Consider the following 521,142-nt stretch of genomic DNA (forward strand, 5'->3'; position numbering starts at 1 on the left):
GTAATACAAGGCCAGGTCATAAAGTCAAATAACTTCTAAAAAACTATCTAAACCATTAAATTCTAAATTAATAAGTATATTGCTGGGGTTTTGCCACCCAAGCATCTTTTCAGGAAATCAACAAACATTTATGAAATATTTATTAGGCTTTTAACGCCATGTTTTACACTTTGGTTCCATTCATGACAGAAACGCTATTACACGATTTATCAGTTCAAGTTTAATCTCAAACACAGTCATGGACAATTTTGTATCTTCAATTCACCTCATTTGCACGTCGACTGGGAGGAAACCGGAGCACCCGGATGAAACCCACGCAGAACATGCAAACTCTACACAGAAAGGACCCATTCCGCCCCACCTGGGGATCGAACCCAGGACCTTCTTGCTGTGAGGCGACAGTGCTATCCACTGAGTCACTGTGAACTTAAATAACTTTAATTTTAATGACAATAAAAAGGATCAAAATAACCAGGACGTACTGTACATGATCTTATCTTATCAAGTGTAGTTTTGACTTCAATAGTGAGTTAAATGTGGTACTTACACAAGAAGAAACTTCCTGCTCAACTGTTATTCTGGTTGTTTTAAAAAAACATGAAGTCCTGGGAAAAACAAAAGTCAAAAGTTACAGACATTAAGCAACAGACATTAAACTGATGTGTTGGGGTTCTGTACGTTTTTGTATAAATCCTGCACACTTTTTTAAAAGTACACACCAGTTTGACATCTTGGCTGCAGGAAAAAGGTCTCAATCCTTTGTTTATCTCATTTTTTTCCAGTTAAATAAAAAATATATAATAATATAATATATAGAGTCTCTCATACGTACTAGTAACAGAAAGCCATACAAACTCTATTTAAATCAGGGCAGGAGTGTGGGAATCATTTCCACAAGGAAATGCTGGGTGCTGGGCAGGTCCACATTCTGTAGAGGGCACCAAACCATTGCAGAATCACCAACTCACCCATCCACTAACAGTCTTATATTTAGGATTTATTTCTTACACTTAGCCAATCCACATACATGCAAATCTTGGGAGGTGAGAGTAAACCAAAGTACCTAGTGGAAACCCACATAGACATGAGATACTCCTCACAGTGACCATACAGCTATGCAGCACCCGCACTACCTTAACTAATACAAAAGGAAAATGTAGTGACCTTATGCAAAGTGTCAGTGTGCTTACAATGAGAAAACAGGCCCCAAAAAGTACAGCCTTAATCTTCACATCCAGGTCCATAGGGAACTTGATGCCGAAGTTGTCAGCCTCTGTGAAGGCTTCCTGCACGATTCCTGTCCACTGCTTACAGATCCTACCCACATTTGCTGTTTCGTCCATGGACAAAACCTGAGAAGATAAGAACAGAAACATTGACTGGTAAGGACATATCCATAACACCTGCATAACCTGCATCTTCCAGTTCTGCCAAAATGAGAAAAACACTGAACTGGACTCTCAGGATTACAAACTTTGCATAAAAATGTTTTGCAGCTTGGCTGCCTTGTTCTAAACAAAACAGGAGTTTGTTTTATAGGCAAAGCCTTTTGTAGTCAGTTCATTTTACATTACATTTACATTTTCGGCATTTAGCAGATGCTCTTATCCAGAGCGACTCACAGAAGTGCTTCCATAGTAAACATTACCTTACTCTAGTTCAAGTGGACAACCGTTCAACAACACAAATCTGCTTAAACCTGTTTGTTTTTACAGGAAATGAATAAGAGTGTTAGTAAGTAAGTACATGTCAGCTTAAGTGTTTAGTAAAGAGGTGATGAAGGTTTTTAATCATCTTTTGAAGACAGCAAGAGAATCAGATGTTCAGACAGACAGAGGAAGCTCGTTTCACCACTTGGGTGCCAGTACAGAGAAAATCCTTGATGCTGATGCTCGTCTTCCTCGAGTCCTGGATGGAGGATCAAGTCTAGCGAGACTAGTGGCTCAGAGATTGCGTGGTACAGAGCGGGCTTTGATTAGACCTTGAAGGTAGTTTGGATAGTTTATGTCTCAATTGAATGCTAATGGCCCGAGATAATGAAATGAACAAAAGAATGAACAAACGAATAAGGTCATGAGAGCCAATATTACAAATTGGGGGAAAAATGTTTTTAAAAACTTAAAACAAATCCAGTTAAGGTGGTTCAGACATCTGACAGGACCGTGACCACCCAGCCGGGAATTAAACTCAGGCACTTTTTACTGTAAGGCGACAGTGCTACCCACTACACCACCCACAATGGCAATCAGAAAGAGGTCATTACTGCTTACACTACTGTAGCTAGTACTATATTTAAATGGTTCTCAACTTTACCTCAAAGTTCACATCCGAACAACATTTACAAGCGCAGAAGGGCCCCACAATCTTCAGCACGTCCTCCTTCTTCTCATTTTGAATTGTAAATTTGGGCAAGAAAGGATGCCATTTCTGAACCACGTATCCTATCGGCGTGCCTGGTGGAGACTGAACCTCGAGCTAAACATAAAAAAAAAAAAGTTTTTAGTTAAAGCAACCTGAACCACATGTTATAAAAATAGCACTAATCCCCAGACACGTTCTGAAATTATTTTTTCTTTTCCAGTTTTCATTATTTCCGAAACACTTTTAAAAGCTGGACTTGTCAGACCACAGCCCACATTTCCACTTCACATTAGTCTATCTCAAAATAGCCATTCTGTATCACTTCTTTGAGCCATTCTGTATCACTTCTTTGATTCTGAGTTATGACAGCATCACTTGTGGAAAGTTGCATTACAAGTTTTTGATATTTTTTACAGTTCTCAACTTTTTTGGCATGTGCTAAAAGCAACAAACTAGGAATTAGCATTTCAAGTTTACAAGAATAAATTATGTTGATAAGGTAAAATATAAAATATCTCTGTTTGTGCTGATTTCAAATTTTTGCATTTTAATTACTGTCCCAACTTTTTTTTTAATTAGGCATGTAGCAGTACCTCTTGTAGACAGCAGGGAAAACAGCAGCAACCACAGCGTAACGGTCGGGTGAGGGTCATCACCTCCTGCCCCATGTTGTCCTGCACGTGGAGGAAGAAGGAACGCATCGGCCCACAGCACATTCGGTTATAGCAGTCAGTTTCCTCAGCCACAAAGAACACCTGCTGTCCAATGGTGTTCCTCACCAGGTATTTCTTGTTGGTCTCCCATCCTATTAACACTGCACAGCACACAACACAGTTGTGTATTCATTGTGTGTACATTCAAATTAGATTTTTTTACTACTTCTGATTTAAAGTTTATAATAAACATGAGCTCTTCATGATTGTTATATACACTATATTGCCAAAAGCCTGCCTTCTTTCAGAAGCGCATTTGTGAGGTCGGACACTGATGTTGGACGAGAAGGCCTGGCTCGCAGTCTCCACTCTAATTCATCCCAAAGGTGTTCTATCAGGTTGAGGTCAGGACTCTGTGCAGGCCAGTCAAGTTCTTCCACACCAAACTCGCTCGTCCATGTCTTTAAGGACCTTGCTTTGTGCACTGATGCACAGTCATGTTGGAACAGGAAGGGGCCATCCCCAAACTGTTACCACAAAGTGGGGAGCATGAAATTGTCCAAAATCTTTTGGTATGCTGAAGCATTGAGGGTTCCATTTACTGGAACTAAGGGGCCGAGCCCAATTCCTGAAAAACAACCCCACACCATAATCCCCCCTCCACCAAACTTTACACTTGGCACAATATGGTCAGACAAGTACCGTTGTCCTGGCAACCGCCAAACTGCCAGCTCTGCCATGCAGCCACTGTTGGGCCCTTGAGCAAGGTCCTTACAAGGGGTGCCATACAATGGCTGACCCCAGCTTCCAAACAAGCTGGGATATGCAAAAAAAGAATTTCATTGTACTGTACACGTGTATGTATATATGACAAATAAAGTCTTCTGTTCTTCTAATTGCAGGCCACTGAGATTCCTCCACACTAAACCCAACATCCAATAACCTCAATGATCTTACTTTATAGTCTTGGGAATTTGGAAGCATATAATGGATGCTATATTATTGCTTTATACACCTGTTAGCAATAAGTGTTAGCAATTAGGAGTTGGTCATACAGTGTACAGTTTATTAAAATGACTTTAGCTCACCTTTAGCCATCTCTATTTTCTGGTGAATGAGCAGCTGGTCGATCTGTTCCCCAAAAAGAAAACAGTCACACATGTAAACACACATTTTAAAAGCACCATGTTTACATGTACAGTACATCAGAAGAACAAACACTCTCTACAGATGGCTAGTTTTTGAAAATCTAGAATCTATGTGTGGTGCTGACATTCTGCTAAGTCACAATTAGCTGCTACTTTCCATCCTGGTCTTCTGACGCTCATACAGTGTTACAAATGCTCATCCTCACCTGTGTTAGGTATTCTAATCCAGGTGGGCATCCGGCTGGTCTCTGAGGAGCTGGCATCATCACGAGCGCCTGAGGCGGCACATAACCTGGGACAGATGTGAAAACAGTGAGTGTAATGCAGTAAAGTATCTGTATATTTTTGCATCACACTTACTTTGTATAGATTGTCAAACAAATGTAATATAATAATAAGACGACCCGAGTAAACACAAATACAGGTTTTAATTAATCATTTACAGAAGAAAAAATGTGATCCAACTCCATCTGGCCCTGTGTAAAAAGGAATCACCCCTCCAGTCATAACTGGCTGTTTCTAGTAACTGTGAATCAATTATTCGTATTTGTCCCACTTTTCTTTGCAGAACTGCTTGAATTCAGCCATATTAGACAGCTTATGAGCATGGACTATCTGATTCAAGTCAGGGCTTTAGGGAGACCACTCCAAATCCTTCATTTGGTTTCCCTTGAGCAATTTAGAGGTATAGGTCCCAGACAGGATGTTAAGCAAACATTCATGGTTCTGTTTATTGTGGCAAGTTGCGCAGGCCCTGAAGCAGCAAAGCATGGCCGTACTATCACAGCACCACCATGATGCTTGACTGTTAGTATGATCTTCTAGTCGAGGAATGCTGTGCTAGATTCATGCCAGATGACCCTGCAGGATGGTGCCCAGGTGGCGGAGGGGGATAATCCGCTAGCACACCAGGGCTGGGAGTTCGAAACTTAGCACTGCTACCGGCCGGCTGGGCACCCAGCAGACAAAATTGACCATTAAGTTTGCCAGGTGGGCAGTGGGATATTCCGCTAGGATGACCGGACTGTGTGGGTGGGGTCTTCAAACGCTGTGTAAGGACCCTGATTGGCAGATAGAGAGGCATCTGTGCAGAATGCATGGGTAAAAAAGGGTTCCGCTAAGGGCTGGTGAACTGTGAAAGTGTCCAGCAGCGGAAGATGAATTGACTACGCTAAATTGTGGTAGAAAAAGAGAAAATGCATAAATGAAATAGCAAAAAAGAAAAGACCCTGCTGTTTGTCTAGAGAGTAATGACTTTTAACACAAGAGTAACTGTTGTGAACAACATATGCTGATGTCAGTGCGCTCTCAATGCCAATCCCGAGGCCGGAGTGTCATGCCAAGTCCGGTATGCAGACCAGATCCCCCTATATACAGGAATACTCGAAAGAAGAAAAAAAAAACAGTATGTCTCACACTAAAGGGAATAAAAGGTATATTTGAGTGTGTTAGAAAACTGGTAACAGCTATAAACACACTGTATAAATCCTTAATTAATCCTTAAGCATAGGCTAATTTTCTGCTGTTTAAAACACTAGGAAGGACCTGAACTTCATTATATATACAAACAAAATCACCCATATTTATTCTGTAAAGTCTGATTTTAAAAAATGGACATCGGTAAATTTAATTGATACACTATACAAAAATATTTGGACCCCCGAGGACACGTGCTTTTTGGAGATTTGCAAAAACAAATATTATTACCTTTATTATTACCATTCTTTATCAAGAATTCCAATTACTTACTGACTGTATATACAAACATATATAATTAATGAATCTTTTCAGCTGCATTAGTGGCTAATGCATTTATTTGTATTACATTATTGTTTAAAATTTAAGGTTCGACTTACCAGTTGGATCCATGATATCAAGCTGTAGTTTCTCTTCTGTTGAGACAAATTGCAAAGAAAATCAGAGGTGAAAAAATCCAGTTCTTAGATCCAGTATTTAGAGTCACAGAACAAACTAATGAAATCTGTTTCTTATTAAAAAATACAAGCATTGAATCCTTGTGATTCATACCCTGAAAGACAAGAGGCTGGATAAATGTACCAGCTTGGACCAGTAAACCAGTGAGTTTTTTTTCCATCACTAAACAGGATGGCAGCGTTCCAAATCAGCATTTTTTTCAAATTACTAAAAGGTTATGCAAACAAAAATGTTCAGTATTGTGACTGTTAACGTGAGTATCATGGCACTCTGTATCACCAATCATCTGCTTATCCATGCTGTGTACTGAATGATGGGACTGATGAGTGATTATGAGACATTAAAGGAAGGCAGAGGAACTCTGGGAATGCTGAGCTGAAGTTCAGGGTGGCCCCCAGTATATTGGGCAGTATACCGACCCCCCCTCCCTTTTTTGTTTAGAAATATTTATTTATTCAGGAAAAAAGCATGAAGAGGTGTGGAGGAGGTGGGTGTGGGGATTCATCATATATATATATATATATATATATATATATATATATACAGTGTATCACAAAAGTGAGTACACCCCTCACATTTCTGCAGATATTTAAGTATATCTTTTCATGGGACAACACTGACAAAATGACACTTTGACACAATGAAAAGTAGTCTGTGTGCAGCTTATATAACAGTGTAAATTTATTCTTCCCTCAAAATAACTCAATATACAGCCATTAATGTCTAAACCACCGGCAACAAAAGTGAGTACACCCCTTAGTGAAAGTTCCTAAAGTGTCAATATTTTGTGTGGCCACCATTATTTCCCAGAACTGCCTTAACTCTCCTGGGCATGGAGTTTACCAGAGCTTCACAGGTTGCCACTGGAATGCTTTTCCACTCCTCCATGACGACATCACGGAGCTGGCGGATATTCGAGACTTTGCGCTCCTCCACCTTCCGCTTGAGGATGCCCCAAAGATGTTCTATTGGGTTTAGGTCTGGAGACATGCTTGGCCAGTCCATCACCTTTACCCTCAGCCTCTTCAATAAAGCAGTGGTCGTCTTAGAGGTGTGTTTGGGGTCATTATCATGCTGGAACACTGCCCTGCGACCTAGTTTCCGGAGGGAGGGGATCATGCTCTGCTTCAGTATTTCACAGTACATATTGGAGTTCATGTGTCCCTCAATGAAATGTAACTCCCCAACACCTGCTGCACTCATGCAGCCCCAGACCATGGCATTCCCACCTCCATGCTTGACTGTAGGCATGACACACTTATCTTTGTACTCCTCACCTGATTGCCGCCACACATGCTTGAGACCATCTGAACCAAACAAATTAATCTTGGTCTCATCAGACCATAGGACATGGTTCCAGTAATCCATGTCCTTTGTTGACATGTCTTCAGCAAACTGTTTGCGGGCTTTCTTGTGTAGAGACCTCAGAAGAGGCTTCCTTCTGGGGTGACAGCCATGCAGACCAATTTGATGTAGTGTGCGGCGTATGGTCTGAGCACTGACAGGCTGACCCCCCACCTTTTCAATCTCTGCAGCAATGCTGACAGCACTCCTGCGCCTATCTTTCAGAGACACCAGTTGGATGTGACGCTGAGCACGTGCACTCAGCTTCTTTGGACGACCAACGCGAGGTCTGTTCTGAGTGGACCCTGCTCTTTTAAAACGCTGGATGATCTTGGCCACTGTGCTGCAGCTCAGTTTCAGGGTGTTGGCAATCTTCTTGTAGCCTTGGCCATCTTCATGTAGCGCAACAATTCGTCTTTTAAGATCCTCAGGAAGTTCTTTGCCATGAGGTGTCATGTTGGAACTTTCAGTGACCAGTATGAGAGAGTGTGAGAGCTGTACTACACACCTGCTCCCTATGCACACCTGAGACCTAGTAAAACTAACAAATCACATGACATTTTGGAGGGAAAATGACAAGCAGTGCTCAATTTGGACATTGAGGGGTGTAGTCTCTTAGGGGTGTACTCACTTTTGTTGCCGGTGGTTTAGACATTAATGGCTGTATATTGAGTTATTTTGAGGGAAGAATAAATTTACACTGTTATATAAGCTGCACACAGACTACTTTTCATTGTGTCAAAGTGTCATTTTGTCAGTGTTGTCCCATGAAAAGATATACTTAAATATCTGCAGAAATGTGAGGGGTGTACTCACTTTTGTGATACACTGTATATATATATATATATATATATATATATATAACACTAAGAGTGGGGTTTGGGATCGACTTAATATTGGTCCCCATGGTTTTAAAATGTAATGTCCAATACTTTCAGTTCGTGGTCACTTCTGCTGTTTGGTTAAGGTGCCAGAACAAGTGGCAGAAGAATACAGAGAATGTAGCGTGCTCCTCCGTATGCCAAGAGTCTTAGTAAGAATCCGCCGCTGGCTGGTGTAAAGATGCAGGTGGCAGTTTTACCCGTGTAATGTGACAAAAAGAGGAAGAAAGAGTAAAAAGTACAGAGAACAGGGTACGATTGCGGTGTGATCGCAGAAGTGAAATGTTGTGAAAGGTGGAATTACAAATGAGAGATTCTGAGATTTGGTTTGGCTGGTTTAGGTTTAGAGGGGCAGGTGGACCTGGGTGTCAGCAGTATTACTTAAACATGTTTTAGTAGTAGTTATAACTCATGGTTGAATATATCATCATGTTTAAAAATTAATAAATACAAATTTAAAGCCTATAAAACAAATATTGATTTAATGATATTATTCAATTAACAGTCGCAAAAAAAGTTGGAAGTCCATTTAAAAGTTGCTTATTATAATAAACAATGTGTAGCCATTATTTTAAAGGTGGACTGGTCAGTATATTTGATTTTTTTCACTTATGGCCAAAAGTATGAACAAAAAAGAAAACATCCAAAGATTAAAAAAAAATAATTATACACTGTGGGTCAAAAAAACTAACTTTGGAAAATGTTGATCAACTTTTTAAAAAATTTCACCATTAAACACAATTTTTAGCACATCCAATTTTGACCCAATTGCATTACGCTTCCTCTCTACTGGTGCTGACCCCCCTTCAAAATGTAGCCGACTGCATCTTTTCACCTGCACGAGGCGAGTTCATATGTGGATCAGTTTTGTGCACGGAGAGCCACACCCTGATCAACGCATTATTCCTCGACTCTGTGCAGACGCCATCAATCAGCCAGCAGAGGTCATAATTGCATCAGTTATGAGGTCCCCATCCGGCATTTTCTCCCTTGCATGAACAACAGCCAATCGTTGCTCATGCAGCCGCCCAGCCAGCCGGATGGCAGAGCTGAGTTTCGAACCGACGAGTTCGAAATGTCAGCTCTGGTGTGCTAGCATGATTTACCGCTGCGCCACCTGAGAGGCTGGACACAACCATTGTCGCTCAACAGAAGACGACAATACTATAGCATTAAAATAATGTTTTTACCACTGAGCACAGAATTTTAATGAAGGTTAAAAAGCAGGTTATAAACTGTATAAAATCACTAGCTGAATTTCCAAAGAAAAACTGGAAAAAGAGTGGACTTTAAAATTGCTGATAAGATCCATAAATCTGGTAGCTACAATAAAAGAAAGTAAAGTAACCGAGCAAAAAACACATGCACGAACCTCAGACCCGTGGGTGAACATGTCAAATTTCTAAGGAAAAAAAAAATCGTGGACTCAGCCAATCATCAGTCTGAATTTTTCATCCTGATCTGGTGCTGCAACATAGAAAGAATTTTGAAAATTGAGTACAGAGGAACCTGTTTTGACTAGCAGTGTACATCCGTGTATGTTGTACTTTCTTTTCCTCACTTTACATTTACTCAGGACCATGTACTGACCAACACCACGCTCGTCTTCTGGTCCCGTCCCTTCACTTTATATTTTTGTCTACACTGTGTGTACTGTGTTGTTTGCGCTCGTGTTCTGAGTTGCACCCTGGTCCTGTAGGAACATGTTTAATTTCAATATGTACTTGTATAGACATGACAAAAAGCCTCAAGTTAAACCTGAAATATTTCAAAACCACATCATGATCTCAAATCCAGTCCTTCATCAAAAACCTCATCCCAGAAACCTTCATGATTGTGCTTAATGATTGTGCTTTTTACAAGCTTTCTGTTTGAGTTTATGTGATGAAATCATTACTCACCTTTTACTCAGTAGTTGAAGTTTTGGTGAGAAAGAATTCAGGAAAAGCACTACCGGAACTGTTACATACCCACCATATGATCACGTCTTTAACATGACCTTTAAAATCTCTCTCTCTCTCTCTCTCTCTCTCTCTCTCTCTCTCTCTGCTGCTGCTGCTACTGGAATGGTTTATCACACGGGCTGACCAGGAGACGTCTAGGTGCTGCTGTGTTCTTCACCAGGCACTGCTGGGCACACCCACGTAAAGGGGGCTGAGCTATAAAATTAAACACTTCCTGCATCAGACTGGACTGTCTGATACCCTTCTTTGCAAATTCCCTTTCCCAACAGAACAGCACCAAGTCTCCTCATATAAATTCATGAAAAAAATGTGCTTAGTTTCACGAACCTTGTTTTTCAAAAATCACACATTTCACAGATTGGTAAAGAAGAGAGCCACACTGCCGTCATTAAATTACACTCATAAATTAAAATGATATAATAAATGGAAGCTACAATACACAGCACAGCTACTTTAATAGATGAAAGACAAAAATACTCATCCGTGTTTTAACCCCCCACCCCCCGCATCCGCATAATCGGTTAATGAGTTTTCCAAACTCAGTTGCCTGAGTCGTGTTTTTAGCTGCTTTACACTTTGACATCTTGGACATTTTGTCTAACCGATTGCTGATGTAACTGAGCATCTTTAGAGTTTGCTGAGTTTATAAAGAAAGAAAAAAACTGTACGTAGACAAACCATCGGGAGCATTGAGGTACAACACAGAATACAGGAAGAGGATCACGTGTGTAGATAAGCGCACTTTTACATTGATTATGGAATCCACAAAGGGACAAAATGCATTCAGTACGTAAACACATACAGCAAACATTACTAGCACACTACACCACAGAAAAGTCTGTTACACTAAATGATTGCTAGGACCGCCTATTATTGCTAATGCGCCTCATAAAACGTTCAATCGCACAACACAAACCTTATATTTTGAATTTAACGGCAAACTGCATATTACACGGGAAACGGCTTATTACACGGCCTGTGATGCGATTGTCACGGCTGTGAATTAGGTAGGACCTTAGATATAATGCTTAAAAACACTAGTTCATAAAAAACTAGTTCATCCCACAGCTTTTTAATTGGGTTTAGTTAAGGAGATTAAAACAGACATCATGCAAAAGGCTGATTCCATGCTTTTAAAACTGTTATTGTGGTCCAGCCACGACCCTGTAATAGCTTGTTAACAGCTTGTTTTTATTTAAAATCTCCTGGTACCTTATAGGTCTGTGTACCTTTGGTCATTAATTTTTCACTTCAAATCCCAAAGTTGAAGAACGAGAAAACAGGTCGTTATTAGTTTTTTTGTTTTAAGATTAAAAATCTAATAACAAACAAGCAGAAATTGAAAAACTCGTATCGGCTCGTATTTAAATTTTCTGTCTTTTTTCTAATTTTTTATCAGTTCAACCGGAAATAAACACACAAGCGTGTGCACGTGCTGACATCAAGCAGGTGTTGAGAAGACGGAGCAAAAAGAAATAATGACACTACGCCACGTCCCCTGTTCTGTCTTTTGTGTCTGCCTTAGCTTTTCCTACCCTTGTAATTCACACAAGAACTATTTTTCATAATAAAAAAAAAGCGCTATTCTAAGAGAAAAAAAATGTTGTTTTCTAACGTCTGACCTGTCATGTAATGTGAATTACAAATATATTGTCTGGCCCTTCAAGAATGTTAAGTGTACTATGCTAGGGCATAGGGAGCAAGTGTGTAGGGAAGATATCAGAAATGATCGTCTCCGGCTGTGCTTATGTTGGGACTCAAATGTTTGGACTTTCAATTATTTTACATTATTTTACATCACCATTGTCACAACATTAACATTTACATTCATATTTTTTTTTTACCGTATAGAACTCAATTCTGTAATACAGGCATAACTAATCGTACATGTCACTGTGTAACTATTACAACATTTAATTCATTTTAATCAGCGTTCTGCTTCATGCACTTTTAAGAAATAGCTTTAACTAAAAACTAACCAAAGAACTTTTTGAAATATATTTGATTGTTGTTTGCTCCTTATTTACTGCCGAGTTTGTTCGTGCAATTTTATTAATTTTTGGATGTTTATTGGCCGAGACTTTTTCAACACTTGTGCTTGATTTACACCAGTGATTTACTTTTTTCTAGAAGGGCCAGATTTGATCATGTGAAAGTGCCCAAGGGCCAAAAGTCCCTGATGACATTATTTTAAACAATAAAATATGCATATAATACGCTGTTATTTAATCATTTTATTTTCACACATCGAACAATAACCAAATGTAAACGTTCAGGTGCCAAACATGGTTTGGGTTTAAACTATAACAATGCATGGCTACCTTTGGAGTATTTCCTGGCATACAAAACCATAAGACAAAAGAGAAAAAAAGATGTTCATATTTAACAATTGACATTTTGCTTCAGATCTCTCAGATCTCTTCAGATCCTTCAGGCTTCTACAGTAATGTCCATGGTTTTAGAACTCAATGTCCAACCAGACCAGGAGTCCACTATTGGCTACATCATTCATTCATTTTCTTATCCGCTTATCCAATTAGGGTCCCAGCTTTTCAATGTCGACACGGTCTTCTTCTGCCAAAAAGCTTTATTTTGTTTTTCGACCATGAAACATTTAAACATCCGGGTACATTTTCACTTAACATAAAGTGTTTCCATGTGCTTTTCGATGGGTGCAGTCAAACTAGGGTGCAGTCCCCATGCCTATTTCTATAGGCATGAGGACATCACAAGCTGTAGTTAATCTGAATCAATAATGAGAACTATTTTAAATTAAGTACTATATTTGCATTTTCAGCATTTTATCCAAAGCGACAATACTGTGACAGTATACAGTATTATCTAAACAATTGAGGGTTAAGGGCCTTGCTCAAGGGCCCAACAGTGGCAACCTGGCAGTGGTGAGGCCTGAACCAGCAAACTTTGGAAAACTAGTCCAGTACCCTAAACGCTAAGCTACAACTGCTAATTATTTGCATTCATTGTTCATGATCGAGTACACAATAGACGAGTCATTTACAATGATAGACAATTTTATTTTCATAATTCACATTATTTATTAAATACATCAGATTTTTTTCCATATGGGGTTGAAAGTTGAAGGATTACTGGCATCACATAAGTCCACTTATCAGATACGTTTATGTTAAACCGAACATTGTTCTATTTTTGTGGCAGAACACAGTAAACAATGCCGTCCTGCTTCAAGATGCTTGACTGAGGCAGCGTTCCAATCCACTTATTAGTAGTGTTCTAAGTTGTGTACTTCAGTGTAGTCACAATACGATATATTTATATATCCTTGGAAATACAGTATATATCTTTCAACTAGTGATGAAAATTGTTGACTCTTTTCCATTTTTTAAATGGCTATTTGTTTGGGAAACTTCAGTACTGCTTCACAGTCAGAAAAAAGGCTACATTACATATATTAAATTGTGTAAATATTGTTTAAATATGTCCAATATATAAAATTTTTAATGTAAATACTAACAACCCTGGTTGGTTTTGGGATGTTAAATTGATTATGAGGAATATATGAAATGCCTGACTATGAAATCAAGACTACATTTCTAACTAAACCACATTGGTAGACCAGTTCTGGCTCAAATCTCCCAGTCACAGCATGGCCACAGCCATACACAACTCAAACTGGACGTTTCTAGTGAAAGGAAATTTAATTGAGTACATTTGATGTATCACTAGTTGGTTAAAGGTAATAGTATTTCAAGTTTTGACTAGTTAGTAGTCAGGCACATAATTAGAACCCTGTTCTTGACTAACTAGCACAATTACTGGCTTTTACTACAGTAAAGTTCATCTATAAATGACCAACAATGATTCTGTAATGATGCTGGTACTCAATGCCAGTTCTGTTTGTCTTTGGTGCCACCTAGAGGTTCAAAATCAAATCAACTATAAAACATACAGAAATCCCATACACAATGCAAATAATATATCAAATATTCAAATATGTGTATTAAAAATATAAAATACATGTACACTCATGCAATTTATTTATTTTCTTTTTGTTAATGTAGATAAATGTCCAGCAAAAGTTTGAGTCTGAACCGTCACAGCAACTAAACTGGAAAGGGAAGGAGGGCACAAGTTAGACAGAAAACACAATTAAAATACACCATAAATTTTTAATCAAAAGGTTTAGATACAATTATTGGACAAAATTTAGATATTTTAGTATACATGTACACAAAGTTTTATACATTGAAAGTTTGTTGGCTGCCTCGTCTGTCTGAGTTACACTATTAGCAAGCTAAGCTAAGCTAACTCTGTTTTTAACTTTAATAACTAACAAGTAATACAAGGCCAGGTCATAAAGTCAAATAACTTTAAAAACTATCTACACCATTAAATTCTAAATTAATAAGTATATTGCTGGGGTTTTGCAACCCAAGCATCTTTTCAGGAAATCAACAAACATTTATGAAATATTTATTAGGCTTTTAACGCCATGTTTTACACTTTGGTTCCATTCATGACAGAACAGGTAGTTCATTGTTACACAAGATTCATCAGTTCACAAGTTTAATATGGAGGTAAATATGTAGCAAAAGTTTTGCACCTGTGAAAACGAATTTGTACCTGTAAAAGAAAAATCTGTAACTGTGAAAAAGATTTGTACCTGTAAAAAATAAATTTGTAACTGTAAAAAAAATCTGTAATATTTTTATCTGTAAAAATAAAATCTGTAACTGTAAAAAAGATTTGTACCTGTAAAAAATAAATTTGTACTTTTATTTTCGATGTGAGAATAAAAACATTGCAGCACAGTTTCAAATCTGCCCGCCACGAGTTTTGCAACAAATATCTCAGTCAGCGTGTAAAACTGATTTGTACCTGTAGCTGCAGGGGCGGGGCTTAGGGGCGCAGGGGGCGGGACTACTGGGGAGATAGACGTAATTACCGACCAATCAAAAGAGCTTGTTTTTAGAGCTGCAAGAAGCGTGTCAATCACAAAGTTTCAGTGTAGTTGGATCAGAACATCATAACTCACGTTATAACGTCCTTATTAGTGTTGCTGTGGGTTTTATGTTGGATGTTGCCTGCGTGTTGTCTGCTAGTTAATGTGTTAATGCGTTTAACCCTGCTAGTTTTATACTGGACATATTGGACACTCGGCCTGACATTCCAGTTTCTTTCATCTCGTTCTCGGCTAATAAACATTCAAAAGCGAATAAACCTGCAACGTACTGACTCTGCAGTAAACAAAGCACAAACTACAATCTAATATGTTTTTAAAAGTCTTTCTGTTTATTTTTATTTAACGCTATTTCGTGACTGAGCTTTATCTGCCTCTCAAAAGTGCATAAAACCCGGTTATAGTTCTGTATTACCTAGTGACATGTACCATTCACCACAACTGTATTAAGTCCTACAGTACAGGTACAGTCAAATACATACCGTGTAAAAGAAATCTAAACGTACATTTTAATGTAATAAGCAATGTAAATTGCAATGAAAAATTTCTATATTTCATTCTTTATTATTATACTCATGCTGTAGGACTTTGTATGATTTATCACTGCTGTAAGACTATTATGTAAAATAGTGAGTAGTGCAAGTGACATGGTAACTACTACAACCTTTTTTGTATAAAAATTTACGTTTCTATGTTATATTTCTACGTTTATATTTTATTCTTTATTACTATACCCACACTGTAGAGCTTTTTTTCTGTAATTTAGGGGTAGTAGGTGGTGCATGTCACTACATTGCTTATTACATTAAAATGGTAATACAGAACTATAACCGGGTTTTATGCACTTTTGAGAGGCAGATAAAGCTCAGTCACGAAATAGCGTTAAATAAAAATAAACAGAAAGACTTTTAAAAACATATTAGATTGTAGTTTGTGCTTTGTTTACTGCAGAGTCAGTTCGTGCAGGTTTATTCGCTTTTGAATGTTTATTAGCCGAGAACGAGATGAAAGAAACTGGAATGTCAGGCCGAGTGTCCAATATGTCCAGTATAAAACTAGCAGGGTTAAACGCATTAACACATTAACTAGCAGACAACACGCAGGCAACATCCAACATAAAACCCACAGCAACACTAATAAGGACGTTATAACGTGAGTTATGATGTTCTGATCCAACTACACTGAAACTTTGTGATTGACACGCTTCTTGCAGCTCTAAAAACAAGCTCTTTTGATTGGTCGGTAATCTCCCCAGTAGTCCCGCCCCCTGCGCCCCTAAGCCCCGCCCCTGCAGCTACAGGTACAAATCAGTTTTACACGCTGACTGAGATATTTGTTGCAAAACTCGTGGCGGGCAGATTTGAAACTGTGCTGCAATGTTTTTATTCTCACATCGAAAATAAAAGTACAAATTTATTTTTTACAGGTACAAATCTTTTTTACAGTTACAGATTTATTTTTTACAGATAAAAATATTACAGATTTTTTTTACAGTTACAAATTTATTTTTTACAGGTACAAATCTTTTTCACAGTTACAGATTTTTCTTTTACAGGTACAAATTCGTTTTCACAGGTGCAAAACTTTTGCTACATATTTACCTCCATAGTTTAATGTCAAACACAGTCCTGGACAATTGTGTATCTCCAATTCACCTCACTTGCATGTCTTTGGACTGTGGGAGGAAACCGGAGCTCCTAGAGGAAACCCACACAGACACGGGGAGAACATGCAAACTCTACACAGAAAGGACCAAGGCCGCCCCACCTGGGGATCGAACCCAGGATCTGTTTGCTGTGAGGTGACCGTAAACTTTTGAAATAAAAATACCAAAATAACCAGGACGTACTGTACATGATCTTATCTTATCAAGTGTAGTTTTGACTTCAATAGTGAGTTAAATGTGGTACTTACACAAGAAGAAACTTCCTGCTCAATTGTTATTCTGGTTGTTTTCAAAAAACATGAAATCCTAGAAAATAACAGAGTCAAAAGTTACCTTTCATAGAGTTTGAACTTTGGAGAAGCAACTTGACCTGAAGAGACATTAAACTGATGTATTGGGGTTCTGTACATTTTTTGTATAAATCCTGCACACTTTTTTGAAAGTACACACCAGTTTGACATCTTGGCTGCAGGAATAAGCCTTTCTCAAGCTTTTATTTGTCCCATTTTGGCCAGTCAAATGAAAAAATAAGTTAATATAAAGAGGCTCGCATTGGTACTAGTAAAAGGAAGCCATACAAACGCTATCAGTGCATCTTTATTACGTTTATTTATTCATTCATCTTTAAAAAAAACAGCTGTATTTAAATCAGGGCAGGAGTGTGGGAATCATTTCCACAAGGAAATGCTGGGTGCTGGGCAGGTCCACATTCTGTAGAGGGCACCAAACCATTGCAGAATCACCAACTCACTCATTTACTCACAGCCTTATATTTAGGATTTATTCCTTACACTTAGCCAAGCCACATACATGCAAATGTCTGGGAGGTGAGAGTAAACCAAAGTACCTAGTGGAAACCCACATAGACATGAGATACTCCTCACAGTGACCATACAGATATGCAGCACCAGCACTACCTTAATTCATACAAAAGGAAAATGTAGTGACCTTATGCAAAGTGTCAGTGTGCTTACAATGAGAAAACAGGCCCCAAAAAGTACAGCCTTAATCTTCACATCCAGGTCCATAGGAAACTTGATGCCGAAGTTGTCAGCATCTGTGAAGGCTTCCTGCACGATTCCTGTCCACTGCTTACAGATCCTACCCACATTTGCTGTTTCGTCCATGGACAAAACCTGAGAAGATAAGAACAGAAACATTGACTGGTAAGGACATATCCATAACACCTGATATATCCAAAACACCTGCATAATACCTTCCAGTTCTGCCAAAATGAGAAAACCACTGATCTGGACTCTCAGGATTACAAACTTTGCATAAAAATGTTTTGCAGCTTGGCTGCCTTGTTCTAAACAAAACAGGAGTTTGTTTTATAGGCAAAGCCTTTTGTAGTCAGTTCATTTTACATTACATTTACATTTTCGGCATTTAGCAGATGCTCTTATCCAGAGCGACTCACAGAAGTGCTTCCATAGTAAACATTACCTTACTCTAGTTCAAGTAGACAACAGTTCAAGAACACAAATCTGCTGAAACCCTGTTAGGACCAAAGGTTTTTGGTTATTTTTACAGGAAATGAATAAGAGTGTTAGTAAGTAAGTACATGTCAGCTTAAGTGTTTAGTAAAGAGGTGATGAAGGTTTTTAATTGTCTTTTGAAGACAGCGAGAGACTTAGATGTTCAGACAGACAGTGGAAGTTCGTTCCACCACTTGGGTGCCAGTACAGAGAAGAGCCTTGATGCTGATGCTCGTCTTCCTCGAGTCCTGGATGGAGGATCAAGTCTAGCGAGACTAGTGGCTTGGAGGTTGCGTGGTACAGAGCGGGCTTTGATTAGACCTTGAAGGTAGCTTGGATATTTTATGTCTCAATTGAATGCTGAGGTCTGAGTTAAGGTGGTTCAGACATCTGACAGGACCGTGACCACCCAGCCGGGAATTAAACTCAGGCCCTTTTTACTGTAAGGCGACAGTGCTACCCACTACACCACCCACAATGGCAATCAGAAAGAGGTCATTACTGCCTACACTACTGTAGCTAGTACTATATTTAAATGGTTCTCAACTTTACCTCAAAGTTCACATCCGAACAACATTTACAAGCGCAGAAGGGCCCCACAATCTTCAGCACGTCCTCCTTCTTCTCATTTTGAATTGTAAATTTGGGCAAGAAAGGATGCCATTTCTGAACCACGTATCCTATCGGCGTGCCTGGTGGAGACTGGACCTCGAGCTAAACATAAAAAAAGAATGAACCAGAAACAGTCACATGAAAACAAAAATTGCCCGAGACACATTCTGAAGTTTAGTTTTCATTTCCAGTTTCTTCCAAAAACACTTTAAAAGATGGACTTGTCAGACCACAGACCACATTTCTACTTCACATTAGTCCATCTCAAAAGAGCCTGAGCCCAGAGAAATTAGCAGTGTTTCTTGATGTTGTTTATCAACACAATGTGGTTGAATTAATTACAGAAACATGTTTTTAATGCAGTGGTCTGAGTTACTGAAGGTCATTTGCATTCAGTGTCGATCTTATTCTTTATGCAGTCTGAAGCGTTTAATAATGTCATGGACTGTAAATGATTAAACTCTGAAATGTGTTATAATCATGTGTTAAGAAAAGCATTTGTTTCAAACTTTTGTTCTGTTTGCTTAGTCAGTTTTCCAAAAACATTGATGAATTTCGACTAATTATCTGTAAAAGACCGAGCCATTCTGAATTACTTTTTTAATTCTCATTTATGACAGAACTTGTGGAAAAATGCTTCTTAGTCTTTTTGGCATGTGTTAAAGCATCAAACTAGGAATTAGCATATGTTTACAAATCATAAATCATGTTAATAAGGTAAAACATTAAATATCTCTGATTTTGTGCTGATTTCAGGTTTGTGCATTTTAATTACTGTCCCAACTGTTTTTGATATGAGGCATGTAAGTTTTGATCTTAGTTGTTTTGTAATTTTTGTTTGCCAAAGCATTTTTGTTTCACATTTTGTTAACTATAACCAACAAATAGAACCTTCAAATAACACAAACACACTGAGGCACTAACGGCGTACCTCTTGTAGACAGCAGGGGAAACAACAGCTCGCACAGCGTAACGGTCGGGTGAGGGTCATCACCTCCTGCCCCATGTTGTCCTGCACATGGAGGATGAAGGAACGCATCGGCCCGCAGCACATTCGGTTACAGCAGTCGTTTTCCTCAGCCACAAAAAACACCTGCTGTCCAATGGTGTTCTTCACCAGGTATTTATTGTTGGTCTCCCATCCTAGGACCACTGCATCGCACACAACAGAGGTGTGTATTCATCGTGTGTACATTTATTAGGGTTTAAAATACTGAGGACAAATTTTGATTTTTTTTAGTACTTCTGAGAAAAAACATAACATGCTTGATTTAAAGGTTATGATAAATGTAAGCTATTTAAAATCATTATATTTATTGTTGATGAGTCAATGATGAGCCCTTAAATAAGTTTTCTTTTGACTGGTCACTTCATGTTTCAGGCTTCAGTAGCATAGAAAGAAAAGAATAAAAAGCATTTATTTGTCATATATATCAGAATCAGAATCAGAATCAGGCTTTATTGGCCAAGTATGCTCACACATACAAGGAGTTTGTTTTTGGTTACACAGATGCTTGCAGTGCATGAAAAAATACAGTAAAGACAATCTTATTCACACAGCTCACTCTCTCTAACACACACATTCATACCTGTAAACATAGAAAACATTGTAAACATTTAGCATGTGCAATTTACATTGTAATTTTAAAAAGGTGCAGTTTTGTGCAATATAAAAACTATAGAAAATATAAAAATATATAAATATGAAATGGAAGTAAAGGTGAAAATCCTGTGTATGCCATTACATAAATGAAATAGGTTGTTTTTGATGTGCAAGTGTCCCGAGTATTAACAGTACAGTAGTGTTCAATTGTTCATGAGCGTAATGGAGTTTGGATAAAAGCTTCTCTGTAGCCTGGTCGTTCGGGTCTTCATGTGGCTGAAGCGTCGGCCTGATGGAAGGCACCGAAACAGGTGATGGCCAGGGTGAGACGGGTCAGTGATGATTTTCTCTGCACGCTTCCTGGTTCTGGAGGCATGCAGGTCCAGCAGTGTGGGCAGCTTTACACCGATGGTCCTCTCTGCAGACTTGATGATGCGCTGCAGTCTCTTGGTGTCATGTTTTGTGACAGCGCTGCCCCACACTGTGATGGATGTGGTGACGATGGACTCTATGATGGCTGTGTAGAACTGCACCATCAGCTCTTGGGGTAGGTTGAACTTCCTCAGCTGGTACAGAAAGTACATCCTCTGTTGAGCCCTCTTGATGATGGAGTTGATGTTGCTGTCCCACTTCAGGTCCTTGGAGATCGTTGTGCCCAGGAACTTGTAGGACTCCACAGCCATCACAGTCCTGTCTAGGATGGTGAGTGCTGGCAGGGTTGGGGGGCTCCTCCTGAGGTCCACGGTCATCTCCACTGTTTTTGCTGTGTTCAGCTCCAGATCACTGTCACTGATGAGACCAATGACTGTAGTGTCATCTGCAAACTTCAGGATTTTAACAGAGGAGTCCATGGAGGTACAGTCATTTGTGTACAGCGAGAAGAGCAGTGGGGAGAGTACACAACCCTGTGGGGCACCTGTGCTGATGGTTCGGGTCCCTGAAGTACACTTTCCCAGCCTCACCTGCTGTTTTCTGCCAGTAAGAAAGTCAGTTATCCACTGGCAGGTGGAGGCTGGTACGCTGAGTTCAGCCAGTTTGCTGTGTAATTGTCCTGGAATAATTGTGTTGAAGGCTGAGCTGAAGTCCAGGAACAGAATTCTTGCATAAGTTCCCAGGTGATCAAGGTGTTGGAGGATGAAGTGGAGACCCATGTTCACTGCATCGTCCACCGACCGGTTGGCCCGATAGGCAAATTGCAGGGGGTCTAGCAGGGGGTCCGTGATTTCCTTAATGTGGTTGAGAACCAGTCTTTCAAAGGACTTCATGACCACAGAGGTCAGGGCAACAGGTCTGTAGTAATTTAGTCCTGTGGTAGTTGCCTTTTTGGGAATGGGTATTATTGTGGAGCATTTAAAACAGGATGGAACAACTCACAGCTCCAGTGATCTGTTGAAGATTTTAGTGAAGACAGGTGCAAGCTGGTCTGCACAGGTCCTCAGGCAGGAGGGAGAGATTCCATCAGGACCTGGGGCCTTCTTCACTTTCTGTTTTTTAAAAAGTCTCAGCACGTCTTCCTCGCAGATCTTCAGGGCAGGCTGGATGGGTGGCTGATAGTCAGATGGGTGTGAAGTGGTGTTGGATGGGAGCTCGTTGCTGGGCTGTTCAAACCTGCAGTAGAATCTGTTAAGGTCGTCGGCCAGTATATATATACAGTGTATCACAAAAGTGAGTACACCCCTCACATTTCTGCAAATATTTTATTATATCTTTTCATGGGACAACACTATAGACATGAAACTTGGATATAACTTAGAGTAGTCAGTGTACAACTTGTATAGCAGTGTAGATTTACTGTCTTCTGAAAATAACTCAACACACAGCCATTAATGTCTAAATAGCTGGCAACATAAGTGAGTACACCCCACAGTGAACATGTCCAAATTGTGCCCAAAGTGTCAATATTTTGTGTGACCACCATTATTATCCAGCACTGCCTTAACCCTCCTGGGCATGGAATTCACCAGAGCTGCACAGGTTGCTACTGGAATCCTCTTCCACTTCTCCATGATGACATCACGGAGCTGGTGGATGTTAGACACCTTGAACTCCTCCACCTTCCACTTGAGGATGCGCCACAGGTGCTCAATTGGGTTTAGTCCATCACCTTTACCTTCAGCTTCCTCAGCAAGGCAGTTGTCATCTTGGAGGTTGTGTTTGGGGTCGTTATCCTGTTGGAAAACTGCCATGAGGCCCAGTTTTCGAAGGGAGGGGATCATGCTCTGTTTCAGAATGTCACAGTACATGTTGGAATTCATGTTTCCCTCAATGAACTGCAGCTCCCCAGTGCCAGCAACACTCATGCAGCCCAAGACCATGATGCTACCACCACCATGCTTGGCTGTAGGCAAGATACAGTTGTCTTGGTACTTCTCATCAGGGCGCCGCCACACATGCTGGACACCATCTGAGCCAAACAAGTTTATCTTGGTCTCGTCAGACCACAGGGCATTCCAGTAATCCATGTTCTTGGACTGCTTGTCTTCAGCAAACTGTTTGCTGGCTTTCTTGTGCGTCAGCTTCCTTCTGGGATGACGACCATGCAGACCGAGTTGATGCAGTGTGCGGCGTATGGTCTGAGCACTGACAGGCTGACCTCCCACGTCTTCAACCTCTGCAGCAATGCTGGCAGCACTCATGTGTCTATTTTTTAAAGCCAAGCTCTGGATATGACGCCGAACACGTGGACTCAACTTCTTTGGTCGACCCTGGCGAAGCCTGTTCCGAGTGGAACCTGTCCTGGAAAACCGCTGTATGACCTTGGCCACCATGCTGTAGCTCAGTTTCAGGGTGTTAGCAATTTTCTTATAGCCCAGGCCATCTTTGTGGAGAGCAACAATTCTATTTCTCACATCCTCAGAGAGTTCTTTGCCATGAGGTGCCATGTTGAATATCCAGTGGCCAGTATGAGAGAATTGTACCCAAAACACCAAATTTAACAGCCCTGCTCCCCATTTACACCTGGGACCTTGACACATGACACCAGGGAGGGACAACGACACATTTGGGCACAATTTGGACATGTTCACTGTGGGGTGTACTCACTTATGTTGCCAGCTATTTAGACATTAATGGCTGTGTGTTGAGTTATTTTCAGAAGACAGTAAATCTACACTGCTATACAAGTTGTACACTGACTACTCTAAGTTATATCCAAGTTTCATTTCTATAGTGTTGTCCCATGAAAAGATATAATGAAATATTTGCAGAAATGTGAGGGGTGTACTCACTTTTGTGATACACTGTATATATACAGTGTATCACAAAAGTGAGTACACCCCTCACATTTCTGCAGATATTTAAGTATATCTTTTCATGGGACAACACTGACAAAATGACACTTTGACACAATGAAAAGTAGTCTGTGTGCAGCTTATATAACAGTGTAAATTTATTCTTCCCTCAAAATAACTCAATATACAGCCATTAATGTCTAAACCACCGGCAACAAAAGTGAGTACACCCCTTAGTGAAAGTTCCTGAAGTGTCAATATTTTGTGTGGCCACCATTATTTCCCATAACTGCCTTAACTCTCCTGGGCATGGAGTTTACCAGAGCTTCACAGGTTGCCACTGGAATGCTTTTCCACTCCTCCATGACGACATCACGGAGCTGGCGGATATTCGAGACTTTGCGCTCCTCCACCTTCCGCTTGAGGATGCCCCAAAAATGTTCTATTGGGTTTAGGTCTGGAGACATGCTTGGCCAGTCCATCACCTTTACCCTCAGCCTCTTCAATAAAGCAGTGGTTGTCTTAGAGGTGTGTTTGGGGTCATTATCATGCTGGAACACTGCCCTGCGACCCAGTTTCCGGAGGGAGGGGATCATGCTCTGCTTCAGTATTTCACAGTACATATTGGAGTTCATGTGTCCCTCAATGAAATGTAACTCCCCAACACCTGCTGCACTCATGCAGCCCCAGACCATGGCATTCCCACCACCATGCTTGACTGTAGGCATGACACACTTATCTTTGTACTCCTCACCTGATTGCCGCCACACATGCTTGAGACCATCTGAACCAAACAAATTAATCTTGGTCTCATCAGACCATAGGACATGGTTCCAGTAATCCATGTCCTTTGTTGACATGTCTTCAGCAAACTGTTTGCGGGCTTTCTTGTGTAGAGACTTCAGAAGAGGCTTCCTTCTGGGGTGACAGCCATGCAGACCAATTTGATGTAGTGTGCGGCGTATGGTCTGAGCACTGACAGGCTGACCCCCCACCTTTTCAATCTCTGCAGCAATGCTGACAGCACTCCTGCGCCTATCTTTCAAACACAGCAGTTGGATGTGACGCTGAGCACGTGCACTCAGCTTCTTTGGACGACCAACGCGAGGTCTGTTCTGAGTGGACCCTGCTCTTTTAAAACGCTGGATGATCTTGGCCACTGTGCTGCAGCTCAGTTTCAGGGTGTTGGCAATCTTCTTGTAGCCTTGGCCATCTTCATGTAGCGCAACAATTCGTCTTTTAAGATCCTCAGAGATTTCTTTGCCATGAGGTGCCATGTTGGAACTTTCAGTGACCAGTATGAGAGAGTGTGAGAGCTGTACTACTAAATTGAACACACCTGCTCCCTATGCACACCTGAGACCTAGTAACACTAACGGGTGACATGACATTTTGGAGGGAAAATGACAAGCAGTGCTCAATTTGGACATTTAGGGGTGTAGTCTCTTAAGGGTGTACTCACTTTTGTTGCCTGTGGTTTAGACATTAATGGCTGTATATTGAGTTATTTTGAGGGAAGAATAAATTTACACTGTTATATAAGCTGCACACAGACTACTTTTCATTGTGTCAAAGTGTCATTTTGTCAGTGTTGTCCCATGAAAAGATATACTTAAATATCTGCAGAAATGTGAGGGGTGTACTCACTTTTGTGATACACTGTATATATATATATATATATATATATATATATATACTGTATATATATATATACACCAATCAGGTATAACATTATGACCACCTTCCTAATATTGTGTTGGTCCCCCTTTTGCAGCCCCATAAGCAACAAACTGTGATGCTCTGTGTATTCTGACACCTTTCTATCAGAACCAGCATTAACTTCTTCAGCAATTTGAGCTACAGTAGCTCGTCTGCTCGTCTGTCCACACGGGACAGCCTTCGCTCCCCACGTGCATGCGTGAGCCTTGGCTGGCCATGGCCCTTTCGCCGGTTTACCACTGTTGCTTCCTTGGACCACTTTTGATAGATACTGACCACTGCAGACCGGGAACACCCCACAAGAGCTGCAGTTTCGGAGATGCTCTGACCCAGTCGTCTAGCCATCACAATTTGGCCCTCGTCAAACTCACTTAAATCTTTTTCCTGCTTCTACATTTACATTTACATTTTCAGCATTTAGCAGATGCTTTTATCCAAAGCGACTTACACAATGAGCTGAACACGATGAGCAATTGAGGGTTAAGGGCCTTGCTCAGGGACCCAACAGTGGCAACTTGGTGGTGGCGGGGCTTGAACCAGTAACTTTCTGTTTACTAGTCCAGTACCTTAACCACTGAGCTATCACTGCCCTTGCTTCTAACATCAACTTTGAGGATAAAATGTTCACTTGCTGTCTAATATATCCCCCCCACTAACAGGTGCCATGATGAAGAAATAATCAGTGTTATTCACTTCACCTGTCAGTGCTCATAATGTTATGCCTGGTTGGTGTATACACGTGTGCCTTGGGCTATCAATCAAATGGTTGAGAGTTTGAATCCTGGCTCTGCTACTGTTGGTTCCTTGAGCAAGTCCCTCAAGCCTCTCGATTCCAGGGGTGCTGTACGATGGCTGACCATGCGCTCTGACCCCAGTTTCCAAACAAGCTGGGATATGCGAAGAAAGAATTTCATTGTACTGTACACGTGTATGTATATATGACAAATAAAGTCTTCTGTTCTTCTTCTAATTACTGGCCACTGAAGTTCCTCCACACTAAACCCAACATCCAATAACCTCAATGATCTTACTTTATAGTACTGGGAAATTGGAAGCATATAATGGATGCTATATTATTGATTAAAGAACCTGTTAGCAATAACTGTTATGAGTTGGTCATACAGTGTACAGTTTTTTAAAATGACTTTAGCTCACCTTCAGCCAGCTCTATTTTCTGGTGAACAAGCAGCTGGTCGATCTGTTCCCCAAAAAGGAAGCACATGTCACACACGTAAACACACATTTTAAAAGCACCATGTTTACATGCACAGTACATCAGAAGAACAAACACTCTCTACAGATGGCTAGTTTTTGGAGATCTAGAACTATGTGTGGTGCTGACGTTCTGCTAAGTCATCACTGATACAATCAGCCGCTACTTTCCATCCTGGTCTTCTGACGCTCATACAGTGTTACAAATGCTCAACCTCACCTGTGTTAGGTATTCTAATCCGGGTGGGCATCCGGCTGGTCTCTGAGGAGCTGGCATCATCACGGGCGCCTGAGGGGGCACATAACCTGGGACAGATGTGAAAACAGTGAGTGTAATGCAGTAAAGTATCTGTATATTTTTGCATCACACTTACTTTGTATAGATTGTCAAACAAATGTAATATAATAATAAGACGACCCGAGTAAACACAAATACAGGTTTTAATTAATCATTTACAGAAGAAAAAATGTGATCCAACTCCATCTGGCCCTGTGTAAAAAGGAATCATCCCTCCAGTCATAACTGGCTGTTTCTAGAAACTGTGAATCAATTCCTCAAATTTGTCCCACTTTTCTTTGCAGAACTGCTTGAATTCAGCCATATTAGACAGCTTATGAGCATGGACTATCTGATTCAAGTCAGGGCTTTAGGGAGACCACTCCAAAACCTTCATTTGGTTTCCCTTGAGCAATTTAGAGGTGGACTTGACCCAACTGCGCTTCAGTTGTAGGTCCTAGACTGATGACAGGATGTTAAGCAAACATTCATGGTTCTGTTTATTGCGGCAAGTTGCGCAGGTCCTGAAGCAGCAAAGCATGGCCGTACTATCACAGCACCACCATGATGCTTGACTGTTTGTATGATCTTCTAGTTGAGGAATGCTGTTAGATTCATGCCAGATGTTACAAGACCCGCCTTCCCAAAGAGTTACCTTCTCCACTTTTGAGTCCTTGAGTTCACTGAACGTGATCCCAACTGTATGACTTAACTTAGTCTCTTTGTTATAATACAATTATCAAATATGACCCTGCAGGATGGTGCCCAGGTGGCACAGCGGGATAATCCGCTAGCACACCAGGGCTGGGAGCTCGAAACTAAGCACTGCTACTGGTCGGCTGAGCACTCACTAGCGGGCATTATTGGCAATGCCTGCAGCAGACAAAATTTACCATTAGGTTTGCTGTGTGGAAAAAGTGGGTGGGGTCTTCAACGCTGTGCAAGGACTCTGGTTAGTATCCCAAGGTGCCTGTACAGGAAGGAAAGGAGCCAGGAGATCAGGACGTGGCTCTTTGCGTGCAAATACTGGCCTCACGTGCGAATTCACTGAACGTATGGCCTAATAAAAAGGGGTTGGTGGACAAAGACGAATTGACTACACTAGATGCATAAATAAAATAACAAAATAAAAAGATGACCCTGCAGGTGCTTTTTTTTATTTTTTTTATTATCTATTTTATTTTCTCCCAATTTAGTGAGTCAATTTGTCTTCCGCTGCTGGGGGATCCCTGATTGCAGTTGAGGTGGGTATATTGCTGCTCACGTCTCCTCTGACCCGTGCACAGCCCTTTGCGGAACCCTTTTTCACCCATGCATTCTGCACAGGCGCCTCTCTATCTGCTAATCAGGGTCCTTACACAGTGTTTGAAGACCCCACCCACATAGTCCAGTAATTCCACACTAGCAGAAATGTGTCTGCTGCAGGCACTGCCAATTATGCCTGCTGGATGGCGCCCAGTCGACCGGTGGCAACGGCGAGTTTCGAGTTCAGAATTCCGGCGCTGGTGTGCTAGTGGAATATCCCGCTGTGCCACCTGGCCGCCCCCTGCAGGTACTTAGATGTTTGTCTAGAGATGAATGACTTTTAACACAAGCAGGGATAACTGCTGTAAATAACAAATGCTGATGTCAGTGCGCTTTCAATGCAAGTCCCATCGCCAGATAGAAATAGGAGAGTTGTGTCATGCCAGGTCTGGTATGCAGATCAGATCTGCTGTGGCAGGAACAGCCAAAAGAAAAAACTGTGTTTCACATGTGCGCTCATACCTGGTGGTACTGGTGGAACTTGTTGTCCATAATTAGGATTGGAGATGTTTTTCCCTGTTTGGAGATTAATGGCGTTGGCTGCAAAATAAAAGGTATATTTAAGTGTGTTAGAAAACCGGTAAAATTTGTGGTGCACAGCTATAAACACACTGTATAAATCCTTAATTAATCCTAATTAAGCACAGGCTAATTTTCTGCTGTTTTAAAACACTAGGAAGGACCTGAACTCTTCCAAATTACCAATATTTATACTGTAAAGTCTGATTTTAAAAGTGGACTTTGCTAAATTTAATTGATACACTATATAGCCAGAAATATTTGGACACCAGAGGACACATGAGCTTTTTGGAGATATATTGCAAAACCAAATATTATTACCATTATTATTACCATTCTTTACCAAGAATTCTGATTACTTACTTACTGACTGTATATACAAACATATAATTAATGAATCTTTTCAGCTGTATTAGTGACTTAAACCTGTTTCTATGCATTTATTTGTATTAAATTATCGTTTATTTTTCTGTCAGCAGAGATTCAATTGTAAAGTTTCGACTTACCAGTTGGATCCATGATATCAAGCTGTAGTTTCTCTTCTGTTGAGACAAATTGCAAAGAAAATCAAAAGTGAAAAAATCCAGTACTATAATAAAAAAATACAGTATTTAGAGTCACAGGAAAAACTATTGAAATCTGTATCTTATTTAAAAATACAAGCATTGAATCCTTGTGATGAAGACTTCATACCCTGAACGACAAGAGGCTGGATAAATGTAAACCAGTGAGGTTTTTTTTCATGAACGGAAAAAGGAGGAGGACGAGAAGAGGAAGCCAACAGGAAGCCAGGGAGGGCTGAACTGAAAATGAATTCACAATTTTAGGCTTGTTTATACTACAGAGAGGTGGGACTTAAATGAAGACGTCTAAAATCTAAAAGAATCGCTGTTACAACTGATGGTCTGTTTACACAGGGGTCGATAAATAGCATAGACGAATATAACAAAGATGAGGCACTAAGTTACAGGGCACTAGAACCCACTGAGGGTCTAACATGAAACATTTCCAAGCCTGTTTCCTGTTAAACCATTCTCTGTTTTCACTAAACAGGATGGCAGCGTTCCAAATCAGCATTTTTCTCAAATTGCTGAAAGGTTATGCAAACAAAAATGTCCAGTATCGTGACTGTAAATGGGAGTATCATGGCACTCTGTATCACCAATCATCTGCTTACCCATGCTGTACACTAATGTCCAAAATTATGTGGACACCTGACCAGTTGCTTGTTGGACAATCATTTCTGAAACTACGAGTACAGCTGCTTCACTGAGGGATCCAAATGATGAGAAGTAATTCTTGACCAATCCAAAGAAATTTATTTAGAAGCTTCAAATACAGCTTAACACTGCTCAGAGTAAACAAGTCTCCAGTTTCAACTGTGAAAAGAAGACTTTGAGCTGTGGGTGGCAGAAAGAAATTCCTTGTGAAGCTAAGAAATTAAGCAAGAGGCCAGGCTGGGCCACGCAGCACCGCCCATGGACAACCGACGACTGAAAGAAGGGCTTGTGAACCAGTGAAGCAAAAACAAATTGACATTTTCAGTTGATCACGTTTAGGAGAAAGAAAACTACCCAAAGGTTGACCCAAGTTGACTACCCAGCATTTTCCAGCATCACACAATAGCCTCTGGTCTACATCTAGTTGGTCAGGAGTGACCCTACAGCCAGATGGTGACTCAAAACAAACCTCCAGGGTGTCAGAAGTACCTCAGAATACAAGAACAAGACAGCAGGCTTCAAATCATGATACGGCCAACACAGATATCAGACTTAAGGCCTCCACATACTTCCTGCTAAACTAAGTTCGTGAGCGTTGCACGAAGCCGAAAGCACCTTTGTGAGCTTACAAGCTGGCATATTTCAGCAATTTCATTTAGCCTGCCGCGTCTGCTATACACAGCTGCAGGGGACGCTGTGATATTTATGATGTTAAGTTCAATGACTACCGAAAAACGATAATCAGGCGACGTGTGAGGTATTGGAATAACAATAACAATTATAACAGTCTGAGCATGCATCTTATCACCCACACATTAACGAGTGTTGTGCCACCTAGCGTTGTGTATGGAGAGACACTCTTTCCTCATCTCTGTGTAGGCGCCTCTAATCAGCCAGCAGAGGTCGTAATTGCACCAGTCTGACAGAGAGAGACCCACTTCCGACCTTAGTCCCGCCCATCTGAACAACAGGCCAATCGTTGTTAATGTGACCGCTCAGCCTCAGCCGGCAAGGCAGAGCTGAGATTCGATACGATGTATTCAAGATCCCAGCTCTGGTTGCAGCGTGTGTTTTTACCACCTTTTTTTTTTCCGACCAATCACAGGCGTTGTCGCGGAGTGTCGTCGTCCACGGAGTTCGCCCAGCTTCCATGTGCGTGACAAGGCGAGCGAAGCCTCTGAGCGACGTCCGTGGTTGTTCGCTTTCTCCACAGTTGTCACATTGGTCGCCGAAGCCAGGCGAGCGTCGTCTCCACATGAAGTACGCTGAGGCCTTAAAACTTCATCAAGCTGGTTTGGGACGAACTGGACACAGAGATGAATGCAAAGCAACTCTATCGTGTTTCTATGTATGAGTGCAGGCCACACCAACTGTACTGAATGATGGGACTGATGAGTGATTATGAGACTGTAAAGGAAGGCAGAGGAACTCTGGGAATGCTGAGCTGAAGTTCAGGGTGGCCCCCAGTATACTGGGCAGTATACCGACCCCCCTCCCTTTTTGTTTATAAATATTTATTTATTCAGGGAAAAAACATGAAGAGCTGTGGAGGAAATGTAGAGGACGTGGGTGTGGGGATTCATCATGGAGAAAGGAAGGGAGTGATGGGTAAATACACCGACCAGGCATGACATTATGACCACTGGGAACCTTGGGTCCTGCCATCCATGTGGATGTTACTTTGACACGTACCACCTACCTAAGCATCATTGCAGACCATGTTTACCCTTTCATGGAAACGGTATTCCCTGATGGTTTTGGCCTCTTTCAGCAGGATGATGCGCCCTGACACAAAGCAAAAATGGTTCAGGAACGGTTTGAGAAGCACAACAATGAATTCCCCAGATCTCAATCCAATCGAGCATCTGTGGGATGTGCTGGACAAACAAGTCCGATCCATGGAGGCACAACCTACAGGAGTTAAAGGATCTGCTGCTAACATCTTGGTGCCAGATACCACAGCACACCTTCAGGGATCTAGTGGAGTCCATGCCTCGATGGGTCAGGGTTGTTTTGGCAGCAAAGGGCTGACCAACACAATATTAGGAAGGTGGTCATAATGTTATGCCCGGTAGGTGTATATAGTCTATTAGTCTATTAGAAGGGAAGAGTTTCAGTCGTGTCCTTTTTCCCCCAAACCGAATTTATTCTACAACTTAAGTCTTGCTTTGTTGACCGAAAAATTTGGATTCAGGTTTGTTAAACAAAACAAGTCATTTGTATTTCAATCTGTAATTGTTTGTTTGTTCTATGCCCTACGCCACACACTACACGACCTGCAAAGCCGTAATATTGCTGTACTGTTCACACTACACAACCTAATCACTTGTAATCTCTCTAATCTTTAAGACGTTGTGGTTTGCACACTACAATCACTGACTGATTAGTGATAAAAGGAGGTTGCGCACTACACATCTTTCACCAGGAGGAATCGACACTGAGTCTGTCTGGTCTTCCAAACTACGTTTTGTCACAAAAGCACACACGAGAAGTGACGGGGGGGAGGACGCAATACCATACAGCACATTCCTTTTCCTTCCAAAAATTATATAAGTAGTTTGTGCACTGATATGCAGCCAAAACAACTCTTCACACTACAGGATTAAGAGTTGGCGACAGGGGCTGCTCAGGTGACTCAGCGGTAAAAACACACACCAGCATACCGGAGCTGGGATCTTGAATACATCGTATCGAATCTCAGCTCTGCCATCCGGCTGGGCTGAGCGGCCACATGAACAACGATTGGCCTGTTGTTCATATAGGGGTGGGGCATTAGTAAGGCATACAGGGTTGTAGCTGATGCGACTACGACCTCTGGTGACTGATTGATGGCGCCTGCACAGGGGCGGGGAAGGAGTGCGTTGATCAGGGTGTGTCTCTCCGTACACAGGGTTGATCCGCATTAGCGCTCGCCTAGTGCAGGTGGAAAGATGCATACGGCTGCTGCCCACGTGTCGGAGGGGGCGTGGGTTAGGTTTGTTTTCCCCAATCAGAGCGGAGATCGGCATTAGTGGAGAGGAAGCATGATGCAATCAGGAATTTGGATGAGCTTTAAGTTGGGAGAATAAAGGGGAGAACATGCATAAACACAAATACTAAAAAAAAGGTCTAGATATTTAGCATAGATAGCATAGATATTTTCAAGAGTCTGCGAGCCTCTCAGATCGCATCTGTGAAATCATACACAGCCATCGAGATCTGATTTTTCAGATTTGCCTCCGAGCTGGTGCATATGTCAGCGAGTGGTGAGCAGACAGACAGGCTAAAATTAGCCTCAGTTTTAAGATACACTTACTGGGACAGTAAAAGTGTGTTCCTGAATGATGAATATCAGCTGTTGAACTAAAACACTTCATGCTAATGGACTCAGATTTAGACGGCGGTGCAGGTTTTCATCCCTCGTTGAGCTTTAACTTGGTGAGTGATGATGAGATAACATGGGAACTGAAGGTAGCCCTGATGAAATCCCACACCCGAGATGGCCCAGCAGAAATTCACATCAGAGGAATTTGCATTGTTTATCATTGAGTGATTTTTTTTAGGGCTAGGTCGCCTCAGATTACCATGTCGGGGACATGTTCTGTTGTTCTTTCGAGGTCTTCGGTTCATTAAATTTGAGGAATTAGAGGAATCGTAGCAAGCGAGAGCTTTGGTTTGTAACAATAAAGAGCTACAGCGGAAGTCTTTATTTCATTTGAATGCTTCGTTATTAGGTATGATTGACCGCAACATGGAAAAAACAAAACGCTTGTCACTTTGTGCTGAGAGGAAATTTGCCTAGATGGTGAAATGTAATCCAAGAACCGCCAAAAATAGACCTGCCATGATTTAGAGGCTTTTAAAACGTGCTTTACATGAGCGTTTGTAAATGAACGTCCACCACCGTGCTGCGTTTTACATTCGCATACTAATCCGAATACTGACGCCATCCAGCTCCGGGTACACACCCATGTGTCACTATTGCAGCAACCAATGTGGACACACAGGGCAGCACATTCAAACCCATTTGTTTGTTTTTGGGTTTTTTTTTTTTTTAGAAACTCCCTCTAGAAATTGGATTTAAGAAGCTAATCGGATGAACTCGGTCTAAAAGCCTGAGTAAATCAGATTACTCAACCCAAGAGCTCGTGTTTCTAAATGATATCAGTAATGAGTAATGACATCCTCAGACAGGAGTATAGATCTACCATATATCTAAGAACTAATCAAACCAAAGTGGACCGAGACTTCTCGGTGAGCAGACGTAATGCATGAGCACATACGTACGTTACATGGCTGAAAGTATGTGGACACCCCTCCTTATTGCCAAGTTCATGTGTCTAAGCCACACTCACCGGTAACAGGTTAAATGCTTCCACTTTCTGTAATCTCTAAATACGACCCGATGTTTATCACTGTTCCACTGTACTGATACTGAATCTGATAAACTGTACACTCAATGAGCACTTTATTAGGTACACCTGCCATACAGATCAAGTCAAGTCAAATTTATTTGTATAGTGCTTTTTACAGAACATGTCGTCTCAAAGCAACTACACAGAATCCAAAACTGAAATCCAAAAGCCCCCTGTTGAGCAAAATAAGGGTGACAGTGGCAAGAAAGAACTCCCTTAAAACTAGAAAGAAGAAACCTTAAGAGGAACAAGACTCAACATGGACCCCCGTCCGTCCTCCTTAGGTGGCCTGGAGAGTAATTCCATTTTTAATTAATAAGAATGAATTAATTAATTAATTAAGGTCGCCTCAGATTACCCGGTCAGGACCACGTTTTGTTGTTTTTCCAAGGTCTTTGGTTCATTAAATTTCAGAAATTAGAGGAATCGTAGCAAACGAGAGCTTTTGTAATTCGTAACCATAAAGATCCACAGCGGAAGTTGAAAGTTTACACTTTGAATGGCTCATCATTAAGTATGATTGACTGCAACATGGTTGGAACCAACAGTGGTTGGAATCTAGAACCGAAAATCCAAAAGCCCCCTGTTGAGCAAAATGAGGGCGACAGTGGCAAGAAAGAACTCCCTTAAAACTAGAACGAAGAAACCATAAGAGGAACCGGACGCAACAAGGACCCCCATCTTGCTTAGGTAGCCTAGAGGATCATTTAAATGAATTAGAATTAATTAATTAATCAAGTTTGCCTCAGATTACCAAGTCGGGGACCACATTTTTTTGTTCTTTTGAGGTCTTTAGTTCATTAAATTTCAGGAATTAGAGAAATCGTAGCGAGCGAGAGCTTTTGTAATTTGTAACTATAAAAAGGATGATGGACCATGATGGAAGTTGAAAGTTTACACTTTGAATGCCTCGTTATTAAGTATGATTGACTGAAACATGGTTGAAACCAACTGTGGTTGGAATCTAGGGCGACAGTGAAATAAAAACCTCAAACCAGAAGGAACAAACATTGAGAGGAACCAAATCCAACATGGACCCCTGTCCTCTCCAGGTGGCCTGAAGAGTTTTGAAATGAGAATTGAAATTAACTAGAATTAATGAATTAATCAAGGTCGCCTCAGATTACCAAGTCGGGACCATGATTTGTTGTTTTTCCGAGGTCTTCGTTTCATTACATTTCAGGAATTAGAGAAATCGTAGCAAACGAGAGTTTTTGTCATTCATAACCACAAAAAGCCATGACGGAAGTCGAAATTTTACGCACCCTTTATTTTATTTGAATGCCTTGTTATTAAGTATGATTGACTGCAACATGGTTGAAACCAACTGTGGTTGGAATCTAGAACCGAAAAACCAAAAAACCCCTGCTGAGCAAGCCGAGGGCGACAGTGAAATAAAAACCTCAAACCAGAAGGAGTAAACATTGAGAGAAACCAAACTCAACATGAACACCAAGAAGAATTAATTAATCAAGTTTGCCTCAGATTACCAAGTCGGGGACCACATTTTTTTGTTCTTTTGAGGTCTTTAGTTCATTAAATTTCAGGAATTAGAGAAATCGTAGCGAGCGAGAGCTTTTGTAATTTGTAACTATAAAAAGGATGATGGACCATGATGGAAGTTGAAAGTTTACACTTTGAATGCCTCGTTATTAAGTATGATTGACTGAAACATGGTTGAAACCAACTGTGGTTGGAATCTAGGGCGACAGTGAAATAAAAACCTCAAACCAGAAGGAACAAACATTGAGAGGAACCAAATCCAACATGGACCCCTGTCCTCTCCAGGTGACCTGAAGAGTTTTGAAATGAGAATTGAAATGAACTAGAATTAATGAATTAATCAAGGTCGCCTCAGATTAACTTCTTCAGCAATTTGAGCTACAGTAGCTCGTCTGTTGTATCGGCACGTGCATGTGCATCAATGAGCCTTGGCCGCCCATGACCCTGTCGCCGGTTTACTTCCTTGCTTCCTTGGACCACTTTTGATAGATACTGACCACTGCAGACCGGGAACACCCCACAAGAGCTGCAGTTTTGGAGATGCTCTGACCCAGTCGTCTAGCCATCACAATTTGGTCCTCGTCAAACTCACTCAGATCCTCACACTCGCCCATTTTTCCTGCTTCTAACATCAACTGAGGATAAAATGTTCACTTGCTGTCTAATATATCCCCCCCACTAACAGGTGCCGTGATGAAGAGATAATCAGTGTTATTCACTTCACCTGGGGTGGGGTTGGGGATCAACTTAATATTAGTGCCCATTGTTTTAATGGAATGTCCAATAATTCCAGTTCATGGTTAGGTGTCTTCATACACCTGGCAGAAGAATACAGAAGTGTAGCGCAGTCCTCCGTACTCTCTTGCTTGAGACTTACAGTAAGAATCCACCGCTGGCGGTTAAATTGTATATGTTAAATTGTTCAGACATCCATAAAGATGTCAGCACGATAGCCTAATTTATTTTAACAAATGAAGACAAATAACCTAAATCACTATCAATTTTACACCATCATAATATAGGCTAAATTGTTAAAAACAAAAAAAACTTTAAGCATGTTATGTTATTCAGCAAAATAGACTAACCCTTAATGAAATGTTTTGGGTTTTTTAACCTCAGAGCAGCAGATAAGCCATGTCTCATGTCTATAGACAATGACACCGTTATTAATAAAGTGCACTGCTTAGGAGGCTTTTGATGCTGTAGGTAGCCACTAAATAGTGAAGCTACTTAAGAGTTTAGTGTAAACCTAACAATAGAGCACCTCTATTTATTCCTCATGTACAAATGTAAATACTTTTTCATCTTTATCACATTTTTTACCTTTATCTGATTTAAATTTGAATTAAACATGTTTAAGTGAAGTGTTTTCTGTTAACTTACCAACATACACCTGAACTTATACCCAATAAAAAGTCATTGTAAGAGCTAGCTGCTGTTTCATTTATTCACATTTTTCCTCTGCGGAAAAAGTGGGCCGGGTTTGGGCATGAAACTCCCGGGCTGAAAAAGGGGCCCACTCCGGCCCTGGTAGTAGTTATAACTTAAGATCACATTTCTACAATGTTTTCAGCATGGTTGAATAGATCATCATGTTTAAAAAATAACAAATTTAAAACCTATAAAACAAATATTATTGATTGAATGATATTATTCAATTAACAATTACAAAAAAGTTGGAAGTCTTGGTTTGTCCATTTAAGGGTTGCTTATTTTAACCCCCTACTAGTAGCTCTTTCAACAGTCCAGATCACCTGTTTATCAGTGTAATTCTTCGCCTCCTCAGAGGTCAAAATAGCTGGGCGGTTGTCCTATTTATGGACACAGACGTCAATTAGTGGGGTAAGCTTCAACACATCTAAACCCTCAAAGTTCCATTGTGGAATGTTTCCACACCAAAAGTTGTTCATTTATTGCCAGAAGTTTGCGCACGTTGTTTATGCTTCCTTTTCAGTCACGTAATGTACAAGAGCCGAGAGCTGAGAGCCCTGCCATTCTCCCTTATCTTTACTACTCACAAATGTAAACATAAATCAGAGGCTAATTGGCCAACACCTTAAGAACCAATAGATGTGGTGGGAAAAAACAACAGTATCCTGCTGCAGTTTACCTCGTAACCACTGGAGCCAAAATTTGGACCCATGCACCTTCATTAAAGATGATTTTTTTGAACGCGTTGCTATAAAGAAGCAGTGAAAGACCCGGGTTCAAACCTCTGTAGTCTGGCTTTTTTTCACATGCAGTAGGTGAACTGGTTATTCCAAAGAGCCAATAATAAGTTTAAGTGTGAGTACATACTTAAATATATGGTTAGCTGTGTCCTTTGTGTCCCAGTGTCCCTATGCTCTGTCCACTACTAGGTGGAAATAAATCCATGGAATCTACTACAGTTCTAGAGGTATATAAAAATACAATATACAGGTTCTGTATCATAAAGTACTTATTGAACAAAAAGAAAACAACCAAAGATACACAAAAACAAACAAATGTATACACTGTGGGTCAAAAATGGAACTTTGATCAGCTTTGAAAAATCTTTCACCATTGGACACAACAATAAGGTCATTTTATTTATTCATTCAATTATATGTGTTTCTGTTCAACAGCAGAAGACGACAATCTTTTAACACAAGATAAAATGGTTTTTACCCCAGTGTATTTTATTTACACACAGAATCTGACTGCAGTATTATTTAAACATGTTTTGGTAGTAGTAATAACTTTAGTAAAATCTGCACTATTTTCTGTAAGGTTAAATTAATTATCACATTTAGAAGAATTTTAATGAGAAAATTGTATCTGCTAAAAGGTTATAAACTGAAGTTCCAGAGAAAAACTTAAAAAATGAGGAAACTGCTGTGTAAGATCCTTGAAACCACTAGCTATGAAAGCGAAGCCAGCAAGTGAAAAGCGTGCGTACCTACGACAGCATAGCACAAGTTCAAGAACTGGTGCTCAGCCAAGAAGGACGAACCTCACACCCATCGCTCGGCAGTGGTAGCCTAGTGGGTAGAGCTTTGGGCTATCAACTAAAAGGTTCAAATTCCATCTCTGCTTTGTTGGGTCCTTGAGCAAGGCCCTTAACCCTGTCTGCTCCAGGGGCTCCGTACAATGTCTGACCCTGTGCTCTGACCCCAGCTAACAAACAAGCTGGGATATGCGAAGAAAGAATTTTGTTGTACAAGCTTAGCCAATCATCAATTTGAATTATTCAACCTGATCTGGCATTGTTACAGTGAAATAATTTAATAAATTGATCAACATTTACCAAAGTTATGGGCAAAAATACAAAGGAACCTTTTTTGACTAGCAGTGTACATCAATGTATGTTGTATTTCCTTTCCCGCACTTTACATTTACTCAGGACCATGTACTGACCAACACCACGCTCGTCTTCTGGTCCCGTCCCTTCACTTTATATTTTTGTCTACACTGTGTGTACTGTGTTGTTTGCGCTCGTGTTCTGAGTTGCACCCTGGTCTTGTAAGAACATGTTTAATTTCAATATGTACTTGTATAGAGCTGAAATGACAAAAAATCCTCAATTTGAACCTGAACTTGAAATATTTCAAAACCACATCATGATCTCAAATCCAGTCCTTCATCAGAAACCACCTGAAGCAGAGTTATCATCCTCTAGAGAGCTCACCTTCATGATTGTGCTTTCTGTTTGAGTTGATGTGATGAAATCATTACTCACCTGTTACTCAGTAGATGATGCTCCGATGAGAAAGAGGAATGAAGTAAAGCACTACAGGAACTGTTACACGCCCACCATACAATCACGTCTTTAACATGATCTTCAACATGTCTCTCTCTCTCTCTCTCTCTCTCTCTCTCTCTCTCTCTCTCTCTGCTGCTGGAATGGTTTATCACATGGGCTGACCAGGAGACGTCTACGAGCTGCTGTGTTCTGCACCAGGCACTGCTGGGCACACCCACGTAAAGGGGGCTGAGCTATAAGATTGAACACTTCCTGCATTAGACTGGTCTGATACCCTACTTTGCAAATTCCCTTTCCCAACAGAACAGCACCAAGTCTTCTCCTATAATGCTTGGAAGCACGGCTTAATTCTGAATCCTAGTTCATCCCACGGCTTTTTAATTGAGTTTAGGTTTGTTTGTTTGGATTTTGACGTCATGTTTTACACTTTGGTTACATTCATGACAGGAACGGTAGTTACTCATTACACAAGATTCATCAGTTCACAAGGTTATATCAAACACAGTCATGGACAATTTAGTGTCTCCAGTTCACCTCACTTGCACGTCTTTGGACTGTGGGAGGAAACCGGAGCACCCGGAGGAAACCCACACGGACACAGGGAGAACATGCAAACTCCACACAGAAAGGACCCGGACTGCCCCACCTTGGGATTGAACCCAGGACCTTCTTGCTGTGAGGTGACAGCTACCCACTTAGCCACCGTGCCGCCCAACTGGTTTTTGGTAAGGAGACTAAAACAGCCATCAGGAAACAGGGTGATTCCAGCCACAGGCCTGGAATAGATTATTCCTGCCTTCCTAAAAACAGTCCGTTTTTTTATGCATTTTCTCCCTTTTTCTTCAGATTTAGTTTAGCCACTTTGTCTTTCACTGCTGGGGATCCCAAGTGGTCTGAGGAGAGTATATCCGCCTGCTCCACGCCCCCTCTGACGCATGTGCAGTCCCTTGACCCCTTCTTATTTGCCCATGCAAATTAGCACATGAGGGCGGAGATTGTGCAAGGAGAAACACATGGCAGTCAGGTTTTTATGTTAAATCTCCTGGTGCCATATAGAGTCCAAAACATCACAGATACTCCACTATACTGCACATTGGTGAAGCAGAATGCCTTAATTGACAGATACAAAAGTTATTTTTTTACATGTACCATTGCTGTAAAGTTTGGGGTGGGAGCACAGAGTCAGGTGTTATACGAGATACCCAGGATCCAAGAGTCTTGCTCAGGAGACCAACAGTGGCTGCTTGGTGAGGCCAGGATTCAAAACTCCAGAGAAGCCAGAGAAATCACAGCTAAGCTACAACTGCCTACTGATCAGGTTCAATTCAGACTTGTTTCAGACCAAACTTTAGGATTTCCAATCTCCAACTATCTTCTGTTGTCATTTTTGCCTCTCTAAGCGTCCTCTTCACTGTGCATAAGGGCACAATACATTTTCTATTCCAGGCAGGTTCATCAATTTGTAAATAATTATAGAAATTTGCTTCGGTAACATTATGTAAATACATCTTTAGGGCATTCAAAATGTGTATTATAATAAGAATCATTTTAGTTTAGACATATCCAGTTCCTTTATTGCATTGTCAACCTCTACCTAATGCATGGCATCTATACTGGCTAACCAGCACACAGCTATTTTACTAAATATCTCTCTGCTGCTCGTGCCAGGTCCTCGACCTGAGAGAAGAATTTAAAGTTGCAGTGGTAACAAGGTGATACCCCGCCCGGTGTGTTATATTTAACTAAGCAACGGCAGGAAAATCCTGTGAGATAAGTTCCTAGGAAACCATGTTTGAAGTTTGCAAATCTAAAGGAAACACAATCCATGGTGTGTGTGTGTGTGTGTGTACTGCGTGTAGATTTAGCTTTACTGAAATGGCTTCACATAATAAATAACACTTTAGTTTATTCTTTTTTTAAATAGTATTATACATATACAATGATGAGCCAAAACATTAGGATAACCCCCAAAATCACACATGGCAATGCCCGTATCATAACAATAGCACATGTTGTGATCATGAGTGTTTAAAATTTTTGGCTTGCGGTAGTTCCTCATAGTTCCTCGTAGATCATATCTGCTGTATTCAACTATGAGTAAATACAGTCAGGTCCAACATTTAATAATTCCCTGAGCATCACATGCTGTGGTCTTGAGCTTGTTGGATATTCTATTCTAAACTATTCACATTAATATGGAGTTGGCGACTTTGTGACCGTAACAGCCTTCACTGTTCTGAGATCAGCTAGAACATTTTGGAGTGTGTCTGTGAGATTTGGGTGCATTCTTTAAAAAGAGCAGTTATAAGGTCAGGTACTGATGTTGGATAAGAAGCTTCTTCACACCAAACTCATCAAACATTTACATTTTCAGCATTTAGCAGACGCTTTTATCCAAAGCGACTTACACAGTGAGCAATTGAGTGTTAAGGGCCTTGCTCAGGGACCCAACAGTGGCAACTTGGTGGTGGCGGGGCTTGAACCGGCAACCTTCTGTTTAATAGTCCAGTACCTTAACCACTGAGCTATCACTGGCCCTGTCAAAACCATCAAACCATGTCTTTATGGATCTTCTTTCTTTATGGAGCATTTTTTAATGGACCATGTGATTCAAGATTGGTAATATGCAAGGCAGCAATAGACCCTAGACAGGGTCCCAGTCCAAACATGGGCCATTTTGAGCAGCCAGTCCACCAATGATCCAATCCTCCAATGGACAAGTCCACCAATGGCCCAGTCCACCAATGGGTAGGTCCACCAATGGGTCAGTCTTCCAGTGGCCTGGTGATCCACCAAGGGGCCAATCCGCCAGTAGGCCAGTCCACCAATTGGTCAGGCCATCAATATAGATAGATAGATAGATAGATAGATAGATAGATAGATAGATAGATAGATAGATAGATAGATAGATAGATAGATAGATAGATAGATAGATCGATCCATCCATCCATCCATCCATCCATCCAATATAGATTGATAGCCAATCCTCTACTGGACAAGTCCACCAATGGGCCAGTTCACCAATGGATAAATACACCAAATGGCCAAACCACTACCGGGCCAATCTGCCAATAGGCCAATCTACCAATGGGTCAATCAATCAGTGGTCCAGTCCACCAATGGGTCAGTCCATCAAGATAGATAGATAGATTGATACATAGATATATGATAGATGGTCCACCAATGGGTCAATCCTCCAAAGGGCCAGTCCACCAATGGGTCAATCCTCCAATGGACAAGTTCACCAATGGGCCAGTCCACCAATGGGTCAATCTTTCAGTGGGCCAGTCCACCAATGGGTCAATCCTCCAATGGGCAAGACCACCAATGGGCCAGTCCACTCTTAGCACCTGCTGTGCCACCGGGACAACCTTCCTATACTCTTTTTAAAGTAAGGTTTCACTGCTGCACTGGACATTTGTCATGAATTTTTTACATGATCCCAACGACACATCAAACACGATACGTTTGTAAGAACCAAACAAACCAAAAAACCAAAAACAAGCAGGAGGACCCAAATCTGAACCTCTGTCTACCACCGTCCATACATGTTCATGTTATACTGTAAACATGGGACATACGCTAGAGATTAAAAAAGCTTAATGATGTTTTGCTTTGAGTGACTTACAGAAGTGCGTTCTGTGCCCCTACATTCCAAACCCACGTCATACTTTCCATTCCACGTGATCTCTTTATGTTTGCTGTTATTTTTACTTCCTTCAGCTGCCTGGATTCTGCTGCATCTTTATTTATCCTCCCCTCATTTTACTAATTCCACTTCTCCAAACTCCCCCAGACTCCTCCAGACTCCCACAAACTACCCCAGACTCCCCCAAACTCTCCCAGACTCCCACAAACTTCCTGCACTTTTCTTCTCTCTCTTTTCTCATCCTACATCCTGTCTGGTGTTTTCCTTACAATCTTCGTTTGGAACCAATGCAAATCCTAGCGTCTATATTTTCATGACAGCATGTGTTTGCATCTCACCATTTGGTCCTAATGAGCAGAGAAACACAGCAAAGTGTGTTTGTTTTTTAGCTACATCTAATTCTAATGCAAAGTGACAGATGTGTGGGATTACAGTAGAACACATGGCAACATGGACTCCATAAAGTACCAGGAGATTTTAATCCAAATGAATTACTGCCACAGAATTAGGCTTTAACCATGGTAATCCCAGTCTAATCCCAGGACTAAACCCCATTAAAAACAATTACAAGACGATAACGCGGAACAAATAATCATCAGATCTCGACACCAATCTTCTGAAATAATAAACCAGATCTGCAGGATTTCACTTCACTTCCAGTTTGTATTTTAAGTTCCTCTCTGTTGCAACACACACACACACACACACACACATGCATGGACACAATAGTCATTGTATAAACTCTTGAGCAATTTTGGTAATACATAAATTACGTGGCAACTGTCGTTATCACCAACACTTTTACCCATGACACACAGTGGCTTTACATTTTCCATTCATGGTTCCAAACCAAAAGGTCACCAAAGTTTAGTACAAAAAAAGGAAAAATAAAATAAAATAATTTAAAAAAAACAATAGAAAAAAAATAAAACAGAATGAAATCCATCCATAAAATCCACCTTCCTGAAAATGCACAGAAAATATTTATCACTCAAATGCAGAGGCGTTTAAAACAGAACATTAACAGAAATGCAACTTTTTATTTATTGATTTATTTATTTATTAGGATTTTAACGTCATGTTTTCTACTTTGGTTCCATTCATGACAGGACAGGTAATCACAGGTTACCCATGATTCATCAGTTCAAGTTTAATATCAAACACAGTCACAACCAGATTTGTATCTCCAATTCACCTCAGTTTGACGTCATTGTACTGCTGGAAGAAAAACCACACAGACACGAGGAGAACATGCAAATTCTTCATAGAAAGAACCCAGATTGCTCGAGCTGGGAATTGTACCCAGGACGTCTCTCTCTGAGGTGACTGTGCTACCCACCGAGCCATTGTGGCGCCCCGATTTATGTTCTATTTGGTTGATTGCCAGTTTACAACTCACGGACAGATGACCTTACATTCTCCTGAAGAATTTTCTGAAAGTTTTCGTAATATTGGCAAGTCATTTAGGTCCTGATGCAGCATAATAATGCACCATCACTACCGGTTTAACATGCTTACGATAAAATGCTCTAGTTGTTTTTTTGCCAGACATTTCAAGAACCTTGTTGTTTAAACAGTTTCATTATATTATACCAAACAGTTTGGGGATCACCCAGGTGCTTCTTGAGAATGTCAGATGAGTACTGATGTTTCACTTAATTAATTAATGAGTAATTAATTAATTAGGTAATTAATTAGTTTCCTTTTTGCTTCTCTTCCAGGAATCCCATTTGCCAAGACCCCTTCGTGAAGTCATGAACACTGAGCTTAGCTGAAACTGTAGACGGAGACTGTAGACGTCTACGGTTCTTGAGATGTTTTTTTTTCTAGAATTTTTGGTGTGACTTGTGTGTCACTGAGCCTTCGAAGAAATTTCAGCAGGTCAGCAACTACTGGGTAGCTCTTACTGTTGTTCGGTTAAGTCCTAGAGCCTTAAAAAAGACTGTAGTGTCCTTCTTAGATAAATATATTTCAAAATTACATTTACATTTAACACACTGGTCCTCAACCACCGGTCATTTATTACCAGGCCACTCAGAAAGAATAAATAATTAGAGATCGATAGAAGTTTTCACTGCTTCCATTTCGGGTGTTATTCGGGTGTTATTGTCTCCTATCACCCCTAGGTGGGAGCAGAGTCTCGTTGCAGTGAAAAAAGCTCATTTTCAATCATTTGTGAACAGCATGGTTAAATACTCCCGACATTATACCGATATTAACCGGTTCATGGTGCAAAAAAGGTTGGGGATTTATATTGTACATGTCTGGCTGGCATTTAGCCTCTTGTTCATTAGCCATGTTGGTTTATCCGTCTTGTAAAGTCAGTTTAGCCACCTGAGCACCGATGTTAATCTTGTTTTGGCGAATGTTCAAAGAACATGAAATCCTGTGAACAAAAACAGCAAGAAGAGAAAAACAAATATCAGGTTCCTCCTAGCTTACACACACACATTCACCAAGCACTTTATTAGGAACACCTATATGGTACGTAGAGTCATGAATCATTTTATAAGCTCCACCTACCATACAAACTAGATAAACTTTGTGGGTAAACAATTACTGAACGTGGGAGATCTGTTGCTCTGTACACTTCGTCACCACCCCACACATACTGAGCATAAAAAAAAGAAGAAAATAGCTTGAGTCTTTAACTGTCCGCTCACAGCCTAATAAAATCCCAACAGCAATGCTGTACCTGCTGCACTCATCTCTGGAAAATACACACTGACATGTCAGTGTCAGTGATTGCAGTGCTAAGAATGATCCATTACCCAAACATCATCTGGTCAGTGGGGGTCCTATGGGGTCCTTTTTCCTTGATAAACAGGATACAGGGTGTGTCGAAGGGTACAAAGGAAAATATGGGCTACAGTCAGTAATTGTATACCCACAACGATCACCTGTATGGTGTGTGTAGCTTATAAAAGACTTAAAGACTGGATGTACCAGGCGAAACTTACAATGAGGAAACACGCCGCTAACAGAACAGCCTTGGTTTTTACATCCAGGTCGATGGGAAACCGCACACCGAAATTATCCGCATCTGTAAACATCTCGGCCTCCAAACCCGTCCAGTGTTTACTGATCCTCCCGATTACAGAGGCCTCGTCCGGGGACGTCACCTACCGGAGAAAAGGACTGATTACATTTCAGCGACTTCTGTTGGTGGCATAATTCCACTGCTTGGCCTCCTAATTCCTAGCATTTTAGACAAAAACTCCTAAAATATACACTATACTATACGGACAGTGGTAGCCTAGAGCTTTGGGTTGTCAATCAAAAGGTTCGAAAGCCATGCAGCCACTGTTGGGCCCTTGAGCAAGGCCCTTAACCCTCTCGGCTACAGGGTTGCTATGCAATATATATATTTATATTAACCCAGCTTTTCAATGGGCGCAAGGCACACAGTAACACCCTGGACGCCAGTTCATCGCAGGGCAGACACACAAACACACACACATACACCCATTCACCTCTAGGGTAATTCAGTGTCTTCAATTAACCTGACTGCATGTTTTTGGACTGTGGGAAGAAACCGGAGCTCCCGGAAGAAAACCCAAGTAGACACGGGGAGAACATGCAAACTCTGCACAGAAAGGACCCGGACCACCCCACCTGGGGATCGAACCCAGGACCTTCTTGCTGTGAGACGACAGTGCTACCCACCGTGCCGCCCTTGTCCAGCATGAAACATCATAAATTGTCTTTTGACCAAAGGGCAGCAGTTTGCAGAGGCTGATCAGTTGCATAATATTTCCCACAGTTTTGAAATAGGACGTCCGACAAGCTCAGGCGTCCACATATGTGAATGAAAAGGCACAAATTCCCATAGACATACAGCCAAATCTTAGGGAAAGAACATTTCTGGTTTGGAAATGGAATGTCTACTTAGTGCATGTCACATGTCCACATACTTTTGGCCATATAATGTAGCATGATGAATTTTTGATCGATACTCATAAGACATATATAATAAAAGTGAGTGGGCTAAGAACCGATACTTGAGGGACACCTTCTGAGACAGACATATCGCAGACGATTTCCCAGTGTGTCCAGGTCAAGTGAAGTCATGTTTATTTATAAAGTGACTTCAAAGACATTAAATAGTCATAAAAGACGTATAGCAGAATACATATATCAGTGTAAGTCTTTAAAAATATATAGGTATTCAAGTTGGATTTAAAATTATCAGTTGTGGGGGACGTCTTAATAAAAATTGACAAGCATGTTTGCTCACAGAACCTCAAAATTGACATCAGAGCAGCAGTTACAGTCGCAGAAAGGTCCCACAACTCTCAGCACCGCTTCTTTTCTCTCGTTCTGAATGGTGAACTTGGGTAGGTAAGGATGCCAGTTCTGGATCACATATCCGATAGCAGTGCCGGGAGGTGCCTGGACCTCGAGCTGAAACACAGAGTGTCCATATACTTAATTATTTATTTATTTATTAGGATTTTACCGTCATGTTTTACACACTTTGGTTACATTCATGACAGAAACGGTAGTTACAGATTACACAAGATTCACCAGTTCCAGTTTAGTGTCAAACACAGTCATGGATGATTTTGTGTCTTTAATTATCCTGACTGCATGTCTTTGGACTGTGGAAGGAAACCGGAGACAGACACGGGGAGAACATGCAAACCACACAGAAAGGACCCGGAGCACTGGGAATCGAACCCAGGACCCCGCCCTATACTTAACTACCTCACTGAGCATGTGTACAGATGCAAACCAAATACTGTAGTAACCGTGTCATTGAGGCACAACAACTCAAGTTCCTCCTATCCTATTTCCTCGGCTGCTCCCGCCCCCTCCTGACACAACCCTCCCCCTCCTGACACAACCCTCCCTATTTATCCAGGCTTGGGTTTTATGCACCCTAGCGGCTAGGTACCGATAGGACAATTCAGTGTCTCCAATTAGCCTGGCTGCATGTTTTTGGACTGTGGGAGGAAACCGGAGCACCCGGAGGAAACCCACGCAGACACGGGGAGAACATGCAAACTCTGCACAGAAAGGACCCGGACTGCACCACCCGGGGATCAAACCTAGGACCTTCTTGCTGTGAGGCGACAGTGCTACCCACTTAGCCACCGTGCCGCCCAACAACTCAAGTTCCTCAACATACATTAAACTGTCAAAGGTATGTGGATGCCCTTCATAATCAGACAGTGTGGTAGACAGTGGTAGCTCAGTGGTTAAGGTGCTGGACCAGTAATCATAAGGTTACCGGTTCAAGCCCCATTATCACCAAGTTGCCACTGTTGGGCCCCTGAGCAATGCCCTTACACCTCAATTGCTCAAAAATTTTATTCAGTTATCATTGTAAGTCACTTTGGATGAAAAGGGTCTGCTTAATGCAGCAAATATAAATGTGATTATTTTATAATTATAGGCGTTTCGGCCACATTCATTTCCAACAGGTGTATAGAATCACTCACTCACTCACTTTCTTAACTGCTTTTCCAATTAGGGTCGCCTAATAATCTCAATTAGGGGAAAAACCCAGACCGCCTGGGGATCGAACCCAGGACCTTCTTGCTGTCAGGCAACAGTGCTATCCACTAAGCCACCGTGCCGCCTTGTGTAGAATCAATTATATCAAATAAATGACCTGCTTCACTCGACTCTCTGTCAATAGTTTGAGGAAGGACCTTTCCTGCCCCTGTGCACAAAGTGAGATCCATATAGACTCTGGTGTGGAGGAACTCCTGTGGCCTGGACAAAGCACTGAACTTCACCCTGAGGAAGGACATTAAGATAAACTACAACTGTCAACTGCAATGTCAGAACCTGAACTCACATATGCGTAAATTGCCACAAACACACTCCAGAATCATTTGGGAGGCCTAAACAAGTGGAGGCGGTTAACAAGGAAATATTTATGCTCTTAAATGGGATATCCAACCATCTCACATACTGTTGGCCCTATAGTGTAACTAATATAGTTAAAAGGTTCAGTAAAACACATCCTGAAACACGCTCCTGTCCCAGCTATTTCAGAACGTGTTGAGTTGATTGAGCTTTAAAAAAAATCAGGTTTATAAGGTAAAACATTTAACATCAAAGTTCAAGAGATTAGAAAAACTCAGAAACCACCACAGCGCTTTCACGCCATACCTCTTGCAGGCAGCACGGGAAACAACAACCGCTGCACTTCAAAGGCCGTACGAGGGTGAGCACTTCCTGTCCCAGGTTATCATGTACACGCAGGACGAACGAGCGCGCGGAGCCGCAGATGATCCTGGAACAGAAGTCGCTCCCCTCTGAGGCGGAAAACACCTGCTGTCCCAAACTGTTCCTCACCAGGTAGTGGTTGCAGGTCTCCCAGCCCAGCAGAGCTTAGAGAGAGAAAGACAGACAATTCAATCAATTCCAGTCTAGAGTTCACGTCTGGGCGGTGCTATCGTCCTGGCCGGGCACTCAACAGACACAGGGAGGGACGTCTGGAGGGGAAATGACCTTGTTACCTCTATAACAGCCATTGCTTTTGTCTGGTCAAGGCACAGAAAGACTAGCATGGTCTTCACTATGTGCTGAGCATGGCCTACACTATATAGGCAAAAGTTTATGGACACCTAACCATGACCTTACTGGACATCCTGTTTCAAATCTGTCAGCAATACAACTTACAATTGTTGAATTTAGCAGACACATTTATACAAAGCGACTTACTCTTGTAGCTTGTGTGCAGTGCAAGCCATTAAAGGTTAAGAGCCTTTGCTTAGGGGCCCAACAGTGGCGACCAACTTGGTGGTGGTGGGACTAGAACCAGCAGCCCGCCGGTCACTAGTCCTGTCTGTTAACCGCTAAGCCACCCCTGCTTTAATGTTGAGTTGCCGTCAACTCAGTCCTGCTGCTCATTTGTGAAAGGAAGCATTGGTAGCTCAGCTGTTAAGGTATTTGACTAGTAATCTGAAGGTTGCAGGTTCAAGCATCATCATGGCCAAGTTGCCACTGTTTGAGCCCCTGAGCAAGATCCTTAACCCTCAACTGCTCAAATTGCATTCAAAAATGAAAAATGGTTACCTTCAACGAGCTCCACTTTCTGATGGACGAGAAGCTGGTCCACCTGTGTAATTACACCAAAATTGTGTAATTAACCCTCTTGTTCTGATCATTACTAGCACCAGAAGGTCTGGTGTCCACATACATCTGACAATAAGGTGTACTTTTTTACTGGCTCACACAATTCCTCACCTGTGTTAAGTACTCCAGTCCAGGTGGGCATCCAGCTGGTATCGTAGAAGCTGGCATCATCCTGGGTATCTGAGGGGGCACATAACCTAAAGAAACCACCCAAAACACAATGTGGATTCAACACGGCTTGGATACGAAGCAAAACATCTCCAATCAAGCTCTCAACCTTGAGAAGATTAATCAGAACTGTAACATAATGTACCTGGTGGAGGGGGCAGCAGTGCAGGTTCCTGAGGAGGCACAAACCCTGAGGTGAAGAGATACTAAGAATTAAACCTGGAATCACAACACACTGTGTGTAACAGAGTCGATATATAGATGAAAATGCACCTGGAGGGAGGAGAACGTGTCCATTTGAAGATGGTTGAGAGCCACCGTGCATATCAGCAGAAAGATCTGTCGTATAAACTGTGGTGTAAATATTAGTGCATTAATAAAATGTTGGCATGGAAATGTGTTCATGGTACTGTATATATGTCTGTTTTACCAGCGCTTTATCCTACTCTGGGTCGCGGTGGGTACAGTTTACTGGGGGGGCGGCACAGTGGCTCAGTGGGTAGCACCGTCGCCTTACAGCAAGAAAGTCCTGGGTTCAATTCCCAGAGGGGGCAGTTTGGGTCCTTTCTGTGTGGAGTTGGCATGTTTTCCCCATGTCTGTGTGGGTTTCCTCCAGAGCTCAATTAACAACAATAAGCAACTATTAAACCACTGACAGGTGAAGCGAATAATGTTGATTAAGTCGTTACACTGACACTTGTCAATGGGGTGGGTTATATTAAGAAGCCAAATGAACAGTCAGTTCATGAGGTTTTATTTATTTATTAGGATTTGAACATCATGTTTTACACACTTTGGTTACATTCATGACAGAACAGGTAATTACTGGTTACACAATATTCATCAGTTCAAGTTTTTAATATCAAACACAGTCATGGACAAATTTCTATCTCCAATTCACCTCACTTGCAAGTCTTTGGACTGTAGGAGGAAAACCGGAGCACCCAGAGGAAACCCACACAGACACGGGGAGAACATGCAAACTCCAGAACTCTGTTGGAAGCAGGAAAAATGACCAAGCATAGAAATGTTAATGTTTACACGGGCCAAACTGTGATGGCCCTGTAACTGGGTCAGAGCATCTCTAAAACGAGTGGTTTGGGTGGTTAGAACCTAACCAATGTGGTCAACAGAAGGACAACCAGTAAATACTCCACACCCCTTACTTACCAGACATCATGGGTGACGTGCCTGGAGGGCCGACAGGTCCACCTGATGGATCAAATACAAAATGACTGTAAAAGGTTTGTATGCAGTTAATGATTTGCATTGTTCTAGATTTAGGTTAAATGATCAATCAGTAATGGTGGGCAGGTCTCTCACAAAATAATATAGCTCCATATCTTCTGTACTATGTACTAAAGCACCACTTTAAACTGCGGGAAAGATAATCAAGTCTTCTTAACGTGCAGAAAAATATTTTCCTGGTTAAAAAAACACTGTGCCAAATATTCACGGCTTGTTTTAGTTCCTCATTATGTAAACGCTTCATCAGTGGTTCCTTTATGCTGTGGGGACTTTATTTCATGTACTAGGACTATTTACTGTCCAGTATTTAAATATTATGTGATATATTTGACTTTTTTCTTCTGCAACTGGAAAAAAACAGGACTGGAATGCCCACAGCAAGAGCTTCATTAAACCATTTCTTGTGTGAGTTTGGATCATTCTGCTGTAAGATCCCACCATTACCCAGTTTTAGCTTGTTGAAAAGGTTGTCCTCCACCATACTTCACAGTGGAACGATTCTTTTATTTATTCTATTCTAAAATTCATGTATATTTTTCTCCAAGAAGATTAATTACAGACTAAGTTGATTTCTGTGTAATTTTTTGTAGGCTTTGCTTGATTTGGCCTTTATATAAAATTTTATTTCTTCCTCAGTAAAGCAGGATGTCATGATTAAGTGTTTAAGAATTCATAAACCATCTTATAAACGTAATAAGGTATAATAAAAATGAGAACATTCTTTACTTTAATTTGTAGGGTAGCTAATCAAGGGTGTAACTACCTATTGCCTGCACTAACCAGATTGTTATTATTATATTACAATATTTTTGTTGAGTAAAATGTTAAAACAACTAAAAGACAATGACGTGTGATTACTGCAAACCAAACGGATGTCTGTGGTGAGCTAAGTGGTAATGGGCAAAATGCTCAGTAAATGAAAGCAAAAAAGCTGTGCTCAGAAGCAATATGTATATAGTATTTTGATCCTTATATATGAATTTTATTTTTTTTGCTCTGGGGCCCATGAGCTCATAGTTACGCCACTAAAGCTAATCACTTTCTTTGTGCAGCAGACTTAAACAATAAGACAGTGAAAAAATCTAAATTATTGTAATTAAGTTTAACAACTGAACTATTTAAATAAAACTGGACCTCCTACCTTGTCCATACATGCTTGAAGATGAATGTTCCTCTAAATTTTAAAGCTATAAAACAAAACATAAGTCCTCGAGTTAACGTTGTTATGAAATATATTCTTGGACTGTGTTTACGTCTGTTCATATGAGTCTGTGTTTGAATTATTTAGTGGCTGAATTTCACACAATGAAAGAAACGAAAAACCTTCTGTGAATTATTTATTCATTTCTCTCAGTCTGAGCTCTCAGTGGTGTTACAGGAAGTCTACGGTTTCAGGACAGCTAGAAAACCCCAACAGTCACCAGTGACAAAATCCACTCTGCTCTGGAGAAGGCTTTACAGTGTGTCTGTGGGGATTTTATACACATACAGGCAAATACGTCGAGTTTCTGGAAGCGGGCCGTGATAGTGGATGAGAATCCTGGTTTGCAGTGTATGTTCTGGTTGGGTTGAGGTCTGGGCTCGGTGCAGGCCACTGGAGTTCCTCCCACACCATTCTGGTCAAACCATGTGTTTATGGAGTTTACTTTGTGTATTAGGAATATCATTCCAAAACATTTTAATGGAACTATAAAGCTAGTTATTTCAATATTTTTAAAGATCCCTGATGTGAGTAGGTGAGTGAATAGGTGTATATTATTCTAATGTGAATTGCTGCCTTGCACCCAGTGTTTATAGGTAAGCCCCAGGCCAACCCTGATTAGGATCAGGCCTTTTTTTAAATATATATAAATAAATGTTATACAAATGAACCTGCTGCTTTCTCCACATTTTCACTATACTGTAAAAGAGCATAGTGTTTGTTCACTACTATAAAGGTCAGAACTATTCAAAAAGATGCTTTTTCACTACTGTAAGGTCGGTTCAAGTTAAACATATTTGTATAGCACTTTTCAAATTGGCATTGTTTTGAAGTAACTACAGATTCCAGGACCACAAACCAGACAGGTGAGCCGAGGTCAACAATAGAGGAACCAGACCCAACAGGACCTGTCTACCTTCGGTGGCCTGGATATCTGGGTTAATTAGATTAATTACATTTGGGTTAATTGACTAAATATGATATAAAAAAAAACATATCTTACAAGTTATAGCAAGTAAAATTTATAAAACGATTCATCTTTTAGTTTAGTCTGTAGTAGAATAAAGTCTGTTGATCAGTTCTGCAAGTTAGACAGTGAGAGCTATGTAAGATATGCTTATGTTTTCACATCTAAAGAATTTTAATTTATTACTACTGTAATCTAAAAGATCTGATTTCTTATATTATCTTGTTTAATATGTTTGACATTTCTTAAGCTACTCTGCAACTTCTATCATTTTTTTCTAGTCCATCCAACACTTCTATATTACTTACAACTTTCCCAGTCTTGTAGATGGTCAGCCACGTCCAGTAGATCTCAGTAGATAATGAAGACTAAACAAGGAGACGCTGGACCTCCCGATTTGCGCCAACAACTCTTCCATGGCACAGACCCCTGGGACACCTTATAACCCCGAGTCCACGTCACCAGGAAGCTCACAAAGTTCACACGCCATGTAAGTTTCCTTCTACATTTGTAATGACCACTGCATTACATATCATTAGGGTGCATTTATAAAACGTCATGTGATAACTTGATGTCTTTAGTGTTAGAACGCATGATGATAATGTAATTGCAGCTCTGCTGGGTTTAGTTTTTTTCATTAATAAAAATATCCTTACTGGCACACAGTGTAATACTTTTTCTTCTTTAGGCTCCTTCTGTACCCATGGGTCACCATACCATGGGTCATCATTCTGGTCCGCACATTAATTATTTTTTTTAGTGAATGCCCTTCCTGACACAATCACCATTTTTTATCCAGGCTTGTGACCAGCACACCTTGAAACGGCAAGACTGTTTCACCACTACCCACCCCCTTAGATACAGATAATTATGTCTGTGTAGATGCCCAACATATGAACTTGTTTGAATCTTTCTTTGCCATGCTTCGTCCCAGCAGCCATCCAACAAGCACAAATGACCTGGCCTGAGAGAAGGTCGACAGGGTTTTATCACCACTGCAGAACTGCAGCTTCTACTATGTGGTCAAGGTACCACAAAGATTAACTGCAATTTTTATTTGTCTATAAAACATTACTCTAAAATGTCTGGAAATCAACCAGGACCTTTAAGAAGGTCAGTTTGTTTAGTTTATTAGGATTTTAACATCATGTTTTACACTTTGGTTACATCCATTACAGAAACTGTAGTTATTCGTTACACAAGATTAATCAGTTCACAAGTTTTAATATCAAACACAATCATGGACAATTTTACATCTCCAATTAATCTGACTGCACGTCTTTGGACTGTGGGAGGATCTCCCGGAGAAGAACCCACGCAGGCACAGGGAGAACATGCAAACACCACACAGAAGAGACACGGACCGCTCCACCTGGGGATCAAATCCAGGACCTTCTTGCTGTGAGGCGACAGTGCTACCCACTGAGCCACTGTGCCATCCTAAAAAGGTCAGAAGAGCACCATTGCTGTTTGTGGTTTATATCTTTTGTCCTGTCTCCCCATAAGAGATTCATTAGTGGAATGATTTTATATTCTATTATCTTTTGTTACACTCTTTAGGTTGAACAATCCCTTGGAAAAACTGGAATTATAGATGTGTGAAAGATGCAGTGAACTCAAAAACATTCAGACCCCTTGACATTTATGGACTTGTGTTGTGGAATTTATTTTAAATTAATACTCTGATTTACTCACAAAGTATTTAGACCCTTTATTTTATACTTTGTAAAATCTTTGGCAGCAATTCCTCTAAACTGCTATCTTCAAGTCTCTCTGCTGAAGTCTGGGCCACTCAGAAAAAAACACTTTAGTGTTGTTTTGGCTGTATGCTTTGAGCCATTATCACACAAAAAGGTGAACCATAGATCTAGTCCTGAATTTCCTGTATTTGGTAGCATTCTTGCTCAGCCAAACCAAAAAGACAAACAACAAATCTGTATGGTAGGAAACTATGTTGCCCATGACTGATGATTATACAGATATTATTTGTAAAAGTGAATGTTCTCGTTTTTAGAAATGCAGATGTTAATACAAACTTCAGACATGGGCTACTTACAATCAAATGTGAGCAGTGGTGGTTGTGAAATGAATTACGCCCATTTTCATTCCTGTTTAAGGTCCACGTCAAGCTAAAGCAGATCATACAGCACTGCACTCTTCTCTGCTGCCTCCAGGTGGACCAAGAGCAGATCACAATGCCACATTAGGCTTAAGAATTGAATTAAACTATGAGAATCAGTTTCTCCTCACCATGTTTGTGCTTCACTTCTAACTACGTCATAGAAACAAGTCATGTAATTGGTAGCACTTTGGAAAAATCAGTAGCAAACTGGGTCAAAGTTCAATCAAATTCCAAACCAGAGTAAAACAGCCCAGCGACATGTAATCGGTTCTGTTGCAGATTATGTAAAAGCAGCCTAAAGAACTTTATAGTAAACGTCATGCTAAGATTTTAACAGGTTTGGTTCTTAAGCTTCCTACAGAAACCCCTCTTAGGACCATGTCAGCTGCTATTGTTGTTTAACGGGGGTCGATGAGGCTCAGCGGGATAATCCACAAGTACACCAGCGCTAAGATTCTGAGCTCCGGGGTTCAAATCTCGGCTGGGCCGTTGAGATCCCAGCAGCGAAATTGGCTACTCTAAACTGGGAGAAAAAGGGAATAAAATGCATAAAAAGGGGGTCGATAAAAAGGTTGTTTCTTTACTTGTGTACCTAGGGATTGGGGGTCATTTGCATATCTGTCCTCACATATTTTGTCTGGCACAACACTACCAGTCTTAACTAGGTTTAAATTCAATAGTAACAACTGTAATATAAGAGATCATTGATGGGTATCAGACCAGACTTCTAAACACGACAGTTTTATTGATTAACAGGTCAACAGTTGCTCAACAAAACAGTGAAATTCAACAATTCAGCAGGAAAAAAAGCAAAAACAAAATGTACATTTCAGAGCATGGACTGTACAATAAACCGTTTTGTGTTTACCTCGAAGGCATGCTCCCCATTTCTCAGCTAGCCTCCGATTAAGTCTTCTTTTGCCCCCCCCCCCCCCCCCAAAAAACGAATTCTGTTGGACAGTTTGCTTATAAAGAAGGAGCCAATTGCGTACATACCACACCGTATGCAGCAACGGACAACAAATTCAAATAGACACTCTCTAATTTTCGGCCTGGTTTGCTACTCATAAATGCATGAATGTTACGCATGAATGTTCCTGGTCATAATTCGGCTGTCTAACATGAACACATTTCAGTCCCTACGCAAGTCAACAACAGTAAAACAGCATGTACGAATCAACATGGCAGAATTCATCAACCACAAGAGAAAGAATATTGCTAGCATCAGAAGACATTTGGCCTGAACGAAAACACATGACTTTGCAATCACAGATTCCCGAATATTCATCATTTACCTTTAACTGGAGCCCTCGAACGGTCTATGTTCGGCAGAGGGATACTCTCCTCCTTAGGATCAACCCTAGCTGAGGACCTGATTCTACGAACTACGCCTGCGGCGTCTTCCAACACTGTGAGCGAGAATGAAGGCAGCAGTTTGCATTAGCGCCACATTAACACAGGCTTTGAACCAATCACATGTGAGCACACATACATGTGTATACTTCAGAGTAATCGCCATGCAGCATCGATAAGACAAATACAGTGTCATCACGATTGATCTAAATCAAGAGCAAGGAGAAGCATTGTGTATGCACGGTATGGGACAAACAGCATCTCAGTCATGATAAAATGACATTGCAATTGTATTTGGAGAAAAATGACATTAAGCTGCATGCTAGTCAGTGACGTAGTTAATTTAGATACATGGCATTATACGACTTTAAAGGGCTTTCAGAAATGTTCTCTACATTTATAGTCTTAACAGTAAATATTTATAGTATTTTTTAAAAAATAGCAAACATCACAAGTCAGATTCAGTGGGAAAAATACATCAACACTGATTCACAGGTCAAACACTTGTTGCTTTCTTAGGTTAAGCTTACCTGTGTTATTGCAGCAGAACCTAAGGTCTGGATCGACCCTGCAAAAATCAGACACTACGCATTGTGCCACCAATCAACATTGCAAACGGCATCAATTTGATATTTTCAAAGCAACTGCAAAATATTTATATATTTATGTATATATATATAAAAAACGAGTCACAGAACTAGAATACTGTAGCCTGAAACTGCAGCCCACATTAGCACAAAACATGTATTTAGAAAACACTAATGGCACTTAAATGTTTATACATTTATACGTTCTGCATTTCCAATGCCATAACAGATTAACTGCAAGTGCTGCCTGTCAAAAACATGTCAAGAGAGAAGCAAAAAACACAACCACATTTCATTGCTTCATTGCCTGCGCATCATTTCGCATCTAAAACAGTTTTACGTTTGCTTAGCAAAACTTAACAGTCCAATTACAGAACAGGGTAAGTAAGGTCAGAGGCTTCAGAGACATCATTTTACATCATGTCAAATCGAGCTGCCGCCCAGACATACTTACCCAAAAACAGAACAACAAGAATATATAAAAAAAATACATGAGCAGGGTGAACATATCAATCAACCTTATGCACTAACTGGTCAAAGACAATGCATTGGCAAATCAAAACTTGGGGTTTTGGTTTTTGTTTTGGTACTTACATCGGAGGCCTCATTTCACTGGTGTGGTACAGCATAGCCTTCTCAGCCCTAAAAACACACACCTACAGGCCTACATCGCCACTTTTACATTTCGAATTGACAAAAAATGCCAGCAGGTGCATTAAAATGTTTGCAAATTAATAGACAAATGAGTAAAATAGGACAAGTTTATATACTTAAATATCTGCTCACCTATACTGAAAGAACAGCATACTGACAAAAATGCTTGCAGTACATAAAATAAACAACATTCTTTTTTTTTTTTTGCTTACCGCTGTCCTAAAGTTTCTCAAGTTAGTTTCTCAGCAGTCGCATTTCGCTCAGCATTTCATACACCTGCCTAGTTCTAGTGTCAACGACAGGCCTATCCGCATAGCATTCGTGTAACCTACAAGACCAGGAATGGGAACGACCAAGAGCTAACAAGCAGTCTTAAGAATTGAGCCGAAATGTCACGTTTACGTGGTTTTAGACCCCACATCCCACCCGCCAGAAGAAAAGAGCAATAACATACATGATGATATCACCACTGCCCACCTTTATCCACCCAACTTACCAACACAGGAGGTTTCATTTTGTTTTATTGCAAAACACAACAGGCATTTTATATTAAAACTGAGATGATTTACATGGGCTGGAGATTATAGACATGAGCTCTGAACTACATGAGATACAAGAGCAGGAATGACCAAAATGTTACCGCACTAAAAACAAGACTGTTCATTTTATACAAGAGAAGAAAAAAATACACAAAAAAAAAAAAAAAAAAGAGAGAAAGAAAAGACTCTCGATCCGAAGCCGTTCTGCAAACAAGTTTAAACGCAAAACCAAGGAAATTACGATCTTCATCAAGGCGTCTGCATCCAAACATTTAACAAAGGATTTTTTCGACAAGGTAGCATTTACTTTATGTCCGCTTCACATTACTGGCCCTGTGCAAAAGAAATACATAAGAAATACACAACATGTTAAGAGCAGAAACAGTGACACCACCCCCTTCCCCCAACCCATCCCCTAAATACAGAGATAAAGATGCCTGCGTGGGGAAAGAAATTGGGTTAGGTCTTGTGCTGCTGTCCGGTCTGGATTTCATCCGGAGCTGTGGAGGGAATTGGTTAGGAAGAACAGAAGAAACCCCAGCCTACACATGCACATGTCCAGTATCACGTTAATCGTAAGGGTGTACCTGCTGGGCCGGTGGCGTCGCTCCCATGGGCTGAGAGCCTCCTTGGCCGTAGTAGGCCGCCTGCTGGCGGTAATACTCGGCCCAGGCGGCGCTGTAGTCCGGCTGGCCACCGGGTTGAGAGGGCGCCGCTCCGGGTGTCTGGGGAGCAGCTTGACCTGGGGGGTTGATGAAAGATGGTAGGCTTTAAGCACACACACATTTAAGGTACTCTATACATTATCAGTGCATTTCAATCCCTGTATCAAACCCTATTTCAACACGCACACACTGCTATATGCAAGTCAACCAGCTAGCAGAGGTCATTTAACACCACTTTTTATTGACAAACCATCAGCTGGCCACCGGAAAACTAAAACAGGCCCTAAATCTGGTCCTATCTATCTATCTATCTATCTATCTATCTATCTATCTATCTATCTATCTATCTATCTATCTATCTTTTAACACCGTGTTTACTCATGTGAGTTACATTCACGGCAGGAAAGGTTTATGTGGGTGCTCTGTATCCAAATCTGGTCCATGTAAACCATTATGGCTAGTCACTCATCTAAACTTGACAAATTAAACATGCTCCAAGGGCATGACAGACCTGTAGAGCTGATCATTTGGAATTGCAGAGAAATGAACTGAAAAAAAAAGAAGAAATTCTGTAAGTGGGGGAACGACCCTGACCACGCTGGCCTTAGAGTGGCAGGGCAGAAACCCACTAGCTTACTCTAGGGTGACCATACCGCCGGCGGCTCTACTGGAGAGGACCGTGAGATAAAACTGATCACCCAGATGCGTGCGCGAAATAACATCTGGACCGTCCAGCCACTTGACTTACCTTGTTTTTTATAGTACTCCTCCCACGCCTTGGTGTAATCCTGCGGCTGCTGGCCTTGTTGACCTGAAGAACAGAGATAGATGGACATTTGAAAACGCAACTTCATGCGCAACGTGGACAAATAAAAAGACAGACATCCAGTGCAATGAAATCAGCTAGTTCTACAATGTCTACAATCATCTACCAGTTCACAGATACATGTGGTCCTGTTTAGTAAACGCTGACATTGCTGGGAAGGTGTTCAGGACCTTGCACACGATCTGTGCATCTAAGCTGCTGAACTAACTGCCTGCCAATTAATTATTCATTAATTTATTTGGGTTTTACCACTGTGTTTAACACATCATTTAATGGCAAAAATAGGTATTATGTTTGTCTGGCCACACTACAATACATGTAAAAGTGATGGTGTGAAATTTCTAGCACTAGAGTAAACACACGCGTGTCTATTTCAAAGCCTTCGAGCAGAGCATTATTGGTAACGTTTCGGGCCGACAACTGGACACATTTTTTACTCTCTGCTGCCCGTCAGTCTACTCCAGGGTTTTTCGACTTCAAGCGACCCACATTTTGTCCATTTTTTTATGCGACCCAGGCAACACAAACAATCCATCTTATGCCTGGTTCACACTACACGATTTTTGCCCCGATTGTCGCTCGGCGACTGGTCGGCGCTAGATTTGCCGCCTCGGGAGCAACTCGCCGTTCGCTCGGCGATCGAAACTCGGCTCTCAATCGCTAAGTGTGAACTACCCAACAACTCGATCCGACCGGATCGAGATTTCTGACGTTTCAGATATCTCAATCTGAGTTGCACAACTGGCAATGAGTGCGGTGTCGAACAGCCAATGAGAACGCAAGATACAGCGTGAGGAGAAACGCAGGGGAGGAGTGTAAAAGGTTGTACAGGGGCTTAATACAGGTTATATCATAATACACCGGCGCACACACACAAGTTTTACGGTATTTCTGACCTTATCGTTCTTTGCAAAAATATTTATTAACCTCCAACTCACTATAGAACAATCCATGCTGCTCACGTTGCCAAATCCATTTAGATTCATTTTTTTCCCCTCTTTGTTTTCACGTGCACAAACTCTGATCGCTCGCTACTTGTTGACGTGCATTGTTGGACGTGGTATCATTAAACCCCTCGTCACTTCTCGCATTTGCTTTCATGACAAAACGATATTTGGGAGAGCAGAGAAGCTCGCCTGCGATTCCAGTTGGTGATAGATGGTGTCGTGTGAAACCCCCCATCGCCGATCAGTCGTGTAGTCTGGTCCCACTGTGGTTTACAAGATCTAACATAAATCCTTTACAAGGGGGTGTTCGCGTAGAAGTTTTCTCCCTGTTTTAGCGTAGCCAATCCGCTGCTGGGGACCCCGACAGTGTCCAAAGAGGGGGTGTCTTGACTGTCATACACTTCCTTCTTATTCACCCATACTTTGTGAATTTGTGTCGAGGTTGGCTTTGTGTACGGAGAGCCACGCCCTGATCTCTGCACTCCTCCACTTCTGTGCAGGCGCCCTGGGCAACCTGGGTCCTTACACAGCCCCACCCCTTTTTTAATCCGATAATTTCCTACCCAGCAGACTGGAGAGCAACTTTATCTACTGTAGGCATTAGCCAACTATGCCTGCTAAAGGGAGTCCAGCCAGTACCGGTAGCAAAGCCAAGATTCAAACCTGGGAGTTTAGATTCTCGTGCTGGTGGGCTAGCGGATTATCCCGCTGCTCCACCTGAGCACCCCTGCGACCCTTTTTTTTTTTTTTTTTTTTTTTTTTTTAAAAGCTCGCGACCCCTCTACATCACAACCCTTAAGTAAATGTGGAGACTAAATAATTTGGCAAACACATCCAGCTCACTGGTACCAGTAATGTATAACTGTAAACGGTTGGCTGGAGTGGCTAATCGCTACTGCAGTTTAGCCTGAGCTTTAAAATGCAAAAAAACTACGAGTTACCCATTTTCTTGTAATATTCCTCCCACGCCTCGGTGTAATCTGTCTGTCCGCTCTGACCTGGAGCCTGCGGGTCACCTGTTAAAAACGTGCAAACTAATTGAGAACCGTCACGTGACGCCAGCAGGGCTGAGTCTCTCGCCCCTTGGTGTTTTTTAATAATTGCCTAGGCTACGATAATAAAAAACCCTACGCTGCAGATTTAGGGCACTGCATCTCTGACCAGTATGACCTTTATAAGGTTAAAAGAGTATGACGTTTACCTTGCCCGTTGGCTTGTGTGGTGCCCGGTGCTGAACTTGTGGGGGTCATGGGGGGCTGCTGTTGCTGCTGCTGTTGCTGTTGCTGTTGAGGCTGCTGCTGGTACTGGGCATAATAAGCCGCCCATGCTGCAGCATTGGCGTCAGCCGCTGCTTTGTCTGCACATAAACAGAACGGAACGTGAGCTTCTCTCTGGGAATCTCTCTGGTCGCTTTACGCAGGAATCTCTCTACTCTAGGCCTTCTCATAACCAGTACGGAATGAAATAATGCAAGATAGTTCACAGCACAAAGCATGACTTACTGGGATCGGGTTGGCCTTGCTGCCAGTGAGGGTAGCCGTTGCCCCAGCCTTGAGGTTGGTACGGCCCAGGGGGTCCACTGCAAATAAAGGATACGTATATTTTTATCTAGATCATATTTCTATGTATCGATTTACCACTTAATGACTCATTTCAGAAAAAAAATTGATGCTTACTGTGGTCCAGGAGGTCCCTGGTTGTAGGCTCCAGGATTGTAGGGGCCCATAGGCGCAGGAGGTCCAGGTGGACCAGGAGGGCCGTGTGGTCCAGGGCCTCCGTGGGGCCCTGGTGGGCCATGAGGGCCACCCATCGGAGTAACCGGTCCCTGGAAACATAAAAGGCAACCTAGTTAAAGAACGTCACTTCCATTTCAATACCCTGCATCCACACTAGTGGTAAAATTTTTTATAAGAGTGGTAAATTGACGGCCACTGGATGAGATGGTTTGACTTTCTGCAAAATAGGAGCTGTGAATTATACCCATTTCATGTCCAATTATTTATTCATTGGGATTTTAACGTCATGACAGGACAGGTTACAACACAAGATTCATCAGTTCAAGTCTGTATCTCTAATTGACCTTACTTGCATGCCTTTTGGAAACTGCAGCTCCCAGAGGAAACCCACGAAGACACAGTGAGAACATGCAAACTCCACACAGAAAGGACCTTGACCACTATTTGGGAATTAAACCCAGGCCTTTCTTGCTGTGAGGCAACAGTGCTACACATTGGCTGCCTGAATGTCCAATGAAAAGACTTAAATGTGGTTAGGTTAGGGCAGTCTGGCCACCATGCTCCTATCTAATGAGTATTAAGGGGGTTGAGATTGGACCCACGAGTACAAAATGAGACCCTGCACTTGAACCAGTAGCAAGCTTGAGTCAGTAATGCCAAATTGCCTGCTGGTAAACAGTATATGCAGGGCTGCTAAGCATCCTATTTTACACCCAATACACCATCACTTACCCCAATCTTCTCCTCAACCAGTTGCCTGGCGTAGTCGATTTGCTGGGGCGACCCACGCACGGTGAACATCTTCAAGTTGGGGTCGGCGTTGGGAGGAGGGTTCCTCTGCAACTCTATCCTGGCCCCAGACTGCTGACTTATGTTCTTTATGGTTTCTCCTCCTGCAGAGCAAGGCATCATTGTTATTACACGGTGGTGAACATAGACATGCAAAAATGAGAATTCTAACACCACTCACCTTTGCCAATAATGAGGCCGGTTTTAACAGTGGGTACAGTGAAGGAAAATTCCTGCAGGCCTCCAGGCGGGCCCATGTTCCAGTTCCCTTGTCCACGTCCTCTGCCCCTGCCGCCGGGACCTGGGGGTCCGCCCTGCTGTACGCTGCGCAGAAGGTCTGTGATGATGCTGGCTGCGTGCTGGGCCCGATCTGGTGGACCCATGATCTGAGCGACCCTGTCTGGCTCAGTGCCATCATCTGTATCGAAGTGGGGAGAGGTTAGTGGGATGTAAGGGTAGAAACTTATAGGTAGAATATGTAACTATAGAAAATGAACACACCTGGTTTGAACTGAATCCTAACACCGGTGTCGTTTTGAATCTTCTTGATCATCTCACCACTCCTGCCGATCACAATGCCCACAGCGAAGCGTGGCACAGGAACCTGAGAGAACGCCATCAGAACACAATTATATTTAATAAGCTAGCTCTAGAATGTCTAGTGTCTAGTGCAAAAATCTAATTCATGACGAGCCCTTACATCAAGACCTTCTCCTCCTCCTCCTCCTCCTCCCCCTCCTCCTCCTCCTCCTCCTCCTCCTCCCCCTCCTCCTCCTCCTCCTCCTCCTCCTCCTCCTCCTCCTCCCATCCGAGACCCGTATTCATTTCTCTGCTCCCGAAATCCTTGATCTCTGATCAGGTCCATCACCATATCCTTAGCTTGCTGGAAACACAAACAGTACGGCTCGTTGGTTTCAATACAAAGGCGCGAGTGACAGCAGTGGCGATTGTTAGGGTCACGTCTAACCCAAGCCTACCTGGACTTTAAAAGGATCTCCGGAAATCCGCAGTGGTTTGTCTGCACCCGTGTTCTGAGGACCATCCTGAATCATAACCATTTTGACTCCAGCCCGCTCCTGTCGTTTTAAAAACCAGTCAATTAGTTCAAAACGAACCAGTTTAAGAATATACATCCACCTCAGTGGTATGCTTCATTCTCTTACCTGTAACTGTTTGATCGTTTCTCCGCCCTTGCCGATGACCAGGCCCGCTTTGGATGCCGGGATCATTACTTCTTGAACGGACATTCCAGGACCGTCATTGTGATGAAAAGGCGTAGGCCTGCCTTTCTCGACGATCTCGGTCAATAACCTCTTAGCCGTCCTGACAAAGCGAACATTACGATTCATTACGACTCGCGTCACAATCTATAGATACACATGAAGCGCCTGGTCTGTGCGCAGCCACTTACTGGATTGAATCTGTGGAGCCTGAAATAGTCACGCAGCGATCAGGCAGACCGCCACTGTCTGCAAAGAGAAGGGGAAAAATGTTAGGCAACCAAAAATTTCAATGAACAATGAAGCTGGATTTCACACGTTTTCCCTGCATTCACCACTGAAGACTGAAGCGTAATTCTCCACTAATATACAAAAACGTTTCTGCAGTTTCTAAAGGATCTCTCTCAATGCCATCGAAGTGAAATTAAAAACATAACCGTGCACATATGCCACATTTCCCCCACTTGTTTACCGAGCAATCACAGCATTTAGGAATCCAAGGCTACACCGCAATATGCATATTACACAGTAGATAGTATACTTAAGCTACAGTAACAAACTCTGATGGACACTTACAATAACCATCAGTTTCACCACAGCTGAGATCCAAGTAGTTTTATATGACTGATTGATTAGTTTTTAATGCCGTACCGACACACTGGGGTCATTTATACGGCAGTACTCAAGTTGCTTCTTCACTTTGTGTCATTTAAAACGAATTAAAAGATGTTTTAGATTTAAATATGTTAAAAAAAATTCATTATTTTCCCTGGTGCTGTAGATTTAAGCACATTTCGTGTCTTGTTTTCATTAAAAAACTTCAGTCTTTCTGAGTTTAGTGTTTTGCAGTCTATCAGTATGTGTTTGATTGTTAGTCTCTCCAAGTAGTTTTATAACAAGATTTAACACACAGTTTGATCAGTGATATTGTCATGAACTCATAATTCCTTTTTAATTTTCTCATCATTCCAAACAATGACTTGGCAGAGCGTTTTTTTTTTGTTTTTTTTTTTAATAAAACAAGTCACACACAAATTTGCATGTGAATAAAAACTGGTAGTACTGCCGCTTTTAAGCTTTGGTGTGAGTGCAAAACTATTATCAGGTGAAAGCAGCCTTAGCAAGCTATAGCACGTCTAGAGAGCTATGCTATGCCTCCACTACTTGGCCAGTTTTGCACTGTTGTGGCACTGTACAGATCGAAACTCTCCTCGCTTGATAAACCCCTAATGCTAAGAGTACGTATGGATGCAAGCGTTCTCACCTGGAGCTATCTGTATTTTGCATCCCGAGTCTTGCTGTATTCTTGAGATCTGTTCTCCACCTCTTCCAATAACTGCAGATAAACATTCAAAGGTTAAACCTCAATCAGGCTTTAATATGAGACTGTGGAAAATCATGTAGTTCGTGTAGAGGTTACTTACTAAAGCCAACCATGCCATCTGGAACCTTAAATTCTTCTGATATAGACCTGAGAGGAGAAAGTGCATGACGTCATGACGAATGAGATTTTGTTGAACGTATTAATGAAATACAATTTCCAGTCTTACAGGGAAAAGTAAAGCAGTGAAGGTTTACCAGAACTCTAGACATATTCCTATCATACGTAGTCATATTGCTATGCCTCGTTTACAACTGTAAGATACTAGGTGTGGGCATGAGGAGTTCTTAATGTTTGACTGTTTTAAATTTAGTTTTAATATTAATGCACATACAACTTTAAATAAATCTGTTTAAAAAACAAACAGGATCAGTGCCGTCAGTGTGAGGAACGTTAGTGACCAAGAGGGTTAAAAGCAAGATCCATAAGGGTGTTTCACATATGGAACAAGTATCAGTAAAACAATTCTGTGGCGGTGCGGGGATTTTTAATTAAGTGTTGGCTTAATTTCAATGTAGGATTACAATAGGCCATCACAGAGTCGTTGTGAGACCATTCCCACTTTAGCAAGAGAACAAAAGCTTGAGTACTCTGCATAACATTAGCATAAAGTATGCCAGTCGGCAACAACCAAAATGTACAAGTTGAATGACATGGTCATGTTTAACATACTGATGTATAGACTTCCAAATGAATAAATAAATAAAATACCTTGGAAGTCCGGGCATTCCAGCCATTGCAGAAAATGCTGTGAGAAACAAAATAAACATGTTACACAGTGCATGACCAAACAAGAGAGCTGCTCATCAGTAAAGACAATCAGCACTTACGGTCACTAGTAGCGACTTTTTTTGTTTCAGGCTGATCTGTAGAACAAAAGTAAAAACAACTTTATATATGTGTAATACATAAACAAAACATGTATGGGAGAAATTAGCTATAGTTCAACTAAATTCCAGACTGATCAAAGTTGTCTTTGTTTTTAATGTCAAAGCCTTGAAAGTCTACAAAAAAAATGCCGGCACATGTGCTGCAAATCAACAAAGAAAACCATAGGTTTGAAAAGCTAAATCTTAATACACAGCTGTGTCTATGATAAAGATAAAAAAGCATTTTAGATACAGGTGCTTAACTAGAATCTAAGGTTTTATTGCACCGATAAAGGGTTTTTAAAACCAAGCTGTGTTCCAATTGAACAGCATAGCCAGCAGTGAACAGTGTAGTAAATGTTTAATTTGAAATATACATAGTAAAGCATTGATGAAGAAAACTTAACAAAATACATTTCTCTTATTTAGGGGATGTAATCAATTAAAAAAAATAAGAAAGGCCCAATCCAAATCCTGTGCATCCATCACTTCAGATACAAACACTTAAAGGCTCATATAAAGCTCTCCTTATTACGCATGCATATACAGATCTTCTGAAAATATCAGTTGTGTACACATTTGAAATGAAATTAAAATATGCATTGGGTGATATTATATATTTTTAATTAAATCAAATCCAGACAGGCCAACTACAGGAGGAACTGCATACTAGCACAAAGTTTGTTTTTTTCCAGGCGGATGTCTCAATCAGCAAATTCTGGGTCATCTTGCAGGATTAATACTAACCATAATATGAAGTCGGTGAAAATCCAGAGTCTAAAAAAGAAGAAGAAAAGCTTTTAAACTGTTCCTTTTCGCCAAGCCTTTAAAGTTTGTGTACACTGCAGTGCATTGATTCAAGAATCCTTTGGGATCAGATAATGTCCTTATTTATAGAGAATATGATCTGACTGTGTAATCACTTACCACCATCTTCCAGAGGCCTTTTCTGTCCTCCGTATCCAAAATCATTGGATGGAGGGGGTGGGTTACCACCTTCACCTCCAATTTTAGCTGCAATCTGTAGAAAACAACAGAAACAAAGGGAATTAGGTTGCTGAAAGGATGTCCAACATAAACTGACTGCTAGTACAGAATCAAATGCTTGTTTTAGATAGATAACTTAATTAATCGTAAGAGGAAAGTCAGGCATTACAACAGCTCACGGTACATTAGAAAAAAATATTAAGTAGGTAAGTATTAATGTACAACACTTGTAGTTAATTATTTATGTAATATTGTATAAGAAATGAAAGACAATTATTTAAGTGTCCTGTGCAGTTTAGCCACTGCTTTAATGCTATACGATAAGGGACCACTGTTGTGGTAGTTAGGAAGTTGTTTAAGAGTAAAACAGGTCACATTTTGACTTTATTTCAAAAATTATTTGGTATTCGGACTAAACAAAAACACAGCTAATTCGACAACAGAAACAACTAAAGTACACGAACTATGCTAAGCTAACTAGCAAAACTAGATACCCTAGTTCTATAACAAGTGAGGCGATTATGTATATCTATACACGTAAACTATATATTTTACATAAATAATATAACTTTGCATATATAGAACGGTTAAATATATTAAAAACTACTTATTGAATGCGAAAAGCAACTGATTCATTTTAGGCCTTAAATTTTCCTTTGTCACAATCCCGCTAAACGACCAGGCCTCAGGGCAGTGCAGAACGGGTACCGTTTCAAATACCGCCAAAATGCAAACAGAGTGCACTAAGTAGGCCGTATACGCCATTACTTTACAACACACGCATCCCACGTATATAGAACGAATGAAGCAATTTGGGATACAGCCAATTTAACCGTCGAGCTACGGTCTAGGTACGCCTGGCTGCTTTGTAACTACCAGGCGAGAAACGAGAACATCTATGTTTATTAAATAAAATATTTGAAGCGAATTAGACTCACTTGTCTCGCCCGTTGCAGCGCATCTTTAAAAGCGTCGTTCATTACTCCTCCAGAGTTTGAAGACGGCGGCGGCACATTCGCATAATCAGCCATGTCCGAGAGAAGCGTGCAGGAGAAGATGGCGCCTGACTGGACTGAACTGAATGGGGCGGCGCAAAATTCTACTGCGACACAAATCCGGTGGTGCACCAAAAGAGGGCGCGCCGATAAAAACGGCTACTTCCGGCTAGGGGGAGGGCTGACTGGTATTGATACGTATTGATACTATGGAGAATTTAGCTCCCAACACCATTATTTACTTATTTATTAGGATTTTAACGTCATGTTTTACACACTTTGGTTACATTATGACAGAAACGGTAGTTACTCATTACACAAAATTCATCAATTCACAAGTTTAATATCAAACACAGTCATGGACAATTTTGTATCTCCAATTCACCTCACCTGATCGTCTTTGGACTGTGGTAGGAAACCTGAGCTCCCGGAGGAAACCCACACAGACACTGGAGAACATGCAAAATCCACACAGAAAGGACCTAGACTGTCCCACCTGGGGATCAAACCCAGGACCTTCTTGCTGTGAGGTGACAGTGCTAGCCACCGTGCCGCCCTCCCAACACCATTAAACTTCTTTTACATGCTTAACCGTGTTAGGGAAACAGTCACAGTTGTAGTTCTTACCAAGTCTATAAAATAAACACCTTAAAAATTGTGATTCATTCGCCCACACAACTCTTCTAAATCAAACTTTACATATTAAGTGGAAAAACTTAATTCAATTTGTAATGTTTTTCTCTTTTTAAACATCTATTTAGCACTACAGATAGTAGTCTAGCACAGATCTGTCTAGCACACACAAATAGGCTACAGAACAGCTTTTTCCCCAAGAGATGTGGCCTCCATTACTGTACACCCCTTTCAATCCACACAAAAACACACCACAGCATTTGCACACATATTCAGTATTTAATATATAAAACTACAATGTCAATTTACCTAAGCCAAGTGTAAAAGTTTAATTTTATATTTTAGAATATAAATAATGTTTGTGATTTTACTACTCCTATGTTTTTCTCTACTGTTGCTATTACCTCTATTGGAAAGATGCCACACAAAATTTCATTGTACCCGTGTATAGTGACAATAAAGATTCTATTCTAACATGGATGTTTGAGGTGTTAACTGTGGCTCTGTAGCTTTGTCCATTCAAGTGAATAATTTCTTTCAGCTGCACCCATTAGGCATCACCACAGAAAGTCATTCAAATGCATATTTGATATGGCACAGTTTCGACACCAAATGCCCTTCCTGACACGACCCTTGGGACCTGCACTATATGTGCACCGATATGCCCCATTTCATGGATAGATCTATATTAAGCCATGCAACCATCTGTATTTGTCAGCCTGGGATTCAACCCCCAAAAGATAGATTCTTACCTTTATGCCGCACTTGCTCACAGCTTTTTTTCATTCTGTGGTGTTTGGCCCCAAGAGCTTTACAAAGCTCCTTTATTTTCACCATGAATGATTAGTTTAGTACATGTATTTTACACTATTCTGTGAAATGAAATACTTTTTATTTCCATTGTCACTGTAGCAGTACAATAGTTAGACAAATATGTGTAACTTCTTACATAAATATATGATTTTATATTCGCTTCCCCCCTTTCTCCCAATTCAGTCATTTCTGATTCCCTATCAATAATCCTCTGCTGTTTGCACTGCCCCCATGTTGCAGACTAGCACCCATCCCCTCTGACACAAAGAAGTTATTGGATGCTTCTTTACACCAGCCAGCAATGGATTCTTGCAAAGAGTCATGCAAAGCCTTGTATTGTCTTTATTACTGGTGCAGGTGCCTTAGCCAGACAGCAGAAGTCACTGTTACAGTGGCAAAAGGCGAAACCCTGTCCAACCTTTCAGCCCTCATACACAGCAAATTGTGTTTTGAGTGAAACTCTCTGCGATGGGCCAATTAAATAGGATTTATCCAATAACCAGACATTTACATTTTAGGCATTTAGCAGACGCTTTTTATCCAAAGCGACTTACAGTTGTGACAGTATACAATCTAAGCAATTGAGGGTTAAGGGCCTTGCTCAAGGGCCCAACAGTTGCAACCTGGCAGTGGTGGGGCCTGAACCGGCAACCTTCTGATGACTAATCCAGTACCTTAACCACTAGACTACAGCTTCCCTGAAGTATAACCCATTCTGTATGGAAGCAACCCAACTAAAATGCACTTCAAAACTGGCAACTCAGATGAATACTGGTCAACTGACCAATATGTAATCTGTAATAATCCAAAACTAGACAGTTAAAATCCAATTTGAAAATCCTAGGAAATTCCAGCCTGTATTTAAAAAAAAAAAAAAAGGGTGAAGGTCACAGGTTTTCCACAAATTACAGGAAACAAATCTTGACATAGCATCTCAAACCACCATAAGCAGCGATAGTAGTGTCAGTCTGCATTAGCATATATTCTTCGTCATTCTGTTTTTCCATTTATGCAACATTTTTTGTGCACAATGGCAAGCAGGGATATTGGCGGGGTACTGCTGGCTGCCACATACTGACACACATACTGGCTGAAAGGGAGAGAAAAACTAGCACACGCCTCCTTTAACACATGTAAAACCAGCGTCCACATCTTTCCATTCGCCAGCATCTACATGTATGGAGGACCACGCTACTCTCTCCGTATTCTTCCACTGCTCTTGGAAGAGCTTTGACTAGGCCTAAGATTCTCCCCATACATTCCAGCCTGTCGTTCCCTATAGAGAAACCACTGTATCTGTGCCATCCCAGCTAGTGGCACCAGCAAGACTTGAGTTACAGTGGTGGTGGGCTAGTTTATTAGACTGAAGTTTTGATAATGATAGTGGTAATTTTGACCATATAGTGTATCATTAACCTTTAACCAAGAGTTTTAAGGTTTTGTGGTTCTAAAACAGTCAAGCATAAAAACACACAATAAATAATTCAAAAAAATATAGAGTTCCACTGGATCACTAATGTAGCAGCACACAGAAGCACAATCATCTTGCTCTTCTATCATGAATGCCGGGAGATTATCTTCTCACTCAGTAGAACTACAGTACACGGACGGATGAAGGAACGATTCACGGGCAGCAGCTCACTGAACCCGAGTCTCCAGCAGGGAATCGGGCAGCAGGCGTGGCATGGTGTTGGTGCAGCTGTTAGCGTGGGTGATGCGAGTTGGTGCCTGGGTAGGTTAGGAGCAGCTCAGATCGTTGGCGCAGCAGGTGTAGAACATCCTCAGCCAGAGCGTCCAAGCTGGAGTAGCGGACCTTCTCCAGATCGAATATGTCCTTTAGGAAAATTAGAACCTGCTCCTGAAAAGTCAGAACACCACAGAAACAATGTGAGATTCAGAAAGTATTCACACCCATTATAGAAAGATATGGATTGGCTGTTTTTGAAAATAAGTAGCCAATCTCTTTGTGGAATCTACCATAGGGTTGAGACTTCCAGCACTCATTCCAGAAAGGGCAGAGGTCAGGGATCTGTTTAGACCACCAGAGTTCTTCTACACCAGGGGTCTCAAACTCGCGGCCCGCGGGCCAGTTGCGGCCCGCAGGCCGATATTTTGTGGCCCCCGACTTAACGTCAAAGTTCATTGTTAGTGCGGCCCGCGCGGTTTTCTCACATGCACCTATTTTGCCGAGTCGTTGCGCAACTCATTATTTTTTCACTTAGCAACGTATTAGCAACGTCACTTGGCTGAAACGGGATTGAGAGCGACACCAAGTGGAAGGAAAATATATCCTGTCAGCCAGTGCAAGATACAGAGGACAGAAAACAAATTTACCAAGAACAATTTCATCAAAAAGAGCAAGAATTTAAAATATATAAAACAGACAATGCACTTGATATTAAGAATTAAGAGAGGTGAAGTAACATGGACACCAGAGTTAGCTCAGTGGCAGAGAGATTTGGTAGAGCAGAAGGATGTGTAGGATGTAAACAAAAAGAATAAAAAAACTAGATCACTTTATTTATGAATGTGAAATGTATAAACACCTGAGAGATAAATTTAATAATGATAAGAAAAACGCATTTTCAAATTCCTCTCAGAATATATAGAAAGGGCTTTCTGAATAATATCCCAAACACTCAGGTACTGGGCAGAGGTGGAAAGAGTACTAAAATATTGTACTCAAGTAAAAGTACTACTACTTTAAATATTTTTTACTGAAATACGAGTAAAATTACTAGTCTAAAAACCTACTCAAGTAAAAAAGAAAACTCATTTAAAACGTACTCAGAGTAAACGTTACTTCGTTACTTGTGTTAGTAAAACAAAAATTCTTAACAGCAGGGGGGTCTCTCCTGTGTAATGCAAACAGGACAAGTGGATATAAATCTCACAATAGTTGTTTTTAATTGAAATATAATAGAAAAAACATGTTGATAGAACATTTAAAGCTTTTAGGAATGTAATGTGTTATTTTAGTACAGAACATCCCATAAAACATTTTCAAACTGTATAACCACTGAAGTTGGCATTAATTGTGGATTCTATAGAGCAGCCTTCTTTATACAAATACCAAACAACATCCTACTGCAGATCTCATAACTCAAAACAAGTCAAGGTTACAGGTGTTGTGACTTTCACTAAATGACCCAAAGAAAACCTTCAAGATGTCAGACAATTCTGGGAATAATAGATCTTTGAAGGGAGCTAGATCTTTAGGTTTCTGGCAGCAAAGAGTAGGTAAAAGAAGCCTATGTTCTGAAGAATTGCTCATGTTCTGAACTGTTATTAATAAAGATTGAGAAGTTTGGATCAGTTGTACTTTTGTTTGGAATACCTGAAACCCTTTTTTTGTGGAATACTTGATGTGGCCCAGCCGCTCCTAGACTCTACCTCCAGCGGCCCCCAGATAAATTGAGTTTGAGACCCCTGTTCTACACCAAACTTGTCAAACCATGTCTTTATGGACCAGTTGGGAGGTTGTAGCCTAGCGGTTAAGGTACTGGACTAGTAATATGAAGGTCGCTGGTTCAAGGCCCACCACTGCCAGGCTGCCACTTTTGGGCCCTTGAGCAAGGCCCTTAACCCTCAATAGCTTAGACTGTATACTGTCACAGTACTGTAAGTCACTTTGGATAAAAGCGTCTCCTAAATGCTGAGAATGTAAATGTAAAATTGACCTTGCTGTAAACCCACCAAACCTGACTCACTTTGAGAAAGACGCTGTTTACCTTGAAGAAGTGGCAAAAGTCATGCAGGGAACTTTTAGGCCCCAGGAAGCCCCATGCTAATGCTGGACTGATGTGTTCACACACTGCATAGAAATGTGCAATAAAGCCGTCTTGAACCTGTAACACAGTCAACAACAACCAGTCACCATGAGCCAGTGTTTTCACCACAGTAACTGAACAAGAAAAACAAAGCAATCGTGTTTATAAGTCTAACTGAAAATGCTTTCACCCATACTGCCTTTGCAATTTAACTGCTAGATTAGGTTAGATATCTGAACACAACCAGGACTGTCAAGCAGTCGCCTTAAAGTCTCTACAGGAATACCATGCCACAGTCTAAGAATATCTTTTTATTTCTAAATCAGTCCTAAGCCATTTCAAAACCCACATGACTCCACTGAACCACAGTGTAAGCCCTTATCTCTAAATGGATGCATATTAAAAAAAAGTGGCTTAATGGCATGTGGTGGTGTAGTGGTACACGGTAGTTTCTGATTACACAAGATTCACCAGTTCACAAGGTTATATCGAACACAGACATGTCAGTTAAATTCAGTATCTCCAATTCACCTCACTTGCATGTGTTTGGACTGTGGGAGGAAACCGGAGCTCCCAGAGGAAACCCATGCAGACACAGGGAGAACATGCAAACTTCACATAGAAAGGACCGGGACCGCCCCACCTGGGCATCAAACCCAGGACCTTCTTGCTGTGAGGCGACAGTGCTACGCACTTAGCCACCGTGCCGCCCTGGCCCGGGACTACTTGCTACTGAGAATTAATTGTACTCCTTATGAACACTTTTCTGTAAAGGGTGTAAGGTTGGAAAGGTCGCTGGTTCAAGCCCCACCACTGCCAGGTTGCCACTGTTGGGCCCTTGAGCAAGGCCCTTAATCCTCAATTGCTTAGAAAATATACTGTCACAGTACTGTACGTCGCTTTGGATAAAAGCGTCTGCTAAATGCTAAAAATGTAAATAAATATACAAAATTATAGAAAGTGTTTTATTGGTGTTAAAGGTGACGCAACTAGTTAGTTTACCAGGGAAACATTTCCCATACTACTGTGTCAGCTGCTGTTTATTTCTGATCATGATTATTTGGGATGACCGTGGTTGTCATGCGGCCCCTCTATTTTATAATGCATTCAAGCCAAACCATCAGTTCCATTCAGCGATTCTTAAATCATCAGAAACGGTACCTTCATATGTTGTCTCTTCTGCTTCAAAACAGACCAGCAACTTGATGCAACAGCCTGCAAGAAAATAATCAGATCTGATCAAACTCCTTTGATTAAACATGTGTAAGGTCAAACCGGATCAAGTTCTGTGGACTTACGGTTTCTTTGAATGCATTGTTGAGCCATCGGTTATTAACGACATTCAGGATGGAGACAGGCGGATTCTCCAGATCTTCGAACGAATCCATCAGGATGAAGTCAAGGACGATGTCGTAGAAGTTTAAATGCTTCACCTAACAGTAAGAAAAAGAGCGTAGTAAGAAAAAATAAGTAGAAAAACCACCAGACGAGGTGTCCACATACTTTTATCAATAAATTGTATGCCGATGAGTAAGGCTCTACCTAATTTATAGACTGCAAAATGAGCCTTTCCCCATGTAATATGCTGTGAAATTTAAACTTTAAGGTTTGTGTTTAGTAATTTAACATTTTTTATTCTTGTAGCGTTCAAGTGCCTCACATTTACTGGTTAATTCACACTATGAGGCATCCTAGCAATGCTACAGCAATTCAGTTAGCAATTGCTTAGTCAAAATGCCCAAGATGTCGAAGTGTAAAGCAGCTAAAAACACGACTCGGGTAACTGAGCTTGAAAACTCGCAACCAATTCTGTGGCCGTTGGGGGGGTCAAAATACAGACGAGAATTTTCGTCTTTGAGACCGTAGCTGGATGTTCCAGGTTTACATTCATACATTAAGGTAGCTGTGCTGTGTATTGTAGCTTATATTTATTCTATCATTCAATTTATAAGTGTAATTAAATGGTCAGAAGTCTCTTACGCCTCTTGTGGAGAGCTCAGCCTCTGTCGTGTCCCAATGCTCTGTCTGCTCCAGGAAGCAAATCATCTCCTCAAACACCTCCTCAAATCTTTTGGGGCTCTGCCAAGCACACACATCACCTAAGATGCAGCAGGGTCTGTTAAATAGGTAGAACTAACCAGGAATAAACACTCTACTTACCTTTCTCGCTTTGACAATGATTGAGGACAAGACCTTCTTTCCGGTGTCGGCCAGAAACATCTGATTGACTTTTTCTTCCAGAATGACCTGGTGAGGCAGCATGAACATCCATCAATACGGTGGCTTAATTTTCCCTAATTCTTCAAACTTGGATATACTCATTTTCTCTGGGCACATTGGTGACCTCTGCTGGTGCCCGAGCCATGCCAGTGGGCCGCTACTTACAATCTCAATGTCTGAGCAATGGGCCTGCTTAATCGTTTTACAGATTTATTAAGTGTGTTTATTTACAGATTTATTAAGAACGACGTCGTACCTGACAAGCTTGACGTAAGCAGTGGAGCTTTGCGAGGAAATCAGTGTCCCCAAAGCATTCAAGCATCTCAGTTCTTAAAAAAAAGGGAAAAAGGGACACGGTTACAGAAAACGCTTGCAAAAACTCTCACAATTCTAAATATTTTTTAACACGTTTTGATTAGTATTTAAATGTATGTCCAGTGCGTCCAGTACTTGGCACAGTTTTTAAGCTGGGTGCCCTTTGTTTATATTCTTTAAAACAAAATATATGTCTATGTTTAATTATTTGGGTTTTAATGTCATTTTAGCACGTCATTTAATGGCAAAAATAGGTTTTATGTTTTTATCTTGTCTTTATATTTTGGGCCATTTTATATTTTCAGTTTTATTTTGTTCTTGCATTGTCTTGTGTAAGACTTTCAGGCATGTGTACTTGTTGTCTTTACTTGGTGTATTTGGGGCGTTCTATTAGGATGCGTTTTATCATAACAGGTCTTTATTTCTATATATAGACACAAAGCCAAAATTGATGCTGTGTGCACATTTGAAGTTGAATACATGTTGATTCTTATTATTGTACATGTAAAAGGTTCCTTGGACTCACCGGAGAACTCTACAGGAGATCTTTCCATCCTCGGCTAACTGCAAAGCCTCCTCGTAGAACGGATTACGGCAGAGAGAGCCGAAACCCAGGGCACTCTTCTGCTCAGACAGCTACAGTGAGACAGACAGTCAGTACATCTGCAGTACTGATAAACCATTCATTCATTCCTGCTCACTAACACCTTCATCCTGGTACCAGTGGGTGCATGGTGGAAACACACCCTGAACAGGTCACTAATTCATTCCAACACACCACATCCTCGATTTTCCAGTCGGACCGGTTTAAGGGGTTTTTTGACTGAAAACTGCATAAATAAAACGTTGAATTCTATTGAATATCGACTGTTTCCTCTTAATTCCCACAATGCACATTTGGTCGGAAAGTAATTGGCCCCTCTAACATAGCCTCTGGCCCCTGCCTGGCCCCCCACCTCACATGGTCTAGAACCGCCACTGATTCCCTTGCCTACTCATACCGATGGGCAATTTAGAGCCAATTCATTAATTATTTAAAATAATTATAAATGTATTTATTATTTAGTCCAATAATTATTAGTTATTTAAAAAGAAAGCAGTGGTAGCTCAGTGATTAAGGTACTGAACTAGTAATCATAAGGTAGCTGGTTTAAGCCCCATCATTGCCAAAGTTGGGCCCCTGAGGAAGGCCCTTAACCCTCAGTCGCTTGAATTGTGTTCAGTGATAGTTGTAAGTCGCTTTGGATAAACCGTCTGCGAAATGGTGCGAATGTAAATGTTAAAAAACAGTGCAATATTTGTTCATGTTTTTAAAAAACTGTTATATTATGTATCGTTTGCGTATATTTACAATCTATTTTTAATATGTATAAACATTTAATATCTCTACATTCCTGAAGCCGCTGTAATGTTGAAAAATTCCCCCTTTGGGATAATAAAATGTTATCTAATTTTATCTTATAGTAATGACATGGTAGTGTGTGTTGTTCTGATAAGAGTGTAGCAGGTGCATCAGTGTTGTTGGGACTTTTAAATGCCTCAGTGTCAATGCTGTTGGAGTGTCAATGCTGCTCCAACAGAAAAACGGCATATGTGTCTTGTGATCAGTGTCCACTGATTGAAGACTAGATGAATATTATCTCTAGCTTTGGGATCTAAACGTCCATCTACATCCAGCGCTAGCAAGGTATGTGTTTCTAAAAATCCCAACAACACTGCTGCTCAGAATGGTCCACCACCCAAACACCGTGGTAAGTGGGGGTCCTACATGTAATGAACTCCAGTTCCCAAAACAGAGGTCTCCAGTGAGTAATTGTATTCTCTCTGTGTTAGTATAAATAACTAATAAATGTACAGATCAGATAGGTGAACCTAATAAAGTGTACAAATACACAGCCGCTGGTAGTGACGGTCTAATGTATTTTACCTCGGCGGCAGACACAAAGGAGTCGTTGGAGGCGATGCTGGCCGAGTCTCTCCAACATGAGTCGTCCAAATCGTCCCTCTCTAAGCATTCTGGGTTTTTCTCTGCTAGACAGGAAGGAAGACGTAGAGTCAACAATTCATGACGGCTACGTCATTATGTCACAATTTATTATGTTTGCTGTTGTTTGAGTCCACTCATGTGACTAGGTTCGGTCCACTGCGGTGAGCCTGGCTTCTTCCCATGTGATATTCAGACGCTTAAGATTTTCTTTAAATGTAAATCTGCAGGTCTTCACTGGTCTTCCACATCGTCTATGACCATCTTGCGCTGTCTATTGTATTGCAGTAGCTGCTGGTCTGCTTAGAGGTAGTCGTAGGACGTGACCAGCTAATCGGATGCGTCGCTGGGCCACCATGGTCTGTAGACTTGTGGAACTGCTTCATCATTAATCACCAGGAGCTTCATCATCATCTAACACGCTTGCCCACCACTGCTGAAAATTCATGGTGACACTGGACAGGCACGAATGGCCATGTCTGAAGGAAGGGGAGGCCAAATGAGGCTTCACGTCCTTGCCACTAACTGGTCGTGCAGCCACACATTTGGCGGCAGAGTATGTTGGGAGTAGCGTGGTCCATATGAATATAAAAGAGCCTTGTGTGGTGGGCAGAGGGCATTCTTCAAGCTTTTCCTTTAATTTGCATTAGATGTCCTTTTCTAAATCGTCGCCACCCGTGCAGGTTTTTAGACACATGGCAGTCATTACGGTCAACACCTCAGTTGTATCAGTGTAGATGAAGTGTGAGCTCACCTTTGGGGTGTGAAGAGGGGTCAGCGATCCCCAGCGCTCCCTCAAACTCCTCCTGGAGCCGATAGGCCCTCTGCAACAGAGACTCCAGCTTACGGATGAACTCGGCACTAATGATGTCCTGTCATCACAGACAACATGTCGATCAGCTAGAATATTAAAACCACCAACTAATATGCTGTCAAAACACCTCTGGTAGGTCTTTTTCTAAAATATTGAGTGATGTGTTGATGTGTCATGAATTAAACTCTTCCAGTTTCAGGTGATTTTGGGAAAACTGTGGGCCGTTTTCCAATGACTGGTTAAGAGAATAGCAGCAGGTCACTCAAGTCTACAAGAAAGTAACTTACCTCCAAGTTCTCCTCAGCGATGGCGTCTCCAGCCCCCAATTTAACCGAGGCACACTCATCCTCGTCATCAGCCAACCGGCTGCGAAAGTTTAGAGCCTCTTCCCAGCGCTGCAAAGCCTCCTCAAACAGCTCCATGCCTTTCAAAGCATCAACCATATTGGCATTAAAGTCAACCAAGCAATAAAAATAGGCTCATAGAATCATAAAAAAAAACACCAGTCAAGGTATCATGTGACACTGCCTAGGTCTGAATGGCTGGTCAGAACGGCTATTCTGACACGGACCGTTGCAACATTAGTGACTTCAACTACAGGTGATGTTCATGGATCAAGCATATCCATAATGTTTTATCAAAACCACTGCTTGGTTGCATCACTTGGAAGACCCGTAAAACATGGTGGTAGCATTATTGTATGCAAACACTGTACAGTGGCAGGGACTAGCAAGTTGGTCAGGATTTTTCCCCAGAGTTGTTCCATCACACCACAGCTGAAACTAATACCTGCTTAAGGTGGCTCATCCAAGTATCAGACAACAGGAATAAAAGCCTAAATTTGCTTCATGATCCCATTCAAACAAGCACAACATGCCTATGGATGGTAAAATAGCATTATAGCTTCAGTGTGAGAAAACCTCTACCAATCAAACAACCAGCTTAAACTGATCAACTACAATTAGCAAAAGTGGAAACCTGAGCTTGGAATCATTAAAGGAATCATGCCAGCCTCTTACCCATCAGGAAAAGGTTCTCAGGGGTTGTGACAATGTTTTGGAGATCAACATTTTCTGTTCCGTCCCAGCAGCTCGATCCATTAGTGCACTCTGAGTTCAAGCTCTTCACCTGAGAGGATTCGAAACAAAAGTAAAATTATGTAAAAAAAACAACTTAATTTTACTTTCATCAACCACTTTAACCTGTTTAGGGTTGCAGCAGGGCCAAGCCATCTCAGAGTTCCAGCCATAGCCAATCATGTCTAAGATCACTGCTCAGTGATTGTATATCCCTCTATTGTACATAGTTATTTATGGTCAAGCATTACCAAAAACCTCACAAATCATCATCACACAACAAGCAAGTAGTAAACCATTTGCAATGAGATTAATGCAGGAGTAAGTTAGAGGGGGGGAGACTTACGGAGGTCAGGCTCTGCAGAGAGGCCGAGCGGTTATTGTGCAAGCCGCCGTTAGACACAGCATGACGAGGAAGTCCGCTCTTTGAGTGGAAAGACAAACTCAGGTTTGGACGAACCCCACCAGCATCTGCAGGGGACAAAAAAGGTCAAAAGTTGCATGGATTATACACAGAAACGAAAACACACCTTGCACTTATGTTTAAATGACACGGCTAATACAAAACATAGGATAAAGTTTATATTAAAAATAAAAAAAAAATTAAATAAAAAAAAAAACAACTTAAAGCTGGCATTTCATTGAAAGCACAAAAAAATTATAGTTAAATTATGATTTACCTTTTAAGGGAGGAAGTGCAGCAAAAAAGTCAACCTTGCCCAGTTCCTTCAATACTTTTTTCTTTCCTTTTCTCCTCCTGAAGCGACGGGCAAGAAATAGTACAGAGACGGCACTGAGGGCAGCAGCGGCCACCAGCTTCTTAATGCCCGAATTTAGCGTTACCTGCATAGAGGAAGGAAGAGAGGAAAAGAGACAAATAAACACACAGCCAGAAGTACATAGAAAGTGGGGCAACACAAAAATACAAGTGAAACTATTTTCTGTCCTGTTTTTGGAATACACCTACCACCAGTGGCAGGGGCATTTCATCCCTTAGGGAAATCCCCAGCAGGGACAGTCAATCTGGTCAGGACTGATAAATAGCTTCAAGAACTTAACAATAAATGTTCAGCATTTTTTAAACATAGAAGAGAAACAATTTTCTTTCTTTTTTGCTCTTCAGTGAAAAAGGGGTCTGATAAAAATTTAGTTTCTAGTCAAATTGATACAAGTCATTTATGTTCATATGGTTTTGGTATCCGGCAACTACATTTGCAGTACAAAAAATATTGGGTACACTTGTTTTTGCTGAACTTTGCTTTTTACCTTGTTTACAAGCTGAACTACAGCCCCAGTGTGCAAGCCATTAAACACCCGAGTCTGCCATGTTTTCATTTATGAGCAGTAAAAAGTATAATCCTGCATGCGAGCCATATGAAAATGTGAGTTTTATGATTTTATGAGAGCCTGCTTACCTGGGGAAAGGAGGAAAAGACGGAAAGAGGGAGGTCCACCACGCGCAGGACGGCCGTCCTGAAGGAAAGCTGAGAGTCTCTGAGCATGTCCTTTGCCATGCTGCCATGTTTATGCCATCTTAGTAAAATGCTTGTCCGCGTCTCAGACTGAAAAAGTGAAAGTGAAACAATCCATCAATGTAAATGTTTAAGCATACACATTAACTAGTGTGCTTTGTGAGAGGTCTTGTTGGTCAGGATGTATTTCACTGTAAAGAAAATGATGGAAAATAAGCTAGTTGGCAATTCGGCTTGGGGTAAGAATTCGAGCTTGAGCTAATTTAAAGCTTTCCAGTGTAGTTGTTTGGGGTCTGTATTTAGACCAATTAATGCTAATACATTGTGATAACAATACCTTTCTAAAAATGAATCAAGTGAAGTTTTTTAATGCTGTGCTGTCACCCATTGAAAAGGATGCAAAAAAGTACAGCAGTCCATTAAAACACCTCAGAGAGAACTAAATCAAATGGTAAGTCTATTTCTAAAACATTTATTTTGAAAACCTGTCTTGTTTATTCAAGTACCCTATAGGCATGTCAGTAGTAGAAATACTAATTTAGAAATAGTAGAAATACTAATTTAGTATTATTATTAATTCTAATAGCTTATTTGTATGTACTTTGTAAATACTCATGGGGAAGAAGGAAACAAAACACTAGGGTTTGTACCTTAAATAAAACAATAAAAGGGCCTTCCCCAAACTGTTTCCACAAATTAGAAACATAAAATGTATTTGATAAAATAGTTGTATTTTACTGAAACACTCGAACTTGATAATTAGCCATAATTTAATCCGTATATCGTCCGTCCTTGACTATAGTGACAACTATCTGGGCCAAACTGGAATTTGGGCTGTGTTCCAAACCAATCATTAAAAATACATAGTGCACTATTAATTTGAGTAGAGATCGTTATTTCTTCCGTACGTAGCGAACATAGTAAAGTGGATGACGATTAATTTGGGATTCAGCCCAGAATACGTGACTAAAATCACAGCCACTAGCGCTGCAGTTTGAGGGTGAAAAAAATGCTAATAATAATGATTTTAAATGAGTGCTTTTGTAACTACGATGATTGTAAACTGTAAACATATTACAAATGAGCTCTCTAGCTAGTAAAACTAACGTAATTCACACATTATATGTACATACACAATGCTAGCAGCGCATTAGCTTAGCACAGCGTCAACCAAAGCTACAAGCTTCTTACTTACAGCGCTTGTGTCTGTGAGCTTCTGTTCACCAGTGATAGAGACCGAGTCTGGAAAAATCACAGCCCCTGAATCCTAAATAACTCATAAACCCTGCACTAGTTCACTACCAAGGGTATAAATAAACCCTTCTTACGCTCTAGGTAGTACACTTCTTAGAAAATTGGTCTCTATTTGGAATGTAACCCAGGGGCGGTTAAAATTGCCTTATGTCCTGCATAGCCACTAAAGTTTTTAGAAACAATCAAAATAAAAGCCGAAAATTGACATAAATTAATTAAAAACCTTATCTATAAATGAAATGAAGCTAAATAAATACAATTTTATATATTTAAAAAGTAACTGGATGTATAAATTGTAAATATAGTATTAAATAAACAGAATAACAACAAACAACAGGTGCTTCGTTGTGTTTTTGAATGGCGTCATATATAATCATATATAAATAAGCAGCAATTCTTAAAAGTAAATAGTCAATTTATATACCATCATTTATATACATTTCAAATGGAATACAATATATGATGAATAAAATAATATTAAAAGGGACAGTGTACTGTCAACTGAAAGGTTAAGAGTTCGAATCCTAGCTCTGCCTTGAAGCCGCTGTTGGGCCCTTCAGCAAGGCCCTTACCGTCTGTGCTCCAGGGGTGCCGTATGATGGCCGACGCTGGCTCTGACCCCAGCTTCCAAACAAACGGGGATATGCGAAGAAAGAATTTCATTGTACTGTACACACTTCTATTCCATTCTAAAAGATTAAATATGTGGTTAGTTTCATACATTTAAATGAAAATGGTGTAAAACTGTAATAAGTAAAAATCAGGCTGGAAATGCCAAGCTTTATGAAGTGGGTGGTATATGACGTGTAATATTAATAAACAGAATGACATAGTATATAATGGTTGGTTAAGGCTGGTCCAAAGTTGTAAACTGTTATTTATTCTAATTAAAAATTAATTATTTCAATAGGATGTGCAGCTGCATATACATAATATAAACGGTAAAATTAAAACAAAAGTCATGGGAAATAATGGAAACAGTAACAAATGAAGGAAAAAAAAGGCACCCACAAGAAATGGATAAAAATGGACAGAACGAAAATGAAAACTTGTCACAATATTTACATTTTCAGCATACGCCTTTATTCAAAGCGACTTACAGTACATTTACAGTATACAGTCTGAGCAATTGAGGGTTAAGGGCCTTGCAGCAACCTGGCAGTGGTGGGGCTTGAACCAGCGACCTTCTGATTACTAGTCCAGTACCCTAACAACTAGGCTACAGCTTGCCCTGGCTTAGTGCTCAGTGTGCCTGTGACAACCAAGTTCTTGGAAAAAGAGGAAAGAAAGGAAATCAGGAACAAGCTGGGGACCTTTGGGGCAGCTGACTCTTCCAGCCATATTTGGCAAGGCAGAAGGACATGATTCTGTACCCAAGCCATGCCACTGATCTCCACTGTATTGTATTACTTATGCTACTACTATTACTACTGATAATAACAATAATAGTGATAATTATTATTATAATAATACACTGGCTAAATTGACACTAGGTGATAGATAGAATAAGCGGTTAGTAAAACCCGCTAATGGAGCCCAAAATGCACCCCATGTCATCGACCCCTGGACAGTGTGTAAAATTCAACACGTACATTAGGAGGCGCTGGGGTTGGTGGAGTCAAACCCAGTCCTGCGTTTCTTATCCTGCGGTTCAATTTCTCACCACTACAGGCGCTTCTGCCTGCAGGTTTATGCTCAGTCATCGGCCGAATTCTAATCGGAATCTTACTGGATAACTAGTGCGCTACGTTGCCGTTGAACGCTGCCTTCGTATACACTAGATAGTGTACACTGGTAGGGAATAAGGAGTTATTTGGAATACGGCCTTTTCCACAGGCTAACACCGGAAAGATCCGTTTTCAGCGGTACGGAGAAGGACCTGGAAGTTGTGCAGAGCTGTGGGTGGATTAACGCTTCTGCTAGGTTTTTACCTCTGTGTGGATCACAAAACGATATATAAATATGTAGTTTTTATAGGATTTGGGTTAACTGGAGACTTTCTAATCTGCGTAAGGAATTGAGCTTCATTTATATCGGAGCGCATCGGCTAAAGGTAAAGGCTACAGCTGCGACACCTCTTATAGCTAACCGTTATTAGCAGGGCTAGCTCACATTAATGTCTCCCCTGTCGAATGTAATCGTTTTATATGTATAAAACGTGCTGTTTTTAATAGATAGCAAGGTTAGTTTGTTGACTTGGTGTTTATAACGGTTATTAGGCTGAGTTACTTTAGCTACGTCGGTTAGCTTTAGCCAGTTATCCATATGAAGTTAGCACAGCTGTCAAAGACCGTTCCCCTTCAAACCGGGTGGAGTGCGCATGCGCACATTCTCAAATCATAACAAGCAGATCAGAGTATTAATGTGCTGCTGTACAGTACATTAATGTAATAATAATAATAATAATAAGTTATGCTTATATAGCGCCTTTAACCATGCTCAATGACGCTTTACAACAACAACAACAACAACAACAACAACATGTATATTCTAAATAATAAACGTAATAAATGTATATTTATTTATGTATGTATTAGGATTTAATGTCATGTTTTACACACTTTGGTTACATTCATGACAGAACAGGCTGTTTACTCGTTACACAAGATTCATCACTTCACAATCTCCAATTCACCTCACTTGCACGTCTTTGGACTGTGGGAGGAAACCGGAGCTTCCAGAGGAAACCCACTAGACACGGGCCGACTGGGGATCGAACCTAGGACCTTCTTGCTGTGAAGCACCGTGCCACCCTGCTGCTGTACTTCAGAGTCTGTTAGATTTGGAACAACACTGTGGGTAGTGTGCTGTTCCCCCAGCTCAGATTTCCCCCCTTCATTTCCCTGCAAAAATGTTGGGACTCTTCCAGGCTTCGGATGTTTCATTTGAAAGATTACAATGATTGAAAAAAGAAATCGTAGCATGGAACAAATCATCCTTGAAGATGCTTTTGCCACTCAGACCATCCGCCTCACAGACTGATTCCAACATGTTATTGCCCTGCTTCTTGAACCACCTGTGGTCGCTGTCTGCTTCTTTACACTGGCCAATGGTGACGTGGTACGGAGAGTCATGGTGTGCTCTACATGGCTCATCACTCATACTGGTGCCTTGACCAGACATACTTGTTTGAAACATCACTCATACAGGTGCTCTCTTAGACACAGCCAGTTGTGTATTGTTAAGCACCCGGCCAGGTCGACTTAGGGTCTCTGCAGTGGTGATATAGAGCATTAGACCACTATGCCACTCGAGCGTCCCTTTCGGACAGATTCTTATCATTTTCAGTTGCATTAAATTTTGATGGTTGAAGCCTTGCAATGGACCCATCCAGGGTATTCCTGCCTTGTGCCCAGTGTTTCACATTTTGATTTCACCGAAATGAAATGAAATAAAATGTTATTTGGAAAATTGGAACTGCATTTCAAAATGTGATTTCTCAGATTGGTTAATATTATATTCCATTATGCTGCTGGAATGGGATGGTGCAAGTGGCAGGGAATTGCAATGTGGGATATTGGAGGGAAAAAAAATATGGGCAAAACTTGCAGCCCTAACATAGAGTGTGTTCACTGTTTCCCACAAAATGTTGCCGTCTTTTAAAACTACATTCTGTTTACTAAGTAGTGTGTCCCAACACCATCAGTAGTGCACTTACAGGTAAATTGTACTTTACAGCTGTGTTCCACCGCTAAAGACTGGACATTGCACAAGTCACAAAAATGCTAATACAGGGTGTTGCAGTGATAAAAAACACTACTGTTTTTTATTCAGTTTGAACCTTTTTTGCTTTCTTTTTGTCAGGAGTGACATTGCCATGCCGGCTGGTTCAAACAGCGACTGCTCACACCTGGAGTGTGTTGGAGAGATCACGACAGAGGAACTCATCCAGAAGTCTCATGTGAGTAAGCACAGACATTGTGGCTCCAGGTACAGACCCCTTGTCCCTGGGAAAATAAAAATAAACAGGTTAGTTTTAAAAAACTGAGGCATGGTTTATGATCTTGCTCATTTTAATCATACCCCACAATAATCTGGTCCCTGAAGAACAGAGTAATTTGGCAGTAGAGTACTATACACAGCTGAGGTTCACAACCTAGGGGTCAGGGCCTCAGGGTTTTGCCTGAAATGCTCTTTTTTTCATTACCTATGTCCAATTATCAACCTCTGCTTCATGCTTGATCTCCATGCTGGGCGAGGAGGGCAGCAGACTAGCATGTGCCTCTTATGACATTTGTGAAGCCGTCAAGCTACTTTTCACCAGACAGCCTCAAATGCAACTTGCATAAAGGAACATGTTACACTTCAGGTGTTCCTGAAACAGCAGAGCACCCCCGTATTGTCATATTACCACGTTTTACTCTTGGTATTGTGTACGCTGGTTGTCACAAGACCCATGTTTCTATAGGCTTCCACTTTTAACTTATTAGTTGACCAGACGTTACCCTGTGTTTTTTGGCTGATGTGAAAAAGCTCTTCCTATGGTTGGAGTCATAAACTCTGACTGCGTCTGCGGTGAGCGAGGCCTGCAGTTCCTTATATGCTTGCGTTCGTTTGTGAATTTGGTTGGCTGTATTCAAAGATAATGCCTCTCACTGTGGTTTGTCGAAGTCCCAATTGCTTTAACAATGGCTTTTTAATTTGTAAAAGATCTTGTGTTAATATATTGACTGTGTTTTCAGGGCCAGTGCCAGGACTGCAGAGTCGGTGGGCCGAACCTCTGGGCCTGCCTGGAAGTAAGTACTTAAAAAGCTCATTTTCTTTCCCAGCCATCTGATGATAAGCTAGTCGGACATTTAATACCTACACCAGAGGCACTGATGTTACTATCAAAGCCAACAGTGTTTTAGGAAATGTATTTTATAATTATTTTAAATAATTCATTTCATGGGTGTAGCCAAAACACCTGAACTCAATAATCACTAGGGGTGCCCACTTACTTTCGGTCGTATCGTGTACATCCAGCTGAAAAATCTAAATGCCAACAATGCTGCCAAGCACAAACTCTCTTCTGCATGTTTTTTTAAACAAAATACAATCTTATAATCCTGCATATATGCAGTTATAATTAATAACAAGTTAAAGTACTGTTAAGTGAAAGTATTCAACAGGTGTCACATTAACAGCTGTAGGCGCAGCATTGGGGATCGTCATGACCCTGGCAGTCCTAAATAATTAGAATCTATCTGCAAAAGCAATAACATTGCTTGTAAAACAGGAAACGTTTCTGTGCTGTCTCCAATTCAATGAGTGTAAAAGACAGTTACAAATCACTGCTTTCTGCCTCTGTTAGCATATTACATGCTGTCTTATGGCTTCGCTAAATATGTACGTTTGTGTTCTTTTCAGAATGGCTGCGCTTACGTTGGCTGTGGAGAGTCTCACGCTGACCACAGCACCGTCCACTCACAGGTTGGTGAAGTAATGCATGTTTTAAGCATCGCACGTTTAGAACCTACACTAATAACAGTGGGAAGCACACACCACACAGAAACACTTGGTGTGAGTGCTGGTACTGAGACTGGAATTGTACATCAGTTAGTTTGGCTTCATTTTTGGGGTTCTTGTTTTGTTGAAACCTTCAAATTATTTTTGGTGATGAGATTTGATTCTTCTTTAATATGTCTCGGTACAGTTGCACCATTATCGTGATGCTCCCACCCTGTGATAGAGGTGCCATGTGCAACCCCCGTATCTGCAATGTTGATGATATGAACCCATTAGCAGGGGCTTAACCAAATAGGAACTCAATGAATGAACAAAGTAATAAAAAGTCCTTATATACGGTGCTATAATGAGTTCCATTATGAAACTTGACTAGTACTCTGGAGACAGTGTCCTTTAGTGGTGGGCCGATTATAATCGTGGTGGGCCAATCATTGCCGATTATAAAGCACGAGATGGTGCTAGTCGTCATTCTGGCTCTAAATCTTTCATGCGACATCAAAACCAGCGAGCCAACATGTGCCAGATTGATTTTTATTTTTTTTGCATTAATTGATGGAGCGGAAGTGTTTAGCTCTGAACGTTCCTAAGTGCTTGAGTGAAAGCTAATCTACCAGCATGAATAATGGATGTGAAGCAGTGAGTTTGCCTGCACTGTTGGAGTCCAGCCAGACAGCCAGTCCTCGCCGTGCAGCTCCTTGGCTTTAACTACCACCCACCGCTGGGTTACACACACCTGCCATATGCTGCAGCTTCTGTCTGCAAAGGAGTTGCTGTTTCAGGGGCAGCGTGCCTGTAACCAATCTGGCCTTTTATTCCTTAAGCATGGTCGGTTCTGTCTGTTAAGAACCAAGCCAGGATGGTGGCACTGCCATGTCTTGATGTAGAGACTTGGTGGGAGTGGACTGTCTTATTAGACAGCTGTGCCAATGCATCACAATAATGCCAAAATGAAGTCAACATGATCTGAACCACCCACTGATCAGTAGTAATAGTAGTAATAGTACACACTACAGAGATTCACATTATACAAACAAGTATCTGTATAATAATAACAACACATAGACAACACATTACACCAACAGGACCCGAGGGTGCGTATGGAGGTGTTAGGAATTGGTTAAAAGATTAGTTTCATCAGTTGGCACCGGTTTCTGAAGTCATAACCTCTAGTGCTTGATAATGTATTCTATTTATCTATTAATCTGTATGACATTTGGTCCTGTCTTATTAGCACAGACGTCATGATTTATTTAAAGACACAAATACTGAACCCTTTTCCGATCTCTGGTTGTTGCAGGAGACGCATCACAACCTAACGGTGAATCTGACCACGCTGAGGGTTTGGTGTTACGCCTGCGCCAAGGAAGTCTTCCTGGATAGGAAGCTGGGGCCTGTGACCCCTCCGCCTGGCACTTCTAAGCCTGTCTCACCCGCGTCGGTACCTGGCCAGGTAACTCGTGCTTCACACTGTTCGATCCTCCTGTTTCCTGTTTCTTAATCAGTTCTATCCTTGTATTTTCCTCTCGCGCTCAAATGTGTTAAAATCAGCTAAATGAAGTTCTTATTCCTGTAACTGTGATTTTAGGAGGCTGCAGTCCCAGGCAGCCCCACCTCCCTGAGAGTGCCACCGACTGTTCTGTGTGAGGATCTGGACATGGAGACGGAAGAAGAGGATGATCTGAAGACCAAAGGTGCTGGACATGTCTCTTTATGACTTCTTCTTGTTTTCTAACAGACCTTTGGTTAGTGGTAAGGCACAGCAATTAGACATGTAGCATTATACAGCTTTGCTCCAGTATGTTATGTTCATTACTAATTTATTACTACCACTTTATTACAATAGTTCATTATTCTATAAAATTACCACTAATATTACTGTTAGATTAATGTTACTAAATTACCAGTGTGTCATTTACTAGAAAGTTATTGCTGGTTAGTTACTACTTATCACTGGTATACTTCTAGTGTATAATATTTTGTTACTTATATGTATTAATACTATTAAAAAGATTACCAATAGATTACCACTAGCTTTTAACTACTAGTTTAGTATTTCCAGTTCATTATGCCAGAAAACTACTAGTATTACTACTTGCTTAATGCTATATTAGATCATTAGAGTCAGTTGATTACTGCCAGCTATAAATAGTGGATAATTGGTACTAGTGTATTACTACTGACTTTTCACTACATGGCAAGATTATTATTGGATTATTACTAATAGTTTATTATTACCAGTTTATGTTACAGAGAGTTCATTACTTCTATTTTTATTGGTAACCTAATAATAATAATATATTCCTACCAGTTTAGTGCAGCTAGTTTGTTAGTTTATGTTGCTATTATTAGTTGGTAATTGCTATTTAACTTATACTACTAAATTACCAATGTGTTTTTCAACTTGGTAATTAGTGCTAGTTTATGACTGCTTGTTAAATCTATTTGATAGTCAAAACTGGATACTTTCTCTACACTATTAAGTTATTATGATTAATATTGTCTACTATATTTATTGCTCTTAGCTTATTTGAACTAGTTTATACATATATGATATTTATAGATAGTATGTATATCTAAATGTATGGATTACCATCAGTTTATTAGTTCTAGTTTATTGTGCCAAAACTACTAGTATTACATCTAGATTAATACTAATAAATTACAGATGCATTTTTGTATTAGATAATTGTCACTGGTTTATTACTGGTAGATTTAACTACAAACCCCTTTTAGGAAATGTTGGGGTATTTTGTTATGCAATAAAATGAGGAATCTGTCATTTGTTTATTCTCTTAAGTCTTTATTTAAGTGACAAAAGTAGAGAGAAATGTTTTTATTTTAATGTTTCGGTTGAGCGACTTGATTGTATTTTGTAAATCTGAACAAATGTAAAAGAAGTTAAGACGTTTGCTTTCTTTTCCGATGCAGGCCTGACCGGACTGAAAAACATCGGCAACACCTGCTACATGAACGCAGCACTGCAGGCTCTGTCTAACTGGTGAGTTTTATTAAGCATCTGAATCACTGCAGTCCTTTAATAAATCATGTTTTATTACCCCATCAGCCTCTTCTGCTTTCTCTTCTGCTTTTTTGCCGAATGTATGTGGACACCTGACTGTAAGCTAGTTAAACGTCCTATTCCAAAACCATGGGAATGCATATTGAGGTGTAAAGATAAACAAAATGTGGAGGAGCTTAAGAAGCAAAGCCAAAAAATAGAACTGGGTCACAATTTGCAATTCTAACAGGTTGCTAATTATTCCCTTGGTGTTAAGTAGATATTTTCTGTTCCACTTGAATCCCTGCAAACTTGTTGCACACAGTCTGTTATATTTGAGCACAGTCTCAGTTAAAGCTAGGATAGTTATTAAAATGTAAACGCATTATATGGCCCAAAAAATATGTGGACACTTTGTGATTATTGGGTTTTTGCCACACTTCTTGCTAACCGCTGTGTGAAAGCTGTTGTCATTGAGGCAACAGATTGGTGAAGGCTTTTCCACTATTATTGTGCCCCAAGCCACCCCAGCCCCCTCTCTCAGTCCCCCACAATGTCTGTATTACATTACTAGCATAAACAGATGTCTGCACTATGCTTGTCTTTTAGTGTAGGTTACACAGTAAAATCTTGTACCTTCTTCTCTCTCTTCCACAGTCCTCCTCTGACCCAGTTCTTTCTGGACTGCGGTGGCCTAGTGAGGACAGACAAGAAGCCGGCGCTGTGTAAAAGCTACCAGAAACTCATCACAGACCTCTGGCACAAAAACAGGTGTTTATTTCATGCTTTATTTTATAATTAACTCAAAGTGATGGTAAACACAGTCAGGGATTAGAATATCAGTTACTTGACGCGTCTTTTTTTCTGCAGGCCTTCATATGTCCTCCCCACGAACCTGTTCCAGGGAATTAAAGCGGTGAATCCGATGTTTCGGGGTTACTCTCAACAGGTACGTCTTTAATCCAGCATGACTGAAAAAATGCTGAAAATGGAACAAAAAAATAACTAGAAGCATGAATCTGTATTTTGATCGTTCATGGCGATGAATCGACAAATTAACCAGTGACTAGTGACGCAAGAGGTGTTTGGGGAAGGCTTTTCATGTTCCAGCATGACCGAGCGCCTGAACACAACGCAAGGTCCACAAATACAAGACTTGACCTGTATCTTCACAAATGCTCTTTTGATTGGGCACAGATCCCCACAGATACAATTCACGATCTGTGGAAAGCTTTTAGAGAACAGTAGAGACATTGTGGTCACAAAGGTTTGGGATGGGGTGGGTTGTGTTTGAGGCCCCCTGTATATTATTGTAATTGTGGATGCTTTTGGAACACCTACCAAACCTACGGTCAGGTGTCTACATACTTTTGTTCCCAGCTCTTTGCCATAGGTCATCACTCTGAGAATTCAGATCACTGACTAAGTGCTCAGATTATTGCATCAATCAGATTGTTTATTTCCGGCGTGCGTCTCCACTTAGGATTCGCAGGAGTTCCTACGCTGCCTGATGGACCAGCTTCACGAGGAGCTCAAAGAGCCTGTGGAAGAGCTCGAGGACCAGGACCAGGTGCTGGGCATGGACGAAGAAGAGCCTAGCGAGCCCAACAAAGCTAACGCCGCCGCCGATGCCAACGAGGCTGACACGCTCATCTCAGACGAGGACAAAGCGAGTAAAGAGCGGCAGAAGGAAAAGAACCTCATCAACGAGCTTCATCGTGCCGACCTGGACAAGGACGTGGACACCACGGCCATCGTCAGCAGCCAGGGAGCCGTCAAACAGGCCAAGGCTGCCGGTATACGCCCTGTTTGTGCTTCTGTTCCTAATGATGTGTTATTAGGGTCCCATAATTGGCTGTATGAGGACACTGATGAAGACACAGCTTCCAAATATAAAACAAAAGCTGATAAAGAAATAATGCTGGTCTGCTTGTCAAATACGCAGTCTGTAAAGCTTCTTGTGGCTTTTATTGTGTTTTCTCCAGACTCCAACACAGAGATCCAGATCAGTAGCAGTGCCAGACCCCACAGCCCCAGTGTCAGCGAGAGCAAGCTGTCCACCAGTCCCCCCAAATCCAGCCCTATGTGGCCCAACCTGCACCCAGCCCACAAGAAAGGTAACTCAACACTCTTGATCAATCCAAAGAATTGCCCTGTCCAAAACAATTGAGCAAACACTAATGTCTAACCATGTATCTTACTTAATGCAGTGTAGCAATATAACGTGGGAGTCAGTATTAAAGTAACTTTCAGCGTTTAGCATCTGATTGGCTGTCGTGCGTTTCCTAACAGTGAGTTCGTTTGCACCGCCTAAGAGCAAACGGCAGAGGAAATATCGCAGCGTCATCTCCGACGTCTTCGATGGCACCATCATCAGCTCTGTACAGTGCCTGACCTGCGACAGGGTGAGTGCCCGACCCGCCACCCATCAACACTCACCAGCAACATACGTTAAACGGGAAGGCCCGGCTTGCTAGCTTTGTTCCGATTTATCCTCACAGTCAAACTGGAACAGGAAAGGGCCTTCCCTAAACTGTAGGCATAGAATGTCCTTTGTATAACTGACTTATGACACCTGTTAGCAATTGTTGTGGCTGAAACACATGAATTCAACAAACAGGAAGCGGGTGAATGTTTAGTGCCTGGACAGTCTCTGCGGTACTGATAGACCTCACAAAGAGATGGAACATTTAGCTTTGATTTACATTTTTTGACACCTAGCAATTTGAGAGAGTCGACAAGGCAATGTGTTGCAAAAGTAAGTGGACACCTGATTGTGAGCCTGTTGAATATACTAGGCCAAAACCATGAGTTTAAATATGGAACAACCACACTTTTTGACAGTGCTGGGATTTGAACATACAACCTTCCTGCCAGTGAAAAGACTTGAGCTACCACCTACATGCACTGACTCTGGTTCTGTCCTCTGTTTTCTCCTCAGGTCTCAGTCACTCTGGAGAACTTCCAGGACATTTCCCTGCCCATTCCAGGGAAAGAGGACCTGGCCAAGCTGCACTCATCCACTCATCCGACTTCTCTGGTGAAGGCAGGCTCATGTGGTGAGGCTTACGCCCCTCAGGGCTGGATCGCTTTCGTCCTCGAGTACATCAAAAGGTGCTTATATTTACTTTGTTTATTTATATCTGCACTATATGGCCAAAAGTATGTGGACACCCCTGCTTGTGCCATAAAGACATAAAGCTCAGTTTAAAGGAACTCCAGCTGCTCAGAGCCCTGACCTCAGCCCCACTGAACAGCTTTGGAATGAACTGGAACATTCAACTGAGGCTTTCTTGACCAACAGCAGTGCCCAGCCATACAAATGATGTTATCTTTTGACTAAATGGGCACAAATTCCCTTGGACGTACTTCAAAGTGTTGTGAGAAGCCTTGTCAGAAGAGTTCAGCTGTTGTTATAGCTGAAAGGACCACACAGAGGTCATTTAAGTTTGTTTTTGAAATGGGATGTCATGGAATCAAGAGGCGTCCAAATACTTTTGGCCATATAGTGTATAATCGGACACTTTTACGCTATTGTACAGCAGTCATTGTATTTTTCCTTGCTGGCTTCTTGGAAGCACAAGTAAATTTGTATATTACTGTACATTACTAATAAAGGATTGTGTTTTTGGTAGCTGGTTCTGGGGTCCTGTCGTCACGCTACAAGACTGTCTGGCTGCTTTCTTCGCTCGAGATGAACTGAAAGGTGAGCAGTTAGACATCAGCATCATTACAGTAAAAAAAAATGAGATCGAGCTTTTGTAACTGAGTGTCTGACGTCACATTTGATCTTGTGGTTTTACAGGTGATAACATGTACAGCTGTGAGAAGTGCAAGAAGTGAGTATCCCCGAAGTTCCCGATTCAAACTCATGCAACACATCCGTCAGACGATCAGCTCCTCTCTGTCATGTTTGCTTAGAGCAGTGGTCCCCAACCACCGGGCTGCGGACCGGTACCGGTCCGTGGGTCATTTATTGCCGGGCCGCGCAGAAAGAATAAAATTAGAGATCGTTACAAGAGCAATTAAATTTCCAAAACTCTTCTGGTGTTACTGTCTCCTATCACCACTAGGTGGGAGCAGCGAAAAAAGCTGAGGATTCACACTGATTTTCCATTTTTTAGTTATTCTATTTTAAATCCTCCCTCCGGTCCGTGAAATTATATCTTATATGAAACCGGTTTGTGGTGGGAAAAAAAGGTTGGAGACCGCTGGCTTAGAGAACATCACTAGACATGTGCCTTTGTTGCTGAAAAGCCACTTGAAATCTGTTTAAATTAATACACGGGGTGCAGGGGGGTACAGTCTGTAATTGTATGCCCACAGAGTTCACCTGTATGGTGGGTGTACGTTTGGTACTAGCAAACGTTTTAACTTTATCATTATTGCCTTTCAGGTTACGGAATGGAGTCAAATTCTGCAAAGTTCAGAGTTTGCCAGAGGTACGTGCTTAACGTCTGTCAACCGCATCATACAGACAGACTTTTTTTTCGTGCTTTAGTTTAATTGGCTTTGGTGGGTAGCACTGTGGCCTCACTGCGTGAATGTCCTGAGTTCGATTCCCCTGGTGGAGCGGTCCGGGTCCTCTCTGTGTGGAGTTTGCATGTTCTCCTCGTGTCTGGTTTCCTCCGGGAGCTCCGGTTTCCTCCCACAGTCGAAAGATGTGCAGTCAGGTTAATTGTAGACACAAAATTGTCCATGACTGTATTTAATATTAAAAGACGTGAACTGATGAATCTTGTGTAACCAGTAACTACCTGTCCTGTGATGAATGTAACCAAAGTGTGTAAAACATGACGTTAAAATTCTAATAAATATATAATTAAATAAATAATTGGCTTTGGTTAATTAGTGACATTTTCGGTTCTGACCAAATATACCAGAACTAACATGTCTTTGGCATTTTCCCAATTGAAATATTGATCTATTTCCAATTTCTTGCTGGCTGAGGAGGGTTGCGGAATGATTGTGTGTCTAAATGATAAAAAAAATAAAAATTGCCTACTGATCCTCAATATGGTACCATTTCTGGCTAAACATCTTATTCTAACCACCTTTACTTTGCAAAACGATGTAAATGGCAAGTTTTTTGGTTGACACGGACGTTTTATTGTTACTTTTGCCACAGCCATGCATGGCTTAGCATTTAGGAAAGCATTTAGGAAAGCATTTTAATCAGTAAACTCATGAACGTAATGGTCAGCACTTTTCTCAGTCCAGTGATGTTTCAAAATCTGTAGTGGCAGGTGTTCACAATACAGTACAAGCCTGCTAATTTATTTTGAAGCTTAGATAAATTAAAAGTCGACAAACGTTTGTAGTCATGTACTAATATTCTTTATTATTAAATTATTATTATTATTATTATTTTTATTTCAGACAGTTAAATTAAACTCTAGTCTAAAACTTTTCTTTTTCCCTTTCAGATTTTGTGCATTCACCTAAAGCGCTTCAGACATGAGCTGATGTTCTCCACCAAGATAAGCACTCACGTCTCCTTCCCGCTGGACGGCCTGGACCTGCAACCGTTTCTGGCCAAAGAGAGCACCGCCCAGACCACCACTTACGACCTGCTTTCCGTCATCTGTCACCACGGCACCGCCAGCAGTGAGTGTGCCAGGCATTGTTTATTTACGCTTTCTCAGGTCTGTGCGGTTGGTAGAGTCTGATTATGACAAATTAGAGGTCTTCCATTTCGTAAAGCCCTTGTTTGATCAACTGGGAATAAAATGTGTACAAAAGACACTAGCAACCACCTGGAATACCAGAGCACCCACCTGCCAACAATCTAGAAACTACCTGTAAATCCATTTCGACCATCCAAAAAATCTGTTTAGTCACCCCTTAGCAAGCACTTTAAATACTATAGCACTCTATTTTAACACCCTAGAAGTTGCCTCCACTACCATAGCAACTGTTAGGCAATACCCTGGCAACCACCTGGAACATCATTGCGTCCAATTGCAAAACTCTAGCAACAATCTAGAAACCACCTGTAAATCCATTTCAGCCATCCAAAATCCTGTTTAATCATCCCTAGCAACCACCTGAAATACTATAGCACCCTACTATAACACCCTAGCAGTTGCCTCAACTACCATAGCAACATCCTGGCAACCACCTGGAACACCACTGCATCCAAATAGAAAAGTGTATCAACAATCTAGAAACACCCGAGTCAGACTAGATAACTGATTAAGCTGCACAGTAGAATTTTACTACTAAAAAGTTAGTGCCCCCTCGTGGAGCCTTTATGTTACATCTTGTAAACCACAGTGGGACCAGATTGTACTGAGTAAGATGCATTGTTTGTGTTGCCTGGGTTGTGTAAAAAAATAATGGACAATATGTGGGTTGCTTAAAAGATTAAAAGAAAAATGGAGAAACCCTGCACTAGTAACACCCAAGGAACCTCAACATATACCATAGCAGCCATCTGGAACACCATGGAACCACTAGCAAGACTTTAGAACTAACTGGACGTTGCTTAGGATGCGCAACCACTCCAGTGCAGTATGAATTGCAACCTGAAATTTGGATGTTAACATGAACTTAATCAGTTCTACGTTTTCTTCCGTATGCAGGTGGTCACTATGTTGCTTACTGCCGTAACGACCTGAATCAGCTCTGGTACGAATTTGACGACCAGAGCGTGACTGAAGTCTCGGAGTCCTGCGTCCAGAATGCAGAGGCTTATGTGCTCTTCTACAAGTACGTCTGAGTGAATTAACAGTACTTTTATGTACAGGCAGTCACTGTCATGCTAATCAACCTTACTTCCTTTTACAATGTATATATAGTAGATATATAGTTTTATTGTATTGGGCGGCAAGGTGGCTAAGTGGGTAGCACTGTCGCCTCACAGCGAGAAGGTCCTGGGTTCGATCCCAGGGTGGGGTGGTCCGGGTCCTTTCTGTGTGGAGTTTGCATGTTCTCCCCGTGTCCACATGCGGCCATAGTTACCCAGCCGCTGGGATGCACAGACCAGTGCATTGTAGTGCCGGTCCCAAGCCCGGATTAATAGGGAGGGTTGTGTCAAGAAGGGCATCCGGCGTAAAAAAAAACTGTGCCAAATCCCGCCGGCGACCCCTAACGGGAAGAAGCTGGAAATGCCGACCCCGTAACCGAAAAACAGGACAAAAACTGAAGAACAAGAAGAAGATACAGTTTTATTATATTATTTATTACAGCTTTCCAGCAATTATATCCAGAGTTATAATTACATTATCTTGTTTTATAGTCCCTAGTCAGAATTAAAGCTGTACTCAGAATTACTAACTAAAATTATGCAGACTGCCATTACATAAACTATATGACCATAAGTATATGGACACCTGACCACCAACTTGTTGGACAATTAATTCCAACGTTTTTGAGCCTGTAGCAGCCTTCACTTCTCTGAGAATGCTTTTCACAAGATTTTAAAGGTCAGGAATTTGTGTCATACATAAAGGCCTGGTTTGCTTTTCACGTTCCAATTCATTCCAAAGTCAGGTGGAGATCAAGGCTCTGTGTAGGCCTCTATAGAGTTCCTCCACATCAACCTCGTCAAACCCGTGACACAGTCATGGGATTCCAGTGAGAGGATTGATTAAGGACAGTCATCGCATCATTTATTTGATTTAATTGAGTTTAAACGTTAGCAGTAAATGTGACTGGAACACCCTGACGAGGTGCCCATATACTTTTGGCCATATACATGTACGTCACTTACAAATGTTTGTAAATTGTTATTTCCCTCTTCATGTCTGTTTTGTTGCCTCAGCTGTGAATGTGAATGTTATAAGATAGCTGGCATATCAAGGATGTGAAGACCTTGATCTGACCATTTTTCTCGTGTATCGTACAGGAAGAGCAACGAGGAGGTGCACAGGGAGAGGCGGAAGGTTTCAGCTCTGTTTAACGTCATGGAGCCGAGCCTGCTGCAGTTCTATGTGTCCCGCCAGTGGCTCAACAAGTTCCGGACGTTTGCTGAACCGGGGCCCATCTCCAACCAGGACTTTTTGTGCGTTCATGGAGGTGAGGAGCCAGTTTGTGACTGCTAATCTTAAGCATTTGCAGTTCAGTGGTTCTGTGTAAGTGACCAGTGTGTGCATGCCAGAGTCAATGTCGAGCCATTAAACAAAGGCCCTTAACCTTCAGCTGGGTCAAGGCTTCCATTGCACACCACCCTGTGCTACAGTATGTTCTAAACCCCATGTTTGAGTGGGGTTATACACCGGAGAAATGTAAAACTCTGAAATCTGAGGTGTAAGCGACTCAGATGTGACTGAATACAGTCGACCCTTGAGTTACGAACGGTTTACCATACAAACATTTCGGGTTACGAACGATCTTTTTCAACTTAACGTACGAACAAATTTCGGATTACGAACCGAAATTCGCGAAACACGTGACGTCACGAACAAGTTAACTCCGACCGTCTCTGTATACATACATATATATATATATAAAGATATATATATATATACAGTGAGCGAACATTCTGACAGCGGGCGGTGTTTTTCCGGTGTTTTCAATATTAAAATGTTCCCAAATAAGGTGCAGAGAGAGTGCAGAGCTGAGAAACATTACATTTGTTGTTGTATAATTACTCCTGCCAGTAGGTGTCACTGTGTATCAGACAGAGGGGACAGTGAGTGAGAGAGAAGAAGGAATTCGGCTCAGTAAAGTATTCTTACTTTCGTGCAAATACACCTACAAAATACAACACTATTGAAATAAAGAAGGAAATAATAGAGAAATATGAGAGTTATTGTGGTTTCTGGTAGATACATTTTATTAAAATAGAAGGAAATGTATTATGGTGTATGTGATGGTGTATTATGGTGTATGAAATGTGATGTATGTGTTTTATGTACAGTATTATTGTGTATTGTTGTTTATTATTGTTTATTACAGGAATGTCTAATCTATAATTTAAGATTTAAGGGAAAATATACTTGTATTTATAACAAAAAAAGAGCATTTAAGACATTAGAGAGGTTAGGTAAGGGGGGGTTTGGGAGGTCTGGCACAGATTAATTCTATTTACATTATTTCTTATGGGAAAAATAGGTTTAACTAACGAACATTTTGACTTAAGAACAGCCCTTCAGAACCAATTAAATTCGTAAGTCAAGGGTCGACTGTACAGTACAAGCAATTGAGGGTTAAGGGCCTTGCTCAGGGGCCCAAGAGTGGCAACTTGGCAGTGGTGGGGCTTGAAACGGCAACCAACTGATTACTAGTCCAGCACATTTAACCGCTGAGCTACCACTGCACTGCCCTGGTATACATGCTGAGATCTTTTTTCATGTTTGTTTTGCTAGGTGTGCCACCCCATAAGGCTGCGTACGTCGACGACCTGGTCGTCATGGTGCCCCAGAACGTCTGGGATCACCTGTACAGCAGGTAAGCACTGATTGTGTTTGATGATTGTAAACATCAGTGTCACTTTTGCAGGAGTGTTTCACTGTTGCTTTGATGTTTAGGTACGGAGGAGGTCCAGCCGTCAACCACCTGTACGTCTGCCACACCTGCCAGCTGGAGATCGAGAAGCTGGAGAAACGGCGTAAAAACGAGCTGGATATGTTTGTTCGAGTGAGAAATTAAACACAGAAAAGCTCCCGTACACTTCTAAGAGTGTAAAAGTATGCAGACACCTTACCACGAGTGTGTAAAGCATCTTATTTCAGTTTAAAACCATTAAATAGTGCATTATTTATGGAGTTGTCTCCTATTTGTAGCCTTCCACAAGGTTTTGGAGCCCAAATTGCAATTTCCAATTCATTCAAAAGGTCAGAGCTCTTACCCAACCTGTCAGGCTTGTCTTTATGGGTCTGGTTTTGTGCACAGTCATACTGGAACACAAAAGGGCCTTTTCCAAACCACCACAAAGTTCAATGTGAAGAAACTCCAGTGGCCTGTACAGAACCCAACCTCAACCCTACTGCAAACCAGGTCTTCAGGAATCAGTGTCCATCTCTTTTACAGGGGGGGGTTTCTATATTAGCAGCCATGATTTTGAAATAGAATGTACAGTAGACTCATGGTCAGGTGTCCACATACTTTTGGCCTCATAGTGTATATACACCGATCAGCCATAACTATAAAACCACCTCCTTGTTTCTACACTCACTGTCCATTTTATCAGCTCCACTTACCATATAGATGTAGACTGTAGTCCATCTGTTTCTCTACATACTTTTTAACCTCCTTTCATGCTGTTCTTCAATGGTCAGGACCCCCACAGGACCACCACAGAGCAGGTATTATTTGGGTGGTGGATCATTCTCAGCACTGCAGTGACACTGACATGGTGGTGGTGTGTTAGTGTGTGTTGTGCTGGTATGAGTGGATCAGACACAGCAGCGCTGCTGGAGTTTTTAAACACCGTGTCCACTCACTGTCCACTCTATTAGACACTCCTACCTAGTTGGTCCACCTTGTAGATATAAAGTCAGAGACGATCGCTCGTCTATTGCTGCTGTTTGAGTCGGTCATCTTCTAGACCTTCATCTGTGGTCACAGGACGCTACCAACGGGGCGCTGTTGGCTGGATATTTTTGGCTGGTGGACTATTCTCAGTCCAGCAGTGACAGTGAGGTGTCTAAAAACTCCAGCAACGCTGCTGTGTCTGAGCCACTCATACCAGCACAACACACACTAACACACCACCACCATGTCAGTGTCACTGCAGTGCTGAGAATGATCCACCACCCAAATAATACCTGCTCTGTGGTGGTCCTGTGGGGGTCCTGACCATTGAAGAACAGCATGAAAGGGGGCTAACAAAGCATGCAGATAAACAGATGGACTACAGTCAGTAATTGTAGAACTACAAAGTGCTTCTATATGGTAAGTGGAGCTGATAAAATGGACAGTGAGTGTAGAAACAAGGAGGTGGTTTTAATGTTATGGCTGATCTGTGTATAGTGTAATTCCTGCTGTTTTTTTAGCCTTCTTTCTTTGATTTCCCCTTCTGTTACATCCTACATTTCCTCCTTCTTATGTTTTGTTTTCGTTTACATCTTATTTTGATTTTTTTTTGGTTTATTTTCTCTCTTCTTTACGTTTTACCTTCATCCTTTCCTTTTTATGGAGCCTCTTAGGGGTCACTAACAAGAACAAATATGTGAAGAGTAAAATCTGTACCCACGGTTTAGTAATCTGTACTCTCAGTTTATAAACTACCGAGGGATTTGTAAACTGTAACCGCAATTTAGCAAATTTGTAAACTATACCCACTGTGTCACCAATTGTAAGGTTTGCATGGTGGTTATAGTGGACTAACGTTAATAAATACGTAAGCAATAATAAATATAAATACATCATCAAATATTAGGGTATTATACAGACGTATGTGGCCACGGATGCAATGGCATCTTAGAAGAACCAGCTGTTTATGAAGGTGACAGATTTTACATCTGAGAGTACGATTTACAAACTCACATCCGTCTTGTATTCCTCTGTTCATTTTTCTCCCAACTTGTTTTCCTTCTTTCTTCATTTAGTTCTACATTTTTTTGTTTCTTTCTTATGAAGACTTTAGAATTTAGAACATAATTAAATCATGTTAAAGGCTCCACACTACGTTTCCTTATAGATGCATCCGCAGCTATTGATTCTCTATTGTTTTTTGGTTTGGTTTGTAGCTGAATAAGGCGTTTCAGGAGGAGGAGTCCCCAGCCATCATCTACTGTATCAGCATGCAGTGGTTCCGTGAATGGGAGATTTTCGTCAAAGGCAAAGACAATGGTCAGTATTATACAGATACAGATAATAACACTGTGTTAATAACTGTAAATCATGTTTACGACTATATTTTAAACTAATAGCGGCACTTAAGCTTATAACTATTTTATATACTTAAATGTAATGAGTAATTTGCTAGTCTCATGTGACCAGATCTCATATCAAACAAGATTACAGGTCTGGAGAAGTTTGTGTGGGTTTTTGGTTCAGTTTAAATTTTATAAGTCTGTCTCTGCCTCATAAGGCCTGGGCACAAATAAGCAACAGATTGCTAAACTAAATAACCTGAAATTAGTGCACCACCCCTAGTATAGTTACATATCTTACATGTCTTGAGGTGTAAGTCATGCAGAGCCAAGCTTTTGGCTTAAAAAGGTACGATGTACAGATAGGGGCTTGGCTCATTTTGGGCTCTCTCTCTCTCTCTCTCTCTCTCTTGCTATATATGTATTCCTGTATGGTATTGACGTGTTTGGTTCCTCCACACCAAACACGTCAAACCATGTCTTTGTGCACAGGACACAGAACACATAAGGTTTTACACCTGTTAGCAATGGGTGTAACTGAAACCCAACCTGACTCTAATTATTTGGGACAGTCGTAGCCTAGTGGGTAGGGCTTTGGGCAGTCAACCGGAAGATTGGCGGTTCAAATCCAGGCTCTGCTATGCAGCCTTAACCCTGTCTGCTCCAGGGGCGCCGTACGATGGCTGACCCTGCGCTCTGACCCCAGCTTCCAAACAAGATGAGATATGCGAAGAAAGAATTTCATTGTACTGTACATCTGTATATGTATATATGACAAATATAGTATATCTTATCTTACCTTGATCAGAAGGGGTGTCCACATACTTTTGGCTACATAGTGTATGATCTCAGACATGCTAAAGGGCTTTGGAGCTGCCTGTTTCAAGAGAGCTGTCTTCTTATTTTTAGATCCTCCAGGGCCCATCGATAACTCCAAGATTGCTGTGAACAAGAACGGACACGTCACGCTCAAGCAGGGTAACGTTCTCCACCAGCTCCGTCATTAATCTTCTATTTTCTATACAGTGGCTCTGGTGATGTTGGGCCTCCTGCCTCCCTAATACTTACTTCTTTTTCTTCAGGTGCCGATTCGGGTCAGATCTCAGAGGAGACGTGGAAGTTCCTGCATTCGATTCATGGCGGCGGGCCCGTAGTGACCATCCGACCCAGCGTGAGCCACCAAGACCCTGACACGTCTCAGACAGAGGAGAAGATCGAGGTGGAAACGCGCGCCCTGTAGCGAGCTTATTCACTCGGAGGAAAAATCCTTTATTTTGCACTTCTCGTTTTCAAGCATTCGAGCACAACCTGCCTCCCCTCAGCACTCTAATCCACACATTCCCAATGAGCATTCCTTACCGTGGAACAAACGTCTCGGAATTTGCTTGGTGTTGTATATACTGTACTGTCTGTTAGCACTGGTGGGCTAGTTGATCTGATCGGAATATCAGCTGGCTCAGTAATACACATGTACCTTTAATGTGATTTAATGAACGTGTAGCAGCTTGGAAAACGCTTTTGTAGCTGCCCGACGAAGGAAATCGACTCTTTTCATGTAACCATCAGCGAGCTGATGAATCGTGACGAATGTTGTTTGTTTTGCGTGAGCTGAGAATGTGACTCGTGTTGTGTGTATAATCCAAGTACATTTACATTAGAAAGAAACTGTTCGTTTCTAACTCTGAATCGCTTACTACCGTATTTTCCAGAATATAAGGCACTGCCTTGAGATTATTTCATTTACATTGCCATAGTGTAGTCATGGGTCTAAACCTTATCAACAACTGGTGCTTCATTTTAATACGAATAACAAGTCAGCGTTTGTAATATGATATAATACAGTTCCAACATTTATAACCTTTGTAACCTTCCTGAACTACTAATGCAAATTAAATTGAAGGATTTTGTGATACTAAATTAAATATAAAATCTTCCCGATAACAGTGCAGGACAAAACATTTCAGTGTTTTACTTACGGACCAACGTGATGGTGTTTTCAGAAACGTTTTTGTCAAAAGATACGGCACTATACTGAGCGATGTATTGTTTTCCCTTTCTACAGTTCATAAATTCCGTTCATTTCATTAGAATTTGTGCTGTTCTCCAATTTTACAACCGGGAAACCGGTTAAAATTAAATATTAATTATAAATATTTAACAGAATATTACCCAACCAACTATAAATATTCTTAGTAAAAATATGTGACATGGTTTGCAATGACTGGAGACAGATTATATTAGTCAGATTGGATCGATGTACGTTTGTGCTTGTTACTGATTACAGATGCACTGTAAATATAGATTAGCTTCCTGACCGCTAACCTGCACAGGCGAGCAAAACAGAAAGCCAACAATCCTCTATAAAGCTATATGCATAAAACTTTGTTAGCAGGAATTGACTTGGCCTTTTAAATTATTATTGTAATATTCATGTGCACCTACGAATTGTGAGGCAGCTCTAGACAACAATAAAACACCCCAGCCCACGATGGCTCACCAGTTGCCTGACCACGACCGACACTCAAACTGTTGTGAATCACAGGTTTCTAATTAGGAGCCTTGAATTGTAACTAAGTGTACCGTAACTTTTAGAGTTGCACACCTACCGTAAATATGTCTTATATTCTGGGAAATATGGTTATCTCAGGTAAGAGAGTATGCATGCTTCAGCACTGCTGTCTGATACGCATAGGTTATGAATGTTCATTTACATGTTATTTATTGCAGAAGGTTATGCGATTAGCCTTGATGTATATAGACTTTTTTTTCATTTAGACCTGGAAAGCTGGACCTGACCTGATGCTAGTGCATGCTAGTGAAAAAGTTCTACTCCTATAGCATGTAGAGGCAAATGCTCACTCAGAATCCACCTCATGTATGTAAAAATGAGCCTCATTTCAGCTATTTAAATGCCTTCATTTATGTATATAATTTATGTATAAATTTTTTTTTGCTGACTTGATGAAGATGGATGCTGTATCTGCTCTGAAAAACGTACTTGAAAAATGATTGTTAATTTTGGTTGGCTGAAATAAAACGCTGAATATTACTGTGGATAAATGAAAGCATGGTTTCAATAGTTTCAATGATTCAGTCCATCAACTTGAGGTTCCGTTTCCCTGATTTGAGTTCTTTACTTACTGAGTCTAGTTGTATTAGCCACACCCATTAACAAAAAATTTGTTCAGTAAATAATATAATTCCAATTTTGTGGCAACAGTCTTGTGGAGGACCCTTCTCTGTACCAGCATGGCTTTTATCTGAGTACAAACAGAGGTCCATAAAGACATGGTTGGATACATTTGATGTGGAGGCCTGCATACTGAACACCTGAAATTCTAAGCTGTTTGGAGTATTGTTTGGTAATCTGAGGAGTCATACCAGTACTTAATCATGGTGGTGGTAGTATGTTGGTGTGGGGATGTTTTGCCACTTCAGGGCAAACTCCACAAGTGGAGAATGATTCATAGAGGGCATAATGAGACTCTCTTTGTTAAAACCCGCCACTGACAACTGAAAGGAAGTGGTTGGGAACTGCTTGAGCGTGGGGCCAGTGTGGTAGTTGTGCACATGGCAAGAGAATTGCATTAAGGAATTGGAAATTACTTGATGTGTTGAATTAATTCCACCAGAAATGTAGTTTCACAGCAAGTGGCTTGTTGCACTAAAAGCATTGACATAGTCAAACAGGCTGTACTGTCAAAATGATGAATGTGAACTGCCAAATCTTTGAAGGCTATTACTATAACCAGGCAACTGGTGAACAGTTGAGTGATACAGGTATGCTGATAAAAAATGCCATCCCCTTCTCTAGACACAGCCAATCACGTCTTGAGTAGATGCCCAGCAGAACTGCTGAGATTTAGACCTGGGTTTCAGCTGTAATGGGCTAGCCATCAATTTCAGAATGAGTGTAAGAATAAACATTGGATTAAGTGAGACATAATAAACTGCGTATGTTCATATACTGTCCCAACTTTAATGAAATCGGGGTTGTTAAATGATTTCAGGAATCTATTCACACAAAACACATCAGTCAAAACAAGCTTTCTTTCCAAACGTTGCCTGGGTTTGGTTCTCGTCTCTGACTGTGTGGAGTTTTGCATGTTCTGCATAATTATGTGTGGGTTTCCACTATGCACTTTGATGTCCTCCCACCTATCCAAAAACATGCCTGTAAGTAGATTGGCCGCTCCATATTCTCTTTAGCTCTGAGTAAGCGGTAGTGCATGATGTCCTGTACACACTCTATTTCATTTGCTTTGGCCCCTGTGTTTCAGGTTTAGGCTTTGGTCCCACTGCAACCTTAACCAGGAGTCTGGAACCAGATATTTATTATTATCAAAATGTCATACAAAATTAAAGATGTTATGAATAATCACGGTTGGCACCCTAGTACTGCCAGCACATGTGCCTCCACCTTGGCACCGTGGGTGAGTTATTAAAGACTTTTGACAGTGGCACATTTACCCACCTCAGCAGGACTGTGCTGATGTGCCAGGGCTAGATAGTGTGCCATGTTTTTTCCACACCCGTCTTTTGACAAGTCCCGCTCTCTGCTCTCTGATTGGCTCACATTCTGTCTTTCGGCATCTGGATTGGCTAGTGATCAAAAATTGTTAAAGAATTGACCAATCCCGACGGAGAAGGAGGGGATTGTCGGAATGCGGGTGGGAAAGAAAATAGCGCAGTCTGAACAGAAAACATGGCTGCCGCCGAGTGCGCAGCAAACAGTTTGCGGAAATGAGGTAGGTAATTCTGCAGCTTTGCTCATTTGTTTTGAATAACAGCAACCGGGCAAGGGTTGTCTTTACTCTTATGGTTTAAAATAAAACGAATATGTGAAAATAAAACCCACAGGCGTGGGGAAAAGTGCGCCGAACAATCAGCTAGCGTTAGCTTAGCTTAGCTTGCTAGCCAGCAAGCCACATCAGGTAGCCAGTGGGCTAGCTTTTAAAATGATTCATGTGCACGTAAATTATGTATTTTAAACTATATTTTAAATATCAACTTCTCACAAGAAACACCAATTCCTTTCGAATTCGCCATTAAAGCTCATTTCTATTGAGCAAACCACGTTAGCTAATAGTGTGTGTTGGTTAGCCGGTTAGCTCCACCGGTTACATCGGGATTGTTCGGCTTTTATCGGGTTTTTCCGTAAACCGCGTTCCGAATGTAGGTTCGTATTCTAGTTAGTCGCACTATCTAGTGCTTTAAATAACACAGTGTCCCACCCTACCAAGTGCACTCCGTATTACAAATCAAGTCGTTTGGGATTGAGCTCTCACATTTCGATTTGCTACCAGATGCAGAACCGACTCGCACAGTTTTATTACATCTTATAATAAATACTCGCACTTTTTAACTTAATTTAAGTATTTTATTGTGCCTGGTTATAGTGTTTTAGCAAGTGCGTTTTGTATTTATCAGGTATTTAATGCAACTAGCGACACGTTTGCTGTTGTGCAGCAGCTCTTCTGGGTTACAGGTTATTATTTATTAATGTAAGTGAGCTGATCAGCATTATCTTTTTGGCATGGTATCCTATTTTTTCATTAGTGATTAAGTTCGTGAGAAAGTACATGGAACAGTGGTCTCCTCGTCAAGGTCAGGAAATGCCTAATGCTGAGAGGGACTGATGAAATGAGCACAGTAATCCAACTTTCAAACCTCCCTGGCTATAGAAAGAATGAAAGTTGTTGCTGTGACTCTGAGCTGCAAAACATGGTTCACACATTATGCAAGAGGTCCTTTAAAACCTGAGCTGTTTGTTTTTAGAAGGAAAAAAAGATGGTTGTCAAAATTAACAACAGTGTACCAACTGTGCAGTGCAGATAGTAGTTTAAATAGCAGCACGGTGGCTAAGTGTTGCCTCACAGCTAGAAGGTCCTGGGTTTGATCCCCAGGTGGGGCGGTCCGGATCCTTTCTGTGTGGAGTTTGCATGTTCTCCCCGTGTCTGTGTGGGTTTCCTCCGGGTGCTCCGGTTTCCTCCCACAGTCCAAAGACATGCAAGTGAGGTAAATTGGAGACACTAAAATTGTCCATGACTGTGTTCTATATAACTTGTGAACTGGTTAATCTTACGTAATGAGTAACTACCGTTCCTGTCATGAATGTAACCAAAGTGTAAAACATGACATTAAAATCCTAATAAACAAACAAACTGTAGTCTAAATTATATATGAAGTACTGACACTTTGATGCCATTGGGTGTTCGGACAGAACAGTGACCCAAAACAAATCAGAACTGGTTTTGGAATGGCTAACTTGTGCAGAAATTACATGTCTGGAATGGCTTTCCCCAAAGGTTTGACCTCAGCACTAAAGAAAATATGCAAACTCTACTGAAAAGTAAAGTGCTGGAGAACTTTGCAGTACTACCAAAGGCAGCACGGTGGCTCAGCTGACCCAGTGGTCCTGGGTTTGATCCCCAAGTGGAGCGGTCCGGGTCCTTTCTGTGTGGAGTTTGCATGTTCTCCTCGTGTCTCCGTGGGTTTCCTCCCACAGTCTAAAGACGTGCAAGTGAGGTGAATTGGAGATACAGAATTGTCCATGACTGTGTTTGACATTACACTTGTGAACTGATGAATCTTGTGTAACGATTAACTAAGTTCTTGTCATGAATGTAACCAAAGTGTAAAACATGACGTTAAAATCCTAATAAATAAATAAAACCTGAGCTGTTTGTTTTTGGAAGAGAAATAATAGGTTGTCAAAACCAACAACATTGTACCAACTGTGCAATGCAGACAGTAGGAAATACTGACTCTTGGATGCCATTGGGTGTTTTGTCAGGACAGTGACTCAACAAATCAAAACTGGTTTTGGAATGGCTAACCTGTGTGGAAATTACATGTTTGGAATGGCTTTTCCCAAAGTTTTGACCTCAGCACTACATAAAATATGTAAACTCTACTGAAAAGTGATGTATGTGCTAGAGAGCCAAGCAGAGAGGACAAAACGTCTTACCAGGAGCTGTGCCAGGCTGATCAAACTCATTAACCAAATGTGTATTTTGTCATATTTCTAGAATAATGTAAACTAGGCTTTAATCTCCAAAATGTGGTTCAGAAACAGTGTGTGGGCCCTGTTGTAAATATAAGAAATAATGGGTTCTCAGTTGGCAGTCCGGGCTAAAACATAAGCTCACCACCACAGAGTATTTTCCCATATTTACATTTACAGCATTTAGCAGATGTTTTTAGCCAAAGTGACTTACAGATGTGATTGCGTAGTATCCAAAGAATTGACAGCTAAGGGCCTAGCTCAAGGGCCCAACAGTGACAACCTGACAGATGTGCTTTCATATTATTAGACCAGTACCTTATTACTGCACGTGTGCTTAATGTTTTGTTTTACCAAAGTATACACCTGTTAACATTGGGTGCGGCTAAAATAAGCTCAATAATTAGGAGGGGTGCTTATGTACTTTTGGCCTTATAGTGTAAAAAAGATTTTCTATTCAAGGAATAATAAGTGAGGTAATGAAATGTGCCAAATAGGCAGCAACCACATCCATTAAAACAGCACTTAACAACACACACACACATTCCACGTGTTTTTGAGGGTGAAGGCTGAAATAAACTAATGAAATGTTGCGCCCAAATTTATCCCACAGATCTGGCTCTGAGCAGGAACAGTGTGGAGGATTCTGTCAGCCGCAGCGTGATTAGCTGTTACATAGACACTGTAAACTTGTTTTGGTGATTGCTTAATAGACAGAGCTACAGATATCATATGCTACCGTTAGTAATTGAATACGCACAAAGTTCATCTGTAGGGTAGATGTAGCTTATAAAACAATCAATGAATGTACGTAACAGATAGGTGTTCCTAATGAAGTGCTTAATGAGTGTATGTTTAAAATTTTTAAACATTTTTATCCAAAGCCATTTGAGACAAAGTGCTTAATTGGAAAGTTTGGGATGAGCCGGGATTATTCTTTTACGTTTACTTACCTAAATGCATGAATCTCAGTCTCTGATTGGCCAAGGCATGATTACGCCGTGGTGTAACGAAGCACTTTCCCCAGGCACGTGGGTAGCACTGTTGTCTCACCGCAAGTAGGTCCTGGGTTTGATCCCCAAGTGGGGCAGTCCGGGTCCTTTCTGTGTGGAGTTTGCATGTTCTCCCCGTGTCTGTGTGGAGTTTCCTCCCACAATCCAAAGACGTGCAAGTGAGGTGAATTGGAGATACCAAATTGTCCATGACTGTGTTTAGTATAACCTTGTGAACTGATGAATCTTGTGTAATGAGTAACTACCGTTCCTGTCATGAATGTAACCAAAGAGTGTAAAACATGACGTTAAAATCCTAATAAACAAACTGACAGACACAGTTAGCCAGTCAGACCCATGTCCGTGGTAGAGGATTGGGAATCGCCTCCTTGTCACCGCGACATGGCTGGGACGAGCGGCAGGAGAACGCTAAGAGACCAACATTGTTTTTTATGCATGCTAAGACTTAGTAAGACACCGCCACTGGCCAGGCTGCGGTTTTCCTCTGCCAGTGAGGGCAGCTGGCAGAGGTGCACAGGCGAATGGAGTATATCCAAATTGGTTGTTAACAAATAAATAAAGTGACAAAAAGGGAGGGGGGGGGGATGAAGCAGCATTTTTGATGCATGCCCATTCAATGCGTCATCCTTATCCCCATCTGCACTTTACCTGCACTGCAGATGTTTAATGGACAGGTCTGTCAGAATTGTGTTATTAATCAGGCATGACCAAGGTTAGATATGACTTGAATTGAGAAGTCGTGGCTTTTGTGGAGTGTATCTATGTGAAAGTGTGACCATTTAGTTAGTAGAGTTTCTGCGAGGACAGGCACTGGTGTTTTCTGAGAGCGCTCATGACTGACGTTCTAATATGACAGACCTGGGCATTGTACGGCCCGCGGGCCAGATGTGGCAATTAAAAATCTATCCCAAACCGGCCCGCATGAGGTCGGTGGCAATTAAAAATCAGACGTAAATAAATGACAATACAACAGGATTGTTTTTGACAGGACCGCTGTGTCCTTAAATTTCCGTAAGTTTTGATTTACGTGTGTGAGAGTGTATCCAGCTTCACCGTAACGTGTCGGCAAACAGAACCGAGTGTGACTGATCGAGACGGTCGAGTTTTTAACAAGACACAGACTTCTGAAGTATTTATTTACTGAAGTCAGATGTAAAGGATTACAGTTTAGGGTTTATATCGCTGTTACGGTACTAAACAGAAATACAAGAACGATGCGGAGCGTCACACTTGAAACTTTGCTAACTAAACTGCAAAAGCAACAAGGACTTTTTTATAAAGTTTAACACATCCAGAACTGAAGCAGTCAGGACCAACTTTGTTATTTTATTTTATTTTTTTATGTATTTTCTTTTATGCATTTTCTCCCCTTTTTTCTCCCTTTTTAGCTCGTCCAATTCCCCCAATGCATCACGCTTCCTCTCCACCAAAGCCGATCCCTGCTGCTCTGATTGAGGAGAACGAAGCTAACCCACGCACCCTCCGACGCGTGGGCAGCAGCCGTATGCATCTTGTCACCTACACTTTAACGAGTGCAGTACAGCCCAGCATTGTGTACGGAGAGACGCACCCTGAGAGCACTCTTTTCTCATCTCTGTGCAGGCGCCATCAATCAGTCGTAATTGCACTAGTTATGAGAGAGAGACCCTGTCCAGCTTAATCCCACCCATCCGAACAACAGGCCAATCGTTGTTCATGTGGCCGCTCAGCCTTAGCTGTCAGGCAGAGCTGAGATTCGATACGATGTATTCGAGATCCCAGATCTGGTTCCAGCGTGTGTTTTTACCGCTGCGTCACCTGAGCGCCCCCAACTTTGTAATTTTAAAAAGAATAGTCAACAATAACAAAGGACTGAAAAACAGCAAATGGGGTAATTAGACTCCAAACTAAATTGCAAAACATCTTTGTGTGAAGTTTAAAAACCTGCACATTTTGTTCACATTTGTTTTTGAGAAATTAGTTGATTAAATAGTGAAATAATGTTGATGTTTTTACTCTGCCTACTTCTCATTTTCTGATTAACATAAACAGTAACAGATTATCAGAACTGTACAATTTACTGCTTTTTATAAAGAGATAAAATTAATATTGAGCAGAATTAAGTTCACTCTATTGGTCCAGCCCTCCACAGCAGTCCCAGTTTCTTATGTGACCCCTTGCAAAATTTAATTGCCCACCCCTGTAATATGAAGTTAAATAAGGGGTTTAATGGACTTTGTGCATGCTAGTTGAGTTCCTCTGCACCAAACCGGTACATAGGGGCCTAGTTATGCTGAAACAGATTTATTTTGTTGATGCCACTCATTGACTCATCTCGTTCTCTTTCAGGTGCCCACGTTCTGCCACAGAGGAGAGCACCACGATGAGGAGTCAGTAGGTACCCTCCATAGTATGGCCGCATCCCGTTCTTCGCGTGTCACAAGATCATCAGTGGGGATAAATGGATTGGACGAGAACTTTTGTGGCCGAACCCTCAGGAATCGCAGCATTGCCCAGCCGGAGGAGACTTCGCCGCCTTCCACACCCAGATCTCGTTTGCCCTCGAAGAAGCAGGACAGCCAGCAGACAGGAACTCACTCGGGGAAGGTAGCCGAGGGAGAGACCTTTTTCAGCCCAAGGAAAAGGGGCCAGTCGGTCTCCGAAAAAGACGAGGAGAGGCCGGACACCTACGAAAGAGTTCGTGCTGGGGGAGGCCAGGACGCCTCCCCTCCTCTGAAGAAGGCTAAGCGCTGCTCTCGCTCAGGAGAATCCCATGGAACTGAGGAGGAACCTTCTCCCAAACCTGAGAGCCCTGATTCTGCTGCAGCCAAGGTCAGTGATGAGGACTGTAAAACGGACTCGGCTTTTAAATCAGACCCGGTTTCAAAATCACCCTCAGGCTCGGAACCTCCTCTCAGCCTTGACAAGGAGCGCGAGGAGGAAAAGAACGAACTCACGGAGGAGAACGTCTCTCTGTTGCAGGCCAGCGATTCCCACAAGGCGACCAATGGCCTGGCTGAGATCCACAATAAAGACTTAGAATCTGCGGGTTTACCTGCAGAGCCCAGTGCCTGCCCTGCCACACCTACGAACTGTCCCTCACTGACCAATGGCAGCCAGGTGGCAGCTTCAACTCTGGACCCCGTTGTGCCTTCTGCATCCCCGCTTCATGAGCGGGCGGACGTGTTCGATGTCCCTCAGGCTGACGGAGAGAAAAACCGTTCACACGAGGAGGCCGCTGAAGCCGTGCTTTCTCTGGAGCCGGAGGTTGAGGTAGAGGTGGACGTGGTTGGGGACTCTGGCCAGGTCCAGAATGACCACACTGTTGAGGAGAGTACCAACGGTGACCTGTTCGTGGAGCCGCAGGACCCTTCGGACGATTGCTCAAATATCTCAGGGGAAACGGCAGGACTGGCCTCCCAGCTTCCCGCAGAGCCTCCTTCCTTCACAGAGCCTCAGGAACATAGCTACACCTTGAGGACTTCCCCTCACCGCAACTCTTGTGTTAGCGGGCCCAGGTCCAGCTCCCCCAAGCCCGGTTCCCTACATGCTGACAACGGTTTGCTGAAGGAGGAGGCCACCGCCATTCCTCTCGACTTGGACGACTCGGCCTGCCGTAACGAACCTCAGAACCGTGGCCCGAGTCTTGCTAGCGAGGCCGACTGTAAAGACTCTGAACACTTACGGGCCAAGGACAGCGCAGAACTGGATTTGTTGGATAGCAGAGTTTCCAGATCCACCAAAGAAGCTTCAGTCAGGCCGACGGAGGAGGACGAGACGGAGGAGGAGGATCCCGATGTCTACTATTTTGAGTCGGATCACTTGGCTCTTAAACACAACAAAGAGTACGTGACCTCTCCTGTCGTCTTGTACTGTAGCTTTTAGCTTCTGTTGTTGTGTATTACAGGCATTAATTGAAACCACCTCCTTGTTTCTATACTCACTGTCCATTTTATCAGCTCCACGTACCATATAGAAGCACTTTGTAGTTCTACAATTACTGACTGTAGTCCATCTGTTTCTCTACATACCTTTTTACCCTTGCTTTCATGCTGTTCTTCAATGGTCAGGACTCTCACTGGACCAATACAGAGCAGGTATTATTTAGGTGGAGGATCATTCTCAGCACTGCAGTGACACTGACATGGTTTTGATGTGTTAGTGTGTGTTGCGCTGATGGAGTTTTTAACTACCGTGTCCACTCACTGTCCACTCTATTAGACGCTCCTACCTAGTCGGTCCACCTTGTAGATGTAAAGTCAGAGACGATCGCTCATCTATTGCTGCTGTTTGAGTTCAGTGGTCACATGACGCTGCCCACGGGGCGCTTTTGGCTGGATATTTTTGGTTGGTGGACGATTCTCAGTCCAGCAGTGACAGTGAGGTGTTTAAAAACTCCAGCAGCGCTGCTGTGTCTGATCCACTCATACCAGCACAACACACACTAACACACCACCACCATGTCAGTGTCACTGCAGTGCTAATACCTGCTCTGTGGGGGTCCTGTGGGGGTCCTGACCATTGAAGAACAGCATGAAAGCATGCAGAGAAACAGATGGACTACAGTCAGTAATTGTAGAAGCTGGAGCTGATAAAATGGACAGTGAGTGTAGAAACAAGGAGGTGGTTTTAATGTTATGGCTGATCGGTGTATGTTTACATTTGCAGTATTTAGCTACTGAATACAATTAAAGCGAAATGAATACAGTTGAGGGTTGAGGTGGCGACTTGGCAGTGATGGGGCTTGAACCGGCAATCTTCTGATTACTGGTCCACTATTACATTTCTGCATGCATTTTCATTACATGTGGTCTGATCTTTCACTACTCTATAATTATGGACAAGAAAATTGAAATTTGTGTTTGGTCTTGAACCGTATGCACTTGTTTACCAGTAGCCATCAAGCTGGAGAAAGTATGTGAACCCTTGTCTCTTATGACTGTTTATACCCCCATAAGCAGCGATAACATTTTGTAGTCTCTAATCAGACAGTTACAGCTGTGGTGTAACTGTCCTATACAATGATCTGCCCTATACAATGATCTGCCCTTATGTCCTGGTGTACAATTTATTGTGCAATTTTTAATCCATTGTTCCTCTTAATGACTACACACTTTCTAGGCTTTCTTTTTATTTTCCCCCTTTTTCTCCCCCTTTAGCGCATCCAATTATTCAATTTCGTGCTTCCTCTCTGTCTATGCCGAACCCTGCCCTGACCGAGGAGATGGAAGCTAACCCATATCCCCTCCGAAACATGGGCAGCAGCCGGCTGCATCTTTGCCACCCGCACATTGACGAGTGTGGCGCCACCTAGCGTTGCATGAGGAGAGACTTACCCTAAGGGCACTCTTCCTCATCTCTGTGCAGGCGCCTCTAATCAGCCGGCAGAGGTCGCAATCACATTCTGACAGAGAGAGACCCACATCCGGTTCTTTGTCCCGCCCCCCAACTGAGCAACCGGCCAATCGTTGCTCATACAGCCACTCGGCCTCGAACCGGCACTTTCTAGGCTTTCTGAAGCAAATCCAGTCCATCACCATACTTTAAAGGTTTTTGGATTGGCATTCTGATCCCCTTTATCTTGCACACACAGCCTTGTGTGGTCTCATTAGTCCAGTATTGGGTGTGTTCGAAAACCCAGGGAGCTCTCGACAGCATTTTACGTCATTTTACACACGCTCCCGAGAAGGAGGCTGTTCGAAATCCTAGATGCCTTAATATCCTCACTAGTAAGGTGTCTTAAAATTTCAACGTTATTTTCACTCAAGAACGAGGTTCGAGATTCAGTGCGGCACAACTTTTCTCACAGAAAAATAAAAAACATGGCGGAAGATGCGGAGAAACCGTTATTTTCAAACGTAAATAAATTAGTATTGGGCCGCTCAGGTGGCGCAGCGGTAAAAAGAAACACGCTGCAACCAGGGCTGGATTCTGAGAAGCGTGGTATCGAATCCAGCCTTGCTTTACCGGTTCGAAGCTGAGTGGCTATATGAGCAACGATTGGCCGGTTGCTCATGTGGGGGGTGGGACAAAGAACCGGATGTGGGTCTCTCTCTGTCAGAATGCGATTGCGTTCTCTGCCGGCTGATTGGAGGCGCTTACACAGAGATGAGAGAGGGTGCCCTTAGGGTGTGTCTCTCCGCATGCAACGCTAGGTGGCGCCAAACTCGTCGATGTGTGGGTGGCAAAGATGCATCTGGCTGCTGCTCGTGTTTCGGAGGGGATACGGGTTAGCTTCAATCACCTCCGTCAGGGCAGGGTTCGGCATAGACAGAGAGGAAGCACGATGCTAATTGAACAATTGAATGCGCTAAAAGGGGAGAAAAAGGGGTAAAAAAAAAAAATTTTATTATTGATTTTTAATTTGTATAAACTTGCACAAGTGTTTTTATTTGCAAATTCGAGCTTGTCAGCGAATGTTACCGTTTTCGGTACACGGAGGGAGACGTTAGCTGACATGCTAGCGCGTTGTGCCACCCCATCCCTTTGATTTGAATGGCATGATGCTAACTGTGTTAGCTTAGTAAGCCAAAACTGATGGAATCGCTGTCTAAGTAGTGCGTTTGTATAAGTCCATGGCTTATTAGAATCCTCTCTAATTAGGAAGCTGCCTGTGTAGGCAGTAAGACAGCAAGGCAGCTCACTAGGATTTTGAACACACCCATTGTTTGCTTTAGCAAAGCCTCGTATGTTCAGCGGTGTCTTTCTTTTTTGGAAAGCAGCTATTCGCTTCTAGAATGTTCAGGGTTTTACTGATGGTGGATACTAAGAGGCTTCAGGAAGTTTTAGAATTTTCTAAAACTTGTGCTGAAGGAGGAGCACACCTGGACCTGGACGACTCTGCCTGCCATGACAAACCTCAAAACCATGGCCCAAGTCTATCTAGCAAGGCCGACTATAAACACTCTGAACACTTAGAGGCCAAGGACGGTGCAGAACTGAATTTGTTGCTTTTAGATATTTCTCCAGGCCATTTCTGCTTTTAACCTTGAGGTTTTCCTGCCTGTCTGTTTTGCTGTGCTCTCGGTGTTTTTTTTGCAGAACATCCACTCTTAGAAAGAGTAGCAACAGATTCAACAGAAGTTTTTTTGTATTTGATAGCTGTTTCCAGTAGCATTTACCCCAACCATTCTTCTTCTAAGTTCCACAGAAATGTATCTCATTCAGTTATGGACGAGTTTGGATGAAGATCAGTCCACATTTTTGGGGAATTAGTGCAGAATTGTCTTCGTGGAGAGTTTACAGACCTTTTATTGTATATATAATAATTTAATCAGGTTAACACAAGTGTAGTAATAATTTTGGGGGAGTTGGAGCATTGATGTTTGTTTAAAGGTTAAATGTTCAAAGTGTGAACGCTTTGCCGTACGATGTTTGTGGTGAGGCGAGTTCAGCCAAGCATCCTTGTCATTTAAATCTGCCCAACCGTCACCTCTTAGCATTTAGCAGCGTCTTAGCAAAGATTTACAGCTGCTCTTGCCCTCGGTAAAATTGATCCTCATGGTTGGTAAGGCAGTTGGTGAGGACGGCTGTTGGTAGACATGTTGCTTTGGGTCTTGCCCAACTGGCTAATCTCTTAGCACAGCAGGGCGCAGAGCTGCCAACTCTACCAGCCTTATGCCAACTTTACTAGCCTTATAATTGTGTAGTTGAATCCTTAAAAAAGATTGGTAAGACAAAGACAACATGAGAAAACACAGAAGATAATGTATTTCATTATGGGTTATCCAATATCAGCTGACCCTGTGTGAAAAAATAACTTCTCATCTGTAGTTAGAATCAATTAATTAAACACATCTGATAATTGGGTTCATTTAGATTATACAAACTCAAGCTTGATGACTGTATCCCTGTCGAATTGAAACATAAATAGAACATTTTTAGCCACGCGACCATGTCGTTATCAAGGGAAAGTAATTTAAACAAAACCATCTGAAAAGATTCAGACAAATTATAGTAGTATGACTCTGGGACTCCAGGAAACCACAGTGAGAGCTGTCATGTCCAAGTAAGGAAAATAAGAACTGGAAAGAGTGCTGACTCTTCCCAGACATGCATGGCACAAAAAGAGCGACCCAATAACTCCTCCAGAGAGTTACAAAAAATAGGTCAAACATCTAAGAAACTCTCACACCACAAGAGTTTGGGCGGCACGGTGGCTCAGTGGGTAGCACTGTGGGTAGCACTGTCGCCTCACAGCAAGAAGGTCCTGGGTTCGATTCCCAGGTGGGGCGGTCCGGGTCCTTTCTGTGTGGAGTTTGCATGTTTTCCCCGTGTCCGCGTGGGTTTACTCCGGGTGCTCCGGCTTCCTCCAACAGTCCAAAGACGTGCCAGTGAGGTGAACTGAAGATGCAAAATTGTCCATGACTGTGTTCGATATAAACTTGTGAACTGATGAATCTTGTGTAATGAGTAACTACCGTTCCTGTCATGAATGTAACCAAAGTGTAAAACATGACGTTAAATTCCCAATAAACAAATAAACACTACAAGAAGTCAGCATTCACGAGGTATCAGATTTTCATCTGGTAGTTGCAAGATAAAAATAAGAGCACTGAAGGAGGGAAAGTAACGCCTTGCTTAACATTGGCCGAAACAATCACCAAGTCTTTTGGAGCCGTGGATCCCATAATTTTTGCCATCACTGAATCATGAATTCTGCTCTCTACCAAAAAATCCTGAAGGAGAATGTCTGGTCATCAGTCTGTGATCTGAAGAACAAATGCAGTTGGGTTTTGTCATAGACGCTGAAGTAAAGCACAAAAACAAGTCCAGACTTAAACAGCTTACAAGAAACAGAATTAAATCTAGAGATGAGCGATCGGGGTTTTTGGCACCGATTCCGATCTCCGATCTCCTTTCAGGGACATAGCCGATAGCCGATTGCGATCGGGGGGGGGGTGGGGGGGGGGGTTTAGCAGTAAATAAAATAAATAAACTTAAAAAGAGCCTCACAGTGAAGATAAACCGGAGCAGCGCGCGTGTGTGTGTGTGTTTGTGCCTTTAGAAGAGACGCTTTGTTCACAGTAAGTCATTAATTGATTCACGAGTCATTTTTCGCGAAGCGTAAGTTTCTCTTCTCAGTTATCTCTCCGTGTTTACTGTTATTAATAAATGTTGTGGTTTTAAATAAACACCAACTACTACAGAACATTTTGTGTGACTCTTACATTAAAAAGCTTCATTAAACTGCTATTACCACAGATCTGTAACCGACCGTCAGACTCGTTCCGTCTAAGGAGCTAAAAGTTCAGCAGATGATCCTAAACTAACGAATTTGCTAATGAATAAACTTTTGCCTCTGATTGGCTCTGTAACGTTTTCTGTTCTCATCTACATCACAAGTAAGAACCGCTCACGATTTACCAAAGTGAACCAGGAGTTTATATAACGTGCTGATAGAATCGACTCAGATGTGACCGGGTTGAATTATCTTTTTAAAGTAAATATTACAATCAGCAAAATTACATCGTATGTATGATGCACAACGTTAATGATGTTATTTTAGGTCATGAAGAGCTTTCACGATGGTTTCTGTACGATGGTTGATGAATGGTGATGTGATGGTTGGCGCTTCGTAGCTCAAAGTCTGGATCAATCCACTGAGCTGTTAACTTAACATGATCTTTATATATCACACGATCGGATCGGCTACATTTAGGAAATATCGCCGATCGCCGATAGCATATTTTGATTAAAAATCGGCCGATACCGATTCATAGCCGATCGATCGTCCCATCTCTAATTAAATCCTTAATCAGACTTTACTGAGATGGTGTGGCACGACCTTTAACCGGCGGTTTGTGCTCAGAGGCTTTTTAACGGGCTGAATTATAGCAATTCTGGATTTTTTTTCCAAGAGCCGTGTGAAATACTGATTGGTTATCAGGAGCGATCCGTTACAGTTGCTGCTGCATGATTACACGGCCGGTTGTCTAGTCATGGGTGCAGACTCTTAATTCTGTTTGCCCGTGTTGTTCTTGTCTTTAAGATGATCCTGTACGATGATTTTAAACTATTTAGTGTGGAGACATGCAGAAATTGAGGAGTCTTTATGAACTGCAGTAGTCACAGCTAGGGCTGTCGCGCTAACCGCAATTTTGAAATATCGCGGTATAGACCAGCCAACCGCAGGGCATGCCAAGCAACCGCATCACCGCGATATTCACGTTTTTTCTTTCTTCCTCCTCTTTTTTTTTTTTTTTTTTTGCAGGGTCCATCTTGTTTTATACGCTTACATTCGGGCGTAATAAATGTTAAATAAGTTCATAATGAAGATGAGCTAACAGCGTCATTTTCCCGCAACCTGTTCTCATGCGTTGCTGCTGAGTGTCAGGCTTTGTGTTTTAAAATGTTAACAATGGCAACAGGAATTATAGGCAAGTTTATTAATGATTAAATTGAGTTCACACTCAATAAATACTTGTAATTTAGACTATATTCAAACAGCCTCGGCGTACTAAAACACTTAATGACGGTTAATATGGCAGTGCAGCCTGCAAATATTCTCTTGCTGACTTGCTGGAATGATTTAAATGTATTTTTTCGTTGAATAAAAATTTATTGAAACAAGTAATAACTTAAAATGTAGTATATATTGTTATGTTAATTATACCTACTAAATAGATAGTTAATAGTGGCGCGATAACCAGGCTAGATTTCCTCTGCTGTGTAAAGTCGCATGCAGGATCAGTACACGTGTGTATTAGTGTAACATCGGTAACGTCGGGAACATCGCTACCCCACTCAGATCCTCTCTAAACCACATCAGGTGAACATGTTGGTTCTTCTAGCGCGCATGATAACGCAGGTTTAAACTCTTACAGACTTTATTCTGTTTTTTTTTTTTTTAACATATTTTGATTAGATGTGCATTTAAAATATTTAGCCTAAACACTTTTTTTTCGTTTCACAGTGTATATCTAGCCTAGGCTAGAAGCTTAATTGAAACCTTTTTTTAATAGAGAAAAGACGCGCATCCCTGCTCTGTTCTGTATTTAACAATAAACACGCATTTCATTGGTCTTAAAGCTGTCTCATCTTTGTCATTATAAAGCAATAATATACCGAATCATAGCCTAACAATAAAGCTTGTTTATATAGCTCTAAAATCCAGATCAATTAAGTAATTTTCAAAAACAATTGAGACAGGCTGAATATCGCAAGGGGAAATTCTTTCACCGCGACAGCCCTAGTCACAGCATTAGGAATCCTGAAGTCGTAAGCTGTTATTGCTCACTAGGCCATCGCAGTTCATTAAGCTTCACGTTGCTGTAGCTCAGACTGGTGAACTTGTCCCGGTGTTTGCCGCGTCTTTTCACGAGGCCTGAATGTAACTGACGAGGCTCAATTATTGCAAGTGACTCATGAGGTGTTGAATCAGACCAACAGATATTTTATCAGGCACTCGGCCTTGCCAGAATGTTAATGATTTCAGTCCTTTCCCTTCCTAGAACAATGCGAACCGTGTGCCAAAACAAGACTGACGGCGGAGGTTTTTCTGAAGCTGAGGTATTGGAACATGCTCAAAAAATCTGCTGGATCAAAAAATACAGACACGTGCAATTTGACCGGAACTAAGTTTATTAATTTGGTGGCACATCTTAGTAATTGCTCGTTGGTGATCAGACGGTAATCTCTGTGTGGCTTTATAAATGCGTCTAGTCTAATTGCACCTGTTGAGAAGTACCTCAGATAAAAATGACCTTATGCTAATGGTCTGTGCTTTGCTCTCAATTTTAATTTCTATTTTTAAACCAACGGTGCTGATTGAATTGTTGGTTTTTTTGAAGTTCGGTCCATCAAGTGGTCATTATTGTTAGCATCACTGGTGGAACCGTTATCATATCGTTGTCCTCATCAGTAATCAATCATTCAATTCTCCTTAGCATAATCAGACTCTCAGTTTATTCATGCGCCTTCGTCTGGCTTTGAAATATATTTTAGTAGCATTTCAGTTGATCAAGATTATGAAGGTCTTTCATATCTGGAACCGTTATTCCCTGCTTAATTCCATGACCTATAAGACTGTCTGTCTTCTATAAGAATACCTGGCAGTGTTGAGCATTTTGTTACGACTGACTAGCCACCAGCTCTGATGTGTCGGACTTACCTGTTGAGAACGAGGAGAGTTATTTATTGGCCACCCAGGTGACAACACAAGCTAATCTGTTTTCTAAAATAGAAAGGGTTCATGGCACTCACGGGTGTTGCTTGTGTGGCTGTGTGTTGACTTATAGGATGTTCCATTTTATTAGGAGTGGCACTTGGTCTAAAAAGTTCGAAAAACATCTGTCGGTCCAAAACAAGACCCGTAACACCCTTAATTTTAGCAAAATCCAACACCCATTTTCCAGTTGACCTCTAGTTAGACCGAAAGATTAATCCATGAGACATTTGGTTTAGTCTCTGACGTCCACTGAGCTTCTGAATGCATACATTTTATGGCTGAAGGCCTTCCAGATTCTGCTGCTGTCGGATTCCATCTTCGTCTAGTCTTTGTTTTTCCTCCTTATCATCGGTGTGTTTATGTATGGAACCTGTGTATGTCTGAAGGTCTTCAGTAAAAGGTCATGTTTTTAAAAGGTCTTCTGCTTTTTTGCAGCTATTTTTTGTTGCATGTTTTTGATCTCTGTCTCACTCAGTCATACAGAGCGATTAAACACAAGTTGTTCAGCTGATTAACAGCTTCATACTTTAAGGCAATGATTTATGGACTGGCCACTTCAACTCTGATGTTACGGTGGTTAGAAGCTTTGTTGTAAGCCTTTGTTCCCTCAATTTTAAGCTATCAGAGACTGCTCCAGACCATCGGTGTGCTGGAGGCTCAGCGAACACAAGCCATCCTGGATCTGGAGACGCTGGCTCGCCACCAGAAGAAGGCTCTGGTCAACCCCATCGCCTTTGTGGACCAGCTTCAGAAACAGGTACGATCTTAACATCTTCATGCTATAAACAGTTGGCTCTAGAATTGCTGCCAGCCGGCCAAAGTTTGTTGGGAAAATGAACATTAGAAGGTTGGAACTTTATTGCTGTCTGAACCCAAGCTTTCCTGATCACATGACGTGTAAAATGTTATTTAAAATGATTTCACACAGCTTTGTGTGAAATGTAAATTCTCTCCATAGCAATCAGTCAACCACTTAACCGAATGTATTTGTTAATTGGGTTAAATTAGACTAGAAACACCCTGGCACTTGGACTCCACCAAACCACAGCAAGGGTCAACATGTCCAGAAATATAAAACTTAGAGTGCTCTGATAATCAAATTTCCTGCAAGAGCTCATTAATGACTCTTCCACTCACAAAAGAATCTAGACTAACATCTAAGGACCTGCAAGGCCAACTCACCTTAGATAAGTTCAAGGATCCTGATTTCACCAAAAAGACACTAAGCAAAAATGGTGTCCATTGTAGAGCTGCTAGGCCAAGACGACTGTAAATCCTAAAAGGACAGTAAATGCTTGTCTCTTGTTTGTCTAAAATCACCCTGATGATCCTCAAGCCTTTTGGGATTCTTTGGGAGGACGTTGTGATTGGGAACGTCTGTATTGGTTGACTTGGACTCTATCGAGTTTGTGTTTGTATGTGTGTGTGTTTCAGGCGGAACTGGGCTTGCCCTGCCCACAGAGAGTCGTCCAGCTTCCTGAAATCGCATGGGACCAATACACCTCAGGCCGCGGTGACTTCGAAAGAGAGTTCTGCGACAAGAAGCGCAAGACGAGGCGGTTAAAGCTAATCTTCGACAAAGGTGTGAATGGCGAATGTTGAATAAATTGAGCTGAATGGTTCAGCCTGCCATGGACGCCTGATCATGATCTTGTTGGACATTGAAATTTAAAACCATGGACATTTATATGTAGTTGCTGACCTAGGCTTTCCACAGGTTTTGGAGAGGGTATGTGGTTAGTTCCCATTCAGTCAAAATGGTTGGCTCATACTCCACATTCCAATTCATCTCATAGGTGTTCAGTGGGGCTTGGTTCAGTGAAGTTCCTCAACACCAAACTTGTCAAACCATGTCTTTACATACCTGGCATCGGGTGGCTTGGTGGGTAGCACTGTCGCCTCACAGCAAGAAGGTCCTGGGTTTGATTCCCAGGTGGAGCGGTCTGCGTCCTTTCTGTGTGGAGTTTGCATGTTCTCCCTGTGTCTGTGTGGGTTTCGGAAGGTGCTTTATCTTGGACAGATCTGAAGTTGGACGTTTGGTGTTGGTTAACCTTGCTCAGCAGTCACTAAAACATTACCTCCTCTGCTTACAGTGGAATTACCGGCAAGACCAAAAAGTCCAGTGGATTCCAAGAAGGAGGGAGACAACTCCGCTTTAAATTTGTCTCTACCGACCAGCGATGCTCCAGAAAACAGCACGTCCAGCAACAGAGGACAGGTCAGCATCACCTTTACCCTTTACTGCAGGCTTTCAGATGTTAGGTACTACGTTCAGTCATTCCAGTGGGATTGTCTGAGGTTTCTGAATTAGCTGTTGAAATTGTTGAAAGTGAATGTTTTTATGCTTTTTTATTGTTTATGTTGGCCGTAATATTAGCTGGCTAACTGTGACCATCAAACTGTAAATCTATAAAGCTTTATGTGCTCATAAAAACCGGTTATGTACATTTCGGATATTTTATGCTCCAAACTGGGCATCTGGCAAGCTATCTGAACCATGTTTGTTGTACACACACACTTAATAACCACCACTGCATGCTCCCTCGAAACGTGTGTGATGCTCTGTTCATGTGCAGTAAAGTTGCAGATTTCTGCTTGCTTACATTCCATTAGGCACCAGATTGCGTTAGATCTGCAGCAAAGTTGACTTGTATCACCAGAAGAGCCAGAGAGCATTTGGAATTCGGCTTATTGACGATGCTCTGAGCGTCTCTGTTCTCTAACCTAACAAACAGTGTTGAACGAGAAATTCAAATAGCAACAGCTGGTGCTAACCAAGTTCTACCCAGACCTGACTGGCAGCCGCCAAATAACCACCCTGAACCCACTGGGAATGTCCGTTTACTACATTTTTACAATGCCTACCACAGTGTCCATCCTTTGTTGTTGCATGTCACTGAGGCGGTCGTGCAATAGACAAGAATCACTTGTCCTCCGTCCTAGCTTTAATGTTTCACGTGTAAAGATGAGCACAGTGATCTGAAATGTGACCATCTGGTAATCTGCAGCACCAGCTGGTATGTACAGCAGACCCTGCTGTTCCAGACTTGTGGAATTGTTTATTCATTTTATGAGGAGAATTTTAGATGCTCTGTATTATTAAATGTGGCCCGAGCTCCTATTTTTAGATCGTATTTTCTTTGTTCAGTTACTCCAGCAGGACTTATTGAGGCTCTGAGTGGAAAAGTTATGTAGGTTTAAATAGCAGTGAAATGAATGCAAACTGTTATGAGGAGACTCGGAGAAGACGTGCTCTCGCCTCTGACATTTCTAGGACAGAAGACGGTTTTGTGCAACCAGCGGAGTCTCTTGCTTGCCGCTGTGACAACAGTCGTCTGATAAATAGTAAAAAAAACTTATGGGGTATAGTGTGATCCTCTGTGTGTGGTACAGCTGTCTGTGTTTGGACAGTGTGTGGGTGGTGTAATAAGACAATTGGTGACTAAATTGAGATTAAATTCAGCACGTCTAGTCCCTTGTGCACAAAGCCAGGCACAGAAAGGCTTTGCTTTGATGTGGAGGAACTATACTGGCCTGAACAGTTTCATGACCCCAACCTCACTGTACACTTTTGAAATGAATTAGAACATCATACTTGTCAGCCAGGCTTTGTAATCCAACATAAGTGTGTAGCAATTCCCAAAGACTGTCCGAAATCCTCAGTTCTAGGGTGTGGCCTTGCTAAAAAGCTGCTGGCTGCTGCTGTTACTTTTCTTCCTACTAGAGCCAAGAGACTCTTAAGAAATTTTGGTTTCAGGGGCAGTTAAATTCAGTTGGAATCTTAATCATGCCTTATGAAGTAGCTGCCTCAAGTACCAACGTTGTTCTTGTGCACACAGTGTGTGTGCTTAACTGGCCTACCTGCAGTCCAGTTTTTCTTTTGAAAACGTTAACCACATCATGAAGGGGAGAATCGGACAAAGGTGACCACCGACTGTTGAGCAGCTAAATATTTATCAAACAGTCATGGGCAAAAAATTCAGCGGCCAAAGCTTCTCAGGTCTCAAACTGTAAACAAGTTTAAATTATTAGTAAAGGTGATGGGTAAACAAATTGGTAAACATGCATCTGCCTATTGTTTTATTTTTATTGCATTTTACATAATGCTCCAACGTTTCTGGAAACTGGGTTTGTATAAAAACATAGTCGTGGTTGGTTGCAACTCTTGGCTTTGGAGGAGAAGCTATTTTTGGGCCAAAATTGGATAAAAGGTATAAGTGGAAAGGAATCATGCCTTATTAAGTTGCTGCTTCAAGTACCAACAGTGGTTGAAGCAAACTGTGTGTCAAATCACACACTACAGTACAAACAGCATGGCTAATTATTAGGGCGTTAAAATTTTAATCACAATTTAAAGAATTTATCGAGAATAACATTTTTAATCAAACGATCTTTATTGGGCTATGTTTGTGCCACTTTAAACACACGTCACTGTGGTAATTTGCGCTGCTTTAATACAGCAACATTGTGTTTATACTGTATAGTGATAGCACCGGTCTTTTTTTTCTGTTTGCAGTGGTGAATTAGTAATTACTCGAGCTGCTGCTGCTACAAATTGTGAAATGTGGGGCGTTTCTATAATAATTAAAGTTTAATAATTGAAGTTTAATCACTTTTGTTTTCAAAAAGCGTGAGAAATCATCTTTAGACAAAATTACAGTTATTAATTGATGCTTCAATATCATCTTTGGTCAGAGCACGCCTTTGCCTCGATGGGCATCTGCGCGCTCGGATACGCGTTACTAAATGAGCTCAGACTCGGTCTAACTTTATTTCAGAGAAATTTGGATGGAAAGTCCATGAACTTTACACTTCGTGGGAACATTACAAACGCTGGTGTTAAATGGATCGTAATAGACTGTAGACGCTTTAACATAGTTAATGATGTGGGTCTACATGACGTTATACGTGTTCCATCTAGAAATGGTTGGTTGTAGTACCCTGAGCGCCTGTTTTCAGTGGCAGGGTTATGAACAGGAAAGGATCCTCACTTTTGCCAGATAATGTGAACAGACTTGTCATTTTAAATAACTGGCTGAAAGATGGGAGCTGTTAACAACTCTGTATAGGCATTGGCTGGCTTTCTAAAGATAATTTAGAATTAATAATTTTGTTAATTTGTTTTATTGGTGAACATTTTCTTGCAATAAAAATGTGCATAACTGTTCAAATGTTGCTTAGTTATTTTTGCAGTCGATTAATCACAATTAATTTGGTACTTTAATCGTGATTAATCTTGATTAAAAATTTTAATCGTGTGAGAACCCTAATACTGATCGTCCTGTGATCGGTATAGTTACACAGTGTAGCCCACACAATGCAGATTAGGATGCATCTTTTAAATCACTTGTAAACAGGTCAGTTCATGGTAAAGTCAGAACAACACAGTAACTAAATCAAACGGTAAGTCTAATTTCGAAACGCACATTTTGTTGCCAGATGCGGATTGATTTCAGCTCAGTTTGTAGTTTACTACCCTGGGGACCTTCCGGACACCAAGTCTCATTCAGACAAGACGAGACCAGAGTTCTCCTTCGTCATGAAATAACTGCTGAGTCGCGCTAACCAGTGATGTCTTTGTCTTGCAGATGATCAGAGGAAGGCTGTATCATCAGAGCAAACCAGAAACGTTTAACCAGCTCTGGACGGTGGAAGAGCAGGTAAAAAGATTCACAATTCGGCATCATGTGCTTGTTTTCAGTGCCACTTAAAGCGCTCAGCAAGAGTTCGTTTTATTGCCCTATGAAGGGCAATTCGCTTCAGTTTAGATTGCTTTAATGATCGTGCAGTTGACTCGCTGATCTTGATGCTTTCGTCTGTCTGAGGTTTTTCCCTTTGTGTACTAATTTGTTCTGCTCACTACAGAAAAAGCTGGAGCAGCTGCTTCTCAAGTTCCCGCCCGAGGAGGTGGAGTCCAAACGATGGCAGAAGATCGCAGACGAACTGGGGAACAGGACGGCCAAACAGGTGCCTTTTGTACACAGAGGCTAACGTCGCAGGGCTTATAAGTTCCCTCAGCGACCGCCGCGTTTTACATTCCCGTCTTTGTCTCCTATTCAGGTCGCCAGCCGAGTGCAGAAGTATTTCATCAAACTGACAAAAGCCGGCATTCCAGTACCGGGACGAACTCCAAACCTGTGCATGTACAACAAAAAGGTGTGTACCACACTGGCCAGAGCATGATGGTTGGGCTTAGGTTTTTCAGCCCACTGTCGCCTCACAGCAAGAAGGTCCTGGGTTTGATTCCCGGTTGAAACGGTCTGGGTCCTTTCTGTGTGGAGTTTGCATGTTCTCCCTGTGTCCATGTGGGTTTCCTCCAGGAGCTCCGGTTTCCTCCCACAGAACAAAGACGTGCAAGTGAGGTGAATTGCAGATACAGAATTATCCATGACTCTGTTTGATGATGAATCATGGGTAACCAGTAATTCTGTCCTGTCATGAATGTAACCAAAGTGTGTAAAACATGATGCTAAAATCCTAATAAATAAATTAATAGGTCTTTTAGTTGTATAAACTACATTGTAACAAAAGCACGCAAAGCTTGCTTGACCGCAGACAGATTGATTTACATCCAATTTCCGACGATCCTGTTTTCCCTCAGGTGTCCAACAAAAGGCAGCACCACTTGAACAAACACTTGTACCGACCATCCACCTTTCTCACGTCCTACGAGCCGCCCGTCTACATGGAGGATGAGGACGAGCGTTCCAGCTTCTTCTGCAGTCTGCAGGACGGCAACATGCCAGACTCGGTCAGTGCCCGGTTATTTAATGTCTGTTCAGAGGCAAATGAGAGTGAAAAATATTCAAGAATATTTAAGTAAGCAGGTGAATTGGAGACAGGCGAGGCCTTTGGTGGATTGTCCTTTTGTACCTACCTGCAGTCCAGTTCTGTCTTCTACTGAAAACGTAAACCACATCATGAAGGGGAGAATCGGACAAAGGTGACCACCGACTGTTGAGCAGCTAAATATTTATCAAGCAGTCATGGGCAAAAGCTTCTCAGGTCTCAAACCTATAAGTAAAGGTAATTGGTAAACATGCATCTGCCTATTGTTTTATTTTTATTGCATTTTACATAATGCTCCAACGTTTCTGGAAATTGGGTTTGTATAAAAACATAGTCATGGTTGGTTGCAACTCTTGGCTTTGGAGGAGAAGCTATTTTTGGGCCAAAATTGGATAAAAGGCATAAGTGAAAAGGATTGGGCCCACTTCAGTTCACATTTTTCATGAAAGCTGAGACTCTCGTGCTTTTTATTCCACATCTTGTACTTCTATTTTAGTTCCACCCACCATCAGTGCTCTATTTTTAGACTTACTCTGGCAGGTTCTGTTACAGATGATCAGGCACTATATCATCTTACTTACTTCCCTCTTCTGGAACTGAACTGTAACTGAGCTTGAAGTCCAGAGATACAGCCAGTGATGTTTTTTAGGCTTTTCGCCCACATTCAGTTTGATAAGTAACCTGCAGGCTCCGATTAGTCCAGCAAGATTGTGGGCAGCGTGGTTCCGGTTCATCAGAGAACCTGCAGTGCAGCGGGAGGATTTTTCTCAGTTTCTTTAGAGGTTTTCTTTGGTACAGATCTTACCAGCCCCCAGAAATGTGCATAGCAATGCATATTTCATAACGGTGGTGCACGTCACTATGTCATGATGGGCTGATGGTAGTTACTCGTAGTTACAGCAGATACGATGAACAAAAAAGACCTGAGTGACTGTGATCAGGATCAAATCATTATCTTACAGTGGCTGGCGAAAATAAGAGCCTCATACAGCGGCCTTATACTTTTATACTCCTTCCAGCATGGCTGTCGTCCATTAGGCAGAAGTTGACTGTACAATAGGGCTGGAATGGTTCAGTCTAAATTAGATAATAGTAGTCTACCTGTCATTTTGGTACAGTTGTAGCTTAGTGGTTAAGGTACTGGACTAGTAATCAGAAGGTTGCCGGTTCAAGCCAAGTTGCCACTGTTGGGCCCTTGAGCGCAAGACCCTTAATCCTGAATTGCTTGAATTGTATGGTCACAACTGTGAGTCTCTCTAAATGACAAAAATGTAAATGTAAAACTGTTGTATTTGGGGCATGTGCAAATATTTAAGCACCCTTCAACTCGCACTCCATTATGCTCATGAACAATTGAACACTACTGAATGCACACAACTGTTAATCTTCGGGACACTTGTACATTTAAAAATTTCTTATTTAATTTATATAATGACACACAACAGTCCATACACTGGTCTGTCACACTCACAAATCCTGCACCTTTTAACCCACAATGTGGATTGCACATGCGGATGTTTACAGGTATGAATGTGTGTGTGAGCGAGAGAGTTGTGTGTGATGAGACTTGTATGTGTGAGCACACTTGGCCAATAAAGTCTGATTTTGATCAACCTCAGAATCTAAAGATATATGTTTTTAAAAGCGCTTGCATTGTTCTTTTTACTTGTTGATGCAGACAGACTGCATATAAACAGAGAACACAGTAATACTAACCTCTCCCATGGTTCCTGTGGTTCAGGATGATGAGAGCATACCGGTGGAGCTGAGGCACCTACCAGAGTACAAGGAGCTGCAGGAGCTGCAGAGAATCAGGAAGCATAAGATCCGGGAGCTGCACAGTGAGAGCTCGCTTCCCCAGCATGTTGGCTACAAGGTACCACACATTCTGCAGTTACAAAGAAATCTTCCCATAATGCATTGTTTTACGAGGACCATGCTTTCCCATTACAAATAGCACTGTTCCCCCCTTACTGCGGGATCATTTATAATGAATTCCTTTATTAGGAACATCACTGAAGGTGCCCTCTTCTTTGCAGCTTTTCTAGGAAGGCTTTTTGCAGAAGTTCGGAATGGCCTGTGGGAATTTGTGCGTGTTTAGTCAGTAGAGCACCCATGCTGGGGAAGTGGGCGTGGCTTGCAATGGATGTTCCGGTTCACCCCAAAATTGGTCTGTGGGGTTTGAGTTCAGCACTCTATGTAGGCCACTCGAGTCCTACCAAACTCAACCCTAGGAACCTTGCTTTGTGCACAGGGGCAGAAGTACGCTGGAGCAGAAGAGGACCTTCCCCAAACTTGCTACAAATTTGGAAGCATATCATTTATATATTATAATTGATTTTACATACTTTTGGTCACCTTACAAAACAAAATGGATAAAAGCTGTCGAGTCTATAATCCATATGTGTGCTTTTATTTATTACTGATCCTAATGTACTGCCGTGTGTGTGTGTGTGTGTGTTCTCTCCTAGTGTGATGTGTGTGGCATGGAGCCGATCCAGGGAGTGCGGTGGCATTGCCAGGACTGCCCGCAGGACAACGCCGTGGACTTCTGCGCCAACTGTGCTGACTGGTCAGAATCATTCTGCTGTATATCTGCACCAATATTTGTCACAGACCAGTTGATCTGGTACATACTGTACTTTTAGGCTGTGGGACAACCGCTAAAATCAGTCTACATGTAACTATATGGCTTAAAAGTATCTGGACACCCCTCCTAATGTTTTTATTCTGGTTGTTACAGCCACATTTATTGCTCCAGATGTACAAACTCAGTTATATTAAATGCAAGTAGTAGATACGGCCCAAACAAGATTATTTAAATACAGCTTATTTTTACCCAAGTATTTAAACTCAAAGTAAGATCAACCAAATGGCTGAACAGGCCATTAAAGGGTTTAGATGAATTGATACTAAGGCCCAGGTTCAAGTGTTTGTGATGCCAGTAGCCTGGTTAGGCACTTAATGCCAAGTTCACACTACACGACAGTTCTAATGGTGACTAATGGTTTAATGATACCACGTCCAAAAATGCACGTCAACAAGTAGCGAGCGATCACGTAAGTTTGTGCACGTAAAAACAGAGAAAAAATAAATGAATCTTAGTGGATTTTGCTTGGATTGTTCTATAGTGAGTTGGAGGTTAATAAATATTTTTGCAATGCAGCGTTGGTGTTTTGTAGAGAACGATAAGGTCAGAAATACCGTAAAACTTGTGTGTGCGTGTGCGCTGGTGTATTATGATATAAACTGTATTAAGCCCCTGTACAACCTTTTACACTCCTCCCCTGCTTTTCTCCTCACGCTGTATCTTGCGTTCTCATTGGCTGTTCGACACCGCACTCATTGCCAGTTGTGCAACTCAGATTGAGATATCTGAAACGTTAGAAATCTCGATCCGGTCGGATCGAGTTGTTGGGTAGTTCACACTTAGCGATTGAGAGCCGAGTTTCGATCGCCGAGCGAACGCCGAGTTGCTCCCGAGCCGGCAAATCTAGCGCCGACCAGTCGCCGAGCGACAATCGGGGCAAAAATCGTGTAGTGTGAACCAGGCATTACAAACACTATTAGCTACGTTTGAGGAAGGGGTGACACCTCAATGTTGCTGCAACAGCGACCCCTACTGTCTCTTAAAGGTGTCTATGAATAGTGGAAAGAGATTTCAGTGTGTTCCTCTACCTAGTGATCCGCCTCATACAATTTTTTTAAGCACAAATGCTTATTTTCGGTAGATCTGAGGTCATAATAATCCCCAGCTATTTTAACCCCTGTCCTCGTTCCCTCCTCCAGCACGTTCAAGACTGAGACCCACAAGCCGAGTCACCGACTGGAGCCGGTCCAGCAGACCGAAAGCTTCCTGGACAGAGACTACTGCCTGCCTGCGAGCACCGCCTACAACTACCTGGACCCCAACTACTTCCCTGCTAACAGATGACAGGAGCAAGGTGGGCCGCTCAAACCCGGGTCCGGGCTCGGTTCATCCAGTCGCCAGAGGCAGATCCGCTCACAGCCGGAGGATTCGTCAGGAGTCCTCTGCCCGAGCTAACACGCCCATCTCCAACGCAATGCCAGGAATGTACGGCTGCGTCCCGAATCGTCTCCACTCGCAACCCTCACCCTCCTGCTGTCAGCACATGGTAGAAGTGCGACTGTGTGTGTGTGTGTGTGTACGTGTGTGTTGGTTTGTGTCTGTGCGTTTGTGTATGTGTGTGTTGGCAGAGGCGAGGACGTGCTTCAGGCCGACACGGCGCCTCTAGCGTGCTCTTACTAGCTAAACACGAACGAGGGTGGAGATGAAGGGGACTCGGTGCTGACTTTCCATTCACACCAGATTTTTAACCAGTCAGAGGAGGATTTGCTAACCAGTCGGACGTTCTTAACGGTCAAATCCCAGTCGACGGACCCTGAACACTTTTACTAAAAGCTGCTTGGGTTTCTTTTTTTTTTTTTTTTCGCACCCCAGCCTTACATCATGTTGATCTTTTGTTTTTACCGTAAAGCTCCAACCCATGAAGCACTACAGCACGGACGAGACCAGCGGAGACCAGCTAATGCGCACTTGATAGGTTTCATAGCGTATCTGTTAGCGTATGAACGCGGGACGTCGTTTTCTTCCCCCCTTCCCTCTCAGTGTGTACTGTTGTCGATCATGTGGAGTATACAAACGTACAGTGAATCTAGCCAGTGGTAGGTGCTGTGCCATTTATTTTTTGAATTTTTCTTTTTTCTTTTTTTTTTTTAATCGTCTGTATGATTCCATGTCTCATTTTAGAAGAAGAGTTAAAAAAAGGAAAGGAGCTTGTGGTGGAGAACTTGCCCAATCACGCATAGTCTTTATTTTTCCCCCTCGTGGTCCACAAGCAAATTGTATTTTTATTGATCTATTTAAACGGCTACTTCGCCAGAAAAGAGTAAGATACCGAGGCGGTGGCTGCTGCCGGCGTGGAACTTCCACCCATGTTATTTTATACACACAGATTTTGTTGTGCTTCGAGTAACCCGTTTCGTATCGGATCGTTTCGTTTAACCCACCCCCCTTCGCCCCGCTTCAATATCAATGTATAACAGTCTGTTCTTAAATAATGTTCACATGTTAGAGAAGAACTGTGGAAATTAAAGTATGTGAAAAACGTTTCTACATCACCTGCCTACAGTCTCGTTCTTTCTCTTCTGCGCTGCCTGACCTTCAGCGACTCTCGAAGGTGTTCAGGGATGTCAAGGTCAGGCCTCTGTTCAAGTTCCTTCACACCGGATCTTATGCTGGTTCAAGAAAGGGCCTTCCTCAAACTGTTTCCACAACGTTGGAAGCAAATATTTAATTTCCAATGATTAATCCTATCCACTGTTTAGTTAGAGGTGTGTCTGAATCATCTGAAATCAGTAATTAGCATGGGCATCTACATAATTTCAACCACGTAGTGAATTTTGTGGTCCAGGAGAACCACAGGCTAGCACAAGTTCCTGGCTGCTTCTTTACAACAGTCAGTGGTGGATTCTCACAAGGAGGCACAAGTAATTGTACTGTACAATTCTATTCTTTTGGTTGTTTACTGTCCCACAGTCCCACATCACATTTTAGGTCATCTGCTTTGTATTTACAGCAAGTGTAAAACTTCATTTTTAAATATTACATTGAATGTATCATTGACATTTTGTTTTTTTCCTGTGGGGCAGCACAGTGGTGCAGTAGGTAGTCTGAGTACTGGGGACCTGGGTTCAAACCTTATGTCCAGGCACTTTAAGAAGGCTTTCCCAAAAGGTTTTAAAGACATACTGTGATTTTCAAAGCTCTTCCATTGTTTACTAGGTTTTTGTAGAGGTGTGTCTGAGTCATCTGAAATCAGTAATAAGCAGGGGCATCTACATAATTTCAACCACATAGTGAATTTTGTGGTGGGATGCTGGAACTACATACAGGGAAGCCAACGGGTGCCGTCAAGCCACAGTCTGCTGCCAACCTCTTACTTCCATGAGGGATCCATAACAGTACGGGCATTTAGTAGTTTCACTGATTGCATAGTCATAAAATATAGGACAATTTTACATGACCAGGAGGGCGGCACGGTGGCTCGGTGGGTAGCCTCACAGCAAGAAGGTCCTGTGTTCGAACCTCAGGTCTGGTGGCCCGGGTCCCTTCTGTGTGGAGTTTGCATGTTCTCCCCGTGTCTGCGTGGGTTTTCTCCGGGAGCTCCGGTTTACTCCCACAGTCCAAAGACATGCAAGTGAGGTGAATTGGAGACACTAAATTGTCCAGGACTGTGTCCGATATAACCTTGTGAACTGATGAATCTTGTGTAATGAGTAACTACCGTTCCTGTCATGAATGTAACCATAGTGTAAAAACATGACATTAAAATCCTAATAAACAAACAAACATGACCAGGAGCACCCTATAATACAAATGCTTTTCTTATTTATGAGTTCAATTTAGTAAACATAAGTTGACTTTAATCAGGCACCCACACCCACTTTCTGCACAGCCGTGCAAGCACTTAGTATTTGAGGATCATAATTCCCCCGGTACATGCTGCCATAATTACATAAGTGGATTAATGAACGCTATAATATAAAGTCAAGCACCATTCAAGTGCAGTTGTAGCCTAGCAGTTAAGGTACTGGACTAGTATTTGAAAGGTCGCTGGTTCAAGCCCCACTACTGCCAGGTTGCCACTGTTGGGCCCTTGAGCAAGGCCCTTTACCCTCAATTGATTACACAATATACACAGTACTGAAGTTGCTTTGGATAAAAGCGTCAGCTAAATGCAGAAAATGTAAATGTAGTATGTACAAATACAGTATATGTATACATATTATATAAACAGATTTGTAATTCTTGTCTGACGTTAATAATATAAATATCATAAAATGTATTTGCAGATGTTACAGGTAAACTAGTTAGTTCCAGGAGGGCGGCACGGTGGCTAAGTGGGTAGCACTGTCGCCTCACAGCAAGAAGATCCCGGGTTCGATCCCCAGGTGGGGTGGTCCGGGTCCTTTCTGTGTGGAGTTTGCATGTTCTCCCCGTGTCTGCGTGGGTTTTCTTCCGGGAGCTCCGGTTTCCTCCCACAGTCCAAAGACGTGCAAGTGAGGTGAACTGGAGATACAAATTGTCCATGACTGTGTTCGATATAACCTTGTGAACTGATGAAGCTTGTGTAATGAGTAACTACCGTTTCTGTCGTGAATGTAACCAAAAGTGTAAAACATGACGTTAAAATCCTAATAAACAAACAAACAACTTGAAATTTCCCAGTTTAGGTTGAGATTTGCAATGCTGTCACTAGATGGCGCTGTTAGAGAGCAGTAACCAGAGCTGAACCTGACTACAGCCACTATTATTGTGGTGTATTCTGCGGAATAAACAGTAGCAGGCGCCTCCCAACCAGCTTTATCATTTGGGATGGTGAGATATATTAACATAAATAATGAATAAATAATACGGCTTTTAATTATTGTGTGTGATGTCAAACAATTTTATTTATTTAAAATAATAGCTTTCATACATTCACACATTGTTATTATGGTCTGGTACAGGTGCTCTGACCTGCAACCTGCCCCAATGATTCAGTCAGCTTTTTAAATCAGCCAATCAGAAATGAGACGCTTGGTCGTGTGGCCAATCAGGTTATGTTGCTGGGCAGAATTGACGCCTTTCTAAATAACGGTTGAGTGAAAATTAACGGTTATTTAAGAAAACGTTTCTTCAGAATAGAAGTTCGTTCTCGCCACCTAAAGAATAATAAAGTGCTAAAGTGTAAATTTGTCTTTTTTACCTACATTTTTAGACTTTAGGTTCCAAAATCGTTTTCTTAATGTTTAATTTCTCTTAACGTTCAGTTTACCTCACGTTTGAATTGTATTTTTGTTATTTCAGTTTTTTACTTTTTCTCTTTCAAGTTTTTAATCTCTATTTTACTTCTTGTCTAGAAATCCTAACTTCATATATTTAAATAGACAGATGTAGCAAGGGCAGTTGTAGCCAAGTGGTTAAGGTACTGGACTAGTAACCCCACCACCAGATTGCCACTGTTGGGCCCCTGAGCAAGGCCCTTAAACCTCAATTGCTTGGACTGTATACTGTAATGCCAAGTTCAGTACAGTTCAGTGGTGGATTCTCACAGAGAGGCACAAGTAATTGTACTGTACAATTCTATTCTTTTGGTTGTTTACTGTCCCACAGTCCCACATCACATTTTAGATAATCTGTTTTGTATTTACAGCAAGTGTAAAACTTCATTTTTAAATATCACATTGAATGGATCATTGACATTTTGTTTTTCTGTCATTCTGGGAGTCTTTCACACTACACGACTGATCGGCGATGGGGGGTTTCACACGACACCATCTATCACCAACTGGAATCGCAGGCGAGCTTCTCTGCTCTCCCAAACTACGTTTTGTCATCAAAACAAATGCGAGAAGTGACGAGGGGTTTGATGATACCACGTCCAAAAATGCACGTCAACAAGTAGCGAGCGATCAGAGTTTGTGCGCTGATGTGCAGCGTAAAAACAAAGAGGAAAAATAAATGAATCCGAGTGGTCTTGGCTACACAACCAACAGGGATTGTCAGTTCTGTAGTGAGTTGGAGGTTAATAAATATTTTTTGCAATGCAGCGTGAGTATTATGGTTTGGCGTGGACGATAAGGTTATAAATACTGTAAAACTTGAGTGTATGCCGATGTATTCTGATAGAAACTATATTATACCCCTGTCCCAAGCCGGGGCAAGCCGTAGACTAGTGGTTAGGGTACTGGACTAGTAATCAAAAGGTCGCTGGTTCAAGCCTCACCACTGCCAGGTTGCTGTTGTTGGGCCCTTGAGCAAGGCCCTTAACCCTCAATTGCTCAGATTGTATACTGTAAGTCGCTTTGGATAAAGGCGTCTGTTAAATGCTGTAAATGTCCCACCTTTTTACAACTCCTCCCCCTCTTGCATTATAATTGGCTGTAGTTCGACACCGCACTCACTGCCAGTCAGCCGACTGATATCCAGATATTTAACATGCTAGTTATTTTTCTTCAGTCGCCGAGCACTCTGCAAATCTAGCACTGACCAGTTGGCGAGCGAAAATCAGGGCAAAAATCGTGTAGCTTTGGATAAAGGTGTCTGCTAAATGTCGTAAATGTAAGAAATAGACAATAAACAACCAACGTATTAACATTTGTGCCTTTGTAGGACAGGGTTTAGTCCCGCAGACTTATTTCAGGATATCAGATTGAATTATCAAATAACAACCATGTCTTGCTAAAATGGTAAGTCATGGAACCAACATGGCAGAGCACTGTTTGTTCAAATATCCCAGTTTGGACGTGACCACACCCTTCTTGCAAAACACCACAAACTGTTTCACCAGGACTTAAAGATTCATTTTCTGCTTTGTGTCGCATAAATTTCAGGTATGAATGTTCATGTAGACACTGATGTGGTTTTCATTGTTATGACTCTTCCTTCAGGATGTAAATGTGTTGTGTAGGGAAGGGGGGTCTGGTGTCGCTACATTTTAATATTTACATCGAAATATTCTTAATTTGCATGATGTGCTAGATTAGAGCGCATTATGAGACGGTCAGGTGTGAAAATGAGCAGAATTTGTTTATGCCACCATGCTTCATGCAGGTTGTTTTTGTGCTAGACGTCCACATTTGCTTTTCACATCTCGGCATGACTCACTGCTAAAGAACTGAAACTGTTAAACATACGAAATTTTATTTTATTTTTATCCAAACAGTTGAAGAAATACAATAATAGGATTTCAGTGCAGTTCATCCACTTGTAACCAGACACTGAGAAATACCAAATATTCTTTCAACATTTTTATACAATACACAAAAGCTGCAGGATGTTGGTGCTATCTGGCATGCTTACAGCTATAGAAAGTAGCTGAGAACAGTGACGGTTTCTGTAGGAAATCTTCATTTGCCTCCGCTCATATTTCAACAAAGCCTGTGCTACGATTGGCTAGCATTGTTTCAACTAAACAATCAGAATTGAGTATTGAGCTGGAAATTTCAACTGAAGTGTACTCCTGTCTTAAAAATGTCAGATTATTGATTGTCTTCCTTTCCCCACCCCCAAATTTTATTAGTTCCATTTCCCTGTTGCAATTTCTCTGACTCTTGCACCACCCCCACGCTGGCCCAGGAGAACCACAGGCTAGCTACTTTACAACAGTCAGTGGTGGATTCTCACAGACAGGCACACGTATTTGTTCTATATAATTCTGTTCTTTTGGTTGTTTACTGTCGCACAGTCCCACATCACATTTTAGATCATCTGTTTTGTATTTACAGCTACGATAAAACTTCATTTTCAAATATTACATTGAATGTATCATTGACATTTAGTTTTTTCCCTGTGGGGCAGCACAGTGGTGCAGTAGGTAGTCTGAGTACTGGGGACCTGGGTTCAAACCTTATGTCCAGGCACTTTAAGAAGGCTTTCCCAAAAGGTTTAAAGACCTACTGTGATTTTCAAAGCTCTTACATTGTCTACTATTAGAGTCTGGATTGTCTTCTTGTAAGGAAAGAAAAACGTTTCAGAAATACACAGTGACTATACAAAAACAGCAGGACAGAACCATGTACTTTACACCAGCGCTCCGACATCTCTATAAACCAGGGGTTTTCAACCTTTTTGGAGATGCTCCCCCCCCCCCCCACACACACACCACTACTCCACAAGCCTTGACTTTCTGAAATGTGAAATAGCACAGGACCAAAATCAATTATAGAAGAAAAAAGAAGGAGAATGATGGAAAGGGTCACAAAGCTATTTCTGAACAGAAAAATCATAATTTTTTTTTCAGAAGAGGTCTACCTACCAAAATTCCTCCAGACATTGACCACTTAGGCAGGAAGTGCCAAAAGAACCCAAAGATATACATCTTGAGAAGTGACTGTGTCACTTACCTTAGATATGGTCAGCATTAATGATTTCACCATTAAGAGACCTGGCAAAAGTGGTATCTAAGATGCCAGGTGTTGCCAACCAAAAAAACCCTCAAAACCATAAAGGCTCATCTCACGTTTGCCAAAATATACTGATGATCCCCAAGCCTTTTAGTAACATTTTAAAGACTGATGAGTCAAAAGTGGAGGTTTATGGAAGACATAGGTCCTGTTACATTAGGCGTAAAGCTAACACAGCATTTCACAATAACAACTTCATACCAGCATTTAATCCTGATGGTGGTTGTTTGATAGTGTGAGGATGCTTCAGGGCTTTACTCCTCATGAATATTGAAACAATGATTTCTGCTCTCTACCAGAAGATCCTTAATAAAAGTGTCACCAGTCTAAGCAAGTGCTCTCTGACCCCTAGAAAAGGGTGTGCCCCACAGGTTGAAAACCCCTGCTGTAAACAACATACTGTATAATATTTCCTGGGACCCTTTGTAGTGCATACTAACCAATCCAGCTGCAGAAGGTGGGATTTGTCGAAATATAGGTGGAGGAAATAACACTTCCTCTCAGGCCACTTAGTCCATGCTAGGTGGAGCTGAAGCACTTTATACAGAGAAACAGCATTAGCATTGAGTGTCTGCTGGGTGATTTTCTGTACAGTGGGGTGATGAAGTCATGATGTTCCTGTGTAAATGGATGTAGATGCTGGTGGTGCTGCTGATGATGGAGAAGGACTGGATGCTTTGTGCTTTTTATGTTGATGCTGTGTGTAGTAGCAGGGTATTTAACAGGAGTCCAGGACCAAGCAGATCTGCTCAAACACCTCATCAGGGGGCTGTTCCGCATCAATCTGCACGCACAAACATACAGACATACATACACGGTGCAAAGAAAAAGTATTTGCCCCCGCTTCAATCTCTATCCTATCCTTTTACAAATGGTGTTAAGCTAGTAGAGCATTCAACAATAAGAACATCATACCAATAGTCACCCATGGTAGTGAGGTAGTGGGAATGCTTTGCCACATAAGGGTTTAGGCTGACTTGCCATTATTGAACCATGAATCCTGAAGGACAATGTCTGGGCATCTGTCTGTGATCATATTGGGTTATGCAACAAAAATATTGTTTGACCTACTTTTACTTAATGCGTGTTGACTAAATGTCAATAAGCATTGATTATGCCAGAAAACAGTACTGGTAATATGAGGTATATGACTAAAATGTTTGTGGACACCACTCCTAATTACTGAGTTTGGGTGTTATGGTCAGTGTCTGAGATTACAAATGCTCTATCGACTGAATGGGCACAAATTCCCACAATCAGAGTTCAAATGTCTGGTTGTAGCTGCAAAGAAATGTCCAACTCGATTAATGGCCATATTTTTGAAATGAGATGTCCAACAAGGTCATGGTCAGGTGTCCACATACTTCTGGCCATATAGTGTAGTTGAGTTCTTTCATGCTATAGAAGGTAAAGGATGCACTCCATTCAAAGTGCTAGTTCACGTTTGTATATTAAAAAAACAGCGGAACGTGGCTGTTTCCCTTTGAGCAAGCGCACATCAGTCTGTGCAGAACTTATTTCGGGGATTTTTAAATTGACGTGCTGCTGCTCAGTGACAGCTGTGAGCCAAATTTAGCCAGAGCTGAGCATCAGGATACACGCGGGATACTGATGTTAAATGTAAAAACAATTACATTAGGAAAGCCATATGCTAAAAATGCTAAATAAAAAAAAATGTAAGCCTGTTTAAGCCTTTGATCCTGTCCCTGCTTTATAAGCTTCAATTTGCAAACGCTACAATGCAGCCATGGCTACTAATCCTCTTAGTTATTAGTATTATGGATCTTGCTTTCTTCCCCTTCTCTATGAAGGCTTTCTCGGATGCTACAAATGCTCTTTTGACTGAATTGGCACAAATTTTCATAAAATCTTGTAAAATGCCTTTACGAGTGGGTGCAGGTTTTTATAGCTACAACCCCTGGCAAAAATTATGGAATCACCACTCTTGGAAGATGTTCTTTCAATTGTTTAATTTTGTAGAAAAAAAATAAATCACAGACATGCCACAAAACTATCATTTCTCAAACTGTCAACCCTCTGGCATTAAGAAACAATAAAAAAAGAAACAAATATAATAGTTGTGGTCAGTCACAATTGCTTTTTTTTAGATCAAGTAGAGGAAAAAAATATGGAATCACTCAAATCTGAGGAAAAAATTATGGAATCATTAGAAAACACTGCACCATTATTACTTTGTTGCACCACCTCTGGCTTTTATAATGATTTAAACTCTCTGAGGCATGGAGTTAACTAATGACAAACAGTATTCTTCATCAATCTGCCTTCAACTGTCTCTTATTGCTGTTGCCAGATCAGCTTTGCAGGTTGGAACCTTGTCATTGACCATTTTCTTCAATTTCCACCAGAGATTTTCAAATGGATTGAGAGCCGGACTATTTGCAGGCCATGCCATTGACATTATATGTTTTCTTGAAGGAAAGTTTTCACGTCCTTTGCCCTATGGCAAGATGCATTATCATCTTGAAAAATGAAGTCATCATCACCAAACATCCTTTCAACTGATGGAATAAGAAAAGCGTCCAAAATTTCAACTTTGGACTTTGGCATTTATTGAAGACCATCTCCCCTGTGCCTTTACCCGACATGCAGGCCCATATCATCAACAACTGTGGAAATTAACATGTTTTCTTTAGGCAGTTATCTTCATAAATTTCATTGGACAGACACCAAACAAAAGTTCCAGCATCATCACCTTGCCCAATGCAGATTCGCGATTCATCACTGAAGATCACTTTTATCCAGTCACCCACAGTCCACGATTGCTTTTCTTTAGCCTACTTTAACCTTGTTCTTTTCTTTTTAGGTGTTAATGGTGGCTTTTGTTTGGCTTTTCTGTATGTAAATCCCATTTCTTTTAGGTGATTTCTTACAGTTCAGTCACAGACATTGACTCCACTTTCCGGCCACTTGTTTCTCATTTGTTTTGTTGTGCATTTTCTGTTTTCAAGACATATTGCTTTAAGTTTTCTATCTTGATGCTTTGATGTCTTACTTGGTCTACCAGTATGCTTCCCTTTTACAACCTTCCCATTTTGTTTGTACTTGGTCCAGATTTTAAACACAGCTTACTGGGAACAACCAACATCTTTTGCGACATTCCACAATGATTTATCTTCTTGAAGGAGTTTTATAATCCTCTCATTTGTTTCAACTGACATATCTTGTGTTGGAACCATGATTCATGACAATCTGCTTTGTGCAACAGCTCTCCGAGGTGTAAGCACTCTTTTTAAACTGAAGAATAATTAGCAAATCTAATCTGCTGCAGATGTTTTGTTTTTAAACTGCAAATTACAGAGTGATTCCATAATTATTTCCTCAGATTTGAGTGATTCCATATTTTTTTCCTCTACTTGATCTAAAAAAAGCAATTGTGACTGACCACAACTATTATATTTGTTTCTTTTTTTTATTGTTTCTTAATGCCAGAAGGTTGACATTTTGAAAAATGATAGTTTTGTGGCATGTCTGTGATTTTTTTTTTTTTTACAAAATTAAACAATTGACAGAACATCTTCCAAGAGTGGTGATTCCATAATTTTTGCCAGGGGTTGTATATAGTTTGCTCTAACACTAGCTCATTACCACCAAGGCTCGTTTCTCAAGTTCCGAGTCTTAACGGTGCCATCTGCCTGGCCAGGCACTGAGCAGACACAATCGGCCATGTCTATGAGAGGAAAGGCATTGGGGGATTGACCTATTTGCCTCTGCGCTAGGAAGTCAGCACAAGCAGCAGAAGAACTCTAAGGGAGGAGTGTGGTCCTTCAAACATGCTGAGATGATCGAATCCATGGCTGGGTGGATCGCCAAAGTGCAAAGGACAATTAAAAGGGGGCGAATTAAATGCACGTATTGCTGATATGTGCTACACTAGACATTGAGGTGCTACCAACCCTGTGCAGAAGCCCTGTGTGGCTATAGTGGGTGGTCACAGGGGTCACCGTGCCGCAAAAACTCTCCACTCTGCAGCGGGCATCTCTGTGGCAGGAGTCTGTTGAGCGAAGGCTGGAGAGCGCCCTCTGCTGGAGACGCCTAGTCATGGTGGATGCTGAACAGTCCAGTAACAGGACGGCACTGGGCTGGTCCATCTGTTTCCCACACAAACAAGAACAGCCAAATGATCTGGTGATGATCTGGTAAAACATCACAACCATGCTCAAGCAAGTCATTACACAGAAGGTGTACACTATGACAGCAATAACAAACAAGAACAGACATCTTAAACTATAACAAATAATAAACCAAAATAGAAATCTGAAACTATAATGAATAATAAAAATAAAAAGGTGAAAAATAAAATATTTAATCTGAAGTACTGGTGAAACACTGGATTTTTTATGAGGCCACTGTGGTAGAAACTACAATCTTCTTCGCTGTTTCTCTCTATTTTCGAAAACAGGCACGCACTGACCTTGCTTTCATATTCCACCGCCTGCCTCAGGTCCCGTGGAAAGCCGCTGATCAGGAATCCTTTTCCCTGCCTCACTGTAGTCTCCATCGACTCACACAGAAGGTCCAGCAGTGTGTCCTGCAAACAGTGAAAAACATACTGTTGTGGTAAAGTGAATTTACATGGCTAGCATTGATTACCGTATATTATAGATAACGAGTCACACAAACGTTTTGTCTGCTCAGCAGAAACAATCACTAAACAGTCCAGCTAATTAGCACCCTAGGTAATAACGATCATTTGTGGTCGATTGGCTCATTAACCTTTAATTAAATTCATTAGTTATTCACCCAAACAAAGTCACAAATATTGGCAGCCCATGAGAATGAACAAAATGAAACTCATTTCTGTTTCACATAAGAAATCAAAACCATTTATCCACAACGTCTTGTTTCACTAGAGTAGGAGTATGAGGTGACAAGAGATTCCATCTTCACCACCACAGAGAGCCCAGTCAACACAAAATCTGACAATACACAAATCAAATAAAGTGTCCTTTTAAATCAGACAATGGCTATAAAAAAACGGATGCACAGTGTGGAGGATGATAGGAGATTTAAAAATCCATTTTAAAAGGGGGCAACAGTGGAATTTTAGCCTCCATCTACAATTAATGTGGTTAAAACAAGTATTTAACAAGTATTTTGTCCTTGTTATTTATTATACACCATATGGCCAAAAGTATGTGGACACCTGACCATGAGCTTGTTGGACCCAAGGAGGATGGAGGTCCCTGCTAAGTCTGGTTCCTCTCAAGGTTCTCTTCTGTAATTTTAAGTGAGTTTTTTGTTGCCACTGTCGCCCTCGGCTTGCTCAACAGGGGTATTTGGTCTGTTGGTCCTGGATTCTGTAAAGTTGCTTTGAGACGATGTCTATTGTAAACAACGATATACAAATAAATTTGACTTGGACATTCCATTCCAAAACCAAAGATATTATGGAGCTGCACCATATTCTTTTAAGCTGTTACAGCCTCCAGTGCTCTGGAAAAGCTTTTCAGCAGAGGGAGTCTGTGGGAATTTGTGCTTTGTGTTGAACTAGAAGGTCTGGTTTGCAATGAACATCCAATCTACCCCAAATGTGTTCAGTAGTGGTGAGTTCAGGTCGCTGGCGTTTCTCCACACCAAACTAGTCATTTTGACAGCAAATTTTGATTTAGTTTTAGTCATAATTTAGTCATCTGAATTGTTTTAGTTTTAGTCTAGTTTTAGTCGACTAATTATCATAAGAATACAGTCGACTAAATCTACAGTCGATTCAGTCGACTAAAATACATATTTGTTTGTTTATTAGGATTTTAACGTCATGTTTTTACACATTGGTTACATTCATGACAGGAACGGTAGTTACTCATTACACAAGATTATTCGATTCTCAAGGTTATATCGGACACAGTCATGGACAAATTTAGTATCTTCAATTCACCTCACTTGCACGTCTTTGGACTGTGGGAGGAAACTCACGCTGACACGGGGAGAACATGCAAACTCCACACAGAAAGGACCCGGACCGCCCCACCTGGGGTTCGAACCCAGGACCTTCTTGCTGTGAGGCGACAGTGTTACCCACTTAGCCACCGTGCCGCCATAAAATACATATAAAGGGTGTAAAATGTAAATGCTTTTTTATCAGTTCCCTTCAATTATTTAAGTCATTATATACACTTACACAAAATGAAACATTTTAACCAGTTATGGAATATTATTAATGTTTGAATGTGCAATACACACAAAAACAGTTTAAAATGTAACTTATTTCAAACAACATCTTTATTTACCTGACCTTGCTTATTGAGCATAACAATAACAAAATTACATTCTTTATAAAACTGGGTACCGTAAAAGCAGCAGTGCCACACATGGTTTACACATCGTCTTGTTTTTCACGACGTCAAATGAGAAATGTGTCCATATATCGGCTCTCCTCTTTCTCCCTGTTGACATTGTGGAGTTAACTTAGTTCCATGAGTAAAGAAAGTTCACAGGCTAGTCTGGTCTTCCCGGGTTTAGATCAAATGTGTGCAAGTGTGGTCTTGTCGCGGTACTGCAAAAGATTAGTACTGATTGGATGGCTACCCGGCTTGTCCCGCCCCTCCACATACGCTAAAGTAGTTCTGATTGGATCTCTTCCTAACTTGTCCCTAGCTTCCACAAAACTAAATCAGTTATTGGATGTCGTCCCTGCCGAACATTTTCGTCTCGTTTTTATTCGTTGACGAAAGTGTCGATTGATTTCGTCATAGTTTTTATCCTTTTATGTAGTTTTTATTTAGTCATCGTCTCGTTTTCGTCATGAAAAAAAGGTTCGTTGACGAAAACTACGACGAAAATCATTCGTCAACTAAATTAACACTGGTCAGGATGTGAATAATTAGAAAGAGTTCCAGATAGTTTTGGCCATGCGGTGTAAAGTACAGCACACATACTGTGCATAAAATACACACTCGCACAAACAGAAAACACCAAGTCACACGGCTGGCCTGCTGAAAAGTAGTTCATGATATCCGTGTTGCTAGGCAACGCCGGTGAATCAGAAATCGTCTGATTAGCGCTGAGCCACATGGCAAGAGCTCCAAAAAATTCCACTTATCACCGAGATCATGGAAATGAAAATGCTGGCACAGGTGCATTATGGAACTTTGTGCTGTCCAGGTGTTTAATTGTTTGTTGATTAAAATGGGTTTTGTAACTACTGGTCAGATACATTTTTGGTGGTGCACAGTAGTTCTCATCATAGATGTTTTATTGGGTTAGGATAAGAACTTAGGATTGGTTTAAAAATGTTGCTTGGGGTCAGTGTGCTTACATTTCTTTCCCAGTTTAACTTTTATGGCAGATGGGAGCTCTTTTTTTTCCTATGGAAATTTTAACAGGCACTTAAACACGAAATTAACTTGTACACGAACGCCCCCTTGTGGAGGCTTTACGTTATATTTTCTAGCCACAGTGGGACCAGATTGCCACCAATTTCATTAATGAAGTATATTTCGTTTTGTGTTTCGTCATGAACAAATTGTTGGTTGCTTAAAAAAAAGTGTAAAAAACGCATCCAACAGCACAATGCTACCACCACTATATTTCAATGTAGAGATGGAGATACCTGGCTACAGTGAAACACTAATGTTACAAGATAAGTGTTAGGATGATGGGACAGCCCGATTACTTCTGCAATAAAGGTGTTAATCTGGCATCCGAACCTCGGGAAGTTGTTCTCCTCTCTCCAGCAGGTCCCGGAGAAAACGTCCTTTCTCACTGTGGGACTGAAGCTCGGTGCACAGCATGTCCCCAGGACAGAGACGCTTCAAACCGTAACGCTCCTCGATTTTCTCACACTGCAGGGCCTTTCCTGATCCAGGACCACCTGAAACACAAAATGTACATTGACCGCCTGAATACACAGTGAAGGTACACAGACTTCTCCGTAGTGGGTTCTGGCAAAACAATGGCGTTTGCAATACATAACTGAACACCTTTGAGATGAATTGGAACGTCAATTGCATAGCCAGGCATACTTGTCCAACATAGTGTTGTATGATGATCATCTAGAGAGATTCTGCACTGAGATTCTGAGCTCCCGGGTTACTGTTTACTTTAGTGGCTTTGACATCATACTGTACATTCACCCATTCATACATCCACACCATTTCTAAACCCTTCACTGTCCTGATGTTCAGCTCTGATTCATCAATTACGTCAATAAAAAACTGAGGCAGTGAGGTGAAATTGTACAAGAACTTACCAAGCACGAAGATGACCTTTGGCTTTTTCTTCTCCAATGGCAAACCTAGAAGCACAAAGCAACCGTCAAAACTGGCAAATATTGACGTCTGGTTCAAAGTGCAGAGACATTAAATGCAAAGGTTTGGACAAACCCTTGGTGAAAGTTTGTTTTGCTGATTTTAGGAAAGGAAACAAGGCACGACATCCTCTAAATCCATATCAGTATAAAGCTTGTTCGACAGAGCACAGTGTCACCCGTGTCCCACCTCCAGCAGCTTCTAATTTATGCCAATCTGACCATCCTGGCAAATTCCTTAAGTATAAAGTGGATTGGATTGTGGTTCTGTTCTGTACAGCATTCTTTTTAACGGGTGCAGTCAAGGGTACAAATAAGTCGCCAGCTGTAGTCGATCATAACTGCGTCCAAGACAAGGTGAACGTTTGACCCTTGATTATCTTAGTGTATCTATGCATGTTTTGGGTTTTTTAAAGGTGTTGAATTTTATGTGTTCCAAACACTCAGTAAAGACTGCAGTGGTCATTACAGGTGGATGTAAACATCTGACTTGTACTGTATTGTGATGATGCAGAAGTTATGCTGTTGGATTGTGCAAGATTCACAGTATGGTTTTGTAGAACTCTGGTCTGAAGATTTGAGGCTGTGAATGAGCTGAACTGAATCAGTAAACAAGCTGAGTCTGTCTGTCCGTCCATCCGTCCTTCCTTCCTTTTTTATGCAAATCTTTCTACCTTCCTCTGTTACATTATTGTTTTTCCTTTTAACTTTTTATCTTTCTTTTAGTTAAACCATTCTCTGAATAAGGAACACTTCTTACTTTCTGCTCTGTGTTCTTCGTATCCCATTTCCTCCTCGCTAGCCTGTACAGAAAGAAAATAATTGATTCAATAGAAATGTCAGTGTCATGGTGTCACTTAGAGAGAATCAATGCATCCACGTCCCTGAAAACAGACCCAGTAGCTCAAATATTTTCCTGAGCGCCGCCGCTAATATTTCCATTGAACCTCAAGAGCAAGCGAGTTTGAACACACTGTACAGTCTGTACAACTGTACTGTACAGTCAGACGGCAGTCTCAATCACTGTAGCTTTCAGGGACCGTACCTTCAAAGTGATTTCGTAAATTATTTCTGAAAAAGTTGGGACATTTTGTAACATGCAATAAAAACAAGATATCTCAAATGAAATTCATGTTCTTTGTACCTAAAAGCAAAAAGGACCATCCAGACACACACACACACACACACACACACACACACACGCATGCACGCACGCACACACACACACACACACACACACACACACAGCCTAAAGCTACCAGATGAAGCTGCAGTAATAAGCGCTGCTAACCTCGGGTCAGCAAAGTCAGTCCAGCAAGGAGCATTTTTATTGCAATTTCAGGGCTCTAGAGTGCGACCTAATTTCTCAATGGTGCGACTAAAAAAAATCTCAGGTCGCACCGGTGCGACCAGGCGTCCGAGGGGAAAAAAAAACAACAGACACACATTAGGCCAATATCATGGTCTAAACCAATCAGAGATAGTGAAGGGCGGGACAATATTGTAGCGGTGATATGTGAGCGACATTCAGCTCAGCCAATCAGAATGCAGCACCAGGTTTATACACGTGCGTTCGGACGTTCTGCCGTAAGTTTAGTTTTGTTCGGGTTCTGGAGCTCGGCGGTGTAAAGTGTTGTAACGCTCACTTAAGTCCTGACTAAACAGTTAAAGTGACTCGACCCTGCCGTGTGTTTATTCCCACACCTCCACCACCGCACAGCAAAAGACCCGCAGCATCCCCACCGGACAGCGGCTAGGTGAGCCGACCCTCTACAGTAGCAAGGGGCTAATGCTAGCGGTAAAGTGCCGCGATAGTGAAAGTAAAAACACGACAATATTTTCGTTAAGTAAAATATAAAAATAACTAAAAGACCAAAATATATTACAATACATGTAGTCAAAATACGCAGTGAGTGCACCGCAAGCGATTTTGGGAATCTGTGTAAAAGATTCAGTAAAGCCGATAATATAATGCACTGCATTTAAGATTACACTCTAACACACACACAAACATATACATATAATGTTAAATATACACACACATATAAATAGATATACACACATACATACACATTTACTCTATTATTTTTATAATTTTTATAAGTGTGCTATAATTAGTCTGTAATACTATAATTAACTGTAAAGAAGACAGTGGCCGGCAATAGTATATTTGTGACTGGTTCTAATACATTTTGAATTGAAAGGCTGAAAAAGCCCAATGCATCTATAAAACACATTACATGCCGCGATAAATGCACTGCCCAAGTGTCCCCTCTCCCCACTGCCCTTCATTGTCAGGCAGCAGCAAACAGATCATCAGACGAGGCCATGTTGACCAGATTGTTAGTTATTTACAAGTCAATATTGCCTGTATGGACAGTGATTGAAAAAAAAAAAAAAAAAAAGTGAACCTGTAAAACTGCGGTGTTAAATGCGATGCGGTCGAAAATTTGGGTGCACCTAACTTTTGTGCTGGTGCACCTAAGAAAAAAAGTTAGGTGCACCAGTGCAACCAGTGCAAAACGTTAGTCTAGAGCCCTGAATTTGGACACGACCCACAATGTGGGTTTATTGAAATGATTTCAGTGTGACAGTTTCACTGATCACTAAAATAATCAAGCAATAAAATTACAATAATTTAATCCACACTGTTACATCAGTAAATAACAATTCTCTAATAAACACAGCACCCCTTTAAGCACCTCCAGACCTCTCTGTGACCTCTCACTCTCGGTATTTATCACTCTCTCACTCTCGGTATTTATCACTCTCTCACTCTCGGTATTTATCACTCTCTCACTCTCGGTATTCATCACTCTCATACTCTCAGTATTCATCACTCTCTCACTCTCGGTATTTATCACTCTCTCACTCTCAGTATTCATCACTCTCTCACTCTCGGTATTTATCACTCTCTCACTCAGTATTTATCACTCTCATACTCTCAGTATTCATCACTCTCTCACTCTCGGTATTCATCACTCTCTCACTCTCAGTATTCATCACTCTCTCACTCTCGGTATTTATCACTCTCTCACTCTCAGTATTCATCACTCACTCACTCTCGGTATTTATCACTCTCTCACTCAGTATTTATCACTCTCTCACTCTCGGTATTTATCACTCTCTCACTCTCGGTATTTATCACTCTCTCACTCTCGGTATTCATCACTCTCTCACTCTCGGTATTTATCACTCTCTCACTCTCAGTATTCATCACTCACTCTCGGTATTTATCACTCTCATACTCTCAGTATTCATCACTCTCTCACTCTCAGTATTCATCACTCTCTCACTCTCGGTATTTATCACTCTTATACTCTCGGTATTCATCACTCTCACTCTCGGTATTTATCACTCTCTCACTCTCGGTATTTATCACTCTCTCACTCGGTATTTATCACTCTCTCACTCTCGGTATTCATCACTCTCTCACTCTCGGTATTCATCACTGTCTCACTCTCGGTATTTATCACTCTCTCACTCAGTATTTATCACTCTCTCACTCTCGGTATTCATCACTGTCTCACTCTCGGTATTTATCACTCTCTCACTTGGTATTTATCACTCTCTCACTCTCAGTATTTATCGCTCTCTCACTCTCGGTATTTATCACTCTCATACTCTCAGTATTCATCACTCTCTCACTCTCGGTATTTATCACTCTCTCACTCTCGGTATTTATCACTCTCTCACTCAGTATTTATCGCTCTCTCACTCTTGGTATTTATCACTCTCTCACTCTCAGTATTTATCGCTCTCTCACTCTCGGTATTTATCACTCTCATACTCTCAGTATTCATCACTCTCTCACTCTCGGTATTTATCACTCTCTCACTCAGTATTTATCACTCTCTCACTCTTGGTATTTATCACTCTCTCACTCTCAGTATTTATCGCTCTCTCACTCTCGGTATTTATCACTCTCATACTCTCAGTATTTATCACTCTCACTCTCAGTATTTATCACTCTCTCACTCTCGGTATTCATCACTGTCTCACTCTCGGTATTTATCACTCTCATACTCTCAGTCTCTCAGTATTCATCACTCTCTCACTCTCGGTATTTATCACTCTCTCACTCAGTATTTATCACTCTCTCACTCTCGGTATTCATCACTGTCTCACTCTCGGTATTTATCACTCTCATACTCTCAGTCTCTCAGTATTCATCACTCTCTCACTCTCAGTATTTATCACTCTCTCACTCAGTATTTATCGCTCTCTCACTCTTGGTATTTATCACTCTCTCACTCTCAGTATTTATCGCTCTCTCACTCTCGGTATTTATCACTCTCATACTCTCAGTATTCATCACTCTCTCACTCTCGGTATTTATCACTCTCTCACTCAGTATTTATCACTCTCTCACTCTTGGTATTTATCACTCTCTCACTCTCAGTATTTATCGCTCTCTCACTCTCGGTATTTATCACTCTCATACTCTCAGTATTTATCACTCTCACTCTCAGTATTTATCACTCTCTCACTCTCGGTATTCATCACTGTCTCACTCTCGGTATTTATCACTCTCATACTCTCAGTCTCTCAGTATTCATCACTCTCTCACTCTCGGTATTTATCACTCTCTCACTCAGTATTTATCACTCTCTCACTCTCGGTATTCATCACTGTCTCACTCTCGGTATTTATCACTCTCATACTCTCAGTCTCTCAGTATTCATCACTCTCTCACTCTCAGTATTTATCACTCTCTCACTCTCGGTATTCATCACTGTCTCACTCTCGGTATTTATCACTCTCATACTCTCAGTCTCTCAGTATTCATCACTCTCTCACTCTCGGTATTTATCACTTTTTAACTTTCAGTATTATTCTCAGTATTTATCACTCTCAGTATTTATTACTATCTCAGTATCACTCTTATTTATTACTCTCACTCTCAGTGTATCACTTTCAGTATTATCACTCACTCACTCAGTATTTATTACTATCTCACAATCAGCTTTTATCCCCTTTTTTACTTCCAATATTTATTATAGTCTCACTCTTAGTATAACATCACACTATTTTACTGGTTTGGTGTGCTGAGTGACGAGTAGGAGCAGAGTAAAATTCATTAGCAGAGGTAGATAAAAGCAGTGAGTTTAAACTGATCTGGAGGAGTGAACTGAATCTTCTTATGAAGAAACTGTGGGTGGCACAGAAGGTGCTCAGTTCTATTGATGTATTAATAAGAGATGCATTACTGAAGGAAGAAATAAGGAAGAAGCGAAAAGGGAAATGAAGGATAGTTTGGTAGGGAAAAAGAAAGAAAAAAGGAAAAATATCAAATTATTTTTCATATTGAAAGAACGAATTTAGCTAGAAAAAAGAAAAGAAACTTTACAGGAACACCAATGTCCACACTGCCTGGTTACACTGCACCACTAAGCAAAAAGTGAAATGAAAAAGATCTTGATGTTAACTATCTGTACCTGGTTTCAAATGCACACGACAATACAAGCACATCTACATGTAAAAAATATGTGTGGGTGCGGAAGGTGGCACGGAGAAAGAAAACCGGCAGTGCCAGCTTGGTACTGCCCACAACCTGTTCACACCACCACACTCGAGATTCTCAACAGCCTCCGCTCAGCATTGTGAACAAACAGCACTCGCTTCTATTAACAGCACCACTCGTTTAGAGAAAGCAAAAGTAGAAAGTGATGGTGATTGTTGTTAAACTTTTGTAACTGTTTACTAGTTTTGGGTGTTTTATAACGGTCTAATAAAAATATACAGGCCTTGACAAAGTATTCATCCCCAACCATGTCACTACTATGTAAATATAGACACATTTTAAAATTCAAGTCTGTAATAAACGGGCTGTTTCTCTCAAAACATTCGAAACGGTTCGAGTCTCGGCTCTGCTACTGGTCAGCTGGGCGCCATCTAGTGGGCACAATTGGCAGTGCCTGCAGCAGACACAAATTGGCCACTGTGTCTGCTGGGCTGGGGAATTGACCGGACTAAGTGGGTGGGGTCTTCAAAAAAAAGAAGACAAAAGGGAGAAAATGCATAAATTAATAGATGTTTTAGCCACATCTTTTGCTTACAGGAGTATACAATCAGTTATAGAAAGTAAATAATATGTTTCCATCTTTGTGGCCACAGCTTAGGCCCTTTTTTGTTCCAGCCCTGACCTCAACCCCAATCAACACCTTTAAGATGAATTGGAACATGGATTGTGAATCAGGCCTTCCCATTCAACAACAACGGACACAGTCCAAAATCTGGTAAAGTTTTACCCCATCAAAGATGGCATGGTTTTAGAATGACATGTGCAACAAGCTTATGGTCAGGTGTCCACATACTTTTGGCTAATCAATCTATTTGTCTATGACCACACGAAGGTGAATGGACACCAGTAATTCATTACTGAGTTTTAGTCATTAAAGGATTGAAGATTATGTTGGACATTCATTAAAATGTCATATTTGTTAATGTCAGGCCACCGCTCACCACCTCAGTTGCCATGAGGCACCATCAATCCCTCCATGACTCATCCGTTCTAAATGCCAATTTACCACAGCTGAAGAAAATAAAATATCAATTTTAATACCTTCCATTCTCTTTATGATTAGCAGACGGGATAATCAGAGCATGCGGCCGTGCTAATGAGAGTCTTAACATTATTGTAACATTAAAACAACGATGATAGGAGGAAAGCACCCAGCAGTTCCCATGCGACTGGATTTAGCATTCACATTAGCATGGTATGCTATTGTGTGAGGTTTTAAAAACACCAAGGATGTAATAAGGTTGGAGTTATTAGCATACCTGCTCATCAAATTTGAATGGCAGGTCAGTCAGGCTGGTGGTGTCTGCTAACAGACTCAGGTCGAGCTCACTCGGTCCTGCAGGAGAAACAGACAGAAGGAGAAAGTCAGGTTTTGAAATTGCACAGTTTAATCCACAGAGTGGCTTTGTATTCAAGAAAGCAAACAAAATAGTATGGATTTATCAGCAGAACCAGTCAAACATCTATAGCCAAACGTATGTGGACATCTAACCATGAGCTTGTAGGAGCATTTATTGGACTGTTGTACTTAAATCTTTGATCCATATTTACAGAAAACCAGTAGTAAACATTTTTCTGGACAAAAGTCTGCGTTCCAATTAACACACTGGTCCACCACCACAGAAACCCAAGCTTCTCTAGGAGCTCAACAGACACAAATGACTTTGTCCGAAGTAAAGAAAGTCGGAAGAATCCCCTCTTTACAGATGCAACAGGAGCTCCTACTGTCTGATCGAGGTGCCTCGATCTGGACTGTTTGTAGTGTGTACTAGACTGTGGTCCTTCTCTGCAATTGTCAGAAGTTGCCAGAAGACACAGGAGAAAAACAAATTGGGACAAGGCAAAAAAGGGGGGAAAGAATAAATCCAAAGACTACCATGACATTCACATCCCCTACAAGTGTACTTAAAAATTTGACCTCAACTGCAGGCCATACAAGATGGTCCATTACTCCAAGATAAGCCAAAAATGACATCTTTGATATATTTGAAGCCTTTCCTCTCTAAAACATCATTCTAGTAATGTATGCACTTCTGCAGTGCACTCTAAATAATTGGTTTGTATTCGTACCAGTAAATTGCAGGAGGAAACGCTGGCCTGCACTTTGATGGCTTTGATGCTTGTTTCATGACCTTGTTTAAAAGAGTACAGAATCATTACGAGGGCTTGCTGTTGGAAAATAATTTCATTGTACTGCTTTTGAACTTTCTGTAGATGGAAAAACCGCCAAACACTGCAGTCAGGCCAGTCAAGCAAATGCACTCTGTGTCTACTAAGCCCTGCTGTTGTGTGAATATGATCTGACATCCCAGGCCAAAAACATGGGTGTTAATATGTTAATATGGAGTTGACACACCCACTTCCCTGTTGCTTCCACTTATTTGGAAAGGCTTTCCACACAGATTTGAATGATGTCTGTGGGAATTTGTGTCTATTTAGAAAAAAAGTCTTAATAAGGTCAGGCACCGATGCTGAGCAGACGGCCTTGTTGCACTTGACTTTCCAATTCATCCCACAGGTGTTCACAAGGGTTGAGATCAGGGCCCCATGCAGGCCACTTGAGTTCTTCCACACTAAACTTGACAGACCAGATTTGCTCCAAAAAATATATTGCATTGTCAGGACAATAGCCAATCCCTGAATTATATGGATCTCTGCAAACAAATTGCAAATTGTGTCAAGTGAGTGTTCTAGACTGCTCACAGGACCAAAGTATTTAAAAAACAATTTGAAATAGATGCTTGGCACAACCTTGAGCAGTCCTAGAATTGGCTGTCCTGTCAAATTGAGCATCCCGGGCACTTTGAAAGAGCTCCACGAGTCCTGTACAGAGATGAGACAACCTGTTGGGCAGACAGCTATCTCTGCAGGACTCCATAGATTGCTAGATTGATAGTGGCAATACAATAGACATTTTTTTTTACTAAAAAAAACTCTTCTATGGCACTGTTCTTTAATGTGTAAAACTGAAGGACCTACTACAATAAGCCTTTTCTTGAGGGTTATACCCCAGTGATACAAAAGAGTTCCTCCACACTAAACTTGACAGACCAGATTTTTATGGACCTCGCTTTATTCACAGAAGAAATGCTAAAACAAAAAGAGTCTTTCCTGAACTGTTGCTATATAGTTGGATGCATAACATTTATTTATATAATCAATTTCTTTTACACCTGCTAGTAACAGATCCACTGAAGTGTTTGTCTCAGTTGTTGTAATCTGTGCTACATAATGCTCCACACATTTTCAATAGGAGACAGGTCTGGGCTGCAGGTAGGGCACACCTAGAACCTACACTCTTACTACAAAGCCAATCTGTTATTAACAGGTGCAGAATGTGGGTAAGCATTGTCTTGCTATAACAATCAGTTGGTGATGGGCGATAATGTGATGCCCTGTGATGGATTGGCAACCTGTAAAAATTTATTCCTGTTTTGTGTGCTGCTGGACTCCTATAAACTTAACAAGGTTGAAGCAGTTAAAAATAAATGAGCCTTTGATTTAAAAACATGTTGTACTTTTCACTTTCTACCAAAAATATCTGTGACTTAATTCTTGCACTCCTTCCTGCCTTAGGTAGTTTTTTTTTCCCTATTTCAGGTCAACTGATTTCACTGACTCTTGGGAAAGAAAGAACAGCACTTTCTCACAGACTCATTTCTCCGTCACAGACGGGAGTACAGAGGAAACCTGAAGCAGTAATGGAGGTGATTTTGGACGTCAGTGGAATGCATTTAGCATTGACAAAAGGGTTCTATTCAAGAAGAACAGCAGGTGCTTTATTCAGTCCGTGTGATCTGGGTTTCATTTTAAAGGTCTTAAAGAATTCATTTACTAGAGGAAAGACACACGAATGCTGATCTGCACTATTGAATACACGGCCAAAAGCATAAAAATCATCTATCTATGAGCTTGATGGAGTTCCTAGTCCAAAACCACGGACATTAATATGGACTTTTCAAAAGACGTCTGTAAGTATTTGTGGTCAATTCATTTAGGTTAGACACATTGGACATTAAAGTTCAACCTATCAATGAATTTTATATGTGTTCAATAGAATTGAAGTCAGGGCTTTGTGGGTTTTCTCCAAACCAAACTCATCAATCAATTTTCTTTATAGAGCTCGCTTTGGGAAGAGAGGCACAGTCAGAACAGAGAATAAACCGGAACAGAAAAACTCCTTCATGAAGATTAAAGCGTATAATATATCTAACTGATTTTTTTACACCTGTCAGCAGCTGATATAATTCACAGGTAATATTCATCTTCAACCAGCCAACTGTGCTGCTTAGAAACACAAACACATCTTTCACTGAAGTCAGGTCCTTTCCCTTTTCTCTTTGGCAATAAATCACCACGACTTATTAAAAAATTAACTGCAACTCGCATCCATTCGCTGCTTTTCCACTCAGCTACAGTTTCACAAGGTCGGCAGGTGAGGTCAGACAGACACAAGCTGCTTATTTATCTCTGCTGGTGAATAAACTTCAAGGCAGAGGCAATGTGTTTAATCAACATCTACCAACTGTTTCATAAAAGATAGTTTGGCAGTTGTTCTTCTAAAGTTGCGATAATATATAAAAGTTTTTACCCATCAATTAACAGCTTATGATCCATATTGATAAAGTAAAACCATGTTTTAAAGTAAAAAAAAAAAAACTAAACTCTCTTATTCACTAAAGTATTTAGACCTTTTACTGTGGTCAGGTGCTTTAATTGTCCCTGAGATGTGTCTAGAGCTGGAGTTCACCTGAAATGCTCCAAAAAATATATTGCATTGTCAGGACAACAGCCGATCCCTGAATTCTATGGATCTCTGCAATTAAATTGTGTCAAGGCATATATCAGAGCAGGGATATGAAACAATAACTAAACTGAGTGTTCACAGGACCAAAGTGGCCTCAATAATTTTGAAATAGATGCACAACTTGGCATGAGCAGTCCTAGAATTGGCTGTCCTGTCAAATTGAGCATCCCGGTCACTTTGAATGAGCTCAAAGAGTCCAGTACAGAGATAAGACAACCTGTTGGACAGACAAGTATATTTGCAAGACTCCACAAATCAGGCCTTTATGGCAGAGTGGCAATACTTTTTTTTTTTTACTAAAAAACCTTTTTAAACCCCAGTGATAAAAAGACACCTTTTGCTCTTTGAATACTAAGTGTGTACTTCCTGAGGTACCACTGAGCAAACCACATTGAACTGAATAGGAGCTAATGCTAACCACTTTCTCTAGGTCATAGTCCATGGTTGGTGTTCAAATCATCACAGTTGGCTGAATGTCTAAGTTAATGCAGAATTATTCATTTTGCAGACTCTCATCCCCAAAGTGACTTCCATTTGAGAATACAATTGGTAGAATCGTTTCAGAGGCTCACAAACCTCCAACCATTGGTGCAGAACCTTAACTGCTGAGCTACAACCCCCTCTATGGCTCAGATTCCTGCTGATCCGAGAAACACCAGCTCTAAAGTGTTGCTCAAGCTCTATTTATTACCTGCAACAGGCTCTTTGGAGGGGAACAGCTTGTTGTCCACTGTCATGCTGATGTCTGAGAAGACTTCCTCCTCATCTCGATCTGCGTCCAGCTGTTCAAGAAAAAGCAGAAAACGTTAATAAACTGACCCATTCACAATGCCAAAATCCTCCCCCCCATACAGCTATAACAGTCTCTACACTACTGGAAAGGTTTTCCAAAAGGTTTTGGAGTTTGTCCACCAAATTTGTTTTGGACCATATAATTTTAAGCAGGCTGGTTGGCAAGCAGTGGTGTCCTAATAACATTACTGATGATGGATTGATGCATCAGACACAAGGCAGGCCTTCTCATACAACAATAGTGCCAATGGTTTTGTAATGGTCTGTCAAACCAGCTCACTGTCTTTTCTGTAAATTGTAAAATAGAGTTCTTTAATGTACTGCAGCAAAGCATCATGGGTAAAAAAACATCATAAAAGTTTTATGAATCAGTGAAGATGGGATTCCACTGCTTGGTCGAAACTTCATTCATTTTCTCTCATCTCGAAATCAAAAGACAAATCGATGTTGACAATTACCGGCGCTTCACAAAAACACAAGGCTGGTGCACAAGGGAAAATGAAAATCTCAGAATACGTGAAGGAACACGAAGAGCTCCAGTCTGACCTCTCTTGTTTCCATGACAACAGACCAAAAAGATTGTGATAAATAGGAGTTTAAGACGAACCTCAAACTATTATGGGTCAATTTTTGAGAGCTTTATGATGGAGGTTTTCGATCACTTAAATCATTATGAAGTGGAAAATTCTTCAAAATTTCATCAAATGTTTCCTGTCAGCCAAGATACTGGACAAAAAGTATGTGGACACCCATCGTAATTATGGAGTTCAGGTGTTTTTAGCTACACAGTCAGTGCAACAATACTTTGGGCAAGATCCTCTAAAGTTCCGGTATGACCTTAAAGATGTGACTTGAACACGTGAGCCTGGACTTTCTGTCCAACCCTAGTGCCTGAACTCACAAATGCTCTGTTAAATCGCCGGGCACATATTAACACAGGAACACTTTAAAAGCCTTTACAGGAGAGAGGAGGCTGTTGTTGCTGCATAGAGAGACAAGGATTATGTTAATTCCCATGGTTTTGAAATGGGATGTCCAACAAGCTGATAGTCAGGTGTCTACATACTTTCAGCTATATACTGTATTTTTTCTTTTATTGTGTATTCAGCCCTTTGAAACTAAGTCCCAACTTTGAAAACACGATCATAATCCAATTATTGTCCATTGTCCACTGTAAATATATAACAGAAACTTTTTATTTTATGCATATTTTATAAAACAACTCAATTTGTTAGGTTAAGTTATCCAAAACAATATCATCCTTGTAAAAAATTATACACTTATGACCAAAAGCAATAGGACCTGCCTAATCAAAATAGTTCACCGATACATGGACTAGACAAGATATATGAAATTTAAGGCAGCATTTATTAAGCAAGAACAATAAATTAGGTGTCGTGACTAGAAAAGACCGTGCCTTACAGTAACATGGGTCCTGAGGAAATGTAAAGGATGTGGTTTGCCTATAGATAGCAAATGCTAAATTGACTAAATATGCACAAATTTACACAGACAGAGCCTTCCCAGATGAGTGGAGGCTGGTATAGCCTCAAACTATGTTTGTGTTGGGGGGGGGGGGGGGGGGGGGTCCATATTAATATCCATAATTGTAAGATGGGATCCCCACTGTTCAACAAGCTCATAATTGTACATACTTTTGGCCATGTAGTGTGTGATTATAATCTTTTGCATTCACTTTACTTAAGCACTATTAATAAGATTGTGCTTGACTTTGATTGGCAACGTGTTAATTATGTACAACGCTTAAGGTGCACATATTTAATATTATCACCAATCACAAAGCTGCATCACCATGGCAACACAGGAAAAAAAATGGATCGCAAAAAAGCACAAAGGAATAAATATCTTTTCCGACCCTCCAAGTAGTCGAAAGTGCAAAGAGAACAGAACTCCCACAGCTCAGAGTCCACCACAGTTCATAAAAAGCTTCTAATTAGGGAGAGAATGAAGCTGAATTACCGGCCTGGTGTTGTAAATTTGATCCATTTCCTTCTTTCAAACCCAGTGTGAAGCTCAGATGAACAATAACCTCAAATTCAAACTCCCCGATGCTTATGGAACTTGTCACCGAGTGAGACAAGTTGCTTAAAAACTCACAGCAGAAATGAAAGACCTCGGAGGACGTGACCTAGTTATACGCTGCAGTTCTGCTTCATGCTGGCTGGGATGACGTGAAAGGATTTTCGACAATATTCAGTCATGTGAAAAATTATGGGCGATCTGGTGGTGCAGAAGGAAATTGCACTAGTCCACTACTGCTTGGATCTGTGGGCGTCTACATATAGATATGATAACCAACAAACAACAGGACCTGGACATAAGCAATTCCACTCTTTAAAAAAACAATTACTAAATAATGTAAGGTCATCTGTCCATGGGGTGAAATAGTGTTATGTAGCAAAACAGTGATGACTGCAACCTCGTCTCCCATTGACCAGGCAAGTTACATCATCAGGACACCAACTGTTGAGGAATTTCATATTCTTGCCTCTTATAGCACTTTAGCTGCTCAATACACCCATTTTCAGTGGGTGACATGTCTGGACTGCAGGCAGGCTAGTCTATTACCTGTGCTCTTTTACTACAAAAACCATGCTCTTGTAAGCTGCAGAATGTTGCTTGGCATTGATCTTGCTAAAAATAGGAGAAACATCCATAAACAAGACATTATCTAGACAGCAGCATGTGTTGCTTCAAAGCACCTTCAAAGATGTACAAGTTACCTACACAGGGATCAAAGGTGCCCCATTAAGCCAGCGACACCCCTGAGACCTGAACCCAGTGGGCTATTGCATTAAACTGCTGCGCCACCTGAGTGACCCTGATCTGTCAAAATGACAGAAACGGCTACAGGTGGCCAAAATCAGCTTTTCAATTATGTGAATCATACTGGAATTTTTAAATGATGCTAATCGAAGGAGTGGCGCTGCAATGTCTCCTGAGATTCATGCCTGGAAGAGGAATGCCCTTTATCAACAGCCGAAATTACCTCCTCATTAGCACGTCAAATATGCACAGTTTATTCAAATAGCTCTCATTACATTCTGTACATGATTTGTTAAGAGTTTATCTTCATTTTCTCCGGCTGCCAGAGTACACAGATGTCTTAATATCTGCCCATCTTAATAACTGAGCTGATCTCAGCCTGGGCTTGATTCACAGACGTAATTAAGAGACATTACTAAAGTGAAATGATAAGTAGTTCTGCCAAGGTCAAAGTAATTCACAGTTGTACATTTATGCCATTATGAGAACTAAAAAAAACATGACGGGTCAGCTTATAAAGTATGAGAAGAGCCTTTATGTTCCTCCAGGTTAGAAGCTCTTCCATGGATACCAGTCTATTCCCAATGGTGGAATCATGAATGTGGAAATTTCTTGAAGTAAACAAGGCCTCAGGTGTTCTGGAAAAATAGTAATATCTATCTTCTGTAGGTTCTCCCACCAAGCTTTATAATTTAAGGTAGAATCTTAGGTGGTGCTATCAACCTAACCGGGAATCCAACAGATGCAACTTGCTGTGCCTGAGGGAGAGGGGGTCCGAAAGGGTTTCACTGTCCCTGTGTAGATGCGCCCTCTAATGTTTGGTCAAGGCACCTACACTTGTGATGGATGCTTTGCGGAGTGCTTAGTGTGGCTCTCTGTATGCTATACTGTTTTCTGTAAGACCTGAAGGTAACAAAGATGCACCGAACCCTAACTGAGATCAAGTGGTTAGTGGAAATTAAGTAAATGATAATATTGTAAACCATGAATACATTTTTAGTGCATTATAATGCAATGAAGTGTATTTATGGCTCACACTGAGCTGGAAGGGTCACTGAATTATGTATTATGCTGTGATAGTTCCATCAACACCAGTTTGTTCACACTCTGTTGAGACTGCACAGCTTAGCAGGAAGCTACATTCCTAGCTTCCAGACACACTTTTCTCAACTAATGTAGAAATTACACCATGTCACCAAGTATGTGGACAAGCCTTGTAATTCACAGTCGAGTCACATTATTATGACCACCAGCTACTATCTATAGTAATCATCGTGTGCAGCACGTACAACATCTAGACTCAATAAGGTCCTGGTAGGTTGCTACAGGTATCTGGAGCCATGCTGACTGCAGCGCATCCCACAGCTGCTGGAGGGTGTGTGGGGGAGGATCCATAGAGCAAATTCAACGATCCAGGTGGTCCAACAGATGCTCAACTGAGTTAAAATCTGGGGAATTAGGGGGCCAGGGTAGTACTTGGAGGTCTTGGTCATGCTCTTTCAACCAATGTCGGGCATTTCTAGCCATGTGACATGTCCATGCCATACCATGCCATGGTACTTTTACCCATGACAGTAACAAGGGATATCTAAAACATGACTTCTTTCATGAGCTATGTGCTACTGTACTCGACTGTGTATATTGCCAAAGGTGTATTTATGCACAAAGCAAGGTCCATACAGAGGTCAGTTTGATGTAGAGGAACTCTGGTGGCCTGCACAGAGCCCTGACCTCAGTCCCATTGAACACCTTCCAACATCAGTGCCTGACCTCACGTTTTTGACCTTTTTTTGACTGAGAAAAAAAGACTTGTGGAAAGCCGTCCCAAAATCTGCTAAAAGAAAGGTGCCACATTAATATAGTTTATATAATTCTACTATTCATACTTCATGTTAATGCTCATTATTTTGGAACGGAATGTCCGCAAGCTCACAATCTTTTGGCCTTATAGAGTACCAAACTGCTGGTCCATTCAAGCCCCCATATTTATTCCAAAAACACATAGGAAAACATGTCGATCTTTTCTAATCCATATCCAGTCCATTAGCCATTTCTTTCCCGCTGAAATCGAATTTGACCCCCAGCTTTAACCCTGTGTGGCGTTTTCACAGAAGAAGTAACCATTTTCCAGGGAACAGGAGCAGGCTCAGCTGGAGAAAGCGGCGCTCAGCATTGCATTAGTCATGAGCATAGCAGAACCTGTTATGCAGATCTGACGTTCGGCATGGACGCCCGCTCACAAGAATTTCAGTCTTCTTTGGTTTCCATGGTAATAAACACCCCCGAGTGATTTGATAAAAAAGGGACAGGCGAGAACACCGGTCCCTCGTTACTTGGGGTTAATTAACACTAGTATTTAAACTGAATTTCCAAGTGGAATCTGCCGCTTTATCTTCCAGTTGCATAATTAAAGTGTAATAATGATCTACATCATCAGCTGTAATTATTACCTCATTCTTTCTGTCTGGATCCTTCTTTGAAATAAAAATAAATGTTGTTTCTTATTTTTCATGCCTCGGTGAAACCCAGGACGTGCATTTTATGTTCCTTTGGCAAATTGTCCCCAGAGAAAAACTGTTGTGACTGAAATTAGATAAGAAATGGATCATAGGACGTGGCTGTTGAGTGAAATGATGCATCATGCATAAAATGACCATATAGGGCTGTAGTCGACATTGATATCCGACATGCTTTTTAATGAAATGCTATAATGATGTGTGGAAGAACTGCACACAGCTTTTCCATTTTTAAAACGCTGTGCAGTGTGGCGGAATTTTAAAAACTCATCTGATGTTTAGATGATTCCAAGTCATCTTTAAGAGCGGGTGTAAGATATACGTAGACATCAAAGGAAATCTGAGAGAAAGAAGAATGTACAGAAGATAATGTAGGGACTATAATATGAAAAGCCAAAGAACAAGCTCTAATACTGATTGTTTTTGGACCCTTCCGCCTCCTAGATCCTTGTGCTCATTAATCTGTTTTGTGTTGGACTGTTGTCCTGCTGGAAGACCAAGTTTTAGTTATTGTTGACTTAAATTTCTTTAATGGCAACTGTAGTGTTTACTGCAAAACAAATAGACATCTGGAAAAAGAAAATCTGGAAGGAAGCATAAATGCTTTTACATGAACCATTTATTTTCTTTTACTGTAACCCCAACCCCTCTATGGCTACTAAAGAACGCTGTGAGGAAATACTGGTTTCACGATTAATAAAAAGCCCAAACGGGATATTCCGCTAGCACACCAGCACCGAGTCTCTGAACACCTCGGTTCGAAACTCGGAGTTGCCACCGGTCGGCTGGGCGCCATCTAGCGGGCATAATTAGCAGTGCCTGCAGCAGATACAATATCTGTATCTGCAGGGTGGGGGCCGGACTATGTGTGGGTGGGTGGGTCTTCATACACTGTGTAAGGACCCTGACTGGCGGAAGAGACGCCTGTGCAGAAAGCAGGGGCGAGAAGAGGAGGGCTGTGCACATGTTGAGGGAGGAGTGTACAGCGATGTGCTCTCCTCGGATGCAATCGGGTATCTCTCAGCAGCGGAAGACAAATTGAGTGCGCTAAATTAGGAGGAAAATGGGGAGAAAATGCATACAATTTTTAAAAAAAATAAAATAAATAAAAAGCACAAATGACCAACCTGTGACACTCATGAAAAGTTTAAAGCTTGTAAGTCATAAATATTTTTTAATGGCTTTGGTTAAAGACGTCATACTACTAAAACCACAAAAACCTTACCGTGACGATGAGACCTTTCTCCTGAAAATACTTGACCAGTGGCACTGTGTTCTGTTTGAAGTTGGCAAGTCGTCGTTCTGTGGCTTTGGGGTTATCGTCTGGCCGACCCTGCTGCTCCGCTCGCTTCTCCAGACGCTCCTTTAAACGCTGGTTAGAGCAGGCCAGAAAGACCACCAGGTCCGGAGTACAAATCTAATGAAGAAACACAATATTGCAACAAGAGCAAAAAATTAAGAAACATCAAACAATTGTCACATCAGTGAAGCTTCACTATTTCACTATTTCAACCCAAAAAGTTTTTATTTCAGTTTTAACTGCTTTATCCTGCTCAGGGTCACGACACCCTGGACAGGGCGCCAATCCATCGCAATCCAGGGCTTTGACCATCAACATCATATCTGTGTAGACACCCAGGAACCTGGATCTTAGCATTCTGCACCAGCTGAAAGATTTCTTGTCCATAAATAGAACATTCAGTAAATACCACAGCACCTACAGCACTAGGATGTTAAAATTTATATCTACATCTAAAGGCTAAATAATGCTAATTAATTACCTGAATTATAAAACTATAAATATGATCCATCCAACATTTTAATGTCCAATAACAAGAATGATTAGATTTACTAAAGTGTACACACCTCATTTATGTGCTACTACGCATGCCATTATCTTCCAACACTGGTTAAACTGGAAAATCATGTATTCTGTTCTGTATGCATCTATTGTCTGATCCATTTATTCATGGTGTTTTTGCATGAACGAAGTGGATGCAAATAAGAGGTGTCATAATTTGGAAAACAAGATGCTTAAGTGGCGCTGCAGTCTAATACGCTAGCCCAACATCACCAGCATTCAAGTCTCGAATTCAAGTCTCAGGGGTGTCACTGACCTGGCTGGGTGCTCAACAGATTAAAAGATTAAATGTGTGTGTCTGTGAGAGAAAAAGCCAGATGAGGATTCCTTCCTTGCTACTGCAACAAAAACTCCTACTGTCTGGTTAAGGAACAAAAATAATAAGACCTTGGTGAACCACCTTCCTTTGACAAAGACGACCAGAAAACGAGACCACATCTGCTTAAATGAAGCTAAAAGACACAAAGGTCACGCCTTACTGACTGGACCTGACAGGCACAGAGGGCCTTCATAGGGACAGATAGATACAGAAACAAAGCATCCTTTTACTGTGATCCGGGCAGAAGATGTTACACATTTTCTACCAGGACACACAGTCCCAGGACCGAGAGTTAAGATGCCACACCTCATTCACATACACTCTTCACTTTAATGAGATTGACAGGTACAGAAGCCAGATCTCATTTATCGCAACCGACAGTCACAGAGGCTGCATATTATTTTCTGGGACTGACAGGCACAGAGGGTGCTTTTATAAGGAATAAAAAATACAGCGATCAAAGCTCGTTCACTTGGACTGACGGACTATTCAAAACTGTTAAAGCATCAACATGCATGTTTGTGGAAAGTGGGAGAAACTCGGTGTTCCATCCAGTAATAGCAAGAGTGGGCTGATTAATCAAACCATTCCTAAATAAGAAGTCATGAAAACAAAGAACTGGAGGAAAAATGCCATGGGAACCTTTGTTAGATCTTGCGCAATAAGCTGACACATTCTGATGCCCGGCTTTGTCCTCTTGGGCAAAACATTAAACAATCCTGAGTCAAATATTGACATAACCAAGCTAATTATCGGTAACTCTGTCACATCCAAGGGAATATCAAACACTCGTTATTCTCCTCAGGATAATATGACTCGCAAACTGCTTTATGAAAAGAGAAATGAAAGAGGCACAGTGGCACTGAGGTCGGACATAAAAAGGTGGTGTCATGCCAGGAAAAGGTCTGGCATGACGTTTTAAAGGGCACTGCAGCCAGAGGTCCGGCAGGGGCAACCAAGACACACAAACAAACTGCACACACACACACACACACACACACACAACCTTAAGCTGATACTCTTTCTCCTTCTGCTTTCCATCCCAATCCAGTCTGACTTTGAAGTCTCCCAAGGGATCTTTGGGTTTTTTTAGCCTCCGTCTTCTACAGACTTCTGCTGTCCATCTGGTCATCTTGTGCTTTCCCAATGCTACCAAGTTCTTCTAAGTTCTGTCCTTATTTGGTGCCAGTGCTGAAAACATGTATTGCTAGAAATGGCTCGGGCCCATTCCTTTAAGCGAGATGAGAGCCTGGTGCTGTACATTAGCCAAATGTTGTCAACGTCGAAGATTAAGTAAGGCAAGATGCCTTACACAGATGCCTGGATTAAAGTATCTCGGGCAACTGTGCCGAGTTCCCACATACAGTGGACAGAGGTGGGACAAGCAATGAAACTTCGACAGGTTGTTACACGGTCAAGACACATTGATGCCAGAGAACATAACGAATCGGGCATCTGGTAAAAAATTACAAAAAATTGTATCATCTACTGCAAACCAGTCAAAGGCACTGCATACTCATTTGGTGTGACAAATCCTGTTTTCTGCAAGTTCATGTGGACATCCAGACATGGACATTGTTTACCAGTGGAGTAGACGTCACCAGGATGTACTGGACATGATCCACCTTGCTGGTACCAGAGACCACAGGACACCTTTAGATGTTTGGTGGAGTTGAGAGCTGTTCTGACATCATATAAATAAGGTGGTCCTAATGTTTTGGCTCATCAGTGTAGTGTGGCCAACAAGATCAGCCCAAATGCATGACAATTTTGACAGGAATCTGAGGTCATACCCACTTCATAAAATCCAGGACGGTAAATAGAACGCCACTCTGGAATGTGACAAAAGCAATCATGTGTAGAGCCCTGATTGAGTGCTCAGCATGTCACATCTCTTTATACGCCTGCTTTGGCACGTCTTCACTCATAACCATGCTAACTGATCAATGCCAGTTCTGGAGACAAGTTGGAGACGAGGAGGAGAAAGCACTCTAGGGACATCAAGTCTGAATCGGCACTCTCATTAAGCGAGAGTCTCGCCAGCCAGCCAGGAGAAACAAACTAATTACCAGCACAGCGACACAGCAGGACATACATGCATTACTCTGCAAGGAAATCATTAAAAAGCATCTTTAACTGGCATGGGGAGACATAAATCTGCTGCAAGAAATGTTCTTTATCTATAAATAGTGTCCTGAAAAAGTGAAAAACCTTTAAAGTATGTACACTGTATGGCGCAAAGTATGTGGACACCTGACCACGACTTTCATATAGAGTTGCATCCCCTTGAAGCTAATTCAGCCTAAACTCATCTGAGAAGGCTCTTAACAAGACTTACTTGTAGCTGTAGCTATTTCATCAAAAGAGCATTTATGGGGTCAAGCACTTCACTGCTTGTGTCAGACCCTCGAGCAGCAGCAATGAAAAGAAACCCTTTCCAACATTTCCTCCTTCAGATACACTAAAGTTCTAACTCGGGAGCGAGTGTATTGGTGCTGCAACCCTTGATTGAAGGACCGATCTTAACCTCATGACCTCTGTGGCGAGATCTTGAATTTGCTGTACAAAGCCGCACCTGAACTAACTTGGAAGAATCTGAAGGATTTTGTGAAAGAACATGGAATAATATAACTATCATGTTGTGCAAAATCGAGACATCCCAAATAAGTTACCTGAATTAAATTTACATTTATGGCATTTAACGGACGCTTTTATCCAAAGCGACTAACAGTACTGTGACAGTGTATTGTCTAAGCAATTGAGGGTTAAGGGTCTTGCTTAAGGGCCCAACAGTGCCCACCTGGCAGTGGTGGGGCTTTTGATTACTAGTCCAGTTACTTAACCACTAGGCTACAACTGTCGATGAGACTTCAAATTATGTAAGTCTTTTTTGGTCTTTGCTAAGAAGCAAATAATTTTCTGATTAAATCATTAATTCTTAGTCACGTTGATACAAATTCCGGATGAGTTTTATCATTTATGTAAAAAATGGGTTGTGGGTGGAATATTTCTCTTAACCCTTTAATGATCTGCTCAGCCATTTGGTTGAGCTTACTTCGAGTCTAAATACTTGGGTAAAAATAAGCTGTATTTAAATAATCTTGTTTGGGCTGTATCTATTAATTGGTTAACGTGTTAAACTACAAAATATTGATAGATGACGCTGTGGTTTTATCATCATCCATGAAAAGTGGCATAATTTTTGTGATCATCTCAACTGTTTGGTAGAGGCTCACTAAAAATACTGTGTGCACTAGTAACAAAATATGAATTGTTTGTTGTTGTTATAGTCCCAAGAAACTAAGAAATGCTAAAATGCTGAGACTATTTAAGGGTTATAGCCACAACATGTCAGAACTTTTTTTCCAGTCAGATGGACGTGGCGCTTTCAATCAGTTAATGTGACTCAAGAGGCTGAGTGATAAGTGATGTTTTCCCGGGCCGCTAAAAGGCCACACTACATAGCTGTCAGGTGGCATAAAACGACCTCACTGGTAATTGGTGTGAAATGAGAAAGGAAGAGACTGAAACAGAAATTGAGATGCAACAGAGAGTGTGACGAATCTGATCATCCCCGGCACAAATGTATGACCAGTCAAGCCAAAATGCAGCTCACAATTCAATTATGGCTAAATTATTGATGGCACTGGAACCCTGCAGTCAGCATTTCCATAAGAAATATGCATAGCCAAGTTAGAGGCCGAAACGTTCCTCTGCTCTGATGCGGTTAGCAATTTAGCCATGAATCAAGCTTGGGAATTACGTAATTCGATATTACCATTTTGGAACACAAAGTTCTGTAGATTGGGATGTTGTTAAAGGTTTGGTGACCTCTCTGAATTTTGCCTGGTGTTATGGAGTCGAGAACATTGACCACAATTGAGGGTAGAGACATCTGCAGACCTTTAAATGTCTCAAGATGTGTTTTGCTGGTCTCTTGGAGAAATGTCAGCAGGCTGACCAATCTTGCATAGACTCACTAAAGTTTTTTAATTTGGAGATAATAGCTCTCGCTGTGGTTTGTGGAGTCCTAGAGCTTTAGAAATGCTTTTGTTATCCTTTCCAGTTCTAGCAAGACTGTACCCATGTGTGCAATGGTTCTATGAAGAAGTAGTATGACAATATTGGTGTGGAGTATTAATTAAGTATTTATTATTATTATGACAGTTTGTTTGTTTATTAGGATTTTAACGTCATGTTTTACACTTTAGTTACATTCTTGACAGGTTCATCAATTCACAAGGTTATATCCAACACAGTCATGGACAATTTTGTATCTCCAATTCACCTCACTTGCACGTCTTTGGACTGTGGGAGGAAACCGGAGCACCCGTAGGAAACCCACGCAGACACGGGGAGAACATGCAAACTCCACACAGAAAGGACCCGGACCGCCCCACCTGGGGATCGAACCCAGGACCTTCTTGCTGTGAGGCGACAGTGCTACGCACTTAGCCACCCATTATTATGACAGTAAATAGATATGTAACAATAAATAGGGCGGCACAGTGGCTTGTGGGTAGCACTGTCGTCTCACAGCAAAAAGATCCTGGGTTCGATTCCCAGGTGGAGCGGTCCGGGTCCTTTCTGTGTGGAGTTTGCATGTTCTCCCCGTGTCTGCGTGGGTTTCCTACGGGTGCTCCGGTTTCCTCCCACAGTCCAAAGACGTGCAAGTGAGGTGAACTGGAGATACAAAATTGTCCATGACTGTGTTTGATATTAAACTTGAACTGATGAATCTTGTGTAACCAGTAATAACCTGTCCTGTCATGAATGTAACCAAAGTGTAAAACATGACGTTAAAATCCTAATAAATAAATAATAATAAATACAGTAAATCCTAAAAAAGAAAAAAAGTTCAGTGCACTTTCCAAACTGATTACGCACTAACAGTATATTATTGCATAGCAACAAGCCACTTGTGGTGGAACTACAGTGTATCACAAAAGTGAGTACACCCCTCACATTTCTGCAGATATTTAAGTATATCTTTTCATGGGACAACACTGACAAAATGACACTTTGACACAATGAAAAGTAGTCTGTGTGCAGCTTATATAACAGTGTAAATTTATTCTTCCCTCAAAATAACTCAATATACAGCCATTAATGTCTAAACCACCGGCAACAAAAGTGAGTACACCCCTAAGAGACTACACCCCTAAATGTCCAAATTGAGCACTGCTTGTCATTTTCCCTCCAAAATGTCATGTGATTTGTTAGTGTTACTAGGTCTCGGGTGTGCATAGGGAGCAGGTGTGTTCAATTTAGTAGTACAGCTCTCACACTCTCTCATACTGGTCACTGAAAGTTCCAATATGGCACCTCATGGCAAAGAACTCTCTGAGGATCTTAAAAGACGAATTGTTGCGCTACATGAAGATGGCCAAGACTACAAGAAGATTGCCAACACCCTGAAACTGAGCTGCAGCACAGTGGCCAAGATCATCCAGCGTTTTAAAAGAGCAGGGTCCACTCAGAACAGACCTCGCGTTGGTCGTCCAAAGAAGCTGAGTGCACGTGCTCAGCGTCACATCCAACTGCTGTCTTTGAAAGATAGGCGCAGGAGTGCTGTCAGCATTGCTGCAGAGATTGAAAAGGTGGGGGGTCAGCCTGTCAGTGCTCAGACCATACGCCGCACACTACATCAAATTGGTCTGCATGGCTGTCACCCCAGAAGGAAGCCTCTTCTGAAGTCTCTACACAAGAAAGCCCGCAAACAGTTTGCTGAAGACATGTCAACAAAGGACATGGATTACTGGAACCATGTCCTATGGTCTGATGAGACCAAGATTAATTTGTTTGGTTCAGATGGTCTCAAGCATGTGTGGCGGCAATCAGGTGAGGAGTACAAAGATAAGTGTGTCATGCCTACAGTCAAGCATGGTGGTGGGAATGCCATGGTCTGGGGCTGCATGAGTGCAGCAGGTGTTGGGGAGTTACATTTCATTGAGGGACACATCCAATATGTACTGTGAAATACTGAAGCAGAGCATGATCCCCTCCCTCCGGAAACTGGGTCGCAGGGCAGTGTTCCAGCATGATAATGACCCCAAATACACCTCTAAGACGACCACTGCTTTATTGAAGAGGCTGAGGGTAAAGGTGATGGACTGGCCAAGCATGTCTCCAGACCTAAACCCAATAGAACATCTTTGGGGCATCCTCAAGCGGAAGGTGGAGGAGCGCAAAGTCTCGAATATCCGCCAGCTCCGTGATGTCGTCATGGAGGAGTGGAAAAGCATTCCAGTGGCAACCTGTGAAGCTCTGGTAAACTCCATGCCCAGGAGAGTTAAGGCAGTTCTGGGAAATAATGGTGGCCACACAAAATATTTACACTTCAGGAACTTTCACTAAGGGGTGTACTCACTTTTGTTGCCGGTGGTTTAGACATTAATGGCTGTATATTGAGTTATTTTGAGGGAAGAATAAATTTACACTGTTATATAAGCTGCACACAGACTACTTTTCATTGTGTCAAAGTGTCATTTTGTCAGTGTTGTCCCATGAAAAGATATACTTAAATATCTGCAGAAATGTGAGGGGTGTACTCACTTTTGTGATACACTGTACATTTGTTTTATTTTTTTCTTTAATTGGTAAAACTGTTATATGAAGGAAACAGGTCATGCGTTATCACAACCAAATCACAGCCGTGATAGGTTTTCCATTAACACACTCAGTGTAGCACAGGGCTAACAAAGATGCTACTTGAACTCACTACTACAGTCGTAGCAAACTCCATATTAACCTCCAATAACAGACCATTTAAAGCCACTTTGAATTAAACTGTAACAGGAAGCGCTATACCACCTGACCCCAACAGCACCCAGTAAAACACATTTAATAGCAGCAGCACTGACGTCCTAACTCCCTAATCGACTCGGCTGTGAGAAAATCAACTCCATTAGCTGCTCAAATATTGACACATAATGTTCCACTTGCTTTTACCCTGCTTAAATTAGACTGAATTAGCATGCTGCACTGCACTGAAAGGGCCCGAGACAAGTCGACCAATCAGAAATAACTTTTGGAAAATTCTTCACATTTCATCAATGTGGACCAGATCAGCACCAAAACTCCACAAATAAAGCACAAAGGGTGGACAAACGAAGTCAACACAATGCCTAAATACCAAGCCATGTCGTTCTGTACATTTTTCTAATTAATACTAATTCCTGTAGTTTCAAATTTATACTTGAAAGCCCTTACAGAAATATTAGGCCATGTTGTTTTCAAAGTAATTGTATTATCTGTGCTTTGAAAAATGTTTTTTTAATAAATCTATCTATCTATCTGTCTGTCTGTCTGTCTGTCTGTCTGTCTGTCTGTCTGTCTGTCTGTCTATCTATCTATCTATCTATCTATCTATCTATCTATCTATCTATCTATCTATCTAATAGACATACATTTGTCTATATGGTGTATTTTCCTAACCACACACCCTAGCATGAAAACACACCTACCTGATCTTCAAACGACAGCGCCTGTGCCACATCCCGAGGAAATCCATCGATAACGATACCACTGGCGTCTGGTAACTTCATAATCTTCTGCTTGATCTCAGTTATGGTTGTTTCCTATAGAGGAACAGTGAGAACAGAGTTCAGTGAATTGTTCATGTAACTAATTAATTAAATAAAAGGGGGTGATATGGAGCTACTGAGCTGTAAAGACTGATTACATCCAAAACACTGATGCAAAACATTTTAATAATGTGCATGATTACGCCTGTTTTATAACCATTAGGCATGTCACAGTCTGGGATATATTAAATGTTAGGCTTTGTTAAGGGCCAAGGGGTGCTCACAGACGGTCCGAGGAGGGACGAGCCAAGAACCACCAACAGGTTGTTGGGCAGCCAAGACTCATAAAGGACCAGCAGAAGAACTACTGTAGCTTTATATTGCAGGTAACTTTAATCCTAGTTTGGTTCATATCATGTTTTATGAATGTCAAATTTAAGCCTCATGCAGAAGGTTTTATCTAAAGTATCTTTGGTGCAGCATTAAATCTGGTTCCTCTGTCGTGGTGTGGCTAAAACAGCTTCCAGATTATGATGTATGTCTACATACTTTTGACCATGTAGTGTGTCTTTGATTACAGAGACAATTATAAAATGGTAATTTACTCAATCAGCTTTGCTTTACTTTTGCATCATGACCTTGATATTGTCATTAATTTCAGATGTTGATAATCTGCTTTTATCTAAATGTTCATTTTAATCTTAATCTGATATTTTTCTCTTCGTCAGTCAGAAGTAAGCTGGATTTGCCCCTCTTTCTAACCCCAGTGGTATCTACTGGATCTAATGCAGCGGGGATTAGTGACTCATGTGGTCCATGTCACCCTTTTATAACTAATCTTCATGGATTGACCGGCCTGAGGCCTCGCTGCTCTTTTTGTGCACGTGGGAATCCGAACCAAGAGAGCTGCTTTATTTTCATTTAGCTTGAAGGTCTCGTTATTGTTGTTCACAGCCAGGCTTTGTGTTTTGCTTCCTTCAGAGGAAAGGGTGTGGAACCACCTAAGTCTATCACTGGCTGGGAATGTAGTTTGTTATTGTTAGGAGAAAACGTTTGAGTATATCATTATGTAACATGTTGCAGGAGAAGCTGACAAGTGTTTTCCTTTTATTTTATTCACTTGTACACAGACTCAGATCTATTTCAGGTTTCAGGCACCGTAAACTAATCTAATCTAATCCTAATCTAATATCTAAAAACAGTAAATATGCAGAGGATAAATGATAATTCATTAGGAAGCCCACCAGCAAATGAATCCATAACCAGTCAGATGTTTTTAATGCCTGGAAAGCAAATGATTGAGGCCAAAACAAATCTAGTGTAATTAAACACTGGATAAAAAAAGTGGATAATGTGCTATAAGCATGAGCAATCTCCCCAGTAGTGATCAGTATACGAGGGATCTTCAAAAAGTTTCCTCACTTTTAAAACTCTATTTATTAAGAATTTAAAAAACAAATTGCATCACTTTTATACATCATCACCTTCCGATGCATTTTTAGAGCGTTGTACCAACTTTTTAATGCCATCAGCAAAAAAATGGTTTTGGTTAAGTGTTAAAGCTTCTTTGAGCATCCAAAAAGGTGGAAATCAGATGGTGCTTAATGTGGACTATAAGCGGACTATAAACGTCTCTCAGTCCGACCGATTACTCCTCCTTCACCCTCACCGCTTCCAACCAAAATATAAAAGCGTGGAAACTTTTTGAAGATCCCTCGTATATACAGTAGATCTAAAAAAAACTGAGACCACTTCAAAATTTTGTGTTTTTTTCTATCTATGGGTATGTGTTTGGGTGAAATGAACATTTTTGTTTAATTCTATGAATTCTTATCAAATTCCAGACAAATGTTGATATTTAGAGCATTTATGTTGAGTTGTCAGGCCTCAAATAATTCAAAGAAAACAAGTTCATATTCAGTTTTAAAGAATACAATACTAAGGATTTAACTTTTAAGTAAAGAGAGGCTTTCCCAAAATCAAATCAGGGCTAAAACACAACAACTTCAACTTCTACAAAGACACAGAATGCGCTGAATTATGAGCAAGAATGATGGTCAAAAGAAAGAAACATAGTTGGGGTCTCAGAGGCTGAGTAGCAGTCTCTAAAGCACTTCCTAGTAAACAAAGTAAAGTATGAGGGATCTTCAAAAAGTTTCTGCACTTTTATATTTTGGTTATAAGCGGTGAGGGTGGGAGGAGTAGTGATCGGTCATGTCTGAGAGACTGAGAGACGCTTATAGTCCGTATTTAGCTCCATCTGATTTCCAGCTTGTTGGATGCTTGAAGAAGCTTTAAAGGGAAGAGGATTTTCATGTGATGATGATGTGAAAGCAGCGCTGCATCAGTGGCTACACGCTCAACCAGCAATTTTTGCTGATGGCATTAAAAAGTTGGTACAACGCTCTAAAAATGCATCAGAAGGTGACTGTGTAGAAAAGTGATGTGGTTTGTTTTTGAAATTCTTAATAAATAGAGTTTTTAAAAAAGTGCAGAAACTTTTTGAAGATCCCTCGTACTACGTCTGGTTTTGCCACTAGTTGGGGATCTGCACAGAAAAAGAAGTAGCACTACATTCATCAGAGACATGCTTCACTCTCTGGGTCGTATCTTTGTGGAGAAGGATTCACACTGCAGCAAGATAATGAACCAAAAAACACCTTAAAGATTTGCATCAGTTGCTGGAAGACCAAAAAAATCACCTGAGTATCCTAATATCCTAACAAAAGGTTAACTTTTACACTTTGTTCCACTAATACATTTACCTGGGTACCAATAATTATGGACCTGACTGTATGAAGTAGAAAATTAAATGGGAAAGCCACTCATGAGCAGTTTTATATTTCCTCACGGTAGCATTAAAGCGCCTCTATAACAGAGCGACGTACCTGAGGAGCCAGCTCTCCATTAGTGATGATCTTGGCAATCAGACTCCACTTCCTGTTGCTGGTAGCGTTGTGGATCATCTTTTTGCGGAGCAGTTCTCCCACTGAGACGTATTCGAAGCCGTAGCGCTCTGCAATCTTCAGGCTTTGTGTGCCTTTACCGCTACCAGGGCCACCTGTTGAAGAGATTTTAGGGCCCATTATGCACTTTTTGCAAGAGTTCAAGAGAGGTTTTATAGTAATCTCAGCTATATACAAGTACAAGTACAAATTGAAACAAAACAATAAATACAAGGACCTACAATAAATACAGAAGACATTTCTAATCTAAAGTAATTGAGGGGGACGGGACCAAAGACAATTGTAGTGTTGGCCAGTACATGGTTCTGAGTAAATGATAAGTGAGGGAAAAAAACATATTCTGATATACAGTTAAAAGCGTAAGGTTTATATAGCAGCAGATGTTAAAGTGTACGATGCAAAAAATGCAATATTGTGCAAAGATGCAAGTAATATAGTCACTAGGTAGTTGTGTATTGGAGTTGTCAGAGTCCAGGGAACAAGACTGTGTTGACTGTGTGTGTGTGGGTGTGTGTTCATATTAGGGGAGTGATGGTAAGTCTCATGATTTAAATACCATATAAAGTAAGGACAGGCAGTTTTAAAGTAGCACAACAGAAAGGTGTTTAACTCGTTGCCCAGAGGTTTATTATTTTTTAATAAAAGTGATTATTAGCAGATCACTCACCGATGATGAGGATGACCTTGGGCCGTGGTCTTGATGGGTCAAACACTTCGTACTCCTCGATCAGCTCGGCTGTCTCGGAGAGGTCAGAGTCGCTCTCGATGGAGAACTGGTGGATAGGTGGCAGCCGCTCGTATCTATCAGGCAGCACTGCGAAATGCAACAAAAATCAATACATTATGGGTCCTAAAGTCTGAGTTTATTATTAGGTAACAGAACCTACAGCATAATAATTAATAATAGTCTAAATTTGTCTATTAGTCTGTCAATACTGCTCACATGATTTTATGGTTGGGTCGGTGAAAAAAAAGATCTTTAATTATTAATTGTTATATATAATTATATAATAATTTAATATAACCTTAATTTTTTGTCTTGTTTAATGTTATTATTTAGAAGTAAGTTTACATTTGTGCTGTGGATCACTGTCCTGCTGCATAACCAGGTTATATCTCAGCTTCAGCTCACTGACAGATGATCTCACACTCTTAAAACTTTCTGGGTCCTTGAATGGTACAACAGTCTAATGCACTAGTCACCACTGCTGACATCTTGAACTTTTTGAATCATAACCCTGTGCTAACAACCTGGCGGGGGGTTCAACAGGCACAACTGTTTAAGTGCACTCTGCTGTACTAGTGATCTGTGATGGGTGAAGTGCTTAGTGTGGCTCTCTGTACACAATAGCCTATCCGTGAGACTTTACCACTGGCAGGTGGAGTGATGCGGCGGAAATTTTCTCTGATCGAACTGGGAAAAAACGGGAAAATAATTGTTTAAATAAATGTTTATCAATAGTCACCCAGTTCCTGATGCAGCCAAACCTCCTCCATCATTGTTCACTGTTGCTGTTCTATGTTCTATGTATAAAATGCTTTATTTATTTTTCACCAAACATGATGAGACTCTTGATGTCTGTGTATGCCGCATTAGGATTAAGCCAAAATCTTTAGGGATCATCCAGGAGTTTTTGTTGTTGTTTTGCAAATGTCAAGCAAGCACTAACGCATTCTTACCGTTATCGTCTTATAAATCCAATTTTTGTGTTGCTTCATTAGGACCGTGTACAAATCTCCCCACAGTAAAAATAATTTTGATTTTGTAAAATAGCCAAACATGTCCTCTGTTGTGTAATGCTACTAAACTTTCTGCTAAAGAAAAAAGCGATTCCAGCTTTAAATTAACATCTTTCTTTCTAATAACCTGACCTTTAAACTCATATTGACCTTTATTGAACTGAGGTATCTCATTACCGCCACAAATGCCACATCGATGAGAATGATCACACATTTTCATACGTGACCTTTCAGAGGGAATTCAGATCAATAGTGATCAGTACGATATTCATGTAATGAGATTTAAAAAGTAATCAACACCTTTCTGATTTCTTCTGTTATTGTATATCCGACACGCTGAGTTCAGATCAATAAACGAAACATAATATAAATTTTTAATAAAATAACCATGTTTATTAGGTAAGCCAGTAATAGGTCTTGTAGAGTGTAAACCTTACTTACTTTAAAGTCTCTACAGGAACACTATGCCTTAACCAAAAGAAATTACAGGAAAGCTGAAAAAAAAACCCTACAACAGTCTCCACTCCTCTGGATGATTCTGAAGCAGCGTGTGTGGGAGTTTGTGCTCGTTTAGTCAAACAAGGTTATGCAGGGAAAAACCTGGCATTCAACTGGACATCCCAGTTCATCCCAAAGGTGTTCAAGGAATTTTTTGACATTAAACTCATCAGACCACACATGGAGCTTGCTTTGTTCACAGGGACATGGTTATGCTGGAAAAAGGAAGGACTTTCCGCCAAACTGAAAGTGTTTAACATACACCGATCAGCCATAACATTAAAACCACCTTCTTGTTTCTACACTCGCTGTCCATTTTATCTGCTCCACTTACCATATAGAAGCACTTTGTAGTTCTACAATTACTGACTGTAGTCCATCTGTTTCTCTGCATGCTTTGTTAGCCCCCTTTCATGCTGTTCTTCAATGGTCAGGACCCCCACAGGACCACCACAGAGCAGGTATTATTTAGGTGGTGGATCATTCTCAGCACTGCAGTGACACTGACATGGTGGTGGTGTGTTAGTGTGTGTTGTGCTGGTATGAGTGGATCAGACACAGCAGCACTGCTGGAGTTTTTAAACACCTCACTGTCACTGCTGGACTGAGAATAGTCCACCAACCAAAAATGTATCCCTGCGGGCAGCGTCCTGTGACCACTGATGAAGGTCTAGAAGATGACCGACTCAAACAGCAGCAATAGATGAGCGATCGTCTCTGACTTTACATCTACAGGGTGGACCAACTAGGTAGGAGTGTCTAATAGAGTGGACAGTGAGTGGACATGGTATTTAAAAACTCCAGCAGCGCTGCTGTGTCTGATCCACTCATACCAGCACAACACACACTAACACACCACCACCATGTCAGTGCAGTGCTGAGAATGATCCACCACCTAAATAACACCTGCTCTGTGGGGGTCCTGACCATTGAAGAACAGGGTGAAAGGGGGCTAAAAAAAGCATGCTGAGAAACAGAGGACTACAGTTAGTAATTGTAGAACTACAAAGTGCTTCTATATGGTAAGTGGAGCTGATAAAATGGACAGTGTGTGTAGAAACAAGGAGGTGGTTTTAATGTTATGTTTGATTGGTGTAGAATTCATTTGAAATGATTGATTTGATTGATTTTTGCCACATGTGGAGTGATGGGTGTGACTGAGATACCTGGACTTAAAACTAGTAAGGGTGTTCACATACTTTTGGCCTGAGAATAAGAGTTTCAGCAGAGGATTCAGTACAGACTCAAATGTCACCCGTTCATCTGAGCTGAAAGTCAGTACAGCACATCAATAGTCCAGCAGATCCAGCAGATAACGGAGCTCACAACACAATTAAGTGTGTGTGTCCAGCCTGAAGTGGCTTTATTTGTTTTGCAAAGCAAACTGAGCAGGTAGAGGCGCATTGTTTATTTCCTTATCTGCTCAGCCTAAAGCCGGGGGTATTTTTAGGAACAAAGCTGGTCTGTGGCTCAACCCACACACAATGGCACAGTTTCAGCATGACTGTACCCCTGCGCACAAAGCGAAGTCTATAAAGACGTGGTTTGACAGGTTTGATGTACTGAACCTCTATTAGACTGCACAGGGCCTGACCTCAATGCAGCAAACACCTTTGGGATGAATTGGAATGTCGATTGCAGGCTAGATCTTCTCGTCCAGCATCGGTGCATTTTGGAGAAAGCTTTGCAGATCAGTAGAGGCTGTTAGAAACTTCATTTTTCATTCTCATACATGGTCTCCACTATGGTGGGCAAGCAGACTGGAGCGCCCACTTATCAGATATCAGGATGTGATAACTTTCAAAAATTTCGTTTGTCCAGGGGTGTCCAAACCTTTGCATGAGACCATATCGCCCAACTAGTTGTTATTCTACCCAGTAATCTATTAGATCCCAGGTAGCAAACTGACGTTGGACCACCATCATGTTGTTTTTTGAGTAAACGTTGGGTGACTGAGCCTCTAAACAAAATTACTCCAGTTTACTTTCATATAAACATCAAAAGAATTTACCGTTGCGGAAAAACGACCGTCGTGACTGGCCACCATTCAGTGGTGGGAGCGATTTCTTCTCCTGCCCCACGAAGGTGTCCCACCGCACTTTGTCGGTCCCTCCCAGCTCTCGTACCTTCTTCAGGCACTGCTCCATGTAGTCGATGGGATCATCTGGCCGGTAGTACATCAGTCCTGTCAGCAAACTCTGCAGAATCAAGACATGTGGACAGATTGTCAAAGAAAACATTAGTTTTGCGTTTTGTAGCCTAGCGGTAATCAGAAGGTCGCTGGTTCAAGCCCCACCACTGCCAGGTTGCTGCTGTTGGGCCCTTGAGTAAGGCCCTTAACCCTCAATTGCTCAGACTGTATATTGTCACAGTAATGTAAGTTACTTTAGATAAAGGCGTCTGCTAAATGCTGAAAATGTAAATGTCAATGTATTCAGACCCCTAAAAAAGTTTTGTTCTCTGCCCAAAAGTATGTGGACACCTAACCACAAACTTGTTGGACATCCCATTCTCGAACCATGAGTTGCCCTTAATCCTTCAACTCCCTTGGGAATGCTTTCCACATGACTTCGAACTGTTCTATAACAATTTGTGCCCATTTATGTTGGACCAGAGATGCCTGGCTTGCAAATTTATAGTCAGGGGTCTGTGCAAACCATGCCAGTTTTGGATGCATTTAATTGTTTTTTTGTACACCAGGTAGCAATCGGTGTGGCCAAAATGCCTGAACACAGTGATTTTGGTCAAAAAGTGTAGATGTGTATTTAATTTGCATTGTAACTATCCTACTCTGATATGGTTTCCAAACTCCTAATACACCTGATCAAACATGTTAGCTCATTATGAAGCATTTCATCACATGAACAGGGTGTGCTGGCATAAGCAAGCCGAGCTTCGTCTTAATTCAGTTGCTCTTTAAACATCTGATGGCGTAACCGTAAAGTTCATGATGCATGATTGGGATCAAACAATTTTGGATGAGGGTAAGATTGTGGTACTTCCAAATTCACCCTATGATACTTAATGGCAAGTAGAAACAGTATGTCCACATCATAAGTGAAGCAAAAGTTTACATACACTTGTAAAGAACATGTGCTTTATGATGTTAGAGTATTGGAATTTGGATGATTTCTGCAACAGTTCTTTAACACATACTTTCCTCCTTAAAATTCATTCTTTATATTTATAAAAAACTCAAATAAAACATCCAGAGACTGGTGCGTCACACAAAATTTTAAAACATAATACAGAAGGTAAAAAACAGACCAATAGTCACTATAAAAAGCTAGATGATGACCTGAAAGCAGCAGGAGCAACAGTTAGACAAAGAACAACAAGCAATTAACTGCAACTGCAGCAGTAGAACTCCTTAGCTACGTTAGAACTATTTAGCTCATCAGACTTGGAGAAAGAATCCCAAGAACACCAAACCCACCAGTGAAGTATGACGGTGGGTAAAAATTTAGCTTAAAAATGTTAGTTTAAAAATTAAGCCAAATAAAAGCCAGTGAAATAAAACATCCAGAGACTGGTGCGTCACACAAATTTTAAAACATGATACAGAAGGTGAAAAAGTGACCAAGAGTCATTAAAAAAAAAGCTAGACGATGACCTGAAAGCAGCAGGAGCAACAGTTAGACAAAGAACAAGCAATAAATTGCAGCAGTAGGACTCCTTAGCTACATCAGAACTATTTAGCTCATCAGACTTGGAGAAAGAATCCCAAGAACACCAAACCCACCAGTGAAGTATGACGGTGGGTAAAGATTTAGTTTAAAAATGTAGCCAAATAAAAGCCAGTGAAATAAAACGTCTAGAGACTGGTGCGTCACACAAATTTTAAAACATGATACAGAAGGTGAAAAAAGAGACCAACAGTCACTCAAAAAAAGCTAGATGATGACCTGAAAACAGCAGGAGCAACAGTTAGACAAAGAACAAGAAATGAACTGCAACTGCAGCAGTAAAACTCTACAATAATTTAGATTGTCAAACTTAGAGAAAAAATCCCAAGAACACCGTACCCATCAGTGAAGTAGGGCAGTGATAGCTCAGTGGTTAAGGTACTGGACTAGTAATCAAAAGGTTGCCGGTTCAAACCCCACTACCGCCAAGTTGCCACTGTTGGGTCCCTGAGCAAGGCCCTTAACCCTCAATTGCTAAAAAATTGTGTTCAGTCATAATTGTCAGTCACTTTGGATAAAAGCGTCTGCTAAATGCCATAAATGTAATATGGCGGTGGGAGCATCACAATATGGGCTGTTTGGTACTGGTTTTTTACACATCATCAAAGAAAACATGAATGAAGCAAATGCACCAGGGCACAAGAGAGTATTCAATCTCATTCACCAAAGAATGAGGCAGCATACGGTGGCTAAGGGGGTAGCACTGTCGCCTCACAGCAAGAAGGTCCTGGGTTCGATCCCCAGGTGGGGCGGTCCGGGTCCTTTCTGTGTGGAGTTTGCATGTTGTCTGCGTGGGTTTCCTCCGGGTGCTCCGGTTTCCTCCCACAGCCCAGAGACGTGCAAGTGAGATGAATTGGAGATACTAAATTGTCCAAGACTGTGTTTGATATAACCTTGTGAACTGATGAATCTTGTGTAATGAGTAACTACCGTTCTTGTCATGAATGGAACTAAAAGTGTGAAACATGACGATAAAATCCTAATAAACAAACAAACCAAATAAAGAAATCTGGATGTTTTTTAACAACAACTCCAAACGTGGTACAAAGATGGAAGAAAGCAAAGTGTTGGTGTTCCAGAAATGAGAAATGTTCCTGCAATAAAACGTTCCAGGACTGAATCACCTGTTGCCACAATAAAACTGCACATTTCTGATAGGTTCACATTACTGGAACACTCCACAGAACAATCACTGACAGCTTGAAGCTGATGTGCATCTACACTAAGCTCATATACAGTGATGCTGAGTCTCACCTCCATCAGCTGGGGGATTTCTCTCCTTGACAGATACTCCTTGGCATCGTTGATGTTCATGGCTTTGACTTGGACCTGAATCCCAGAAGAACGAACGATGAGAGAAAACGAAGCGAAACCGATCCGATCTGTGTGGAGCTGCTTCAGTTTTGGACTCACTTGTCGGAACGGTTACAGATGGGGATGCGTTTTTGGCATGCTGGCACCAGCAGCCCCCTCCACTCAGCACCAAAGCGCACAAGTTACCGAACGCCGACACACTGAGAGACACGATGAGGGTTGCCAGATCACTGCAGATTCGCACTTCCTCCACACCGACGTTATTTAATAGTATATGTGGGCGGGTCACATACATTGAGACACTTGTAAAGTCGGTGGTTCACTCTGTTTAAGGCGCATGTACATTGTGTGGCCAAAAGTATGTGGACAACCTTCACAATGATTGAGTTTTACTTTCCTGTTCCAGCATGCTTGTCTTTGTGCACAAACCGAAATCATTTTTTGCGTTTTTCACAATTTCCCTCCCAATCTAGTCGTATCCAGTTACCCAAATGCATTATGCTCTCTACTAATGCTGATCTCCACCCTGGTTGAGGAGAGCCGAGACTGACACACGCCCCCTCCTACATGTGTGCAGTAGCCGACTGTATCTGTTCACCTGCACGAGGCGAGTTCATATTCTGATCAGCTTTGTGCACAGAGAGCCACACCCTGACCTGACCCTCACCAGCAGATGCCATAATTGCACCAGTTATGAGGTCCCTCTCCGGCTTCCCAGCCTGAATGAACAACAACCCATTAGTTGTTCGTGTAGGCGCCCAGTCTGTCGGATGGCAGAATGATTGTGTATTTCTAACTAAACAAGCACAAATTCCCATAAACACACTTTGAAATCTTTCCCAAAGGAGTAGAGGCTGTTAAAGCTGCTAGATGGAATAGAATATCCAACCAACATGCGCTCAGGTAAAGCAGCAGTAAAGTACGCTAGCCCATTGCTGCTGAGATCTGGGGATCCAGGGTTCAAATCTCAGTGGTGCTATCAGCCCGCCTGGTGTCTGTATTGACATGATTGGCTTGTTCAACATGTTCTAGTGTTCATAGGAGGGGGTTGGCTGAAACAGCTTATCCATAACGAGGCGCACCTGTCAGTGCAGATCCCAAGCCCGGATAGAAATTGGAGGGTTTCGTCCAGCATAAAAACTGTGCCTAGTCTGATCGCTCTGGCAAACCCCTATATACAGGAGCAGCCGAAAGAAATAAAAAAACTCATGGTCAGGAGTCCACTTACTGCATATAACTGCAACTACATCAAATTCCATAAACATAATTATAAAATACACAGGAATTTATTGTCATGTCTTCTGCAAGCGTATGGAAACTTCGACAATGCTGCTGTCTATACCAAGTGTGGAGAAAAATACACAATCTGGCAACCTTGTGCTTTTCTGCCAACGTGCAAGCAGAAGAGAAGTCGTCGGGAGCGCGCTTTGCCATCTACCTGGGAACGCGCGTACACCACAGGGAAAATAAACAACAGTGCATTACATCCTACATAAGCACTTTTACCCAAACACAATATTTTATTTTATATTTAAACATTTATAATTAATTATAAAAATATTAAAAAAGATTAATTAGCTCAACGTCACACCAACATATCAGAGAATTCTATTGATTTATTATAGGAAAAATTCAAAACATGAAATCACATGTATTTGTACATTTTTGGCAATTGGCAGACGCTTTTGTCCAAAGCGACTTACAGTACCCTGACAGTATACTGTCTAAGCATTTGAGGGTTAAGGGCCTTGCTCAAGGGCCCAACAGTGACAACCTGGCAGTGGTGGGGCTTAAACCAGCGACCACTGTGCCCTACATAGTTTTGTTCTATAATAAAATGAAACTGAGGCATGATTACACTTACATTTTACAGTTTCCCATTATTGTTTAGATCTCTAAAGCGGTGTTCTATGGTGTCCTCTTTTACTGAAGTAAAAATGAGTCATCTTAGTCCATTAACATAAATAACATTTAAGAATAAACATAAATGAACAATGACAAAATGTGCGTTGACCTTTATTTATTAGGCTTTATCTAAAATAACAAAATACATTAAAAAGGTTTAAGTCAAGTCTAATTTATTTCTATAGGTTTTTTATAATTAACATTGTCTCAAAGCAACTGTATAGAAATTCAAGTTCAAACCCCCCCCAATAAACAAGGAAAATCTTCCTATATATTTAAGCAAGAAACTTTAAGAGGAACCAGACTCATTCAGATGATGTTTACATGAACCGAATAATGATTAAGCAAATTAATAGATAAAATAGATTAAAAACAATTCATGAAAAGGCAATAATCACAAACAAAAAGTGGGATAAAATGAACAATGGAATCATCCTTCAATTTTGTTCTATTAGAATTAAGTCTAATAGTGAGTTTCTAGACATTGTGACTGCAGCAGTCTAGCAGGAACAGCTTTGGTGGCATGGAAGCCTCAAACCCACAGGATTGAACCAGTAACTTTCTGATCACCAGTCAGTACCTGAACCACTGAACTTCCACATTTCTTGAAGAGTATAGATTATTAAGGCCCTTGTTAATTGCATGGTACCCTGTGGCAGGGTTTGTTTTTAAATCTATGATCCCACAAGCGTCATTTTTAGAACAGAATAGAATAGAATAGAATAGAAACTTTATTTGTCATTGTACATAGTACAACGAAATACTGTGTGGTACCTCTCATCATAAATGAATCATATAAAAAGAAAAACAACAGCAACAAGAAAAACAACACACGACAACACAGACATAAAAATGCAGTCAATAATAGCAGCATTTAAGATTTGAGGTGCAAAAATGCGTGAGTTCTTAAGGGTTTACAAATTTGAAAATAAAAACGACTGATTATGGTGCTAGATTTATTTTTTCAATATTTCATTCCTCTCGTAATTCGATGCTGACCCAGTTTTGTATTTAGGAACAACTACTGTATTGTAAAGGAACTTTCTTTCAGCTGGAATTGAATTAATTTGGTGCTTTTATTTTGAAACTGAAGAGCCGCTCCTGCTAGGAACCAAACCCTGAGCTGTCAAAGCTCTCTGTAGTGCTAGTAAAATGGGAATTTTAATATTTATAAAGTTATGTGCTGTTATAAGCTCGCTGGTGTTTCTGACAGGGGTAAACAGTGATACTATAGAGGTGAGTCTGTTGTTTTGAGCAGTGTTATATAGTATTTTTTTTTTTTTAAAGAAAGAAACTGAAGCTAACTAGCTGTTGTTGCTTTGGCTCTTGATTGTCACTACATAGCCGAACAGATCAGGGCTGAACTACAAATCGGCTCTTAGTCCCTATGCAAGTGCACTAAGATGTGCTTTAATGGAACCGCCTATACACCCTACATAGTGCACTATTTATATAATGTTGTGCGGTTTGGGACTTGTCTTGTCCTGTCTCATTCATACTGTACATTCATACAGATTATTTGTTATGGTTGTTGTGCAATTCCCAGATAGACATTCATCTTCCGCAATCGCTTCGTCCTGATTAGGGTCGCGGTGGGTACGGAACCCGTCCAGAAACACTAAATGTAAGGCAGGAATTTCCCCAGGACAGGGTGCCAGTCCATCCCGCACCCACCCATTTACTCACATTTAGGAGCAATGTGGAGCAGCCACTCTACCTACAGGCATGTTTTCGGAAGTAATAGGAGAAAACCCACGTGGAAAATGGTAGAACATGCCAAAACGGTCAGGGCCACGGTGGATACTGAGCCTACCCAGTAACACTGTATGTAAGACAGGGATTTTTCATAGACAGGGTGCTGGTCAATCTCAGGGCATCACACACTCACTCACTTTTACCAAGAGGTCATTTGTTTTCACAGACGTTTTTTTTTGGTGTCAGGTGTACCACAGGTGTTTGACATGCGTCCAAGATTTTTGTTCCAGTTTTATTAACAGAAATGTTGTTGTTTTTTTAGACGAAAGCTGGCCAGTTCTTCAGTAGTGGTCACACCAACAACTGGGCTGTACTGGTAAGTCCAAACCCTTGTCATCTTGATATGACGAGCATATACAATTTCAGCTTTGACAAGTGAGCAATTGCCTGCTCATATGCCAGAGAAGGCTTGTGATGGCCTGCATTATGCTATGAAGGCAAACATTTGGGGAAAAAAAGGGGGGCAACCCTGTTGGAATAGAACCTCAGGCTCATTACACTGAACAGTGATGTTGTATTTGATGTTTGTTTACAGGTTTGTACGTCTAGATTCTGGTTTAACTATCGCCACGTTGCCAACGTGCTGTCTGTGTACAGGAGTGTGAAGAGGCTGGGCATTCCAGACAGGTGAGTTTTACTGGTGGCTGTGGGTACAGTACTCTGATTGATACACAATCACGAAAAATTGGACAACAACCAACAGATCCTCTGGCCATCATACATCATGATTTAAATAACAGTAAATTACGACATATGCTATTCTTAAATTATTCTAGAGTAGACTGTTGCAATGTGCAGCTGGTTGGCTGTTCTGTAGTTTCTTTACAAGCCTCATCTAGTATATTTACATTTACATTTTCTGCATTTAGCAGACGCCTTTATCCAAAGCGACTTACATTACAGTTACAGTATACAGTCTGAGCAATTGAGGGTTAAGGGCCTTTCTTGCTCAAGGGCCCAACATTAGCAACCAGGCGGTGGTGGGGCTTGAACCAGTGACCTTCTGATCACTAGTCCAGTACCTTAACCACTAGGCAATGGCTAGTATGTCATTCTGCAGCTTGTGTTTGAACCAGAACACGAAATTCTGTTCATATTAGTCCGTTGTATTACTCAAATCACTCTGGCTTCTTGGTCAACTTTGTATTGACTGTGAAGTTCTGCCAGTGATCTTCAAGTTGCTCTATTGCTGATTTCCTGAAGCAATATAGCCCAGTTATTGGCAAAGTGCTTAGGAATATGGCCACTAATTATTATTATTATTATTATTTTTATAAATTAGCATCTAATCCCCCCATATTTCGAGAAGTCATTCTGACTTTCCCTGTGTGTTTATTCTTTATTTCCCACCAGTCACATCGTACTGATGCTAGCTGATGACATGGCCTGCAACCACAGAAACCCCAGACCTGCCACTGTGTTCAGTCACAAGAACATGGAGCTGAACGTGTACGGAGACGACGTCGAGGTGGATTATCGTGGATATGAGGTGCGTGTTAATGGTACCTTCACGTTACAGCCAAGAGACATCTATCCCTAGAAGGCCTGGTTAGCTGTTGACATTCCAATTTATTCCAAAGTAGTTCAGTAGGGCTGAGGTTGGGGCAATAGGTGTGGCTCAAACAAGTGAAATCAGTAATTAGGGGAAATGTCAATCAAACGCTTTTGGGATGAATTGAAACATCAGGCCTTTTCGTGCAGCATAAATGCATGACCTTAGTCTCATAGAGTGCAGGCGCCTCGATCAGTCAGCAGAGGTTGCAGTTGTACAGCCGCAATGAAGCCCAGTTGACCTCCCTCCCTTAGGCACAGCCAATGGTACGTGTTTGGATGCCTGGCCAGATCTCAGCAGTGCTGGTTTAGCCCATTACACCACTGCACCAATGCCTGGACAGGCAAAATTAAGATAAGATAACACTTTATTGATCCCGAAGGAAATTGCAGGTCTAGAAATTAAAGTCTAGAGATTGGCTGATTTGTGGTTCCATGAACTTTTAATTAATGGATTATCAAACCAGTTATACTGATGGGTGATGTTTTCTCCAGCTTATAAATTTGTTTGTTGTTGGATAATTTTGTACACTGAATAAATTCAGTTGTAAACTGTGTCCAGGTGACGGTGGAGAATTTTCTTAGAGTGCTGACTGGACGACTCCCGCCGAGCACTCCTCGCTCCAAACGACTGCTGAGTGATGATCGCAGCAACATCCTCATCTACCTCACAGGTAAAACCTTTAGCACCTGTAAAACAATTGGGGATGGGACAGTTAGCCATGAGCTTGTTGGACATTCCATTCCAAAAGCATGGACATTAACACTGAACTCTACCATGCCTTTATGGACCTTGCTTTCTTCATGCCCATCTCGAGTTCCCTGAGCTAAAGACCTAGAGCTGACAAGGACCTAAGAGACTACAGAATCTGGAAGAACGTCCATATCGAGTAGTGCTCTTAGATTTCTTGCTCTAGATTTAAGCACGACAGGAGATGACTTGGCGCTTTTAGAGACATTTTTTCATACTCATTTACCCCTCTTGGTGCCAGTGGTGCTAATAATTCTGATGCTGATTGTAAGTCTGATTCTGACAATCTTATAATTCGTTTTATCCACATGTTTCCCACAGGTCATGGGGGGAACGGCTTCCTGAAGTTCCAGGACTCGGAGGAGATCAGCAACGTTGAGCTTGCCGATGCCTTCGAGCAGATGTGGCAGAAGAGAAGGTAGAAAGATCAAAAATGGTTAAATAATATAAAGAGAAAATGTATTTCCAGGTGGTCTTAAATTACTTTTACAATAAAAAGGCTACACTCATCGGCCACTATATTATGCCTAGTTCACACTATACGATTCTTGCCCTGATTTTCGCTCGGCGACTGGTCGGCGATCGACACTCGGCTCTCAATCGCTATGTGTGAACTAGCCAACAACTCGATCTGAGCGGCTCGCTGAGCGCTCGGCGACCGGATCGAGATTTCTAGCATGTCAGATATCTGATCTGAGTTGCACAACTGGCAATGAGTGCTGTGTCGAACAGCCAGTGAGAAAGCAAGATACAGTGTGAGGGGAAACACATGGGAGGAGTGTAAAAGGTTGTACAGGGGCGTAATATAGTTTATATCAGATACACCGGCACACACACGTTTTACAGTATTTCTGACCTGATCGTTCTCTACAAAACACCAACATTGCATTGCAAAAATTTGTATTAACCTCCAACTCACTACACAACAATTCAAGCAAAATCCACTCAGATTCATTCATTTTTCTTTGTTTTTACGCTGCACATCAGCGCACAAACTGATCACTCGCTTCTTGTTGATGTGCATTTTTGGACGTATTTTTGGTGTCATTAAACCTTTCATCACTTCTCGCGTTTGTTTTCGTGACAAAACGTAGTTTGGGAGACCAGAGAAGCTCGCCTGCGATTCCAGTTGGTGATAGATGGTGTCGTGTGAAACCCCCCATCGCCGATCAGTCGTGTAGTGTGAAAGACTCCCGATTACAAGAGATTCAGTCGTGTAGTGTGAACTGTACAGCGACCCGGCAAATCAGAAAGTCGTGTCGTGTGAACTTGGCATTAGGAACACCTGTATGTCTGCTTGTTTATGTAATAATCCAACCACAGACACTAGTCAAGAATTTCAAAGTAGAAAAAATGTGAACTGAGGTACATTAAAATAAACCTAGTGGTTGGTGCCACCATGTTTTTATGTAAAAACTAAAAAACATCCAGTGAGATGCAGTTCAGTCAGCAAAAAATGCAGTTCAGTCAGCCTACTTGATGAGAAATGGTTAGACCTGAATAGCCAAACAGGTTTGAGCAAACAGGAAGGCTAAGCTAGCCCAAATTACCACTTTTTACAACACTTAAGGTGGATGGGCTACAACAACAGAAGAGCAAATCAGGTTCCTCTCATTTGGGTCAAGAACAGGAATGTTAGAAGATGGAAGATTAGCAAAGATGTAACAGAAAAGTCTGAATACTGAATATCTGCTTTGACATCAAATGGTAGGGTCAGAATTTGGCATAAAATGTTTCGTCGACTCTCTCTATATCGCTTGCCATGTGATTTTCTGCTGATGTGATTGTTGAATGGTTGATGCGTAACATAGTGCTGCAGAAGCCCTTGATGTCCCTCCTTTGGGATGAGCTTGAAGCGAGGTTGATCAGTTCAGGCATGGTACAGCGGAGAACCTGGCCGCCTCAGGTGTCCAGCAGCGGGAGGTAGAGTTGAACCTCATCAAGTCTGTCCTTCATTTTGCAGGTATAACGAACTGCTGTTCATAATCGACACCTGTCAGGGGGCGTCCATGTACGAGAGGTTCTACTCACCCAATCTCATGGCTCTCGCCAGCAGCCAAGTAGGAGAGGACTCACTATCAGTAAGTCCTCATGCGACCACCACTGTATTTTACAGTGGGAATACAGAAATATAGAAATGCTTTGTATATTAATGCATCATGTCTGATCTTCCACTTCTCCCTGATGTGCAGCACCAGCCAGACCTGGCTATAGGGGTTCACCTGATGGACAAGTACACCTTTTATATGCTGGAGTTCCTGGAAGATATTCATCCTGCCAGCCAGAACAACATGAATGATTTGGTGAGTGTGTCTGTGAAAGAAAGACCCTGACTTCTGTTATTATTATTTACACACAATTTCTAAATAGTTGGGACGGTAGGCAAACTGTTTGCAAAGACAAGATATTTACTGTTTTAGCTAATTATATTTAGTGTTTATATGTATGGGAACAAAGCAGGAATACTCTGGATGGGATGCCAGTCCATAGCAGGGCTTTAGCCACCAACTCATACATAGCCAATAAAGTCTTTATAGCCCTGCCGGCTGATCGGTGGTGGCCTAGTTTAATAGGATAATTTCCCCCCATTCTTGCTCGATATAACACTCGAGCTACACAGGCTGTGGTCTCTGTTGGTGTATATCTCCTGGCTTCATAATGCTTCACACATTTTAGTGAGAGACAGGTCTGGACTGCAGACAGGTCAGTCTAGCACCTGCACTCTCTCTCTACAAAGCCTAGCTTTGCATCAGCTTGCTGAATGGAGAATGTGCTTTGCATGATAGAATCCTAACATGCGTTTGTAGATGTGGTGGTGAACTGTGTTCACTGACGGTGGTTTTCTGAAGTTTTCCTAAGTTCATATGGTTATTTTCATTATAGCAGCTGTCATGAGCATTTAAAATGGGTTTTCAGCCCTGCCTTCTACTCAGATTTCTCTGGATTGTCTGAATCTTTTAATAATGTTATGGACTGTAGGTGGTAAAACCCCCTAATTGTTTGCAACCGTGCTTGGAAAAATGTTGTGGTTAATTTGGTGGACTACTTGCTCACCTAGTTTTTTGCAAAGTCGAAATCTTGACTCAACCTTGCCAGTGAATGATGTTGGATAGCCCCTGTAATGTAGACCCACCACCGGACCCACCGCAACCTAGATCAGGATGCAGACGTCAGTTTAGCTTTGCATTTGCACACCTCTAAAAATCCTGCAGCTTTTATCAGGTTCTTCTGAACAGTCAGTGTTTGATCCTGGATCTGTGTGAGATTTCTGGAGTTGCTTCGCTAAGCCTCCTGCAGCGACACATAAAAAGCCACGGCGACAATAAACAGATTGCTAAATCCGAGCCTAGGTCAGGCACTTTGAAGCAGACGGGAGGTAAAGCTTTGGTCCGGCCGCCCCGGCAGCATGCCATCCACTTATTTGAGTAATGTGGCATCTCAAATCCTGTTTGATCAGGCTTATCTTTTAACACCCTGCTCTGTAGGATTGACTTCAACTGATCCAGATCGGACAGCTCGGACACGCGGTGCTTTATTGTGTTCTGCTGCGCGGTGTTGACGCCGCGACTGTCTCACCCTGAGGATTAGCATGAATTTGATGGCTTGTCTATCAGATAAGAGCCAGCGACTCAGACAATGATTCTCTGTCTGTCTCTGGAATTTCTTTTGCTTTTTTATGTGTTTAAGTTCAGACGTCAGTGTGACCCTTGAAAACCTTTAAGGACTATTTTCATGTTTTTCTGGCACAGACCTGAGTTTACAGTACACCTAACATCCGGACTTTCCAAAAAGGACATTCAAAAGCCTTATTTCAGCCTGCTTTTGCTATTCCAAAACCAGTTTCAATTTCAGTTACAACTTTCTCCTGTTGGAACACCTAATTAACTCCATTGTTTAGAAATGTGCAGTCGCCAACCAGCAGCAACAGGAGAATGACCCAAAACTGGTGTCACAATTGGTATTGGAATGGCTAAATCTGGCTAACATTTGGCTTTTCAGCTTTTCTTCCAACATCCTGCTCCCTTTTGAAAATGTATACACACTAGCTCAGTGCTCCTGAGATCTTAAACTATCGAGTTTGAATGTCAGCTCTGCTATTGGTTGGCCAGACACCTACAGAGACATGATTGGCTGAAGGTAGGCGTGCCAAAGGGATTGCTCATTGGTGCTGCAATTGCAGCCTCTGGTGGCTGGATGATGGAGTCTCCACAGAGTATAAAGAAGTGGTACGGCCCTCCTCGGCCTGGGTCAGGGTCTGCAGTGGTAGAGGAGATACAACTGGGTAATTTGATATGACTAAGAAGATATCCTTTATTTGTCATATATACATATACAGGTGTACAGTACAATGAAATTCTTTCTTCTCATATCTCAGCTTGTTTGGAAGTTGGGGTCAGAGCGCAGGGTCAGCCATCTTATGGCGCCCCTGGAGCAGACAGGGTTAAGGGCCTTGCTCAAGGACCCAACAGTGGCTGCATGGCAGAGCCTGGATTTGAACCGCCAATCTTCCGGTTGATAGCCCAACGCTCTACCCACTGGGCTACCACTGTCCCTAAATAAATGTGACTAGATTGGGAGAGAAAAGGGAAAATGCATTAAAACAAGATGAGTTTGTGTCATGGTACGATCTGTTTGAAAATCCACAAGGATCGGAATTAGAATTCACAACAATAAAAAAAGTTAATAGACTCTTCAAAATCACTGAGCTTCCCCTAAATCCTCTGATTTTTTTTTGTCCAGTTCAAGGTGTGCCCACCAAGCCTGTGCGTGTCCACTCCAGGCCACCGTACCGATTTGTTCCAGCGAGACCCGGGCAGTGTTCTGATCACAGATTTTTTCGGCAGCGTCCGCAAAGTGGAGATCACTCGGGAGGTCATCGATCTGCCGGCCTTAACAGAGGAGCCATCGGAAGCGATGTAAGTGTAGCAGACTTTTGTGTGATGGTGTTTATTTTAGTCATGCTTTAACCTCCTTGTTACCACATACAGGCCTGGACTGTGTTTAGCTTGCCCCCTTTGTTTGATTGGCACACACCAAGACCAATCACTGAAAAGGGGGCTCCACCTTTTTGTAATGTTGTGTTCTACATCACTACTATGTATTAGGTATCCACAATTTATGTACAGTTTATAGACAGTGCAGTGTGTTTAAAGGACAAGTTCTTGCCTTGATTCCTTGGAGCGTATTTAAAGAAATGGATTGTCCTTTAACATGGTTGAATTCCATTGATTTACAGATCAAAGATTGAAGGGTGAAGATGCTGGGAATCGAGAGGGCATCAATAAGTGTTTTGGGATGCACCCATAGTGTCAAAGGATGCTTTTAAATAATACGTTCTTTATACTGCAAGGGTTTAGATACACTGCTAATGGAGACACTGAATGACCAAAAGCATGTGGACACCTGACGATGAGCTAGCTCTACTGCATTAGGAGAACTGTGTCTGTGGGAATTTGTGCCTGTTCTGCAGTTGTAAAACAGGCATTGATGTCAACGAAGGCCTGGCTGATAATTGACATGCCGGTTCATCCCACAAGTGTTCAATAGGGGTGAGGTCACTGGAGGTCCTTTCCACCACTCATGAAACCATTAAGCTTCTATTGGACCTCGTTGTGTGCAAGGGGCACAGTCATGCAGGAACAGGAAAGGGCCTTCCCCAAACTTGAGAAGCTAGAAGCATGTCATTGATTGTATACACATGTTGGCAATGGCTGTAGATGAAACTCCTAAACTCCTGAAGTACTAAAGTATGTGTTTATAAAGTGGAAAAGACAAATTAGGCATAAGGTAATGTTAAGGGTTTAACACACACACACACACACACACCAAAGACGTCACAGACGCAGCGTAGACGTCTGGCTAGCGGCTGTTTTTGTCACTGGTGTTGCCGTTACCCAGAAAGCCTGGCTGATGATCCGATAAAAGCCATGTTTGGCATATCGGCTCTTTTAATGTCCTTTTAACAACCCACTACACAGCTGTCGCCATGGCCACCGCAGCAGGAGGACGAATCAGGACTCGGTATTACATGTTTTCTTTCTTTTACGTAAGTCCATTAGTACTTTTCCACCCACATAATTTCTATCCAGGGCTGCTAACTTAACGCTTATCAGATATGAGAAACATTTATTCTGTATCATCAGAAAAGTTTGTTTTTTAGTGAATTGAATCAGTAGGAGGCTTTGAATGTCAGTTTGGGTTGAAGAAGATTTTAATAGAACGATGTAGGTGCTTTTAGGATTTAAAAAAAAATACACTATCCTGCCACTTTGGGTTCCTGCCAGTTCGAGCTCTGGAGTCCAAATCTCAGCAGTGCTACCAGCCTGGCTGAGCACATTAGACACATTTGGCCCCGTCTGAGGTAGGCAAGGTCAGCCAGGGTTTCTTTTTCCTCATTGCCGCGACAACAGCGTTGTGGAGAAATACTTAGGGCATAGTGTGACCCTCCGTACCACGTACTTTCTGTAAGAGTCCAAGCAGCAGTCAGTGACTTCAAGTGATTAGAAGCAAGCAAGTGCTGGTTTGCGTCCCTCCACGGCCAGTGAAGTGATGGTGCAAGCAGCAGAAGAACTGTCTTCCCAAATATGTATGATGAGTAGCCACAAAAAGGGGGTAACTCCATATTAATGCCCATTCGGCTTTAAAATGGGTAAAACAAACTCATGGTCGTGCGTCCACTTTCTCTTGGTCGTGGTTAGTGTTGTGTACTAGGCTGAGGGCACCACAAGGTGGCAGTAGTACACAACTCACTTCTATAATCCAGCTCTGAATTCTTAGTTCAGAGTGGATCCTACATTTTACTTCTAATTATAAAATTAGGACTTATAAGGTATATACTTCATGACCAAAAGTATTTGGACACCTGGCCATAAACCTGTTAAAAATAAAGTTGTCCTCACCTTTGCAGCTCCAGCAGCCTTTATTTCTGGGAAGGCCCTGGCTATCTACAAGATTTTGGAGGATGTCTGTGCGAACTTGTTCCACTTTCCAATTCCAAGTTGTTCTATTCTGGAACAGAAAGGGGTCTCTGCCAAATTTATTTCACAAGGTTGAAATTATATCATAATTTTTTTAATAGACCGAGTTGGTCAGCTTGTGCTTTGTTTGGATGTCTGTTCACATTATAAAATCCCCACTGGCTACCAAAAATCTGCCACTGACATCGCTTAGTCCTTATGGCTGGACACTTTCCACTAAGAATTCCCAGTCTTAGCATGGCCGGGTTCACTGGGACAAGAACGGACATTGACACATATGTTACATAGCTAAAAGTATTTGGGCACCTAGCCACAGGCTTGTTAGACATTCTGTTCCCAAGTCTTGGTTATTCCTGGAAGGCTGTCCGCAAGATTTTGGAGTGTGTTATAGTCAGAAGATCACATGTGAAGACAAACTGAGATGGCCTGACTCTCAATCGTCACTCCAGTTCATCCAAAAGTGTTCAACAGGGTTAAAGGAACAGGACTTTGTAAACACTGTTGACTTTTCTATTTTACACCTGTTAGAAATGTATGTGGCTGAAACCTCTAAACTTATTAATCATTAGAGGGTGTCCACATACTTTTGGTTATTTATTATGTAGTGGTTTTGGGCTTTTGGCGACTTCCCAAATGATTGTCCCATTACTGATTGACACAGTGCCCTCTGGTTTACAAACGCTGCTAAAGTTATGCAAGCCGGCGCTTATAAATTGCACTGCACGCTAATCGAACATGCTTTACAACCGATTAGCAGGCAAAATGAGAATGGGCTTGTCTTGTTCGGCTCAGTGCCCGGGGCCCTCGCTCCTCCCTCCGTTTCCTCTCCATTACCGCCCTGCTGATTAGCCTCCAATGCTGCATGATTTTCCTCAGAAGCTTCGAATTAAAACCATGCTAATGAAGCACCTCTCTTATTAATTGGATGAGCTGTCGCTTGGAGTCGCTTGTGCTAATGGAGATGACCGTTAGCTTGTTCCCGTCGCTAATTTTCCCTCTCCTTCAGGGAGAAAACTGCTCCTAACTCTGGGGCTGGGAAGATTTGTTTACCGGCATGTCACATTACAATGAGAAGAAACATTGTTGAGATACATTGTGCAGCCAAAAGTTTGTAGACACCTGACCATGAGCTTGTTGGACATCCCATTCCTAAACCACAGACATTAATACTGTATGTAGTTGCTCTATCTGTCCCCTTGTCACGCCAATCTCTGTTGATGCCACGTCCAGCATCAGCTCAGGGACAAAAGTCAGATATCAAAATACAGAGGAACCTTGATTTAACGGACTAATGGGGGGAGCACTGTTTTTTTTTCCAGGGGGTGTGAAAATATACACAAACACAGCACTAAGGTCCACTTACGTGCTGAACATGCACATATAATAAACAGTAAAATGAACAATGTAAATAGTAATGTACACTGATCAGCCATAGCATTAAAACCACCTTCTTGTTTCTACACTCACTGTCCATTTTATCAGCTTCACTTACCATATAGAAGCACTTTGTAGTTCTACAATTACTGACTGTTTCTCTGCATGCTTTGTTATCCCCCTTTCACTTTAATGGTCAGGACCCCCACAGGACCACCACAGAGCAGGTATTATTTGGGTGGTGGATCATTCTCAGCACTGCAGTGACACTGACATGGTGGTGGTGTGTTAGTGTGTGTTGCGCTGGTATGAGTGGATCAGACACAGCAGCGCTGCTGGAGGTTTTAAACACCTCACTGTCACTGCTGGACTGAGAATAGTCCACCAACCAAAAATATCCAGCCAACAGCGCCCTGTGGGCAGCGTCATGTGACCACTGAACTCAAACAGCAGCAATAGATGAGCGATCGTCTCTGACTTTACATCTACAAGGTGGACCAACTAGGTAGGAGTGTCTAATAGAGTGGACAGTGAGTGGACACGGTGTTTAAAAACTCCAGCAGAGCTGCTGTGTCTGATCCACTCATACCAGCACAACACACACTAACACACCACCACCATGTCAGTGTCACTGCAGTGCTCTAAATAATACCTGCTCTGACCATTGAAGAACAGGGTGAAAGCAGGCTAACAAGGTATGTAGAGAAACAGATGGACTACAGTCAGTAAATGTACAAAACTACAAAGTGCTTCTATGTGGTAAGTGGAGCTGGACAGTGTGTGTAAAAACAGGGAGGTAGTTTTAATGTTATGGCTGATCTGTGTATATATGTCATGTAAAACTTGTAGATAAACATTAAAATTGGTGTTCTGTACTACTGGGGAGGAATTTCATTCACCTTGTGTGGTGGAGGATATATATATATATATATATATATATTTTTTTTTTCGTCGTGATCGTATAGTGGGGACTTGTATAGAGAGTATTTATTATTCTGAGTCTGAAGCTCTGCTGGTGGCTACTGAAGCAGCGCTGGTGCAGAACTGAGCACTAGAACTTGCAAAAATGAAGCATAAAACACTGAGAGAAAGGTGAGAACAAAGCGAGACTCCCGACAAAACAAAGCCGATCACTCATGTAAAAGAAGAGACGTGCGCCAGCTAGCGGACATTTACTGAACTACTGGTCTTGGGACGCTTCTCACAGTAATTTTAAACAATCTGACCGGACATTCAGTTTTCCAGATTTTGTCTGTTAAATCCGAAAGCAGAAAATTAGAGTAAATAATGTATTCAAAGGATTTCCAGAATGAAATTAAAATTATATTTCAATGAAAACCTTTCATACACTTATTTTTTGTTTGAAGTCACTGTTGTATTTTTTTTGTTCCAGTTGTGTTTATTTTTTGAAATGTAGAAGGTTTGACCCGGGATCAGCTTCACCAAACCAGTCCTTCTGCTCAGACATTATTGCCTGGCATCACAGATGCTCGTTGTGGGGTCTGATTGAATATGCACAAAGCCTTTCCAGAAGAGTGAAGGCTGTTATGGTTGATTAGAGCAGGGTTTTTACATTTTTTTTCAAGCGATCCACAGTATGTCCATGGTTTTTACCGCGACCCAGGCAACACAAACAATTTTGCAAACCCAGATTTGCATCCAAGGAGAGCACGCCGCTGCCCACGCCTTCTTTACACGTGTACAGCTCTCCTCTTCTCATCTGCGTGTCCTGCACGGGCGTCTCTTCTGCCAATCAGGGTCCTTACACAACATATGAAGACCCACCCACCCACATATAGTCCGGCCCCCACCCTGCAGATACGGTGGCCAATTTGTATCTGCTGCAGGCACTGCCAATTATGCCCGCCAGATGGGGCCTAGCCGACCGGTGGCAACACCGAGCCTCGAACCCGGGAGTTCAGAAACTCGGTGCTGGTGCATCAGCGGAACATCCCACTGCGCCACCGGGCGCAATTTATTACATTTTTGTACCTGTTAAAATTTGTTGATTTAATTATTATTATTCTCTGTGACCCTAGTGGTTAAGCTACTAGACTAGTAATGAAAAGGTCGCTGGTTCAAACCCAGACACTGCCAGGTTGCCACTGTTGAGCCCTTGAGCAAGGCCCTTAACCCTCAACTGCTTAAACAAAAGTCACAGTACTGTAAGTTGCCTTGTATAAAAGTGTCTGCTACATGCTGAAAATGTAAAGCTGTAACGTAAAACCTACACAAATTATTATTATTTTTTCTCTGCAACCCATTTTTTGGCTCGCAACCAACCCAAGGTTCGCGACCCAGGGTTTGAAAAAACCTGCATTATAGGAACAGGGGGAGGGAACAGCTCCATATAAACGCCTATGGTTTCGGAATGGAACGTCCAGTAAGCTCATGGTCGGGTGTCCACATACTTTCCATCAGTAACTGAGAGGAAATGACTCGGTATCGACCTGCAGAAGAGACGTGCAGACGTGGGAGAGGACGGAGAACCTCCCGGCTCCTGTCCTCCGTTTAGAGGATTGTGTAGTTGTAATAGACTCTACAGTCTCTTTTTTCAGAGATTGTATTAGTAATTCAGGTCAGCACGGGGGCCACGGCATCGACGCTGCCCCGAGTCTCAAAATAATTAAATGTCATGTGATGTTACCTGCTGCTAAATAAATTAGCAATGAGACCGCGCTCTCATTACGGCGCCCGCCAGCAGGTGCGCAGTTCTCCTGACATGTTATTCTTTATTTAGGCGGCACCGGAACTGGATCTCAGTGTGATGCCCTGTCCAAACGTTTAAATCTGTTTGTTTTCTTTTAAAAAAACCTTTAATTCACAAAATTTTAATTCTTTTAGTTTAGTTTAGTTTGTTTCCTTTTGTATCCATCCTAATTATCCATCCTAATTATCCATCCTAATTATTCTCCGTTTATTTTATCATTTACATTTACATTTTTGGCATTTTGCAGACGCTTTTATCCAAAGCGACTTACAGTACCGTGGCAGTATATTGTCTAAGCAATTGAGGGTTAAGGGCCTTGCTCAAGGGCCCAACAGTGGCAACCTGGCAGTGGTGGGGCTTGAACCACTGACCTTTCGATTACTAGTCCAGTACCTTAACCGCTAGGCTACAACTGCTCTGTTTTTTTATGTTTGTTTTTCTTTAATAACTCATTTTTGTTTGTTTGATTTTTTAAATATTTATTTCTCTGTATTTTTTTTCTCCCCTTTCTTTATTTTGACTCCTTTTTATAGCTTTTAAAATCATTTTTGCCTCTCTTGCCCTTTTCCCACTTTGCTCACGTATTTATTTTGTTGTCTTGTGTCCTGTTTATTCTCTTTTTAGTTAAACTGATATTATTTGTGTGGTGGTGGTGGTGGTGGTGGTGGTGGTGGTGGGGGGGTTGGGGGTTTACATTACGTCTTTTAGTTAAATTATCTGCCGGTTATTTAAGAATAGGGTGGCACGGTGGCTCGGTGAGTAGCACTGTCGTCTCTCAGCAAGAAGGTCCTGGGTTCGATCCCCAGGCGGAGCGGTCCGGGTCCTTTCTGTGTGGAGTTTGCATGTTCTCCCTGTGTCTGCGCGGGTTTATTCCTGGAGCTCCGGTTTCCTCCCACAGTCCAAAGACGAGCAAGTGGGGTGAATTGGAGATACTAAATTGCCCACGACTGTGTTTGACATTAAACTTGACCTGATGAATCATGTGTAACTGGTAATTAACTGTTCTGTCATGACTGTAACCAAAGTGTGTAAAACACGATGGTAAAATCCAAGTAATGGATTTTAAAATACACCTGAGCTGTATAATTGGAAGGGGTGTCCACATACTTTCGGCCACAGTCTAATTAAACGACAGAAGCACCTGAAAAACATTCTTGTATTATATCAGTTCATTATAAGTTAATAAAACAGGTGATGAAACTCCTGTGGCCGGCACAGAGCTCTGACCTTAATCCCACTGAACATTCTCACTAATGTTCTTTTTTCTGAATGGGCACAAACTTATACAAAAACACTTCAGAATCTCTTACAAAGCCTTATTAAAGGAGTTAAGACTGTTATAGCCACAGCGGGGGGTGGGGGTGGGGGGCTGGTTGGCTGCACAATTTGAATCGAGCTTACGGTCAGCTGTCTAAATCCTTTTGACAGGCATTTTTATTCAAAGCATAAAGCCAGAAGGCAGAATCAAGGTCCAGCACACAGCTGAGCAGTTCAGTTTTAATAACCTTCCTCAAGGACCCAACAGTGGCCCCTGGGATCTGAACTTGAGTCCATCCAGTCTAGTCCTGATCCAAAACTCTTGAAGCTTACTTTGTTCATCCGTCTTGTATTTTCCGCCGTCTTCATGGAAATTACAACCATCTGTCGCTGTCGCTTGGCTTCATATGGCGTCTGAAATTACCCATCATTCACCTCCCACACACTCCACACACCAAAAACACCAAAAACATGCTGAAAACCACTTTTCTCCTCCTTGTTCCCCCCCGCTTCATTCTGTTCCTGTCACAACAGGAGGCAGAAACAACACACAGGTGGCACCGTGTTTAAGTAGGAAGGAGGAATTCAGCTGAGCTGGTGGAACTTCAGGAGAACAGGAGAACGTTCCGTCTGTTCCTTCATCGCTCAGTTCTTCTCTCCTTTCTTAAGTTATTTTTTATGTTTTTTTCCTTATTAAAATTTCTCCAGTTTTTGTTATGTTTGATTTTCTACCTTTGTCATATTTTATTTAATTTTCCCTTTTTTATTTTATTGAGCTTGTGTAGCGTGATGATAAATGCCGCGCTGCTGGTAACAGCAGTGCCTGAGTTTGTCGGTTCAAATCCCGGGCAGAAATACAGAAAGGTGTGTGGCATTACGTGAACATAGCCATTGAGGGGTCTCATATCAGTGCACCCTTAGTGCAGGTCCCAAACCCAAATGGAAGAGCATCCATCATAAAACCTACCGTGATAATCATTCATTCATATTTTCCCTTTTATTTTAAATGTTTATCTTTTTTGTGCTAATTAATTTTACTGTTTTTTTTTTCTTTAAATTTCCTCTTTTACTTGTTTATTACTTTATTTAATTATTTATTAGAATTTTTACGTCATGTTTTACACTTTGGTTACATTCATGACAGAAACGGTAGTTATTCATTACACAAGATTCATCAGTTCAAGTTTTTATTGTCAAACACAGTCATGACAATTTTGTATCTCCAATTCACTTCACTGCACGTCTTTAGAATGTGGGAGGTAACCGGAGGAAACCCAAGCAGACACAGGGAGAACATGCAAACTCTACACACAAAGGACCCAGACCGCCCCACCTGGGGATCGAACCCAGGACCTTCTTGCTGTGAGGTGACAGTGCTACCCACTGAGCGACCGGGCCGCCCTATTACTTTATTAGTTTGTTCTAACACGCCTCCTTCAATGTGTGTAGTAGCCAACCGCTTCTTTTCACCTGCACGAGGCGGGTTCACACAGGGATCACTATCACGTACAGAGAGTCCCGCCCTCCTCCGAACATAGCCAATCATATCTGCAGGGCTGAGATTGGAACTCGAGAGCTGGAGATCACAGCAGTGTTGGGCTAGTGTGTTAGAGCACTTTTTACATTTTGCTTTCTTATAGTTTTGCACATTTTTATTGAATTTTTAAATCTCGTGTCATTTTGCTGTTACTTTTATTGTTCCTTTTCTTTTCTTTTCTTTTCTCTTTTTCTTCTCTTTAGTTCATGCTGTTCTTTGGTTCTTTCTTGCTGTGTCAAATCAAATTGCTCTCTCTCCAGTCAGCATGTGGTCTGGAGGGTTTTGTCCCAAATTGGATTTCAGTTATTAGTGTAAGGTGCTGTGGTTTGGCAGCCGTTCTGAGTTCACCTGCCTCCTGAAAACATCCGGCATGAACCTAGATGACGGTTGAACAAATTAGGAACTCGGTGGTGTGTTGTGTTTTTTTTTCTTTGTTATTGATAGTAGCATTGTAGATTGAACATTGCACAGTTGGTGCAATATGGACCTGGATTTGACCTTTCCTTATGTATTTATAAACGTATTATCTCTCAAAAGTGCAGGAGGTTGAGGGACTGGGGTTTAGCATCCGATTAATTGGCGTCTTATGCCATCTTTAATGCACGTGGTTTTGAAATGGATGAAATTTCATGGCTTGGTATTTTTGGTTTTTGTTTTCAGGTCTGTCGGACAAAAGCAGCATGGTGAGGTTAAAGTTCTGTCATATGTGGACCAATTACCAGTCGCTGAAATCATACATCAGGTAAGTTCTCAGCTTGACCTTAGAAAGAGGAATATATATATATATATATACACCGATCAGCCTTAACATCAAAACCACCTCCTTGTTTCTACACTCACTGTCCATTTTATCAGCTCCACTTACCATATAGAAGTACTTTGTAGTTCTACAATTACTGACTGTAGTCCATCTGTTTCTCTGCATGCTTTGTTAGCCCCCTTTTATGCTGTTCTTCAATGGTCAGGACCACCACAGGACCACTTCAGAGCAGGTATTATTTGGGTGGTGGATGATTCTCAGCACTGCAGTGACACTGACATGGTGGTGGTGTGTTAGTGTGTGTTGTGCTGGTATGAGTGCATCAGACACAGCAGTGCTGCTGGAGTTTTTAAATACCGTGTCCACTCACTGTCCGCTCTATTAGACACTCCTACCTAGTTGGTCCACCTTGTAGATGTAAAGTCTAAGATGATCGCTCATCTATTGCTGCTGTTTGAGTCGGTCATCTTCTAGACCTTCATCAGAGGTCACAGGACGCTGCCCACGGGGCGCTGTTGGCAGGATATTTTTGGTTGGTGGACTATTCTCAGTCCAGCAGTGACAGTGAGGTGTTTAAAAACTCCAGCAGCGCTGCTGTGTCTGATCCATCCATACCAGCACAACACACACTAACACAACACCACCATATCAGTGTCACTGCAGTGCTGAGAATGATCCACCACCCAAATAATACCTGCTCTGTGGGGGTCCTGTGCGGGTCCTGACCATTGAAGAACAGCATGAAAGAGGGCTAACAAAGTATTCAGAGAAACAGATGGACTACAGTCAGTAATTGTAGAACTACAAAGTGCTTCTATATGGTAAGTGGAGCTGATAAAATGGACAGTGAGTGTAGAAACAAGGTGGTTTTAATGTTATGGCTGATCAGTGTGTGTTATGTATATATAATATACTAAACTGTAAAATTTGTAGTGCACTGATCAGACATGCTATTGAGTACACTAGTAAGTGATTTGGGACACAGCAGCTGCCCAGGTAGCAAGGCAGCTCACTAGGTTTTCGGACAGACCCAATTAACCATGGCGGGAACAGTTGGATAGGGTTTGTCCTCATTGCCAGCAGCAACTCTTGTCGCCAAACAGTGGAGGAACACATAGAGCCTAGCGTGATCCTCCATTTACAGCCCGGATCTCTGTAAGTATCCACTGCTGGTTTACGCTGTTTAAAGGGGGCAGATGTGGCAGAGGACATGTGATGACTAAATAGGGAATAGGAAATGACTAAATTGTAATTAAAATGCCAAAAAAACACCCACAGGTCCCTAGCTTACCATTTAATTTGTGCCACTGAGAGAGAGAGATTACCAGTACAGCTCAATCTCCATCTGATGAGTAATTAGTGAAATGTTGAGCGACTGGGTTTGATTGGCTCCCAGTGGAACTGAACGATCTTTTGTCACTCTGTCATTCACTCGTGTGTGAATGCAGGATTGTAAATGTTATTTCTTTCTGCCATCTGCACCCGGGGAGCTCGTATCTCAATCTGGCACATTTTTTTACAACCTGTTATTAGTGGATAGTAAGAAGATGGTAATGAAGAGCCCACTCACGTGTTATTTGACTGTCACTACAGTGGATGAGCTTATACCCCCGGCAGAGACTGATCAAGCCTCGCTCAATGAAAAAAAACCTCGACTCATTTTCCTCGTACCGCCCTAAACCTGATTTCTATCTGACTCTTGTAAATGAAATGCTGTTTGCCAGGCGCACTGTGTGACTCAAGGGTGTCAGAAATAGAGGAGGGAAAAGCCGGGTGTATTTCTCTTCTATTCTGTATCTGTAAATGAAGTCGAAATGTAATTCAGCCTGCTTTCACTGATTTTTGTCAAGAACATTCTATACACTTGTCAAGATGCTCTTGGGCTTTGGCTGGGCCCAAAAAGCCACCGCAGTGTTGTTTTGGTTGTATGCTTTGGATCATTGACGCCTGGCCCTTCTGGGAGCGCAACAGACACAGGTCTGAAAGAGGAAAGGCCAAATGTGGAATCACCTTCTTGTGCTCCAACAGAGGTTCCTACTGAGATAACGGGGAAAGTAGCTCGGTCCTCTGTTGGATTCTAAAAGAAGGTCTCAGCACGTACAGTGTTGGTCAACAACGCAAGTCTTTACTTTTAGTTTTTTTTTGTGTGTTTTTATCCCAAAATCCTTTTCTTCATTTTCTCTCCCAGTTTCTATTTCCTCAATTCCATTTTAATTTTTTTTTTTAATTTTTTTAAAATATATTTTTGCTTTATCCATCAGTTTCTTACTTCCACTTATTTTCTTTCACTTTATTTTCTTTTTTTCAATTTCATTTTATACTACTCTCTTAATTTCTTTACTCTATTTTTCTTTTCTTTTTCTTTTTATCTTTTCTTTTTATTAATTGTCTTTAATGTTTTTTTTACTTTCCTTTTTATTTTTTATTAATTTATCTTCTTTACTTTTTCCTTCACTCTTTTACTTTCTTTGTTTCTTTTCTTGTTTTTTTCTCTTATGTTTCTTTCTACATCTTTCTTTTTCTTTCTCTTTCTTTCTTTCTTTCTTCACTCAATCTTTGTTTTCTTTTTCTTACATTTTTTATTCATGCATCTTTCTTCTTTACTTTTTCTTTCACCTTTTACTTTCTTTGTTTTCTTTTAATTACTTGTTATTTTCTCTTACGTTTCTTCACTCAGTCTTTAATGTTTTTCTTACCTTTTCTCTTTCCTTTTTAATTGTTTATCCATCCATCTTTCTTTCTTCTCTACCTTTTTTCACTCTTTTACTTTCTTTGTGTTCTTTAAATTTTTTAAATATGTTTTTTCTTTACACTTCTTCCAACACTTACCTTCCTTTCCTCCCTCATTTCTTTGCTTTTCTTTGCTTTTCTTTCTTTCTTTCTTTCTTTCTTTCTTTCTTTCTTTCTTTCTTTCTTTCTTTCTTTCTTTCTTTCTTTCTTTCTTTCTTTCTTTCTTTTAATTTCTTCACTTCATCTTTCTTTAATGTTTTTTTGCACCACGGATTGGTTTTATATAAGATATAATTTCACAGACCGGTGGGGGTGGGAAGAATTTAAATAAAATTATACAACGAGCGTAATAAAAAACACAAAGTGCCTAACAATTCTTATCACCAATGATGGAAAATCAGTGAGAACGCTGAGCTTTTTTTGCTGCAATGAGACGCTCCCACCTAGGGGTGATGAGAAACAATAACACCCGAAGTGTGTTCCTTATGTCCAGTCTACTCCGTAACTTTGTTCTGGTTGCCATCACTGCAGAAAATCCTGCTTCACATAGATAGGATGTTGGAAATAGAAGTGGTGTTTTCATTGCTTTTGTAGTGATCTCTAATGATTTATTCTTTCTGTGTGATAAGCCCGGTAATAAATGACCCAGGGACCGGTACCGGTCTGCGGCCCAGTGGTTGGGAACCACACGGGATCAGCTGAAATGAAGGCTAACCCATGTTTCCTCAAATACAACTAAACACACTTAAAACCTCGTTACTTTTTAAACAATAGCACAGCTGATGGTGCTGGGAGGAGAGCATTAATGGCACCGCTGTGTAAATGTCAGCTTCTTCACTTTCTTCAGCTTCTTTACTTTCATCTGACTGAATTCTGGGTCATCGTTCACTTCCTCTGTCAGCCACTGTACCGCATTATTAGATAAGGAAGAACAGCGCTGCTCATTTATACTGCATACAAAAAGCGTTTAAGTTGGTGCTGTAATGGCATTTTCTGTAATGCGACTAAAATTTATACGAACTCCTTTCTTTCGAGGATAAACTTCACCTCATTAGCATAGAAATGCACCGCTGCTGATGCGTCTGTAATAAAACATGATTTAAAAGTATAATAAACACACACAACACGTGAAGATTTGTCTATTTCAGCGTTATTTCAGTGGGAGGGGTTACCGACTAAATGTCCACAATGTCACAAAATATGTGGACAAATACAGTATATTCTTATTTTAACCCTTTAAAGCCGGAACCACCAAAACATTGCCCAAAAATTCACATTTTGGGAAACTGGAGTGTTTATTCGACCTTTTGTGAAATACCAAAAAAACTTGTTTATAAATGTATATGTTTTGTTTTGTATTATATTTGATCTCTCAATAAAAGGTCCTCTGTACATGCAGTACATGAAAATCCACCAGGGGCAGAAGACAAATATCAAATTGTACACATCAAGTTTTTCAGGAAAACAATATACACCGATCAGCCATAACATTAAAATCACCTCCTTGTTTCTACACTCACTGTCCATTTTATCAGCTCCACTTACCATATAGAAGCACTTTGTAGTTGTACAATTACTGACTGTAGTCCATCTGTTTCTCTGCATACTTTTTTAGCCCCCTTCATGCTGTTCTTCAATGGTCAGGACCCCCACAGGACCACCACAGAGCAGGTATTATTTGGGTGTTGGATCATTCTCAGCACTGCAGTCACACTGACATGGTGGTGGTGTGTTAGTGTGTGTTGTGCTGGTATGAGTGGATCAGACACAGCAGCGCTGCTGGAGTTTTTAAACAGCTCGCTGTCACTGCTGGAATGAGAATAGTCCACCACCCAAAAATATCCACCCAACAGCGCCCCGTGGGCAGCGTCCTGTGACCACTGATGAAGGTCTAGAAGATGACCAACTCAAACAGCAACAATAGATGAGCGATCGTCTCTGACTTTACATCTACAAGGTGGACCAACTAGGTAGGAGTGTCTAATAGAGTGGACAGTGAGTGGACACGGTATTTACAAACTCCAGCAGCACTGCTGTGTCTGATCCACTCATACCAGCACAACACACACTAACACACCACCACCATGTCAGTGTCACTGCAGTGCTGAGAATCATCCACCACCTAAATAATACCTGCTCTGTGGTGGTCCTGTGGGGGTCCTGACCATTGAAGAACAGGGTGAAAGGAGGTTAAAAAGTATGTAGAGAAACAGATGGACTACAGTCAGTAATTGTAGAACTACAAAGTGCTTCTATATGGTAAGTGGAGCTGATAAAATGGACAGTGAGTGTAGAAACAAGGAGGTGGTTTTAATGTTATGGCTGATCAGTGTACATACTTATAATGTAGAGGTCTCTAAAACTCATGTATCAAATATGATACTCTTGTCGTTATAGGGTTAAAATCATGTGTATTAATCTCAGGTTTGCCCTCATATTTGCCGACTTTTCTGGATCGGCTCTCCACAAACTCTTGGGAACACTTCTGTGGGAATTTACGCCCATTTAGTCAAAAGAGCCTTTGTGAGGTAAGGCACCACGGTTTTGCTCACAATCAACATTAAGATTTATCACAAATGTGTTCTGCAGGTTAAGGTCGTGTCCAATCATGGACCGAACATGTCGTGATTTGGTGTACTGCAAGGTGGTGACTCAACTCCCAAGAGTCACTGTGGCAGCAGTAATAGTCAGTGTAAAAAATACTTTGTCCCTAGCAGAACATCAGTCTTTCAGACCCAGTGACATCAGCTGTCCATTCTCTTCTCCCAGAAATGGTTTTAAGAGAGAAACAAACAGAACAGTTCCGCTGTCGCTTGGCCATTGTGGCCTGATTGTGTCGTGTTTTTACAGAAACCCAAGCAGAAGGACTGGCATCCACCAGACGGCTTCATCCTCGGCCTGTGGACGCTCATCATTCTCGTCTTCTTCAAAACTTACGGCATCAAGCACCTCAAGCACATCTTCTGATCTAGGAGTGCTCGACCGGCGCCCCCTCGCCCGGGTCTCGAATTATTATTCCTGTCTGCCTAATTGTAATGTAGACGGCTCCGGTGCTTGAGAAACACTCCACCACTCCGTTTGAAAAGCCTGAAGTGGGATTTTAAAGGCGGTACGGACTGAATACTGACTTGGAAGTTGCTTTGTTGTCCTCCGTTTCGTGCCGTGATCTGCTGAAACTTCAGCACAAGGGATTTCTTTTGAAAGGAGCAGGCGCACTGGAAGCCTGCGGTTCCAAACTCGTTTTTCTTTTCCGTTTTTCACTTCTTTTTTTTTGCTTTTACCTTTTGATAGTCACTCAAGGACGAAGTCACTTCAATACGTCTGCTGTTGGATTCAGTGGAAATGTTCCTTCCTCAGCATTTTGCTCTCTGTAATGTACGTCTGGTCACGTGGACTCCTGCAATTGTTACTTGAGGGAATAATTCCGGCCAATAAATCAGTTTCAAGCTGTTTTTTTATGTTCAGGCTCGGGTCTGGGGGGTATAACAAACCGGGGGCTGGTCTCGGAAGAGAGCCAAGGCATTGTGTGAGCAGATGAACAGAATTAAAAGTGCAGCGTCTCCTTATATTGTGTTTTATAGTTTCATTTATTTGTGCTTGTTTAACTGAATGAACTTTGTCACTGATGTCTTGGCCGATCAACTGCACTGACTGTAAGAATAAAACAAATTCAAAAGAATTTGGATTGACTCTGACCTTCATTCACACCAACAGCTATTTCCTTACACCCCCGTCCCCCCATTCCCAAAATTTCCTTGTCGTTCTTGACTAGTGGTCACTTCTGACTCAAACGTCCTCTATATAAAAATGTTCATACGAGCCCAAGTAGCTAAAATGACTCGGATTAGGAAACTAGTTTCCTTGTAGTTTCATTTGGAATTGGGAAAACTAAAAATGAAAATAAATCTAATTAAAACACTTCTGGCTTTTTGGATCCACTGTGTATGATCGTGAAGCACCGGCGCATTAAAGGTCAGCTCAGTTAGTTTTTGCTCCACTGGTTGTAGATGGAAGTTGACAGGTCAACATTCAACTAATGTGAACTTTGCACAGTTTGCACGCTTGTGAATCCTATTTACAGTCAAAATACTGTAATCAGTAAATAAAAGTAAAGTTCACAGCCCTTTTGGTCGAAGCTGCAGGGGGCGACTTCATAAAATAAAGGACGATTGCAAAGTCAGCATTCTGTTGATTTGCTGCAGCAGGTCCCAGAAGAAAAGACCAGAATGCGAATTCAAAGTCAAAGCTGTCAGATCTAATTTGGCGCCAGTTTGTTCTGACAGTTGATGTCACACGCTTGGGCACTACCTTAATTTGTATTGACCTCCAAAAATTAAATAATTCTGTGCTGAAGTAGGAACGTGGCTGATCATCATAAATGATTTTGTGAAGGCGTTGGCTGTCATACTGTCAAATCTCCCCACCAAAAAGTGCATAAACTTCAGAATAAATATAAACATGAAAGTAAATGTGAATGAAAGCAGCAAACTGTGCTGTGTGAGCTGACCTATCAACAGTGTTGTTGTTCCAATTGGATGCCTGGACACTTTCCAAAAAAATTTGGCCATGCAACATCTTTTTCTGTAACATTTTTGCTTCTATAGCAAGATTTAGCCAAGCCAGAGAGTTCAGGTGCTTTCTGCGGAGAGTGCAGGTGCTAGACTGGCCTGTCAGAGACAGACAGATAGATAAAGAGAAAGATTAGACAGACAGATAGATAGATAGATAGATTGGACAGACAGAGACAGACAGACAAAGAGAAAGATTAGACAGACAGACAGATAGATAGATTAGACAGACAGACAGACAGATAGATAGATTAGACAGACAGACAGATAGGTGATTACACAGACAGAGACAGACAGATAGACAGATAAATAGAAAGTTCAGACGGACAGATAGATTAGACAGACAGATAGATATATTGGGCAGACAGACGGACAAAGAAAAAGATTGGACAGACAGACAGATAGATAGATTAGACAGAGACAGACAGATAGATAGATTAGACAGATAGATAGACAGATAGATTAGATAGACAGACAGACAGACACTTGTGCAATGGAAAAATAAATATGGTTTGATCATATTTCCTACGTCTGGATGGTTTATTTTTGAAGAAAGTCTAAAGATGTTTCCAGTCCATAAAATCAACTGCCAGCTGCTGTCAATCGAATCAGAGAATCTAACATCAGTACAAGCAACCTGACGAAAACCATGAAGTTTAATATTTGATTTTACCAGAGCAGGTGCACCTTGTGGGGTAACACTGTTTTCTTAAGATGTTCAATTTTAAAGAATATGTGGTGAACACCTTCTTGATGGTGGGTTCAGACTTTTGCACCCTAGCGTACAAACAAAAATATCTTAATGCACTGGAACCAGAAGAGAACACGTCTGTACCGGCCACTTCACCTCTCTGATTTATTAATAAAAACATTCTCTTTTTCTTTCTCCTGTTTCGAGTTTACCAGATTTTAGATTCCAAAAATGTTTTGGTTTATTAACTGCATTTACTGTAAGAATAAAAAAATGATTGAAAAAATTTTGGATTGGCTCTGACCCTACATTTACACCAACAGCTATTTATTTCCTTACACCCTTGACTAATGGTCACTTCTGACTCAAAACGTCCTCTATAACATTTACATTTTCGTCATTTAGCAGACGCTTTTGTCCAAAGCGACTTACAATCTGAGCAATTGAGGGTTAAGGGCCTTGCTCAAGGGCCCAACAGTGGCAACCTGGGAGTGGTGGGGTTTGAACCAGCAACCTTCTGTGTACTAGTCCAGCACCTTAACCACTAGGCTACAACTATCCTCTTTAAAAATATTCATACTTTTATAGCTTTTAGTCGAGCCCAAGCACCTGAAATGACTCAAATTAAGAAACTAGTTTCCCTGTTGTTTCATTTGGAGTGGCTACAAAACTAAACATACATTTAATGACCAAAAGTATGTGGACACCAGGCTATGAGCTTGCCATATCCATTAATATGGTCGCCACTGTATCTTCATACTCTTTTTGGGAAGACTTTTCACTTTTTCTCTGATTTATTAGAAAATAAAAACATTCTCTTTTGTCTTTCTCTTGTTTTCGAGTTTAATAGTGAACGTTTTTATTCTCTGAGAGCTTGTTGATGGGTTTTCAATAAAGAAAACAAAGAAGGCATTTGCACTCACGTTCGTGTTTACTTCCCCGCTGAAGCATTCTTGCATAAATCATAACGGCAACAAAGTAATGAAACAAAATTTGAAACCAAGAGCTTCATTCTTCATTCTCGTTTATTTCAGGTTATTATATTTAGGGGGACAAAAAATGCTAAACATGTTGCGTTGACACGTGAAAAATCTCATTCCAAAGCCATTAATATCAAGTTGTTTTTTCCTTTTGCAGCTATAACAGCCTCCACTTTTCTGGGATGCCTTTCCACAAGACTTTGGAGTGTGTTTGTGGGAATTTGTGCCCATTCTGTCAAAACAAGCACTTGTCAGGTTAGGTGCCTGATTTCAGGCGAAGCCAGTTTATTCCAAAAGTGTTTGAAAAAGAGGTGAAATTTGGGCTCTGTGCAGGCTGCTGGAGTTCCTTCAGACACAATCATCAAAACATGTCTGATTAAAAAGTGATCAGGGTTTTTTCAGTAAAGAAATACCAGGGAAACATGTGAACCAGGGTTAATCAAGAGCATTAGCATTTACGTTTCTTGTGGCTCAGTAAAGACCTTCATAACCAGATCCTCAATTTCCTCCAATTATTATTACAAAAGGATTCCAGCCCCAAGGGCACGCTAACTGCTAATTAAGATGGTTTTATGATTACCTGACTCGTGGTCTGTACTTTCATCCACGCGCAACAAATTATGCACCAGCAACACTGCAAAATTTAACCTGTGAAAGCTGTCGAGCTTCTGCCAGAGGTTCTTATCAGTTATGTTTTATTTCTTCAAATTAATTGGAATTTGTTGGCTGTTTAATAAATAATTCATTTGAAGGGAACGTCCCAAAACTCTGACTTACAAATCCTCAAATCCTGTGTCCTTCATGACCCGAAAACCTCAATCTAATTCTGTCAGTTTAAGGCTGATGAACGTGTGCTGAAAATTCCTGTATCAAGAAGGTTTGAATTCCTGTATCAAGAAGGTTTGAATTGTTGCTGAAACGTAGCATTTTGTTTTTGGTTGAGGTCAAAAGTTTGCATACACATTTAAAGAAGAGCTATGTCATGAGATTTTAGGGATGGATGGAGCACAAATGTGTGCACTGTGAGTTCTTTGCCAGTATGACAAAATCTGATCGTTTATAACATTTACGTGCAGCACCGTAGATTGTCATGATTGCAGCCGGTGACTTCTCTGTGCACATATAATGGATTTGTACAAAGCATCTAAGTCTTTCCCACTGTAATGCTTGTGGCTTGGTCTCGTGGGTGCCTTGTTTAGAGTTTATACCTGCCTTACACCTGCTGTTTCTGGCTGTCACCTCACCCACTATGACACTGATTAGGATGAAGAAGTTACTTTGTTCTTTTTTTTTCAAATATTTTTTTTCTATTTATTTATGCTTTCTCTCCCTTGTTCACACGATTTCAGCATAGCCAATTAGTCTTCCGCTGCTGGGGATCCTGACTGGGTTCAAGGAGGGTATATTTGCCTGCTCCACGCCCCTTTCAATGCGTGCACAGCCCCTCGACCTCTTCTTTTTCGCCCGTGTCTCGGTGGATTTGTCTGCTAACCAGGGTCATTGCACAGTGTTTCAAGACCCCACCCACTTATTCCGGCTTTTTCTCACACAGCAGGCTTGGTGGCCAATTTTGTCTGCTAGATGGCGCCCAGCCGACCGGTAGCTGAGGTGAGATTCGAACCGGGGTGTTCAGAATCTCAGCGCTGGTGTGCTAGCAGAATATACCGCTGTGCCACCTGGGCGCCAGGCTTTACGTATTTTGAGGGATGCTGGTTCATGGCTGTCAAGTTATAAGTGTCCAAATAACAGTAAATGGGTACAAAAGTACAAAACGTAAATGGGTCTTTACCAAATGTAGGTGGGGTTTTCCTGGCATCATCCAAACCTAGATTTGTTCATCTTTTACCTCAGAGTATACGTTTTCATGGCTGATGTTGTGCTTTACACTTACTCATCCAACACTCTGCACTGCACATGTTGCTCTTGGGATTGTTTATGGTCACTTGGCCATGAGAAAACTTCCTAAAGCTCTTGCACAACATTTTCTGTGTTGATGTTGATGTTGCTTCCAGAGCCAGTTTGGTTTTTAGTAGTGAGGGCTTAAGCTGAGGACAGAACTTGGAGGCCAAGACCTTGTTGTTTATAGGAAGGAATTATGAAAAATTAATACTTTCCTGTTAGGACTGTTTTCTTTTAGGATGACAATACCAGCATCTACTGGGTGATTACTTGGTTCATTGAGTCTGAAATAGATGTAAATTATATGCAATGAATTTCACAATCATCAGATATCAACTCAATTAAACACCTACTGCAGATCTTCAAACCCTGCAGTAGGTCCAGGTGGTTGGAGACAGACGGCTTTATCCTGTACATATAAATAACCGTCCTTGGTGGTGTGTTTGGCACAGTGTGTGCTGGACACTCTTTCAATCTGCATTATCTCAGCAGGCACAGGGACCCTGTCTTTCAGCCAGAGATTTCCATCTGAAAAATGGTTCAGTCAGGCAGCAGGACTATAAAACCCCCGCTGTGTGAGCAGTTCAAGACTTTAAATCCTGATCCATGGCTCACTTCCTTTCTGTCCTCCTGCACCAGAGGAAAAAAGTCCTTCCTTAAATTTAGTCTTTAATTTCTGACGTTAGTGGATTTGCTGAAGGCTTTTGTTGCTTTATAGGAAACAATAAATCAGATTTAATTTATTAAGATGACAAAGTCATTTAAAACTCATATCAGCTCTGTGAACAATAATTACCTCTTAGCTATTCAATCAACCAGTCTACCAAATTTAGTAGGTCTGTTCAATGGCTCACAGCAAGAGGGTCCTGTGTACAATGCCCTTAGATGTGTGTGTGTGTGTGTGTGTGTGTGTGTGTGTTAATGTGTTTGTGTGTATGTCTTCCTGCGATGGACTGGCGCCCTGCACCCAGCACCCTCCGCGACCCTGATTAAAATAAGCAGTTTAGAAAGTGAGTGTCCAACACAGCCAGGCTTGATTTTAGCCCTGTAGAAAATAAATCTCACATTTCTGGTTACGTTATCTCATCTCATTATCAGTTACTTTAACGTTTCCACAGGAACACAAAGCCGGGTGCAGAGAAAAAGAAGAGCTGCTAAAATACAGTACATGTCTGAAAAAGGAAGCAAAGTTATGTCTAAAGCTTCAGGACTCAGTCATGAATCTACCCAGGAATGGCTAGACTTCTAAATTTTAACAATGGCTGAAACTCGTGACATGCTGAAAGTCAGAGAAAAAAGTCCCAAACTTGCAGTCGTCTGCAGAAACAGCTTGACTAGACGATGTAAAAGTGACTCTGAGAATAATAGAAAGAAGCAAAAAGGAAAAGCTAGCCAAAAGAACCCTCACCCTCATCGTTCCTGAAGAAAAAGGGACCCAAACGATTTCCAATATTAAGTGCTTCATTATTTTGCAGAAAAAGCAAATACAGCATTTCATAATCAGGATGTTATGCCGGCAGTTAATCACGGCAGAGGTAGTGTGATGGTTTGTGGGTGCTTGCTTTGTCAGAACCTGGACGACTTGCTGTTACTGAGAGTTTAACAAATTTCAACATAATTGAAGAGAATTTAAGGTCATCTGTCCGTGAGCTGAGCATGGGTGTAATTTTATTTAGAATTTATGCCTCCAACTTTGTGACAACAGTGATTTTTATACATATAGAATATGTAGACAACATAAGCTCGTCCAATCATGAGCTTGTTGGACATTCCAGCTTAAAAGTACAGTCATTAATATGGTTTGGTTGAAATACCTGAAATTAGTAATTAAAAGGGGTGTCCATATAAATTTGCTATAAAATGCATATAATACACAACATTTTTAGGATGTTATGCCAGCAGTTAATCATTGCAGAGGTAGTGTGATGGTTTGTGCGTGCTTGCTGTGCCAGAACCTGGACGACTTGCTGTTACTAATGGATTAACAAATTCCAACATAATTGTAATGTAAGAATGTAAGGTCATCTGTCTGTGAGCTGAAGCATGAGTGTAATTTTATTTAGTATTTTATCCCCTAACTTTGTGACAACAGGTGTAAAATGTATTTGTCTGTTTGACAACCACACTGAACACCTTGAATTGGAATGTCGACTGTGAGGCAGGCATTCTCAGCCAATAATACAGGGGTTGGACAAAATAACTGAAACACCTGGTTTTAGACCACAATAATTTATTAGTATGGTGTAGGGCCTCCTTTTGCGGCCAATACAGCGTCAATTCGTCTTGGAAATGACATATACGTACAAGTCCTGCACAGTGGTCAGAGGGATTTTAAGCCATTCTTCTTGCAGGATAGTGGCCAGGTCACTACGTGATGCTGGTGGAGGAAAATGTTTCCTGACTCGCTTCTCCAAAACACCCCAAAGTGGCTCAATAATATTTAGATCTGGTGACTGTGCAGGCCATGGGAGATGTTCAACTTCACTTTTATGTTCATCAAACCAATCTTTCACCAGTCTTGCTGTGTGTATTGGTGCATTGTCATCCTGATACACGGCACTGCCATTGGATGCACATGGTCCTCCAGAATGGTTCGGTAGTCCTTGGCAGTGACGCGCCCATCTAGCACAAGTATTGGGCCAAGGGAATGCCATGATATGGCAGCCCAAACCATCACTGATCCACCCCCATGCTTCACTCTGGGCATGCAACAGTCTGGGTGGTACGCTTCTTTGGGGCTTCTCCACACCGTAACTCTCCCGGATGTGGGGAAAACAGTAAAGGTGGACTCATCAGAGAACAATACATGTTTCACATTGTCCACAGCCCAAGATTTGCGCTCCTTGCACCATTGAAACCGACGTTTGGCATTGGCACGAGTGACCAAAGGTTTGGCTATAGCAGCCCGGCCGTGTATATCGACCCTGTGGAGCTCCCGACGGACAGTTCTGGTGGAAACAGGAGAGTTGAGGTGCACATTTAATTCTGCCGTGATTTGGGCAGCCGTGGTTTTATGTTTTTTGGATACAATCCGGGTTAGCACCTGAACATCCCTTTCAGACAGCTTCCTCTTGCATCCACAGTTAATCCTGTTGGATGTGGTTTGTCCTTCTTGGTGGTATGCTGACATTACCCTGGATACCGTGGCTCTTGATACATCACAAAGACTTGCTGTCTTGGTCACAGATGCGCCAGCAAGACGTGCACCAACAATTTGTCCTCTTTTGAACTCTGGTATGTCACCCATAATGTTGTGTGCATTGCAATATTTTGAGCAAAACTGTGCTCTTACCCTGCTAATTGAACCTTCACACTCTGCTCTTACTGGTGCAATGTGCAATTAATGAAGATTGGCCACCAGACTGGTCCAATTTAGCCATGAAACCTCCCACACTAAAATGACAGGTGTTTCAGTTATTTTGTCCAACCCCTGTAGATGAAGTTTGACCCCATAATTGTTCATTGGACTTAACAGGCACAAATATGAATCGACTCAATGTTCATGCCCTCGGTTTCGGGATGAGAACAGACATTAAAATAAGAAACCTTTTGTGCTGCAGCATTTTATATAAAGGAAAAGCCAATGTTAAAACATGGTGGAGGTAGCATAATGTGTGTGGCAGCTTGCTTTGTTAGAACCTGGATGACTAATGAATTTCAATTTCTGTTAGAAAATAATGAAGGAAAATATAAGATCATCCGTCTGTGAGAAGAATCTGAGGTGGGATTGAAGGATTGAAGTTTGGATCCAAATGGCAGGAAAATAAACAGAATGAAAGTGGCTTGAGTGAGTCAAAAAGGTAATATGGGGCGCTTAGGTGGCACAGCATTAGAAACACGCTAGCACACCAGAGCTGACATCTCAAACTTGTGAGTTCGAATCACAGCTCTGCTACCAGCAGGCAGGGCACCAACACCAACACACCAACAATGATCGGCTCGTTTGTAGGGTGGGTGCCGGATGGGATTCCTCATAACTGATGCGACTACGACCTCTACTGGCTGTTTGATGGCGCCTGCACAGAGACGAGGGACAATGTGAACGGGGTGTGTCTCTCGGTGTGTCAATCTGAGTCATATATGACCCCGCCTCGTGCAGGTGAAAAGAAGCGGTCGGCTACTGCACATGTGTCAGAGGGGAAGAGTATTAGTCACGGGTCTCCTCAGTCAGAGTGGACATCAGCATCATTATGAAGGTAATTGGATACGACTAGATTGGGAGGAAAACGGACAGGAAAATGCAAAAAAGTCAATATGATCCTATTATAAAAATCAGTTTATGTTCTTTTTGTACATGACTCTTGATTAGAAGGTCTCCTTACATCACACAGACCAGAACTTGATCTGGAGCTTTAACCCAACATCCAGGTTTACACAAGAAGTTTCCATCTGACAGAATAAATCACACTATTATCCAGCAACAGTGCTCAAAGTTGAGCGATGTTACCACGTCCGACAGCATTTGCGTACCTGACAGTGATCTACCGCGGCTAGTCGAGCTGAGCCCGTGTTAACGAGAGGCAGGAAATGTGACTGTCATGTTAAATAATGCAGAGCTGGTCGCTGTGACTGAAATATACATCCATGTGTTATACATTCACATATCTTTACTTTTATGCCAATAGAGGTGACTTTTCATTATTTACTTCTCTGCATAAGTATGTAGACACCCCTTTCAGTTATTGTGTTTAGGCATTTCAGCCACACCCATTTCTAACATGCGTTTGAAATTAACCAAATCAAGTTAGTAGCGTATATAACTGGTTTGACAAATTCTAGTTTACACATTTTCTAGTTGCACATTTTCATAGACATACGACCAAGTTTTGAAGTGTCGAATAATGATATGAAATTCTATATTGTTATATCATTATTATACACCTGTTAGCAATGGGTGTGGTTGAAAAACCTGAACTCAATGATTAGGACGGGTGTCCACAAACTTTTGGCCATATAGTGTTGTATATTTATAAACATCATAATTTATGATTAGTTTTAACATTATCCCAAAAGCTTTATGTTCGTGTATACTGTATCTGGCCAAAAGTATGTGGACACCACTCCTAATTATTTATTTGTTTATTTATTAGGATTTTAATGTCATGTTTTACACGCTTTGGTTACATTTATGGCAGGACAGGTAGTTACTGCTTACACAGTCAAGATTCATCAGTTCCAAGTTTAATGTCAAACAGTCATGGACAATTTTGTATCTCCAATTCACTTCACTTGCACGTATTTGAACTGTGGAAGGAAACCGGAGCGCCCGGAGGAAACCCACACACACACACACGGGGAGAACATGCAAACTTCAAACAGAAAGGACCCGGACCGCCCCACCTGCAAATCGAACCCAGGACGTTCTTGCTGTGAGGCGACAGTGCTACCCACCAAGCCACCCCTTCTAATTATTGATTTCAGGTTTTTTATTTGTACGCACCACTGGCAGTAATAAACAATCAATTATATAAAGTTAGTGACACGTTTTCAGCTTTGTGGCAACAGTTTAGGGAAGGCCCTTTCCTGTTCCAGCATGACTGTGCCCCAGTAAACAAAGCAAGCTCCATGAAGATGAGTTTAGTGCACAAATTCCCACAGACTACAGACTCACTCCTAAATGTAATACCATATTTACCTGTGCAGAGTTTTTCAGCTAAAAAAATACCTCAATACGGTAAAAACAGATGATTTGACAAAATCCAAGTCACGCTGACATTTGATATCAGATAATTCACAGCACACAACATTCAAACAGCGCCTTTGACGTAGGAAAGTCAAAAAATTTCAGTCTTTATCTGCCGCAGGCATAAAAATGTGATCAGCGAGTGAAGAGATTCATTTCCAGTCGCTGTTTGAAAGAATCGCAGCCAATTTTCCCAGAGCAGATCAGACTTCCTGAGATTGTTACCCGGTTTACATTATAAACGGCGGCTTAGAATCAATACAAACAGCACGACGTTTATAAATGATTGAGTGAGAATGAACGATTCCTTTAATAGAATTTCAATCAGGAGAACAAACATGAAAAACACAACTAATGGGATTTCAGTGGAAAAAAGCACTTGGTTTCATCTTCAGTCAATAATAATTTGAGATAAGAAATTCAAAGTGTTCCCAAGTGCAGTGTGCAAATCAGCTGAAATTGTTTTCCATTCTCAGACTCGCAGTATGATGGTTTGTCATTTGAATAAAAATACACACTTGCCTGCCACTTTATTAAGAACCTGCACACCCACTCGTTCATGTAATTCTCCAATCAGTCAGAAATCCTGCAGCAGCACAAACAGCAAAAATAACATTCCTGCAAAGGTCAAGAGCATGAGGGTGCCAGACGGGCTGATTAATACACAGCAGTCTCTACTGTTTACCCAGAATGAACACAAAAAACAACCAGTAAGCGGCAGTTCAAAGTGGGTAGCAAATGTATTTATTTATTTATTTATTTATTTTTACATCTGTTAGTAATGGGTTTAGGTGTCCACAGACTTTTGACCACATAGTGTTTCTCCAGTATAGTATAATTTGACATGACAACAAAGTGTTCCCACATACATTTGAAAAATGTCTTAACATTATTGCACAAGCTTCCTGTATGAATGTAAAAAATCATTCAGATCCTGAGAATTCTGCTTATTTTATTTTATTTTTTTTCTATTTTTCCAAACTTTCCCCCCCAATTTTCTCCCCTAATCTAGTCGTGTCAAATTACCCTGATTGCATCCTCCACTGATTCAACCCTCCACCGCTGACTGACACACTGACATACGCCCCCTCCGACACATGCTCAGTACAGACTGCATTTTTCACCCGCACGAGTCGAGTTTATATATACCGATCAGCACTGTGCATGGAGAGCCACACCCTGATCAGCATTATTCCTCAGCCCCGTGCAGGCGCCATCAATCAGCCAACAGGGGTCGCAACCGCACCAGCCATGAGGACCTATGATCCGGCTTGTCCCTAACCCCAATCGTTGTTCATGCAGCCGCCCATCCCAGCCGGATGGCAGAGCTGAGATTCGATACGATGTATTAGAAAACCCAGCTCTGGTGTGCTAGCGTATTTTACAGCTAAATTCAAGGAAAAAGTGAATTGATACATTTAATCCATACATTAATAAACCTTTATTAACAATGTCATATAAAACGCATATCCACTGCATTAAAACCCTTTTCTTTTTATGCACTGTCCACCTCTGCCTCATGCACGACATCCACGCTGGCCGATTAGGGTCACAGATTAGCACACGCCCATTTTCCACATGTGTGACGCCATCAGGATTTTTATTATTCATCAGCTAGCAGCAGATTCCTCCACACACAAGTGTTCCTCCAAGTGTTTCTTTAGCAGCGTCAGTGAGAGGATGCACTATTCAGCCATCAACCCAGTATCATCCCCCCCCACACACAGAGGTTTGAACCTAGCTCTCAGCAGTGATGGACTTGCGTAACACAATGCTGCGCTTCACAAGTGCTTAAAATCCTTTTCCAGTGTCAGGTTTTTATGACAAGCCAAAATTTCTTCTTCTTTCAAATCGTCTTTTATAAATGGCGACGTATTCACACCCTGTTCAGTAACACGTGTCCTTTTGCAGAGATTTTCTAACATCATCCAGGCAGTGAAGGTTATTTGGTCTTCATGTAGACCTCAGTGGTCAATTGTTGGCATATTGTAAGTTATGTTTAACTAATACCTCTCTACACAAGCCAAATTATCTGTGTGTTTGCAAACTATTACGATCCTAAGACAGAGCCTTGTGGAAGGCATGAGCAATTGCCTCCGTTTTCCGGATGAAGAATGTTCGCAGCCTGGTGCTTGTTCAGTGTCTCAGTTCCATCCAGAAAACAAACAAACTAAAAATATTTGCAAAAGAATTTCCTGCCATCTATGCCTCAGGCAATGCAGACCAGCAGCAAACAGTACGGTGAATAAACAAGCCCAAGTCACGTCCTGCGTGACTGAGACATCACTCTGGTCCCTGTGGCATTTTTGGGTACAGGAGCTGGGCTCCAGTCCGGCTGGTGGAAATGGATGTCAAACGTCCGTGCCCAGTTTGCAAAAACACGCTTCTCGGTGATGAAGCGGTGATGGCTGCCCCGGCGCCCACGCTCATGGGAGAGGTACATGGCACACTCGTCTGGCCCCAGCGGCTCATAATAATGATACGGGACTGACGGCCGTGGATCTTCGCTGTGGAGAAACAACACAAAGCATACACCGATCAGCCAAAACATTAAAACCACCTCCTTGTTTCTACACTCACTGTCCATTGTATCAGCTCCACTTACCATACACATTACATGCTTTGTTAGCCCCCTTTCATGCTGTTCTTCAATGGTCAGGACCCCCACAGGACCACTACAGAGCAGGTATTATTTGGGTGGTGGATCATTCTCAGCACTGCAGTGACACTGACATGGTGGTGGTGTGTTAGTGTGTGTTTTGGATGAGTGGATCAGACACAGCAGCGCTGCTGGAGTTTCTAAACACCTCGCTGTCACTGCTGGACTGAGAATAGTCCACCAACCAAAAATATCCAGCTAACAGCACCCCGTGGGCAGCGTCCTGTGACCACTGATGAAGGTCTAGAAGATGACCGACTCAAACAGCAGCAATAGATGAGCGATCTTCTCTGACTTTACATCTACAAGGTGGACCAACTAGGTAGGAGTGTCTAATAGAGTGGACAGTGAGTGGACACGGTATTTAAAAACTCCAGCAGCGCTGCTGTGTCTGATCCACTCATACCAGCACAACACACACTAACACACCACCACCATGTCAGTGTCACTGCAGTGCTGAGAATGATCCACCACCTAAATAATACCTGCTCTGTGGGGGTCCTGTAGGGGTCCTGACCATTGAAGAACAGGGTGAAAGCAGGTTAAAAAGGTATGTAGAGAAACAGATGGACTACAGTCATTACTTGTAGAACTACAAAGTGCTTCTATATGGTAAGTGGAGCTGATAAAATGGACAGTGAGTGTACAAACAAGGGGGTGGTTTTAATGTTATGGCTGATTGGTGTATATATATATATATATATATATATATATATATATACAGTGTATCACAAAAGTGAGTACACCCCTCACATTTCTGCAAATATTTCATTATATCTTTTCATGGAACAACACTATAGAAATGAAACTTGGATATAACTTAGAGTAGTCAGTGTACAGCTTGTATAGCAGTGTAGATTTACTGTCTTCTGAAAATAACTCAACACACAGCCATTAATGTCTAAATAGCTGGCAACATAAGTGAGTACACCCCACAGTGAACATGTCCAAATTGTGCCCAAATGTGTCGTTGTCTTTCCCTGGTGTCATGTGTCAAGGTCCCAGGTGTAAATGGGGAGCAGGGCTGTGAAATTTGGTGTTTTGGGTACAATTCTCTCATACTGGCCACTGGATGTTCAACATGGCACCTCATGGCAAAGAACTCTCTGAGGATGTGAGAAATAGAATTGTTGCTCTCCACAAAGATGGCCTGGGCTATAAGAAGATTGCTAACACCCTGAAACTGAGCTACAGCATGGTGGCCAAGGTCATACAGCGGTTTTCCAGGACAGGTTCCACTCGGAACAGGCTTCGCCAGGGTCGACCAAAGAAGTTGAGTCCACGTGTTCGGCGTCATATCCAGAGGTTGGCTTTAAAAAATAGACACATGAGTGCTGCCAGCATTGCTGCAGAGGTTGACGACGTGGGAGGTCAGCCTGTCAGTACTCAGACCATACGCCGCACACTGCATCAACTCGGTCTGCATGGTCGTCATCCCAGAAGAAAGCTGACGCACAAGAAAGCCCGCAAACAGTTTGCTGAAGACAAGCAGTCCAAGAACATGGATTACTGGAATGCCCTGTGGTCTGACGAGACCAAGATAAACTTGTTTGGCTCAGATGGTGTCCAGCATGTGTGGCGGCGCCCTGGTGAGAAGTACCAAGACAACTGTATCTTGCCTACAGTCAAGCATGGTGGTGGTAGCATCATGGTCTTGGGCTGCATGAGTGTTGCTGGCACTGGGGAGCTGCAGTTCATTGAGGGAAACATGAATTTCAACATGTACTGTGACATTCTGAAACAGAGCATGATCCCCTCCCTTCGAAAACTGGGCCTCATGGCAGTTTTCCAACAGGATAACGACCCCAAACACAACCTCCAAGATGACAACTGCCTTGCTGAGGAAGCTGAAGGTAAAGGTGATGGACTAAACCCAATTGAGCACCTGTGGCGCATCCTCAAGTGGAAGATGGAGGAGTTCAAGGTGTCTAACATCCACCAGCTCCGTGATGTCATCATGGAGGAGTGGAAGAGGATTCCAGTAGCAACCTGTGCAGCTCTGGTGAATTCCATGCCCAGGAGGGTTAAGGCAGTGCTGGATAATAATGGTGGTCACACAAAATATTGACACTTTGGGCACAATTTGGACATGTTCACTGTGGGGTGTACTCACTTATGTTGCCAGCCATTTAGACATTAATGGCTGTGTGTTGAGTTATTTTCAGAAGACAGTAAATCTACACTGCTATACAAGTTGTACACTGACTACTCTAAGTTATATCCAAGTTTCATGTCTATAGTGTTGTCCCATGAAAAGATATAATAAAATATTTGCAGAAATGTGAGGGGTGTACTCACTTTTGTGATACACTGTATATATATATATTCCTCTTTCTTTGGTATGGTAAATATAGTAGTACATAAGAAACTAGATTCCCAAATTAATCTTACTCTGAATAACTGTGGGGAAGCAATTAAGCTGAATTGGTTTGGAAAATAAATCGCAGTGGGCTAAATAAATTGATTCCCTGTAACACAATAAGGCTGCAGGATGGTTTGCGAGAGGTCGTGCCTCAGCGGAAAAGTGTAATAAATCATCTTATTTTCTGCTTCTGGTTATTTGTACATCGAGGTTGGCACACAGCGAGGCGACCAGGGGGGTATCCGATGGTTTGGCATGTTGTTTTGAGAAAACAAAATGGATTTTACTACAAGAGCATGTTTGGACAAAACAGCAACACTTACCTGCAGAAATCAGGAGACACCATGCCGTAAACATTGATTCGATCACACAGCTCCAGGGCTATGGTCATGGTGAACCAGCCGGTACTCAACCAGGAATTGGACGTCCTCCTGAAAAGCATGGAGTAAGAAAGACGTTCACGTTACATTATGCTAATCTGTAAACAGAATAATAAACATACTTCAGAAGTCCATCTACGTGAACCAGTTACAGCTTGTTCCACCTTTTTTGGCTTTTTATTAGAAGGCAGCAAGTCACAGAAGTTCTGGACTTAAATACCAATGAAAATTTATCATTTTAAAATGACCATCAGAGGGACCTTGGGGAATTTGCCATAAATAAATTCTTTTGCAGTATCAAGATTTTATGACAGGCCAAAGTAAGTCTTTTATAATTGACAACGTATTCACACACTGTTTAGCTAAGCATGTCCTTTTGCAGAGAACTTCTTATAACATCATCCAGGCAGTGAAGGTTGGTTATTTGGTCTTCATGTAGACCTCAGTTGACATTCGTTGACATGTTTTAAATTACGTTTCACAAATTCCTCTCTTTGGCCAAACTTTTACGATCCTAAGACAGAGCCTTGTGGAATTCTGCCACTCCTGCATATCTAAAAATTAGAAGTCTCAGAAATCTGCCAAAAATTAAAAGGCAAAACTGGCACACAGTGCTTTGAAAAGCTAATTTTTACCATAGAAAAAAGCTAAAATGTTTATTAATTTTGGCTATTAAACAAAACACAAAAACACAAGGGGGGAATACTTGTCCTCCCTCAATGGAAACTCTACTAGCAAGTACATTTATACTTTAATAATTCACCAGAAAATGTAATTAAATATTTTTACTCTGCTTACACTGAAATAAATGAGTACACCCCTCCTAAATATTGAATTTAGTGTTTCAGCTACACCGAATATATGTGGACACTCTATGTAATGATTGAGATGTATCGATTCTATGTTTTGCTCCAACAGTTTGAGAAAGACTTTAGATTTTTACACAAAGCAAAGTCAGTGGCCTGTACAGAACCTTACTGAACACCTTTGGAATGAATTAGACTATCAGCTCTGAGCCAAGGTTATTTACTGCATAAAAATACATAGAATCCAACAATAACAAAAAGTTTGAATTGTTTTAAAATCTTATTTTCTAATTAACATTTAAACGTGTGCATTTTGTTTCTGAGATATAGTTGCTAATTCTTCTTAATTTAGTTGATCATGTTGGATCTGTTCCCCTAATATTTTCTTTTCCATCTCTTAAAGGTGGCCTTAAGAACTTAAAAAACCCTGATATGGTGCCCAGGTGGCAGAGCGAGATATTCCGCTAGCACACCAGCGCCGGTTTCTGAACTCCTCGGCTTGGTGCCATCTAGTGGGCATAATTGGCAGTGCCTGCAGGGTGGGATGACCGGACTATGTTGGTGGGGTCTTCAAATGCTGCGTAAGGACCCTGATTAGCAGATAGAGGGCTGCACGCGGGTTGGAGGAGGCGTGAGCAGCAATATACCCACCTCGACTGCAATCAGGGATCCACCAGCAGTGGAAGACAAATTGACTCTGCTAAATTGGGAGAAAATGGAAAAAATGCACAAATAAAATAGAAAAAACCCCTGATATAACCTGATGTTAGAAGCAAAAAAGACATAGAAAATAACTGACAAATAAATACAATTTAAAACCTGCTAAATATAAATAAATAAAGCTAAGCATACAATTTTTTACATTTTATTTCTAGTTTGGATATGTGATCTGATGTGTTGATGAGTGTTTGTATTTTTGCTGCGTTTGTATTTTTATCATTACTTTCTTTTTTTTAAATTATTTTTTCATTAACTATACACTTACACAGTCTACATAGTCTTTGAAAGAGAGTGATAGTTGTACTAGAATTAAAAAAATACCAGTGTGAATAATTTTAGTAGGAAATCTTATTATTTTATATATTAAATTGCAGAAGATTGTTAAGGCTGTGCAGGTTTAAGTATCACATCTGACAGGATGCAATTATAACTGGTCTTTTTCATCAAGTGCTCATCAGCCCTCCTGTTCCACCATCTGATAAGAAATTTCCTAATGATGATCCAGCGAAGAACAACAATAGGGCAATAAATGCCATTAAGAAAAAACAGCGTGATTGATTGGGTTGTCTGATTGCTAGGAAATTACCTCTGCCCGAAAAAGTGCCGCCCATCTGGCAGCTTGGTTCCATCCATAATCTCCAGTGCACACGTGCCAGTGTGGAATATTGAGCGTTCAATCAACATCACCACCACAAGCTAACGTTTCTGGCTTTTCTAGCGTTTCCAGGAGTTTGGATCTAAGGCGTGACATTAGCCTTTAGTCCTGCTCTAAATCTCCTTAACAAAGGTTATCTACCTGCCTGCCTGTACAGCTAGATCATTAGATAGGGCAATGAGATGTTGCCCAATTCCCACAAAGCGTGAAAGAACCTGCCTTTGGCAGTTTTGGAGAAGGCCTAAATTACATCAAACCCTCTGTGGGGTTTTAACTGGAGTCACTCTAAAGTTTTGGTGAAAAAGTTATTTAGTAGAAGACCAGACCTTTCTCTTTTGAATATACACTCAATAAGCATTTATTAGGAACACCTGTCTCAAAGGTACATTCATTGGCCATTTTATGAACTACTCCTAGCATATAGATGCACTTTGTGGGTATACAAATACTAACTGTAGTCCAGTTTGGACCCTGATTGATATTATTGGGGTAGTGGTCCACTTTTAGCACTGGAATGACACTTACATGGTAGTGTATTGTATTAGTATGAGTGTAGCAGGTGCAGCAGTGTTGTTGGGATTTTAAAAGTCACAGGGCGCTGCCCACGGGGCGCTGTTGGCTGGATGTTTTTGGTTGGTGGACTATTCTCAGTCCAGCAGTGACAGCTAGTTTAAAAACTCCAGCAGCACTGCTGTCTTATCCACTCATACTGACACAACACACACTAACACACCACCACCATGTCAGTGTCACTGCAGTGCTGCGAATGATCTATTACCCAAATAATACCTGCTCTGTGGTGGTCCTGTGGGGGTCCTGACCATTGAAGAAAAGGGTGATAGCAGGCTAAAAAAGTATGTAGAGAAACAGATGGACTACAGTCAGTAATTGTAGAACTACAAAATGCTTCTATATGGTAAGTGGAGTGTAGAAACAAGGAGGTGGTTTTAATGTTATGGTTGATCGGTGATCAGAAACTGTTTACTGATTTCCACTTTGGATAAAAGCTGCTTAGTCTGCTAAATGACATTAATGGAAATGTAACAGTCAGTAATTGTATACTCATGTATGTAAGTTCAGCTGGATGGTAGGTATATCTTATTATAGTGGAAAAATTGATCAGATATTAAAAAAAAACAAAGATTACAGTTGACTGGATTGAAGAGTTTATTAGCACGATTGTGGGTTCTTACAGCAGTGTAATAGCTGAAGAACAAGGAACAGAACTGTGGGCCTCCCTTTATACTGCTCTAGTCACATCATATTGGGTGTTGGACTTTTGAATCTCTATTCTAACTGCTAACTGTTGTTTCTTATCTGCTTACAACATATAACAACAGCGTAACGACAGACATGTTGCTTATCTCTGTACTTTAGACTCCCAGACACACCACATGCAACCACATGACTGAGGATTTAATGCGCAAACAGCATAAAACTAATATTCAGGCTATGTTAAGTATAAAATCTTATTTTAATGTAAATTGATAACACATTAAATGGCCACATTTAAGAGAGATGTTTCTAATAAAGTACTTAGTGGGTTCATATGTTTTTGGGGCGCCATTTGGGGCGGCACGGTGGCTAAGTGACTGTCGCCTCACAGCGAGAAGGTCCTGGGTTCGATCCCCAGGTGGGGCGGTCGGGGTCCTTTCTGTGCGGAGTTTGCATGTTCTCCCTGTGTCTGCGTGGGTTTCCTCCGGGTGCTCCGGTTTTCTCCCACAGTCCAAAGACTAGGCTAATTGTTGACACTGAATTGTCCCATAGTTACCTAGCTGCTGGGATGCACAGACCAGTGCATTGTAGTGCCGGTCCCAAGCCCGGATAAATAGGGAGGGTTGTGTCAGGAAGGGCATCCGGCGTAAAAACTGTGCCAAATCCCGCCGGCGACCCCTAACGGGAAGAAGCCGGAAATGCCGACCTCATAATCAAAAAACGGGACAAAAACTTAGGAACAAGAAGGAGAAGAAGAAGTAGAGCAAAGCATTGAGGTAAAATGACAACCAGAGCTGGTTTGCCTTGAGTAAAAATGTAAAGCATCACTCGTGAACAAGACCCCGAGATATCTGAACTCCTTCACTTGGGGTAGGTTCTCACCTCCTACTCGCAAGGAGTAATGCGGTCACTTTACCGGACCATTGTGGTAAATAAAGAGCCGAGCTGCAAAGCAAAGCTCTCGATTTACCGGTCGATCTATGTCCCTATCCTCACCTATGATCACGAGCTTTGGGTAGTGACCGAAAGAATGAGGTCGCAGATACAAGCGGCCGAAATGAGCTTTCTCCGGCGGGCTGCTTGGCATACTCTCCATGATCGGGTGAGGAGCTCAGCAATACGGGAGGAGCTCGGAGTAGAACCGCTGCTCCTTCGCGTGGAGAGGAGCCAGTTGAGGTGGTTCGGGCATCTGATAAGAATGCCTCCTGGACGCCTCCCTTAGGAGGTATACCAGGCACGGCCGACTGGGAGGAGGCACCGGGGTCGAACCCAGGACCCGCTGGAGGGATTACATCTCCCAGCTGGCATGTGAACACCTGGGGATCCCACCGGAGGAGCTGGTAGAAGTGGCAGGGGAGAGAGATGCCTGGGACTCTTTGCTTGCACTGTTGCCACGATGACCCTAAATGGATAAGCGGAACAGATGATGATGATGAAAAATGTAAAGCTATATGTCCAGTCATCCTGATAATGTTGCATTACAACATAAGAGTCATTAACAAACTAAAAAATTTATACCTGTAGTGTCTAGTCTTTCACTAAGCAGTTCCTGCTCTTTCTTTACTTTTTTATTGTGTGTATGGATAAAAAAGTATGACATGCCACACATCCAGCAGCTATTACCAGGGCAGCTGAGAAGCCCGTCATAGCGGATGAGCCTGTAAGCCTTTTAGTTGAGGATAATGATCCCTGACAGAATTTAGCATGTCTACAGCTATGGAAAATGAAGTGTGTGTTGGGGTTGGATTGTAGAGACTGTTGTCAGAGCAGATGACGATCGCTGATGATCCAGTTCAGCAATCCAGACAATTTAAACCCGGGATAATGTTTTAGCCGTCTGAACCGTGACTGAAAAACTGGATGCGTTTTGGATGCTGTTGGATTTTCTGCCAGTATGAGCAGGTGTGAATGAACCATGCCAAGTGCTTGATTAAACAAACAAACAAGTAAACAAGCAAACAGAGCTTCATGAAGGTCAGCTGGGCTCATCCACTCGCCACTGTTGCCGCTGATGCCGCAGGCACAAACATTTTGCGCTGCTGTGCAACTATAAAGCTTTTCTTCATTTTAAACCTTGTCAATAAAGTGGACTAAAGTAAGGAGCCGATTTGCCGACAGGAGTCTTAAGAGACAATGAAGTTACAGGCGGGTCACTGACTGGAATACGAATTGAATTGGGGATATTTAATAGAAACTGCTGAGATGTGTGATTTTGCATCATCTACTTACCTTATGTTCACACCAGAAGGCGACAAGTCTCTGATATTTCTCATGGTTTGTTTGTGTTGTGCTGTAAAAATTTACTGCTGTTTAATTCAAACATGTTGGGGGATGATTTTAGAAACTGGTGCTGTTATTTTGGTGTGTTGCATATACTGAAGGCAGTGGCTGGGATTTTATTTAAAAAAAAAAAAAAAAAAAAAAGCATAATTATTGTGAATTTCTCAATTCAGCGTCAAAATAAATAAATAAATAAATAAATGACTGTCTTTTGTCTCTTGCTAGTGTGAGAGCACAGATATGGTGCTAATACAATTCTTTTTTTTCTATTTTATTTCTGCATTTTCTCCCAATTTAGTGAGTCAATTTGTCTTCTGCTGCTGGTGGATCCCTAATTGCAGTCGAGGTGGGTATATTGCTGCTCACGCCTCCTCCGAGCCGTGCGCAGCCCTTAGCGGAACCCTTTTTCACCCATGCATTCTGCGCCTCTCTCTATCTGCTAATCAGGGTTCATACACAGTGTTTGAAGACCCCGTCCACATATTCCGGTCATCCCTCCCTGCAGGCACTGCCAATTATGCCCGCTAGATGGTGCCCAGTCGACCGGTGGCAACACCGAGTCGCTGGTGTGCTAGTGGAATATCCCGCTGTGCCACCTGGGCACCTGCAAATACAATTCTTAAAAAAAACACCAAGCCAATATTTAAATTCAACTGCTTTGATAAATAAACTTTTGAACAGGAGATTTGATGGTTATACACAGTTGATCCAAAATGTAAAAACCGCTAACTAAAATGCTGTAACGGCTGAGATTTCTCTAATATTATTGCACCTCAGTAAAAGTTATTAATTGTTAAGATGGTTTGTATTTAATTATCTAGTATTTTTCTTTTTCATTTATGCAGGTGCAGTGATTTTACTACATGTAGGACCTGAATGAAATAGCATTTTCAAATCTAACCAAATCATCATGAATTGCAAATGGCAAAATTACAGCCCCAAAAATAGCCACTAATTTTACTAAAAGCTTTCTACAATGTTGTGGGCTTTGCAAAACTTACATTTAGGACAGAGCTGCTATGCTGGAATATTTTGTATTAAAGACTGAAGTGAAAGGACATTCATTTGGTGTAAGATTTGAGCCTCTGAGCCAAACAAAACGGTGCAAATTGCACCTGGTTTTATTATAGAAGACGTTACTATTGGTTGAGAGGATTTTGCACAGCCAGTAGCACTCATGGTGAAAAATTTCAGGAACACGCCTATTAAACAACACCAATTTCGCCATTTCAATGTTATTAATGTATTATTAATGTTCTTTTTTCCATTTGTTTATGCTTACAAATACTTAGATGTACTTAGATGTGAAAACTGTAAATTGTGTTTGAGTACTTGTTTACTTCACTGTATTACAGAAAATATGCACGACTGCTGCCAATTTAATAAGACAAGCCTGATAGTTGGGAAAGACAAACAGTAATAATCCTCCGGGATCGCGCGCCAATTTAATCAGGTCTAGTTGTCTTGCTTGATCAGCTTCTGATGATGATGGATGCAGCAGCCGGAATATCTGTTTACTCATTAAAAAACAAACAGATTAGAAGCTACATGTTGCTCAGTGAGACGTCGTAGCTTATTAACTGATCAGACCCTTTCAAACACGAGGGCAAACGCACCCGAATATCCAGTCCAGTTCAAAAGATTAAATACACTCGTACAGGACACACACGTCACGGCCAAGAGTGTCCTAATTAGTTCAGGCAAGGCCCTCTTTCTGTCACGGACTTTGCCCCCGTGCACAGTTTGAAGCTACTTATTGGAACAGTAGCTTTGGAGCAGTGACAGCAAATAAAGGGCACAAACTGAAAAAGCTCATGGCACTCAGTATTCCCAGGTGGTCTATCATGCGTATGCTGACCGAGCCTGAACCCTGCTTAGCTTTCAAAAAGAGCTGAAAAAATGTAGAGGGCAAACGCAGGCACATTCAGCCATGAGTGATATTTAGAAAGAGAAATGGTTCACTTATACAAACCAATTTACAATAAAATTGGGACATTCTGTAAAATGCAATGAAACCAACAGTCTGTGATTGCGTTTACCAAATGTCCCAACTCCAAACTGTATGATTTCCCAATTGTTTATATTTCTTTATTTTTCATGACCCTGCATGATCAGACGAGACAGGGCGTCCTCAGGATGGTGTGGCCGTAAGCAAAAGCTGCTGAAATATATAGCCTGCTTATGGTGTCAGCTTAAACTCACAAACTGAATATAAATTGTGCACTTTCATGCTCCTGTTCCTTATTTTTTGCCTACAATTTAAAGCTAATTATTACAACCGCAGATTTACAGCACTGACAGCACGATCAAGGCAGCTGTCCCAAAAATCTTACAGATTGAAGCCACTTGCAGCAATGAGTTAAAAATGTACTGCGAAAAGGCTACCAGCAGTTTGTTCCAGAACGTTCTCATCTCTCATCCAAAAAGTGACAGAAGTCACGCCTGCTTAGCTTCCAAAAAAGAAAGGAAGATTTTATAGCTGCAAAAGAAAAAGTGGCTGTAACCCAACGTTCATTTCAACATCTTACAAAAAGCCTTTGAAAGGAAATTATTTCATTATAGACTATCTTATTCAAGTTCCATTTTGAGAGCAAGAAGGTCCTGGGTTCGATCCCCAGGCAGGGCGGACTGGGTCCTTTCTGTGTGGAGTTTGCATGTTCTCCCCGTGTCTGTGTGGGTTTCCTACGGGAGCTCCAGTTTCCTCCCACAGTCCAAAAACGTGCAGTCAGGTTAATTGGAGACACTGAATTGTCCTATAGGTGAATGGGTGTGTGTGTGGCGTTTTTAAACACCTCACTGTCACTGCTGGACTGAGAATAGTCCACCAACCAAAAACATCCAGCCAACAGCGCCCCGTGGGCAGCGTCCTGTGACTACTGATGAAGGTTTAGAAGATGACCAACTCAAACAGCAGCAATAGATGAGCGATCATCTCTAACTTTACATCTACAAGGTAGACAAACTAGGTAGGAGTGTCTAATAGAGTGGACAGAGTGTGGACACGGTATTTAAAAACTCCAGCAGCGCTGCTGTGTCTGATCCACTCATACCAGCACAACACACACTAACTGCTCTGTGGTGGTCCTGTGGGGGTCCTGACCATTGAAGAACAGCATGAAAGGGGGCTAACAAAGCATGCAGAGAAACAGATGGACTACAGTCAGTAATTGTAGAACTACAAAGTGCTTCTACATGGTAAGTGGAGCTGATAAAATGGACAGTGAGTGTAGAAAGAAGGAGGTGGTTTTAATGTCATGCCTGATTGTCAGTCAGGAACAGCACTGGAACACAACTGGAGACGCCCAGGAGGTATAGACGAGAGTCTGACAGGGTTGTGAACATTTCAAACCCCAACATTAGAATCACTGGCCAATAAAAAAGATGTAACACCTCGAATTTAAAGATCTGACATGAATATTTTGTAAGCAGGGTCAGATTATATTTTGTTAGCATTAGGTGCTGCTTAAGAGTAAACAACAGCTTCACAGCTCTGAGAACACTTGAGAAAAGTAAAGTGTATAGATAAACGGCTCATAAACGGTTTGAGTGCTTTCTATCTGAACATTAACACGCATGATTGAAAGGCTTTCTCTTCTAGATTAAAAGTTTTGTACATGATTAAAAACTTTCTCATTGTGAAGAGACGAACGTGACAGCCTTGGAGCTTTCAAAAATGTACACAAAGACCTCATCAAAGTTCTTCTGAGCAACTTTTGCAGGTCGAGATGTTTTCCTAGTTTTAACTATGTAAGGCAAACAAAGGCAACAACGGTAGCAGCCACTAGCTCGTCTAAATCTAACATCCAACCGGCGCTTTGTGAGGAAGAGCAGACGTGTTTCTCTTAGCTGTCGTCATTCTTTCATCCTCACGTCTTTCCTTTATTCCTTTATTCCTTCACCTCAGTGAGATTCGCTCTATGTAAACAACTGATAAAAGATGAAGAGTCGGTGCTGATTAGGCTGCCGAACAGGCTGTGTGGCATGACTGCTGATATGGTATCACAGCATATACACACAATATGGTCAAAAGTATGTGGACACCTGACCACAAGCTTGTTGCACATCTCATTCCAAATAAATTGTTTAGAACAGAACACCTTTATTTGTTATATATACATGTACACGTGTACAGTACAATGAAATTCTTTCTTTGCATATCCCAGCTTGTTTGTAAGCTGGGGTCAGAGCGCAGGGTCAGCCATCATACGACACCCCTGGAGCAAAGAGGGTTAAGGGCCTTGTTTAAGGGCCCAACAGTGGCTGCATGGCAGAGCTAGGATTCGAACTCTCAACCTTTCAGCTAATAGTCCAAAGCTCTACGCACTAGGCTACCACTGTTTCACTGTTTGGAACTGATATGGATATGAATTCCTTCTCCTTCCTTTGCAGCTATAACAGCCATCACCTCTCTGGGGAGGCTTTTCACAAGATTGCGTCTGTGGGAATTTGTGTCCATTAACAGTGCAAGTTCTTGCTAGTTTTGGAACAAAAGAAAGATCAGATAAGTGCAAAAAGCCTGTGAATTCTTCAGCTGTAAAAGGAAGTTGTAGTTTCTATTTTAGAAATATGGGACACCACTTTGTGATTTTAATTGGGTGTTATTCTGCCTTTAAGGGCTCCTTGGCAGCTCCCACTTTACAAGTTGTTAAACCTGATGCGTGCCCAAGCTGGGTCTGAGAAGACATTTAATTAATTATGTATTTACGTCAAAGGAATATGATTTTAAATAATTCAAAAAGTTCTTGTTTTGATCCTGTCCTAACTGTTTTGACTATTTTCAGAGACGCAGGCATAGAATTTAACATCTGTTTATATTTACAAAATATTACGTTTTAAACTTAACCCAAGATTTTAACTCGAGGGCTTGAGATCTCAGCAGTGGCGGTGTAGTTAGTGCATTAGACCATCGGATCACCCAAGTCAGTAAAAAAGCGAATAATTTTTTACAGTAAACATATCAAAGCTATAAACTTAAGCACTGCTGATTCATTAGTATCGTTGGAGATTATGTCCGCTCACCTAGTTGGTGTGAAACTTCTGACAGAACCTGAAGGCTGCATTAGAAGTCACTTGCCTCAGTGCCACAAAATAATCTCTTACATTTGCACAGCCTTGCCTTTAGTTGCAAATAGGATTGGGTGATATGACTACAAAACTACTATCTTGATATGCTTTAGAGAAGTGGTGATATACACCGATCAGCCATAACATTAAAACCACCTGCTTGTTTCTACACTCACTGTCTATTTTATCAGCTCCATTTACCATATAGAAGCACTTTGTATCTATTTCTTTACATACTGTTTTACCTGCTTTCACCCTGTTCTGTAATGGTCAGGACCCCCACAGGACCACCACAGAGCAGCTATTATTTAGGTGGTGGATCATCCTCAGCACTGCAGTGACACTGACATGGTGGTGGTGTGTTAGTGTGTGTTGTGCTGGTATGAGTGGATCAGACACAGCAGTGCTGCTGGAGTTTGTAAATACCGTGTCCACTCACTGTCCACTCTATTAGACACTCCTACCTAGTTGGTCCACCTTGTAGATGTAAAGTCAGAGACGATCGCTGGTCATCTTCTAGACCTTCATCAGTAATCACAGGACGCTGCTTACAGGGTGCATATGGACACCCCTCCTCTCCTAATAAAGTAAGTTGAGATGTTTTACATCCATTACTAACAGGTGTAGAGTATCAGTTTTATTAATATCTGTAGCCCAGTGCACAAAGCACATTTCAGCTTGTTTTATGGAAAAGAGATGTCAAGTTTTCCACGCGAAAGACGAAAAGGACTGTCCGGACTATTCAGAGTGCATCAGTGTCCACAACATGAATGACTTGCAAATGTATAAAGGTACCACTGATGTGGATGTGGATGAGATTTTAGAGACACATGATGCCATCAAGGCCATGTGTTTTCCTGGGAAGTCCATGGTTATTTTAACAAGACACTGCCGCACCTCATTCTGTGTTCGCTACAACACCGTGGCTTCGTAGACACAGAGTGTATGTGCTTGACTGGCCTGCCTGCAGTAAAGATGTGTGTTCTATTGGAAATGGGGGTGGCACAGTGGCTCGGTGGGTAGCACTGTCGCCTCAAAGCAAGAAGGTCCTGGGTTCAATCCCCAGGTCGAACGGTCTGTGTCCTTTCTGTGTGGAGTTTGCATGTTCTCCCCGTGTCTGTGTGGGTTTCCTCCAGGAGCTCCGTTTTCCTCCCACAGTCCAAAGACGTGCAAGTGAGATGAATTGGAGATACAAAATTGTCCATGACTGTGTTTGACGTTAAACCAGAACTGATGAATCTTGTGTAACCAGTAACTACTGTTCCTGGTAACCAAAGTGTGTAAAACATGACGTTAAAATCCTAATAAATAAATAATTATAACTATTGGAAATGAAGGTTAAATGAAGGTTAAATGAAGGTTCAAGAGAATTAAGAAGTTACAGATTTTTGTTTATACTGCACTTTACAAAATGCCACGACTTTTTAAATTATTCAAACTGTTTTTATAAATAAAACTATAAAAATATTCTGAAATAAAAGAAAACTCTGAACACGGCCCCTAGGGAGAGAGTGAAATTTGCACATTGATGCCTGGGTACTGAATATACAGAAAAGAACCGGGAAACCATTCAGACACCAGCTTGGTGTAAAAATCTGACCGAGCCAGACACCATCTGTGCTTGTCAGAAGAACCACAGAGTCCTACCTGTCTTTGCCCGTCTCTTTTTTAAACAGCTCATCAGAACGCTGCATCTTCTGCCAGGAGATGATGTAGACCTTGAGCTTGGGCAGCACCTGGTTCATTAGTCGCAGGTTGTTGTAGACGAGCCCCTTTCCATCTCGCCGCATGTAGTTACTCGGGCCCCAGAAGATGAAGAAGGTGTCGTGGCTGGAGTTGAGCAGCTCGTGGCGGCTGCGCAGGACGCGCTGCATGCTGGAGTGAGCGATCACCCTCAGGCTGGTGCGCCGCCCGACATCGGCCCAGAAGCTACGCCCGCTGGGCGCATCGTTCATCCGGATGACGCACTCGGCGCTGTCGATGTCTGCACCCCGTCCTCCACCCGTCAGATGACCCGAGCTAGTGACCAATGAGCAACTTCTGCAGTGCATCTTTAGAGGCTGTTGAAATAAAAACAATAGGGGGTAAAAACACATGAAAATGTGGTACGCTTTGATTGATTTATTTATTTATTTATGCATTTTTCTCTTAATTTAATGTAGCCAATTAGTCTTCCGCTGCTGGGGATGCCGATTGCGTTTGAGGAGGGTACATTCGCAGTCCCTCGACCCTTTTTTTTCGACTCCTGCACTTCTGCACAGGCGTCTCAGGCTGCTAACCAGGGTCCTTGCACAGCATTTGAAGACCTCACAAACTTTATTAGTCCGGTCTTTTCCCACCCAGACGACTCGATGGCCAATTTGTCGACCAGTAGCAGAGCTACAAACTGGGGAGTTCAGAATCTCAGGGCTGGTGTGCTTGCGGAATATCCGGCTGCTTTACGCTTTGACAATCTTAAGAGGGCAGATGGTTTTTCACAACATGGACCTAAAACTTTGGCACCCCATGCAAGTCGACCTGTTGACCCTATGACTCTCAATCCACCCCCCCTCCCACAACACCCCATTTAGGATGACCAAGATTATAATTGTAGTTGCAGTTGCTGAATGCAGTTGCTAAAAGATATGCTTTTGAAATAGTGAGATCAAGTCCTAATCTCAACCAAAAATATGTGAACCATGAGGAATTGTTGCTCTTCATACCACATTTATACCACTTTCATACCAAGCACTGTCATTTTGCACCATGTTTTTATGTCACTTTGTGAATGATTCCAATCCCACAAAAGCCCCATCAGTATTCAGTCAGCGACAAGGGCATTTCCCCTCCACCCTGGGTAGAAGGATGTTTTTAGGGATTAATGTCTTTCTCTGCAGCTCAGGAAAGTGTCGCACTTATTGCAGATTTCCACTTCCCAATCATCCATTCGGTTATTTATTCAGCACTATGCAAAGAGCCCATAAAAAGCTGAGCAATTTGTCCCGGATGACAGCATCTGCTGCGAAAGAGAAAAGAAGATAACAAATGGTGCCGGTGTACTTAGTGGCCCACTGGCAACCATGACACATTTGCATGCATTTTCTCCTCTTGGCATTCACGTCTCTGCTTCTTCTAGAAATTGAATTTGCCCCCCCCCTTTTTTTTTTTCTTCCCCCCCTTTGGCAAAGGTGCATGTGCTGCTCTACTGTCAATGTTTAATAAAGCAACATTGTTAATGAGGTCTTTGTGTCCCTGGGTGAGCATCTAGTGTCGGGTCCTTCCAGCAATTCCTGTAATAAACCAGTCAGCTGTGTCCAAAAAAAACACCTCTGCATGAAATCCAAAAACAGCTGCACAGCTGAGACCGTTCAGGTGCAGAGTATTTCATGGTCGCTTAAATAAGGACACAGACCCACAAGCCACTCGGTCATCACTTCAAATCTGTCACGCTTGGGGACAAAGCAACTTTGAGATCCGCTTTAGGAACGAGAACACGTTACCAGCAGCGGCAGAGAAACAGGAAACAGCCTGGCGAAAATTGAATCAATCAAATCATATGCACCACTGAGGATAGAGCCAACACAATTTGGCTCAACGTGGAATTGGAAGCGTTTGTGAAAAGCTTGTTGTTCACACACTGAATAGAGACGAGTCAAGATGCTGGCAGGAAAAAAACATGATCTTCAGCCTCACATGAGCATGACAAGACCTACTCAAGTTGTGGATGGAGTGGGTTTTTCCACTCTGGTGAAGAGAGTGTAAAGCAAACCCTGCTAATCTTGATTTAAAAGAGTGCTTTAATGGGTCTAATTGATAGTTGGTACACAGACAAGATATTTAATGGTGTAACTGATCATTTTATTAATTTTCAGTTATACCTTTATTAATTTATTAACTAGGTGAGTGCTAATGCGGATCAGCCCTGTGTACGGAGAGACACACCCTGATCGCACTCCTTCCCCACCCCGTGCAGGTGCCATCGATCAGCCAGCAGAGGTCGTAGTTGCATCAGTGAGACCCTATCCGGCTTACTTCTACCCCACCAGTATATGAACAACAGGCCAATCATTGTTCATGTGCCCGCTCAGCCCAGCCGGATGGCAGAGTTGAGATTCAATACAATGTATTTGAGATCCCAGCTATGGTGTGTTTTACCGCTGCGCCAGATGAGTGGCTTGAGAAAGTGTTTTTAAACTGTTATACGAGGAATCTTCAAAAAGTTTCTGCACTTTTATATTTGGTTGGAAGCGGTGGGAGGGTGGGAGGAGGAGTAATCGGTTGTGTCTGAGAGACTGAGAGATGCTTATAGTCCGGGTTTAGCACCATCTGATTTCCACCTTTTTGGACGCCCGAAGAAGCTTTAAGGGGCAGAAGATTTTCATGTGATGATGATGTGAAACATGCTCAACCGAAAACATTTTTTGCTGACAGCATTAAAAAGTTGGTACGATGCTGAGAAAATTGCATCGGAGGTGCATTTAATTGATAACCGACAAGCTTATAGCGTCACGTTGACACATTTATTGAATAAAAAACAGCATAATAAACAATGCAGTAATGTAGAACAGTAGAACACATAAAACATACAGTAAGTTCATTACAAGTGCCAATATATCATACTAATCATAACATTAAAACATGCAGTAGGTATTTTTATTAGTATCCCGTGTAGGTATCTGTGCCTGCCTTCTGCTATATACTGGGGGAACTGAAGCTCAGCTACCACACATTAACCTGATCTACCACAGACTAAAGCAAGATAATCTTTTCTACATGTTGGTTCATGAGAACGTGAATAAGTGCAAATGTGAAATAGAATAGTGAAAATGGGTCGATGTCATTACCATTATTGGAGGAAAAGGTTTGGAAGTCGATCAGGACCTGGTGGGAAAGCTCTTTCTCTTCCTTTTTCCACAAACAGTGGTACAAAACTCAAATAAAATAGATGCATCCAAGAAATACCAATCTTGCTGAAACCGAACCCCAATTAGCCCAATCCCTTGGCTTCCCATCATCCACTCTGATGGCAGCTACCGCCACAGGTTTCCCCTGTAAGCTGGTAATTAGACACAAAGCCTTTTTTTCTAGTTGTGTCTGAGATTCCCTCCTAAAGGCCAATTATCCGAGGTGGAGAAAGTCACATAACCCAGAGAGGCTAAAGGCGTCTGTGAAAGGATGGAAATGCTCGTCTGGGGTGAAAATTGGTGGGAGGAAGGACACATTTGTGTAGATCAGGTCAGCATTTAAATTAAGGCTTGTGGACGAGAAATAACAAGGGTTTGATCTTGGGAATTGGTAAAAAACTGAAAAGGGAAAAACATCTCTTGATTTAAATTGCAGATTAAAGCTCTCTAGTATATTCTTCCAATTATGTTTCAATCAGAATTACCCATTAACAATTGTTCCTAAAAGTAAATTACAGACATTATAGCATAATAATGCACCTCTTTTATTCTGTTACTCAATTACTGTCTCTATAGCATCTGCTTCATTTTAATAATCATACAACAATATAATAATGTAATAGAACTGTCAGACGTAATGCGGCTGGATTTTTGTTAAGCCATTCTAGGGTTGCAATAGAGATCTGAGCTTAAACTGAATTCTTTAAGCTCACATGAATCTTCTAGGCCTTATGCATGTAGTCAAGCGTGATTTTAAAACAGAATCTGAACGTTTGTAACCTGGGTTGTATTTACTGTGGTGAACACTAATGCTTTGTGTGGCCTTGGAAATTAACAGATTAGCTTTCTTGCTGCTGCCAGTTCTGATTCATTATAGTCGTTCAAATGTATTATTTATTATTATTTTTTAGCACAATTTAACTACTTACTACTATTTATTAGTTGCAAGGAAAAAAATATTGAATGTTTCTTGAATAGGCATGAATTAAATAATCCTTAATTAAATTACAGTACAAAAAATGTCCTAAATATGTACACCGATCAGCCATAACATTAAAACCACCTCCTTGTTTCTACACACACTGTCCATTTTATCAGCTTCACTTATCATATAGAAGCACTTTGTAGTTCTACAATTACTGACTGTAGTCCATCTGTTTCTCTGCATGCTTTTTTAGCCTGCTTTCACTCGTCAGGTCAGGACCCCCACAGGACCACCACAGAGCAAGTATTATTTAGGTGGTGGATCATTCTCAGCACTGCAGTGACACTGACATGGTGGTGGTGTGTTAGTGTGTGTTGTGCTGGTATGAGTGGATCAGACACAGCAGCGCTGCTGGAGTTTTTAAATACCGTGGCCACTCACTGTCCACTCTATTAGACACTCCTACCTAGTTGGTCCACCTTGTAGATGTAAAGTCAGAGACGATCGCTCATCTATTGCTGCTGTTTGACTTGGTCATCTTCTAGACCTTCATCAGAGGTCACAGGACGCTGCCCACGGGGCGCTGTTGGCTGGATAGTGCTGGAGCCTATCCCAGCTGTTCAATGGGCAGACACACATACACACACACACACACACACCCATTCACCTATAGGGCAATTCTCCAATGTCTCCAATTAACCTGACTGCATGTTTTTGAACTGTGGGAGGAAACCGGGGCTCTCGGAGGAAACCCACACAGACACAGGGAGAACATGCAAACTCCACACAGAAAGGACCCGGACCTGGGGATCGAACCCAGGACCTTCTTGCTGTGAGGCGACGGTGCCGCCCATGTTGTATACATACAGCAGCTAATTAATTTGATGGTGTAGAAAGTTTTATAATGTTATTTAACTTGTGGCACATATTTTCCATCTACATTTTAATGTCTACAGTCAAACTAGCCAGTCGATTGCTTGAAATAAGAAGACCATGTCACACAGTTAAATGACTTACAGAACAGTCAACACCACCAAATGAACATTCTGGTTGCTATTTGTATGCACTGGACAACATCAACAATAAACTTGAGACACAATAAAAGAACAACAGTTGCAGAAATGATTAAAATACCAAGCCAAACATGTTGCTTACAAGTAGATTTCAACTATATTTATTAAAGGTTTAAATACACCAATTCATATGCATTTAACAGGAACAGCTTTTATATACTGATAATGATATTATACTAATATTATATAATTCTGGTAGATTAAAAAAGTGAGTTATGTGTGGTTTATTTGGGGGGAATGGGGGTATGATATGCTGAAAGAAACATGTCTCTGTCATTTCTTTGAAAGTGACCTTGCCGCTAGCGAGCAACTCTATCGGTGAGCTGCACTTGCTTACCACTACTTTATACGGTATGCTCATCATCCCCACAGCAGGAGAGACAGTGACAAGGCTGGAGATAGCAGAGAGATAATGTTGCTCTGGATCCGAATGATTGCCACGACCCAAACCCAAAAAAATGTCCTGGATGAACTGATGATCCAAACCTGAGCTTTTAAACCCTCGCACGGACTGAAAAATTACGTGATCCCCTCAGGGAAGGTACGATCAGGAAGAGGGAAATGGAAGGGTGATGACAATCATTAAAAAATATGAGCGAGGGATTGAGAGCATCGAGTGGGAGGTGTGGAAAAATGGGGCAGAACATTTTACAGGGATTCTGTGGTGAGGTCTAAGGTTACACACTGGTAAAGGAAGCAGTGTCTCTGCAACCATCAGTTCTGCTAAGGGAAGGATGTGGGAGAAGGGTTGCCAGATCCAGTACAAAGTTTTGGTCTCTGTATCTGTTAGGCCTAGTAAACAAGGTGTGGCTGGTGGTCTTAGTGAGGGAGGCGTGGCCTCAGTGTCTGTCAGTCTCTATGAGGAAGGCGTGGCCACAGTGTCTGTCATGCTCAGTGAGGGAGGCGTGGCCTCTGTGTCTGTCAATCTCAGTCAGGTAGGTGTGGCCCCTGTGTCTGTCAGTCTTAGTGAGGGAGGCGTGGCCTCAGTGTCTGTCAGTCTCTATGCCACAGTGTCTGTCATGCTCAGTGAGAGAGGCGTGGCCCCTGTATCTGTCAGTCTCAGTGAGGGAGGCGTGGCCTCTGTGTCTGTCAGTCTCAGTGAGGGAGGCGTGGCCTCTGTGTCTGTCCATTTCACTGAGGGAGGTGTTGCCTCTGTGTCAGTCTCAGTGAGGTAGGCGTGGCCCCTGTGCCTGACTACTGTCCTGACGTGTGAAAATCTATAACACGCTTTCTGTGATTGGTACAGAGCTCCTGAGACTTTTCAATTATATTTGATGTGGCTCTGCTTAATGGATGCAGTCAAACTAGCCCTTTTTATATGGGCACAGAGAATCACAAGGAAGAAGAATTTATGAGGCATTACATGTAAAATAATAGACAGGTTCAGCAGGAAAGAGTTCATTATGCGACAAAAAGCAAAATACAGAACGTACAGGGCTTAAATTAATGACCAGGTGGAAAATATGCAAGGACACACACACACAAACACACACACACACACACACACACACACACACACACAGCATAAATGCTAAGAAAGCGGCAACAAATGACTAAAGGCCATTTTCCTAGAACGGAATTGGACTTTTTGTGTAAGAGAAAATGACCATGAGATGCTGTCATAAATTTTTTTAGCCTAAGGGCACATGACTTAAACCATGATAACACACACACACACACACACACACACACTCTGCAAATCATTTTTTACAGCCCTTTAGCCTTAGAGAAATTACCACTCACACAGCTTGGTCAGGATAAAACTGGGAATTCTTTGTATATTTAATAACCGAGACATGTTCAATTCCTCAGCCCTTGCATTGTCCACCTCCGCCTCCTACACCACATCTAAGCTGACAAAACCAGAGTCACGTGTAAAGCTATCAGGCTTTTCTTTTTACCAGCCAGCAGCAGACCAGTACACTGAGCTGGAGCAGATGATCACGCTTTGCTTTACGTATTTCTCATCCATTTGGTCCTGCTTTCGTTGTAGGCCAATGACAACTTCAAGGCTTTCAAACTCTGACTCTGTGGTTGTGGGCTAGCAAATTAGATTGCTGCGCCAACCAATGCCATGTTCTCTGAGACCGGGAAACCAGAAATGGTCCACCATTGGGTTTAAGTTTAAGAAATAATGGCATAAATAAGAGTGTAACCATAGGGCAACCCGAATAGGCCTGTGACAACTTTAAAGCTCTCAAACTCAGACTCTGAGACTCTCTGTGGTTGTGGGCTGGCAAATTAGATTGCTGCGCCAACCAATGCCATGTTCTTTGAAACTGGGAAACTATTGAAATGGTCCACTATTGGGTTTTAGTTTAAAACCCAAAATTAGCTGTTTTGTTAATTAAATAATGTATAAATAAGGGCCCAGTCCTTATATGCCTTTATATAAATGATTTTAAACACCTATTAGAAACTGGTATGGCTAAAACAGCTGACCATGTTAAGTAAGAGTGTCCACAAATTTTTGGCCATGTAGTTTATATAAAAACGTTTCCTCTCACATAAAGGTTGTTGCCAGTTAATGTGCAGCCTGAAAAAATTATGGCTCAGACAATAAATGCCAACAAGCCCCCTGGCAATCTGACATGGATCCAGTTATGAATATCTATTATTATCTCGCTGTCGTAACCCTGAAGCCCTCATTCTGTCCATCGAGCCTCCAATCATAAACCAACATGTACGTTCAAATCTCTGTAAAAGCTGGCACACATTTCAGTCTTGTAATCCGGGACTTCAGAGCATCAAAGGCGCTGATCCTGAATTACTGTCGGCTCCCGGCGGGGGGTTTAATATGCATAAAAATGGAAGATAATGTCTGGCATGTACAATAGCGTTCCCCACAATGTGCAGTCAAGGATATTTGAGACCGAACCTTTGTAAGACGTTTTAAATTTCCGTGCCGTAAAAGCCGAGCCGTGCTCATCAGGGCGTGTGATGGCTGGGTAAAAAGGTTGAATTCCTTAAAGAACATCAACTTTGTTTTTTTTCTCTCCAGGACAAATTGTTAGGGTGATTTGGGATCACTATACACATGTTGTAAATGGATGATAAATAAATAATATAAAGAATAAACTAAATTTCTCTCTAAACTAAAAGACAGGGTGAATAATCTCAAGCTTTCTAAAACATTGAGGTCTCTGAGGGTTTTAAAGAAATACTATTGAAATGGATTTAATTTATCAGTTTCTGTCAAGAGTATAAAAAAATTAGTAAAAGAAATGACTCCAGAGCCTGAGCTGAACCTTAATTTATAGCCTGACGTGCAATATGCCACTAATCACCTAGGAAATGTGATGGGAATACTAGCTTATCACGGCCAGTTAACTGTACTACAAAAACACAAATTATAGCTTGTTCCTTCTTTTTTTATGTGAAAGGAATCACCATTTTTTATTATCTAAGTAGCCAAATAATGCCTGTAGATTCAGAGACACAGCGGGGTGATGAAGGCATTATCACACGTCATTCTGCTGTTACCCCCCAGTATTTATAATTTAAAGAAAAACATTGACTTATTCAGTATAGGGTCAAAATTAGGTGGACATCCTTCCTAAATCCACCGATCAGCCATAACATTAAAACCACCTACTTGTTTTTACACACACTGTCCATTTTATCAGCTTCACTTGCCATATAGAAGCACTTTGTAGTTCTACAATTACTGACTGTAGTCCATCTGTTTCTCTGCATGCTTTGTTAGCCCCCTTTCGTGCTGTTCTTCAATGGTCAGGACCCCCACAGGACCACCACAGAGCAGGTATTATTTAGGTGGTGGATCATTCTCAGCACTGCAGTGACACTGACATGGTGGTGGTGTGTTAGTGTGTGTTGTGCTGGTATGAGTGGATCAGACACAGCAATGCTGCTGGAGTTTTTAAACACTTCACTGTTACTGCTGGACTGAGAATAGTCCACCAACCAAAAACATCCAGTGAACAGTGTCCTGTAGGCAGCATCCTGTGAGCACTGATGAAGGTCTAGAAGATGACCGACTCAAACAGCAGCAATAGATGAGCGATCGTCTCTGACTTTATTTAAAAACTCCAGCAGCGCTGCTGTGACTGATCCACTCATACCAGCACAACACACACTAACACACCACCACCATGTCAGTGTTACTGCAGTGCTGAGAATGATCCACCACCCAAATAATAGCTGCTCTGTGGTGGTCCTGACCATTGAATAACAGGGTGAAAGCAGGTTAAAAAAAGGTATGTAGAGAAACAGATGGACTACAGTCAGTAATTGTAGAACTACAAAGTGCTTCTATGGTAAGTGGAGCTGATAAAATGGACAGTGAGTGTAGAAACAAGGAGGTGGTTTTAATGTTATGGCTGATCGGTGTATTCAGTTGTTTCGTCCACATAAATTAATAAAGCATCTATTAAATTATTGATATAAAATCTGTTCCAGCATGACTGTGCTCTGTGCAAAATCAAGGTCCATAAACACATGGGTTGACCAGTATGATATGGAGGAACTCCAGTGGTTCTCAGAGAACCCTGATCTCAATCTCAATTAACATGTTTGGGATCAATTGGAATGTCTACTCTGAGCCAGGTCTTCTCATACAGGATCAGTGTTTTACTTCACAAATTCTTTTGACTGAATGGAATAGAATATCAATCAGACACAGTTTAAATGTTTTGGAAACAAGTGCTGTGGACTGATGAAGTAAAAATGAAACTCTGGCCAGACGTATCTTCGAAAACAATATTTTCGAACTGTCAAGCAAGGGGACGGAGCTATTTTTGGGTTGCGTGGCAGCCAGTGGCACAGGAAACACTGCATGGGTAAACTGATGTATAAATTCCACTATATATGAGCAAATTCTGAATGAAAATGTGGTAGATGGCACTGGTAGTTCAGCAGATACTGAAATATTGATTAAAAGGTTGAACTGCCAGGTTGCTGCTTTAATTGCTTGGATTGTTTTTGATCACAATAGTAAGTCCCTTTGTATGAAAGCATTAAATAAAAACTGTAAAAAATAATAAATAAATAAATAATGTCTTGGAAAACGCAAGCTGAATCTCTTTGTACTGAAAATTCTTGAACATAATGAAAAATCTGTCACGCTAGCCGACCGTCCTGGTTGGCATCTTAACAGACACATTTGCCCCCGTCTAAAGAAGAAAAGAATCCTTTTGTCTGGCCAAGGTGGCAGAATGAATGGCAGATGAAAAATGAAGTGTAGTGTGTTTCTCTGTGTGTGTTACGGTTTTATGTAGGAGTGAGAAGAAAAACCTGATGGCTTTACACATATTGGAGGGGGAGCGTGCTAGTCTGCCACGTTGACAATGCAACAAAGGGGGAAACTGGACAAATTGGACAATTTTTATTATTTTTTTCATTCATGAAGGCCATCTCAGAACTGGAAGCATTCTGCAAAAAATAGAAGGTACACATCTAAAATAAAGAAAAGAAAGATATCAAGCTAACTACAAAAGTTTCCGCCAGTGGTAATATCTCCTAAAGGGCGTGTTACCAGGTCCTGACTTAGAGACTTAAATTTAGCTTTGTCGTCCATGTAACCCAATCAAGAAATTTTACAGCTGCTAGTATAAGATGTGGCTGATTAACCACATACTTCTGGTCATTTATAGCAAATCTAGAACATTAGACTTTCCAGTATTTCCAGTTTGCCACAACATTAAAACCACCTCCTGGTTTCTACACTCACTGTCTATTTTATCAGCTCCACTTACCATACAGTATAGAAGCACTTTTACTGACTGTAGTCTATCTGTTTCTTTACATGCTTCTTTAGCCTGCTTTCACCCTGTTCTTCAGTGATCAGGACCCCCACAGGACCACCACAGAGCACGTATTATTTAGGTGGTGGATCATTCTCAGCACTGCAGTGACACTGACATGGTGGTGGTGTGTTAGTGTGTGTTGTGCTGGTATGAGTGGATCAAACACAGCAGCGCTGCTGGAGTTTTTAAGTACCGTGTCCACTCTATTAGACACTCCTACCTAGTTGGTCCACCTTATAGATATAAAGTCAGAGACGATCGCTCTTCTATTGCTGCTGTTTGAGTTGGTCATCTTCTAGACCTTCATCAGTGGTTGCAGGACGCTGCCCACAGGGCGCTGTTGGCTGGATATTTTTGGTTGGTGGACTATTCTCAGTCCAGCAGTGACAGTGAGGTGTTTAAAAACTCCATCAGCACTGCTGTGTCTGATCCACTCATACCAGCACAACACACACTAACACACCACCACCATGTCAGGGTCACTGCAGTGCTGAGAATGATCCACCACCCAAATAATACCTGCTCTGACCATTGAAGAACAGCATGAAAGGGGGATAACAAAGCATGCAGAGAAACATATGGACTACAGTCAGTAATTGTAGTACTACAAAGTGCTTCTATTTGGTAAGTGGAGCTGATAAAATGGACAGTGAGTGTAAAAAAACAAGGAGGTGGTTTTAATGTTATGGCTGATCAGTGTATATTATAATGCAAGCTGACAGATGAAAAAATGCCAAATTGATGATCCTGCATGGGTTTAAATCACATGGTCATGCATCACATGGTCAAGGGTGCTTGAAGCATTTATGGCTGCTGCAACTCATCTGGCATGACGTTCAGCCTAATGGTCCTTGCTTCCTACGGGGCCTCTATAAAATGTAAGAAAATCGTCATTTCGTACATCCCACGCCAGGCATCGTAATGAAGTAGCGCAGAGAGAGTACCAACCGGCTGATGACTCTGGGGAGAAAATGTTTACCAGAAGAAGAAATCTGGAATTGCTTGCCAATGCCCTCATGGCTCAGCTGGCAGTCGACAGCCTCTGTGTTGCACTATGCCACAGTGCAGAGGATGAGGCTGGCGCAGCGGAGCAGGCCTCGAGAGTTGAGTTTTATCAAAGTGGCACAAAAGCTCATGAGAGTCAGCTAAGAATAACTTCAAAATGGCCAACACGCGGGCATGTCGAGTTGAGTTCTACCACTGCAGTGACTCTTTTCCTCTCAATGTACTCAATGTACTTTTGTAGGGGTGCGTCAAACCCTGTTTTCTATTTTTGTCTCGATGCTGATATTAAACTTGTGAGAGCTGGATGATGCTAGAGATCTAAAACTGACATCCACACAGTAATGGTGTCGACTCTCAGCAGTTGGTGCAGGAAAGAAGCATCTGCTCTAAACTCGTTGCCAATCACAAAGACAAAAGCCTTCTGAAGAAGAATTCTAAGGTCAGATGGAAAGGTGAGGCATTTAAACCCAACATGACTGTACCTACTCTGAAGCATAACAAATGTCGTATTTTGAACTGGGGCTGTTTTACTAGTGCTGTGAAGAAAGTGGGCAGAGTTATGAAGACGGATTGCCTCAAAATTCTTGTACTTTGGACGCAACTGGGTGCACCAGTATGTTAGTGACCCAACACACAACAGAACTGGTTTGAAATGGCCTTCTCAAAGCCCTTCTGAAGGAGACTGCTATGGTCAGATGGAAAAGTGAGGCATTTAGACCCAACATGACTGTACCTACTCTTAAGGCAGCATTTTGGTGACCCAAAACACAACAGAACTAGTTTTAAAATGGCCTTCTCAAAGTCCTATTAAAGAAGAATTCTAGGGTCAGATGGAAAGGTGAGGCATTTAGACCCAACATGACTGTACCAACCCTTAAGCCAGCATTTTAGTGACACAAGACACAACAGAACTAGTTTGAAATGACCTTCTCAAGATCCTGACTTTATCCCTACCAGGACAATTTCCACTGTAGCTTTTTAAAGTGGCTAACTGAGGACGTCTGATCATTTGCTTGTTGAATATCACAAGCATTCATTCAGGCTATGGTCACAACAACCCCCACTCAACTGGGAGGGATTTAGTGCCCATCTACTGAAAAGAGCATGCATACTGTATGAAGCCAATGAAGTTAGATGTCTCACAATAGACACTCTGTGGACAGGGCTGTAGAGGCCACTGGAGTACCTCCACACCAAACCCCTCAAACCATGTATTCATGGATCTCATTTTGTGCATATTGGCACAGTCATGCTGGAACTGGAAACAGCCTTCTCCAAACTTTTGCTAAAGCTTTTTCCATCATTTTGAAGTGACAGTACTCGAGTAATATTTTTGGCTACTCTGCTACTTCTGCTCAGCATTGCTTCGTGTTTTAGAAGCTGAGAATCAAAGGAAAGAGATGAGAATTGTCGCTTCGAGCCGAGAGTAAAATCGGACACCACTAGAGACGTCAAGGTGCAGCAGAGTGAAAAGAGAAGACCCTCGGGAAACCCTTCTTTTTCTCGACATCTGGCTCTAATTCTTTATGTTCTCTTCAAGCCAGACTGCACAAATGCACTCTGAGGATTCAAGCAAGCAGCGTGCATTAAATAAAAACACTCGTCAACTACAGCTTTAATTACACACAAGATCAGAAGTTCAGCACTGTATACCAACTGGCAGGATCTCTTCAGATGGGGTTTAGAGAATTGACAGTGTAATAAAAAAGTATTTCCCCCTTGTAATGTCCTCTATTTTAGTAACTACCACCTAAACTACAGCCACTTCCCATAACTGAAGATCAGTCTTTTACATTGCCGTGGAGAATTTCACTCCCACTCTTTTTTGCAGAACTGCTTCAATTTGGCCACATTCAAGAGCAGTCAAGCATAAACTGCCCGTTTAAGGTCCTGCCGCCACAGCCTAACGAGGGTTCGAGTCAGGACTTTAACTAGGCCACTTTAAAATCTTTAAAATCATTTTGAAGTAGGCATGCTCTTACACTACAGATCATTGTGGTGTCAGTCAGTCTTGGATATTTTTTAAGGGATGTAATGGATTGTTGAATGCAAGCCAGGCCTTCTTATTAATCATTATTTACTGACCTGACCTGAAGAATACTCTTTCGACTGAAAAGGCATAAATTTCCGCTAGCATACCAGCACCGAGTTTCTGAACTCCTCGGTTCGAAACTCGGCGTTGCCACCAGCCGGCTGGGCGCCATCTGGTGGGCATAATTGGCAGTGCCTGCAGCAGATACTAATTGGCCATCATATCTGCAGGGTAAGGGCCGGACTATGTGTGGATGGGATATTCATACGCTGTGTAAGGACCCTGATTGGCAGAAGAGACGCCTGTGCAGAATGCAGAGGCGAGAAGAGTAGGGCTGTGCACAAGTTGGAAGAGGCGTGTACAGTGACGTGCTCTCCGCGGATGCAATCGGGTATCCCTCAGCAGCGGAGGACAAATTGACTGGGCTAAATCGGGAGGAAAATGCATAAAAAAAGGCATACATTTCCACAGACACAGTCCAAAATTGTGTGGAAAGCCAACTCCATATTATTGTCCCAGGGCTTTGAAATGGGATACCCAACAAGCTCATGGTTAGGTGTCCACATACTTTTTGCCATCATATAGTTACACTGTGGAAGAAAATTTCATTTTACCTTGTCGTTTTAAAGGGACACAAGTGCATTTGAACAAAGATTATATTTTCTTATTGATGACATTGAAAAATCGTTCAGCAAACCTCACCACCGCTTGGGATTCCACCTCCCAGAAACATTTGGAAGGTGGATTAAGGTGGATTGGCAACTTTAAATTTCCCATTAGTCTAAGTAAAAATGCAGATGCGTGTGTGTGATACCTTGCAATTAATTGGTGTCTTGTCCAAAGTGTTTTCAGATGGTGTTAAACCCACCACAACACTGATCATGATGAAGCAGGTAACGAAGATAAGTAAAGGATAAATGATTTATGAAATCTGTATTCAGTGCTCAGGCCTTCACGTTCGGCTCCATATTCCAATCCTATTCAAGCTAATGCGGTACAACAACGACTCGTGCAGCATGCATTACTCGCCGACTGTAGAAATCGAATCTTCTATAAGAACAAGAAAGTGAAAGAGCACTTAGATGTAAATGCCAGCTGGCATGATTCACCACTAAAGAAATCCTGTCACGCAAGAAACGTTAGTCCATTCAGCAGATGACACATTTGCTGTGTACAGTCTTTACATGAAATAAGCTTAAAACGCCATTTATGCCCAATATAGCCAAAAGTACCCCAGTGCATTTAAGAGGGCAACTCCATATTAATACTCATGGTTTTAAAATGTGATGGCTGACAAGCTAACTGTCAGGTGTCCATATACACCGATCAGGCATAACATTATGACCACCTCCTTGTCCATTTTATCAGCTCCACTTACCATATAGAAGCACTTTGTAGTTATACAATTACTGACGGTAGTCCATCTGTTTCTCTACATACTTTGTTAGCCCCCTTTTATGCTGTTCTTCAATGGTCAGGACCCCCACAGGACCACTACAGAGTAGGTATTATTTGGGTGGTGGATCATTCTCAGCACTGCAGTGACACTGACACGGTGCTGGTATGAGTGAATAAGACACAGCAGCGCTGCTGGAGTTTTTAAACACCTCACTGTCACTGCTGGACTGAGAGTAGTCACCAACCAAAAATATCCAGCCAACAGCGCCCTATGGGCAGCGGCCTGTGAGCACTGATGAAGGTCTAGAAGATGACCAACTCAAACAGCAGCAATAGATGAGCGATTTAGCGACTTTACATCTACAAGGTGGACCAACTAGGTAGGAGCGTCTAATAGAGTGGACAGTGAGTCCACTCATCCAGCACAACACACACTAACACACCACCACCATGTCAGTGTCACTGCAGTGCTGAGAATGATCCACCACCTAAATAATACCTGCTCTGTGGTGGTCCTGTGGGGGTCCTGACCATTGAAGAACAGGGTGAAAGCAGGTTAAAACAGTATGTAAAGAAATAGATGGACTACAGTCAGTAATTGTAGAACTACAAAGTGCTTCTATATGGTAAGTGGAGCTGATAAATAAAAGGCTTTGCTAAGTTCATTAAATTCAGCTCTCAGAAACATTTCTGCTGAAGCATATCAGAGCCTCAGGTCATGAACGTAGTCACAATTAGATAAATACGTTTATTTATTTTACTTTATTTAACTCAATTCCAGTACACCCTTGTTCGGTTTTAGGTTTTTATTTACCCCTAAATAACAATTGTGTTGTCTTTACCAACTTATATTAACAAACAAAAGTGGCACCAGGCATCAGGTGGCACCTAAAATAATACACAACACATTCTAATATGTAGGTTCTTCCAGCGTAAACCCTTCAGTTGAGCATTCTGGAGGTGCATCTCTACGTCATGCCAAGAAAAATGGACATCAGCCATGACCTTAACAAAACAACTGTTACAAGCTCACCTTCAACAAGCTAAAAATTCCTCATTTCACAGTGAGAATGATCCTTCAAATCAGACCAAGGTCAGACCAGTTAGTGCTCTGAGATATAAAGAAAAACCCAAGAACTACATCATGTGACCTACAGGCCTTTGTGAGAACATGAAATGTTCATGACAGCACAATTAAAGAATTGTATGGCTTTTATGGAAGGATGGCTCGGAGGGGTTTCTGAATGTTGCTGTACTTTTTTTTAGACAGAAAATGACTAAATATTGAATCTACTGACTGAAAATATTAATAGATTTTTTTTGGTCATCTGAGTCTTTTTCTGAATCTTTTTTCTTTATAGAAGTTAGTCAGGACCACGTCTGCTAATTAGGCCCTGATAAAAAAGTAATTAAAAACCCTGAAGAGTGCTTTCTTTTTCCCATGAATATATATTTACATCTTTTTTTACCTGGGTGGTGTATCACCAGATTTTGTTGCACCCTCACACATTCAGTAATTCACTTCTCAGCTTGCTGATCTTGCTTTTTCTAGTAAGAGACTAATCTATTTTCCTTCAGATACTGTGCTGCTGACAAAGGTGTTTTTTTTCCCTTTGTCTCTACACTTTTTCCATCAAGATTAAAATGTATCAGCGACAGCTACAGACAACGAATTTGTTCCTGTGAATGCTGGCTTTCAGAAAACCCAGAAAATCTGTGCATCTGAGATTGGGGTGGATGTTTTTCTCTGAAACGGTCACTGATTCAAAAGCCTAAAGCAGCATGTGAATAAATGAAGTGTGATGATGTGAATAAAGGGATTCTATGGCATGGAAGAGAAATCGTGAAGGTTATCACTGTTCTTCATTGTCTTACATGGCAACTTCTAAACTGACCATCCAGATTCCTCTCAGTATGAGGCAACAATTTGGGTTTTCTTTCAACCCGGCAAAGGCAACCAATGTTCAATTTACACTGATCATTAAAACCACCTCCTTGTTTTTACACTCACTGCCCATTTATCAGCTCCACTTACCATATAGAAGCACTTTGTAGTTCTACAATTACTGACTGTTTCTCTGCATGTTTGTTAGCCCCCTCTCATGTTGTTCTTCAATGGTCAGGACTCTCCCAGTACCACCACAGAGCAGGTATTATTTAGGTGGTGGATCATTCTCAGCACTGCAGTGACACTGACACGGTGGTGGTGTGTTAGTGTGTGGTTTGGATGAGTGGATCAGACACAGCAGCGCTGCTGGAGTTTCTAAACACCTTACTGTCACTGCTGGACTGAGAATAGTCCACCAACCAAAAACATCCAGCCAACAGCGCCCCATGGGCAGCGGCCTGTGACCACTGATGAAGGTCTAGAAGATGACCGACTCAAACAGCAGCAATAGGTGAGCGATCGTCTCTGACTTTACATCTACAATGTGGACCAACTAGGTAGGAGTGTCTAATAGAGTGGACAGTGAGTGGACATGGTATTTAAAAACTCCAGCAGCATTGCTGTGCCATGTCGGTGTCACTGCAGTGCTGAGAATGATCCACCACCTAAATAATACCTACTTTGTGGGGGTCCTGACCATTGAAGAACAGGGTGAAAGCAGGCTAAAAAGTATGTAGAGAAACAGATGGACTACAGTCAGTAATTGTAGAACTACAAAGTGCTTCTATATGGTAAGTGGAGCTGATAAAATAGACAGTGAGTGTAGAAATAAGAAGGTGGTTTTAATGTTATGGCTGGTCAGTGTATTTTGTATTTATTATACACCACTGGTCAAACGTTTTAGATCAACTCATTTTTTTTCCAGTTTTCATTTATATTCACAGAGATTTTGACTAGCACTCTTACAAAAGTTTCACTTGTAGATTACTTTGCCTTCACCCTTCTTTCCAGTTCATCCCAAACCAGAATGTGCTGGCCATTTGATGATTTGAATCCTAATACCTGTTTCTTGTATTCTAAGGTAGCTCGGACATAGCCCACAGGTATGTCTCAGGTTTCTGTCTTGCTGTAGAATGAACCCTTGACCCACTGGACCTAGACCAGACGGTAGCTTCTCGTGGTTATGATTCTAGTCACATTGTCGACACTGGATCAGGCAAAATAGCCCCAGACCATCATGCATCCTTCTTATTATTGTAAACACTGAGGAACCATCCTTTCACCTAAACTAAAAACGAGCTTGTAAACTTGGTAGTCTTCTCTGCTGCAGCACAAATTCCCATCTTTGATTCGTCTCTGTGTTAAGCAAATTAATCACAGTGAAAGTCAAACTGTCTGGAAGCGAGACCCGCAGTGAGCATCGGTGCAAGGAGATCTTCATTGATCACCAATTTATCTGACTGCCGATCGAACCCCAGAGCCATTTGGGTTATCAGCCCCTCGCTGAAGACTCGCTCCCACCTCTCATCACTGTGGATTAAATTCCCCCCAATCTTTGGTGTGGAAAACAGTGTCGATTACTGACAGGAGCCTGATACGAGACGCATCAATGAAAACACTTGAGACTCATGATAGGGCTAGGATTTTATTTGAGCTGAGGCTGTTATTGCTAATGACAGGAGACTATTGAACAGCTGTGCTGGGCTAAATTGTGATTAATGGGAGTTGTATGCAGCTCAAAAGTATGTGGACACCTAAACCGGAGATCTTGAGGGACATCCTCTTTCAAACACGGCATATTAGACTGCTGAGAGTGCCAGAAAATTAATTTTTGGCTGTATCGCCCACTCCTAACTGCACCGATCAGTTAAAGACAAGGTTAAACTTTGCACATCTGGGTGAGCCAGAATAATAGTATTGGAATAGCATTTGAAGAGGTAAATTAATATAGACAGGAACTTACACTGCGATCTATGATGCTGATGTAGCCATACACAGGTGGAAAAGCTTTGTTTGGAGTCTGGGTGGGTGCAGAGTTAGAACTTCTTCCCCTGGCAACACCATTATTGCTGCTACTGTTGTTGACGTTGTATACGAAAAACAAACTGGTGCACATGGTGATGGCCAGAAACATGGCAGCTCCATGCCGCTGGAAAAGAAAAGTAAAATAATCACAACACCATTATTGGGAGAAAATTATGGCATACACGATATTAACAAAAGTACTGGGACACCCTTCTGTGTTTTGACATATAAAGGAAATTCTATACTTCCAACTTGCAGGCTGTTCCAGCATGACTGAGCCTCTGTGCATAAAACAAGGTCTATAAAATCATAAAGAACAGCTCGGTTTAAAGAAACTCCAGTGTTCTGCACAGAGCCCTAATCTCAGCCCCACTGAACAGCTTTGGAATGAACTAAAACATCAATTCAGGATTTTTTAACCAAAATCAGTGCCCAGCCATACAAAGTTATTTTATTCACCTCATAGTCAGGTGTCTAGTGTTGGCATATCTGACGTTCATACCTTTATATGTGCAAAAGAAGGCATGAAATGTAGAAACATTCATACGCTCAGCACAGATACATGGCTAATTATTTTTCGTATAACAAACTTAAATCTGGTGCATGGCAGACTCCATAATTTAAAGGAAATCTGTGATTCCTGCAGAACAATACCCCGAAGCTGGTTTCAAAATCGCTTTTGGAATAGGCAAACCAAAAACATTTTTATTTTGTAATCAAACTGACTACAACCCGAATGCGAACTGTGTGCTGCACTACTAGTCAAACCTGTGCTAGAACCCTGTCAATTCTGCCATGTAGAGTAGACAAAGATCCAACCAGAATTGTCCCCAAGAGTCGTTGATGACTATCAAGAGCAGCGCATTGAAGTTTGTTTATTAGGATTTTAACGTCATGTTTTACACTTTGGTTACATTCATGACAGGAACGGTAGTTACTCATTACACAAGATTCATCAGTTCACAAGGTTATATCAAACACAGTCATGGACAATTTTGTATCTCCAATTTACCTCACTTGCACGTCTTTGGACTGTGGGAGGAAACCGGAGCACCCGGAGGAAATCCACGCAGACACGGGGAGAACATGCAAACTCCACACAGAAAGGACCCGGACCACCCCACCTGGGGATCAAACCCTGGACCTTCTTGATGTGAGGCGATAGTGCTACCCACTTAGCCACTGTGCCGCCCATGCATTGAGGTAAAACAGCTAAGTCACATAATCAGGTCTGCACTATGTACAAAACCAATTCCAAATAAGTTGGAACATGAGATAAAATTCTAATAAAAACAGAATGCATTGATTTTCTAATCTTTTACAGGTATTTAATTAAAAAAGCACAAAACAGAGATATGTTTTACATTTTTAAATGTATAATGCATGTTTTTCTATTTTGATGCCTGCAACATATTAATCTAAAAGCTTATTAGAGTGGCAAATTAAGCCTTGGAATGCTGTAAAAAGTGGTCCGGATTGGATATAAATAAAGTGTTAGTTATTTACAAACAAGGACAGGTCAAAGTTTGCCACTTCACACAACACTGCATCTAACTTTTTTGGAATTAGGTGGTATATTGTTGATCCAACAGATTTTGTCATTGTTTGAGAAAAACCCACAATAAAAAATGTGGAAAAAAACTTGACTTCAGGTTCATGTTGTGATGTAAAACGAAATAAAATACAAATATTGTGCTGAGGTAAATTTTGAAGTCACTCACTGTACTCTCATATCTGTAATTCTGCATTTTTAAAGGTTTGCAGAGTTAGGAATGGACTGGTGGTGGACATACGATCTTAAAACTGTCCAACTGTCCAATAAAAAGTCCAAATTACAGTGTGTAGTGAAGGAAAAATAGAAATAAGTATTTAATGTTAATCTAAATTGTGCTGTTTTACATTAACCTTACATGTAAAGGCAGTAAAAGTGAAGTGTGCATGATATTAATGAGGCGCGGTTCTATTGTACCAGGATCCGTATGAGTTCAGTACAGAGCAATGCAAACAGTCCCGCACCATCCACACACACACACACACACACACACACACACACACACACACAAGCAGCTTAATAAAAGTACCACATGCACAGTAGAAATGAATCTCTTACCATTGCTGTCTTCATTTTGGTGCAGTGTTTCCTGTGGACCGGTGCATTCAGCTCCACTTTATCTACATTAAACAATTCATTCAGAACGAGAGCAGATCATATTCTACATCCGAGCAGCAGCAGCAGCAGCATCCTCATCCTCATCCTCCTCCTCTCTATCTCTCCTCACTGAGATTACCGAGTGTGTATGTGTGTGTGTGTGTGTGTGTGTGTGTGCACTTTACTGAAGCGCAAGCGGTGAGCAGATGTTGGCGGCTGTAACTCTTCATGGTCCTAAAGCCGTTGAAATAAGGACACAATCTGAGCTTTCCCTCAGGTAAGTATTACCTGCTCTCGTTGAGGTAAATCTGGAGAAACGTTACCTCAGGTATTACCTTGTCAAGTTTAGATGGAAGTTGAGGTAAGTCTGGAGAAACTTTACCTTAGCTAAGTATTACCTTGTCTCATTAAGACAGACTTTGAGGTAAGTCTGGAGAAACGTTACCTCAGGTATTACCTTGTCTCATTAAATGAAAGTTAAGGTAAGTCTGAGGAAACTTTACCTCAGGTGAGTAATATTTTTCTTGTTTAGATGGACTTTAAGGTAAGTCTGGAGAAACGTTACCTCAGGTGAGTAATATTTTGTCTCATTTAGATGGACTTTAAGGTAAGTCTGGAGAAACGTTACCTCAGGTAAGTATTACCATGTCTTGCTTAGATGGACTTTAAGGTAAATATGGAGAAAAGTTACCTTAGGTAAGTATTACCTAGTCTCGCTTAGATGGACTTTGAGGTAAGTGTGAAAAAACGTTACCTTAGGTAAGTATTATTTTGTCTTATTAAGATGGACTTTGAGGTAATCCTAAAGAAACGTTACCTCAGGTATTACCTTGTCAAGTTTAGATAAAAGTTGAGGTAAGTCTGGAGAAACGTTACCTCAGGTGAGAATTATTTTGTCTCATTTAAATGAAAGTTGAAGTAAGTCTGAGGCAACTTTACCTCAGGTAAGCATTACCTTGTCTCATTAAGATGGACTTTAAGGTAAATCTGGAGAAACGTTACCTCAGGTATTACCTTGTCAAGTTTAGATGGAAGTTGAGGTAAGTCTGGAGAAACTTTACCTTAGCTAAGTATTACCTTGTCTCATTTAGATGGACTTTGAGGTAAGTCTGGGGAAACGTTACCTCAGGTAAGTATTGTCTTGTCCCGTTTAGACGGACTTTAAGGTGAGTATTATTTTGTCTTATTAAGACGGACTTTGAGGTAAGTCTGGAGAAACGTTACCTCAGGTAAGTATTACCTTGACTCGTTTAAATGGACTTTGAGGTAGGTCTGGAGAAACATTACTTCAGGTGAGTATTATTTTGTCTCGTTAAAATGGACTTTAGGTAAGCCTAGAGAAACGTTACCTCAGGTAAGTATTACCTTGTCTCGCTGAGACAGACTTTGAGGTAAGTCTGGAGATACATTACCCCAGGTAAGTATTACCTTGTCTCGTTAAAACAGACTTTGAGGTAAGTCTGGACAAACTTGGGAAAAATTTTGGTTTGAAGCTAGATGGAAAGACATCTCTTATGCGTGATATATAAACAATGCCGGTCGTAGAGGTAAAAAAAGAGGTCAAACTCCAAAAATCACCCGATAAAAATGAACAAATAGGCTTTATTATTAACTGACTTGTTTTTCTCTACTAATGGAAAATCCCAATTGCCTGTACATCAACATTTAAGCTTGCCAAATACTTTAGTTGCTCTAATGTGTTAATTAATTAAAATTTTTAAACTCACCAAATATTTTCATTAATGTTTCACTGCCCTCAGAAAAATAAGAAAATTTGTGCTTTTCATATTAAGGACCATTTTATGCCGGCGTGCCAAGTGTTTCTGTGCCCAGATCTGAGCTTTAATGGTTGGTGCCAAAATGTGCTTTCATCCAAAGCTCATTCATGGCACAATAGCACAGCACTGCAACCTGGCCTGCATGAACCATTAAACCAGATTTAATTAAAATAGGAATATAAATATGGATTTTAAGGTGTCAGGAGAGGATTCAGCTTTTCACTGGAACTGAAACTTTCCAATTTTTCAGCAAGGTACACCTGTTTAAAATAAATCAAATGAGACTATACAAATATAGTGTATTTTTAAGTAAATTCCAATTCTATTTTAGTTATATTACGTAAAAGTTCTTAATTGTAGTTTTACAATATAGGTTATTGTAAATGCCTATTTTTACCTGGAATAATTGTAATGAAACTGCCAAAACACATGCATTGTGCTGTAGTTACTTCTAGAGGAAGTTTGAAAAAACCATGACCCCATTCTATGAGCTTGTAAGGGCCTACTGCTTAAAGACTGTTATTGCTTCTAAACATATATTTTCCATCAACAGTGAACTAGATAACTCCACCAGGTTAAGATTTAACAAACTGACTTGTTAAAAGAGTGAAATCTTTTAACTTAAAAGTTACTGAGCTCTTCCGTATGATACAGCTTAATACCATAGTTGTTTGCTTGATTATTATACACCCATTATCAGTAAGTGTAACTAAAATTTTACACTGTATGGCCAAAAATATGCTGACCTACCAATGAGCATGTGGGACATCCCATTCCAACAAAATTTTTATAGAGCTGTGTAATCTTCATACCCCTGTGCCTAATGACATCTTAACTTAATAATTAGGATGTAATGTTGTTTTTGTGCCTAATACACTTTTGTTTCCACTCTGCTGGGCATGTCCTTGGATTTCAGAGCAAAAGACGGACCCTGTATTAGATTTTCACTACATTTATTGTTTATCATCTTTCGAGTGCTTTTCATCTTATTTTAAGCAGAAAGCACCATTTTCTTTTTTTTTACCCATTCAAGTGAGCACCAGATCAATCACTCATTCCTCAGGAGATAATAGCAAGCTATTTTGTATGGCAATCAGTATGCCAGGTCAACACAGAGCGTTTGGAGAAAAAAGCATTTTCAGAAAGTAGGCAGAAGCCAGATGTGAATTCAGTTTTAAGTAATAATACAAAGCATGATTTCTCTCCAGGGTGGCAGACGCGTGGCTCCATTGTACGTCTCTTTTATATTACAAGGTTATGGTGAACGAGTTAAGAGTGAAGAGCAGTGCTTCTAAAACTGGTATAGGAGTTTTACTGATGGTACTTGAAACTCCACCAGGTGGTATTTCAGATGAACCTGAAAAATGTGCAGCATGCATAATAATTTAAAGTAATAAAATAAAATCAATGTAAAAGTATCATGCAAAAAGTACAGTACTCCACAGGGAGTGGAGAGCACCTCCAAATTAAAGTTCATTATTTTGAAAAGGCATGTCCAGCAAGTTCAAGGGTCCACACACTTTTGGTCATGTAATGTATAAGGAAGAAAAAAATTCAGTAAAGTGAATCTAAAAAAGTCTTTTTTTTATTTTCCAATTCATGACAAGATCACCATCATTATGTTTTACGGCAATATTCCTGTGGGGAGCAGATACGCCTGTGTGAAAACAAGCCTGTGTCCCATTTGTCTCTGGCATCTGAGTAATGATCGAGGACGACTGGTTGTACTTGCTAATTATAACGAACAGGTGGCCAAATCCCCAGTCAAGCCCCCTCCACTTGGCGGCACAGACACACTGAACTGTGAATCAGCAGCCAAACCGCCATGTCCAATTAGCCGGTGGCACAAATTAGGAAATGTAGAACGGCAGTCATGCCAATCAGATGAAGGATCATGATGATCCTGATCATGACGAGTTTAAAGGTGATACAACTTATTAAAAGATCTTTATTTGGTAATACACCGACCAGGCATAACATTATGACCACTGGGAAGAAGGCAAGCTGGCGGAGGCAGTGTGATGCTTTGGGCAATGTTCTGCTGGGTCCTGCCATCTATGTGGATGTTACTTTGACACGTACCACCTACCTAAGCATTGTTGCAGACCATGTTCACCCTTTCATGGAAACGGTATTCCCTGATGGCTGTGGCCTCTTTCAGCAGGATGATGCGCCCTGACACAAAGCAAAAAGATCTCAATCCAATCGAGCATCTGTGGGATGTGCTGGACAAACAAGTCCGATCCATGGAGGCCCCACCTCACAACTTACAGGAGTTAAAGGATCTGCTGCAGAACATCTTGGTGCCAGATACCACAGCACACCTTCAGGGGTCTAGTGGAGTCCATGTCTCGACGGGTCAGGGCTGTTTTGGCAGCAAAAGGGGGACCAACACAATATTAGAAAGGTGGTCATAATGTTATGCCTGATGAGTGTAGAAACAGGCTACATTCAATCATAATCATTAAGATGGAGTTAGGAATCTATGCCACAAAGGTAAAGGACTAAGTTGCTCTATGTAATATGTATTTATAAAAAAAAACCACAGTAAACTTCAAAGAACTTATTTTACATTATTTTTTCTTGAACAAAGAAGTATAAACATCAATCATTCTAGAATAATAACAGTAACAGAACTCATTGAAATTCCTTCTAAGTAAGTGAAAGTTTTAAACTATACACAAGACCACATTTGTCTTAGATTGACTAGTGATGCTCGGAGAAATTCTGACCCCTTTAACCCAGAAACACATTGTTGACGACACTCTACACTGATATTAAATTGTAATGTATAAAAATGATTGTAGCTGTAAATATATTTTATTATCAATTTATTTTTTAAATGGCTACTACTACTATTTAACCTACTTTCCACATTAAACCATTAAATTAATTAGATTAATTAGGAAATCTCAGCCTCCAGTTGTCAGAAAAGCCCGAGCAATGTCCAGCTGGGGTATTTTTTCTCACCGGGTCTTGCTTAGAGCCGATGATTGTCCTGTGCTTGGAGTGGCGCGTTAATTAAATTGCTTCCTGAGGCATGATAGAGCTGGAATTGAGTTTCAGTAAAGGCACTGCCACCAGGGACTGCTGACTCTACATGCCTGGTTGCTTTTTGCACACCCACACTTGTACACATTTGACATTTTTTTCCTGCTTGAGACTCAGAAACCAAAAACTTTTCTTTAAAAAGAGAAAGAGATTGAGGACAGTATGCCCAGCTAGATGGACATCTGGGAGGAAAATTTGCTTTGCTAAATGAGAGGCAGCTGTGGCCTCTTTACTGAGACACTTCATGCAAATATGTTCCTTCCAGTAGAAGTCATCTGCTCATTAGATGGGAAACAGTTTGTGTCTGCATTGGTTTCTTTAGAGTGGTTGGGGATTGCCTTTTACCTTTGACTTGTGGTGCAAACGATGTCTCACTAAAGGTTTTAAAATGGACTTATATTCCATTAATTGAAGGACTACACTTGGTCTGATACACTAGACTGGTTGGACACTCAACAGTCAGAACAGTGGAGAATGAAAGAGGGAAGACTTGATGATCTATTACCTCCTTGTTGATGCTACAGTGATTTATTCTGCCTGGTCACGGCGATGACACAGGATGGTGGAGAAATACAGAGAGTATAGTGTAGTCCTCCATATGTGCTTAGGCTCTCTGTCAGAATCTGTCACTCGCAACTGCCATGAATCTTTCATGGGCCACAAGTTGAGATATAAAAACTGATATAAAATCTCCACAGCCATCTATGACTTCTTATTTCACTAGGGTAAAACTATAAGGTGACAAAATAAAATTTCTGTAGCCATTATTAAACAAAGAAGTGATAGGAAAATCATACAAATTAAGTGAGTGTATGCTTACAAGGCAACCTGAGTAAACACAAAAGTAAAGTACAGTGGTACCTTGAAACTCAACGTCAATTGGTTCTGGGAGTGGCGTTGAGTTTAAAAGTTGTTAAGTTTCAAGGTATTTTTTCACATAAGGATGTTTGGAAAACCTGTTAATGCGTTCCATGGTCCCGTGAAAGTGCATATATTTTAGGCTTGTGTAAAATAATGGGGTTGTTTTTGACACGTATACACTGAGAATAACACAAATATAATATAAAAAACACTGAAATAAAAAGCTGATTCTTACAATTTCTCAGAACCTCGAGCTGTAACACGAGTTTAAAAGTGAAACAGTGAGGAAAATCCAGATAAACACAGATACATGTGGAGCTTTCAGACTGAATCTGACGGTTATTCCAAACAAATGCAGTTTCATCTCATATGCACACTTCGATGACGTGACCCGAGCGCTGAACAAAGCCGTTGAGAAAAACACGTTGAGTTTAAGGAAAACGTTGAGTTTAAGGGTACAAATTTCTCGATGAAGGGCGTTGACTTTCAAAGATTTTGAGTTTAGTGACTTTGTGTTACAAGGTACCACTGTAGTTGTTAGGTTTTTATTTTTGTTTAACAACAGTTAAACTGGCCCTTTGTAAAAGTAATTACCCCCTTAGTTACTCAATTAACATACCAACCAAATCTAATTAATACATGGATTCAAATAGACTAAACACACCCAGACTTGATTACTGCGGCCCTGTAAAGGTGTTTAGAGGGTTTAAGCACAACTTGTATACACAATATGTTATGAACCATATGCCTTAATAAAAAAGATATATATTTTTTAAAACTCTAGTCACAAAGTTGTTAGCAATGAATGGGGCTGAAAGACCTGGGATCGATAATTTGATGAGGTGTCCACATACTTTCGTTTCTCCCCACTGTTCAGACTGTAGTAACACTGCCAAATCCTAAAATGTTCATTTGTTCCATTTATTCAAGAACACTTTTAACTAACTGATAAAAAACAAATTCATCTCAGATCAGTTTGGTTTTGGACTTTAAACAAAGCCGCGCTGATTGAGATTGAGGAGGAACTTATTAAGATAAGGACACCATTTCTGAAATTAGCACCAAGCCAGAAATGATTTAACCCAAGGTTAATGGTTTAATTTTTACAAGGAAAATCATATTTGTGGTGTAATATCTTACATGAAGTTAAGCAAAGGCAATTATGTCTAATCTGTTCTATCTCTGTTCAATGCTCTATTAAAACCTTTCGTTTAGACTCAAGACATCGACAAGGTCTAACAAATTAGCCTTTTACAGTCAACCACATGAGCATGTGAAGGTAAAATGGCATTACCTATTTGATTGGTTTTATTATTATGGTTATTATTAATAATTGTAAAATTAACGAAAAAAGAACCATGTATTTATAGACATACAAATAAATAACATTTGCACGTTCATTGCGAAGCTCTTGCTGACAATCGCAGCTACAAGATGTTTTTTTAGAAATAAATAATTGACTTTTTTAGCATTGTAGATCAGTTTTGGCCCAGTCCTCCTGGGCTCAATTCCTCTCTGAGTAATATTCTACTCAATTAAAATACAAACACCCAAAACAGTAATGTAGTACATTATATTGACTTATTAATTATGGACACCCCTCATCAGTGTGTTTGGATGTTTCGGTAACACTTACTGCTACCAGGTGAATAAAATTATTTAGTTTGAATAGAATAGAATAGAATAGAAGGCCTTTATTTGTCATATATATATATATATATATACACGTGTACAGTACAACAGAATTCTTTCTTCACGTATCCCAGCTTGTTTGGAAGCGCAAGGTCAGCCATCATACGGCGCCCCTGGAGCAGAGAGGGTTAAGGGCCTTGCTCATGGACCCAACAGTGGCTGCATAGCAGAGCTTGGATTCAAACACTCAACCTTTTAGTTAATAGCCTACAGCTCAAATAAATGAACACCTACGGGAAAAACTGGAACAATGTTCGCAAGCCAGAATTTCTTGTCCAACATTAGTGACTGACCTACAAATGCTTGGATGTGCTCCAACATGTTGTGTAAGGCCTTCCAAGACGATTGGAGACTGTTATTGCGCTATCTGTGAGGGGAAGGAGGCAACGTATTTTTGCCCATGGTTCTGGAACAAGATGCCCAACAAGCTCAAGGTCAGGTGTCAACCTTCTTTCTATTGTGTTACTACCCACTTCTGAAAAACACAAATAGTAACACTATACAGAGGAAAAACAATTCATATTGTTAAAATGTATAAAATATATAAAAATATAAACTCTAAAAGTATAACAGACTAATTTTATGTATCTAATTGTTTACCAAATTGGAGTCTTTCAGACTAGCCGCCTACAGGAGGATCTTTTCTGCTTTAATTACATTAAAATGAGATGTGCACAGACAGACGCCCCATGATAGTTTACTCAGCAACAGTGGAGGTTTATGTCATTTCTATTGCCCAGAAATGCTGTGAAAGGGGACTTTGAGTTTGAAAATAGGACTTGCTGGTGAAACAGGACATATGGAGGCGCCATCTGTTTTGCTAGGGGCTTTAGCATATTTCATAAGCGAGGCTCCTGAATAAAAATTGCGTTTCATGTGACTGACAATACATCCAACAAAACGTGACAAAAAAGCTCGAGGTGGAAAGACAGATGTTACCACATGTGCAATAAATTAATGTTAGCTTAAAGCTGTCTGTGAATAATGCTAACTGCTACTGTTTGATCAGTGTGCTAATTCTAGCAGTGAATGTTAATGGATTTAAAAAAACATTCAGAAATAATAATAAAAATTAATAATAATAATAGTTTCTTTATTTCTTTATTTGTTTGTCAAAGCAAATGTTTTATTTTTAGCCAGTGGACTGTAAAAAACACTTCACCGAATATAAAACAAATAAATTTTTTATGAATTTTCTCCCTTTTTCTCCCGATGTTTAGCACGTCCAAGTTTTACCTAATTGCGTTATGCTTCCTTTCTACTGGTGCTGAGCCCCACCCCTGATTAAGGAGAGCAAACTGACACGCGTCCCCTTCGACACGTGTGCAGTACTGACTGCATCTTTTCACCTGTACGAGGCGAGTTCATATGCGATCAGCCTTGTGCACAGACAGACACACCCTGATCAGCATTATTCCTCTACTCTGTGCAGACATATGAGGTTATGAGCTCCCTATCCGGCTCCCACCCTGTATGAACAACAGCCAAACGTTGTTCATGTAGCTGCCCATGTACCCATGTATTGGTGTGCTAGCATATTTTACCGCTGCACCACCTGAGCGGCATAACAAATACATTTTTTGACTTAAAATTACCAAAGCTCATTTTTAGTACTCCCAATCGTTCAGAACCACTGATTTGACCAAGTAGTAATTATTGGAAGATTCTAAACAATCTACATTTGATTACATAAAAAACACACACATACAATGGGGCCAAAAAGTATTTAGTCAGCCACTGATTGTGCAGGTTCTCCTACTTAGAAAGATGAGAGAGGTCTGTAATTTTCATCATAGGTACACTTCAACTATGAGAGACAAAATGAGAAAAAAAATCCAGGAAATCACATTGTAGGATTTTTAAAGAATTTATTTGTAAATTATGGTGGAAAATAAGTATTTGGTCAATAACAAAAGTTCAACTCAATACTTTGTAACATGACCTTTGTTGGCAATGACAGAGGTCAAACGTTTCCTGTAAGTCTTCACCAGGTTTGCACACACTGTAGCTGGTATTTTGTCCCATTCCTCCATGCAGATCTCCTCTAGAGCAGTGATGTTTTGGGGCTGTTGCTGGGCAACACGGACTCCACAAATTTTCTATGGGGTTGAGGTCTGGAGACTGGCTAGGCCACTCCAGGACCTTGAAATGCTTTTTACGGAGCCACTCCTTCGTTGCCCGAGCGGTGAGTTTGGGATCATTGTCATGCTGGAAGACCCAGCCACGTTCCATCTTCAATGCTCTCACTGATGGAAGGAGGTTTTGGCTTAAAATCTCACGATACATGGCCCCGTTCATTCTTCCCTTAACACGGATCAGTCGTCCTGTTCCCTTTGCAGAAAAACAGCCCCAAAGCATGATGTTTCCACCCCCATGCTTCACAGTAGGTATGGTGTTCTTGGGTTTTTCTTCTTCCTCCAAACACGACGAGTTGAGTTTTTACCAAAAAGTTCCATTTTGGTTTCATCTGACCACATGATATTCTCCCAATCCTCTTCTGGATCATCCATAAGCTCTCTGGCAAACATCAGACGGGCCTGGACATGTACTGGCTTAAGCAGGGGGACACGCCTGGCACTGCAGGATTTTAGTCCATCTCGGCTTAGTGTGTATACTGATGGTAGCCTTTGTTACTTTGGTCCCAGCTCTCTGCAGGTCATTCATCAGGTCCCTCCGTGTAGTTCTGGGATTTTTGCTCACCGTTCTCATGATCATTTTGACCCCACGGGATCGAGGGAGATTATCAATGGTCTTGTATGTCTTCCATTTTCTTACAATTGTTCCCACAGTTGATTTATTCACACCAACCTGCTTGCCTATTGTAGATTCACTCTTCCCAGCCTGGTGCAGGTCTACAATTTTCTTCCTGGTGTCCTTCGACAGCTCTTTGGTCTTGGCCATGGTTGAGTTTGGAGTCTGACTGTTTGAGGCTGTGGACAGGTGTCTTTTATACAGATAACGAGGTCAAACAGGTGCCATTAATACAGGTAACGAGTGGAGGACAGAAGAGCTTCTTAAAGAAGAAGTTACAGGTCTGTGAGAGCCAGAAATCTTGCTTGTTTGTTATTGACCAAATACTTATTTTCCACCATAATTTACGAATAAATTCTTTAAAAATCCTACAATGTGATTTTCTGGATTTTTTTTTCTCATTTTGTCTCTCATAGTTGAAGTGTACCTATGATGAAAATTACAGACCTCTCTCATCTTTCTAAGTAGGAGAACTTGCACAATCAGTGGCTGACTAAATACTTTTTGACCCCACTGTACATAAAAAACACACCAAAAACTAAATATCAGACCTTATTTATACGAATCTGTTGAGTGAATCAAATTCAAGGCTTTTTGTTAAAGAGCAGAACATCTGACGCACTATAACATTGTTACAAACTATTTATGTCAAAAATACTTATGTTATAATACATTTATACAACAGTTAGTTCCGACCTTACAATCTGATTGGTTGAGAAGCGTTCTAACGGTGCTGATATTCGTGATAACAGCACGGCCTTTTCACACCACAACTGTATTACTCCGCTGACGCGTTGCCAGTAACGACAAGCTTCATGCGCACGCAGGTGACACAGACTTTTTTTTTCCGATCGCGTTTTGAATCCATTATCTGATATACAATCTAGCGCACTGTGTAGGGAACATAAATCAATTGTCTAATTCACTATCTAGTGCACTATGTAGTGAACATAAATCCATCTGATACACAATCTAGTGCACTATGTAGGGAACATTAATGTGTTTGTAACGCGAACAGTTAGCTTAATAGCCCAGTTAGCAGCTCATAAAAGTTCTCTTATCATCCATATCCTTTTATCCTTTGGTGTGTGCAAGAGGTTTTTTATTTCTTTTTTCCCTTCGGAGGTTGTTGCCTTTTTTTTCTTTTTGTTCTTACCTCCCTGAAATGAGTTTTTGCAACTTGGGATGTCTGCTTTGTAGTGTTAAACTATATATTCATTGTGGAACTACTTTTTGGCGGAAGGTATTGTCAATATTAAAGCATATTCAGTATGAAATTCAGGGCTTCTTTGATTTATTTTCTTTCTTTATTTTGTAAAAGCTGTTGTATAAAAGCAGTAGAACACTTGAGGTCGTGTGTTATCGCGAATAACATCACGGCTGTGATTATCTATGGCACTCGCCTTCGGCTCGCGCCTGCGACCGAATCACAGCCGTGATGTTATTCGCGATAACACACTCCCTCTCGTGATCTATTGCTTAATTATCACATGGTTAACATGAGTAAAAAATAAAGCAATGTGCAGAAAATGTGATCACAAACATAAAATACATCCCAAAAAGCTAGTGTTTAATAACAACGTTACTTTAACAGTCGTTTAGAAAACCTGTGGTTATATGTTGCAGGAAACATGACACTTAAATGTGTGCATACACTCATATACAGGGGTTGGACAAAATAACTGAAACACCTGTCATTTTAGTGTGGGAGGTTTCATGGCTAAATTGGACCAGTCTGGTGGCCAATCTTCATTAATTGCACATTGCACCAGTAAGAGCAGAGTGTGAAGGTTCAATTAGCAGGATAAGAGCACAGTTTTGCTCAAAATATTGCAATGCACACAACATTATGGGTGACATACCAGAGTTCAAAAGAGGACAAATTGTTGGTGCACGTCTTGCTGGCGCATCTGTGACCAAGACAGCAAGTCTTTGTGATGTATCAAGAGCCACGGTATCCAGGGTAATGTCAGCATACCACCAAGAAGGACAAACCACATCCAACAGGATTAACTGTGGACGCAAGAGGAAGCTGTCTGAAAGGGATGTTCGGGTGCTAACCCGGATTGTATCCAAAAAACATAAAACCACGGCTGCCCAAATCACGGCAGAATTAAATGCGCACCTCAACTCTCCTGTTTCCACCAGAACTGTCCGTCGGGAGCTCCACAGGGTCAATATACACGGCCGGGCTGCTATAGCCAAACCTTTGGTCACTCGTGCCAATGCCAAACGTCGGTTTCAATGGTGCAAGGAGCGCAAATCTTGGGCTGTGGACAATGTGAAACATGTATTGTTCTCTGATGAGTCCACCTTTACTGTTTTCCCCACATCCGGGAGAGTTACGGTGTGGAGAAGCCCCAAAGAAGCGTACCACCCAGACTGTTGCATGCCCAGAGTGAAGCATGGGGGTGGATCAGTGATGGTTTGGGCTGCCATATCATGGCATTCCCTTGGCCCAATACTTGTGCTAGATGGGCGCGTCACTGCCAAGCACTACCGAACCATTCTGGAGGACCATGTGCATCCAATGGCGGTGCCGTGTATCAGGATGACAATGCACCAATACACACAGCAAGACTGGTGAAAGATTGGTTTGATGAACATGAAAGTGAAGTTGAACATCTCCCATGGCCTGTCACCAGATCTAAATATTATTGAGCCACTTTGGGGTGTTTTGGAGAAGCGAGTCAGGAAACGTTTTCCTCCACCAGCATCACGTAGTGACCTGGCCACTATCCTGCAAGAAGAATGGCTTAAAATCCCTCTGACCACTGTGCAGGACTTGTATATGTCATTTCCAAGACGAATTGACGCTGTATTGGCCGCAAAAGGAGGCCCTACACCATACTAATAAATTATTGTGGTCTAAAAACAGGTGTTTCAGTTATTTTGTCCAACCCCTGTATGTAGCCACTAATGCAGAATGCAGAGATGTGTGAAAGGGTCTAAAATACTATAATGGTAATGTACTGATGTATGTATAGGCCTCAGTGCGGAGCAGCATGAGAGAACCTACAACAGTGTAAGGGTAACATTCAGGTGTGTGCATAGGCTGCACTGCAGACCTGAGCGAGAATAATAAAATGAGTTTAATTTCCTGATGTGTGCGGAGGCCTCAGTGTGAAGCTGCATGAGATGGACTATAATAATTTGAGTTTAATGTCCTAATGTGTGTGTAGGCCTCAGTGTGGAGCTGCATGAGAGGGCCTATAATAAATAGTATAGCAAAATACAGTGTATCACAAAAGTGAGTACACCCCTCACATTTCTGCAGATATTTAAGTATATCTTTTCATGGGACAACACTGACAAAATGACACTTTGACACAATAAAAAGTAGTCTGTGTGCAGCTTATATAACAGTGTAAATTTATTCTTCCCTTAAAATAACTCAATATACAGCCATTAATGTCTAAACCACCGGCAACAAAAGTGAGTACACCCCTTAGTGAAAGTTCCTGAAGTGTCAATATTTTGTGTGGCCACCATTATTTCCCAGAACTGCCTTAACTCTCCTGGGCATGGAGTTTACCAGAGCTTCACAGGTTGCCACTGGAATGCTTTTCCACTCCTCCATGATGACATCACGGAGCTGGCGGATATTCGAGACTTTGCGCTCCTCCACCTTCCGCTTGAGGATGCCCCAAAGATGTTCTATTGGGTTTAGGTCTGGAGACATGCTTGGCCAGTCCATCACCTTTACCCTCAGCCTCTTCAATAAAGCAGTGGTCGTCTTAGAGGTGTGTTTGGGGTCATTATCATGCTGGAACACTGCCCTGCGACCCAGTTTCCGGAGGGAGGGGATCATGCTCTGCTTCAGTATTTCACAGTACATATTGGAGTTCATGTGTCCCTCAATGAAATGTAACTCCCCAACACCTGCTGCACTCATGCAGCCCCAGACCATGGCATTCCCACCACCATGCTTGACTGTAGGCATGACACACTTATCTTTGTACTCCTCACCTGATTGCCGCCACACATGCTTGAGACCATCTGAACCAAACAAATTAATCTTGGTCTCATCAGACCATAGGACATGGTTCCAGTAATCCATGTCCTTTGTTGACATGTCTTCAGCAAACTGTTTGCGGGCTTTCTTGTGTAGAGACTTCAGAAGAGGCTTCCTTCTGGGGTGACGGCCATGCAGACCAATTTGATGTAGTGTGCGGCGTATGGTCTGAGCACTGACAGGCTGACCCCCCACCTTTTCAATCTCTGCAGCAATGCTGACAGCACTCCTGCGCCTATCTTTCAAAGACAGCAGTTGGATGTGACGCTGAGCACGTGCACTCAGCTTCTTTGGACGACCGACGCGAGGTCTGTTCTGAGTGGACCCTGCTCTTTTAAAACGCTGGATGATCTTGGCCACTGTGCTGCAGCTCAGTTTCAGGGTGTTGGCAATCTTCTTGTAGCCTTGGCCATCTTCATGTAGCGCAACAATTCGTCTTTTAAGATCCTCAGAGAGTTCTTTGCCATGAGGTGCCATGTTGGAACTTTCAGTGACCAGTATGAGAGAGTGTGAGAGCTGTACTACTAAATTGAACACACCTGCTCCCTATGCACACCTGAGACCTAGTAACACTAACAAATCACATGACATTTTGGAGGGAAAATGACAAGCAGTGCTCAATTTGGACATTTAGGGGTGTAGTCTCTTAGGGGTGTACTCACTTTTGTTGCCGGTGGTTTAGACATTAATGGCTGTATATTGAGTTATTTTGAGGGAAGAATAAATTTACACTGTTATATAAGCTGCACACAGACTACTTTTCATTGTGTCAAAGTGTCATTTTTTCAGTGTTGTCCCATGAAAAGATATACTTAAATATCTGCAGAAATGTGAGGGGTGTACTCACTTCTGTGATACACTGTATATAATTTGGTCTGAGTTTTTAGCTTGTAGGCTTCAGTCCAGATCTGTATCAGATTGTGCTGGTATGCATCAACATTCAACACAAAGCTAAGTTAGCAGGCATCAGTGTGGAGCTGCATGAGAAGTATTAATATACTATAAGTATAGTAAGTATAGTATAATATGTAGTATTAATATACTATTTGTGTAAGCAAAATATATATTTTGATCTGGGTTTTTAGCTTGTACGCTTCAGTCCAGATCTGTATCGGGACACCTATAATAGATTAGGGAAGAAACATTTTAACTGATTTGTGCTGGTAGACGTCAACATTCAACACAAAGCTATGTTAATAGGCCTCAGTGTGGAGCTGCATGAGAGGGCCTATAATATAAAGTATTAATATACTATTTGTGTAAGTAAAATGCATATTCTGATCTGGGTTTTTAGCTTGTAGGCTTCAGTCCAGATCTGCATCAGATTTGAACTGATTTGTGCTGGTATGCATCAACATTCAACACAAAGCTATGTTAGTAGGCCTCAGTGTGGAGCTGCACCGGAGTGTCTATAACATTTAAATCGAAATATGTATGCTGCGTTTTAGAGCTGCATCAGGGGGCCTGTACTCATCCTAATGAGGCTAATGACTGATCTGTAACATTTTTGATGGTTTCTTAAAACTTGAATGTGAATTTTAGCATTTGGGATACATAAGGCCTATTTGAAAAAAAAGGACACTTAATGCTTAAAAGTAAAATATTCAGCACAAACTTAAAACATGCACCAATTTAAGTAAAAAAAAATACATTTTAAAATTAAAAGCAAAATTCACCACAAAATCACAGGGTGATGTTAGAGGAGTTCCTAAACGAAGGATGGTAGTTCTTTTGTGTTCATCTGGTTTAGGTCCTGTTCTTATAAATCCAGGGTTTCAAGTAACATTTTCACTTTCTCCTTGGTGCTAGAGCTCTGTCATCAGCCGCTCCGTTTCCTGTGGTCAAGTGTTTGGTCGCTGTGACACAAATCGATGCATTAATAAGCAACAACGGCAGCGATCGACTGCAAGTAATAGCTGCCAGACGAATTGATAATCACAAGTTCATACAGACATCCGTACAATCTATGGCCAAAGGTATGTGGACACCTGACCATGAGCTTGCTGGATGTCCTGTTTCAAATCCATGTGTGTTCATTTGGAGATGTAAGACCGTACTGTGGCTGTAAAAGCCTCCAGTCTTTTGGAAGGATTTTAAAGTGTGTCTGTGGAAAACACAGTCAAAACAGAATGATAGAGCTTAGGCACTGATATCAGATGAGAAGGCGTGGTTCGCAATCCTTCCAAATGTATTTAATGAGGATGAGGCCAGCTGAGTTCCTTGTTGGAAGCTTTATTATTGATTTTTATTCACCTGTTAGCAATGAGAAACACACCCACACACACTGGGTGTCTGCATACATGTGGCCATAAGTGTGTTAATACAAGATTTTTACTACATAAAACAAAACATGTTTATTTTAACATTTTACAGCCAACAGCAACATGAGGTGCTGCTTTGTCTGCTGGGTAATTGATGCTACTTTGCCTAACAGACTTCAGTTTTTCATGACAAGAAAGATAGTTTTTCTTTTTAGAATACTGATAGGTAAATAAATTCAAGGAAATTAATGGAAAACACTAAAATAATGGTTAGAGATGCTTCAAGTCAGGTTGTACTGCATACACACCACTACTGAACACTGGACATTCTACCATACTTGGTATAAATGTATAAATGCTCATTAGAACCTTTGACCATTGGCCTCTAATTGGAATGAAGCTGGTAGGAGAAGCTTTAAAAGTTTTCTTAGTGCTTAGGTCAGCAAGTACATGTGCTTTGTATACCAAAACCTGGCCCAAATGCCTGATTTTTACATCCTGCTGCCATTGTTAGTCCGCTCACCAGATCAAAAATTATCTTCTGACCAGTGGACATTTATAAAATAAAATGGCAAATCTACTGGACTTACAAGGTCAATAAATAGTTTGTTGAGAATACATTTTTGTAATTTTGATCTTGTAAGCAAACTAACCATGGCAGCAGAATGTAAAGGTCAAGCATCTGGGTCTGTACCATTGTTTTTGGTGTACAGCACACATGTATTGACTGACCTAAAACTGACCTAAAACTAAAAAGTTTCTCTTTCCAGCTTTAAACAAATTTGAGGTCAATGGTCAAAAGGTTCTAATTAGCATTTATACATTCATGGTATGGTAGAATGTCCAGTGTTTAATAGTGGTGTGTATGCGGTCCGACTCAGAACCGTGTTCCTTTTTTATAGAATCGTTTCTATTCAGCTGAGAGGTCTAAAATAAAAATCTAATGCCTGATCCATGCTGCAGATTATGTTTTATGTTGCCTTAGTGCTTCTGTTCTTTTCCAAATATGTTTTGTCCTCATTTCCTTTTATTGAATCCTTTCCTCAAGCCCCTGGAGAGACGAGTGGGGAATCAAGAAAACTAGGACAAACAGGATTTGCTTTAAGCGACTTCAAAGCGCTGATATTTATCGATAATTCACAATCACTGTTATTTAAATATTATTTGAATTTGTTGTCTTTGTAAGGTAACATATTGCCAAAAGTTTATGGACACCACTCCTAATTCTTAAGTTCAGGCATTTATAGCCAAACCTATAGCCAAAGGTCTATAGCATGTGCCAGCATGTTCGCCTGGGCACAAAAAGAAGTCAAAACAAGTTTGGTATGAAGGAACTCCAGTGGCCTGCACGGAGCCTTGTTGACCTCAACCCCACTGAACCCCACTGAACATGAATTGGATCACTGATAGTGAGGTCTTAAATAAATGGGCACAAGTTCCCACTGATACACTCCAACATCTTGTGGAAACCATTACTGTCCATGGTTTTATAAATGAAATGTTCAAAAGGCATACGATCAGATCAGTCTACATGTCGCCATACATTTGGCCAAATATATATATTTTTTTATTTATGCATTTTCTCTGGAGACTCTGGTCATGTCCGAGAACGGTGAATTTCGATGAATTTGTGCAAGAGCCACACCCTGATCTCCAGGCTCCTCCACTTCCTGTATAGGCACTAACCTTCCTTGTCCAGCGTCTTAGGTCCAGTATTTTCACCCTTTCCAAGACTTTAATGGCCAATCTTGTCTGCTGCAGGCATTGCCTATTATGCCCACTAGCCTACCGATAGCAGTGCTGAGTTTCAAACTCGAAATTGTTGATAACAGTAAATCCTGTCCTGTCCTTTTGCTCACAAAGTTTAGCTGTCATGAAGCTGGTGTCCCCTCATCAAAATCTAAAAGAATTCTAGCATGTGTTTGTTTCATACCACCTCAACAACAATCTCAAGTTACGTTCATAAAACAGCTCATTCAGTTAAAACAGAAATAATGGGGATTCATCTAAATGTAAACTTAGTCCCTTATAACCTTCAGTTCATGAAGTGACGTATGGTATGATAACCAGTAATCAGTCTCCAGTAATAAATTCTTCCAACATTTTGTTCTTTCCTTATTTATGCCCTGTTTAGTGTCACATGACAGTCGCATCTCCAAAAACTTCACATTGTGATGAGACTTCTTCTTGTCCAGCCACTTGATGGTCAGTTCCACCAGAAACAAGCAGCAAGTCTGTCTCAAGTTAACCAGCAATTGAAACCGTTTTATCCTGTTCATGGAATCTCGTTCAGAGACCAACCAGGACTCAGAGCTCCAGACTTCCCATAGAAGTCATCGTCCTCCATTTGTCATGACAGGTGCCACTCAGGGTGGAAAAACTTGATGGGGTGGGACTTGGCCCACTTGGCGAAAACAGCCTTCTCTGTAATGAAGCGGTGACCACCGTAGGGGGCGTTCTCATGCAGAAGGTACTCGGCACACTCGTTGCGGCTTCCGTTTTCGTAGTAGTGGTAGGGGACTTTCTTGCGGCTCTCAGATCTAGAAGGAAGATCAGAAATACAAAACGTACAACACGTTCACAATACAATAAATGACAGTATGTTACAAATCTGGTGTTTTCAGAATTTTTAAGCTACTGTATTCTGAGTACTGTGGTACCTTGTAACTCAACGACCTCTAAATTCGAAATCTTTGAAACTCTATGCCCTTCGTCGAGAAATTTGTTCTTTTAAACTCGACGTGTGTGCAACTGCCGTTTTTGTTCAGTGCTTGGATTGAGTGGTGTGGTAAAATGTCATCAAAGTGTGAATATGAGACGAATCTCCATTTGTGTAGAATAACAGTCAAATTCACCCGTTGTTTTAGTACAATAAGTCACGTTAAGCTTTGTGCACCGCCACACTTTATAGGAAATACTGTTTTCCAAGATCAAGCATCTCCACAATTAAGAAGTGCAAGGAAACAATAAAGAAGTAAAGCTAAAGTTCAGGTTTAATTGTATTATATTTGTGTTATTTTCAGTGTATAAGTGTCAAAAAACATCCCCACTGTTTTACATTAGTCTAAAATATGTGCAGTTCCAATGGACTATAGAACGCATTAACAGGTTTCCCATACATCCTTATGGGAAAAACTACCTTGTCAACGTCTTTTAAACTCGACGCCACTCCCAGAACCAACTGACGTTGAGTTTCAAGGTACCACAGTTTCTGACACACGTCTAGCACCAACAATCATGGCCCAATCAAAGTAATTCTTTATCCATATCTGTTTGATTTTACACAATAAACACTGACGTTTCTTTCTTCTTTTTTCTATTCTTCTCGCCTCTGCAAGCACGCCTGGTATTGCAAGTAACAAATGAATTCAATTTCACTTCTCCATTCCAACAGTGGGGTTAAGGTCAGACCACTGGAGACCAGTGAACACTGAAATTCTTCCACACAAAACTCACTGATCCATGTCGTTATGCAAAGAGAAAAAGTCATGCTGAAACATAAAGGATCTTCCTTAAACTGTAGTTATAATGTTGGAGGGATTTCATTTTCTACACCGGTTAGCAAAGGTTCTGAACTAAACACATAATCTGAATAATTTTGGCCATATAGTGGATCAATTACAAAATAATGCCAGTAGTTTCTAAGCAGAAAATGCATTTTGTCTGCACTGAAGACTAAACCGTCTCCTGCTGAGTGATGATAAACACTGATTGTTTCCTTCATCTTCTTTTTCTTATTTTCCTCACCTCAGCAGGCATGCCAGGTATCACAAAGTTACAAATGAATTCAATTTCACTTCCTCTTTCCAACCCAAAACACCTGTTGGGTTTCAATTACGACAAAACTATTGGGGTCAATTGCTGAGAGAGCAGATTTCTTTAAAATGGATGCTTTCCTCCGGCAGCGTGTCGAATGAAAATGGCTCTGTTGTGGCCGCTGTTCCCTCATGTTCTTGTCTTTACTCGCAGCTAAGATTAGATTTAGTGGCAAATTAAATTGTCATTGTTTTGGAGCTGCTGGAAAGTGAATAATGGATGACTAATTCCAAATCCTGAGCAAAGCATCTCAAATCACGGCTATTTAGAACATGAGCTGTTTTCCAAAAGGGCTGCAATGGGAATTCACACTCAAGGGTCTTTTATGGCTCTTGTTCAGCTGAGTCTTTGTTTTTTCTGACTAAAAAAAACGTTATCAATTTGAACCCATTTTCAAACCATTAGCATTAATGTGTCCTCCACTTATCTCTTAATGCCTTACACTATATTGGAACAAGATGTAAACATCTGTTAGCTATTAATTTAATAATAACAAGGGTTGACCACATAATTTTGGTCACACAGTAAATGTATAATAACCCAGCTGTAAATGTAAATACAGCGGTACCTTGAAACTTGACATCAATTGGTTCTGGGAGTGGCGTCGAGTTTAAAGGATTTTGAGTTTCAAGGTATTTTTTCCCATAAGGATGTTTGGGAAACCTGTTAATGCGTTCCATGGTCCAGTGGAACTGCACATATTTTATGTTAAATAATGGGGTTGTTTATGACACTGTTTATGGGGTTAAAAATAACACAAATATAATATAAAAACACTGAAATACAATTGAAAAAACAGTTAAATACAATAAATTTGCTCTTTAGCTTTACTTCTTTATTTTTTCCTTATGCTTCTTAATCATGGAGATGCTTGATCTTGGAATACCGTATTCCATAGCGAGTTCAGTACCAGTGCATTCACATGAGAAGCGGTAAAACCGTTATTTCCTATAGAGTGTGGCGGTGCACAAAGCTTAACGTGACTTGACTTACTGTACTAAAACAACGAGCGATTATTACTGCTCTTAAGTTCTCTCCACTAATTTCATTAGTGGTGATAACTTATGAGCAGTAATAATTAAGAGATATTTAGTTTAGTGTCCCTGTGTCCTTCTTTTAATAAATTACGGGGTTTTTTTTTAACAATAAGCGTTTTAGACTCTCTCTGAAAGCTGATTCCCACAATTTCTCAGAACCTTGAGCTAAAACACAAGTTTAAAAGTGAAACAGGAGAAAAATCCAGATAAACACAAATACAGATTTGAAGGTTTTGTCTCATATTCGCACTTTGATGATGTTTTACCGCACCGCTCAAGCCAAGCACTAAACAAAGTGACAGTCACACACACATGGAGTTTAAGGTAAATGTTAAGGTACACATTTCAAGATTAGGGGACATCGAGTTACACGGTACCGCTGTATAAGTACGGAATGTCTGCTGAAATCAGGAAATGCTGAACTTACTTGCAGTGTGTGTTGTTGACCATTCCGTAGATGCGGATCTCCTTGCATATGTCCATGGCCAGAATGAGCGTGAACCACCCTGTGCTCAGGTACGACCCCGACTGAATCCTGGAAACACAAAACAGGGTGTCAGGGCGGCACAATCGATATGATAGAATAAACTCATGCACAGTGAGCGATGTTCAATGGAATGAAAGCGGTTGTGAGTGACTGCTCTGCTTCAGGTGAAACCAGCCTGTCACCAGGAGATGTTCTTCATTCTGAGTGACAGCGCTTCAGTCTGATGTTAGACTTTAATCCTAAAGAGGTTAATGGCAGTGCAGAATGAGCAGCACACACCCAGTCAGACACAGTGCAGGGCTAACCATTAAAGACAAGGGCACATACCAGGTTCAGAGCTAAATAGGGCTGATACTTAAGGTGAATTCTTATGAGCAATTATTAACGTCTTCAGATGAACAGCGTGTCCATTTCTGGTGGCACTGTATTCTTTAAAAACCCCTCAAAAAATCTGATACACTACAGACCATCACAGGATGTCTGACATTCCACTCCTAAACCATGACAATTAATATAAAGTTGCCCCCCTCACCACCCACCAACTTTGCAGCTATAACAGTCTCCACTCTTCTGAGGAGGCTTTTCCATAAAATGTAAAATTGGGAAAAATGTGGGATTTTTCGTGCCCATCCGACGCTCATGTTGGACAAGAAGGCTTGGCTCGCACTCTACATTCCAATTCATCCCAAACATGCTTCGTAAGGCTATGGTAGAATTCCTTTACACCAGACTTCATCTCTACGGATCTAGCTTTGTGCACAGGGGGAACAGTCGCGCTAGAACAACAAAGAATGCAAAAAACTGCAACAGTAAATACATCTAATAAATCTTAAGTATATTCTACAAAATGAACTTATAAATAAAGCCCTACCTAATTCATGGCTGTGAAAATCGCGTCAAGAACCATGAAATGAGCCGTTTCCTGTGTAAAAGGCAATTCGCTGTGGTTTGTGTTTAGCGATTTAAAATTTTTCATTTGAGATGCATTCAAGTGCTTCAGGTTTACTGGTTAATCTGCACTATGAGGCGTCTTAGCAATCCTACGGCAATTCACTTAGCAGTCGGTTAGTCAAAATGTCCAAGATGTCGAAGTCTAAAGCAGCTAAAAACACGACTTTACTGCGGCTGCGTCCAAAAACAGTACATACTAGATTTGAGGCAGTATGCTCTGTACGGCCGGTAAAGCAGTACGCTCTTTCAGTACGCAACCTCAGATGTACTACGTCCACCGTCTTACCATCGTCACGTGATGCATGACGTCTCATCGCCACAGTTTAAAATCGGACAAAATTTGTTTCGTCATTCTCCACGAAGCTACTGATAACGTTATTCAGGGTTGTACTAAATCATAACATGTTTAATGTTTGTCTTATTCCACTTTCCGCCATCGTTCTTCTTCGCTACGAATGCCTTTGCAGCTCCAGTTGCATTATGGGATAGATCATCGGACCGTAAGTGTGCATCGTTTGCGTACTCAAAAATGGCTGTCCATGCAGTAGGTCATCTGGGTACTTTTCGCCCACTTTATAATGTATACTACGTATTCGGACACCCTAACCGCTCTCGCATACTGCTTTCCCGTACTGTTCAGTTTGTAAGTATGCGATTTCGGATGCAGCTTGTGTTTGGAAAAATTCCATCAACTATGTGTACGCAGAGGGGGCGGAGTCAAAACATGGATGAGAATTTTCGTATTTCAGACAGAACATGAAGCCTCGCACCATCGCTGGATGTTCTAGGTGTACATTTAAACATTAAGATAGCTGTACTGTGTTTTGTAGCTTCCATTTATTCTATCATCAATTTATGATTTTTATTTAATTATTTAATTTCCCGTGAATTTTGTAGGACCATAATTATAAGACTTCAGTCGGAGACATTCTGCATGTGCTTTGGATGAAATGGGGTTGAAGCAGGTTTTTAGAAAAACTGTGGGTGCAGTCGTGCTCAATTTCAGCACCTTTTTCACACTGACTTGCTATATTTTGCTGTAACAGTGGTGTCTGTCCTTGTGAGACTAGTAAATACCTGACCATGACAGTGATTGAATCAGACACCACTAAAAAATCCTCTTTATTTGCTGGCAGTTAAGAAATGAACTTTTACATCTGCTGCAGTGCTTAAAAATAACGCACCACGGCTCTATTCTTCACTCAGTGCTAGTTTTCCCACTACAGCTCACACCCAAGGTCCGGCCATAGATCACGTCGATCAGGTTTACGCTTTCATGCGTTCGTACTTTCATATTTCGCTTCAATTTTGAGATATTTAAACCCTGTTTTGCCCCCGCCTGCCAATCATCTACACAGAATAGGGGTTGCGTGGCCGCGTGGAGAAGTGATGGGAACCCTCGCGCTCGATCCATTTTGCTGCTGCTTTGTGCTGAATGATTTAAAGTGAGAACATTAATTCCCATTTTGATCCTCTCTTCCCTTGATCAGGCTCACTAAACTGCCATCCAGGCATTGTTGTAGCGGGTATTGTTCGGAGTGAAAGGGGTGCGTGACTCGCCTGTGGGAACACAATGCTTTTTTAATGGTCCATCTTCCTGCAGGTGGAAAGGTTTAAAAGCATTGATTTTAGAGAGGAGAAAAGACACTGAACCTCCCTCTGCTCGGCTGTTTCTTTGAGAAAGGGTTTCATCTCTGATTGCCAGCAGTTTAACTGAGGTGGGCACTATTATATATTGGCCCTTCAGCAGGTACTGGGATTTACATACAGTAGCTGGGACTGACATAAAAGCTACTATAGCAGTGTTGGTGTTCAAACAGAGCATGTTTCCTTTCATTAGTGCTCTTAAACAAGCCAAATCAATTTATGCTGATGACTAAGCAAAGCCTGAATAAGTTATAATCTGATGCTCCGAGCTACCATTTTGTTTGTCTTCATTACTGTGAAATCTTTGTATAACCCTCGAGGTCATTAATGGTCAAAACAAAGTCTTTTATTACTGTCCCAACTCTATTGATATTCAAGCCTCACCACAGCCAATTTGTGAGTGTTGGGCTTCCAAGCAAGACTTTCACTGCAATTGGTCACAATTGTAGGTCGCTTTGGAGAGAAGTGTCTGCTAGATACCATTAATACACATACACCGATTAGGCATAACATTATGATCACCTTCCTAATATTGTGTTGGTCCCCCTTTTGCTGCCCCACAAGCAACAAACTGTGATGCACTGTGTATTCTGAAACCTTTCTATCAGAACCAGAATTAACTTCTTCAGCAGTTTGAGCTACAGTAGCTCGTCTGTTGGATCGGACCACACGGGCCAGCCTTCGCTTCCCACATGCATCAATGAGCCTTGGGCGCCCATGACCCTGTCGCTGGTTTACTGTTCCTTCCTTGGACCATTTTTGATAGATACTGACCACTGCAGACTGGGAACACCCCACAAGAGCTGCAGTTTTGGAGAGGCTCTGACCCGGTCGTCTAGCCATCACAATTTGGCCCTTGTTAAAGTCCCTCAAATCCTCACGCTTGTCCATTTTATCTGCTTCTAACATCAACTTTCAGGATAAAATGTTTACTTGCTGCTTAAAATATCACACCCACTAACATGTGCCATGATGAACAGATGATCAGTGTTATTCACTTCACCTGTCAGTGGTCATAATGTTATGCCTGCTCGGTGTATATAATTATACATACACATACAGCAAGAGAAAAATAATTGTTAAAGAAAAAATCAATATGATGAGTGATGGCACCAAATCATCTGTCATATTTAAATCTGGAGAAATAAAATACATTTGTATTGATTTGTTTACATTGGTTACTGTGTACAGCAGAGTTGTGTCCAGGTGATGTGTGGTCATTTAGTAGATTTAGCCAGTGTGAGTTCATTTTTTGGATTTCCAATCATTGTTGTGTATTGGCTTCATTACACATTTTATGTTTTTGATTAATGCCAGGTCTAAACTGCAGGCAGTCCAGTCTGGCACATTCACTCCCTTACTACTTCGACTGTAATTTCCACAACTTTATGTAATACCAGCTTAAATCCTTTTAGAGTCACGGCCACTTGTTCAGCCACTGTGCCACTGCAACATCATGCCTAACAATAAAAGAGTGAAAATAGTAAAGCAGTTTAATGTCCAAATCCCCCTCCAGTATGGATTTCCTTCAGCTCACTTCATGGCCTGAGAGTCAATAATCTATCTAGATCAAAAACCTAACACCTTTCTATGATCTTTATCTCCAGTGGATGCTTTTTAAGAATTTTCCTGGTTCCTTCATGGCAAAAAATGTTTTCCAAAGGTCTTTATCCCCCAAGCAGAGCTTATATAGCTTTGTAACTAAAGACGGATTCCTCAGTTCCAACCTGTAGTGCTTGTGTTATCACCAGACCATGTCCTGTTTGGGACTGCATAAAGAATAAATGGATGAAGAATTTATCTTAGGGATAAATCTCACATTTTAAGGCATATACACTACAGGGCCAAAGGTATGTAGACACCTGACCATCAGTTTCCAAACATCCCATTCCAAAACCAAGGTTGTTGGGTTAATTTAAAATAATTATTGTCTGGAGTGTCCGTAAGCATGTGGTCCATCAGTCAAAAGAGCATCTGACAGTCTAATTTAACCCAAAGGTTTGCACTGGGGTTTGTGCAGGTCAGGTCTTTTCAAGCCACTGGAGCTCCTTCACACCAAACAAATCAAACAATGTCTTTGAAAAGTTAGACAGGGTGTCCACATACTTTGGCTCCAAATCTGAAAGTGATTTTTTTTGTTTTTAAATTGGAGTAATAATGGTGAAATGGCTGTCAAACCAAAACAATTGTGATTATCTGGTGGACCCGGACTGTTTAGCCCCAGAAAGAAAAAAATGACTTTTAATATTCGGAGGATGTGCAGCTAGTAAATTGGATGTTGGATATTGTTGGAGAAAAATGTAAACTGGGAAAAGGTGAGAATAATTTCTGTATTGAAATTCTGCTCACACGGGCGTCAGCATAATTTCTCATTCAAAGCGCGCCGAGTTACCGCTAATAATATTCGCATATAAATGATGAAGGCTTTTTAAAGCATTGCAGCTGGGCTCCTCATCCTGCTGATTTTTCACCCAATTCCCTTTCTGCACTACAGGTCTTCCATCATCACACAGAGTCGATTCAGCACCGCTGCCCGGCTCGATATCTTCAACACCAGCTCTGAGGTTAATGAGGGGCCAGAGATGATCATTATAGAACTCAGATTTACAGACGGCTTACTTGTAATTGCTGCGAAAGTTAAAAATACCTCAACTGTAAATGACCTGAGAGAAATGAATGAATTTTCGAGCCTGAATCGTTCTTATTATGGTCATAATTGCCTAAGCTTTTAAAATGATTTATGCAATATATGGTCAAAAAGCTGTGGACACCTAATCATGAGCTTGTTGAAAACATCTCATTGCAAAACCATCGCTCTTCTGGGAAGGTGAATTCACTCCCCAGATACCCCAGAACATACTAGAAATCTTTAGATGAAATGATTATCAATAAAAAGTGACCAATAATGGACCACCACTATCCATCCAGATGTAGATCATCTCAGTGTTGGTTGCATTTTCCCTCTCAAAACCTGTACTATGTCACCAGCATAAACAGATACATGAACCAGCTATATTTCATCAGTTTAACATGATGTTTGTTTATTTATTAGGATTTTAACGTCATGTTTTACACTTTTGGTTACATTCATGACAGGAACGGTAGTCACTCATTACACAAGCTTCATCAGTTCACAAGGTTATATTGAACACAGTCATGGACAATTTAGTATCGTCAATTCACCTCACTTGCATGTCTTTGGACTGTGGGAGGAAACCGGAGCACCCAGAGTAAACCCACGCAGACAAGGGGAGAACATGCAAACTCCACACAGAAAGGACCCGGACCGCCCAACCTGGGGTTTGAACCAAGGACCTTCTTGCTGTGAGGCGACAGTGCTACCCACTTAGCCACCGTGCCGCCCTCGGTTTATCATGAAAACATTGCTACATTACCAATGTAAACAGATGTTCAACCTTAAGCATAACACCAAATCCCAAATCTAACCCCCCCCCACTCCCACTTACTCCCTTAATTCTAAACCACATGACATTGCTAGTGAAAACAGGCGTCAACTATTAAGTTAACTATGACAGTCAACTATTAAGGTAGCTGTGCTGTGTATTGTAGCTTCCATTTATTCTGTCAGTCAGTTCGTGAGTGTTACTTAATGACTGTCGTGATATGTGGCACTTTTCTGTATAAATCTGTGAAATCTGGGATTTTTTGAAAGACGAGGTCCTTGAAACTAAGCACAAACTGTGAATTTAGTAGAGCCCTAATCGTGTCACTCTGGGAACCGCAACAGCAAGGACGGAAATAATGACAGTGATTGTATAACATTACCAGTGTAAACAGAAAACTGTAGCAGGTTCAGCAGAGTCCATGAGCAAGCACTGATATAAGACATGGCCTTATGGATTAATTTTTAGCCCTGACTGTGAGGGTTTAAAAACACCGGACCATCTCTTCGGCCTGGACGGCGTCTCCTTTTATACAATTTGCTTCTAATGGTGCTCTATCCGTGTATTTAAGCAAATTAAGCCCAGCCAAACACTCAGTTGATTTAATTATGCCTTAATTACATTTCTGGTGTTATATTACATGACATGTAGGTGGATGTTTCAGCGTAGTGGGCAGTGCGCCTAATTTAATTAGGCAGGGAGGAGACTGGACCTGAAATGCACTCTCCTCTCTTTAAGTTAATGGCTTTGACATACAATGAAAGCCTGTGCTTTTAAAATACAGAATCCTCACTGACCCCACAAAAGAGGTTTGAATACCCATAATTCCAAAAGCATGATAGAGTCAGTGTTAAAGTCAGGACCTTGACATTATCTAAATCAAAACCAAGACTACAAGACTAAGATTTTTAACACAAGACCTAAAGAAGCCCCAAACATTCTAAGCCCAGGAACATTTTTATATATACAGTGGATTCACAGAGTTTTTTGTAATAAATAAAAATTAAAAATGTAATTCACTTAATCACAAATCTACACACTTTACTGAGCACTTTGTAGATGAGTTTTGCACTGCAGCTGCAAGTCTTTATGGAGAAGTCTATAAAAGCTTTGCACAACTGGACTAGGGCAGTTTATCCCATTCTTTATGGCAAATGTGCTCAAGCTACTGTTGGGTGGGGGGGGGGAGGTTGGTGGCACTAAGCCACCATAAGGTTTTTTGGAACCACAAAGCCAACACCACACCAAGGACTCAGAGGTAGATTTTAACAGGTTTATTAAGGACAACGAAACAAATAGACTCAGGACAGGTATTACTAAAAAAGAGCAGCGAAAGGACCAGGGGGCTGGGAAAGAGACAGGTGGGACCGACAGGAACACTGGAGACTGGAGGGGAGAAAAGTGGTATGGAACAGAGGATCCAGGGGATTGGGAAGGGGTTTGGCAACCAGGAGAAAAGAAAGAAGGGCATCAAAGCTTGACGATCAGAAAAAATGGGAACAGGGCATCCAGGGGAAAATGGAATGCTCTCAGATAGCAGTGGGGTCAACGGGTGTCGTCAACAGAAAAGGGGACAGTAAACAGGTAACATCAACAGACGATCTGGAGAAGAGTGAAGAAAAAACAGGGGCTTTTAAAGGCACAATGATGAGGAGCAGATTGGAAGCAGGGGTGCATGATTAGCAATGGGGGAAATTTATTGGTTGAACTATTAGGGAGAATCTGGAGCAGTTCCCTTCAGCTTTTTCTGAGCCACTCAATAACATTTATAGACTGTATAGCCCCAAAGTCACTCCAGTTTTGTTTTGGCTGTATGAATCGGGCCATTATCATGTTAAAAAGTGAACTAACCTCTGGAGGAGATTATCTTCAAGGCTGTTTGTGTATTTGAATGCACTCCTCCTCTCCTCAATTCTTACCAGTCTACCAGGCCCTGCCACTAAGAAGCGCCCCTACAGCATGATGCTACCACCACCCTGTTTCACTGTGGAGATGGTTTTATCCAGGTGATGCGCAGTGCTTGCTGTTTTTTCCCCAACAAGTTCAGTGTTTATCTTGTCACTTTAGTAAATCTTATTCCTACGTCCAAACCAAATCTTAAATCTTACTGGCCCTATTCCAAGCTCCCATGCTCAATCCCAAGAGAAAATACTAAATCCACTACGTTTTTTTTCTTAATTTGGATTCCCTCCACAAACTCCATTCCAAACCCAACTTCACTGCCTATTCAACCCTAACGTTTACTTCAACCTTAAGCATAACCCCAATCCCCAAAACCCCAAATCCCCAAATCTAAAACTCCCACTTACTCCCTTACCTCTAAACCCCAAATCCTACTTCAACTGCCAACTCAACCATAACCCATAAAAACTAATAAAAGCACTAGTTTTAAAAAAATTATAAATGGACTTTTTAAGCCTAGCACTTTTTATAGCTCCCATAAATCATAACGCATCGGTTGTCCTCAGAACGTAATATCCTCAGCTGATGGAGAACTGCCAAGCTTTTAATACTTGGAAGCAGATATCTCCAGGATTACAGCTGCTGATTATACGAGGCATGTTCTCATTCTATTACATTATAAAAATAGATGTTGGGTAGGAAGTCATTACGATAAGCTGCAAAGTGATTAGATAAACACATCCAGCAGCTTACACAACGGTGGACAACACACACACACACACACACACACAAAGAGATGTATGTATACAGCCAGCACACCATCCTAGTGACATCTTAGAGGGAAAAATTTTAAAGTATAAAATGTTATTGGCTAAAATTTAATTTAATAATCATTGTGAATGAACAAAGACCTTCTTTTTTTATGCATTTTCTCCATTTTCCTCCCGAAAATTTAGCGCGTCCAAATTTTACCCAATTGCGTTATGCTTCCTCTCTACTGGTGCTGACCCCCGCCCCGATTAAGGAGAGCAAACTGACACACGCCCCCTCCAACACGTGTGCAGTAGCCGACTGCATCTTTTCACCTGCACGAGGCGAGTTTATATGTGGATCAGCCTTGTGCACGGAGAGCCACACCCTGATCGCATTATTCCTCGACTCTGTGCAGGCACCATCAATCAGCCAGCAGAGGTCGTAATTGCATCAGTTATGAAGTCCCTATCCGGCTCCCACACTGTATGAACAACAGCCAATCGTTGTTCATATAGCCGCCCAGCCGGATGGCAGAGCTGAGATTCCATACGATGTATTTAAAATCCCAGCTCTGGTGTGCTAGTGTACCCCTTCTAATTACTGTATTTATGTGCTTCAGCAACAACAGTCGCTATCAGTTGTAATAAATCAATCACATGAAGCAAATAATATGCTTCCAACGTTGCAGCAAGAGTTTAGGGAAGGCCCTATCCTGATCCAGCATGATTGTGCCCCTGAGCACAAAGCAAGCTCTACTTTCTTCAACAAGACATACATAAAAGCTCAGGTTAAAATCCTGAGCTCATCATCATTAAACAGCTCTGGAATGAACCGGAACATCAACTGAGGCTTTCTTGACCAACATCAGTGCCCAGCCATACAAAGGTATTTTGACTGAATGGGCACAAATTCTCACAGACACAGTTCAAAGCTGACTAAAAAGCACAACCATTTGTTTTTGTTGAACTCAGCACAGAAAACATTCAGCTGAAACAGGTCTGGGTCACCAGCAACAGTATTTACAGTGATTTATCCCACCGAGAGGCCAACAGGGTCAAAGGTACAGGTGTAACTGCATGGCAATGTGCCAGTATGATTTACGAGCGCTGTCCGCTGTTATCTACACAGCTAACCGTGCTGAACACACACACACACACACACAGTGTACAATGTACAGTTATATAGACACTGTTTTAACTAACAAGACCTCAGCCGCAGGGATCTGTCATCGATGACAAGCGACCACAAGGACACTCCATGTGTGCTGGGAATATTAAAATCTTCACTGTAAAGGAGGAGGAGGAGAAGAGGAAAGAAAAAAGCAAGACGAGGGACGGACAATAGAGAGAAAATAAAATGTAAAAATAAAACAACACTAATCAACAAAACCTGATCTGAAAAGTCTAACAAGTTCAGAATTTGCAAATTTTTAAGGCGTGAAGTTTTTATTTATCTAAGGAACAAGCCCTATACAATCTAAACTTCTACTCATCCTGAATCTCAACATCAAAATTACAGCCAAAATAAAGTTTCTACAGGAACACCATGCCACAATCTCAGAGGATTTAAAAAAAGCTGAACAAAATGGGTTACAAAGCCATGTTTAAGGTAGGACTCCACTGAACTGCAGGGGGAGTCATAATCTTAAAAGAAAGGAAGCTTGAAATAGAGATGACTCTTTTGATGACTATTTTTTTGGACAGTTTAGAGAAAAGTCACAAAAGATTTCTAAAAGAAACCCAACCCGAACTCTAAATCAACCCTAACCCGAACTCTAAATCAACCCTAACCCTAACTCTAACTCAACCCTAACCCTAACTCTAACTCAACCCTAACCCGAACTCTAAATCAACCCTAACCCTAACTCTAACTCAACCCTAACCCGAACTCTAAATCAACCCTAACCCTAACTCTAACTCAACCCTAACTCGAACTCTAACTCAACCCTAACCCTGAATCAACTCTAACCCGAACTCTAAATCAACCCTAGAGAGACTATTTTTTTGGACGGTTTAGAGAAAACTCCTAAAGGAAGTCACAAAGATCCCTAAGAGATTTCCAGAACTGGACCTGTTATTAATTAAAAATGTATTTCCTTTTTTGGTTGCAAATCGTTAGTGCTTTTGGCTCAAATTGTTTTAGTTCATCTCAGCTTAACATCACCACAAATCTTCAGGACAGAAATTTTACTCTGAAAAGTCTCCTGCCTTCACCCAGTAGGTTTCATTTCCATAACCTACCAGAGGGGGCTTTGCTCCCCCATAAAGATTACCCATGCTTCACAACAAAACAGCACACGACACCCCTCCAGAGCTCAGGGAGATCTGTTCATCATCTGCTTTGTTAGACCTGTCATCTCACATATCCATAACACTGCCGCTCCCAATGAGGCTATGGATGCCTGACACCAAGACTAATGAGCTGTCTCTTGATCTTTGCCCCGTACATCCACGCTGATGGATCACACACAGCTTGCAAGATGGAAATAGATATTCTGCCATGTGCTCAATAGTCCGTCTTGGTTTTGACAAGGAGCTCAAACTTTAATCAGCTAAATGGTAATTAAAGAGGTTAGCAAAGGTGTAGCTGAAATGGAAATGTTTTACCAACCCTAACCCCAAACCAACCCTAACACAACCCTAACCATAACACAACCCTAACCCACCCTTACCTAACCCTAACCCAACCCTATCCAACCCTTACCCTGACCCAACCCTAACCCTAATTCTACCCCTAACCCAACCCTTACCCTAACCATTTGCCATCATAGCATTCGACCACTGTTTATACCACTAATACATATGCTTACAATCTAATGCATGCTATATGGACAAGGTATGTGGACACCAATCTTAATTACTACAGACTTTTTAGAGCTTTCAACTTTCTGTCAGCAGTACAGGAAAGTCTGTTACCTGTTACAGTATGGCTGTGTGTCTGTGCACAAAGTGAGATCCATAAAGACTTGGTTTGATGAGTTTGCTGTGGAGGATCTCAACTCCACTAAACACTTTTAGGATGAACTGAAATGTTTACTGCCTTCTGATCCGGTGCCAGTGATCAGTGCCTCATGAACTGGCACAAACATGCTGCAAAATCCTGTAGAAAGTTTTCTCTAAAGAGTGAAGAAAAATGCCTGGACATCAAGACGTGATCTGAGGTTTAAGGGCAACAATCTGAAGCACAAGAGTAATCTCTCCAAATCTCTAAAATCAATCCTTCTGCTCCAGTTTCTTCTGTGTTTGCACTTTTTGTTGCTAATGCAAACCCCGCCCTACTGTTCTGGGGTCAGACCTTTACTCTGACAAGATTGATGAAGAATCTATTAGGTGGTTTTAACTTATGAGTGGGAAGAAGCAAAGAGTCACTGGGGTCGGGAAATTGTATAAATGTAGTTTTTTTAAGGTGGAGCTTAAAATCATGAGAGCATTCAAAGTCCAAATCGCACCCTCTTGCACCAAAGAGTACAACTAATCGGTGCACTATGTGTGTAGCACATGGGATGCGGCTATAACATCATTTGTTAGCAATGTCTGCATAAATACAAATCATCACATAATCACTAAAATGTTCCTGGCAGTGATTTAAAGCACATTTGCTCCTAAAATGATGATCTAAAGGAGAATTTTCACCACCAACTGTTCCCGACACACCATGTTGCCTTATTTAAACTGATTTATCACCAACATTACACACACTTTGCTCACACACACACACACCATCAGTCCAGACGACTACATGCTGCCGTCTGCTTGCTTTCTTTCATACATGAAGACATCGCTCCGTTTAAAGAATCTCTATTTTTTATATTTTATTTATGCATTTTCTCCCATTTTCTCCCAATTTTACCACTGTCAATTTGTCTTCTGCTGCTGGAGGATCCCTGATTGCAGTCGAGGTGAGTATATTGCTGCTCACGCCTCCTCCGACCCGCGTGCAGCCCTTAGCGGAACCCATTTTCCCCTATGCACTCTGCACAGGCACCTCTCTATCTGCTAATCAGGGTACACAGCGTTTGAAGTCCGGTCATCCCGCCCTAGCAGAGACATGTCTGCTGCAGGCACTGCCAATTAAGCCCACTAGATGGTGCCCGTCCGACCGGTGGCAACGCCGAGAAGTTCAAAATCTTGGCGCTGGTGTGCTAGCGGAATATCCCGCTGCGCCACCTGGTCACCAAGAATCTCTTTTTTAATGTGTTGACATACAGCAAGTCAGCAGTTTTCAACCTTTTTTGGTTGGCAACCCAATTTTACAGGCTTATAACTACGCTAACTACTTATAACTACACTTAAAACTCCATATTAATGGTTCGGTAAAAATGTCCTGCAACCCCATCAGCATCTCAGTCCTGACCCCAGGGTTGAGCACCGCTGCAGTACCTTAATTATAAAAAAAGGACTGAAAGTTCATTTAACCTTTAGGGTCATGATAGAGGTGAAAATTAATCTAAGGCATGTAGCCTTTTGCCATTCTACACAGTCACCTTCCGGTGCATTTTTCCCAGCAGCGTCGTACCAACTTTTTAATGCCACCAGCAAAAAAAGTGTTTGGTTGAGCTCGTAGCCAATGATGCACCGCTGCTTTCACATCATCATCACATGAAAATCCTCTTCCCCTTAAAGCTTCTTTGAGTCCAAGGTGGAAATCAGATGGCGCTAAATCTGGACTATAAGCTCTCTCAGTCTCTCAGACACGACCGATTACTGCTCCTCTCACCCTCACCACTTATAACCAAAATATAAAAGTGCAGAAACTTTTTGAAGATCCCTCACATCTGGGGACAACAAAACAAAATCATTGCTGCACTGACCCGTCACAATAGCACAAAACCAAGCACCCTGGTTTACTGAGTGACCACCAACAGAAAGAAAGACAAAAGTTGAAAGAGAAATGTCCATGTTTCGGTCACTGTGGGAGTGGTGCATGCAGCAAGGGAACTGCAATAAGAAGTTGGAAACAACTACAACAGGGGGCAAATACTTTATCACCGAATTGTATCATTGTTTATATAACGCGTTTGCATATTATTATTATTATGTATAGGATTATAATTCTACTTCCCAGTAGAATTAATATTTGGTACATTTGATTTTGGGCTGATACCCACGCCCCTCTCATGCACATCAGCATACAGCTCACATGACTTCAGTGCTCAGGTAACCTTGAGCTTCACTTCATTGAGCTTCACTTCACAATATTTCAAGCATTGAACACTACAAAGCCGTCTCAGACTGAGAAATGAGAAAGAAATGTCTGGTATGAGACCCAAACGAGGACGCTGCAGTAGGCTGGTAAAAAAAGAAAGAAAGAAAGATTTGTTTGTGGTTGCGATGACGACCTGCATTGCTGGGGTTTATCCAACAGAGGGTGCACTGCACACTGATATGTATGCACCTCCATGAAAACACTTGAGCTCCTGATTCTTCATACTATCCAATCAGCAAGTCATGTGACAGCAGCACAAACATCAAACATCATCACAACATGATATGAATGACTTTGAGCATGCTTGTGGATGCCAGTAGGTAGGCTAGTTAGAGTAAGCCAGAATTCAACTGTCTTGAGTTTACACAGAATGGGGTCTAGATGAAAACATCCAGTAAGTGGCAGTACCAATAACAACACTCAAATCTGAGGCACTCATTTCTTTATGGATGGGTCTAAACAAAATAATTTAAATAATCACCATGTATCACCACTGTACTTAATATTGAGGAAAGATTCAGGAACCTGGAGAAATCTCAGTCAGTGTAGTGCAGCAACCCACATTTTGTCCATGATTTTTACCGTGACCCAGGCAACACCAGCAATGCATCAAAACAAAACACAAAACAAAATGTACTTAATGATTAAAAATAATGAAAAAGGTGGCAATCTGGTCCCACTGTGGTTTACAAGATGTAGCACAAAGCCTCCACATGGGGGCGTACGTGGACAAGTTAATTTCGTGTTTATGCCTGTTAAAATTTGTTATTTAATTATTAGCATTTTTCTCTGCAACCCATTAGTTTTGGCCTTTTGGGTGGGACGTGACCCAGGGGTTGAAAAAACCCGACAGGTTAGTGTGACTTTAATTCTAAATCATATAAGATACATTTTATACTTCCAACCTTGTGGCAAACAGTTTAAGGAAGGACATTTTTTGTTCCAGCATGTGCAAAAGTGGGGTTATTAAAGACTTAAAGAATGAACGGATGGATGAATAGCAGAATGGATAGATGGTGAATGGTAACTGAGTGTATTTATAGGTGGATGAAAGGATTTATGGGTGTTTTAAAGAATCAGACTCTCTTACCTGTCTCTGCCGGTCTCTTTCTTGAACAGGGCGTCGCAGTGGTTCATGCGCTCCTCTGTGGTGACATAAATGCGAGCGTTAGGGTAGTCGTCCACAGCTCGGCGAAGCATGTTGTAGACCTGGCCCGTACCGTCCTCCCGCATATTGCGCCGTGGCCCCCACACCACGTACACGGTGCCGTTAGCCGCCGGCCCGAAGAAGTACTTCGGCCGGTGCAGCAGGAGTGGTACACTGGTGTGAGAGACCACGCGCAGGTCGGTTCGGCGACCGACGTCACGCTCGAAACCGCGTGTGGGCGCGTTGTTCATCCGCCACACGCACCCGGCCTGCTCGATCTCAGCGCCCGCTCTGCGACCCAACACCTGCCCCGAACTGGAGACCACGCTGCATACATCACAGTGCAACTTCAGGGGCTACAGAGACAAAAAGAGAGAAACAGAGGGTTTATACTTTCTTCTACAGATGAATTAGTTTTAGGATTAGATTTCTCAGTATCAGATTAAAATTATTAAACATAAACATTTCTTATAACCTTTTCTTACTCATGTTTACCAAAGGTGCCAATAATTCTAAAGCTGGCACTACGTAGAGTCCCGCAGGAGCCAAAGAAATTCACAGAAATTTATAGAAACTCATAGCTGCTTGTACTTTATTCAAGGGTTTCGACGTGAACTTTGATTAATCAGTCTGCTAAGCTCCACCCGAGGAAAAAAAATCTCTAAAAGTGCACTTGTCAAAGCAGACAGCGAGGCTAATTCCCAGACGTATGAGGGCAAAGAACTACCACTGCCAGCAAAACACTCTGCCAACTGAGCTGACGCCAGCCATCGTTCAGGTCTCCCTTTTGAAGCTCTCGCTGTTTAGGCAAATGAAAAAGAGAGATGATGCTACTGGAAAGGTCCTGTCTGTAAATTAGGGCTTGTTTATGAAACTTGGAACTGAAAAAGTGACACTGAGAGCCGTTTGGTGCCAAGTGAACTTCAGTGGCACAGAGTTGTTTAAAAACCTCTTAAAAGTCCATAGAACGGCCGCTCAGGTGGCGCAACAATAAAAACACACGCTGGAACCAGAGCTGGGATCTTGAATACATCGTATCGAATCTCAGCTCTGCTTGCCGGCTGGGCTGAGCGGCCACATGAACAACGATTGGCCTGTTGTTCAGCTATGGGTGGGATAAGCTGGATGGGGTCTCTCTCTCATAACTAATGCAATTATGACCTCTGCTGGCTGATTGATGGCGCCTGCACAGAGACGGGAAAAGAGTGCTCTCAGGATGTGTCTCTCCATACACAGTGCTGAGCTGCACTGCACTCGTCAAAGTGTAGGTGATAAGATGCATACAGCTGCTGCCCACGTGTCAGAGGGGGCGTGGGTTAGCTTCGTTCTCCTCAATCAGAGCGGGGATCAGCATTGGTGGAGAGGAAGCATGACGCAATCGGGCAGTTGGACGCGCTAGAAGGGAGAAAAAGGGGAGAAATGTATAAATGAAATATTACAAATAAAAAAAAGTCCATAGAACAATTGGATCCTACGTCAATTATATTTCTTATACACTTTGAGGCGAAGAGTATGTGGATCATGAGCTTGTTGGAGAACCTGTTCCAGAACCATGAAGATTAAGGTTGTTTTGATGAAACACATGCTTTGCTACAGTTATTGACTAAACTTCTCCAGAGACTGAAGAGATACTAGCACACACTAGAATATTTGTATATTTGTATCTATTATTGTCACTAAATTAATGTTTAGCCAAAAATGATGGTTTGTGGTAGTTTTAGAGATTCTGCACTGTTTTGTACAGGACCTACAATACACTAATGCCCAGACTCCCTTGCACTGCTTTGTTTAGCTGTCACAAGATAGCAGAGACAAACTAGCCCGCTCCACAGTGCCGTGTATACAGAATTGAATCATACTTTGTTTTTCTTAATACTGTAGAAATAAATGTAAAGAAAAAACTGATATTTTTCTCCACAAAAATAGTCTGCACTCAGCTAGCCTTATCTGCCAGATGGAATCTTGTTAGGGATCGTGACTGGTCCCACAAGACAAGATGGACTCTTTAGGTGGACGAAGAATGTTTGGCATGAAACTCTACGCTTCTTTTCAGGACAGCAGACGAAGCTAATATCATTTGTATGCTCTCAGATAGCGGAGCGAGACAGTGGAGACGGCCGAGCTTTGAAGTGTCTCTGCATTAACACACAGTGAATCCCAGCAGGTTCTTCACAAGTCACTGCTCATATCGATTGACCCGCCGCTGCCAGCAACTACATCGGCTACATCATTTCAGGGGCTCTGCTGCTCGCATTTGATCTGACGCCGAGAAATCTACCTGAATTGATCGAACAAAACAGGTATTAAAGAGTCCTGGAATGAAAATGAACACAGGTTTATTTATTTTATTGACTGATCCAGTCACAGATTATTGTATGATTTATAAGTCAGGGGACTGTGAGTGGTATTTTAAAAGCTTTTGCTTGCATTTCCTTAAGTACGTCAGTGGATTTTAGGGTATGTTTTGGCCTCTTTTTAGCTTTAGTTTCTTGACTGACTGGCTGATATTTAGCGTTCATTCATTCATTCATTCATGTACTTGCAATGTTTCTAGTGCCACCGGCTTCCACACAACCCTAAAGCATACAATGATAAGCCAAAACATTAGAACCACCTGAAGCCCTGTCGTATCTAGTCCCAGGACATTACCATTATATTACATGGTGGATCATCCTACAATGCATACTGGTGCCACCTCTTCTACAAGTAAACGATGCACACATGCCTGACTGTTCACATGAATATACATTATACAGACAAAAGTATATTGACTCCTGACGAGGGATGCAAATTTTCGCCAATTTTCTTTAACCACTACCCGAGCTTCTTTAGTTGGTTAACCACTAACCGACAAGCTCATAAAGTCCCCAAAAATATAAAAAACACCACTTAGTTTCACATCAAGTCTTAATTTTTTGTTTTTTTGTTCGCTGTTTTCCGGTTCTTGTGCCAGTGCCATGACCAGTCAGTAAGTAGAAGTTACTGTTGAACCAGTAAGGATGTGAATCCACATCTGGCTTTTCCCTCCCCAGACACTGCTAATCTCCGTCTCTGTAGAGCAGCGGTCCCCAACCTTTTTTGCACCATGGACCGATTTCATATAAGATATAATTTCACGGACCGGCAGGGGCGGAGGGATTTAAAATAGAATAACTGTACTACTCACAAATAAGCTTTTTTCGCTGCAACGAGACACTGCTCCCACCTAGGGGTGATTGGAGACAATAACACCCGTAAAAAAAATTTTGTTTTCACTGCTGATGTAGCCATCTCTAATTATTTATTCTTACTGTGCGGCCTGGTAATAAATGACCCACGGACGGTGGTTGGGGACAACTGCTGTAGAGTGCACAAATTAAACCTTTCCATAGATGCAGACTAGTGCGTGCTTCTGCTGACCACTTTCAATCGATTAATCTTACATGAATCATAAAGCCAGGTGTAAACGGGGTCTGAGTTTTGGGACCACTAAGGACCACTTGTTCCTAGATATTAAAGTGTATACATTAATAAGTTTGAGAGCTAACACTTGAGCAAAAATAGTGCCATTGCTATCCTGACCTTTCGGATCAGAGTTTGGACACTAAATGATATATTTAGGCCTGGTCTCTTGATGCCTCACCTCACGTGAACCGCATCTGACTCAGAGCATGTATAAATATAGAGTAAAATATTAAAAATGCTATTATCCTGTACAGGATGGATACAAATTTGAATTACCATAAATTTACACAATCAATAAAGTTTATAAATCACTGCTTACTGTTTTTATTTGCATTTTACATACTGCTTGTGGAGCTGAGTTTGTATTTATAGGTACAGAAAGGGGTAAATGTGTGTCAGTTTAAAGCAGATTTAGATTCTGCAGTTTAAACAGGTTCTAGACTGCTCTGTCTGATCCTGGGAGGGAAAAAATATATAGCAATTCCAGCGATAAGCCCCCGGAGCGCAGTTAGAGGGCATTAATGGGCAGTTTCCCCCTGCTGCCATGAATCACAGATCCATCTCAGATGATCTCCCCAGTGACCTTGCTCGTGTGAGAGGATTCGCCTCGACAGCGCTCCCCACAGAACCAGCAGGGTGAGCTGTTATTGTTTTCTCCTGAATAATTCAGACTATAAAAACGACTAAGTGTGCTATTTTTATTGTGAGCTGCAGACCTAATAGCAAAAGGCCTGAACCATTGAGATTACTAACACCCAGCGATAAAGCAGTAACGTCACTGCACTTGAGCTCTAGTGGCTGTACAGGATGTAAAATCCTGATGTAAACTCGCCGATCACTTTGTTCAGTACTTTATCTGATACGTCCATTCACTGCACCCACAGTACAGGATCACTTTGTCTGTATAATTACTGACTTTGGCACTCAGGTAGTGCAGCGGTAAAACACACTAGCACACTAGAGCTGACACCTTGAATTGGTCGGTTCGAATCTCAGTTTTGCCACCCTGCAGCCTGGGCGCCTACATAAACAATGTTTGGGTCATTGTTCAAGGTAGGTTGTCGGAGGAGATTCCTCATAACTGATGCAATTATGACCTCTGCTGGCTGGCTGAGTCGAGGGATAATGCATTGATAAGGATGTGACTCTTCGAACACAAAAAAAGCTGAGCCCCATATGAACTCGCCTGGTGCCGGTGAAAAGATGCAGTCGCTACTGCACACGTGTCTGAGGGAGCGTGTGTTAGTCACGGCTCTCCTCAGTCAGAGTGGAGGTCAACATCAGTAGAGAGGAAGCATAATGCAATCAGGTCATTAAATACGACTAGATTGGGAAAGATTGGGGGGAAAAATTACTGACTGTAGCCTATCTGTTGCTCTGTCCCCCTGTATCTTATTTACCCAGAGAAAGGAACCCCATATTACCCCCACTCTGTCTGGATGACTAAGATGCTTGCAACATCTAATTTCTACCAGAGGGTTTGCCAATCTAAAACCTTCCTTCAGCCACTTTGTTAAATTGCGAGGGGGAAAGTAATTACTAGGAAGATTTGGCCACCAAATAGTTTAGGAATTGTAATAAGACACACAAGGCACAAATTCAAAAAATCCTACTACTGGATATTATTGTTACTGTTTTTATTATTACTGTTTGTACCGTACGCTTCTTATACTGAGTCTTTTAGCCCCTGTTGCTATAAGCCATCAGCATAACATGATGTTACCACCAGCATATTTTACAGGGGTTGATGCTACGTAGCTGCTTTTAAGATTTAAGATTTAAGATTCAGGACATCATTTAAAGCAGTGGTCACCAACCTTTTTTGGACCACGGACCGGTTTCATTTAAGATATAATTTCACGGACCGGTAGGGGGCGGGGGAATTTAAAATAGAATAACTGTACTGTAGAATGGAAAATCAGTGTGAATCCTGAGCTTTTTCACTGCAATGAGACGCTGCTCCCACCTAGTGGTGATTGGGGACAATAATACCCGAAGAGCACTGGAAATTTCATTGCTCTTGTGGCAATCTCTAATTATTTATTCTCACTGTGCAGCCCGGTAATAAATGACCGGTGGTTGGTGACCACTAATTTAAAGAGTCTTACAAAGAGTATTAATACTCTTCAAAAGTCACTATTTTCTTTTGTGGTGAGATGTTTAAAATCTCAACTTTTTCATTCCACATCATTTACACAGTTTTATAGATCAACTGGAAATAAAAAACACTCATTATATACAGCAGATTTTTCAGCATGAGCAGTTCTCACCTCTTGATTGGGCACGCTGACATATGAACTCGAGCGGCCTTCTGACGCCCTGTTTTGCCATGAGAACGTCCATCCATCACCCAGATTTTGTCCCCACACTAACTTCTCCAGGTAGTTCAGAACCACCAGAACAAACAGAAACACTGCCAAGATTAGGCCACTCGTTATCACCCACTTTCTCTACAGAAAACCAGACAGACAGAAACATGGTTACGTTACTTAAAACGCAGACGACAGTCACAATGCTGACAATTACAGGTTTTACAGCAACTGTACTGAAAGCAACAGGCGTCACAATAACGTTTACATTTTCCATTTACGGCATTTTAGCAGACGCGCTTTTAGTCAAAGCGACTTACAATTGTGACTGAATGCAATGCAAGCAACTGAGGTACAAAGGTTCAGCAAATGAAAGGCTTTAAGAGGATTGACAGCTGATAAAAGGATCTATAGTGGATTTAGAAACTATTCAGACACCTCGACTTTTTGCACTCTTTATTGTGTTGTGGATTTAATTTTTTAGTAGATATGAAAGTCATTTTACCCATCAAACTACACTTAATCACCTATAATAAACCTGAAATCTCTTATTATAGTATATGGTATTTAGACCATTTGTTTTCGTATATTAGAATATACTAAATAGCTCATTTGTAGAAGTATATAAAGGCTTTTTAAAAGAGATGTTTTAAGCATTTTCTCTTTTTTAGGAACATAAGCCACTGATTTTGGCCCGCTTGATGGCTGCTAAAGATTCCCTTTACATTTTTAATGACTTCAAGCCTTTCCTGTAAAGAAAATATGTAGGAGAGCTCTGAAGCCTATTCATGCTCTTCTTGTTGATGTCTGGGAGCTTTTCATTGTCTGGAATCATATGATGGTTGTCAGATTCATATCAGATCTCCCACATCAAATATTTCACTTCCCAGCAAAACTTCACACCAGTCCTGATGACATGCAATTAATATGGCTGTTTAGTGCTCGTGCAAAAACATTTTTCCTTGTGTTACATTACTGCCATTTTCAGTTGCATTTATACTTTATAAAGGAATGGGTCATTTATTACCAGCTACACAGAGAGAATAAATAATTAGAAATCGCTACAAAAGCAATTAAATTTCCAATACTCTTTTGGGTGATATTGTCCCCAATCACACCTGGTGGGAGCAGCATCTCATTGCAGTGATAAAGGCTCAGGATTCACACTGATTTTCTATTCTATAGTTATTCTATTTTAAATCCTCCCGCCCCCAGTGGTCCATGAAATTATATCTTATATGAAACCGGTCCGTGGTGCAAGAAAGGTTGATGTAAAGTTTTTAAATATATCAGCCTGGAAAGCGTTAAAAAGCCAGTTCTTATGCTGTGGGACTTAAGTAAACCCCAGTGAGAGCCATTAACTCCAAACAGTGCTTAATATTCCTAAAATATACTAATAAATGGTCACCTGATCGGGGGCTTGCTGAAGATGCCATTCTAAAACTATGGGCATTAATATAGAGCTGGCACTTTTTTGAGGCTATTACAGTCTCCACTCTTCCGTTTAGCTTTTTCAGATTGAATTTTAAGATTTCGTAGCAAGTTAAAAGAATTTTGTACAGTGTCTAGCTCCTACATTCATCTAAAAAATGTCTCCTAGAGCTAAATTTAGGGCACTGTGCAGACGGCTGGCGTTCCTTTAATGCCTTGCATGTCTCGTCTGATCTTGTTTTGTGCACCTGAACCCTAAAATTAAAAGATGTGACTAAATATTTTGGGCAGTATGATGTATATTGGCTTACAGAACATTGTTACTCCAGCAACAAAACAACAAAATGCTTTTTATATGTGAAAATTTGTGTATTTTTATTTTATGTTGATGCTAAGGTGGTCAAATTCTTTAAAGAGAAATGGTAAGGAAATAAGAAATGTGGTAGGAACATCCATCTCATCCTCGCCGACACGTTCATCTGTTCTCATGGCACAGAGAAGAAGAAAGAAAGGCAGAAAAATAATCCTTCTGCTTCGATTTTAATCTAGAGCCACAGATCATGGCAAAACAGCGTGTCAGATCGGGCTGCAGTGAGTCAATGAGCTTTTTACAGCTAGACGACGTTTCATTCTGCTATCGGTTAGAACGATGGTTGGCAGGGACTTACGTTCCACACAATTTCACCCATTAGCTCCTTTCAAAGTGTGAAAAATGACAGAAAGAAAAAGAAAACCCCAGCATGACAACGTCTTTAGCCGGAGTACTGACAGGCTATTACTAAACCTGACCTTTCGGTCAAGGCTGCGTTTGTGAGGTCATGTTAGACGAGAAGGTCTGGCTCACAATCTACGTTCCAATTCAACCCAAAGGTGTTGAATGTGTTTGAGGTCCAGTGGATTTCTTTTACATCACCAAACCGTGTCTTTATGGATGGAACCAGAAATGACCTTCCTTGAACCGAATTTGGTCTGATATAATTACTGACTGTAGTCCATCTGTTTCTCTACATACTTTTTTAGCCTGCTTTCACCCTGTTCTTCAATGGTCAGGACCCCCACTGGACCCCCACAGAGCAGGTATTATTTGGGTGGTGGATAATCCTCAGCACTGCAGTGACACTGACATGGTGGTAGTGTGTTAGTGTGTGTTGTGCTGGTATGAGTGAATCAGACACAGCAGCGCTGCTGGAGTTTTTAAACACCGTGTCCACTCACTGTCCACTCTATTAGACACTCCTATCTAGTTGGTCCACCTTGTAGATGTAAAGTCAGAGACGATCGCTCATCTATTGTTGCTGTTTGAGTTGGTCATCTTCTAGACTTTCATCAGTGATCACAGGACGCTGCCCACGGGGCGCTGTTGGCTGGATATTTTTTTGGTTGGTGGACTATTCTTAGTCCATCAGTGACAATGAGGTGTTTAAAAACTCCAGCAGCGCTGCTGTGTCTTATTCACTCATACCAGCACAACACACACTAACACACCACCACCATGTCAGTGTCACTGCAGTGCTGAGAATGATCCACCACCTAAATAATACCTGCTCTGTGGGGGTCCAGTGGGGGTCCTGACCATTGAAGAACAGGGTGAAAGGGGGCTAACAAAGCATGCAGAGAAACAGATGGACTACAGTCAGTAATTGTAGAACTACAAAGTGCTTCTATATGGTAAGTGGAGCTGATAAAATGGACAGTGAGTGTAGAAACAAGGAGGTGGTTTTAATGTTATGGCTGATCGGTGTATATATACAGTATATCTTAAAATTTAGTTACTCTCCAAATTTATAGCAGTGTTGGGTTATAGTTAGGGTTTTTTCTACTTTCCCTTGGTGGTTAGCATTGGTTTGTATAAACTTAGCATTAGCCGTAGCATTTGTTTTCATTAATTCTTCCATTTTTACTCTTTTTTCACCCAATCCACTTGTGTCTGATCAAAGCTCAGCCACCCACCACCCGATTGAGGAGGACTGTAACGCACTTCCTGTGATCGCTTCTTTTCACCTGCCAGAGATAGGGTCTCACAAAGCACAGTATCTCAGGAGCAAAGTATCTCGGTCAGCAACGGTCATGATTGACCAACGTCAAGAAACCCTGTTTCCCTGTATAGACACACAGTTTATTATTTGTCTGTGTTGGCGCCCAGCCGACTGATAGCAGAGCTGAGATTCAAACATAAGCGCTCGCAATCCCAGCACGGGTTGGCTAGTGTATTTTACCACTGCACAAACTGAGTGCAAGACTTAGCCCACGAAAGGTGCCAAAAGGTGTTCCCAAGTTTGAATTGCAAATAGGTTTAAGCATCAGAAGAGGGTTAAAACCCCTGACAAGCTTTCAGAAAAGTTCCTTCTTGGGAGAAGACAGGAACCTACTTAGCATAAAAAAATGACATTAGCAATGCAAAAGTGTGGCGTCCTACTCGTGCTCGACTGAGCCGTTTAAACTCCATTTCTGAATAATGGCAGAGATGTTTACCGAGCATTCGACCTCCATCTCACTACACCTCCTGCTCATTTCTACAAGGATGTGTTCATTAGCTCTTTAAGGTAATGAGGCGAAGACTGGACGAGAAACCTCATCAAGTACTAATCATGGTATTTTATATCAAAATTTACCAGGACTTCATACATTCTCAAAAGGTGCTGACATTTACTGAATAAGTGACACTGCTTATGTTTGCAAATTATACACCGATCAGCCATAACATTAAAACCACCTCCTTGTTTCTACACGCACTGTCCATCTTATCAGCTCCACTTACCATATAGAAACACTTTGTAGTTCTACAATTACTGACTGTAGTCCGTCTGTTTCTCTGCATGCTTTGTTAGCCCCCTTTCATGCTGTTCTTCAGGACCCCCACATGACCACTACAGAGCAGGTATTATTTGGGTGGTGGATCATTCTCAGCACTGCAGTAACACTGACATGGTGGTGGTGTGTTAGTGTGAGTTGTGCTGGTATGAGTGAATAAGACACAGCAGCGCTGCTGGAGTTTCTAAACACCTCATTGTCACTGCTGGACCGAGAACAGTCCACCAACCAAAAATAACCAGCCAACACCGCCCCGTGGGCAGCGTCCTGTGACCACTGATGAAAGTCTAGAAGATGATCAACTCAAACAGCAGCAATAGATGAGCGATCGTCTCTGACTTTACATATACAAGGTGAACCAACTAGGTAGGAGTGTCTAATAGAGTGGACAGTGAGTGGACACGGTATTTACAAACTCCAGCAGTGCTGCTGTGTCTGATCCACTCATATCAGCACAACACACACTAACACACCACCACCATGTCAGTGTCACTGCAGTGCTGAGAATGATCCACCACCTAAATAATACCTGCTCTGTGGTGGTCCTGTGGGGGTCCTGACTATTGAAGAACAAGGTGAAAGCAGGCTATGTAGTAGTATGTAAGTATGTAGAAAGTGGAGCTGATAAAATGGACAGTGAATGTAATTTTAATGTTGTTAAATGGTTTTAATGTTATGGCTGATCAGTGTATACACAATATACAGTGTATCACAAAAGTGAGTACACCCCTCACATTTCTGCAAATATTTCATTATATCTTTTCATGGGACAACACTATAGACATGAAACTTGGATATAACTTAGAGTAGTCAGTGTACAGCTTGTATAGCAGTGTAGATTTACTGTCTTCTGAAAATAACTCAACACACAGCCATTAATGTCTAAATGGCTGGCAACATAAGTGAATACACCCCACAGTGAACATGTCCAAATTGTGCCCAAAGTGTCAATATTTTGTGTGACCACCATTATTATCCAGCACTGCCTTAACCCTCCTGGGCATGGAATTCACCAGAGCTGCACAGGTTGCTACTGGAATCCTCTTCCACTCCTCCATGATGACATCACGGAGCTGGTGGATGTTAGACACCTTGAACTCCTCCACCTTCCACTTGAGGATGCGCCACAGGTGCTCAATTGGGTTTAGTCCATCACCTTTACCTTCAGCTTCCTCAGCAAGGCAGTTGTCATCTTGGAGGTTGTGTTTGGGGTCGTTATCCTGTTGGAAAACTGCCATGAGGCCCAGTTTTCGAAGGGAGGGGATCATGCTCTGTTTCAGAATGTCACAGTACATGTTGGAATTCATGTTTCCCTCAATGAACTGCAGCTCCCCAGTGCCAGCAACACTCATGCAGCCCAAGACCATGATGCTACCACCACCATGCTTGACTGTAGGGAAGATACAGTTGTCTTGGTACTTCTCACCAGGGCGCCGCCACACATGCTGGACACCATCTGAGCCAAACAAGTTTATCTTGGTCTCGTCAGACCACAGGGCGTTCCAGTAATCCATGTTCTTGGACTGCTTGTCTTCAGCAAACTGTTTGCGGGCTTTCTTGTGCGTCAGCTTCCTTCTGGGATGACGACCATGCAGACCGAGTTGATGCAGTGTGCGGCGTATGGTCTGAGCACTGACAGGCTGACCTCCCACGTCTTCAACTTCTGCAGCAATGCTGGCAGCACTCATGTGTCTATTTTTTAAAGCCAACCTCTGGATATGACGCCGAACACGTGGACTCAACTTCTTTGGTCGACCCTGGCGAAGCCTGTTCCGAGTGGAACCTGTCCTGGAAAACCGCTGTATGACCTTGGCCACCATGCTGTAGCTCAGTTTCAGGGTGTTAGCAATCTTCTTATAGCCCAGGCCATCTTTGTGGAGAGCAACAATTCTATTTCTCACATCCTCAGAGAGTTCTTTGCCATGAGGTGCCATGTTGAATATCCAGTGGCCAGTATGAGAGAATTGTACCCAAAACACCAAATTTAACAGCCCTGCTCCCCATTTACACCTGGGACCTTGACACATGACACCAGGGAGGGACAACGACACATTTGGGCACAATTTGGACATATTCACTGTGGGGTGTACTCACTTATGTTGCAGCTATTTAGACATTAATGGCTGTGTGTTGAGTTATTTTCAGAAGACAGTAAATCTACACTGCTATACAAGCTGTACACTGACTACTCTAAGTTATATCCAAGTTTCATGTCTATAGTGTTGTCCCATAAAAAGATATAATGAAATATTTGCAGAAATGTGAGGGGTGTACTCACTTTTGTGATACACTGTATATACATGTATTACTATATGGCAAACGATTATCTTGAGGTTGTTCTTGTCTTTGTGGCTTCCACTCTTTTGGGAAATGTGTCAGTGAGAATTTGTGCCAATTCAGTTAAAGAGCGCAGGCAGGCCAGCCTGGCACACACACTCTTTGGCTGTATACTGTAAGTCGCTTTGAATAAAAGCGTCTGCTAAATGCTGAAAATTTAAATGTAAATAACACTGGACTTCCCGGCAAAAGATGCTGCCTTTGAGGAAGCGTACGTCTCTCTAAAATCATAATGTACACCTCCAAGTAAATGGTACCTTCACACATATGCAAGTCACCCATGCCATGAGCACAGATGCACCCACAAACCATGACAGATATTGTCCTGATATAATAGTTTGTTTATTCCTGACTGTGCTCAGGTGGAGGAGCGGGTTTGAATCTCAGTGGCCGGGCATCTACACAAACATGACTGGCTATGTCTGAGGAATATGATGAGCAAAGCCATGAGCCTAGTGTCTAGCAACACAACTACGACTGGGATAAAGCGGCTAAAAATGAAAATGAAAAATTCCTCACTGTGTCATTCATAATATACACTAGCATGCTTTTTTGGTTGGGGGACTATTTGTACAATAGTCTGCACATTGACATCATCATTAAAGTTCAGAGTATGAAAAGGCATCGCAGGGCGTCAGGGCTCTGTTTGGGACAAGGTTTTGTGTCTTTGCTCTTAATAAAAAGTTAATGTGATGGTAAACCGAGAAGACGCCTGGTCTCATGATCTTGTCCTGAATTCCATTTCTTGTTCATCCCAGCCGTGGAAAGAAAACACCCACTTTTTATGCTCAAGCAAGTTCTAATTAAGTAGCTCAGGCATATAAAGAAGTATTTCGGTGCATGTTGGCTCAACTTTGTAGCAGCATTGAGTCGTAACCTGTGTCTGCGCTGTTCCTGTCATGGACCAGTTGACTCTAATTAAAAAGAAACTTTGAAGATAAAGTTTCCTTATTTCTGAGAGGAATTTGTTTCCTCAGACCTCTTACTTTGTACACATGAGCACTGACATATCAGAAAATGAAGAGACATTCAAAAACTGTTACCACAAAACTGGAAGCAAAACATTTTCTGGAATTTCACTGTATGTTTAGAACTAGAGTTTTTTTCTGAACTGGAACTTTTTGTTGCACTCTGGTCTTTCTCAAGTTTGTTGGTTGAGAGTGTGTTCTGAGTAAAAGAATTTGGCTCATGTATCACCTCTTTATATATTTATACCCCAATGAAACTGTATTTCATGACTGAGAATTTAAGTATTCCTAATTGCAATGGAAATTCAGTTAATTAAATTTGATTTCACTCATCGGAACGTCAAGGGGTTTTGATATTTGTAGAGATGACGTACACTACATAGCGAATTCCATAATAATGACCACTGTTTTGGAATATGATGCCCAACAAGCTTATGGTCAGGTGTACACATAACCCTATATAGTATAACTTGAAGTTTACATTTTCGGCATTTAGCAGACGCCTTTATCCAAAGCGACTTACAGTACCGTTACAGTATACAGTCTGAGCAATTGAGGGTTAAGGGCCTTGCTCAAGGGCCCAACAGCAGCAACCTGGCAGTGGTGGGGCTTGAACCAGCGACCTTCTGGTTACTAGTCCAGTACCTTAACCACTAGGCTACAGCTAATAACCTTGGTTACAAGGCTAATCTACCACTGCCCTTTAGAATTGCTCTTGTATGGTTCCTCAGATCTGTGCTCTGATTTCATCCCTGGAACTGAGAACAGTGTCTACTGTAATGATAGACCTCACAAAGGGATGAACTATTTATTTATGGAAGTCATTAAAAACAGCTGATCAGTTGATCAACAGACAAACATTGACTCAGCAAAATGTTTTAACTGATAATAGACTGAGGGTTTTTTCTTGGGACTGGATTAAATGCACAATGTTTTACAGGTCAAATGGGACAAACATGTTTAGGTATCTATAACACTGAGACAATGGCATTCTGTAAAATAGTTTAGGGTTGAATCTCTCCAAGTAGATTTTAATTACTCTGTATTTATGTAATTAAAATCCAATTCATTGTATTTAAGTCAGAAATAAAGATAGGGACAGGCAAAGATATAATCTTATTTAGTATAACTTGAAGTGAAACACAAAAGCACAAGAGTAGAAAAGATTGAGAGAGGTGGCCTTTACATTTACATTAGCAGACATAATTAGGATAGAATACAATGCAAGCAATTGAGGGTTTAGGGCCTTGCTCAGGGGCCCAACAGTGGCAACATGGCTGGACCACAGACCGTCTGATTACAAGGCCACCACTGAGCTAGCATTGCCCATTAGATTGCTCTTGTATCTCCTTTCTCAGATCTGTGCTCTGATTTCATCCCTGGAATTGAGAACAGTGTCTACTGTAATGATAGACCTCACAAAGGAATGAACTATTTATTTATGGGAAACAGCAGATCAGCTGACCAACAGACAAATATAGACTCAGCAAAATGTAGTGAGATGCCAAAGTAATGTGACACATGAGATCTGAACTAGATTTACAATTAGAAAGAATGTAAACAATTGTACAATTTATTTTATTATTGATGTTGTTTTTATTCTTGGGACTGGATTAAATGCACAATGTTTTGCAAGTCAAATGGGATAAACATGTTTAGATATTTGTAATACAGATACAATTACATCATGTAAAATAGTTTAGGGTTGAATCTCTCCAAATAGATTTTAATTACTCTGTATTTATGTAATTAAAATATAATTTATTGTATTTAAGTCAGAAATAAAGGCAAAGAGTGAAATTCATAATAAAAATACTCTGTAGTGATGTAGTGAATGTTACACTGCCCACATGGAAACCATGAACATTATTATTATTAATAATAATGATAATAATAATAATAATAATAATAACCTGAGCTGAACCACTCACTCACCTTCCACATCCAGGCCATCCCTCCGTCCCTCACTGTACCGTTATGTACACACTGCAGCGCCAGGCTCCACCTTTATATTCATAAATACCGCTGTTTTCACCCTCACATCCTTTTATAAAGCTTTTATTAATATAAAATAAATGAAACATTGAACAATAAAGCGCTCATTCATCTCAATCACATCAGCGCGTCCCTTATTTTCTCTTTTCTTTTACCGAACAGCCACGGATACATGCGCGCTCTGATTGGTTCAGAGCAACACAAGCCCCGCCTTCGTGTCACATGACAGGAGGAGCGCTGATGACTGAACGTGGCGTTTATAAAAAATATATATATATACAGTATATACGTATATATATATATATATATATATATATATAATAAATAAAATAAAGATAAAAGCAATAATAATAATAATAACAACAACAATAATAATAACAATAATAACAATAATAATAAATACAACAAATAAAATAAAGATAAAAGCAATAATAATAATAATAACAATAATAATAATAATAATAATAATATAATAACATAAAATAAGGATAGAAACAATAATAATAAGAAGAACAATAATGATAAATATAACAAATAAAATAAAGATTAAAACAATAATAATAATAAATATAACAAATAAAATAAAGATAAAAACAACAATAATAATAGCAATAATAATAATAAATATAACAAATAAAATAAATATAAAACAATAATAATAATAATAATAATAAAAATAACAAATAAATAAGGATTAAAATAACAATAATAATAATAATAATAAAACACAATTAAATAAAAACAACAAAAACAACAATATAATACTATAAAATTATAAGAAAAACAATCATTATACTATAATTGAAAAAAATATATTAAAAAAAAACTAAATAAACATTTTACACAATAAAATAAAAGAAAAAACAACAAAAAAACAATAAGAAGATTCCTTTAATAATGACCATCATTTTGGAGTATTGTGTGCGACAAGCTCGTGGTCAGGTCCCATATAGAGTAACTTGAAGTGAACCACATACTCTTGAACCCAAGAACAGGCTAAAATGTCTTCACACATATCTGAATGTTTGGATCAAAACACAAGAGTAGAAATGATTAAGAGAGGTGGCCTTTACATTTACATTAGCAACATAATCGTGACAGAATACAATGCAAGCAATTGAGGGTTTAGGGCCTTGCTCAGGGGTCCAACAGTGGCAACATGACAAACCTCTGATTGCAAGGCCACCACTGAGCTACCAATGCCCTTTAGATTGCTCTAATAATATATAATTATGCTAAAAACAATAATTATACTATTATTTAAATAATATTTAAAAACAGCAATAAACATTTTACACAAAAAAATAAAAAAGCAACAAAACAATAAGAATAAGAATGACATATAAATAGGTGGCACTGTGGGTAGCACTGTCAACTTACAGCAAGAAGGTCCTAGGTTCGATTCCCAGGTCTTTTCTGTGTAGTTTCCTTTGGGTGCTCCAGTTTTCTTCCCACAGTCCAAAGACATGCAGATAGGTTAAATGGAGCTACTAAAATTACCCTAGAATGTGTGTGTGTGTGTGTGTGTGTGTGTGTGTTTGACTGTGATGGACTGGCGACCTGTCTGAGGTCTGAGGTGTTTCCTATCTTTTGCCCAGTGAATGTACTGTAAGTGTTTCCTACCCTTCGCAACCCTAAATAAATTGAAGCAGTGGTAAAAAAGAAAAAAAGAAAAAAAGAATATATAAACATAAAAGTATTAAAATAATAATAATGTTACTAATGTGACGGAGTGGTGGACGTGGTTTAGTTAAAGTTGCTCGACAACGCCACATAGGGGAATTTCACCCCTAGGAATATTTATATAACAGGCACTTAAGGCCCTGAAAGAAAGACACCCAGGTTCGAACACACTTTGAGACCAGAGACGTACTTCCAACACTTGGTCAATTTTATTAACAATTGTTTACAAAGGATTCCACATGACAAGCCACGTTCTAAGACAGACACAATTAGTATAAAATGATTAGCCACATCACATTTAATACTCTATGGGTCCATTTATAATTTAAAGACAACCACGGCAGGAAGGAACAGGGCTAAGGGCTTACCACGGCAGCGGGAAATATGGAAGTAAAGGAATCTCCTACACTACACACCACACGTGATCACACCGCACACCTCAATAACACCCAATGTGCTCTAGACTGCAGGGCAAGTGAAAAGGGTTCCACCACCGAAGTCCGTCTGCCTCCTGCTTTGGCCCACAGCTCCTGTCCAGCCAGAGGAAAGGAGAAGAAACAAATAATTATAAACACAACAGGTGGTGGAAAGGGGGGGGAACCAATGATAATTAATAACTCAAGAGGCAAAGGACACTTATCTCTCTTGCTTCTCACACAATGAGGTAAGCACAAGGTCCCTAGTCTCTTGCAGCCCCCTTACACCACACAAACAAAGACAAAAATAGAAAATACACAAACCACAATGCTCCAATAAAATAAACCACAAATCAAAATAAATGAACACTAAATCAATAATATAAACAAAATGTATTTATACAAAACAATAAATCAAAATATGAAACTCAAACAAAACACTAATACAAAAATGACAAAACAATAATGTAGACAAAACAATAATGTAGACAAAACAGTCGCTCAGGCAAAACAATCGCTCAGGCAAAACAATCGCTCAGGCAAAACAACAGCACTCAGGGAACTGGAACCGAGCCAGCACGATCCAGGCTAAAGGACCAGGATACAGCAATGCAGTTTTCCGCGCCGTGAAAGTCAGAGTACAGACCAGCAGGCACAGCAACTACCGTAGTCACAGTAGTGCAATGTGGCCACTATTTTCACTTCACTGAAAGCAAAACACGCCAACAGAATCGCAGAGAGAACCCGCAACATAGCACCGGTACTACAAACACAAGCCCACATGGCTTTTAATCGTTGAGAAGCGATTCACCGGGAGACACCAAGCCGAATTCGTCCATGCTGAACGCCGCCGGCACGGACGTCAGATGCCCCGGAAGAGGAAACAGCAGGAAGTGCACCACAGGTAGCCAACCAATACCCATACTTATAGCATGGGGAAGGACCGCCCAGCAATTTAAAGTACCTACAAATCGTCCTCAGCTGGAGAGCAATTTAGATGAAATCAATACAAAACCCCATCCTGCTACACTAACACAGATTCAAAACATCAACAATAAATATTATAAAAAAAAACTAATCCAGTAAGTCATTTTTGCTGTGACTGGCAAGGCGGTCATGTATCATGTATTACCGGCTGGAAGCTCAGCGGTGTACTCAACCACAGCAACACTTTCAGTTCTGCAGACAAAAATACGAATCCGATTTTCTAGACGTGTTCGAGATGGTAATCAGGCAGACTGAATAAAGCTGGATGTGCAGTGCAGAGATGAACCACCGGTGTAAATCTACTTGCAAACCACCTACACTGAGGAGGAACAAGTATAAAGTTATTTTACTTATTAAATAAACAAGACCAATGTTTAGAAAAAATAAACCCAGAACTAAAAAAAAAAACAGGACAACGTCATTTGTAAGCTGAATGTAAGGAATGTAATTAAAAATAGCAGAAAGAGAAGATATTTCAAGTTTTGTGAATGTTTTACCATCTACAGTCAATATATCCAGAGAAATATACACAATATATCCAGAGAAATATACACAATATACACAATATACACAATTTGGACACATTATCCTGGTGGAAGGTCCAATGTACACATTGTCCTGCTGGAAGGTCCAATAGACACATTGTCCTGCTGGAGGGTCCAATAGACACATTGTCCTGCTGAGAGGTCCAATAACGACCCATTTTGAGGTTCTGTGCAGAGGAAGACTCTTGTCCTGTCATTTTATCTGCCAAGTTGAAGTTTGTAGCATATAACAATCACCTAAATCCTCTCTTTCTTATAACACATAATCCTAAAATGCCTCTGGAAACAACATACACTGTTAAGAATAATGTGCTGGAAGGTTCATGAAATGGGTTTCCATAGCCAAGATCACTATGTGCAATGCCAAGCATCAGCTCTGCATCAGAGGTGGTGTAAAGCATGCTGCTACAATGGAGCAGGTCACTATCTGGCTGTCTAATGTATGAATCTGGGTTTGGAGTTCATAATGCCAGGTACCCTAATGAGGTACCAAACCCCTTTGCAGAAAAAGAGCCCCACAACATCACATACTCACATTTTTTTTACTGTAGTCATTATTCTTTTTATGTCAGATCCACCTTGAGTGTTTGTTCCAAAAAATCTCAGTTGTCATTTAGCAAACTCCAGACGCTTATGTTTGTGGTTAGATGGCAGGAAAGGTTTTTTTCCTGGCAAGCCTTCCATATAATCTGTTGGCATGGGGGTAGCATCTGATGCAGTTTTGCAGACTTGGTGACTGCAAGATGATATTTTACTCTGTAACTTTCTAAAAGTGAGTGGTTTATGATGATAGTTTTACTAATGCTTAGCCTTTTGGAATGGGGACTATAATTATAGTCTAGTACAGTACATACTATATATATGCACTATATTTATATACAGTGTATCACAAAAGTGAGTACACCCCTCACATTTCTGCAAATATTTCATTATATCTTTTCATGGGACAACACTATAGACATGAAACTTGGATATAACTTAGAGTAGTCAGTGTACAGCTTGTATAGCAGTGTAGATTTACTGTCTTCTGAAAATAACTCAACACACAGCCATTAATGTCTAAATAGCTGGCAACATAAGTGAGTACACCCCACAGTGAACATGTCCAAATTGTGCCCAAATATGTCGTTGTCCCTCCCTGGTGTCATGTGTCAAGGTCCCAGGAGTAAATGGGGAGCAGGGCTGTTAAATTTGGTGTTTTGGGTACAATTCTCTCATACTGGCCACTGAATATTCAACATGGCACCTCATGGCAAAGAACTCTCTGAGGATGTGAGAAATAGAATTGTTGCTCTCCACAAAGATGGCCTGGGCTATAAGAAGATTGCTAACACCCTGAAACTGAGCTACAGCATGGTGGCCAAGGTCATACAGCGGTTTTCCAGGACAGGTTCCACTCGGAACAGGCTTCGCCAGGGTCGACCAAAGAAGTTGAGTCCACGTGTTCGGCGTCATATCCAGAGGTTGGCTTTAAAAAATAGACACATGAGTGCTGCCAGCACTGCTGCAGAGGTTGAAGACGTGGGAGGTCAGCCTGTCAGTGCTCAGACCATACGCCGCACACTGCATCAACTCGGTCTGCATGGTCGTCATCCCAGAAGGAAGCTGACGCACAAGAAAGCCCGCAAACAGTTTGCTGAAGACAAGTAGTCCAAGAACATGGATTACTGGAATGCCCTGTGGTCTGACGAGACCAAGATAAACTTGTTTGGCTCAGATGGTGTCCAGCATGTGTGGCGGCGCCGTGGTGAGAAGTACCAAGACAACTGTATCTTGCCTACAGTCAAGCATGGTGGTGGTAGCATCATGGTCTTGGGCTGCATGAGTGTTGCTGGCACTGGGGAGCTGCAGTTCATTGAGGGAAACATGAATTCCAACATGTACTGTGACATTCTGAAACAGAGCATGATCCCCTCCCTTCGAAAACTGGGCCTCATGGCAGTTTTCCAACAGGATAACGACCCCAAACACAACCTCCAAGATGACAGCTGCCTTGCTGAGGAAGCTGAAGGTAAAGGTGATGGACTAAACCCAATTGAGCACCTGTAGCGCATCCTCAAGTGGAAGGTGGAGGAGTTCAAGGTGTCTAACATCCACCAGCTCCGTGATGTCATCATGGAGGAGTGGAAGAGGATTCCAGTAGCAACCTGTGCAGCTCTGGTGAATTCCATGCCCAGGAGGGTTAAGGCAGTGCTGGATAATAATGGTGGTCACACAAAATATTGACACTTTGGGCACAATTTGGACATGTTCACTGTGGGGTGTACTCACTTATGTTGCCAGCCATTTAGACATTAATGGCTGTGTGTTGAGTTATTTTCAGAAGACAGTAAATCTACACTGCTATACAAGCTGTACACTGACTACTCTAAGTTATATCCAAGTTTCATGTCTATAGTGTTGTCCCATGAAAAGATATTATGAAATATTTGCAGAAATGTGAGGGGTGTACTCACTTTTGTGATACACTGTATGAGGGTTCTTCAAAAAGTTTTTGCACTTTTTTAACTCTATTTATTCAGGATTTTAAAAACAAATAACATCACTTTTTTACATAGTCATCTTCTGATGCATTTTTCCAGCGTCATACCAACTTTTTAATGCCATCAGCAAAAAGTTTTTTTGGTTGAGCGTGTAGCCACTGATGAAGCGCTGCTTTCACATCATCATCACATAAAAATCTTCTTCCCCTCAAAGCTTCTTTGAGTGTACAAAAAGGTGGAAATCAGATGGCGCTAAATCCGGACTATAAGCGTCTCTACTCCTCCTCCCACCCTCACCGTTTATAACCAATATATACAGTGCCTTGCAAAAGTATTCAGCCCCCTTGAACTTTTCAACCTTTTGCCACATTTCAGGCTTCAAACATAACGATATGAAATTGTAATTTTTTGTGAAGAATCAACAACAAGTGGGACACAATCGTGAAGTAGAACGAAATTTATTGGATATTTTAAACTTTTTTTAAAAATAAAAAACTAAAAAGTGGGGCGTGCAATATTATTCAGCCCCTTTACTTTCAGTGCAGCAAACTCACTCCAGAAGTTCAGTGAGGATCTCTGAATGATCCAATGTTGACCTAAATGAAAATAGAATCCACCTGTGTGTAATCAAGTCTCCGTATAAATGCACCTGCTCTGTGACAGTCTCAGAGTTCTGTTTAAAACGCAGAGAGCATCATGAAGACCAAGGAACACACCAGGCAGGTCCGAGATACTGTTGTGGAGAAGTTTAAAGCCGGATTTGGATACAAAAAGATTTCCCAAGCTTTAAACATCTCAAGGAGCACTGTGCAAGCGATCATATTGAAATGGAAGGAGTATCAGACCACTGCAAATCTACCAAGACCCGGCCGTCCCTCTAAACTTTCAGCTCAAACAAGGAGAAGACTGATCAGAGATGCAGCCAAGAGGCCCATGATCACTCTGAATGAACTGCAGAGATCTACAGCTGAGGTGGGAGATTCTGTCCATAGGACACAATCAGTCGTACACTGCACAAATCTGGCCTTTATGGAAGAGTGGCAAGAAGAAAGCCATTTCTCAAAGATATCTATAAAAAGTCACCTGGGAGACACACCAAACATGTGGAAGAAGGTGCTCTGGTCAGATGAAACCAAAATCGAACTTTTTGGCCACAATGCAAAACGTTATGTTTGGCGTAAAAGCAACACAGCTCATCACCCTGAACACACCATCCCCACTGTCAAACATGGTGGTGGCAGCATCATGGTTTGGGCCTGCTTTTCTTCAGCAGGGACAGGGAAGATGGTTAAAATTGATGGGAAGATGGATGGAGCCAAATACAGGACCATTCTGGAAGAAAACCTGTTGCAGTCTGCAAAAGACCTGAGACTGGGACGGAGATTTATCTTCCAACAAGACAATGATCCAAAACATAAAGCAAAATCTACAATGGAATGGTTCACAAATAAACGTATCCAGGTGTTAGAATGGCCAAGTCAAAGTCCAGACCTGAATCCCATCGAGAATCTGTGGAAAGAGCTGAAAACTGCTGTTCACAAACGCTCTCCATCCAACCTCACTGAGCTCGAGCTGTTTTGCAAGGAAGAATGGGCAAAAATTTCTGTCTCTCGATGTGCAAAACTGATAGAGACATACCCCAAGCGACTTGCAGCTGTAATCGCAGCAAAAGGTGGCGCTACAAAGTATTAACGCAAGGGGGCTGAATAATATTGCACGCCCCACTTTTCAGTTTTTTATTTCCTAAAAAAGTTTAAAATATCCAATAAATTTCGTTCCACTTCACGATTGTGTCCCACTTGTTGTTGATTCTTCACAAAAAATTACAATTTCATATCGTTATGTTTGAAGCCTGAAATGTGGCAAAAGGTTGAAAAGTTCAAGGGGGCTGAATACTTTTGCAAGGCACTGTAAAAGTGCAGAAACTTTTTGAAGATCCCTCGTATTATAGTAACATTTATTTTGTTATATACTGTATGTTTTCCATATTCTATTCTCCTAAGTGTCTCCAAAGGTATGTAACTGTCAGTCCAAATTCTCTCACAACTCTAATATTGTTGAATGTGAGCCTGAAATGATAATGATCTACAGAAGACTGGTTTGGGGTTTGTTTGTTCTGCACCAGGGTTGAGATGCTGAATTCACTGAACCGTTTGTAGGAAATTTCAGAGCTAAACATCAGAAACCCGAGGGAATACACAGTTGACTTTTTCCTGATTTTACACAGAGGAAAATAACATGACTGCCAGTCCCAGGAGCACCAACTTTTTACCGCAGGACTCTAAGATTTACAGTCTGGAAACGTTTGAGAACTCAGAGTAATAGGAGGGAATTGTGATGTAAAGCTACACACCAGCAAGAATGAAAAAACCCAAAATGAAAAAGGGGTGAATACATGGTGACTTAATGAGTATGTTGTTGTTGCTCAGCCTTGGAGAAATTTGAGCAGGCCGACTTCAGCAGCACTGGATGTATAATTCAGGCTCAACTGTAGCTTTTTGAGGATTGTTTCCTACACACTATTCAGCTCTAAAATCTATAAACACGCGGTTTGTTCATTGAGTTCATCACATTCTGTTTCCTATAGCCAGTGAGACGAGTTCGAGAAGACAAGACTCACTTTTCATTATCAGATGCCTTAGCCAGAGCAGCTAAAAAAAGAGATTCAGAGATGGAGGCAATTTCCCATACTGCCACACAAATCCCTCGGCTTTGCTGTGCCTGGCAAGGCGGTCATGTATCATGTATTACCGGCTTGAAGCTCAGCGGTGTACTCAACCACAGCAACACTTTCAGTTCTGCAGACAAAAATACGAATCCGACGTGTTTGAGATGGAAATCAGACAGACTGAATAAAGCTGCAGAGATGAACCACCGGCGTGAATCTACTTTCAAACCACCTACACTGAGGAGGAACAAGTATAAAGTTATTTTCAATTCAACAAAGTCACAAATGACCTTCTTCTTTCCTCAGACTCTGGACAAATTAATATTCTCGTCCTCCTTGATCTTACTGCAGCTTTTGACACCATTAATCACTCCATTCTTCTGTCCCGCCTTGAATCCTCTGTCAACATCACTGGTACTGCCCTTTTGTGGTTAAGGTCATATCTCATAAACAGACAACAGTTTGTTAATATCAACAATTGTAGTTCTGCCATTGCTCCACTGTCCCAAGGCGTTCCCCAAGGCTCAGTGTTAGGTCCCCTTTTGTTTATTCTTTATATGCTCCCCCTTGGTGACATCATACGTCGGCATGGTTTACATTTCCACTGCTATGCTGATGATATTCAGCTTTACATCTCCTCCAAATCCATTAATACTGAACTTCACTCCACTCTGACAAATTGCATCACTGAAATGAAATTGTGGATGAAAGCTAATTTCCTCAAATTAAACTGTGAAAAATCAGATATGATCATCGTAGGTCCTACAACCCTGGCAAAAACCACAAAAAATTTTCAAATTACCATTGATAATGACACTTTGTCTCCGTCTTCTAACATCCGAAATCTTGGTGTAATTTTTGATAGCAACCTCTCTTTTGACCGCCATGTAAATCACATCACCAAAACTGCTTTCTTTCATCTAAAAAACATAGCACGTCTACGTCCATCACTCTCCTTTTCTGCTGCCGAAACCTTGATTCATGCTTTTATTACATCCAGAATTGATTATTGCAATAGCATCCTTTATGGTACATCTAACAAAATCCTAAAAAAACTTCAGTATATCCAGAATTCAGCTGCTCGCCTCCTTACTCATACTCGCTCCCGTGATCATATTACACCTGTTCTACAAAAACTTCATTGGCTTCCCGTTGCTCAACGCATTCAATTCAAAATTCTTCTATTCACTCACAAAGCTCTCCATAATCAGGCCCCATCCTACCTCACCGACCTGCTCCATCAGCACATTCCCTCCCGTAGCCTTCGCTCTTCTGAGGCTAACCTACTGTCCATACCCTCTAGGACCAAGCACCGGACCTGGGGTGACAGGGCCTTTTCCATAGCTGCTCCATCTTTATGGAATGCTCTCCCCAAACACCTACGAGATTGTCCTGACCTGTCCAAATTCAAGTCACTTCTCAAAACTCATCTATTCAGAGTGGCATTTAACTTGTAACAACACAAAATAAATGCTTTTATTTTTGCTATTCTTTTTAATAGTTTTTATACTTAGATCACGACAGAAATGTGAAGTCCTAGATCCTAAAACTTGTAAAGTTTTCAGTTTCCTGATTGCATGTAAATCTGTCCTGTTTCTGTCTAATTTTAAGAAATTGTTCTATATTTGTTGTTCTCTCTCATAATTTAGCTAATTTTTAATGAACTGTCTTATGCTGCTCTCTTTGTTTTTATCTTAATTATTCTTGATGTTGATGTACTATTTTGATTTTGTACTATGATTTGTATGGTGTATGTATTTGTTTTGATTATTTGTCTTATGTAAAGCGTCTTTGAGTATCTTGAAAAGCGCTATATAAATAAAATGTATTATTATTATTATTATTATTTTCCTTATTAAATAAACAACACCAATGTTTAGAATAAAAAATTAAACAGAACATATTCATTTGTATGTCTTTTATATGAATGTAATTAAAAACAGCATTTGGAGGTTTTTACCTTTAAGGATTTTACCTTCTACAGTCAACAACATCATGAAAAGATTGAAGAAATATCTTCGGCAAAGGGCAGAATTGAATCAATATATTGAACGTCTGTGACATTTGATCCCTCAGCCAACACTGCATGAAAAAACACACCTTGAACATTTACAGCATTTAGCAGACACCTTTATCCAAAGCGACTTACATTACAGTTACAGCATACAGTATGAGCAATTGAGTGTTAAGGGTCTTGCTCAAGGGCCCAACAGAATCAACCTGGCAGTGGTGGGGCTTGAACCAGAAACCTACTGATTACCAGCCCAGTATCTTAACCACTAGGCTACAACTTGCCTAGTGAATCGCTCTGTGGCGTTTATATAAAAATATCACAGCTAAAGTGAATTAAAGGTTGTTATTGAGTTCTTTGCTCATTTGCTGTATCATTTAATTGATAAAGAAGCTAAATCTACACCGATCAACCATAACATTAAAACCACCTGCTGGTTTCTACACTCACTGTCCATTTTATCAGCTCCACTTACCATATAGAAGCACTTTGTAGTTCTACAATTACTGACTGTAGTCCATCTATTTCTCTACATACTTTTTAAACCTGCTTTCATGCTGTTCTTCAATGGTCAGGACCCCACAGGACCACCACAGAGCAGGTATTATTTGGGTGGTGGATCATTCGCAGCACTGCAGAGACACTGACATGGTGGTGGTGTGTTAGTGTGTGTTGTGCTGGTATGAGTGGATCAGACACAGCAGCGCTGCTGGAGTTTTTAAATACCGTGTCCACTCAGTGTCAGTGTCACTGCAGTGCTGAGAATGATCCAACACCCAAATAATAGCTGCTCTGTGGTGGTCCTGGGAGAGTCCTGACCATTGAAGAACAGGGTGAAAGCAGGTTAAAAAGGTATGTAGAGAAATAGATGGACTACAGTCAGTAATTGTAGAACTACAAAGTGCTTCTATATGGTAGTTGGAGGTAATAAAATGCAGAGTGAGTGTAGAAACAAGGAGGTGGTTTTAATGTTATGGCTGATCAGTGTGTTTTTACAATCTTTTTGGTTGGGTGTATTTTTATTGCAACTGTAATAATCAGGTTTCCACATACAGGGGTTGGACAATGAAACTGAAACACCTGGTTTTAGATCACAATAATTTATTAGTATGGTGTAGGGCCTCCTTTTGCGGCCAATACAGCGTCAATCCGTCTTGGAAATGACATATACAAGTCCTGCACAGTGGTCAGAGGGATTTTAAGCCATTCTTCTTGCAGGATAGTGGCCAGGTCACTACGTGATGCTGGTGGAGGAAAACGTTTCCTGACTCGCTTCTCCAAAACACCCCAAAGTGGCTCAATAATATTTAGATCTGGTGACTGTGCAGACCATGGGAGATGTTCAACTTCACTTTCATGTTCATCAAAGCAATCTTTCACCAGTCTTGCTGTGTGTATTGGTGCATTGTCATCCTGATACATGGCACCGCCATTGGATGCACATGGTCCTCCAGAATGGTTCGGTAGTCCTTGGCAGTGAAGCGCCCATCTAGCACAAGTATTGGGCCAAGGGAATGCCATGAAATGGCAGCCCAAACCATCACTGATCCACCCCCATGCTTCACTCTGGGCATGCAACAGTCTGGGTGGTACGCTTCTTTGGGGCTTCTCCACACCGTAACTCTCCCGGATGTGGGGAAAACAGTAAAGGTGGACTCATCAGAGAACAATACATGTTTCACATTGTCCACAGCCCAAGATTTGCGCTCCTTGCACCATTGAAACCGACGTTTGGCATTGGCACGAGTGACCAAAGGTTTGGCTATAGCAGCCCGGCCGTGTATATTGACCCTGTGGAGCTCCCGACGGACAGTTCTGGTGGAAACAGGAGAGTTGAGGTGCACATTTAATTCTGCCGTGATTTGGGCAGCCGTGGTTTTATGTTTTTTGGATACAATCCGGGTTAGCACCCGAACATCCCTTTCAGACAGCTTCCTCTTGCGTCCACAGTTAATCCTGTTGGATGTGGTTTGTCCTTCTTGGTGGTATGCTGACATTACCCTGGATACCGTGGCTCTTGATACATCACAAAGACTTGCTGTCTTGGTCACAGATGCGCCAGCAAGACGTGCACCAACAATTTGTCCTCTTTTGAACTCTGGTATGTCACCCATAATGTTGTGTGCATTGCAATATTTTGAGCAAAACTGTGCTCTTACCCTGCTAATTGAACCTTCACACTCTGCTCTTACTGGTGCAATGTGCAATTAATGAAGATTGGCCACCAGACTGGTCCAATTTAGCCATGAAACCTACCACACTAAAATGACTGGTGTTTCAGTTATTTTGTCCAACCCCTGTACTTTGGCTGTATAGAGTATATGTCGTGGAAACCTTCACTTAAACCTGCCCCTGATCACGGTCTATGAGAAGTTTGGCAGTGTGGGTCTCTTCTCAATCGCTTGCAGAAGGCAGGCTGGCTATTCCAAATTGCTTTAGGGGGGAATTAGAGAGGAGGGGATGGGCGAGCATGTGGTCCGGGATGTATTACTGCCCTGAGCCAAGTGTTTCTGGGTGGCACCAGACCCACCATGACCCTGAATGATGAATGTATTACTGCATCTCTGGAGATTAATAGCTAGATTTGATCTCTGTAGGTTTAATGGCTTTGGCAATTAACAATTTCTGCCTTGAGCCATAATATGACAGTGATTTATTAGATACAGTGATGGGGAAAAAAGTTTTTGCCCTCTTTAAAAATTCGTCAAACTGAATGGTTTCAGATTACACAAACAGAACTTAAGTAAAAACCCGACTCATTTTTAAATGCATCAACGTAATGAAAAAGTCATCGCCCCCTGAGTTACTCAATCAACCAGTTCAGCAAATTTAATTTGTAAGCCTGTGTCGCTAATTAACCACAGCCATGCTCGATCTCAGCATTTAGATTATTAATATTGCTTCCTAAAGTTTCTAGAGGAACAATACAGTAGACCCTTGATTTATGAATTTAATTGGTTCCAAAGGGCTGTTCTTAAGTCAAAATGTTCGTTAAACGTTAGTTAAACCTATTTTTCCCATAAGAAATAATGTAAATGGAATTAATCTGTGCCAGACCTCCCAAACACCCCTTACCTAACCTTTCTAATGTCTTAAATGGTCTTGTTTGTTATAAATACAAGTATATTTTCCCTTAAATCTTAAATTATAGAATAGATAATACTGTAATAAACAATAATAAACAACAATACACAGTAGTACTGTATATAAACACACATCACATTTCAGTACAGTACGTGTGCTGTATCATACACCATAATACATTTTCTTCTTTTTTTTATAAAATGTATGTACCAGAAACAACAATAACTCTCATATTTCTCTATTATTTCCTTCTTTATTTCAGTAGTGTTGTATTTTGTAGGTGTAATTGCACGAAAGAAAGAATACTTTACTCAGTGGTTTCCTTCTTCTCTCTCACTTGCTGTCCCCTCTGCCTGATACACAGTGACACCTACTGGCAGGAGTAATTATACAACAATAAATGTAATAGATTCATTTTCTCACCACTGCGCTTCCTCTGCACCTTCTTTGAGGCCATTTTAATATTGAATTCTACAAAATATAAAGAAAACACCAGAAAAACACCATCCGCTGTCCGAATGTTCGCTCACTGTATAGATATATATATACAGTGTATCACAAAAGTGAGTACACCCCTCACATTTCTGCAAATATTTTATTATATCTTTTCATGGGACAACACTATAGACATGAAACTTGGATATAACTTAGAGTAGTCAGTGTACAGCTTGTATAGCAGTGTAGATTTACTGTCTTCTGAAAATAACTCAACACACAGCCATTAATGTCTAAATGGCTGGCAACATAAGTGAGTACACCCCACAGTGAACATGTCCAAATTGTGCCCAAAGTGTCAATATTTTGTGTGACCACCATTATTATCCAGCACTGCCTTAACCCTCCTGGGCATGGAATTCACCAGAGCTGCACAGGTTGCTACTGGAATCCTCTTCCACTCCTCCATGATGACATCACGGAGCTGGTGGATGTTAGACACCTTGAACTCCTCCACCTTCCACTTGAGGATGCGCCACAGGTGCACAATTGGGTTTAGTCCATCACCTTTACCTTCAGCTTCCTCAGCAAGGCAGTTGTCATCTTGGAGGTTGTGTTTGGGGTCGTTATCCTGTTGGAAAACTGCCATGAGGCCCAGTTTTCGAAGGGAGGGGATCATGCTCTGTTTCAGAATGTCACAGTACATGTTGGAATTCATGTTTCCCTCAATGAACTGCAGCTCCCCAGTGCCAGCAACACTCATGCAGCCCAAGACCATGATGCTACCACCACCATGCTTGACTGTAGGCAAGATACAGTTGACTTGGTACTTCTCACCAGGGCGCCGCCACACATGCTGGACACCATCTGAGCCAAACAAGTTTATCTTGGTCTCGTCAGACCACAGGGCATTCCAGTAATCCATGTTCTTGGACTGCTTGTCTTCAGCAAACTGTTTGCGGGCTTTCTTGTGCGTCAGCTTCCTTCTGGGATGACGACCATGCAGACCGAGTTGATGCAGTGTGCGGCGTATGGTCTGAGCACTGACAGGCTGACCTCCCACGTCTTCAACCTCTGCAGCAATGCTGGCAGCACTCATGTGTCTATTTTTTAAAGCCAACCTCTGGATATGACGCCGAACACGTGGACTCGACTTCTTTGGTCGACCCTGGCGAAGCCTGTTCCGAGTGGAACCTGTCCTGGAAAACCACTGTATGACCTTGGCCACCATGCTGTAGCTCAGTTTCAGGGTGTTAGCAATCTTCTTATAGCCCAGGCCATCTTTGTGGAGAGCAACAATTCTATTTCTCACATCCTCAGAGAGTTCTTTGCCATGAGGTGCCATGTTGAATATCCAGTGGCCAGTATGAGAGAATTGTACCCAAAACACCAAATTTAACAGCCCTGCTCCCCATTTACACCTGGGACCTTGACACATGACACCAGGGAGGGACAACGACGCATTTGGGCACAATTTGGACATGTTCACTGTGGGGTGTACTCACTTATGTTGCCAGCTATTTAGACATTAATGGCTGTGTGTTGAGTTCTTTTCAGAAGACAGTAAATCTACACTGCTATACAAGCTGTACACTGACTACTCTAAGTTATATCCAAGTTTCATGTCTATAGTGTTGTCCCATGAAAAGATATAATGAAATATTTGCAGAAATGTGAGGGGTGTACTCACTTTTGTGATACACTGTATATATATATATATATATATATATATATATATATATACTGTATATACGTATATATATATATACTGTATATATATATATATATACGGTATAGAGAGAGAGAGAGAGAGAGAGAGAGAGAGAGAGAGAGAGAGACGGTCTGAGTCAACTTGTTTGTGACGCCACGTGTTTCGGTAATCCGAAATTGTTCGTACGTTAAGTTGAAAAAGATCGCCCGTAACCCAAAATGTTCGTATGGTAAACCGTTAGTAACCCAAGGGTCGACTGTATACTGAAATCTACTTATCTTCAAATGTTGGATGTTCGGTGAATGGACACAGAAGAAACCAGTGTGCTCAGATTTCTCCAAGACTCAACAAAATACTCAGTCACCAAAGATCCCAGATAAACATTTAAGGTACTGTAGATGTCCCTAGATTCAGCTCAGGTCCGAGCACATGACTCCACAAAGTGAAAGTACCAAAATGGACTTGCCAATCAAAATGAAAATGTTTTGGACAGCAGACTGCTGAAAAGCAAATGTTACATTTTATAGTAAAAACTTCATTCCAGTGAGGCATAGCAGTGGTAGTGTAATGAAACGGGTCCATGAGCTGAAGCCGAGGTGTGATTGGATTATTCAGAAGTACAAAAAATACAAAATACAAAAGCAGATTCAGAAATAAATTGTTTGAAAGGAAACAGTCTTACTTTGGAGAGGTCTTGTGCAATGGTGAGTCCAGAAGCAAGCAGTTCAGGTTCATTTTTGTAACCTTAATGATGTGAATTCCTGCAGTAATGTTCCAAAATCTTGTGAAAAGCTTTTGAAAGCATGCAGGCTGTTATGTCTGAGGATCGTCTTTTTCCTGAATTCTGAACAGCTTTAAAATATATAATCAGAAAAATGAATTTACAAAATCTAATTTTCTACCTGCATAATTTGGCACTTGTGTCTTCTTACATTCCCACTATTGCTTATTTTCTTTTTCTTTTTTAACTGTGCTCTTTTTGATATTTTACTTTCTTTTGATTGATTTTCAAATCTTTCTTCTGAGCTTTCCTGACTTCTGATGCTTTGTCCTGTCACGTTGCTGCTGGTTGGCTGGATGTGTAAAGCACACTGTAGCTGGACTCTTGTGCAGTGATAACTCATCCATAAAAATGGTTTAAGGTTGGCAAGGAAATAATCGTGCTTATGATTAAACAAAGGTAAATCTTAGCAGTTATTGAGTTGAACTGAAAAGCCTTACAGAAGAGTGAAATCTGTTATAGCGGCAATTGAGAAACTCGTCATATTAAACAGCCTTGGGTTTCACGTTCATTTCCAGTCATTATAGTTGCAACAGCAGCAGGAGTTAGGGTGAAATGCAGCTGTACTTTACTGCCATCTAGTGTCTATGTTGAATCCTGCACCGCAGACACTATTAAGATGGACCAGTTTTAAGGAAAGCACTAGGGTGCTAATGGACAGAGATAAGCGAAATATATACTAAGGACAGAATATATATTTTTATAAAGGAACTCATTTACACCTTGAGACGTAAAAACTCAGACTATTTGTTGCTAGTTCTGCATTGTCATTTACTTATTTATAAAGAGTTTAACGTCATGTTTTACACATCTTGCATTACATTCATGACAGAACAGGTAGTTACTGGTTACACAAGGTTCATCAGTTCAAGTTTTTAATGTTAAACTCAGCCATGGACAATTCTGAATCTCCAATTCACCTCATTTGCACGTCTTTGGACTGTGGGAGGAAACCGGAGCTCCCGGAGGAAACCCATGCAGATACGGGGAGAACATGCACACAGCAAGGACCCGGACCACTCCACCTGGAATTCGAACCACTGAGCCACTATTCCCCCCATCCCCTGCATTGTCATTACCTCGTTTTAAGTCAGTACCTTTAGCATTCCACCAAACTATGGTGTTAAATAAATAAATAGATCATTTATTTATGCCAAAGGAAATTATAAATTTCCTGAAAAGGTCATCAAACATAAAATTTTACAAAGCTGAGAACTGAACAGGCTTAGAGGCTGCTGGGCCAAATTATGAAGGAAATAATTGTAAAAGAACTAGAATTGGAATAAACACAAAAATAACATTATTGCCCGACCCAACTACTGCTCTTGTGGCTGAATTGATATAAATCCTTACAGTCGTGTTTAAAAGCAGAGTAAAAGCATTTGGAAGTATTTCAGTCATTATAGCAAACAAAGGGTGTTTGGGATAAATAGTTCAGCTTTCCAACAATCTTCTTTCGCAGTGTGAACAGACAACGGTTTCCCGAAGTAATTCAGTGAAAATATTGAAAATCATTTCTTTGTACTCTCATCAGTTCAACAAATGTTCAACAGAACGAACAAATCACTCGACCAAATGTCCTGACTTTTTTGAAAATGGGGTTTGCAGAAGAGAAACCCTGATAAAAATCCTTCCTGCAGCACAAATGAGGTTAAAAATGTCAATGAAACCATGTGTAGGTGTACATAATACAATAACAACAATAATCACATGATAAAGTCATTTATTAAATCAGAATACAGGAATGCGTATAGAAATAACTCAGAACAGACTGCAGAAGACAAAAAGGACAAACGCTGATCATGGTTGATCCAGCTCAGGCACTGGGAGCGTACTGCTTCACCAGTCTGTCAAATTCATTTTCCTGAAAGAGAGAAACGAATCCATTACTGATCTATTAAAAAGTCACAAAAATCCTTGTCAAGCAGCTAATAATTTCACAGCCAATCAAATCATCCTCCTCGTCAGGACAGAAGCTATTTCCTCTTTACTGCGTCCATAATGAGTAACGACGGAGGATTTTTTTTTTTACTGCTTTATTAAGAGACGGTTTACATTCACTCACCTTGGCGAGATAGTCCTTTACGAACGGATGAGATTTATGGGCGTCCTTTAATTGAGACAAATAGCGATTCGTAACCTGTACAGACATGAAACGTACAGTTTAAATGATAAACTTACTCCAGGCCTCTCCTACACTAATTTAGACTTACACTATACTGCCGAAAGTACATGGACACCTGACCACAAGCTTACTGGCTATTATTTTGGAAGTGCCCAAAACAGCTTTCCACAGAATTCGAGTGAGAATTTCTGCTCATTCAATCCAGAGAGCATTAGTGAACTTAGACACCATGTTGGACACGAAGACCTGGCTTTATTCCAAGGCATCCCAAAGGTAATCAGTGAGTCTGAGGTCAGGGCTCTGTGCAAACCTTGTCAAACCATGACTTTAGGAGGTCATGCTGGAACAGGAAAGTGCCTTCCCCCAGCTTGGGCACTAAATTCGAAAGCATTTTATAAAGCTGTTAAAAAGTTAAAGGCAGGAAGTATCCACGCCTCCATTACTACCTTCTGTCTTGCTTTTCTTCTTGTAGTTGCTTGCAGGATTTTCCTTTCGTTTTCCATGTACTACCACCACCATACTTTGCTTGCTTCTTTTTCTATCACTTAAATTTAAATTTTGTCATTTCAGCCGACATTTTTTATCCAAGACAACATATAATTGTGACCAAATACAATCCCAGCTAGTAGAGATTAAGGGTTTTGCTCAGGGGCCCAACAGAGACTACTTGGCAGCAGTGCTCCTTGAACCAGCGACCCTCCGATTGAAGTCAGGTCAAACACCTTAACCACTTAAAGTCCAGATTCCAACCAATGATGGTTTAATTGGGTAATCATTATCATCAATTTCTATGCAAATCAATGACATGAAAAACCCATTAACCATACAACTAACACCCAATCCAGATTTAAAAGGCTCGTATCACACAACAGCTCTTGGAGTACATCTTGTAACCTCTACAGCCACAGTTCCACCCCATGGTCATATGATTATGTAGTAAGAATGAATAAAGGAAGCTGTACTCACCTCAGGTGCCTTTCCCAGGTGCTGTGTCAACACGATCAGGTTGATGAGTGTTTCAGGGTTGCTGCTGTCCTGTGTGTCCAATCAAATATTCAAGTTAAATCATTTTTTAGTACAATAAACATCACTTACAAAGAATAGGATCACTATAGCTGGGTAACATACACTACATGGCCAAACCTTTTTGTGCAAATATCCCAATTATTCACTTAAGAGCCCTCACTTTAATCCTAGTGGAAACTTTAAAGATGAATTGGAATGTCAATTGAGAGCCAAGTCTTCTCATCTAACATCTGTGCCTGACTGCACAAAGACATTTTTGACTAAATGGAGACTGTGAGAATTGTGAAAACCCTCTACAAAAGACAGCATCCAACTCCAAATGAATGGCCAAGGTTTAAGAATGGGTTTGGTTATGTCTTAAATAAGAGAGTCGTGTGCACATAGCTATGGCCATATATTGTATATGGGATTTTCTTTCCTAGCAGACACCATACTTTGTCCAGGGCGTCCTGCAGGACCGACTCGCCCTCGTCCCATTTGCACTGGGCCATGTGACACGCGGCCTGACCGTTCAGCAGGATCAGGGTAGGTGAGTATTTGTCGGACATCTCCTGGAAGATGTAGAAGGCGTCCTGTAACTTCTCCCCTCCCTGTAACAACAAGAAAGTACTGATTTTATATAAACATCCAAATCAAAGATTAGCTTAACAGTCTTTAAAAGTATTTGCCGCCTTTTGATTTGCTTTATTTTTATATAATGTTTACACTAAATTACTTCAGATCCTTATATAACAAGTCATACTATTTATAGGGCAAGGAAAATGTGAAAACACAAAACCATTTACATATAATTTATTTTATATACTTGATTTCATACATCTGATAGCAATGAGGGTGGCTGAAGCATCTAAACTCCATAAGTAGGAGTTTCAATCAAACCCCAGATCAACAATTGTAGAAGAGATGTCAAGTACCGAGACTCAAAAACTGCACAACACAAACCAAGATGTACTAAATAGAGAGTTGAAAGAGACCTGGGACAAAAGTGCAGGTGTGAAAATAACCGAAACCTCTCACTCACGTCTTTCTTTCCAATTTGAGAATCTTTAAATTCCCGTACCAGTTCCCCTTCCACTTGTACCAACCCCACAGGGCCGCAAACTGGAACCCGCCCCCTCCAAGCTGTATTGCATATTGGGATCACGCTATGGCACTTCTAACCAATGAGCACTGAGCCAAAAACAGGGGTGGAACATATGTGTAGTGAATATCTGAGGCAAAACCGATACTCACAACAGCGAGGTTCACCCAGGCCGTGGCCAGCTGTGTAAGCGTGGCATCTTCGTCCTGCTCCTGCATCTTCTTCAGCTCTTTCCTAGAGAGTGTAAAGTCATTAACACAAAACTTCAGCAACATCTGACAGAAAAAATACACTATATGGTCAAAAGTATGTGGACATCCACAAATCCACCCTCCCTCTGGTCCTGATTATCAAATTCAGGTGTAGTAGCCTAGTTGTTTTCCCACAGGCTATATATAGTTTATATTTATGGATTTGTTTTAATATTTATGCATTTGTAATCCAATCAAGTGCCTGTTAACAGTACCTAATAATTTATTGAAATTTCCTATAAAAATTTTTTGTTTATTAGGGTGCACCTGCTGAAAACTGCTGGAAATTATCATTATTGGTTCATATATTTAATTTCCTTATTTCCCTTACAGTGGAGGGGGGATAAAAAGCCCACTCATCTGTCATTATTTGAATTACAGAGCCAATAAAAGCTGTAGGCTAGTGGTGACAAATAGCTAGAAGAAAATGTACCATCATTTTTGTCCATTTGATAATACTTCTGTATTACTGGCTCAAACCTTCCCTACATAAGTACCAGTTCATTGTTCATAAAAATTCATTTAAGTTATTTTAATAGTGTATAGGATTCGTGATAGCCCACCTTGCCACGTCCACTCTGTCCAGCTTGAGAAGGATCTGGATGCTCATTGCCATGCTGATAAAAGATGAAAACACTGTAGGTAAATATTACTGAACAAAAAGGTTCAATCACAAATAAGAGCAGATAAAGGTTTATCACTGACCACTCAAGGCTTTCGCCCTGATGCAGAGTGCGCAGCGCGGCATCCGTGTTGCCCTCGTGCAGGTAGATGGAGGCGGCCATCAGTAGGAAGGTAGTGTTAGAAACGTCCACGTTCTTGCTCATCTTCTTATCCAGCTCAGCCACGATTGCATCACTGCAAAAAAATAAAAAATATATTAGGTACAGCTATCTGGTACAGACGTTCATTTATTATTCTAGAAGATACATAATTTGGTGTGATCATTTTATTATTACACCACTGGAAGAGACTGACCCACTGCTAACTTACTAACAGCGAATCGGGCATTCAAAAACTAATTAGAATTAAAAGTTTCAAAGAACAAGTCCAAAATCAATTCCTATGGTTTTAAAATAGAATGTCCAACTAGATCATGGTCCAGTAAGGACAGCTTTTATATGCATAGAGGACTCACAACCAGACTGTAGGTGACTCCCAATCCAGTGGTGGGCTAGCCCATTAGATCGCTGCACTAACTGACTTCAATATGAAGTAAAAAAAAAATATATTAAGCTGCACACTGACCATTTGGCCTCACTGGACATGTATTCCGCAAACATCCGGACGGCCTTCAGCTCCTCTGAGGAACTCTGCTTTATGTCCTCCAACACCACTCCATATTTCCTCTGTAACAGGATGACAATGAAAACATGTTTACCTGAGCAATATAATTATTCAAAGTAGGGTTGGACGGTATGACGGTATTACGGTATATGCATGCGCGGACATGTACTTATTTACTAAATATATCTTCAGTGTAAATCGAGCACAAGTGTTGAGAAGAAGGAGCAAACAGTAATAATAACGTTACGCCCAATCCGCTGTTCTGACTCTTGTCTGCCATAGATTTTCCTGCCTATGTAAGAACTATTTTTTCCTAAATAAAAGCGCTATATTAAGAAAAAAGAACGTCTCACCTGTCGTGTAAAGTGAATTATAAAATATATAGTCTGGCCCTTTAAGAATGTTAAGTGCACTATAGGGCGTAGGGAGCGAGTGTGTTTTGGATTTGTACCGTTTCTGTGCTCGTGTTTTGCACGGCGCTTGTGTGACATTAGCGTTCTCGTTAACCACTCAAATGTTTGGACTTTGAATTATTTTAACATTACTTTACATCACCGTCATCGCAGCATGAACATTTACATTCATATTTTTTGTTACGGTATAGAACTTAATTCTGGATTACAGGCATAACTAATCGTACACGTTCATACACTTTTAAGAAATATCTGTAACTATAAAGTAAGCAGTTAACTTTTGAAATATATTGAAGTGTGTAGCTGCTATTATTCTGCTATTATTCTGTTATTATTCTGTTTTGTGTGGGCAGAGAGAGATTACAATGCCAAAATGTTATGTGTTAATGTTTGTGTTAAAGTGTAATTGATACACATGCATTTATACTTATGCGTATTTATTATAGATCAGACAAGATAAGCAATGTTTGACGTTCAGATTGTTAAATCTTTTTACAATAAAACATTGAAATATTGTAATTACACTCAAGTGTGTACACTGTAAAGTTTGTCCGCGAAACCCCCCCCATTTCACATTCATTTCACAAAACATTACCCCACAAAATAAACCTGTGTAAAAAAACAACATGTTGCAAAACATCATTTCATTTCTCTAAGGAAAAATGTATTTAAGGAGAAATGCATTCTCAGTTTCACAGACCCTGAACTTTTTATTTTCCCCTTACATCATGATATAGTACCATGATATAGAATGTCATACTTGTTTCTGTCCAGCCTAAAGTATCCCTGGAAATCACTCATCAGGACTCACCAAAACTCTTTATAAGATTAAACTCGCCCTTACATTGGCAAAACAATGACGTTTTATGAACCCAGTCTTTTTCTTTCGGGCCTCAGCATCATGATGACTAGATCCAGAGCTTTAAACTAAAACTCACGTTTTAATATGTGAATAAACTGGTAATTGTTTAAGTCTGCCTTTGAAAGAGCATTTCAAACCTGTAACCTAAAAACACTTGAGCTTTGTGTTAAAAAGCAACATTCACTCAGTCTCACGGCAAACAAAATGGTTGGTTGGGTTTTATCGCCATTATAAGCTCTGTATTTAGAACCATCTCTATGGCGTGCCTTGAAAGAGTTTTAGGATACAGAGATATATAGTTGTTTACATGTGCAATTAAAACTGTAGAGATTAAAATTACAACAAATGTTTAAATTTTATGCTTTTCAGACATTTTAAAATCTTAAAATGAGCAGTTTTCCTAAAAATGTAATTTATGTCCGATCCCATCAGGTACAGATTTCTGTCCTGGGTAAAAACTTCGTATTCACATAGAATATGGCAAACAAAATGGAAAATGTGAATGCAATCTAAGACTTGTAAAATGGTAATTATAAAACGGATAGTTCTGGTCCTAAAATCTGATCTGAGCAGCGTTCGAATCCGTTGTAAAATCCCTGATAAACGCACACCTATGACCACCTCACATCATTCCATATTAATACGCCACTGAATAAAGAAAGTTAATGTTATTTTCGCCCTCATGTTGCCTAGCAACACTGTTAATCGAACCGCCGTTTTATAAAAGCAATAAGCCACTCGAGACCGTGCATTACTGTTATGATTTTAGCACGGGGAAAGAAGTTTTAGGCACTCCGCTTCACGTTGTGCCAAAAACGTCATCCCCGTGCTAAAATCACAGTAACGTACGGCCTCTCGTGGCTTATTGCTTTAGTGGTAGCTGGGCAGTTATGGTACTGGACTATTGAACGAGCAAGTTAAGCACCACCATCTGCAAGTTGCCACTGATGGGCCCCTGAGTAAATGCTTGAACTGAATTCGGTCACAATTTTAAGGACTTGATGTTTTTGAGAAAACTATGTATTCCACTCAATTGTTTAGAAAAATGGAAGATCATCTATGTGTGAACTAAAGCCGAGGCAGAAGAGGGTTATGTAGCAACTTTGATCCAAAACACAAAATCAAGTCCAGCTCACACATAGAAGAAAGAATCATTTACTAAACGCTCCTGAAGATCCTAACCTGTGCAATGAACGCCCTGTACAGGAAAATGTCCTTCTCCAGCTCCTTCTCTGGTCCAGACGTCTGTAAAACAGAATCAAAACTGAGTCAGAACTGGTCGGGGACTCAACAGACACAATTGGTCGTGTTAGAGATAAGGAAGATGAGATGGGTTATCATCATATTAATATTATTAATAAAGTATTATTTTGATGGTGATTTGTTTTTAATACATTATTAATAGCTACCTAATTTCTGGTTTAAGGTAATAAGAAGGCTACAACTGAACTACTCTTTTAAAACATGAAGAGCAGAAAGCATCTCAGAACTGATGATAGTCGGATGGGCTAATGGAGCAGAAGAAACATAATCCAGATTTTTGCAGCAATGTGCAGATGGCAGGATGAGAATTCGGCTTAACAGGCTGAATCACAGCATGTATGAGTATCGCTGCTAACCATGTGCATCCCTTTATGACCACACTTGCATTTTATCACAGCCTCTTTATCACAGCATGAAAGTGCTCCAAGAGTACACAACAGGTTCTGTGTTTTCCAATGGCCTACCCAGTCACCAGATCTGACTCCTACAAGGCACTTTTAGGATGATTGAACAGGTAAAAATGTGCAGCTAACAAATCTGCTGCAGTTACATGATGTAGTTATGCCAGTGTGGATCAAAATATCAAAGGAACACCTTGTGGAATCCAGGCCACAAAGAACAGAGGCTGTTCTGGAGCAAAGGGATTTAATAAAGTGGCTGATGAGTATATTGTTCACATTAATTATTTTTATATTGTAAATATTTAGGTTAAATAAAGTGTACAGGTTACAATGGCTGATCTATCCTGCATGTTTTTCTTTTACTGTACTATTAACAGTGTCCCCATTCACCAATGAGCCAGTATAAATTACTTCAGGATTTGCCATTTAAGTAAGACACTACTCAGTCTATAAGACCCTTAGTACAACTAATGCCTGGACCAAAGGTGTGCGGAACACTGTGAGGTTATTATTATCTCATTAACTCGAACCATAAGAACTGCAATTCATACACTAAGTGATATTTTATGGGTTACGTAACGCTAAAGCTCTTCATTTCATTAATAAAAGCTATATTCGTGATTAAATGATGTATAATTAAAAAGACAAGATCAAACTAAGTTAGCAATGCAAGCTAAACCACCGGCTGTTCTGTGCGGTTAGCTAGCTAGCATGAAACCTAGCAGACAGCAGCACTGATAACGACTAGTTTCCTACGCTATAAAGATAAAACACACACACCTTCACTTTCTGAGCTTCGTTAATACAATGCTGATAACTCCCGATATAAAATGCATTTTTAACATCGAACAGCTCGTCCACTTCTCCCTGCTGAGACGTCATGTTGATCACTGGCTGGTGTTTGATTATGTTTTTTTTCCTACCTGTTTTCCGAAAACGGACAACACAGACATTCTACACTGTGATTGGCTACTTAAAGACATTTCACCAATCATAGTGCAGAATTCTGCTCAGCCAGCCAGTAGAAACGTCGTAGGCGGGATTTGTACGAATGTGGGTGTAGCGCGTAAGATTTGTAAACGTCACTCGGCCACGTCGTCTATTGATTGTTGCTTCCGCAGCGGCGGCGGTTTAAACGCCCTCTAGTGGAGACATGCGATACTGCGCTCCACACCGAATACTAACCGTAACATGAGATTTTATTTTTTATTACTTTACGAGAATTAGTAATCCACAAATCAATGAATTATTATCAGTTCTCACTTAATTTACATTGTTTAGAGTTTTTAAAATTGTATTTATAGTATAAAAGTATAATATAGTGGTATAGCAGTAGTATAGTATAATAGGATGGATGGATGGATGGATGGATGGATGGATGGATGGATGGATGGATGGATGGATGGATGGATGGATAGATAGATAGATAGATAGATAGATAGATAGATAGATAGATAGATAGATAGATAGATAGATAGATAGATAGATAGATAGATAGATAGATAGATAGATAGATAGATAGATAGATAGATAGATAGATAGATAGACAGACAGACAGACAGACAGACAGATATATAGATAGATAGATAGATGAGTGGATGGAATCCAGCGTATGCACCAAGAACATATGCAGACACAATGAGAACATGCAAAGCTCCACAAACAGTGGGTAGAATGCGTACTAGATGCCCTCTCGAATCAGAAGTCGCAGAGACTTAATAATTATTACGGAATTTTTTTAAAGAATCGATTCCTAGCCGATTGAATCCCAGTGAATTGTGGCTCATTATCCACCCGCTATTTTGAAATATGTCTGTGGAAATTTGTACCCATTCAGTCAAAAGGGCAGTGAGATCTGGCACTAAGCTGAACAAGAAGAAAACCTTGCTTTGTGCACATGGGCAAAGTCATGCTTGAACCAGAAAGGACCTTCCCAAAACTGTTGGTGATGTGGGAGATATAGAGGTTATAATTTTTTTAATTATTAAGAGGTTTAAATTTACATATTTTCTAGCAATAGGTGTGGCTGAAACACAATACAACTCACACAATAATTAGGAGGGGTGTTCACATATTTTTGGTCATACACTGTATGTAAACTTTTAGCTTCAGCAGAGGGTGAACTGGCTTGTAGGTGTGAGTGAGTGAGTTTCTGGGTAAGTGGGTGGTTTCCTGTTATAGACTGGAGCCATGCCCATGGTGTAATCCTGCCTTGCACAGAGTTATTGGGTGATGTACCACCCACCAAGGCCCTGACCAGAATGAAGGTTACTGACAAGGAACAAATGAATAATTTACTATTAGATTTTGTAATCTTGTCAGTTCCAACCGACTATTTTTACTCTGAACTTGTCAGGCACCAAGACTGGGGTCAGGTATTTTTGTCCAAATATCACGGCTAATATTGCAGTTGCTATTTAAAGGAAATGACCTGTAGTAGGATGCAATCTGTGGCAGCTTTGTTTTCTGTTCCCTGACGTACTCAGTAATCCAGGCAACAATACAAACATACAGCTGGTGAGTACGCTGTGCTCATATAAATAGGACTAGTTTTCCTAAATCTAGTACATAGAACATACATTTTACAGTGATCTCTTGCTACTTTCTCTGAACGGTCAGATGTAATTTAAGAACTATCAGACTAGAAGTGCCAAGAATTAGGAGCTGGTAGAACACATATGAAACTGTTCACAGTCGAGCAAGTGAAGCACTGTGGGTGACTGCTGCTCTGTCCTGAGACGTGTTCATGACTGTTTTTTCTGTCATCACCAGGATTAAGCTGTTAGAAAAAAATTAACTAAAAGAATAAAAGAAAGTAAAAATAAATGAATTAAAAGGAATTAGTGAGTAAATATAAGTGAGTGATGGCCTGTGATGTACATGTACCCTGTCCAGTAATCGTTCCTGGCTTGCACCTACGGGTTTCACCAGTTTCAGGTTTGTAAAAATGGATGAATGGATGGATGGACGGACCAATAAATGAATAAATGAATGAAAAGGAATGAGTGAGCAAATGTGAGTAAGTGATGCCCTGTCCAGTATACGTGTTCCTGGCTCGCACCTACTGGTTTTACCAGTTAGTAGGAATGAATGGATGAATGAATGAACTAATAGGAATGAGCGGGCAAATGTGAGTAATGGCCATGAGTACTGGACATGTGGCATGTGCCCTGTCCAGCACACTTTCCTGGCTCGCACCTACTGGTTTTACCAGTTAGTAGGACTGAATGAATGAATAGGAATGAGGAATTAGTGAGCAAATGTGAGTGAGTGATGGCCTGTGATGTAACTGTGCCCTGTCCAGTATGCTCTACTGGCTCGCACCTGCTGGTTTTACCAGTTAGTTGGAATTAATGAATGAATAGGAATGAGTGAGCAAATATGAATGAGTGATGCCCTGTAATGGACATGTGCCCTGTCCAGTACGCATTCCTGGCTCGCATCTGCTGGTTTTACCAGTTTCAAGTTGTTTGTAAAAATGGATAAATGGATGGATGGATGAATGAATGAATGAAAAGGAATAAGAGAGTATATGTGAGTGAGTGATGCCCTGTGATGTACATGTGCCCTGTCCAGTATGCGTTCCTGGCTCGCACCTACTGGTTTTACCAGTTTCAAGTTGTTTGTAAAAATAGATGAATGGATGAATGGATGAATGAATGAATGAATAAATGAATGAATGAAAAGGAATGAGTGAGCACATGTGAGTGAGTGATGCCCTGTAATGGACATGTGCCCTGTCCAGTATACGTTCCTGGCTTGCACCTACTGGTTTTACCAGTTAGTAGGAATGAATGGACGAATAAATGAATGAATGAATGAACGAAAAGGAATGCGTGAGCCAATGCGAGTTAGTGATGGCCTGTGATGTACATGTTAGTAGGAATGAATAGATGAATGAATGATTGAATGAATGAATAAATGAATGAAAAGGAATGAGTGAGCAAATGTCAACAAGTGATTCCTTGTGAGTACATGTGCCCTGTCCAGTATACACTCCTGGCTCGTACCTACTGGCTTTACCAGTTAGTAGAAATGAATGAATGAATGAATGAATGAATGACCATCTCTGGGACATACGCATCCGGGTACTTGTGACTATTTGTGCTCTTTTGCTGGAGCACCATGGTGCACACTATTTCGGGTGGGAGTGAGGAGGGATCTGGAATTTAGGACTTGGCCGTTTCTGTAGATAGGAAATGACGGTGCGTGTGGCGCTTGCTCTTCTAGAAAGAGCGCACATATGCGGCAGAACTGAGGAGGAGGAGAGAGAGAGAGAGAAAGTGTGTGTGTGTGTGTGAGAGAGAGAGAGAGAGAGAGAGAGAGAGAGAACCTGCTGCTTATTTAAAGCGCAACCAACACAAGAACCTCAATTCTGAACCGACCACAGTTGCGCCATCGGTCTCCACTCGGCCTCGTCCCACCATCATTCCACAGCACCGGACCACGTAACGGATTTTAATCCGCCGGTTTTCACTTCACAGCCACCGAAACAAACCGTCGGATTGAAATCATGGGCAAAGACTATTACAAAACCCTGGGAATAGTCAAAGGCGCAGCTGAGGAGGACATTAAAAAAGCGTATAGAAAGCAGGCTCTGAAATGGCATCCGGATAAAAACAAGGCGCCCAACGCTGCGGAGAAATTTAAGGAGGTAGCAGAAGCGTACGAGGTCCTCAGTGACCCCAAAAAACGAGAAATATACGATCAATACGGAGAGGAAGGTAAATTCTTACATAAACGTACATTATTTATTCTAATAGGGCTGTTAGGACTGATCTGGATTCATTTCTGCTTCACCTTTAATCATATTTGGTTAAATACAAATCACTGTGGTGCCATGACAACACAGCGTAGTATGATGTGTCGATTTCACGGTATACCGTGAAGTCTCAAATCCCTATACCGTTATACTGTACCTCTTGCTTCACGCTTTGCTGGTTTGATGCCAAGTTGGCAACCAATATGGGCATCCTGCTTAAAAATCTGTCGACGTAGCTGGTACAAGCAGGTTTTAGATTGATTCGTGCTGATCTAATTTGTCTGTGGGCGCTGCTGACCATCTGCGTATCCAGGATCAGCTCGGTCTGCCACATCGCACTGTCAACTCAAGTTAACTCAGGGTGGTAGTCCAAGTTAGTTTGGTCAACCAGCTATACTGGTACAGTGGCGGTTCTAGGCGGGGGCCAGCGGGGGCCAGTGCCCCTGTGACAACCGGCTTGGCCCCCCCTACGGAATATGAAAAAGAAAAGGACTGAATAAATGACATTTAAGCAGAGCAAATGCCTTAAATGGTGATTCTTTGTTGGTCTGTTTACATCAAACTCAAGAAAATGTAGGCTGAAAACTGCATAAATAAAATGTTAAATTCTATTGAATATCAACTGTTTCCTCTGAATGCCCACAATGCACATTTGGGCAGAAAGTAATTGGCCCCTCTAACATTGCCTCTGGCCCCTGCCTGGCCCCCCACCTCACATGGTCTAGAACCGCCACTGTACTGGTAGGTCAAGCTGATCATGCTGGCCAGCCGCCTAGGTAATGCTGATCAGTATTCTTGGTCAAGTTTTAGTGTCCTAATAATGCTTTACAAATTTGTTTTAAGTTCAATACATTTTGTCTTATTATTATATATTTATTTATTTTTCTAGTCATGTCATAATGTTAAATAATCTAGACCAGGCACTTTTTTATCTGCTGTATCACATATGGAAAGCCAGGCACTACTATCTGCGAATCATCTGTCCCTCATGTCAGCCACCTCCACCAGCCAGCAGAGGCTGCAAATGCAGCAGCAGCAACCATCCCCCTCAGGCACAGCCAGTTGTGCCTGTTGGATGCCCAGCCTGTTTGATATCACAGATGGGATTCAAACTCGAGAGCTTCAGATGTGTAATGTGTTTATACCACACATTATACCACTGCGCCACCCAAACACCCATAATTTGTGTTATTAAATATTCAGTTTATCTAGATACTTTGTTGGTTTGCACTAGTTTATGCAAATTAATGAGATACAAGATGATGACACACCATTAATAATAGCAATAAAGTCTGGTTTGGAATAGTTCAGTATGTTGAGCATTGCTCCAGTTGGAGTAGCACGAGGTCTGGAGCTTACCTCAAAACTTTGCTTTGAAACTCACACCTGGGGGCAATTTAAAAGCCTTTTGTGTGTTTTTGGGAGGTGGAAGGAAACTGGAGTACCATGAGAAAAACAGCCCTGAAACAGGACGTTTTGTGTTATTAATGATCACAGACAACATTGGTGCCATTGATCAGTGATGGTGGTTTACCAGCTTGTCCAAGTCAATTTGGTCAACCAGCTTGGTCAAGCCGACTATACTGGTAGACCAAGCTGACATATCCTTAATTTGCATAAACTAGCATAAACCAACAAAGCATCTAGATAAACTGAATATTTAATAACACAGATTTATGGGTGGTTGGGTGGCGCAGTGGTATAATGTGTGGTATGAACACATTACACATCTTAAGCCCTCACTTTGGTCAAGCTGTTTGTGCTGATCAGCCCCCTTATTTAGGTTTATCATGCTTCCCAGTTATCTTGGCCTACCTTGTTATGATGACTCTTCGGCTTAGTCAAGATGATTATGCTAGTTGACCACTTTGGTCAACTTGGTTATGCTGGTCGACTAACTTGGTAAAGCTAATCAAGTATGCAATAGGACTTCACAGCAGCTCTGTGGCAGTCCAGGGATCTTATCTCAACCATAATGTAAAACCTTAACCACCAAGCTGCATGTAAAGCAAACCTCTTGTCTAGATTTAATATATGTCATAATGTTCAGGTCTGAAAGGAGGAGGTGGAGGAGGAGGAGCATCTGATGGCCAGGGTGGCACCTTCACGTACACATTCCATGGGGACCCACATGCCACCTTCGCCACCTTCTTTGGCGGTGCCAACCCCTTTGAGATGTTCTTTGGCCGAAAGGTAACCACATAATTTTATAGACCTGTTACAGATGTTGAGGACTGTGTTTACAGTTATTGATCTGTTACAGATGTTAAGGAATGTGTTTACAGTTATTGATCTGTTACAGATGTTAAGGAATGTGTTTACAGTTCTTTATAGACCTGTTACAGATGTTGAGGACTGTTTACAGTTCTTTATAGATCTGTTACAGATGTTGAGGACTGTTAACAGTTCTTTATAGATCTGTTACATATGTTGAGGACTGTGTTTACAGTTCTTTATAGATCTGTTACAGATGTTGAGGACTGTTTACAGTTCTTTATAGATCTGTTACAGATGTTGAGGACTGTTTACAGTTCTTTATAGACCTGTTACAGATGTTGAGGACTGTTTACAGTTCTTTATAGATCTGTTACAGATGTTGAGGACTGTTTACAGTTCTTTATAGATCTGTTACAGATGTTGAGGACTGTTTACAGTTCTTTATAGATCTGTTACAGATGTTGAGGACTGTTTACAGTTATTTATAGACCTATTACAGATGTTGAGGACTGTGTTTACAATTCTTTATATACCTGTTACAGATGTTGAGGACTGTGTTTACAGTTCTGTATAGACCTGTTACAGATGTTGAGGGCTGTGTTTACAGTTCTTTATAGACATGTTACAGATGTTGAGGACTGTGTTTACAGTTATTGATCTGTTACAGATGTTGAGGACTGTTTACAGGTATTTATAGATCTGTTACAGATGTTGAGGGCTGTGTTTACAGTTCTTTATATACCTGTTACAGATGTTGAGGACTGTGTTTACAGTTCTGTATAGACCTGTTACAGATGTTGAGGACTGTGTTCACAGTTCTTTATAGACTGTTACAGATGTTGAGGACTGTGTTTACAGTTATTTATAGACCTGTTACAGATGTTGAGGACTGTGTTCACAGTTCTTTATAGACCTGTTACAGATGTTGAGGACTGTGTTTACAGTTATTTATAGACCTGTTACAGATGTTGAGGACTGTGTTCACAGTTCTTTATAGACCTGTTACAGATGTTGAGGACTGAGTTCACAGTTCTTTATAGACCTGTTACAGATGTTAAGGACTGGGTAAAAGAATTACATGTGTTGAGGGTTGTGTAATAAAAATGTATACAGATCTGTTACAGATGTTTGACATAATTGCCTTTTTTTAGGTGAATGGGAGAGATGACGAGGACATGGAGGTGGACACTGGCGACCCTTTCGGCTCCTTTACAAGTTTTAACTTGAACGGGTTTCCTCGAGATCGGCAGCCACGGCGTAAGCAGGATCCGGCAATCCATCACGAGCTACGTGTCTCACTCGAGGAAGTTTTCCACGGCTGCACCAAGCGCATGAAGATCTCACGACGGCGCCTGAACCCCGACGGGCGTACGACACGCACAGAGGACAAGATTCTGTCCATCGAGATCAAGCGCGGATGGAAGGAGGGCACCAAGATCACATTCCCGCGTGAGGGTGACGAGTCTCCCGGCTGCATCCCCGCCGACATAGTCTTCGTCATAAAGGACAAGCCGCACTCGCACTTCAGAAGGGAGGGGTCCGACATTGTCTACCCTGTGCGCATCAGCCTGCGACAGGTGGGTCAAATGCCAAATTTCTATTTAAGGTTAACAGATGTTCTGGATTGTATTTATTTATTTAATTTTATTCAATGTTAACAGTGTAATTGTAAAACATTTTAAACAGCTGACTTAGAGCACTTTTGATTTACCTGCTGCTTACAATACAGTAATACACTATTTGGTCAAAGGTATGAGGACACCTAATCATAATCTTGTTGGACATCCCATTTCAAAACCATGGAGTTTTATTTGAGTCCCTCCCCCTTTTGTAGCTATAACAGTCTTTACTTCTCTGGGAAGGCTTTTAACAAAATCCTGGACTGTATTATTTTGTAACGGTTTGGTCAAAAGAGAGTGTGAGATCAGGCATTGATGTTAAACGAGAAAGCCTTGCTCATAGTCAGCGTTCCAAAGGTCTTAAATCTGGAGGCCACTGGAGTTCCTACAGGCCAAACTCATTAAATGATGTCTTTATGGACCTTGTTTTGTTCAAAATTGGTATGGTTCAAACACCTGAACTGAATCAATGGAATCTGTCTTCACATACGTTTACATTTACATTTATTGAGGGTTTTAGGGCCTAAGGGTGGTGAGGCTTGAATCAGCAACCTTCTGATTATTAGACCAGTATCTTAAGAACTGAGCTACCACTGCTTTACACTTTTATCCATGTAGTGTATAGACTAGCAACTTATTTTAGTGCACTGTGCTTGTACGGTTGTTCTTCTCCAAGTCTCTTACGTAATGCACAGACTGAGCAGTGAAGAACTCGAGTTGATCTCAGCTGTTTGGTGCTAAAAGACAAGCGAACGCCCACTGAAACTGTTCTAGGGTTACTCGCAGCTCTTTGTGTGCCAGAACTGGTTTGAGATAAATGCTACCTCAAAAATTTGCTGCTATGATGTACTAGATTTGGGCAGATTTGTTTCAGCTTGATTTAGCAAATGTGTTTAGTATTGACATTCAAATGTAAAGGGCAGCAGCACATCTACACAGGTACATTCATAAGGCTGGACCAAGGTTTGCTAGTTATAGAAGAAAATGTCAGGTACCTAGGCTAACACTACTGCAGATAGGCCTGATTACTTTAAACATAGCTAGTTCCAGGTATAAGATCATCTGATTGATTTTCCTCGGACAGTTTACCTTTCCAGTATGGTTCATAGTGATCTAGCAAGGGTCGACTGTTGTCCTTTCAGGACTGATACTGCATATTATTATCATTCAGGAAGGTTAAAATATTTGAATACTAATGTTTACTTACCATAACTTTAAATACCAAAAGTTTGCAGACACCTGACCATAAGTTTGTTGGACATCCCATTCCAAAACCATAGACACTCTTTTACAAAGGCTTCACGCAGGCCTACGGTTTTAGTGTTACTGTGGGAATTTGTGAGATTGAGCGAGGGGCACAGGAAGAAAACAGCTAACCCAGAGGAGGATTGGTGATTTTCTGAATTTTTTATATCAAAAAGCACTTAAGGGGTAGTGTGAACAAGTTTACTTATTTGTTACAGATGTTAAGCGTTACTAACAAATGATTTTTACATTTTAACAGTAATGCTTTTTTTAGATCCAAACTGGAACAATGCAAAAAGCATGTCAAAATAAAATAAAAATGGGTATAAAAGGCAAACTAATACAATTCAGCTAGAGTCCAATACAGCAACTCATAAGAGAGATTATGATTGCTTCACTTTTTAGCAGTAAAGCCAATCTATATGCGCTCTTTACTAGGACATAATGAAAATGTATGTTCTAAATCCATATTATTGGTCCAAAACGACATCAGCGCAGAAAAATGTACAATCACAAGCTAGAAAACAGAACATGGCTAAGAATAACTGCATGACATCACCATTATGCTAAATGTTGGGAACAGACCAGATATGGTAAAACAAGTTTTGGTTCCCACGGACACAGTTGTATGTTTACACCCAGTGGTATGGTCACAGCCCTTTCAGTGATTGAGTTCAGGCGTTTCTGCTACCTCTACTGCTAAAAGGTTTATAAAATAAATTCTATTAAATAAATTCTATGCTTCCGAACATGTGGCCTTTACCTTTTCCAGCATGAATAACCCCTGTGCACAAAGTGAGGTCCATAAAGACAAATTAAAGTGCAGTGCAATTAGAATGCAAATTCCAATTTTATTTGACAAAATGAGCACAAAATTCCACAATCACAATCTTGTGGAAAGCCTTTTTGACAAGAGTGAAGGCTGTTATAACCGCAACTGGCCGTGCGGGGAGTACATATTGATTCTCGTAGTTTTGAAATGGCATATTCAACAAGCTCATGATGAGGTGCCCATATATTTTTGCCCATACTTATGGTGACTGTGGATTTTAGCTGCTTCTCATTTATGGCAGACTTGTTTTTCTGTTCGCCCTTGGCAAACTGACTGCTGTTCCATGTACTTTGATTGTACAGCCCATTGATGTGCAGTTGTTTTTGGAACCTGAAGCTGCTTAGAAATGGCTTCTAGAGAGACTCCGGTCTTGTCTGTACAGAGCCTTACAGACTTTCTCAATGCAATGCTTGATGCTGAGTCTATTGGCTGCAATTAAACTAGCCCTATTTATATGAACACCAACATAATAATAATAATCAAAGTTGACGTGTTTTTCTTTTCTTCCAGTCGTTGTGTGGCTGCTCAGTTACAGTCTCCACAATAGACGGGAAAACATGCAATATGAAGATCACTGAGGTCATCAAACCGGGCATGAGGAAGACTGTGGCGGGGCAGGGGCTGCCCTTCCCGAAGAACCCCGATCAGAGAGGGGATCTTATAGTGGAGTTTGATGTGAACTTTCCAGAAAGTCTGCCAACCAGTGCCAAAGATGTCCTGAAGCGCCATTTACCTGCTTCATAAGAAGGACGTGTCAAGACTGCAATGGCAATCGGCAGCACTAGAGACTGACGCTGGTCATTACCTTCTTTCCAGCCCTTGGACAAATCAGTACTAAGCCCTTAGAAAGAATGTGCAATTTATATTTTTATCTATATACAGTGTATCACAAAAGTGAGTACACCCCTCACATTTCTGCAGATATTTAAGTATATCTTTTCATGGGACAACACTGACAAAATGACACTTTGACACAATGAAAAGTAGTCTGTGTGCAGCTTATATAACAGTGTAAATTTATTCTTCCCTCAAAATAACTCAATATACAGCCATTAATGTCTAAACCACCGGCAACAAAAGTGAGTACACCACTAAGAGACTACACCCCTAAATGTCCAAATTGAGCACTGCTTGTCATTTTCCCTCCAAAATGTCATGTGATTTGTTAGTGTTACTAGGTCTCAGGTGTGCATAGGGAGCAGGTGTGTTCAATTTAGTAGTACAGCTCTCACACTCTCTCATACTGGTCACTGAAAGTTCCAACATGGCACCTCATGGCAAAGAACTCTCTGAGGATCTTAAAAGACGAATTGTTGCGCTACATGAAGATGGCCAAGGCTACAAGAAGATTGCCAACACCCTGAAACTGAGCTGCAGCACAGTGGCCAAGATCATCCAGCGTTTTAAAAGAGCAGGGTCCACTCAGAACAGACCTCGCGTTGGTCGTCCAAAGAAGCTGAGTGCACGTGCTCAGCGTCACATCCAACTGCTGTCTTTGAAAGATAGGCGCAGGAGTGCTGTCAGCATTGCTGCAGAGATTGAAAAGGTGGTCTGTCAGCCTGTCAGTGCTCAGACCATACGCCGCACACTACATAAAATTGGTCTGCATGGCCGTCACCCCAGAAGGAAGCCTCTTCTGAAGTCTCTACACAAGAAAGCCCGCAAACAGTTTGCTGAAGACATGTCAACAAAGGACATGGATTACTGGAACCATGTCCTATGGTCTGATGAGACCAAGATTAATTTGTTTGGTTCAGATGGTCTCAAGCATGTGTGGCGGCAATCAGGTGAGGAGTACAAAGATAAGTGTGTCATGCCTACAGTCAAGCATGGTGGTGGGAATGCCATGGTCTGGGGCTGCATGAGTGCAGCAGGTGTTGCGGAGTTACATTTCATTGAGGGACACATGAACTCCAATATGTACTGTGAAATACTGAGCAGAGCATGATCCCCTCCCTCCGGAAACTGGGTCGCAGGGCAGTGTTCCAGCATGATAATGACCCCAAACACACCTCTAAGACGACCACTGCTTTATTGAAGAGGCTGAGGGTAAAGGTGATGGACTGGCCAAGCATGTCTCCAGACCTAAACCCAATCGAACATCTTTGGGGCATCCTCAAGCGGAAGGTGGAGGAGTGCAAAGTCTCGAATATCCGCCAGCTCCGTGATGTCGTCATGGAGGAGTGGAAAAGCATTCCAGTGGCAACCTGTGAAGCTCTGGTAAACTCCATGCCCAGGAGAGTTAAGGCAGTTCTGGGAAATAATGGTGGCCACACAAAATATTGACACTTCAGGAACTTTCATTAAGGGGTGTACTCACTTTTGTTGCCGGTGGTTTAGACATTAATGGCTGTATATTGAGTTATTTTGAGGGAAGAATAAATTTACACTGTTATATAAGCTGCACACAGACTACTTTTCATTGTGTCAAAGTGTCATTTTGTCAGTGTTGTCCCATGAAAAGATATACTTAAATATCTGCAGAAATGTGAGGGGTGTACTCACTTTTGTGATACACTGTATATATAGTGTTTGTGTTTTTTAAATCTGTTGCATGCCAAAGTGAGGTCATAAAAGTGCAAGTGCAATCTCTGTGTCTGAAGTAAATGTCAGATTTGACTCATTTATACATTTGCTTTCGTTTTGTTTTGTTTTTCTGCCATTTAGAGTAGGAGTGTATCATTTATCTGTTATATAATACATATTTTCATTCGCTTGTCTGCAGTAACCACTTTATTCTGGTTTCTAGGCACCTTGAACCTTTGAGTACTTTGCTTCCAGCTCTTCAGAAAACAGAATGAAGTGCTTACTGCAGATGAATGAAGGAATAAATACATTTGCATTATACAGTGGATTCAGAAAGTATTCACACACCTTGAATTTTTGCACAATGTACTGTGTTGTGGATTTGATTTTGAATAAATATAATTGGCATTTTACTGTCAATCTACACTTTATCAAGCATAATGATGAAGTGAAAACATGGTTTTAGTGTCTTTTGAAAATGAAATAAATATTCAAAACTAAAGTTTTTTATTCACAGAAGTATTCAGACCCTTTATTCAATACTTCTTGTCTTCTTGAATGTGTCTCTACTACCATTGCCCATCTGGATTTGGGCAGTTTATTAGTCCAAATTCAAAAACATGTTCTCATTATGGGTGATTGAGTTTAGAATGATGATAAACATGGCAATTATGTTCATTTAAAGTCAAATGTACAGCAATAAAGTGTGCAAAAAGTCAAGAGGTCTGAATACTTTCTGCATCCACTGTATATCAAATTACAGTTTACACACTCACTCACACCTAGGGGCAGCCCATCTTCTCCATGTTTTATGGAGCTTGAAGGCAAACACTGTTCGCCTTCTGCAACAAAAAACATGTGACAGGGCATCAGTCCATTCAGTTCACTCACTCACACCCAGAGAAGCCAAACCAGGAGCATGTTTTGTGAGGTGGGAGTAAACCAGGGGTACCTGAAGGGAACCCTAATAGACATGTGATTTGGCAAACCTTAAATGGAGACAAGGATCAAACCTAGATCCCCAGAAACATGGAGCTGTGCTGCAGCAACACCACCTACTATTCATCATGCATGACTAGCTAGGTGAATCTTTGAACAGTGTTTGCATACATTTTTTAGAAGATCAACTGTAAATCGTTTTCCATTCATATATTTATATTAACCAATAACTGCTTTATACTGGTTAAGTTCACCCGGTGACCCCTGGAAACACAGGAAGGGATACCCCCTGGACAATACAGGAAAGGCACACCCTGGACCAGGTGCCACTTCACCACAGGGTGTGGTGGTTGCTGAATGGAGACCTGGACCTTCAGCTATTACTGAAGATATACTAATGTGGATGAATTTCAAACCTGATTTATTGAAGAGGAAGTAAAGTCACCTGTCCATGACCTACAGTTAGGATGATAATTTGGTTATGCAGTGGGTCAATAATCTAAGCAGGTGGACCAGTCAAAGTTCGGACCTGAGCCAACTAGAGATGAGTTGGTGAGACCTATAACTAGCAGTTCATGCCTAAAAACCTAGCATTGTGTTTGCATTTTCAGCAGCTCTGTAAAGCTGAGTGGGTTAAAAATCCCAGTTAATGTTAGGCTAAGGGGCAATTACTGTTCCAAGTGGGTGTTGGATTATTTTGTTCCTTGAACAAATGATTATTTTTGTAAAATAATCAGTGCTTGTTTGAATTGTGGCAGAGGGGTTACTTTTTCACAGCACTGTATATTCTATATATGTAGATCATAACATACACTACGCACAGTTTGGTAATATACATACCTTTAACATATGTCCACAAACGTTCCAGATGTTTGGTGCAACATCCAGCAGGGGACGCCACAGGTTTCCCTATGCATGTACAGGCTGCGGAAAAAATGACAAATCTGAAGTAATAGAATCACAATTACAAACAGCTGCAAAAATGACATACACTGTAAGGCCAAAAATATATGGACACCCCTCATAACTACTGAGTTCAGGTGGGGCAGGGGCTGCCATTCCCGAAGAACCCCAAACAGAGAGGGGATCTTATAGTGGAGTTTGATGTGAACTTTTCTGATAGTCTACTATCCAGTGGCAAAGACGTGTTCATAAATATATGGACACCCCTCATAACTACTAAGTTCATATTGGGCTGCCATTCCCGAAGAACCCCAAACAGAGAGGGGATCTTATAGTGGAGTTTGATGTGAACTTTTCTGATAGTCGACTATCCAGTGGCAAAGACGTGTTCAAAAATATATGGACACCCCTGCTAAATACTGAGTTCAGCTGTCTCAGCCACATGCATTACAAATGGATGTATAAATTCAATCTTTTAACTTTGTGCCAACTTGTTCACAAAGTGGTATAGTCTGTACAGTCAAACATGGTGGAGGTTCCACAGTGGTGCTTCTGGCACTGCCTTGACTGTGTGCATGTCATCATGAATGCTGCATACTAACAAAGACATTTCAAGCGCAATGTAGGACCCAATGTCAGAAAGCTGGGTCTCCAACAGAGGTCATGGATTTTCCAGCATGAACAGTGGTAGCCTAGTTGGTAGAGCTTTGGGCTATCAACCAGAAGATTGCTGGTTCAAATCCAGGCTCTGCTATGCAGCCACTGTTGGGTCCAGTCTGCTCCAGGGCCGCCGTACGATGGCTGACCCTGCGCTCTGACCCCAGCTTCCAAAACAAGCTGCGAAGAAAGCTGCGAAGAAAGAATTTCATTGTACTGTACACATGAATATGTATATATGACAAATAAAGTATATCTAAATCTAACATCACACCATGATACAATCACCAGGTGTATCAGGTGCAGGAGTGTTGGGATTGTTAAACACCTCTTTGTAACCACAAATATAAGGCCAACACCGTACTGTGATTAATACACGTTGTGCATTAAAAAAAGAAAATAGCTCACAGCGGTAAGAGGGTATGTGTTCTTAATAAAATCCCAACAACACTGCTGCACTAATACCAGAACAGCACACTGCAATGTCATTACCATGTTAGAGTCATTTCGGTGACCAAAAATCATCTGGTCAGTGGGGGTCTTATAGGGGTCCCTTGACAAAATGGGGTGGCAAAGTGTAGAGTGACAGTGATTGCATACCCATAAAGTTCGTCTGTAATAATCAGTGCATGTAGCTACCAAATAGATGTAACTAACAAAGTGCCAGGTGAGGGTATATGAACATGAATACTGTTTACCTGAGTCAGGTAAATGAATGTGACGTAGGCACCCTCTGCGCATGTGCCGTCGGCGCTCTTGAACACTTGCCATTGTTGCGCACTGTGCTGACGGGAGAGTTCATGTGGAAACGAGGAAACGCAAACGCACCTTCTTTTGTTTTTCTTTGCTTTACGTGTTCAGAATTCGGGATTTTCGGGACTGTAAAGACTAACTGAGTATTCGGGGACGGAAAGGAACGGTTAGGAATACAGCAACAGGTAGTTTGTGGTGTTCTAATGCAGTAGACTGGCTGGCTGAGTATCTGGAGCGCTGATTGAGGGAGTGAGCGATGCCTCTGGGACTGCGCAAAAAGAAGAAGTCGAAGGAGAGTTCGAGCCTGGTGGAGAATGAGGTGGTGGCAGGTGGAGGAGGAGGCCAGGCGGGTAAAGGAGCGCCACTGAGCGGGGGAGGAGGTTCAGGACTCGCGCCTCCACCGGCCAGCATGCGACCCCGACTCGTCTTCCACACGCAGCTCGCTCACGGCAGTCCGACCGGCCGGATCGAAGGTTTCTCCAACGTTAAAGAGCTGTACGCTAAAATCTCCGAGGCCTTCAATCTCACCACCACAGAGGTAATAACCTGTTTAACTGGGTCCAGTTCTGCTCAAGTGCTCTCAAGTGCTCTCACAAGCCGACACGATTTCACCTTCACTCTCAGTTCCAGACAACGATCAACTTCAACAAATCATCAGTTTCAGTAAACTATAGATTATAGTATATATGATCAGTTTTATTAAACTATAGATTATAGCATAGATGATCAGTTTTATTAAACTAGATTATAGTATATATGATCAGTTTTATTAAACTATATATTATAGTATATATGATCAGTTTTATTAAACTATAGATTATAGTATATATGATCAGTTTTATTAAACTATATATTATAGTATATATGATCAGTTTTATTAAACTATAGATTATAGTATATATGATCAGTTTTATTAAACTGTAGATTATAGTATATATGATCAGTTTTATTAAACTATAGATTATAAAACAGTCTCAGCTAATTAGTTTCAGCAACTGATCATTTCAACAAACAAGTTCACCTTCACTCTCAGTTCCCCGACAAACGATCAACTTCAACAAATGATCAGTTTTAGTCAATTATATATTATGGCGTATATGATCACTTTCAGTAAACTATAGATTATAGCATATATGATCACTTTCAGTAAACAGTCTCAGCAACTGATCATTTCAAGCAAATGATCAACAAATGAGTTCACCTTCACTCTCAGTTTCCCGAAAACGATTAACTTGAACCAGCGGCGTAACTAGGAGCTCATGGGCCCCAGTGGAAAAAAAAATATATATATATATATATATATATATATTCCATATATATCAGTGTTTACTATATATTTCCTGTTTGGCTTGCCATAATACGTGCAGCCAATGGGGGGGGCAGTGAGGTGAGTGGTTGAGTTCATGTGGTGGAGGGCCCCTCCCTGCTATGGGCCCCAGTGCACCTGCCCCCCCCCCCCCCTAGTTATGCCACTGACTTGAACAAATGATGAGTTTTAGTAAATTATAGTGTATATGATCAGTTCATTTCAATCAAATGGTCTGTTTTAGCAAATGATCAACAAATTAGTTCAGGAAATTATCAACTCCATCAACAAATGATCAGTTTAAGTAATTATAGATTATAGCATATATGATCAGTTTCAGTAAACAATCAGTCTCAGCGAATTAGTTTCAGCAAATAAACAATTTCAGCAACTGATCACTTCAACAAACGGTCGGTTTTAGCAAATGATCAAATGAGTTTATCCATCAAAAACTCAGTCAAATGATCAGTTATATAATAATCACAAAACCATCCGTTTCAGTAAATGTTCAGTTTTTAAAAACTTTTAGAAAGTGTTAGGTCCAATAAACGATCAGTTCGAGCAAATGATTACTTTCAGTAAATGATCAATTTCAACACATGATGATCTAATATAAAAAATTAAAGCAACCTGTACTTAAAGTTCAAAATAAAAATAAGTGTAGGATGTTTTCGGCTTAATTTTTTAAAATTAAATTATTACAATTTTTCTAATTATATATATTTATATTTTTGTATATTTGTAAATTTTGATATTTGATGTCTTCATTTTTGGACTTTAGTCCATAAAATGATGTGGGGGCGTGAAACGAAGCGCAGAATTAGCGCTAATTAGTGAACACATGTATCAGTCTCAGTGCAGCTACAACCACTTGAATTATAGTGACTTGCTGGGAAAGAACATAGACGTTTACTGATAACAAACATTAAAGGCAAAAACTTGAGCTCAACTTTAAAAGGAATGGAAAGTTTATAAACACTAGCTAATAGCTAACTAATAGCATAGCAATTATTTCTCACAGGCGTCATTGAGGAACGTTGTCACCTGCTTTATAATCTGTCATTAAGTACACTACGCCTCTCTTGTGTAATACCACGCCCCTTTTGTGTGAAGCCACGCCCCACACTAGTCGGTCAGTGACAAAATGTGACAAAATTTACAGAGACTAACATTAAGTAAATTTCACTTGTTTGACACACTTTTTACCATGTTTTTTTTTTCGTGAACATTTAACAGGTAACACCTGTTTTGGCCTAACACTTTTCTCTTTGGCCTGTGTAGTCAAAGAGAAAAGAGGAAAAATAGTGCTAAATATGTAATTAATACTTCCTTTAATAGTGCTCTGTGTTGTAGCTGTGAAGACATGTAGGAGTAAAATAATTCAGTCCCTGAAACCTGATAAACAAGTCATTAGGCTGGTTGGGGGAGGGTGCCCAGACACTTTACAAGGCGTAAAGCCACATGACGTGTAACCTGTTAGTCATATTAACAGATAAGGCTTACAAAACAGAGAACGTAAGGATGAGTGAGAAAAATCTAGTAAGAAAAGGACAATTTAGAGTTTGCAAATTAACAACATAGAAAACTTTACACAAATTTTAAACTTGTGTTAAAGCTTGTTTAGGGACACTGGGTGTGTGTGGAAAAGGATCAAAACAGATCATATGTGGAACTCGATTATTTCCCTAAACTGTTCATATGTTAAAATGGTTTGTATAATTAAGTGTAAAGATCAGATGTTTATGGGAAGTGATTGCAGATGAAAACTGTATGTCAAAAGCGTTTGTTTCAAAAACTGATCATAGATTAAAATTGATCGCATGTCAGAACTGATTTGTATTGACAAAACTGAGTGTATTTTTAAACCAGTCCATTTATGGAAACTGATATGCTGAAACTGATCATATACAAAAACTGATTTGATTAAAGTTGGCAAAGTTAAATAGAAGACAGTGTACTTCCTGTGTCAGTTTGGGATTCCTGCAGGTATTCCGCTTTAGTCACATCTCCTAGGACATGCAGAGTTCAGATTGGCTACCGTAATTTGCCCTTTAGTATGAAAAAATAAACAATAGGGTGTATTCTGTTAATTTAGCAGCTTTTAATTCATAGCAGACTTGTTGTGATTTAATGATTGTATCTGACCATCCGGGCAAACTTGCTCTCAGCGTGGGTGATTATCATTATCACATCCTATTCTTGACCTTGGCAAAAAGTCCACTGTTCCATGTACTTTTTACTCATAGACAATTCATTGTACAAATGATGTTAGGATCTTAAGTTGCTTAGAAATGGCTCCCAGAACTGTTTCTCACATGCAAATATCCAGAATTGCATTTATTTTTATAGAACCCTACATACACATCATGGCTAAAAGTATGTGGACGCTCCACAAAGTCACAGAAAAAGAAAACTTGCAGAAATCATTGAAGGAATGTTGTGAGGTTTGTTGGTGTTTAGTGTTTAGTTCTGCCAAGTGCAGGCTGGGTGTATGGCTGCCTCAGGGTTTTCAGAGGAAGTCCCTCATGTCCTGTTCAGTGGAAACAGCCTAGAGAATGATAATAAAACTCACAGCCAGGCCTCCTGAGAGACACTGCCCACACACTTGTATCGATATCAGGCACTGGGTGTACTGAGGGGTTCAAAATGAAATGAGAAATTCGAAACTGACAGAATGAAAACTGTACAGACCGTTATTACAGGTTTCAGTCATGATAAAATGAGGTAGAACCAAGTGTACTTAGACATCTACATTAATTAGCCTTTTGCGGCCTTGTTATTCAGGTGCAGTTTGCAGCTTTCATATAATAAATATCCAGAATTGTATTTATTTTATGGAACCTGCAATACACATTATGGCCAAAAGTGCATGTTCACTTCTCCAAATGACTGAATTTTGGTATTCTAGCCACAACATTTGCTAACAGGTTTAGAAAATCATTTATATAAAGAAATTAATTGGCATGTTGATTGTTGGTCTAACATCAGTGCCTGACATTATAAATGCTCTTTTGACTGAATGGGTAGAATTTTCCACCAACACGCTTGTGGAGGCAGTTATAGCAGCAAACCAGGGGCAAGTGCATATCAGTGCCCTAGGTTTTGATGGTATGAAAGGTGTCCACATACATTTGGCAATGTGTTGTTTAATAATTTGTGGCTGAATTGATGTGAAGGGAAGAAGAGGGTTAGTTTGCACACATTTCCCCTGTCTTTATGGGCTCCTTTGGATATTCTGGTTTCATCCCATCTCTACAAAACATGCACAAGGATTGGCTGCACGAAATTGACCCTAGGTCAGTGGTTTTCATTACTGAGATGTAGATTGGGTCAGTCTGTCCTAGGTGTTAGTGAATAATGATTTTAGGCCTTGCAAAGGATTGACACCCTTTTTAAGGTGGTTTTTTCCCTTGTGCCCAGCGTTTACACACAACACTGAACCCACCATGACCTGACTAGCAACACCATTGTGGTGAAAAGGTGAAGGTCACGATTTCTCCAGTGACACAAAATACTTACTAGGTGAATACACTAAAGAAAAGAATTTAGAAAGTGATTTAGTTAAAAGCATGACTCAAACCTAATAGAGACTACATGGTGAAACTCAACAACAGTAGTTCATACTTACACAGTGGTTTGTGTTCTTCCAAATATATGGCCAATAGTATGTGAACTTTTGGTCATGAGCTTGTGGGACATTCCATTTTAGATGTTAATATGAAGCCTCTATTTGGCTGTAACAGTCTTCACTAATTTGAGAAGACCTTGTAACAGTCTTCACTAATTTGAGAAGACCTTCCACAAGATTTGGAGGAGGCCTGGATAACAGTCAATGTTCTAATTCATCCCAAATCTGACCAATAGGCTTGAAGTCAGGGATTTTCTGTGCACCACATTTGACAAAACACGCCTCTTTCGCCATGATAGCACAGATAAAGACAAAGTTAAAATTGTGTAATGAATAAAATGTAATTGATTTTATACACCCTCTAGCAATGGGTGTAGATGAAACACCTGAACTCAGTAAAAACACAGGGTGTTAACATACAGTACATATGTACGTTTGACTTGAACCCTAGGCAATAATTGTGACAGGCATAGTGAATAGGGTGTGGTATGGTACATGAAGAGCATCTAAAACAGTGGTGGTTTGCGTTGTGGTTGGTAATTTGACTTTACTACACCGGGCAAAGTCTATATAGGCAGGGACTGAAACAACAGGACACACGTCAAGCTTTGTGATTTGCTTAGTGCAAACCGCGAGCTCGTTTGTTTAAACTTTGAATTCTCAATCTTTTGGACTGTGGTAGACATTTTCTGTACTTGACCTTTACCTACAGAATTAAGGACAAACAAAATGGTGGAAAATGGAAGTTATTTTGTGTGTTAACAATTGTAAATAATTAACTAAATTCATTAGGCTAGATAAATTAGCATGAGTGTGTGGAAAGTAGATAATGCTGCAGTAAATGGAAACGAGTATTCAACTAAATTATTTTATTGCATATCATATAAGCAATTACATTTTATACAGATGATGCCTTTCGACTTTGTACTAATTAATATGAAAAAGTATGCATTTATTAACCGTAACAAACGTCTAAGACACCAAAAATTAGTAACATTAGCACAACATTCCAAAATGAGTTGCAAAGTCATTACTGACCATTAAAGCTTCAACACACCTTTGGGTTATTGCTTGGTCAATAAGAGTAGATTCTCCTTTAATGCCCTAGTGTATTTGCTTCATTCATGTTCCCTTGGATCATATGTAATGCCAGTGTACAATTTGCTAGAAAGAAGCCCCATATTATAATGCTTCCACCACCATACTTCACTGTGTGTATAGATGTTCTTTTGGTATGCCTTACTTTCATTCACCAAACATGAGCTAAATTTTGCCAAATAATTTTTAATATTCTTGTGCAAAATTTGGACTTGTATGTTTTGTGCTCCATTTAAGCAAAGGCTTTGCATGGGGTGTAGGAACAGAGAAGATTGATTATTTTTATTGTGTAACTATTATAATTGCTACTTCTAGTTTGTCTGAAAACTCTTGTCAAGTGAATCCTGGCTTCTCTTAACTTTCTTATACTAGTTTGAGTGCATCCTGTAAAATCTTGATGCACTTGCCTGATGATTAGCATTGGCTCTGTAGCATTTTAGTTTACTCTAGGAAGCATTTTCTCCTTCACCATGGTGGCTAATCATTTTGTAAAGTCTTACAGGCTGGAAAACTTATGGGAGCTTCTTTTATAATAAAATAAATATGTGAAAATTAAAAAAACAAAAAACTTTTTGAGCACTTGGGTGGCCCAGCGGTAAAGTACTCTAGCCCAGTACAACTGTGATCTGGGTTCTATAGGCTGGTAGACATGACTGACTAGTGTCTGGAAGGGGGGATTGCTGAATAGTGCCGGTCCTATAAAAATAGGATGGTTAAGTCAGGAAGGGCATTCGGCGTTAATAAATCCACTGTGGCAACCCCTAATATATATTGAATAAATATGGGTTTGGCATATATATATATATATATATATATACAGTATATAAACATTTTAGATACAGTATCTAAATATTTTTACCCATTGGTTTTTTAAAACACATTTTGGTTTATGCTTATAAAGTCATTTATACATTTAAAGTTAGCTTGTGCTTTTGAATTATATTACATTTTAAATATATATTAAATAACTGCTGCCTATTGCTGTATAACACATTAACATGAGGCACCAGTCATTCATTAAAAGGCCTTAAAATACATTAAGTTCAGTAAGGCGAACATGTTAAAATATAAGTCAATGTGATCATGTGCTATGGGCCATTCAGCCCCGAGTTATAACACAAGTTTAAAAAAATAAATCCAGCTAAACACAGGTACTTGTGGACGCTTTCAGAGTAAATTTGACGGTTATTCTACACAAATGCAGATTCGTCTCATATTCTCACTTTATAAGATCTTTATCATTTATTTATTATGAAATGATCATTTCAAAACAATTGTTTCTTTACACTCTGCTTGTTTTGTATTACATTCCATATGCATTTCTTAAATATTCATATTCAAAAATTAAACATACGTGCCATGCCCAAATATGGAGACAAGTTGAAATGATAAACGTAACAGCACCTCCACCCTTGCGTACATTTTCCGGGGCATTATTCATGGACGGTTGTGGACTGCGTTCGCTCTGTTGCTGCAGATGAGTAAAGTGAATTTGTATCAGTCATGACATTTGTAGTGCTGTCTCATTGTATGGTTGCTAATAGCTCAACGCCTTCTTTAAACAGCTACCTGACATTGTTTTGAACAGGAAAGAATGTTGCGGTGTGGCGGTGAGACGAATATCCTTTCACCTGTTTTTCCACCTACTAGGCATTTAGTGAGATGTTATTAACAAGCCAGCCTCCTACTGAATGTAGCACAGGGTGGTAACGATACTTTAAAGTGCTTGCTTTAATGGCTCGTTTCTCACCAGAAAAGTGCAAGGTGGGTGTGGTCAGGATAAGTGTCAGACAGAAATGTTTCAGCTGCAGTTTCAGGTCTTACACTTCGTGGCCAAAAGCATGTAGACACCTGACCTCGAGCTGGTTGGACATCCTGTTTCAAAAACATAGACATCCATTTGAAGTTGGCCAAATCTTTCAGCATTAACAGCCTTCATTCTACTGGAAAGGCTTTAAACAAGATTTTGGAGGTGTCTGAGAGAATCATTACCCTGGGTAATGATTGCTTTTATATTTCTGCTGACGAGCCTTCCTGCTGCTGTAGCTCCACTCACACTGTCATTTTATAGGTGATATATTGATCGAGCTTTCCTGTTTACAGCTATAAGCTATTTAACCTCGGTTAATGTTTGAAGGTTGAACTTGCTTTTGATTTTTTTATTGCTTGATATTTAGTTTAGCTTGATATTTAGACGCTTAAGGCTTGTTTAGCTTTTTACAACCTCAGCTCCCCAAAAAACTGGGGCTGCATAAACAAAAAAACCCTCTTACCCCCAATTTCTCTTTCCAAATTGTAATTCCATCTTGTAACTTCACTGACCGAGAGGAGCAGCAGAGAGCTGAATTGTGTACAAAGAGTCACACTATGCCTTCCACAAGACACCCACTACACGTGCAGGGGCCTTGACCAGGCAGCAGATGTTACACTTGCACAATAGCAATAAACCCCTATTGTCTTTCCTTTCTCTTTTTTGTCTGTTGGATGCATTGCCAGGTCAATAGCACTGCTGAGATTTAACCTTGTGAGCAGAATCTCAGTGGTGGCAACCTGAGTCATTTTGACTCTTTGTTTGTTGTAACACGTGCAGAACGTAGCTTGGTATTGTCTTGGCAAAACTAGCAGGGACGTCCTTGAAAAAGATATCATCAAGATGGAAGCATAGGGTGCTCCAAAATGTGTATGTACCCCTCAGCATCCACTTTGCCTAATTAAGTCTTAACTTGCATTTGTAGATGCAGTGACGGACTGTTTTTACTGACAAGGTTTTTCTGAGCCCATGTGGTTATATTCATTACAGAATGATGTCTGTATATTTTTGACCCAGCAGATTTTGCTTGTTTCCTTTACTGTATGTCACCATATAACTCCAGATGAAGCATCCTCCTCCGCCTCTCCACTTCATCTGAGTCACACTGTTGGTGATGCCGTGTTTGGTTAGCAGGTTTGTGGGCTCTTGATGTAGGTGAGGGTGTGTGAATGACTCAAGCTTTTCCTGCTAGCGCTGCTGCGTCAGAAGTGATGAACATCCCGTCCACTTCAGACGTGGCCGTAAGAGGATGCCTGATGTCAGCTGTAGCCATGGCAACGGCGACGTGGGCGTCTGCAAATCTGCCTACACAAAACACTACAGCCTTGTGTGTGTGTGTGTGTGTGTTTATATATATATACTTTTTTCTTTGTGTGTGCTTGCATGTTTTTGTGTGTGTGTATGGGTGATTTTTTTTTGTGTGTGGTATTTGTATTTTGTGCCTTTGTGTGTTGTTTTGTATACATGTGTGAGTGCATGTTTTTGTTTTTTCTTTGCATGCATATATGTGTGTGTGTGTGTGTGTGTGTGTGTGTGTACGCTGGCAGATTTAACCATGCAAATCTAACAGTGGCTTGTATACTAACACTACTAACCCCCTCCCCAGTGCCCTTGCTCCCTTTTAATCCAGGGCGCTTTATATGTTGTAACCAAGGGCAACGTGTGTGTGTGTCACAGTGATGTACTGCACAAAAACAGGCCAGGTTTTGTCAGCGCCTTCAAAGTTCATTCTGGTTAGCATGTACACTGCATTTTTATAACGCGTCATGTCTGATAATGATGAGAAACGGTGTTTTACAAACGTTATTGGAATCACCTGCTGAAATTGAGCCAGATTAGCCATTGAAACACAGCCAGCTTTGTTCCTGCTATAGTTGTGGTTATGTACTGTATAGACATCTATTTATAGTCCCTTTATGCACGTATGTGAAGCCGTGGCATGAGACTTGGCATGTACGGGGGACCACGCTGCTCTCTCCATATTCTTCCACCGCTCAAGCTGGTGCGTCGACCACACATTAGGAGTCGCTGTCACCGCGGTAAAAGGATTATAACCCGTCCAGCCACGGCCAATTGTAAGCCAGAAAATCACTGTGGCTTAACATACGAAAGCAAGACCACTGACCCAGTTAGACCAAATATTTTACACACCAAACCTAATAAGAACACTGTGTCCTTTGTTCCTGCTAGTTGTGGTTATGTACTAATAGGCTGTAAAAGGCATCTATTTATAGGCAACAAGAGTGTGAGAGGGGGGAAATAAAAGAATGCACTTATACTAATTAATCCACTTATCCACCCAGACTCCTGAAGTCCTATAAAGTCACGAAGATTTAAGCTCAGTAATCTGATTCTATTTTTAACTTCATTCGTGTTACATATTACACGTCTTTGTTTTGTGTTCATATTTAAGTAGTTTTAAAGACTATTAAAATACTTTGTTTGTTAATAACAAGTGGATATGTGTACTGAAAATATGTCTATGGTTTTGGAATAGAATGTCCAACAAGCTCATACTTTTGTCTATATAAATGTATTTGCTGGGACTTTTAGGTTGATGGTTAACCTTCAACTGATGACAGTTACACCGAAACCACACTGGAATGCTATTGAATAGCACATGTCCTCGTAAAACACATAATAAGTGAATAGGACTTGTTAGATTTGGGACAGAGCCTCTTTCTAGCAGTAGATACTAGGAAAATAAGTATATTTGCATGCATAGGAACCTGTTTATAGTTCTTAAAGCTCAACCCATGTTTCACATAAAAACACCTGCTCCATAAATAATAAACTCATAGTATGTCGATACCTGACCCTGAACTTGGTGGACACCTGACCAAAAAGTTGGATTTACTTCCTCTCTCTTCATTTGTGGCATCCATAATATCCTCCTCTTTTTTTGGGAAGGCTTTCCACAGGATTTGCATTTGTGAGGTCTTGTACTGATGTTGGCTCAGAGGGCCAGGCTTACTATGAACATTATAATTCATGCTCAGGTAGTGTAGCAGTCAAATGCACTAGCCCAAAACTAAATGAGCACAAATTCCCACATACACACTCCTAAATTTTGTTAAAGCCTTTCCTGACAACACGAGGCTGTTTTTGCAGGAAACGGGGAGCCAACTCCATTTAAGGAACATGGTTATAGAGTGAGATGTCCAACAAGCTCATGTTTAGGTGTACACATACTTTGTTAACTCCTGATTCTTTTGTTAGTGATTATTAAAAGCTGCTGAGACAGGGGGGGCACCATCCACAGCCAAGCAAGCTTTACACTACTATGGGTTGGTGTGCAGGAAAAAAGCCCATGTGTGTTGCTGCAGGAGCAGGAGATTTTTATAGCTTCTAATTTATTATAGACCCGTGTTTATTGTGGTTCTCAGATTGAACTTGACAATCAGGACAAATTTCCTCTTAGTGCAATGTGAGAGTTTGAATTTTTTTCCAGCCTTGGAGAAGATGCCACAGTTCTATGTACTTTGTAAATGTGCCTTCAGCCTATGTCTGCTTATGTAACAACAGCCGTAGTCAACTATAATTATTAATAAACAATAATAAGGCCATGTTATGATGTTAAATTATGCCATAGAAGCTTCTTCACCACTAAACAGAAGTGTATGTTAACTTTTGATCTCTGCTGCATGTACTAATGTTGTCGAACATGGTTTCTCTTAGATCCTGTTTTGTACCTTGAACACGCATAAAATCGACATGGACAAGTTGCTGGGGGGACAGATAGGACTGGAAGACTTCATCTTCGCTCATGTTAAAGGCATCAAAAAGGAGGTGGAGGTGTTCAAGGCCGAGGACGCACTGGGACTCACCATCACAGACAACGGTGCAGGATACGCCTTTATAAAGGTACGACTTTATGCAACAAGTGTCACATGGCCCCGTGATCAAAAAGCATTTAACAATCATGAACCATGTACAGTAGGCAGGTGCTAGTCTGCATCCCTTCTTGGGCAGCATTAAAGTGCGACAGACAGATGAAATTCTAGATCTTTTTAAGCAATATCAGCTGTTTAAACATCTGTATATTTGTTTTGTGTGTTAGCACAGTATTGTATGATTTCCTTCCACTAAAGAGACAGTGCTTTTTGACCAGAACCTGCTGGACTAGAACTGAGCACCTGTTGATTTAGAGAGAAGTGGGGCAGAAGTGTTTATTGTCATGGTGATAAATGAAGCGTTTAGTTTACAAAGCCATTAATACTTGTAACAAATTAGTGGACTTCATTTAAAAGGGCCATATGCCTTTCCTAATGTATTATTGTGCATGTGTGTGTGTGTGTCTGTGTATGTATAGCGTATAAAGGAGGGCAGCGTGGCGGATGGGGTGAAGGTGATCTGTGTAGGTGACCACATCGAGTGTATCAACGGGAAGTACATTGTTGGGACGAGACACTTTGAGGTGGCCCGAATGCTGAAGGATCTGCCAAAAAATCAGTCCTTCACACTAAAACTGGTCGAGCCAATGAAAGCATTCGGTAAGGTTTAGATTTAGTCTTTTACATTTACTTGGCCAAAAGTATGTGGACACCTGATCAGGAGCTTTTTGGGCGTAACATTCCAAAACTATGAGCTGGATGCTGTAGATGCTGCTGTAGATGCTGCTGTAGCTGTAATGAGAGGGGGGCAACTTCATATGAACTCCTGTACTTTTGTAATAGACTGTCCAACAAGCTTATGGTTAGGTGTCCACATGGGTTTTCACTTAAAATCTCTTAAAGATGCCTCATACCCTAACAAGGTCATCAAACATGCAAAAACAGAATAATGTCATTTTACATCAAACCCGTATTAGTTTGATGACAAACAGCTTATTTTTGTCTCAGTTTGTCCACAAAGCGAAAACCATAGAGCCTGACATCTTAATTATTACTCACCCCCTATACCAGTATGTCATTACACCACTAACATTATAAATCTGACATTTGCTGGTTTGTTTGCAGAGATGCTGGAGCCGAGGTCGAAAGGAGCCAGACCTCAAGGAGAGAATAAGGTCGGTACAGGCAGAGAGACACTGAGACTGCGATCCAAAGGTCCAGCCACCGTTGAGGAAATGGTAAGAAAATACTTATTGAATTTTGTCCTGGTTTAGTCCAGTGTTTGCTCATTAACAAACCCAATTTCAAGAGTTCAGACAGTAGGAGAAATGTAAATATAAACAGACAGTAAAGACTTCAATAAAGTTGAAACGGGCATGTTTAGGGGCATGTTTAGGGGCATGTTCACCTTCTTATTCAACAATGTTCTGTAATCATTTGCAACCTGGGAACACCAATCATAGTAGATGTGAATAAGGATTTCCACTATATGCTCAACAATTTGGGATCTTAGTTGTTGTATATTGTATACTATTGCAGACAGACCAGTCTAACATCTGCACGCTCTTACCACAAAGCCAGGCTGTTGTAACACATGCAGAATGTAGCTTGGCATATGATGTTCCAAAATGCATATGCACCCCTCGGCATTAATGGTGCCTTCACAGGTGTGTAAGTTACCCATGCCATAATGTCGTCCATTAATTCCAAACACAATTTTTTAAAAAAGTTGACCCCTCAGACCACAGCACATCTTTCCACTTTGCGTTAGTCCACCTCAAATAAACTTGAGTCCAGAGGTTTATGGAAATCGGCATCACTTCTAGATGTTGTTTTGGCTTTGCAAACTGTTCTTCGAAGTAATCCAAACCCATGTAATGTAGTTATACTCATTACAAAACCATGTTGGTTTTTAATGCAGTGCTGTCCAATTGATCTAGTAGCCCTGTCTTTTATAAATAGATTTTTATCTGTATTCCTCAAAATCTTTCAATAATGTTATGGACTGTATGGTAAAGTTCCTAGATTCCATGTAATTGTGCATTGAGAAACGCTGTTCTTATACTGTTATAATCTGGTCTTAACTTTCCTCGGTTCAGTGTTTTCTGGATGATTCAGGAAAGCTAATAAAGTAAATATTATATTTTCCTAATGCTTTTTACTTTGACCCATTCTTGCTAGTAAGTGACTGAGCCTTTCATTAACACTTTGTTTATACTCATCATGGAAGCAAAATGGGTGTTTTTTATTACTCCACAAACTTTCCAGTCTTATACTGCCTCTTTTTTTGGATTGAGTTAAAGGTATCAAGCTCTTCTTTGTGTTGTTTTCAAACAGATTATCGTAAAATACAGTTCAGAAATAACTGCTGTCTCAACATTTTGGACTCACTAATTATAAATAATATTATTATAAATAATATAAATAAATGATCCTCACCCTTCACCCTTTTCTTTCACAGCCCTCAGAGTTTGAAGAGAAGGCGGTGAAGAAAGTCGACGACCTTCTAGAGAGTTACATGGGCATCCGGGACACAGAATTAGGTGACTTAATCCTAGTTTATTTTACCTTATGTTCTGATCTGATCATCTGTTTATTTATCTAGGGTGGCACAGCACTAGCTAGTTTATTTTACACCAACCTTTATGTTCATCTGATCATCAGTCTATTTATCTAGGTGGCACAGCACTGGGAGGCCACTGTTAGTGCCAGCTTTGCCAGATGTACTCACTGGACAGCAAGACATGGGTATTAAAGCCATAAAGGCAGAGTGGGACTGATCATTTGGATGTATCCAATTTTCATATGCACTCGGCAATCCCTGCCACTTGCAAATCACCCTTAATGGCCATCGCCCGCTATGACATGTGTGAGGAAGAAACTAACCTCTTGGCATTCGTTTACCATTTGTGCTGGTGTTGGTTTGTTCAAAATCTGCTGGGTTAAAAATATACATGCAGTAATCTAGATTATCCATCTGATAGTGCATCATGGCCTCCTAATTACAACTGGTGACATCTTTGAGCCCAGCAGGAACTACAAGGAACAGCCTGGAAGAAAACCTAAACTGCCACCTTTTGGTGTTCAGCTGGTCAGATGTAATCGGAGAACCACCGAAGCACAGTTTATAAATGCAATGGGTGTGGCTGAAACACCAGAACTTGATCATTTTAAGTGGTGTCCACATACTTTTGACCATACAGTGTAGGTTTATGACAGAGGAGTCTAGTGTGTACATTCTTGGTTTCTTTTTGGCATTGACCGTATGTTTTGATCTCTCTCCCGCAGCGGCTACAATGGTGGAGGTCGGTCGGGACAAGACTAACCCAGACGAGTTTGCCATGGCACTGGACGAGGCCCTCGGAGACTTCGCCTTCCCCGACGAATTTGTGTTCGACGTCTGGGGGGCCATCGGAGATGCCAAGCAGGGACGCGTTTAATACACTCCCACACATTCCTATACACACACACACACACACACACACACACTCAGTGAACCAAATCAGGTAGCTCAAGAAATTTTGGGATACTGTTTAAAAAAAAAAACCAGCACATTGTAGGTAGAAAGGAGTGCTGGATCTGATCACTGTGATCCCCCACCACACTACGCCTCACTCAAAGTGTACTTATACACCTGTAAAGCACTACTCACAACTTTTTAATTGTTAATATTAACATTTAGTCCACTGTCCAACGCCTGCTGCACGCACACTACATGACCTTCGAAAACTTGACCACTCACACTAAAAGACTCTAATAGGACACTTAACACCACACCATTGATTACCAGTCGAGTCTGGTGCTGTGAGGCTCCCATTCATCCTGCTTCGTCATGGCGTGGCCCACTTTCTGAGCATTGTCCTTTAAAATAGTAACATTCTGATCGGTGGATTACCTGATTAGCATACTGTTTCACAGATAGTATTGTTTTTAGACACAGCAGCTATTTAAAACTATGAGCTTTTCCATACTGTTGCCACAAAGTGAGGTCTAAGACTTGACATGTTTGATGTGCAGGAACTTGATGCTGTTTTGACTGTACAGTCATATGTTTCCTCAGCAACACTCCAAAATCTTGTGAAAAGCCTTCCCAGAAAAATGGGGGCTGTTACAGCTGCAAAAATGACTTTGAAACGGGATGTCCAATATGCTCACAGTCAGGTGTCCACATACTTTTGGTTAAAAAGTACATAATACTGAGCTCACACTATGACCGAAGAGCAATCAGTTCAACATGAGGGACCTGATGGGGATTAATGAGTGGAAAGTTTGGCCCAAGAATGTGGTGTGCACTAGGCAAAACTAGCCAACATGTTTAACCAAGCACCATTTATGTAAAACAGAAATGAGATGGTACCACAAAGTAACATTTTAAAATATTAGATTTTTTTTTATTTGCCAATGTTGTACGTCAGATGTGCCTAATTTAAATATGGCTAATTTACTAATGTTTGTATAAAAGGTTTTTTCTTTTATCAAACAAATTTTTTTTTTCAATATTATTTAGTCATGTGACCAGTCATAGTCCAAAATCCATAGTCCACAGACAATGACTCGATTACTCGAAGGTTTTTGCAGAACTGATGAAATTATTGTGCTTTGTAGGCATGTGCTGATAATTAATCTTTATTAGGAACATCATAATAATTACTACTGCGCTGTAGTATCCGACTGGTACATGAACAATGAGGTGTTCCTAATAAAGTGACCAGTGAGTGCATTTAAAATCTCATTCTAATCATCTGCATTTTTATTGTGGTCCGTTTCAGACAAGGCTGCCTAGGTGGGCAGTTGGCAGTATGTTTACACATAATATTGCTAAAAGTAATACCTGCACATGCCTAGTGAATACATCATCAAAAAAAACATTTTATATGAATAACCAACAGGAAAAAAATATTCACATTATTGGCTGACCTTGATTATATTTTCTTTTATTATCCGATGAAGGATTACACGCATTTTAAATTCATAGAAATAGTTAATCATATGGACTGCCTTAAATTCATGTTGTGATTGTTTTATTTTATATATATGGCTTGAAAAGATGTGATGGTAAACTGTAGACAAGGGTGATATAGGATTCATTTATATAGAGATTTTTTGTACTAAATACATAAATCTTCAGAAATTTTTGTTTTATAGTCGGCTAGATATTTGCGATCTTTTAATTTATTCAATAAAATTTACATTTGAAACTGGACTCACTTATGTTTGTAATTCAGTCATTTTTAATTCACTATCCCAATCACGCTTCTTTACACAAGCCAGCGTTGGATTCCCAGAGCCGAACTGAATAAAGGGGGTCACACTATGGTCTAGGCGTTCCTTCAGTACTCGTGTAAGCGTCCTGACTTGAAAGCAGAAGTCGCTGTTGCAGCAGCAATGATGAGAAACTGTATGCATCATAGACACCTAAACCAGGGAGCTCAAACTCTGATCACATGCATAAATAATGAGTCGTGGTTCGTGATGGGATATTTTCATCTTCTTGTCCATCAAAAGAAATTCCAGGTTTCAAAATATTTTCATTCTTGGGTTTATTAAATCTCCTTTGAATAATAATAAGAAGTGTTTGCACCATAGGGTGCGTCTGACCCTGAATAATTGCCTTACAACTGTTGGTCATTATACAGGCATTCAAAGGCATTTTTTTTTCTCAAAATGTCTAGTCACACCATTATGGCTCCACCTACACCAATAACACTGGGTTGTAGTGTGGGTTGAAGGCACTGGTTATTTCAAAATAAAAGTTTAGAAACAGCAGTAGTAGTTGTATAACTTATCAGGTACCAACTTTATTTATACACTTGGCTGCATACATACATTAAAAATACAGTATTGCAAATGCACACACATCCCACTTCCCATTTATATTTTCACAATAAAAACCTCACGCTTTATAAAATTAGAGGCAAATTCACAGCTGACTAGATTACACAAATTGGCAGGATAATAGAAATACAGGTTAGGACTTTTAAGATGAGAAATATAAAATCATCAAGGTTCATTTCTGGAGTGATTGAATATAAGGCTGTTTGTTAATGGGCTGATGTTTTGCAGCCTGGAAGCACGTGATAACTTTTCCCAATGTGGAGTCTGTATAACATGTAGGAGGGGTCATAAGAGATGTATTGCTCTGTGTTAAACATAACTAAAAAAAATAAACAAAAAGAAAAAAACAGAGCAAATCCTGCAGCACCTTAGACTAATGGACGGCAAACTTAGGTTCATATTGTGCCAGTTTAAAACCTAAAAAGTGGATTTATGAGCAGCATGGATTGGTTATAAGGTTCTACGTCTTCCACGAGCGCTAAAACGAAGAGTTACGGTCTGGGCTGAACCCTGGAGTGGCTTGGCAGAAAAATGTAGTGTACCAGCTTAGCTGCCATGATGCTTCACAGTTCATCGTCTATGTGCGCCTTCCTGAAAGCATCACCAGTCAACTTCTCCTGAGCCTCCTTCATACTGGCCAACACTGGGAACAGAAGACGAAGAGAACGGTGATTAGAATCTGGTATTAGATATCAGAGACTGTACTGATAGCACTTAAATGACGGTTTGCAATGGATTTAGAAATGTTGGATGGTTTGCAAAAGGAAAACACAAATCAAATGAATGTTTTGAAAGCAGAACTTGAGCATCCTCTCTCAGAATGAGTTTCACCCTCACCTTGATCAGCGTTGCTGTAGAAGAAATTGTAGTTTGGGTTTCCCTTCTTGTTCGTGATCTCAGGATGGACTTTACCAGTGGGATCTACGGGGGAAAACAAACACAGCGTTACATTCATGTTCACATTTTCAGCCTTTATTGTTATTATGCACCAAAAGCTAAGTCACATAAACCCAGTTCCAAAAAAGTTGGGACACAGAGGCATATAAACCCTGAATGAAGTCATTACTGAGCATTCTATTTGATTAAAAAAAAAACAAAAAAACACACAAATAAATGTTTTACCACATCAATTTTTATTAATACATCTTTATTGATATAAATAAGGACCATGTAAAATGTGAAAAATAAAAAATATAACCTTACGAACAACTGTCAGTAAAAACAACATAAATGGAACAGTGGTCTCTTTGCCAAGGTCAGGGGGAAACCCAAAGTGTCATACTGTGCTGCAAGAACATTTGTCCACAGGGTCTAAAGTAAGCCAACCATCAAAAAACAGGTCAAGATATTGACGCTGCTGTAACACAGGTGGCTTTGATCACAGTCAAGCAAGCTTTTTTTTGTCATGCCAAAATAACTGCTGAGCTCCAGTCGAGCTTTAAGATGCTGATTTTAGAGCAGAGGCTTCATTGTTGCACGGATTTAGACTTTTAGCAGTGCCCAGACTCAAGCAAAGCACTTGTCCGAGTTAATATAACGCAGTAACACCTGCAGAATGGTGTAAATGCAAATGGTAATGCAAAGGACTTCGTCTGGAAAGCAAGTATTTAAAATTTGACACTATGCGCTGTATGCTTGCACATCACCACTAACTACACAGTATGTGCTTTTCAGCAGAGAAGTTGATGTACTTAGTATTCTGCCGGTCTCAAACAGAAATTATGTGGTTTTCCTGTCTGACCTGCCCTTCCTCAGACACAGCCTTTTGTGCCTGTTGAACATCCAGTCAGGCTGAGGATTGCCTAGACCAAGGGTCAGCTACCCGCGGCTCAGTCATCCTTATACTGCGGCTCCGCGTGGCTTGGGAAAATAAATTATAAGTATTTAATTGAAGTGTATTTTATTTGTGTTAGTTCTTTTTTTAAATTGTAGTTCTAAATTGGAAGATTATTGTGATCTTAAATAAAAAACAAACACCGCTCACGCCTCACAGACGGCAGCTTACAGTCCTGCGTGAAGTTGAAAGTGACTTCGTACAGCCCCGTTTTGCAGACGCTGTGCGCAGAGGTTCAGGAGCAGAAGTCCCATTAACCAGGTAAAATAAATATTTATGCAGATATTTTGCAAATATTTATTTTTCATTGTTTAGTGGCATAGTGTTTTTTTTCCAATTTATTTTTTCAATTCAGGTCAAGGCTCCGCTACATGCTCCGAAAGCCCAAAGGTGATATAAGGATCACGGCTCACGGCATTTTTTGTTCGCTACATGGATAATTAAAGTTCAGCTTTTTCATTCATTTGAAAGAGACCTTCAAGTTCAAAATGTGTTCATTACATAAATAAAATTTAATTTTCTCTGTAGCACTTCATGGATTTCATAAGCAACACACTATAGTTGTTTATACAAAAGCGTAAAGGTAAAAAAACAATATATAGTGTTATCTTCATTTTAGATGTCAAAAAGTATTTGCGGCTCCCAGCGTTTTCTTTCCCGTGGAAACCGGGTCCAAATGGCTCTTTGGGTGTTAAAGGTTGCCGACCCCTGGCCTAGACTATTGGACTGGCATACCACCCACGTGTCCACTGTAAACTGTATCTCAAAGTGAGAGCATTTCAAATGCAGAAAGTAGCGTCTTACCCAGGAAAAGTATTCTGGGAATGTAGCTCCCATCTGGACTGAAAGCCTCGTCTTTTGGTTCCTCTTCATCCTTTGGACAGAACAAAAGATTTAGAACATCTCTCAGACAAGGATACATAAAATAAGAGATAAAACAATAAAATTGACCTTACCTGCAAGTTAACCATGATGAAGTTGTGAGCAAGCTCAGAGATCTCCTTGGATTCGGCAAACTTGGGTTTCAGCGCTTCATGAACAGAAAGAAAATCAGAATTATACACAATTATACATTAAGAGCACACAGGGTCACATGGTGGCTAGAACCCAGAAGGGTACCTACTGGCAGAGCAGGAAGGTAGTAAGCATGGTCAGTGGTATTTAAACAACCAACCTTTGTGCCAGTCTCTTCTCTTTCTGCACTTATGCAAGTAATGATTTAACCCATTTTGTAAGCCACTCAGTGAAATGTCATGCAAAATCAGAGTTTGAATCTCATCTCTGCCATCCACTGGCCAGGCGATTACACAGAAATGATTGGCTATGCTGGCTAGTCAGAGCATCTGCACGAGGGGTGGTTGCCATCAGAGGCATATTAAAGTCGCCCATTCAAATAATAAATTAAGTTGGCTTTGTTAAAATGACCTCAACACTACTGAAAACCCTTGGAGACAAATTAGATTGCGGTCATCTACTACTTGTGCTAGGAATTGACCAGACTTTATAGGTCGGTATTGTGACAGCAATAAGGAGGGCTAGTGTATAATGCCACTGCAGCACCCAAGCTCCCTTAATACTGCGTTTTATCATTTGGCACCTTTGATAGGAAAGAAAGGACATACTTTTGCAGGCACCACACCAGGTCTTATGGATGATGACCATTAGAGGAAGTCCACTGCACAGAATTAGAAATAGAAGATTAGCCACTACATATGATGCTGGAGGGGAAAGGATGGGAGATAAAATGCAATTTGAAAATGGGGTGACATGCAAAGCTTCACAGCTGTAAACATTAGTACGGAGCCCCTAAGGTGACATCCCCTAAAAAAAAAAAAAATGCGTGGCCACGCCTTATTAACTCATGGGAACGAGATAGTTAAGTCGTGGCCACCACTTAATAAGGAGTGGGAATGAGATCGTGGCCACGACTTAAAAAGATTGAAACAGTTGAATATGATGTGATCATCTGTTACACCCAGGAGGGAGACTGCATATTACATCAAGGCTCCAAAACAAACAATCTACGGCTCCCTAGAAAATGTAGAGTGAAATGATTTCTTTTTATTTCCATCTTGGAATGAATTATGCTGATATTTTGGAGTCTCTTGCAGTGAGCCATGTGCATGAATTCCCCTACAGCATATATCCGATTCTGTATGATTTGTGTAAGCTGTGAAAATAAAAGGATCTTGTTACCACGCCTTATTAAGTGGTGGCCACGACTTAACTATCCCGTTCCCACGCCTTATTAAGTGGTGGCCACGACTTAACTATCCCGTTCCCACGCCTTATTAAGTGGTGGCCACGACTTAACTATCCCGTTCCCACACTTTACTAAGTGGTGGCCACAACTTAACTATCCCGTTCCCACACTTTACTAAGTGGTGGCCACGACTTAACTATCCCGTTCCCACACTTTACTAAGTGGTGGCCACGACTTAACTATCTCGTTCCTATACTTTACTAAGTGGTGGCCACGACTTAACTATCCCGTTCCCACACTTTACTAAGTGGTGGCCACAACTTAACTATCCCGTTCCCACACTTTACTAAGTGGTGGCCACAACTTAACTATCCCGTTCCCACACTTTACTAAGTGGTGGCCACAACTTAACTATCCCGTTCCCACACTTTACTAAGTGGTGGCCACGACTTAACTATCTCGTTCCTATACTTTACTAAGTGGTGGCCACGACTTAACTATCCCGTTCCCACGTCTTATTAAGTGGTGGCCACGACTTAACTATCCCGTTCCTATACTTTACTAAGTGGTGGCCACGACTTAACTATCTCGTTCCTATACTTTACTAAGTGGTGGCCACGACTTAACTATCTCGTTCCTATACTTTACTAAGTGGTGGCCACGACTTAACTATCTCGTTCCTATACTTTACTAAGTGGTGGCCACAACTTAACTATCCCGTTCCCACACTTTACTAAGTGGTGGCCACAACTTAACTATCCCGTTCCCACACTTTACTAAGTGGTGGCCACGACTTAACTATCTCGTTCCTATACTTTACTAAGTGGTGGCCACGACTTAACTATCCCGTTCCCACGTCTTATTAAGTGGTGGCCACGACTTAACTATCCCGTTCCCACACTTTACTAAGTGGTGGCCACGACTTAACTATCTCGTTCCTATACTTTACTAAGTGGTGGCCACGACTTAACTATCTCGTTCCTATACTTTACTAAGTGGTGGCCACAACTTAACTATCCCATTCCCACACTTTACTAAGTGGTGGCCACGACTTAACTATCTCGTTCCTATACTTTACTAAGTGGTGGCCACGACTTAACTATCTCGTTCCTATACTTTACTAAGTGGTGGCCACGACTTAACTATCCCGTTCCCACGTCTTATTAAGTGGTGGCCACGACTTAACTATCCCGTTCCTATACTTTACTAAGTGGTGGCCACGACTTAACTATCCCGTTCCCACGCCTTATTAAGTGGTGGCCACGACTTAACTATCCCGTTCCCATGCCTTATTAAGTGGTGGCCACGACTTAACTATCTCGTTCCTATACTTTACTAAGTGGTGGCCACGACTTAACTATCCCGTTCCCACACTTTACTAAGTGGTGGCCACGACTTAACTATCCCGTTCCTATACTTTACTAAGTGGTGGCCACGACTTAACTATCCCGTTCCTATACTTTATTAAGTGGTGGCCACGACTTAACTATCCCGTTCCCACACTTTACTAAGTGGTGGCCACGACTTAACTATCCCGTTCCCACACTTTACTAAGTGGTGGCCACGATTTAACTATCTCGTTCCTATACTTTACTAAGTGGTGGCCACGACTTAACTATCCCGTTCCCACGCCTTATTAAGTGGCGGCCACAACTTAACTATCTCGTTCCCACGACTTAACTATCTCATTCCCACGCCTTATTAAGTGGTGGCCACGACTTAACTATCCCGTTCCCACGAGTTAATAAGGCGTGGCGTGGGGTGGTCACCTTAGGGGCTCCGTACATTAGAGACCAAACAGCATGTCTAATTATCATAATCTAGGGTGAGGAGACATTTCTATGAGAAATAATCATTCTGTTTTCCATCAAGTCATTCCTTAACAAGAATAGTAATGGTGTGCACCTTGCTTCAGCCTCTTTCTTCCCATCCTCCAGGCTTCTCCAGTGGATGTGGTCACCAAATCCTAAAAATATATATTAAAAATAAATAAATAAATAAATAGAATTCGCACAATATTTAGTGTATAAAACAAAATGAATGACATTAATGTATGTGAAGTAGTTATGCACACTAGCTAGTACTGTAGAATGGGGATTGGAACACAACCTTTAGCTAACTAGGAATTGTGTAGGTGAGATAGAGGAAAAAGAAAAGCGTTTATCTAAATAGTATTTAATATGTATTACTGAGCAGTTAACGTCATATTTATGGATAAGCTATGCTAGCTACTTCTATCCTGTGAAGGAACTTCTACACTCGGACTGACCTGCTCTAGCTATCGATATTCTTTAAAAAATAATAAAATTATAGCTTCATACATTACCATTTCCAGTCACCTCAGCAGAAACCTCTCCTAAATGCAAAATGATTAAAAATGACGCAAACGAAAGCAAGCCGACATTGATATAAAAGGACTGCATTTTCATTCATTCGTTAGCATTAAATGCTAGCTGTAAAATGAGCGTTGGCTTTTAACTGAAAAAGTGTCGTTTGAAAATGAGTCGGTTTTAAGGAACCGATTTAAGGAACCGACTCATAGGTTAGACTTGTGAGTTGGGATGATTTGCTTAAAGGACATTATCTTATAAAACTAGAATTTGTCAAAATGCCAAGTTTAATAGGCAAAGGGGTTTCTTTGTTGAAAGTCATTGGTCCCCCAGTAAGCTGTTTTAATTATTTATTTATTTATTTATTAGGATTTTAACATCATGCTTTACACACTCTGGTTACATTAATGGCAGAACAGGTAGTTACTGGTTACACAAGATTCATCAGTTCAAGTTTTTAATGTCAAACACAGTCATGAATAATTTTGCATGTCTAATTCACCTCACTTGCACGTCTTTGGACTGTGGGAGGAAACCGGAGCTCCCGGAGGAAACTCACTGCCTACCGAGCCACCATGAGTATATATGTGTATATATGTGTATGTATTTGCATGTGTGTATTTGCATGTATATGGGTATATATATGTGTATGTATGTATATGGCTATATTGGCCTCATTGTGCAATATTGTCGCATCTCACTTTACTATTTAATAATTTAATTACAATTCAATCTTTACAGTTATCCATTTTATGTTAATTACAAGAAATACTTAGTTCTTGTTTTTCTGTTCGCTTTTGTTTTGTACTGTTAATTATTTGTTGTATTATGCTACTGGGGCTTTAATTTCCTTCGGGATTAATAAAGTATCTATCCATCCATCCATCCATCCATCCATCTATGCTGCCCTCTAGTAGGCTGTTGTTTTAAAACAAACCTCAAAACCATCCAGGAATGGATGAGTAGAAAACATCAGACCATTTTCAATTAGACCTGGTCTGAATGTTATTTAAAAATCTGTAGAAGACTGGAATCCTACATTTGTGAGAAGGTACCTTAAAACCTAAAACACCTTGAATAGTTAGTTTAAAAGGAACATGCCAAACTACTAGTTTTGAAGTGTAGAAATTGTGTTTACAGTGCGTATGTACCCAAGTAAATGACTTAGTTCCAGGTCCAATAATTCACATCTTAAATTTACAATGCTACTGTTTGGAGAGTCGTTTTGTTGCTGAAAGATTCGACTCTTATTAGTGAGCTGAGTCATTTGATATGACTCAGTGAACAGAGCCAGATAATGTCCATCAGTGCGGCGCTTGCAGGGCGGATATTCTGCCGGAGATCCGGTTGCTTGACACTCCCAAATAGCAAAATATAGTAATATTAAGTCCACTAGATAGGGTGTGATCCCTGCTGTACATAGGGCACATGTGTAGGCTACAAGGGGGTGTTTGGGAAATATGGTGCCAAACCTTAGTCCGGGATATAGTTAGCATATTATTTCCTTTTCTCCGTGCTTAAAGTGATAACATTTGATTTTAGTCTCCAAAGAACAACACACAAGACGTTCGTAACTGCAGCATGTTTAATTTAGACTATAATTCTAAACACCAGACAATTCACGAATAAATATATTAAATAAATACAATTAAATATAAATATTACAAAGATTCTCACACCTAAAACAATTAGGCTTACTTGTGCTTGTCAATAAGACAAATGAGAGTTTGATGATTGTCTGAAATAAATAAATAAATATTTTAAAACACATGGTATAGATCTGATCAGGTGGTCAGGATGTGGTTCAGCACTCGGTTGATGGTGATGGTGCGAATCTGGAAGCCCTTCAGAACTTTGCATAGTTTCAGTCTTCTCTTAAATGAATTTTCATGGTCCGTAGATGCCTGCAAATGATACAAAAGCACACATTAATTTCTTATTCTCCTTTTATACCCAATCACCACAGCATCCCGTTACCAATTTACCTGTGGAAAGTTCAAAACAAGTTTCTCCAGGCCCAACTTTTTTTTGGAAGGTGTTGGGTGGGTGAGTTGGGATGATCTGCTTAAAGGACATTATCTTATAAAACTAGAATTTGTCAAAATGCCGAGTTTAATAGGCAAAGGGGTTTCTTTGTTGCAAGTCATTGGTCCTCCAGTAAGCTGTTTTAATTATTTATTTATTAGGATTTAAATCATGCTTTACACACTCTGGTTACATTCATGATAGGACAGGTAGTTACTGGTTACACAAGATTCATCAGTTAAAGTTTTTAATGTCATAAATAATTTTGTATCTCCAATTCACCTCACTTGCACGTCTGCAAATGATGCCTGCAAATGATACAAAAGCACATTATTTTTTTTATTCTCATTTTATACCCAATCACCACAGCATCCCCTGTTACCAATTTACCTGTGGAAAGTTCCAAAACAAGTTTCCCAAGGCCCAACTTTTTTTTGGAATGTGTTGCAGGATCTGATTGGGCATGAGTGTTTATTTAAGTCGTTTAAGTTTATTAAGTGCTGGTGTATCTGGTGTATCACCACTTTCTGTTTTTATTAGCATTTTACCTACTGTCCCAAGTTTTTTGGAAGTTAGGTTTCATGCTAATTAACAAAAATATTGATCCAGATCCAGATGCTATTCTCTTCTGAGCTTTTAAGTATACTTTTAAGTAATACTAGACAAGACAAGACAAGACAAGATTGTACGGTTATCTAATTTAGTCTATTCACAGCATGGCTCTAATACAAAAAAGAAATAAGTTTAAAACACAAGGGACATCCATATAAAAAAAAGAAAACAATAGCTGTCAAACTTGTTTACCTGAAACTGAGAGTCCATCATTGTAGCAGAGAAGCAGCTCTACAAAAATAAGCATATTAGAGTAATAAATTATTTATTTTAAATAATTAAGCCTATATAAAGTTTAGCAATAAGTGTGGCTGATAAAAAAAAACTGAACTTAATAAATTAAGAGGGCTGGTCCTGTGGAACGTTCATTGTGAGGTAGGCCTTTGTTTAACATCATGGCTCACCCAAATGCTCTTTGACTAAACAGGCACAAATTCTCACAGACATAAGGAAGGCCAACTCCATCTTCCAACTCCAAGCCCATGGGTTTGGAATGGGATGTCCAACAAGCTTGTAGTCAGGTGTCCACATTCCTTTGGCAATATAATGTATCTTGTACTTTAAGTTGTGAGTGTGAGGGGTTCACTTTTTCTCCAGGGAACTGGAATTGCTGTTAGTTTAAGGCTATATTTGGCAAACTGGTACGCTTAATAACGTCATTATCCACCACTGGAGACCTTGTTCCAACACACTGTTTCATTACAGATCATACCTGGCTGAGGTCCTCTATACTTCTGAGCACTGACTGTTCCAGGACTTGATCTGGATCACTGTAAGATTTCAGCGCCGTCCAATAATAGCGAAGATCTTCCAGAACACTCTGCAGACATTCATCCTACAGTCAAAGAAAAAATGGGGTACTTGACTTAAGGCCTGATACTGCTTGACACAACCTTGTTCACTTGTGGTTGATCCACATGGTAAATCAGATTTGGTATAAAGAAAATACCTGGTTCACAATAAGGTCGCTGCTGACTGAGCATACGGTGTGATCCTGGATGAAAGGTAGAAAGGAAGATTGTTACTTTCAGTAAATAAATTTGTTTGTTGTATGCAGTACAATTCTAATGATAAGTTAGAAAGTGCCTGATAGTTATGAACTTAAAAATGGCCAATACATTACAAATACTTAATTTATTTATTCATTCATTGTCTGTTTTACCACCTGGGAATCTAACTAAGGCGACAGTGGTAACTGTCTGTAATGTTACTCGTATTATAACTTAGCAGGTGTCACAAACATCGATAATTTCATTATTAATAAATAATTAATGACTTTGTAATTTTGCTTGAACCGTTCTCACCTTTGGGGTGCAGATGGATAGTGTTTTTGTGTTGTGCAGTTCAGCTGTTTGTTCTGTGCAGTTTAGGCCTCTAAACAGGTGATCCTGAACCAAAAACACATAAATAAAATATTATTATTGTTACATGATACAGCAGATGTCTAGAAATATGACCCAGCCCTAGCCATTGTAAATCCTGACTGAAAGCAGTATGCAGCATGTGACCAGCATAAAAGTGTTTAAAGTGTAAAAAAAAAATGTCCAGGTGATTTATACAATGATCTGGTTTCTTCTGCCCAGTGCTGCAGAAAAGCTGTGCATACAAAAACTGTGTACAGCACCTGCTGTTCAGAAGCAAATATGAAGAAGCAAAACACAACAAATGCTGGTTTGTTGACCAGCAAAAACCATTAAACATGTTCAAAATACAATGAATGTTGGTGGGAGAAGTTCATTTAAAAAATACTATGTGCACACAGTTTACAACTGCGCTTACACATATGTCAAAAGTATATGGACACCCCTTTAATTGATTGGGTGCCAGGTTTATGACCCACAGAGCCACCCCAAAATCTTGTGGAAAGTCTTTTGGGTATAGTAAAGAATGTTTACTTTTCAGCCATATTTTTTAGTAGTTTATTTGCACCTTGATGATTAACACATACCACTGCAAGGGTGTCCGTCACTGTCCGCAAAAGTGCGCGTCCCTGTGCCATGCACGCGCTCTGGTTGTGATGGGTGGACGCGCTGCGCACTCCCGCGGGAACAGACGCGCTCAGCACACAGGAGAGCAACAACACCAGCAAGCCTGCCAATGCAGCAAAATACAACATTTCATTTATATTATATAAAATTACATACATTTGTTTATATTTGGTTGTATTTTCTAAGCACAATGTGTATATTTCCCTAATCTTTAATCAGTTGACACTTTCGGATTACTGGATGCTGTTGGTTTATTTTATTTATATATATAAATATATAGAGCACTATTCTTACTACTACCATATTATTACAGTGCTGAGAATGGTCCATCACTCAATCTGGCCAGTGGTGGTTCTGTAGGGGTCATCATCTTTGTATAAATGTTTATCTTCCTGTAATCTTTAATACCACTTTCTGATTACTGGATGCTGTTGGCTTATTTTATTTTTATATGTTATATTTTTTTTTTGTTGATAGAATGCTATTCTTACTACTACCATATTATTACAGTGCTGAGAATGTCCATCACTCAAAAATCATCTGGCCAGTGGTGGTTCTACATACATACATACAAATTCACACACACACAAACAAACACACACACACACACACACACACACACACACACACACATACATATATATATATTGCCTAACTATAGATTTGGTTAACATTTTAAATACAAGAGTAAAAAAATGTAAATCACTGAATACAAATCTGGAAATTGCACTGGTTAAACACAATATATAAGTAATAAAACCTTAATTTTTTAATAACTTTTAATAAATAATAAAAAAAATCTGTTTAAGAGTTGCAGTTATCAAACTATTGAACTTAAGTTCATTATTTAAAAAAAATTATGTCCCCTCAGGGGCTCTACAAATAATAGATATAATTAATAGGATCATTTAAAAGGAAATAAAAGTCCATAAATTAAAATTTCTAAGAAGAATTGTATACATTTAGATTTCTTAAAAAAAATAAAATAATAATGTTTCTGAAATTGGGTGATATTCTAGCTTAACTTTCAGAAGATAAATGAAAATGTAAAAAAAAAAAAATCAATAAAAAATAAAATAAATAATATAAACAATAAATAATGATAATAACAATAAAAAAATATATTGAGAATTTTTGTAAAATACATAATAATAATATTAATAATAATAATATTACGAACCCATCATAGCCTTCAGCTCTGTACACTGATATGAAGTCTTCATCGTGGTTCTAATGTTTCTCAACAGTAATGTAAAATTTAATTTCAGACTTTTTATATCCATCTTCAGCTGTAAGTCAGGGTGTGTTTACTTTTCGGCTTTTCCTCCCACAATTCATGTTATTATCATTATTACGAATGAAACTTTTGGGTTTTATTGTTGTAATTTCCAGAGAAACCTGTGAGTTGTAAGATGAACCTGAGCACACTGCGGGAATTTACTGTTCTCAAGTTCTTCAAGCTTTCACATGCAGAAGAATCACTTCCTGATTAGCAGATACTACACTGCAAAAAAATGATAATATTATAAGTAATTATAATTATAAGTAAGTAAAAAGATTTACTTAAAAAACTTCTTCCATGTAAAAACTGCTAGTAAATTTAACAGACATTCAAGAAACAATTACTCCCAATTCTATCTGGATTTCACTAGAAATTCTTCAGTAAAGGTTACTTTGCAACACCCTGTTTAAAGTATATTTTAATAGCGGATCAGCTTTGTGCACGGAGAGCCACACCCTGATCAACTCATTATCCCTCGCCTCTGTGCAGGTGCCATCAATCAGCCAGCAGAGGTCGTAGTTGCCTCAGTTATGAGGAGTTCCCTGTCCGGCTCCCACCCTGTATGAACAACAGCTGAGTTTCGAACCGGCAAGTTTAAAATGTGTGCTAGCGTGTTTTACCCCTGCGCCACCTGAGCTCCCCGACATCGTAATAAAGTTTACACAGTTGTCTTAAAGCTGTAATCATTAACAAAGGCTTTGCACAGAATTACTATGTTATTAATGTGTGGTGTGTTTAGATGTCAGGGCGGCACGGTGGCTCAATGGGAAGCACTGTCGCCTCACAGCAAGAAGGTCCTGGGTTTGATTCCCAGGTGGGCCGGTCCGAGTCCTTTCTGTGTGGAGTTTGCATGTTCTCCGTGTGTCTGCCTGGGTTTCCTCTGGGAGCTCCGGTTTCCTCCCACAGTCCAAAGATGTGCAAGTGAGGTGAACTGATGATACAAAATTCTCCGTGACTGTGTTTGAAATAAAAGACTTGAACTAATGAATCTTGTGTGACCAGTAATGACCTGTCCTTTCATGAATGTGTGTAAAACATTACATTAAAATCCTAATAAATAAGAATAAATAAATAAATAGTTTGGATGTCCACTTGTAATAAAGCAATAGTTACCTAAGAATATTCATATTTATTTATATTCTTGCAAACAATGTGTAAATGTGTGATTTTTAAGTTTCAGGTTTGAACATTTTCAGTGAAAAAAACTGAAAATACCCCAAAACAGCACTGGTGCATGATGTGAAGTTTAAAACTACAGGATATAAAAACTTATCACACATCTATATCTTGTTATTATGGCAGGTTTTACAGAAACACCACTGTGTTGTTGGTGTAAGTCTGAAAGTTCTCTACTGAATTGTATTCAGCCACAAAATGGGAAGCGCACATTTATTTAGCTTTGGCTCGGCAATCTAGTAGTTTACCTCAGAGCTCCCTGTTTCCTCTTTTAGATTTGGGTTTGTGCATGAAACCAAGTCCTTGAGTCATTTATTTTTGTTTGTCTACATTAACTTGTGGTTACGATCGTGTTCTAGTAACCGGAAGGCTATGAGGGCAAAACCCTAATGTCAGGTGCCACTTTTGGGCTCTCAGGCAATGCTCTTAATTATAAGTCACAAATAAAAGCATTTGTCATATTCATAAATAAAAGTATTTCTAATATGAGAACTACTCATAACCTGTGAGACAAGATCAGTATGCTGTAAAAAAACACAATACGACCAAAACTATGACCATTAGTTTGTTGGACATCCCATTCCAAAACCATGGTCATTAATATGGGATCCTCTTTAGTTCCACTTCTGAACCTGCTCTAGTAACAGTGACACTTCAAACTGATGGAAGTTTGAATGTGGTTTCTGAGGTGAAGAACTTCCGATGTTACTATAATTACTGAGTTTCCTGGAATAGCAGTGTTTTAGGCTTTTCATTAGGAAATCACCATTAACGATGTAGACCCACATTGTTTACACAACCAAAATTCACATCACATCACATCCAGATCTGGCATTTATTTAGAGTCGACTCCTTCTTTGTTGATATAACATTCTTAAGACTCCTTGGCATTCCACTTGGTTTTGAAACATGATCGCATTCATATCTGTTGCCATACAGTCTATCTGTATGTTTGGCCATGAAAACCCAACACAATAAGCTCTTGACTGGCACTGGATGTTGCTTTTAGAGGCAATATGAGGCTTGGTACTAATCCAGTATGTATTTATGGAAGCACATCATTTTATACAGTAGTTGTGGCTAAGTGGTGTTCCCATACTTTCAGCCTTGTAGTGTAACACAAATCCAACTGTTCTCACGTACATTGAGAGTGTTGATACGGTCGGTGTTGGGGAGCTCCAGTCTGATCGTGTAACACCTCTGAGCTGGGACTGCCCTTGTCGTTTCGCTTGTTGACTTCTTAAAATAAAAGGTGTGTTGACACCACGTAATTTAAATGGAAATATGTTCACCAGGGTCTACTGCCTGCGAATGTGCAGAAATTCATTTGAATGGTGGTGAAACTGAATGACGTTGCATTTACAATGTACTGGTTATAGGTTTTTTTTTCATTCATTTTTATTCTTTTGTTCTTCAGTACTAGCTTGACGCCATCTCCTACTGCCCAGGTTTAGAATACAGAGTCCAAAGTCCAGAGCACATTGTAATATGTTTAATTACAACACCCCCTTCCGATAATTGAGCTTATGTGTTTCAGCCACATTCATTGCAACTAGTGTATAAAATCAATGTTCTAAGACATTTTATGCATCAAACTTGTCAAGTTTGATGTGGAGGAACTCCAGTAGTCTGTACAAAGCCTTGAACTCCACCTGGCATTGAACACCTTTGAGAAGAATTAGGATGCAGACTGTTAGCCAGGTCGTCTTGTCCAACACAGATCACTGCTTTATGTACTTTGCAATTAATGTAGTCAATCTAACCCTGTTTTATAGGTACAGAGAAGCCAACAGCAGTATAAAATTACAAAAGGATTAGGAGGACATGTCACAGAGTTATACAACTCAATGAAATAAATGGGTTCCAATGTTTCAGTCACAGAAAAAAAACATTTTATATTCTCTATATAGTATAGTAATACGTGCTGATTCTTTCTCATATTATTACAGATAAAAAATGTTTAAGCTTGTGTAACCGGTGGATGTCGACTCTGCTACCACAATAGACAAATGGACTCTGCGTTGTGTATTCGATGATGATTTTATTCTGTTAACAAAACAATATAGCCCTTAGTACCGGTAGAAATCCCCTGCTTCTCCTCTACACTCCTCACATCTCCTCATACAGTACAAAATTCAAAAGGGCCGGACAGAAGCAGGGCTTATAATAAAGATTACAATATAATACAAGAAAATTACTAAAACAACAATAATAATAATAACAATTGCTTTTCATTTACAGACCAGACAAACACATACAGCAATGACGTCACTCCATTACGCTCTGTGCATTAGCATAGCCAACTGGTATAACTCAGAATTTCTCAGATTTATTCATATAATTATGCATACCTGTTAACAAAACAATATAGCCCTTAGTACCGGTAGAAATCCCCTGCTTCTCCTCTACACTCCTCACATCTTCATATAAAAAGAATATAAAGAACAGACTTATACATTGCGTGGACCATGCTGTGCATTATTAGCAATATAATTAGAAGTATTATTCACTTTAAAACTGACTATCAACAAAATATAACATAATAATATAATATAATAATAATAATAATGTACCCAGAAATCTATATATAAACTTGGTGAGATATTTATATTAACTAAACGTGTATGATTAATATAGATTTAATTTGGAGCATATTGTGATACCTACCTCCTCATACAGTACAAAATTCAAAAGGGAGGAGGTAGGTGGAGGGGAGGAGACTTTAAGAAAGGCGGGAAGGGGACGGGACGTCCCAATGTGAACTTACCCAGCACCAATAAGGCTATATGTAAAAAGAGAATTATGTGTAATTATAACATGAACATATATGGATTTTTAACTATGTTACACTCACCCCCCAAGAATTACACAAAATTCTAAACCGATTAGGGGATATTAATAAACATGAATACTCAATGAGTAGAAAAACAAACATATAAATAAATTCAGACCAGCCAGCATCATACCCACTGTAAAACCGGTATGCTTATCAACTCAGCAGTTACCTAATCAAAGGTTATGAAGATACAGAGATTGATCAGTTCTCTAGTCATCCCATAGATACACAAGGTGCCCTTTACACCCATACAACATCTGACTATACATTAAACTTTGAATGAAAAACATTTACTCTTCTGCACCCATGTAACATCTGACTATACATGGAACTTAGAATGAAAAACATTTACTTTTTTTTTTTTTTTTTTTTTAATCACATTAGACCTGAATAATCTCAGGCACAGACACATTACCCCCAAATATGGATTCTAACTGGACCATTGACTCTATCAACCTGCAAACTGGCTTAATAGCTCTCCCAAATCTAGAAGTGAGTGGAACATGGTTTTGATTGGAACAATCTGTTGCTGAGGATTGTCCAGTACTTGGGTTGGGCAAAGGGGGAATGTTGTCATGAGGGAGGTCTTCAGCAAGAGTGTCCGTCTGTAAGTCACCAAGACTCTGATTATCACACTCATCTTCAGCCAAACCAGCAGCTCTGTCCGGGTCTGTAGAGTGCTCCTGTACCCAAAAGGAAGTCCAGCTACCATCTAAGCTGTCAACTGTGGACAAGGCCTTGGCTACTGAAGCTGTTGCATTCGGAAGAACTGAATCGTGATCATGTTCAGAATTATCTTTACATAGGGATTGGCTTTCCACACTACCGTTGACAAGACTGGAGACTTCATTTAGTGGTTCGTCTATGGGGAGAAAGTTGACTGGAAGAAGGAGATTTCTGTGCAGCACTCGTTCACTTCCATCCCGATTCTGAACCTTGTAGATGTGTAGCGATGGCTTGGAAGACACAACGGTGTAGACACATGGCTCCCACTTGTCGGCGAGTTTGCGTTTCCCTCTGCACCCTTTGTTAGCTACAAGGACTTGATCACCAACTGACAGAGAGAGACCTTTGGCCTTTTTGTTATACTGCTGTGCCTGGTGCTCCTGTTCTACAGCTGAGTTTTTCTGTGCTAATAGCATGGCTGACTGAAGGTCACTCACCAGCGATTTGACATACATGTGGTAGTCACAGACCCTCTCGTCTTGGAGCACATTTTTGAACATCAGGTCAACAGGTAGTTTGGGCACTCTGCCAAACATCAAATAGAAGGGCGCAAAGCCGGTGGTCTCGTGCACCGTACAGTTGTACACAAACGTTAATGTTTGAATCATTTGGGGCCACTTCTGTTTTGATTTTGGAGGCAAGGATCTTAACATGTTCCCTAGTGTCCTATTAAACCTCTCTGTACCTCCATTCCCCATTGGGTGGTATGGGGAGGTCCTTGATTTTACAACGCCAGCTAGCTCAAGAAGCTCAGCGATAAGTTCGCTTTCAAAATTTGCTCCCTGATCAGAATGGATGCGCGTAGGGAATCCATATACACAGAAGAAGTTATCCCAGAGCTTTTTTGCCACTTTCTTAGCTGTTTGATCTTGGCAGGGAAAAGCATGAGCCAACTTGGTGAAATGGTCCGTAAGCACCAAAACATCTACTGTTTTGTTGTTGTTGTCCTCAGCTGACCAGAAATCTATACAGACCAGTTCCAGTGGAGCAGTAGTTTTAATGCTCTCCAGTGGGGCTCTTGCTGCAGGTTCTGGGGTCTTGCTGAAAACACACCTCCGACAGGACTTAACATAATTTCTTATGTCTTTCTCCATGTTATACCAGAAAAACCGCTGTCGGGCGAGAGAGAGCGTACGTGGCTGACCCTGGTGTCCGGCCAGATCATGGATACCAGTCAGGGCATCTTTTTTCAGCGACTCAGGCAAAACAAACTGAAATCTCTTGTGCTTGGTCATGGGATCTTTGGAAACTCTGTATAGAACACCATTTATCAATGTCAACTTCTCCCAGTGTTTCAGTATTTTCAAAGTCTCGGGGATTTCACTGAACCGCTCACGTCTGGTCGGCCGACGCTTCCTTTCAACGTAAAACAATGCCCTAGCAATTGAAGTGTCTTGTAGTTGACGTGACTTTAGTTCCTCCATGGACCAGGTTGGGAAAGTGTCTTGGCTACTAGGAATCAGTTCCTCTATGTAGTCTACCATGGAAGCAGCTCTCTGCCTAGGCACAGCATCCCAAGACTCATGAGATGTGAGGAGACAGGAAACATCATCCTCGGACATGGACGCTGACGTTGATGGATTACATGCATGAAGGTTAGCCATTATTTGTGGTTGACATGACAGACGGAAAAGTTCCTGAACACATTCATCCTCCATTTTGCATGTCTGCTCAACTAGTGTATTGTAAGGCTCCGCCAAGAGTCTCTCACTTATAGGCTTCACGAAAGGGTCTCGGCTCAGGGCATCGGCTACTACATTTTGTGTACCTGGAACATGCTTGATTTCAAAGTTGTATGGAGCAAGTTTGGAAATCCATCGCTGCTCACATGCATCCAGTTTTGGTTTGGTCATGATGTACGTGAGAGGATTGTTGTCTGTCCAAACCGTGAATCTGTGACCCTTGAGCCAGTGACTAAACTTGTCACACACAGACCACTTAAGCGCCAAAAACTCAAGTCTATGTGCTGGGTAATTGGCCTGACTTCGACTTAGAGATTTACTAGCAAAAGCTATTGGCCTAGCTCTGTCTTCTCCATCTGGAACTTGTGATAAAACAGCACCAAGGCCATCAAGAGATGCATCAGTGGAAAGGATAAACGGCTTTTCAAAATTTGGGTGGGCCAGTGCTACACTGCTTATAAGTGCTTCCTTCAGTCTCTCAAACGCTGCCTCACAAGCTGGAGTCCAGTCATCGGGTTTAAGCTCACGGAAGGTGCCAGGCCTCTTACAACCTCTATCGCCTTTACATTTGCGCTTTTGGCCAGCAGTTAGGGCAAACAAAGGTTTTGCAATTGATGAACAGCCAGGAATGAAATTTTGATAATACAACACCATACCCAAAAAGGATCTGATCCGTTTCTGAGATGGAGTGAAGCCATCCTCCATCAATAGATCCTTAGCTGTGAAGTCAGTAATGACCTTTACTTTCTCAGGGTCAGCAGACACCCCTTCACTGTTAATAATATGGCCAAGAAAACGCACAGACTGGCGCAGAAAATGACATTTCTTTTGGGACAGCTTCAGGTTGTTTGCTCTAATCCTACTTAGTACAACTTCAAGACGTTTCAGAGCCTCCTCCTCCGACGGTGCCATCAAAAGTAAGTCATCCAAGTAGCACAAAAGAGTAGAAAAATTCAGGTCTCCAAATATGGACAGCATCATTCTCATGAAGGAACCTGGGCTGTTAGAAAGCCCTTGTGGGAGCCGATTGTACTCATATAAACCTAAAGGCGTGGTAAATGCTGTGTATTTCCTATCAGACTCATGAAGGGGGATGTTGTAGAACCCCGATGTTAAATCCATGGTGCTGAAATAAGAGTTTCCACCCACTGCAGCGAGACAGTCTTCCTGATGTGGCAAGGGATGAGCATCCTTATTGGTCTTGGCATTGAGCCAACGGAAATCTGTGCAGATCCTCAGATCCCCATTCTTTTTCCAGACCATGACAAGAGGAGAGGCATACTCACTCACTGATTTGCTAATGATATCTTTCTCCTCCATCTCATTCAGCACTTCCCTCAACTTGTGATAGTGAGCAGGAGGAACCCTACGGTATGGAAGCCTAAAGGGACGATCATCAGACAGACGAATCCGATGTACGAAATCTTTTGCCTCACCGCAGTCCAGCTTGCCTTTAGAAAAGACATCTTGGAATCTCACCAGCAGCTCAGCCAGCTTAGTTTTCCAATGTTCTGAAACTTCACATGCATCAATGTCAATATCACCCAACCCACAATCCTTAAGCATCTGCTTAATGTCAGGTGATGACATCACTGTTGGGGGTACCAAGTATGAAGTGTCAGAATGACTTTGAGATAGACCATGAGTGATTGGTAGGTCTTCAACAGCAAGACAGTGAGACACATCGGCCAGCTTGGTGTTGCGTCGCAGTGTAACAGGGCACAGGGATGCATTCATAACTCTCAATGGGACCCAGCGATCTCCCCACATGGGTGTTATGACTCTACCCACCAGAATGTTCTTGGGACCTGCTCTTGAAGACGTAGGCTCCACCATGACAGTCGCTCCTGGTGAAACAATGACATTGCTTGGAAGCCTTCCCCACACCAGATACTCCTTCTGTGGGAGGAGAGTAACTGCTTGCCGCAATTTCACTGTGCCAACTTTACTGGCTGTCTCTAGTCCTGCCCCCCGTGAAACACAGCTCAGTAACTCAAGCAGCTGCTCACATTCTGGATCTCTGGTTCTGGATGAGATGAGATTCCAGTACTTCTCATCAGACTTCATTGTTTGTATAACAGGTTTAATCACATTTGTACCAATGATGAATTCATCACGCTGGCCAGGAACGACAAGAACTGGCACAATGAACCTGGACTGACATACTTCAATGTTCAATTCGTATATGCACTTTGGATGAGTAGTTAAACCACCACAGCCAATGAGCACAATGTTACTGGGTGCTGGCTGTGAGCAAGGAAGAACACCAGCATCTTTCAGCTTCCGTTCACCCTCTTCGCTGATTGTGCATGACATAGAACCTGAATCCAACAGTCCTTTTAATGTAACTTGGCCACTGAATATCACAGGGGTATAAAACAGTTCACTGGCTCCTTCGAGTTTCTGTGAGCCTACAAAAATTGCCGTTTTCTCTGCCGGTAATAGTGCACAGCTGTTTACATAGATTGCTTCAAAGTCTGAATCAACGAGGGTAGCTGTAACATTGCCCACGTTTCCCCTCTCACCACATGGGCTAACTAGTTTAAAGGACTGCTAGAGCTCTGCGCATCGCTCACCTGTGGCTTGGCAGTATTCGGGCATTCACTCTTGAAATGGCCTGGTTGTAGGCAGTGGCGACACAGCCGATGAAGTTTACAATGATCATATGTTGTGTGTTCTTGTTTTCCACACACTCTGCAAGGCTGGCGGGTTTGTCCATTAGAGCCATAGGGTTGCTTGCGCCGCTCTTGTGCCGGAACAAGAGAAGTTGTGCAAAGTGAAAGAACTTTGTCAAGCATACCAATCACCTCTTTAAAGCTAGGCTCAGCTGATGTAGGGTCAGAAGATGGGATTAACTGCATTGGTAAAGCACTGCTGGGTTGCAAGTGACTAGATATTTGTACAGGTTGTTGATATTCATCCTGTTTGATAACTGCTTGGGTGATAGGTGCAAAGCCCATCCTACGTGCTGTTACTGACGGGGCATGCACTGTAACTTTTTTCATATCTCTCTGGTGGGCATCTAGTTTCTCTTGGACCTCAGCTGCAGTCCATTTTTCAGCAGACTTAAAAGAGAAAGACAAAGCAAGACTAGGGTCTGGACAGTGAGAGATAAACATCATGACAACTTCAGCACTTGAGTCCTCCACACTCTTACCTCGTCTCCTCAAACACTCATCTGCCACATCTATGGCTTTATTGAGACGAATCCAGTAATCCATAATGCCCTCACCAGCCATAGGAACAGTGTTGTAGAAGTCTCTCATTGGCATATTGGAGTATGTTAGTTCACTGAAATGCCTCTTCAAAATGTCAAATATAGCGGTAGGACTGCTGGAGCTTAGCTGTGAGTTACTGCGCAGAGAAACTTTCACCATATCTCTTGCTTTACCTGTCAGCCGGCTGATAATGAATTTACCCTTCTCTTCTTCTGCATGGTTTACACGTTTAAGATAGTTCATCATCATTTCTTCCCACTCATGGACTGTAATGTTGTCTGTATCATCACCTCGAAAGAAAGGCGGAGGTTTAATATCTGACTGGATAGTTATGTTCAGTTTCGAAGCATCAATGACTGACTGTGACTGCTGGTTGTGACACTGGGCTCGGGAACTGCTTTGCTGATGCATGGTGTGGATGCTGGCAGTAATGCTTTCACTTATCTGTTTAGCTAGATCAGCCATAACACCACTCAGGACATCTGCGCTTATTACTTGAGATGGGGTCTGAGGAGCTTCATGAGGAATAGGGGTGGAAACTGCTGCTGGGCCTTTATGACAGTCTAACACGAACTGATTAACTGTGTCATCCTGATTTACTGTAAAGGTAGAAGATACCGCTCTGCCCCTCCCATAACCCGCAATTGGCTGACCCCTCCCAAAAGTAAACCTTGTATTTTGTGAAACAGGACTGTGTACCTCATTACTGGCATCATCAAAATTTGACATATTTAAATCCTATTTAATCAACGTGCAATAGAAAAAAAAATAGATAAACAAATAACTATTACTTCTGATTGCCTTGTAACACTGTTATCATAACTTTCCCTGCAATAATGTTTAGTGTATAACCAATAGTCAAGAAAAGAAAACACAAAGAAAAATTTCACAGAATAACAATGATCATGTGGTATAAATCACTGCTATACGTTTATAAGTACAGAACTACTGGAATTTATTACAATTAACTGAGGATCTGAGCATATGAGAGAGTGTCTGTCACCAGCGCAGACTCACGCGCACACACACACACTCAGCAAGCGGACGGGAGGGGAGGGGCTCGTCTCTGTAGCAACCGGAGAGCAGCGCGAGGCTAACAGTAGCAGCGTAGCACACGCGGAAGAGAAGCGAGCGGTAGCAGAAACCCACGGCGATCAAACGAGCGATGATCTAGTGGATCCAGGACGGTCACGGCACCAAGTGTAACCGGTGGATGTCGACTCTGCTACCACAATAGACAAATGGACTCTGCGTTGTGTATTCGATGATGATTTTATTCTGTTAACAAAACAATATAGCCCTTAGTACCGGTAGAAATCCCCTGCTTCTCCTCTACACTCCTCACATCTCCTCATACAGTACAAAATTCAAAAGGGCCGGACAGAAGCAGGGCTTATAATAAAGATTACAATATAATACAAGAAAATTACTAAAACAACAATAATAATAATAACAATTGCTTTTCATTTACAGACCAGACAAACACATACAGCAATGACGTCACTCCATTACGCTCTGTGCATTAGCATAGCCAACTGGTATAACTCAGAATTTCTCAGATTTATTCATATAATTATGCATACCTGTTAACAAAACAATATAGCCCTTAGTACCGGTAGAAATCCCCTGCTTCTCCTCTACACTCCTCACATCTTCATATAAAAAGAATATAAAGAACAGACTTATACATTGCGTGGACCATGCTGTGCATTATTAGCAATATAATTAGAAGTATTATTCACTTTAAAACTGACTATCAACAAAATATAACATAATAATATAATATAATAATAATAATAATGTACCCAGAAATCTATATATAAACTTGGTGAGATATTTATATTAACTAAACGTGTATGATTAATATAGATTTAATTTGGAGCATATTGTGATACCTACCTCCTCATACAGTACAAAATTCAAAAGGGAGGAGGTAGGTGGAGGGGAGGAGACTTTAAGAAAGGCGGGAAGGGGACGGGACGTCCCAATGTGAACTTACCCAGCACCAATAAGGCTATATGTAAAAAGAGAATTATGTGTAATTATAACATGAACATATATGGATTTTTAACTATGTTACACTTGTACTAATAACTTGGATATAACTGCTGACATGTTTAATGTGAGAGTATTCAGTTTCTGTATGTGCGTTGAAGTGAGGATTCTTTACGACTTGAGATCTCTCAAAATAAGTGCAGAAAGCAGACTTTGTGATGAGAGGTTCCCCAAAAGTAGAACATCGAACGTCTAGCTCATGTGAAACCTCTCTAAAACCTAGTAGCTAAGGTGACCTTCTCATGACCTCGTAAGGGGAAGAATCATAAAACTTAAAGATGTGCAAGAGAATAGCCAAATAAGTGAATTAATTGGTGTTCGACTAACGCCCAAAACATTGGTATAAATGTATGAGCGCAGTCTTTGATTCTTTGCACTCTCCTGAACTCGCACATCATTTCGGACCGATTGAACTTATTCTGTAAGTAAAGGGGGTGCCCTGTTGCAACAGCTTATATTCTCTGATTAAATAAAAGTGTGGTTCTTCGCATTAAATTATTGTGTAGTCTGACTTTATTTTTAAGTGTTTGTGTCTAGGTTCTGAGAATTTTTCCACCACACACCTGAAAATAATCATTAATGTATGTCCACATACTTTTAGCTATATGATAATTACATGTAATACAATCCCACAATGTCATGCATGCCTTTGTACTTTGAACCTTTGATCTGGCCGGCATCCAGACCTCCCACAGTCTCGGAAATTACACTCAAACCCTGTTAGCCTTTTCAATATCCATGGATACAATAAACACATGAGACCTGCTTACAGCCAGAATGGATGGTGAAGTAACTCCTAGATCTGTCCATCTAAGGTTCTTCCATTTCAACCTTATTTTTGGAAACTCTTGATTCTGATCCAATCTGGATCCACAAACCAGGTCCTTTGTCTGTAGTGGATCAGGTTTCTACAGTATAATATAGACGGAAAGTGAAGGGTGGAGGAACATCCTAATTTAGTTCATTTGACCATGAGGAGATCTTAACAGGTATGTTTGAAAAGAGTTTAAAGTCATGTGATTATTTAAAGGAAGGATTTAATTATTCTTAGGTTATGACAAGTTGTGTTAGGCTGAATTTTATGGGAAGCCATTTAGGCCAAAATGCCATGAATGCCATTTCAACTGTTTACATATGGTCAGTTATTTTAGTTTTGATTTAAAGTTTCTTAATATCAGAATTAAACCAAAACATGTAACAATTCAACTTTTATAAGTAAACACAGTTTTTTTTGCTATTCATTTAATTGGGTCACTTATAAGTAAGTACTTATTTAATTGCATTAAAAAATATATAACAGTAAATTTTACTGTTACCGTAACCCACCCCATTTTACATTGTCTAAATTTGGATGTAAAGCCAATTTTAAAAATTTATCTGTTTGAATATAAAAATAACATATGTGGGAGGGCCACTGCACAACAAGGTTCACATAGGGTTTTCTTTACGTGCATGCAGCACAACCAGCAACATAGTACTTTTGTTTTTGTATAATTTTATCAACATAGAGAGCAATTTACTGTAAATTTAATAACTGCACAAATGCTTTTTTACTAAATGGGCATAAATTTCCAGACACACTTAAAAATCTATTGTAGGCTTTTATAGATACACAAGTGGAGCAACACCATATCCCATGGTCAGCTGTCTACATATATCTGCTCTTATTATGTAAATCTCTAAATCAGAATATATCTAAAAAAGGTCCACTTCGAGAATGTTGCAGCTTCTTATTATATAATATTTAGAAGAATCCCAGATAAATCATCTTCTTAAAATAAATATACACGGTTACAGTCTGTCCTACCCGATTTTCTCACATTGTGAATGGTGACATCTGCTGGTAAAGCAGTAAAATGGCAAGCCTGACTGGAAAATTAATGCTGGATTTTGCATTAATCTCTCCTCTTGTTTTAACAGATGGACATTCTAGAATCGGCACTAGAAACTGACCACGGTCTCCACGGAGTCCTGAGATACAGACGAGAACTGATTGAGAGAAAGATCAGTCTTCTGGTAGCTCATTCACTCACACTCCACACACTGTGCACATTACTGATAGACATAGAGGTGGAACAATATGAAACACTATATGGACAAAAGTATGGGGACAACCCTTATTAATTATTGAGTTTAGCATGACTGCACGACAACAAGGCATGATGGAAAAATATTAATATGAATAATAATAATAGAAATATTTTTTAAAATGTAAATTCCCTGAAATGACTCAGTTTTAGAGAGTTATAAAGTGTTTAAATCATTATATTGTTTTTGTTATTATTTAAATTAGAATTGTGTCAAAATATTTTCACTTTTCCAGCCTCTGGAGACTGATGACGACCAGTTAGTATGGTGTGAGTTCTGTGGTAAACAGTTGAAGCAGCCGCTTTACTCTGACTACACACAAGACCCAGAGGTAGGTAGAGCACAGTGAGCTCTGGAATTTACATTTACATTTTCAGCATTTAGCAGACGCTTTTATCCAAAGCGACTTACACAGTGAGCGGAACACAATGAGCAATTGAGGGTTAAGGGCCTTGCTCAAAGACCCAACAGTGGAAACTTGGTGGTGGCGGGGCTTGAACCGGCAACCTTCTGTTTACTAGTCCAGAAGTGTGTGTCCAGAACAGTGTGAACAGGGTACAGGTTTTGAATACGGTAAGCAGCCCCACCAGGTCAAAGGTAAAAATAAGAATATCAAACAAAAGGGCGCTTCATCTCAGAAGCAGCGGGTTTCTCTCAAACAACCCTCAGTGAACTACTGGTTCCACCCAGTGGGTTCCTATGCTAATAATGATGTACAAGGTCACTCCCAAAGCTCCTCCTAATTCACGATAGAGCTGCCCACACACCAGAGACCCTGAGGTGCAAATAGATCAGTCCTGCTTGACCACCTCCCTGTCTGACAAGTTTTTTACCTTACCATTACAGGTAGAGGATAAAGTTTATGACGTTCCTGTGGACACTGGTGCTACCTGTTCTTTTTGTTGGGACACAATTTAATGCACAAACTTGGCGTCACTATTTCCTTTAATTCTGAGGCTTGTGTTTTCTCTGTTTCAAATGATCATCCACAGTCACAGAATGTACAAGTCCTCAGTTCCTATTGCATTGTGGGCCACCCACAAGAACGAGGCTGGTCTTATTCCGTGCAATCCTTACCAAGCACATTTGAAGATGCGGGAGCCAGTATTTATAAAGCATTATCCCCTGTCTGCTGATAAGGAAAGCGAAATACAACCGGTCATTACTGCTAAAGTTTAAAAAAGTTTAAATAAAACAATGTTTCCAAGTTACCTGAATGTGTAGAAAGTCTTGTCATCCATGACTTTCTGATCCTGTACCAATGACTATCATATAAGTGAGAGATGAATATTGATATGACTGTTGCGCAATCTGCAGGACTTCTGCTGCATTCGCTATAAAGAGCTGTTTGAGAAGGTGGTCGAGGAAAGCAGGTTCCTTCAGGAACTCTCTGCTGGATTTTCACAAAGCACCTTAAACCCTGAGGAACAGCAGGATTTTGGTAGTGGACACTGGTTAAGAGAGAAACTCAGGTCAGTCAGACGATAAGCATTACATTTTATTTTAAACACTTTGCTTTGTTCCGGTAAAATTTTCTTTTCTTTATGAGTGTCCACATAGAGCTCAGAATAAGAAGTACGGATTTACAGGGAATGTCAAGATGGATGGAATCCCTATAACATGGTGCTACCACCACCATATTTTACAGTTGGGATGGTCTTACCTTGATGTGTACCTTGTACCACCTAGAATTTAATCAGAAAGGTTCTACTTTAGTTTCATCCACCCAAAAAGACGTTATGACATTTTTCTGGGGAGCCTTTTGAGTGATGCTCTGCCTGTTGAGAAAAAAGGATTGTGTCCTTCTCCATAAAATGAAGATATTGATCATATGTTCCTGTAAAGTAACTGAAAAATGTCTTTTTGCCTGCTGCTATACCCATGTAAGGGAATCCAACTAGGTAATTCAACCAGTCTAATAAATAAATAGATTCTCTTCTGTTGTTCAAAGATTGCAGCAAATGGAAATGGAGAAATTCATCAAAGAGGCTGCAGCTAAACCGTCTTCAGACAACAGTGAGTATTTATGCTCTGTTCCTCGCTACTTTGAATTGTCCCTAGGCATAAGAACTTGCCTGCCTTGCACCCATTGTTTCTGTGTGGGCTAAAGTTTTGGAGTTTGTTTGTGGAAATTTGTGCCAATTTAGTGTAAAGAGCATTTGTGAGGGATGTCAGGCAGTGATGTTGAATTAAAAATCCAGTCTTACAATCAGCAGTCCAATTCATTCCAACAGTGTTAAATTGGCTTGAAGTTGGGGTTGTGGTAAGGCAACTGAAGTTCCAACTACATCTTCATGAACTACAGGACACATGCTGAAACAGTTAAGGGTCTTTTCCCAAAAGTTGAAAGCATATAATTTATTTAAAATAAATTTAAATAAAATGTTTACTGAGCTGTCCATATAATTTTGGCTATATGTTATGAAGTATTACTATGCTTAAACTCACTTGCACAAGCCTAAGCTGGACATCATATGAAACCTTTCAGTTTAATGCCTCTCTCTTCACAGGTTCACTCTACACCATCAACTTCAAACTCTCCTCTTGTGCACCTTTGGAAAACAGCGAAGCAAAAGAGGGAATCTGCAGGAAAAAAGAAAAGTCTGGATCATATCAGCACCACAGCACTGATATACCTGGACTAGCTGGGTTTGGTCTGTGCCATCACCAGGTAAACAAACAGTGACTTTTTAATTATACAGTAGTTTCAAGCTTTTTAAATCAGAAACACAGTCTAAAATGCTGCAACCTTTTTCATTGTAGGAGAATGCAAGTTTCATACAGAAGTTTTATTCAACTGGAAATAAATTTCTCACAGCGTTTACAGATGGTTCTGCCCAGGTCTTGTATCCTTTCAACATTCTTATAACTTGAAATGACACATCCAACAAGCTCCTGCTCAGGTGTCCACATATAGTAGGTGTATAAATAAAATAATTTTTTTAAACTGGTTAAATTAAGGTCATTTCTAATTCCAGTTTTCTTTGTGAAATGTGTGAGACAAATATGCAATGACAGCAGGACTTAGGAACGAGGTGTTTACATTTTTTTAAACAGCTGAAATTTGATTAGGATTTTACCCTGTTATACTACAGTGAATTCTAATAAGAAAACCTATATTCTATAATAATGTTAATAATTAACATTAATTAATTGTGAAAGTTTTTCCTTTAACATTAGTGATGTAGCTATCCCTCAGGAAACCTGGCCATCATCATTCTTATAGATGACACGGAGGCTGTCTGCATCGTTTATGATGACGTTTCGAGCAGCTGTCCAATCAGAGCCTTGTTCAGCTCAGAAGGCAGAGTCACCTGTTACCACAACAACGGGAGTATTTGGTAAGGTCAAGGGGTCACCTATAGTGATAAAAATCAGAAATTATTGATAGGTTTGTTTGTATGTATATTTCTCTTTGTTCTCCCAATTTAGTCATTTCCAATTCCCTCTTACAACTGCTTTCCGTTTGTATCACCCCCACACACTGGCCAAGAAGGGCAGAAGACTAGCGTATGCCATTGTTTGGCACCCCTTGAGCCAAGAAGGTTAGGGGCCTTGCTCAAAACAAATTCCCACAGACGCTGGAAATCCTTTCAGTGGAGACGGTTAAAGCCACAGACAGCTGGCCAGCAGTGTTAGAGCCCATAGTTTTGGAATATCTAACAAGCCCATGGTCAGATGTCTATATACTTTTGGCCAGTATATATAAAGTATGTATGTAATACATCGTTCATCTCATGTAGGCTGAGCATGGATAAATGGGGTGGACAAAGTCTGGATGATAACGGAGCCAGAACAAGAAAATGGAGCTGGACAGACCACAGCCACAATCCAGTGACCCTGAGGCCGATCTACCTTTCTCTCAATAAAAACGTGGGGGTCAGAGTTCTGGGACGAGAGAGCATTTTTGTGTGCTTCCTGGCCTCGGGACAGCAGGCTCGCTTCAGTGTTGGTAGCTGCTCGAAGGTAATATTTTACTCCGAATTGGACGACTATAGTCTTATTTGATAAAGTTCAACATGTGTTTTTCTGTACACACACAGACAATCGACTCCAACCTTTCCTGCCACAGACCGTCAATACATAAAGAGGAGCTGATGGTACAGGCGTGCCAGTTCTACATCCGGCTAGCACTTGCACGTTCACGCTGGTGCCTCCGTTTGCGCTCCGACCCTGGTAACAGGCGTCCCCGACTCCCTTCGTTCCTCCTCTCTCAGAGAAAGAGACTTCAGAGACTAAGCTCCAGCGTTCAGATGGACGATAAGGACAGAGTTTTTATTCAGCACTGCCTGCAGGAGTGTAAGTAGTTTAAAAGACAAATAGGTCTATGCTGCACTTTACTGATTTCATCACATAGACCTGAGTGGGTATGAGTACTTATCGCAGCATTGTGGTTCAATTTTGATCCTTTTTTTTTTTTTGCTGAATAATTGTCATCTTGCCAGAGATATGGACGATCACTCTAAAATCCTCTCAATAAATGTTTGAAAAAATGGCTTGGCCATGCAAGCGCCTTTGTCTTCTTTTTTATAGACCAGCCTTGAGTTACTTTAGATGGCCAAACGTATGTGGGCACCCTTTACTAATTAAAGGTTTGTGTTTCAGGTGTAAAATACCAATGTTACCAAGTAAATCATATGCTTCTAACTTTGTAGCAACAGTCTGGAAAATAATCTTTCCTGTTTGAGCATGACTGTGTTCCTGTGCACAAAGCCTCATCACCATGGAATGTTTGGTGAAGAGGAACTTAACTACCCTAAACACCTTTTGGATGAAATGGGCAAAATTCTCAAAGTAAATCATTTAGAAAACCTCCTTAGAAGAGTGGAGGATGTTATTGCTGCAAACAAGGGAAAGGCAGCTTGATGATGCCTATTTCTCTGGAATGGGAGGGTCAGGTTTTCACATACTTTGAAAAAAAAAAATAGTATATTGCCTTTATGTTGAAAGTACTGTTTAAAATCCAGATATACTGTAGTTTCTTGCTCAATAGGATTGAGTTCATCTTTAACATGTACCTGCACATTCACTCCAATACCATTTGCAGAGATGCAGACCCATATAATGATGCTCCAAACTTCACTGTGGGCCTGGTGTTCTTGGACTTATACAAGCAACCCTTTCTTCTATAAACACGATAAGACATGTTTTTGTAAGAATGTATTTTATATTTGTAAAAGAAACTACAAAAAGAGTACAGCAAAATAAATTACACTACTGTAAAATGCCTCTGATTAGGCTAAACTATCAAAAATGATCTCTATAAGTGAACATTGTGTTATTATGAACCCTGAACTGATATTGCACACATTGTGGACTTCACTTGTAGAAGGAACCAGGTTTTGTTAGCAAGGCACCTTGAAATCATGGCAGCGGCGAGTGAACAGGGCATCCGGCCTGCGCCAGTATGGCTACTTTCAGCGCAAACCTTCATAAATGTCATCTCATGACTGCCTGAGAACAATGGTTGCAGTCGGGGAACATGCATGTACACATTAGTTATACTTTTTTTTTTTAATTAAGCCTGTGCTTGTCACATCGGGATTCAGAATTGTCTGCAAATCAGAGATGACTTGATTCACAGTGGTTGGCTCCACTAGAGCCATTGGACCAATCATGTGCCACGAGGTTAAAATTTGTTGAACATTTAACGACCTACAAGTCTACAACTAACTGCTCTACTATGTTTACCTTTGATGGGTGGTGCTTTACATCAATCCACAGGTGAATCGAAAAGCCAGAGGCAATTACTACTGCAGTGGACAATCTGAGATTTAAAACATAACCCAAGCTGATTACAAATACTTTGATACATAATATTGATTAGTGTATGTAAATGTTATTTACAATTTTCAGTTAGCAGGCTAAGCTAAAGGCCCCTGTCAATGATATAAACACAATAAAGCTAAAACAGTGAGGCTGCAAACTGAAACACATTTAGAATCAACATTATAATTCATCCCAAAGGTGTTCATTATGGTTGACAGGTTTATTTAATTAAATATTATTTTCTATATGAATTTTGTACACCCAGCTTACTGTTAACTTGTTTCGAAAGTAACTTTGCTCAGCTAGAGCACCTATCCAACCACAGGTCAGATGAAAGCATGAAGCACTACATGCTTTTCACTACATGCTTAAGGGCACAGACAGTGGAAAGGTGTGGAGTTCCAGGTTAGGAGTGAAACTGTGGATGTTTGCTCATGGGCATGTTCATCTTTATTTCATTCTCCAGGATCTGCATCAGTTGCTCAATGGAAGGCAGGTGGCCCGACTCCAGCTTGGACCAGACTGGAACATCTAAAGCAAATCACAGCACTGATTGTTATTAATATAACCAATGTCCCAAAAACAGCATTATAGAGGATATTTATAACCTTTTATTAGACAATACAAGGCCAGGCACATCAGTACATACTAGAAGACTAAAAGACGTGGCTGTGTGATTAAAAAGTCTTAGCTCTTCTCGGCCAGCGCAGGGGTGGTGCAAGCAGCAAGAGCATTGAAATAGGGGAAGTGGCCAAAACAATCAAACAAACAGAATCAGACTCGTTCTACTCAGACAGCAAGGGTGTTATGTAGCCAACAGTGATCACAGATAGGGAATTCAGTATATCCAAATTGGGAAAACACAAAAAGTTACAAAAGCAAATATGATTGTAATTTAAAAAGCTTTAAAGTTACAAGTTACAAGTTAATTTAAAGTTACAAAAGCAAATAATAAAATTGTAATTGCTGCTACACCGCAATTTCCCTTCGGGGATCAATAAAGTAAATCAATCAATCAAATGATGGACTGAAGACGCTGTTTTGACAGTGGTAGCATGTAGCATGTAAGAATGAAGCCTTTACCATTAAACGTTATCTCAAAAGCTCCTGTAGACATGCACTGATTTTCAATCATATTGCTGAAGAAGAACACCATCATGCAGGCGAATATCTGCAAAACAAGACCAATAGCTTACTCATTAATAACCTCTTAACACTTTCTTACAGTAATGTTTATTTTACAGCTGAATGTTCTGGAACTGTATTTCTGAAAGAACAGCTGGTGTTTGTTAAAACTTTATCATTAAATAGTGTAACCTGAGTGCAGGAGGGAGTGCACTGTTTAAAAACCTTCACATGGGATTTATGGCTTGCAGATTTTAATTCCCGATGGAATTAACACATCAAACATCACCTTGGAGACCAGTCATAACGAAGCTAAGCTGTGAGAAACACTGCACCACATTTGGAAGGTTGGGTTGGCACCTAGGGTTATGCAATACTCCAAATGTTAAGCATAAAGCCCTCTGTGCATAGAATCCTCAGGGGAGATAAGATGACTAAGAGTCACCTAAAATCTCAGAACACTAAATTTACTCAATCGACACAGGCCAAATGAGCTGTTCATTGTGTAACACAATGGCATTGTACTGTTTAACCTACATAATGAACAAGATACACTGGGCATCCCATTCCAAAATCAGAGAAATCCTGAGAAATACAGGAGACACCATTACTCAAAACAAGTGAATAAATCTGGATTTGGATTAGTGAGTGCCCCGTGATGTTTTGTACTGTGGACAAGGAGCACCAGTCCATGATCCAAGCACTCACCTTATTCTCTTGACTCCAAGTCCAAAAATGTGGCGGCTCCATGCCAAACGGCGCAAATGGGTCTTTTCCCACAATGACCACACCGATCAGCAGGAGTTTAAAAATGGAAAGAAAGGAAGCGATATGCCTGTTCACACAGAGAGACACAAACTGTGACTTTGTGGAATGAAAAGAAGGGACAGGAAGAATATCAATGCCTTTGAACTTTTGGACCTGGCCAAGACTTTTAGGAGTACCTTAGAGCATCAACCAAATCAACCTTAACCCCTCATTTACAGCCCAAACCCAGCTTTCTTATTTTGGACATATTATGAGACAAACCATTTCAGTAGTAAAGACAATTATGCTTGGACAAGGAAAAGGAAGAGGATGGCCAGCAACAAGATATTGCTTATTATATATAATGCTATTATTGCTATTACTTATTATTTATTATATATTAATATGCTATTAAGAAGCATAAAGACTCAAACAGAAAAAATTATATTATGGAGAAACACTATCCAACTGATCAACAGGAGCGGCAATTGACCTGATAGCCTTCAAAAAAAAAATGCCAATTCAATATTGTTAATATCCCTTGTAATTAATAACCCAATTAAACCTTATCTTTAGCTGCCATTTCTGCTTTGTCTTTTGTATTGTAGAGTCAACACTACACTGAAATGAAGGTTGACCATGACTAGAGACATTTGCAGTTCTTTAGACGTTTCCTCTTGCATGTTCTGCAGCTTCCTGGTTGATTTGTTAGACCTGAGAAAGATTTCAGCAGGCCAGGTACTCCTGGGAAAATTCTAAAAATGTGGATAAATGTGTTCCCTCAATAAATGAAAGCTGTTCTCTAAATTACTCCAATTCTTTGTGTCTAAAGATGCTCCCTTTATTTGACTTGTCATTGTGAGCCCAACAGAAGCTTGGAGGTTGAGCAAGATTTGCATTTCAGGGATCTGCACCAATGTGAGGAGGCGCCGTGACAGCCGTGGTCGGTGCAGCAATCACATAAAGCCCATGATTGTTCAACTTAATGGTGTTGGCAAAACACAGGAGACAGGAAGCAAAGTGACTATGGGCAAGTGGGCAGGACAGACAATGCAAACAAAGCAAATGCAAATGAGAAGCAAAGCAATGTGGCGACTACTAATGGGAATCAGGACCCTGGGACAAAGTGCTCAAATACAAAGAGAAGTATATTATTTATTTATTTATTTATTTATTAGGATTTTAACGTCATGTTTTACACTTTGGTTACATTCATGACAGAACAGGTAGTTACTCATTACACAAGTTTCATCAGTTAAAAAATTTAATGTCAAACACAGTCATGGACAATTTTGTATCTCTAATTCACCCCACTTGCATGTCTTTGGACTGTGGGAGGAAACCCACACACACACACACGAGGAGAACATGCAAACCCAGGACCTTCTTGCTGTGAGGCGACAGTGATACCCACTGAGCCACCATGTAATTATGGTACAGTATTATCAAAATAATACTTACTTAACATTTTGTGATGTTAAACCAGACAGCTGGTTCGCTGTTGCGACAGCAATAAAAAAAAAACATCCGACTATTTATTTCTCAGAAACTGACACGGCTAACTTTTGCCCCATTTTGTTTCTACACATCACTAATCCTTATGCTTTTAACTCTTACCTGTAAATTGGCAGAGGAAGGTAGTTCTCTGCCTCAATGCGGATGTCTGGGTACCGCTGGGACAAGACCTGCGTGTACTCCTCAAACACCCGCTTGTATCCTCAGGAGATACTGGAACAAATAAAGCAAAACACAAGTGATAAATAAAGGAGTGGAAGAACATGAATGCAGAAACTTCCAGACAGGTGTACTGAATGATATAATAAAGCAATAACCATCAGGACCCAGCTGACCTTGGCTTTGGTTAAAGATCGTGAAAAAAAAACCTTACCAACAGAGGGTTTATTTAGAAATTTAATGTTTTCTTTTGACTTCATCCCACCAAAGCATTACTATATTATATACAATTAAGTATTAATTAAAATACAAATTTTCTCAAAATTACTGAGACAATAGAAATAATGTAAATACAGACACCAATTGTCGATGTTTTCTGCTTGATGTAACACAGCTACTCAACAGTCCACTCAACACATTTTCAACAGACCTTTTAGACTGTTAGAACTTAGATGAAATGTATTACAAGGCCTTTGTGAGCTCTGTTTTTTTCTTGCAGATATCAGATTTCTCTCTAACTCACATTCAGAAAATAATTCTACTTTTGTTTGTTGCTGAATAAACTGATGCAAAGAGTGTAATTGGTTAATCCCAGTTACTTAGCAGTGTTTGGTTGAGGGTAAACCAGGGCTGTTTCTCATGAACTTGAAATCGGATTACAGTGGCCAAATCCCTTACGGAGCCATAAGTGTGTGTGTGTGTGTGTGTTCTAGTGAACCATTTCGGATTTGTCCCTTGCCTGGTAAATCGGACTAGAACAATCACACCTGCGTGAGGATTATAAACATGCTATAAACATGTTATAAATATTTGTTTATTTTGTTTCCTCAAAATCACATTAATAAAACATTAAAAAAGTAATATGAATACAACCACGGTACCAAAAAAGTTAGGACAGTTATATTGTTTTTTAATGTATAATATTTTTAATAAAAATTTTTATATTTATATTTTTTTCCTTAAAATATAAAATTTTTTTTTTCAAAGAACATAATGAAGATGACTATGTAAATGTGGCATGTAATTGTACTGATCGGGCCTAATACACAATGATTCGTTAAAGACTATGAAGTGCACTGAGTAGCATCTACTTTAAAGTAATTTCGCTCCCTACTTAGGGCGCCTACTTAGGAAGTTTAGCTGTGATTTGGTATTAAAGGCTGTCCCTGGGAAAATCACTAAAGACGATTCACAGTCACTGAACTAGATGATACATGTAAAAAAACATAAATAGCAGCTATAAATAAGTGATTTAATTAGTCGTTAAATTCGAGCTGACAACACAGATAAGTGTTATAAAATAAATAAATAAAGATGCTTTCTTACCAAATTTGGAATTTCAGAAGTGGACCCGTTGAGAAGTGCATTTTGGTTTTCCTAACGCCGCTGTTGTGAGCAGAAGTGCAGTAAAATAATAAAAATAATGCAAAAACTGAGAGAAATAAAAAGCGCATCCTGACTCCTCACACACCTGCTAAGTGCTAATGAAACACCACACTTAAACTACAGCAGCAAAATACGCGATCTGATTGGCTTACACTCCTCACGTGGCGGGGGGCGTTGGAGTTGGGGGCGGGGCCAGGCTTCAGTCTTCATTCAACTTCTGACTCGTAGTGATCACAGGTCGCGGTGGGTCCGGAGACTTCCCAGATGTGGCGAGTCACAGACTGTTGCGAGCCTCACATGTGAGATCTGCAGCCAGATCTTTCCCAGAATGTTAGGAAAGAAAACCCACAAGATAGAGCAAAAATCATAGAGGATAGATAGATAGATAGATAGATAGATAGATAGATAGATAGATAGATAGATAGATAGATAGATAGATAGATAGATAGATAGATAGATAGATATAGATAGATAAAAAAAGAGTTTGAAAGTTCAGTCTTCAGTTATAATGTTGTACTGTACTTTGTTTTAAGCCAGAGAAGAAGTGCAGTGAAAGGAATACATGAAGTTTTATTATATTATTGTTTATGAACAAAAACCTTTCACTAAAAAAGAATTGACGTTCTTTAATATTTTTGTGTACTTTATTTTACAAAAAGCCAGAGAGAGGGGGATGAGAGGGGCAATTATGTTTTCTTTTTATAGAATTGTTTCTGAACAAAAACCCCAGACTTCATTAAAGTTTATTACATTAAAAAAAATTACTTTTTATTCGTCTGAAAACTGTAGTGGGTTTTCACATGCACATGATTAACTAATTAACACAAAATCATTTAGTCGTCAAAGCATAGTGATAATACATTCACCTCATAAATATACTTCACTTTATTTATTTTCATTCATTACCCATTCATGTAGCCACTTTAGTCACCTTCATTACTCTGTAAATACATATTAGTCTATACACTGTGCAATCATCATTATCTGTTTAATATTCTTAATATTCTTATATCTCTCAAGTGGCGCTCATGGGCCCTAGTGCAAAAAAAAAATTGGGGGCCCCCTTAACAAATTTCATATATATATGCTGCATGCTGACAGCTAATCAGAATGAATTAAAGGTAGGTGAAATTAAATTAAAGTGAAGTGAGCTCTTGTTGTGGAGGGGTCCCCCCCCTTGCCATGGGCCCCAGTGCACTTGCCCCCCCTGCCCTCCCTGTAGTTACGCCCCTGTATGTCTCCTCATTTCACTTATCTGGTCACTTCTGCACTTTAACTGTATTATATGTATATAATCTCTATCTTGCACTTCTGGTTAGATGCTACTGCATTTCGTTGGCTTTGTACTTGCTTACTCTACACAATGACGATAAAGTTTAATCTAATCTTTATAATCTAATCTAAATCATGACACACTGCTCTTCCCTGCATGAAAGTAAATAAGCTGCTTTATAAGTAAAAAGTATCGGTATTAGTATCGGCGATACTGGCCCTGTATTTACTTGGTATCGGATCGATACCAAATTTTGCAGTATTTCAGTTTAGTTTTTTTGTTTTATTAGGATTTTAACGTCATGTTTTACACTTTGGTTACATTTATGACAGGAACGGTAGTTACTCATTACACAAGATTCATCAGTTCACAAGGTTATATTGAACACAGTCATGGACAATTTAGTGTCTCCAGTTCACCTCACTTGCACGTCTTTGGACTGTGGGAGTAAACCCACGCAGACACGGGGAGAACATGCAAACTCCACCGCCCCACCTGGGGATCGAACCCAGGACCTTCTTGCTGTGACAGTGCTACCCACTGAGCCACCGTGCCGCCCCCCTGCATGAAAGTAAATAAGCTGCTTTATAAGTAAAAAGTATCGGCGATACTGGCCCTGTATTTACTTGGTATCGGATCGATACCAAATTTTGCACTATCGCACACCACTAAGATTGTTTGTTTATTGTTTATTAGGATTTTAACGTCAGGTTTTACACGTTGGTTACATTCATGACAGGAACGGTTGAATCATTACACAAGATTCATCAGTTCACAAGTTTATATCGAACACAGTCACGGACAATTTAGTATCTCCAATTCACCTCACTTGCATGTCTTTGGACTGTGGGAGGAAACCGGAGCACCCGGAGGAAACCCACGCGGACACGGGGAGAACATGCAAACTCCACCGCCCCACCTGGGGATCGAACCCAGGACCTTCTTGCTGTGAGGCGACAGTGCTACCCAGTACCCACTCAGCCACCGTGCCGCCCCTCACCACTACGAAAAACACTTTTTCAGCGTTCAGTTTTGTCTTTAAAAAGTGGCTGAATACCAAATGCCTTCTTCCTTCTTACACAAGTGCACTTTGCGTGATATAATATAATGGGCTGTAACACTATATATAGTGCACTCTAGTGTTAAGTAATTGTCGGTTTGGGATGCGGCCCGTTGTTTTGCTTGATTACAGCTTTTAACGCAGGCCGTTCCGGAAGGGGCGGAGCTAAGCTTGTGAGTACGTAGCCATACAGCAAGATAAGTTTCTTCCCTGGTCGTGCTGAGAGCCTGCGAGCGAGGCCGTGCGCCATTCCGCGTCCAAACCGATCTGCAAACTAGAATCTAACACGAAATCTGCAGCGATGGTGGCGAAACAGAGAATCCGCATGGCGAACGAGAAGCACAGCAAGAACATCACACAGAGAGGCAACGTCAAGACCTCGGTAAGGCCGCCCGTCACCATGGAGATGTGTGTGTGTGCGTGTGCGCGTGAGTGAGACGTGTCAGATTCGGCTCACTTCCTTCTTCCCTCGACGAAGAAAATAAACAAACTAAAGATTCGCTTCATTGTTTTTACAAAGCAGATATTTTATATTTTAATGTGTTTCTATTTCTACTCAAATATCTACAATTTACCTAGCTGTATGTGTGTGTTTAAAACAGCATACTTCCTAAGTAATATGTCGAAATAGTACGCCAACAAAGTTTAAACGCCTTTTTAATACAGTTGCAATCAGTCTGACATGCTTTTATTTATATATTTATTTAGTATAGTAGTAAACAATCTGGGTATTTGTGTATTTATACTTATAAGCTTGGTATAATACACATTGGGGCATTTTCATAATATCATATTAAGTATGGTAGTTTACACGCTGGAATGTTTTAACACTTTAGTACAGTAGTATATACTTTTGAGATGTTTATATTTATATAATTTATATTTTCAGCATTTAGCAGACGCTTTTATTCAAAACAGTATACAATCTAAGCAATTGAGGGTTAAGGGCCTTGCTGAAGGGCCCAACAGTGGCAACCTGGCAGTGGTGGGATTTGAACCGGCAACCTCCTGCTTACTAGTCCAGTACCTTAACTGCTAGGCTACAAATGCTACAAATGTTTCATACTAATTGCTGGGGCGGGTGGGGTGATCCAGGTCCTTTCTGTGTGGAGTTTGCATGTTCTCCCCGTGTCTGCGTGGGTTTACTCCGGGAGCTCCGGTTTCCTCCCACAGTCCAAAAACATGCAAGTGAGGTGAATTGGAGATACTAAATTGTCCATGACTATGTTCGATATAAACTTGTGAACTGATGAACTTTGTGTGAAGAGTGACTACCGTTCCTGTCATGAATGTAACCAAAGTGTAAAACATGACGTTAAAATCCTAATAAACGCCGCTCAGGTGGCGCAGCGGTAAAAAGAAACGCGCTGCAACCAGGGCTGGATTCTGAGAAGCGTGGTATCGAATCCAGCCTTGCTTTACCGGTTCGAAGCTGAGTGGCTATATGAGCAACGATTGGCCGGTTGCTCATGTGGGGGGTGGGACAAAGAACGTGGATGTGGGTCTCTCTCTGTCAGAATGCGATTGCGTTCTCTGCCGGTTGATTGGAGGCGCTTACACAGAGATGGGAGAGGGTGCCCTTAGGGTGTGTCTCTCCGCATGCAACGCTAGGTGGCGCCAAACTCGTCAATGTGTGGGTGGCAAAGATGCATCTGGCTGCTGCTCGTGTTTCGGAGGGGATACGGGTTAGCTTCAATCACCTCCGTCAGGGCAGGGTTCGGCATAGACAGAGAGGAAGCACGATGCTAACTGAACAATTGGATGCGCTAAAAAGGGGAGAAAAAGGGGTAAAAAAATTTAAAACAAAAAAAACAAAAAAAAATCTAATCCTAATAAACAAACAAACAAACTAATTGCTATGATAGGATATGTTTTGGGATATGTTCATCATTTTTAAGAACATCAACATCAATATACGTTTTGGGATTTATATTGTTTAGTATGGTAATATACACCTTATACACCTTGGGATGTATTTACATCCAGTATGAATTATATCTGTTATGGAATGTTTCAAACCATTTAGTATGATAGTAAACACATTGTATGTTTTTACATTTTTAAGTATGACTGAATGCTTGAGGGGCGGCACGGTGGCACGGTGGGTAGCACTGTCGCCTCACAGAAAGAAGGTCCTGGGTTCGATCCCCAGGCGGAGCGGTACGGGTCCTTTCTGTGTGGAGTTTGCATGTTCTCTCCGTGTCTGCTTGGGTTTCCTCCGGGAGCTCTGGTTTTCTCACACAGTCCAAAACATGCAGTCAGGTTAATTGGAGACATTGAATTGCCCAGTAGGTGAATGGGTGTGTGTGTGTGTGTGTCTGCCCTGCGATGGACTGGCGCCCTGTCCAGGGTGTTACTGTGTGCCTTGCATCCATTGAAAAGCTGGGATAGGCTCCAGCACCCCCCACGACCCTAATTGGATAAGAGGTTAAGAAAGTGAGTGCGAGTGAGTGAGTGAGTGAGTGAATGCTTGAGGATTTACATTTTGGGGTGTAACTGCACTATGTAGTATGATTTTGAGTTGTAGTAATCATACTATTTAGTTGTATGGATGTAGTCATATTATTTAGTGTGGTACTTTGTATGTTTTAGACATAGATAGGATTTGATTGACATGATTTTTACTATGACAGTAGTAAGTTTGGTATGTAGCTTTACTTATGAATGTGATCTTGCTGTCCACAGAAAAATAACACAGATGTCAAAGTCGCAGTGGGACCATGGCTCCTGGCGCTCTTTGTTTTTGTGGTCTGTGGGTCAGGTAAGAATTATATTCTACAAAAATATTTTGGCTTAATGTTTTTTTAATTGTAAATGCTGTTACATTTTATTAAACTGACAATGCAAAGGTCCCAGTGAACGTTTTCTGTGTGTGTTAAACTTGTATATCTGCTGCAGGATTTGTAAACACCACATGTCAATGCATGCAGTGAAGCAACCATTCATGTGAAGCCTATCAGTCATGCCTACAATTATTTTTTTCTTTTAATAAGTTGTAGGTGTTTTTAGGGAGCAAATATCAAGTGTTTTCACTGCTACTCGAACTGCTACACCAAAGGCAACCTTGAGTCCAGAACAAAATTGCAGTACTAGTTTTTAAACACTCATAAGAACTTGTGCTCTCGAGTTCAAATACCAGGTGGTGCTGTCAGCCTGGTCAGGAAAGGGATTTTGAATTTATTAACTTTACAGCTGTGGCCTTTGCTGTCTGGTCAAGGTGTCAAGGTGCCTGCATTAGTGATAGATGAAGTGGAGCACTTGGCGTGTCTCTCTGGATGCAGTGCAGCTCTCTGTGAAATAATCGCGGACAAGTCAGATGCCTTAAACACAACACAGTATAAGTCATGTGGTGGGGAAAACATCATCCTCGATCTTTGATGCACAAAACATTCTTGTAGGTCATTGCAGTAGAGAGTAAACCAATGTTACAGAATCAAAGCTTTCATGGTTTTGCCCTTGTATTACAGTGAAGGCCATGCATGATAAGCATGCTTTTATAAGCAAGGTTGGCCTGATAGCAAGATATTTTTGAACAGCACCAACGCCTACAGGTGTGCCTGCTCTCACAGCTCTGTTTTGATAAATTCTTTACTGGCCAGATTCCAGGATTGCCATTCCTCCTTGCAATTTAAAAACAAAGAACGTATTTTCTCTTCGCAATATTAACCAATTCACTATTGCTTTACAAGATTCTCGAGTCCAATCAAATGCCTCAACCACATACTAGGTGTCACAATTAAAGCACCAAGAAGGTGACTTCCTTTTTTACCTTAGTTTTTTCATTAATTGTAGTTTGTCAGTCTGCACAGTGCCTAACCAGACTGGTCGTACCGCTAAGACTAGTAACCAGGGCTCATCAGTGTTAGGCTAGAACAAAAGATTGCTGCACCACCTGAGCAATCCAGCAATAGTGGAATCTTCAGAAGGCTGTTTATTTCTTTTGTTAATTCCCAGTCACAAGCACTTGTGATCCATTAATGCCCACTGTCACTCTCTGTTTAGTCTTCCAGGGTAAATTTGTCCAAGGTATTTGACATTTTGGCATGTTTTTAATCTCTCCCTTCTGCTGGTGTTCTGTTTGTCTGCCCTGGGTTTTATTGCCCGAGTACTTTGGCAGAGCGTTATCTGATCTCTGCAGAGCAGTGAAACAAACAAAACAGAAACTCTCAGTTCCTCTTTTAGTGCTGGCTTTTGGGCACTTTAAAAGTAATCATTTTCCAGTCCTGCTGTTTATATTCTGTTGGGACTTCACACACTTTATTTCCCCATTATTGGATATCCTTAAATGAGCAGTAAGAATATGATGATGAATTATTTGTTTCTATTTTGTTCATCACTGTTCTAGGTCACAAATCAACATGTAGACAGAAAAGAATCCTGGAAAAGCTAGCACATGTAACACACACACACACACACACACACACACACACACACACAGAACTAGAAAGTCCTACAGTCATTCTTTAATACTTGCTTGGTCGCAAGGCAAATGTTGACTACCCCACCTTCACTCAGTACTGCCACATGTGTCAATGTACATTCAGTCATATTTTGTTTTCTGTTTTTCCACAGCCATATTCCAGATCATTCAGAGCATCCGAATGGGAATGTAAGAAGCTGTGCAGATCCACTATCCAACCAAGACTCGCCATTCCAGATTCCACTTCCTTCTCCTGACTTTGCAATGGAGGGATTTTTCTCAGCACCTTCTGCGGCTTCCAGTTAATTGAAATGAATCGTGTTCCTTCTGTCAGAGGTGCATCGACATGTGATTCCTTCTCTTGTGCCTTTTTTCAATGAGAAAATTCATCCAGCCGTTATCCACCATGCATTGTTTTGTCAGTGGGAGCAAAATGTAATAAATACTGTAAGGTGTTACGTGACGTCTTAATTTCTCATACATTCCTTTAGATTCTGTTGTAATTTTTTTCTCCAAATGAAGGGGTTTGCTATGTTCTATACTTTGATTCTTATATTTAACTGACCAAATAGTGGGGCACTTTGCACAAGTTTGAACTTCAATTGAAATACAACGCTGAGCTCAATTCACTAGAAAAATGAACGCCTCTGACAGTGTCTTGCAGCTATAATTTCTTTGACCACTAATTATTTTTCTTTACCTTTTATTTTTTGTGATTTTTGGCTTCTAACAGTATTTCTGATCACTGCCTTTGTGTATTCCAGTTCTTACCAGCTGCAGTGTTTGGCTACCTATGGGCTTTGTCTCATTTACAGTTCTCAGGCACATTTTGCTGTCTAGTATTTCTAGGGGGCCTGGGTGGGTGCTTGTAATGGACCCTGGGGTCAAATGAAAATAAAATGTCATTCTGCCCATGTGTTTGATTTTTTTTTACACACACACACACACACAGTTGGTACAGAGGACCATGCTACTCTCAGTATGCCTCCCTCACTTGTGTCAGCGCCTTGGCAAGACAGTTAAAATTGCTGTTGCAGGGGAGCTCTGTGGGCACGGTGGTCTAATGTGCTCCCCCACTGCTACTGAGAGCCAGTTTGAAAGTCATCTGTGCTGTCGACCGGCCAGGCACAAACACATAATACATGGAGAAAAATTAACAAACAATAGGTCATGATATCCAGATCACTTAAACAAACAAGAACTAGCACATGACAATTTTTTTCTAAAAAAAGAATGAACCACTTTAACAGAAACCAAACTCACTAGTCAGGGTCACCTGTGATCTTGACACAATGTACGGAACGTTGTGACCCCACAGTTCTCCTGCTTTCTTATCATGCACTATTTGATCTAAAGTATGTGGATGCCTGACTGAGCCTGTTAATGGCGAGATGGCCTGGCTCACAGTCGACATTTCAGTCAATTCAAGAGGTGTTCAATGGAGTTAAGGTCAGGCCACTGAAGTGTCTTCACACCAAGCATTTCAAGCCACATCTTCATTGACCTTGTTTTTGCTGCCAGTGCCACAGTCATGATGGAACAGGAGAGGTCCTAATTTAAACTGTTGCCACAAAGTTGGAAGCCTGTTATTTGTTTAAAGTAAGTGTTTTTTCTTTACCTGTTAGCACTGAAGTTGTAGGTGTGTAGATAAATGTTTTACAAAATTGCTGATCCCATTATGAAAAAGATGACCTATTCACTTACACTCTGAGTGGCCAATCCACCGTTTGCACAGATATTTAGTATGGAGGGGTTGACGGTTTTAAAAATATGATGTATTTTAGTACTGGTACTGAGTGTTTTAAGTGAAAAAAGCAAAAAATGACCTGTTCTTCTTTCCACAGTTAGAAGCCAAAATTGACATGCAATGTCAAGGCTTTACCGGCAGGTGTCACAAGGCCAATAAAGTTTATATCCAATTTGTAGTACCATTTACAGTAGATTACTTGATAAATAGCATGATCATTAATATCAAGTAAATTCTGTCAAAAGCAAATAAATTATTAAGTCTACAAGGTGCGTACACCGTACATGCATATGGTTTCAAATACAGTATGTGGATACCTCTGCTAATGATCAAGTTCAGCTGCTTTAGCCACGCCAATTGCAACTAGGGATATACAATTAATTGTGTAATATATATTTTATTGTTGTATCTTTGCATCTTTCCTGTTCTGGCATGACTGTATCATGGTCCTTAAAACAGGGTTTGATGTCGGAGTTGGTGTGGAGAAACTACATAACCTTAACCCAAGTGAACACCTTTGGAAAGAATTTGAACAGTGATTGCAAGTCAGGCTTTCTTGGGCAATTAAGTGCCTGACTTTACAAATACTCTTTTTAACTTCTTGTAAAAACCCTTTTAAGAAGAGTGGAGGCTGTTTTAGAAGAAAGGAAGGGGTTGTTGTGCATGGTTTTGCATCTGGGTGCTCAACCAGCTCATGCTCAGGTGTCCACATATATCTGTCCATATCATGTATGTTAAAAAGACAATCATAAAGAAGACCACAACACAAATATTAAATGCCAAGGTTTATTGTACAAGCAAAAATCTATGCATATGAACAACACTACACATTCCACTTCTGTTTAAGACTTTATTCTGTGTCTGGAAAACCATCCCTGACGATGCATTCTGACATGAAGATGAGATGCCAAGGTCTGAAACATAGTTATTAGTAACTGGTCAGCTGCTGTTAGTAACTGTATAAGGCTTCAGGGTGAGGCTCGAGTAAAATTATTGGTTTCGCTTCAGCAGGCAGTGGTCACATGAGTAGTTCCAAAGGTCTCAGTTATTCGTCACTGTCAGCGAAGAGTAAGAACCCAGAGAAGGTACTGTCATCTTCACTGCTGGAATAAATTCCATTCCAGTCTCGCAGCGTCTCCAGCCAGACCTGGTCACCATAAGACAGTCGTATCACTGCCATGTTTGACGCCTGGTCAATATCCTGGCCGTATAGGGAGTCACGAGTCCGCAGTTTACGAACGCCGTTAACTATCAAGGCTGCCCGTAATGGACGACTACGAACAGTGATGTAGTAAGAAAACACATAGACCCCTCCATAAGTGCAGTTGAACTTGCTGATGTTGGGGTCCCAGTGGCCCTCTTCATTGTAGATGACCTTATCGAATTTCACAGGGTGGCCAGGTGGAGGGAAGGATCTGCTAGGAAAGAGTCCTACGCTAAATGCTGACCGCTTTTGGATGAAAGGTTCTCCTTTAGAGCCCTTTATTCCCCTTAGGCCTCGTACCCCTTTTATACCACGCATACCTTTGATACCAGGCATACCTCTTTGCCCTGGTAATCCAGGTGGTCCTTTTTTGCCCATTTCTCCCTTTGGACCTAAAGGACCAGTGTCTCCTTTTTCGCCCACTGGCCCAGGATGCCCATCTGTGCCATTCTGTCCTGCTATGCCCATGTCTCCCTTCTGTCCTGGTGGACCAGGTTCACCTTTTTCACTTTTCTCTCCCTTCTCCCCAATGGTGCTTTTCCCCACTTCTCCTTTTTCTCCCTTTTCTCCCCTTGTACCGTTCAGTCCCACAGGCCCAGGTAGTCCCTGTTTGCCGGGGTCACCCATCTCTCCCTTGGTCCCATTCAAGCCAGGTTCCCCTCTCTCCCCAGGGTCACCTTTTAGTCCAGACAGGCCAATATCTCCCTTCTCTCCTTTAGGACCTAGTTCACCTGGAAACATTGCAAGGCAGTAAAAAGTATGTGCTTCTTTAAGACTGCAAGTTATTAACATTTATTTATCAAACCCTTATCAAAAGACACACCCTTATCTCCTTGTCTCCCGGCAAGACCCGGTATTCCTGGTATCCCCTTCTCTCCAGCATTTCCTGGATCTCCTAAAAAAAAAAGAAAACCATGTGTGAAGTAATTGGTCCATGATCTGAATCCAGTGATGGATTTATGTCCTGTCCTGAGTTTACTCACCTTTTACTCCTTGCAATCCTGGAGCTCCAGTAAGACCTGCTGGTCCTGTGGGTCCTGGAGGCCCCATTTCTCCCTTTGGCCCTGGAGCACCTGAATTGTGCAGAAAAACAGAAAGCCAATCAGCATGTGCTGCAGAAAAATTAAAAAAATTAATAAACTTTTCAAAATTAAATATCTGAAGCATCCTAACTGAGCAGACAAGACGATTTTAAACAATCCAATTTTCCCGTATGGACAGTACACTCTTTGTGTGACCAACAAAGCCTAAAATCTAAATACAACATATACCATCTAAATATTTACTCTAAATAGATGATTTGGGAGTGCCGGTCTTCTGGAACGTTCACCACCTCTAGCTTTGATCTCAGCCTCTACACTGTATCTTTCATTTCCTCTGTCTGACCTGGCGAACCCCTTTCTCCGTTGGGTCCTGGCGGGCCCCTCTCTGGCGGACAGCACTCACAGAAGTTGAAGAAGCACTCGTTGTAGTCCAGTGTGTAGTTCCTCGGGCCCATTCCATGGTGCAACAAAGCCTCTGTGTGGTAGTCAGGAGAATAAGCGTCACTGGAGAAGGTGGTGCTGTCAGTGTAAGACGAATATAAATCCGTGACCGTATCTGTGGTCTCCTCGGTCACTGGACTGCTGAAGGAAATGGGAGTGATGGTAGTGGTGTAAGGACTGTCCAGGATGGGAGGCGGCTGTGTAGGGCCTTTTCCACTCTGGGGAAGCTTCCCAGTGGGCTTAAAACGTGGTTGCTGTGGGTTCCTGGATGGTGACGCCCTAGCCAATGCTACCACCACTGAGAGTGTCACCAGTATGACAAAAGAGTTGGTCATTTCGTTGATAGTGGTGAACAGCTTATGACCTACAATGGCTGAAAGGACAAGAAAAGTATAAATTAGTACACTGTAAGAGACAATGAGGGGTGCAATTTTAAAAATTGTGATGTACCATACTTAATCTAAGTGTACAAAAAGCATTACTTGATTTGCTTTATGTATGAGTCTCCTCCCAAATTGCAAAGGGACACTAACAAATCATGTCATTTAGGCTTTTGTGTGTCAAAAGGAGGCAGCTAGTGCTTTCTTCAGGCACATTCTGCAGGCACATTCAGCTGCCCAATAGAGTGAAGTGGACTGGTACAAATAAATAAAGTGAAACAAATGTTACTCTGGGACAGGTGGTTATGCAACAGAACTAGGGATTAAAAGGTCCAGGTTTAAGCCCCACCATCTACTATGACCCCAGCTGCATCTCAAACAACCCTACTAAGGGTGCTGACCCCAAGATTGAGGGAGTTTGCAAAGCTGGTATCAAGGCAAAAGCCTTGTTGGGTCAATGCAAAACTACACAATATATTTTACAGATTTTATGTCTTTATTTATAGTTGTTCAGTCTCCAACCCAGGACCTAGTCATTTCTCTGGATGACTCCCAGATCAGACCATCTGATAAGGTAAGAAGTCTTGGTGCTGTCCTGGATAACCAGCTGACCTTCTCTCCTTATATAGCCAACATGACAAGATCGTGCCGGTTCCTCCTGTACAACATCAGGAAGATTCGGCCATTTCTCTCCAGGGAAGCTACCCAGATTCTGGTGCAATCACTTGTAATCTCACAGTTGGACTACTGCAACTCCCTTCTGGCAGGAGCGCCCATGTCCACTATTAAACCCTTGCAGCTCATTCAAAATGCAGCTGCCCGTCTGGTTTTTAACCAGCCCAAACACTGCCACATCACCCCACTGCTGCGTTCTCTTCACTGGCTTCCTGTAGCTGCACGCATTCAGTTTAAAACACTGACGCTCGCCTACAAAGCCAAAAATGGACCAGCCCCAAGCTACCCTCGTGGTCTAATCAAACCCCGCACTGTACCACGCAACCTCCGAGCCACCAGTCTCGCTCGACTTGAGCCTCCATCCAGGACTAAAGGAAGACAAGCATCAAGGCTCTTCTCTGTTCTAGCGCCCAAGTGGTGGAATGAACTTCCTCTGTCTGTCCAAACATCTGAGTCTCTTGCTGTCTTTAAAAAGCGATTAAAAACACACCTCTTTACTAAGCACTTAAGCTGACTTGTACTTATTTACTAACATCTTGTTCCATCCTTTTCCATTTCCAAAAAAAACAAAAAAAAACAAAAAAACCCCACTTTGGTTCTAACAGGTTTTAGCAGATTTGTGTTCTTCGACTGTTGTTTACCTAAACTTGAGAAATGAAATGTTCACTTTGGAAGCACTTCTGTAAGTCGCTCTGGATAAGAGCGTCTGCTAAATGCTGAAAATGTAAATGTAAATGTAAAAAAAGCACCAAAAAAATAAAATCACTTTAAAAATCCTTAATGACTAGATGTGTCTAAACCTTTAATTAGTAGTAGTTTTCCAATCATGTTTTTCATATCCACTGTAATGCAAAATGAGTAGATTGGAAAAATAACTATTTATCTTAACTATTTTCAGGTAAACAGAATATCAGAGACCTGGAGAAACCAAGTATTTTAGGAAAATAACTCAAATGAATCAGGAACATTTCATATTTTAAAAATAATGTCTTATATTTTACCATCTGTGGCTTTAATGATGCCTACAGTTCAGCAATGTAGCTGTTACTAATGTTAGCAAATATGCTTGTTATTACTTACATCTGAGAAGGCTAAATAATGAAATATTAGAACACAGCTTTTTTTGCCCTATAGCCTCATAGCAAAAGGTGTTCCAATAATCCTAAATTCACATCCTCTTTTGCAACAGATATGCAAAAAGTGAAAAACAAGACCTTACTTACTTTGTTGATTAATTCTGGCTCCTTGTGTGCCGTCCTTCTAAACTGAATGGACATACCATCATAGCCACCACCTTTTAACAGCCTGAGCCTTCTCTGTTCCTTGAGCCGGACCAATACCAGGCCGTTAAGCTTTAGGGCCAGGTGGTACGTACTTGGCTTGGTTTTAAAGGTGCGATACCTAAAGAGAGGCTAATGTAACGTTTTGGAGGGAGTATTGTATTAGTCAGTCTCATTGTTATGCATCCTTGGGGATGAAATAGACCACTCAGTTACATTTGAGCACATATAAACACGTGTTTGCATGTAACTGTTCAAATGTACCTATTTCCCTGTTGGATTCATGACTGTAAACCTGTCAGTTTACTGATATTAACATCAAAAAATGAGCATGAGGTTAAGTAAGTCATGGCTTTCCCAAGGATCAAAGAAGTCCAGAAACTTGGAGTTTCACCACAGTCTCTGTGGCGTACACTTGAGAGTTAGAGGTCTCATATCTAACACCCCTTCAAACGCTGGCACCAAACACTACCCTTTACCAGAACGTCTATTCTTCTCAAGCACAATCAACTTCCCAGAAAATTCCTAAAAGGACTCCAAGGTCAGGATCTTCTAGACAGACATGGCCAACACTAAAGAGTCTCCGAATTCCCCATTCCTCTTGGCAGAGGCTCAAAGGGAGGCTAAATTATCAAAGGTAATGACAGATTGGACCAGCAACAAAGCTTTGAAACATTTCAGCAGTACACCTTAAGGAAATGCAGCACTTCTGACTTTTAAGTTTCTTTACGATAAAGATCATGAGGGAAAAGATCTTCAGTCTTGGTTGCGATAAACCAAGATCATTACGACAGTTTATATCAGATTTTAAACATGATACTTTGAACAAACAAACTTAGACAGTGGCCTTTTCCTGTGGTCAAATAAATGACCTCTTTTCTGACACTTTAAAGCCACTCACAGGTGAGGCAAACCAATTCCTAACAGGTATACAATGTAAATGATATACACTGATCAGCCATAACATTAAAACCACATCCTTGTTTCTACACTCACTGTCCATGTTATTAGCTCCACTTACCATATAGAAGCACTTTGTAGATCTACAATTACTGACCATAGTCCATCTGTTTCTCTACATACTTTTTTAACCTCCTTTTACTCTGTTTTTCAATGGTCAGGACCCCCACAGGACCACGACAGAGCAGGTATTATTTAGATGGTGGATCATTCTCAGCACTGCAGTTACAATCACATGGTGGTGGTGTGTTAGTGTGTGTTGTGCTGGTATGAGTGAATCAGACACAACAGCGCTGCTGGAGTTTTAAAATACCGTGTCCACTTACTGTCCACTCTATTAGACACTCCTACGTAACCTAGTTGGTCTACCTTGTAGATGTAAAGTCAGGGACGATCGCTTGACGATTGTGTCAGGAAGGGCATTCGGCATAAAAATTGTGCCAAATCAATGCGGATCATGATCCGCTGAGAGCCGACCCCGCAACCGAACGGGACAAAGGCCGAGGAAGAAGAAGAGATCTGTACTGAGTTTAAGTTAGACTTTGATTAGGCCGCACCAAAACATCAGCCATTCAGATGTAAATTTCCTTTGGTATTTTTGTAATCCTTTCAAGCCATTTTAAAACACTTAACTTCACCTTAAATCATAAACAAGCCACTTTTGGGTATTTTAATACATTCTAAGCCTGTTTCAGATAGATGGACACCTAAATGAACCATGCATGATAATTTAATCTTTATATTGTATTCTGTATAAAGTGACTATGTTATTATTTTAGGTCACTAATGCAAAATAATGATGATAAATACACTGTGGGAAAACTGGGGAGATTCGTTAAAAGAAAGCAAATACAGTAGAGCCTTGAGTTACGAACGGTTTACCATACTAACATTTCGGGTTACGAACGACCTTTTTCAACTTAACGTACGAACAAATTTCAGATTACCAACCGAAATTCGCGAAACACGTGACGTCACGAACAAGTTGACAACGCGCGTCTCTCTCTCTGTATATATACTGTGAGTGAACATTCGCACAGCGGGCGGTGTTTTTCCTGTGTTTTCAATATTAAAATGTCCCCAAATAAGGTGCAGAGAGAGCGCCGAGCATTTGTTGTTGTATAATTACTCCTGCCAGTAGGTGTCACTGTGTATCAGACACAGTGGACAGTGAGTGACAGAGAAGAAGAAAGTCCGCTGAGTAAAGTATTCTTTCTTTCGTGCAAATACACCCACAAAATACAACACTATTATATTAAAGAAGGAAATAATAGAGAAATATGAGAGTTGTTGTTTCTGGTAGATACATTTTATAAATAAAAAAAGAAGGAAATGTTTTATGGTGTATGTGATGTGATGTATGTGTTTTATGTACAGTACAGTATTCTTTTTTCAAGTTTTCTCCCCCTTTAGCGCGTCCAATTGTCCAATTTGCATCATGCTTCCTCTCTGCCTATGCCGAACCCTGCCCTGACCGAGGAGATCGAAGCTAACCCACATCCCCTCCGACATATGAGCAGCAAGCTGTATGCATCTTGCCATCCCACACATTGGTGAGTGTTGTGCCACCTAGCATTGCATGCGGAGAGACACACCCTAAGAGCACTCCTTCCTCATCTCTGTGTGGGTGCCTGTATAATCAGCCAGCAGAGGTCGTAATTGCACCATTCTGACAGAGAGACCCACATCCGTCTTATTGTCCCGCCCCCCAACTGAACAACAGGCCACTCAGGGCCAGCTGTAGCCTAGTGGTTAAGACCAGTGATTAGAGGGTCGCTGGTTCAAGCCCCACCACTGCCAGGTTGCTGCTGTTGTGCCCTTGAGCAAGGCCCTTAACCCTCAATTGCTCAGAGTGTATACTGTAACTGTAAAGTCGCTTTGGACAAAGGCGTCTGCTAAATGCTGAAAATGTAAATGTACAAAAATATACTCAGCCTCAAGCTGGTAAGGCAGAGGTGGATTCCATACCATGTATTTGAAATCCAGCTCTGGTTGCAGCGTGTGCTTTTTATCGCTGCGCCACCTGAGCGGTGTTTTTTATTGTTTATTACAGGAATGTCTATTCTTTTTTTTCTTTCTTTTTTTTTTGCACATAAAGTCAGGTTCTCAAGTACAGTTATCTTTGGACATACAGGTTAATAATGACCAATATACATGACACAGCAAAAAAACTAAAGAACAAAACCAAACTACAAAATAATAGAATGGATGAATAAGATTAGCAGTTTAAGACAATTCAAGATAGGACATCAACAGTTGCCATATCTGCCAGAATCTGTGTGTTTTCTGATGCAAGTTATATGTCAGTTGCTCCAGTGGAAGCACTGTTGTAACCTGGTTTAGCCAGAAACTAACAGATGGAACTTGAGGAACTGACCATAAAAGTAAAATACATTTCTTAGCAAGAGATACTAAAATGAAAAATAAATGTCTTGTTTTACAGTCAAGCACAGAGTCTGTATCATAGTTCAACAGAAAGGAATGTCTATTCTATAATTTAAGATTTAAGGGAAATATACTTTTATTTATAAAAAAAAAAGAGCATTTAAGACATTAGAGAGGTTAGGTAAGGGGGGTTTGGGAGGTCTGGCACGGATTAATTCTATTTACATTATTTCTTATGGGGGAAAAAATAGGTTGAACTAACGAACATACGACTTAAGAACAGCCCTTTGGAACCAGTTAAGTTCGTAAGTCCAGGGTCGACTGTAATGAACAAATAGTGAAGACTTAATACTTACATATTCAAGTCTTGCACCTTTGAACCCTTTGGCTTTCCATATCAGAGACTTTGGAGGTTGGCTGCACCACACATACTCCTCACCCTCCCAGGCTGCTTCATTTCTTTTGTAATAGGCGGTGGTGAATGAGGTACATTGTTCCTCAGTGTTTCTTTGTGTAGGAAGAATGTGTCTCCTCTGTGCACAGCTTTCTCAGCTGACTACACCCTGTAGGTTTTTCTCATTGTGCTCTCGCAGCTCCGGCATCATCAACACGCCGTGGAACAAACAGCGGCGCCTGTAACCCGTCCGGAGCGCTTTTTTGCGCCTCATATCTGTCGGGCTCGTCTATGTTTTTGAGGACAGAAGAATAACTTTTAGGTTTATGGAGTTGTTGGGCGTTTTGTGTATAATGGAGTGATTTAAAGCTGTGGGTGATGAGTGAACAGTCAGCAGTGTGATGGTAGGAGACGCGATGACGCTGCTGTCTCTGCTGGGTCGCATCATGCGTTACTTCTTGCTCCGACCGGAGACCTTGTTCCTGCTCTGCATCAGCTTGGCGTTATGGAGCTACTTCTTCCACACGGACGAGGTGAAGACCATCGTCAGGTCCAGCCGGGACGCTGTCAACATGGTGAAGGGCAAAGTGGCCGAGATGATGATGATGCAGGACCCGATCGGCGAAGGCCTGCAGGTGAAAGATGGCGAGTTCTCCAAAACATGGGGCTTTAAGGACCAAAATGTGGCCGTGTACTCCATTCAGGGCCGCCGGGACCACATGGAAGACCGCTTCGAGGTGCTCACCGACCTCACCAACAGGAGCCATCCGTCCATATTTGCCATCTTTGATGGACACGGCGGTGAGGTCAGTAAAACTCGAGTGTTAATGAACTGCATCAGGTTTTGGTGCTGATGAGAGCTATCAGACCATTTGAACTCAGAGAGGCACTTACTTTCTCCTATATTTGGCTAAGTACATCAGCTTGTTGGACATCTTTCTTCTAGGAATACCTTCCAGAAGATTTTGAAATGTGACTATGGTCATCTGTGGTCATTGATCCAAAAGAGCATCCTTGAGGTCACTAATGTTGAACAAAGAGGCCTGGCATCTAGATGCACAAACCAGTGTATTGTAGTGCCGGTCCCAGGCCTGGATAAAATAGGGAGGGTTGTGTCAGGAAGGGCAGCCAGCGTAAAAATTGTGCCAAATCAATGCGGATCATGATCCGCCGAGAGCCGACCCCGCAAACGAACGGGACAAAGGCCGAGGAAGAAGAAGAGATCTGTACTGAGTTTATGTTAGACTTTGATTAGGCTGCACCAAAACATCAGCCATTCAGATGTAAATTATTTGGATAAGTACATCAGCTTGTTGGACATCTTTCTTCTAGGAATACCTTCCACAAGATTTTGAAATGTGACTATGGTCATCTGTGGCCATTGATCTAAAAGAGCATCCTTGAGGCCTGGCAATTGACCTTACGGTTCATCCCAAAGACGTTTATTGGAGCTGAGGTCAGGGCTCTGTGCAGGCCACTGAAGTTCCTCATGAACTCAGTGCTCAGGATGTTTGGCTTTTGACATAGACATGTCATAACCAATATAGAACATGTTAAATTCACACACCATTAGTTTAGAATGGGCCATTTTAGGTTGTCTGCATTAATCTCACTAAAATCTCAGGACATTTCAGACTTAAATCTATCACAGAGCCACTGTTTGCTGCACAGATGAGCCTTTGAGAATTTGCTTGTTTGCTCTGACTCAGACATTACTGACACCAGACTGCCCCGTCATAAACAACAAGAATTACCAAACATTAAATGGGAATCTGATACCTCATGGGTGTATGTCGCCAAAAGTGAGGGTGCTGTTTTGATTTAAATCCCAGCAATTTAATACTATTAATAATCCATCCACTAACTATATACCTTATTAATCTTTCATTCGAAAAGCTACAAACACCTGTTTCTACAGCTGGCCTCCATCACATGTTTATGTGGATCTTAAGTGGGTATTGTATAGGATTTCCCAAACCCATAGCAGGGCACTTGGTATCTGATTACTGCATTATGGTAAATAAACAAAGCTTAAACATTCATAACTAAGCACAATAGTAAGCTTAAACTAAGCTTAAGCATACACGAACCAGCATTATAGTACACAAATGACAGTCAAACACACAAAAACTAGTATTATAGCACATCAATGCAACTCAAACATGAACTACCATTATAGGAAATAACCTAAACTCAAACACATTAAAGTAGCATCATAGTAAATAAACATGAGAGATTGTTGGTGAATAACTCCTGATGGCTTTACACATGTGAGATGGGGGCTTGTGCTAGTCTGCAGTCCTTCATGACCGGTATGGATCTAATGCTTGAGACAGAGGTTGACAAAGCAGTCGGGGAAATTGGACACGACTAAGTTTTAAAACAAAACAACAACTATAGTATTTAATTGTAGCAAACAGCTATTTAAACATTGATCTTATTAGTTTTTCAATGGTTTGAAGTTAAATTTTAGTCACACTTTCCCTCCCCCAGTCTGGAGCCCATCTGTCCCCAGACTGCCGAACCCCAGATCCTCTAGAGATTATAACAGATGCTCAGCTTTTGTTTGTTCATTCCATTCTAAATATGATTCAACCGAGTGCTGTACTGGGCTTTACTGCACATTTTACTGCACAATTCTATTAATAACTTAACATATTAAATAAAAATACTAAATTTGAGTAATTCTTTCATATACCACATTTTATGTTTGTTAAATCTTGCCTTACTGCTTTCCACCCAATCTAGTCTTTACCAAGTAATGCGTAAAGTAAATCAACCTTCCTGATACTAATCATTTGTAATTTTAATAGCCTCTACTCCTCTAAGAAGGCTTTTCACAAGATTTTGGAGTGTGTTTGTGGGAATTTGTTGTTGTATAAGAAGGTATGGCTAAAAAGTCCAGTTTATCCCATAGGTGTTTTGGGTTGTAAAGGCTACTGGAGTATCTACACACTAAACTCATTAAACCACTTCTTTACGAATTCATTAAACAAATCTTTTATAAACTGTAAGGAGTCTGTGTACTTTTCCCCACTGCATTCCCGCTGCCTGTGAGATTTAGAGATTTTATTTCGATACTCTGTTTGGTTTTAGTACTGGATATTAAAATAAATCCACTTTCCGGCCTTAATCTCAGTATTAATGTCCAGAAATAGACTTGATCTGCTTGCATGTGAAGACTCCAGTTGGCTGCACTGAGAACGGAAAACAAAGCTACGTGAGATATGACATGACAGGCCTTTCCGAGGGCCGATGTTAAAAATATTCTGAAGGGAAAAAAAAGGAAAAGTTATTTCATTCTGGATCCATGGGAGCAAGTATGAGTAGTAGTGAAGTATGAGCATGTGCTGGATGAGATGTCTGACCCCAATTATTAAAGACGTGTTGAATCAGCTGACATACAATGAATGTGAATCAGCTATCAATTGACACAAGCACTGACCACTTTAATAAGAACATCACTTTGGTCTCAGAACAGCCTTGATGCCTTTTGGCATGGATTCTACAAGGCATTAGAAAAATGCTGCAAATTTTCCATCCTACCAGAACGCAATGGTGCACTTTTGGATTTAGATCTGATGCCTAGGGAGGCCATTAAAGAACTTATTGTCATGTTCATGGACAGTTTAAGATGGCTTGTGCTTTGTAACATTATACATTATCATAACACTACCATGGTCAGCAACAATTCTCATATTGGCTGTTTAATGTAAATGATACTCTATTAGTATTAGGTGGCCCAGTGTGGGCCAACCACAACTTTATGTTTTGGTGGGATTGCAATTTTGATTTGATGTCCATCTTTCTTGAAACCCAGTACATGTGATCCTATAATCACCTTTACACAATGAATATATATTAAACATTTACAATGGCTTCTCTCTGCAGGCGGCTGCTGACTATGTAAAAGCTCACCTCCCGGACTCTCTGAGGCAGCACCTACAGGCATTTGAGCGTGAGAGGAAGGACAGCCAGCATTCGTACGCCTCCATCCTAGAGCAGAGTATCCAGGCTGTAGATCGAGACATGGTGGAGAAGTTTTCTGCTTCACATGAAGAAGCAGGTGAGCTCATTGACTGCATTACCGACAGGTCCTTCAACATCTGTGCGTTGCTAGGTGGATCATCCTATGGTGCATCCTGGTACCATCTTTTCCACAAACGATGCACACATGCCCGGCCATCCACATGATCTTGAAGAAAACCAGATTTCTCAGACCATTCTATTACTCCGATGTCCATTTCTGATTCCTGTGTGCACAGTAGGTGCTTTCGGAGGTGGTCAGGAGTTGGCAAGGGCACTTTGACTGGCCTGCCCCATATACACAAACATTTAATGTACTGTGTGTTGGGATACATTCACCTCATCACCAGGATTATAATCATCTGCAGTTTAAGTCACAGTAGCTTTTCTCTTTGTCTGTACTGGACAGGACACCATAACTGCAGACCCCCAACCTGCAGATTATTATGCACTCCCTCAGACGCGCCTGCAGTCACCAGTCCCCTGCCAGAGATGGGGTGTCACACTAAGCAGTATTGTCTTTTCTAAGCACATAGGGTCAACCACAAAATTAATTAAAATTAAAAGTGTCAAACCTTCCAGATCACTTCAGAAGAGGCATTGATTAAACTATTTTCCTCCCACTGTAGGTACTACATGTTTGGTGGCCTTGCTGACTGACCATGAGTTGACAGTGGCAAATGTTGGTGACTCCCGTGGTGTGCTGTGCGATAAAGACGGTAACGCTGTGGCCTTGTCTCATGACCACAAGCCCTACCAGCTGAAGGAACGCAAGAGGATCAAACGGGCAGGTAAGCAAGAAGACGATTCAGTACCAACCTCATCTGAGCATTTATAATGGTAAACACATTCTTATAAAGTAAGATATAGGTCAAGACTTGGTGACTAAGCTACTGTAGTACCTGGGGCTGTTGTTGGTTCAGAAAAACAGGTGAACTGTGCTGTTACTTTGGTATTTGGATTCAAAACTCATCTCTGGTAACTATCTGAGCTTTCCATCCAGATTTTTTCACCTACTAAAAATAAAGCAGTAGGTTTATATATGTATGTATTTGTTCATCTTCATCTGTTAAGGGTCAGTGTGTCATTAAGGGTCAGGACCCCATCCTGGGAACCTCTGGTGCCAAGAAAGGCTACACCATGGACAAGGTGCCAGTCCTTTGCAGGAAATCACACTTCACTTAGTTTTTCCACCTACTCATACTTTAGAGTGGCTAAACAGCCACTTGATGTGTTTTTTGGGATGTGAAAAAAATGGAATCAAACCTACCTGCTAGGCCATTATTCCATATGTAAATTGGCTTCTCCAAATTGCTTCTAAGTGTGAATGAGTTAATTTGTGATGGCATAAAATGGGCTGGTGTTCCATAACAGGGTTTAGACCCACCTTGACCCTAATCAATGAATGTTGTGTTTCCTCTGTTTCCAGGTGGCTTCATCAGCTTCAACGGTTCGTGGCGGGTGCAGGGTATCCTGGCTATGTCACGCTCATTGGGTGACTACCCTCTAAAGAACCTCAACGTAGTGGTGTCTGACCCAGATGTACTCACCTTCAACCTGGACAAACTGCAGCCCGAGTTCATGATCCTGGCCTCGGATGGATTGTGGGACGCCTTCAGCAACGAGGAAGCCGTGCGCTTCGTTCGCGAGCGACTTGACGAGCCTCATTTCGGTGCCAAGAGCATTGTTTTGCAGTCTTTCTACAGAGGCTGCCCTGATAACATCACCGTCATGGTCGTGAAGTTTAAAAATGCTAAGAATGGAGACTGAGGTGCTTTTGTCATCATATCGGCACTACAGTACTTGTACAAATATAAATATGTGCTTTTTTTATTAATAATTATTTTTACAAGTGTGCCAAATGGACAATGTTTTGGACTGTTATTCTCTTTCTTTGCCCAACCAATATTTATCGGAAGAAGCAATATTAAGTGCCACTGAGCAAGTAATTGCGATGCCTTGTTCCTTCACCTAATTCTGCCTGAACAATCTGATAGACCAGTATGTATTTACTCTGATGCTGCTTGTACTAACTTTTGTGTGTGGTTTATTAAGACTGGTCATTAAATAAAAGATCACACTGCATATCCAGTTTAAATTTATTAATTTAATAATTTCAATCAGTTTGTTTCAATGGCCAGAAACTTCAAAAACTTACCACAATTTAAAATAGTACAAAACTATATTTATTGTTTTTGTATATACATGTTTATTTTGAACTGAATGGCTGCAGAGTGTCTTACTGGGTGTCTTACTGCATTTAGTCCATTGATTCAGGGAAAACTAAACCCACCGTGACCCAGACTAGGAAGATGCACTGGTCAGACGTGGAAATAAATGAATAAATACTAATATTAATCAGTATTTGTCACCATATAAGAGGTGCATTACACTAATATTTAACCACATGGATAAAAAAATTGCAGTGAAACTTGCGGTGATGTGGAGCATATTTGAGTCTGGACAATGTCCGACATGTTCAGATAGCTTCTAATTTAGGGCAGCTCAGCTCCACACCATCTGAAATTTACCTACTTTCACCAGGAAAGTTACACTGTTTTGTCAAACGCACTTAAAAGTAAGTACTAAACCAAGTAAGCACTATTAAATTATGTATATAAATGTTTCATTTAACTTTAATTAGTTTAATCATCTTCAGAAAGCATTTTGTTCTGATTCCAGAGTCACAGAAAGCAAAGTTCTAGACCCAAAATCTAGGAGATTTAGATCTGTTTGCAAAAATCCATAGCTCCATTATGACTACATTATACATTTAAAAAAAAGATTTACAGACAGATTATGTATGCAGAGACTTTCAGAGTACTAATTTTATAGACAGTCTTTACCATACTGATAGACCTTACAAAGAATTAAGTTTTTATGATGATTATGAAGAAATTCAATTAATCTGATCCACAAATTACTGGTGTTGATAAACAACAAACAAGAGTTGACAAGTATTGCATGAGCAATTTTCAGTAACAGAGGGGTTACATTCATCTTTTAAGGAACTCTTAGTAGTGAAAGGGGAGGCACCAACTGGCAGAGTAGATGCCACAAAACAACTTGAGTCTTGACGACCTGGTTTTGAGCCTTGGAACACACTTACTGTCCGAGTAGTTACGTATGTTCTAGTGCTTGCACAAGTTTACTTTAAATACTCCCAAAAACATGCAGAAGGTGGACTGGCTATACTCTAAATTGCCCCCATGTAAAATGTGGTTGTTGACCCAGATGGTAAAAATATATGGATGAATATAAGCCAATGGGCTTTGGTGTTGATTCATATCTGCATTCTTGGCAGTCCAAAAATGACATCCATTCCATCATGACTCGAGTGTCAGATGAGTTTACAATGCAGATGCTATTTTGAGAACGTCCAAATATCTGAGCCTCGAATAGCACTGACTCCCCCCCTGTTACTGTAGATCACGAAGTCCTCTGGCATTGATGTCATCCACATTGTTACTGGAACTGACACCCTTTGACACCACCGATAAACCAGTTATTAGAGGGGACTCGTATAAAATGGAGACACACTCCCACTCTCTCAGCTCTCCAGCCTCAATGCCACTGTGTTCTTCTAAAACTCTTAAGCCTAGCTTGTTGTGGAGTACAGTGATGGGTCAGTGTGGTCCAAAGTCCTCTACTGAAGCTCAAATGCTTTATATAGGATCTTCCGAACCAGTTTATAAGGAGTTAAATGGGTCATTTACAGCGACCTCTGCTGTTCCACTTGAAGGAACGTTGTTATGTCTGATTTCAAGACTGAAAAGATGGACAAGCATCAGAAAGAAGAAAAACCAGTGCCAATTAGGCAAGAAAGGCAGCATGAGGAGCAGCTGCAACTGCACAGCTCTTATTTTTGTAGAGGACCTGGCCGGAGGAGTTTGGATGAAGCCAGAGGAGAACAGAGGAAGAACATGAGAAGATTAAAGCAAACAGCTTTGTTTTCACTTAAAGGAAATGAACAGCTGTGTGAACGGCTATGTATAAGTCGGCCTGGCATCCACCAGAACATCTTTGAAAGGAAAGATCCTAAGACTAAGATCCTGAAATCCTGTTTTTAAACATGGATGTAGCTTCGGTGTCAGACGAGTCCTCAGCTGCACACTGCTGATGTTTGTGCTTCTTTCTTTCTTTCTTTCTGGATAGAGAAGATTGTTTCTTCAGAGGTCAACACAGCAAAGCAGTTGTGCTATTGGTTGTGGACTACTATCATTTGTGAGTCTACGTTGACCAAAAGAATAGACTCATCAAGAAGTTTCACCTGCAAAATGTATTCAGAATGGACATTTGATGATGAGGTGAATTCAACTGAAATAATAGGATATTAATTCCTTTTTTCTTTTTGTCTTTCTTTATTTTTTACTGTCTAGAATTTTAATAAGCAACAATTTTGGACCCTGGGATCAATACTTGCTATAGTCACTGAGTAATACATGTTCTAGTGTTTGGACTACTTTCTTTAGGTTCTCCTACCTCTCAAAACATGCAGAAGGGGGAAAACTAGTGAACACTTGACCATGAACTTGTTGGACATTAATATGCATTAATATGGAGTTGCTTCTCTATTTTGATTTGCTGCTCTTTTCACCCCTTTGGATGAAATGTCCTGGTTCACACCTGATGTTCTATATGAGGTCTGGATTCTTTGTAGGTCTTTTTTGTGGTGGTCCTTACTTTATTTTACAAAATTAAATGTATACACCTTGAACTTAATACTTTTGGTAAAGATGTGTTTTATAAGATGCTAACCACTGGACCTGCCATGTTTTTATTTGTGAGCATTAAAGATTATGACTCTGTGGGGCATTTCTGTAAGATGAGTAGCAGAAGGAATTTAACCAAGTCAGCCTGGCTATGTGATACATTTACTTTGATAACATTCTCTCAACAATTGTGTTTTATTGTAGCATTTATATATTTTCGACTCTTTTTCAATAGTAAGAACAATGGATATTGACCAGGGAACTTTTATTGGAAGTATTAAAAAGTGTTAACATGCAAATGACTGGGAAACAAAAGACAGGTCTGAAACTATGAACCCAAGATTTGCTGCTTCCACTAAAACTAATAGTCAATGTTTTAAGATGTGTTTTTTAATTGCAATTTATACAATCTTCTTTAGATGTTTTATTGATTTAATTGTAACTGTTATTTTTTTATTGTAATTTCAATTGTAACTTTAACTGTTTTAATATTTGTTTCATCCTTGCTGTAAACGCAGTACTTCACTACATCCATACAACACGTGCTGTATCCCAATCCAAATATTTCTGAGATAAACGGCGAAGATGTTTACTTAAATTTCTACACTGAAGTAAAAACTGTTAATACAAAATGTGTACATGTGTTTTTGTTAAATGAAATGTATACATTCTTTTTTCAGAAACCAGAGGATTTTTAATATAAATGTTTGGTGCAAGCACTGTACTGCTATGTATATACACAATGTGGAGTGTATTTCAACAGAATACTGTAAAAATGCCAGTTGGCTGCAGTTGTTAGGTTTTTTTGGAGATCAGTCAAAGATATAAACGGCTGTAAATGACTGTTATGCAAAACTCGTGATGCTATAAGATGACACAAGGTGAAAGTTTTCCCATGGATACAACAGCCATACCAGGCGGATCATATTTCTTTAATGTCGTCCTTTGTTTTTTTTTGTTTTTGTCTTTTTCATAGTCCTTCTTGCTAGGACACCAGGGAAGGAGATAAGGACACAGGAATCAAGGCTGAAGATTGAAGGCTGTAAATTGAACGTGATCATGTAAAGTGAGACGTCATTGCTTACTACATTTTGATTTAATGTCACCACATACTGTATATTCCAAGTCACACCCCAAAATCTTGTAAAAAGCCTGTCTAGAAATGTGGAGGGAATCCATATCAATGCCTAAAGTTTTAAAATAGGATTTTCAACAAACTCATGGTCTGGTGTCTACATACTTTTGGCCATATAATGTACATTCCACAGAGCATGACAGGATGTGATTCCTTGATTGTATGATAAAGAGCACTGCAAATTTGTTTTTATTCCAAGAACTCAGAAGCTTTACCTAATAAAACTGGTCAGTTGTTTAAAGACCAAGACCAACTAATTAAAATGTAAATGCAGTCAGGTGTAGCTCATAATTGGTTTGTGTGAATGCCTGCAGCCACACCAGCTTTTTATGTATAAGGTTGGATATCTCAGCTTTAAAGGTACAACACCAGTGTCAACCATTTGTACTTTTCAAAACATTTTTGGAGCACAGACTGTTCAGTAACGCTTAAATAGTGGATTGATAGGTGTAGGAATTATAGCAGTAATAAACTCTTACTTTGTGAGGTGTGGCCATACTTTGCCCGTTTCCTGAACATGAAACTAGATAAGCAGACAAGGCCATAATAAGTCAGCAATTGCCTCAAAGCAACCCTTCGTGTAAACAGATCAGCCGCTGAAACCTGATCTTTGTGTTTGGGACAGAGATAATGGGGCTGAAAGGATCCAAGCTCCCCGATGCTCGCATTCTACTCTTCGGCCTTGACGGAGCAGGTAAATCCACACTCCTCTTCAAACTGAAATACAACGAGCGTTTCCACACAGTCCCGACCATCGGCTTCAACGTGGAGATGATGGAAGCTAAGCAGAATAGAAAGAAGATCACTCTGACCGTGTGGGACGTAGGAGGACAGGAAAAGATGAGGACGTACTGGAGGAATTTCTACCAAGACACGGCTGGACTCCTGTTCGTTGTAGACTGTGCCGACGGTACACGTCTGGACGAGGCCAAGAGGGAACTTGAACATGCACTTAAAAACGAGCACCTCAGGAACCTTCCTCTGGTGATCCTGGCCAACAAACAGGACAGGAACGGAGCCCTGACAGCCACCGAGCTCACGGAGAGGTTCAACCTGAGGATGCTCTGCAACGACAGGAACTGGTTTGTTCAGCCGTGCTCAGGACTGACTGGTGCTGGACTTTTGGATGGGTTTAGGAGGATGGCCCACCTGGTTAAGACCACCTCGGATAATAATATTAAAGAGACAGTAAAGTATTTGAGGAAGTCCGTAAAAAATTGAACTGTTTTAACATAATATTGTACTTAATATTTAGCAAGAAATCTTCTATTTAAGCAGCTGTCTTTTTTTTTAATTACATAACTACAATTTTTGGATTTTAAATATTGGAAATAAAAAGTAATTGCCACTTTTAGATGTCACTGTCATACTGAGGGCATTTGGTTTATTAAACATGACTTTAAACAAAGGAAATAAAGATAAATAAAAACATTTATTTAAAGAGCAGTTTTTTAACATGTACATCATTTTTGTGATAATAATAATAGTAATTAATGGTTAACAGATTTAGCTAACTCCACAATCTGGCTCGATTGACTAGTGGTAAGGTTCAGTATAGAAATTTTATTGTAAACAAGGCTGGCTGCAACCACCTTAATGTTTCTACAGGAACAAAATTCCTTATAGACGCATAAAGAATTTTATATCATTATAGATGCAGATGTGCACCTTTCCATGCTACGTCCGATCCACTCAAACGCATCTTAGTGCTAGACACATCTCAAGGATAATTAAACATGATGCTCAACAAAGAGTCTGAATACTTTTGTGAATAACAGATTTCTGTGATTTTATAATGACAATTATGTTTCATTTTATTTCCATGTTTTACCATAGCTTTATATTGGCCAGGGTCAAGGTGGATCACCCCACCCCCAGACTATAGCCAATGACAATGCTGGAAATATGAATTTAATGAAACTGTCTTAACCTTGCTATCTCAACAAAAGGAATCAAGAAAAGAGAAAAGAACTGCGTTGTGTACAAATTCATGGTTTATTTGGTACAAAAGGCCTAAGGCTGACAAGATAGAAAAGCACACCATTTATAAAACAAAGGCACAATAAATTACACTTCTTCCACTGCTTCGCACACATGAAATGTAAAAGTATTTTTGCACCAACAGAATCAATACTAAGAACATTGGTAGCTACTTAAGGCAAGATTGAGGTCTTCATACAGTCACCAAAGACAAATTCATGTGTTTGCACAAACAAGGCAATATTAATGGTAAAAGTTGTATTAAAAGTTAATGCCTGACCCAGGTTAAATGCACCTGAATCCAGTGTTATTTTAATTCAGATGTCTATGGCAACAATAACAAGGTTTTGGTTCTATTGGAACAACTCTGCACAGTTGTTATTGGCAGTGGTTTGTCTTCTTCTCAATCATAAACGTCACAGGAACGGAAAAAAAAAAAAAACCTGTAAAAAAAGAAAAAAAAAAAAGAAGGTGCATTTAAGCATGTCTAATATGAACATGTAAGTTACATCTAGTATTTATATGCATTTGTGGGTATAAAATTGCTGACTGTGGCTAATATGCTGCTCAGAATACCTTGTTAGATTTCTTTACACAGATTCACTATTATGTAGCTGCAAAGACACCAACAAGGTAACAACATGGTAGTGTGTGCTGTTCAGGTATGCTTGACCAGGTGAACCCATGGTACACACGTTGACCCCCCCCCCCCCCTCCCCCAAATTGTGCCAGTTAAATACACATGCAAGTCAAGTGCACAGCTTCATACCACAACAAAGGTGGGCTAGTGTACTGGACTGCTATACCACCCAGGTGTCCTTGTATATACACACTTTAATAAAGAATGTTTCAAATCAGTGAAAACAAAGCTGTAATAAACTAGGGATGCACCAATACACATAGCATAACATGGCTTACCAGTAGCAGGAAGCATCAGACAAAGGAACAGAGTTTTTGTGTTCTAAATGGATTGGTTCCTGAGGACACACCGGTGAGCAATGGATCCTGCAGTGCATTCTGCATGCAGAACTGCTGAAGCTCTGCTGCTGCCTGAGACACCTGAAATACACATACAAGCAATACGTATTAATAAAGATGTTCAAGACAAAGCAACATGTTAGGCAACATCAGCATAATTCAAATAGTGCCTAGGGATTCTGATATAATGTTTGATTCTAGCATTTCGGTGTAATTTTAACCATGGTCTTTAAACCCTAACATTGAACCGAATCTAGAATCGGCTCATCTTAACGAACTGATTCAATAAACCGATTCGTGAGCGAGTCACAAGCTAAAAACATACAGAAAACAAATACAAGTACGAATTACTTCAGGGAATTGTAGTAAACTATTACTCACATCAAAGTAATTAGATGCACATAATTATATTTCTACTAAGTTTAAGATTTTAATAAATTATTTTAGCAGCCAATTGTACACATCTATCCTAAAGCTAAGCTAAGCTAAGCTAATTAGCCGCAGTGATGCTACATTACCGTTACCTACAATTTCGACTCAGCTTCTAACCAAAATATTATAAACAACCCTTATTACACGATATTAGACATAACAATGATGTTTATGAAGACCATTGTATTAAAATACATTTAAATCACATTAAAGTAGCATTAGTCTAATGCGGGCAGGTCCACGCCCTAATGAAGCTAGCACAGTTACCATGTAGCATCCAAGCAAACCTGTATCAACAGTTAACTAGTTTTACCTTCACTCTGTTAATATTGGCCTCAAATCGCAGTTGCTGGACCACTTTCTTCATGGCGTTAATGTTAGAAACGCCAGACATCGTGAATTTATTTCTTAAGAACGCACAAAAACACAGAAAATAAAGCTGAAAGCGTTTCCGCTTTAACAACGAAGCTTTAAGCTACGGAAAGCGAGGAGGGTTATGTGTGGCGATCAGGGCGGAGTCAAAACAGCTGTTCTGCTTCCTCTGTGACTGTTATTGCCAGTGGTGGTGTGCGATACTGCAGAATTTAGTATCGATCTGACACAAATACCGATACTTATAAAAGCATTTTGTTTACTTTCATGTAGGGGAGAGCAGTGTGTCATAATTTATGAGTACAACATGTATTACTATAATGAACTAAGTCTAGTTTTTGCTCAGAATCAATTATATAATTGGGGCAGCCCGTAGCCTAGTGGTTAAGGCACTGGACTAATAACCAAAAGGTCGCTAGTTCAAGCCCCACTACTGCCAGGTTGCTGCTGTTGGGCCTTTGAGCAAGGCCCTTAACCCTCAATTGCTCAGACTGTATACTGTAAAGTAAGTCGCTTTGGATAAAGGTGTCTGCTAAATGCCAAATATACGAATACGAATCCTTTATTGTCATTGTACTTGTACACTTGCACAACGAAATTGAAATACAACCCCCCCTCGGTGCAAGAAAACCAACAACGGCAAACAATAATACTACTATATACAAATATAAATATTAAACAGCACTCAAACAAAACAGAAGCAGGAAAAGAAGCTATTGCACATGTCCGATTAAAGTGAAATGAAGTTGCACAAGACCCGTTGAATAACTAATGATGATAAAAACTGTCTCAGTCTATTAGTCCTTGTTTTGATTTGCCTGTAACGTCTGCATCAGTTCAAACATCGGTATCCTGGGTGTGTACAGTCTTTTTTAATTTTGTGTGCCCTCCTGAGACAGCGGTTGTTGTAGAGTTCTTTTAGTGATGGGAGAAGGTGCCCAATGATTTTCTGGGCAGTGTTGATGACCCTCTGTATTGCCTTCTTGTGTGCTGTGGTGCAGCTGGAGAACCACACAGAGATGCAATGAGTCAGCACACTCTACACGGAGCAGCGGTAAATGTAAATGTAAATATAATAACAATACATCATTCATCTATTTCACTTTTCTGAAATTATCCCCACACAGCTCCTCTCTCTGCCATTCTCTTTCTCTCTCTTACTGCTACATGTGTTTGTTCTCTCAGTGCTCTTAGTCACGTGACTGTACCACAACAAAACACAGCAGAGCAGGAGCAGTAAGGTGAGCATGTAAGATGTGAGAGGAGCGGCGTTCTGTATGAACATGGTTTCTACTTTCTTATGAAACGGGAGAAACGTACCTAATATAGCAGAGAAAAAGCAAACTGAAGTATTGATACTATCAATATTTGGATCGATCCGCCCATCCCTAGTAATAAGGTTAGAACAGCCATGTGAAGGTGTCAATACCTAGCCAAACTAGTTCACAGATGAGATACTGACTAAAACACAAATACACCATAACTGTTTGTGCAGTGTAATTGCAGTGATTTCTGTTTTTATTAGCACTCGTCATCATACTAATATTGTAGTTCAGTTTCCGGGTGCTTTGCTTTCTCGCAAAATACGCCATTATGGCGTAATTTCCCTCCGTATAGGTAAAGTATCTATCACCACCAAGCAGCTCGTAGTTGTGTTTGCTGGGTGAATAAATATGTACAGTTTTAATAGTGACTGAATATGTGTCCTTGTTCATTTAAAATAAAAAATTGATGCTATTCTGTTTACATTTTTAAGCACAAAGTCAAAAGAAAGGAGCACTTATTCATCAAAACACAAACAGGGAATGCGAGCCTCACCACGCATGCGCAGACAGAATGAGAGCCTCACTACGCATGCGCAGACAGAATGAGAGCCTCTCTACGCATGCTCCAATTCACGAAGCTGACCTACGTATCAGGGAAGTTTCGTGAATTTGCGTAAAGTGCGCAAAGTACGTAAGATTTGTTTGCACTTTACTTATGTATAATTCACACTATAATTTCCATAAAATTGCCCCTATTTCTGTATGTGCAAAGAAAAGTATTCAAAAACTTACTCATCTGTTAGAAATAAAAGAAGAATGAAACAATATTAATTAGATCCAAGAGAAAGTTTCAGTATGGAGATTGATTTATGCTTCTGCTAGATTTAAGTGGCATCAAGGAGCCTCCGTGAAGCTGGCCCCCCATGTGGTCAGAAATGGAATATAAATATTATTATTCGTTTGTGCTGCGTTTGTGCTGGTTTGTGCCGTAGGAATCATCGTTTGTGCTGGCACCGTTTTAGAGAAATTAAGTATTATATTTTATTACCCGTGACGTCACTCAGCCCCCCATCAGAGCCCAAATTGCACCAAAAGCATCTCATTCGTTTGTGCTTCGTTTGTGCTGGTTTGTGCTGCTAAAAGAAACATTTGTGCTTTTTTAATTCTCAAGTTATTACGCTATAAATATTACACCCGTGACGTCACCAGCCCCCCCATTAACGTCCAAATTGCACCAAAAGCACCTCATTCGTTTGTGCTGCGTTTGTGCTGGTTTGTGCTGCTAAAAGAAATATTTGTGCTGGTTTAATTTTAAAGTTATAAAGCTATAAATATTACACCTGTGACATCACCAGCCCCCCATTAACGTCCAAATTGCATCAAAAGCACCTCATTCGTTTGTGCTGCGTTTGTGCTGGTTTGTGCTGCTAAAAGAAACATTTGTGCTGGTTTAATTTTAAAGTTATAAAGCTATAAATATTACACCTGTGACATCACCAGCCCCCCATTAACGTCCAAATTGCATCAAAAGCATCTCATTCGTTTGTGCTGCGTTTGTGCTGGTTTGTGCTGCTAAAAGAAACATTTGTGCTGGTTTAATTTTAAAGTTATAAAGCTATAAATATTACACCTGTGACATCACCAGCCCCCCATTAACGTCCAAATTGCATCAAAAGCATCTCATTCGTTTGTGCTGCGTTTGTGCTGGTTTGTGCTGCTAAAAGAAATATTTGTGCTGGTTTAATTCTACAAATATTGGTCCAGTGGCGTCAGTAGGTGTGTGTCAACTTTTGACAGGTAGTGTATTCAGTAGATGTCACTCACCAATGATGAATGCAATACTAATTGAAATGCAAGACACAGAATATCAAGAAGTGGGTTATGTTTAGTATGAATGTAAAAACAGTTACAATTAATTAATTACAAAATTGTTAAAGACAGAACGTAAACATGTGATACAAAATAGAAACATTGTAGGTTAAACAATCTAGTTCACAATTGATGACTGATCATTTTTTTTATGGCATCCAGCCATAAAAGTAAAGACTATCAGTCCTTTGTATAAAATACAACATGTGGTTGAATTTTTGTGTTTTCAGGGGCTGTCATGACGCGATTACAAAAGTCATCATATCGCTCCCAGACAAAGTATGACCTCCTGCAGTAGGCCACATAGTGTCCAAGAGTGTCTTTTGGCCCTGGGAGAAATGCCACAATGCCTCTGAGTGTGAACGAGTCTTTGCTCAGACTAATGTTGATGGGGAATTCACTTAGTGGGAAACTGCATTCTGCTGCTGTTTCAATGTACAGTGCTGGACCACTTGCATAACTGTGCGTGACCAAACCATTGCACATAAATTTCAGTGCTGATGGATGTTCTGTTTTTAAACTGTCTGGACACTTTTCAGGAGACTTCAGTGGCTGAAGACATTTTGATGGCTCCAGCCTCAGACCTGCTTCAAGTGCAGCCTGAAGCCCTCTCATTCCTTCTGTATTTAAAATATCGACATTGACTGGAATCAGAGGAATTTCTCTTGAGCGTACCAAACTACGGCTGCAGTATGGAGAGGAGCACTGACTTTTGCTTGTGACACTTGGCGTATGCTTCATTGTTGAGGTGATAAAGTGAGCGATGTTGCATTCTGCATTTACCTGCTCCACACCTGACTTAAGTTGAACAGAGTTAAATATGTCTAACAACAATTTTGCCCTCTGTTTGTACACACCCTGTTGTACTCCTCTTATGGTTGTGGTCTTAACCAAATTGAACAATTCAACATTGTCTTGCTGTTCAGTTACATAGGAGCTAAAATTTTCACTGTCACAGAAGGCACAGCAGAGACACTGGCAGAAGGAGTCAAAGGCACAGGTATTGATCACGCTCACAAGTGTTTTGTCTACTTTAATGGGCTGTTTTGCAGAGTAATTGCCATTTTTTAAAACACCAATTTGGGTTCTTTGTTTTTTAAGAGATGAATCAACATGTAGCCACTCTGGACAGTGTACAAGGTATGATGATTTTCTCTTTTTCAATGGCAGACCAAGGCCTCTCCAATTTTCAATCGGAGACTCCTGTTCCATTAAGTCTTCTGTAGACTGCTGTATTTGTTTGTTCTCCTGAATCAACTGATCTTTCATGTTTGCAGGATGTCCACATTCATTTGACTTTGATATTGTTTTCTCATTATTTGCAGATGTGGCTGCTGAAGAAAGTCTCATGGTCCCTTCAATGAACCCAAGGTGTCGAGTGATGAAGCGGTCTACTCGAATTGGCAAACTTTCATGTTTGAAGAGGCCGTACTTCAAATTTTTGAATTCAGCTTCAGCATGGGCAGAGCTTGCTGTGATGCTGTCACTTTTGAAAAGTGGAACCATTACACCTGTCCAGAGAGGTAGATAAGAACCTAGTCTTATTAGATGGGGAATAAATTCTGGAAGAAAATGTAAATTATCCCGATCACCGTCGTGAACAGCCAGAATCTTGCTTTCCTCGCAGATGTCAATCACCCACTTCTTAACATCAGTGGTACATTCTGTCACAGGCTCCTGAGTCTTCACTGTGTCCAGACTGTCATCAGTGCATGTGAGTGGATCGTATCCATCAGCAATTCTTTTTTTCAGATTTGTTTTGCAAATCTCTGAGATGACAGGCATGCCCTTTTTGTCATTACCCTCAGACTCACTCAGTGCAACAATTGCAATAGAGTGTATGAGCTGCCTTGCATCCTGGATTGTCACAGACTGAAGAAGCTGTGCCATGGCTCTTAGATAAAAATCTTTAACCCGCCTTGCTTTCTTATGGAGACATTCCCATTGACTAATCATCTTTATGCAGTGTGCAACATCTACTCTGATGAAGCAAGGAGGCAGTTTTGTTGACTTCCAGCTGTTTAGTACACCAAAACACTCATTTATATAGGTCTTCAAATCAGAGTAAGGAGTAAAGGCCTTAACAAGACCACCCAGCAATGCAAGGGAGAAATCAGAAACAACTTCTTTTGGTACAGATGCTCCTGCTCTTAGCCATTCAGAGAGCCAGTTTGATATGGCATTAATGTCATGCCGCTCAGACAGCATTTGCACCACTGGGATATGAACAGAAGTATCTCCATGTGAGGACAGAACTCCTTGATACAAAAATATATGTCCTGATGTTTCTGTTGGTCTAGTGAGCCTTTTGACTACTGTACCTGTAGCATCAAAACTTACACTTGAACCTTGAGTCTTTACTAATGTTTTGTAGACTAGTAGTTGAGAGGGGGTCCAATAATGGCAAAAAAATTTGTCAAGGCCTATGTCATGAATACTGCCCCTATGAGGCACACTGTATTTTATCAGATGAAGGGAAAGGATGGGGTCTTTGTGTCCTAACTCCTTATCCCCTCTCTCTTGTTTTGCTTTTCTTAATGTATTCAGGCTTGGTAGGTGGCTAGGCTCTGGGTCACCGAGTGCCATTATTTTGTAAGCCTCTGCGGCTCGCCACACATGTGGCAGTTTTTTACCCTCCCAGAGTTCTTTAGAGACCTGCAGTCTTTTCTCTCCAGATAGCATGCGTTTTGCCTTCCCAGTATGAAGACTTTCATCAATGTTATCTATTCTGCATTTTAGCACTGCTGGTGTGCTCACCTCTGGTAGACTTTCACTGGAAATGCACAATTTTGCATTGCACTCAGTACAGTGGCCAGCGATGTCAATGCACTTAGATGCACTCTGTGGGTACACTTTTGCTCTTTTAAATCTAAGTGTGCAGGCTAATTTGGTCATGTTCCAGATCTTTTCATTTAGGACATTAGACCATGTGCCATGTTTCAAGATGGTGTAAGTTCTTTCATTTGACTGTGCAGCTTTGTTCTTGTAGACTGCTTCTTCTTGCCAGATGTCAGTCCACTCTTGAAAGGGGATGGTAAGTTCAAAGTTGATGTTATTTGTCTTTTGTGTGGAATGTTTATCAGAATCAGAGCTGTCACTGTCCTCATTTACTTGTATACCTAGGCTTTGCCAAATGTTGTGTCGATCCATCTTGACGAATGTGTACAAGCTTTTAGGAGTCATTTTTCCACCAAGCTGTTCACTAAGTTCTGTCCACACCTTTTCAGAGGGGTGGGCAATACACTGTGCTCTGACAATTGTATCCCTAGCAGCTTGGATGAGTTTTATGACATCATCCTTGTTACAAATTGGCAGCTTCGGCATCTATGTAAAAGAACATCAGTTATTTTTGATGCAATCATTTTCAGGTTTTTTTTTGTTCCACGTGTCTATTAATATATATGTACAGCATATGTTTGTTTTATATTTTTCACAGAACTGTCCAGTCTTGTTTTAAATGTCATTAATATGATTTAAATTCTCACAGGACTATTACAGGGTTTTATTAGAAGCAATAAATTACCTTGAAATGAGAATTATGTGTTTGTGTTATAAAAACACTTTCCTTTTTTGTCAACAGTCGCCTGAGGAGAGGACAAAAGAAAAGTATGCTCAGACCCTCAAACGTGACAATGAACTTTTTGTTGCTGGGACAATGTTCTTTTTTTTTTTTTTTTTTTTTTTTTTTTATTAAATAAAGGTTGCATAAAAAAATTTTTTTTATCATGCCTTGGATTGTTGAAGCCCAATTTACTGGCCAGTGAGCATAATTAAAATGTAGGTATTCATAATGTGGTAATGTGGTGTATAGTGGAGCAGAATGACATTCTGCCAGGGTTTTGGTGCAGCATGCTATCTAGTGAAAGGGTACAAAGTAAAGTACAAAATGAATGAGTGCAGTGTTATTAGACAAGACAGTGCATCTTAATACAATAAATATGCAGGGCAGCATGGTGGAAAGTATAAATGTGTAATCTATGAAGATGTGTGAAGACCTAACAGAACTGACAGCAAGTTGCACAGGGAGACAGATGGATAAATAAGTATAACCTGAATGACTAATATGACGTTATATGGTGAGGGTTATATATTTTTGTGTTTTGTAAGTGGATGCTGCAGTAAATTTTTGCTAACAATGTTAATGATCTAAGGATATTACTTCTTTCTAGTGTCATTACAGTGATACACATATGGGAATACATTGCCCCAAGCAATGACCATGAAAACTTGATAAATTTCCCACAGCAAACAATTTGCTGATCCCCATTAAACTGCATGACAAATCAAACATACATTGCATTTTTCATATAATATTTTCTGTATTTTATCACTGATGTTGAGTCTACTAGAGACTTTTCATTAAGTGACAAAGTCTAAAATCTTGAAAATAGGTTATGTTACTGTTATTTTAGTTATATTTTTACCTGGAAAAGAAATTTTGGGGGTTGGGAAGAACTGCTGTCTGAAAATGACTGCTTACAGTCAACAGGTCCCCACCCCTTTTCTGCATCTCGGACTGGGGTCCACATGGAAACATGGCTTAAAATAAAGATTCCCCTCATAAAGAAGTCACATAGAGAGAATAGGTTTATCACATAAGTTTTGACATTAAAATTATTGATGGTGGTGAATTATTGAAGTGTCATCACTTTACATATTATTTAGCCTATAACTCGAGAATTAAACCAGCACAAATATTTCTTTTAGCAGCACAAACCAGCACAAACGCAGCACAAACGAATGAGGTGCTTTTGATGCAATTTGGACGTTAATGGGGGGCTGGTGATGTCACAGGTGTAATATTTATAGCTTTATAACTTTAAAATTAAACCAGCACAAATATTTCTTTTAGCAGCACAAACCAGCACAAACGCAGCACAAACGAATGAGGTGCTTTTGGTGCAATTTGGACGTTAATGGGGGGCTGGTGATGTCACAGGTGTAATATTTATAGCGTAATAACTTTAAAATTAAACCAGCACAAATATTTCTTTTAGCAGCACAAACCAGCACAAACGTAGCACAAACGAATTAAAGGGTTTTGGTGCAATTTGGACGTTAATGGGGGGCTGGTGATGTCACAGGTGTAATATTTATAGCTTTATAACTTTAAAATTAAACCAGCACAAATATTTCTTTTAGTAGCACAAACCAGCACAAACGCAGCACAAACGAATGAGGTGCTTTTGGTGCAATTTGGACGTTAATGGGGGGCTGGTGATGTCACAGGTGTAATATTTATAGCTTTATAACTTTAAAATTAAACCAGCACAAATATTTCTTTTAGTAGCACAAACCAGCACAAACGCAGCACAAACGAATGAGATGCTTTTGATGCAATTTGGACGTTAATGGGGGGCTGGTGATGTCACAGGTGTAATATTTATAGCTTTATAACTTTAAAATTAAACCAGCACAAATATTTCTTTTAGCAGCACAAACCAGCACAAACGCAGCACAAACGAATGAGGTGCTTTTGGTGCAATTTGGACGTTAATGGGGGGGCTGGTGACGTCACGGGTGTAATATTTATAGCGTAATAACTTGAGAATTAAAAAAGCACAAATGTTTCTTTTAGCAGCACAAACCAGCACAAACGTAGCACAAACGAACGAGGTGGTTTTGGTGCAATTTGGACGTTAATGGGGGGCTGGTGACGTCACATGTGTAATATTTATAGCTTTATAACTTTAAAATGAAAAAAGCACAAATGTTTCTTTTAGCAGCACAAACCAGCACAAACGAAGCACAAACGAATGAGATGCTTTTGGTGCAATTTGGGCTCTGATGGGGGGCTGAGTGACGTCACGGGTAATAAAATATAATACTTAATTTCTCTAAAACGGTGCCAGCACAAACGATGATTCCTACGGCACAAACCAGCACAAACGCAGCACAAACGAATAATAATATTTATATTCCATTTCTGACCACATGGGGGGCCAGCTTCACGGAGGTCATCAAGGACACAAAACAAAACCATGGACTAACATTAAATGTGGTTTTCATTATTTGTTTTTCTTTTGATAATTTGGCCACATTTTAAAATGCACACAGGCCTTAAAGTATACAAATGAACCATCGTCTCGACTAAAGAACCATTGTGTTTAAGTGTGTAAGCAAATCAGGACAAGAATCAAGAACAGTTATGTTCAATTTCAATATATGTACTTTATTTGTACTTGTACATAGACAGACAAAAACTAAACACTATTTGTGCAAAATAAGCAGCATGAACGATACAAACATTTACCACTACAAGAAAAAAAACGGCTCAAAAATAGCTTTTACACCACCGCAGTACGAACCTTAAATATTTCTACATAAGGTGATTTTAAACACATGGGACTGTGCAATTTTACTAACAGTGTAACTGTTAATGTTTGGACAATGTTTACAAACTGTGCATTTTTGGACAATGTTTACAAAGGGTAATGTGCAATTTAATTTCCAAGGGTAATGTGCAATTTTTGGGCAATTTTACAATGTTTACTAAGGGTAATGTGCAAATTTTCCACCAGCTTGTTACTGACAGAAAGTCTATTTCTGTGTGTTAATGTTATTGTTTTATTGTAAATTCTGTTAATTTTTGTAAATGCAAATTTTGGTATTTTGTAAATTCTAGTTTTTCTTTAAATTTATTGCTTATAACACTAGAGAGTATTGCACCTTAATTTCGTTATACCTGGTATAATGACAATAAAGATATTCTGATTCTGATTCTGGTCGCGGTTCCACCTTGGGGGTATTCCAGAAAGCGGGTTAAGTGATTAAACCGGGTAAGTTAACTCAGAATTAAGGAAAACTCGGGGTTTTCCGTTCCAGAAACCGAGATTAAAGAGAGCCTGTGTCAGTTACTATAGCAACTAACGCTCCGAAGCTAACCTGCTCGCTGGCAGGTTAACTTAAACCTAACCCACACACACACTTCTCTCATGCAAACCCGGCGTGTTCTTTCATCCAGGATCCAGTGGATCCCGACGTGCTAATTATTCGAAGAGATCTTAATCGGAAACGAGTCATTAAACTCAGATTAGTCATTTCCCGATTAATTTCTCTGCGAACCTTTCCGTTTTTTGTCAGTCAATTCGGGGAGAGTGGGGACGGTTGCAACATTATTAATCACAATATTAATAAAAAGGCTTGTTATAGCATTAATTACAACATTATGAATGGAATGTTATGGATTAATATAGAATACCTTTAACACACACACAGTTTAGTAAGCTAAAATAATTTGTGCTTCAAATTAATTGTAGTAATTAACCCCAAACATGATTGTTACTTAAAACAGGGCCTATATATGTATATATACAGTCACATTAATGAATGAAAACCCTATCTGTACACAAGAAAGTCTTTGCAAAATTATGTCAAAGAATGATTTTACTACATATCGATGAATGTTGCAACTGCCCTGTTATGGGTCTATTCAAGTATTATTTTTTACACATTTGCAATATTACATTGTGGATCAGCCCTCACTTCTTTGCAGAACTTTATGCATTGCTCTCCGTTTTTTGTATGTTGGTCCATCCAAAAAGTATGCCTAGCACTGAAACTCTTGTTTGTCTGTAATAAACATCAAAGATGAATGCCACAGAATAACAGGTTTGTCTTTAATAATAAAGATAAAAACTGAAAAGTAATAAAAAAAAATTGCTCTGCACCATCTTAAGGATTCCCAAGGGTTAGTGGCTGCATGGATGGAGCCCACATTCCCATTAAAGCACCAGCAGAAAATGAAAAGGATTAGGTGAACAGCAGACAGAATATCCCTCCACGTACAGGTAGTGACCATTATCTTAAAAAATAAACAAATGTTTTAAATAAAACAGAGTAACATTTAATACACATTCTGCAACTTACTGTTCTCCATCAGATCTTATGTGATGCTACCCACATTACAAATATTGAAGCCAAATGGTCAGGCTCTGTGCATGATCACTGAAAATAAAACAGTGCAACGAGTTCATTTCCTTGTCCTTATTCTTTAGTAAGAACATTTATATTTATACACCCTTCGCACTGACACCCATCTTAAGTTCAAGCAACTGAATTTCTAGCCTTGTCTGTTTTATATGCTCCACCTGAGGATCACACTTTGCAATTTGTTTCTCCAGATGGACCTTGTATAGATCATTTACTGTTCTAAGCTGAGCTTTGGATGTGGATGGTCCCTCATCTGATTCGGGACTGCCCATCACATTCTGTTAGAGGACAGTCACACACATTATCATGGTAGATCAAATGAAATGCCATGCTCTATGTTCAACATATCCTGTACCTCTATAGGCCTCCCAGTATCATCCCACTCTGAGGCAGCGGAGATGGTTTCTCTATCGTCCTTCAACAGTGGGTTTTTGGTTTTTTTTTGGATTAAAGAACATTATTTATATTCATCAGGATCTAGGGACATTTAGATCACTAACAATTGCAGGAGGCTCAAAACCACTCCACCAATCACTGGAGAGATGGCAATAAAAAGTGTTCAGACTGCACCAATGCAGTTCTTAATATTCCACAGTTTATGCACTACAAACCAATGATTTACATGTAATAAACATGCCTTGAACATAGACAGTTTTTGTATTTTATTTTTATCTGCTGCTATGTGCATCTGATTCCACTTGGATTACACCTAGGTTGAATAAATGAAAGGGAAAAAACGTGTAAAATCGTGATAAACTGACATATTAAACATTTTGCCCTGTCCTTCTGATAAATGTTGAATTATGTTTCAACAAGTTTTTTTTTATTGAATTTAAACTCACGCATTAACTCACATTTAACTAACTTTTTTTTTTTTTGCCATTTGCGACATCTTTTTTTTACGGACGATGCTGTATTACTTTTACATTCAAAACATTTTCATGATCTGCACATGCAAACATTAAAATGAACACTTCTATTGGTGTAAAATATTACGGACTACTTTTTCTTTCATTCACATCCATGATAAATCCATTTATCGCCACTCCATTGAGAATGCCTGTTTATAGTTAACCGTGAACGCGCTTCTGCTGGGTTCAATCTACTCAGAGTTGAGTAATCTAACCCTGAACCGCTTTTCTGGAACAGAAAACTCCGGCTATGACACGGTGAGATAAGTCAACTCGGAGTTCAGGGTTAAGTTTAAAGTTTGTTAAACCCGCTTTCTGGAATACCCCCCTGCTCACAACCAACTTAGCTTATCAATACTGTTAACAGATCCAAACAGTATCCAAACAACGATCCCTAACATCCTTGCTGAGTTTGTCTCGGTTTGGTTTCCTCTCATTTCGCGTCTGTTTCTCCAGCTTTCACTGCTATGAAAGAATAAAATAAGTAATGCAGGAGTCTGTGCTGCTACTTCCACTGTATCACCGACAACAACAAACATCAACAGCGGCTCATCGGTGACGTCACACTACACACACGTGACTGACAAAGCTCTATGAGCAGCTACTTATAAACTACTGAATCACTGAACCGACTCAGGATTCAAATCATTCATTTTAATGCGTGTTATAATATTGCTTATTTACATTTCAATAAAATAATTAATTGCAATTCCATATATGAAAATAATAATTTGTACTCGTTATTTATGACAGTTTTGATAATAAACGGAAATGTGACCAAATGAATCGTTTGAATGTTTTTGTCAGAATGTTTGTGGTGTTTCTGCGCCATCATGTGGATCTTAAACCGTTTACATGTTGTGTTTTGAGCATTAAGGCATTTCAAGTAATTAACGAAAGGGAAAAAGCAGCGTCTTACTGGAGCGGAGTCTGTACAGACATGGTCTCTACTTTGCTTACTTGGCTAAAAAAAAAACCTGCTTCTCACAGATATTGACATTGTTTACTTTTATGTTATTGTTTTGACTGCCTTTATTTGTTGTGTCTATATGTTTTTGTTTAGGTTTCTGGTAAACACTGTGGAAAACGGTTGTCTTGGGTTGCTATGGTAACTCAGGACAGCCAATCAAAGTCCTGCTGAGCGCAAATCGTGTTGCTACTGGCTGCCTACCAGCCTAACAGATTGGAGCATGAGGATTAACATGTACCGCATTTCAATAAAACTCATTTAGACTTATATATGTGCACTACGTAGGGTTTAAATAATTGATTTAACAATCCTATATAGTGCACTTGGTTTCTAAATTAGAACTATTTGGGATTCGTCCTATTAAAATACATTAGTGCACAAATTTTCACTGACAGTTGAATTCATTCTTGATGTGTCAACACTAGAGTTTTAAGTTTATATAAATCGCTTAATTAACTAAATTACATTGAAATAATGTTCTTTTATCCTACTGTACTTAATCACAGAACGGGATGCTTCGCCACGGTATGGTGAGTTTTCCAAAGTTAATTCTCAGTTATGATCAGACTAATTATTACTAATTACTAATCAGATTAACTAATTTAATGGATTTTTAAAGTTGAAGCATCTTATCTAAACGAGATCTTCTAATGTCTGTGTAGGTTTTGTACAAAATCATGCAAAAAGTAGTTTTTATAATGCTGTGGAAGAATTTTGTCCCACTCTTGCAGAATTGTTTTAAAGGGTTTTCTGGCATGAACTGTCTGTTTAAGGTCCTGTCACAGGATCCCAGTCAAGCTTGCAGAGTCCAATCTTTGTGCTCCCTAGCAAATTGAAGCCGTTTTTGCCGGTCAGCCTCAATGACGAGTGGTTTTCTTAAGGCTACACAGCTGTTTAGTCCCAATCCCTTGAGTTCCCTTCGCATTGTGCATGTGGAAATGCTCTTACTTTCACTATTAAACATATCCCTGCGTTCTACTGGAGTTTTTCTATGATTTGATTTCACCAAACGTTTAAGTGATCACCGATCACCATCATTCAAGATTTTTTTCCGACCACATTCCTTCCTCGAAGATGATGTTTCCCCACCGTCCTTCCACTTTTTAATAATGCGCTGGACAGTTCTTAACCCGATTCAATAATTTGACCCTTCTGAAACAGATTAACATCTTTTCCATGACCACAGGATGTGTCTTTTGACATGGTTGTTTAACAAATGAGAAGCTACTCACTGCATCAGTTAGGGTTAAATAACTTGTTGCCAGCTGAAACATAATCACCCATGCAGTAATTATCCAATGGGAGGCTTTTACCTATTTGCTTAGTTAAATCCATGTGGTGACCTTTTTTTTTGGCCAGGCAGTGTATTAGATAGCTGTTTTTCGGTGGTACATAATTTAAGTGTTTTCTCAGTGTAAGGTGACACTTTGGGTTTTCTTACCAACTTTGGCAAACTAAGAGACCACTGCCCCATGTACTAGGGACAGTGGTAGCCTAGTGGGTAGGGCTTTGAGCTATCAATTGAAAGGTTGAATGTTCGTATCCCAGCTCTACCATGCAGCCACTGTTGGGCCCTTGAGCAAGGCCCCTAACCCTCTTTGCTCCAGGGACGCCGTACAATGGCTGAACCTGCGCTCTGACCCCAGCTTCCAAACAAGCTGGGATATGTGAAAAAATAATTTTGTTGTACTGTACACTGTATCTGTATATATGACAAATAAAGACATTCTATTCTATGTATTTACTGACCATTTTTTAAATGTATGATCCTGAGACCCCAAAGACTTTCCTTGAAAACACCAACTGTAGTCAAAAAGAATAGCTAATAAGATTTTTTTTATTACAAAATGCATTTTTGGTATAAAGGTTCAAAAGAATGAACAGATCATAGATTATTGTTTTTCTTGCATTATGCAAAATGGTCCAACGTTTGTGTAATTGGGTTTTGTACACACTAAGTAGGAGTACCTACTACTGTGCTCACTGTGCTACTTTTGAAAGCTACACTTGATCTCTTTAATATAGTATGTTTGTTGTACAGGTTGGCAGCCACCAAAGGCAGAAAGATGAGCAGGAGGGATCTGCTCAATGTGAATGTGCAACGCACCTGGTGAGTCCTTCATTTTAGCTTAAGGCCAAAGGTATGTGGACACCCTTTTAATTATAGAGTGCCAGTGTTTTAATAATGCCCCACTGCTAACAAGAGTATTAAATCACCTACATAAAATCAATTATATGCTCCCAAATGTGTGGCAACAGTTTTGGGAAGACCCCTTTCCTGTTCCATCATAATTAAGCACAAAATGAGTTTTGTGTATAAGGCTGGTGCCATCTCTTCCACGACCGTCCACTTGATTTTAGAGGAAACAGGATTCGTTGGACCAGCAGACCTGATTGGTCTATACTGTTTGCTTCATATTGTGGTTGGAGATTCAGTTAAAAAGCGTCTTAAAACTCTACGTTTACAGAAATTAATAAGCATCAGGAACTGAATAAAAGTTTGAGTTGTGCTTACTTGATGATTTTACACTTGACTGTATTTCTCACCTGTAGCAGTGATATTATGGACTACGTTTTGGTGCAAGTGCCACCTCCGGCTCCAGGTCTGCCTCGTCCTCGCTTCTCCCTCTACCTTTCCTCTCAGCTGCAGTATGGTGTCATCCTCGTCTACCATCGCCAGTGCCAGCTGCTGTTAGGTGTGTGTGCGTGTGTGTGTTGGGTAAAGCAGGCCTGCACTACCCACTGTAGCCTTATTTCTTTTATAATCTTTAGTTCATCTACCCATTCCATATGACAGATCATCCACCCACCCAACCCAGCCTACTAATAGACTTTTCTCCTTTTTTTCTAACTTTTTTTTTTAGAGGAGATCCAGGTGGCCATTGACAAACTGCACCGTTTCCATGTCCAGGTGCAAATTGACATGCTGCCTCAGGACATCAGGTCACCATCATTTTCTTTATTTATTTCTTTATATTCTGTATATCTGTATGTCAGACTTGCATTGTACAACAGAATTATAATAATGTAGTATATGGACAGACAATAATAGGAATTATGCTCTTTTCATCTGTTTCAGACTAGCTCACACAATTCCTGATGATCTGACTCTTCTGACGGAGACAGAGGGGGCAAGAGATCCATTCTTTGGATTAATGGAGTTTGATCTGTCCAGCCCAAGCAGAATCATTCAGGTCAATAGAATTATCTTATTTTTATGTATCTAATTACAATTAAAATTAGAAACATTTTGCAAAATGCAGTAGCACTCTGAACTGACAGAAGTACAAGATCTTACTTTTAATGTTTAGGTTGACCAACCTGATTGTATTTACAAACAAATTTAGAATTTGATGCCTGCAACACACTTAATAAAAGTGTGGACAGTGACAAAGTAAGAGTAAAAAGTTTATAGATTATTGAATTTACACTACTTTGAAACATTCCACAATTAGGAGGCGACAGGGTAAGGTAATCATAAATGGGTATAAAAAGAAGATAATTTTAAAGCAATTTTAAAGCAATAATAATGTAGGTTTCACCATCTAACATACATAATATGGGAAAAGATTTAAGAGCTTCAGAGAAATCTCAGTCCACCTTGCAGTTTATTTTTGGGGAAAAACAAACATAAATTTCTATATAACAAACACAACAGGACATATATCAGCAAAAGGTGAAAATTAGGGATGAAGTCTGGTCCATTCATTTTGAAATAAAACAGAAAAGATCTGTTCAAATATCTAAACTTTGACTTTCTTTTGGTCTATCCTTTATCGACAGCTGGCTCAGCAAATGCCAGAGTTTTCACCAGAGCATCCTGCACATCCTCCTATAGATGGTGAGTCATTTTTCCAAACAGCAGGCATTAAAACACTCGCATCTGTCACAATAATTTGTGTCACTTTTTTGGTCACTATTTGGATAAATTGAGGTTTTCTTTGCACTTTGGTGACCGTTTCTATTTGCACCAGACCCACGCTGGCCAAGTCGGGCCTTTTAAATTTAAAGTTAAACCTTCCTGCAGGACCTTTGCTGTCATATTAGGGTTTTGAAGAGAACAATGTCACTGTTCTTTCCAGTGATTTTTTTTTTTGCCTTAGCAGGGATCACAGCTAGTCAGGAGTCGATCACGATGGCCGAGCAGGAACCCATCGCCATGCCTGAGCCTGAGGTACACACCATTAGCATTACTATAGGAACTTGGTTTGATCCAAACTGGTTTTTACTTCAAACTTTCTGTTTTATATGTTTAATCTTTTTCCTGTCTTGCATTTGCTGGTCATTCTGGGTAGTTTGAAGGGGTGGAGTTGCAGGACTTTGACATGGTCGGCATGCTGCTAGAGCAGCCCGATCACTTTGTCGAGGGTGAGAGATTTTCTTGGTCAGGATTTAGTTATGAATTAGAAAAGGAGACGGAATATAAAAGTGAAAAATCTCTTTTTCCAGGTGAGGATCAGAGAGAACCTGAGGCAGTACAGGTGAGAGAGACAGAAAGAGGGAGAGAAGGAGAAGACACGTTAGAGAGAGAACTAGAGCGAGCAGTGGCAGAAATAGAGAGGACCAGGGAGCTTACAGGATCGCTCATCTCATTAGATCTGTACGCCCCCCAAAAGAAACCTTTATAACAGTTACAGTGTTTATGTAAAGCGTAGTAAACATTTGACCCTAACTGTAGTTGGTAAGGTCTATATTATCTTTAATATTGACCGTACTGACTATATTAAAGTCGGTTTATATTTTCTTTCTTTAATATCCAGGGCTCAGACCACTGATATATTAAGCAGAGAGCTCGAGTCAGTGGCTGAAGAGGACTTGATGCTGCCCCCCAAAATACCTGAGCCGGCAGAGAGAGAAAGAACCCCAGAGCCCATACCCATTCCACCAGCGCCACCTAGTCCAGAGAGGAGGGAGCAAGTGAGAGAAAGTCCCAGACTGGCAGAGGTTTGTGAACTGGAAATCTAGTCCTGAAACTGAACAGGGTGGCTCTGGAAATAAAACATCTCATCTCATCTAAACATCTCATTCTCAACAAGGCATTTGCACCTGTTAAACTGCTGCTCACTAGATGTTTCTTTTTGCAAGATCTTATTTATTCTGATGTTTGCACACATAAATTGAAGCTCTAATAAGTGAATGTACTTTTTTGGTGTGTTTTAGCTTGTCCCAAGCAGCCCAGAGGTTCCTGCTCCTGTGCAAATTAGGAGAAGAAGAAGGCAGCTGGCCTTCTTTGATGCAGAAACACAAATATCCCAGGATGCACTGCAGGCTCAGATCAACGATCCACAAATTGGAATCAAGTCTTTGGTAGGACAGAAAAACAGTCTGATTATGTACAAAAAATTAGCTGGGTTCAGTGTACAGCAGACAGTGAACTGACCTGAGAAAGTAAACACACTGTATGGCCAAAAATGTGTGGACGCCTGGCCACAGGCTTGTTGGACATAAGGTTAAAATTGTGGGCATTAATGTGGAGTTGCCACTCTCCTTTGCTGTTATATACTGGCGTTCTAATTAATTCCAAATGTGTACCTGTTAGTAATGGGTGTAGCCAAAACACCAAAACTAATAATTTTATTAATAATTAGATAATAATTAAAAGGGGTGTCCACATACTTTTGGTCATATAGTGTACAATGTTCTTCCTTGATTACATGTAACTGTGTGGGATTTTTTTTTTATAGGATGATCTTATCAGAGCACCATCCCGAGTGATCGCGCCCCAAGTACTTCTTAATAACCCGTGCATGAGTGAGTCACTATTTAAATTGATTTGACGTTCGCTGTCAGTAGTTTCTATTTTCTTGACTAGAGTTTTACCAGTACGGTTTACAGTCATTCATTTATTCGAAAGTTTTACTTAGATTTTTAGTTTAATTGTATGTAAGCGTTTGACCTCAGCTGATCATCCAGATGTGTTCTCCTGGCACAGGTCTTCCTCCTGATATCCTGGAGCTGTGGAAGCAGGGTGCAGTCCTCCATCACATCCTTCCACCCGAACGGCGTGAGGAGGATCGAGAGTCCGCACGCGAGAGGGAGAGAGGACGAGAGGAGTCAGAAATTGGGGTGCTCAGAGAGGTCAGAGTTCATGGCAAGGACAGGGACCACAAACATGATCTGTGTGTGTGTGTGTGTGTGTGTGTGTGTGTGTGTGTTCCTCGTTCTCATCAACTCACTGCACTAGGGACACTGTAGTCAATGATAATCACTGTTTCTTTATTATTTGCACCTATTATATTTATTCTGTCCTTTATTTTTATTTATTTATTATGTAGATGCCCACTGAGTCAGAGTCAGGAATCTTACGGCATGATACTCCAGGTCAGATATGAGCATTTTCACAATCTTGAATGATACTGTTGTCACTGGGCAGAAGGGTGGTGTACTTTGTGCCATCATAAAAATCCAATTTAAATTCCAAAAAAAGTTGGCACAGTAGGTAAAATGCCTCTTCCATCACAAAGATAAGATACCTCAGGCTTTTTTTCCTTACCTGGAGTTGTCAATCATTTTGAAGCTGACTGTACGGTGTGCTAACAAGGTCTCCTGATATGTTTTCTTTTCCAGTGTCGTCTTTGGTGATGGAGATCACAGACAGAGATTTTTCACCCCTGGAGACTCCTGAGTTTCGACGGTAAGAGGCGAGAAACACTAAGAACCATTCTGGTAGATAACATCATCAACCAAAAGTGGCATCCAATCTAATGTGATCATTTTACTGATTTGTATAATGTGTTTGTGCGATGTGATGTTTGTGGTTAGATCCCCTGTTCGTGTGTCTGTGTCCGGTTTGGAGGACATTCCTGAGGAGAGGGTGCCTGAAATGGAGGAGGTATCGATGGCGGCTGTGGATTCTTTGAGGTACTTCTACTAATCTTGTTGTCTTATGAATCATGATTATTGACCTAAGTTACGGCTTAATATGTATTATATTATATTTATTTATATTTGCGGCATTTAGCGGACGCTTTTATCCAAAGCGACTAACAATTGAGGGTTAAGAGCCTTACTCAGGGGCCCAACAGTGGCAACTTGGTAGTGGTGGGGCTTGAACCCGCAACCTTTTGATTACTAGTCCAGTACCTTAACCGCTGAGCTAACACCGCCCTAATATGTATGTACTTCTTTATATTTTTTATCTGGAAACTTGTGATTTTCTGGATGAGTTGTCAGCCAGCTACTCCTGGGTAGATGTACCAGTGTTTCAACTTTCCTCCATTTAGAGATTATGGCTCCCAGTGTGGTTCAGTGGAGTCCTAGAGCCGTAGCCATGGTTGCCTAACCCTTTCCAGACTGATATATTCCCAATACCAAGAACTACTTTCCCTAGCTCATTTAGGAAAGGTGCATCATAAAGGGGGTATTTAATTTTTCACACCTGTGGCTTATTCAGATGCTCAAGGTTTGAACGCAGCATGGGTTTCGTCTTCTGTTGACAGACTACAGTATGTGTCTCATTCTTTTAGACTAAAATGTCTGTTTTTGCTTTTTTTTTAGGAGAGAAGCTCCCGCAGACGAGCGTGTACTGACATTTCACTCCTTACTGCCCCCTGCGGTCGACCGTCGAACCGTCAGTCAGGCTTTCTGGAGGCTTCTGGGTAAAACAGAATACATTGCAATTGTCTTTTCTTGCAAAAATGCCACATGACACAAATGCTGTGTTGGTGCAGCAGTCTTAATGCACTAGCCCACCACCCATCTTTGTGTCAGCGGTGCCGGCTTCACACCCACTGTGACACTGATCAGGATTCTGGAAAATGAATGAAAATGGAATATCTGACTAAAGCTATTACTTAGATTACACTTGGGTGTCAAAATGGGACAGTGGGAAGAGTATATAAGTTTTGGGGACCTGGGTGCGATCCTCGCATCCGGTCTGTTCTGAGTTTGCAGAAGGTGGATTGGCTGCTCTAAATTACCCTGGTTGCGAGTAAGAGACTGTGTGTGATGCCTGCACCTTTGCGTCCTGTCCAATGTAAATTTCTGCTTTGTGCTCAGTGTTTTTAGGGGACTGCTTCCCTGACCAGGGTATTAATGAATGAATTAGACTCAGTACAATGAGTGTAGTCAGTTTAGACATGCCCAACTCCTTTCCCCATTTCCAGTCGCATTATAAACCCTTGAATTTCTCATCTCTTCAGCCAGCGATGGACTTCTGCATACCAAATTATACCCAGATATTCCTCCACCGCTCATGCAGGCACCTTAAGCAGCCAGTAGGAGTCGCTGTTGCATCCAATCCAGCCTTTCCCTCCCTCAGGCACGGACCTGGCTGATGGCACCACTGTCCATAACAGACTGCTGCACCACCCAAGCCATAATGCTAATCATTGCGATTCATTAGAACTGATTGACTCTAGATTGTGTTTACAGAGCGTGTTGACAGGAAAGAAGTCGCGGTAAGACAGGACGAGCCGTACGGTGACATCATCATCTCACCGATACACCGGCAGCCACAGCAGATGGAGACACCGGTGTTTTGATTTCTTCACGTATTTGCATTGTTCAAGTGATCTTTAGCTTATGTCGAGTTATTGACTAAATCCGAATACATTCACTGGCCGCTTTATTAGGAACACCTGGACACCTGCTCGTTCATGTCAATATCCAACCAATCCAGTGGTTTTAGCATGTGAGAAATTGCTGATTTCCAGGGATTCCCACCACAAGCTGTTTAGACAAAATTAAGTAAAACAAACCCAAAAAACATCCAGTAAGTGGCAGTTCTGTGTTTCTAACAAAGCGGCCAGTTAGTGTGTTGAGAGTTCTAACGTTCAAATAGATGAAATTGAGACATTTTATATAAAATGAATTATTGTTCCTCTTGAATTAATATGTATTTTATATTACTTTACATTTTGCTCATGTTCGACTTACCCAAATGTTTTATACTGAAAGTTTTTTACGATTTTATCTTTGTATGAATTGTTGAACGCACAACGTATTACGACTTTTCTTAATATTTATTATTATTGTTCATTTGTCTTTTTGGTCTTCTGTGCTATTATGGTGTTTTACTGGATATTTTACTGTATTGTTTTGAGACAGTGAGAAAAATACAATTAAATACCTTTTTGGTACACTTGTCTTACACTCTATATTACCATATTGTTATGGACAAAAGTTTGTGGACATCTGACCATGAGCTTAAAATCCCATTCCAAAACCATGGACATTAATATGAAATTGCCCCATATCCAGCTATATCAGCGTCCACTCTTTTGACAACTTCGGGAAGTGTCCATGGGAATTAGTTCCAGGCACTGATGTTAAAAGAAAAGACCTGGCTCACATCGAAAACACCTGAACTTAGTAATGAGTGTAATGTAATGTGGTGTCCACATACTTTGGTTATATAGTGTATATACTTAAAAAACTTGAACAAGTCAATTGTTTCTTTACTAGTCATACAATATAAACTTTATTAGGAACACCTATACACATGTTTACACAGAATGGTTGCAAAAACAAAACAAAACAAAAAAACATCCAGTGAGCGGCAGTTCTGACAGCGAGAATGCTTTGTTAATAAAAGAGGTCAGAGGTCAAGGCTACGGTAACACAGATAACCACTATTGACAATGATGGTAAGTATAAAAGCCTCTCAGAATGCACCAGTTCGTCAGATGCATCAAGATTTGATTCAATCCGGTTTTACTTTGGCTGCAGTGGGCACAAAGTCACCAACACTGGACAAATTTCTGAAATTCTGGCCATCATGCAGATGGTAGAGTCAGAATTTGGCATAAATAGCTTGAATCCATAGTCCCAACCTGCCTTTTGTCAATAGTTTATGCTGCTGGTTGTGGTGTAATGGTGTGGGGAATGTTTGGCACATCTGTTGAGACCTTTACTAGTAAAGCATGGTTTGAATTCCACAGCCTATCGAAGTATTGGTGTATAAGTGTATCCTTTAATGGCCACAATCCAGAATAATAATGCACAATGTCATGGAAGTCTTCTTAAATTATTTCCATTAACAAACAATACGTTCAGTGGCCTCCCCAGTCACCAGATCTTGATCTGACAAAGCACCTTTGTGACTTGGCAGATCGATAAATTTGCAGCATGAATGTGCAGCAGTTCTCTGATGTATTCATTGTACCAAACACCTGAATCTCAAGGAAAGGTTTTTAATACCTTAAGGAATCGACAGCACAAAGAATTGAGGCTGTTCTAACACAAAAAGGGTCCTACACAATAATAGTGGTGTTCCTGATCAAATGACCCCTAAGGGTAGTGCACAATATAAAACATTTGGCACAAAAGTAGAGTAGGCACTATGCAAACCATAGAAAGCAGCGTAGAAAAAGTACACACCATGTGGCCAAAAGTAAGTGGACATCTGACCACGAGCATGTTTGACATCCCATTCCAAAAATGTGCGCATTAATATGGAGTTGACCCTTTCTTTGTAGTCCTAACAGCCTCCACTCAAGACTCAAAGCTTTCAACATGATTTTGGAGTGTGTTTTTATTCCAATGATGGGGTTGAGATTAGAACTTTGGGGTTCCTTTTTACCAAACGTGTCAAACCATGGCAACTGGAAAAGGGCCTTACCCAACTGTGGCCCCAAAGATAAGGTTAGGAATTTATATGGCTCAGACATCAGAGCTCAATAATTACAAGGCTGTCCACATACTTTTGGCCATTTAGTGTATGTTACATTAAAATGTCTTCATCATTTCAGTTCCTATATACAAATAACACAACAACAAACACAAATCTATTGGCTAGTTCTTGACCCTAATCCTCTGTTTAGGACTTAAAAAAAATATCTCTACCCAGAATTACACTTGAAAGATACATGTGCGCTACATGGCCAACAGTATGTGGACACCGGGCCATGAGCTGGTTAGACATCATATACCAAAACTCCTTTGGGAATGATTACCACAAGGTATTGTGGAAATTTGTGTTTTTTCATTCAAAGAGTAATTTGGACATCAGGCACCAATGTTATGTGAGTAAGTCTAGGTTGCAATTGGTGTTCTATATTTGCCAAAGGAGGGTTCATTAGAGTTGAGTTCCTCCACTTGCCACAAAGTTGGAAGCATCTAACTGATATAATACAATAGATCTAATACACCAGCTAGTAAGGAGTCTATTCAAGGAGTTTAACAGGGTTGAGTAGGAAAGCTTCTACGGTACTGTTGTCACAAAACTGGAAGCATAGACCTGAACTCACTGATTAGGATGGATGTCCACATTATTTTGGCCATATTGTGCACAAGTCCCTTACAAGTGTACTGAGTATGCGTTAGTACCACTCCAGAAAGACAAAGTCTGGACTACCACAGCTTGTCAGACTGTCTATTATTACAAACTATTTTGGTCAGTGTAGTTTCCATAATATACATCCATTAGAGGATTTTCATAAAGTGTAGGGTCACAAATACAAAAAGTGTCTCCTAATATGCATATCTTGACAGTGGCGTATCCTCCAGAAGATCATCCTGTGGAGAAGGAAATCAAGAACAGTTTTAAGTTTTGATCTTTGAACATAAATTACTCACAAAATGCTGTCTGATCTACAACCAAGTCAACAATGAATACACACAGAAATACAAGTATCATGGGCCTGGTCAGGCACTCAACCAGTTCATGGATGGAGAACCACCTCCAGTCTATGAGCAGCAAATGCAAGAAATTTAAAGGAATGAAACAATATCATGACATAACACACATTTTAGTGGACAAGAAGCATAACTGGACGGATATGTTTGGATAAAGAGCATTCATGAAGGCTCACCATGGGCAGATCATGCAATCGATGGAACTCAGGATGGTTGTTTTGTTGGCGAAACCTGATAAAGAGCATGGTGGAGAGCAGAGCTGTGCTAATGATGAACATGGAGATTAAGCCAGCAAGCAAAGGATCCCATGGAGAAGCAGAGGGCACTTTGGAGTCTAAATAATTGGAGATAAAGGCAAAATAATGTGTGACAGCCATAAAGAAATCCAAACTGTCAATAGCTGAATGTCGTTAAGGCTTTATCCAAATACCTTCATCTCCAACATCTAGTTCTGATGCTCCAACCTGATGAGAGTTCTCTAATGATGCAGATCCAGAAATCAGGACTTTCACAGTAGAAGCTGGACTGGATAGAAGAACTGGTGGAACCACTGATGGAATCACTTCAGAGGTGATAATGACGGATTGAGTTGAGGACTGATGCTCTTCATTAAGATTGGAAGATGCTGTAGTAGATAGAGGTGAACTGATCAATGATCCTGCTGTAACAGTGGTGCTCCTTAATGGAATGCGAGATGAACTGGGATCTGAAAAAGCAAAATTTAAAAAAGCAGGGAAAGAAGATGCAGTCTGAGTGGATTTAAAACAGTATGTGGAAATAGGGTAGCACTACAATCAACCGACCACAAATCTCACAAATTACTGCCAATGTTAAGTATGGACTCACTCCGAGCAGCATTGGTGATAATAGTAACGAGTTAATCCAACTAAATTCCTTTAATCCAATCTCCCAAAATGAACTAACTGTGTTGATTAAATCATCGAAGTCATCATCGTGTATACTCGATCCTGTTCCAACTCGTTTACTTAAAGATTTACTCCCAGCTATTGTAGAGCCCCTGCTTACATTAATCAATGCATCCCTTAGCCTTGGGTATGTACCTAAATTGTTTAAAAGTGCTGTTATTAAACCCCTGATTAAAAAACCTAATCTTGATCCACATGTTTTATCTAATTATAGGCCAATTTCAAACCTTCCTTTTGTCTCAAAGATATTAGAAAAAGTCGTTTCCAAACAGCTATGTTCTTATTTGAATGAAAATTGTATTCATGAAAAATTTCAATCAGGATTTAGACCCAACCATAGTACCGAAACCGCATTAATTAGAGTAGTTAACGAGTTGTTAATGTCTTCTGATAATGGATGTGTCTCTTTTCTTGTTCTATTAGATCTTAGTGCAGCGTTTGATACGGTCGATCATAACATTTTACTGGAGAGGCTAGAAAATACAGTAGATGTTAAAGGACTCGCACTCTCTTGGTTTCAATCATATTTGACTGACCGCTCTCAATTCGTTTATGTAAATAATAAATGCTCAGAAACTACAAAAGTAAAGTGTGGTGTTCCACAGGGGTCGGTACTTGGACCGCTATTATTTACACTCTATATGCTTCCACTAGGTGAAATTATTCATAAACATGGCATAAACTTTCACTGCTATGCAGATGACACACAGCTGTATATATCAGCCAAACCAAATGATACTGACACAATCAGTAAGATAGAAGATTGTGTAAACGACATAAAAAACTGGATGTCGTGTAATTTTCTTTTACTTAATTCAGATAAAACTGAGGTTTTACTTGTTGGCTCTAAAGCTGCAAGAGACAAGTTGTCTAACCTGGTGCTAAACTTAAACACGTTCTCTGTTACTCCCAGCCCAGATGTAAAAAACTTAGGTGTCACAATAGATTCAGATCTCTCATTTGATACACACATTAATAATATTACTAGAGTTGCTTTCTATCATTTGCGTAATATCTCTAAAATAAGAAATATACTATCTGTTAATGACGCCGAAAAACTGATCCATGCGTTTATAACTTCTCGGTTAGATTATTGTAATGCTCTTCTAACTGGATGCTCTGGTAGATCCTTAAACAAACTCCAGTTAGTTCAAAATGCAGCAGCTCGAGTGCTAACTAGAACTAAAAAATTTGATCATATCACTCCTGTTCTATCATCTCTACACTGGCTGCCAGTTAAATTTCGCATTGATTACAAAATACTTTTACTAACCTATAAAGCGCTACATGGTCTGGCTCCACAGTATCTGAGTGAGTTTATTAATTACTACAACCCAGCACGTCCACTTCGTTCACAAGATGCAGGGTTACTTATAGTTCCTAAAATTAAAAAGACCAAAGCTGGTGGAAGAGCATTTTCTTACAAAGCTCCACAACTTTGGAATAATCTTCCTGCCTCTGTTCGGTATTCGGACACAGTCTCAATGTTTAAGTCTAAACTGAAAACATATTTATTTTCTCAGGCTTTTGATTAATATAGACAAAGGCGCAGAGCTTGGGGGTTCTTGGTCATAGAAACTTGTGGTGATCAGGGATGTTGGGTCGCTGTCGTTCTGCCTCTCTTGTCCAATCACTCTGGTTTGGGTAGGAGAGGTGGGCGCTGATGTCCTGTGAAAGCCTTCATGACCTTGTTACCTGCTCGCTCTCCCTTTTAGTTATGCTGTAATAATTAGGGCTGCCGGAGTCTAAAACTCTCTGTAAAACTGTTTGTCAACTAGCATTGTACATTATTAACTACATTCTCTGTTGTTTTACCCCGAGGGCATTCTGATGGAAACCTGTTTACCCACCGAGGTTAAGGATTAAAATCGAGACTGCCGGGACAACGATGCTGCTCCTGTCAGATGTGACGGGTCTGGAGTAATTGCAACGACAAGAAATCACTACAGACTTTATTGAAGACTAGAGCGGATAACAACCCTATTATTATTTAATTGTTTATTTATCTATTTATTACCAGTTATGACTTTTAGATCATTCAATTCTGTGTTTGTATGATTTGTGTAAATCGTGTATTTATTTAAAGTATCCTCCAGACCACCCAAGAAGGATGGGCCCTGTTGAGTCTGGTTCCTCTCAAGGTTTCTTCCTGTAATTTTCAGGGAGTTTTTCCTTGCCACAGTCGCCCTCGGCTTGCTCAACAGGGGTTTTTGTATCTGTTGGTCCTGGATTTTGTAAAGTTGCTTTGAGACAATGTATATTGTAAAAAGCGCTATATAAATAAAGTTGACTTGACTTGACTTGACAAATAGCCTCAGAATAATGATGAGATAATAATTTTTTACCTTGAGTTTTGGTTGATGCTTCAGTATGGTGTCCTGGCACAGCTGTATATAATATACCTGCCCCAGTGGTGTCTATGTTGGTTTTATTGAGGTTGCTAATCTTTTGGTTCATTTCAGAATCAAGGCTGGTGAGTTCAGTTGAAGGCAAACTGGAGCTTGGAAGAGAATCTGCAGACATGCCTAGATGATGCAAAAACATGTGGGACAATAAGGGTCCATTTCAAAGGCTTCCCGCTCATACACTTTAAGTAAATGCTGTCAAAATATGTGCAACAGTTTGATGAAGGCTCTTTCTTCTTACAGCATTGCAGCCCTTAGTGCAAGGGTTTGGTGTGGAGGATATTCAGGGGTCTGTATAAAGCTCTGTCCCAAACCCAACTGCAAACTTTTGGGATCACTTGAAATGTTGATTGAAAGCCAGCCCTTCTTGACCAACATCAGTAACCGACCTCACAAATGCTCTTTGGACTGCATGGGTACAAACTCTAAGACACACCCCACAAGTTCATTGACAGCCTTTCCTGAAGAGCAGAGGCTTTTATAGCCACAAGGAACGACAACACCATATTAACGTCAATGGCCGTATAGTGTGTCTCTGTATGATGCTGCAAAGTCAGATGATTTCAGAGCATCATCACGTGTTGTAAGACGAGATAGCTGACATCACTCTGACTCTGAGTGAACTGGGAGTGGGAGATGTTAAGCTGCTCTATATATAGCCCTGTTCCCAGTCTGCACCATGCATAAATAGTATTTACAAAGCGGAGACATAATAAAGCCCAAGCCTTAGTTTGACTGTTAATGACCCTTGCTTCTGCAGGCTTTATGACCTATTGTGTCCACTGGTCATTGGTCAACAACAAAAATAATCTCTTTATGTGGCTCTGTATCTCATGGCTCTGTTTCTTGTTGACTTCTATATACGACTTTTCTAGATCACCTCAAGCTTTTTGGATTGAGACCCAGCTTTAAGGGCTCAAAATTTCCATGACCTCACCACAACCGTACTTGCAGCACCCCCCCCCCCCCCCCCCCCCCCCCCTTCCCCCAGAGCATTTGAGTGCATTACTATTTTTTTTTCTTTTTTCGCATTGTCCTAATTTGGATGCACTCAATTTCCCTGTACACTCTGGTGACATTTTAAATTAATTCAAATTATGTTTTACATCCTACCTTTTGCTGAATCTGTATCCATGTTAGGACCTCTGATCTGGGCTGGTGCAGGTAAGTGTGTGCTGGGCTGTTTGGTGTTGAAGTTTTCTGGTGTAACCAGCAGGTTGATAGAATTGATTTTATTAGGGGACACATGAGGGCTCAATGTAGGAAGGGAGGTAGTGGGCACACCTGGAAAGAAGAAAAGTAAAAAAAGGTCATAAACTAAACCATTTTTACATGTTGTAAATGCACTCTGGCAGCAGTGAGGCTTTGGTTGGGGGACTAAAGGTGTACAAAAAGTTCAAAGTGGCCATGACCTTTACCAGCTTCAGAAGGGCTGAAACACAAACAAGTCAGGTGTGTTACAGTAGTAGATGAATATACACAACCTTCATGAGAAATCTAAATTATAAAACAGAATATGGCCTAAAGTATGTGAACACCCATGTTAATGGTTGAGTTTAGGTGTTTTATCCACACACATTGCTAACAGGTGTATAAATTTAAGTATACTGTAATTTGGATAATGAATCATGGACCACTGACCAAAGTCCATGAAGACCTACAAAGAGCCCAACCCTAGCTCAACCCTAATCAACACAGTTGGTATGAATTGGAATGTCAATTGTAAGCCAGGTCTTCTTTTCCAAACCAAAGCAAATTAACTTTTGAAATAATGTAAACACAACCTTGATGAGAAATGTAAACAATCTACAAAACCCTCATAGGAAATCCAAAATTGTAATATGTGGACACCCCTCCTAACCATTAATTTCAGGTGTGTCAGCCACACCCAGTGCTAACAATTCAATCAAATCAATGCAATGCTTCCAGCGGTGTGGCAACAGTTTGGGGAGAAAGGCTGCACAAAATGAGGTCCATAAAAGCATGGCGTGACAAGGTCACTCCATAGAGCCCTGACCTTAACCACACCAAACACCACTGAATGCTCTTTTGGTCCGCTCACAATGCTCGAAATGCCATTATATTTAAATGCACCAATATTCCCACAGACACACTTCATACTTTTTGCCATATGGGGGTACATATACAGACATAGATTAGGTTGATAAATATTCAGTAAGAGGCTGAATTCATTAGCACAAAAACTAAAGTGTAAGAAATGAATATCAAGTGCCAAGTTCTCACTCTGGGGAGCTTGTTATCAGATTCAGAGGTGTGATGCTAAAACAGGAACGCAGCTTTGTCAGGATATAAACACGCAAGACAGACAGACAGCCAGACAGACAGATTGGATTTAGCATTTGTGTTACATACTTAAGTTTGCTTTGTCTTATTTTTGCAAAGATCATAAATAAATAACTGAGACAAAAAATGGAGTGAATGAGGCAAATACCTGTTCACACTGCATGAAGAGCACTGCATGTACTCTTTTAAATTATTATCTATATATTTATTTATGTATTAATTTATTTACATTGACTAATCACTTCTTACTGGTCAGGGTCACAGTGGTGGTACCAGTATCAACCAGAAACACTGGACAATGCCAGTACAGGCAACACACACTTACACATCTTCACACACTCTTTCACTTATACCTAGAAGGAAATGTAGAGCATCTAATGAGGTAAATACCTCATATGATGAGAGGTGATTTTTTTAGGCGAATACCTTGTAAACCTACGAAGAGAATGGAGATAACAAGCAAAACTCCTGACAGACGGAGACCACTGGCCAAGATCAAACCAAGGTCCCCAGAACCAAAATTGATGTGTGGCACCCTCTTTACCAGCTATGCCTCTGTGCTGCCTCTGTGTTCTTCTTATTATTATTATTGTTGTTATTAATATTAATATTGTTATTTAAGTAGCAAAACCATTATGAACTATTTGTTTAAAACACGCTTTACATTCAGTTTAATTGAAATCAACACTAGAATTTAATATGATTAATAATTACTTATTTCATGTATTGATTTGAGTTTTTTTATGAATTTATGCTTGTTTTATTTTCATTTGTTACTTAATATATTATTAATAATAATTATAACACTCAAAACACATGTATATTACTACTACTTCTACTACTAATAACATTCATAATATCTAATATAATTATAATTATTATAATTATAACAACCATAATAATAATAATACAGTAATAATAATAATAATACAGTAATAATAATAATAATAATACATTAATAATAATAATACTAATAATAATACAGTAATAATAATAATAATCATAAAAATACAGTAATAATAATAATAATAATAACACAGTATATACTTTATACATGATATAATATTGTTTTTTATAGAATCTCACCGTGCAGACAGGGTGTGAAGATGAGCGGTGTTACAATGAACATCATCCACACCGTCACAGCTTCCATTGTTCTGGTGATAAAGAACAGACAGATAAAAGTGTTTCTGATCTTCACTGAATATCTGATCTCTGTTTTAACCTTCTAGAACAGCAACAATCATTGCTGCCACCATCCTCATGAGTCCAGCATCCATATAACCGAGCTGATATGAACGAGTGGGAGAGGATGATGATCAGTGAAATCAGCACAGATCAGCTGTTGAACCACACACACACACACACACACACACACACACACACACACACACACACACACACACACACACACACACACACACACACACCATAGGTTTACCGTTCTACAATCATTAAGGGTGCGTTTGCAATCGACTTCTACCCATACACACTATACACTATACCTTACTCTAAACATTCTCTGCTAGCACTTTTTTACATTTACATTTACATTTTCATTTTTAGTAAGGTGTCACTGTCCACTGCCAAGCAAGCTTTGCAACAACACAAGTTCAAAGGCTGCAATGCAAGAACAAAAGGCCCCGCTCTGAAAGGGCTGCTCAAGGGCTGGCAGATCTGGGATTCGAACTCTCACTGGCTACCACTGTCCACAAAAGAACCCACAATAAATATTCTCCATATGACACAAAATATGTGGACACGTGACCGTGTGCTTGTTGGACATTTCCTTTCAAACTGTGTGCAGGGGGGGCCAGGTGCACTGGGGCCCATGGCAGGGGGGGCCCTCAGCGACATGAACTCAATTCCCCACCGCACTGCCCCCCATTGGCTGCACTCACCAGGTTGTTATTATTATATTACAATATTTTCATTAAGTAAAATATAAAAATAACTAAAAGACAATAAAATATCAGGATACATGTATCTATCAACATATGTATGTATGTATAACAGTTGTGTTAACATTTCATTGACTACAAATGCGTTAGAACACAAGCTACTTATCACAAATCAATTTTGTTAACATTCCCGTGGCGTCAATGCATTTGCCCGTAGAAGCTGAGCGTCTATTCACTTCAATGGGACTGCATGGAACGTTTTTTCTCATTGCTTCGAAACTCGCCGATCATTGGATAAATGCCACGATTTTGTCCTGCCCCCGGATGCTGAGCGTCTCTGGGGGTGAATGGAGCTGTGGGTGGGTCTGGACGCGGAGCTTCTGCAAGACGATTGGAGGATCAGTCGAAAGGCTGAATCCCGTTTTGATTGACAGCTATTTTGAGCTCTACACCTTCACTTAATCACTGGGAGCTTCAGTCCCATCGCGGATTTTGCAAGTGAAGTCGAAAGACAAACTGCAACCCATTTCTTCGGTAGGATCACAGGCCATTTTCTTGAAAAGGAACGGAGGGCAGAATTTATGTATAAATAAATTGACACATTTTATGATGTAAGCCGACAATGAGCTTCCCCTCTTTGAAAGACCAGCAGCCGCCACTGATATACTGTATATATGTATATATATATACTATCCTCAGGATTTTGCCGTTTGTCTGTTGTAATGAGTGGTGTTTTAGTCAAAAGAGCATTTGTAAGATCATGCACTGATGTTGGACATGAAAGCTCCACTCGCAATCAACGTTCCAATTCATCCCAAAGATGTTCGGGGACACTGAGATCTTTTACACCACCTCTGTATGTGTACAGTCATGCTGGCACAGTACAGGGTCTTTCCCCTAACAGCTACCACAAATTTGGAAGCATCTAGAGAATTTTATCTGATTCGAACCCTTAATCAGGATCTCGGTTTTTAGTCATTCTATAATTTGGGGTACATTCCATGTCCAATGATAATAATTATATTTATTCTAACTATTTTCTTTAAAAATGTCATATTTTACCTATTAATGGAAAACATGTTGTAATATCACAAAAACATTATGTGCATCCTATGCTTCATTTAACTTGAAATTTGTCATGATGTTCCTAAATGAACAGTTTTTGCTGTGTCTGTTTTTTAAGTTGAGGGTGCCTTGGTTTTAAAATAATGAATAAAATCATTAAGGGCAACAACATCAATTTTTTTATTTATTTTAAAAGTTTAAATACCAAAGAAAAATAATATTTTTTAAATTGAGTTTCTCTTTTAAATAATTTAAATATCTTTATTTATTAATGTCCGCAAAAGTTCTGTCAACTATGTTACTAACAGAACTCCACTCAGCAACTCAAAAATGGTTTGTTCTAAAACTATGTGACCAGCATTACATGATATCATTTTTCTCTGTGGAGGGTATATTGAACAAACTGTGGTGAATGTCCTCTTATTTTTTAAAATATTTTATCTATAATAGAACATTGTCAATGAGTATATTAATTGACCGTCAACTATGTTACATACATTGTTATGGTTACAATTTTTTTTATAATTTTAATTCAAACGTATGTTCAAATTAGACATTATTCTGTTCAAGAAATGACATGTGGTCAGCCAGGCAAGGTCTACCACTGAAGTTATGGGTCAAAATAGGGAAATTGTCAACTATGTTACCTGTCAACTAAGTGACCTAGTAGTCTACATCTACTGTCCCTTTAAAATAAAAAAATAAAAAATTAATGTTTAAGCTTTGCAAATAGTGGATATGTTATACTAAAGAATATATTAACTTGAACCACTGATTGTTTTATTGAGAGAGAACATTGTTTTTGTACTTTTTTGGTGATGTGAAATGTACCCCAAATTATAGAATGACCCTAATATATTATAGTGTGCTACGGTTGTCCAGTGTAGGGAGAAGTGTGTAGGGCGCACAGGCGTAATTTAGGACAGAGCCAGCGGTCTTCTGAGACGAGTTGAGCAGCTACAAAGTGACTTAAACCAGTCGGGAGCAACACTATGTAAATTACTTGGTTAAAATATAGACATAGAGTTTTGTAACACTTTATTTACAGTGTCAAACTCGTTGATAATGTCGGCGGTGCCGGTGACATTACCGTCCACAGAACTGACCGAGTTCACAACGGAGGCGGTGGAGCGGGTAAGTCATTATTACTTGTATTTAATTTAAATAAATGAATAATTCAGCACAGTTTTTAAATTTTCTTCTCGAAAACATAAATAACACATAACTTACTAACTTTTCTAAAAATAATTAAAAAAAAATTCTAGGACTCACAATATCAAGGTATGTCTAATTATATACCAATTATACGTAGTGCACTAAAACTGATGCGAATTAGTATTATTTAGCTGCAAATGTAGTGCGCTTTTGTAGGCTATAATGAGCCATTTAGGATACAGCCATTTAACGTTCGTAAAAGTAACGGTTTAATAGCAACGGTGGAATTCAAACGTTTACGGTCACTTGTGAGAGACCTGCATGTAATGCAGCTGTTATTTTTCTGTGACTAAAATAGTTTTAAATACTAACATATTTTAAATACTTTTTGACTGCTTTACATTGCAGCTTCTTGCCTGCTTTCACCCTGTTCTTCAATGGTCAGGACCCCCACAGGACCACCACAGAGCAGGTATTATTTGGGTGGTGGATCATTCTCAGCACTGCAGTGACACTGACATGGTGGTGGTGTGTTAGTGTGTGTTGTGCTGGTATGGATGGATCAGACACAGCAGCGCTGCTGGAGTTTTTAAATACCGTGTCCACTCACTGTCCACTCTATTACACACTCCTACCTAGTTGGTCCACCTTGTAGATGTAAAGTCAGAGACGATCGCTCATCTATTGCTGCTGTTTGAGTTGGTCATCTTCTAGACCTTCATCAGTGGTCACAGGATGCTGCCCACGGGGTGCTGTTGGCTGGATATTTTTGGTTGGTGGACTATTCTCAGTCCAGCAGTGACAGTGAGGTGTTAAAGAACTCCTGCAGCGCTGCTGTGTCTTATCCACTAATACCAGCACAACACACACTAACACACCACCACCATGTCAGTGTCACTGCAGTGCTGAGAATGATCCACCACCCAAATAATACCTGCTCTGTGGTGGTCATGTGGGGGTCCTGACCACTGAAGAACAGCATGAAAGGGGGCTAACAAAGCATGCAAAGAAACAGATGGACTACAGTCAGTAATTGTAGAACTACAAAGTGCTTTTATATGGTAAGTGGAGCTGATAAAATGGACAGTAAGTGTAGAAACAAGGAGGTGGTTTTAATGTTATGGCTGATCGGTGTACATATATATTACTAAACCCACAATAACATTAAAAAAGCACACAATCTAGTAAAGATTTGATAGTAAAGATTTTGGACTAAGAATAATGTGTTACAGTCATTCAGTCACAGAAACAGAATAGTTGCAAAAATAATTGAACCCCTATGCAAGTGTTTTGCTTGCAGTCTCATGTAATAAATGGTGTTTAGTGTGTACAACTCAGGTCAGCACAGGAGACTTGGGGGACAGAAAAGAAACCTGATACCTCTGTGGCTCTACTATATTAAAAATAACTGGCAGCATGTGTTTGGCCGCTTGTTGGCATATGGCACCCCTTCATTTAGTTTAGAGAAAAACGTTTTGCAGTGCACAAAGTACCAAAATAGAAAACATGTTTCTATTGGCCACACATACATTACTAAATGATTAGTGGTGTCTGATCTAGGAATGCATCTTTCTGATGAATCAGGATGCTTCAGTAAAACAGGAAAAAATCAATAAAGTTTACAAATCAGTGCTTTCTGTTTTTATTGCATTTCAAACTTTTGGAATTGGGTTTGTCAATTTCCCCACAGTGATGTTAAAAGCTTAAATGTAAAATCATTAAAAAATTACCTGCAGTCATTGTTGCCAGACTTTTTGCAACCTGTTATTAAGTTAAAGGTTTAAAGTTAACAGGGTGCTGTGGGAATTTAAATATGTCCAAATACAAAGGAGAAAAAAAAGGCAAACACAAACTAAACTGTTGTTTCAACCTAGCATCAGTTGTTGTCTTGGAATGTGCTGGTTGAAATGTGCCTTAAATTGCATACGCTGTGTCCCAATTTGACACAACGTCACACCCCTGGTTCACAAACATAAAAGGCACAATCTCGATACTTTCACTGTGATATTTGCTAATACCTTTTCATTTATGCATTCTTGCCATGATGACGTAGTATGCTTGATGGCATTGTGGACACAGCTGATGTGTGTATGATGCACCGTTAAACTTCTGCACAAATGTCTCAGGGATTTGTGTCATCTGTTACAGGCTCTCCAGCAGCTGTACTATGACCCAGACATGGCACAGAAGAACATAGCCCAGAAGTGGCTTACACAGGCCCGGGCATCTCCACAGGCTTGGCAGTTCTGCTGGGCACTGCTGAGCCCAGAAAAGGTCTGGATTGTCTGTCACCTTGTGCCAGGAAAAAATTGTGCAGGTGTAATTCAAGAACCACCAAAGACAGGTCTGCCATAAATTAAAATCTGCTGGAACATGGATGACACTATCCACTGTCAAGCAAGCTTTACATTGCAAGTGGCTTTTCTTGCATGACATCCTTTTAGCATGTGTCAATATAAAGCTTATTTGTTTCAGCAGCTTAAACTTTATGGCAAACCTTTTCTGTAGTGTTTCTGGTGATTATTATTTCCATGTTTGGGTTTTCTGCTCAAACACTATGGCAGTCCTGAAACGTGAACATTCTGAATAATCAAAAATATGAACCAAAATCTGTCAAACTGACCAAAATACCTCACTTAACAGGTCCCAGAGATCCAGTTTTTCGGCGCCAGCACGCTGCACGACAAGATCACCAGCAGCTGGCACGACCTCGATGACGAACATTGCGATGCTCTCCGCTCTCAGCTCATCTCCCACGTGTGCCGCTTCGCCCTTGGCCCCAAGATGGTGATGTCACGCCTCTGTTTGGCTCTAGCATCTCTGATCCTTCGAACGCTCCTGGACTCCTGGCCCAGTGCTGTGCCTGACCTCCTGCAGGCGTTACAGAGCGGACAGGGAACGGAGGACACTGATGCGCATCACCTTGTGCTATTGGAGGTGCTGTCTGTGCTGCCAGAGGAGCTTCAAAGCAGAAAGCTTACATCAGAGAGTCGCAACAGGCTGCAAGAAACTTTGGTGCAAGAATGGAACTCACTGTGCCCTTTGCTAAGGGAGCTGCTGCGACGAGAGGGCTTGCCGGTTCATGTGAAAGAGCGAGCATTGCACTGCGTGGCATCCTGGCTGGCGCTCGGTGTGAATTTGGGAGAGACGGTTGAACTCCTGCAGGACAGTTTGGAGTTGCTGGAAGTGTCTGAGCTTTTTGAAACAGCTGTGGAGAGCAGTGTTGGCGCCCTCTCGTTGCCTGACTGGCAGAGGTGAGCGCTAAGTAGTTACTCCTGAGAGGTTGTTCTTGTAAGATCAGTTTACTTTTAACACAAGCCTTAGATAATAAACAATGATGTGTATATAAACAGTTACTTTATATTGGCATTAAATTGGCCAATTGGACCTCATTTCTCTTTCGTCTTAGCCACCACTACAACTGTACAGATCTCAGGGAGAGAAATATTGATATTCACAAGCCAGTAATGTTATTTAAAGCCATTTTAATCAACCTCAGATACAACTATTTAGCAAAGCTAGAAAGAAAACCCAAGCAGACACGTTATGCTAAGAGAAAATTTGCCTCTAAGAATTAACAATGGTTTCTTTGTGTGTGTGTGTGTGTGTAGGTTTGCGGACAGTCTTCTGAAGTTGATGCCCACTGTGCTGGGGCTCCAGGAGCAGCTGACAAGGGCAGTTCAGGACAGAGATATGGAGACAGCTCATGGGATTTGCCGCATTGTTGTAGCACTGGGAGAAACTCATTGCAGGTTGATTTCTGTAATTCAACATAGGCTTTCTTTTTGTAAAAGTATAAAAGTGTTGTATACAGAAATAACTGGCAACCTCATGTAGGTCTCATTGTATGATTTATTTCCCAACTTAGTTGTAGCTCATGTAATAAAACACTCCCATCTTCCTACTAAGTGCATGCATTTCAGCCACACTCATTGCTGACAGGTGAATAAAATAAATTATATATTTCAAACTTTGTGGCCACAGTTCCTGCTTCAACTTATTTGGTATAAACTGGAATGTTTACAAAAGAGGTTTGATAGACCTGATACAAACATTATGACATAATATCAAAGATAAAAGTACCTCTTATGGCAGTAAGTATTAGGATTCAAAATGTATTAAAATAACAGCAGCCCCCTCTCTTTTCACAATTTTTAGGACTTTGTTAGATCAGATCGGACACTGGCAGGCTTTCCAAGCTCTGGTCAACATGATTCTGTCCTGCACTGCTATTCCCGGTTACTACCCAGTGGATGAGACCATCAGCTCACTCACACTCACGTTCTGGTACACACTGCAGGTAGGGAAAAAGCATCAGCAGAAGGTCACGTCTCCATCACAATTCACCTGTATTAATAATAGTTTTTTAACCAGTGGGCCGTGGCCCCCCAGTGGACTGCAGGGGGACTTCAAAGGCTAATCCGTTTGTTTAACCGTGATATCCTGTTATGGTACTTGTTTATCTGAGAGGTGATAGTGTACTACTGCAATCCACTTTTGTCTCACTATGCCAGAAGTATGTGGACACCCCTCAATGATATCCTTCCAACTGTTGACTGTCTGTCTGAGTCCATGGCTTAATCCTAAACACCATTGAGATGTGGTGTTGTTTGGAAGCCAGACCAGCGTTCTTACATTATCGTTCACATCTATTCTTAATAATGCTTTTTTGACTAAATGGGTACAATTTTCCCTGTTAATGTCCACGGGTTTGGAAAGGGATGGCCAACAAGCTTATGGTCATGCTTGATAGTACCGTGTTGTTACAGTGTTATTGGATTGTAATTAGTCTTTTTTCTTTTCTTTTCTTTTTTTTTTTAATATTCCCACTGACACACTTTAAATCTTGTGGAAAGCCTTCCAAGAAGAGTGGGAAGTTATAATGTGCATGGTTTTAGAATGATATGTCCTACAAGTTCCTCATACGTCCTCATACTTTTGGCCATATATTGTGTTGAAAAACATAGTGTAAGACATCCGGGGACACCGGGACAGGTAATTAAGAGAGCAGTAGGTTTGAGCTCAGTTGATCTTTCTCTTTTAGAATGACATCATGTCACTGGAGACAGAGAAGCAGACGTTCTACTTGCAGCTTTACAGACCAGTTTACTTTCAACTGGTTGATGTCCTGCTGCACAAAGCCCGCTTTTCCAATGACTATGACTCTTCATGGTCTGCTGATGACAAGGAACAATTCCGAACCTACAGGTGGTAAAAATAATAATTTTCTGAAAAGTCTATTTCTAGAATGTTCTAAATTCTTCTTTTTTTAAGATTGAACATGCTGTGCAGTCTGAGACTTTTCTTCCACTTACTACTGGTTATAAAGAACCAGAACCACTGGTTATACTGGTTATACTACTACTGGTTAGAAAGAACCAGAACCAACCTTCTCTGCTGGACTTTCTTATCAACAGGCATTCTCAGTTTTAGAACTGCTACTCATTTGATGTTTTTCTGCTCTGAATCATACATGCTAAAGCACAAAGAACAAAAAAAGTTTAATTTTGAAGTCTTTACAGATGTACTATATTGCAGAGTTGATATTTCGGATACCCTGATGTGCGTGTACGAGCTGTTGGGCCCTGAGTTACTGCGTAGGCAGTATGATAAACTTGGTCTGCTGCTGACCGACACCACCCACTCCTCCTCTTGGCAGGTCAGTATCTTAGCACTTTTTTATCAAACAATAATCTAAAGTTAAAACATATACCTATCAGCCAAAACATTAGAACCACGCCTCAAAAATGTGCATGGCAACCGCTGTTTCATAACAATTGTGCATGTCACAGCCAGAGATATATTAAACACTGGGCTGATGGTAGTTACTCTTCTGTTGGTAGTTTATTTCTGTTGGTAGTTGGTGGTAGTTTATTCTTCTGTTTGTCTGGACCACTATCTCTCTCTCTTTCTGCCTGTCACGAAGGACATAGAGGCTCTGCTGTATGGCTTCCAGTCCATCGCTGACACCGCTGACGTGGGTTATTCAGACGTGATACCCGGCCTGATCGGCCTCATTCCCCTCATCAGTACTAACAACGTTCAGCTGGTAGAGACCGTCTTGCTTACCATAGGTACAGCACTCCGACAGATATTGTCAAAAATATGTGGACACCTGACTATGAGCTTGTTGGGAGATTTCAAAAGCATGGGCAACAATGTGAAGTTGCTCAACCTTTGCAGCTGAAACAGCCCTCACCTTTTTGGGGTTTAAGTTTGTAGAGTGTGTCCATGGGAATTTGCACCCATTATTCAGTCACTGGGGCTTTGCAACTGATCAACTCGACATGCCGTGTCTTTATTGAGTTCTCTTTATAAACAGGGCCCCCGTCATCCTGGAACAGGAAAGGTCCTTCCCCAAACTGTTGTCACAAAGTTTCATGCCTGAGACTGAGCACTGACAAGTGCACCATGCAATGGCTAGACTGTTCGGCAACCTTCCCCTCAGACATAGCCAATCATGTCTGTGTAGATGCCTGACTGACCAATAGCGCTTCTGAGATCTGGGGTTGGATAGCTAGTGGGATTTACCGCTGTGTCACCCCAGCCCCCCAGAAGTATAAAATACTGATATTATATTATTGATTTCATATGCCTATTAGCAACAGGTGTGGCCGAAGTCCCAAACTCAGTGTTTTTTTTTCTGGATGTCAGGGGAGTTTTCTGAAAATCCATAACTGCTCAGCAGAAATGCAGGTCTGTTGTGTCTTCTCAGGCTCACTGGCCGAGTGGTTGGCTGATCACTGTGTCATGCTGCCCAACATCCTGCGTATTGTTCTGCCCGCTCTGTGTAATGCCGACCTCTCCGTGCCCGCCGTCTCCACATTGAAGAGGATCTGCCGTGAGTGCCAACATTATCTTCAGCCACATGCCAACGACATCCTGTCTTCATCACAGGTGCTTAAAAACATTTATTTATGAATAAAACTACTATGAACACTACTGATACAATAATGCATGTTGTAATAATAGAAATAATTCAAATAAAGGGATTAACATTTGAGACTTTTTTTTTTCTATTTCAGGATGCACTCGTAAGGAAAATCCATAAGGTAGGGACTGTTCTAATCACCACTGATTTAAACTTTGAAACTTTGACTTTGAAAAATTAACAATCTTCTTTCTGAGTCCTACAGCCTTTAAATTGGATCAGTATTACATTTAAGACATCAATCTATTTTAAAAGCATGTTAGCTTTACCGAAAATAATCTGGCATAGTGTTTAAATGACATTAAATATTTTTTTTGGAATCAGGTCAGTCAGAAAGGGGGTAACTACTGTTTTATACCATTTTCATAAGCAAGGATTTGTTACAGAAGTAAAATTAGGAATTAAATGCAGTATTTTCTTCTCAGTGTCCTCAGAGCATGTGGCTGATGCAGGCTCTGGGCTTTCTTCTCTCATCTCTATCAGACGAGGAAATTACAGAGAAACTTCGCTCTCTGCTCTCACCTCACATCCAGGAACTGCAAAATCTTGCCAATCAGGCAGTAAGTATTTAATCAGAATCTCATGAAAAATCGCTGCTCTTTATGTAAAAGTAATAGTAGACAGTAGGCCCTGACGATATACAGTGATGATTGAATTCAAAACATTTGTTTTAGATTACTGTTAAGTGTTTTTTCTTTCAAATCTGTCTGCATACTTTTGGCTGTAGGCAAACGTTTGACTTCAACTTCTTCTGTGACTTTCAATCATGCAGACCAGTCCTGCTACAAAACTCTCCACAGTGCATATTCTGAATCTGCTCTCCAGCCTCTTCTCCACTCTGGACCTGAACACACACGAAGAAGATCTGAACATGGTCAAAAGTCCTCGGTTTCCTCCTCACACCAACCCAGTAAGGCAGCTTTGCTACAGTTTGGTCATCGTTTACAATGTCTGGTTTACTTGTTCTATCAATCTTTTTAGAACGCAAGATGTAAATCTTGTCTGCATTATTTAAAATAAGCCAAATATGCACTGACCAGTCACTGTTGCAGCAGAAAGTAGGCTACACCCCATCTGGTGGTGCTGGGCTAACGTACCCTAGCACCAGAGTTGTCTCAGTGTTCAAGTAAAGTTTGTTTCTTTTATGTTCTCATCAGGTTGTAGTTGTGCTACAGCAAGTCTTTCCTCTGATCCAAACACTTCTGAGCAAGTGGCTGAAGGAGACTGAAGTGGTCGAGGTACGTGTCTGCATATTTCTACATGAAAACACTGAATTGTCAAGCAAGGTTCTGGATCTGAATCAGAAGATTCTCCAGACTCATAAAGCACTATAGAAAAAGACTTAGTGATGTTATGTTGGCAATTAAGGGGGTTATACAGTATATATTATACTTTAATATTATACAATATAAGGTTTGTTATACAAAATGTGTGCTTTTTCTTCACAGGCTGCATGTGCTGTATTTGAGAAATCACTCAAGACACTTTTCCGTGATTTCGGCCCTCTCGTCTCCCAGCTTTGTGAGCTGATTGGCCAGCTGTTCAGTGCCTACCCACAAGCCTCTGCTTTAGACCTGACAAAAGAGGTGGGATAAAACCACAACTGTTGAGGTCTAAGGTTTACATACATACACTTATAAGGGACATAACTCTCTTAAAAACAAATGAGAATAAACAAATAATAAGTCCCCCCCCCATTTGCTCCTATTTTAGTCATTTTTATTTCACTCCATCCCACAAGCCACATCGTTTCACCTATACGCAATGGGATCTCATAGAGAACTAAATCACATTCTGAGAGACCAGCTAAGCCAGGGGTGTCAAACTCACGGGCCGCGGGCCAGATCCGGCCCGCCACGTCATTTTATGTGGCCCGCAAGAGCTTAAACGACTGTACGATTGTTGTGATGGTTCGAGTCGTTACAGAGACGCGCTTATAATTTAATAGGACACCTGAGCCTTTAAGAGACAAGTGCTGACATCGTAGTCATGGCAACTAACTTTAACATTTCCTCAGAAGCCATGTGACTTTTACTGCAAAAGAACGCGGGGTAGCGTAGTCAGTAACGTAAACAATAATAAATAAATACAGATAATTATATTGCAATATAATACAGAAGCATCGTCTGTGAGTAGTGGCGTTTATATTCTCAGTTGTTAGTAAATGTTTAGTGAGTATATCACAGCGTTTTAGTTACAAATTTACCGTCATTAAATACAATTGTTACCGTTACTATAGCAATTAGTATCTTTACACAAAATTTTAGCGTTATTTTACGTTTGGTTAAATCTCATATTGTACCAGACTTGACTACAGCTGTGTGCTTTTACTGTATTAAGTGTTTTTATTGTTTGTATTTTTACTCTATTTTGATGCACACAGCTGGGGAGCAAATAAACCGACTGTATTCTGAAGAGAGCTGTCTGTCTGTCTGTCTGTCTAGCTGAGAAAGGGGGATAAACTATTAGTGAGGGCAGAATGATTGTCTTAAAATACACTACATAACCTGCAGTTCTCAAAATGCATGCTAATTTTATGAACTGCAAAGTGACACATCCCACCAGTAGATGATGTTAAGAAATATTTACACGTAATCCCAAAATGTACAAGAAGATAAATAAGAAAATTAAGCAGAAGGAGGAAGTTTAATGAAAGTGAAAACAGGTTTGTGCTTCAGGAAGAGAAACCGGTGCGTCTCTTGTGTTATGAGGCCGTGTCTGTGGTAAAGTAGAACAATATAAATGCAGAATTCAGCCTCCAAGAAAAACAACAGACTGCAATCACAGCAGGATACGTTACAATCGGACCTTTGAGGGCCACAATAATGCTGATGTGGCCCTCGGTGAAAATGAGTTTGACACCCCTGAGCTAAGCATTCCAAATTATCCAACACAACAGCATGTGCCTCAATCAAACAACAGAGGGCGCAATTGTACAGCGATAATAAGTTTGACCTGCTCCCTCACTCAGCAGTTCAATCACAATAAACACTGCAATGACACACAGTATGTGTCCCCTACAAGTGTAGGTAAACTTGACTTCTAGCTTTATACAACTACAAGAGCTGACTGTAAAAACTGTGTTACATTAATGTTGCATCTTTTTATCATAGTTGTTTCAGATATTTGCCGGTGAGAAGGAACACATTCCCGCCATTACCTCAGTTTTGGAAATCATCACAAATATCACCATGGCTATTTTTCAACATGGTTAGTTATACAGCTGAATTTACTTTTATTTATACCTCTTGCCCACCCCTTGGCATAATGTTAATAAGGGCATGATAAAATCAATCCTGGAATGTGGGCTGAATGTGTGTTTGGTCTTCTAGGTGCCAGAGATCATCCTGATGTTGTGGAGTCGTTCATGAAGCTTCATACGCAGGTCTGGCTTCGTCTTTTTACTCTTGTCTGTCACGTTTCTTAATCCTGGTCAGGGTCGCGGCAGGTCTGGCTCCACCGGAAAACACTGGGCACCAGGCAGGAATACCCTGGACAGGGTGCCAGTTCATCATCTTTCTCCTCAGACATAGCTAATTCATTTATTGTCTGTTTAACCACCACTTTATTCTGGTCAGGGTTGCAGTGGGTCTGATTCGAAAGGCAGGAGACATCCCGAACAGGTCGCCAATCCATCACAGGGCAGACACACACACAGTCACACTTATGCCAAGTTTAGGTAGCTCCAATTGTTCTGATTCTATGCTTGTGGGAGGAAACTGGAGCACCCGGAGGAATCCCACATGGACACAGGGAGAACATGCTAACTCCATACAGAAAGGCCTGGCCCCCTGTCCGGGAAATCAAACCCAGGCCCTTCCTTCTGTGGGACAACAACGCTACCCATTGGAGTTCAAACTGTATTTGTGTATGCAGTATGGGCAGTATACTGTACTTTATACGTTATACTTAATATTTTTTTGCAGGTTTTAAAAAGTCAAGCAAGCCTGTATCTCTCAGTGGGTCTTGATGTCAGAGTTGTCTTCTACTGTGGTGAGATCCTGATTATCACATTTATAATTAGTTTCTAACTAAACAGCATGTTTCAGGTAATCAGAACCACACTGAGTTTCTCCTGACTTTCACTTTCTCTGCAGGAATCCTAGCGTTTAAATTTCCAGAGACGCCCACGCTGAAATCCACATGTCTGTTATTTGTAAGTCACGGTCTGTAAAAGAAATTCTTGTGCTTAGTGCTTTTAGACACACCTGTACTGATAAAATACCGGAAACTGGATTCTCTTTATACACCAGTTCAACTGACATATTTATACAGTTGCAAGAAAATCTTTGTAAAACCCCATCTCAATCACTTGAATCCTAGACTGGGACTTGAGTGTCCCCACACTGACCTGAAGAGATTTTTCTTGGAATCAGAGCAGGAGAGAGACCATCAACTATGTCATTAATAAACATTGGCCTTTACTTTTTGGGTACTCTGCACTGTCCTCCCAATGCTGCATCTTACCAGGAAAATAAATTCTGATATTATTGCCCTCACCCGCTTTAGTTTTTATTGGCTGCCAATTAAAGTCTGCATTGATTCCAAAGACCTATTTTGAGCTTAAAGCATTTAAAAATGTAGCTGCTGCATCTCTTATGCTGACCCGTTATGCCACACAGCCCATACTGAGAACAGCTATAGCAGGACATCTGTCAGTCCTTACATTTACTCATAGCTCATTTGGTAAATGGTGGGTATTTTAACTTGTTAATGTGTTTGTTCTACTCAGATTGAGCTTTTGTCTCACTGTGAGGACGTCCCTGCTATAAGGGAGGTGCTACAGGAGGACGGTCTGCTGCTCCTTCAGACTATTTTGGAGGTAAGCAATGTTACGTCTTTCCTATTAATCTTAAAAAATACCCATTACACACCCAGTACATGCCACATAATAGCATTATTGATGTGTGTTACCACTGGCAGCATGCTGTGCTATGACCTAGAAGTCATTTATATATTATTAAAATAATTGCTGGTTGACCTTCCGTTCCTAGTTGTACCAATTTTCTATTAAAGCAGTGTGAATTGTGGGCCTTACCCGGGTGTGTGCCTTTCTGAGCTATGTCCAATCAATTTTACACAAATTGAGGATTTCAAAGTTCTGGACACATCTTAAGGATAATTAAAACAAACAGTGCCATAGAAAAGGGCCGGAATGCTTTTGGCAAATAAGAGATTTCAGTTTTTGATTATTATTACTATTAAATTAAAACTGTTTTCGTGTTTTAGTCATTATGGTTGGTTACAATTGGTGATCTCTTTGTGCTTATATAAATAGGGCTTGTTTGATTGCAGCTACTATAGTGTACATGGACCAGTCATGTCTTGCCTGAGTCAGAAAGAAAACCCAAACTGACACGTAATGCTTAGAGAAACTTTGTTTGTTTAGGGTGACCACAAAAAAACAGGTCTGCCATCTAATAGAAGCTGCTCAAACAGTGGCGTCACTGTCCACATAGTGATTTGTGCAACTTGAGGGCCGCTTGCTGCCAGTGTGAACACAGGATGCTCCCCCCTTGATGACCCTGATACTGGTCTGTGTGTTTAGGTTTGTAGTATCCAGACTTCTCGAACACTGCTGGAATACCTGGCTGACATCCTGTTCTCCATCAGCCTCCACTGTCCCGGCCTGCTCGCAGCTCGCCTCCGAGACGCCCTGCAGACTGATGCTTTCCCCTGCAGCCTGGTCAGCCCAGAACACAAAGAGAACTTCTGCCAGCAGATCCTCAGGTACGACTGCCATTAAATTATTCATGCTACATAAGGTGCGTAGATTAGTCATGCTAGCATTAGCTGAAGAGACCACTGTTCCATGTACTTTATATTTAAGGACAGTTGTTTGCACAGTTTATCTTGGGACCTAAAGGCTTTCTGAAATCTGTACTCAGCTTTCTAATGGGTGTAAATTAGCAGCTAAAGTGCAGATTACTCTAAAAGTGGGTTGCCAAGTATTCAGGATTTAGACAGTCTGCCTTTTAGGTTAGTTATCTGGGTTCATTCAAAACATACCATCAACGTAAAGTTTTTAAAGTTATATTAATGTTGTAATTTAAGTGACGAGATTAAAACTGGACTTCACTCCTTCAGGGAACAAGTAAACAAGCGGACAATGAGGAATATCGTAAAGGAGTTTTCACTTTTGTGTCGGGGACTACAGGGAACTAAAGATACAGATTACTAAACAGCCTGTGGATGAAGATGGTCCCCTAACACAAGACACCGGGGGAGTCAAACGAGACACGAGAGCCTCTCATTAGTTTTCAATGTATCTTTTTTCTTTACAGACTGGAATGAAAAGATTACTTTTGGCCGTGTTTTTGTTTTGATCATTTTTCTTCCAATTTAGTCGTTGCCAGTTCAAGTAAGTATGGGCAAAAATTTCACTTGCAAATCTGCAACAATTAGTATCTTCAGTTCCCAAACCATTATAAAGTGTCATTAATAAGAAAGGTGATCTAATACAGTGGCAAACACACATCTGTCCCAACTTTGTGTGAAAGGCATCAAATTCAACATTTGTTAGTATATTTACAAAATACAACTAAGTTGATCAGTGAAAACACTGAATATATCTTCTCCGTACTTTCCTCGGTTAAATAAAGGTTCAAGAGATAAAAAGCATTTCCTGAAATTGGGTTTGTGATCTCTTAGAGCAGATCAACACACGTGGAGGAGGATGCTACAAAATTCACAGCTTCAACACTGCCGGGCCACAGGCTTGTTATTAAGCACACCACTATAGAATAATAAAAATAATTAAGTGCACAGTTTAGTGTCCCAGTAACTAACCAGAATGCCATATTGAAATTAAACATCATTCTAAATAATCTGAACACTAGGGAATGAAAAAAACAAACCACTGTAAAATTCTTATAAACTACTAACAGAGATACTGCAGTAGTTGCTTTTATTTCATATGGTTTTGTATCTGTTAGATAAACATGATCTTGCTTTTATTTGCACATACAAAATAGTGAAAATATTGACAGGCGTGTAAATAAACCACTTCTCTCTATTTGAACATGACCTTTTGATCTTTTTACACTTGCACATGATACAGTAATAATAAATAGGCGGTTAACGTGGATGGACTTGCTTATCTGCTGTGAGTTTATTGAAGACATTGCAGGACTGTGGTGAGAGGAAATCCATCCGGGTTTAGACGAGATGAAGAGATAACAGATTCTCTGAAGCTTGTTCTCTTCTCACCTCTGTCACTACCGTATCCTGGTAAACAGGTTCAACACAGACTTGGACTCCTGAAATGGAAAATGAGGTAGATGTAAAAATGACTTTGTAAACCTCTTACTTACTAACCCTCATAGCTTTACTAACACAGGTGTTGCACTGTAATGCACAAATGTGTGCAAAGGCTGAGCTGTAATGTGATGTTGATGCCTTTAAACTTGGCCGAGACTTTTAGGAATTCCTTGGATGGCAAAAAATACAAACAGATGGATCCTGGAGCAAATCAAACTTCTCACTTAAAGCCCATATATTTTGGACATATTATAAGTAGAACCAATTAATTGGAAAGTACAATAATGCCTGGAAGAGTTGAAGGTTAAAAGAGGAAGAGGACAGAAACAATCAGAGGAACAACAATAAAAGAGAAACCAAATAGAAGACATGATGTTCTGAAGAAACACTAGCCATATGGTTCATATGATGAATGACACTTTGTTAAAAGTCCTATGTTCTGCCAAAGCCTCTAAGGAATCAAGTCAGGTAGTCCATATTCCATGAGATGGTGAGTTTATCCACCATCAACAACTTCTCACAGCAAAACAACCATAACGCTCACTTTTAAAGTCAAGCATTCCAGCTTTAACTTCTAAGTCTACCTGACAATCCATGACTTGTTACTTGAGTAAAAGTTAGAATACTCTTTATCAATACTTGAAATAAAGACACTGACCTTGGTGCAGCGTGTTTTGCTGAAGACGTTCCAAAACCTCAGCGTCTCATCTCCTGCTCCTGTCACGATGGCCTCACCATCTGGAGACACCGCCTGAAACAGACACGTTTAATTACCTTTTGTATTTTCTTACAAAAAATCACCATTAATTAATCACACTATTATAAATGCAGGCCTTAATAATAAATAATACTAATGAAGTGTGTGGATTGGGATCAGTACAGGTGGTCATTACCAAGTAGAGCACACGGTAGGAGTGTCCAGTCAGCTTGGCCACCTGTGTAAGCGAGGGGTATTTCCACACCAGGATCTGATTCTGTGAGTAGCCATGTGTGCTGACCTGGAAAACAGCAGCAAAGTGTGGAGCATTGTTAATATATTCCTGCTCCCTACCCATCATGCTCTGCACTGAAGAAACAGCTGGGTTTTTGTTGTAGTTTTTTAACATAGTCCAGCAAAGAATACTTTGTAGTGCATTTGTGTGCTGCCTTACCAGCTCGTTGGCGTGTTTGGACCAGGCCAAGTTGCAGACTTGTGAGCCCGTGTCTGTGCTCTGCAGCGCCTGCCCCGTCAGCGTGTTCCAGAAGCGCAGGCAACGGTCGGCCGTGCCCCCACCGGATGCCAGCAGGCCGTGCTGATGTGGCGACCAGGCGATGGCCTTCACCGCTGCTAAATGCTCGCTGTACTGCTGCATGGGTACCAGGCTAGAACTGTTCCACACCAGCAGCTACAGGCAACGAAAACATGTCTTCATTTTAAGGTGCTGCCCATCAAAGACTTACACTTGTAAAGGACAGATGTGTGTCAAGGCAGTCTCAAAATGTAAAGCATTTTGCCTCTATTTTTTTTTCTGTGGCTGAATGATTAAAAGACACTTTCAAAATCTAGATCAAAACTATACATACAGAAATTTAGAGGATACATTCGGCATTGTATAAAGTTACACCTACAAAGTACACAGAACAGTGGTCTCTTGCCAGGCTGGTGTAGAAAACCAGAACTGACAGTTTCTGCTGAGAGGAAATATATCCAAGAACAACCAAGAAAATTAAAATAATAACAAGATCAGGATCACTGCTACACGTGTCAGTGAGCTGCACTGCCCTCCTCACCTTGTTGTCGTTGCCTCCAGAGGCGAGGTGCTGGTGGTCAGGTGACCACTTGAGGCCACACACTTCTTGCCTGTGGCCCTGCAGCCTCCTTTCGGCTGGGGGCGGAGCACGTACGTCCCTCTGTAGGATCACCCTGTCCCTGCTGCCTGAGGACAGCTGTTCACCGTTCCATGCCAATGCACCTGAGAATGGATGACATGAATCATACTGCACACAGGCTTTAATTCGACCACTGATTAACTAATGCAAGCCAAATTCCAAAAAGATGGGACAGTACTGCAGACATTCCAGTCTAGCACTTGCACTCTTTACTACAATGCCATGCTGCAAATGTGTAGAATGTTGCCTGTCGTTACTGAAAAAAAGTCTGAATATGTAACCCCACAGCATTAACGGTGCATTCACAGATTCTGGTTGAGTGTTTTGGTAAGGAACTATCAGAGCTAGGTATGTTGTTTCAAAACTGTCCGTTAGTAGCACTGGTTAAGGGATTAGGGTGGTACAAACCAACACGGGCCGAGTGCCCTTCCAAGCTGGTTAGCTTCCTGCCTCCAGCTGCATCCCAAATCTGTACAAAGCCCTTGTGGGTTCCTACAGCGACCAAGTTCCCCTGTGGAAAACACCATAAAGTCATTTTTATCAAAGTAAAACAAAAAACAACACAGCAGCGTAAACTACTTTTTTAATATTTCATTTTCATCAACTGCTTTATCCTGGTCAGGGTTGTGGCAGGTACGGTTCAACTGGAAGCTCTAAATCTACATCATCTCGAATTACTATGTATTTTACTGTTACTTTAAACAAACAAACAAACACGAGGTAGTGGTAAATGGCAATTAGATGCAGCCATTTGCCACCAAACACTAACAAACTGGTATATCTTCATTTGGGACAGTAAGAAAAAGTTTTTTTTTTAAATGGACAGCAAGGATTTGCTTTACAAAAAGTACACCACATGAGATACTAAGACTGACCCTCTCATTCCAACAGACTGAGGTCACAGAATCTCCATCTACTGACAAGTCACACAACCTGGTCACCTGTAAAGAAAAATGAGATGTCAAATTCAGAAACCCCTCCCAGTAAATGTTCATACAGACCTAATAAGAACGCACACTAACCTGGCTGGTACAGGCGCTCCACAAGTAAACACAAGCCCCCAGACCAACGCTCAGCAGGTTTCCGGCTGACCAGTCCACCTGTTAACACCACAGAAAATTGCACCTGAATGAACTTTCCGACTAGGCTTGTTGGACATCCCTTTCCAAAACCATGGGTAATAATGAGGAGGAGCTGCCCCTCCCATCTGTTACTATTGTTGACTTTTCGAATAGGGACGAGGCTGATGATGCCATGCTGCATATTTGCAAATGGTCACATTTATTTAGTTTAAATTCTAATGCAATAAAAAGTCACGTGCTCTGTTCTGTATGTGTGAAGTCAGCGTACCAGGTTAAGGTAGAAGTCGTCCTGTAGCTCCGGTGCATCCAGCACCTTGAAAGGGATTTTGGAGATTTTTCGCGCTGGTTTCCTTGGTGAGCGCAACAGCTTGTGACTGCAAACAGATGGACAGTCAAACACCCACAAACAGACAAGTGTAACCCTGAACAGTAAATGTATAGCTCATCGAATGTGTAAAGAAAAAGCAACATGCAAGAAAAAGAATCATTCAGTAATGACTGTACCTTTTGTTACTGAGAGGAGAGAGGGAATATGGAGAGATTTCATTGCCGGTGTCAAAAGGCACTCTTTTTGTGTGGATAGTGTACTGACAAAGACACAAAAACAGTACAATCATTTATTACCTAGTAATAACACATCATTAGATACAATCAGAATTGTTTGGAGACAAAAAGGGAACGTGAGCATCGATCTTTAAACTATTCATTAGTGAAGCTCCAGCTTGGTTGGTATGAAAACCTGCAGCCCCAGTGGTCCTCTTTGGACAGCCCCTGCATGCTAAATGTGATACAGTGGAGGTCTACACAGAGTGTGGAAGTGCAGCTCACCCTGAAGAGGCTATGGGAGTCCTGGGAGAGGATGGTATGCCGCTGATCATCTGTGTGAGTGTCTGGTACAGCCTCGATGCCTGCTCCCAGCAGTTCGTTCCGCAGCAGGGCTGCATAGGCCACTGCATCTGTTAGTTTCATTAATATCATTAATGTCAAAAGGTTTTGGACACTTACAAGCTGCGTATGGTAACTCTACGTATATTAAGGCCTATACATTTTGGAATAGTAAGTCAAACAAGCTCATGATCAGTGTATGCTGTTTTTTTTATGTACAAAATACTGAAGATGAACGTTACCCTTTCCTGTGTCTGCACTTGCGTCCTTGGACCGTTGATTCTGGTTTGGTGCCCAACAGTTCTCCTGCAAATCAATATGAGGTACAAATTTAGAGTCATACACAGTGCAAACATGCTGTAAATCAGGAAGTACAAAAATAACACATCATACATTGGCGTAATGGAAATTGATGCTCCAGTTGCTTCCGGCGCGAGTGGGTATGTACCTGTCGCCTAATTTAACACTGAGTGGACTGCATGTGGTGTAGCCGGACTGCAGAGGAGAAAACAGCATTATCTCTCAGGACTTTGAGGTGCACAAGATAGTTTACTGCTCTCGGACAAAAAAAATCAGACTGGTGTGCTATGACCAAAAGTATGTGGACAACTGAGCATGGTTATTGGACATCCCATTAGTGTCTACAACACCTTCCACTCTTTTGGAAAGCCTTTTAACAACCTTTTGGTCAGTGAAAGGTTTTGTAAGGTCAGAAACTAAGATTAGATGCTGATTAGCTGGCAATCAACATTCCAATTCATCCCAAAGGAGTTCCGTTAGGAATAGGTGTGGCTAAAACAGCTAAACTCAATAAACCAGAGGAGTGTCCACATACTTACTGCAATAAAATAGAGGCTGAATTATATGTAGCAGACAAAGACAACCTGTCAATCTTTTTTTACCTTACTTAAGTGGCCCTCGGGCACATTCTGGTGGTTAATCTGCCTGAGTAGGCGTCTCTCATAGTCCTGGTCCATTTCCGCTCTGTCTCTGTCTCAGTCTGCGTTTGCCGCTTCATCAAGGTCTTCCATCCCTGAAGGGAAACACACCTTCACGATCAATTACGTTAAACACATGATATGCTTCCGACTTCGTGGCAACAGTCAGGGAAAGGCCCTGACCTCAGCTCCATCTTCGGGATAAATTGGAATGTTGATCACAAGCCAGGCCTTTTTGTCTAACAGGATGTCCAACAAGCTTATTGCCAGGTGTCCACATACTTTTGGCCTTAAAATTTTTTTATAAACCAAAATTAAGAATTTATGAACGTAAGCAAATAGCTGGACAGTCACATATGAACGTGTTTTAGGAGGAAAGTCACCTCCCTGCTGCTGCAACAGCAACTACTGCCTGGTCAAAACATGGCATGGGTGGCATGAATGTCATTAGCTTTTAAAGATGCTGAACATGCTTTAAGAATCCACCAGCAGAGGTCGCCAGATTCCACAGGGGAATTCAGCATAGCCAAATTGAGACATAAAAATATTTGTGTAATAGTCCATATCTGTGGATTTGCTTTAAATATTCAGTCAGCAGTTTCAGAAATGTGGCACATATAGAAGAATCATCAACATGGATATTAGTCTGGTTGGATGTCCAATTTCTGTCAATAACATGGAGTTTCCATTTGCAGCTGTTTCAGCCTGAACACATCTGGAAAGGCTTTCCACAAAATTTAAATGTGCATTAGTCAAAATAGCCTTTGTAAGGCCTGGCTCACAATCAACATTCCAATTCAAACCAAAGATGGTTGATGTCAGGGCTCTGTGCAGACCACTGGACTTCCTGCATGCACATGTACAGTATATCACATTTTTCTTGACCCTTCCCAAAATGTTGCCTGAAGGCTGGAAGCATATAAATAAACAAATACATTTGATATAATTGCTTTTACAGCTTTTAGCAACTGGTATGGCTGAAACACCTGAAGTCAGTTATTAGAATGGGTGTCCACATACTTTTGGTTTTACAGTGTGTTAAAGAGCAAACCTTGGGAAATAACTGGTTAATCTGAATGCATATATATATATATATATATATAGATTAGATCTGATTATAAGTTGTTTATTCTAGCTCGATCTGAACTGGTGTGTGATGGTGTGGAGCCGCAGCTTTTGTCCTCGGCAGCTGGAATGACAGTTGCCATGGAAGCTGCCTGCATTCATACACACTGCTCAATCTCAGCTAGCATTAGCAACAACAGCCTGCTACATAACTGTCTATAATTACCTACAGACAGCTATCTGATCACATAAACCATCCCAGAATACTGTTTCGTTTTCTGTCAGGTGAAGAGAAAAGACTGACATTATTCTCCTGTACATCAGAGAGCAAGCTGCTGGTTGCAAAATGCCAGCTAGCAACCTTGCCAGATGCAGCTTATCTTACCTGTATCGCTGTTTATAAAACGCAGTTAAGGTCAATTTGATTGTTTTTCCCCTTAAACCTCTTCTTTAATATGCAAGTGCAGGCAGTGAATCGTAAAAATTAGTTTTAGCTCCGTACAGCTTTGCGGGCAATTCTCCAGTAATAGGGTTCTGTCTGTGTGTTTACGTTCCTGTCAAGATGGCGATGCGATCAGCTGGGACGCACATTTTTTCCTACCTGTTTTCGTAAAAGCCACACCTCCCTATGTTAACTAAGCGGCAGGATGTCGGAATGCGGGTGAGGAAAAAATTACATCGCTAATGGAGGAAGGTGTTTTCTTTTTCTAGCAGCCTGAGTGCGGCGCTTTAATTCTTTTTTTCTTCATTCGTTATTTAGTTAATTCATTTATATTTATTTATTTCTCTTATCTATTTAAATATCGTTATTAAAAAAACGGCAACTAGAGACCTAGGAACCCGGGTTCCATCCTATCCTCTGGTCACTGTCTGGCATATTTCTATATTTGTTTAATCTTTAAAAAAAAAAAAAAACATGCAAAAATGAATTGGCTTTCCTAATGCAAATTCACTTAGTTACATCAAGTGACAGCTTCTGCACATTTTTAAGAGATGAGGGCTGGGGAGTGGGGAGGGGGTTGAGCCGCAAAAGTACATACAGTAACCCCACACTGACATAAGAAGAACATACAAAACTCCTTACAAGCTAGAGGTTAGCATCAAACCCAGATGACTAAATTCCATGCTGCTGTACTATATGTACACCGACTAGGCATAACATTATGAGCACTGACAGGTGAAGTGAATAACACTGATTATCTCTTCATCACGGCACATGTTGGAGGGTGGGATATATTAGGCAGCAAGTGAACATTTTATCCTTAAAGTTGATGTGTTGGAAACAGGAAAAATGGGCGAGCGTAAAGATTTGAGCGAGTTTGACGAGGGCCAAATTGTGATGGCTAGACGACTGGGTCAGAGCATCTCCAAAACTGCAGCTCTTGTGGGGTGTTCCTGGTCTGCAGTGGTCAGTATCTATCAAAAGTGGTCTAAAGAAGGAACACTGGTAAACCGGCGACAGGGTCATGGGCGACCAAGGCTCATTGATACACGTGGGGAGCGAAGGCTGGCCTATGTGGTCTGATCCAACAGATGAGCTACTGTAGCTCAGATTAATGAAGAAGTTAATGCTGATTCTGATAGAAAGGTGTCAGAATACACAGTGCAGCGCAGTTTGTTGCATATGGGGCAGCAAAAGGGGGACCAACACAATATTAGGAAGGTGGTCATAATGTTATGCCTAATTGGTGTATATGGCAATATGTGGCCTGGGAACCTGGGTTTTAGTGCTCACATCTGGTCTGTAAGGATTTGTATATGCTCTTCCCATGTCTACAATAAATCATTATCAACCAAACAAATATATAAAGAAATGTATGAGCATGCAATACTCCACATAGTTTTGACCATATAGTGCATGAAGCATATGTTATCATATTAAACATTATATTACATTATAAATATGTTTGTGATATATGACATCAGATTATGTTTAATCAAAGCTCTTTTTAATTTGTAAATATGAAGCACTGTTTTGAAATTTGGAAAGATTCCAATTACTATTATCCAGTTATTAAATGCTTGAGGTTGAGCTGCAGAAGCAGTCAGTGTGAACTCCAGCTGTTTAGTGTCATAGCTGTGTTTTGACAACACAGATTCTGGATAAGTCCAGGCCTGTCTGAGCTGATATGCAGCAGAGCCATGAGATCAAGCATGAGATTGGAACGGATTTTAAGGAGAAACAGCACAGCAGGTAATAATGGCAGTGGGAGCTAGTCAAAAACTAATAATGTTGGTTAAACCTGATGTTCCATTACATACTGGGAAAGCAATGGAAACCACACATAATTTATGCCCACTGGCATTTTGTTAATTGGGGGCCTGCCAAGTAATAAGAGAAAAATGCACATCTACTCAAGATCTACCCAAGATTATCCAACATTATTATTATTATTAATATTATTATTATTATTGTTATTGTTATTGTTATTATTTAGGGCATTAAAATGCTGCCATTAATCTATTTATATAAATACATTGTTAACAGTTTTGTGTGCTGTTAATGCACATGAATTGTTTTATTTATGTTTAAAATACCATAATTTTAGTATAGATATGAAACAAAAATGCAGATATTCCATTCACCACATTATAGCAAGCTAGAATTTCATCTTTTAAAAGTAACATTACTACTTAAGGTAATAAATAAAGTAATTCTTCTTAAGTTTAATCATATTAACACCAAATAGTTACTGTATGTATAACTTGTTGGAGAAGTGTGTGTGTGTGTTTGTGTGTGTTTATCATTTCTTCATTTTTAAGCTGTATGTGTCAAGCTGTTAAGACTAGACCTGAGTGCAATGCCCTGAATTACTTTTATTTTTACTAGTCATCATTACACACGCATCATGTTTTCATGAATACTATTTTGAGTGTGTTGTGGTTTTGTGAACTATTTTACAAATGAGGATGTGTTCATAATTTGGAAACTCCAGTGTGAACCATGTGATCTTGCTTTGGTGGCATTAGATAGTGGTTAGCATCTTTTTTTATTTTTTAATATTATCATAGCACTGATAATTATCAAGTTCTGACCCCAAGATCATGGTGTGGCAGGGTCTTAAATGAGCGGTTTATGCTTCCAAAACACACACCAACACTGGTTTTAGAGTGGCTAAATCAGATTACATTTGAGTATTAAACAGTAGTTCCAAAGTTCTGGTCTTAAATCTTTGAGGACATATGGAATAAAACACAAAATAAACTTTGTTGTAATAATTCAGTCACTAAAAACAGTTGCATATATGATCCAAAGTCCACCATTGCATATATCTGTATCCAGTGTCAGCAAATCTTTGACCTTAACTGCAAATTCTAATTGTGGTACTCACTAATTATTCCTGAGCATGTGTAATTAGGTTTACCCCTTGAACACACTGCTTTGGCTGGTTTATTTGATTGAAAGCCTGCAGCTGTGTTTTAATATACAGCCTTTATTTGAAGACCCCTCTTATCAGAGCCCTTCATGCCGTGCCCATGGCAACACAATGGACGGACAAAGCCTTGAGAGAAAGAAGATGAGAAGTGTGCAAATGACAGTCAGTCCTGTTTCACATCTATGTTGCATTAGATCTGAAACAAGCTTGAGTGTGTATAGATTATAGAATTTACACTCAATAAACAGACCAGACTTCCTGTATGGATAAGAGGAATTATACAAGGAAGACTAAGCAAAAGTTAAAACAATAGAGCACATTATTTACTTGTGTAAGACAACTGGTGTAATACAGGGAAGTAGGAACTAAAACATCATTGATAATATTATATAAGGGAATGGCTTTGTTAGCAATATTATACTGAGTAGACAGCACCAAAGCAAGAAAGATGCGTTAAAAGCTGTATCTTCTCTGTTTTAAAATGCTTATTTGAATACACCCTTTGTTACCTCTTACTCTCTGTGTCATATGAGTAAAATCAAACATTTATATACATCCGTGAGGGTGGTATTTGTAAATAAATTTATACAGGGTTGCGAATGTCAACATTTGTAGTTCATCATTTTAACAAGATTGTTTACATAGTTCTGTTTGCTTTGTGTTTGTTCCACTGGAACATTACAATACGTACTCATGTAAAATAAAGATTTTCTATAATCAGAGTGCAGATGTGTGTGCAAACCGTTATCAGAATAAAACATTATTGTAGTCTGTGCATTGTTTTAGGAGTATTCAGTTTTTTTGCATAAACAGAAGATGGCAGTGAAACAAATGGGGTTTATATTCTTTTCTACTATGTAGTTCAATGGAATTTATTACGATTTGTAAGAGAAAATATGCAGAGTCATGCTAACACAGGCAGAACCATCCAGCTCAGTGATCCTGCCATGTGTGTGAGACCGGCAGTCATTACAAATCCCGCGAGACTTTAGGGTCTATATAAAAGCCGCTAAAGTCTCGCGGGATTTCTATATATATATAAAAGTGATGCCTGAGCTCTGCTTAGCGGTTTTTTCTTGAACGCCGCAGAAGGCTGGTACAGAAGGGTATGTGCTCTGGAAATATTTTCTTAAGCTTTTTCTATATGTTAGAAATTATGTTTCATATATTAAAACGCTGTAAATGTTCAATGTAATAGGTAACCGTTGCAACGTTTTGACGTTTCAGCTTCAATTTTGAATAGAATTAGAGATATAATAAAAATAAAGAAAGTGTATTTTATATTTATATCAACCAAAGTATTACAAACATTGTTTTTTAACAATAAACTTCCTTAGAAGACCTGTTGAATGGGACGCGCTTGTTTGGGCCGGACCGAATTATATTCTATTTAGACTAGTTAGTGCACTATGTAGTGTGCTTAGTCCGTTATTTTCTAGTATACATAGTGCGCATATGTAGTGAACAATGTAGCAATTTGGCCACAGAATTTAGTTTCCAAAGTACAGTAATTCGCAAAAGTCGTTCGTCTGAGACTATTTTGAATGTCAGTTGTTAATTTAAAGCAATTTTACTCGACTATAGCACAAACTTCAGGTCCTAAAAGAACCTGCACAAGATACAGTCCTCGTTACTTTATTTTTTTTAAACCGTGAACCTGTCAATGATGATAAATGTTGCGAAATTCAGGAAGTAATAAATAGGTTTCTCTTCGGTCCGTGTACCTTTGGTAATTCGTTTTTCACTTTAAATCCCAAAGTTGAAAAACAAGAAAACGGGTCGTTTTTTGTTTTTCGTTTCAAAAACCAATACTGAAAAACGGGAAAACGGGGCGTTATTCGTGTTTCGTTTTAAGATCAAAAATCAAATAACAAATAAGCAGAAATTGAAAAACGGGTCGTATTTTAATTTTCCAAAATCAACATTTTTCATCAGTTCAACCAGAAATAAAAGAGCGAGCGCGTGCACGTGCTGAGGTGCGTGTACACGCTTCATATAAAGTGTAAATCAGGTACAAGTGTTGAGAAGACGGAGCACAAAGTCATAATAACATTACACCGCGTCCCCTGTTCTGACTTTTGTGTCTGCTGTACTTTTTCCTGCCTTTGTTATTCACACAAGAACTATTTATCCTATTACTATTATTATTACCGTATAGGACTCAGTTCTGTAATACAGGCATAACTAATCGTACATGTCACATAGTGGTGGTAAATTCGGTTCATTTTATGGACTCGGGTTAGTCTGAGTCACTCAGTAATGTGATTCGGTTCACTTGAGTCACTTGTACTGACATCTTGATTGCGATTGATTTACTGCATGAAAATGGATCCAAATATCACTTATCTTCCGTGCACTCACAGCCAGGGCCAATCAGAGGACTCATAGGATCCGGGTTCATTGAGATCTCGGACTCGTGATTCCTGATTCAGTACGAAGATTCGAATCCTTAACCGAGGCGATTCAATATTTCTTGTTCTCGGCCAATAAACATCCAAAAATTTATAAAATTGCACGAACTAACTCTGCAGTAAACAAGGAGCAACAACAATCAAATATATTTCAAAAAGTTATGTGGTAAATAATAGGCAGAACACTGATTAAAAAGAAGCATTAGATGTAATAGCTTCACCGTGACATGTACGAAAATCAAATAACAAATAAGCCTGTATTACGGTAATATAACAGGGGACGCGGTGTAATGTTATTATGACTTTTTGCTCCGTCTTCTCAACACTTGTACCTGATTTACACTTTATATGAAGCGTGTACACGCACCTCAGCACGTGCACGCGCTCGCACTTTTATTTCTGGTTGAACTGATGAAAAATTTTGATTTTGGAAAATTAAAATACGACCCGTTTTTCAATTTCTGCTTATTTGTTATTTGATTTTTGATCTTAAAACGAAACACGAATAACGCCCCGTTTTCCCGTTTTTCAATATTGGTTTTTGAAACTAAAAACAAAAAACGACCCGTTTTCTTGTTTTTCAACTTTGGGATTTAAAGTGAAAAACGAATTACCAAAGGTACACGGACCCTCTTCCTGCACTATTACACCAGCAGCAGCCTGAATTGTTGTTAATAATGAGTATAATAATATTTTTATAATAATATAAATAGGCTATATTTTTCAGTCTTCAACCCTTGAGTTTTGGCAAGCCTGCACTAGCTTTAAATTACTGTTTACTCTTTCTTACTGACAGGAAACTCTGGTTGTGATATCCCTTCTTAAAGTGTGTTGTGCTGTGCATTCTGAAATGCTTTTGATTTCACCCCCTTTAAGAAGTGCCTATTTATGTTAGCAACCCATCTGGTTAACAGACCAGACCAGTGTAGTGATGGTAGATCTATGTACCTATGTAAGCATGTAGATTTATTTTAGTCGTATAATCTGTTTCATCTTGGACCTATTAACCTTTTTCACTTCCTCTTTGCAGTGAAGTTGGAGAATATGGCAGCTGGCAAAGCACAGATTGGCAAACTTGCCCCTGACTTCACAGCCAAGGCAGTGATGCCTGATGGCCAGTTTAAGGACCTTAAGTTGTCTGATTACAGAGGTATGACCTAGAAAACATCTACAATGATTCATTGTGCTTCTTCATTATCTCATGAAATGCTCAGACACACGTCTGATCATAAACAGACACTCTTTGATTCCGTCTACAACCACAATTCAAAAGAAAAACAATAAAAAACAGTAAGCATGTTGTGACAGTGGAAAAAATTATATAAAATTATTTCGACTTGCCTTAATTGAAAACATTACAAACAGAATATGTTTAATGATTTAAATACACTAATAGCTGTAATACTTTCTAAAAAAGCCTGGACAGGGGCGTCGTCTAGACAGAAGCATGTGTTGCTCTGAAATGTCCACGTTTCTCTCGGCATTAATGGACTCTGATTTGTAACACAATAAGATTATTGTATATTATTTTATATTTAATTTACAATTTGTTTAATTTGTTTGCTTTTTTTCCTTGCAGGGAAGTACTTAGTGCTGTTCTTTTACCCTCTGGACTTTACCTTTGTGTGCCCTACCGAGATCATCGCCTTTAGTGATGCTGCTGAGGAGTTCAAGAAGATCGACTGCGAGGTCATTGGTGCCTCTGTTGACTCGCACTTTTGCCATCTTGCCTGGTAAGCTAGGTTACATTCACTTGAATGAGACAGGGACATGACAGTCATGGGATTTTAAGTACTTTCCCAGCTGTCCATTTCATCCACTTTTTGCAGTTTGCCAGTTCTACTGGCAACCAAAAAGGGCCTGATAATAAACATTATCACCACTATGTTTGGCAGTTGGTACATGGTTGTTTGGTTACTTTGGCCTTTTTGTTTACTAGATTACATTATTTTTTATATAAAAGACTTGTTGATAGGAAACTTTGCGATGGGTTTTCTGTTAAAAGAAATTGGCAAAATTTGCACCCCTAGTAGGAACAAAATTTCCAGTGGTATTTTTAAATTAATTTACTCTTATTTTATTAAATTTTTTGAAAGTTTGGCAGGATCTGAATGTTCTTCTCCCTCTTTTCTGTGTCAGGATTAACACCCCTAGGAAGCAAGGTGGTTTAGGACATATGAAGATCCCTCTGGTAGCTGACTCCAAACGAACCATCTCCCAAGATTATGGAATTCTGAAGGAAGATGAAGGCATTGCTTACAGGTGTGTGTGTGTGGTGCTGAAGCTTTAGTAGTTGAGCTGTTTCCTTAGAGCATCATACATTTTTCACCAGTTACCTGATTGTTTTATCATGCTTTACAATGGTTAAGGGCACAGTGGGTCTGGCTTCCCGGAATCACTGGGCACAATGGAGTAAAACACACCGGATAGTATGTCAAGGTGTGCCCAGGAACATGTTACGCCCATGTGTATTTACACATCAAATGCTTTCACTCACTCACACTTGCTTAGTAACACCTACTGTGGATATTGGCCCCGGACTCAACCCCATAAGACAGAACCTTTTAGAAAAGACTCGATCCAAAAAGATTCTGGACTTTCTAAACCATCTGAATATAACACTGTAGTAACACTGCAATATTTGCAGCAAAGTATTGTTTCTGATGATAACAAGTATATGCCATGAAAATACTGAAACATATGCTAAGGTTGCAATAAACAATTACTAACTAACTCTGGATATGAAGTGTATAGCACCCTTAAGTTCAGTTGAGTGCTTAATGCTTTTTTTTTTTTTTTTTCCACAGAGGTCTTTTCATCATTGACGACAAAGGCATCCTGAGGCAGATAACCATCAATGACCTGCCAGTAGGCCGTTCTGTTGATGAGACACTACGTCTGGTTCAGGCTTTTCAGTTCACCGACAAACACGGTGAAGGTAAAGTACAGTGACGTTAACATTGACCTTAAAATCTGACTTTAAACTTTAGCATTAAATAAAAATCCTAAGCTGTTTGGGAATGTAATGCTGTAAATGTGCTCTGGTCAGGAAGATGTTCAGGCATGCTTCATATGCACATGTACAGTGGATTTGGACACGATTCAGACCCCGTTACTTTTTGCACACATTATTGTTGTATGGAGGTGGAGCTTGGAGTACTCTGATAATAAATACTCAGATACCTTGACCTCTGGGTATGACCACTGGTCACTGGTTGTAGTGCTTAGCAGAACATTTTCATAATTAGAGTGGTGACTTTGAAACTAGATGTAAAAACAATGATTTATTAACAATTCCTGCCTTTGTGTTTCACAGTTTGCCCAGCCGGATGGAAGCCCGGGAAGGACACAATCAAGCCAGACGTCAATAAGAGCAAAGATTTCTTCTCCAAACAAAACTAAACACACAAGATTCTGCAGCCTAGTCTAGCAGTCCCCACACTGGCACTTGTATAGGACCATAAGACCATAATTATGACCTTGTTAAGCCTAAAATTAGTGTGTAGTGCTTTTAAGTGTTATTTACATTGTGTGACATTCTCAAGCATGTTTATTTTGCTGGCTTTTTTATTGTTTATTGTTTACACCATCTTTTCATTTTCACATTAAAAACATAAATATAAAGTGGGGACCAGTATGTTATTTACTGTGAAGATTTCAGTTATAGGTACTTAGACTTGATCTGCAGACCCATTATGGGGTCGAGGGTTAGACTGAGCATTGAAATCACAGGGACAAATTGGTTATTTAACCAATATGTTATAAATACTTAAAAAAAAAAAAAAAAAACTTTTGTCTTAAGGTATTTAAGGAGAGAAAGAAAAAAATCAATATATATTCCATCTTAATATGCTGGCTGTTTAGCAAGAAAGTTTAACAGGGTGCAGAAAAGGAGCATGTCTAGCCTTGTGGCTCTGTTTCAATATTTGTTATCTAAATATTTCCACCTAAATATTGACCAATGCACCTTTAATCAGCTGTGGATACAATGTAGAGTAATTTTATTTTGTTTTTCATGTTTGTTTTTAAGCTAAACAGAAAAGTTTGAGATGCATGGATGCATCTAAGACATATGTCCAATTATTTAAATTATTCCAGCTACTCCCTTGTCACAAAGACGTGTAGTTGTGAATGCTGAATCACTGAAAATGCGAATAATGTGACTTTACCTACACAGTTCACCATGCAGCAAGATAACCACAGCTAATCTAACTTGCCACAGTCTTGCTAATAGGACTAATAGATTATTGATTTATTAATTAATTGCATTGCACTTAATGTTGTATGAAAGGTTGGTGCTTTTTTTCTGAATTGCATAAGAAACCATCATGCTATGATTGATATAGCCACAAGTAATAGTGAAAATAGTTTACACAGTCTGATGGTGCATCAAAAAAAATGCAAGCAGAAGCTCGGATAAGCAAAGAGAAAGCCAAAAAAAATACTGGTAAGTGATCTGTTGTATCTGAGGTGAATTCTGTTCACCATTGTCTTACTACGACCACGTAACTGCTACTTCTAGGTCGTGAACTCGTTCTGTAATTATTCTGCGAGCACTTGAAGGTAGCATCAGTATCAGTTTTGGGCTCGTGCTCGGATTGATGTCTCGAGCGACTCCGAGGCGTTAGCTTTTGTTTACCTCAAAAATCTCACACGGACTTTTATATAATAAAACACATAAACTTCGTGTTTAAAAATTAAAATACGTCGATGGTTGGTTTATATAGAAAAAAAAATTGATACAAAGAATATGGCAACCAGGCTGAAAGGACGAGGGAAAGTACAGCAGGAGACAGCTGAGGTAAAGCTCACAGTGTTCCGCACAGTTCACCTTTACCGACAACTTTAGAATTTATTATATAAATACTAAACTACGATTAATATAAAACTAGATGTTTGTTTGTCTAAATGGAACACAATTCATATACTTTCTTGTAGCCTTATTGTAATTACATCAGGTACACAAAATAAAACCATCACATAAATAACAGACTATAATAATATTCTTAAACAACAATAACAAAAAAACTTGCAATATAACGGTTTCATTTTTGTCTTTTTTATTATACTTCCATTGAATATACTGTACAGTATAATGCTAAGGTTTGTTTTGTTGATTTGCTTAATAGAACAACAAACAACAACAATTAATAATTTTTTTGCCTGAATGTAATATTCAGATTTACCATATAAAATGTGTCATGTGCAAACGTTATGGTGCATTAAATATACATATTTTTTAAATCTTTTTTGACATGTTAGATTTAGCAAATAAATGGAAATTATTATTAAAATGTGCCAAAAGAATAAACATTTACAATTTACATTTGTTCTCTGTGAAGAACTTGGAAACTTGTTCGACAGAACGTAAGAAATTGAGCAGAAATGAGAGTAAACCAGAGATCCAGAAATAAACCCACATAATTAAAATAAACCAACATGCCAAGACTCCTGACAGTCAGGGGCCAAGGCGAGGATGGAACCCAGGTCCTTAAAATGCATGTTGGTTTGCAGCTCCCACTGTGCTGTATTGTCAGAAAACAACACTGGCCAGTTTATTACACCCTGTAATACCACTGTATTGTCTCTGCTATACTGGTAATAATTGGATAAAGGGGTAAATCATATACCAACAAGCTATAGTCCGTAACAAAGTAACTACAAAGTGCACCTATATGGTAGCAGTACCTGACAAATTGGCCAACACATAAATATAAGGTACTGTTGCCGTACTTAATAAATCAGCAAATCAGTTTACATTCATATTTATATGATGGTAAAGCAAGCACCTGCATGTTTGATTTTGTAAATAATAAATTGGACTTTTTTTTTCCAGTGGGACAGTTTGTTTCATCATGAGCTGAGCACCCAGGAGCAATCGCTGGTGTTTGTTAAACGAATGCTGGTACTTTCAGTATCCTCAATAACTTACCTACGAGGGATTTTTCCAGAAGATGCGTATCGTTCTCGTTACTTAGAAGGTAATCGAAAGGGCATTGGCTTTTTTAGTTACATTTTAGATGATAGTATTTAGAGCATTTTACCTTTTTGCACATTTTGTTGTGTTGTGGATTTAATTTTAAATGGATATGATTGCAATTTTTACCAGCAATCTACACTTAATCACCCATAATGTTGACTGGAATGCATGTTGCATATCATTTTACTACTGGTGATGAGGTGAACATGTCACTGCATCAAACCCTTTTGTGTTTAGGGCTGCGTAGTCACAGACCATCACCATGATTAAAAATATCTGCAATTTAAGCCATAGTAGCTCTTCTGTTGGTTCGTTCCGGACGCAACAGGCTTTCATGTTCATTGGTTTTATACATTTTTTTGCTGCCAAATGACATTTTGTTGGTTTGTGGCTTGTACCTACTCTGACCACTGTCGCTGGGTACTCATTATGGCTGCCTGTGTGCAACACTTGCTGTTACTGAGATACTTTTAACCCAGTCGCCTGGCCATAATGATTTGGCCATCATTAAATTCACACAGGTCTATGAGCAACTTCCATCAGCCCAACGTTTAATATATCCCTGGCTGTGACATGCACAACTGTTACAAATTAGGCATCGGCAAGAATATTTTTGTGGGGTGATTCTTGACTCTTCAGTGTATATTTATCAAAAGTGTAATCAATATAGCCAAATTTTCTTTGTGAAGAAACGAAATATTTCTATCCACAACAGGCAGAAATAAATGACTGACAATTAGATTTTAAGGATTTTGCAGTAAATGCTAAACAAATCAGTGTCACTTTTTAATAGCATGTGGTTTAAACTGCAGACCAGATCATCTTGAAGTATTTCTTTTGATATTTTAGATTTATGCATCAAAGTTCTCAGGGAGAACTGCTCATCTCCAGGTGCCTGCAAAATTGTTAAGTGGTGAGTGTCTCATTAATCAACATGTTTTTTACTGTACTTAAAAGAAACAGCACAAATAAGAGCTGAGATTTAAATAGAGGTAGCAGTTTAACCCGTAGGGTTCATGAGACAATATAGGGATTTAGATCCTAAAAGGAATAGTCTGCTTCTCGAATCTGGAATAAAGCTCTTGCTGTGTCTAATTTGACCTTGTCTTTTTTTTCCAAGGATGATGGGTTGTTTTGACGCTCTGGAGAAGAGATATGTAAGTCACGCAAGTCGACCCGTATCGTGCAGTTGTTAATGTAAGAGCTGCTCAAATGTAATAAAGCTGTTGTTATCTGTTACAGCTGCAAATTGTGCTAATCGGGGTAAGTGTGCCTGGCTTATTTATTTGAACCAGGGGAAAGTGACAAAGATGAACAGATCATTTGATTGCATTTTGTACAATTTCTTATTCATTTAATACAGGTGCACAGAGACCCAGATGACACAAATGTAAGTTTTAGATAGTTAAATAAGTGTACAAACTGCTTTACTCTTAGCCAGTATCACCTTGCGTGCCAAACACAAAACAGCATAACATCCTTTTCTTATCTCAGCACGTCATAGAATCTTACCAGTTCAAGTTCAAATACACAGAACACGGGCCGCAGATGGACGTCCTCAGGTAAGCTCTATTCATACATGCCATACGTCTTTAAAACAAGGGCTGGCACAACAAAGCTGGGTTCATTGGCAATGCTACTGTTTTTCAGGATACGGCAGTTGCTATGCCCTAATATCAAACCAAAGATTGCAGTCCAGTCCAAAGTGGTCAACCTTAAAGAGGGGACTTGGAAATGTGATAACGTCAAAGAGTGCTACAGTCACTATTTTTACCCCCAAATCTAATTCCCAAGTTGTTTTATAGATTCGATTGTTAAAACTAAACAAGAGAACGATTACATTTGATACATAAGTGTATTTCATTCTACTTGCTTAAAAAATATTATCTGCAGTACATTGATGTTTTTGTTTTTTTTAAGAAACGATAACATCGAGATGAGGGTGACCATGGAGGACACTAAGAAGGCCTCTGTGCTCCTGATCAGAAAGCTGTTTCTCCTAATGCAGAATCTGGATGCGCTGCCTGATGACGTCTCCCTCACCATGAAGCTCTACTACTATGACGATGGTAAAAACAAGACAAGTCTGTCTGAAGCATGTGACATGCTAAAATGTGGCATTTTGAGCCAGTGCTTCTACTAATGTTCTCAGTCACACCACAAGACTATGAGCCGCCAGGATTCAAGGAGGGACTGTGTGATAGCCTGTGGTTCGAGGGCACGGCGGTGCACTTCAGAGTGGGCGACCTGCACACCCCTTTCCACGTGCTAAAAGTTGGAGTGGCAGCTGAGCAGGGACGTGTGAGCAAACTGCAGGAGGGAAACCACCTGAGAGAGAGCGTCCAGGACTCCATGCAGGAGGTCAGACCTCACAGACTGAATCCATGTCTGGATTTTATTCGCTGTATGATGCATTGTTAATATACATACCTGTTTAATAAAGCCCAAATAATATTGCTGTGGACACCAAGCTACATACAACATTCTCAACATGTGAATTTTTCCCCCTTCCTGAAATCTAGGAGTCTGGACAGTGCAGGGAGGAAGACCTGCCATCTGACGACGGTAGGTTTGTGTTTTCTGTACTGTCTTTAGTCTTTACCGAGCTTCAAATATTTGCTTAACGTGTGCCATCTTTAAAATGATCTCTTGCAGAATCGGCACAGTTCAAGCAACCCACAAAAGCCTTGGTCAAGGTAAAAATGGTCAAAATACACCAGATGGACAAAAGTCTGTGGACATTCTTTTCCAAGCCAAAACAAAAACATTGCCCCTGTCCTCCCTTTTGGCTAGGCTTTGACGTTACTGACTTTGGACTAGAAGTCCTGGCTCTCATTTGCATTAGGGTCACTCCACACCAAACTCATGAAGCATGTCCTTGCTGGAAAGAGAAAAAAGTTCTTCAACAAACTGTTGTCCTGTTATTATCATATTTATTTATTTAAAAAAGGTTTTATAGAGCTGTTGAGTGTGGCCCAAACACCTGAACTCAATAATTAAGTGGGGTGTTCACATACTTTTGACCATATTGATTACATTGTTGTGTAAAGGTCACTTCTGTTATTGCATATTTGTCACTCTGAATAATGCCAGAACATTAAACATTTATTTATTTAGTCAGTTTCACCAACTGCTTTCATTCTGGTCAGTCACAGTGAGTCCAGACTCAGAAATAGTAAATGTGAGGCAGGAACACAGTCTTTAAAGGACACCAATTACAGGGCAGCACACACACTTATACATTTACTCACAAGCAGTTTAGAGCAGCAAGTGCACCTACTGCATGTTTCTATTTAAGGTGGGAGGAAACAGGAGAGAAAACTAATGCAGACACACCCTGCAGACCTGTCGCGACCCTGACCAGGATAAAGCGGTCGATGAAAATAAATGAAATTGTAGCTTTTAAGTGGTAGATACGGTCAGCACCATTACTCAGATCAAATATGCAAAAACAGAAATGGATAATAATGTTTCTTTCAACACTTTACATTTTAAAAATGTAAAAAAGGGTCCTTAACACTGTTTTGTTTTATCAGAGAGGAAGCAACAAACTGACAAAGAGATGGAGAAGAAAATATTAAAAGTCCATTCCAGTTCATTTAGGCTGAAGAATGAGGTTGTTCTTCCAGTTAGTATTTTTAGACGTTTATTTATGCCATGACTTGAAGCCTGGATGTTACATGAACAGACATGGACCTCATGTAGGATTTGTTAAAATGTTTTAATTGAAAAAGGATGCCCTCGCAAAGGCTGCAGTTTATTTGACAAAATGGGCTTAATACAATAGTTCTGGGCGCTCTGGTGGCACAGCGGCCTAATATGCTAGCTGACCACTGCAGAGTCTTTGAGGTCTTGAGTTTGAATCTCAGCATTGTTACTGGCGTCGGTGCAGTGTTAGTGAGGAGAAGCCTCAGCCGATCCTCTCTCCCTCAGACACAGAAAACGCACCCAGCCAGGCCTGAGAGTCAAACTCTTGTGGCAGGGGGATGAGCTTATTAGGCTGCCACCCCACCCAACTGCCCCCATATGTTTTAATAACAACATTTTTCTTTATTTTGTATGTCTTTACAATAATTGTATGTAATTACAATACATAAACAAATAATAAATAATTTAAAAACATGTAACTTTTCTGTAAGGGCTGCATCTGCAGGAATAGTGCAGATATGAACTGATTTGTTGATCACTTTCAGGCTTTAATAACATTAATAACAATGATAAAATGATCTTGGGGTGAGACTTCGTACCCATGTAGTCGAATGAGCATTTGTAGAAGGGTGACAGAAGTTCCTACACAAGAGACTCACCCACATTTTTATGGTCCTCACTTTTTCGTTTGTTTACAAATTGAAGCACAACGCTGCAACAAGTTTTTTTTATAACCATAGACTCTAAAGTCTCTACAGTCTCTAAGCTGTAATTGTCAACCATGACTATGGCACAAGATGCTTTTTTAACGCATCTTCATTTACTCTTATATTTAAGTAGTGTATGTTTATATGTACATTTTACGAAGATCTTTATGATCCTACAAATGATATGTTGTGATTAACTCTGTTAGAATTAATTTTTATGCTAGATGAAATTGTAATGAGAAGTCCTTGAGCGTTTGTGAGAGACCCTTTCTGTGACCTGTGTGTTTAAAAGAGACTCTCCACGTTTCCCATCTCGACCACTACAGTCTTGAGCTGTGAGTAGTACTCGATCGTCACCTGGCCGTTTTCTCTTCCTATACCTGCAATGACAGAAAAATAATAAGAAAATTGCATTTTGACACATTTGTCTCTCAGTAGTGATGACATTAGATCATCTTTTTTCTTTTCATGTCATTTTCAATTCCTGTTCCGCCAGTATCTTCTGTTTTAGGCCAGTTTTAGGTCCTCAGACCAATATTCTTTATTGGATAGATAATATCACCACTGAAAAGTGTTACTGCCATGCTGCCTCTCTCCAGCTTCTCAAATAATCAAGTGATTCATTCTTGGTATTATTTTAAGAAAACGCATTACTGTGCATTGCTGATGTGTCTCCATATGTTGCGGTAGGTCCAAGCCACATGCAACGTATCAAATACTATTAAAAACAATATCGATATTCATGCACATTTTTAATGAATATCAAGAATGCACTTATTCTAGTGTGAATAAGCTTTAAATTATTTTACAGTATACCCTAAAAAGCTTGCTTTTTCTCTCTATTACCTGAAGTTTTGTAGCCACCGAATGGCACCTCCACAGGCGTTATGTTGTAGTTGTTGATAAAACAGGATCCAGCCTGCAGGTTCTCAATCACTCGATGTGCTCTCTGAATGTCTCTGAAAGAAGACGAACACACATACAGTTTCATTATGCCTGCTGTGTTAATAATTCTACATATGTCCTCTAATTTCTCCCTTTTTTACTAGATTAGGGCCACATACATTCAGACTTTTTGATCTGTTGCATACTTAAATGTGCTGTAGATTTGATTATTTATTTTGGATGGATGTACAATTAATCACCCATAGTGAAGGTTTAGTTTTTTCGATTTTTTTTTTTACCATCCTCTGCACTGTACGTGGGGACAAAAGAAACTTTGGTTCTAATCCAGGCAAGTTTGTCACAGTTTCAGTTGACTGGAACTTTTAAAATATTGCCCTAACTGTAGATAAGGAGCTTTTTAGGCGAGTAGCTATTTCCCCAAGTTGAAGAGTGACTAAGAGAATTTGACCTCTGTTTATTAACAGGATGTCATGAATTATAGCTTAAGGTCGTAGAACCTATGTTCAACTTAAAGTAAAATGTAGATTTTGTTTCTAAGAATTCTAGGGCTGATGGGAGAATATTTTTCTTTCATTTCAAATTAATTTCAATTAAAGGTTGGATTTTTTTAGTCTAAGGTTACACTAATCCTCCAATAGGTGGATTTTATGACCCTTTTTGACTCATCTTTAAAAGTGGTGCCAATAATTGTGGACAGAACTATATATTAATCTCACGTCTATTGGACCACAACCCTGACCAGTTAGTGATCAATGCTAGGTAGAGGTAAAAAATATTACTTTGTGAAAACTCCAGCAGCCAGGCCCATGGTGGTGTCATTGGCCCTCCGAAGAACCTCGTCCTCCGTCTCAAACGTCAACACTGACATCACAGGTCCAAAGATTTCTTCTCTGACACACGTCATGTCATCAGTGCAGTTATCTATACATACATAAAGATCAGATCAGCTTCACAATCAAACCCAAAAAAAATCTCTCGCAGGGTAGCACAGGGTTTTGGAGTGTGTCTGTGGGATCTTATGCTCATTATGCTTCATTTTCAAGTTCATGCACTGATGTTGGACGAAAAGGCCATGCCTGCATTCAACATTCCTATTCATCCCCAACAGGGCTCTGAGCAGGTGACTGTTGTTTCACCACACTTGTCAAACCATGTCTTTATGGACCTTGCTTTGTGCACAAGAGGGCACATTTATACTGGAACAGGATAGAGCCTTCCCCAAACTATTGCCATGATACTGGGATTTTTAAGCCAATTTTTGCTTTTTGTAGATAGAGCTCGAAATGTCATTTCAAGTGACTGTGACCCAAATCTCACTGTACTGTATTATGTCTAAGGGTAGTGGTCGCTTAGTGGTTAAGGTACTAGACTAGTGATCAGAAGGTTCCTGGTTCAAGCCCCACAATCACCAAGTTACCACAGATGGGTCATCAATTGCTCTGTATGAGTTGCAACTGTAAGTCACTTCGGATAAAGTGTCTGCTAAATGTGTCTGCTAAAGGCCATAAACGTTTAGTGCACAACAGTTAGCTTCAGCACTAAACAGTGTCACTCACCAAGCACACATGGAGTCATATAATATCCGTCTTTGAGCTTGGGATCTGCGGGCGTAAACAGCTCCCCTCCACACAGCACTCGGGCTCCCTAAGTAGAAAAAAAAACAAATCAATAGTGTTATTATACTTACATTCATGAGTCCCAAATCAGAAAATGATTTAATTGGCCTACAAGAGTACAAGATCAGTACTCTGCCCTCTACCTAAATCCCAGCATCCATGTGTGATTTACCTCTTTCTTGGCTTGCTCCACATATCCCAGCACTTTGTGTAGGTGTGGCTTGCTGACCAGCGCTCCCATGCGCGTGTCCTCCAGCAGAGGGTCTCCGATCCGAATTGCTTTGGTTCTCCTCACCACCTCCTTCAAAAACTGAGGAAGGATCGATTTGTGTACAAATACTCGGGTTCCATTACTGCACACCTGTGTGTAAAGTGGAAACACAGACACGTGAGAGTTAAGAGTTGACTGAAATTACTTACTGTTCAGTTTAGGTGTTTTAGCCACACTCAATGTTACAAAGTGGCCCAACATTTCCCAAAATAGTGTTTGTATATTTTGCACTGTGTAGCAACATCATAAAATACATTTTCTCTCCAGATCTTTAGCGTAGAAATCAAAAAGCTAAATCTAAGAGGACCATTACTTAGCAAATGGTGGTCAACAGAGTGATACAGGTTTGGTAAAAAAACCCAACATGCTGTTATTAGCCAAACAGCACACCTAGAACGTTCTCCGACTAATCAGATTGTGTAGATGGAACTGTATTCTCTTTTAATATGACTTGTTCTCATGTACTCAACTTCAAAAAACATGCAATAGGTGGATTTGATGCTCTTGAATTTCCTCTAAAAGTGAATAAATTAGTTATTGATCATGTGGCCGTTGACTGTGCGTTTGTGAGGGATTGGCGCCCTTTTCAGGCGTATTACTAATTTGCACCCAGCGTTTCTGAGTGACACCAGACCCACTGTGACTCAGATCAGGATATGGCTATTAAAGATAAATGTAAAGATTTAGGTGGTGAAATTGTTCATTATATTAAAATTCCATATCAATGGCACTCAGTCAGTCTAAAGTGCTAACTCGTGTTCAAGTTCTATACACCTGCTTACTGCTGCTACAGTGACTCCTTCTGCCTGGTCAGTTATATGGTACAGGTGATATCCTAGTCCAACAGTTTTGTGCTAATCAAGTAAATCAGAAAAATTATCTGACTATTCCACATTGAGTACCTGGCCCTGGGAAAGGAAGTTGGCCATAAGTGCTCCCCGAATGGCATTCTCTAGGTCGCAGTCCTCGAAGATGATGAGCGGAGATTTGCCGCCGAGCTCCAGTGTCACTGGCTTCACGCCTTGAGAGGCCATTTCCATAATCTGGAAATGTAAAAACATGCTGTTCAACCTCACAAATACACATACATGGTTATAATATGTTAGCGTGTGTTTTTTACTCATAGAGAGTCAGCACCCAATGGCAGCACCTGATTACTAGTAAATGCAATAAAAATTTCAGCTTGTCCCTCTTTTGTACCTTCTTGCCTGTTGCTACACTTCCTGTGAAGGAGACCTTTGCCACAGAAGGGTGTTGGCAAAGCAGAGTGCCAGTCTCCTGAGCGCCCTGTACCACGTTAAAGAGACCATCTGGAACTCCAGCCTGTTTGTAGATCTCTGCCAACAGCACCGCACTCACTGGGGTCACAGGAGACGGCTTAAATACCATCGAATTTCCTGAGAAGGACGGAAAGGTCAAATTTAGCAGAATATTCTAAAACGTAACTACTCCAGACGAGGATATACCTAAAAGAGGGTGCACTAGCTAGTCATGCTAGACCACTATCACTGACATTTGATTGTGATTCAACATACCACAGGCAAGAGCTGGAGCTGACTTCCATGCTGCGATTTGGAACGGGTAATTCCACGCCCCTATTCCAACACAAACACCCAGCGGCTCTCTGCGAGTATAAGCAAACGATCCACCTGGAAGCTGTACATGCTGGCCTAAAAACAAACAAAAAACACACACACACAAACACACACACACACATACCATACAGACGTTTCAAGGGCACAGGGGTCTAATACGCAAAACTTGAATCTTGGACAAAAAGGTAATAGCATAGGCAATCCCAAAGGCAATTACTTTTCACAACACTGTGCCTATGGTAGTAATAGAATGCTACAATATGTTAACAAACCTGCCATAGTCGTGGCGAGGCCTGCAAAATACTCGATGCACAGTCGGGCTGAGTCCACGTCCATACGGGCCTCTGTAATTGACTTGCCGTTGTTTACCACCTCCACCTCGGCAATCTCCTCTTTTCTTTTCTGCCACAGAAAACGGGATCAATGTGGACACCTTCCAAAAACATGAGCATTAACATGGAGTTGCATTACAGTTTCCTCTCCTTTAGAAAGGCTTTACACAAGGTTTTGAAGTGTGTCTGTGGACCTTTGTGACCATTAAGTGTCTAGAGCACTTGTGAGGTAGGCATTGATGTTGGACTTAAAAACCTAAAAGGGTTCCAATCCATCCTGAAGGTTTTAAGTTGGGTTAAACTAAAAAGTCTGTACAGACCAGTGGATATCCTCCATGCCAAACGCATCAAACCACACGGGCACAGTTACTCTGGAGTAAGAAGGGGCTTTCTCCAAACTGTTGCCATGATAATCGAAAGTGTATCATTTATACATTAGATACCATTTTATAAAGCATGACCTAGGCAGTGTGGCTGTAGTTTCATTTTTTTCTTTTTTATTATAGGCTAAACTCGGTGCCTTATACTGTCCTATGTTGTTCTTTTCAAAACTGTGCTTTACTATGATTAGATGCTTGACCTCATTTGAACTGTTGACATCATTGTGATTTCTTCTGAGGACAGACTCTATCATACTGATTAACCTCATAAAGAGATGTCATATATTTTTTTTACTGTGGAATCTCAGACACTGATGTTGTTTTCCCTGACCGTGCTGCTGGTCTTAACTCAGGTAACCTATGAACCCAGGTTACCTCAATGAGTCGAGCTGACTGCAGCAAGATCCTGGCTCTGTCCATTCCAGCCATCTTACTCCACTGTGTGAAGGCAGACTGGGCGCTGCTTACGGCCTCCTCGACCTGTGCCGCTCTGCAGGGCTGCAGCTGACACAACAGACGTCCTACAACACAAAGTGATCAAACAAGAGCATGTGAGCGCTGTACAGAGTCTAACTGCGCAATCAGGTTTTGCAAAGAACACCAGATTAAACTTCGAAAGAGCTGTATATGAATGATCACCAGTTGCAGGCTCGTAAACCGGTTCTAAGCCCGTAACGTCCCTTGTGTCGACTCTTCGGCCACCCCAGAAGTTTAGAGGATCGTTGATTTGCATGGTCCCTGATGAGGCTGCTCTCTTTAGGGTGAACCCTATGCAGTTGTGAAGGTATGGGGTCAGGGCAGAGCTCAGCAGACGCATCGCTTCAGAAAAAAACAGACGGCTGGGTTAATATTAAAATTTAACTGAAACACATATTGAGTCTTTTATGATTTCTTTTCTGATTTTTAGAAGTGCTTGATTGTTTCCTTCACTGATGCAGTACCAACATATTTACAACAACTGATTACAAGGGAAGGTAAACAAGTATTGCCCCCTTTGTTTTAATTATTATTTTGTATAGTATTATATAGTATATAGGGCAGCATGGGGTCCTTTCTGTGTGGAGTTTGCATGTTCTCCCAGTGTCTGCGTGGGTTTCCTCTGGGAGCTCCGGTTTCCTCCCAGAGTTCAAAACCATGCAAGTGAGGTGAATTGAAGACACAAAATAGTCCATGACTGTGTTTGATATTAAACTTGTGAAATGATGAATCTTGTGTAACAAATAACTACAGTTTCTGTCATTAATGTGCATATACTGTATATGTGCACATTAATGACAGAAATATATATATGTATATATGTGTGTGTGTGTGTGTGTGTGTGTGTGAATGCTGCAAATTGTTACAATACTGAACTTTAAAAATTAACAATGAATAATGATTTTTGCAATGCTGAGCTAAGAAAGCAAACTCAAACGTTGCAAAAACAATGTTCTAACAGCTCCTAAAGTGTTTTATTTCGACATTCTAACAACATTAAGATAACAGAGCAAATGTCAAAATCCTTCAGTCACCTGTAAATGAATGAACACCAATACCGAGAAGTGACACATTCAGCCCTGTTACTAAACAACATGTTTCTATAACTGTTACATACATAATAACTTTAGCTTGTTTAAAAATGTAATATTACTGAACTTACCCTCGTCTGTGTGTAGTTTCAGTCCCACTGTGATAGTAACGTTCTCTGGTTTAATGTGTCTGCACTTCCATTAACTTTAGGTAGCACTCGGGCTGCGTTCCAAACCGCATACTATCGCACTAGCTTAAACGCCTAACTAGTGCACTTACCATACTGCTGTCTGTCATAGACTGCACAAGTACCCATTTAGAAATTATGTAGCTATAAATGTAAATGTAGGGTGAAAGTAAAAATCCCAGATAAACTTTAATCACTTTAAGCACTGCATATATTGTTTAACATTTAGTACACTTGTTTTTGGCTTGAGACGCAGCCTACAGCACGTAAAGCCCGCCTGACGTTACGAAAAGGAGGCGGGTTTAACAAACTGCTGATTTCTATTGGTTCTTAATAAGGTCAATCAGATTTAAGATTTGTATATGTAAATCTGTATATGTAAATATTTGTATATGTAATCTGTAGTCATTAATAATCACTAACAAGTAGTTAGGATATCAAGCCACAAATGAAATAATGAGAGAGCATTCTTTTTTATTTTAAACCCAGTGAACATTCAAAACTCCACAATAAACTTAGATACACTTTAATTTGTGAAAGCTTCTTCATTCCTTCAGTCACAGAGAAAGATCAGTTGCAGGAATCATTTAAATGACAAAACTCCATGCATGTTCTTTGTGAATGTAAACAGACATCTGTAAACTTACTAATACTAATAGGAAAAATGTGCCCAGGTTAAAAAATGTAAACGTTTGTAAGTCATTAATAGGAGAAAACAACAAATTTTATAAGAACAAATCACTAACAATTAGTGAGGAGATCATGCCACAAATGTAATGATTAGAGAACTTTCTATTTCATTTTAACCCAATAAACATTCAAGACTCCACGATAAACTTAGGAAAACACTCAAAATTTGTGAAAGCTTCTTCAGTCCTTCAGTCACAGAGAAAGAGCAGTTGCAGGAATCATTTAAATGACAAAACTCCATGCATGTTCTTTGTGAATGTAAACAGACATCTGTAAACTTACTAATACTAATAGGAAAAATTTGCCCAGGTTAAAAAATGTAAACGTTTGTAAGTCATTAATAGGAGAAAACAACACATTTTATAAGAACAAATATACATTCTGACCTGTTTTTGTGCCTGTTTGAGTAGAAACATTGTAAAAGTGTAAAAAACATGTATGTACAGAGAAATCTGCAGTCATTAATAATCACTAATAATTAGTGAGGAGATCATGCCACAAATGTAATGATTAGAGAACTTTCTATTTCATTTTAACCCAATAAACATTCAAGACTCCACGATAAACTTAGGAAAACACTCAAAATTTGTGAAAGCTTCTTCAGTCCTTCAGTCACAGAGAAAGAGCAGTTGCAGGAATCATTTAAATGACAAAACTCCATGCATGTTCTTTGTGAATGTAAACATTTGACATCTGTAAACTTTTGTAACAGGAATAGGAAAAAATTTTCCCGGGTTTAAAAATGTAAACGTTTGTAAGTCATTAATAGGAGAAAACAACATTCATGGCAGACCTGTTTTGGTGCCTGTTTGAGTAGAAACTCAAAAACATTGTGTGTACAGTGAAATCTGCAGTCATT

The 521,142-nt window shown here is 40.6% G+C and overlaps 28 protein-coding genes across 41 annotated transcripts in view; 13 read left to right on the plus strand and 15 right to left on the minus strand.

Moving 5' to 3' along the window:
• Positions 1 to 4,467, minus strand: part of LOC134311320 (phospholipid scramblase 1-like) — a 5,027-nt gene extending 560 nt beyond the window's left edge. The window contains exons 1-6 of the mRNA XM_062992947.1: positions 4,369 to 4,467; positions 4,103 to 4,145; positions 2,955 to 3,175; positions 2,314 to 2,475; positions 1,191 to 1,352; positions 548 to 605 (exon numbers count right to left, since the gene is read on the minus strand). Coding sequence (XP_062849017.1) covers positions 588 to 605; positions 1,191 to 1,352; positions 2,314 to 2,475; positions 2,955 to 3,175; positions 4,103 to 4,145; positions 4,369 to 4,428 — 666 coding nt within the window. The 5' untranslated portion in view covers positions 4,429 to 4,467 and the 3' untranslated portion in view covers positions 548 to 587. The remainder of the gene's footprint in view (positions 1 to 547; positions 606 to 1,190; positions 1,353 to 2,313; positions 2,476 to 2,954; positions 3,176 to 4,102; positions 4,146 to 4,368) is intronic.
• Positions 4,468 to 14,265: 9,798 nt separating this feature from the next.
• LOC134312128 (phospholipid scramblase 1-like) lies at positions 14,266 to 53,526 on the minus strand. 3 transcript variants are annotated; one of them, XM_062993822.1, is made up of 9 exons: positions 50,870 to 52,135; positions 50,742 to 50,786; positions 26,966 to 27,051; positions 26,689 to 26,731; positions 19,913 to 20,133; positions 18,922 to 19,083; positions 17,866 to 18,027; positions 17,140 to 17,197; positions 14,266 to 14,373 (listed from the first exon to the last, which is right to left on the minus strand). In XM_062993822.1, the coding sequence occupies exons 1-8, from the start codon at positions 50,919 to 50,921 to the stop codon at positions 17,159 to 17,161; spliced, it is 810 nt and encodes a 269-aa protein (XP_062849892.1). In that variant the 5' UTR covers positions 50,922 to 52,135; the 3' UTR covers positions 14,266 to 14,373; positions 17,140 to 17,158. The 3 variants fall into 3 exon arrangements, with proteins under 3 accessions (XP_062849892.1, XP_062849894.1, XP_062849893.1); XM_062993824.1 differs by lacking the exons at positions 50,742 to 50,786; positions 50,870 to 52,135 and adding exons at positions 28,790 to 28,867; positions 29,353 to 29,385; XM_062993823.1 differs by lacking the exons at positions 14,266 to 14,373; positions 17,140 to 17,197; positions 17,866 to 18,027; ... (2 more) ...; positions 26,689 to 26,731; positions 26,966 to 27,051 and adding exons at positions 44,380 to 45,722; positions 46,297 to 46,458; positions 47,579 to 47,740; ... (2 more) ...; positions 50,540 to 50,625; positions 52,986 to 53,526 and having other exon boundaries at positions 50,870 to 51,808.
• Positions 53,527 to 56,859: 3,333 nt separating this feature from the next.
• Positions 56,860 to 69,773, minus strand: fubp1 (far upstream element (FUSE) binding protein 1). 2 transcript variants are annotated; one of them, XM_062993825.1, is made up of 21 exons: positions 69,626 to 69,773; positions 68,628 to 68,721; positions 68,448 to 68,477; positions 67,662 to 67,697; positions 67,543 to 67,579; positions 66,875 to 66,921; positions 66,715 to 66,786; positions 65,642 to 65,699; positions 65,394 to 65,553; positions 65,208 to 65,306; positions 64,931 to 65,113; positions 64,732 to 64,834; positions 64,412 to 64,648; positions 64,174 to 64,334; positions 63,382 to 63,530; positions 63,208 to 63,284; positions 62,907 to 63,062; positions 62,647 to 62,721; positions 60,681 to 60,743; positions 59,855 to 60,009; positions 56,860 to 59,600 (listed from the first exon to the last, which is right to left on the minus strand). In XM_062993825.1, the coding sequence occupies exons 1-21, from the start codon at positions 69,716 to 69,718 to the stop codon at positions 59,592 to 59,594; spliced, it is 2,094 nt and encodes a 697-aa protein (XP_062849895.1). In that variant the 5' UTR covers positions 69,719 to 69,773; the 3' UTR covers positions 56,860 to 59,591. The 2 variants fall into 2 exon arrangements, with proteins under 2 accessions (XP_062849895.1, XP_062849896.1); XM_062993826.1 differs by lacking the exon at positions 62,647 to 62,721.
• Positions 69,774 to 71,185: 1,412 nt separating this feature from the next.
• On the minus strand, positions 71,186 to 84,626 carry miga1 (mitoguardin 1). Its single transcript, XM_062993827.1, is given in 17 exon segments — positions 71,186 to 72,844; positions 72,846 to 72,986; positions 74,860 to 74,976; positions 76,060 to 76,113; positions 76,197 to 76,331; positions 76,879 to 76,977; positions 77,059 to 77,145; positions 77,375 to 77,447; positions 77,960 to 78,069; positions 79,361 to 79,464; positions 80,172 to 80,289; positions 80,519 to 80,655; positions 81,251 to 81,359; positions 81,654 to 81,778; positions 81,988 to 82,150; positions 82,723 to 82,869; positions 84,606 to 84,626. Coding segments are annotated over 16 exon segments (1,749 nt in total). The 5' UTR covers positions 82,822 to 82,869; positions 84,606 to 84,626; the 3' UTR covers positions 71,186 to 72,766.
• Positions 84,627 to 85,859: 1,233 nt separating this feature from the next.
• On the plus strand, positions 85,860 to 107,306 carry usp33 (ubiquitin specific peptidase 33). Its single transcript, XM_062993828.1, has 24 exons — positions 85,860 to 86,086; positions 87,838 to 87,934; positions 88,716 to 88,769; positions 89,383 to 89,445; positions 90,779 to 90,931; positions 91,067 to 91,172; positions 92,410 to 92,479; positions 93,137 to 93,250; positions 93,350 to 93,428; positions 93,963 to 94,275; positions 94,465 to 94,596; positions 94,772 to 94,884; positions 95,421 to 95,593; positions 96,115 to 96,185; positions 96,285 to 96,318; positions 96,876 to 96,921; positions 97,906 to 98,086; positions 99,064 to 99,190; positions 100,329 to 100,498; positions 101,791 to 101,872; positions 101,953 to 102,061; positions 104,116 to 104,218; positions 105,151 to 105,219; positions 105,324 to 107,306. The coding sequence occupies exons 2-24, from the start codon at positions 87,851 to 87,853 to the stop codon at positions 105,479 to 105,481; spliced, it is 2,604 nt and encodes an 867-aa protein (XP_062849898.1). The 5' UTR covers positions 85,860 to 86,086; positions 87,838 to 87,850; the 3' UTR covers positions 105,482 to 107,306.
• Positions 107,307 to 108,937: 1,631 nt separating this feature from the next.
• Positions 108,938 to 136,336, plus strand: zzz3 (zinc finger, ZZ-type containing 3). 2 transcript variants are annotated; one of them, XM_062993829.1, is made up of 12 exons: positions 108,938 to 108,989; positions 114,589 to 116,084; positions 125,027 to 125,165; positions 125,843 to 125,990; positions 126,502 to 126,626; positions 129,997 to 130,068; positions 130,274 to 130,375; positions 130,469 to 130,564; positions 131,010 to 131,159; positions 132,939 to 133,073; positions 133,669 to 133,769; positions 134,987 to 136,336. In XM_062993829.1, the coding sequence occupies exons 2-12, from the start codon at positions 114,652 to 114,654 to the stop codon at positions 135,129 to 135,131; spliced, it is 2,646 nt and encodes an 881-aa protein (XP_062849899.1). In that variant the 5' UTR covers positions 108,938 to 108,989; positions 114,589 to 114,651; the 3' UTR covers positions 135,132 to 136,336. The 2 variants fall into 2 exon arrangements, with proteins under 2 accessions (XP_062849899.1, XP_062849900.1); XM_062993830.1 differs by lacking the exons at positions 133,669 to 133,769; positions 134,987 to 136,336 and adding an exon at positions 133,237 to 133,354.
• A 5,968-nt stretch (positions 136,337 to 142,304) lies between these two features.
• ak5 (adenylate kinase 5) lies at positions 142,305 to 186,783 on the minus strand. The gene is made up of 14 exons (XM_062992948.1): positions 186,711 to 186,783; positions 183,782 to 183,968; positions 180,200 to 180,346; positions 179,455 to 179,627; positions 176,507 to 176,620; positions 168,086 to 168,277; positions 161,457 to 161,547; positions 157,218 to 157,294; positions 151,195 to 151,237; positions 150,378 to 150,422; positions 149,836 to 149,999; positions 146,601 to 146,717; positions 146,083 to 146,277; positions 142,305 to 142,952 (listed from the first exon to the last, which is right to left on the minus strand). Exons 1-14 carry the CDS (start codon positions 186,768 to 186,770, stop codon positions 142,887 to 142,889), a joined length of 1,671 nt encoding a protein of 556 aa, XP_062849018.1. The 5' UTR covers positions 186,771 to 186,783; the 3' UTR covers positions 142,305 to 142,886.
• Positions 186,784 to 189,805: 3,022 nt separating this feature from the next.
• pigk (phosphatidylinositol glycan anchor biosynthesis, class K) lies at positions 189,806 to 237,121 on the plus strand. 3 transcript variants are annotated; one of them, XM_062992951.1, is made up of 12 exons: positions 189,806 to 189,911; positions 190,693 to 190,746; positions 190,966 to 191,057; positions 191,784 to 191,919; positions 192,544 to 192,655; positions 193,054 to 193,150; positions 194,696 to 194,813; positions 194,925 to 195,035; positions 197,473 to 197,648; positions 207,248 to 207,329; positions 235,274 to 235,321; positions 237,091 to 237,121. In XM_062992951.1, exons 1-11 carry the CDS (start codon positions 189,828 to 189,830, stop codon positions 235,274 to 235,276), a joined length of 1,065 nt encoding a protein of 354 aa, XP_062849021.1. In that variant the 5' UTR covers positions 189,806 to 189,827; the 3' UTR covers positions 235,277 to 235,321; positions 237,091 to 237,121. The 3 variants fall into 3 exon arrangements, with proteins under 3 accessions (XP_062849021.1, XP_062849020.1, XP_062849019.1); XM_062992950.1 differs by lacking the exons at positions 235,274 to 235,321; positions 237,091 to 237,121 and adding an exon at positions 219,187 to 219,235; XM_062992949.1 differs by lacking the exons at positions 235,274 to 235,321; positions 237,091 to 237,121 and adding an exon at positions 212,928 to 213,756.
• Positions 226,159 to 263,199, minus strand: st6galnac5a (ST6 (alpha-N-acetyl-neuraminyl-2,3-beta-galactosyl-1,3)-N-acetylgalactosaminide alpha-2,6-sialyltransferase 5a). The gene is made up of 5 exons (XM_062992952.1): positions 263,144 to 263,199; positions 260,972 to 261,157; positions 241,687 to 242,099; positions 229,243 to 229,350; positions 226,159 to 226,405 (listed from the first exon to the last, which is right to left on the minus strand). Exons 1-5 carry the CDS (start codon positions 263,156 to 263,158, stop codon positions 226,159 to 226,161), a joined length of 969 nt encoding a protein of 322 aa, XP_062849022.1. The 5' UTR covers positions 263,159 to 263,199.
• Positions 263,200 to 281,758: 18,559 nt separating this feature from the next.
• On the minus strand, positions 281,759 to 315,193 carry st6galnac3 (ST6 (alpha-N-acetyl-neuraminyl-2,3-beta-galactosyl-1,3)-N-acetylgalactosaminide alpha-2,6-sialyltransferase 3). Its single transcript, XM_062992954.1, has 5 exons — positions 315,176 to 315,193; positions 305,655 to 305,834; positions 299,884 to 300,296; positions 284,872 to 284,979; positions 281,759 to 282,131 (listed from the first exon to the last, which is right to left on the minus strand). Exons 1-5 carry the CDS (start codon positions 315,191 to 315,193, stop codon positions 281,942 to 281,944), a joined length of 909 nt encoding a protein of 302 aa, XP_062849024.1. The 3' UTR covers positions 281,759 to 281,941.
• Positions 315,194 to 333,745: 18,552 nt separating this feature from the next.
• cope (COPI coat complex subunit epsilon) lies at positions 333,746 to 341,669 on the minus strand. The gene is made up of 10 exons (XM_062992955.1): positions 341,529 to 341,669; positions 340,267 to 340,329; positions 337,771 to 337,871; positions 337,228 to 337,380; positions 337,086 to 337,139; positions 336,424 to 336,505; positions 335,625 to 335,780; positions 335,131 to 335,199; positions 334,105 to 334,179; positions 333,746 to 333,903 (listed from the first exon to the last, which is right to left on the minus strand). Exons 1-10 carry the CDS (start codon positions 341,628 to 341,630, stop codon positions 333,856 to 333,858), a joined length of 903 nt encoding a protein of 300 aa, XP_062849025.1. The 5' UTR covers positions 341,631 to 341,669; the 3' UTR covers positions 333,746 to 333,855.
• A 3,467-nt stretch (positions 341,670 to 345,136) lies between these two features.
• On the plus strand, positions 345,137 to 352,300 carry dnajb4 (DnaJ heat shock protein family (Hsp40) member B4). Its single transcript, XM_062992956.1, has 4 exons — positions 345,137 to 345,472; positions 347,561 to 347,703; positions 348,879 to 349,304; positions 351,934 to 352,300. Exons 1-4 carry the CDS (start codon positions 345,262 to 345,264, stop codon positions 352,165 to 352,167), a joined length of 1,014 nt encoding a protein of 337 aa, XP_062849026.1. The 5' UTR covers positions 345,137 to 345,261; the 3' UTR covers positions 352,168 to 352,300.
• Positions 352,301 to 357,264: 4,964 nt separating this feature from the next.
• On the plus strand, positions 357,265 to 374,074 carry gipc2 (GIPC PDZ domain containing family, member 2). The gene is made up of 6 exons (XM_062992957.1): positions 357,265 to 357,739; positions 368,722 to 368,907; positions 369,356 to 369,536; positions 370,002 to 370,114; positions 371,338 to 371,419; positions 372,165 to 374,074. Exons 1-6 carry the CDS (start codon positions 357,458 to 357,460, stop codon positions 372,314 to 372,316), a joined length of 996 nt encoding a protein of 331 aa, XP_062849027.1. The 5' UTR covers positions 357,265 to 357,457; the 3' UTR covers positions 372,317 to 374,074.
• A 572-nt stretch (positions 374,075 to 374,646) lies between these two features.
• txndc12 (thioredoxin domain containing 12 (endoplasmic reticulum)) lies at positions 374,647 to 381,196 on the minus strand. The gene is made up of 7 exons (XM_062992958.1): positions 381,075 to 381,196; positions 380,654 to 380,714; positions 378,168 to 378,220; positions 377,502 to 377,575; positions 377,350 to 377,419; positions 375,549 to 375,632; positions 374,647 to 375,354 (listed from the first exon to the last, which is right to left on the minus strand). The coding sequence occupies exons 1-7, from the start codon at positions 381,175 to 381,177 to the stop codon at positions 375,275 to 375,277; spliced, it is 525 nt and encodes a 174-aa protein (XP_062849028.1). The 5' UTR covers positions 381,178 to 381,196; the 3' UTR covers positions 374,647 to 375,274.
• Positions 381,197 to 399,463: 18,267 nt separating this feature from the next.
• LOC134311330 (glutamate-rich protein 6) lies at positions 399,464 to 405,275 on the plus strand. 3 transcript variants are annotated; one of them, XM_062992959.1, is made up of 10 exons: positions 399,464 to 399,667; positions 400,599 to 400,694; positions 401,002 to 401,097; positions 402,084 to 402,238; positions 402,718 to 402,782; positions 403,277 to 403,437; positions 403,530 to 403,612; positions 403,955 to 404,107; positions 404,510 to 404,732; positions 404,810 to 405,275. In XM_062992959.1, exons 2-10 carry the CDS (start codon positions 400,599 to 400,601, stop codon positions 405,071 to 405,073), a joined length of 1,296 nt encoding a protein of 431 aa, XP_062849029.1. In that variant the 5' UTR covers positions 399,464 to 399,667; the 3' UTR covers positions 405,074 to 405,275. The 3 variants fall into 3 exon arrangements, with proteins under 3 accessions (XP_062849029.1, XP_062849031.1, XP_062849030.1); XM_062992961.1 differs by having other exon boundaries at positions 404,839 to 404,940; XM_062992960.1 differs by lacking the exon at positions 399,464 to 399,667 and adding an exon at positions 399,919 to 399,939.
• A 638-nt stretch (positions 405,276 to 405,913) lies between these two features.
• On the minus strand, positions 405,914 to 411,543 carry selenot1a (selenoprotein T, 1a). Its single transcript, XM_062992962.1, has 5 exons — positions 411,408 to 411,543; positions 410,025 to 410,135; positions 408,369 to 408,495; positions 407,619 to 407,706; positions 405,914 to 407,066 (listed from the first exon to the last, which is right to left on the minus strand). The coding sequence occupies exons 1-5, from the start codon at positions 411,533 to 411,535 to the stop codon at positions 406,942 to 406,944; spliced, it is 579 nt and encodes a 192-aa protein (XP_062849032.1). The 5' UTR covers positions 411,536 to 411,543; the 3' UTR covers positions 405,914 to 406,941.
• A 2,423-nt stretch (positions 411,544 to 413,966) lies between these two features.
• Positions 413,967 to 419,132, plus strand: LOC134311334 (stress-associated endoplasmic reticulum protein 1-like). The gene is made up of 3 exons (XM_062992963.1): positions 413,967 to 414,182; positions 416,486 to 416,561; positions 418,373 to 419,132. The coding sequence occupies exons 1-3, from the start codon at positions 414,102 to 414,104 to the stop codon at positions 418,411 to 418,413; spliced, it is 198 nt and encodes a 65-aa protein (XP_062849033.1). The 5' UTR covers positions 413,967 to 414,101; the 3' UTR covers positions 418,414 to 419,132.
• Positions 419,133 to 420,752: 1,620 nt separating this feature from the next.
• On the minus strand, positions 420,753 to 422,990 carry otol1a (otolin 1a). The gene is made up of 4 exons (XM_062992836.1): positions 422,558 to 422,990; positions 422,155 to 422,244; positions 421,995 to 422,066; positions 420,753 to 421,902 (listed from the first exon to the last, which is right to left on the minus strand). The coding sequence occupies exons 1-4, from the start codon at positions 422,988 to 422,990 to the stop codon at positions 421,013 to 421,015; spliced, it is 1,485 nt and encodes a 494-aa protein (XP_062848906.1). The 3' UTR covers positions 420,753 to 421,012.
• Positions 422,991 to 429,130: 6,140 nt separating this feature from the next.
• Positions 429,131 to 434,840, plus strand: ppm1la (protein phosphatase, Mg2+/Mn2+ dependent, 1La). Its single transcript, XM_062993831.1, has 4 exons — positions 429,131 to 429,535; positions 432,621 to 432,795; positions 433,385 to 433,546; positions 434,185 to 434,840. The coding sequence occupies exons 1-4, from the start codon at positions 429,131 to 429,133 to the stop codon at positions 434,523 to 434,525; spliced, it is 1,083 nt and encodes a 360-aa protein (XP_062849901.1). The 3' UTR covers positions 434,526 to 434,840.
• A 4,324-nt stretch (positions 434,841 to 439,164) lies between these two features.
• arl14 (ADP-ribosylation factor-like 14) lies at positions 439,165 to 439,958 on the plus strand. The gene has a single exon (XM_062993832.1). The coding sequence runs from the start codon at positions 439,233 to 439,235 to the stop codon at positions 439,821 to 439,823; it is 591 nt and encodes a 196-aa protein (XP_062849902.1). The 5' UTR covers positions 439,165 to 439,232; the 3' UTR covers positions 439,824 to 439,958.
• Positions 439,959 to 440,578: 620 nt separating this feature from the next.
• On the minus strand, positions 440,579 to 442,472 carry gng5 (guanine nucleotide binding protein (G protein), gamma 5). Its single transcript, XM_062992965.1, has 3 exons — positions 442,306 to 442,472; positions 441,501 to 441,641; positions 440,579 to 441,025 (listed from the first exon to the last, which is right to left on the minus strand). The coding sequence occupies exons 1-2, from the start codon at positions 442,384 to 442,386 to the stop codon at positions 441,516 to 441,518; spliced, it is 207 nt and encodes a 68-aa protein (XP_062849035.1). The 5' UTR covers positions 442,387 to 442,472; the 3' UTR covers positions 440,579 to 441,025; positions 441,501 to 441,515.
• Positions 442,473 to 455,247: 12,775 nt separating this feature from the next.
• LOC134312135 (meiotic recombination protein REC8 homolog) lies at positions 455,248 to 464,391 on the plus strand. 4 transcript variants are annotated; one of them, XM_062993835.1, is made up of 20 exons: positions 455,248 to 455,284; positions 455,405 to 455,545; positions 455,818 to 455,841; positions 457,353 to 457,421; positions 457,865 to 458,007; positions 458,176 to 458,254; positions 458,391 to 458,505; positions 459,095 to 459,152; positions 459,415 to 459,485; positions 459,607 to 459,679; positions 459,761 to 459,911; positions 460,072 to 460,255; positions 460,472 to 460,618; positions 460,996 to 461,062; positions 461,244 to 461,389; positions 461,587 to 461,632; positions 461,879 to 461,945; positions 462,074 to 462,172; positions 462,809 to 462,909; positions 463,685 to 464,391. In XM_062993835.1, exons 2-20 carry the CDS (start codon positions 455,532 to 455,534, stop codon positions 463,792 to 463,794), a joined length of 1,764 nt encoding a protein of 587 aa, XP_062849905.1. In that variant the 5' UTR covers positions 455,248 to 455,284; positions 455,405 to 455,531; the 3' UTR covers positions 463,795 to 464,391. The 4 variants fall into 4 exon arrangements, with proteins under 4 accessions (XP_062849905.1, XP_062849903.1, XP_062849904.1 ...); XM_062993833.1 differs by lacking the exons at positions 455,248 to 455,284; positions 455,405 to 455,545 and having other exon boundaries at positions 455,696 to 455,841; XM_062993834.1 differs by lacking the exons at positions 455,248 to 455,284; positions 455,405 to 455,545 and having other exon boundaries at positions 455,696 to 455,841; positions 459,418 to 459,485.
• Positions 464,392 to 464,701: 310 nt separating this feature from the next.
• si:ch73-344o19.1 (uncharacterized) lies at positions 464,702 to 473,803 on the minus strand. The gene is made up of 8 exons (XM_062992837.1): positions 473,780 to 473,803; positions 473,610 to 473,680; positions 471,632 to 471,651; positions 471,333 to 471,503; positions 470,160 to 470,339; positions 467,319 to 467,594; positions 467,065 to 467,222; positions 464,702 to 466,768 (listed from the first exon to the last, which is right to left on the minus strand). Exons 1-8 carry the CDS (start codon positions 473,801 to 473,803, stop codon positions 466,724 to 466,726), a joined length of 945 nt encoding a protein of 314 aa, XP_062848907.1. The 3' UTR covers positions 464,702 to 466,723.
• Positions 473,804 to 476,420: 2,617 nt separating this feature from the next.
• On the plus strand, positions 476,421 to 489,889 carry ipo13a (importin 13a). 2 transcript variants are annotated; one of them, XM_062993837.1, is made up of 21 exons: positions 476,421 to 476,623; positions 478,793 to 478,918; positions 479,288 to 479,898; positions 480,256 to 480,396; positions 480,803 to 480,944; positions 481,689 to 481,852; positions 482,183 to 482,303; positions 482,571 to 482,718; positions 483,360 to 483,541; positions 483,670 to 483,696; positions 484,001 to 484,135; positions 484,348 to 484,485; positions 484,733 to 484,813; positions 485,024 to 485,161; positions 486,689 to 486,785; positions 486,908 to 486,960; positions 487,502 to 487,568; positions 487,673 to 487,731; positions 488,308 to 488,397; positions 489,124 to 489,305; positions 489,663 to 489,889. In XM_062993837.1, the coding sequence occupies exons 1-21, from the start codon at positions 476,555 to 476,557 to the stop codon at positions 489,754 to 489,756; spliced, it is 2,865 nt and encodes a 954-aa protein (XP_062849907.1). In that variant the 5' UTR covers positions 476,421 to 476,554; the 3' UTR covers positions 489,757 to 489,889. The 2 variants fall into 2 exon arrangements, with proteins under 2 accessions (XP_062849907.1, XP_062849908.1); XM_062993838.1 differs by lacking the exon at positions 476,421 to 476,623 and adding an exon at positions 477,595 to 477,705.
• Positions 489,890 to 490,664: 775 nt separating this feature from the next.
• fzr1b (fizzy/cell division cycle 20 related 1b) lies at positions 490,665 to 497,224 on the minus strand. 2 transcript variants are annotated; one of them, XM_062993840.1, is made up of 15 exons: positions 497,060 to 497,224; positions 495,574 to 495,704; positions 495,065 to 495,166; positions 494,914 to 494,977; positions 494,615 to 494,742; positions 494,291 to 494,373; positions 494,055 to 494,160; positions 493,727 to 493,804; positions 493,580 to 493,645; positions 493,113 to 493,215; positions 492,606 to 492,787; positions 491,987 to 492,220; positions 491,729 to 491,833; positions 491,494 to 491,586; positions 490,665 to 490,834 (listed from the first exon to the last, which is right to left on the minus strand). In XM_062993840.1, the coding sequence occupies exons 2-15, from the start codon at positions 495,646 to 495,648 to the stop codon at positions 490,793 to 490,795; spliced, it is 1,461 nt and encodes a 486-aa protein (XP_062849910.1). In that variant the 5' UTR covers positions 495,649 to 495,704; positions 497,060 to 497,224; the 3' UTR covers positions 490,665 to 490,792. The 2 variants fall into 2 exon arrangements, with proteins under 2 accessions (XP_062849910.1, XP_062849909.1); XM_062993839.1 differs by having other exon boundaries at positions 493,721 to 493,804.
• A 3,883-nt stretch (positions 497,225 to 501,107) lies between these two features.
• On the plus strand, positions 501,108 to 506,086 carry prdx1 (peroxiredoxin 1). Its single transcript, XM_062992966.1, has 6 exons — positions 501,108 to 501,157; positions 503,493 to 503,612; positions 504,042 to 504,195; positions 504,602 to 504,724; positions 505,270 to 505,400; positions 505,779 to 506,086. The coding sequence occupies exons 2-6, from the start codon at positions 503,507 to 503,509 to the stop codon at positions 505,862 to 505,864; spliced, it is 600 nt and encodes a 199-aa protein (XP_062849036.1). The 5' UTR covers positions 501,108 to 501,157; positions 503,493 to 503,506; the 3' UTR covers positions 505,865 to 506,086.
• Positions 506,087 to 507,056: 970 nt separating this feature from the next.
• On the plus strand, positions 507,057 to 512,564 carry zte38 (zebrafish testis-expressed 38). The gene is made up of 12 exons (XM_062993843.1): positions 507,057 to 507,263; positions 508,299 to 508,443; positions 509,292 to 509,355; positions 509,563 to 509,599; positions 509,685 to 509,705; positions 509,806 to 509,832; positions 509,937 to 510,004; positions 510,363 to 510,511; positions 510,595 to 510,803; positions 510,965 to 511,007; positions 511,098 to 511,138; positions 511,979 to 512,564. Exons 1-12 carry the CDS (start codon positions 507,213 to 507,215, stop codon positions 512,021 to 512,023), a joined length of 900 nt encoding a protein of 299 aa, XP_062849913.1. The 5' UTR covers positions 507,057 to 507,212; the 3' UTR covers positions 512,024 to 512,564.
• Positions 512,145 to 519,605, minus strand: aldh9a1b (aldehyde dehydrogenase 9 family, member A1b). The gene is made up of 12 exons (XM_062993841.1): positions 519,537 to 519,605; positions 518,537 to 518,716; positions 518,273 to 518,418; positions 517,458 to 517,587; positions 517,126 to 517,260; positions 516,791 to 516,987; positions 516,493 to 516,633; positions 515,492 to 515,680; positions 515,260 to 515,347; positions 514,483 to 514,624; positions 513,644 to 513,756; positions 512,145 to 513,177 (listed from the first exon to the last, which is right to left on the minus strand). The coding sequence occupies exons 2-12, from the start codon at positions 518,712 to 518,714 to the stop codon at positions 513,083 to 513,085; spliced, it is 1,554 nt and encodes a 517-aa protein (XP_062849911.1). The 5' UTR covers positions 518,715 to 518,716; positions 519,537 to 519,605; the 3' UTR covers positions 512,145 to 513,082.
• Positions 519,606 to 521,142: the final 1,537 nt, after the last annotated feature.

This window comes from Trichomycterus rosablanca, chromosome 4 (assembly GCF_030014385.1).
Source record: "Trichomycterus rosablanca isolate fTriRos1 chromosome 4, fTriRos1.hap1, whole genome shotgun sequence".
NCBI classification, from domain to species: Eukaryota; Metazoa; Chordata; class Actinopteri; order Siluriformes; family Trichomycteridae; genus Trichomycterus; species Trichomycterus rosablanca.

Coding starts and splice junctions, on each gene's coding strand:
- LOC134312128 (XM_062993822.1), bottom strand. CDS start 50,921: ATGCACGGTGGCTCTCAACCATCTTCAAATGGACACGTTCTCCTCCCT. Junction 27,052..50,741: donor ACTGCTGCCCCCTCCACCAG/GTACATTATGTT, acceptor CATCTGTCCCAG/GTTATGTGCCCCCTCAGGCG. Junction 18,028..18,921: donor GTTCGGATGTGAACTTTGAG/GTAAAGTTGAGA, acceptor TTATCTTCTCAG/GTTTTGTCCATGGACGAAAC.
- fubp1 (XM_062993825.1), bottom strand. CDS start 69,718: ATGGCTGATTATGCGAATGTGCCGCCGCCGTCTTCAAACTCTGGAGGA. Junction 68,478..68,627: donor AAGGCCTCTGGAAGATGGTG/GTAAGTGATTAC, acceptor CTTCTTTTTTAG/ACTCTGGATTTTCACCGACT. Junction 63,285..63,381: donor CAGGGACCTCCTGGACCACA/GTAAGCATCAAT, acceptor CTTTATTTGCAG/TGGACCCCCTGGGCCGTACC.
- usp33 (XM_062993828.1), top strand. CDS start 87,851: ATGCCGGCTGGTTCAAACAGCGACTGCTCACACCTGGAGTGTGTTGGA. Junction 99,191..100,328: donor GCTTATGTGCTCTTCTACAA/GTACGTCTGAGT, acceptor TGTATCGTACAG/GAAGAGCAACGAGGAGGTGC. Junction 105,220..105,323: donor ACACGTCACGCTCAAGCAGG/GTAACGTTCTCC, acceptor CTTTTTCTTCAG/GTGCCGATTCGGGTCAGATC.
- zzz3 (XM_062993829.1), top strand. CDS start 114,652: ATGGCCGCATCCCGTTCTTCGCGTGTCACAAGATCATCAGTGGGGATA. Junction 130,069..130,273: donor TCTGGACGGTGGAAGAGCAG/GTAAAAAGATTC, acceptor TGCTCACTACAG/AAAAAGCTGGAGCAGCTGCT. Junction 130,376..130,468: donor GGAACAGGACGGCCAAACAG/GTGCCTTTTGTA, acceptor TCTCCTATTCAG/GTCGCCAGCCGAGTGCAGAA.
- ak5 (XM_062992948.1), bottom strand. CDS start 186,770: ATGAACATCAACGATGCCAAGGAGTATCTGTCAAGGAGAGAAATCCCC. Junction 180,347..183,781: donor ACGGTCGTTTTTCCGCAACG/GTAAATTCTTTT, acceptor TGCATTTCGCAG/TGCTGCCTGATAGATACGAG. Junction 150,000..150,377: donor AAAGGTCATCTTCGTGCTTG/GTAAGTTCTTGT, acceptor TTTGTGTTTCAG/GTGGTCCTGGATCAGGAAAG.
- pigk (XM_062992949.1), top strand. CDS start 189,828: ATGGGAATTTTAATATTTATAAAGTTATGTGCTGTTATAAGCTCGCTG. Junction 192,656..193,053: donor CATCCTCATCTACCTCACAG/GTAAAACCTTTA, acceptor TGTTTCCCACAG/GTCATGGGGGGAACGGCTTC. Junction 207,330..212,927: donor TCGCTGAAATCATACATCAG/GTAAGTTCTCAG, acceptor GTGTTTTTACAG/AAACCCAAGCAGAAGGACTG.
- st6galnac5a (XM_062992952.1), bottom strand. Junction 229,351..241,686: donor AAAGAGACGGGCAAAGACAG/GTAGGACTCTGT, acceptor CATGCTTTTCAG/GAGGACGTCCAATTCCTGGT. Junction 226,406..229,242: donor GTGTCTCCTGATTTCTGCAG/GTAAGTGTTGCT, acceptor GTTTCTCCACAG/CGAAGATCCACGGCCGTCAG.
- st6galnac3 (XM_062992954.1), bottom strand. Junction 284,980..299,883: donor AAAGAGACCGGCAGAGACAG/GTAAGAGAGTCT, acceptor TTGTGTTTCCAG/GATTCAGTCGGGGTCGTACC. Junction 282,132..284,871: donor GTCAACAACACACACTGCAA/GTAAGTTCAGCA, acceptor TCTTCCTTCTAG/ATCTGAGAGCCGCAAGAAAG.
- cope (XM_062992955.1), bottom strand. CDS start 341,630: ATGACGTCTCAGCAGGGAGAAGTGGACGAGCTGTTCGATGTTAAAAAT. Junction 335,200..335,624: donor TGCAGGACGCCCTGGACAAA/GTATGGTGTCTG, acceptor TTGGACACACAG/GACAGCAGCAACCCTGAAAC. Junction 334,180..335,130: donor ACCTGGGAAAGGCACCTGAG/GTGAGTACAGCT, acceptor ATGTCTGTACAG/GTTACGAATCGCTATTTGTC.
- dnajb4 (XM_062992956.1), top strand. CDS start 345,262: ATGGGCAAAGACTATTACAAAACCCTGGGAATAGTCAAAGGCGCAGCT. Junction 345,473..347,560: donor CGATCAATACGGAGAGGAAG/GTAAATTCTTAC, acceptor CATAATGTTCAG/GTCTGAAAGGAGGAGGTGGA. Junction 347,704..348,878: donor AGATGTTCTTTGGCCGAAAG/GTAACCACATAA, acceptor GCCTTTTTTTAG/GTGAATGGGAGAGATGACGA.
- gipc2 (XM_062992957.1), top strand. CDS start 357,458: ATGCCTCTGGGACTGCGCAAAAAGAAGAAGTCGAAGGAGAGTTCGAGC. Junction 357,740..368,721: donor TCAATCTCACCACCACAGAG/GTAATAACCTGT, acceptor GGTTTCTCTTAG/ATCCTGTTTTGTACCTTGAA. Junction 369,537..370,001: donor CGAGCCAATGAAAGCATTCG/GTAAGGTTTAGA, acceptor GTTTGTTTGCAG/AGATGCTGGAGCCGAGGTCG.
- txndc12 (XM_062992958.1), bottom strand. CDS start 381,177: ATGAAAATGCAGTCCTTTTATATCAATGTCGGCTTGCTTTCGTTTGCG. Junction 377,420..377,501: donor TCATCATGGTTAACTTGCAG/GTAAGGTCAATT, acceptor TTCTGTCCAAAG/GATGAAGAGGAACCAAAAGA. Junction 375,355..375,548: donor CTACAGCAACGCTGATCAAG/GTGAGGGTGAAA, acceptor TTCTGTTCCCAG/TGTTGGCCAGTATGAAGGAG.
- LOC134311330 (XM_062992959.1), top strand. CDS start 400,599: ATGGACATTCTAGAATCGGCACTAGAAACTGACCACGGTCTCCACGGA. Junction 403,438..403,529: donor TTGGTCTGTGCCATCACCAG/GTAAACAAACAG, acceptor TTTTCATTGTAG/GAGAATGCAAGTTTCATACA. Junction 403,613..403,954: donor GATGGTTCTGCCCAGGTCTT/GTATCCTTTCAA, acceptor TTAGTGATGTAG/CTATCCCTCAGGAAACCTGG.
- LOC134311334 (XM_062992963.1), top strand. CDS start 414,102: ATGGTGGCGAAACAGAGAATCCGCATGGCGAACGAGAAGCACAGCAAG. Junction 414,183..416,485: donor GAGGCAACGTCAAGACCTCG/GTAAGGCCGCCC, acceptor TGCTGTCCACAG/AAAAATAACACAGATGTCAA. Junction 416,562..418,372: donor TTTTGTGGTCTGTGGGTCAG/GTAAGAATTATA, acceptor GTTTTTCCACAG/CCATATTCCAGATCATTCAG.
- otol1a (XM_062992836.1), bottom strand. CDS start 422,990: ATGACCAACTCTTTTGTCATACTGGTGACACTCTCAGTGGTGGTAGCA. Junction 422,067..422,154: donor AGGATTGCAAGGAGTAAAAG/GTGAGTAAACTC, acceptor TTTTTTTTTTAG/GAGATCCAGGAAATGCTGGA. Junction 421,903..421,994: donor CGGGAGACAAGGAGATAAGG/GTGTGTCTTTTG, acceptor CAATGTTTCCAG/GTGAACTAGGTCCTAAAGGA.
- ppm1la (XM_062993831.1), top strand. CDS start 429,131: ATGGTAGGAGACGCGATGACGCTGCTGTCTCTGCTGGGTCGCATCATG. Junction 432,796..433,384: donor TGCTTCACATGAAGAAGCAG/GTGAGCTCATTG, acceptor CTCCCACTGTAG/GTACTACATGTTTGGTGGCC. Junction 433,547..434,184: donor CAAGAGGATCAAACGGGCAG/GTAAGCAAGAAG, acceptor CTCTGTTTCCAG/GTGGCTTCATCAGCTTCAAC.
- arl14 (XM_062993832.1), top strand. CDS start 439,233: ATGGGGCTGAAAGGATCCAAGCTCCCCGATGCTCGCATTCTACTCTTC.
- gng5 (XM_062992965.1), bottom strand. CDS start 442,386: ATGTCTGGCGTTTCTAACATTAACGCCATGAAGAAAGTGGTCCAGCAA. Junction 441,642..442,305: donor CCAATATTAACAGAGTGAAG/GTAAAACTAGTT, acceptor TGTGTATTTCAG/GTGTCTCAGGCAGCAGCAGA.
- LOC134312135 (XM_062993833.1), top strand. CDS start 455,786: ATGTTCTTTTATCCTACTGTACTTAATCACAGAACGGGATGCTTCGCC. Junction 460,256..460,471: donor AAAGTCCCAGACTGGCAGAG/GTTTGTGAACTG, acceptor GGTGTGTTTTAG/CTTGTCCCAAGCAGCCCAGA. Junction 461,946..462,073: donor GAGACTCCTGAGTTTCGACG/GTAAGAGGCGAG, acceptor GTTTGTGGTTAG/ATCCCCTGTTCGTGTGTCTG.
- si:ch73-344o19.1 (XM_062992837.1), bottom strand. CDS start 473,803: ATGGATGCTGGACTCATGAGGATG. Junction 473,681..473,779: donor ATGCTGGACTCATGAGGATG/GTGGCAGCAATG, acceptor CTTTATCACCAG/AACAATGGAAGCTGTGACGG. Junction 467,595..470,159: donor AGCATCAACCAAAACTCAAG/GTAAAAAATTAT, acceptor TTGCTTTTTCAG/ATCCCAGTTCATCTCGCATT.
- ipo13a (XM_062993837.1), top strand. CDS start 476,555: ATGTCGGCGGTGCCGGTGACATTACCGTCCACAGAACTGACCGAGTTC. Junction 484,136..484,347: donor AAAATCTTGCCAATCAGGCA/GTAAGTATTTAA, acceptor TCAATCATGCAG/ACCAGTCCTGCTACAAAACT. Junction 484,486..484,732: donor TTCCTCCTCACACCAACCCA/GTAAGGCAGCTT, acceptor TGTTCTCATCAG/GTTGTAGTTGTGCTACAGCA.
- fzr1b (XM_062993839.1), bottom strand. CDS start 495,648: ATGGACCAGGACTATGAGAGACGCCTACTCAGGCAGATTAACCACCAG. Junction 493,216..493,579: donor CAGTCTGTTGGAATGAGAGG/GTCAGTCTTAGT, acceptor TGTTTTCCACAG/GGGAACTTGGTCGCTGTAGG. Junction 492,788..493,112: donor AGGGCACTCGGCCCGTGTTG/GTTTGTACCACC, acceptor ATCCATTCTCAG/GTGCATTGGCATGGAACGGT.
- prdx1 (XM_062992966.1), top strand. CDS start 503,507: ATGGCAGCTGGCAAAGCACAGATTGGCAAACTTGCCCCTGACTTCACA. Junction 503,613..504,041: donor TAAGTTGTCTGATTACAGAG/GTATGACCTAGA, acceptor TTTTCCTTGCAG/GGAAGTACTTAGTGCTGTTC. Junction 504,725..505,269: donor GATGAAGGCATTGCTTACAG/GTGTGTGTGTGT, acceptor TTTTTTCCACAG/AGGTCTTTTCATCATTGACG.
- zte38 (XM_062993843.1), top strand. CDS start 507,213: ATGGCAACCAGGCTGAAAGGACGAGGGAAAGTACAGCAGGAGACAGCT. Junction 509,833..509,936: donor GAGACCCAGATGACACAAAT/GTAAGTTTTAGA, acceptor TTCTTATCTCAG/CACGTCATAGAATCTTACCA. Junction 510,804..510,964: donor TCCAGGACTCCATGCAGGAG/GTCAGACCTCAC, acceptor CCTGAAATCTAG/GAGTCTGGACAGTGCAGGGA.
- aldh9a1b (XM_062993841.1), bottom strand. CDS start 518,714: ATGCGTCTGCTGAGCTCTGCCCTGACCCCATACCTTCACAACTGCATA. Junction 517,588..518,272: donor AGTCAGCTCGACTCATTGAG/GTAACCTGGGTT, acceptor TTTCTGTGGCAG/AAAAGAAAAGAGGAGATTGC. Junction 517,261..517,457: donor CCTCGCCACGACTATGGCAG/GTTTGTTAACAT, acceptor GTTTGTTTTTAG/GCCAGCATGTACAGCTTCCA.